The 519,404-nt window shown below is 49.5% G+C and overlaps 12 protein-coding genes, 3 long non-coding RNA genes and 1 pseudogene across 33 annotated transcripts; 8 read left to right on the forward strand and 8 right to left on the reverse strand.

The window, feature by feature from the left end:
* Nucleotides 1–2,305: 2,305 nt before the first annotated feature.
* Nucleotides 2,306–14,469, reverse strand: LOC309537013. The gene is made up of 2 exons (XR_014221749.1): nucleotides 14,295–14,469; nucleotides 2,306–2,447 (listed from the first exon to the last, which is right to left on the reverse strand). It is a non-coding gene; the product is annotated as an uncharacterized lncRNA (long non-coding RNA).
* Nucleotides 14,470–27,788: 13,319 nt separating this feature from the next.
* Nucleotides 27,789–29,378, forward strand: SYCN (syncollin). Its single transcript, XM_082231418.1, has one exon. The coding sequence runs from the start codon at nucleotides 28,083–28,085 to the stop codon at nucleotides 28,479–28,481; it is 399 nt and encodes a 132-aa protein (XP_082087544.1). The 5' UTR covers nucleotides 27,789–28,082; the 3' UTR covers nucleotides 28,482–29,378.
* Nucleotides 29,379–33,522: 4,144 nt separating this feature from the next.
* NCCRP1 (NCCRP1, F-box associated domain containing) lies at nucleotides 33,523–54,043 on the reverse strand. Its single transcript, XM_082231362.1, has 6 exons — nucleotides 53,796–54,043; nucleotides 47,045–47,116; nucleotides 44,586–44,667; nucleotides 43,583–43,678; nucleotides 36,224–36,368; nucleotides 33,523–34,227 (listed from the first exon to the last, which is right to left on the reverse strand). The coding sequence occupies exons 1-6, from the start codon at nucleotides 53,923–53,925 to the stop codon at nucleotides 34,087–34,089; spliced, it is 666 nt and encodes a 221-aa protein (XP_082087488.1). The 5' UTR covers nucleotides 53,926–54,043; the 3' UTR covers nucleotides 33,523–34,086.
* Nucleotides 54,044–69,202: 15,159 nt separating this feature from the next.
* LOC309536896 (sushi domain-containing protein 6-like) lies at nucleotides 69,203–92,980 on the reverse strand. Of its 2 annotated transcripts, none has more exons than XM_082231286.1 (5): nucleotides 92,862–92,980; nucleotides 86,815–86,961; nucleotides 75,221–75,436; nucleotides 72,689–72,827; nucleotides 69,203–69,811 (listed from the first exon to the last, which is right to left on the reverse strand). In XM_082231286.1, exons 2-5 carry the CDS (start codon nucleotides 86,915–86,917, stop codon nucleotides 69,472–69,474), a joined length of 798 nt encoding a protein of 265 aa, XP_082087412.1. In that variant the 5' UTR covers nucleotides 86,918–86,961; nucleotides 92,862–92,980; the 3' UTR covers nucleotides 69,203–69,471. The 2 variants fall into 2 exon arrangements, with proteins under 2 accessions (XP_082087412.1, XP_082087411.1); XM_082231285.1 differs by lacking the exon at nucleotides 92,862–92,980 and adding an exon at nucleotides 92,327–92,534.
* Nucleotides 92,981–99,496: 6,516 nt separating this feature from the next.
* On the reverse strand, nucleotides 99,497–188,355 carry PAK4 (p21 (RAC1) activated kinase 4). Of its 6 annotated transcripts, XM_082231047.1 has the most exons (10): nucleotides 183,511–183,703; nucleotides 181,729–181,798; nucleotides 125,330–125,553; nucleotides 115,569–116,276; nucleotides 113,320–113,817; nucleotides 111,577–111,710; nucleotides 109,570–109,696; nucleotides 106,650–106,775; nucleotides 106,081–106,215; nucleotides 99,497–103,716 (listed from the first exon to the last, which is right to left on the reverse strand). In XM_082231047.1, exons 3-10 carry the CDS (start codon nucleotides 125,531–125,533, stop codon nucleotides 103,561–103,563), a joined length of 2,088 nt encoding a protein of 695 aa, XP_082087173.1. In that variant the 5' UTR covers nucleotides 125,534–125,553; nucleotides 181,729–181,798; nucleotides 183,511–183,703; the 3' UTR covers nucleotides 99,497–103,560. The 6 variants fall into 6 exon arrangements, with proteins under 6 accessions (XP_082087173.1, XP_082087172.1, XP_082087175.1 ...); XM_082231046.1 differs by lacking the exons at nucleotides 181,729–181,798; nucleotides 183,511–183,703 and adding an exon at nucleotides 188,232–188,354; XM_082231049.1 differs by lacking the exons at nucleotides 181,729–181,798; nucleotides 183,511–183,703 and adding an exon at nucleotides 187,291–187,312.
* A 6,752-nt stretch (nucleotides 188,356–195,107) lies between these two features.
* Nucleotides 195,108–232,618, reverse strand: ACP7 (acid phosphatase 7, tartrate resistant (putative)). Of its 3 annotated transcripts, none has more exons than XM_082231239.1 (14): nucleotides 232,551–232,618; nucleotides 229,022–229,300; nucleotides 223,889–224,089; nucleotides 220,350–220,532; nucleotides 219,260–219,285; nucleotides 218,388–218,485; nucleotides 215,956–216,018; nucleotides 213,764–213,878; nucleotides 213,528–213,641; nucleotides 204,857–204,914; nucleotides 202,699–202,766; nucleotides 201,053–201,124; nucleotides 198,553–198,690; nucleotides 195,108–197,091 (listed from the first exon to the last, which is right to left on the reverse strand). In XM_082231239.1, exons 2-14 carry the CDS (start codon nucleotides 229,128–229,130, stop codon nucleotides 197,026–197,028), a joined length of 1,311 nt encoding a protein of 436 aa, XP_082087365.1. In that variant the 5' UTR covers nucleotides 229,131–229,300; nucleotides 232,551–232,618; the 3' UTR covers nucleotides 195,108–197,025. The 3 variants fall into 3 exon arrangements, with proteins under 3 accessions (XP_082087365.1, XP_082087364.1, XP_082087363.1); XM_082231238.1 differs by lacking the exon at nucleotides 232,551–232,618 and adding an exon at nucleotides 232,294–232,317; XM_082231237.1 differs by lacking the exon at nucleotides 232,551–232,618 and adding an exon at nucleotides 232,279–232,303.
* On the forward strand, nucleotides 230,840–268,780 carry FBXO27 (F-box protein 27; the record flags this gene model as incomplete). 3 transcript variants are annotated; one of them, XM_082231308.1, is made up of 6 exons in its annotated part: nucleotides 230,840–230,876; nucleotides 237,391–237,831; nucleotides 238,517–238,628; nucleotides 238,881–238,976; nucleotides 239,456–239,591; nucleotides 241,661–241,897. In XM_082231308.1, exons 2-6 carry the CDS (start codon nucleotides 237,507–237,509, stop codon nucleotides 241,895–241,897), a joined length of 906 nt encoding a protein of 301 aa, XP_082087434.1. In that variant the 5' UTR covers nucleotides 230,840–230,876; nucleotides 237,391–237,506. The 3 variants fall into 3 exon arrangements, with proteins under 3 accessions (XP_082087434.1, XP_082087435.1, XP_082087433.1); XM_082231309.1 differs by lacking the exons at nucleotides 230,840–230,876; nucleotides 237,391–237,831; nucleotides 238,517–238,628; ... (1 more) ...; nucleotides 239,456–239,591; nucleotides 241,661–241,897 and adding exons at nucleotides 236,897–237,236; nucleotides 262,906–263,346; nucleotides 264,908–265,019; ... (1 more) ...; nucleotides 265,848–265,983; nucleotides 268,385–268,780; XM_082231307.1 differs by lacking the exon at nucleotides 230,840–230,876 and adding an exon at nucleotides 236,910–237,236.
* LOC309537002 (F-box only protein 27-like) lies at nucleotides 250,749–255,313 on the forward strand. Its single transcript, XM_082231437.1, has 5 exons — nucleotides 250,749–251,257; nucleotides 252,614–252,725; nucleotides 252,991–253,083; nucleotides 253,564–253,699; nucleotides 254,939–255,313. Exons 1-5 carry the CDS (start codon nucleotides 250,933–250,935, stop codon nucleotides 255,173–255,175), a joined length of 903 nt encoding a protein of 300 aa, XP_082087563.1. The 5' UTR covers nucleotides 250,749–250,932; the 3' UTR covers nucleotides 255,176–255,313.
* On the forward strand, nucleotides 265,990–267,391 carry LOC309537042. The gene is made up of 2 exons (XR_014221784.1): nucleotides 265,990–266,121; nucleotides 267,274–267,391. It is a non-coding gene; the product is annotated as an uncharacterized lncRNA (long non-coding RNA).
* Nucleotides 268,781–293,189: 24,409 nt separating the features above from the next.
* On the reverse strand, nucleotides 293,190–294,575 carry LOC309536917 (mitochondrial ornithine transporter 1 pseudogene; annotated as a pseudogene). Its single transcript has one exon. The product of its transcript is annotated as a mitochondrial ornithine transporter 1 pseudogene (transcript).
* Nucleotides 294,576–295,942: 1,367 nt separating this feature from the next.
* On the forward strand, nucleotides 295,943–305,829 carry LOC309536794 (kelch-like protein 6). The gene is made up of 4 exons (XM_082231114.1): nucleotides 295,943–296,167; nucleotides 301,860–301,938; nucleotides 303,846–304,073; nucleotides 304,199–305,829. Exons 1-4 carry the CDS (start codon nucleotides 296,080–296,082, stop codon nucleotides 305,736–305,738), a joined length of 1,935 nt encoding a protein of 644 aa, XP_082087240.1. The 5' UTR covers nucleotides 295,943–296,079; the 3' UTR covers nucleotides 305,739–305,829.
* A 5,221-nt stretch (nucleotides 305,830–311,050) lies between these two features.
* EML2 (EMAP like 2) lies at nucleotides 311,051–363,413 on the forward strand. 5 transcript variants are annotated; one of them, XM_082231039.1, is made up of 22 exons: nucleotides 311,051–311,186; nucleotides 319,074–319,256; nucleotides 323,034–323,154; nucleotides 324,844–324,957; nucleotides 330,324–330,352; nucleotides 331,291–331,420; nucleotides 331,585–331,734; nucleotides 332,458–332,527; nucleotides 333,221–333,331; nucleotides 335,243–335,338; nucleotides 336,413–336,547; nucleotides 339,737–339,836; nucleotides 341,508–341,662; nucleotides 348,468–348,593; nucleotides 351,858–351,989; nucleotides 352,498–352,565; nucleotides 353,657–353,745; nucleotides 355,655–355,752; nucleotides 358,128–358,215; nucleotides 358,428–358,523; nucleotides 360,399–360,529; nucleotides 362,073–363,413. In XM_082231039.1, exons 1-22 carry the CDS (start codon nucleotides 311,174–311,176, stop codon nucleotides 362,196–362,198), a joined length of 2,361 nt encoding a protein of 786 aa, XP_082087165.1. In that variant the 5' UTR covers nucleotides 311,051–311,173; the 3' UTR covers nucleotides 362,199–363,413. The 5 variants fall into 5 exon arrangements, with proteins under 5 accessions (XP_082087165.1, XP_082087164.1, XP_082087167.1 ...); XM_082231038.1 differs by lacking the exon at nucleotides 311,051–311,186 and adding an exon at nucleotides 311,327–311,440; XM_082231040.1 differs by lacking the exon at nucleotides 311,051–311,186 and adding an exon at nucleotides 312,962–313,088.
* Nucleotides 363,414–374,045: 10,632 nt separating this feature from the next.
* LOC309537034 lies at nucleotides 374,046–434,175 on the reverse strand. Its single transcript, XR_014221776.1, has 3 exons — nucleotides 432,993–434,175; nucleotides 432,067–432,816; nucleotides 374,046–374,623 (listed from the first exon to the last, which is right to left on the reverse strand). It is a non-coding gene; the product is annotated as an uncharacterized lncRNA (long non-coding RNA).
* Nucleotides 394,647–442,980, forward strand: GPR4 (G protein-coupled receptor 4). Its single transcript, XM_082231275.1, has 2 exons — nucleotides 394,647–394,862; nucleotides 441,514–442,980. The coding sequence occupies exon 2, from the start codon at nucleotides 441,759–441,761 to the stop codon at nucleotides 442,854–442,856; it is 1,098 nt and encodes a 365-aa protein (XP_082087401.1). The 5' UTR covers nucleotides 394,647–394,862; nucleotides 441,514–441,758; the 3' UTR covers nucleotides 442,857–442,980.
* Nucleotides 442,981–453,061: 10,081 nt separating this feature from the next.
* Nucleotides 453,062–457,761, forward strand: OPA3 (outer mitochondrial membrane lipid metabolism regulator OPA3). The gene is made up of 2 exons (XM_082231405.1): nucleotides 453,062–453,263; nucleotides 457,209–457,761. Exons 1-2 carry the CDS (start codon nucleotides 453,122–453,124, stop codon nucleotides 457,535–457,537), a joined length of 471 nt encoding a protein of 156 aa, XP_082087531.1. The 5' UTR covers nucleotides 453,062–453,121; the 3' UTR covers nucleotides 457,538–457,761.
* Nucleotides 457,762–466,426: 8,665 nt separating this feature from the next.
* On the reverse strand, nucleotides 466,427–512,736 carry VASP (vasodilator stimulated phosphoprotein). 4 transcript variants are annotated; one of them, XM_082231209.1, is made up of 17 exons: nucleotides 501,578–501,654; nucleotides 500,865–500,915; nucleotides 499,499–499,552; nucleotides 499,100–499,174; nucleotides 479,432–479,603; nucleotides 478,196–478,364; nucleotides 477,320–477,396; nucleotides 475,969–476,029; nucleotides 474,351–474,643; nucleotides 474,115–474,212; nucleotides 473,466–473,520; nucleotides 472,803–472,836; nucleotides 471,495–471,540; nucleotides 471,190–471,255; nucleotides 469,662–469,749; nucleotides 469,242–469,299; nucleotides 466,427–467,838 (listed from the first exon to the last, which is right to left on the reverse strand). In XM_082231209.1, the coding sequence occupies exons 1-17, from the start codon at nucleotides 501,592–501,594 to the stop codon at nucleotides 467,801–467,803; spliced, it is 1,452 nt and encodes a 483-aa protein (XP_082087335.1). In that variant the 5' UTR covers nucleotides 501,595–501,654; the 3' UTR covers nucleotides 466,427–467,800. The 4 variants fall into 4 exon arrangements, with proteins under 4 accessions (XP_082087335.1, XP_082087333.1, XP_082087334.1 ...); XM_082231207.1 differs by lacking the exon at nucleotides 500,865–500,915 and having other exon boundaries at nucleotides 501,578–501,609; XM_082231208.1 differs by lacking the exon at nucleotides 471,190–471,255 and having other exon boundaries at nucleotides 501,578–501,609.
* Nucleotides 512,737–519,404: the final 6,668 nt, after the last annotated feature.

Genomic DNA, 519,404 nt, shown 5'->3' on the forward strand with positions numbered 1-519,404 from the left:
ACCTAGGGACCTTTTCAACTTAGCTTGGTTGACGATTCTATAGAGAAAACAAATTGCAGACCAGTGGCGTAGCGTGGGGGGTGCAGGGGGGGCCAGCCGCACTGGGCGCAACATCTGGGGGGGCGCTCCACGGGTTAGGGGGTGCAAAATCCACGGGTTAGGGGGCGCAAATTACTTGCCTTGCCCCAGGTGCTGACAACCCACGCTACGCCACTGTTGCAGATTGTGGCCAGTAATTTGGCAAAAGGCAGGGGGGTTTGGAAAGACTACCTCTCAGGGTTGTTGTGAGCATAAAATGGGGAGAACCACATTTCCTGAAACCCACTGAAATAAACTGCACAGGAAAAACTTCCAAGGTGGACTCCTGCCCACAGAAAAGTCAGGACAAATAATCCGTTTTCTTGAAGGTATACTCATTATAAAAGTAATAATAATTTATTTGTTCTTTGTTATCCCACGTCCTCCATGGCCAGTGGCGATTTGATGTTATTTTTATTAAAAGATATATTTTCTTACTATTTATTTTATATATAAAAATATATGTGTATACTGTACGTGACAACCAAAACTGTTGTCTTTCTTGTTGTTCTTTTGCAATGGCTCTAAATCCTAATAAAAAGATGGGAACTGAAACTCTTGCCTTTCTGCCACCTGCATGTAAAATAATAAAAAAAGACTGGAAATTACACGGGGCAAAAATGGGTCAAGATGCCATCTACTCCCTGACCCCCAGGAGGGTGGGGGGAACCAAGTCCTCTCTCTCTGGCCCCCTTCCCAGGCCACACACTCCTGGCTGGCCTGATCTCACACCCTGAGTATTTCTGCCAGGCTAGAATGACAAAATCATAGAGTTGGAAGGGACCCCAAAGGTCATCCAGCTGAACCCACTGCAAAGTCTGACACCCCCCTCCTTTTACAAGATCCTTTTATAAGCCTCTGCATGCAAGTGGCCTCCCTAACACTTCCCACCGGCCCTCCCTGCGAGAAGCCAAGTTACAGGGAACCAGGCAGAGGGCCTTCTCGGTGGTGGCGCCCGCCCTGTGGAACGCCCTCCCACCAGATGTCAAAGAGAACAACTACTACCAGACTTTTAGAAGACATCTGAAGGCAGCCGTTTAGGGAAGCTTTTAATGTTTGATGTATTACAGTATTTTAATATTTTTTGGGAAGCCACCCAGAGTGGCTGGGGAAGCCCAGCCAGATGGGCGGGGTATAAATATATTATTATTATTATTATTATTAGACCAGCACAAATATTTCGGCCAGGTGAGCACTTATCCCCAACCCTTATAGTTATAATTCGTGGGTTCCCATCCGATTTGCTTTTGTTTTGATCATAATCTGATTTAAGCTGTAGTTTAATTGATAGTTTGACTTTATGTTTTTAACGTATTATATATTTTGATGTTGGGACGCGGGTGGCGCTGTGGGTTAAACCACAGAGCTTAGGACTTGTCGATCAGAAGGTCGGCGGTTCGAATCCCCGCAATGGGGTGAGCTCCCGTTGCTCTGTCCCTGCTCCTGCCAACCTAGCAGTTTGAAAGCACATCAAAGTGCAAGTAGATAAATAGGTACCACTCCGGCAGGAAGGTAAATGGCGTTTCCGTGTGCTGCTCTGGTTCGCCAGAAGCGGCTTAGTCATGCTGGCCACATGACCCGGAAGCTGTACGCCGGCTCCCTTGGCCAGTAAAACAAGATGAGCACCGCAACCTCAGAGTCGGCCACGACTGGACCTAACAGTCAGGGGCCCCTTTACCTTTACCTTGGTTTTGGGACGCAGCTGGCGCTGTGGGTTAAACCACAGAGCCTAGGACTTGCCAATCAGAAGGTCGGCAGTTCGAATCCCCGCGACGGGGTGAGCTCCCGTTGCTCGTTCCCTGCTCCTGCCCACCTAGCAGTTCGAAAGCACATCAAAGTGCAAGTAGATAAATAGGTACCACTCCGTCGGGAAGGTAAACGGTGTTTCCATGCGCTGCTCTGGTTCGCCAGAAGCGGCTTAGTCATGCTGGCCACATGACCCGGAAGCTGTACGCCGGCTCCCTCGGCCAGTAAAGCGAGATGAGTGCTGCAATCCCAGAGTCGGCCACGACTGGACCTAATGGTCTGGGGTCCCTTTACCTTTTTATTTTATATTTTGATGTTAGCCGCCCTGGGCCCAGTCTTGGTCGGGGAGGGCGGGGTATAAATAAAATTTATATTATTATTATTATTATTATTATTATTATTATTATTATTATTATTACAAGAATTGCAACTAAACATGCCCTGACAGATGGCCACCCGACATCTGGGGGAGGGTTTGGGGGGGTGATCCAATAAGACTTTTATAACATTTCATACACCAACCATCCATGGGTTCCACAGCAGCCTAGAACTGGATAACCTGGCACTTTCTCTTCTTGTCTCCTCCTGACTCGAAGTGCTTGCACCTCTTAATGGCCAGCAACCTCTTTGACCTGCAATTGGGCTCCACACATTCCAGTCTCTTTTTCCCCCAAAAAAAGATATGTTTTAAGTTTTTAAAATATAACAATGAAAATGAAAAATAAAAAAATACAAAATACAACATAAAAACAGTTAAAAAACAAATAATTTTCCATAACATATCTTCCTTACGCTTATTTCCCCAGACCTCCTCCTACCTCCCTTCTTTGTATTCCACTTCAGTTTGTTAGTTCAGCAAATCCTTACCATTAAGCTTTTACCCATTTGTAAACCTTTTTTTTTTTGGTATCTCCTAAAGCATTACAGCTGGAAACCCCTTAGTGTCTATCCAACATCCTTTAAACATTCATTAATTTTACAATATTTCTGTAAATAGTCTTTAAATTTCTTCCAGGCTTCTTTCACCAACTCTTCTCCCTGGTCTCGGATTCTGCCAGTCATTTCTGCCAATTCCATGTAGTTGGTCACCTTCATCTGCCATTCTTCCAGAGTGGGTAAATCTTGTGTCTTCCAGTACTTTGCAATGAGTATTCTTCACACATTCCAGTCTCAGCACAATCTTCTTTGTGGTCTTTGCCTTTTTGTGAAAGATGGGCTTTGTTTGGCCACCGTAGCCACTAATACTACTACTACTACCACTACCACGAATAATAATAATAATAATAATAATAATAATAATAATAATAATAATAATAATTTATTATTTGTACCCCGCCCATCTGGCTGGGTTTCCCCAGCCACTCTGGGCGGCTTCCAACAAAGATGAAAAATGCACTAAAATGTCACATATTAAAAGCTTCCCTCAACAGGGCTGGCTTCAGATGTCTTCTGAATGTCAGGTAGTTGTTTATCGCTTTGACATCTGGTGGGAGGGCGTTCCACAGGGCGGGCGCCACCACCGAGAAGGCCCTCTGCCTGGTTCCCTGTAACCTCACTTCTCGCAGGGAGGGAACCGCCAGAAGCTCCTCGGAGCTGGATCTCAGTGTCCGGGCTGAACGATGGGGGTGGAGACGCTCCTTCAGGTATACAGGACCGAGGCCGTTTAGGGCTTTCAAGGTCAGCACCAACACTTTGAATTGTGCTCGGAAACGTACTGGGAGCCAATATAGGTCTCTCAGAACCGGTGTTATGTGGTCTTGGCGGCCGCTCCCAGTCACCAGTCTAGCTGCCGCATTCCGGATTAGTTGTAGTTTCCGGGTCACCTTCAAAGGTAGCCCCACGTAGAGCGCATGGCAGTAGTCCAAGCGGGAGATAACCAGAGCATGCACCACTCTGGCGAGACAGTCTGTGGGCAGGGAGGGTCTCATCCTGCGTAGAAGATGGAGCTTCTTGCGATCACATCACCGCTTTCCCTGAGCTTACAAAGATTCCTTGCCCTTCTTGTACTCACCCGACGTCTGTTGAAAAACCTCCAACCAAGGAGAGTGTTATGTACTGAATTGAATAGGACCCAAAATGCAGCAGTCTGAACTGGTCCTAGAACAATAGGATCCAGAATGCAGCAGTCTGATTGGTCCTAGAACAATAGGATCCAGAATGCAGCAGTCTGATTGATCCACAGGAGCCACCCAATCCAGCTCCAGGTGGAAGTGAACCCGCAACCTGATTGGCCTACGGGAGAATCCCGGAATTAGCCAATCACGTGGGCCCATTGTGTAAATAATGTCTATAAAGCAGACATTCTGGGGGAACTTCCATTCCTCCTCACCGCTATGAGCTGAATAAAGAGCATGAAATCCACTCTCGACTCCGAGTACCGTATATTTCAGAGGGTCTGTCACCTTCTGAGGGAGTCCATTCCGCTGCTGAGCAGCCCACAGTGCCAGAAGGTTCTTCCTAAGGTTTAGTCGCAATCTCCTTGCCATTCATTACAATCCATTGCTTTGGGTCCTACCCTGCAAACTTCTTTCGTCTTCCAGGGGACAAAACTGTCTTGGGAGACAATGGAGGAGCCTTTAGGGGTGAGGTCTGTCAGGAGGGCCAGGAGTCAGGACAGGCCGCCCAGGCAAACGACATCTACGTGCCAGCCTTCCATCAATCTTCTTCCCCAACGTGCTTCCGTGACCCTGATGTTGGGAAAGATGGAGGGCACAAGGAGAAGGGGACGGCAGAGGACGAGATGGTGGGACAGTGTTCTTGAAGCTACCAGCATGAGTTTGACCAAACTGTGGGAGGCCGGAGTGCCTGGCGTGCTCTGGTCCAGGGGGTCACGAAGAGGCGGACACGACTAAACGACTCAACAACAACAACCCCACCTATCCTCCAGTCTCAAGGTGGCAAGTATGGTAATCTCTCTCCCCATTGTGTCCTGACAACAGCCCTGCAAGGTATTTGAGGTTGAGAAGCTTCGACTGGCCCAAGGTCACCTGCTGACTGTCATGGCTGAGTGGCGATTCGAACCCTGGTCTCCCAAGGTCAACCACTGCGCCACACTGTCCCTCAAGATGGGCACCGCTCACCCACCCTGCTTGGGTGCATTTGCCGGCTGGGATGTGTCCTCGACCTTTGACCGTGACTCCTTTGAGGTTGGATTCAGGATACAGATGTGAGTGCAGAAACCAGCCTACGCTGCAGGGGAGAAGTTCTCGCCTGCTGCCCCGCCCACTTTTGCCCCTGGCCACGCCCACCCCTGACACCCGGCCCCTGGAAGTTCACTCAGAAGCAGATGTGGCCCTCCGGCTACAAACGGCTCCTTGCTTTTGCTGAGGAGTCTGGTGAGTTTCCTGCCTACCTGTCTGCTGTCTGAGCTCAAAATTTGCAGCTGATCTTCGGTTAGCGCCGGTTCCCTTCGCTCTGGTGGGGATGAAAAACAGGGCAGTGGCGTAGCGTGGGGGGTGCAGCGGGGCGGCAGCACCGGGCGCAACATCTGGGGGTTAGGGTTAGGGGGCGCAAATCCACGAGTTAGGGGCACAAATCCATGGGTTAGGGGGCGCAAATTACTTGCCTTGCCCCGGGTGCTGACAACCCACGCTACGCCACTGAAACGGGGACAGCAAAATTCGGCACTGCTCTGTCTGCGACCCGCTCTCCCCTCCCTTTTCGGCTTAACCTTTACATCGGTGTTTTGGCAGCAGATGGGGAAGACTTAATTTATTTAAATGGAAAAAGGAAACAAGTGGAGGTGTTTAATTGAATTACATGTTGGGGGGGGGGAATTACTAATCCCATCAATGCGTCGTTAGCTCCTGGGTGATTAATGCTGACATTAAGTTGAAATAATTCTCCGCAGCCTCCTCGATGTGCGGGCGGAATCAGTGGCAGGTGGGGAAACGGTTAATGATACTTCCCCAGCGGGTGAGGCGGAGGGAAATTTGGCTTCCCAGACAGGCAGAATCAGGGAGAAAGGGGTGCTGGTGTGCCCCAAAGGTCCAGGAACATCACCCCGAAGGTGGCAGAATGGGAAAGCTGGTCGCAGCAAATACATAGACTCCTAGAGTTGTTGTGTTGTTGTTGTTGTTTAGTCGTTTAGTCATGTCCGACTCTTCGTGACCCCCTGGACCCAGTGGCGTAGCGTGGGTTGTCAGCACCCGGGGCAAGGCAAGTAATTTGCGCCCCCTAACCCGTGGATTTGCGCCCCCTAACCCTAACCCCCAGATGTTGCACCCGGTGCGGCCGGCCCCCCCTGCACCCCCCACACTACGCCACTGCCTGGACCAGAGCACTCCAGGCACTCCTGTCTTCCACTGCCTCCCGCAGTTTGGTCAAACTCATGCTGGTAGCTTTGAGAACACTGTCCCACCATCTCGTCCTCTGTTGTCCCCTTCTCCTTGTGCCCTCCATCTTTCCCAACATCAGGGTCTTTTCCAGGGAGTCTTCTCTTCTCATGAGGTGGCCAAAGTCCTGGAGCCTCAGCTTCAGGATTTGTCCTTCCAGTGAGCACTCAGGGCTGATGTCCTTCAGAATGGAGAGGTTTGATCTTCTTGCAGTCCATGGGACTCTCAAGAGTCTCCTCCAGCACCAGAATTCAAAAGCATCCATTCTTCGGCGATCAGCCTTCTTTGTGGTCCATCTCTCACTTCCATACATCACTACTGGAGGTGGGGTAGAAATGGAATAAATAAACCAACAGACACCTGAAGGGTCTACGTGAATTCACTCAGGTATTGAACAGATCATCCCAGGAGGCCTCTTCCTCATCTGGGTCTCCTCACCCCCCCCCAATCCACACCTGTGGATGACTGTGTTTGTTTACAAAGCTATTGTACTACCAACCTTACTATATGCTTTTGAAACATGGACCACTTATAAACGCCATCTCCAACTCCTCAAAAGATTCCATCAACGGTGTCTCCGAAAAATTTTACACATCACTTGGGAAGACAAGCGAACTAATACCAGTGGACTGGAAGAAGCAAAGATCTCCAGTGTTGAAGCAATGATTCTTCAACATCAACTTCGTTGGACTGGTCATGTTGTGTGGATGCCTGATGATCGTCTTCCAAAGCAACTACAGTGGTACCTCTGGTTAAGAACTTAATTCGTTCTGGAGGTCCGTTCTTAACCTGAAACCGTTCTTAACCTGAGGTACCACTTTAGCTAATGGGGCCTCCTGCTGCCGCCGCACCACCAGACCACGATTTCTGTTCTCATCCTGGGGCAAAGTTCTTAACCCGAGGTACTATTTCTGGGTTAGTGGAGTCTGTAACCCAAAGTGTTTGTAACTCAAGGTACCACTGTACTCTAAGATAAAGGGACCCTGACCATTAGGTCCAGTCGTGACCGACTCTGGGGTTGCAGCGCTCATCTTGCTTTATTGGCAGGTCATGTGGCCAGCATGACTAAGCTGCTTTTGGCACCCAAATCGAGGTTGGTAGACACCAGGAAAAAATATCCACCAGGTCTGAAATCCTCTCCCCAGGAAGACCCCCTGTGGGGTCTTTTCAGTGTCTGCAGAGGAGTTTTCTGTTTGCTCCAAACCTCTCCGCCTTCTCAATCCTTACAGCTCAAGCTCTTTTAAATTACGAAAGGCTTCGCTGTTTGTGCTGCTGTTTTGGATTCATTTTTTAATAACGGATGCTATTTCTTGTTTTTATGCTTGCAAAGCCTTTAGACTAAAGAGCACACTCTGATGCATTTGTAATGAGAGAGAGAGAGAAGCAGTGGCCAAGCTATTTAGAGAACACTTTTTCACCTGCAATACATCTGTATTCACCCACAATTCACCTGCAGTATCTCTGTATTTCTTCCTGACGCCAATCATCCTTACTGCAGGGGAGAGGCAGACAGAATCAAAATCACACCAAGATAAAGTTCAGCATCCTCTATTATGGACAGGCCCCTTTCGAGATGCGAATACATCATTGTTGTTGTTGTTTAGTCGTTTAGTTGTGTCCGACTCTTCGTGACCCCATGGACCAGAGCACGCCAGGCACTCCTGTCTTCCACTGCCTCCCGCAGTTTGGTCAAACTCATGCTGGTAGCTTCAAGAACACTGTCCCACCATCTCGTCCTCCGTCGTCCCCTTCTCCTTGTGCCCTCCATCTTTCCCAACATCAGGGTCTTTTCCAGGGAGTCTTCTCTTCTCCTGAGGTGGCCAAAGTCTTGGAGCCTCAGCTTCAGGATCTGTCCTTCCAGTGAGCAGTCAGGGCTGATTTCCTTCAGAATGGAGAGGTTGGATCTTCTTGCAGTCCATGGGACTCTCAAGAGTCTCCTCCAGCACCAGAATTCAAAAGCATCCATTCTTCGGCGATCAGCCTTCTTTGTGGTCCAGCTCTCACTTCCATACATCACTACTGGGAAAACTATGGCTTTAACTATATGGACCTTTGTTGGCAAGGTGATGTCTCTGCTTTTTACATCATTAGAGTTGTCCATTAAGGATCCATTAAAATACACACATCCCTGAGGTTTGCCTTGATGTTCCTTCTGAATTTTTCCATCCCTGTAGCCTGTGGTGTGTGTGTGTGTGTGTGTGTGTGTGTGTGTGTGTGTGTGTGAGCTTCCTCTCCCCAGACCCCCACCCTCCCTGCACTAAAGCTAATTTGCGACTCAACCTTATCCGCAGAAGGCAGAAAACTACTTAGCAGTGGCTCTCAAAGAAACAACTGATGCTTGTCCGGAGACATAAAACTATTAGGTGAGGAAATGTGAAATTGGTGTATAAATTGCCTGCCTCCCCATTCTCGGGCGCGAGGCGAGCCGTGTAGCCAGTCACATGGAGTAGCCACTGGTCCAGGGAGGGAACACGGCACCTTTTTCACACCGTCCTCCAAATTGCGCCAATTTGCAAAGCGCATCGGCTGTTGCAACCCATTCACCGGGTCCCAGAATGGAGTCGGTGCCTGTTGCCTGATTGGAGGTAGGGCGAAGGTACAAGAGCGAAAACGGCCGGTGTAATTGGCGCTGCCAGGGCCGGGCACGCCACCATCTCCCGCCGCCAGCAGCTGCGGGAGGATAAAAGGGATGGAAATTAATTGAGGTTCGGGAGGGGGAAGGAAGAAAGAGGGCTGCGCATTAATGGTTCGCGTTACAAGCTACAACGGGGACCGTTCTGCTGTGTCCTCTGTTAAAAGCATCATTTCAGACGCTGCAGAAATGGAGATCTAATGGGCAGACGCGGGCGAATTTGCAGGTATTTTCACGCCAGAGGGAAACAGCCGCCGCTTGATGGAGAGAATGTAACCTTCAGGTTGCAATCCTGTACCTGGGAGTAGGCAACATTTAAAACAACCGGTCTTACTTCTGAGTAGGCACGTGCAGGATAAAATGAATTGGTTAAATTGAATTAGTTTCACAGCTGAGGAACACAGGAATCTTGCCTTAGTGCCAGGCAGATTATGTTGCACCACCGGTCCATTTTTGTTCAGTATTGCAGACACGGACTGGCAGCAGCTCTCCAGGATTTCAGGAAGGAGCCTCCGCCATCCAATAATAATAATAATAATAATAATGATGATGATGATGATGATGAAGAATTTTATTTATACCCCACCCTTCCTGGCCAGAGCCTGGCTCAGGGCAGCTAACACCAGTACAATTACAGTAAAAACATAATAGGAAAGAAAACCAATTTAAAATACAGGTTAAAATGCAATTTAAAATGCAGCCTCATTTTAAAAGTAGCCCATAGATCATAAGGGGATGGAAACATAAGGGTCAGACTGAGTCCAAACCAAAGGCCAGGTGGAACAGCTCTGTCTTGCAGGCCCTGCAGAAAGATGTCAAGTCCCGCAGGGCCCTGGTCTCTTGGGACAGAGCATTCCACCAAGTAGGGGCCAGTGCTGAAAAGACCCTGGCCCTAGTTGAGGCCAATCTAACCGCCTTGCAACCTGGGACCTCCAAAATGTTGTCATTTGTGGACCTTAAGGTCCTCCGTGGGGCATACCAGGAGAGGCAGTCCCATAGGTACGAGGGTCCTAGGCCGCATAGGGCTTTAAAGGTCAAAACCAGCACCTTAAACTTGACCCTATACTCTCCCGGGAGCCAATGCAGTTGGTAAAGCACTGGATGAATGTGGTCCCGTGGCAAGGACCCCGTAAGGAGCCTCACCGCGGCATTCTGCACCAGCTGGAGTTTCTGGGTCAGCTTCAAGGGCAGCCCCGCGTAGAGCAAATTACAGTAGTCAAGCCTGGAGGTGACTGTCACATGGATCACTGTGGCCAAGGCGAGAGAGGTAAGGGACCAACGGCTTAATACGGCGGAGATGGAAAAACGCCACCTTTGCTGTGGCTCCATGGAAAGGGAGGTTTCAAAGGTTACACCCAAGCTCTTGACAGAAGGCGCTGGCACTAATTGAGCCCCCGCAAGAGATGGGAAGTGGCCCCCCAACCCCATGTTGTCCCGACCCAGCCAGAGGACCTCTGTCTTGGAAGGATTTAACTTCAACTGGCTCCCACATAACCATCCAGCCACAGCTTCCAAGCATCTGGTCAGAGTGTCCGGAGTGAAGTCAGGATGGCCGTCCAACAACAGATAAAGCTGGGTGTCATCAGCATATTGATGACAACCCAGCCCAAAACTCCGGACAATCTGGGCACATAAAGATATTAAAAAGCACCAGGGAAAAGATTTCTACCTGGAGATGCCACCGAGAATTGAACCTGCGACCATGGAATTTCAATTTTGCTTTGCCAGTTGTGGACCGACTAATTGGTGAGGGCTAAGACCTGCCTGCGTCACCCTTGACCTTCCCGGTTGTCAAGGTCAGTGAGATCAGGACTGGGTGACTGGATCATGGAGGGAGGTCATGGATCGGAGTACTCCTTCTCCCCAGTGGACCCCCTTCCAGAGTGGACAAGCCCCACCTGCCCCTCACTTCTTTCTACAGCATGGGCAGAAACCACCTTCTTGACCGTTGGAACCACACTTGGTCTCAATCCAATTCACATGCAGGGGGTCCCTAACTCACGGAGGGTTTGAGACCCATCAGTTCCCCTCACCTGGGGCTCCCCTCACCTGGTTGAGCCAATCAGTTGAAGCCGTTCCAAGATTGTGGGTGCTGTCACAGCTTCTAGGAGCCACAGGTGAGAGCTGGGTTCAGGGTGGGGACCAAGGATGGACAAACGACCCCAGAAGAAGCATCATGTGGTCCCACTAGAGATGTCACCCCTGCTAGGGCTGCCATAGACCGGGACGTTCGCAGGGAAACTAAACTGCAGTGGTACCTCTGGTTGTGAACGGGATCTGTTCTGGAGGCCCATTCGCAACATGAAAAGTACACAACTCACAGCGGCGCATCAGTGCACGTGCGGGTTGCAATTCGCCGCTTCTGCGCATGTGCGTGATGTCATTTTGCATGTCTGCGGATGCGCGAGCAGAGAAACCCCTAAGTAACCCTTTCCAGTATTTCCGGGTCGCCGCAGGACGCAACCTGAAAAAACATAACTTTAAGCCAACTTAAATGAGGTATGACTGTGTTTGTTTACAAAGCTATTGTACTACCAACCTTACTGTATGCTTGTGAAACATGGACCACTTACAAAAGCCATCTCCAACTCCTCAAAAGATTCCATCAACGGTGTCTCCGAAAACTTTTACACATCACTTGGGAAGACAAGTGATGTGTAAAAGTGATGGTACCTCTGGTTAAGAACTTAATTCGTTCTGGAGGTCCGTTCTTAACCTGAAACCGTTCTTAACCTGAGGTACCACTTTAGCTAATGGGGCCTCCTGCTGCCGCCGCACCACCAGACCACGATTTCTGTTCTCATCCTGGGGCAAAGTTCTTAACCCGAGGTACTATTTCTGGGTTAGTGGAGTCTGTAACCCAAAGTGTTTGTAACTCAAGGTACCACTGTACTCTAAGATAAAGGTAAAGGGACCCTGACCATTAGGTCCAGAGTCGTGACCGACTCTGGGGTTGCAGCGCTCATCTTGCTTTATTGGCAGGTCATGTGACCAGCATGACTAAGCTGCTTCTGGCGAAACCAGAGCAGCTAAGAGGAAGGCACGCTTGGCAAATCCACACCGGGATCAACTCCCGCCTGGAAACCTATGTCCCCACTGTGGAAGGACGTGTGGATCCAGAATTGGCCTCCACAGTCACTTACGGACTCACTGTTAAGACTGTCAAAATAAAAAAAATTCCTTCCAGTAGCACCTTAAAGACCAACTAAGTTAGTTCTTGGTATGAGCTTTCGTGTGCATGCACACTTCTTCAGATACACTGAAACAGAAGTTGCCAGATCCTTCTATATAGTGAGAAGGTGGGGAGGGGTATTACTCAGAAGGGTGGTGGGAATGGGAGATTGGCAGGTAGCTGAGATGAGCCTGTTGACGACTCTTAACGACTGCAATAGGTCTTACAGGAAAAGGCAAGGGGTGAGAAGGTGAGAAATGGCTTAGTCATGTATAATGAGATAAGAATCCAATGTCTCTGTTCAGACCAGGTCTCTCCATGGTTTTGAGTTTGGTAATGAGTTTCAATTCAGCAGCTTCTCTTTCCAGTCTATTTCTGAAATTCCTTTGTAGTAAAACAGCTACTTTGAGATTTTGTATAGAATGTCCTGGGAGATTGAAGTGTTCTCCTACTAGTTTCTCTGTTTTGTGATTCTTGATGTCAGATTTATGTCCGTTTATTCTTTGGCGTAAGGTTTGGCCTGTTTGTCCAATATAGAGAGCTGAAGGACACTGTTGGCATTTGATGGCATACACAATGTTAGACGATGAGCAATTGAATAGTCCCGAGATGGTATGTGTGATGTTGTTGGGGCCAGTAATGGTGTTGTCCGGGTGTATGTGGCAGCAAAGTTGGCATCTGTTAAGACTGTGTGCATGGAAGACAATCTTAGTCGGCCACAACGGATCTCCAGAGAATAAGAAGAAGAAATCCAGGAAGAGATTTCAACTTTTGCAGAAACAATTATAAGCCTCCCGTGCGCAACACACATCACAAGTTGAAACTTGCACACAAAACTAACGGACTGCAGTTTTCTTCCACTAAGACCTTAAATCTATTTTTGGGAACAGGCGAAAATTCAGTCTCCGTAGAGACTGTCAAAAATTGCCATTGCCGACTATATTTCAAGTCGTCATGGCGGGGTATTGGGAAAAGTTTTCAATTAGCAATAATCGCGCCTCGGATTAACCTCATTGGCTACGATACTGCCACTGCGCAAAGCTACCGTTCCCTTCGGCCGGCGCTGGAGCCCTGCCGTCAGAGAGCTAGGCAGGTGAGGGCGAGCCGATTGCGGCCGCTCTCCGGAGCTGAAATAGAACCTGACGCCCCTCCACGGTGTCCCCCCGTTCCCGCCTTCGCTCCGGATCCCTCTTGAAAAGACCTCCGCCGCTTTTGCTCCGGTATGTAGCGCCGGCGGGCTGCCGCAAAGCACGCTGGGTGCCGTATGTATATGAGCAGTGTGCGTCATCGACTCCCCGCCCCCTCCCGGGGAAAGGAGGGAGAAATGAATGAAAGGCGCGACAGCGGGTAAGAGGACAGCCAATCATTAAAGGGCATGAGGAGGGGGCGGGGACTTAGGAGTATTCCTCCGCCCCATTGCGTCACAGATCTTGCTTTTTTTTTGCTGCTTAGGAAGGGATTAAAAAGGAAAGATGCAATAATGTGGATTTCTTGCAACCGTTGCAATACTTTGCAAACAAGAGCGGATGCAGCGCTCGGCAGCGGAACAGAGGAAGCTCCTTGCACCGAGTTGGACCCATTGGTCAATTTAATTTAGTATTCCCTGCACTGACTGGCAGCAGCTCTCCAGGTTCACAGGCATGGATCCAAGCCTACGCTGAGATGCTGCCAGGCTTTTTGCATGCAGCGGCAACACCAGAAAAAATAATAATAAGGGGGGCTTGGAAGTGGCAAGGGTTAAACCACAGAGCCTAGGGCTTGCCAATAAAAAGGTCGGCGGTTTGAATCCCCGCCACGGGGTGAGCTCCCATTGCTCAGTCGCTGCTCCTGCCAACCTAGCAGTTCGAAAGCCCATCAAAGTGCAAGTAGATAAATAGGTACCGCTCCGGCGGGAAGGTAAACGGCGTTTCCGTGCGCTGCTCTGGTTCGCCAGAAGCGGCTTCGTCCTGCTGGCCACATGACCCGGAAGCTGTACGCCGGCTCCCTCGGCCAGTAAAGCGAGATGAGCGCCGCAACCCCAGAGTCGGCCACAACTGGACCTAATGGTCAGGGGTCCCTTTACCTTTTTACTTTATATTTTGATGTTAGCTGCCCTGGGCCCGGTCTTGGCCTGGGAGGGCGGGGTATAAATAAATGTTGTTGTTGTTGTTGCAACTAAACACGGCCTGACAGATGGCCACCCAACGTCTGTTTTTTGGAGGTAGGGTGATCCAATGAGACTTTTATAACATTTCATACACCAACCAACCATGGGTTCCACAGCAGCCTAGAACTGGATAATTTGGCCCTTTCTCTTCTTGTCTCTTCCTGACTCGAATGGCCAACAAACAACCTCTTTGACCTGCAGTTGGGCTCCACACATTCCTGTCTCAGCATAATCTTCTTTGTGGTCTTTGCCTTTTTGCGGAAAATGGGCTTTGTTTGGCCACCATAGCCACTCTGCTTGCAATCATATCCCCGCTTTCCCTGAGCGTACAAAGATTCCTTGCCCTTCTTGTACACTATTGGTTGGTACATTTATGAACATTTATTTTATGTATATATATCTAAGACCTTAATTTTTTTTATTTCAGGCAGATGTTGGCCTTTGTTGGGACATGGGTGGCGCTGTGGGTTAAATCACAGAGCCTAGGACTTGCCGATCAGAAGGTCGGTGGTTCGAATCCCCGCGATGGGGTGAGCTCCCGTTGCTCGGTCCCTGCTCCTGCCAACCTAGCAGTTTGAAAGCATGTCAAAGTGCAAGTAGATAAATGGGTAGCGCTCTGGCGGGAAGGTAAACGGCGTTTCCGTGCGCTGCTCTGGTTCGCCAGAAGCGGCTTAGTCATGCTGGCCACATAACCTGGAAGCTGCACGCCGGCTCCCTTGGCCAATAAAGCGAGATGAGCACCGCAACCCCAGAGTCAACAATCCAACCCCTGTGTTGCAAAAGATGAGTCAGCAATATCAAAAGCAACACGATGGCCAGAAACAATAACAATGTGAAAAACTTTGTGGAATAATTCAAAACATCAAAAGTAACAAACTGAAGTCTCTGAAAGTCCTTAAGTGAATCACGGTGCAAGACTTTACCCGGCAGAGAGCAAGCTGTGAAGCTTTGTATAATCAGCAAATGTCCAGTTCTGATGTCCAACTCTAAACTCTGTTGAACAGTGTTTCCGGATAACCACTACTGTTTCATTGAATTCTCCATCAGCCAATTAATTCAACACTTGTAGGTAGAAAGATATGTAATTTCTTCATTAACTGAAAATAAAATATTTAAACGATGACCTGCACATGCATAACAACAACTTCAAATAGCATAGAAATTATATACTGTAATATAAAAAAGTTACATAGCCAATCTTTTTTTTGAATAGATATAATGAAAAATACTCAGTTAATCAAGAAATTACATATCTTTCGACTTACAAGTGTTGAACTAATTTGCTGATTACACAAAGCTTCACAGCTTACTCTCTGCTGGGTAAAGTCTGGCACCGTGATTCACTTAAGGACTTTCAGAGACTTCAGTTTGTTAGTTTTGACGTTTTGAATTATTCCATAAAGTTTTTCATATTGTTATTGTTTCTGGCCATCGCGTTGCTTTTGATATTGCAACCCCAGAGTTGTCCGCGACTGGACCTAACGGTCAGGGGTCCCTTTACCTGGAAGTGGCAAAGTATATTTCCAGTTGTGTCACTGTCCCCCAGAAAGAAAGAGAAATAACCGGATATTTGATGCTAAAAATGACATTCTAAACATCCCCCCCAAATAAATACATTGATTAATTTAGATAATAATATTTTTCATATAGCATACATTGACCAAATCCAAATTGCAGAAAGAGAACAGGGCTTTCAAACAAGGCAGAGTTACTCCACAAGCATTTACAGGACTTAATTTTTACACTTGTAAGAAGTGCACAGTGGTGTACAGTTGGCTGAGAGATGGTGACTGGCACCCAATGAGCTCCATGGCTGGCTGGGGATTCGAACCCAGGTCTCTCCCAGATCCTAGTCTTAAAACTCGTAACCATCACACCACACAAGGTTTCACCGACGTACAAATTACCTACCTCTACCTCTCTTTCAAAGCAGAACCAGTGAAGGCGGTGAAGGTCCTGTGTGAGTGTCTGGAGGCGGTTGGAGGATGGATGGCGGCTAATGGATTGAGGTTGAATCCTGACAAGACAGAAGGACTGTTTTGGGGGGACAGGAGGCAGGCGGGTGTGGGGGACTCCCTGGTCCTGAATGGGGCAACTGTGCCCCTGAAGGACCAGGTGCGCAGCTTGGGAGTCATTTTGGACTCCCAGATGTCCATGGAGGCACAGGTCAATTCTGTGTCCAGGGCAGCGGTCTACCAGCTCCGTCTGGTACGCAGGATGAGACCCTCCCTGCCCGCAGACTGTCTGGCCAGAGTGGTGCATGCCCTAGTTATCTCCCGCTTGGACTACTGCAATGCGTGGGGCTTCCTTAGAAGGTGACCCAGAAACTACAACTAATCCAGAATGCGGCAGCCAGACTGGTGACTGGGAGCGGCCGCTGAGACCATATAACACCGGTCTTGAAAGACCTACATTGGCTCCCAGGACGTTTCCGAGCACAATTCAAAGTGCTGGTGCTGACCTTGAAAGCCCTAAATGGCCTCTGTCCAGTATACCTGAAGGAGCGTCTCCACCCCCATCGTTCTGCCTGGACGTGGAGGTCCAGCTCTGAGGGCCTTCTGGCAGTTCCCTCACTGCGAGAAGCCAAGTTACAGGGAACCAGGCAGAGGGCCTTCTCGGTGGTGGCACCCGCCCTGTGGAACGCCCTCCCACCAGATGTCAAAGAGAACAACAACTACCAGACTTTTAGAAGACACCTGAAGGCAGCCCTGTTTAGGGAAGCTTTTATTGTTTGATGCATTACAGTATTTTAATATTTTGTTGGAAGCTGCCCAGAGTGGCTGGGGAAGCCCAGATGGGCGGGGTATAAATAAATTATTATTGTTGTTGTCTGTTGTTGTTGTTGTTGTTGTTATAAGACACACAACAGGCTCCCTGTAAGGAAAGAGTTATTTTTGAACCAGCGCAGGCAGAACCAGGAACGCAGACTCCCGGCAAGAGCCAGCTGAGACGTCTGGATACACCTAAAGTTTTGCATCAATTCAGGCTGATTAGATTGTCAATCACCAAGAGGCAATGGAAGAGGATGTAGATCCAGGGAGGAGAAGCTGAACACACTGATTCTCTTGCACGTCTGCAAAATGATTGACAACAGCTTCAAGGTCGAGGGCTTTTGATCATTCCTTTTCAATTGCCAATCCAACAGCAATGTTACTTAGTGATTCATCACCCATTCTGCTCCTCAAGTAGGTCTTAATTTGCCGCAGTCACGAAAACCACATCCAGCCTTCCAAAGAGGTATTATTGTGGCGGCTGTGATCACTTAATGAACAAACAGTCATAAGCTTGCACTGCAGAGAGCTCAGACTTCCGGACGACGCTCCTCCAAGGTAGACTATCGAGGGAGAGTTGGCGGCTGAATCACCCCAATGTGCACTCGGATCTCCTTGGACGAAGTCCAATGCCATCTAACCACCAGGCCACATTGCCCTTTCTTAATATGGGAACAAAAGCATTGCTCCATTTGCCAAAGATATTTTGAGAAGCTATTAACCAGTAAGAGCTGTTTGACAGTGGAATTTGCTGCCAAGGAGTGTGGTAGAGTCTCCTCCTTTGGAGGTCTTTAAGCAGAGGCTTGACAACCGTATGTCAGGAGTGCTCTGATGGTGTTTCCTGCTTGGCAGGGGGTTGGACTCGATGGCCCTTGTGGTCTCTTCCAACTCTAGGATTCTAGGATTCTATGATTCTAACCAGCCCGCCCAGAGAAATAGCTGCACTTAACATTTTGCACCAATATTTCGTGCATATGTTTCAGTTCGAGACACCCCGAGTGACCTCAACACTTTCAGTCAACATGTAATCAGAGTATTTTTAAAAAAGCTAATGTCTTTTGCTTATAGGTACAATTAGGCTATGTCTTCCTCCAGACCTGGGGGGGGGGGTTATGGGAGAAATTACCTTGTTTGGGAGGGGCTTGCCTCTCTGCCCACCACTACCACCATAGCACCCCATTCCATGTCTCTGAGCTCTTATTTTTTCCCTCACTGGGCAAACATGTCCCCCCCCCCAAAAAAAAATCTCAAACTGTAAATTGGGTGGGAGTTAAAGGCCAACATAAAGATAAAGATAAAGGGACCCCTGACCATTCGGTCCAGTCGTGCCCGACTCTGGGGTTGCGGCGCTCATCTCGCTTTATTGGCCGAGGGAGCCAGCGTACAGCTTCCGGGTCATGTGGCCAGCAGGACTAAGCCGCTTCTGGCGAACCAGAGCAGCGCACGGAAACGCCGTTTACCTTCCCGCCGGAGCGGTACCTATTTATCTATTTGCACTTTGATGTGCTTTCGAACTGCTAAGTTGGCAGGAGCAGGGACCGAGCAACGGGAGCTCACCCCGTCGTGGGGATTCGAACTGCTGACCTTCTGATCGGCAAGCCCTAGGCTGTGTGGTTTAACCCACAGCACCACCCGCGTCCCAACAAAGGCCAACATCAGCCTGAAATAAAAAAAATTAAAAAATAAGGTCATATATATATATATATATATATATGCTTTCGTAGATTTTCACGGGTACAGGAATGCAGGTTTTGGTGTCTTCGGGTGTCTTCCCGTGTAAGAGTCGGGGTGTCTGTGCGACGTTTCGACGAGGTCTCACTCGTCATCTTCAGGCTGGTGCTTTCGGCTTCTTGTTACTGGAACAGAGCAGAATCTGGTGTTTGAGTTCCTATAAATACTGTTGAGGGGTGTGGTGTATAGCCTCCAACGTTCTGGGCAGAGAGGAAGTTCCTAGATTAGTGTGCCTCTTCTTCTTTTGTTCCTTAATTACTTGAGGGATATCTTGAGTGATTTCATGAGTGATATTCTGAATACCACTGGGTGGGTCATTAAGTGTAGATTAGTTGCTAAAGCTTTTGTGTCTTGACCTCTTGAGCTTGTGAAGAGTTTTTCTGAGAAGATGGCTGTGCTGCATTTAGTTGTGCTCTGGCTTGGCTTCGTGTATAGGGACGAGCTGTGGTTTTGTGCGAAAGCATATATATATATATATATATATATATATATATATATATATATACGACCTTAATTTTTTTATTTCAGGCCGATGTTGGCCATATATACCGTATATATATATATATAATAAATGTTCATAAATGTACCAACCAAGCGCATACATAGCTGTGTGGACCACATGTCTGGTGCAGCACAGAAGGACCGCCTTGAAACCATTTTGACTCCCCAACTGACCAAACGTTTTCTTTGCAAGGAGGGAGGAGGTGGGGGAGCCTCCCCAATGTCTTTTCCTTCACAAATCCTGTCTTAAGGATGTGTATGAATAGGGTGAGCCTGTGACCTGGCTCAGGAACTAAGTATTTATCATTACAAAAGACTGCCCAGGCTCCCCAGGTTATCCAATCAAGTGAGCATTAACAGGTAACCTGCCAGACAGGAGATAAACAACGCACTCAGATTTCTGCTGTAGACCGCCTTTTCTGTGATGTAGGTATGATGTTTCTGGGAGTGGTCTTGGACTCCAAAGCGGGCAATTTATAATGTCTATATAAGGGTGGGCACACCTAGGTTCTGGGTTCCTCCTCCTTCCCTGCGTGTGGGGGGAGCAACAGATCAATAAAGATCAGGCTTACTAGATGCTTTGCTTCTCAATATTCTCCGGCTGGCCTCTGTTCTTTTCTCCGACCGATGGACAGCCTACGAAGGACTCTATAAGGGCTCTTGTGTCCCCCATAAGGGAATAAGGGCAGAGTTTCGTTTATTACACGCCTTAAGTATTGAGCTCAGGACTCAAAATTTACGCTTCTGCCCTACTGGGTTAATTTCTTGGCAGCCCCTTTGGCATGAGATTCAGAGCTACTGACACTCCCCCTTTTTATAACCAGGAGAGGGGAGCAATTTGCGAGCAGGAACAAAGACTTCATGTTGCAACCATTCTTCCTATAAACTGGCTTCAGCAGGGTAAGACTGCAATTTCGGCTGGTGCCTTCATTATACACCTGGAGGCACCAGGCGAAAAGTTCCTCTTTGACCAGGCCTTGGGCAGATCGGCATCCGATACCCTTTTAAATGTGTTTCTGGAAGGGGGGGTTATTGGTTTGTGCTTATTTGTTGTAATAATAATAGTAATAATAGTGATGATGATGATGATAATCATAGAATCATAGAATTGGAAGAGACCACAAGGGCCATCGAGTCCAACCCCCTGCCAAGCAGGAAACACCATCAGAGCACTCCTGACATATGGTTGTCAAGCCTCTGCTTAAAGACCTCCAAAGGAGGAGACTCCACCACACTCCTTGGCAGCAAATCCCACTGTCGAACAGCTCTTACTGTCAGGAAGTTCTTCCTAATGTTTAGGTGGAATCTTCTTTCTTGTAGTTTGGATCCATTGCTCCGTGTCCGCTTCTCTGGAGCAGCAGAAAACAACCTTTCTCCCTCCTCTATGTGACATCCTTTTATATATTTGAACATGGCTATCATATCACCCCTTAACCTCCTCTTCTCCAGGCTAAACATGCCCAGCTCCCTTAGCCGTTCCTCATAAGGCATCGTTTCCAGGCCTTTGACCAGAATACAGAGGCACTATTACTTCCCTTGATCTAGATGCTATACTCCTATTGATGCAGCCCAGAATTGCATTGGCTTTTTTAGCTGCCGCGTCACTCTGTTGGCTCATGTCAAGGTTGTGGTCAACCAAGACTCCTAATAATAATACTGTTACTGTTATAAGAATTCCAAGGTCTCAAATATAGAACAAATATTCATAAATGCACACATATCTAAATATATGACCCATGCTTCTGAAATACAAGAGAGCAATCCTAAAGCCATTTTGACACTCCCAATGACCTCAAATATTCCTCTTCAGTAAAGGGAGGCAAATGGGAAAAGCCTTCCCATTGTCTTTTTGCTTGCAAATCCTGTCTTAAGGGCATCTTTGTGTATGAATAGGGTGAGCCTGTGACCTGCATTCAGGAACTAAAAGTATTTACCATCGCAAAAGAATGGCCAGGCTGCCCAGGTAAAGCAATCAGTGACCATTATCAGGTATCCTGGCAAAGCAGGATTTCTGCTGTAGATTGCCTCCTTTTGTGATGTATGTATGATGTTTTTTTGGGGGGGGGTCTTGGGCTACAGGGTGGGCAATTTCAAGAGCCTATATAAGGGCTTGCGCACCATGGTTCCGGGTTCTCCTCCCGCCTGCATGTGATGAGTGGGGACCCTGTTGCAACAGTTTAATAAACATCAGGCTTACTAGCCGCTTTGCTTCTCAATATTCTCTGTTTGGCCTCTGTTATTTTCTCCTACCGATAGGTAACACACTTAAGGACTCCATAAAGGCTCCAGAATACCCCATAAGGGAAAGGGAGAAGTTTTTCTTATAACAGTACTCTTGTTTCTATTAAGTATTTTGTGTTTTTATCTCATCATGTCTATGTTGCCAACTGCCCTGAGCATAGCTGTCAACTTACAGATTTGAAAATAAGGGACCAGCAGCCTCGAAAATAAGGGATAAGCAGCCAAAATAAGGGATTTTCCAGGGGGCACAGGTATGTTCGACTTCTGAGCCCCTCCGAGCCAAAGGCAGAAAGCCCAGCCAGCAGCCAAACGAAGCCTCAAGCGGTGGTTCCCACAGCGCAGCAACCTGGCAAAGGGGATGCAGCAAGGAAAACCACCGTCACCTCTCCGCTGGGAAGCGCTGAGCAAAGGCGAGTCCCCAGGCAAGGCGGCTGATTTGATTGGCACAAGGCATGCAAGCTCCACCCCCCCAGTCGTTCTTAGACTCCTTATTGGGTGAGCAACGCAGCCAAGCAACACAGTTGGAGCCTCCCTCCTCCCTGGCCGGCAGGGAGGGAGGGAGAGGAGCTGCTTCCTTTGAAACCCGGGAAATTTAAGGGACATCATCAATAAAGGACAGCAGCGGGACACGGCGCTGGGATAAGGGAGTTTCCCGCCAAATAAGGGACAGTTGACAGCTATGGCCCTGAGTGCTGCAGATGACGGGCAATATACAAATTTAATAAATAATAAAAATTTGGGGAAGGGTGGTAGCTCAGGAGTAGAAGGACCCGGGCTCAATCTCTGGTTGCCTCTTCAGGTAGAACTGGAAATGTCCCCTGCCTGAAACCCCAGAAAGATGCTGCCAGTCCGTGCTTACAATACTGAACTAGAAGAACCAAGGAACCAATATAAGGCCACTTCTCCTGTTCCCATTTAAAATCAGTGTTGAAAGTCCGGAGGACTGGAATCCTTATTTTCAGGCTCACAGGTCAGCGGCAACCAGAGCATGTGACTCGCTCAGGGTGCTGGGTTCAAATCCCGAGCAAAACTTCTGCTGCAGAAAAGACTTCCTGCTCAAAACGCCAGAGAGCTGCTGCCGGTCAGTGTATTTTTCCCCCCATTTTTTTTTTTTTTTTTTGGTTTTCACAATATTATAAACAAACAATCAAACAAACAAACACACAAGACAAACAAACAAAACAAACATAAATCATAGCCTTATTAAAAATTACAGTTACTAACTTTGTTAAGTGACTTCCTCGCATCCCCTTGGTTGAATTTCATTGCATGTCCGTTTAACGGTTTTCCAAATCCCAATTTTTATGAAATTTAACTTAAACTTTAACATCCTTAAATCTTCACCTTATAGGATTAAACATTATTACTTCATCACTTAACATAAATAAAATCCTAAGCCCATTAAGTATCTGCAAGCTATCTCCAGTTAATTTAACTTAACAAATTTAACTAGATAATCATTAAATTTATCCCATTCTTCCTGATACTCCTCCTCCTTCTGGTCACGGACTCTTCCGGTCAGGTCGGCTAGCTCCGAAAAATCCATCATCTTTATCTGCCATTCTTCTGTTGTTGGCAATTCTTGGGTTTTCCACTTTTTAGCTAACAAAATACGAGCAGCAGTTGTGGCATACAAAAATAATTTAACATCTTCCTTGGGCAATTCCAAACCTGTTATTCCAAGAAGAAAGGCCTCTGGTTTCTTTATAAATGTATATTTCAACATTTTTTTCAATTCATTATAAATCTTTTCCCAGAATTCTTTCACCCTGGGACAGGTCCACCACATATGATAAAAGGTTCCTTCCTTTCCTTTACATTTCCAACATATATTGTCGCAATTATGATATATCTTTGCAAATTTTACAGGAGTCAAATACCATCTATACATCATTTTCATTATATTTTCCTTTAGCAAAGTCCATGCGGTGAACTTGACCCCTTTCTTCCACAATCTTTCCCAATCCCCAAACATTATTTTATGCCCTACATCTCTTGCCCAATCTATCATCACAGATTTAACTTGTTCATCTTGCCGGTCAGTGTAGGCGACATGGAGAAAAATGAAGGCAGGGTCTGACTCTGAAGCTGCCTTGACCTCTCCACCCCCACCTTGCTATCAAGACGAAAAGGCGGCTGGAATAAGAGCACCAGGACTTGGCAGCTACAGCTCATCCATCAGGATGACCTTGAGGGTGACACAGGTGGGTGGGTGCTGAGACGAGGGAGGCGGGGTTCCCCCACCCAGGGGAAGTCCACACCTGGGCCTTGGGAGAGGCAGCAGGTGGAGGGCGGAGGCAAACAAAAATAGAAATGTTCCAATGTGGAAAGATTAGATAGACAATAGTCTCTGCAGGTGTTCTTTCTGGGAAAGGTGGTGTTCCTGCTGTTTACCTGTTGGGGAGAGGGGGAGAAAGGAGGGGGGACAGAAATGTCTCCACATTGTGGCCAGGTTAGGACCCCCATTTGGGACAGGGTTAGAGCTGGGAGGGACCCCCTCCACCAGGGTCATCTAGTCCAAGCTCACCCATTAAGGTAAAGGGACCCCTGACCATTAGGTCCAGTCGTGGCCGACTCAGGGGTTGCGGAGCTCATCTCTCTTTATTGGCAGAGGGAGCCGGCGTACAGCTTCCAGGTCATGTGGCCAGCAGGACTAAGCCGCTTCTGGCGAACCAGAGCAGCGCACGGAAACGCCGTTTACCTTCCCGCCAGAGCGGTACCTATTTATCTACTTGCACTTTGACGTGCTTTCAAACTGCTAGGTTGGCAGGAGCAGGGACCGAGCAAAGGGAGCTCACCCCGTTGCGGGGATTCGAAACGCCGACCTTCTGATCGGCAAGTCCTAGGCTCTGTGGTTTAACCCACAGCGCCACCCGCGTCCCATAAGCCTCACGGTTTTACAACATCCTGCACTTCCGAAGTTTGGGGAGAAAACATTTGGATTGTATAAACGTGACTGTGCTGGAAATGTTGAACTTTTCGGAGGAAAATATCTCCCGCCTCTCCTGGTATGCCCCGCGGAGGACCTTAAGGTCCACAAATGACAACATGTTGGAGGTCCCAGGTCACAAGGTGGTTAGATTGATCTCAACTAGGGCCAGGGCCTTTTCAGTACTGGCCCCGACTTGGTGGAACGCTCTGTCACAAGAGACTAGGGCCCTGCGGGACTTGACATCTTTCCGCAGGGCCTGCAAGACGGAGCTGTTCCGCCTGACTTTTGGTTTGGACTCAGTCTGACCCTTCTGTTTCCCTCCCCTTATGGTTTTGAGCTATGAGCTACTTTTAAAACGAGGCTGCATTTTTAATTGCATTTTAACCTGTATTTTAAATTGGGTTTTTTCTTTTCCTATTATGTTTTTACTGTAATTTTACTGGTGTTAGCCGCCCTGAGCCCAACTCTGGCCGGGATGGGCAGGGTATAAGTAAAATTTATTATTATATTATTATTATTATTTTGAATTACATACCCCCTGGATGAAATTTGACGACCTAAATGCATTTTCCATGCCTTTATCATGGCCAAAAGACTTGGTATTGCTGCATTGGAAAAACGAACCTATGCCCCACTTTAGTCAATGAAGATTTGGCAAGACTCACAACTTATGAATGGATTGCGTACAGATGTGGACTTTGAATGGAGAAGCATAATGGTATTTGGAACCCATTTATGACGGGATGTAGTGGGTTATAAATAACCATATATGTATTTGGATAATAATAGAAAACACTTATATACCTAGGCCCCGTGAGGGTCTTTCTTGTGTGCCTCCGCCATGAGGGGTCCAGGAGGTGGCAACACGAGAACGGGGCCTTTTCTGCGGTGGCTCCATTTGTGGAATGCTCTCCCCAGAGCGGCTCGCCTGATACCTTTCTCTATAACCACCAGGCCTTTGGCCCCTTAACTATCTGTGACCCCAATCTTTAGGTCCAGTGTATCATTGCTGAATTAACCAATTCATCTTTCGTTTCTCATTCCAATAACATTATACGGTATATATTTTTGGGATCAGTTTTATAATTTTATTCATTCGTTCATTCATTCATTCATTCATTCATTCCCTGCTCATCTGGTTGGGTTTCCCCAGCCACTCTGGGTGGCTCCCAATAGAATATTGAAAACACAAGAAAACATCAAACATTAAAAACCTCCCTAAACAGGGCAGCCTTCAGTTTTACTTTACCATCTAGCGATTTACTTTCAAAATCAGACCGTTGTTCTCTCTCTCTCTCTCTCTCTGCATAACATCAATCTACAAATGGCTGACACTGAATCTGCTCCCCCAAGGAATAGTCCCATTGATCCTCTGTGACCAATTCCAGTCAGGCTGGCAGACCGAAGTCCTGAACCCCCTTTAGAAACTGGGTTTTGCCCCTCAAGCCTTTCTAAGTCTGGGCTTGGGCCAGGCAAAAGCTACGGTCAGGCAAAGAATCATAGACACCGAGAGACAACAGGACTGCGCAAGGTGCCCCGACTAAAAAATTGGAGAAATCAAGAGATATATAGCTACACCAGCAGCATATCTCTTCTTTTTCGTATCCAAAAATGCTAGAAGGTCGTTTACACTCATCAGGAGCTTGGCTCTGCCCTCGCCGGTCCTGGAAGGAGCCTTTTAAAAAGTCCCGTAGGCTCAGAGACTTTGCGCCTGTTCATTGGGGGATATAGGAAGCCCGGAGCACTTGCTCTTTATATGTCCCTTTTATGAAGAGGCAAGCAGTAAGACCATCCTGATCAAATTTGCAGATGGCACCAAACTGGGAGGGGTGGCTCAGTGGATTTTTAACTGGCTGACTGACCGAACCCAAAGGGTGCTCATCAATGGTTCCTCTTCATCCTGGAGAAGAGTGACTAGTGGGGTGCCACAGGGTTCTGTCTTGGGCCCGGTCTTATTCAACATCTTTATCAACGACTTGGATGATGGACTCAAGGGCATCCTGATCAAATTTGCAGATGACACCAAACTGGGAGGGGTGGCTAACACCCCAGAGGACAGGATCACACTTCAAAACGACCTTGACAGATTAAAGAACTGGGCCAAAACAAACAAGATGAATTTTAATAGGGAGAAATGTAAAGTATTGCACTTGGGCAAAAAAAATGAGAGGCACAAGTACAAGATGGGGGACACCTGGCTTGAGAGCAGTACATGTGAAAAGGATCTAGGAGTCTTGGTTGACCACAAACTTGACATGAGCCAACAGTGTGACGCGGCAGCTAAAAAAGCCAATGCAATTCTGGGCTGCATCAATAGGAGTATAGCATCTAGATCAAGGGAAGTAATAGTGCCACTGTATTCTGCTCTGGTCAGACCTCACCTGGAGTACTGTGTCCAGTTCTGGGCACCACAATTCAAGAAGGACACTGACAAACTGGAACGTGTCCAGAGGAGGGCAACCAAAATGGTCAAAGGCCTGGAAACGATGCCTTATGAGGAACGGCTAAGGGAGCTGGGCATGTTTAGCCTGGAGAAGAGGAGGTTAAGGGGTGATATGATAGCCATGTTCAAATATATAAAAGGATGTCACATAGAGGAGGGAGAAAGGTTGTTTTCTGCTGCTCCAGAGAAGCGGACACGGAGCAATGGATCCAAACTACAAGAAAGAAGATTCCACCTAAACATTAGGAAGAACTTCCTGACAGTAAGAGCTGTTCAACAGTGGAATTTGCTGCCAAGGAGTGTGGTGGAGTCTCCTCCTTTGGAGGTCTTTAAGCAGAGGCTTGACAACCATATGTCAGGAGTGCTCTGATGGTGTTTCCTGCTTGGCAGGGGGTTGGACTCGATGGCCCTTGTGGTCTCTTCCAACTCTAGGATTCTATGATTCTATGATTCTATTCTATGACCATGGATCCCCTGCTGGTGAGGCTCGCTGACCTCCCGGAACTCCATTCTTGGATCTCTTCTTGTTTACAGTGGTACCACAGGTTATATATGCTTCAGGTTATATACGCTTCAGATTACACACTCTGCGAACCCGGAAATAGTGCTTCAGGTTAAGAACTTTGCTTCAGGATAAGAACAGAAATTGGGCTCGGTCGGCACAGCGGGAGGCCCCATCAGTTAAAGTGGTGCTTCAGGTTAAGAACAGTTTCAGGTTAAGTATGGAGCTCCGGAACGAATTAAGTACTTAACGCGAGGTACCACTGTATTAAGTTTACAAGCACTTTCAGAAAAGCTGAATACAGTGTTATCTCTAGATACGAACGGGATCCGTTCCAGTGCCCCGTTCGCATCTAGAGGTAAACGTAACTAGCGATGGCACGTCTGCGCAAGCGCGCGTCGCTTTTCGCTGCTTCTGCGCATGCGTGTGATGTCATTTTGAGCGTCTGCACATGCGCAAGCGGCGAAACCCAGAAGTAACGCGCTCTGTTACTTCCAAATTGCCACGGAGCGCAACTTGAACGCACTCAACTCGAAGCGTATTCAACCCGAGGTATGACTGTATATCTCTGTACGTTCCCCAGTTCCTCTTAATATTTATCTTCTTCTGTGCACACAACGGTGTTTTTCTGCCCAGCTCCCAGAATGTCCACCCCAAAAAAACAGGCGGTTGTGGGTGGGCGCTTTGATTTGCCAGCCACCTGGGTTGGCAAAGGGCAGCCCAGCTTGCCACCTTCCCACCCATATCTCCCTCCTGCTATCTCTGTGCCCGCCTCGGCCCTGGGCGGCGCTCTATAAAAGCGATCCTCTTCGCCGCAGGCTGCAACCTTCCTTCTCCCTCAACCGCTGCAACGATGAAGACCTCGCCAACCTTCCTCCTCGTCCCGCTGTTCTTCGCCATGGCCTGGGCCCAATGCCCGGTGCCGGCCGATCTGAAGACTGCCAACGGCACCAAGATCTGCGCCCAGCTCTACACCAAGAACAGCCCCTACTACGACCAGTGCTGCGCTGGCAGCGTCCTGGTGGTTCCGCCAGATGAGGACCAGCCGTACATGCCATCTGCCTTCAACAACAAGGTGACCTCGCTGGTGGTGGGGCAGAGATGTGAGCTGACCGTCTGGTCCAGCAAGGGCAAAGGGGGCAAGACCCGCAAGTTCAAAGCCGGCGCCTTCCCGCGTCTCCAGGAAGTCCGGAAGGGCCTCTTCGGCGACTGGGCCAATGCCATCTCCGCCTACTATTGCAAGTGCAATTGAGGAGACCACGCCAGAGCCGTGCGAAATAGGACCCCGTGGCCACGAGCAGCTCTTGCCAGCCTGACCCCGCAGCACCCCAAGCGATGTTCCCACAGGTCTTGCACCGCAATGCGCCACTCTGTTGCCACTAAGGATTCTGGGATAGCTCCCTCCCAGAATCCCCTGCTCTTGCCATGGCAAACACTCTTGCCAACTGGAAGATCTTCTTCCCAGAATCCTCTGCGTTGCCCATGGCAAAATCTCCAGCCAACTGGGAGAAGTCTCTCCCAGAATCCTCTGCTCTCGTCACGTCTCCAAGGCAAATTCTCTGGTCAACTGGAAGATCTCTCTCCCAGAATCCTCTGCGCTACCCATGGGAAAATCTCCAGCCAACTGGGAGAAGTCTCTCCCAGAATCCTCCGCTCTCGTCACATCTCCAAGGCAAATTCTCTGGTCAACTGGAAGATCTCTCTCCCAGAATCCTCTGCGCTGCCCATGGGAAAATCTCCAGCCAACTGGGAGAAGTCTCTCCCAGAATCCTCCGCTCTCGTCATATCTCCAGGGCAAATTCTCTGGTCAGCTGGAAGATCTCTCTCCCAGAATCCTCTGCGCTGCCCATGGGAAAATCTCCAGCCAACTGGGAGAAGTCTCTCCCAGAATCCTCCGCTCTCGTCACGTCTCCAGGGCAAATTCTCTGGTCAACTGGAAGATCTCTCTCCCAGAATCCTCTGCGCTGCCCATGGGAAAATCTCCAGCCAACTGGGAGAAGTCTCTCCCAGAATCCTCCACTCTCGTCACGTCTCCAGGGAAATTCTCTGGTCAACTGGAAGATCTCCCTCCCAGAATCCTCTGCTCCGGCCATGGCAAAAGGTCTGTCCAACTGGGGGATCTCTGCACCCAAACAAAATGCAAACCCCTGGGGGGGAAAAATCATCGTCTGATAGCAAGCAATTCATCTACAGGGAGCAAGAAAGACGTCACATAAAAGGAGAAACCGGCAAATGAATTTATTTTTCACAACCGCAGCAGAGAAGGGGTTTCCTCCCTGAGCTTTGATGATCTCCAAGCTGGACACCTCGGTCGAAATATATGTAGCTTCTGGTGCTTTTAAGATCTTTCCTACATTCCCCACTTTGTTCTGGGTGTAGTGTTCTGGGTTTTTTTTGGCTTTTTAAGACAGGCGTCCCATCTTCAAAGCCATTGTGTCTCTATCTTTCTCTCTCTCCCCCCCCCCCACAACTGCTTCCCCAGAGACCTGCTTTGCTCCTTCTGCCTCGTCTAGGCCACTATTCCTCTGCGTCGCCACGATAAACATAATTAAAAGCGAAAGAACACGGCTTTCGGAACACGTTCCGTCTCTCTCTCTTTTTTGTAGCTCAAGGTCAGCAAATGATGGGTAGCTTCTACTCTTTTCTCGCCTCTTGTAAACATTTAATTGGAAAGAGCTTTCAGGGAGCCGGTAGCAGAATACAATAATCCCCACCAAATTGTTTTCAATTTAACTCCCTTCCTTCGAGGCAGCTCCAAACTGGGCACCTCCAAAGGAGGGTGGGGGGTGCGAGAGATGGAGTTTGATCCGGGGCTTGCCACTTTGCCAATTTCAATGCCAGAGAGATCAACGCTTGAAGTTTGGGCAGGGGGAGCGTGCCTCTGAGCACAAGCAGAGTGCCACAGAACCGTATAGCTGGAAGGAGTCAACAAATCTAAGCACTGCAATACAGGATCTAGGAGTCTTGGTTGACCACAAACTTGACATGAGCCAACAGTGTGACGCGGCAGCTAAAAAAGCCAATGCAATTCTGGGCTGCATCAATAGGAGTATAGCATCTAGATCAAGGGAAGTAATAGTGCCACTGTATTCTGCTCTGGTCAGACCTCACCTGGAGTACTGTGTCCAGTTCTGGGCACCACAATTCAAGAAGGACACTGACAAACTGGAACGTGTCCAGAGGAGGGCAACCAAAATGGTCCAAGGCCTGGAAATGATGCCTTATGAGGAACGGCTAAGGGAGCTGGGCATGTTTAGCCTGGAGAAGAGGAGGTTAAGGGGTGATATGATAGCCATGTTCAAATATATAAAAGGATGTCACATAGAGGAGGGGGAAAGGTTGTTTTCTGCTGCTCCAGAGAAGCGGACACGGAGCAATGGATCCAAACTACAAGAAAGAAGATTCCACCTAAACATTAGGAAGAACTTCCTGACAGTAAGAGCTGTTTGACAGTGGAATTTGCTGCCAAGGAGTGTGGTGGAGTCTCCTCCTTTGGAGGTCTTTAAGCAGAGGCTTGACAACCATATGTCAGGAGTGCTCTGATGGTGTTTCCTGCTTGGCAGGGGGTTGGACTCCATGGCCCTTGTGGTCTCTTCCAACTCTAGGATTCTATGACTCTAGGAATCGCAGGATTTCTGACCGATGAAATCCCCCTACTTAGATGGAATAGCTGAGACTCTGAATCTCAGGGCTGCGGGTTTGAGCGCCACATCGGGCAAAAGATTCCTGTATTGCAGGGGGGTTGGGCTAGATGACCCTCAGGGTCCCTTCAAACTCTATGATCCTATGAAAATGTCACAGAATCAGGCCAAAAAGCCGCCTTAGCCTTGATCCAGGGGTGGGGAGCAGAGACCACATCCTCCACTGGTCTTATTTCATGCCCTGAGCTTTTTGTCCCCGCCTGGAACCAAAGGATCATAGAATTCTAGCGAGGTGTGGGGGACCCCCAAAGGTCATCCAGACCAACCCCCTGCAATGCAGGAATCGCAGATAAAGGATCGCTGGCAGGTGGCCACCCAAGCTCTGCTTAAAAAGGTCCAAGGAAGGAGAACCCACCACGGTCCACTGTTGAACGGCCTTTACCTTCAGAAAGGTTGACCAAATTTTTCATCAGAATCTCCTTTCGTTGGTACTTGAAAGCGGTGGTTCTGGTCCTGCCCTCCGTAGCAGCAAAAAATAAATAAATGCAGGCATCGTCTTCCAGGGAGAGGAGAGTCCTTCAGGTATATTGGAAGATGGCTATGCAATCACCTCTTCCCTACTAAATGCATTTAGCACCGCAACCTCAACACCCAGTTTCCCATCTGTGCCATGGCAGTAAATGTAGATTTTCAATTTCTTTAACATCAGCAGTTACATCTAGACCAAAGGAGCGTTTCAGCCTCGTTCTTGAGTTTGTTTAAAACCAAAAACATCATATCTCATATTCCTTTGTAAGTTTTTAAAAACCTTTTCGTAAAGGCAATACTAGAGTTTTCACAGCCGAGTCCTCAACTCCTTATTCCTACTGCTTGGCTTTCTTTAAATAGGGCTATGTCTAAAACTTGCCGCTGAGGTTTTCAAACCTTTTTTGTAAACTCAGGGGAGCGTTCCAGCCCTGTTCTTGAGTTTGTTTAAAATCATTTAAGGTTTATGATTTCTCTGTTTCCTTCTGAGGAAACTGAATAGTCCAGTGAAACGAGGTTTGTAGCCGGCCTCCCGCCAAGGCTTTGTTCAATTCTAGGTTTTTCTAATTTTTTCCTTCAAACTTTTTGATTTTTGTTATTTAGTTTAATTCTATAAGATAATACCTCTTGTTTCAGGGATTTTCATGGTATTTCATTGGTTTTGTGTAATGGCACTATCCTGATTAAATATACGGAAATTTTCTATGTTTCTGACTTCAAGGAGATGCACAGCGGCACTCCAGACTCTGAATATATTGGAGCTGGCTGTGGTTCCGTCATATCTTCTCCAGGCTAAATATTCCCAACTCCCTTGACAGTGGAACAGTCTCCCTCGTGAGGTGGTGGACTCTTCTTCCTTGGAGCCATTTAAGCAGAGGTTGGATGGCCATCTGTCATGGATGCTTTAGCTGAGATTCCTGCAATGCAGAGGGTTAGACTAGATGTCCTTCGGGTGTCCCATTCCTACAATTCCCACAAGGGCCATCGAGTCCAACCCCCTGCCAAGCAGGAAACACCATCAGAGCACTCCTGACATATGGTTGTCAAGCCTCTGCTTAAAGACCTGCAAAGTAGGAGACTCCACCACACTCCTTGGCAGCAAATTCCACTGTCGAACAGCTCTTACTGTCAGGAAGTTCTTCCTAATGTTTAGGTGGAATCTTCTTTCTTGTAGTTTGGATCCATTGCTCCGTGTCCGCTTCTCTGGAGCAGCAGAAAACAACCTTTCTCCCTCCTCTATGTGACATCCTTTTATATATTTGAACATGGCTATCATATCACCCCTTAACCTCCTCTTCTCCAGGCTAAACATGCCCAGCTCCCTTAGCCATTCCTCATAAGGCATCGTTTCCAGGCCTTTGACCATTTTGGTTGCCCTCCTCTGAACACGTTCCAGTTTGCCAGTGTCCTTCTTGAACTGTGGTGCCCAGAACTGGACACAGTACTCCAGGTGAGGTCTGACCAGAGCAGAAAACAGTGGCACTATTACTTCCCTTGATCTAGATGCTATACTCCTATTGATGCAGCCCAGAATTGCATTGGCTTTTTTAGCTGCCGCGTCACACTGTTGGCTCATGTCAAGTTTGTGGTCAACCAAGACTCCTAGATCCTTTTCACATGTACTGCTCTCAAGCCAGGTGTCCCCCATCTTGTATTTGTGCCTCTCATTTTTTTTGCCCAAGTGCAATACTTTACATTTCTCCCTGTTAAAATTCATCTTGTTTGTTTTTGCCCAGTTCTCTAATCTGTCAAGGTCGTTTTGAAGTGTGATCCTGTCCTCTGGGGTGTTAGCCACCCCTCCCAGAGAAGAGAATTCTGTGATTCTCTTCTCGGTTTGCAGGCCCTCTCTCTTCTTCCCTCTCTGCTACGGAGCCAGCTCCAATATATTTGGAGTCTGGAGTGCTGCTGTGCTTCTTCTTGAAGACGGAAACATAGAAAATGTCCTTATATTGAATCAGGATAGTGGTCCATCTAGATCAGTATTGGAGACAATGACTGGCAGGTGCTCTGCAGGTAGGGTGTCTCCCAGCCCTGCCTGAAGATGCTGCCAGTCAAAGTTGGGACCTAAGCTATGGAGCACTGAACCCCATCTTCTCTCCCCAAACAACCACCCCTGCAAGGTATGCCAGTGTTACAATAATCTTTATTGTCACTGTCCCATACAGAACAACAAAACTGAAAATCTACATTTACTGCCATGGCACAGATGGGAAACTGGGCATTGAGGTTGCAGCGCTAAATTGCATTTAGTAGGGAAGAAGCCTCGCCGACTTGCTCCCGAGTAAGCCTGCGCAGGACTGCGTTATGAGGAGTGCAAAGGGTAGGCTTCAACCTGCTAGGAAGCCCCCAGTTTAGCTGGGGAGGTGTCAGGTCTACAGGGAGGGGTTGATCCGAGAAAGCGAGGAACCAGGGATTAGCCCCCAAACCTTTTCCCAGCAAGCCATATCCCTGACCTGGAATAAAATGGCGTCAGGAAGAACAACAGTGCCTCTGAACATGGGCGGAGTGTCTTCCTCTATATACTACAAAGATGCTGTTTGTAGTTGCACATCTGCTTTTAATCAAGATGCAAGAAAACGTCATTTGTGGTGGGTCTTCCTACAGGATCTGGGCGGCTCAGGGAACCCCCTGAACCCCCCCCCCCGATGCTCCACACAATGCCTGGCCACCCCACCGCTCCCCCAAACACCATCAGTCCCGCAGCTGGGCAGAGACGCTGCTGTCCGTCACTCTCGTCCGGAGGAATCCAGCCGGCGTCTCCACCTCTTTGGCCTTGTGGAGGAAGTGGACATGGCGCAGTCCTGCTCCGTAGCGCTGGAATACGTGGGAGACCTTGAAAGAGATCGGGGGGGCGGTCTCAGTTCACAAGGCTACAACCACAGGGGGGCTGGGCTGGAGACCCCAAAGTTCCTCCAGCGTAACCCACACATATGTACCCATTTCTCGGACAGGCAAACTGAGTCCTTAGGGGTTTTTTATGACAGCAGGCAGTGCGGCTCAGCCAACCCAGAACAGTCAGCGTTTGGGGCTTTTTAGTTTAGAGAAAAAAACGAGGAAGTGGCGACATGGTGGAACTTTATAAAATTGCACGTGTCGTGGGGGAAGTGGGTAGAAAAAAGCTTTCTTCCATTGCTTGTGCATGTCCACGAGAACTTGTGGACATCCAGGAGTTTGCAAAACAAGATTGAGGAACTCCCCTATGAAGAACGGTTACAGTGTTTGGCATTTTAAAGTTTTGAATCATAGAATTACAGAGCTGGAAAGGACCCAGAGGTCATCCAGTCCCAACCCCCTGCAATGTAGGAATATGCAGCTTTCCCATGGGGGGATCGAACCTGCAACCTTGGCCTTATCAGCACAGCGCTCTAGCCAACTGAGGAGACACGGTGCTTTATATTACGAAGGGCACAAAGGAAGCAGATAGAGAAAAGATTTCCCCTGTCTCGTAAAATGAAGTCCTTCTTTAAACAGCGCACGGTTAAACTGTGGAACTCCCTGCCACATGCCCCCCAACTGGGATGGCTTTAAAGGAGGATTAGAAAAATTCATGGGGGAGGACAAGGTTATCGATGGCTATGCTCTGCCCTCCACAGCAATGCTCCTGAACACCAGCTGCTGGAAACTGTGGGAGTGGAGTGTGTCTTGTGTTCGAATCCTGCTTGCAAGTTTCCCATAGGCATCTGGTTGGCCACCGTGAGAACAAGATGCTGGATGAAAGAGTTCAGCCCCCTGCCAGGCAGGACTCCCTGGTCCTGAATGGGGCAACTGTGCCCCTGAAGGACCAGGTGCGCAGCCTGGGAGTCATTTGGGACTCAAGGCTGTCCATGGAGGTGCAGGTCCATTCTGTGTCCAGGGCAGCTGTGTACCAGCTCCATCTGCTATGCAGGATGAGACCCTTCCTGCCCGCAGACTGTCTCACTAGAGTGGTGCATGCTCTGGTTATCTCCCGCTTGGACTACTGCAATGTGCTCTACGTGGGGCTACCTTTGAAGGTGACCTGGAAACTGCAACTAATCCAGAATGTGGCAGCTAGACTGGGGACTGGGAGCGGCCACCGAGACCACATAACACCTACATTGGCTCCCAGTACGTTTCCAAGCACAATTCAAAGTGTTGGGGCTGACCTTCAAAGCCCTAAACGGCCTCGGTCCAGTATATCTGAAGGAGCGTCTCCACCCCCATCGTTCAGCCCGGACACTGAGGTCCAGCTCCGAGGGCCTTCTGGCAACTCTCTCCCTGTGAGAAGCCAAGGGAACCAGGCAGAGGGCCTTCTCGGTGGTGGCACCCGCCCTGTGGAACGCCCTCCCACCAGATGTCAAAGAGAACAACAACTACCAGACATCTAAAGGCAGCCCTGTTTCGGGAAGCTTTTAATGTTTGATGTATTATAGTATTTTGATATTCTTTTGGAAGCCGCCCAGAGTGGCTGGGGAAGCCCAGCCAGATGGGCGGGGTATAAATAATAAATTATATCTGCTTATAATTATTATTATATGCAGATAGAGAAAAGATTTCCCCTCTTTCGTAACACTAGAAGTTATGGGCATCCAAGAAACTGAACGCTGGAGGATTCAGGAAAGGGAAAATGAAGTCCTTCTTTAAACAGTGTGTGGTTAAACTGTGGAACTCCCTGCCACATGGCCCCCAACTGGGATGGCTTTAAAGGAGGATTAGAAAAAATCATGGGGCAGGACCAGGTTATCGATGGCTATGCTCTGCCCTCCACAGTCAGAGGCAGCAATGCTCCTGAACACCAGCTGCTGTAAACTGTGGGAGTGGAGTGTGTCTTGTGTTCAAATTCTGCTTGCCCACCCAACCCGGCTCTTACGTGACGCCAGTTCTTGTTTTCCTGCCCGTCCTGCTCGCCCTCGTGCACCACGTGGTGAAATTCACCAATCACCGTGGCCCTGTCAGCTCCCAGGAGCCGGACGTGGAGTTCATAGACAGAGTCAGCCAATTTGCTGTTTTCGTACCTGCAGGAAGAAAGCAGTCCTGTTAGAGGTTATGGTTTTGTCCCCCCCAAGACTGGCTTTATCACTGCAGAACGGCTGCCCTCTGGTGGTACAAAATAAAGCATGTGTGAACACACTTTTGCACCTGATTTACTAGATATACCGTCTTTTTTGCTCTATAAGGCTCACTTTTTCCCTCCTAAAAAGTAAGGGGAAATGTGTGTGCATCTTATGGAGCGAATGCAGGCTGCGCAGCTATCCCAGAAGCCAGAACAGCAAGAGGGATTGCTGCTTTCACTGCGCAGTGATCCCTCCTGCTGTTCTTGCTTCTGAGATTCGGAATATTTTTTTCTTGTTTTCCTCCTCCAAAAACTAGGTGCGTCTTGTGGTCTGGTACGTCTTATAGAGCGAAAAATATGGTATTTAGTGACGGTGCAATTGCATCTTACATACATTTAACCTCTGCAATTTCAAACATATGTGGCTGAAAGCAAGCTGAATGAAATTGTGCGAGATGTGCCCCTCCCATTCATCACGCCCCCACCCCCAAAAAAACAACCCACATTGTAGTGATGTATGGAAGTGAGAGCTGGACCACAAAGAAGGCTGATCGCTGAAGAATTGATGCTTTTGAATTCTGGTGCTGGAGGAGACTCTTGAGAGTCCCATGGACTGCAAGAAGATCAAACCTCTCCATTCTGAAGGAAATCAGCCCTGAGTGCTCACTGGAAGGACAGATCCTGAAGCTGAGGCTCCAAGACTTTGGCCACCTCAGGAGAAGACTCCCCGGAAAAGACCCTGATGTTGGGAAAGATGGAGGGCACAAGGAGAAGGGGACGACAGAGGACAAGATGGTGGAACAGTGTTCTCAAAGCTACCAGCATGAGTTTGACCAAACTGCGAGAGGCAGTGGAAGACAGGAGTGCCTGGCGTGCTCTGGTCCAGGGGGTCACCAAGAGGCGGACACGACTAAATGACTAAACAACAACAATTTGAACCAGGGCTCTCCAAGGCTTAGCCTGGAATTTTGCTATCAGAATATATCAGAGATGTCCAACTCCCAATAGACTGCCATCTACTCACAATGTAAAAAAACTGGCAGTGATTTTAGGAAGCCAAAGTTGTGGAGATTTGGGGTTTTTTTCCTTTTCTGCTTTTCTGTAAGGAAATTGCTGATGGGCCGGAGATCAACCAGGATCTACTAGGAACATCTACCAGTAGATCGCCATCTACCAGTTGGACATGCCTGGAATATATTATAAGCAAGGGATGAATGCATCTGAGCATGTACAAAGTTTATTTCCCTCACTCCTGTGGAACTGCCAGCCTTGGGGATCTTGCCCCTAAAAATAGTCTTCTCATCAGTCAGGGAGAATCTTTGACAGAGAGCCAGGGGTAAGGGATCAGGTTGGAGACCAGGACAGGGGAGGTAAAAGATCACCATCATCATCATCAAAATATTAAAAATACAATAAAACATCAGACATTAAAAATTCCCTAAACTATGGGACTTAGGGGAAGGGTTCTGCCACAGACCATCTGCATGGCCCTTGTGCAAATCACTTATTTCACGAAGGAGAGCCCAAGTTATTTTGGAGTTGAAGGACAGGCTTCCAGTTCAAACAGCATAACTTTCTAGGTGGCATCAAGCCCCAGCACTTATTTTTAGAGACCCAGTGACGCTCTCAGTCTGCTTCTTGTCCAATGTGCCAAACAAGGCCAGGAAAGAACCAGGGTCGTAGAATCATAAAACTGTAGACTTGCAAGGGACCCTCAAGGTGTTAGAATTCCTGCTCCGTGATTGCAGTCATGGGATTGTTGTCTATCACATGATGGTGGATGTTTTTGTTATGTAGTGTAGTTCACCCTGGGCCAACAGGGGGATATTGTATATAGTTTTCACTCAGGTCTGTAGATAGTTTTCACTCAGGTCCGCGTCCGTTATTTTAGGCGGGAACTCTGAGCTGTTATGGTTACAATGTTGACAGCCGGCTGACTATAAATACAGGCCGGCTGAGCTGTTCGCAGTCAGTTTATTTCCAGCTTACCAGAATAAAAGAGCTACTTGAAGAAATCGCTGTGCCGGCTGCTATGTCAACTCACAACTTAATACTGGCGACGAGGATGGGATGGATGGACATCAGAGCACAGCCAGATGCGGCCAGCCTCTGAACTGAGCTGAATCACTGAGCGAAATCACTGAGCGAAATCACTGGGCAGAACCAATTCAGAGCTGACTGTTCTGGCTGGAGCACTGTGTTCCATCCATCGCCTTTCACGCAGGCATCGGAATCATGGCTTCACTTGTGCCTCTACCGCCGTTTGCGCCAGCATCTGAATCGTGGGACTCCTACCTCGCTCGGTTCGACTGCTACCTCCAAGCCAATGAGCTGACAGCAGTATCAAAGGATCGGAAGCGGGGCCTATTCCTCAGCCTCTGTGGGCCTGAGGTGTTTGAGACGGCCCGAGCATTGGTTGCGCCTGAAGCAGTCCAGGAAACACCATGGGACACGATCCAAGAGAAGCTCCGCAGCCACTACGCACCAAAGCCGTCCAAGATTGCTGCCCGCCATGCGTTCTACCACCGGAACCAGGCAGAGGGGGAGTCAATCAACAACTACACCACCACCCTGCGACAGGCTGCAATGCACTGTGAGTTCCGAGACTTAGACGATGCCCTGATGGATCGAATCGTCTGCGGGGTCCGGGACATCCATCTGCAACGGCGTCTCCTAGCCAAGCCAGACCTCACGCTACAGAAAGCCATTGAGGAGGCTGTGGCCTCAGAAGCTGCTGAACGCTACGCCCAGGAGATCCGCAAGTCCAGCACCCCGCGTCTTGCTAGGGAGCCAGTTCCGGTGCATCATGAAGAGGCCAGCAGTGATGAGGCATCCTCCAGTGAAGACGATGATGTGCACCAGACAAAGCGGGAGCGCAGGAAGTTCCAACAGAACTCCAAGGGCCAACCGGAATGTGCTGGCTGCGGAGGCAACCATTCCCGTGCCAAGTGTCGATTCAGAGACGCCATCTGTAGGAAGTGTTCCAGAAGGGGCCACATCGCTAAGGTCTGCCGATCGGCTCCGTCTGACACCCCCCCTTCATCGACTCACAAGTCCAAGTCTTCACGCCAGTCTGCCAAGGGAAGTTGTTTCGCTCTCACCAACTGCCGCTGCCCGTCTGGAACCACGATTGGCCAAACCGACTCGTCGACGCGACGCAAGCTGAACGTCACGGTGCTCATTGAAGGAGCTCCATGTGACATGGAGATCGACACCGGGTCTGCCCTGTCCATCGTGTCATGGAGCACCCTCAAAAGACTGGTACCCAGAGTGTCCAAAAGGCAACTCGACTCTCACCGCGTACACCTGAGAGACTACCAGGGAAACGACATTCCCATGGTAGGCGTTGGCCGGTTCCGGATCGCCTTCAAGGATTTTTCGGGCCTGCTCCGGTTGGTGGTGGTCGAAGGTCAGCGGCCAAGCCTCCTAGGGCTAGACTGGTTTGATGCCCTCGGCCTGGAAATCACCGGCATCAACTGCATCTCTAACACAGAGACTGAGGGTCTGGTCAAAGACTTTGCCGAGGTTTTTGACGGCACCTTGGGGCAATATACAGGTACGCCCATCTCCTTTAGCCTTGATCCACAAATCGCCCCCATCAAGCTAAAACCACGCCGGGTTCCCTTTGCTCTCAAGGCTAAGGTGGACGAACAACTGGACAAACTGATCGCCCAAGGAGTTTTGGAGCCGGTTGACCACGCAAAGTGGGAAACCCCCATCGTCACGCCTGTCAAGCCAGATGGGTCGGTGAGAATCTGCGCTGACTACAAGTGCACGATTAACAAGGCACTTCAGCAGCACGCTTATCCGGTTCCTGTTGTCCACCACCTGCTGCATTCCCTGGGTGAGGGTAAGATCTTCGCTAAGCTGGACCTTGCCCAAGCCTATCAACAACTGCCTGTCGATGATGCCACTGCTGAGGCCCAGACGATCGTCACCCACCGGGGGGCATTCCGTTGCCGCCGGTTGCAGTTCGGGGTGAGTGTGGCTCCTGGCATCTTCCAAAGCCTTATGGAGCGTCTCCTGCAAGGGCTTCCGGGCGTGGTACCATATTTTGATGACGTCTTGGTGTCTGCAGACTCACACCAGCAGCTATTCGAGCGCCTCCGTGCCGTGCTGACCAGGTTCCAGGAGGCCGGGCTCAAGGTAAAGAGGGAGAAGTGCCAGATCGCCGTTCCACAGGTGGAGTTCCTGGGCTATCTTATCGATGCCTCCGGCCTTCATCCAACCACATCCAAGATCCGCGCTATCCAGCAGGCCCCCACCCCAAAAAACAAAACGGAGTTGCAGGCATTCCTGGGGCTGCTGAACTTTTATAACATGTTCCTGCCCCACAAAGCCACAGTGGCTGAGCCTCTTCACCGACTCCTTAGCACTAAGACGCCTTGGTCCTGGGGTCATCGGGAGACGGCGGCCTTCAACGCGGTCAAGGCTCTCCTTTCTTCAGACAGTGTGCTGGTACAGTACAGTGAATCCAGGCCGCTGGTCCTTGCCTGCGACGCCTCACCTTTTTGGCATCGGTGCTGTCCTTAGTCACCGTTTTCCAGATGGAAGAGAAGCACCGCTCGCCTACTTTTCCAGGACACTATCTCCGACGGAACGGAATTACAGCCAGCTCGACAAGGAGGCATTGGCACTTGTGGCTGGAGTGAAGAGGTTCCATGAATACCTCTATGGCAGGACTTTTGACCTCATCACTGACCACAAGCCACTCCTGGGCCTCCTCGCCGGTGATCGACCAACTCCACCGGTCCTCTCACCACGCATGCTGCGATGGACTGTTTTCCTGGCTGCCTACCACTACCAGCTCATCCATCGCCCGGGGAAATCGATGGGCCATGCCGACGCCCTCAGCCGTTGCCCTCTTCCAGCATTTGTGGAAGACCCGGCTCCAGCTTCATCGCTCCTTCTGATTGAGGATCTTCCGACAGCGCCTGTATCGGCTGCCACTGTGGCCTCCGCGTCTGCCCAGGATCGCACCATCAGCCGGGTGCTCAACTGGGTGTGGAGGGGGTGGCCACAAGGGCCTTTTGCATCGGAGTTACAGCCCTTCGCAACCAGACAACATGAACTCTCAGCTCATCGCGGCTGTCTGCTGTGGGGAGACCGCGTCGTGATTCCCCAGGGACTCCGTCAGCGCGTCCTGGAGGCTTTGCACGTTGGCCACCCGGGAATTGTCAAAATGAAGGCGTTGGCTCGGTGTTACGTCTGGTGGCCTAATATGGACGATGCCATCACTGCCTGGGTGTCCGCCTGCCAAGCATGCCAAGAGTCGAGGCCTGCACCACCGGCAGCTAAGGGACACACCTGGGAGACGCCAAAGACACCCTGGTCGAGGGTGCACATCGATCTGGCTGGCCCCTTTCACGGCCGGACTTTTATGGTAGTGGTGGACGCCTATTCCAAATGGCTGGAGGTCGCCCTGATGCCCTCCACCACTACCGAAGCTGTCATCCGGGTGCTGCGAGGCCTGTTTGCAACGCATGGGTGTCCTGATGTCCTGGTATCTGACAACGGACCGCAGTTCACGTCAGGCACGTTTGAGCGGTATCTTTTGGGACTGGGCATCCGCCATGCCCTAACGGCACCTTTTCATCCATCCAGCAACGGGCAAGCAGAAAGAATGGTGCGCTCGACAAAAGAGGCACTGGCGCGCCTGGACCGGGGAGACTGGCATGAGCGGGTCACCGAATACTTGTTCATGCAACACATCACCCCTCATGCGGCCACAGGGAGGAGCCCTGCTGAACTGCTTATGGGCCGCCGCCTCAGGTCACCGCTCGACCGGCTACACCCAGACTTTGCCGTGGCTGAACCCCCAGGCTGTGCCAACGCACCACGGTCATTTGTCCCAGGAAACCAGGTCTTTGCCCGGAACTATGTGGGGGACATTCCTTGGGTGCCAGCCACAGTAGTGGGAGTCACTGGACCTCGCTCATACCAGGTGGCACTCGAAGACGGACGCTTGTGGCGACGGCACATAGACCAGCTTAGGCGCAGGGTTGGGGACGTGGACACTACCGAGGTGCCCCCAACTGCGCTTGCGGCTCCAGAAGAGACACGTACAGATGGCGAGGCCCCACCTACACCTCCCTCGCAAACTGCCAGCGTGGAGCCGAACCAAGCCGTTTCAGAACAGACTCAGACCACTCCACTTGCGGAGGCTCCACCCACAGCAGCGGATCCAGGGGAGTTGGTTCCAACGCCACCTAGGGTCGCACCACAGCCTCAGCGAGAACTGTGTGGCCCTCCGGACTTGGCTACCAGTCCCCGGCGGTCTGGCAGAGTTTCCAAGCGCCCAACTTATTTAAAGGACTATGTTGTTGGACAGGTATCACTGTTGGTCTAAGTAGGGGAAATGTAACCGATATGCTTTTGTGCCTAATTGAACCATTACGCGTAGTGTTGTATATAAGGAAACCATTACGATTGTAACTAACGCCTTATCTCGGTGGGGAGGGGTGTTATGTAGTGTAGTTCACCCTGGGCCAACAGGGGGATATTGTATATAGTTTTCACTCAGGTCTGTAGATAGTTTTCACTCAGGTCCGCGTCCGTTATTTTAGGCGGGAACTCTGAGCTGTTATGGTTACAATGTTGACAGCCGGCTGACTATAAATACAGGCCGGCTGAGCTGTTCGCAGTCAGTTTATTTCCAGCTTACCAGAATAAAAGAGCTACTTGAAGAAATCGCTGTGCCGGCTGCTATGTCAACTCACAACTTAATAGTTTTGACTCCACGGAGTGGGAAGTGACGGAGACAGGATGTTTGTGTTCCTGTGTTCCGTGAAGTGGGACTATTGTCCTTTTTGTCTTTGCTGTCTGATGCTAGAGAGAGAGGGAGCCATGTTGCAGTGCTCCGTGTGTGTTTATATGTAACTAAAGTAGATTAGCCAAAATGCTGAGTTGCTGAGGTCTGTTACGCAAGCTGTGCAAACTCTGCGGATCCCTATGTGTGCTGGTGTCTGTTGGCATCAGTCGCTGTGATGTTCGGGCAGAAGGAAGCTTTTGAAGCTCCCAAATGATCAACCAGGAGGGAGAGAACATGCCAGTCGGACATGTGTCTCTGCCAGGGTCCTACTCGAGTGTAGGCTGAGCTCCTGATATCCAGGGTCATCCAGTCCAACCCCCTGCAATGCAGGGGGAACTAACCGCCGGCTGGCCACACACGCTTACCAGTCCATGACGGTGATGTTCGGCTGGTACGAATCCAGTAGCTCCTCCCAAAATCCTTCAGCCACCAAGTCTATGTGTTGCTGCTTTACGCACCAGCTAGAAAGGGCGAAAGGGAGAGAAGGAAGCAGGTGAGCTGTTCCAATGAGACTCAAAGAGACAAGACCAGATCACAGGGACTCCAGTGCCGGATTTGTGTATAAGCTAAACAAGATATAGCTTAGGGCACCACTCTCTGGGGGGGGGGGGGCAAAAAAATGTAAAGCAAAAAAACCTGGATGCACATTTCCAAAATATAAGATAAGCAACAAAAAAAATAAAGCTTATATACAGCAACAGTGTTTTGTGTTGTGTAGGCTCCTGTGACGTAAGTCATGGGCCGCGCCTGCTAGCCTGCTCCCTAAAATATCACTGGTTTGCTCCTTTCTATATATCGGGTAGGGACGCGGGTGGCGCTGTGGGTTAAACCACAGAGCCTAGGGCTTGCTAAACAAAAGGTCGGTGGTTCGAATCCCTGCGATGGGGTGAGCTCCCATTGCTCGGTCCCTGCTCCTGCCAACCTAGCAGTTCAAAAGCACGTCAAGTGCAAGTAGATAAATAGGTACCGCTCCGGCGGGAAGGTAAACGGCGTTTCCGTGCGCTGCTCTGGTTCGCCAGAAGCGGCTAAGTCCTGCTGGCCACATGACCCGGAAGCTGTACGCCGGCTCCCTCAGCCAGTAAAGCGAGATGAGCGCCGCAACCCCAGAGTCGGCCACGACTGGACTTTACCTTTTATATATAGGGTGCCTACATTCTGCATGGACGGGTTGCACAGCAACATGTGCAAATGGCTTGAGATACCCACTAGGTCCATAAATTACCATATAGCATATATTCATCACAAAAAACAGCGGCCATTTGTTGTTGACAAAGGACAGCTGGACATAGAAAGGGCCCCATTACCTTCAGGAGCTGAGGGCCTCATCAAACCTAAATCCAGGGCCCTGCCAGTGAGTCCCCCACTCACCTATAGCGTGGCAAGATGGACTTTGGGGTGAGCTCTGCCTTGTCCAAGGGCTCGATGCTGACTTGCCAGCCTTTGAAAATACCTGTGGGGAGAGATGGAAAGGGGACCCCCAAGAGGAAAGGGAAATGGTTTTAGTAGATTGCCATTTTCCTGTGTCCCTGCATTCTGGAATCTCGAGCCAGGTGCTCCTGAGCATACACAGAACGCTTTCCCCCCTCTAGATGGAACATGCGGGTGTCCCCCCCCCAAAAAATAAACACAACAGCAGGTGTCCCTGAGCTTGTGCAGCTTCCGAATAAAAATATATGTATTTATTTCATAAAATTTATACACTGCTTGGTTGCAAAAGAAAAGAAAGCCTCAAAGTGGCTTACAAAACAATAAAAAGATCTATTTAAAACATTCAAAAGGTAAAACAGCAATAAAAACAAAACTCACATCAGCTTTCTAAATATATTGGAAGCCTTGTCTGAACAAGAATGCTTTTAACATGTACAGAAAAAAGTACAGTGAAGGCAAAAGTACAGTCAAGTGGCAGGGAGTTCCAAAGATCAAGTTATTACAAATGCGGAATTGTGATTTTGAGGCACCTGCAACAGGGGGGGAAAGGAACAAATTCCTATGCCCCACAAATAACCCAGAGATGCATTTTAAATAAAAGGACACATTCTACTCATGTAAAAACACGCTGATTCCCGGACCGTCCGTGGGCCGGATTGAGAAGGCGGTTGGGCCGGATCCGGCCCATGGGCCTTAGGTTGCCTACCCCTGTACTAACAGCAACACCTTGAACTTGGCCTGGTAGCAAATTGGCAACCAGGGAAGATCTCTGAGCACAGGCGCTATATGCTGACAAGGTCTCTCTGCTGTCAGCAATCGTGCTGCAGCATTCTGCGCCGACTGCATCTTCTGGGTCAAGCGCAAAGGAAGCCCCACTGAGGGAATGATACAGAATTCACAACCTGGTCCACTGTCTCAACTATTTTGCATCAATGCAAACACAAGCTATGTTATGTACTGAAGTTCTCACCCTGGACCAGCAGGGGGAGACTGTAGATAGTTTTCACTCAGGTCCACATATGCAAATAAGGGATTGAAAGTGACGTTCAGTGATTGGATAGTTACAGAAAGTGTTACAGTTGCGTTGGAGTGGAGCTCTATATAAGCAGGCTGGCTGAACCCTTCAGTTCAGTTCTGTCCTGGCCTGTGAATAAACAAGAGCTGTTTGAAGAATCGCTGTGTCGTCTGATATGTCCACCCACAACTTAACAAGCTACACCTTAGGTTCTTAAAAAAACAAGACCAACCCACTTCCTATCAAGGAAACTGCTTTTTACGCACGCTTCTGGGGCTAGGTTTCTCAAAAGGCCTGGTGTAAAAATTGGGGTCACTTTTGCACCAATCCCTTGCTCAAAGGACTCGCAATTCCGTGCAGGTCTGCTTGTCGGTCAGAGGAAAGAACTGCAGACTGTAACCGGGCAAAAGGAAAAGCAAAGTTGGGAAGCAAAGTTTCTCCCCTCAAGACAGCAAGAGGAAGAAGCAGCCTTGATCTGGGTTTACGGCATGGGTAGGCAAACTAAGGCCCGGGGGCCGGATCCAGCCCAATCGCCTTCTAAATCTGGCCCACGGACGGTCTGGGAATCAGCGTGTTTTTACATGAGTAGAATGTGTGCTTTTATTTAAAATGTATCTCTGGGTTATTTGTGGGGCATAGTAATTCGTTCATATCCCCCGCCCCCCAAATATATATATATAGTCTGGACCCCCACAAGGCCTGAGGGACAGTGGACCGGCCCCCTGATGAAAATGTTTGCTGACCCCTGGTTTACAGCATGTTTTAAAAGTTCCATTTCCCCCATCACAGAAACACCTCCTTGGAAACGCAACATTTATGTGCAACACAGAAACATCACAGATATCAGTCAGAAATCTGAACCTGTGACTTGACACCTGTCCCTCAAGTCATTCTGTAAGTCTTTGTCTCCCACCTTGGGCAACTCATTTCCATTTCCTTTTGATATTCTGATCCGTTTAGTCTGGCTTGAGTCATCTGATCGCTTGTTCAAACATTTCTCTATGGATGGCTCGATTTATGCTCTTCCTCCCTTTGTGAAACTATAATCCGCCCCCTTTGACGGATCCCTGACAGGTCCTGCTAAACTGTCGTCACGCTTAAAGGATTATGACCATCAGTGACCTGGGTCAGAGTACTGCTGTTCCAAAGCTTCCCAGAATATGATTTTGTGGTTTCTGGTTTGAGTTTTATTATCAATAAACTGATTTTTACGCTCGCTGTGTGTTTTTATTCCTAAGGAGTGAGTTTTCGGCTTCTATCGATAACTTCCACTCAGGAGGAAATTAACAAGTTGCACATGCCAGCCAGATCTGGGCTTGCAAGGAGAGGCCCACAGCCAGTTGCCACAACCCCAATCGCCTCCCGCTGTCACGCATTACGTCACCTTTGGGGTCCAGGGGATTCCAAGCTGCCCTGGGAAGCGTCAGGGGTGGCGCTGGCTCCGAAATATTCACACCTGTAAAATAAATGGGGGAAGAGGAAAATGCATTGAACCTTGATAATTAATAATAATAATAATAAATTTATTTTTATCCCGCCCTCCCCAGCCGAAGCTGGGCTCAGAGCGGCTAACAACAGTAAAATAATACAGCATTCTAAAATCAATTCATTATAAAATCAGTTCAAATCAAATTGATGGCAACCGTTGGGCTAGAGTTCTGTGAAGAATTACCAAAGGAGGGGGTCAGACTGTGCCTTGGCCAAAGGCCTGGTGGAACAGCTCCGTCTTGCAGGCCCTGCGGAAAGATGTCAAGTCCCGCAGGGCCCTAGTCTCTTGTGACAGATCGTTCCACCAGATCGGGGCCAGTACTGAAAAGGCCCTGGCTCTGGTCGAGGCCAGGCTAACCTCCCTGTGGCCCGGGACCTCCAAGAAGTTTTTGTTTGAAGACCGTAAGGTCCTCCGTGGGACATATCAGGAGAGGCGGCCCCATAGGTATGAGGGTCCTAGGCCGTATAGAGCTATAAAACCAGCACCTTAAACCTGATCCTGTACTCCACCGGGAGCCAGTGCAGATGGTATTGCACTGGGTGAAGGTGATCCCGCAGCGAGGACCCCATAAGGATTGCTTTTAGCACCAAGCCCAGCCAGTGGCATAGCATGGGGGTGGGGACCCCAGGGCAACTGAAAAAAAAAATATTACAGGTGCACCTCTGCAGCTGCCACCTTAACAGGAGATCTGCACCCATGTCTTGCGGCTGCTCTGCAGATCTGTCTGGCAGCAGCTGCAGCGCCGCATGGAGGTGCCAGTTACAGGGCAGAATACTTTCCTTGCCCTGGGAGCCAGCAATCCTCGCTACGCCACTGTCCTGCCCTGAACCTCTCTCACATACATAGGCGATTCCTGCATTGCAAGGGGATGAGCGGTTCCCTTCTAAGGGTGACAAGATGGGTGACACCTGGCTTGAGAGCAGTACATGTGAAAAGGATCTAGGAGTCTTGGTTGACCACAAACTTGACCTGAGCCAACAGTGTGACGCGGCAGCTAAAAAAGCCAATGCAATTCTGGGCTGCATCAATAGGAGTATAGCATCTAGATCAAGGGAAGTAATAGTGCCACTGTATTCTGCTCTGGTCAGACCTCACCTGGAGTACTGTGTCCAGTTCTGGGCACCACAATTCAAGAAGGACACTGACAAACTGGAACGTGTCCAGAGGAGGGCAACCAAAATGGTCAAAGGCCTGGAAACGATGTCTTATGAGGAACGGCTAAGGGAGCTGGGCATGTTTAGCCTGGAGAAGAGGAGGTTAAGGGGTGATATGATAGCCATGTTCAAATATATAAAAAGATGTCACATAGAGGAGGGAGAAAGGTTGTTTTCTGCTGCTCCAGAGAAGCGGACACGGAGCAATGGATCCAAACTACAAGAAAGAAGATTCTACCTAAACATTAGGAAGAACTTCCTGACAGTAAGAGCTGTTTGACAGTGGAATTTGCTGCCAAGGAGTGTGGTGGAGTCTCCTACTTTGGAGGTCTTTAAGCAGAGGCTTGACAACCATATGTCAGGAGTGCTCTGATGGTGTTTCCTGCTTGGCAGGGGGTTGGACTCGATGGCCCTTGTGGTCTCTTCCAACTCTAGGATTCTATGATTCTAACTAAACAGGTATCTTGTTTGCCCCGTAAAATCAGGGTGCTGGACTACATGGGCCCCTTTGGGCTTTATCCAGCAGACACTTACTGCCTTCTTAAGAAAGGGCCGTGTTAATTGGGAGTGACGAGGGCAGGCCTGGAAGCTACAAGGCCTCCTTGCAAGCGCGCAAGGATTATGACTGCCAATTAATTACGGGTAATTGCGGAGATCTTCCTGCACCCCCAGGCAAGCGGCACCAGCAAGGCCAAAGACAAGCTGTTTCAGAGCTCTGGGAGTTAATCTCCTGCACCAGCAAGTTTTAACATGTTTAGGCATCCGCCCTGCCTTGCAGCGGCCTGGAACGCTGAGTAGCCAGAACAGCAAAAACTCTCCTTGGCTCAACATCAGAAAAAAGCCGTTTGCTATTTTCTGGAAGGGAAACAGGCAAAGGACCTTTCATTAAAGGCTGACACTGTCGGATCTCGCAAGCAATCTCCTTGCTCTTCCCCACCACATTCATTTACATGCTTGCGGTCCGTTGGCTGGAAGGATTCTAGAGGCGGCCCCAGAGAGAATATCAACCCATTCATAAATACTGTGCAAATCTGCCAACCTTGATCACCAACCTTCCTGGCTGGGATGTAACAGAATGACTACGCACATTCCAACTTCTCAGAGGCAAACGGTCAAGAAGAGGCATTTAAGCAGCTGGGATAGAGGTTGCCAATGTGGCGATAACAAGCCTCTGAGCTCACCCACCTGCCCCACAGCCCCTTGGGCCAGCAGGTGGTGAGGGCAGTCCCCTGCTCCTCTCTTGAAAAGGACCTTTGGCTAAAGGAGAACGTTGGAAGAGTGAAAGTATTTCCCTCCTCTTTCAGATCTATGGGCTCCCTGGTCCTGAATGGGGCAACTGTGTCCCTGAAGGACCAGGTGTGCAGCTTGGGAGTCATTTTGGACTCATGGCTGTCCATGGAGACGCAGGTCAATTCTGTGTCCAGGGCAGCTGTTTATCAGCTCCATCTGGTACGCAGGATGAGACCCTACCTGCCTGCAGACTGTCTCGCCAGAGTGGTGCATGCTCTGGTTATCTCCCGCTTGGACTACTGCAATGCACTCTACATGGGGCTACCTTTGAAGGTGACCCGGAAACTACAACTAATCCAGAATGCGGCAGCTAGACTGGGGACTGGGAGCGGCCGCTGAGACCACATAACACCAGTCCTGAAAGACCTACATTGGCTCCCAGTATGTTTCCGAGTACAATTAAGTGTTGGGGCTGGCATTTAAAGCCCTAAACGGCCTCAGTCCTGTATACCTGAAGGAGCGTCTCCACCCCCATCATTCAGCCCGGACACTAGGTCCAGCTCCGAGGGCCTTCTGGTGGTTCCCTCCCTGCGAGAAGCCAAGTTACAGGGAACCAGGCAGAGGGCCTTCTCGGTGGTGGCACCCGCCCTGTGGAACGCCCTCCCACCAGATGTCAAAGAGAAAAACAACTACCAGACTTTTAGAAGACATCTGAAGGCAGCCCTCTTTAGGGAAGCTTTTAATATTAGATGAATTATTGCATTTTAATATTTTGCTGGAAACCGCCCAGAGTGGCTGGGGAAACCCAGCCAGATGGGCGGGGTGTATATATAATAAATTATTATTATTTCAGTCTCAGATTGATTCTGCCGGATCCGACTTTTGCCCTGAGCCCTTGGAAATGTAAACTGGGGTGTGTGTGTACCTTTCCTTCATATGTGTGCATTGGGGCGCGGTGGGGTGTGCTGACCCGGAGAAGGATGAAAAGAAGAGAGTAGAAGGAAGAGAATAGTCCAGAGTGTTCTGTGACATCACAGCAGTTGCTGCCAATGGTATCGGCTGAGCTACTTGCAGGTAAGCCTGTAAGGGACAGGCACCTGATTCCTAAACTCAGCTAAGACTCTTAGAACAAGCTGAAGTATTTGTGGCCTTGGTAATGTGGCTAGCAGTTGGTAATGTAACCTAGCAGTTCGAAAGCATGTCAAAGTGCAAGTAGATAAATAGGTACCACTCCGGCGGGAAGGTAAATGGTGTTTCCGTGTGCTGCTCTGGTTCACCAGAAGCGGCTTGGTCATGCTGGCCACATGACCCGGAAGCTCCCTCGGCCAATAAAGCGAGATGAGCGCCGCCACCCCAGAGTCGGTCACGACTGGACCTAACGGTCAGGGGTCCCTTTACCTTTAAGGTGGCTGAAGGTGGAGACTTCTCTGCCTGCAAGAGATGAACCTCTTCTATGTTCCAGCGGATGTTCTAACTCAAATATGGAAGTTATCGTAGACTCGCAACCCCACCAAAAGCTAAGTCCTCTCAGTTGCTCATCACTCAGCTCTTGCAATTTCTACCCAACCTTCGGTGCGACAAGCACAGCTAATTCCTGCAAACATCCCTCCTAAATCCTGCATTCCATATCCCCGTTATTTTTCCCTCGGCCTCCACATCCAGATACGTTTTGAATCGTCTAAAGATTTTCTCCTTGTGCCACTGTAAGTATATATACTGTATTTTTCGCTCCTTAAGACGCACCAGACCACAAGACGCACCTAGTTTTTGGAGGAGGAAAACAAGAAAAAAAATATTCTGAATCCCAGAAGCCAGAACAGGAAGAGGGATTGCTGTGCAGTGAAAGCAGCAATCCCTCTTGCTGTTCTGGCTTCTGGGATAGCTGTGCAGTCTGCATTCACTCCATTAAGACGCACACACATTTCCCCTTACTTTTTAGGAGGGGAAAAGTGAGTCTTATAGAGCAAAAAATATGGTATATATTTATAACGGCTCAAAGAGCAACTTACAAAATCAGTAAGAAGAGCCTGTTTGCCTCCAGGCTTACAAATGAGAGACATGGCACAAGAGGAAAAGGGGAGGGGAGGGAGGAGGAAAACAAGCTCAGATGCTACCTCCTAGTAGCAAAATGCAAAATTGAATCGATGCAAAACTGTACATGCCTGTCACCCGATAAGCCAGCTGCTCAATGCTGTAGCTCTGAGTGAGGAGCTGGCTGGCTGGCTGGCAAGTCAAGCTGTCTTCCTATCTCAGACTCCTGCAAGGGCAAGTCTAGCAAATAGCCATTGAACAGTGATCCCTGCTGGGAGAAAATCCACTTCAGTTAGAGGTATCTTTTAATGGGCAAACGTGTCCCTGCTTTCTAGTCTCTGATAAAGCACCGTCTGGCGGAGGAATGCCTTATTAGAATTCCTCTCGCGCCTTTCTTGCCAGCATTGTCATTCTTCAGAGTTCAGCTCTCTTCTCGGGGTCTCAGGAAGCTAAATCTACGAAGGGATGCATCTTAGCTCCAGAACACACTCCATGTAAACACAGAGGCGCGCCAGAAAGACACCACACAGAGCGCGGTCTGGCTCCATCTCCTCTGCAGAGCTCTTAAGGTGTTTGTTTGTTTTGGATTGCTAGTATCTCCAAGTCTGTCAGTTTAAGATTAAGAGGCAGCCCTGGGCTTGGCTCTTCAGGCACAGCAAGGGATGCTATTGCAAAGAAGTGGAACAGAGCAGCCTTCGCCCACCTGTCTTCTTCCAGGTGTTGCCAGACCACAACTCTCAATAGCACCCCAAACTGAGGCTGATGGGAGTTGTAGTTCGACAACATCAGGAGAAAGCCGGGTGGACGAAGGGTGGAATATAGCTTCAGTAACATGTAGAGCATGGGGACGTGGGTGGCGCTGTGGGTTAAACCACAGAGCCTAGGGCTTGCCGATCAGAAGGTCGGCGGTTCGAATCCCCACGACGGGGTGAGCTCCCGTTGCTCGGTCCCTGCTCCTGCCCACCTAGCAGTTTGAAAGCATGAAGTTCAAGTAGATAAATAGGTACCGCTCTGGTGGGAAGGTAAAGGGCGTTTCCGTGCGCTGCTCTGGTTCGCCAGAAGCGGCTTAGTCATGCTGGCCACATGACCCGGAAGCTGTACGCCGGCTCCCTCGGCCAATAAAGCGAGATGAGCACTGCAACCCCAGAGTCGGTCACGACTGGACCTAATGGTCAGGGGTTCCTTTACCTTTTTAACATGTAGAGCAGGGGTCAGCAAACTTATCACGCCTTGGGCTGGTGTCTCCAGCGCCGATCGTGTGGCAGGCCAGGGGGCGGGGGAGCACATGCACACACGCTATTTCCGGCGCACTTCCAAGTCGGAGGAGCACCGGAAATCGCTTGTGCGCATGTGCACGGGCCTCCTCTGACCTGGATGTGCACCACAAATAATGCTTGTGCATGTGCAAATAACTATTGCGCATGCGCACAAGCTATTTCTGGGGCGTTTTTAAAATCATTTTTACTGATTTTCTAATAAAGAACATCCAATTAAATATCCAATCATAATACTTCAATTTAAAAACCAAAATAAAAAAGATCAAATTATAGTCCAAATTGTATTCATTAATTTCTTGGGGCTCCCCATGGTCTGGATCTCTGGAGCATATCTCCACATCTTAGTCCTGCTTCCGCACAAGCTAAGTGGGCAGCCGCACAGCACAGCGCCGGTAAGAGCGGGCAGCGGGGGTCGCCGTGGGCCGAATAAAGGAGTCCCTCGGGCCTTTTCCGGCCCCCGGGCCTTAGTTTGGGGACCCCTGATGTAGAGGGCTGGGAGATAGAAATATCCTTGATATGTCATTGATTCCTAGAACCACAGGATTATAGAGTTGTACGGGATCCCCAAAGGTCATCCAGCCCAACCCCGTTGGAGGCAGCAATCGCCGCTAAGCAGTGCCAAAGGGTTCTTGCCAAAAACGCATTGCTGCGGGGCTGGGGGACCACTTCTTGCAATGTTGACCCTTAGAAAGGCCGTTGGGGTGGAGGCAGTGGCGTAGCGTGGGTTGTCAGCACCCGGGGCAAGGCAAGTAATTTGCGCCCCCTAACCCTAACCCCCAGATGTTGCGCCCGGTGCGGCCGGCCCCCCCTGCACCCCCCACGCTACGCCACTGGGTGGAGGTGGTCAACCCCCCCTCTTTTGCAAAGCAGGCACCCCTCTCCCCCATCGACCCCCCCCAGGTCCCTTCGAAGGGGCTGAAGGAGAAGCGGGCGCCAGGGGGAGCCGCGTGGTACCTTCGGGGTTGGGGTTCCGCAGCAGGTTTCTCTCGAAGGGCTTCAGCGCGGGGTCGGGGGCGACGGGGACCCCCGGAGGCGGCTGCTTCGGGGCTCGCTTCCTCTGTAGCTGCTGCTCCTCCGAAGCCATCGGGACAACGGCAGGAGCTGAAGGGCAAAAGCCAAGCGGGCGTCGTCGGAGGGGAAGTTTTGCAAAGTGCCGGCGGGCGGCTTGCGCAAGGCTGTCCTACCTTAGAAGCTGGAAGGAGGGGAGAGGCGGGCCGGCGGCCACAGAAACTCCCGGAGGGAGGGCGGAAAGCGATGCAAAACGGCCTTCTGCAGCCGAGGAGACCCGCCCAGCAACCTGGCTCACCTCCACCCGTCTATTTCTATCCTGTTTGTTATATATTTGACTTTTGTCTCCATGGAGCGCAAGGTGGCGCGCATGACGGGTCTCCTTCCCCTGTGAGGGAGGTCAGGCTGAGAGGCGGTGACTAGTAGTCCCCAAGGCTAGAGTCAGCGATCTTTATTATGGACCAGTGGGGGGGGGGATTTGAACTCAGGTCCAGGTCGGACACACTAAGCACCACACCACAGTGGCTCTCTCATTCCAAAATCAAATACTGGGGCGCCCTCCTCCCCAACTCTAGAAGCACACGGCATCATGCCCTGGAGACGAAGGGCTGACTAAACTGGCAGGGAGGTAAAAGCACTCTGCACATGCACAGCAGGCGACTCCAGCCGTGGCACAAGATGGTTTGGGGTTTAGAAAAAGACAAAGAAAATTGGCAGCGTCTTCCCGTCCTCCCTGGATTTCATCGTCCCAACAAACCCAGGAGGTGGGTTTCCCGTTCCCATTTTATAGAGAGGGAAAACTGAGACTTAGGAGGGAAATAGTCAATGTTCTTGAAGAGAGGCGTGGATACTGCTTCTGTGTGTGTGTGTGTGTGTGTGTGTGAGAATTATTTTGATGTTATACTACATAGAAGTGTTTCTTTGTCCTTGAATCTTCTTGCTGCAGTTGCCATTCTCTCCTTTGAGAACCACTGACTTAAAATACCCATTGCTGCAAACCAGTGTTGTCGTCTTTTTTGGCGATCCCTCGTAGCCAAGTAAGATTGTCTTCCGTAAACACGGTTTTAACATTGAGTCCGTAAGTGTCACTGGAGGCCAGTTCTGAATCCACACGTCCTTCCACAGTGGGGACGTTGGTTCCCGGGTGGGAGTTGATCCCCGTGTGGATTTGCCAAGCGTGCCTTCCTCTTGGCATGTTTCTCCCTTGCGTCCTGAGTTCGAGTGTCTTCAAAGCCCAGGACACCTTTGGTAAAGGCTGTTCTCCAACTGGAGCGCTCACAGGCCAGTGTTTCCCAGTTGTCGGTGTTTATACTACATTTTTTTAGATTTGCCTTGAGAGAGTCTTTAAATTTCTTTTGTTGACCAGCAGCATTACACTTTCCATTTTTAAGTTCAGAATAGAGTACTTGCTTTGGAAGACGATCATCAGGCACCCGCACAACATGACCAGTCCAACGAAGTTGATGTTGAAGAATCATTGCTTCAACACAGGTGATCTTTGCTTCTTCCGGTACACTGGCATTAGTTTGCAAACCAGTGTACAGTCGTACCTTAGGTTACAGACGCTTCAGGTTACAGACTCCACTAAACCAGAAATAGTACCTCGGGTTAAGAACTTTGCTTCAGGATGAGAACAGAAATCGTGCTCCAGCGGTGCAGCAGCAGTGGGAGGCCCCATTAGCTAAAGTGGTGCTTCAGGTTACGAACAATTTCATGTTAAGAATGGACCTCCAGAACGAATTAAGTACTTAACCCGAGGTACCACTGTACGCAACACTGAACTAGGTGGTCCAGCCGTCCGATGACTCTGTGTGAAGCAGACTTGATAGAATTTGCACCTGCCAAAATACCCCCACTCTGAAAGCCTAGATGTCCCGGACGGTTGGTCTGTAACAAGAACCACTTGCAAGATCTCTCTGCACCCTCCATGCCACCGTTGTTGTCTTTTGCATTCCAGGGTAAAGCGGCATGAAGGAGACCTGCCTACGAAACAGGTTCAGCAAGCCGTTAGCGGATCCCACCCAGCGCAAAAGGAAGTGGATCCATACAGGTGCATCTGTCTAGGGGCGCACCCAGAGAAGTGTTTACCTTCCCTGATCAATGGGAGAGCTTAGACTGTCAAGTCTCCCGCAGCGAGCAAACCCCACCTTGCATTGCTTTAGAACAATTCCTTCCAGTGGCACCTTAAAGACCAACTAAGTTAGTTCTTGGTATGAGCTTTCGTCTGCATGCACACTTCTTCAGATATTCTTTTTATTTTGACTATGGCAGACCAACACGGCTACCTATCTGTTGCTTTAGAATGACAGTCTTGTCTTGCAGAGCTCAGCAGTGAGCCAGCAGATATGTATCCTCATGTATGTCAAAGGCAGGGCTCAGTCCGGCAAGCGAGAGATCCGCAAAGGGGCACACGTCTCTGCCAGTGCTGGATTTACATATAAGCTAAACAAGCTATAGCTTAGGGCCCCACTCTCTCCCCCTCCCCAATTTATACTGAAAGAAAGAAATACCGTCTTTTACACTCACACTTAAAGGGATGCGGATGGCGCTGTGGGTTAAACCACAGAGCCTAGGGCTTGCCGTTCAGAAGCTCAGCAGTTCGAATCCCCCCGAAGGGGTGAGCTCCCGTTGCTCGCTCCCTGCTCCTGCCAACCTAGCAGTTCAAAAGCATGTCAAAGTGCAAGTAGATAAATAGGTACCACTCCAGCGGGAAGGTAAACGGCATTTCCGTGCGCTGCTCTGGTTTGCCAGAAGCGGCTTAGTCATGCTGGCCACATGACCCGGAAGCTGTATGCCAGCTCCCTCGGCCAGTAAAGCGAGATGAGCGCCGCAACCCCAGAGTCATCCACGACTGGACCTAATGGTCAGGGGTCCCTTTACCTTTACACTCACACTTAGTACAGGGTACAAAGGTCTGCTGTTCCAATGAACAGTGTGGACTACTATGGTGATACTGATATTACACTAAAAAATGCATTGTATTAACTACAATTGCATTGTACAGGTTATAATACTTACTTTCGTATTAATAAAACTATTTATCATTATTAGTAGTTTGCATCAAATATTTACACCTATTATTATTATTTCATGTTATAGCAAGTTTCTAGAGACTAGATTATGAACTGTGTTTCTAAGGGAACTTTTGTATTGCCAAATGCCAATGTGTTTGCATTATTAAGTTTGTTATGAATAAAAAATCATTTTAAATTAGAGCTTAATAATTATTTCACTATTAATATACTTCTTAATTGTATTTCACTATTGATATGCTTCTTCTTAATTATATTTCAGGTCAATAATTACTTTGATACAATACGTCTTTTGTGATATGCAAATGGTTTTAGATACCCAATAGGTCCATAAATTACCATATGACATATATTCAACACAAAAAAGAGCGACAATTTGTTGTTGACAAAGGACAGCTGGACATAGAAAGGACCCATCACCTTCAGTAGCTTAGGGCCTCATCAAACTTAAATCCGGTCCTGGTCTCCGCAGAATCATTGCGGGGGGCGATTCGAGAGCCCAAGAGCAGCTTACTACAGTCATACCTCAGGTCACAGATGCTTTGGGTTGCGCAATTTCTGGAACGGGTTACTTCTGGGTTTTGGCGCTTGCACATGCACAGAAGCGCTAAATCGCGACCTACGCGTGTCCAGACGTGGCACTACAGGTTGTGAACGCTGCGGGTTGTGAACATGCTTCCCGCACGGATCACGTTCGCAACCCGAGTGTCCACTGTACTGTTGTTGTTGTTTAGTCAGGTCCGACTCTTCGTGACCCCCTGGACCAGAGCACACCAGGCCCTCCTGTCTTCCACTGCCTCCCGCAGTGTGATCAAACTCATGCTGGTAGCTTCGAGAAGAGCCAGTGTGGTGTAGTGGTTAAGAGCGGTGGTTTCGTAATCTGGGGAACCGGGTTCGCGTCTCCGCTCCTCCACATGCAGCTGCTGGGTGACCTTGCGCCAGTCACACTTCTCTGAAGTCTCTCAGCCCCACTCACCTCACAGAGTGTTTGTTGTGGGAGAGGACGGGAAAGGAGAATGTTAGCCACTTTGAGACTCCTTCGGGTAGTGATAAAGCGGGATATCAAATCCAAACTTCTTCTTCTTCTTCTTCTTCGAGAACACTGTCCAGCCATCTCGTCCTCTGTCGTCCCCTTCTCCTTGTGCCCTCCATCTTTCCCAACATAAGGGTCTTTTCCAGGGAGTCTTCTCTTCTCATGAGGTGGCCAAAGTCTTGGAGTCTCAGCTTCAGGATCCGTCCTTCCAGTGAGCACTCAGGGCTGATTTCCTTCAGAATGGATAGGTTGGATCTTCTTGCAGTCCATGGGACTCTCAAGAGTCTCCTCCAGCACAAGAATTCAAAAGCCTCCATTCTTCGGCAATCAGCCTTCTTTATGGTCCAGCTCTCACTTCCATACATCACTACTGGGAAAGCCATAGCTTTAACTATACGGGCCTTTGATGGCAAGGTGATGTCTCTGCTTTTTAAGATGCTGTCTAGGTTTGTCATTGCTTTTCTCTCCACTGTACTGGGGTCATGCCATCTTCCCCCGATCAAGATCCTCAAGGAGACCTCGAGATGAGGAATGAACTCAAGGGAGCATCTAAAAGGAGAAACATTGCATTAACAGATGACTTCCACTGGCTACATCTGTGTCCCAGTCATACCAAAGAGGCGCAATTTCTAGACACCCTAAAATGACTGTGCACTAGAACAGTTGGTGCTGGAAGCAACGAGAGGGCAAGAGGCGACCCTAGACTTGATCCTGAGTTGTGCCCAGGACCTGGTGCGAGAGGCAAGCGTTGTTGTATCAGAGGATCGCCAAAGGACGTGCCATCAGGACGCAACATCAACAAAGCTAGAAGTCAGGTCATTCGTTATTCAGATCTAGAAATCCCCCACCTTACTTTCTAAAATGTTTTAAATGGTTCTAATTTTAGTTCCTTTGTTTTGCTTTCGTCAGGTTGGTGTTGGTTAAATGTTGAGTTGGCGTTGGCGGTAATTTTAATTTGGGTATAGCTGTAAACTGTTTATTATTGTTAATATTGCTATTGGTTTTTATTGATTTGTTGGTTGGTTTGTTGTTGCTCGTATTGTTCTTTAAATGTTTGATGCTTTGTTGTGTTTTTATATAGTAATACCTTGGGTTGAAGTTGCTTCAGGTTGACCATTTCCGGGTTGTGCTCTGTGGCGACCCAGAAGAAGAAGAAGAGGAGGAAGAAGAAGAGTTTGGATTTGATATCCCTCCTTTCACTCCCCTTAAGGAGTCTCAAAGCGGCTAACAATCTCCTTTCCCTTCCTCCCCCACAACAAACACTCTGTGAGGTGAGTGGGGCTGAGAGACTTCAAAGAAGTGTGACTGGCCCAAGGTCACCCAGCAGCTGCATGTGGAGGAGCGGAGACGCGAACCCGGTTACCCAGATTACGTGACTACCGCTCTTAACCACTACACCACACCACACAGAATGTATTACTTCCGGGTTTTGCTGCTCGCACAGAAGCTCAAAATGACATCATGCACAGAAGCGGTAAATCGCGACCCACAGATGCGGGTTGCATTTGCTTCAGGATGCGAATGGGGCTCCGGAACAGATCCCATTCGTATCCAGAGGTACCACTGTATGTTGTAAGCTGCCCAGAGTGGCTGGGGAAACCCAGCGAGATGGGTGGGATATAAATAAAAAAACATATTGTATTATTATTGAGCCCAATTGGCTCATGTAATTGTGGAGTTGTAAGGGGCCCTATGGGATCATCTAGTCTGACCCCCCTGCAATGCAGGAATTTCAGCTAAATCATCCCTCAAAGATGGCCATCCAACCTCTGCTTAGAAACCTCCAAGTAAGGAGAGTCCACAAGGGAATCTATTCCGCTGTCAAACAGCTCTTACCATTAGAAAGTTCTTCCTGATGAAAATAATTTTATATATACCCCTCCCATGTGGCTGAGTTAGGGTTAGGGTGTTGAGCCTCCCCCAAGAACCAGTATTGGGGCCTGTGCTTTGAAACTTGTTCATAGACGATTTGGAGTGGAGCAGCGTGAGGTGACCAGCTTTGCTGACGGCACTAAATTATCGGAACGGAGCGAGATTGCAAAGAGCTCCAAAAGGAGCTCTCCAAACTGAGCCAACGGGCAGCAAAATGGCAAAGGCAATTCAACGTAAGCGAGGGCAAAGTGATGCCCGTTGGAGCAAAAATATAATAATGTTAATTTGATATATACCCTTGTGGAGTCTGAACTGGAAGTGGGGGGCCAGGAACAATGGCATTATGACACCAGCAGTTTCATTTTTCACTTCCTTTCCTAATGATCCCTCACATGGAATTTGCCTTTTTCCCGGCTACTGCACACGGGGTCGACATCTAGATAACCGGCCATTCAGAAACAATTTGTAATCAGTACATTAGGGGGGACTTTCTACACCCCCAAAACTCATCCCGGTCCAGACTTTAACACTTTGCAGATTGATTTATTTTTCTAAAAAGTCCACACACTCAAGGCAGATGCAAAAAATAGTCCACAAGTGTAGAATGAACAAAGTTTTAATTGTTTTTTAAAAATAAATCCCTGAAAATGACAAACAGCATTCAAAAGTATATCGGAGAGCGTACACTCAGACAACATGGGGCGATTAACCCAGAGTTCTGGCAAATGTCAATACTGCTTTCGGGCTGGCCTCTTCAGCAAAGTCACAAGTCTGCTCTTGCAGAACCAAATTCAGCGGAGGGAGTCAATGTATGAACAGTTCCCCCGAGCCATTTGGGCCAAGACTTCCATCCGTTACTGGGGCAAGGGACCAGTCAGGGGCAGGTCCAAACTGGTCCCCTTGAGGCTCCCAGTGCAGCCTCCAAGCTGCGTGAGTTCTGAGCTCAGCAGGCAAGGAAGGCTTTGGAGAGAAGGAATTATGAGTTTCCCCCATATCCACACACTCACGTTTTGCTTTGGGAAATAAAATGAATTAAGAAAAAGGCTTTAAAAGAAAATTAAAACGTAAATTAAGAAAAAAAACAACAACCAAACAAACCAAGAATTCTCAGGACAGAATTCCTAGTTGCGTCCCGGCACGGAAAACCAACCAGCCCATTGAATCTGCAATATGGCTCCACTGCCACGGGGCCATTGGCCGGGGTATTAAGTCATCCCTCATTGGCGGATGCAACGCTCCGCCCACCACAGCCCTCCAATAGCAGCGTTTGATCAGGGAGGGGCGGGGCTTCCTTAGGGCACCCCCGTAATTCTCGCCCCCCCCTCCAAGATTGTACAGGGAGCCACTTGGAAAAGGGTGGAGGGGAAAAGAAGGGAGGTAATGTGGCTCCAAGGCGGATCAACAAAAGCGCTGCAAGCTTGGCTAAGGACAGTCCTTCTTTCCAACACCCGGGGGCAAGAGCGATGTGGGGAGCTGGGAGGGTGACTCTCTTCCTGGGGCAGGTCCCGATCCGGCAGAAGCTGCCACCAAGGAGTCCTCGTAGGAAGGGGGCTCCTCTCCGAGGCCGCAGAGATCTGGGGGGGCCCGGGCTTCCTGGGAAAGGACCAGAGGGGTTGGGCCCTGCGCCCCTGGAGGCGAGGGGCACCCCGTGTGACCGTAGACGGCCTCTTCGTACGAGGGGAGGGGCCCTCCGCTGCAGTCCAGTCCGGGCACGTCGAGCTCTTCCACTTGCTCCAACGGGTCGTCCAGGGGCTCATAGGAACTGGGGCGGGGGGGAGAGAGAAATGGCAGTGAGGGTCTTTGAAGCCAAAGTTCTGTACAAGCCCGAGCAAAGTGTGACCCCCGCAGCTTGCAAAAGGGAGGAAGGGTGTGTAAGAAGGACCAATCTATTCGTTTTTAAAAATATCTACAGTGGTGCCTCGCAAGACGAAATTAATTCGTTCCGCAAGTTTTTTCTTCTTGCGAGTTTTTCGTCTTGCGAAGCACGGTTTCCCATAGGAATGCATTGAAAATCAATTAATGCGTTCCTATGGAAACCGCTTGCCAGGCTGGCAGTGCGGAGAAGGGCTTTTCTCCCCACCGCAAGCCTTCAGGACAGGTACGGGAACAGAGGGGAAGGGGCGCAGCGCTTCTCCTCTGTTCCCGGGGCTTGCGGTGGGAGGAGGGTTTTTCCTCCCCACCGCCAACATTCAGAACAGCATTCTGAATGTTGGCGGTGGGAAGGAAAACCCTCCTCCCACCGCAAGTCTTCAGGACAGCCATCCAAAGGCTGGCACGGGGAGAAGGGCTTTCCGCCCCACCGCCAGCCTTCGGAGCATCCTTCCGAAGGCTGGCGGTGGGAGGAGGTCTTTCCGCCCCACCGCCAGCCTTCGGAGCAGCCTTCCAAAGCCTGGCGGTGGGGCGGAAAGACCTCCTCCCGCCGCCAGCCTTCGGAAGGATGCTCCGAAGGCTGGCGGCGAGGTCTCTCCGCCCCACCGCCAGCCTTCGGAGGAGGTCCGAGGTCAGTGGGGAAGACGCGCTGCGCTTCCCCGCTGTCCCGGAGATTTCCCTATGGGCTTTCGTTTTGCGAAGCAAGCCCATAGGGAAATTCGTTTTGCGAAGCGCCTCCAAAACGGAAAACCCTTTCGTCTAGCGGGTTTTCCGTCTTGCGAGGCGTTCGTCTTGCGGGGCACCACTGTATATACAGCTATCCATTTAAAAAAAAAAAACAGTCTTGAGTATAAGATTTTTAAGGTGTCAAATATAGAATAAATACAGTGGTACCTCAGGTTCATAGCTGTCAACTTACAGATTTGAAAAAAGGGACCAGCAGCCTTGAAAATAAGGGACCAGCAGCCTCCAAAATAAGGGACCTGCAGCCGCACCTCTTCCAGGCACTCCAGTCTTCCTGTCCTCCTGCAGTCTGGTCAAACTCATGCTGGTAGCTACGAGAACACTGTCTAACCAATTTTGTAACCAGAGGTTCAACTGAATAGAATCTGAATCACATGCACCACAAGGCCTGTGCAGCCTAAACTTAAGATGGCTCCTCGGCCTGGCTTTGCACTGCAAAGTTTGCAGCAGCACGTGCAACAAAATGGCGTCCTCATTCAAAAAACCCCTCAGCTTGCATTAACTAGCCACACACAAGGCATGCAAGCTCCACCCCCCAGTCGTTCTTAGACTTCTTATTGGGTGAGCAACACAGCCAAGCAACACAGCTGGAGCCTCCCTCCTCCCTGGCCGGCAGGGAGGGAGGGAGAGGAGCTGCTTCCTTTGAAATTTAAGGGACATCCATCAATAAGGGACAGCAGCGGGACATGGCGCTGGAATAAGGGACGACTGTCCCTTCAAATAAGGGACACTTGACAGCTATGCTCAGGTTAAGAACGTAATTTGTTCCAGAGGGCCGTTCTTAACCTGAAACTGTTCTTAACCTGAGGTACCACTTTAGCTAATGGGGCCTCCTGCTGCTGCTGCGCAATTTCTGTTCTCATCCTGAAGCAAAGGTAATATTTCTGGGTTAGTGGAGTTTGTAACCTGAAGTATATGTAACCTGAGGTACCACTGTATTCATAAATGCACACATATCTAAATATATGAGCCGTGTGTGTGAAATCACAGGGGTGAGTAATCCAGATTACGTGACTACCGCTCTTAACCACTACACCACACCACACAGAATGCATTACTTCCGGGTTTTGCTGCTCGCGCAGAAGCTCAAAATGACATCATGCACAGAAGCGGTGAATCGCGACCCACAGATGCGGGTTGCATTTGCTTCAGGATGTGAATGGGGCTCCGGAACAGATCCCATTCGTATCCAGAGGTACCACTGTATGTTGTAAGCTGCCCAGAGTGGCTGGGGAAACCCAGCGAGATGGGTGGGATATAAATAAAAAAACATACTGTATTATTATTGAGCCCAATTGGCTCATGTAATTGTGGAGTTGTAAGGGGCCCTATGGGATCATCTAGTCTGACCCCCCTGCAATGCAGGAATTTCAGCTAAATCATCCCTCAAAGATGGCCATCCAACCTCTGCTTAGAAACCTCCAAGTAAGGAGAGTCCACAAGCAGAATCTATTCCGCTGTCAAACAGCTCTCACCATTAGAAAGTTCTTCCTGATGAAAATAATTTTATATATACCCCTCCCATGTGGCTGAGTTAGGGTTTGTCAGGAAATCTTGCCTCTCAGGAGAAACTGGCCACTCTCCAGGCACCCGGCTTGATCTCCTGTTGACCTCCCTGTCTGCATTCCCGAGCAGGATCCAGGCTAGGTCATGATCGGTGATCCTCCTCAAGCGTGAGAAGAACACACCACTCTTACCTGCCCCCAGGCAGGGGAAAGAGACAGACAGAAATAATAATAATAATAATAATAATAAATTTTATTTATATCCCGCCCTCCCCAGCCGAAGCCGGGCTCAGGGCGGCTAACAACAATAAAACAATACAAAAGTACAACATAAACAACATTCTAAAATCCTTCATTATAAAAATTAATTAATTCAAGCCACTAGCAACCATTGGGCCAGAGCTCTGCGAAGATTGCCGAGGGAGGGAGTCAGGCTGTGCCCTGGCCAAAGGCCTGGTGGAACAGCTCTGTCTTGCAGGCCCTGCGGAAGGATGTCAAGTCCCGCAGGGCCCTAGTCTCTTGTGAGAGAGTGTTCCACCAGATCGGAGCCACAGCCGAAAAAGCCCTGGCTCTAGTTGAGGCCAGCCTAACTTCTCTGTGGCCTGGGACCTTCAAGATGTTTTTATTTGAAGACCGTAGGTTTCTCTGTGGGGCATACCAGGAGAGGCGGTCCCGTAGGTACGAGGGTCCTAGGCCATATAGGGCTTTAAAGGTTAAAACCAGCACCTTAAACCTGACCCTGTACTCCACTGGGAGCCAGTGCAGCTGGTATAGCACTGGGTGAATGTGATCTCGCAGCGAAGACCTCATAAGGAGTCTCGCTGCAGCATTCTGCACCCGCTGGAGTTTCTGGGTCAGTCTCAAGGGCAGCCCCACGTAGAGCGAGTTACAATAATCCAGTCTGGAGGTGACCGTCGCGTGGATCACAGTGGCTAGGTCAGGGCGAGAGAGGTAAGGAGCCAACTGCTTAGCTTGGCGGAGATGAAAAAATGCCGCCTTTGTTATAGCTGCAATCTGCGCCTCCATGGAAAGGGAGGTGTCGAAGATTACACCCAAACTCTTAACGGACGGTGCTGGCACTAATTGCGCCCCCGCAAGAGATGGGAGTTGCCCCCTCCCCAATCCCATATCGTCCCGTCCCAGCCAGAGGACCTCTGTCTTCGAAGGATTTAGCTTCAACCGGCTCCCACGTAACCATCCAGCCACAGCTTCCAAACATCTGGTCAGTGTGTCTGGGGCCGAGTCAGGATGGCCATCCATCAACAGATAGAGTTGGGTGTCATCGGCATACTGATGACAACCCAGCCCAAAACTCCGAACAAGCTGGGCGAGGGGGCGCATAAAGATGTTGAAAAGCATCGGGGAGAGTATCGCACCCTGAGGTACTCCACACACCAAGGAGTGGCGCGATGACAATTCCCCCCCAAGCGCCACCCTCTGTCCCCGACCGGAGAGAAACGAGCGCAGCCATTGAAGGACTGTGCCCTGGATCCCCACGTCGGCAAGGCGGTGGTCCAGAAGTTCGTGATCGACCATGTCGAAAGCTGCTGATAAATCTAGAAGAATCAGCAGCCCCGACCCGCCTCGATCCAGCTGTCTACGAAGGTCATCTGTTAGGGCGACCAGAGCCGTCTCAGTCCCATGACCAGCGCGGAAGCCGGACTGGAATGGATCCAGAGCCGATGTTTCATCCAGAAACCCACCAAGCTGTTCAGCAACCGCTCTCTCAATCACCTTACCCAGGAACGGAAGATTCGAAACTGGGCGGTAATTGGATAGATCTAAATGATCTAATGATGTTTTCTTTAAGAGCGGGCGCACCACTGCCTCCTTCAGTTCCCCTGGGAATGTCCCCGTGCCAAGGGACAAATTGATGATATCCCCCAGGAGGGCCCGCACCTCGTCTGGACACGCTCTAATCAGCCAAGACGGGCACGGGTCGAGAGGACAGGTGGTGGGCTTTCCAGCTCGAAGGAGTCTGTCCACATCAGCTGGAGATATCCGGTCAAAGTGGTCCAATACTGGACCCGAGGACAGTCGAGGGGCCTCCAGTTCCTTTATTGTATCCAAATTGGCAGGGAGGTCATGGCGGAGCGACAAGACCTTCTCCGCAAAAAAGCTCGCAAATGCCTCACAGCCGTGTGTCAATTTGTTATTTAAATTTGGCTGTCCCTCAAGGGACGTTAAAGACCTGATTATACTAAATAATTGCGCTGGGCGAGAGCTAGCGGATGCAATGGAGGCCGAGAAGTATGACTTCTTAGCAGCCTTCACTGCCATCTCGTAGGTTTTCATAAAAACCCTATAAGATGTTCTTGAGGCTCCGTCACGGGCACCCCGCCATACTCGCTCTAGCCGTTTGAGGTCCTGCTTCATTTTCCGAAGCTCCTCGGTAAACCAGGGAGCCCGGTTTCTGCGGGGTCGCAGAGGGCGCTTAGGTGCGATCTCATCGATGGCTGCCAGGAGCTGGGTATTCCAGCCCTCAACAAGCTCAGTCAATGAGTCGCCAGGGGGAGCAAGGTCCCGCAAGGCTTGGCGGAATCTCTCAGGGTCCATCAGCCTCCGCGGGCGAGCCCAAATCGGCTCACCACCTAAGCAGGGTGGGGGTGGAAAGTCAATCCTGGCTTTCAGAGCGTAGTGATCAGACCATGGCACCTTCGTCGAAAGAGACATGATCACATCTATACCGACGCCAAAGATCAAATCCAGCGTGTGGCCTGCTTGATGTTTGGGGCCCGAAACAAACTGGGAGAGCCCTAGTGGAAGACACCAGGTCCAGAGCCTGTGAGGAGGGAGTGGCATCAGCATGGATGTTAAAGTCCCCCAGTACCAATAGGTTAGGGAACTCCAAGGCCCAGCCGGCCACCGCCTCCAGCAGGCCTGACAGGGTGGCTGCTGGTGCGCTAGGTGGCCGGTACACCAGCCAGACAGCCAAGCTCACCTCGGAGCCCCACACTAGGCCAACACATTCAATGCCGGGGATCGATGGCGATGGTAGAGCCCTGAAAGAACAGTCTTCCCGGATTAATAATGCCACCCCTCCCCCCCGGCCCACAGTCCGCGACTGGTGGAGGACGGAGAAACCCGGGGGCGCCATCTCTCGTAAGGTAACAGTTACCCCTTCGCGCACCCAGGTCTCCGTCACACAAGCCAGGTTGACCCCCTGCGAGATGATGAAATCTCGCAGGGTGGCAGTTTTATTGCCTATAGACCTGGCATTGCACAGCACCAGTGACGGAGGTGAGTAATCCTTGCTCACCCTACCCTCGTCCCTCGGGATGGGGCACAGATTGGAAGGGGTACGAGCGTATCCATATCTCGATCCCCTTCGCCTGTAACATCTGCCCCCACCGCCATACCTCCCTCGCCCCTCCACGGTAGCAATCCCAGGCCTCATAGTGGCCTCCATTGATGGCAATTAATATTATTCTTTCACAGCCTAGAACAATAAAACCTTAAAACAATACAAACAAAAACAAAAACAACCCAGAAAACAATAAAACAATACAAACAAAAACTGCAAAAATTACAAATTCATCAAAATCCAACAAATTCCCCAGCCCACCCAAACATCCATCCCACCCCCATATATAGAATCGAAAGGGAAAGGGAAATATTAAAAAACAAAAACAAAACAAAACATGTTAAAAAGAGCTCTGCACTCCTCCGGGTCCTCCTGGGCAGTAGCAGCATCAATGGCAACAACCATCCTTGTTGGGCCAAATAGTAAGTGGCAGGAGCAGTCCTTGTGAGGCCTGTCAGGCCCTCCCTAGGCCAGGTGGTAAGTGGCAAGAAGGAGCAGGGCCCTCAGGCACTCACGCAGGAGAGTCTTCCTGGGCAGCAGAGCAGTCCTTGTGAGGCCCCAGGCCCCGCCCCAAGCCAGATGGTAAGTGGCCAGAGCAGGGCCCTCAGGCACTCACCACATGCCTTTATTTCTGTCTTTGCAGCGTTACAGAGAAACACGTCTGCTCTCTTCAAACTCCAACAGCAGAGAGTCAAACTCTACCTCCTGTACTTCCTGTACAGGTCAAATTACACTCTGAGCTAATTCCGGTGCATCGCACTGTGAATAGACTGTCCCTCTGTTCCCACGGTACAGTCCCAACATTCCCATCATGTTTTGCTTTCCAGCTAGCTGCAGCTCGCGGCCGCATTGCATCCATATCGTAACAGGGTTAGGGCGTTGAGCCTCCCCCAAGAACCAGTATTGTGGCCTGTCCTTTGAAACTTGTTCATAGACGATTTGGAGTGGAGCAGTGTGAGGTGACCAGCTTTGCTGACGGCACTAAATTATCGGAACGGAACGAGATTGCAAAGAGCTCCAAAAAGAGCTCTCCAAACTGAGCCAACGGGCAGCAAAATGGCAAAGGCAATTCAACGTAAGCGAGGGCAAAGTGATGCCTGTTGGAGCAAAACTATAATAATGTTAATTTGACATATACCCTTGTGGAGTCTGAACTGGAAGTGGGGGGCCGGGAACAATGGCATTATGACACCAGCAGTTTCATTTTTCACTTCCTTTCCTAATGATCCCTCACATGGAATTTGCCTTTTTCCCGGCTACTGCACACGGGGTCGACATCTAGATAACCGGCCGTTCAGAAACAATTTGTAATCAGTACATTAGGGGGACTTTCTACACCCCCAAAACTCATCCCGGTCCAGACTTTAACACTTTGCAGATTGATTTATTTTTCTAAAAAGTCCACACACTCAAGGCAGATGCAAAAAATAGTCCACAAGTGTAGAATGAACAAAGTTTTAATTGTTTTTTAAAAATAAATCCCTGAAAATGACAAACAGCATTCAAAAGTATATCGGAGAGCGTACACTCAGACAACATGGGGCGATTAACCCAGAGTTCTGGCAAATGTCAATACTGCTTTCGGGCTGGCCTCTTCAGCAAAGTCACAAGTCTGCTCTTGCAGAACCAAATTCAGCGGAGGGAGTCAATGTATGAACAGTTCCCCCGAGCCATTTGGGCCAAGACTTCCATCCGTTACTGGGGCAAGGGACCAGTCAGGGGCAGGTCCAAACTGGTCCCCTTGAGGCTCCCAGTGCAGCCTCCAAGCTGCGTGAGTTCTGAGCTCAGCAGGCAAGGAAGGCTTTGGAGAGAAGGAATTATGAGTTTCCCCCATATCCACACACTCACGTTTTGCTTTGGGAAATAAAATGAATTAAGAAAAAGGCTTTAAAAGAAAATTAAAACGTAAATTAAGAAAAAAAACAACAACCAAACAAACCAAGAATTCTCAGGACAGAATTCCTAGTTGCGTCCCGGCACAGAAAACCAACCAGCCCATTGAATCTGCAATATGGCTCCACTGCCACGGGGCCATTGGCCGGGGTATTAAGTCATCCCTCATTGGCGGATGCAACGCTCCGCCCACCACAGCCCTCCAATAGCAGCGTTTGATCAGGGAGGGGCGGGGCTTCCTTAGGGCACCCCCGTAATTCTCGCCCCCCCCTCCAAGATTGTACAGGGAGCCACTTGGAAAAGGGTGGAGGGGAAAAGAAGGGAGGTAATGTGGCTCCAAGGCGGATCAACAAAAGCGCTGCAAGCTTGGCTAAGGACAGTCCTTCTTTCCAACACCCGGGGGCAAGAGCGATGTGGGGAGCTGGGAGGGTGACTCTCTTCCTGGGGCAGGTCCCGATCCGGCAGAAGCTGCCACCAAGGAGTCCTCGTAGGAAGGGGGCTCCTCTCCGAGGCCGCAGAGATCTGGGGGGGCCCGGGCTTCCTGGGAAAGGACCAGAGGGGTTGGGCCCTGCGCCCCTGGAGGCGAGGGGCACCCCGTGTGACCGTAGACGGCCTCTTCGTACGAGGGGAGGGGCCCTCCGCTGCAGTCCAGTCCGGGCACGTCGAGCTCTTCCACTTGCTCCAACGGGTCGTCCAGGGGCTCATAGGAACTGGGGCGGGGGGGAGAGAGAAATGGCAGTGAGGGTCTTTGAAGCCAAAGTTCTGTACAAGCCCGAGCAAAGTGTGACCCCCGCAGCTTGCAAAAGGGAGGAAGGGTGTGTAAGAAGGACCAATCTATTCGTTTTTAAAAATATCTACAGTGGTGCCTCGCAAGACGAAATTAATTCGTTCCGCAAGTTTTTTCTTCTTGCGAGTTTTTCGTCTTGCGAAGCACGGTTTCCCATAGGAATGCATTGAAAATCAATTAATGCGTTCCTATGGAAACCGCTTGCCAGGCTGGCAGTGCGGAGAAGGGCTTTTCTCCCCACCGCAAGCCTTCAGGACAGGTACGGGAACAGAGGGGAAGGGGCGCAGCGCTTCTCCTCTGTTCCCGGGGCTTGCGGTGGGAGGAGGGTTTTTCCTCCCCACCGCCAACATTCAGAACAGCATTCTGAATGTTGGCGGTGGGAAGGAAAACCCTCCTCCCACCGCAAGTCTTCAGGACAGCCATCCAAAGGCTGGCACGGGGAGAAGGGCTTTCCGCCCCACCGCCAGCCTTCGGAGCATCCTTCCGAAGGCTGGCGGTGGGAGGAGGTCTTTCCGCCCCACCGCCAGCCTTCGGAGCAGCCTTCCAAAGCCTGGCGGTGGGGCGGAAAGACCTCCTCCCGCCGCCAGCCTTCGGAAGGATGCTCCGAAGGCTGGCGGCGAGGTCTCTCCGCCCCACCGCCAGCCTTCGGAGGAGGTCCGAGGTCAGTGGGGAAGACGCGCTGCGCTTCCCCGCTGTCCCGGAGATTTCCCTATGGGCTTTCGTTTTGCGAAGCAAGCCCATAGGGAAATTCGTTTTGCGAAGCGCCTCCAAAACGGAAAACCCTTTCGTCTAGCGGGTTTTCCGTCTTGCGAGGCGTTCGTCTTGCGGGGCACCACTGTATATACAGCTATCCATTTAAAAAAAAAAAACAGTCTTGAGTATAAGATTTTTAAGGTGTCAAATATAGAATAAATACAGTGGTACCTCAGGTTCATAGCTGTCAACTTACAGATTTGAAAAAAGGGACCAGCAGCCTTGAAAATAAGGGACCAGCAGCCTCCAAAATAAGGGACCTGCAGCCGCACCTCTTCCAGGCACTCCAGTCTTCCTGTCCTCCTGCAGTCTGGTCAAACTCATGCTGGTAGCTTCGAGAACACTGTCCAACCAACTTTGTAACCAGAGGTTCAACTGAATAGAATCTGAATCACATGCACCACAAGGCCTGTGCAGCCTCAACTTAAGATGGCTCCTCGGCCTGGCTTTGCACTGCAAAGTTTGCAGCAGCACGTGCAACAAAATGGCGTCCTCATTCAAAAAACCCCTCAGCTTGCATTAACTAGCCACACACAAGGCATGCAAGCTCCACCCCCCAGTCGTTCTTAGACTTCTTATTGGGTGAGCAACACAGCCAAGCAACACAGCTGGAGCCTCCCTCCTCCCTGGCCAGCAGGGAGGGAGGGAGAGGAGCTGCTTCCTTTGAAATTTAAGGGACATCCATCAATAAGGGACAGCAGCGGGACATGGCGCTGGAATAAGGGACGACTGTCCCTTCAAATAAGGGACACTTGACAGCTATGCTCAGGTTAAGAACGTAATTTGTTCCAGAGGGCCGTTCTTAACCTGAAACTGTTCTTAACCTGAGGTACCACTTTAGCTAATGGGGCCTCCTGCTGCTGCTGCGCAATTTCTGTTCTCATCCTGAAGCAAAGGTAATATTTCTGGGTTAGTGGAGTTTGTAACCTGAAGTATATGTAACCTGAGGTACCACTGTATTCATAAATGCACACATATCTAAATATATGAGCCGTGTGTGTGAAATCACAGGGGTGAGTAATCCTGAAGCCATTTTGACTCTCCCAATGACCTCAAATATTCCTTTCCAAGGAGGGAGGCAAATGGGATAAGTCTTCCCATTGTCTTTTTGCTTGCAAATCCTGCCTTAAGGGCATATTTGTGTATGAATAGGGTGAGCCTGTGACCAGCATTCAGGAACTAAACTGTTAACCATCACAAAAGAATGGCCAGGCTGCCCAGGTAAAGCAATCAGTGACCATTGTCAGGTATCCTGGCAGACAGGATTTCTGCTGTAGACCACCCCCTTCTGTGATGTATGTATGATGTTTTGGGCGGTGGTCTTGAGCTACAGGGTGGGCAATTTCAAGAGTCTATATAAGGGCTTGCACACCATTGTTCTGGGTTCTTCCTCCTGCGTGTGGTGGGGGAGCACCTGTTGCAACAGTTTAATAAAGATCAGGCTTACTAGCTGCTTTGCTTCTCAATATTCTCTGGTTGGCCTCTGTTATTTTCTCCTACCGATAGGGAACCCACCTAAGGACTCTGTACGGGCCTTGGATACCCCATAAGGGAAAGGGAACAGTTGTTGTTTTTTCTTATAACACGTAATACAGCAAACATAAATGTAAAGTGACCCCTGACCGTTAGGTCCAGTCGTGACCGACTCTGGGGTTGCGGCGCTCATCTCGCTTTATTGGCCGAGGGAGCCAGTGTACAGCTTCCAGGTCATGTGGCCAGCAGGACTAAGCCGCTTCTGGTGAACCAGAGCAGTGCATGGAAACGCTGTTTACCTTCCTGCCGGAGTGGTACCTATTTATCTACTTGCACTTGACGTGCTTTCGGACTGCTAGGTTGGCAGGAGCAGGGACTGAGCAACGGGAGCTCACCCCGTCACAGGGATTCGAACCGCCGACCTTCTGATCGGCAAGTCCTAGGCTCTGTGGTTTAACCCACTGCACCACCCGCATCCCTAATACATTAAACATACTGTATAATAAATACACTTCAACAGTGGAAGGTAGCAGACCACAAACAGGATCCACTCTTGGAGTTTGCCCAGGCTCACCTGAGGCAGTGGCAGAAGTGGAGTCTCGTCTTCAGGAGGACGCAAGCCACAACCGTCACCAGGATGGCGGAAAAGATCACGGCGGCAGCCAGCACCACGGGGACAGAGGCCACGGAGAGGAAGGTGTCGGGACGTGGAGCTGCAAGGGTTGGGTGGGGAGGCAGGAGAGATTTAATGGAAGGTGGGAAATTGTTGGTTAAGGACTGCGGGTATCAGTGCCCAAAACTAAACAGTGAGGCCTACACAGATGGAAGACCTACACAGATGGAAGAATAAGGCAAGCTGCTTCTTGGTCAGTCAAGGTTAGGGCAAGAGGTGTCAAAAATGTCTGTGGTGGCAGGAATGACCCGAACTGGCCCGTCCAGGCCAGCTGCCCATCCTAACAGGGGTGGTGTCTTTGAGAAGCCTGCAAGCATTCTGCCCCCTGAACACTGAGATCATTTTGCTGCTGGAATATCATCAAACTTAGACCATGAGTAGATAAACTAAGGCCCGGGGGTCGGATCTGGCCCAATCACCTTCTAAATCCCGCCCGCGGACGGTCCAGGAATCAGCATGTTTTTACATGAGTAGAATGTGTGCTTTTATTTACAGTGGTGCCTTGCAAGACAAAAAGAATCCGTTCTGTGATTCTCTTCGTCTAGCGGTTTTTTCGTCTTGCGAAGCAAGCCCATTGACGGATTAGCGGATTAGAAAAAGGGGGGGAGGGGAAAAACCAGCAGGAACTCGCAAGACATTTTCGTCTTGTGAAGCAAGCCCATAGGAGATTCGTTTTGTGAAGCACCTCCAAAACGGAAAACCCTTTCGTCTAGCGGGTTTTCCGTCTTGCGAGGCATTCGTCTTGCGGGGCACCACTGTAAAATGAATCTCTGGGTTATTTGTGGGGCATAGGAATTCGTTTTTTTTCTCTTCAAAATATAGTCCGCCCCCCCCAAGGTCTGAGGGACAGTGGACTGGCCCAAATAAACTGGACCCAAATAAATGCAAATCTGAATGAGTCTGAATTCATATCCCTGGGATTAAAATTTGAACACTCGCTTTTCAGTGGCTGTAGGAAAAGCGAATCTGGTGCCCTGCAAACGTTGCTGGACTGCAAGTCGCCTCATCATCCCTGAGCCCAACTGTTATGTACTGGGTTGAAGAGGATCCAGAATGCAGCAATCTGATTGGTCCGCAGGAGCCACCCAATCCAGCTCCAGGAAGTGAATCCACAACCTGATTGGCCTACAGGAGAATCCTGGAATAGGCAATCAGGTGCGGCCCAATGTGTAAATAATGTATACAGTGGTGCCCCACAAGACGGAAAACCCGCTAGACGAAAGAGTTTTCCGTTTCGGAGGTGCTTCGCAAAACGAATTTCCTATGGGCTTGCTTCACAAGACGAAAATGTCTTGCGAGTTCCTGCGGGGTTTTTTTCCTCCCCCCCTTTTCCCAAGCCGCTAAGCCCGCTAATAGCGCTAATCCTTCAATGGGCTTGCTTCGCAAGACGAAAAAACCACAAGACGAAGAGACTCGCGGAACGGATTCTTTTCGTCTTGCGAGGCACCACTGCATAAAGCAGATATTGTGGGGGAACTTCCATTCCTCCTCCTCACCTCTATGAGCTGAATAAAGAGCATGAAATCAACTCTCAACTCCGAGTCTATTTCACCAACAATTCTCTGCAAAGTCAGATTCTTCTTCTCCTTCGCATCTAATGGCAGCCGCCTGCAAAACGGCGGGTGACAGAGTGAACTGCTGTTGCGGTTCTGTCCACAAGGTGGCAACCAAACCGGTGGAGAGGCTTGAATTCTGAGCCCAGGGAATCCGAATTTTGCATCTTGCATGAATGGCACTCGGGACTGGCCCACGACACTCTGAATGTGGGACACAAGGAGAGGCCCCCTTGCAACATCGGAGGTTGTGGGGTGCAACGCTAGGTGTGCGCAAGACACCATGGATTGCATGCCACTTGAAATATTGCATGAGAACAGCCTGCTGGATCCATAGCTGTCAACTCACAGATTTGAAAATAAGGGACCAGCAGCCTCAAAAATAAGGGATCAGCAGCCAAAATAAGGGATTTTCCGAGGGGCACAGGTATGTTCAACTTCTGAGCCCCCCTGAGCCAAAGGCAGAAAGCCCAGCCAGCAGCCCAACGAAGCCTCAAGCGGTGGTTCCCACAGCGCAGCAACCCGGCAAAGGGGATGCAGCAAGGGAAACCACTGTCACCTCTCCGCTGGGAAGCGCTGAGCAAAGGCGAGTCCCCAGGCAACGCGGCCGATTTGATCAGCACAAGGAATGCAAGCTCCACCCCCCAGTCGTTCTTAGACTCCTTGTTGGGTGAGTAACGCAGCCAAGCGTTCTTTAAAAAAAGAACAAGATGCCACCATCTTCCTTTGCAGGAGAGTCAGTCGAAGCCTCAAGGGGCTGTTCATGCAGTTCATGCAGTTGGGTCATCTCTGATTTGCATTTTTATTCTGGGTATGGGGGAAAGAGAGAGAGAGAGAGAGAGAGAGAGAGAGAGAGAGAGAGAGAGGTCACAACACTTACTTCCTGGGGGCATGCAAGCGAGGTCTCTCAGCATATTCCACTGCCCTCCTCGGCAGAAGGCGAGGGCTGGCAGGCTGGTCGTGACGTATCCAGGTAGGCAGTAGAATTCCAGCACCGTTTCAGGTCCGAACAGGTCCGAGTCCAAAATAGGCTCCTGGCACAGGGGGGCCTGGCATCGGTAGGCACTGTGAGCAGGCGGTTCTGGTGGTCTACAACCTGGGGTCAGAGGGAAAAAGCAGAGGGGAGGGATGTAAAGGAGCGCAAAGGAAATGGGCAAACCCAAAATCCCCAAGTGTGTTTGGTGGCCCAGTTCCTGAGCCATCAGAAACAGAAACCTTGCAACAGGCTCTAAAAGGATATCAAAGTACATTTCCGAGCACAATTCAAAGTGTTGGTGCTGACCTTTAAAGCCCTAAACGGCCTCAAAGTCCCAGCAGACCTGAAGGAGCGTCTCTGCCCCCATCGTTCTGCCCGGACACTGAGGTCCAGCTCTGAGGGCCTTCTGGCCCTTCCCTCCCTGCGAGAAGCCAAGTTACAGGGAACCAGGCAGAGGGCCTTCTCGGTGGTGGCGCCCGCCCTGTGGAACGCCCTCCCACCAGATGTCAAAGAGAAAAATAACTACCAAACTTTTAGAAGACATCTGAAGGCAGCCCTCTTTAGGGAAGCTTTTAATGTTTAATAGACTATTGTATTTTAATATTCTGTTGAAAGCCAAGCAGAGTGGCTGGGTAAGCCCAGCCAGATGGGCGGGGTATAAATAATGAATTATTATTATTAAAAATAGCTTGCTTAAGGCATCTAAGAAGTCGAGAGAATCATCCAGACAAGCTGGGACAACTCAGTCGGTAGAGCATGAGGCTCTTAATCTCAGAGTTGTGGGTTCAAGTCCAACGCTGCGGGGGGGGGGGAGATTCCTGCTTTGAAGGGGGTTGGGCTAGATGACCTTTGGGGTCCCCTTCAATGCTATGATTCTATAACTTCTGTGACAATTTCAAAGTGCTGGTTATGACCTATAAAGCCCTCGTCCAGCTTTTCCCAAACTTTTGGGGGCCACTGCCCCCACCTTGGTTCCATAAACTCATCCCCATACAAATACATACAAATAAATTTATTATTATTATTATTATTATTAACCACTGTGGAATTGTAGAGTTGGAAGGGACACCGAGGGTCATCCAGTCCAACCCCCTGCAATGCAGAAATCTTTCATCCAACGTGGGGTTGAAAACCACAACTCTGAGATAAATGATCTCACGCTCTGCCAGCCGAGCCAAAATATATCAAACACTCATCATTGCAAAGATCACAATTGGCAGAGGGTTATATATGATCTTGGCAGCTCAAGAGATAGTAATTGCTACTCGGTGGAAAACAGCCCAAAATCTTGCACCAGATGCTTGGGTACCACTCATTCTGGAATGTAGCCACGCTGGAGAAAACTAGCCATCATTTGAGATTTCAACAGGGACTAGAACCTCCAGACGCTTTTTAAATGACTTGGCAGCCCCTCCTTACATCTACAACGAAATCATCATTTTCAAAACTTCCCTTGTCACACGCCTGGCAAATCTGGAAGTAGACTTGATAATCAGATAATGATGATATTATTTACATGGGGTTTTTGTGTGTGTTATTTTAAGCCATGCCATGTGCAGGTGCTCTACTCATTCTACGTGCCTCATTCTATAGTCTTGTTTCTCAACTTTCCATTTTCCTCTGCTCCTGTAATTGTTCCCTGTTTTATAAACATTTAACAATGTGTATTAAACAAGTCCAACCCCTGCAATGTTTCCAGTATTGTATTCAGAGCCAGGGTGGTGTAATGGTTATAGTGACGGACTGACTATGACCTGGGAGGACGCGGGTTAAACCACAGAGCCTAGGACTTGCCGATCAGAAGGTCGGCGGTTCGAATCCCCACGATGGGGTGAGCTCCTGTTGCTCGGTCCCTGCTCCTGCCAACCTAGCAGTTCGAAAGCACCTCAAAGTGCAAGTAGATAAATAGGTACCACTCCGGCGGGAAGGTAAACGGCATTTCCGTGCGCTGCTCTGGTTCACCAGAAGTGGCTTAGTCATGCTGGCCACATGACCCGGAAGCTGTACGCCGGCTTCCTTGGCCAATAAAGCGAGATGAGCACCGCAACCCAAGAGTCGGCCACAACTGGACGTAATGGTCAGGGGTCCCTTTACCTTTACCTTTACCTTTAACAATGAAATAAAAAAAAACCCTTTACCGGGAGGGGGGGAAGGGGAGAGAAAGACAATTGGCAGAGAGAGTGGGCAATGCCCAGCAGGTCTCAGAAGCTGGAGCACAGAGCGACAACATAAAGAATTACGTAGCACAACGATACGTCAAAGCTTGCTGCTCTTCCTCATTCCGCGTAACGGCTCGATGTGGCAACACGCAGACAGACACATTGCAAAACACGGGAATCCATGAATTCAGGGTAAAAAAAGGAGGCGCCGCCTTTGCCGAATCTCTTCCCGGTTTTGCACTTCAGCCTCAGCGCTGTTGCTCACAGAAGTCTACGATCCAACTCCTGTGACCAAAGCAGTCTGCAGATTCAGCTTGCAACACACCTGTTTTTCAAGAAACTTGCAACAACCCCATTCTGCGGTTTCTGGCAGCTGAAGTGCTGGCATGAGGCAAGGCCGTGTAGTCCTGGGAATGTAGATGACGAACGGCCTCAGTTGACGGCTTCTGACTGGCGACTTGGCTCTGGACTGACCACCTGAGGTTTTGTGCTCCAAGTCGTGCAACGAGGAAAGACAGTTTCCACCTGAGTCCCGTTCCCAAGAGGGGGCCAGGGGTCTCCCCAGGTAAGCCATCTGCAACAATGTTATCTAGTTATCTCCCGCTTGGACTACTGCAATGCGCTCTACGTGGGGCTACGTTTGGAGGTGACCTGGAAACTGCAACTAATCCAGAATGCGGCAGCTAGACTGGTGACTGGGAGTGGCCTCCGGGACCACATAACACCAGTCTTGAAAGACCTACATTGGCTCCCAGGACGTTTCCGAGCACAATTCAAAGCGTTGGTGCTGACCTTGAAAGCCCTAAATGGCCTAACCCCATTTTAAAAGCTAGATTGGTGATCATCACTGCCTCCTGTGGGTGAGAGTTCCATAGTTTTACAATGTGAAGAAGCACCGTATTTTTCGCTCCATAAGACGCATTTTTTATTCCTAAAAAGTAAGGGGAAATGTCTGTGTGTCTTATGGAGCAAATGTGTGGTCCCTGGAGCCGAATTGCCGAGGGGTGAAAAGCAGATTATGCTTTTTTCTTTTTTGAAAAGAGGGAAGTGGGTGTTGAAACAAAGCTGCTGATCATTTGCCGATCGGGGAGAGAGATAAGGGACGCTAGAGATAGAGGAGGCTTCCTGGGAGGGGAGAGGTAAAGACAGCAAACTTGCAAAGGGGGGAAACAGGAAGGCTAAAGCAATAAGGAGAGAAATTAGAATAAAAGGAGGAGCAAAAAACTGCTCCACCTAAGGAAAAGACACTAAGGCAAACAAGAGGGAAGGGAGTGTTGAAAGGAAACAGATGATCAGTGGGATCGGGAGGGAGATAAGGGAGCTAGCAATAAAGAAGGTTGCCTGGGAGAGGGGAGGTAAAAGCCCATGGATCCTCAGGATTTTTGCATTGGGTCACCCCAAATTCAGCATCAGATCACATAGCATGTCCATGGCTACAGCCTGCACCAAAAAAATCACGCATCCACTGTTGCGTGGGGCTGCAATGGTGCAAAAACGTGGTTACAAAGCACGGATCCGCATGGATCCTCAGGATTTTTGCATTGGGTCACCCCAAATTTACCATCAGATTACATGTCTGAGGCCACAGCATGAACCACAAAAATCATACATCCACTGTTTCGTTCAGAATATTTTTTTCTTCTTGTTTTCCTCCTCTAAAAACTAGGTGTGTCTTATGGAGTGAAAAATGTGGCACTTTATCTGCCCTGAATCTTCCAACATTCATTGGATGCCTAGGTCGCCTCTCCGTCTTCTCCAGGCTGAAACAGACCGGCTCCCTCAACCATTCCTCATCAGACTCGGTTACCTTGATCATCTCAGTTGCCCTCCTCTGCACACAGAATTGGAGAACTGTAGGGTCGGAAGGGACCCCGAGGGTCATCCAGTCTAACCCCAAGCAATGCAGGAACCTCAGCTAAAGCATACATGACAGTCGGCCATCCAACATTCAAGCCTGTCCCATCTTGGTGGGGCAACATCTTCCAGAGAGCAGCAGACCAGCTTAGGGGCATGGGATAGTCGCCGCAGCCAGCATGCCCAATGGCTAGCGACAATGAGCGTCGCTAACGTCTTTAAATCTTTACATTGTTCCTTAATGTACTCTTATGAACTTATACCATTCTTCTTTAAATTTACTATCATCTCGCTGTCTTATCTTCCCAGTCATTTTTGCCATTTCTGTGTAGTCCATCATTTTCACTCTTCCTTGGCTGACTTTTCCTCTTCCTTCCATCTCTGGCCAAAAAGCATTCTTGCATCTGTCGTTGCATGCATAGTCTTTTGGTATTTCTTCTCCTGTAATGTCTATTAAAAAGGCTTCTTGTTTGGTTTGTTTTTACAAAAGTTATCTTAAACATTTTTTTCCAGTTCATTATTGTCAGAGCTGCCACCCAGTCCCAGCTCACATAGGACTAAGTCCGCCAGCGTTCACTTTATAAGAGTCTTTATTAAGTTACAGGTTTCATTTCCGAACTGCAGCGTGCAGCTCTACACCTTCTGCCCTAGGTCGGCGAAGACCCGTCTGAGTCCCCGCCTCTTGCACACCAGCTTAATACCCTAGCCTTGCTCCACCTCCTTCGCCTCTCCCTACGTCTCTGGGTCCTTCTGCCCCCCTGGGCCTCCTCCCTTCTACTCTCCTCTGACGCTGACCCCCCTGATCCTTCTGCCTCCTTGCGGCGGGCTTTGGGACCTGGCTCACTCTCCGGGCTGCTTACTGCTCCAGCTTCCGCTGCATTTGAACTTGGCGCGCGCGCCCAACTCTCTACTTTCCTCTTAACCGTTGCCTCGCTCTCTGAGGAGGGCGTGACCACCCCTGACTCGTGCCCTCCCTCCTGCTGACAGCCTCCGGAACCCGATGCCTGGCTACCTTCCTCCCTGCTGCTCTCAGTCTTGAGCGTGGGTCCCGACTTCCAGCTGCTACTCTCTGAATCTCCTCTGTTCCCTTCCTCCTGGGGTGTCCCCCCGGATCCCCCCCTTGCTCTGCTCACTGGGGCTCCCTTTTGGGAGTCCTCTGACTCACTGCTTAGGCTTGGAGATCTCGGGTCGTCATCATCACTCATTTTCCCTTCGGATTCCTCCCCCTCGCTCTCTGCTTCCTCCCTTCTCTGCGTCTCTGCTCCTGAACCCCTGACATCCATCCCCCCCTCGAAGCCCCCCCTTCCCCCCTCCCCGCTTTCAGGTGTGGGTGCTGGGTGCTCCATCATCACGGGAGGGAATGCCGGATACAGTTCGCTCCCCGTGGTTGGCCGCCAACTGAAGACCTCCGAGTCTTCCTCCTCGCGGTCGCCGACGTTGACCTGTTCCGCTTCCATCTCTGTACCGCCGTGCTCGAACCCAAGGTCCTCCCCGAACACGTCCATGTCAGTCTCTGCGTCGGTCGCTCGACCTGGCATCTCCAGCCACTTCCGGCGCCATTGCTCCTCCGGTCGATCGTCCCACCAATACGAGGTGTCTGACGCCGAACCCGCCGGCGATCCTTCTGGGGAACGGGTGCTCAGTGCGGGTTCCCCGTCCGAGTCGAATCCATGGAACGTGCTGGAAGAAAGTGTGGGCGTGAACAGCCAGTCGTCGAAGAAGCTCGCTGGCATGGGTCTGTGTGGGAAAAGGGCATGAAACTCGTCCTTGAGCAGGGGTTCCTCCAAAGCGTAGTCTGGCACCCAGCTATTGGCGCTGGCCCGGGTGCCCTCTCTGGCTAGGAGGTATTCGACTCCCTCTTCCCCCCATCTGGAGTCCAAAATCTCCGTGACCTCGTTGATGGGGTCTTGCTGCGTCACCCCTCGCGTCTCCGTCCGCTCCCGGAACGGACTCGGTGCCGTCCCTGGCTCCTGGAATCTGTGAGGTGCCTTGTAGGGAGTGAGCACCGACCTGTGGAACACCGGATGCATTCTGGAACCCTCCGGCAGCACCAGTCGGAAGGCTACCGGGTTGATCTGTGCTTCGACTTGGTACGGACCAATTTGCTTGTGTCCCAACTTCTTCTTGGCTAGTGACCTGGTCGGCACTGCGTGGGCTGCCAACCAGACCCAGTCTCCCACTTGGATCTCTTCGCCAACCCGCCTGTGCTTGTCAGCTTGCACCTTGTAGGCGTGCTTAGCTAGCTCCAGCTGCTGTCTGAGTTGATCGTGTACCGCCTGCAACTCTGACGCGAACGCGTCCGCCGTCTGTGGTTCCCCGTCCCCCACTCTCTCCCGTCCCGGGAAGGTTCTGGGATTCCTCCCATTGTTGGCGAAGAACGGCGTCACCCCTGTGGACACGTGCTTCGTGTTGTTGTAAGCGAACTCGGCGAGCGGCAGGTAATCCACCCAGGTCGCAGGTTGTTGATTGGCATAGCATCTCAGGTACTGCTGCATGATGGCATTGACCCTCTCTGCTTGCCCGTTGGTCTGCGGGTGTCTTGCTTCTCGAGCTGGGTAGATCCGTAACAAAGTCCAGGGCCACCCTCTCCCACGGTTCAAACGGCGTTTGCAGCGGTTCCAGCAGTCCCGCCGGTGGTTTGTGCACCGGTTTGGCCCTCTGGCAGGTGTCGCACCTCGCAACGTAGTCCGCGACTTCCCCTCTCAGTCTGGGCCACCAAAAGTCCCTTGCGACTAATTCCACCGTTTTCTCCGTGCCAAAGTGCCCGGCCGTGGGTGCGTCGTGCAGCTGCTGCAGTACCCTGGCGCGAAGTTCGTCTCCCGGCACGTAGATGGCCCCTTTACGTAAGAGCAAGCCGTCTCGTATCTGGAACTCGTCGCCCTTCGCCGTGCCCTTGTGCACCTCTGCCATCTTCGCCTGCGCGAAGGAGTCGTCCTGCAACGCCCGCCGCACCGCATCCAGGTCTACTGTGGCTGAAGCGCACGCCCACGCTGTTGGCGCGAAGATGTGCATGGCTGCCGCTGGCGTCGCCTCTTCGAGGTATTGCGGTTTGCGGGACAGTGCATCCGCCATGACGTTGGTGTCGCCTGGGACGTACTCTATTCGGAAATTGAAGTCAGCAAAGAACTCCGCCCAACGTATCTGCCTCTGGTTCAGGAACTGAGCCGTGCGCCAGTGCTCCAGATTCTTGTGATCCGTGCAGACCTGCACCGTGTGCTTGGCGCCGATCAGGAAGTGCCTCCACGCCTTGAAAGCTGCATGAATGGCCAGCAACTCCCTGTCCCAGATGGTGTAGTTCTGCTCCGACTTGCTGAGCTTTCTGGAGTAGAACGCTCCCGGCCTCCAGACCCCCTGTGGGTCCCTTTGCAGCAGGACAGCTCCCACTGCTCTATCGGACGCGTCTGTCTCTACCCGCATCGGTCTGCTGGGGTCGATATGCAGCAGTTGCTCTTCCGACGCGAAGAGACGCTTGAGTGCTTGAAAGGACTGCTCCGCCTGCTCCGTCCAGATGAATTTCTTTTTCTTGGAGCTTAGCGTGTCCGTAATGGCCGCCGTCTGCATCGCGAACCCCTTGATAAACTTGCGATAGAAGTTGGCGAAGCCGACAAACCGCTGGACCTCCTTCCGGTTGCGCGGGCTCTTCCAATCCAACACCGCCCGAACCTTGGCGCTGTCCATGGCTAGCCCCTTGTCCGACAACTTGTAACCCAAGAAGTCCACCTCCGTCGTGTCGAACTGGCACTTCTCCAGTTTGGCGTACAGTCTATGCTGCTGCAGCCTCTTCAGCACCTCCCGAACATCTTGGTCATGGGCTTGCTGCGATTCGGAGAATATCAGGATGTCATCCAGAAAGCAGACGCACTTCTTGTAAAGGAGTCCCGCCAACACATGATGCATGAAAGCTTGGAAACAGTGAGAACCGTTTTGCAATCCAAACGGCATCACTCTGTATTCGTAGGTGCCCAGAGGCGTGAACATGGCTGTCTTCCACTCATCGCCCTCCCTCATGCGGATGAGATTGTACGCACCTCGCAGGTCCAACTTGGTGAACACGCGTCCCTTGCGCACCGTCGCTAGTAGGTCGTCAATCCTGGGCATGGGGAAATCAGAAGGCTTGGTCATCTTGTTTAAGAGGCGAAAATCCACCACCAGTCTTTTTTGGGGCGTGTCTTTCTTCTTCACGAAGAAAACAGGACTGCCCCCTACTGCCCTGGACTCCCGGATGAAACCGCGCTGCAAATTGTGATCTATGAACTGTTTGAGTTCCTGTAATTCGTCCTCAGACATGGAATACAGCTTCCCTTTCGGCAGCGTCGCCCCTGGTAGGAGTTCAATCTTGCAGTCATATTGCCTGTGCGGTGGTAGCTTGTCAGCCTCTTTCTCGCAGAAGACCTCCAGAAAGTCTGCGTATTTGTGGGGGACTGCTTGCAACGTTCCCAACTGCAGTTGTGATTCCTCCTCCTCTCCCTCCTGTCTGGGCAGGATGCAGTGTTCTGCGCAATAAGAGGAGCCGAAGATCAGCTGTCTCTGGTACCAAGCCAGTGTCGGACTGTGCCTGTCCAGCCAACTCATGCCCAACACAATGGGCGTGTCCGACAGTTGGGTGACATTAAAACTCATGACTTCCCTGTGGTTGCCAAGGCGCATCACCATCGGTGGCGTTTGCTTCACCACCTGCCCCCCTAGCAACTCTCTGCCATCCACTGTGACGACTTGCAGGGGCAGAGTGGCAGGCAGTAGCTGTATAGCGTGCTGCTCCACAAAATCCTGCGCTATAAAGTCTGCGTTGCTTCCAGAATCCACAGAAAGCGGCACTTCGATAGTGACGCCATCGGGTAGCTGGAGAGATGCTGTGAGCTGCACTACTGGTTTGGGTGGGAGGGGGTCCGTGGGTTGCAAGATCGCTGGGGACTGCTTCACTGATGCGTCTGGCTGGGCCCCAGTGCCTCTGTCTCCAGCCAGACATCGTCGTTTCCCTGCTGTGGTTCTCCTTGCTGCGTTGCTGCAGTCACCATTGCTGAGGCTGCAGTGTGCTTGTGGAACCTCCGGGGACACTCTTTCGCCAAATGGCCTGGATCCTCGCAGATGTAACACTTCCTGTTCCCTCTAGGAGGCTTCGCTTTCACTGCTGTCGGTGCTTGGGCTCTGGCTGCTGACTGAGCCCTTGCACCTCCAACCTCCATCGGTTCCCCTCCCCCTCCAGGCGGAGGTGTGGATTGCGCACGCGCTGCTTCTCTTGGAATGAAAGAGAAACTTCTCGCTGCTTCGCGCCCTCCACGTCCTTCATCTCTGCACCATGGACGTTCTTCCAGCCTCACCCCCACAGTCAGCGCCCTTTGGACCACCTCCTGCGTGCTTCGGGGCCTCTCCCCCCTTGCAATCTCATCCTTGACCGCAGAGCTTAGACCCTCCCAGAACAGGTCTCTGACAGGGGGCGAATCCCGGTCCCACTCTAAGGCACTCACCAGCGCAAAAAAGCGGGCGTGGTACTGCCGGACGCTTGCCCTCCCTTGTTTTAGTCCATGAATCTCCCGTCGGGCAAGATCCACATCAATAGTAGACCAAAAACACGCATCCATCGCTTTGATAAAGGCATCTGCATTCTGAAGCGCCGGATCTTTATCCCTCCACAAATTGCGTAGCCACGCTTTAGCATCCCCATGCAAATGGGATAGTATGAACCCCACTTTCTCTTCCTCATCTCTAAAGTCTTTTGCCAGCAGTTGCAGTGCGCACATTACGTCTGCTCGAAAATTGGGGTACTGTTGTAAATTCCCATCGAAGTGAGCCACAAGCCCTCCTGCTCTCCGTGCCAACCCAACCCCCTCCGGTCTGGGTCCTGGCTGCCCGTGTTTAACCCATGCTTCAAACCTGGCGTGGAGATCTCTGTAGGCGGCTGCCGCATCCTCTTCCCTCTTCTTGGATGCCAGTACCTCCGCGTTCAATTGGGTAACTGCCTGTTGCAGCGCTGCAACTGTCTCTGCTTCCGTCATCTCTGCTAACCGTCGTGAGCTTGCTCCCAAACACCGATCCCCTCCTCCAGCTGCCTCTCTCTCCGCTGCGAGATATCAGGTGTCCGAAGCTTTTGTGAGACGGGTCTTACTGTCAGAGCTGCCACCCAGTCCCAGCTCACATAGGACTAAGTCCGCCAGCGTTCACTTTATAAGAGTCTTTATTAAGTTACAGGTTTCATTTCCGAACTGCAGCGTGCAGCTCTACACCTTCTGCCCTAGGTCGGCGAAGACCCGTCTGAGTCCCCGCCTCTTGCACACCAGCTTAATACCCTAGCCTTGCTCCACCTCCTTCGCCTCTCCCTACGTCTCTGGGTCCTTCTGCCCCCCTGGGCCTCCTCCCTTCTACTCTCCTCTGACGCTGACCCCCCTGATCCTTCGGCCTCCTTGCGGCGGGCTTTGGGACCTGGCTCACTCTCCGGGCTGCTTACTGCTCCAGCTTCCGCTGCATTTGAACTTGGCGCGCGCGCCCAACTCTCTACTTTCCTCTTAACCGTTGCCTCGCTCTCTGAGGAGGGCGTGACCACCCCTGACTCGTGCCCTCCCTCCTGCTGACAGCCTCCGGAACCCGATGCCTGGCTACCTTCCTCCCTGCTGCTCTCAGTCTTGAGCGTGGGTCCCGACTTCCAGCTGCTACTCTCTGAATCTCCTCTGTTCCCTTCCTCCTGGGGTGTCCCCCCGGATCCCCCCCTTGCTCTGCTCACTGGGGCTCCCTTTTGGGAGTCCTCTGACTCACTGCTTAGGCTTGGAGATCTCGGGTCGTCATCATCACTCATTTTCCCTTCGGATTCCTCCCCCTCGCTCTCTGCTTCCTCCCTTCTCTGCGTCTCTGCTCCTGAACCCCTGACAATTATATATCATTTCCCCGAATGCTCCAGCCTTTTTGCATGTCCACCACTAATATTGTAGCTAAAAACACAACATACAGCAGAGAAAATTGCATGGAAAAAATATATATTTGCACATTTTTTATGGACAAAAAAGTAAAAGTTAAGGAAATTCGTAGCATAACCTATTTATGTATAACTGCCTACTAGAAATGCACAAAGCTTCACCTACCACAGCAACCCTTGAATCAATGTGCAATTAATTGCTACTGCTTTGTATTTTACCGTGTTTTCTGCTTCCTTAGTGGGTTACGCAAACCGCTATTCGGAATAATGCTTTTTTTATAGGCAGGTTTATGAGGATGAGTTTACGGAATGGGGATGGGGGATCTGAAAAAATCTGGAATCCCAGTGTTTCCCAAACCTTGGGTCTGTCTGTTTTGGGACTACAACTCCCATCATCCCTGACCACTGGGTAACTAGGGATGATGGGAGTTGTAGTCCAAAAACAGCTGGGGACCCAAGCTGGGGAAGCCTTGCTCAGTCTAGACAAAGATCCCATCACAGCCATTGATGCCAGGGGATTGAAAACACAGACTACGTAGGAACCGCCAAGGTTGCTCACCCAGCGAATGGTGGATGCCTACCTTTTCTCCGGAAGGAAAGCCGGGTGTCACCCAGCGTCACGAGAACCAGGCACACGAATAAGCTTCTCATGGTCTTCTCATGAGAGCAGGACATCTTGAGCATCAGCTCTGGCAAGCAGGGGAAAGGACAAAGGTCACCCAAGGACCCTGTGGCAGAGGAAGAGAAGGAACGGATCAATATTTGCACGCCCGAAAAACACCTGGACTCAGCATTCAAGGGCAGGGATACTCCACCCTGCGCCAGCTAAGGGACTGTCCGTCCAAAACAGGCAGAGGGCACCCAACTGAGAAAGGCCAATGAAAACAGCCAGTGGGGCATGAAGGGTTTTAAGAGTGTTGGACCTGAGAGAGCAGGGTTCAAATCCCCACTCCCTGGGTGACCTTGGGCCAGTCAGCTACCTCTCAGGGTTGTTGGGAGGGGGAAATGGGGAGGAGGAAAACTATGTATATCTTGAGATCCTTGGAAGATAATGGTGGTATATTGGGCATTGAATTACAAGAGGATCTGTCCTGGAGTGTCAACACAAGGGGGCTTGTGAAGAAGGCGCAGCAGAGACTGTACTTTTTGAGAATTCTAAGGAAAAACCATCTTCCGCAGAAACTGCTGCTTGCCTTCTATCACTGTGCCATTGAGAGCGTGCTCACTTATGGCTTATGTGTGTGGTACGGAAGCTGTACTACCCGGGACAGGTTGGGGTTGTGCAGGGTTGTTAAGGCAGCAGAGAGCATTGTTGGCTGCCCACTCTCCACCTTAGAGCAGATTTATGCCACAAGGTGCCATAGGAAGGCACTGGACATAGTAAAAGATCCATCGCATCCTGGTCACTGTCTCTTCGAGCTCCTGCCGTCGGGACGGAGATACAGGACGATGAAGACAAGAATGAGCCGTCTTAAGAACAGCTTCTTCTCCAGAGCGATCTCGGCCCTGAATGGGAAGCCCGGACTTTGAAAGTCATCTAATCTTCCTTGCTGTATTATACTGTATTGTTTTAATTAGTGTTTTTATAGTTGTTTTCATTTTGTGTGGAGTGCCCTACCTGGGTGGATGGAGCAGCCAAGTAATTTCGTTGTCCCCGAGAGGGGGCAATGACAATAAAGATATTATTATTATTATTATTATTATTATTATTATTAAAGGCAAGAAAGAAAGAAAGGAAGGAAGGAAGGAAGGAAGGAAGGAAGGAAGGAAGGAAGGAAGAGTTGGGCCCTGGGAGATGGGTTTCTGGACAGGAGTACCGCATTGATCCAATTAATCATTAGAGCCAGTGCCAGGTGTACGTCTAAGCTAAACAAGCTCTAGCCTGGGTCTCCACTCTCGGGGGGGGGGGGGCAAAAAATTAAAGGGGGAAAAACTGGGTGCACATTTCCAAAACATAAGGTAAAAAACAAATAAAATAAAACCTACATACAGCAAGAGTGTTTTGTGTTGTGTAGTCAAAATAAAAAAGTTCCTTCCAGTAGCACCTTAAAGACCAACTAAGTTAGTTCTTGGTATGAGCTTTCGTGTGCATGCACACTTCTTCAGATACCTTCGTGCATGCACACGAAAGCTCATACCAAGAACTAACTTAGTTGGTCTTTAAGGTGCTACTGGAAGGAACTTTTTTATTTTGACTATGGCAGACCAACACGGCTACCTATCTGTAATTGTGTTGTGTAGGCTCCTATTAGGTCCATAAATTACCATATAGCATATATTCAACACAGAAAACAGTGACAATTTGTTGACAAAGGACAGCTGGACATATAAAGGGCCCCGTCACCTTCAGGAGCTGAGGGCCGCATCAAACCTCAATCCGGCCCTGATTAGAGCAATAGATAACAAGTGCTGCTGAGTAAAACAAGAGCCTTGGCCCAGTGCAAACTTTTGAGCACCGGAATTATGTGCCGGCAATACTTTCTCCCCTTCAGTAGCCCAGGGGTGGAATTCTGCACCAGCTGGAGCCTCCAGACCAGGCCCAAGGACAGCCCTGAAAAGAGCACGTTGCAATAATCAAGGCTGCCGGTGCCCCATGGACAGACCATCCCTGGTCCAAGAACAGGTGCAGTTGATGTTCTAGCTGTTGCTTGTCAAAGGCACTCCTTGCCACGGAGGGTACATGAGCTTCCTAAATGGACTTGGCCCAGGATACCTGAAGGAGCGTCTTCACCCCCATCGTTCTGCCCGGACTCTGAGGTCCAGCGCCGAGGGCCTTCTGGCGGTTCCCTCGCTGCAAGAAGCCAAGCTCCAGGGAACCAGGCAGAGGGCCTTCTCGGTGGTGGCGCCCGCCCTGTGGAACGCCCCCCCTGTCAGATGTCAAGGAAATAAACAACTATCTGACTTTTAGAAGACATCTGAAGGCAGCCCTGTTTAGGGAAGTTTTTAATGTTTGATGTTTTATTGCATTTTTAATATTTTGTTGGAAGCCGCCCAGAGTGGCTGGAGAAACCTAGCCAGATGGGTGGGGTATAAATTATTATTATTACTACTACTACTACTACTACTAATTATGGTGCTGGAGGAGACTCTTGAGAGTCCCATGGACTGCAAGAAGATCAGACCTCTCCATTCTGAAGGAAATCAGCCCTGAGTGCTCCCTGGAAGGACAGATCCTGAAGCTGAGGCTCCAAGACTTTGGCCACCTCATGAGAAGAGAAGACTCCCTGGAAAAGACCCTGATGTTGGGAAAGATGGAGGGCGCAAGGAGAAGGGGACAACAGAGGACGAGATGGTGGGACAGTGTTCTCGAAGCTACCAGCATGAGTCTGACCAAACTGCGGGAGGCAGTGGAAGACAGGAGGGCCTGGCGTGCTCTGGTCCAGGGGGTCACGAAGAGTCGGACACAACTAAACGACTAAACAACAATCTATCTAAGCAACGCCTGGGAGCAGCTGTAAGGCTTCTTTTGCCAGAATCCCAACCAGTGTTAGGAAATCAGACACGACTAAACGACTAAAAAAAAACAACAACACTACTACTCCAGAGGCCAAGATGGATCCAGGGGCACTCACCCACCCCCAACTCTGAACCTTTCAGAGGGAGCTCAACCCCACCCTGAACAGGCAACCAGCCCATCTCCTCCAGTCCACCACAGCACCCTGAACACCAGTTTCTGGAAACCACAGGAGGAGAGAATCATAGAAGTGTAGGGTTGGAAGGGACCTCCAAAGGTCATCCAGTCCAACCCCCTGAAATGCAGGAATCTCAGATAAAGCATCCCTGGCAGGTGGCCACCCAACCTCTGCTTAAATGGCTCCAAGGAAGAAGAGTCCACCACCTCACGAGGGAGACTGTTCCACTTTCAAACAGCTCTTACAGTCAGAAAGTGAACCTGCGTTCGGATCCTGCTCTCAGGCAGCCCTTTGGGGCATCTGAGTGGCTGCTGTGAGAACAGGATACTGGCCTAGATGGGCCACTGGCCTGATCCACGCTCTTCTGCCTCCACAGAACAGTCCAGATGAGGCACACTTTCTCTATATTTTTTAAGATTTTTATTAAAGTTTCAAAGGTTATATAAAAACAAGACAAAACAATAGTACAAACAAACAAATAAAACAAAAACAAGTATAATTTTAATCCCTTATTTTCTTGTAACTTACTTCCCCGACTTCCTCATACCTCCCCTTTCTGTATTCCAATTTCCAATTATTAATTCAGCAAATCCTCTCCCTTATTGTCCAATTAAATTTTTAACCGTTCTTTTCTTTTTACTTAATCATTACAGCTAGAAACCCCATAATTTCTAACAGATGAGGCACACTTTCTCCTGACTCCTGCCATTTTCCAGTGAAGAAGTTCTTGAACTCATGAACTTGCCCTGACTCTTGGGCAAGTTTTAGCCACAGAGGAGTTCCCCGTTTCCTCCAGTTCTCAGAAGTCAGCCCCACTGACTAACCGCGTGGAATGGAAACTCAATCGTCAACAAGAAGGCAACAGGGAGCAGCAGCATCTTGGGCTCCGAAAAAGGGCCGCTTTTAAACCCATTTTCCAGCCGGCAATCAAGGTGCAAGACTCACTGCACCGCAAGAACCACAATGCACACACCCCCAAGCTAAGCCAATCAATGGCTCAAAGATGGAGGAGGAGAGAGATGGACTCTGACCAGGGAAGAGTCACGGATTCAAATCCCCCACTAAGCCGTGAAACTCCCTGGGTGACCTTTGCTCCCTCCCTGGGCTCCAAATCAAACCTTGGGGAGTAAATTCACTGCTTACTACCCAGATGCCAAGGGGGGGAATCTGAAGAAGCAGGAGGATATTTCCTATTACTACTACTAGTAGTAGTATTAGTATTAGTAATACTACTAATAGTACTAATAATAGTACAGTGGTACCTTGGGGTTACAGACGCTTCAGGTTACAGACGCCGCTAACCCAGAAAGATTACCTCAGGTTAAGAACTTTGCTTCAGGATGAGAACAGAAATCATGTGGCCCCATTAGCTAAAGTGGTGCTTCAGGTTAAGAACAGTTTCAGGTTAAGTACAGACCTCCGGAACGAATTAAGTACGTAACCAGAGGTAAAAAGGTAAAGGAACCCCTGACCATTAGGTCCAGTCGTAACCAAGTTTGGGGTTGCGGCACTCATCTTGTACTAGTACAGTGGTACCTCAGGTTAAGAACTTCTGGAGGTCTGTTCTTAACCTGAAACTGTTCTTAACCTGAAGCACCACTTTAGCTAATGGGGCCTCCTGCTGCCGCCGGAGCACGATATCTGTTCTCATCCTGAAGCAAAGTTCTTAACCTGAAGCACTATTTCTGGGTTAGCGGAGTCTGTAACCTGAAGCGGATGTAACGCGAGGTACACTGTACTAATACTACTAGTAGTATCCTATCTCCCTTCATCTGAGGATCCCAGGGCGCTTCACAACAGAGAAACACAAAATGAGCAAACAAAATACGTCATAAAACCAAACCACTATCTCCCTTCCCACAAACACATTTCCAAAGCCATCAGAAGTTTATCAACCAAATACCCGGTTGAAGAGAAATATTTTCTTCCGGCACCTAAACATATGCAGTGAAGACACTGGCATACACTTAATGTATATAAGGAGGTGTCAATTTACCTTCACAATGGAACAGATTTAGTAAGCTTCAGCAAGAGGAGCGCATTTGGGCAATGAGCACAAGGCCGAGAGGGGTCTTGCTGGGCAGTCCTGGCAAAGAACGGGGTATCTTGGCGATGAAAGGCGGCAGAATTTGGGGAGCCGACCCCCCAGGACCTCTGCGAAAGATGACTGGATGGATCTACGCTAACAATCGGAGATGATTTTAAGACACACAAAGTTAAAACAAGAAGAGAGAGAGGGGGAGATACGAGGAAACCCCTCCTTAAGCCCCGGGGCGCTTCAAAGATTGCGCGCTGCGCACCGACCGCGAGGCGCCCGCGGCTTCTGCGCGCCCCTTCCCCAGTCTCCAGTCTCCGCGTAAAGTGCGCATAAAGCGGCTCTACGGCCTCCCCTGAAGTTGGGAGGTATGGGGGGGGGGACAGGAGCTTGGGGGCAGGGGAAGGGAAAGGCAACAAGACGAACCCACTTCCAGCGCCGGCGCGCAGATCTCCTCGGAGAAGGTATCCAAAAGCCGCGTGGGAGAGGGAGGTGGATTTAAGTAGGGAGGGGAATCCTCCCTGTGTGGGAGGGGCCGTAGCCAAGCCCCGCCCCTTCTTTGTTTCTCGCGCAGGTAATCCGGATTAGCAGAATCGTCCATTTGGAAGGGAGCAATTTGAGGATCCTCTAGTCCCGTGGTTCGCAACGTGGGGCACAGGGGGGTAATTTGATTTTTAAGGGGGGCAATTCGAGAATGAGTTATTAACGGTTAATGTGCTTTTTAGGCTTCCTCCAGGTGAATAGGAGCTCATTTTTTGAATAATAAGAATTATATATGAGCCCAGCTTCGGCTGGGGAGGGTGGGATATAAATAAAAATTATTATTATTATATGTCAGGGGGGGGATCAGGATTTTAGAGGTGCTGGGGGGCATGGCAAAAAAAAAAGGTTGGGAACCATTTATGGAGTCCAATCCCTTCTCGATGCAGGAATATGCAGCTGTCCCATACGGGGATCGAACCTGCTATTTTGGCCTCGCCAGCACCACATTCGCCCCGCAAGAGCCAGCAACCGCCTCCGGCTCCTCTTGACCTTGGGCGCGTCGTTGGGCAACGAACAGACTCCGTAGCTGTCCCGGGTCATTTATTTCTTTGTTGCGCTGAAATTTCCCACCATTTCCCCCAAGCGGTCAAGTGGTCCTGCTGGCTAAGGATGATGGGAGTTGTAGTCCACCAACCCCTGGGGACCCGGGGGCTGAGAAAGGCTGCTCTGGCGAGGGAGGAGCGCGGCCCAGCCCGGGTGGTGCCGCCCAGATGTGTTGGACCACAACTCCCATCAGCGCAACTCCCAAGGTGGCGCACATCGTTCGAATCTCCCTGCATCTCAACAACCACCCTGCGGGGTAAGCTAGGGCTGAGAGGGGCAGAGTGACGGCCACCCCCCAGGATCGCACCCAGGGTGAGCTTTTTGCACCCTGGTCTCTCCCAGCTCCCATTCCGGCACTCCAACCTAGCCTTTCCCGGACTTTGGGTCGCCAAGTGTTGTTGGACTACAACTCCCATCACCCCTGGCCAAGCGGTCCTGCTAGCTAAGGATGATGGGAGTTGTAGTCCATCAACCCCTGGGGACCCGAGGCTGCTCTGGCGAGGGAGGAGCGCGCCCAGCCCACGTGGAGCCGCCCAGATGTGTTGGACTACAAGTCCCATCAGCCCCCAGCCCTTCTGCACCTAGTGCCTGCTCCTCTTTTAAATAAGAGCGCACAGGAGCGCGCCCGGGGATTGCGCAACTCTGGAGCACATGCTTCGCTGAGCTTCCGGCTGCTTTTCCTGGAATTTGCCTTGATCTCCCATTATTCTGTTTTTTGTTGGTGGCCGGGAGGGCAGATTCCACCACCCCACCCCACCCCCCACCCCCGTCGTCCTGAGTGGACCAAACGGCTGCTAAGCCAAAGGAGCTCCTGGGAAGCTGGAAGGATTCAAGACCAGCTCTCCCTGCCAACATGGGCATGTGAGGCCATGATAGCCATGTTCAAATACTGTATCTAAAAGGATGTCACATAGAGGAGGGAGAAAGGTTGTTTTCTGCTGCTCCAGAGAAGCGGACACGGAGCAATGGATCCAAACTACAAGAAGATTCCACCTAAACATTAGGAAGAACTTCCTGACAGTAAGAGCTGTTTGACAGTGGAATTTGCTGCCAAGGAGTGTGGTGGAGTCTCCTACTTTGGAGGTCTTTAAGCAGAGGCTTGACAACCATATGTCAGGAGTGCTCTGATGGTGTTTCCTGCTTGGCAGGGGGTTGGACTCGATGGCCCCTGGGGTCTCTTCCAACTCTAGGATTCTATGAGGCACTAGGGTGCAGTGGTTAGAACGTTGGACTAGGACCTCGAAGATCAAAAACCCCACTCAGTCGTGAAGCTCATCTGACTCCTTGGAGGTCTCTTAGCCTACCTTGCAGGGTCGTTGTAGGGTTTAACTGAGGGATGGGGTGAACCATGTACTTCTTGGAGAAATAAAATATATAAATATAAAAGCAAAAAAAAAAAAAAAAAAAGCTTTTCTGCTGAGCTGCTTGAGGAAGTTGGAGGGGCCAGTCGGATGGAGAGGTCAGTTGCCCACCCAGGTATTTCCACGTGGTCGCAATTGGACCTACGCCAGTCGCAAAACACACACGGAGCCTGGCTGATTTCTTAACACTGGTTGGGATTCTGGCGAAAGAAGCCTTACAGCCGCTCCCAGGTGTTGCTTAGGTAGATTGGGGTGGGAGAAAGCAGGAGATGCACAGAAGGAGCTTGATACCTGGAATTCCTGATCTTACCTGTTGGGCAAGCAGAGCATCACAGCCATTGCAGCAGGACTAGAACGCTTGGAGGTGGCTGGGTTCAGAGGAGAGAGAAACACTCCCCTTTTAAATGGCAGCAAAACCAGAAGAAAACCTCCCCACATATCTGGGCTCAAAGTTTTTTTTAGTCCTGAGGTATGGGGGCAACCCCAGGGACGCGGGGGGCGCTGTGGGTTACACCACAGAGCCTAGGACTCGCCGATCAGGTGGTCGGCGGTTCGAATCCCCGCGACGGGGTGAGCTCCTGTTGCTCGGTCCCTGCTCCTGCCAACCTGGCAGTTTGAAAGCACACCAAAAAGTGCAAGTAGATAAATAGGTACCACTCTGGCGGGAAGGTAAATGGCATTTCCGTGCACTGCCCTGGTTCACCAGAAGCGGCTTAGTCATGCTGGCCACAAGACCTGGAAGCTGTACACCGGCTCCCTCGGCCAATAAAGCGAGATGAACGCCGCAACCCCAGAGTCGGCCACGACTGGACCTAATGGTCAGGGGTCCCTTTACCTTATGGGGGCAACCCACCCACCAGACAGCCAGTTCCTTAGAAGGCAGTGGGTTCAAATTTCCGTAGACTCCTGCAACCGCCTTAGCAGCCTATGATGTTTATGTGTCTGAAAGTAGGTCGGTGTCTATGGATGTGGGTGGGCACAAAGGCCACGGAGGGAAATTTTTTTTTACAGCATGAGCAAACTCTTAGAGGAGTCTCTGCCACAAGCCCACGCTTTTTATCTTTATCTTGCTGGGTACCCAAAGCAGGCAGTGAACTGTGTAGTGCAGTTTGGTTGTTAAGAGGATTGGACTACTAGGACCTGGGAGACGAGAACTGTTCCTTGGAGGAAGGTGGGGTATAAATTCGATAAAAATGGCAGTGACTGGAGGTCAAGAGTGATGTTCTGAAACCTGTGCATATTTATGCTTTTTATAGGTCAGCGCACGGCGAGTTACTCAAACTGTTTTAAGTCTTATAGCCGACACTAAAGCAGCTGACTGGTTTGCTAGTAAGCTTTGTTCATTTAACCTAAAATATCTGCTTTTCTCCCCAAACGATGCATGCTCTAGTTATCTCCCGCTTGGACTACTGCAATGCGCTCTACGTGGGTCTACCTTTGAAGGTGACCCGGAAACTGCAATTAATTCAGAATGTGGCAGCTAGACTGGTGACTGGGAGTGGCCGCTGGGACCACATAACACCAGTCTTGAAAGACCTACATTGGCTCCCAGTACGTTTCCAAGCACGATTCAAAGTGTTGGTGCTGACCTTGAAAGCCCTAAGTGGCCTTGGTCCTGTATACCTAAAGGAGCGTCTCCACCCCCATCGTTCTGCCCGGACACTGAGATCCAGCTCCGAGGGCCTTCTGGCGGTTCCCTCATTGTGAGAAGTGAGGCTACAGGGAACCAGACAGAGGGCCTTCTTGGTGGTGGCGCCTGCCCTGTGGAACGCCCTCCCAGCAGATCTCAAAGAGATAAAACAACTACCTGACATTCAGAAGACATCTTAAGGCAGCCCTGTTCAGGGAAGTTTTTAATATTTAACGCTGTACTGTTTTTAACACTTGATTGGGAGCCGCCCAGAGTGGCTGGGGAAACTCAGCCAGATGGGCAGGGTATAAATAATAAATTATTATTATTATTATTATTATTATTATTATTATTATTTCCAGCGCAGCTCTCAGTATATAGCCTGCCTTTCTGAATGGACCCAGCAACCAGCATCCATTGTCATTATAGACAAGAACTTTGCAAGAATCATTGCAGGTGCCCTTCGAAGCAATGGACTATCTCTTTAAAAATAAAATAAAATAAAATTCACCACTGTGTATTTAGTATTAATAGTGCTTCTCTCCCATTCACCTGCCCAGATGCTTTAAACTAATTTAGAATCTTTTCACTGAGCTTTGGGGTTTCTTGATGCAACGGCTGCAGGCTATTAAAAGCGGCTTGAGGGAAGGAGGGGGAATTCCAAGCGTTGCCAGAAAAAGGGCTTTATAGTCGTTTGGTGCAACTTGTTTTGTTTCAAAACCCAACTGGGAAGTGTGTGTGTGTGTGTGTGTGTGTGCTCTGAAGGTGAGTGCACTGCTAGCTCATCCAACTCATTAATTTATACCCCAGAGAGGAGAGATCTCTTCTTAGCCATACTGAAAGCAACCGCTCCCAGCGGGGAAGTTACTGGTCCGCATTTACAGCACCTGGTGCCCGCAAAACTGATCTCATACGGAGGACAAAATGGTTGCCCTGAATCCATCGCTGGTGGCAAATGCCCACCAATACCAGGAACATTTTGTGGCTGCACAAGTAGGAGCGTCTCATGGTTGCATCAATTCGGGTGCAGAGGCCAGGGAAACACATTGGGATGCTAAACCATGGAAACAGCTTTTCACATCGAAAGTAACACATCATAGAGGCTGCCCTTGAGACTGACGCAGAAACTCCAGCGGGTGCAGAATGCCGCGACGAGACTCTCCTTATGGGGTCTTCGCTGCGAGATCACATTCACCCAGTGCTATACCAGCTGCACTGGCTCCCGGTGGAGTACAGGATCAGGTTTAAGGTGCTGGTTTTAACCTTTAAAGCCTTACACAGCCTAGGACCCTCGTACCTATGGGGCTGCCTCTCCTGGTATGTCCCACAGAGGAACTTATGGTCTGCAAATAAAAACATCTTGAAGGTCCCAGGCCACAGAGAAGTTAGACTGGCCTCAACTAGAGCCAGGGCTTTTTCGGCTGTGGCTCCAATCTGGTGGAACGCTCTGTCACAAGAGACTAGGGCCCTGCGGGACCTGACATCTTGCCGCAGGGCCTGCAAGACAGAACTGTTCCACCAGGCCTTTGGTCAGGGCGCAGCCTGACCCCCTCCTTTGGCAATCTGCACAGAATTTTGCTTAATGGTTGCCATCAATTTGATTTTCATTAATTTTTATAATGAAATGTTTTTAGAATGTTGGATTATTTGATTGTTGTTAGCCGCCCTGAGCCCGGCTTCGGCTGGGGAGGGTGGGATATAAATAAATTTTATTATTATTATTATTATTTCAGACCAGCTTACTGCCCCACGTGAAGGCAACGAGAGGGTTCAAAATACGGTGTCTTTTACAAGGATGTAAGAGCCTGCCAGATCAAGCCAGCATCCTGTTCTCAGAGTGGCCAGCCAGATTCCCAAAAGGGGAGCTCACAAGCAGGGCCAGAGAACGAGATCCCTCTCTCCTCCCAAGGCTTCCAGAAAATGGTATTCAGAGACATCCTGCTTCCCCCAGTGGAGGCAGAACACAGCCATCAAGGCTAGAAGCAGCCACTGATAGCAATATCCTCCACAAATTCATCTAATCCTCTTTCAAGCCTTCCAAGTTGGTGTCCACCACTGCCTCCTGTGGGAGGGAGTTCCGCAGCTTAACTGCGCTGTGTGGAAGAGGACTTTATCTGCCCTGCATCCTCCCAATATTCAGCTTCATTGGAGGCCCACGAGTTCCATTGTTAGGAGGAGGGAAAGGAAGCCAGTGTGGTGTAGTGGTTAAGAGCAGTAGATTCGTAGTCTGGTGAACCGGGTTCAATTCCCTGCTCCTCCACATGCAGCTGCTGGGTGACCTTGGGCCAGTCACACTTCTCTGAAGTCTCTCAGCCCCACTCACCTCACAGAGTGTTTGTTGTGGGGGAGGAAGGGAAAAGGAGATTGTTAGCCGCTTTGAGACTCCTTAGGGTAGGGATAAAGCAGGATATCAAATCCAAACTTTTCTTCTCTACCTACTTTCTTCATGCCATGCATCATTTTAGACAGTCATACCTCATGTTACGTCCGCTTCATGTTACGTTCTTCCGGGATACGTCCCGCGGCAACCCGGAAGTACCGGAAAGGGTTACATCTGGGTTTTGCCACTCGCGTATGCACAGACGCACAAAATGACGTCACGCGCATGCGCAGAAGCGGCAAATCGCAACCCACATGTGCGCAGATGCGCCGCTGCAGGTTGCACTCTTTTCATATTGCGAACAGGCCTCCGGAACAGATCCCATTCGCAACCAGAGGTACCACTGCACACTCCTATCAGATCAGCTCTTACCTTTCCCCTAAACTAAAAATAACCCAGATGCTCGTAGGGGGGATTTCTCCACCCACTCGATCATTCTGGTTGCCTGTACTGGATCTTCTTGGCAACTGGCCGTTTAATTTAATAAAACTATGGCCATTGTTGTCAAGCAGCTCAGTAACATCTCGCAGCAGATGGGTGCCGCACGACTCCAGAACCACCGTCCCTCTGGTCAGCTCCTTGTACTCGGGAACAGTCATTTAGGGTATCTAGAAATTTTACCACTTTATCATGGCTGGAAGATATATAGCCGGCCAGCCTGTAGCTGAAGTCATCAATTGCAACATTTCCTTTTTATAATGCTTCCTTCATTCTTCTTCATAAGGGTCTCCCCCCCCCGAGCATTTTGATCAGGAGGACGAAAGCACGTTTTCAGTACCAAGTCGCTCAGCTGGGATCCTTGCAGTGCAGGGGGCTGAATTAGCTGACCCTCCAGAAGGGGCTCCCTTCTGATTCTAAAATTCTGTCCTCTTGCATCTGTCAGGAAGAGGTGGGTTTCGTGATCCAAATCGCCGGACGGCTTCGCTCTTAATGCGCACCCCCGCCAACCCAGAAGACAGAACCTCCCAAGAAAGACCCGAGAGAGTTAAAAACAAAGGAAGGAGCACACCTCTGTAATTGTAAAACTAGAATTTTGACTATTTAAAACTTTTCACCCAAAATTCAAACACCACATTTGAAAAGGGGGGAGGAAGGGGGGGGACAACAACCAAACCAAAGAAACCCACAGCCAAATCTCATCACATGAAGAATCCAGGTTCTTTATACAATACAACTCATGGCGAGAACGTCTTACTAGAATTTGTCACAGCAGTCTGTCTGAAACAACAGATCCAAAGGGGATGGGGGGGGGAGGGAATCATCCCAACGCAAAATACTGTTGTGTGTTTTTTAAAAAAATGCAATATAAATAACTTCTCTTTTTAAAAAAGTAACAAAAACCCACAGAAATGAATCAGTAGTCATTCTCACGGGGAGGGGAGCAAGACCCCCATTACCAAACCTCCAGTCATATAAAAATCTTCAAGCTACAAGGAGGCAGGATATGGGGGGGGGGAATGAGGGAGTGGCTCTGAGGCCAGTTCTGTGGGACAGGGCGAGGCTTCTCTGCCAGGGCCTGTGGTTAAAATTCCAGTCCTGCATCTCAGGAAACTGGGGGAAAGATATAGTGTTATGTGGGATTTGGGAAGGCTGAGAGTTTATCGCCCTCCGCCTTGAAAGGATGAGATTTGAAGTCTTTCCCCCTGCAGGGAAAGTGTAGTGTTTGTGCATCTGTGTGTTAGTGCCATAAAAAAATAGTTTCCTTTCCCCCTGTGTGCATGGGGGAAACCAGTTCCTAGAGTGGAGGCAGCAGACGGCTGTGAGAAGAGGGGAAGTGAGCCCTCAGGAGCCAGAGATTCTAGGGCTGCCACCTCCTTCCATTTGTCAGCAAGCTACCAGGAGATGAACAGTCCGTGGGCTGGCTCAGATTTAAAGCTGCAGTATATAGAGTTACAAAAAGAATTGTTCCCGGAGGTGGGACAACCCAGCTTCTCAGAAAGGGGTTGGAGTGGTGATGCCAAGTCACAAGGGCTGGAGAGTTGGGTCCTGGCTGCAGGAAGCAGCTCGAGTGATTGCTAGGCCCTCGAAGACTAGCCTTTACTGAGGCTCAAAGCCAAGAAAGCCTTCGAGGAAAGCCCCTGGGCTTTATTGCAGAACAGAGCGTATCCACAAATGCAGCGCTGGGTGAAGCCTTTGCCTGCAGGCAAACGCCAGGTGCGCTAGGAAAGAAGGTCCAGGTGAGCTCGGTAGCAAGCAAGGGTTCCTCTAGAGATTGGAAGAGATGAAACACTGTCCAGTTTTGAGAAGAAAAGCACCAGAAGCAGGAAGCAAACAGGGGAAGAGGATGTTTTGCAGAGTATCTGCATTGCAGGCCAACAGCGTCGGCAGAGAGGGGCTCAATCCTGGACCCTTGCAGGAATTCTGCCCTGTGTGGACCAAGGCTGGCTCTTTCTCACCTGCAAATCCCTCCTAAAATATGCCAGTTTGCACCTGGCTAATGCCAATGGAGATGAGGAGCGGAACTCACAGGATCCTAAAAACCAATCACCTGGGTTTTCCGCCCCTTAGAGTGGTTGCAACTGACGGCAAATTTGCCAGGAGAGCGGCAAAAGCAGCAACAGGCAGATCCTGGTTTCGTGGAGGGGCACGTGAGAAATATTTGCCCTTTGAGCCCTAGGAGGGGCGTCAGAAAGCGGGGTGCTTCCTTCCCGCCCCCAAAAAGCATTTCCACGGCAAATGGGATGCATAACCTATACCCGTAAGAACCTAAAACCAGGACGCAAGAAAGCCTCCCAAACTCTTGCAGAAGAAAACCCCGCAAAACGCTTCCCCTGTAACCCTGCATGCAGAAAAGCCCATTCTGTATGTACAAGCATGCAAGGAGGGGGTGCCTTGTGTGGCAAGGAGGGGGGTGGAGACCTCTGGAGGCCAGCTCTGTTCCTCAAGGCAGCTGCGCCTACTTTACAAAGGGGAGGGACCTCTGCCTGCTCCCCTCCCCTCACACCAGGGGACTCCCGGTTTCTCCTGGGCCCCCGAGCAAGCCTCCTTTCCAGAAAGCGCTGCGAATGACCCTTCCCCACTCTCCTGCCACGGGGGGCTCAATCCCTCTCCAACCCAGAGGGAAGGACGGACCTGAGCTTCCGATCCAACCCGGGGCTAGCAAACCCGGAGGCCTTCATCTCTCAAGCCGCTGTCATTCCTGCCTTGCCCATGCCACAAGACGGCACACAGGGACCTGTCGGGAGCAAAGGGGGTGGTCTCTGGCTTTTGCTGCTGCTTCCCAACAACTGGCAAGGTGGACCCCCCCCCCCAAAAAAAGCCAACAATGCAAGAGCTTAGGGATGTGCCACTTTGTAAGCTCGTACTGGCCTCTATTTTAAAGACTAGGAACGTAGGAGCAGTGATCTCCCTATCTCCTCGCCCCCCCCCCAGCCTAGCAATAAGCTGGGGTGGGGTGCAATGACAGGAGAGGCCCTGTTGCTGGTATCCCACTGCTTGTTCAGCCGGAGGGGAGCAAAGCGACAGAGCATCACAACCACGGACGGGTTCAGTCTCACGGAGAAACGCCCAGGAAGCTCATTTGCCCTCTCCTGCTCCCTTTTCGTCCTGCCGAACACTGCTTCCTAGGCTATGCTCAAGGTTTGCAGGTTTCCAGGTCTGGTGAGCAACACCAAGAGGCGTGCGGCCGCCTGACCCCAGGAGCCCCACGTCACACTTGTGACATTGCGAGCGGCAGACAAAGTGTCCCTCCAAGCTGAGCGTCACCAGCCACAAAGGAGAAGTCCAGAGGAAGCCTCCCCGCTGCGAGACAGGACAAAAAATAAAACCAGAACAAGGCCTGTTCTTGGCACACCCTAGGCCAAGAGCAGAACAAAGCCCACAACGGGGGACTTCCAAAAATCCAGCCTGCCCTCCAGGCCGAAGAAACTTGCTAGTCGCAATTTTGCCTGGGGTGGGGAGTACAAAGCTCAAGAGCAAGCGGAGGGGCAACAGCTGCCACTATCGAAGGCAGGAAGCAAGCTCAGCGCGGCAACGTCAGGCGGGGAGAAAGAGCAAAGGGGAAAGAAAAGACGAGGAGGAGAGAGGGGCCAGGGCAGCTCCATCCTGGCCAAGCGGCGACAAGAGGTGCAGAGACCAGGGACGAAGAGGCAGGCTTGCGATTAAAAGCAGCCTTCCCGGGTCTGGATCCCCAGTGATGACTGCAGTTCCTGCCTGAGCACAGGAAACGTGGGTTGGGGAAGGAGCTCAGGAAGGGCACAACCCCTGTGAAGAGGGACCGTTTTAAAAACGAGAGAACCGGGCTGGGTAGGTGGAAGCGGCCGTCTCGATTTGGGAAGAGGGCCTGAAACTCTTTAACTGGCAGTTAAGAGCACGGAGGAAATTACGGAGGGAGGTTTTCTAAAAAAAAAAAAAAAGGGCTGCTTTGCAGAGCTGAGAGTCTCGTTTGCCTGAGATGGGAGCCCCTGAGATAACCCACCTCGCTTCCTTCCCTTCCTCTCCAATACCAAGAGACGCAGTGTTTCTCCCCAGTTTGAAAATCCGAGGCAGGTTTGGCTCTTGGGGGGCAGGGAGAGGGGAGAGACAACCTTGGCTCAACGGAAGTCCCCAGAAATCTGACCGGACTGTGGGGAGAGGGGCTTCCCTGCCCCCCCTCTCTGGGACACTCCTTGCCAATGGCCCCGCCACCTCTGTCCTTCGCTATCTGGGAGGAAAGACGTGTTACCAAGAAGAACGAGAGAGGGGTCTCGCAAACCACGGACTGGAGAGGGGTTGTGTTTCGAGCTCTCCCCTACCCACCCAAATCGCCGCTGCCCCAGACTTGTGTGATATGAACGGCTAAACAGCAATCGGGAATTGTTACAGTCTTTTGTTAAAAAAAACAACCCCCCCCCCTCCAGGGCGCTAAACCCTGCTCTGAGCTCAGTAGTACAGAAGTGTGGCGCAGAGAGGGCGTCCTCCTCGCCGGAGGTGGGACTTGTTCGTGGGACTTGTGTCTCCAGCATCAGTGGCGGACGTAGAGGAGTCCCTCAAGGGAGGGTTGGCCTGAGGGTGGAACGAGGAGGTGACACGTCTCCCTGACCACGCTGCCCAGAGGGAGGAAGAGAAGCCCCCTCTTTCAGCAGGGAGATGCCACGGGGTGCGCCCGTTGTCCCTGGAGGGGTTCCAGCTGCCGTTGGGGTGGGGTGGGGGGTTTGCCAGGGACGACGGAGGTGTCTTCTCTCTCTCTCTCTTTGGTAAGATGGTCCAGTTTCTGCCGCCTCTTTCATCTCATCCGGTTCTGCCTCATCAGGGGCACGATGCAGGAGGGGGGGCCGGCTTTCCCCAGGAAGGGGTGCTTCAAGAGTTCGTTGGCGGTGGCTCGCTGAGCTGGGTCCCTGACCAGCAGGCGGTCAAGGAAGCCCTTCAGGGAGGGAGAGACCTGCGGAGAAAGGAGGGGGAAAGGAGGGGCATGAGACGCATTTGGGGCAGAAGGGTAAGAAGGGCAGAAACAGGAAGGGGGAGCACCTGCAGTCGGAATTGCAGTGGTACCTCAGGTTACATACGCTTCAGGTTACACGCACTTCAGGAAATAGTGCTTCAGGTTAAGAACTTTGCTTCAGGTCGAGAACAGAAATTGTGCTCCGGCGGCACGGCAGCAGCAGGAGGCCCCATTAGCTGCTTCAGGTTAAGAACAGTTTCAGGTTAAGTACGGACCTCCGGAACGAATTCAGTACTTAACCTGAGGTACCGCTGTATATGCTTCAATGGAGGCATGCTTTTCCTCTAAGAATATGGCTTATTTTCTATGCACCTGTAAAGTTAAGCCTCTATACAAGCCTAATAATAATAATAATAATAATAATAATAATAATAATAATAATAATATATTATTATTTATACCCCACCCATCTGGTTGGGTTTCCCTAGCCACTCTGGGCGGCTTCCAACATAACACTAAAATACATTAACCTATTAAACATTAAAAGTTTCCCTAAACAGGGCTGCCTTCAGTCTGATAGTTGTTTATCTGTTTGACATCTGGTGGGAGGGCGTTCCACAGGGCGGGTGCCACCACCAAGAAGGCCCTCTGCCTGGTTCCCTGTAACTTGGCTTCTCACAGGGAGGGAGCCGCCAGAAGGCCCTCGGTGCTGGACCTCAGTGTCCGGGCAGAACGATGGAGGTGGAGACGCTCCTTCAGGTCCTTATTTAATCCCCGCAACAACCCTGTGAGTTAGGTTAGGCTGAATGAGGCAGTGACTGGCTGAAGGTCACCCAGTGAGCGTCATCCTCGCCGAGTGGCGATTCGAACGCTGGTCTCTCCCAGGTCCTAGCCCAGCTCTCTAACCACTCCCAGTGTGGTGTAGTGGTTAAGAGCGGTAGTCACGTAATCTGGGTAACCGGGTTCGCGTCTCCGCTCCTCCACGTGCAGCTGCTGGGTGACCTTGGGCCAGTCACACTTCTTGAAGTCTCTCAGCCCCACTCACCTCACAGAGTGTTTGTTGTGGGGGAGGAAGGGAAAGGAGATTGTTAGCCGCTTTGAGACTCCTGAAGGGGAGTGAAAGGCGGGATATCAAATCCAAACTCTTCTTCTTCTTCTTCTTCATCCCTTGTGGGGTGCAATTAGTGTCAGCACCTTCGTCAAGAGTTTGGGTGTAATCTTTGATGCCTCCCTTTCTATGGAGGCGCAGGTTACAGCTACAACAAAGATGACATTTTTTCATCTCCACCAAGCGAAGAAGTTGGTGCCTTATCTCTCTCGCCCTGACCTGGCCACTGTGATCCACGCGACAGTCACCTCCAGGCTTGATTATTGTAACTACGTGGGGCTGCCCTTGAAATTGACCCAGAAACTCCAGCGGGTACAGAATTCTGTGGCGAGACTCCTCATGGGGTCCTTGCCACAGGAGCGCACTCATCCAGTGCTATACCAGCTGCACTGGCTCCCGGTGGAGTACAGGATCAGGTTTAAGGTGCTGGTTTTAACCTTTAAAGCCCAAACAGCCTAGGACCCTCATACCTACGGGACCGCCTCTCCTGGTATGCCCCACGGAGGACCTTAAGGTCTGCAAATAATAACACCCTGAAGATCCCAGGCCCCAGGGAGATTAGACTGGCCTCGACCAGAGCCAGGGCCTTTTCAGCCGTGGCCCCGGCCTGGTGGAACGCTCTCTCACAAGAGATCAGAGCACTGCAGGATTTGACATTTTTGTGCAGGGCCTGCAAGACGAAGCTGTTCTGCCAGGTCTTTGGTCGGGGTTCAGTCCGATTCTTTTCTTTCTGTATAAGAACAAGCATTAAAGAGGCCTCCTAGTCTGCTCACAGGTCCTTTATAAGACCAGTGGTAACAGTTGGCCCTAGAGAATATTAACCACTCTCAATTTTACCCATGGACGGCCATCTGTCCAGATTTTAACTTCCTCTGAACTAATTTTAAGATATATTTTAAGTAATTGATTGCCTGTTTTTATGTTCTTATGTTCTTTGTATGCTGTGTTAGTTTTATGATGTTTGCCGCTGTGAGCCCAGCTCCGGCCGGGGAGGGCGGGGTATAATCATCACCATCATCACCACCACCACCACACTGGCTCTATAACCCCATCATCATCATCATCATCATCATCACCACCACACTGGCTCTCTAACCCAAATGGCTGAGCACTGCTTCTCATTGCATGACCTGACCCAGACCCTGTGATCCCCATCCTTAGAGGCCCAACATCAAATTTCGGCCCTGAATTTGATCCTTCTAAGGCGGGGAAGTCAAGCGAGGAAAAGTGAGAGGGAAGGAAAAGGAGTCCCTTACCTTGTGCACGTTTTTGAGTTTGGGGGGCAGGTTGTCCCGAATCATCTTCATGGCCTTCAAAGGGGGCTCGTTGAAATAAGGGGGCTCCCCATCCACCATTTCTATCACCATCACGCCGAGGGACCAGATGTCCACCTGAAACAGAAGGAGGGGGGAGGGGGGAGGGGGGAATTGAGAAAGGGGAACAAGAGCAAAAGGTGCCTCCGCCTCACCCTCCCCAGCCTGGACGGTTTTGTAACTGGTTTGCAAAATGGGGGCCCTACTGGACTAGCAAGTCTTTCCGTTCCATTTGGATTTTACAGCTTCCCTCTCCCTGAAAGCTCAGGATGGAGGACGGAGGCAAAAGATATATATATATATATCTGCTGATTAGAGAAAATGACAACTTCATCAAAACCACGTAAATGACCATTTGACTGCTTTGATCAGTGGAATGTGGCGGTGCATACCCTCTGGAACTCCCTGCCTCTTGATATCAAGCAAGCGCCTTCACTGCATTCTTTCGGCATCTGCTGAAAACATTTCTGTTTAGGCAAAGCCGGAGGTTTAGGAAGTTGAAGCCCTCTTACCTCCGGCCCGTAGGGCAACCGGGAGATGAGTTCCGGCGCCATCCAGTAAGGGGTGCCAACCAGGGACTTGCGCCGCGGAACCTCCTTGTTCACTTGCGCACAGAACCCGAAGTCGGAGAGTTTGACCTGGAAGGGAGAGCCAAGCGAAAGAAGCATGTCAGTGGCTGGAGCAGGCTCAGGGTGAGTTTGCTCACGAGGTCTGCTGCGGGAAGCATCTTTCCAGCCTTCGCAGTGCAGATCAGCAATATTCCTTTTTTTAAAAGAAGCGACGAGAGGCGGACAAACTCCCACAAATATATGGCTTTGCCTTATCGCGATGCATCACCCCTCTGGTCAGCCTAGCCCAGTTCTCTCTATTTTGACAAGCGGCAAGCGGCCGATCCTGGCTACCAGATGTCCTTTGAAGCTGGAGATGGCAACGAGTGAACCAAGGACTTTTATTCCGTGTGCCAAGTTTGCGTTCTGCCATTGAGCGATTCCCCTGGTTCCCCCACCCCATTAATGTGGGGCTCAATTCCATACTTAGTCTAAACCCCAGTTCAAGGGCCTAACATGCCCCACTCCTAAGCCAGTGGTTCCCAAACTTTTTGGGTCCACAGCCCATTATTATTGGTTATAATAATGATTATTTATTGTTTATACCCTGCCCAACTGGTTGGTTTTCCCCAGCCATAAACTCAACCCAGGTTCCTCCTCCCTTACCCTATAAAAAGCATTATTCAGAAGAGACGTTTGCACGACCCACTAAGGAAGATAGTAACACAGTAAAAATCGAAACAGTAATTGCGCATTTATTCAAAACCCAATTAAATCTATTTTGTTTGATTAATTCAACAAAATGGATGAGCTTGGTTGATCCTAGGATAGCAGCTTTTCAACGCCCCCATGCTGACCCCTTGCCTCTTAGCACCCCACCAGGGAATCCCACTTCCTCACCCCGGAGGGTACCACCTACTTTGGGAACCACTGATCTAGACCCAAGCATGCTGTCATCCTGAAACTGTTTTGGGGCACTTCATTGCTCAACCCTAGAAACACTCTGGTTCAGAGACGTGTGGAACCCGTGGGTTAAAGAGAATTGGATTTCTTCACAACAGTGCAGGAGCCCATGAAAATTTGCTGTGTGTACAGGTACAATAAAAGGTAAAGGTAAAGGGACCCCTGACCATTAGGTCCAGTAGTGGACAACTCTGGGGTTGTGGCGCTCATCTCGCTTTACTGGCTGAGAGAGCCGGCGTACAGCTTCCGGGTCATGTGGCCGGCATGACTAAGCCGCTTCTGGCGAACCAGAGCAGCGCACAGAAACGCCGTTTACCTTCCCACCAGAGTGGTACCTATTTATCTACTTGCACTTTGATGTGCTTTCGAACTGCTAGGTTGGCAGGAGCAGGGACCGAGCAATGGGAGCTCACCCCGTCGCAGGAATTCGAACCACCGACCTTCTGATCGGCAAGTCCTAGGCTCTGTGGTTTAACCCACAGCGCCACCCACGTCCCGCAAGTACAATACAATTTTTTAAAAAAAATATTGGCAGAAATTTCAAACCGTTATTGAACGTAATTGCTTTGGGACTTCCAGGAGAGAGAAGACAGAGGAAGCAACTGAGAATCCAGAGGGTGCTATAAAAAATTCTGCCTTCTCACAAGTCTGAATATGGTGAGAAGTGAGGTCACAGGGAACCAGGCAGAGAGCCTTCTCGGTGGTGGCACCCGCCCTGTGGAACACCCTTCCGTCAGATGTCAAGGAAATAAACAACTACCTGACTTTTAGAAGACATCTGAAGGCAGCCCTGTTTAGGGAAGTTTTTAATATTTAATACTGTATTGTTTTTAACACTTGATTGGGAGCTGCCCAGAGTGGCTGGGGAAACTCAACCGGATGGACGGGGTATAAATATATTATTATTATTAGGGTTTCAACTAAACATTAGGAAGAACTTTTTGACAGTGAGAGCTGGCTGACAGTGGAACGGACTCCCTCAGAAAGTGGTGGACTCTCTTTCGTTGGAGGTTGCGTATGATTTAATTGAGATTCCTGCAGTGCATTGAGGTTGGGCTAGATGGCCCCTGGGGTCCCCTCCAACTCTATGACTCTATGTTTTTAAGTTCTCCTCAGAAGTCTTGGGGCCGCCTGACACCACTGAAGAGTCACCTCCAGGTGGCACTGCAGGACCAGGCAATTTCAGCAAGAGGTGAACAGGGGCAGGGACATTATTTTACTCCAGGGGTCAGCAACCTTTTTGAGCTGTGGGCCGGTCCACCGTCCCTCAGACCTTGTGGGGGGGGGCCGGAGTATATTTTGAAAAAAATAATGAACAAATTCCTATGCCCCAGAAATAACCCAAAGATGCACTTTAAATAAAAGCACACATTCAACTCATTCAATGTAATGTAAAAACACGCTGATTCCTGGACCGTCCGCAGGCTGGATTGAGAAGGCGATTGGGCCGCATCCAGCCCCCGGGCCTTAGGTTGCCTACACCTGTTTTACTCTGTTTAGGGAAGCTTTCAATGTTTGATGTATTACAGTATTTTAATTTTTTTTGGAAGCCGCCCAGAGTGGCTGGGGAAGCCCAGGGAGATGGGCGGGGTATAAATAATAAATAGTTTTTGTTTTTTTTTATTCCTTTGTTTCTACCCCCACACCTATCAGCCAATCACCATTCCCACCACCCTTCTGAGTAATACCCCTCCCCACCCTCTCACTATACATCAGGGTCTGGCGACTTCTGTTTCAGTGTATCTGAAGAAGTGTGCATGCACACGAAAGCTCATATCAATAACAAACTTAGTCGGTCTCTAAGGTGCTACTGGAAGGATTTTTTTTATTTTGCCAGAAGGTTCTGCCTGATGTTTAGTTGGCATCTCCTCCTACGTTTTCTTTGAGCTTAAAATCAGCACCTGGGACCACGTGCACTCACCCGGCCGTCATGTGTGAGCAGAATGGAGTCACTCTTGATATCTCGGTGGATGACACCCTGGGCATGGAGGACGGAGAGCGCCTTGAGGACAGACAGACAGACGGCCGCAATCTGTTCCTCGTTCATCCTGGAAAGAGAGTAAGAACACAGCACCTGTTAAAAGAGCAGCCTGGCTGGTTCAGACCTCGGTGGGTCCACCTTGCCCACAGCTTCTAGAGGTCAACCGGATCCCCTTCTGGGAAGCCCACAATCAGGGCATCAAGGCGACAACCTTTCGCCCATCCTTGTTTCCCCACGCGGCAAAAATTCTGAGTCAGGCGCCTCCTGGACATAAGAGTGCGTCCCATTTAGCTAAGATGGCAAATAGTCAGTGACAGCCTTCTCCCTCCTGCTCCTTCACGGATTCATGAAGCTGCCTTTTAAAGTCACCTAAGCCAGGGATGTGGGTGGCGCTGTGGGTTAAACCACAGAGCCTAGGGCTTGCCGATCAGAAGGTCGGCAGTTCGAATCCCTGCAACAGGGTAGGCTCCCATTGCTCGGTCCCTGCTCCTGCCAGCCCTCATCACATTCCGTGGCAGAAAATTCCATGAATCTATTCTGTGCTGTGTGAGGGACTCTCTGTGGCCTTCCCAAACCGAAGTTCTGGCATTTGGAGAGAGTGAGAAAAAACCTCCCATTGCTTTCCTTTTAAAGAGGAGTTGGTGATGTGGAATGAAAACTTTGGTTCGTCTTCCTGTCTCTCCAAGACATCCCTTTCTTTGGGAAACCTGTAGGCAGGATTCGACCAACAAGAGCCCTCTCCCCTCCTGGGGTTCGGATACACTGCTGCCTCCGACTGTGGAGGCAGAACACAGCCATCCTGGCTAGCAGCCATCAAGAGCCATCTCCTCCATGAATCTGTCTTATTCTCTTTTAAAGTTGCACTTTCTCAAATATTCACTCATCTGGTTTCTACCTTTGTTTTCCTAAGGTTCATCTTTGGGCAAAATTTGGCCAACATCTGAATCTACATGCTGCTCTCGGCATAGCTGCTCTTTTCGATAATCTGCTTCAATTATACCTTTTGACATTTCATACCGAGATAATTTTTCCTTTAAAAACATAACCATTAGGGGGGAAAGTTATGTATTTCAACAGTCATTCTGTGCAGGCTGAAATTCTATACGCAGTTAACTAGGAGAAAGATGTGGGAGTGAGTTCCACAGTTTAACTAGGGGCTGGGTGAATGAGGACTTCCTTTTATGTGTCCTGAATCTTCCACTATTCAGCTCCATTGCGTGTCCACAAGTTCTGGAAATCCGGCAGGAGCCAGCCCTGACGTCTGAGAGAGAACCATCTTCTGAACCTCTGCTCTCAGCTGGAGTAGAAAAGGGACTTTCAGCTGCATCCCAGTTCCAACTCAGCCACACGGGACTGCTTTTCAAGCGAAGAGAGAGCAAGGTCAGGCCATTGAGGAGCACTTAAAAACAAACACTTCTTTCCCTGCCCATGCTGCAAAGCTTTGGAAATGCTTCTTTTCCCCAAAGGCCTTTACATCAACACATGCACACTCCTGGCTTCTTTTAGCTGGTCACAAAGGTCAGTATATGCCCAGCCAGCTGCTGTTGGGAGAACAAGGCTCTCTGTACAGCAGGGCTGGGCAATATCTGGTTTTCAAAACTGTGATATATAACCAGATAAACATCGCAATATACCGATATATCACAATGTCTGAAATAAGGATGGCGCTATGTAGAGACATTGGCTGGCTTCATGGTTTCCCCCGCATTGTGATTTTTGCATAGCGCACACAAACACACACATACCGTGATTTGCACAATACACTACCAGGTCAAAAATTATGAAACCAATATCATGATATGGACTTCAAACCGGTTTGGGACGATATATAGATATATCGCCCAGCCCTACTGTCCAGGTGGACTCAAGAAAACTCTGTAAGGAAAATGGGTAAAACAGCAGCAGAGTCCCGGAGAAGAAGGGGCTCAAGACTTCTGCTCCCCATACCTTGTGTGTGTGACAATGTCCGTCAAAGCGCCTCCTTCCAGGAACTCCATGACGACCCATAGCTCATCGCCCACCAGGTAGCTGTTGTACATCTCCACCACATTCTCATGCTGATAGTCTCTCATGATCACGACCTGAAAGGGGGGAAATGGACAGTGGCAGCTGGGAGGGAGGAAGAGCCGCTGGATAAGGACCCAAAAAGTGCCTGCTGGATGAGGCCATCTAACCCAGCATCCAGTTTTCGCAGTGGCCAACCAGGTGCCCCAAAGACAAACCCGCAAGTAGGATCCGAGCGCAAAAGCAACTCTCCCCTCCTACGCCTAAAGTAACAAGTCAAAACAACAGCAAACTAATAACAGATTTAGGGACGTGGGTGGCGCTGTGGGTTAAACCACAGGGCCTAGGGCTTGCCGATCAAAAGGTCGGCGGTTCGAATCCCCGCGATGGGGTGAGCTCCCGTTGCTCGGTCCCTGCTCCTGCCAACCTAGCAGTTCGAAAGCACATCAAAGTGCAAGTAGGTAAATAGGTACCGCTCCGGCAGGAAGGTAAACGGCGTTTCCGTGTGCTGCTCTGGTTCGCCAGAAGCAGCTTAGTCCTGCTGGCCACATGACCCGAAAGCTGTACGCCGGATCCCTCGGCCAATAAAGTGAGATGAGCGCCACAACCCCAGAGTCGGCCACGACTGGACCTAATGGTCAGGGGTCCCTTTATCTTTACCTTTAAGAACAGATTAACACTCACATCAACTTCCGAAATGTCTGGGCAGGCTTGTCAAAGCAAAAATGTTTTTAATAAGTGCCCAGAAAAGTACAGTGAAGGCGTCTGTCCGATCTCAAGAGGCAGGGAGTTCCAAAGTTTAAGTGCTGCCATGTCAAAATATGGAACGGGTGTTACATGGCACCAGTGCTTTTTTTTCTGGGGGGACGCAGGGGTATGCATACCCCTAAACATTTTGTGAATCTAAGTTTGGCTTCATTGAGGGGCAGTATTTCAATATGAGTAGGAAAATGAGAGTACCCCTAAACATTTTTTTTTAAGGAAAAAAAGCACTGCACGGCACCTGGAAGAGTGCCAGTTCTGCAGAGCAGTCGAAGGGGGTGAGGTGATCTCGCAGGTGAACTGGTCCCAAATTGTGAAGACTTGGGTGCCTGGCTGTTGCTGGACTACAACTCCCATCATCCCTGACTGCTGGTCCTGCTAGCTAGGGATGATGGGAGCTGCAGTGCAACAACAGCCGGAGACCCAAGTTTGAGAAAGGCTGTGTTAAGGGCTTTCGGTGGCGCTGTGGGTTAAACCACAGAGCCTAGGACTTGCCAATCAGAAGGTCGGCGGTTCGAATCCCTGCAACGGGGTGAGCTCCCATAGCTCCTGCCCACCTAGCAGTTCGAAAGCACCTCAAAGTGCAAGTAGATAAATAGGTACCACTCCAGCGGGAAGGTAAACGGCATTTCCGTGCGCTGCTCTGGCTCGCCAGAAGCGGCTTAGTCCTGCTGGCCACATGACCCGGAAGCTGTACGCCAGCTCCCTCGGCCAGTAAAGGGAGATGAGCGCCACAACCCCAGAGTCGGTCACGACTGGACCTAATGGTACCCTTTTTATACTAGCCGCCTCTGCTGCCAGGACACCCCACACTATACCCTTTGGGGAAGGGGAACACCATTCTCAACACACACAGGGGAAGAAGAACAGGAAGCGAGGCTACGGAGTGGGGACCTTTCTCCACCCCACCTCCCGGCCCCTCACCTCGTTGAAGAGCAGCTCCCGCCGCTGCTGTTTCCGCAGGTCCATCTTCTTGACGGCCACCAGCTTCCCGGAGCTCTTGATGGTGGCGATGCAGACGATGCCGGTGGACCCCTCCCCGATCTTGATGAAGTTGTCCAGGTAGGTCCTGGGGTCACCCGGGTCCACCACCATCTGCAGGGCGGCCCGGAACTGTTCGTGGGAGACCCGCTGGGGCTCTCGCTGCGGGGAGCGGGGCTGCTGTGGGGCTGGGGGAGGGGGGCCCGGGGGCTGCGGGGGCGGGTGCTGGGGAGGGGGCTGCTGAGAGTAGGGCGGCTGGTGGGCGGGCGGCGGGAGGTGCGTCAAGTGGGGGTCCGAGGCGTGCTGGGAGAGTCCTGGGTGGGGCGGCTCTGGGTTCCGGGATCTCGTTGGGCCCGATGGCGGGGGCCTGGAGGAGCTGCTGTTTCCACTTATGGGGCCGTTGGAGGCTGTTTCTTGGGGTTTCCCGGGCCTGTGCTCTGCCTAAAAGAAGCAGGGGTAGGTGGGGTGAAATGGTTACATCAGTAACTGGGAAGGACGGAAAAGATCAGAGAACCATACAACTGTAGACTTATAAGAGACCACGAGGGTCATCTAGTCCAACCCCCAGCAGTGTCTACTTTCAGGCAAGCGTGGAAGGGCTGATGATCCCCTCAGACTACTCACTACAAAGGGAAGGGGGCAGAGAAGGTCACACTCCAGCTGCCCGGTTGCCAAGGGACCCTCAACCCGAGCACTGAGTGCCAGAAACCAATACGGTGATGTTGGTGCCTTAGGACTTGAGATTCACCACCGCCAGTTCCGATAATATGTGAAGTATGGATCTCGCCAAAACAGGTCATGTGTTCTCAAACCCCCACCTGCCCCAGAATGAGCAGCGCCCTCCAACCTTGGGTCCCCAGATGTTGCCGGACTACAACTCCCATCATCCCTGACCATTAGCTAAACTGGGGGGGGTGTGATAGGTTTTGTAGTCCAACAATACCTGGGCACCCAACCGTTGAAGAGCACTGATGGAGAGAGATTTGTGGGTAGCTCTTGCGGACTAATATGGAGTAAGAGACTGCTGATCCGTTCAGCCCAGGGCCGTCTTCTCTGCCCAACAGCAGAATCGTAGAATTGTAGAGTTGGAAGGGACCCATAGAGTCATTTAGCCCAGCCCCCTGCAATTCAGTAACACCTCAAGAGACCCAGACACACAGAGGTGTCTCCCAGCCCTTTTAACCTATGCCATAAGAAAGTAAAAGCAGCCTGCTTGATCAGACTAGAGTTACACCTAGCCCTGCATTTTTCTCCCCCCAGTGTCGAAACAGATGCCCTCTAGAAAGCCCACAAACCAGGTTCTCTCTGTCCTCTGTAGCTCATCTCTCCTGTTGCCCGTGGCAGAGTTATGCCCAGAACACAAACACACACATACGCACACAGCAGGAAAGCGGCAGGGCCCCCTGCTAGATTAGGACAAAGGACAGGAACCGAGGCGGAGATGATAGTGGTTAGCTAGACGCAAAAGAAAGTTGAAGCTAAGGATGGCGGTGCCCTTGGAGGAAGAGGAAGAGGAGGAAGAAGAGTGGCAGAGGTGCAAGAAAAAAGGGTTCCAGACACCTGACAGTTCCACGGTAGATTCCCTCGCGATGGAGGCTTGCGGCACCCACAGCGCAGTATTGCTGCGGCGTTTCTACAGAGAGAGAGACAGAGTCACTGTGCAGGAGGCCGTGGGGCTGCGGAGGGTGGTTAGAGAAAGGCGCGCGGAGGGAAAAGAGCAGAGAGAGGAGCGTTTCCTTCAGAAGGTGGACAGCACCAGAGTAGCTCAGGTTAGTGGGAGCAAGGGCTGTGACAGCAGAGGAGAGGAAAGGCAGGACGGACACCCAGACGTTGCAGGAAGACAGCAGGTTGCAAAGCGAGGGAGCGCTGCTCCGAGGAGGAAGGAAGGCCCGAGAAAGAGGAGACACAGCAATATGGCAGGGAGCAGAGCAAAGAGCCAGCCTCTGGAGGTCTCTACAGGGTGGGGCTTCTGCAGAAGAGCTTGGCTTCGCGGCTCAGAAGGTGCCCACTGCCCATCACACCATCAGCCACTCAGGGATGCTGGCAGTAAGACGCAAATCCCTTTTAAAAGCAGGAGGCATCTTCACTTGCTGATGAGCTTGTGCTCCAGGGAAAAGGCACTTGCGGAGGGTCAGTCCTGGCTGGCCAGGGCTAGAGAGCCACAACCTACAAGGGGTATGGGGAAACGTTACCTGAGCACCCCGGACGGGATCTGTGTCCGCTCGCGGGTACGTGTTAAAAGGCCGCCCGGTCTGCTGTGCCGTTTTCATGACCCCCTCGGAGATGGGGATATTTGGGGTCCGGATATTGGGTCCCGAAAGAGGCCTCTTTTCCCGGGGGGACTGCGGGCTGGTCTCCCCGGTGTAGGTCGATTTAGGTCTTTTGTCAGGGCCGTCCGCACGCTCCCTTCTGACCACGCGCTCCGATGGCTCCTTCTCAGCGGCCGTCTCCCTCCTCCCGTCTCGCTCGTGTGGCCTGTGCCTGTGGTCCGAGAAGGGCTTGTGGTAGTCTGGAGGGTGCGGCCGGTGGTGAGGTTTGCCCGTGGGCTCCTGCCCCCGGGGGTGCTGTGCGGCTGTCCTGTCTTCCCGGCTCCTCTCCCGGTTCTGGTCCAGCTCGTTCCGGGAGCCATGGCGGTTCCGCTCCTTCAGCTCCTTGCCCCTGCTGCCCCCAGAGTCTTCCTCGACGACGGCAGCATGGTAGTGGTGGTGGTGGTGGTGGCGGGAGGGCCTGGCCAGGGCCTCGCTCAGGCCGTTCTCCTGGTAGAGCTGGTCGTGCCGAGGCGGGAAGGGGGGGCTGTCCCTGCGCAGGGAGTTGGAGCGCGACACGGACATGTTCTCAAACTCATCCAGCAGCCAGGCCAGGGAGCCGTCCTTGGCCGCCTTGTTCCCCCGCACGATGGTCTTTATGCGCGGGGCATGGGAAACGGAAGCGGCAGGGAGGGGAGGGAGAAAAAAGACAAACACAAACACAAAAGAAAATAAGGTGAGCAACACAAAAACAAAACAAAAAAAGAAATTAAGGGGCTTGGTGGATGCCTGGCAGCAGGTCAGTTTTGGCACACACGCAAACACAAAATGAAGCGTACAGAAGCATGCGGGCGTCGGGAGGGGGCGCTGTTGCTCACACACTGGAGAAGCAAGGCCTTTAAGGAAGCTGCTCTGAATTCCGAAGTAATTTCCCCATATACACCCATTCCATCCGTGCATTGAACCTTCCATGAAAACCACAAATGCAGGCGATAACAACGCTTGACTCAAAAAGAAATGGCTTGAAGGAAACGGTAAAGCCTCTAGATTTGTTATCCAAAGGCACAAACCACGATGCTATCTACGTAAAATGCATTGCCGTCATTTATGTTGCATCAGTCTGCAAAGCTCTGATTTCAGAGCCTTCCAATCACAGCATGGCCACCGTCTCTTCCTCTTGCCAGAAAAAAAAGGGGGGGTGAGATTTGCAAGACTCCACACTCATGTGGCCACTGGTGGCCCAGGAAAAGGCTTACTCCTCCCTCACATATCATGTGCACACCCTCTGGGGTCAATGCAAGAACCTTTCCCTCCCCTCCCCTCTGCACCTGCCAAGCACTTCAAACGCAAAGCAACTTTCACATCCCACCTTTTCTACTGGCTTCCGAAGCAGAGATGTGTTGCTTTGCTTCCCCCTCCTTTCCTCAAGGCCTGATCCTATACTTTTGCGCCGGCTCTTATCACACTCTGCACAACACACAGATCAGTTGCATGCTGCAAGCAAGCGAGAGGACACAACAGCCAGGCCAGGCCAGGCATGCAGATTATTATTTTTTCCCTTTCAAAACCAGACCCACACATCTGCTAGAACACTCTGAAGGACACCCTGCCAGACTGAAAACAGATTGCGGTGTCTGGAACAGAGACACCCAACCACACCACAATCCACCGCAAGAAACTCCTGCAAGAGCGCTGAAGTATTTGGGAGGCAAGGCCTGTGTGAGGCCTGCAGTATAGATATGTGGGTGTTAGCAGGAGAGCTTCCAGAGATCGCTCCTTTCACTCACAAGGGCCCTTTCTGCCATGCTGATTTATTTAGAGCATTTGTACCTGGCTCTTCAGGTACAAGAGTGGCTTACATCCCATCAAAACAGAACAGTCCCTGCCCCACAGATTACAATCTCAAAGAAAAGACACTCAAGGGGAAGGGAACAAGGAGGGAAGAAGAAAAATCAAAACTCAGGCACCCATTTCTAAACAGCTGTTTCTATACTGACCAGCAGGCACAGTTCAGGGGCAGGAAGTGCCTGATGGAGCTGGCCTTTCAGTAAAGCTGACCAATTGAGAGCCCTGCTTCTTATCTCTCCTGCTGACGCAGTCTGGTGGAATGGCTGCCCCAAATGACAGTTGCAGGAGAGGAGGCCTGATGGAGCTACTTTTACACCGGAGGACTTTAAGGAAAAATTTCCAGCAGCAACGTAACAACCATTGGTTCACACAGCATTTGAAATTTGCCAGGCGCATTTTGCACCTGGCTATCAGTCGCTTGCAACCATGTGAAGATACCGGGGCGCCAGGACGGTGCCTGACGTCTCCACCGTCTAGAGGTGCATGCCTGGGGGTCCTTGGGTCTTGCCTGTTTTTCACACGCTAACAACACACCCTTTAGAATTCTATCAGTGAGATTCTATCTGCCAAATCAGAACAAATTTCAGGATCAAAAAGTCACACTGAAAAATACAACTTTCAAGCCTCCTGGCCCCAAAATGGCAAACTAGGCATTCCGTGTTGGCGACTGTAACCCTGGTTTAAGGAGTCGTTTGGCACCCAGCTTATATATCTGAGTTTCTAACACTGGTTTCAGAGAGATGCAAATGGTGCAAGTCAACATTCAGTTATCTGTGACCTACTAGAACCAAGAACTTTCCTTCTATTTGCGGCCTGCATGCAACACTTTATTTCCAGAACAAGCAGCGCTAAGGCTCCAGGAGCCTGATAGGAAGTCTCACAATCTGCCTTCAGAACAGCTCCTAAGCTCAGAGAGGCTGGTTGGTGAAGGAGAGGAGGAGGCTAGACAGACGAGTGGGCACACACAACTTCTGTTATTCCGCCTCTGCCAAAACAGGACTCGTAAGCCAGACGCTTCGCATGGTGACACCTGACTGCTGCCATGAATGTTCCTCCGGCCCAAATCCAAAGCAAGCGAGATGCTGCCATCTTCACTCTACCCTGGGAGGACAATGTGCAGATTCCTCAGACCAGGAGCTTGAAAAACGCTCTCCGCCAACAGCCTCACATGTGGGCCAAAGCAGCAACACAAATAAGCACCCACACCCACAGAGAAAAGTACGGCTTTCGGGTAATTGGCTCGGTGACTGTACAGTTATACAGGGGATGATGGCGGCGAGAACGCATTTATAAATAAGTATTCCAGAAAGGCACTCTCGCTCCTTGCTCCCTTGGAGATGAAAACCTGACCTCAGCGCTTGCAGCCCTCCCAAGGATCCCTGATCTTTCTGCAAAGAGCGATTCTGTCCCAGTTTACACAGTCAGCAGGCTTTTTTCGTGGACTGTAACACTTCAGGCTATGGTGGTGGGGAGAGAGAGAGGTGAATGCTTCCCCCTGGAAATAATTGCCTCCACACAGGAAGTTAGGAATATGGACCCTGTATATTTGAAGGAGCGTCTCCACCCCCATCGTTCAGCCAGGACACTGAGGTCCAGCTCCGAGGGCCTTCTGGCGGTTCCCTCACTGCGAGAAGCAAAGTTACGGGGAACTAGGCAGAAGGCTTGGTTCAGTAGTGGCACCCACCTTGTGGAATGCCCTCCCATCAGAAACACTGTAAAATTAATGAATGTTAGAATGATGTTGGATAGAAAATAAGTGGTCTTTTGCTGTAATGCTATAAGGGAATATGAGAAAATGGTTATTAATAGGTAAAAAAAATATTAATGTTATAATATTTAAAAATTGAAGATTAAGATGAATGAAGAGGGGAGGGATTTGCTGAATTAACAATTGGAACTGGAATACAGAAAAGGAAGGCATGAGGAGGTCCGGGAAACAAGCAAATGAAAAATATGTGATAGAAAGATTGAACTGTTTTTTAACTATTTTTATTTTGTATTTTTCTTTTTCTTTTGTAATTTTTTGAAAATCTTAATAAATATCTTATAAAAAAGAAGAAGAAGGAATGCCCTCCCATCAGATGTCAAGGAAATAAACAACTATTTGACTTTTAGAAGACATCTGAAGGCAGCCCCGTGTAGGGACGTTTTTAATGGTTGGCGCTTTACTGTGCTTTTAATATTTTCTTGGGAGCCGCCCAGAGTGGCTGGGGCATATAAATAATAAAATTATGATTATTAGGAAGGCAGGGAGAAGAGCTTGCAGCCCAGCCTCCCCAACCTGCTACTCTTCTACAGTGGTACCTCGGGTTAAGAACTTAATTAGTTCTGGAAGTCCATTCTTAACCTGTAACTGTTCTTAACTTGAAGCACCACTTTAGCTAGTGGGGCCTCCTGCTGCCGCCACTGTGCGATTTCTGCTCTCATCCTGAAGCAAAGTTCTTAAGCCGAGGTACTATTTCTGGGTTAGCGGAGTCTGTAACCTGAAGCGTCTGTAACCCGAGGTACCACTGTACAGTGGTGCCCCGCAAGACGAATGCCTCGCAAGACGGAAAACTCGCTAGACGAAAGAGTTTTCCGTTTTGGAGGTGCTTCGCAAAACGAATTTCCTATGGGCTTGCTTCGCAAGACGAAAATGTCTTGCGAGTTCCTGCTGGGTTTTTTTCCTCCCCCCTTTTTCTAAGCCGCTAAGCCGCTTATCAGCTGATCCGATCAGCAGATAAGCCGCTAAAAGCGCTAATAGCGCTAATCCTTCAATGGGCTTGCTTCGCAAGACGAAAAAACCGCTAGACGAAGAGAATCACAGAACGGATTCTTTTCGTCTTGCGAGGCACCACTGTATATGTAACAATGTTGTCTATGTGCAAAACTCTGCACCATTTTAGTCCATAATCCTGCAGACTGTATAAAAAGGGGCTGCACAGCATCGCTGGAGGTGAGGACCTAAGACCCTAAGAGTGCCAAGGGGGGGCCACCTAGCCCAGAATCTTGTTCTCACAGTGGCCAACCAGATGCCCAAATGCAACGCCACTCTCCTCAGTTACAGTGCAGTTGCCAGAATTTAAGGCGCATGCTGCCTCTGATTCTGGGGGCAGGACGCAGAGCCAGCATAACTAGGAGCCATTCAGGGCCTTACACCCCCCCCCCAACAAAAGGGAAGTGGCTGACGGAGATGGGAAAGAGAGGAGGGCCACATCTATAGTGCGCCAGCGCACAAAATCCATGTGCGCGCCCTTCTCCCCCGCTGAAGCCCCTTCAGTTGACGTGGGCCGCCCTCAATGAATGTGTTTAGTATGCCAAGAGCGGCTGCCTTTTGCCCCCAGCCTACACAATGCATAGCTCCACACTGTGGAACCTCTTTCATTGGAGAGCTGTGCGAGCGCATAAAGATTTCCTTATCAGAGCGCGCTCAGGCTCATCTAGCCAGCTGGAAACGTCAAGAGGCAAAGATTCCCAAGAGGCAGGCTTGCCGGAGGGCGTGGGGTGGGGGGAAGAGAGGGAATGTGCTCATGGAAGAGAGAGATCTGAGCCGCAGGATCAACACAGAATCACAGAACTGCAGAGTCGAAAGGGAGCCCCAGGGGCCATCTAGTCCAAGCCCCTGCAATGTAGGGGTCTCAACTGAATCAGACACAACAGGAGGCCATCCAACTTCTGCTTGAAAACCTCCAAGGAAGGAGACTCCATCCTGAAGGTCCAGATTCCGGGCCAAGAACACTCCTAACCGCTATAACGTACCATTACACAAGCACACTTGGCTCAAACTGGCTCTAGTCCAACGTGGCGCCCAAAGGGGCAGAAACAGAAGGTTTCTTCCGTGTGGGCATGTGGCAGCAGGAGGAGATCTATGAGGCAACAGGGAGTAGGGGAAGGCTGAGTGAAAGGGGGTCCCGGGGAAAGTGCAGGCTACAGACTAAGCGATGCAAGCTTTGCTCCCCGCGAGAGAAGCAGATGGAGCATGTGGCTGGACTTGCTCTGGAGTTTCGTCTGACAAAACCACACTGACATTCACACAAGCCGTGCAGGAGCTGTGCCTGGTGTCAGAGAAATGCCCAAGCGCAGTGCGCTAACTGCTCCCACATGCACGGAAGCTGCTCTCTCTACAATGGCAGGTGTTTTGTTGGATAAAGGAAAAAGGGAGATTCTAGTATCTAAAGTCACATGGAAGAGGGGAGCAAGCCTGCTTTCTGCTGCTCCGGAGGGGACGGCCCAAAATAATGTGGTCAAACGACACATCAGGAAGAACACATCAGACGACACTAAGCATCAGGAAGAACTTCCTGGTGGTAAGAGCTATTTGACAGTGGAACGGACTCTCCTTCGCTGGAGGTTTTCAAAGAGAAGCTGGGTGGCCATCTGCCAGAGATCCTTTAGCTGCAATTCCTGCACTGCAGGGGGTTGGACTAGATGACCCTTGGGGGTCTCTCCCAGCTCTACAGTTCTGCGTTTCTCAGAGCTGAACCTTCCACAGCAGGTTCTGTGCCTAAGCACAAAGAGCAAGAGGGAGAGGGATGGGCTTCTTAGCTACAAATGCCGTTCCAAACGGCCTGAAGCAGCAATGCACAGCGTGTTGCCTTGAATGAGTTTCTGAAGTGTCCTCCTGGGTAAACAAGAGGCAATTTGCAGAGGCCTGCAGAAACGTTAAGATCCCACCCTGCAGCTGCCAGAACACGGAATGGGAGCCCGGCTCGTCGGAGGCGGCAACAGGGGCCCCTCCCCACTGCAGCTCCCAGAGCACCCCTGGGACAAGGCGCCTCGCCCTCCCCAGAAATGCAGCGCTGCGCCTCCAAGGGAAGCAAGCAATCCCTGCAAAACTGCCGTGGCGTTTATTGGGAAGGCAGGGAGGGGTTGTTTAGTTCCCTAAACAAGGCACGTCCCAAATTCTGGAGAGATGGGGCAGGATGACACCAGAAGCAGGGAAAGGTGTGGGTGAGTGGTAAAAGGGAAAGAACGGAAGAAGCTTGGAAGAACAGCCAAGAAAAGGAACAGCCAGCAAGATGGCTCTACTGGAATATTGCAGCTAGGGCATGGGGCAGGGGGAGATTTGAGCTGGCACTTCCTATATACAGTGGTACCTCGGGTTACATACACTTCGGGTTACATACACTTCAGGTTACAGACTCCGCTAACCCAGAAATAGTGCTTCAGGTTATGAACTTTGCTTCAGGATGAGAACAGAAATCGGGCTCCGGTGGCACGGCAGCAGCAGGAGGCCCCATTAGCTGAAGTGGTGCTTCAGGTTAAGAACAGTTTCAGGTTAAGAACGGACCTCCGGAACAAATTAAGTACTTAACCCGAGGTACCACTGTATATATCTGTTTTTTAACATATCATTTCAACAGTAATTAAACATACTTTTACATCTTATTCAATTTTTTTGACTTCCATCAGTCCTGTCTGAAAATTTTCCAATCTAATCTCTTAGTATGAATTTCTTATTTTCCCTATGACATTTCAATCTCATAATCAATATCTCTATCTTTGTAACACTTCGTATATTTCTGCTTCTTGTAGTCCTACTAGCGTAATTTGTTGATTACAGTTGCTCTTCAAATAATTCATATACTTCTTCCAATCTTCTGTAAATCTCTGGTAAATCGCTGGCACTTCCAACAAGGTGGGGCTCTGGCTAAGAGGCAAATTCTCCTGCCAACAGCGCCTCCCGGACCCAAGCAGACCAGTCTCATCAAGCCCCACACCAGGCCGCGGCAGGACTGGAACAACAGGTCTTTGGCTTTTATTCAGACCCAAGCCTTTCCCTCGCTTCTCTCCAGGAAGGCAACACGGGCTGAGTCACCCTCTGCTGAAATTACACGGAGCAGCAGCCTCTGCCGTGCCCTGAAAGTCACAAGCCACTTCCTCTGTGGTCAGGGATGCGACAGGACTTCCGCCCCTACCTTGTACTTGGGGACAAGCAGGTGGCGCCTGGACGTGCCAGCCAGCCGGCTTATTTAAAAGGACAACATCCACTTTGGGCTTACAAAAACAAATGCAAAAAAACTCACCACGCACACGCCATTTTAAAATGCAATATTGTTAGCAGAGTGACCAGGAGATAAACCGCATACAAAACACCTGGACACGCAAAAAGGCATTCCGATCGATTTTGGTATGAACGCTGAAGCCTCATGGCCAGGTTCAATGCCATGCAAGCATTCACACCTAACCGTTATAGAATTGTAGAGCTGGAAGGAACCCCAGGGGTCATCTAGTCCAACCCCCAATCACAGATGAAGAACCCCTGACAGGTGGCCCTCCAACCTCTGCTTAAAAACCTCCCGTGAAGGAGAGGCCACCACTTCCGCCTGCCCTCTACCTGGCAGTACAATGATTTAACTCTCCCCAATACACTTTGTTGTCCTTGAATCCTGCTAGCCCATAGAAAGCCAGGCACTGATATCCTAATGCCTAAATAGACGCCTTCTCCATCAGCTAACCCTGACAGGGTTGTCTGTCACTATCTGCTCCTGGCTTGAACTAAAAGCTGAAGCAGAGCACCCCTTGCTGCCTCCTCGGCTAAGTAAATAGACAAACACAGGCATTCTCCTTACCGCTAAGGATGTTCATACTGGTAAGCTGTCGAGGGTGGGCTGGCTATCAGGATGAGCCCCAAACCGGCACCCCATAGTACAGGAAGTGCGATCAATCTCTTCCAGGAAAACCAGCCAGCAAACCCCTTCCCCCATCGGACACGAACCTTTAAAAGCCTGTCGGTTTCCAGATCTGGGTGAATCACTGTTGACTTGAGGACACACACCACGTTGTTTTCAGGATCAAGTTCCTGGCTTGCTAACACGCAGCGCTGTACCAACCCCCCTGCACCCTCCAGCAGAAGGCATTTCGGCTCCTCCGCCTCAAGCTGAACCCCGTGATGCTTCTGAAAGAGCCAGGCGCTTCTGCCCCCAGAGGCCAGCTCAGAGCTGCCTCACACACTCTGCATTTGACCCCTTGCCTGCTGCGCTGGGACTCCACTCCCACGTCCAGATTCTGGCTCTGGCGTTCAGGCCTGGGTGTCCCGCAGCTCCGAAATATGTCAGGCTTGCGGTCCGCTCTCTCCCCCACCTGCCTCACCCTGGGAAAAAATTTAGCTGAGCTGCAAACTCATTACATACAGGACACATACATCGCCCCATTCCACGAATGGAAGGGGTCGTTCCAGGATCTATGCCTGAACCAAGCAGTCATTCAGAGACGACATCTCATTTTGCATGCTCGGCAAGGGGAGCCTCTTACGCTGCACCCCAGAGATGGGGGTCCAAAACTCCAGTCACTCCTATATCCAAGCACAGCACAAATGACAGACAGGATACCCGGTGGGTGAGGGTAGCAAACTTCTGACATGGACAGAACTCGAGTCCTACAGAATCCGCTCATCAGAAAGAAATTCAGGAAGCTGTTCTGATGTTACGTTTAGTCTTGTGAACGCACCCCCAAGCCTTCAAGGTTACACTGCAACCGGAATCCGTCCCCCGGCTCAACTCACATGTCCAGGAGTTTTGCCAGATGGCAGCAAACTGCAGCCTTGGGAGAGACGCTGAGTTCTCAAAAACCACTCCAACCTTATGGCTGGTGACAAAGTGGTGGGGTGAAATGACCCCAAGGTTACTTTGAGAGTCTCCTCTAGCGGTTTGAAGCGCTAAGTTCAGGATGTGTCCCCCCCCCCGCCCTCGCCCCCTTCTTACACAGCATCAAAAGGTCTACAGATAGCACCTGTACACATCAGAGCAGGCTGCAGCTGCAGCTACCAGCTGGCCATTTTATGGCTTACTCGCTAAGCCACCGCTCAGAAGCACATTCCCATTCCGAGAGCAATGTATGAAGTTCAGGTCCCACACGAGAGCAAAGCTAGTGCCATCTACCTTCTGAGAGCCAGACTGGACGGCCGTAATGCACACTGGATCCACCAACGGCTTCGGCCGCTTGGCCGACTCCTCGATGATGCCCTGCCATTGCCTCGGCAGCCCTATGAACTTCTGCTCCTGCTGGTCATAGCCGGTGTGGACCCGGTGCTCAAAGTTGGAGGGGGCGGAGATCTCAATGCGCTTCTTCTTCTTGCTGAACATGGTGATGTTGGCTAGCAGACCTGAAAGGAAACACAGAAGGCGGTTTAGAAAGAAAAAAAAAGCGAGAGGAAATCATAGGAAAAGAAGAAAACAGGCAAATAAGGGTTTGGCTTGAAATCAAAAATGGGCATCAGCTTTGCAGAAACGTCCTACGTATGGGTCAGGCGTTCACAGACATATAGCAAACTAAAAGGGAGCAGAACTCCCATCAGCCCCAGCCAGTACAGCGCCTGTAGCCCCAAACATCTGGAAGGTACCAGGCAGGGGAAAGGATGAGCCTCAAGAACCTTCAAGCAAATGAAGCTCTGGCTTGTTGCAGGAGCTGGAAAAACGTCCCAGTCATTCCCTTCCTTTGCTCAAGACTGATAGGTTGCTGGAAACCACAGGAGGGGAGGGGTGCTCTTGTGCCCAAATCCTGCTTGCTGGTTTCCGCACAGGCATTAATTAGGCCACTGCCGGAACAGGATGCTGGACAAATGGGCCATTGGCCTGACCCAGGACACTCTTGTGTGCTCTCTCTTCTTTTGCAGTCGCTGCACAATGAAGAAACCGATTAAGGCGCTTGACAAATATTAAGAGAAAAGCAAGACAAGCCATTGGCATCCAAGTTCTGCAATACCATCGGCTGTTATCAGTTTGGCCTGTTTGTCCATCTAGCTCTGTACTTTCTCTAGCTGGCGATGGCTCTCCAGGGCCTTGCGCTCAGAGAGAGGGAGAGGTTTTCCCCGTTACCTGCTACTCAGGTCTTTTTAACTGGAGGCTCTGCCAGGGACTGAGCCTCAAACCTATTGCCTACAAAACATGCGCTCTGCACTGATTTATAGTCCCTCCACACGAGAAAGAATAGAACCACAAGGTCAGTAAGATTCGGGGCAAGACACCTTGCAGGATCACTGCTTCCAATGCCAGCAGCGTAATCAGTGCAAACTTATTCCCAGTCACAACACTGGGAACCCTTGAATTCTGGCTACAAAGGACTACAGAGCTGGCTGGCTGTAAACCTTCCTCCAGCGATGAAACCAAAAGCCTTACAAATACATTTGGAGAATCTACTCTTCTGGAGGAAGCAGAGACAACCAAAAAAAGTACACACAACTACATGACAGCAAAGGAACAGCCCAGCACATGGCCTGACAGAAGTATTTTTATTTATCTCATTTATTTAAAGCATTTGGTTGCCTTTGTTGACACAAAACGGGATGGAAAAAAGCCTCCTCCAAGGGAAACCTTGGAGATCAATACAGCAGCACATCAAACATTCTCAGAGGGAACTCGAAGATACAAAAGCCACTTACGAGACGTACAAACAAAGTGTGTTTTGAAATGAGACTTTAGCCACGAGGATAAGGATCGGGTGGATACAAGTAAAGCTCTCTTTAATAGAATCAGAGCAGGCAATGTGTACAGGTAGTGCTTTAAAAAACCCACAGGACTCCTGATGACATTCCCATGCTTCTTAAAATACCTCTTGGCCACCAGATGCTAGGAATAGGGAGGGGATGTGGCTCAAGGAGTTTTAAATGTTTGATGTTTTACTATGTTTTTATATGTGCTGTAAGCCGCCCAGAGTGGTGTATAATAATAGTAATAATAATGAGGATAATAATGATAATAATAGTAATAATAATAATAATAATAATAGTTCTCCTGAGGAACTCTGAGAGCCGCCCCTTCCAGAGGCATCTGCCGGGCCACTGCCAGACTCCCCACAGCAAGCCAAATCTATTCTGAAAGTGGGGCAGGATCTTTCTTCTTTGCTCCACATGCCAGCCCAGTCCTTTCCCAGCTTCTGTCCTGCTTTTCCCTGCACGCCCCTGCCTCAGCGCATCCTTGGGGAGAGCCTCCTCCTACTCGGAGAAACAGTTTTGTTTTGACTCATCTGTCCCACAGGTGCCCGAGCCCTCGATGACCCCGGAAAGCATTCCTAAAACTGACTGCGGTCAGAAGCGCTCGGCACTTTGTAGGATCAGATCTATGTCAATCCCGGCTGGCGGCTTAATCGCAAACACAGACACATCCGGTTCTTATTGCACAATGACAGTGGCCCTCTCTTGAACCAGGGCAAGGGAGGAGTTCCAAACCACTTCCAAGAGACTCTGATCAGCGATGATGAAGAGATCATCGCGTCACAGCCTTTCCTGCACAATACGATCACACCTTATGCATGGATTGGGTTCCTAGGGTATACCCAAATCCTTGGGGTTGCCCTGCAGCTAGTGGGTGAGGGGCAGAGAGAAATCCCCACACTCCCAGAGACCATGCGCTGAGTGGGCCTTCTCAGCAAACAATGGAGAGAGCTTAAAAGAGCTGCTTGCACCAGGTAACACCAAGCAGACCTGACACAAGAGCTTTTGTGCTTGGATCTAACTTACGCCGTTTCAACCAGCCTGCCTTCAATCGCGCCCGGCTGAAATCACACAAATGCACGCAGAGTGCGACTGTACTGCGCTAGACCCAAAAGCAGAGGGCGACACCGCAGAGAGACCGGAGGAAATCGGATTTTCCTGGGCTGCAAGGAAGCTTTGGCACCAAGGGAGATCTAAGCAGGTCTTCCCGAGCTGCTGTAAATAAGGAAAGGCCTGGCTTGTTTACATCCGTAGGATGGAGCATCCTTGAAAGACAAAGGCAGGACAAGAGAACAGGCAAACATTTTGCTCAAGGCAGACTGAAGAGCACTCGGGATCAGTACAAAGAAGATGGCTGAAGCGGTCAAAATGGTTACGTATTCCTGGTATCTCACCTGCTGATCATCCACTGCCTTCCCTTCAACCAGGCAGCCTCAACTTCAACGAAGATTCAGACTTAATACAACTGACCAGAAGAAGCTGTGGGAGCTATTACCATATTTTTTGCTCTGTAAGACGCACCAGACCATAGGACGCACCTAGTTTTTGGAGGAGGAAAACAAGAAAAAAAATATTCTGAATCCCAGAAGCCAGAACAGCAAGAGGGATCTGGCTTCTGGGATAGCCTCTTGCTGTCCTGGCTTATGGGATAGCTGCGCGCAGCCTCTCCCGGGCAGTGGGATGAAGGCTCCCCCTGCCCGGTAGAGGCTGCGCGCAGCCAAGGCAGAAGGCTTCCCCAAGAGTCGCGCTCCCTTTAAAGAGCGCGCGGAGCGCGTGTGCGGCTCTGGGGGGCTTTTCCCCGAGGAGGGAGAAGGGCAGGCCTTCTCCCTCCTCGGGGAAAAGCCCCCAAGAGTCGCACACACGCTCCACACGGCTCTTTAAAAGGAGCGCTGAGCAGAGCCTCCCGCCTGCATTTACTCCATAACACACACACACATTTCCCCTTACTTTTTAGAAGGGGAAAAGTGCGTCTTACGGAGCGAAAAATACGGTAAGTGCCTTCCTATTCTGGGTCACACTTCTTTTGATACTAAATCAAGCCACCTTGTGGGTTGCCAGAACAAGGGAGAACAGGGGCAAAAGTGGGTGCAGCAACATGTGGGTTATTTTCTCCATCCAGGGAAGAAGAAGAGTTTGGATTTGATATCCCGCCTTTCACTCCCTTTAAGGAGTCTCAAAGCGGCTAACATTCTCCTTTCCCTTCCTCCCCCACAACAAACACACTGTGAGGTGAGTGGGGCTGAGAGACTTCAGAGAAGTGTGACTGGCCCAAGGTCACCCAGCAGCTGCATGTGGAGGAGTGAGGAATCGAACCCAGTTCACCAGATTACGAGTCCACCGCTCTTAGCCACTACACCACACTGGCTCTCTAAGTAAGTAAGAGGCATCACCAGAGTTCCGGTCTTAAGCGGCCAGGTTTCCGACAGGGCCCTGGATCATGCAGGATGCGGCGGCTAGGCTGGTGTTGAGAGCTTCTGGTTGAGAACATGTGACTCCACTGTTAAAACAGTGGCTGCCTACCAACTACCGAGCCTCAGGCACCACCTGAACCCTTCTATTTCAGCTCAATAGCCAAGATCATCTCCAGCAGTGCCACTGGTGAGGCTCGTTGACAGCAAGAAACCAAGCCTTTAGTATCACTGGCCCAGTCCTGTGCAACTCTCTGCCACTAGACCAGCGATTCTCAACCTGTGGGTCCTCAGATGTTGTCGGACTACAACTCCCATCATCCCTGAGCTCTGGCCTTGCTAGCTAGGGGTGATGGGAGTTGTAGTTCAACAACTTCTGGGGACCCACAGGTTGAGAAAGGCTGCACTAGACAGTCATCAGGAGCCTTCTGTGCCAACTTTTGAACGCCTGCTGAAAACTTTTCTATTCTGCCAGGGCTATGCAGCTGTTAAGAATGTATCCTTCCACAATGGTTATTTGATGTCTGATCTTAACCTTTTTATAGTTCTTATTGTATGGTTTTATGTTTTGTTGCTGTAAATCACTTTGACACAGCATATATATATTTTATGAATAAACAAACAAAATAAATAAGAACATAAGAAGAGGCTGCTGAGTAAAGGCCAGTGGCCTACTGAGTCTAGCATCCTGTTCTTACAGCAGCCAACTAGATGTCCCAGTTCTCTTTTAAATCCATCCAAGTCGGTAGCCATCACTGCCTCCTGGGGCAGTGAGTTCCATAGATTAACAATGTGCTTTGTGAAGAAGGGCTTCCTTTTATCTCTCCTGAATAATTGCACATGCTGGCCAGAGTAACCTTATAGAAAACTGGTGTCCTAACCCTCCAAGCTCCGGAGGGATTTGCAGTGGGAACCCTGTTCCTTGAACAATCTCTCTACCTTGGACTGACCCATTATTAAGATGCACTGTAAATGTGAAACATGGCTGGTTTCTCTCTCCATCTATTAAACATGCACTCTGATTCTTAACATCACTTTGATTTCTGGCTTATGAGGGCACTGAGGCAACCCCCTTATCAGATTTCTCAGGCACCGGGTGTGTGTGTGTGTGTTTGTGTGAAATTCTGCAGGGCAGAAAGTGTTAACTCCTGACCTTCCCAGATCACTTTTTACAACACCGCTCGACCAAAATAAAAGCATGGAGCAGAACGAAAACCAAAGCATGAATGATCTGCCCTGGTTGACATTTTCGCTATCAAGTACAAAGCGAATGCAGATTTTCGTATCACAAAGGAGGGTGGGGGAAGCAAGAGGAAGTTTGATCCTTTGGCAAAACTGAGCACAAAGGCATCTAAAGATTGCTGCGAAAGATTTCACTGAAGTTCTGCTAGTGCGCGAGTTGAGTGTGAAGGGGTACAAGGCAGAAAATGGATTCAAATCTCTAATCCACAAAACACGGATCTGGAGTTCATGCCCCTTGCACGTACAAAGATCCCTCCTCTCTCACCCCAACCGAGATTTTAAAGGCCAGAGGGCGTGACCTGCAGGCACCTCTCTGTCAAAGTCACCTCAAACCATGCACTGTGGCAAAAACAGATAAAACTGCAGCCAAAATTCCAGGAAGAAAACTGGTGCCGTCTTGAAACAGAAGCAGCACGACCAGGCAATTTTAAGAATGAAAAGTGTTTTTAATTTCCGAGGCCAAAAGGCAGGATATAAATGATTTTTTTAAACCATTGGGACCTTACAACAAAATATTGCAGTATGGAATGCCTCTCTTCAGGGCTCCAGCCACTCCAGTCTATCCCCCATTATTTATTTAGGGAGGAACGCACTGGCGTCCAATTCAAGATATATTGCATTCTTTTAATTTCTCCAGTGAAGTCTATGGGAAGCTCCCTGGGGACGCTGGGAAACAGCTTTTCAGTGTGAACCAGGAAGTAACCTATGGCTCTTTCTATCCATACGAAACATGCACCATCTATACCACTGCATTTTAGCCCCCAGCTGTCCACCATGCAGTTGTCCGGTCATTCCCTTATCAATCGCTCAACATCCTGTGCCACTTGAGTTATGAGGGTCGTTTTGAGTACCACTCCTATAAATTAATTTTTCTCTGTAGGCTTTTTGTACTTGTGTATACCTTGGGGTTAGGGACGCGGGTGGCGCTGTGGGTTGAACCACAGAGCCTAGGGCTTGCTGATCAGCGGTTTGAATCCCCGCGATGGGGTGAGCTCCCGTTGCTCGGTCCCTGCTCCTGCCAACCTAGCAGTTCAAAAGCACGTCAAAGTGCAAATGGATAAATAGGTACCGCTCCGACGGGAAGGTAAATGGCGTTTCCATGCACTGCTCTGGTTCGCCAGAAGCGGCTTAGTCACGCTGGCCAAATGACCCGGAAGCTGTACGCCGGCTCCCTCGGCCAGTAAAGCGAGATGAGCGCCGCAACCCCAGAGTCGTCCGCAACTGGACCTAACGGTCAGGGGTCCCTTTACCTTTACCTTTACACCTTGGGGGTACCCACAAGTCCGCAGGCACTTCTCTCACAATGTGGGCATTGTGGTTTTGGGTACATAAGCACAAGACTCCAGCCAGTATAACGCAGGATAAACACAACCTCTCCCCTCTTCCTTCCATTTTGTGTTGAGTGGCCTGAGACAGGAAAACCATCTTTCAAACTGAGAGACCGGGTTTGACACACTGAACAGGTCAAGGTGGGATCTTCTGCAGGGTCAGTGTGGAAATGCGGTTGAAACGAGCAGGGCAGGTTTGGCAGAGTGCCTGACCCCAAAGCTTGGGAGAATCAAGAGTGACCTGGCATTGCCACCTCTGTGACTCCGATGCCCAGGTTGCCAGTGGCAACACACTGGCATCTCGCCAGCGGGAACAGTTCTGAGCCAGCCACTTTGCGATTCACGTAGGAACCATCTGGCGGACCTGCTCTGGATCTGAACTGGTGACCTACAAAAAGTTTGCAGAAGCCTTTGATCCCCTTAGCGGATCCTTCAAGAGAAACCTCAGGCTTCCTTGGCGGGGCTGGAGATATGCCACGACCCCAGATGCACTGCTGGATCCAATTGGCTGCAGGGATGTCACCCCTTAAGCCAATTAAGGTACGTCGCAGCCGCCACGTAACATACCTGTGCCATACCTGCAAACCATGTTTCTCAGTCACAGCCTGGCAAATTAGAAATGAACTAATCACGGGTCCAGATGACGTCTACCTGAGAGCTCTTAAAAGAATTCACATGCAGAATTGCTGGTGTAAAACTGCCAATAGCATGATGGCGTTCTACAAATTTTTGGTGTAACCACACGGAGTAATGTGTTTTTGTTCTGGTTGCCAGACCTCAAAAGGGAAGTTGTGGAGCTGGAAAAGATTCAGAAAAGGGCAACCAAAATGATCAAGGGGGCAAAGCAACTCCCATCTGAGGAAAGGTCACAACATTTGGAGCGGGGACATAATATTAAAACCCAACAGGGTCATCCAATGAAGCTGAATACTGAAAGATTCAGGGCAGACAAAATACAGTGGTACCTCTGGATACAAATGGGATCCGTTCCGGAGCTCCGTTCGCATCCTGAAGTAAACGCAACCCACGTCTGCGCATCTGTGGGTCGCGATTCGCTGCTTCTGTGCATGCGCGTGATGACATTTCGGCTGGCTGCGCATGTGCAAGCGGCGCAACCCAGAGGTAACGTGTTCCATTACTTGCCGTGGAGCGCAACCCGAAAGCGCTCAACCTGAAGCAGCTTCAACCTGAGATATGACTGTAAAGCACTTCTTCACTTGGACAAGTTAAAAAGGGGATAAGACCAATTCATGGAGGACTCCTTCTCATGGTCCCTCTTTGCCTTTCAGTCATGAACAAGGGGAGGGCACCCAAAGGCTCTGATTTTAAGTCTGCAGCAAAACTTTCCTGCAAAGGAAGAAGCAGCTCATTTTCCTAAGGACAAACCATGTCTTGCCCTTGTGTCTGAAGTGAGCCTCTGGGTAGGTAGCCCTCTCTTTGACCCCATGTTACAAGTTAAATAGAGGGCATATGGCTAGCTGAACATCAGAAGAGGTTGCTGGATCAGGCCAATGGCCCATCTAGTCCAGCCTCCTGTTCTCACAGTGGCCAACCAGATGCCTGTGGGAAACTTGCAAGCAGGCTCTGAGCATAAGAGTAGTCCTCCTCCTCCTGTACCTTCTTGGAACCTGGGTAAAGGGAACAGGCCTGTGAATTACTGCATTGGAGAATTAAGCATAAAGTGGTACCTCCGGTTGTGGACGGGATCCGTTCCAGAGCCCTGGTCGGATCCCAAGGTTTGCGCAACCCAAGATGCCTGTCCTGTGCACAGTGCGATAGAGCGCTTCTGCGCATGTGTGCATGGCGAAACCCAGAAATATATTTCTGGGTTTGCCGCATGCGTATCCCAAAGGATAAGTAACAAGAGGGGCACGTAAGTCGAGGTACCACTGTAATAGGAAGCAGCAGGAACTGCAGCAAGACCAAAAGGTTACCACACTGGGCTGATTTACTATCTCCTGATTATACAGGGCTGGGGTGAAGAACAGATCTTCATCAAAGTTCAAGGCGGCCGGCAAACTTTCCAACCCAAAGAGATGGTTCTTCCAACTTCCCGCACAGCTGAAGAAACACCCCTTGGAATCAACAGCTTGCAATGCTTTATTAGCTGGCCAGCTAAGATATAATTCCATGTGCTTTTTGCCTCTTGCTCTGCAGAACCAACAACCTCACCTTGCTACCCGGAAGCAAGCACACCTGAATTGCCAATATCCTGTAATTGGCAGTCTTGAGGATATTGCTAATCAGAGCAAGAATATGAGCACTTAATCCATATTAACAAACAATAACAATTTCATTAGGAGGATGTTTGCTTGGGGCCTGCCCATAATCTGTCCAGGTTGCCAGATGGGCACCACCCATCCACAGGTCTGGAGGAGGCCCATGTCCCTGGCTAGTGCCCAAGCCTTTTGATGCGATCACCAAAGGTGTCAGCAGTCTTGTACAGGAACAAATGCTAGACATTTGGGGCTGGTCCCTAGAAACGTCCTGAACATTCCAGACTGGCAACTGCTGATCCCAGAGCCAAATCCAGATCCTGGAATAGCACCAGTTGTTTCCCACTCCCTGTTGCGAAGGGGTGGCGGTGGCAATAGGCCTAGAGGGCACCCTCCACTTTGCAGGATGGCGAGGGAGACCTGGCTCACTATATCTCTCCCCCACCTCAAGCGGATCTCCTGCAAAATTAGATGCGGATGGGGGCGAACAAACACTCTGCCGGAGAATGAAAATTCAGAAATCTTCACCAACAGAACAGCCAGGTTGTGCATCCCGAAGAAAAGGTGCAAATTAAGCCAATTAGCAAATTAAGTTAAACCGGCATAATTTCCTCGGCTTCTACTAGCCACTGGGGTGGGGAAGACCTATCCTAATCCTCAATTTCTTAACTGGAAAGTCTCACCTCTGGCTACTGAATCAGCCCCAGACATATTAGTGACCCCTGAAATTTGCTGCCCTCCAACAAATATCAATGTATGCGCTAGAACAGCCAGCAGGATGGCAACCATATATTCTCACAGAGAAATATGAAAGAACAGGGGAGCGGATGAGTCTTGTTGAAAGATGCCTTTTTGTGCGCTATAGCCATTTTGCTTCCTGGGTTGCTAAATTAAAGAATGCATATGGGATAAAAGCCTTCCAAGTGGAGTCAGTAACCACTTCCTCCTCCTATTTCTGTGCAGCCGCCGTCCAGTTTCCAATGACACATTACAGCAGGAACAGCCACTAAACAGCAGAAGGCTTGCAAAAGCTGCTTTGAAGACAGCACCAACTCGATCTCCGAGGGCTGAGCTTGCACTTCTTAGGTCCCTTGTGCGTCTTCTGTGGCATTCTGCTTTTTCCACACCCTGAAAACCACCAGAATCATAAAGCGCTTCCCTGACAAAGAGCTCCCAAGCCATGTCTCTCCAACGCTCCTTCCATCCAGCGCAGCCCAAGAGCTAAGACAGCCCACTGTGCAGCTAACTCTCAGCCAAAGCCAACTCCCAGCTTCACTCCTGCTCTCCCCTTTAACTTGTGGCGTGAAGAATTTGATGCCTTAAATTGTCCCAGAAAACAAGAAACAGTGCTCTCTCTGAACCGCAACAGAGGAGTAGTGTCTCTTCAACAAACAGCACAATCTTCACCAGGTCTACTAAGAACTAAGTCCTACTGAATTCAATGGGGCTTACTCTCAGGTAAGCGGAGTTAGGATTGCAACCTTAGGCTCTAAGAAGTGCCAAAGCTGCCCAACTGCGGCCCGACAGCAAGACCACAAAGAGGAATACTATACCAGCTTTCAGCCGAAGACGGATCTTCTCCAGGCAAAAAGAGGTGACAAACTCCAGACCACGCCGTTTGCAACTTCTAAGAGATACACCATCTGAGCCACCCGAGAAAGATGCAACCCTCCTTCCTTTCCCTGGTAATAATTATGGGAGCACAGCTCAAGAATTTCCAGACGGGTGGCCGCGTTTAGTCACAGCTAAGGAAGAAGAAACTACAAAGAGGATTGCAGAGAAGTTTCGCTACCGAGAGATGTGGACAAACCCAGCAAAAAAAAGGCTCTCAGTGTTACTGGTGCTGAACAAAGCAGTGAAGATGCAGCCAGACTTACAATCCCATTCCTCCTCGTGAGACTTCATCTTAGTTTGCTCGGCGCTCCTCCACAGGCTGCAGCGTCAAAATGGGAGTAACCAAGACTAAGCTCCAGTTTATGACTTTTTGGCCCATCCTCTGTTCAATTAAATGGCTGGTGACCCCTCCCTTCTCCTCAGTCCATTGGCTGGGTGGAAGTTTCCTTACATCTGCTGCTTGGAAGCACAAACCCTGGCAGGCTGTCTCAAGGGCCACTCCCAGAGACCACCAAAGAGCTCAGAAGCCTCTTGCACACACCTTAAAGAAGTGTTTTCCAGGCCCAGAATCAACACCAAGGGGTTACGTGATCCGTTTTGTACCTTGCAAAAATAATGCATCCCTACTAGCTGGCACTGTGGGTTAAACCACAGAGCCTACGAATTGCCGATCAGAAGGTCGGCGGTTCGAATCCCCACGACGGAGTGAGCTCCCCTTGCTCGGTCCCTGCTCGTGCCAACCTAGCAGTTCAAAAGCACGTCAAAGTGCAAGTAGATAAATAGGTACCGCTCCGGCGGGAAGGTAAACGGCATTTCCGTGCGCTGCTCTGGTTCACCAGAAGCAGCTTAGTCATGCTGGACACATGACCCGGAAGCTGTACGCCGGCTCCCTCAGCCAATAAAGCGAGATGAGCGACGCAACCCCAGAGTCAGCCACGACTGGACCTAACGGTCAGGGGTCCCTTTACCTTTTTACTAGCTTCCAGGCTCCGCTCAGCCCTGATGTGGCAAAAATGTGTTTGGGCTGAACACATGTCCCTTTCTGCACCCCACCCTCAATTCAACAGAACACGACCACCTTTGCCCTTGTTCTTAAAATTACTAGCACTGGCATAGCACAGTGCCCTTGGGGGCAGTGAAATTACGGGGGGGGGGGTGGGATTGCTAAAAAGCGGGGGGGGGGTACTGAAGTAGATTATCAGACTTTGAAAAGTTGGCATCACTGGATCAACTGTGTTGAATTAATTAAACTAAGCAGTTTTAATAGGATTTTTAACAAATGTGCAATTAATTGTCTGCGTTTTGAATTTTTTTGTGTCATTATCTTTCTTAGTGGGTCATGCATAATATTTTTTTTTATACAGTAGGGTAGTAAGGTGCCCTGGGGAGGAGTTTATGGAACCAAGGAGGCGGGGCCCTGAAATGGGAACTGCTGGCACATAGGGAAAAGAGTACAGCGAAGGCACCTGCCTGTTGTCAACATACCGCATCAGCTCCTACCTCCTTTTAAAAACAGCCTTCCCCAACGTGCTGCCCTCCAGATGCTTTGGACTGCAGCTCCCATCTTCATCAGCAGGCTGGGACCAATGGGAGTCGAGAGTGCAGAACATTAGGAGGACTCCGGGTTGGGGAAGACTTGCTGCAGAAGTTTCCTGCTGACAGTGACCATTGTCCTGCTGGCCAGAAGCATTCCCCCACCCCAGGGGTCTGCAACCTTTAAGACAAAAAGAGCCACTTGGACCCGTTTCCGAAAAAACAACAACAACTGGGAGCCGCAAAAACATTGCAACATTTAAAACAAATATAACACTACATATATTGTTTCTGGCCTTAATGCTATATATACAGGATCGTGCAGTCAGCTGTCAATCTCAAGAAAAAAGGACAAATTAATAGCTAATTAAAATATTTAATTTACAACCAGGTAACCAGGTTAATGGGACTTTTGCTCCTGAACCTCAGTGCTCAGTGTCTGAACATCAGGGCTGTAAGACGTCACCTTCATTTTCACACAGGCTTGCAAGCTGTCATCTGTGAGGCGTGATCGGTGCTTGTTTTTAATATAGTTCATGTTGGAGAAGACCTGCTCACATACATATGTGGAAGAGACCACAAGGGCCATCGAGTCCAACCCCCTGCCAAGCAGGAAACACCATCAGAGCACTCCTGACATATGGTTGTCAAGCCTCTGCTTAAAGACCTCCAAAGAAGGAGACTCCACCACACTCCTTGGCAGCAATTCACCAAACTTTCACCTGCTTAAGTTTAAAAAGGGGCTTCAAGCAACTAAAAAGGGGCTTCAGGCAACTAACTCCACGTGGAATTCCACGCGACCGCGACTGCATAATCAATGCCACAAAATGCCAAAGAAAATTAACCAGGGCCCCAGTGAACCATAAATCATAATCAGTGCCTGATGTAAATAATAATTAATAATGAGGGCCCAATGTCATCCTCGTCATTATAAAAATAATCCCTCTCTTCGTGCCGCCCAGCCTCCCAAGAAAAAACCCCCACTTCAAACGGTCACAAAGCACAAATTCCACGCGACCGCGACTTGCTATGCCCAATAATCAATGCCCCAAAATGCCATAGAAAATTAATCAGGGCCCCAGTGTACCATAAATCATAATCAGTGCCTGATGTAAATAATAATTAATAATGAGGCATTCGTCATTATAAAAATACCGTATTTTTCGCCCCATAGGACGCTCCGTCCCATAGGACGCACCTAGTTTTTTTGGGGGGGAAATAAAGGGAAAAAAATTTCCCTTTATTTCCCCCCCAAAAGCAGGTCGGGGAAACCGAACCAGGTCGAGGAACAGCGGGATGGCGGCGCTGCGCCTCCCTGCTGTCCCCCGAGCTTGTGGGGCTGGCCGATGCCTGCGGGGCGGCAGGCTGCTATCCGCAGCGTGGGGAGCCTTGCCGGGAAGTCCGGCAAGGCTTCCCACGCTGCGGATGTCTGCCTGGCGAGGGGGCGCTCTTCTTTACGGCGCCCTGCCCGCCGGGCAGCAGGCTGCTATCCGCAGCGTGGGGAGCCTTGCTGGGACCTCCGGCAAGGCTCCCCACGCTGCAGATGTCTGCCTGGCGAGGGGGGCGCTCTGCTTTGGGGCGCCCCGCCCACCAGGCGGCAGGCTGCTATCCGCAGCGTGGGGAGCCTTGCTGGGACCTCCGGCAAGGCTCCCCACGCTGCAGATGTCTGCCTGGCGGGCGGTGGGGTTGCAGAAGACAACTGCAGGTAACTTCACTTTCCCCCAGAGCTGGGCAACGGAGGGAATATTATTTATTGTGTCTGTCAGTCGCTTCAAGTAAACAGAAAGCCTCAAAGCACAGCAAAAGACCAAGTACACAAGCTGACCACAACAGCAAATCACCATTTCTAACGTTTTCTACCTGTCCTTCAAACTTAGCCAACACCTCTCTCAGCACCTTGCAATTAAAATAACCTGTTTACATGAATGAGACATGAGCACCCAGGATCAAAGAGAAATTAGCCAGTGTGGTGTAGCGGTTCGTGTGTTGAACTGGGACATGGTTGTAAAGGTAAAGGTAAAGGGACCCCTGACCATTAGGTCCAGTCGTGGCCAACTCTGGGGTTGCGGCGCTCATCTCGCTTTATTGGCCGAGGGAGCCGGCGTACAGCTTCCGGGTCATGTGGCCAGCATGACTAAGCTGCTTCTGGCGAGCCAGAGCAGCGCACGGAAACGCCGTTTACCTTCCCGCCGGAGGGGTACCTATTTATCTACTTGCACTTTGACGTGCTTTCGAACTGCTAGGTTGGCAGGAGCAGGGACCGCGCAACGGGAGCTCACCCTGTTGCGGGGATTCGAACCGCCAACCTTCTGATCGGCAAGTCCTAGGCTCTGTGGTTTAACCCACAGCGCCACCCGCATCCCTTGGGACATGGTTGACCAGGGTTCAAACCCCATCAGCCATGAAGCTCTCACCGGGTGATGCTGGACCATTCACACTGCCTCTCAGCCTAACCTACCTCAGAGGGTTGTTGTGGGGATTAAAGGAGGGCGAGAGCCATATGCGCCACTCTTGAGCTTCTGGGAGAAGGAAGTGGGATAGAAAGGGAATGAATAAATAACAAGTAGCCACAAACTAAAAATATTAGCTGTGTGCAACCCCCACAATGTTACTTGCCCAGGGGCTTCAGCGAGACCTACCTGGTGCTGCCCATGCCTGCAGAGCTCCTCTTGAACCCGCTCACACACACACCCAATATCTGGTCATGTGACCACCATTTGGGCCCAATGAAACGTGCTCTACTGGCCCCCTGTTGACCCGGACAAATGGCAAAGGGAAAACACCGCTTGGGGGCCCCTTTGTACTGTGGGAAAAGCCAGGAAGGAACCACACCACTACCCCTGAAGGAGTGTATTAGCAATTTCACACCATTTGCATGGCGTTCCCCACATGTGCTGTCTAAACAAAGGCAGAATTGTATCTGGAAGTGAAAGGAAGCCTTCGGCCACTCCTGCCACAAGATCAACATATGAAGCATGAGGGGGAGAGACAAAGACAAGTCTATTATCTGTTTGCGTGCCCAGCCCACCTCTCTTATAACCCTTCCACCGCCACATGCTCCCCGATGTTTCTGCGCATCATTCTGGAGGGGTGACCTAATGTAACAAAGCAATCCAGGATCGGAAAGGGGTGTCCTCCCTTTTCCCGTCCCTCCGGCCCATCCCAGTCGATTGGCAGAGGATCCATGAAGGAATCTGGCCTGCTGGAGCTCCACAGAAGAGCTCTGGGTACGTTTGCCCTCAAGTCCCACCGCTGGCTGACCCCAGCAGATCACAAGACGTGCTTTGAAACATGCTTGTGTGGGTCTAACTAGCACTCAAGCCACACCCATGCTTCAGAAACATAGCATTTATTTGCTGCCTTTGTGGAAAGTGGCCTGGTTCCCGCTTCCCTGGCTTTTCCGCCTGCCTGTGCACTAGGAGCAGGGATGGATCTTGCTGGACTGCAATTCCCATAATCCCTGACCACTGGCCACGCTGGCCGGGGCCAATGGAAATCAGAGTTCAGCAACTTGTGAACAGCTGTGATTCCTGCACTGCAGGGGGTTGGACTAGATGGCCCTTGGGGGACCCTTCCAACCCTACAAATCTATCATTCTAGAGCTGATCTTGTTTACGGCACTATTGCAAAGGAGCTCTGTTTTCCGCTTCAGTCCACCTTGAGCAGGCATAGGCAAACTCAGCCCTCCAGATGTTTTGGGACTACAACTCCCATCATCCCTGTTAGCTAGGGATGATGGGAGTTGTAGTCCCAAAAAATCTGGAGGGCCGAGTTTGCCTATGCTTGAGCATATTCTTCCCTTTGAAGTTGAGGCACCCAGTGTCATGGCGATGTCAGGTGACTGGCAGGTGGACAGACCCACCCACCCATCAAAAGTGGGTTGGGGTTAGGGGAAATCAGGATCCACCCTGTAGCCCAGGTTTCCCTATGTGATTTAAGATTAAAGTTCAGATCCCTCCACTCTCCACTTTCGGAGGAGCCCAGCCCTCATAGGAATTCCACAAAAAGGAGCAGGAGAGAATCGTATCAGAAATGCCCGGAGGCTGATGAAAATGTAGGTTGCCAGAGCCTGTGGGAAGAGGACAGTAACACACCCAGGCAATGGCCAGTGTGAAGGAAAATTCCTCCTGACTCCAGGTGCTGATGGGTCAGAAAATGCAATAAACTACATTATAAAATGGATTTTTTTTAAAAAAAAAAAAGCTTAACTAAAAGAAATGCAATAATATTTTCGGTCTCCAGGTGATGCTGGAAATATCCCAATCACATTCAGTGTGCTTTGCAATCCTGATGAGATTTACCCCTGCATTGACTCTGATGTTCCGTTCATTAAAAAGCGAGAAATTCTCCAAGTTTTCCACCAAAAGAAGGAGACACACAGTTTCTACTGCAGAAAAAGTAGGCTGGAATTTAAACCATTAATGGGGGTGATGGGAGACGGAGGAAAAGTCGATTCTGAAAACTGGGGTGTAGTACCGTATTTTTCGCCCCATAAGACACACTTTTCCCCCTCCAAAAATGAAGGGGAAATGTGCCTGCGTCCTACGGGGCGAATGCAGGCTTTCGCTGAAGCCTGGAGAGCGAGGGGGGTCGGTGCGCACCGACCCCTCTCGCTCTCCAGGCTTCAGGAAGCTCTGCGCAACCCTCGGGAGACCGGCTCCGAGGGTTGCGCAGCGCAGCTCTGCCCGGCCACCGGGAGCCGGGGGAGAAGCTCCGCCCCGCTCCCGGTGGCCGTGCAGAGCTGCCTGCGGTCCTGGGACCAGCGCAGCTCTGCCCGGCCACTGGGAGCCAGGGGAGAAGCTCCGCCCCGCTCCCGGTGGCCCTGCAGAGCTGCCTGCGGTCCTGGGACCAGCGCAGTTCTGCGCCGCCATCCTGAGCGGGGCGCTAAGTCCCGCCCCGCTCGGGATGGCGGCACAGAGCTGCCTGCCGTCGCGGGACTGCAGGCAGGTCTACGCCGCCATCCCGAGCGGGGCGCCAAGTCCCGCCCGCTCGGGATGGCGGCACAGAGCTGCCTGCCCTCCCGGGACTGGTGCACTTCTCCCCATCGCCAGCCCCACAAGCTCGGGGGACAGCGGGGAGGCAGAGCGTGCCTTCCCACTGTTTCCCGACCTGGTTCTTCCAGCCCCGCACCTGGGGGGGGGAATAAAATTATTTTTCTTTATTTCCCCCCCAAAAAACTAGGTGCGTCTTATGGGCCGGAGCGTCTTATGGGGCGCAAAATACGGTATATCCCATGCTCAGACCGACAAGATTGCCATGGGTAGAGCGTGGGCTAGAATACCATTTTCATTTTTGTCTATAGTCAAGCCATATATAAATTTTATGAAATAAAGTGGTACCTCGGGTTAAGTACTTCATTCGTTCTGGAGGTCCGTTCTTAACCTGAAGCACCACTTTAGCTAATGGGGCCTCCTGCTGCTGCCGTGCCGCCGGAGCACGATTTCTGTTCTCATCCTGAAGCAAAGTTCTTAACCCGAGGCACTATTTCTGGGTTAGCAGAGTCTGTAACCTGAAGCGTATGTAACCTGAAGCGTATGTAACCCGAGGTACCACTGTAAATAAATGCTCAGTGAGGTCCTTCCTATTTTTGATTCAAATGAAGAAGCAAGTCTGGTCAGAAAAAGCCAGCTAGAAGAAAAGGTATTGAAAAGGTAGCTGTTGTTCTTGCATTTATTTCCCACCTTTTTCTCCTTAGAGCTCAAGTACTTCTGCCATTACAGTGGTACCTCGGTTTACGAATTAAATCCAGTCCGGAAGTCCATACTTAAACCAAAACCGTTCTTAAACCAAGGCGCGCTTTCCCTAATGAGGCGTCCGCCCGCCGGTGCCCTTCCACCGTGCGGATTCCGTTCTTAGACCGAGGTAAAGTTCGCAAACCGGGACACCGCTTCCAGTTTTGCAGAGTTCACAAACCGAATCGTTCGTAAACAGGACTGTTCTTAAACCGAGCTACCACTGTACTTCGTACCTGGTGAATATGGGTTAGCCGATAGCGATCCTCCCAGAAGATAAGGTAAAAATAATTAATTTAGAATATTTTTACTCCGCCTCACTCATCTTACTTGTTGCATTTTATTATTCTATGACTTAAAGAGATATTTTTGACATACTGTAAAACAATTTTCTTGCTGTGCAATGAAAACATATTGTTGTTGTTGGCATCCGTCTGTCTTGAGAGACAACGGAGTGCGCTTCTGGGGGTGAAGTCAGACTGCTGCGTTAGCAGAACTGAAATGACTTCCCCAGGGTGCAAGCCTTGGCAGTGTGTCTGGGGGTCCTGGTCTGCCCAGATGACAAGACCCCCCCCCCAGCCTCGCTCATGGGGTCGAAAGGAAAGCAGAGCAGTGCGTTTGGCACCAGTTTGGCTGCAGGAGTTGCCGGAAGGAGGAGTACAAGGCGCCATTCCAACTGTCTTTTGAGGAAATCCAGCAAAATGTTAACATTACACAGCAGGGACAAAAAGACTTCATTAAATGGTCAAACAAAAATCTCCCCTTTCCAGGTTTTGCACCCTCTTGAAAACGGCCAGCCTCACTGGGGAGGTCAATCTGCAGCCTCAGATCAATTACAGTGGTACCTCGGGTTAAGAACTTAATTCGTTCTGGAGGTCCGTTCTTAACCTGAAACTGTTCTTAACCTGAAGCACCACTTTAGCTAATGGGGCCTCCTGCTGCTGCTGTGCTGCCAGAGCACGATTTCTGTTCTCATCCTGAAGCAAAGTTCTTAAGCCGAGGTACTATTTCTGGGTTAGCGGAGTCTGTAACCTGAAGTGTCTGTAACTTGAAGCGTCTGTAACCTGAGGTACCACTGCACAACAACCCCCGTTGCATTCAAAGCCATAAGTATCAGAAGCCATTCAACGCCCCCTTGCTACAGAGGAAGCCATGCAAACTGTACCAAAATGAAGAACTTTAACTCCCAGAATAACTTCAGCAGCAATCTTCATGGCTGAGCAGTTTTTAATGGGATGCACAAAGCCGTCCCAATACATTTAAGCAACTAAAGACCGATTGCCACCCAGTTTCCAGAGATTGGGGGGAGGGGGAGGTTAAGTTCAGAGCTAACGCTTTTTTCACTTTTGCCACCTCTGCAAAGGGACCTACATGTTTGCTGAAGGAGAGGAGAAGGTTAAATTACTCTCCAAGGGCATACCCTCACTAGCCACATCCACCAACCTTAACCTAGGTCAAATTCCCTTTATCTCCCTGCCTTGTTTAATTAGTCAGCCATAAACCAACACTTTTCAGGGCCCTGGATAAGCAGAGGAGCAGAGCAAAAACGCCTACGTCCACTAGCACACACCAGCACACACCCAGCAGTTAAGATCTTGCCACTGGCTGAAAATATAACCACCACCTTAAAAAAAAAAAAGACAGACAGAGAGAGAGAGAGGGAAACTGGAAGAGACTGACAAAACTAGTTTCTTCGGGATCAGATATAAACTGGTTCTGTGGTGCAGCTTTTTAAAAAGAAGTTGGAACACTGTGTATTTGTACGGCTGAGTTACAACAACAGCGTCAACACACAGGCATTGTGCGAAAAGGAGTCTAAGACCATCTGCGGAGATAAACCCCTACTGGGCATGCAACCATGTTGTTTTAGAAACATTTGCTGGCCCCTGAAATTAACATGTTCTCAACACCTATGGGAACTGCTTTAGAGCAAGGAGAAACACGGGCCCACCTGGGTCAGTGCTGCCTTGTCTACAAGAAGCAGAAGTGGCTTTCCAGGGATCAGGGGGGATCTTTCACAGTTCTGTGGAGACTGATTATGGGACCTTCCACACACAAAGCATATAGCAGGGGTCAGCAAACTTTTTCAGCAGGGGGCCGTTCGACTGTCCCTCAGACCTTGTGAGGGGCCAGACTATTTTTTTTTTGGGGGGGGGGGACAAAAAGTGAACAAATTCCTGTGCCCCACAAATAACCCAGAGATGCATTTTAAATAAAAGCACACATTCTACTCATGTAAAAACACGCTGATTCCCGGACCGTCCGTGGGCCAGATTTAGAAGGCGATTGGGCCGGATCCGGCCCCCGGGCCTTAGTTTGCCTACCCATGGCATATAGTCTACACCTAGAGATGCGAAAATCCTCTTCTGGAATGAGTGAAATGCTATTATTATTATTAGTAGCAATAGTAGCAGTAGTAGCAGTATACTGTCCTATACCAGCATTTCTCAGGGTGGTTCACAAGATAAAATCACAATATAAAAACACAAAATACAAAATCAAGATAAAAACAAAAAAGGCACTGGATGTCAATCAGCCAAAGGCCTGGTTAAAGAGGAACATTTTTGCCTGGTAAACAAGGTTTTACTCATTGAAAAAAAAAGTGTTGCCCAAAGACTTTATGCAAGAATCTACAGCATCAGCATGCAAATTCCTGTGTCTACTACGTAAACATAAATGAAATTCAAGATGCATTTCTACATCCAGAGATGCTGCCATCTTCACAAGGAAAAAAATGCCACAATTGTTATATTAATAAATAGCCACAAGAAATGAATACAGTGCTTGCTTTTTAACCATTTACACTTTGAATTGATTCAGGCACGAGCATCTGAAAAGAACTGTAAAGGTAAAGGGACCACTGACTGTTAGGTCCAGTCGCGGACGACTCTGGGGTTGTGGCGCTCATCTCGCTTTATTGGCCAAGGGAGCCGGCGTACAGCTTCCGGGTCATGTGGCCAGCAGGACTAAGCCGCTTCTGGCGAACCAGAGCAGCGCACGGAAACGTCGTTTACCTTCCTGCCAGAGCGGTACCTATTTATCTACTTGCACTTTGATGTGCCTTCAAACTGCTAGGTTGGCAGGAGCTCGGACCGAGCAACGGGAGCTCATCCCGTCGCGGGGATTCGAACCGCCAACCTTCTGATCGGCAAGCCCTAGGCTCTGTGGTTTAACCCACAGCGCCACCCGCGTCTCGTTTGAAAAGAACTGTAGTAGATCTCAATTCACTTTTGACCCCTCTCCATCTGAAATGCCATGCCTGGTCTTGCACTGAATGTAGCATTGACACCCTAAGTTCAACTGATGACATATGATGCTTACAACCCATGAAACTTGAGTTCTTTGAATGGTTTAGAGGTGGCACTGGAGGACAGAAGGGCTCAGTGCCTTTAACAGATATGTGGCAGGCAGAAATTAAGCAGGGCAAGCCTTTTCTAGTGTAGGGAAAGTGTTGCTGGCAGACATTCTGTCGAGTTGTGTGACTCCAGATTTATTTTGGGGCATTCCACCCCACCTGCAAATGAGGGTAACAAAATGGCACACGACATAGAGTCTTCTTTAGCGAGTACAGCAGAGGGCCCAATCCACATACAGTGCATGGGCACCACAAAAATCCTGTTGGCAGCCCAGTGAATGGGGAAGCTTCAGTTACCGTATTTTTGCACCATAACACTCACTTTTTCCCTCCTAGAAAGTAAGGGGAAATGTCTGTGCATGTTATGGAGCGAATGCCTACAGATGACGGGGGGATCTGCACTGGGTCACCCCAAATTCACCATCAGATCACATAGCATGTCCATGGCTACATCTTGCACCAAAAAAATCATGCACCCACTGTTTCATGGGGCCGCAATGGTGCAAAAACATGGTTACAAAGCATGGATCCACATGGATCCTCAGGATTTTTGCATTGGGCTACCCCAAACTCACCGTCAGATCACATGTCTGTGGCCACAGCATGAACCACAAAAATCATACATCCACTGTTTCGTTTAGAATATTTTTTTCTTGTTTTCCTCCTCTAAAAACTATGTGCGTGTTATGGTCGGGTGTGTGTTATAGAGCGAAAAATACGGTACTGGGTTGCTGTTGGTCAGGTTTCCACAGTAAAGCCTAAGGCAACAATGGGTTTTCCAAAAAAATCTGAAATAGAAAAATTGATGGAAAGATTTCTTGGGCAAATCTGCCTAGTGTAATTCTCCAATGCCCTATAGCAATGGTTCCCAGTTGGTGGTCTGTGAACCCCAGAGGGTCTGCGCAACCCACACAGGGAGGTCCATGGCACCATTCACATAACAAATACCACAACAGAGGTATCAACTTTTTCAAAAGTAGGGGGTCCATGGCTTGGCTTTTCAAAAACAGTCTGCAGTGCTTAGCTAACTGGGAACCACTGCCCGATAGTTATCTAATTCAGCATGCTTATTCTCCTTGTAATTCTTTTTTTAAAAAAAGAGGCTACAAATTTAAAAACTGTTAAGCTTGCCATTTGGCATTCCATCATTGCTAATTATTTTATGAAATGGAAATTCTCCCACAGAAACCTTCCTGCCCCACATCCCTGGATGCAGGCACCAGACAACCCTCAGAGAGGATCTTGCACCCGGCTTCCGCTTGCAGCCTGAGGAGTTCACTAGCTGTTCCACTCCCAGCACAAGACTCTTCTTCCACAGTGAAGCAACTTTGTGCAGTTGTAATGCGATGCCACCCCAAAGTGGCAGCAGCGTACAAAATTCTCAGGGCAGTTCAACGCAGCGGACAAAATGGTACAAGGCAGAAGTTGCTCAGCTCTAGCTTCTGAGCACATTGCTGCTACCCAATCCCCACACCTATCTCCAGCTGAAGCACAGCAAATACAAGAACACTAGTCACTGCAGCCCATGCACAGGTAACCTTGAGGCTGGATTACGGCAATGTGCTCCATGTGGGGCTGCCCTAGGGTCTGGTTTGGAAACTCCAGCTGGTGTTCTCTGAGGCAAAACTGCTGATGGGGACACCAGGTCGAGAACATGTGGTCATTAAAGCATCTGCACTGTCTGTCCATCTACTACAAGGCCAGGTTGAAGGTTCTTGTATTAATACAACAGCAGCAAGAATACTCATCGCGAAGTATTGGAAGACACAAGATCTACCCACGCTGGAAGAATGGCAGATGAAAGTGATGGACTATATGACATTGGCTGAGATGACAGGCAGAATCCGTGACCAACGAAAGGAGACGGTGGAAGAAGAATGGAGAAAATTTAAAAGCTACCTTAAGGACTATTATAAACTCAATGAATGTTAAAGTGTTGTGGTTTTCAGAGACAAAGGGATACAGTGATATAAGGCCAGAATATAGAGAAGACTAAGATGACAGAGGTTGGAAGTAACAATTGGGAGTTGCTAAAAATTATGGACATTGGGATGCAGAAAGGGGGGGGGAGGGGAAGTCCAAGAAAAGAGGTTTATGAAAATATGGTATGAAACTATACGTGTATGTTTGTCTTTTTAAGTGTTTGTTTGTTATTTAAAAACTTTGTAAAACCAATAAAAATTTTATAAAAAAAAAAGAAGGTTCTTGTATTAATCTGCAAAGCTATTAACAACTTAGGTCCTGGGTATTTCAGGGAGTGCCCGAACCCTTATATCCCAGCTCAATCACAAAGGTCATCTGCAGGAGCCACCAGCCATCTCCCCAGCCACTCTGGGGCAGCTTACAGCACATACAAAAATGTAAAACATCAGACATTAAAAATACAGGGCTGCCTTCAGATGTCTTCTAAAAGTCAGATAGTTGTTTACTGCCTTGACATCTGGTGGGAGGGCATTCCACAGGGCAGGCACCACCACCGAGAAGGCCCTCTGCCTGGTTCCCTGCAACCTCACTTCTCACAGGGAGGGAATTGCCAGAAGGCCTTCAGAGCTGGAGCTCAGTGTCCAGGTTGAAGATGAGGGTGGAGATGCCAACCTTCATGTATACTGGGCTTTTGAGGCCGTTTAGGGCATTAAAGGTCAGCACCAACACTTTGAATTGTGCTCGGAAATGTACTGGGTACGTAACAACGAACAGGTGCCAAACGCAAATACAGTATTAGGTAAGCTTGGATGTTTCAACATGTTTAGATTTGTTTAGTAAACACAAGTAAAACAAACATGCTAAATTAGATCACACATGGGCATCAGGAAAAAATTCCAATAAAAATTTCCCAGAAGACCCACAGCTACCAAGCATCAGCAGGCAGCAGCCTACCGGAAAGGGCCTGCTTGCAACACTACCCTGCCATTAGCACCCTGCTCAGCCAGTCGCCTGCTTTTGGGCTCAATAGTGGAATTTTCATTCTTAGCAGAGGCCTATTCAAGAGCAGCAGCATTTATGCACCACACTGCTGCAGGCAAAGCATGGGGGGAAGGGAGAAAGCAAGAGAACGCTCAGCCCTTGGTAGGCAGGGAACGAAAGCTGCAAATTGCATATAAATAGCTGCATGCAACAATTCTCATCTTGAGGTCTGCAAAGCCAGGACTGTGCCATGAGCCTTGGGAATGCCTCTCCTAGTGTGGAACCCAACAACCTGGAGCCAGGGATCCCCACTTCCTTAGGAACTCTCTCTGCCAAAGCTGAAGGGTGGGTTCTTGCTACTACAAACGTGTGTACCTCCAAAGCCCTCTGTGGTCCCCAATTTCTCTCTCCCCCACCCCTCTTCTTGCTACATCCTCTCACCTAAGACATTCAGGAGTCCAGCCTCACCACTCCAGGTCACCTGAAGGTCTACTTTTCCTTTGGCTGCCCCTGATGCCACAAGCTCCCTCACAGAATACCTCCCCATTGCTTCCCCGATTCCTCCTCAAGACCCACCTTTTGCACGAAGCTCTTGGCAGAACCCCTCCATCTCCACACCCCACAGTAACTAGACTTATCTACATAGAACTGAAATAAACGTACACGCTCCCTTCTGGCCCCAACTCCATTTCCCTCCCCTTTCTCCGTTTAATTTTAAACTCCTTGGAGCAACCACACACTTGAGTTTTGCGATGCTGATAAACTGAGTCTGGTATTGAGCAAACTGGGCCAGGGGATAGGTTTATACCCAAAGACACTTTGAAGTTTGCATTATTATTCTAGGGGCCTTTAATCCCCACAGCCCTTTCCTAGCCCCACAGGCTTAGAGGTACAGTTCACCAACTCTTATCGCGAAGCCTCACCCATTTATGGCCACTGCCACCCCGCCTCCCCAGGCTTACAGGCCGCCGTCAACTGGGCGGCGCAGACATCCAACTCAAGATTATTTGACCGTGAAGGTAGGCTACATTCTGACTGTCAACTGCCGCTCCTGCCCTGCCCTCAACCTCTAGGCAACCATTTCAGAAATGGGTGGGCAACTCTGTTGTTAAACATGCAATAAGCCATTTCAGAGAGAGAGAGAGATAGAGAGAGAGCGAGAGAGAGAGAGAGAGAGGGAGGAGTAAACCTGCAACACTAGATTTCCATTCTAAAAAGTTTTCTCCCGAAGCTTTTTTGCAAAAGAGAAAACTCTGCACAAAATTGAAATTAAATGCACAAAGAGCGAGACCACCCTGAGAATAGAGCCTCTCCCTTTTAGCCGCTGTGTGTGAATTGAGCAGCTTCCACCAGAAGCCAATGCCCTGCTTGAACACACTGTTTTTTTGGGGGGTGAGGGGAGAGCCTGGCGTCCCCCTCGCTCGCCCAGCACGGACAGGGATCCCACCCTTCCTGAAAGCGCCCCGTGGGGGAGGGGGAGCAACTGGCCAGCAAGTTCACTTACCTCCACCATCGCTGTACTTCCTGAAAAGTCAGCCGCAGGGTGCTGGAGAGGAATAAATCACACGGCAGAGGAGAGGGTGGGCGGACAGGGTGGGGGGGGGAGAGAACGATTCTCCTCCGGAAGAGGAGATTGGGTTTTTCTTCTCTGCCCAGGAGAGGAGAGTCAGTTGGTTTCCCTGACTAGGAGACACTTGATCCGGGCAGGGACGCGCACACTCCTCCTTTGCTCGCTGGGCTGCTACACACAAGTTTCCTGACGTTGCAAGGCCAGAAGCTCCACCCCTCCCTTCCCAGCACTCTGAACTGGGTGAAAGGAGGGGAATGGCAGCAGCACTGCCCTCAGTGGAGGAGGGAGGCAGCGACACCCAAAGAGGAAGAGGAGGAAGATGTGAAAAGGCAAAGGAAACTTTGGGGCTGGCCTGGTGCCGTTTTGGGCCTCTGGATGCATTCAAAGGGAAGGGGCCAAGATTATTTGTGGGGAAGGGTCCCCCTTGACAGCAGAATCATTTGTAAAATGAGCTCCGAAAGCCTATTGGTTTTAAGGGCGTGGGGTGGCGACCCAGGAAGGGAAATATGAAGAGAAAACACTCTGTACATGATCAGAGGTAAACATAATAATAATAATAATAATAATAATAATACAGTGGTACCTCAGGTTATATATGCTTCAGGTTACAGACGCTTCAGGTTACAGACTCTGCTAACCCAGAAATAGTACCTTGAGTTAAGAACTTTGCTTCAGGATGAGAACAGAAATCGTGTGACGGCGGCAGCGGGAGGCCCCATTAGCTAAAGTGGTACCTCAGGTTAAGAACAGTTTCAGGTTAAGAACGGACCTCTGGAACAAATTAAGTACTTAACCCGAGGCACCATTGTAATAATAATTTATTATTTGTACCCCGCCCATCTGGCTGGGCCTCCCCAGCCACTCTGGGTGGCCACCAACAAAGCATTAAAATACAGTGGTCTGTTAAACATTAAAAGCTTCCCTGAACAGGGCTGCCTTCAGATGTCTTCTAAAAGTCTGGTAGTTGTTCTTCTCTTTGACATCTGGTGGGAGGGCGTTCCACAGGGCGGGTGCCACTACCGAGAAGGCCCTCTGCCTGGTTCCCTGTAACTTGGCTTCTCGCAGTGAGGGAACCACCAGAAGGCCCTCGGTGCTGGACCTCAGTGTCTGGGCAGAACAATGGGGGTGGAGACGCTGCTTCAGGTATACTACAAGTACAAACTTTAAGATTTAGGGTGTAAAGTCGCTTTCAGTTCAGAGACTAATGAGTAAAAATGATGTGCCCAGAGCCCAACCCCAACATTTGGGTCTAGCGCGATAGAATGCCAGTGAGGTTTAGCTCAGATTAGGCTCTGTCACAGAGTGGGAAAGGTGGGTGCCCTCACATCCTGGGCTTTGAATACATCTGTGGGAGAGAATGGAATGTGCAGATGTGCAAACAGGAAATGCAGATGTGCAAATGGCAGAGCCGTTCCCAAATGACACACTCGGGCTCAGTCTTTCTCCCCATCTCACCCCTTACTTGAAATGTCAAAATGCCGTTCAGTGGACTGAGCACACATTTCGCACTCAATGCCTGTTACCAAAGAAGGTGGGAAAGACACAGCTATCTAGAAAATCACCTGGCCTCATCGATAATCCCTAGATTACAGGGGCAGAACACCCAGGACCCTGCCAACTATACAGTCACTTGATCTTTGTACACCTTTCTATGAACGTGGAGTTTCAATCAAGAAGCATTTCCTTTTTCCTCCTGCTGTTATCTCCAGGGGCGAGTTGGCACCTTTTCCCAGGACACAAAAGCGCCTGCCTGTTTCTACTCTTTGCTCCCCACCATCTTAAAACATAATCTCCCTCCTCCTTTACTTACATTAATTCAAATGGACACAGATCTACAGCAACCTCCCACATTTTGGGAAGCTGGTAACCCTACTCTGCTCTGGGACACAGATCCAACAGAACGGGAACTTTGGACCCTTCCAGCCTCTCACAGTTTCACTTGGCTGGGTTACCAATACTAGGACTGAAAGTTATCAGAGGCAAGGAAAGGAGTGGCCTGAAGTCTGTTTGAAGAAACCAAAGCCAAGGAAAAATATGCCAGTCAGTGTACACACACACACAGAGAGAGAGAGAGAGAGAATCATAGAATCCTAGAGTTGGAAGAGACCACAAGGGCCATCGAGTCCAACCCCCTGCCAAGCAGGAAACACCATCAGAGCACTCCTGACATATGGTTGTCAAGCCTCTGCTTAAAGACCTCCAAAGGAGGAGACTCCACCACACTCCCAGGCAGCAAATTCCACTGTCAAACAGCTCTTACTGTCAGGAAGTTCTTCCTAATGTTTAGGTGGAATCTTCTTTCTTGTAGTTTGGATCCATTGCTCCGTGTCCGCTTCTCCAGAGCAGCAGAAAACAACCTTTCTCCCTCCTCTATGTGACATCCTTTTATATATTTGAACATGGCTATCATATCACCCCTTAACCTCCTCTTTTCCAGGCTAAACATGCCCAGCTCCCTTAGCCGTTCCTCATAAGGCATCGTTTCCAGGCCTTTGACCATTTTGGTTGCCCTCCTCTGGACACGTTCCAGTTTGTCAGTGTCCTTCTTGAACTGTGGTACCCAGAACTGGATACAGTACTCCAGGTGAGAGAGAGAGAGAGAGAGAATAGGAAATCCTACCTTTCAAGTTACAAGTTTCCAATTTTAAGCATGTAACTGTTTTCACAGATACAATATTAAAGAACCCACCTCAACTTTTTGGCTTTTGGCCACTTAGGAAGCGATTAACACAAGCCACAGAAAATCAGAATGGGTTCTATCTGTAGCAAGGAGATGGGAATTATCACTGAGAGATATGAAACCTGAGATTCAGAAGCCAGGTAGAGTGAGTAAGACGAAGAGCAGACTCCATTTGAGGATCTCTCCCTCATTACAGTCGATCAGGTATATGAAGACGAGCAGCAAAGTCAGTCCTCAGGGAATGTGCAGGTGACCTTGGAACGGACAGCTCACGGAAGAACCCCGACCAAACCCAAGAGGAGGCGTGTAGTGGTGATAGGGGATTCCCTACTGAGGGGAACAGAAGCAGTGATCTGTGGGCCTGACAAGATGTCTCGGGAAGTGTGCTGTCTCCCCGGGGCTAAGATCCAAGATGTAACTGAACGACTGCAAGGAATCATAAAACCCACTGACGAATACCCCTTCCTCTTGGTTCATGTGGGAACCAATGACATTGCAAGCAATAGCCTCCAGAAGATCAAAAGAGACTACGAGGCTCTCGGCAGGAAATTGAAGCAACTAAATGCACAAATTGTCATCTCGTCTGTCCTCCCAGTTGAACGACGTGGCCCAGGGAGAGAGGGGAAAATAGTGGAAGTGAACAGCTGGCTTCGCAAATGGTGTAAACAGGAACGGTTTGGATTCTTAGATCACGGACTGCAGTTTCTTGAAGATGGACTTCTGGCAAGCGATGGGCTGCACCTCACAACGGTTGGGAGAAATGTTTTTGCCAAAAATCTCAGAAACCTCATCAGGAGGGCTTTAAACTGACTAATGTGGGGGAGGGAGACAATGCTCCTGAAGGTAGGAGTCTATCAATTAATGAAGATGATCATCCAAATGTCATAGACCAAATGGAGCAAACAGCACGCGGACCTAGTGGTGGGAGGAAAAAATCCTTAAATAAGAGACACGGGGGAATGATTAATGGACTTCAATGTCTGTACACTAATGCGCAAAGCATGGGAAATAAACAAGATGAGCTTGAGCTCTTGGTACAGCAAACTAAATATGACATAATAGGCATCACTGAAACCTGGTGGGATAAGTCCCACGATTGGAATGTAATAATGGGGGGATACAATCTATTTCAAAGAAACAGACCAGACAAGAAAGGAGGAGGAGTGGCGTTATATGTCAGGGATGTGTATACCTGTGAAGAGATCCAAGATTTAGAACCTCAAAGCCAAAGTGAGAGCATTTGGGTCAAAATTAAGGGAGAGAAGAATAACAGAGACCTCATTGTGGGAGTTTACTATAGATCCCCAAGCCAAACGGAGGACATAGATGATGCCTTCCTGGAACAGATGGCCAAGCATGCAAAAGGAAGGGAGATAGTAGTAATGGGGGACTTCAATTACCCGGATATTTGTTGGACGTCAAACTCAGCCAAGAGCATAAGGTCAAACAGATTCCTCACTGGCCTTGCAGACAACTTCATTGTCCAGAAAGTGGGAGAAGCAACAAGAGGAACAGCCATTTTAGATCTGGTCCTAACCAATGTTGATGACCTGGTTAGTGGGGTAGATGTGGAAGGATCATTAGGCGCGAGTGATCATGCTCTTCTGAAGTTTACTATACAGCGGAAAGGAGCAGCCAAGCATACTAGGACTCAATTTCTTGACTTTAAGAAAGCCGACTTCATAAAACTTAGGGAAGTGCTGGGTGAGATCCCATGGACAGCAATACTTAAAGGAAAGGGAGTTCATGATGGCTGGGAGTTTGTTAAGAGGGAGATAGTAAAAGCACAACGACAGGCAATACCAATGAGACGGAAACATGGAAGGTGCCTAAAGAAGCCAGGGTGGCTATCTAAAGAACTTTTAACTGAATTAAGATTAAAAAAGGATGTGTACAAAAAATGGAAAAGGGGGGAAACCACCAAAGAGGAATTCAAACAAATAGCCAGCACGTGTAGACACAAAGTCAGAAAAGCTAAAGCACAGAATGAACTCAGGCTTGCTAGAGAGGTTAAAAGCAACAAAAAAGGCTTTTATGGGTATGTTCGTAGCAAAAGGAAGAACAAAGAAACTGTGGGGTCACTCAGAGGAGAAGATGGTGAAATGCAAACAGGGGACACAGAAAGGGCTGAACTACTCAATGCCTTCTTTGCCTCAATCTTCTCCGATAAAGAAAACAATGCCCGACCTGAAGAATTTGGAGCAAATGATTCAGCAAAGGAAACACAGCCCAGAATAACTAAGGAGATAGTACAAGAATATTTGGTTGGTTTAGATGTATTCAAGTCTCCAGGGCCAGATGAACTGCATCCAAGAGTATTAAAAGAACTGGCAGATGTGATCTCAGAACCACTGGCAGTCATCTTTGAGAATTCCTGGAGAACAGGTGAAGTCCCGGCAGACTGGAGGAGGGCAAATGTTGTCCCTATTTTCAAAAAGGGGGAAAGAGAGGACCCAAATAATTACCGCCCAGTCAGTCTGACATCAATACCAGGGAAGATTCTGGAGCAGATCATTAAGCAAACAGTCTGTGAGCACCTAGAAAGGAATGCTGTGATCACCAATAGTCAGCATGGATTTCTGAAAAATAAGTCATGTCAGACTAACCTGATCTCGTTTTTTGACAGAATTACAAGCCTGGTAGATGAAGGGAACGCAGTGGATGTAGCCTACCTTGATTTCAGCAAGGCATTTGACAAGGTGCCCCATGATATTCTTGTAAAGAAGCTGGTAAAATGCGGTCTTGACTATGCTACCACTCAGTGGATTTGTAACTGGCTGACTGACCGAACCCAAAGGGTGCTCATCAATGGTTCCTCTTCATCCTGGAGAAGAGTGACTAGTGGGGTGCCACAGGGTTCTGTCTTGGGCCCGGTCTTATTCAACATCTTTATCAACGACTTGGATGATGGACTCAAGGGCATCCTGATCAAATTTGCAGATGACACCAAACTGGGAGGGGTGGCTAACACCCCAGAGGACAGGATCACACTTCAAAACGACCTTGACAGATTAGAGAACTGGGCAAAAACAAACAAGATGAATTTTAACAGGGAGAAATGTAAAGTATTGCACTTGGGCAAAAAAAATGAGAGGCACAAATACAAGATGGGTGACACCTGGCTTGAGAGCAGTACATGTGAAAAGGATCTAGGAGTCTTGGTTGACCACAAACTTGACATGAGCCAACAGTGTGACGCGGCAGCTAAAAAAGCCAATGCAATTCTGGGCTGCATCAATAGGAGTATAGCATCTAGATCAAGGGAAGTAATAGTGCCACTGTATTCTGCTCTGGTCAGACCACACCTGGAGTACTGTGTCCAGTTCTGGGCACCACAATTCAAGAGGGACACTGACAAACTGGAACGTGTCCAGAGGAGGGCAACCAAAATGGTCAAAGGCCTGGAAACGATGCCTTATGAGGAACGGCTAAGGGAGCTGGGCATGTTTAGCCTGCAGAAGAGGAGGTTAAGGGGTGATATGATAGCCATGTTCAAATATATAAAAGGATGTCACATAGAGGAGGGAGAAAGGTTGTTTTCTGCTGCTCCAGAGAAGCGGACACGGAGCAATGGATCCAAACTACAAGAAAGAAGATTCCACCTAAACATTAGGAAGAACTTCCTGACAGTAAGAGCTGTTCGACAGTGGAATTTGCTGCCAAGGAGTGTGGTGGAGTCTCCTTCTTTAGAGGTCTTTAAGCAGAGGCTTGACAACCATATGTCAGGAGTGCTCTGATGGTGTTTCCTGCTTGGCAGGGGGTTGGACTCGATGGCCCTTGTGGTCTCTTCCAACTCTATGATTCTATGATTCTATGAGTAAGTGAGCTTTTATTTTATTTTAAAATATGGAACCCCTGGGCTATGCACAATGTCCAGGGCAATGGGTTTTAAGTACAGTGGTACCTCAGGTTAATTACTTAATTCGTTCTGGATGTCTGTTCTTAACCTGAACCACCACTTTAGCTAATGGGGCCTCCCGCTGCCACCGCGCCGCCAGAGCACGATTTCTGTTCTCATCCTGAAGCAAAGTTCTTAACCCGAGGTAATATTTCTGGGTTAGCGGAGTCTGTAACCTGAAGCGTATGTAACCTGAAGCACCTGTAACCCGAGGTACCGCTGTATGCAGAAACATTCATCTTTAGCAAAGGAATCATTCTTTTTAGCACTACTTCGCCAGTGCCTTTAAAGAGTTTGAGATATATCCTGCGGAGGACATTAACATGGTCTCTAGGCTCAAAGGAACACGAAACGTGTACTGCGATCTGTTCACCATCCGGCTAATGGTTCTTCCCTGGGGGTGTCCTCTCTTATATACCTTACATACCCCTACTGGGGAGAGAGGCCAAGTTTTTGGCCTGTTGGGGACCCAGCATCAGAACTTTCTGCACATGTTGGAAATGCACAGGCACTTTTTAACCACCCAGAACAAATGAGGTTTTATGGTACAAACAACTTATCCAGATTTCCTAAGAGGCACAAATTCCCCTAAGCCCCAGCCTGTGCCTTGAGATGTATCAGGGTTTCAAAGGATTTCCCTGCTCGGATTCCTCCACCCCACCACCCCCGGTAATGACTCGAGGCTCCTATGATTTCCTTGTTATTGTTTCTCCTGGCAGCTCTTCCATCTGCCGCCAGATTCTGGTTGTGTTCAAGCCTGTTGAAATGCCACGGTCTTGCAGAAGAGAAAGGGGTTAACAGAAAGAGGGAGGGGCGTCAGAAGGAACTTGAGGGAGAAAAGAACACAGAGGTTTCCGCCCGCAGCCAATGAGGCGACAGCGTTTGAAACAAGGACGGCCAATCAGGTGCCGCATCTGGTTGTTCAACATCAAAAGGGAGAGGGGGGCGGGTTCAGGGGAAAAGACAACATAGTGGTAAATCCTGAGGTGCCCATCTAGGAACATCCTTGCACCACAGAGGAGTGCAATTCAAAAGAAGAAAGCACTCAGGTTTTCCCTATCACCCAGGAAAGAATGCCATTTATTCCTTGCAGAACCAAGGCCTCATCCCCTCCATGTGCAATTCAGGAGGCGAGTCCACAAGCTGCTTAGATAGCAACATAAGCTCAAAACACTGGTTTAGATCGCCAGATGGCAATAATAATAATAATAATAATAATAATAATAATAATAATAATAATTTATTTGTACTCCGCCCATCTGGCTGGGTTTCCCCAGCCACTCTGGGCGGCTTCCAACAAAGACCAAACATACACCAAAATGTCACACATTAAAAACTTCCCTTATACTCCTATACTCCCCTTACTCCACACAAAGTGGCAGAAACTGTTTAGGGCTTTGAAGGTTAACAACATCACCTTGATTTGTTCACAGAATGCACAATGTTGATTTCATCATCAATAGCTCTCAGGGTGCTTCACAAGATAAGTGCAATTTTTTAAAATTTCTCAGCAATCATTACAACCACCCCATAAAGGGAGTCCACATCCCCTGCAGTGTGTGTCTGACCAGTATTCCAGCTCTGACCTGAATCAAGAGGTTGGGTACAACAGGTCTCTGTCTGGAAAGAGCAAGTCTGAGCCGAGGAATAGCCAAGCGATTCCAGTTTTGCGCCATCGCACAGCAGAGGAAATGCACAACCTCAAAAGCATCTGCAAGGACGAGGCATTCAGGTAAGTGGCCAATTAACAGCTGTTGGATTCCAGGCATGGGCAAGGAGTTCCCCCAGCTAATTTTTAATTACCCCATAGAAAGTATACAGGCAAGGGAGACTTAAGGGACACACCCACCATCTTCATAACCGGATCTTCCTTGTCAAAGCTAAACACTACATCACACTGGCTCAAACCTATCCGGTCACTGGTATCCAAGCAACCAGCCTAATTTGGCTCAGTGGCTTCCGTCCCGTTCTTCAGGACATTGCTCTGAGTGGAGCAATTTACCTGTGGAGACTGACAAAGACCCTTTTCTTAGCCACTAACCCTGCTTCATTTCCACTGAATGGGCAGCCACAAGAGCTGGCTTACGAAGCAGGCTGAAATGGCCAACTCTGAACAGGTACGTTAACCTTTTGCACTCTAAAAACACAGGTGCTTTGTCAGCTGAAACTTTAGGGGGGTTGGGTCGGCATTCTGATCTTCCAACTCAGGCCTCCAAATTGCAAGCAACACGATGACTCAACTTCTAGTCATCAACACTGCGAGGGGCTGAAACCAGCAGGTTTCCTGGTCCTTCTCCTGACAGCTCACCTGGTCCTTCTCAACTTCTAGTCATCAACACTGCGAGGGGCTGAAACCAGCAGGTTTCCTGGTCCTTCTCCTGACAGCTCAGGCAGCTCACCGGCCAACTCACCAGGGCTGAGTCAACTAGCTTCTGCATAGCACAGAGGTTTTCAACCTTTTTGAGTCCACGGCTCCCTTAACCAACTACCGTATTTTTCGCTCTATAAGACGCACCAGACCACAAGACGCACCTAGTTTTTGGAGGAGGAAAACAAGAAAAAAAATATTCTGAATCTCAGAAGCCAGAACAGCAAAAGGGATCGCTGCGCAGTGAAAGCAGCAATCCCTCTTGCTGTTCTGGCTTCTGGGATAGCTGCGCAGCCTGCATTCGCTCCATAAGACGCACACACATTTCCACTTACTTTTTGGGAGGGGAAAAGTGAGTCTTACAGAGCAAAAAATACGGTACATTCTTTCTGCGGCACCCCAGGAGCCCAGTTACGTCACCCCTTGCCTGCAGAGCTGGCAGTCTCTCACCCTTTTTCCAAAGCCCTCCCTTGTGGAGTGTTCCCTCAGCCTCCATTCCTCTCCCCTTGGGAGTCTCTGAGCTTGCGCCCCCCCCCCCGCCTCAAAGAGAGGTGTCTCCCAGAGGCACCATTCGCTTGCGGAGCTTATAGCCAGCGCTGCTGCAATAAACAGCTGTGCAAGCCTTAGGGAGGCAGAGACGTGAGGGAGCCGATGGAAAGGGGGACAGATGCCAGTGCTGCCCGCAGCACCCCTGACCATCATTCAAGGCACCCCAGGGTGCCACGGCACACTGGTTGAAAACCACTGGCACAGCACTTCCTGATCCCTCCCTGAATCCTCTGATCCAAACTCTCCTGCAAACTCACTCAGCTCTACTCCTTCTCCAAAAGGACCAACAAAAAAATGCCATTTGCACGACACACAATTCCAAATGAGGCGAAATCCAAATTTAACCTAATGTTAGGAGTTTGGGGGAACAGGCTGCATGCCAGACCACCTCTAATCCCTGGATCCCTCAAGTGCTGAAAGCCAATCAAGCCTTCTAATTCTGAAAATAGCCAGGATGGCTTCCCGGTGAGGTGATGGGGGGGTTAAGGGGCTCAATGTGAGACGGCAAATGGGCAGGGCCCCCTCCCTTAACCGACAAAGCCAGAGTCTGGAGTAGAGAGTTTTGAAGTGATATGACCTAGAAGCAGCAAGCTAGACAGAGAGTCAGAGCAACGTTTAAGAGCAAGCTTTGATTTCTGCTTGAATCCAAGGCTGCAAGATGGGAGAAGCAAGGCTCCCCACACTGGGTGTGTTAATGCTCTGAACCCCTCCATCGCAGGTCCAGGTAAAGACACCACAGTCCCTGCTGTACCTCATTTCCAAAAGGAAACATGAACCCTGGGTAAGTGCCTGGGACCCCTGCTCTTGTGCACTGCTTGGAGACTGGGATGGCGCACGATAATGAGCTTCGTGTTCTTGCCACGAATCAAGAAGCAACCGATTTGACCCCAAGGATTGCTCCAGCTCTCTTCCAAGTTGTGCAGTAACTAATTCCCTACTGCACAAGAATCACAGAAAAAGGCACAGGGGCCCTTAGTGATGGCAGAAAGGGCAAGGAGGAAGGATTTCGCTTTGGGCTCATTTGAGCTCACTGCACAGGCATTTGGAAGCTTACACAGTACCAAGGAAGGTCATTCCGGAAGGCCTCTTGTGTTTTAAAAGGGCTTCCACCCTTAGGTCTCTTTATACATTGGGCTTAATTAGAATGTTCTCACTGAAGACGGTTCTAATTAAACCCAAAACAATTAGGAGCTGTTAGCACCAGTCAGAGAAGCAAGTAGCCGAAAGATGCGTCATGCCACACAAGTGTGTTCCTCCAGTCAAATGAGGGGCATGGATCACGAACCGCCGGCATTAGCCATTCCTGAGTCACAGAGAAAGGACGTCAAAACCAAAGCACTTTTTGCCAACAAGAAACTGGACTTTGCCTTTGAAGCAGGTTCTGTTCAAGGACAAGCCAAGGTCAGCTTCCAAGTTGTTGTTTTTTTAGAAAAAAAAACAAAACACATTGACAATTCACCTCCTACAAGGTCATGCCAACCTGGACAAAACTCCCAACGGCAACGTAAGATTTTTCTAAGCGATAAAGCAATCACAAATGAAATCAAAGTCCCTTTTCATTTCCGTATAATCAATCTTAGTCTCTCGATGGCTTCCAAGAGGAATTTGCTGTAATGATGATTTTAATGCAGTCTGGCAGCAGACCATACCGCTAAGCACTAATTGCGCTGGGTGCGCGCGCGAAATCTATCCTTTCACTGGACAACACGGAGGTTGTGGGTTCTTTCTTTCCCCCTCCCGACCTCCCGAGAAAGATTCTGTTCTCAGAGTGATACCAAGTCCCTGAGGGTCTCCACCAGCAGAAATGAGATTGAAACCAAGTCCTACCTTCCTCATGGGATGGGCGTGAAATGGCGACCTTTGCATTTTTAGCGACTACTGCCTGCAATTGTGCTCATGTAGTGGGTATAGAAGCCCCTTTAACTGGTACAGGGCTGCTGCTCAGAAGCCATTTCTGCATCTCTTTGAGGTTGTATTAACTATCTCATGAGCCTGTTTCCTTTTGCCTTATTTGTACGCTATTGCGTCTTCGGCCTAGCGATAGTGATGTTTGCTCATTTTTAATGCTATTACGAGCCACTTTGAGCTCAACCTGGTATTTTGGAAAAGCTAAATACAAATGTTAAACCTAAACGAAACAGGAACAGTTAAAAACGAACAGCAGAAACTATTCAACCCTGTCGAGTTGGGTCATGCAGCGAAAGCATTTCAGGACACAGAAAGATCACTGGCAGGGATGGAGGGAAGAATGTTCAGAAAACAGACTTTTCCCCCTGCAGGTTGTTTGCAGGCCTCCTAAGCTTAATTTAGTCTCTCCAGCTGTTCCCCTACCAGCTTTGCTGTGCAAGAGCTCTCCATTTAGCTGGCCTCCTCTCGCTGCTTGAGCAGATAAACTGAAAGACCTGCCTGAAAGCAATTCAGGCAGACGCGGCAGCAGCCTGCCCAGGTGGGTCTTCACGGAGCCTGCTCGAACCCAAACCAGTGTTCGAAATTAGCCAGGCGCCGGGCGCATTTTGCACCTGGTTATCAGTCACTTGCGACCGAGTGAAGGTGCCTGGATGCCTGGATGGCGCCTGATATCTCCACCATCTGGAGGTGCCTGACTGGAGATCCTTGGATCTTGACTGTTTTCACACACTAATACCACAGCATTATATACCATAGAATCATAGAATCATAGAATCCTAGAGTTGGAAGAGACCACAAGGGCCATCTAGTCCAACCCCCTGCCAAGCAGGAAACACAATCAGAGCACTCCTGACATCTGGTTGTCAAGCCTCTGCTTAAAGACCTCCAAAGGAGGAGACTCCACCACACTCCCAGGCAGCAAATTCCACTGTCAAACAGCTCTTACTGTCAGGAAGTTCTTCCTAATGTTGAGGTGGAATCTTCTTTCTTGTAGTTTGGATCCATTGCTCCGTGTCCGCTTCTCTGGAGCAGCAGAAAACAACCTTTCTCCCTCCTCTAGGTGACATCCTTTTATATATTTGAACATGGCTATCATATCACCCCTTAACCTCCTCTTCTCCAGGCTAAACATGCCCAGCTCCCTTAGCCGTTCCTCATAAGGCATCGTTTCCAGGCCTTTGACCATTTTGGTTGCCCTCCTCTGGACACGTTCCAGTTTGTCAGTGTCCTTCTTGAACTGTGGTGCCCAGAACTGGACACAGTACTCCAGGTGAGGTCTGACCAGTATATACCGGTATCTGTTATATTTTATCTGCACAATCAGAATCAATTTCAGGAACCAAAAATTCATTCTCTGTGCAGCCTGAGCAGGAGCAGTGAACAACGCTATAGTTAATTGTTATCGCTTGCCTTGCCTTACCCCACCCCACTAGCCTGCTCACAGTTGTGAAGAATATTCTTGCGTTATGAATGGTCCATGTCACCATTAAGAAAAAGAAGTCAGAATAAGCCAATACAGTGATACCTTGGTTTACGAACTTAATCCGTTCCGGAAGTCCGTTCTTAAACCAAAACCGTTCTTAAACCGAGCCGCGCTTTCCCTGAGGCCTCCCACCGCCAGTGCTCTTCCACCGTTCAGATTCCGTTCTTAGATCGAGGTAAAGTTCTCAAACCAAGACACTATTTCTGGTTTTGCCGAGTTTGTAAACCAAATCGTTCTTAAACCGGACTGTTCTTAAACCGAGGTACCACTGTCCCTGGATCAAGGGACTTTTCTTCTTTAAGTTCTCAAAGGCCTTAACCTAGCTCAAGGTTGTCATCTGAACTAGACAGATGTTTTACTGATAATTAATCAGTGTCATCCATCATTTGAAAAATAAGACTTGAGAGCCCTCTTGCCCCAAAATGGCAACTAGACATTCCATTTTGGCAACTGTATCCTTGGTTTGACTAAACTGCAGGAGGCAGTGGAAGACAGAAGTGCCTGGCGTGCTCTGGTCCATGGGGTCACGAAGAGTCGGACACGACTAAACGACTAAACAACAACAAACCTTGGTTTACAGAGCCATTTAGGTCCAACTTATATATCTGAGTTTCTAACACTGAACCAAACTGGAAAACATCGTGGTGAAAAAGAACTATACCCAAACTACAGTAAATGTGTCTTTCATAAACATGGCAAACAGGCATCCGGCGCCGGATCAGGTAAGACTGGGGAAAGCAGCGCATTTCTAATAAAAATGAAAGAGATTTGAAATTAACCATTTAAAAATGGAAATGGAAAAGCGCCAGCCATCTGCAAGCCTGCTCCTTTGAAAAATCTCAGGATTTCCTATGAAATAAATCGACACAGACTTTAAAAACAAAGAAAGAAACCTTGCATAATGAATTCACACATAAAAGCCAAGATGTGTGAGAGAGAGGAAGCAGTGATTAGCTGCAGCCCAGATCTCAGGGCACATGAGGAGCTTTGCGGTGATGCTTCAAAACACACCCCTGGTTCGAGATGATCGGGGGGGGGGGGAGGAAGACGATAAGGGTGAAGGGGAAGCACCATATATGTGGCCTTCACACAGGTTCTCTGCAACACAGCTTGTTTCGAGTCAACCATAGATGGTGAACCCAGAAATGAACTACGGCAGGATCAAAGTACAGAATTATTATTATTATTATTATGCACACGGTTGGCGGGTGGGACGCGGGTGGCGCTGTGGGTTAAACCACAGAGCCTATCTTACCCATCTTACTTTAAGATGGATCTGAACCAGAGAATAACAGAACAAGAGATAGAGGCTGCCATTCAGAACATGCAACTGGGCAAATCTCCAGGACCAGATGGACTGACTTCCAGATATTACAAATCGTTGAAGGAATGGTTGATTCAACCACTAAAGGAAGTTTGCAATGAGATCCTTGAGGGAAAGAAGGCACCTGAATCGTGGAAAGAAGCATATATTTCACTCATACCAAAGACAGAGACTGAAAAGACTCAACTGAAGAACTACCGCCCAATATCGCTACTTAATGTGGATTATAAAATTTTTGCAGATATTTTGGCAAAAAGATTTAAAAGAGTGTTGATGGAAAGGATTCATAAGAACCAAGCAGGCTTTCTCCCTAAAAGACACCTGGCAGACAATGTAAGGAATGTAATAGACATTTTGGAAAAGCTAGAGGTGAATATAAACACTAAAGCAGTATTGATTTTTGTGGATGCGGAGAAAGCCTTTGACAATATTTCTTGGAGCTTTATGATAAAGAACCTTCATGGGATGGGGGTAGGCCAAGGTTTTGAGAATGGTATGGCTGCAATATATTCTGAACAAAAGGCTAAATTGATCGTAAACAACGTAGTAACTGAGGAACTTAAGATAGAAAAAGGAACACGACAAGGGTGCCCAATTTCCCCATTACTTTTTATCTCAGTCCTGGAGGTGTTGCTGAATATGATAAGGAATGACCAGCAGGTTAAAGGAGTGCAGGTCGGAGCTAAACATTACAAGTTAAGAGCGTTTGCAGATGACTTAGTATTGACTTTACAAGAGCCAATCACTAGTACGAAAAAGGTTTTAGAAATAATACAACAGTTTGGCCAGGTAGCTGGATTTAAGTTGAATAAACAAAAAACCAAAGTTTTAGGAAAAAACTTAACAGACATAGAAAAGGAGAAATTCCAAGAAGAAACAGGGCTGACAGTGGTTAAGAAGGTGAAATACCTAGGGGTTTATTTGACATCTAAAAATGTGAATTTGTATAAGGACAATTATGAAAAATGTTGGTCAGAAATCAAAAAAGATCTAGAAATATGGTCAAATTTGAAATTGTCAATGTTAGGCCGAATTGCGGTGATTAAAATGAATGTATTGCCTAGAATGCTATTTTTGTTTCAGACCTCGCAGATTCTTGACAAGATGGAATGTTTCAAGAGGTGGCAGAAAGATATTTCGAAATTTGTCTGGCAGGGCAAAAAGCCCAGAATTAAATTTAAAATATTGACAGATGCAAAAGAAAGATGGGGTTTTGCCCTGCCGGACTTAAAATTGTACTATGAGGCAGCAGCTTTCTGCTGGCTGAAAGAATGGATGCTCCTCGAGAATACGGACATTTTGGATCTGGAGGGTTTTAACAATGCTTTTGGTTGGCATGCATATCTATGGTATGACAAAGTTAATAGTATCTTTAAAAATCATATTGTTAGAAAAGCACTATATAATGTTTGGATAAGATATAAAGATTTGTTGGAAAACAAAACCCCTAGATGGGTGTCACCAGTGGAGGCTAAAGCAGTGAAGAAACTCAATATGGAGGTCGGATGGCCGAAGTATTGGGAAATTTTGGAACAGGATGGAGATAAGCTTAAACTACAAAGCCAGGAGAAATTGAAACATAAAGTACAAAATTGGTTTCAATATCGTCAAATAATGGAGTTTTTTAAACAGGATAGGAAAATTGGCTTCCAGGTGGAAAAATCAAAACTAGAAACTGAGTTACTAGAACCCAATACTAAGAATTTATCTAGAATGTATAACTTGTTGCTGAAATGGAGTACACAGGACGAAACAGTCAAATCGGCTATGATTAAGTGGGCACAGGATGTTGGGCACAATATCATGGCAGCTGACTTGGAATGTTTATGGAACACTGGTATTAAATTCACGGCATGTAATGCCTTAAAGGAAAATATTATGAAAATGGTTTACAGATGGTACATGACTCCAGTCAAGCTGGCAAAAATTTATCATTTGCCCGATAATAAATGTTGGAAATGTAGAGAGACTGAAGGCACCTTCTACCACCTCTGGTGGACGTGCCCGAAGATTAAGGCTTTCTGGGAAATGATCTATAATGAAATGAAAAAGGTACTTAAATGTACTTTTCCTAAAAAGCCAGAGGCCTTTCTCTTGGGCATTGTCGGCCAATTGGTGTTAAAAAGGGATAGAGCTTTTTTTATGTATGCTACAACAGCAGCAAGAATACTCATCGCGAAGTATTGGAAGACACAAGATCTACCCACTCTGGAAGAATGGCAGATGAAAGTGATGGACTATATGACATTGGCTGAGATGACAGGCAGAATCCGTGACCAACGAAAGGAGACGGTGGAAGAAGATTGGAGAAAATTTAAAAGCTATCTTAAGGACTATTATAAACTTAATGAATGTTAAAGTGTTGTGGTTTTTAGAAATAAAGGGATACAGTGATATAAGGTCAGAATATAGAGAGGAATAAGATGACAGAGGGTGGAAGTAACAATTGGGAGTTGCTAAAAATTATGGACATTGGGATGCAGAAAGGGGGGGGAAGGGGAAGTCCAAGAAAAGAGGCTTATGAAAATATGTTATGAAACTATACGTGTATGTTTGTCTTTTTAAGTGTTTGTTCGTTATTTAAAAACTTTGTAAAACCAATAAAAATTTATTAAAAAAAAAAATAAACCACAGAGCCTAGGGCTTGCCGATCAGAAGGTCGGCGGTTCGAATCCCCGCAACGGAGTGAGCTCCTGTTGCTCGGTCCCTGCTCCTGCCAACCTAGCAGTTCAAAAGCACGTCAAAGTGCAAGTAGATAAATAGGTACCGCTCTGGCGGGAAGGTAAACGGCATTTCCGTGCGCTGCTCTGGTTCGCCAGAAGCGGCTTAGTCATGCTGGCCACATGACCCGGAAGCTGTACACCGGCTCCCTCGGCCAATAAAGCGAGATGAGCGCCACAACCCCAGAGTTGGCCACAACTGGACCTAATGGTCAGGGGTCCCTTTCCCTTTACCTATTATGCACACAAGAGCTTCGTGTGAACCATTGTCTCTACCCCAAAACTCAAGACATATATCACCTTTTCTGAAAACCTGCCACCCATTTGACAGGGCTTGGCGGACTGCATCCAAGGCCCGAAGGAGGAATTACGACTCCACCTCTGAAGGCATCCGAGGGATGCAGCCAGCGCTGCTCCACAACTTTCCAAATACTTTGTCACTCCCTTAAGACCCCTTGACAGAAGTCCTCTCACTGATCTTTTCACAGAATGGTATCATTACGCTTCTCCAGCTTCTCCCAGGCGTCCACCACACATCGCACATCTGTTTTTAATCAGCCAAACAGAAATATTTGTGATGGGAAAGCCGGCACATCGTGCAGGGGGGAAGTCAGAGATAAAGGCTTCCCTGTGACATTAACGAGCAGAGGCTGAAGCTTCACAGGCCTGGGCTTCCTCACATTCCTCAAGCGACTTCCTACCCAATTCTACAAAGCTATACTTGACACCAAAGGATTCCAAAGTGCTCATTAATAAAGAACATCACAACCCGTCAGAGCCACCCCCGGCAGGAAAGTAAAAATTAAAAGGGTTTAAAGGCATTATCTTGGCTCCCCTCACCCACACAACTGTTTGCATATGGCAGGAAGAGCGAAACCGTGGCTCTCCACATATTGTTGGACCACCATTCTCATTATCCGGAGCCACTGGTTGTGGTGGATGGGGGCTACTGGGAGTCCAACACCACCTGGAGAGCCACCCCTGGTATTTGTCATTCTGTGTTATGGTGGGGGCGGGTGGAAGAGGGGGTCAAAAGCAAGTCCTGAACAGAGCTGCAATTTCTGCAGCCGTGGGCCTTACGAACTTGGGCAACTAGCCTGCCTACGCTTGAGGTGGGATAGCTGGAGATGCCCGTGAATCCACAATGCCTTGCTGGTCCACTTGCCCTTAGGTTTGTTTAAGTCATATCTGCAAGATGTAAAAAAGGGAGACCTCGTTACCAGTGATGTTAAATTCTCGAGAATAAACTTTTGGAGAATATTCTCAAGAATATTCTCGATTAATGAGAATATTAGAGAATTTTCATTTAAAATAGGAGGTTATTCATTTTAAATGTAATTTTAATGAACTGAAAATGGTATAATTAGTTAATATACATGTTTATTCATGGGTAAACTTGTCCAGATGGCAACCAAAAACTGTACAGATACTTCTATTCAATGGGGCAATGCAGTGAATTTACATTTTTTGATTTTTTTGCACCAAACTTGAAATTGAAAATTCAACATGAATGTCTCATGTTAATCACTAAGCCTGCCACTAACCCGTATACTTACCATCAACTTTGAATTCTAATTATGTTGCCAACTGCCAATGGTCAATGACACAATGCCCAGTAATGTAACTGGATCAAAAAAAAAATCATTTTTCATTACTTACACTGGCAATATCACAGCTTGACTTATTATTTACTAGATTTTTTTAATGTGGGTTGTAAAACTGGTTCTTACATTAGAATTTACAGTTTGTAGAGAATATTCTCTGGAGAATTTTCTAGCAGAGAATATTCTCACCTCGCCTCAATACTCATTCCCATCCTGCTTACAAGACCTTTCCTACCACTTCTCTAGACCAGTAGTCTTCAACCTTTTCAAACCCAGGGATCCACCTTTGAATGGTGCTGGTGCTCCTGTTGCGACCCACCTGACCCAGTAGGGGGTCCAAACACACCAGCTGAAGATTCTTAAACTATGGAACTCGCTTGCACAGGAGACAGTGATGGGTGCCAACCTAGATAGCTCTAAAAGAAGAAGAGGAGGAGTTTGGATTTGATATCCCGCTTTATCACTACCCGAAGGAGTCTCAAAGCGGCTAACAATCTCCTTTCCCGTCCTCTCCCACAACAAACACTCTGTGAGGTGAGTGGGGCTGAGAGACTTCAAAGAAGTGTGACTAGCCCAAGGTCACCCAGCAGCTGCAGGTGGAGGAGCAGGGAATCGAACCCAGTTCACCAGATTATGAGTCCACTGCTCTTAACCACTACACCACACTGGCTCTCTTTGAGACTGAGACAAATGATGAGGAGGGCTATTGATATCTATTTGCCCTGATGACTATGCTCTGCTTCCACAGTTCGAGCTTCCAAACAGCAGTTGCTGGAAACCACAGGAAGGGAAAGGGCATTTGGGCTTACCATGAGCATTTTGTCAGCCATTGTGAGAACAGGATAATGGACTAGATGGGCCATTGGTGTGATCCAGCCAGCTCTTCTGATGTAAGATCAGAGCTCTAGAAGAAATCATTGCTTCCCACAGGCCAGAACATGTCTGATATATCCTCAAATATAGTTCGAACTGAAATAGTGATTTGCACCCGGCTCCCTGTGAGCTTCAAGGTTCAGCAGGCTCTGCCCATTCAAGCCCACTGGCCTCAGAAGCATTCCCAGTGGGCCTCCTCTTTTACCAGCGGAAACTCATTCCCCTGTAACCAGATAAGAGTGTGCAAAGTGACCTATGAAATCCCTCACATCTGCTGCCAGGAGAGTGACTCTCTATTAGTTATATCTGAGAACTATCAGCCGCTGCCAGAGTCTGGCTGCCAGCTTCACTCAAGAGGCACTGAAATATTCTGCTCCCGAGCTTTTGCCATGAGGACACCAGAGAGAGACCTCGGAAAAGCCAAGCTCAGAATGGGTCTGTGCCAAACTGGACTTCTGGACATTGTTGGTCCAGCTGAATGCACTCACTTCCCTCCCTCTCAAAGAGTCAGGCACCTTCTGCTTTCATCCCTCTCTCTAGGGCAGGGGTCAGCAAACATTTTCAGCAGGGGGCCGGTCCACTGTCCCTCAGACCTTGTGGGGAGCCAATATATATATATATTGGGGGGGGGGGATAAATGGACTGACAAACCCGGGACCTGGGGGAAGGGACGTTGGATGAAGATTTTCTTTCTCTTTTTTATTTTTTGTTATTAGGATTATCCTACATAATTGATGAATACTAGATGGATGTATGAAATGAAATTGCTTGGCTCTGGTATAAAAGTTCAAGGGATTAGGAAAGAATATAAAGGTTAAGAGAAGTTATTAAAAATAAGATTTAGGTTAAGGTTTTTTATAGGACAATGAGGAGAATAGAGTAAGGTAATGTAATGAAAGATTAGAATAGGGTGAAAACTTGATGGTAAGGATTTGCTGAACTAACAAATTGAACTGGAATACAAAAAAGGGAGGTATGAGGAGGTCTGGGAAAATAAGTGTATGGAAGATACGTTATGAAAATTAATGTGTTTTTAACTGTTTTTATTTTGTATGTTTTTGTTTTTTTCATTTTTCTTGTTATAATTTGAAAAACTCTAATAAAATATCTTTTAAAATATATATATATATATATATATATATATATATTTTGGGGGGGTGAACGAATTCCTATGCCCCACAAATAACCCAGAGATGCATTTTAAATAAAAGGACGCATTCTACTCATGTAAAAACACGCTGATTCCCGGACCGTCCGTGGGCCGGATTTAGAAGGCGATTGGGCCGGATCCGGGCCTTAGTTTGCCTCCCCATGCTCTAGGGATTAGCATGTCCAGAAGGCAAATGGGTAGATGCAGGCATTAAACAAGGAGGGAGGGCAACAAGAGGTCTATCACCTCTCAGCACACACACAAGCCTCTGCATGGACTGCAGCTCTGAGAGATGCTGGAGGCTCTGGCCAGTTGCAGTCAGCGCCTGAGCAGCGTTCAAAGGAAAGAGGGGCATAGGAGGGAGGCAGGGGGGACCAGCAGGCATGCCAGGAATGCAGAGAGATCTGACACAGGCCTCTCCAGCTATCCCACCTCAAGAGCAGGCCGGCCGCTGCACTCTGGGGCCCAGCTCTTCAGCAGTCACATGGCCTTCAGGACCAGTCTACGGCATTTTATAATGATTAATTAATGAATTAATAATAAATTTATACCCCACCCGTCTGGCTGGGTTTCCCCAGCCACTCTGGGAGGCTTCCCACAAAATATTAAAATACAGTGGTACCTCAGGTTACATACGCTTCAGGTTACATGCGCTTCAGGTTACAGACTCCGCTAACCCAGAAATAGTACCTCTGGTTAAGAACTTTGCTTCAGGATGAGAACAGAAATCGTGCTCCAGCGGCCCGGCAGCAGCAGGAGGCCCAATTAGCTAAAGTTGTGCTTCAGGTTAAGAACAGTTTCAGGTTAAGAACGGATCTCCGGAACGAATTAAGTACTTAACCCGAGGTACCACTCTACCGAGAAGGCCCTCTGCCTGGTTCCCTGTAACTTGGCTTCGTGCAGCAAGGGAACTGCCAGAAGGCGGTTCTTTAGGCGGCTTGAGTGGAACAGAGCGCATCATTTAAAACACAGAATGCGATCCAGCTGTTTTGAGGCAGCATGGAAATGAAAACCCAACACTGTGCCCTTCGTCAAGTCCCTCTCCCTTACTCGGCCACCCAAAATTTACCACTGGAGGTGGCCATCTCACCTTGCCTTGTGGCAGGGATGCCTCTGGTGGAGACACCAGCTTCAAAGCCTTCCCCGGGGGGGGGGGGGCACAGGAACTGGGAGGCAAGGCTGAGCCACGGAAATGCTGTGCCAGCCCTCCACACACAAACAGCAGTGGTGCTGTCAGGTTAGACAAGCCAGGCAGGAAGTTGCATTGTACACAGTCAGGCCGCTGGTCCAGTTAAATCTGCATTGTCTACACACCGCCTGGCATCAGCAGTCCAGGGTTTCAGACAGGAGCCTGACCCAGCCCTCCTGGAAAATGTTGAGGGTGGAAGCCAGGATCTTCTGCCAGTGAGCAATGGCCCAGGGAGGAATATTTGAAGACAAGGAAAATATGCAAGGAAAACACACTCCTCCCCCCTTACAGGGGTTTACTGTTTTGCTTTGAATGGCCAAAGAGGTGGTCAGAAGCCGCCTTGTGGAGGCAAAGACAGTCTGAGTGGTGTCTGAATAGCAGACCTCCCTGTAGGAGGCCCATATAGGCCACCCTGTACACTCCCCAGAGGAAAGGGAAGACGTGGATGTTTAAGGAATCACAGTCCTCAGCAGATTCCTCCCACCACCTCCAGAAATCCCAGTTGCGATGGGCCTTTTAAAAGGGGGGGGGATATCCTTTCCCCGTTTTGCACAACGCCCTCAGGTGCAGAACCATAAATGTCACAGGGCTTGCGGCGGCAGCAGCGCTTCCGCAAGCGATTACTATTTGGTGGTAATTAAGCTGCTAGTTGATTGAGCAAGACCCTTAATTAGCTCTTTACATCGTTACCAAAATTACAGCATATTTTCCCTGCTAAAAACACACACGTGGGATGGGAGGGAAGGACAGTTTGGTGGAACTCACAGCAATTGCTACTAATCTTCATTAGCGGGAAGCATACCCATTACTTAAAAAATATCTAAGTGAGTCTAAGGGGAAGGTTCCGCTGCTAAACAACTCCTCCCTTTCCTCGCCTGTTGCTCATCTCAACCACGATGGCGCTGGGACAACCTCTCCACTAGAGAATGGCACCTCCCCACTACAGAAAATCTAGGAAGTCTCAGCTCTCCCCATTTCCCTCTGTAAAGCAGGTGTCAATATATAATTAAAAGATGCAGCCTAATACTTGAGCATCTTCTCTCTCCCCCATCCCACAAAGCTCTGCAAGTCTCAGCCAACTCCTGTAGAATGACTTAGAGGCAGATCTGTAGGGAAATGGATGAATCTAATTGATTTACCAAGCTTCTCTCTCTCTCTCTCCTCTCTCTCTCTCTCTCTGTGTGTGTGTGTTTTGTGCTAGTTTAACTAAGATTCGTTTTATTAATCACAACCTTTCTTTGCTGTGACACATCATTCCATCTTGCTTGCTTCAGAGCCAGGAACTACGATACCAGCTATTTATAATGAGAATAATTTAAAACTAATTCCTACCCATTAAAGTAATTCCTGACAATTGCCTTGTCATTTTCACTCTAAATACTCCGAGTTCCCTCCTGCAAGGCTGGCGATGTTCAGAAAGAGTCTGCCAGAGTTTGCTCAGTCAAACATGTCCCCAACATTCAAAACCCTCATTCCTTTTCAAAGCACAATGTAAACAAAGGAAGGGAGACACAGAAAGGAGGCAACAACTGAACCATCTCAAGCACAGGAAAATTCCTAGGAATTCTGTGCACTCCAGCAGTGGATTAGCATGAAGCTGAGAGCGAGGAAGTTTCTGGAATTTCCAGAGACTTCCTAGTTATCTGGATTAAGAGCAAGAGGGGCAAACAAGCAGCACAATTAGGACCACACACAATTCACAAGTTGATATTGTGTATATGTCCCAACCGTCTCCTCTGATGAGCTCAAGGTGGGGTACACAACTCATTTAATCCCCACCCTGTGAGGTGGGTTAGGCTGAGAAGCAGTGACTGGCCTAAGGTCACACCCAATGAGTGTCGTGGCCTAATGGGGGGTGGATTTGAACCACGGTCTCCCAGATCCTAGTCCAACACTCTAACCACTGCACCACACCGGCCCTCTGGTTCGCTTGCATATGCAGCTCAATTCTGTATGAGGCACTTGCCCTGGGCCTAACCATGAAGCCACACACCTGGAAGAGGTACCTTGCTTCGGCGATTGGGCCTCTGCTCTTCTCTTTCTCCACCGGATTCAAAAATTCCATTTAACAGGCGGACAGATTACACACCTCTCCCTAGTCAAAATAAAAAAATTCCTTCCAGTAGCACCTTAAAGACCAACTAAGTTAGTTCTTGGTATGAGCTTTCGTGTGCATGCACACTTCTTCAGATACACCTCTCCCTGTTGGACTCCCATCAGCAAGATGAGACAATTGTTGCATTCCAACCCGTGCCTGTATGCAGATAGCACCACATAGGAGAATAAAGTTTCCCAAACACTTGTCTTTGGTTCTCTGGGGCAAAGCCAAGGAGAAAAGGTCAAGGATGTAGCAATGCTGGCAAGTTCACCATGGGCACACAGACCTCTGTGGCAGGAATGTGAAAGGGGGGAGGGGAGGCAACTGACATGGTAAAATAAACTAGGAACATGAAGATATATGCAGCAGACTAATCACATGAGAGGGATGCAGGTGGCGCTGTGGGTTAAACCACTGCACCACTTGGGTTTGCCGATCGAAAGGTCAGCTGTTCGAATCCCCGTGACAGGGTGAGCTCCCGTTGCTCGGTCCCTGCTCCTGTCAACCTAGCAGTTCGAAAGCACACAGTGCAAGTAGATAAATAGGTACCGCTCTGGCGGGAAGGTAAATGGCATTTCCGTGCGCTGCTCTGGTTTCACCAGAAGCGGCTTAGTCGTGCTGGCCACATGACCCGGAAAAACTGTCTGCGGAAGCAGACAAACGGCGGCTCCCTCAGCCTGTAAAGCGAGATGAGCGCCGCAATCCCAGAGTCGTTCACGACTGGACTTAACTGTCAGGGGTCCCTTTACCTTTACAGTGGTACCTCGGGTTAAGTACTTAATTTGTTCCGGAGGTCTGTTCTTAACCTGAAACTGTTCTTAACCTGAAGCACCACTTTAGCTAATGGGGCCTCCTGCTGCTGCTGCCGGAGCACAATTTCTGTTCTCATCCTGAAGCAAAGTTCTTAACCTAAAGCACTATTTCTGGGTTAGCGGAGTCTGTAACCTGAAGCGTATGTAACCTGAAGCGTATGTAACCCAAGGTACCACCGTACCTTTAATCACATGTGAGGGAGGTTTGAGCTTCCTTTTCATCTGCAGTTCCTGGGCTTAAGTGTGCATCTCTCAGATGCAACTGGCTTGAAGGGAAGGAGTCCCCCCCTCTGGAGCATTTTATTTCCAAGGGCAGCTTGTACAAGAGATGGTGCTTCAACCACTGGTGAAGTGGAGGAGGGGAAATGCAGAGAAGTGCAGCTCCTTCTGGGCTTTTATCTAGAGCAGGAGCAATGAGCTCACCTGCACAAGCACTACAGTTACTGGGAAGCAAATAAAGTGGCAATGAAACTTTCCAGTTTAATTGCACGACAGACAGACAAATTAGCATAGAAGCAGCCTGAGAATGAAGGCAACAATCTCAAAGAGGTCGGATCCATTCCTTTTATCTGATGCAGCTCCTAACTTCACACCAGCATTTCAAACAGTAATAATTATTCGGAAGATGGTCTGCAATTCCAGTTAAAAGCTGGAGACTGAAATTCAGCTGGCTGAGTAGAATCATAGAATCATAGAGTTGGAAGAGACCACAAGGGCCATCGAGTCCAACCCCCTGCCAAGCAGGAAACACCATCAGAGCACTCCTGACATATGGTTGTCAAGCTCGGCTTAAAGACCTCCAAAGAAGGAGACTCCACCACACTCCTTGGCAGCAAATTCCACTGTCAAACAGCTCTTACTGTCAGGAAGTTCTTCCTAATGTTGAGGTGGAATCTTCTTTCTTGTAGTTTGGATCCATTGCTCCGTGTCCGCTTCTCCGGAGCAGCAGAAAACAACCTTTCTCCCTCCTCTAGGTGACATCCTTTTATATATTTGAACATGGCTATCATATCACCCCTTAACCTCCTCTTCTCCAGGCTAAACATGCCCAGCTCCCTTAGCCGTTCCTCATAAGGCATCGTTTCCAGGCCTTTGACCATTTTGGTTGCCCTCCTCTGGACACGTTCCAGTTTGTCAGTGTCCTTCTTGAATTGTGGTGCCCAGAACTGGACAAGTATCTTTTGTTAAAGCTCAAGGTGTTTTACAAGTTGACCCGATTCAGCCAGGAGTCAACACCTCTGAGATCAGTGGCGCTCCCTCCCAGGGAATCACGCTCAGGAATGCAGCTGTGCTGAGTCTAATAAACTGGGCCTTCTGCTCAGCGCTCCTGCTCTGTGGGTGTCAGCAAAATAATAGATCAACACAGCTGTCTGTCTTTTTGGAATCTTCTTAAGGGAACGGAGGCTGCACTGCGCTTTACCAATTACCAGAACACCACAGCTATTTCAAGGAGCTAACTCAAAGGGTTAAAGAACAACAAGGTGAGGAGTATGAGAAGGGTGGGATTATGGAAGTCTAAGGCCCTGAGAGCTGGGGGTTCCTGCCCCCCTAATATCCTCTCTGCAGCAGCCCTAGTTCTGAAATCTCCCATTAAAGTCACATAAAGGGAGCAGGTGCTAGCAAAAAGCAGAGGTTTTCTTCCTTGGAGGAAAGCAAAGCAGCACAAATATTTTTTTCCCCCAATGCGGGTGCACAAATGCTGCTGCTGAGCTGAGTTTGGGACTTACGCAGCAGCCTGCCTCAATGGGCCCATACAAGAGAATTAGCTATCTGGGATTAGCCAAATCAGCAAAGCGCTCAGAAATTGCCTCTCTTTTCTTTCCTGAATGAGTGTGTTCCCATTAAGCCTGGAGAGAAAAGGGGGGGGGAGGGATGGAGGAAGAAGAGCACAGTTAAAGCTTCCATCTTAACAATTATGGAAACCTTGGAGAAAAGCAAGGCCCAAATCCTGAGCAAGCTGGGAGAACTGCCGGGAGATATCGGCTGCACAAGGACGATGCGTAGCGGTTGTTTTTCAAAAGCAGACTGCCTGACTCCACTGTGCACATTCCTCCGTGCCAGAGAAAATCTGCTTTTATTAAGAGACGCAGGTGCAGTTGAACTCGAGGGCAAGAGGCAAGGTTGGGTAGCCAGGAAATTTCTTGCACAACAGCAACAAAAAAAGTCATTCACGGTAGAAATGGGCAAGCCATTAACATTCCAGTGCTGCCCACACCATTGCAGGGCGGGTGGAGGAGAGAGAGAGAGTCAGCAATGAGACCTTGGATTTGGGGGATCCATTCACAAAACCGCCTGATCCCCAATTGGCTTCAAGACCTACAGCATCTAGAAGACGAGGCTAGGGGTATGTAATCTATACAGTTCATTTAGTTAACTTAATAATATTTTTCTACTGCTTACCATTAGAAGAGAATTCTCAAAATGCATCCCAGCAGATCACAGAGCTGAAACCTGGCTGCCATGCTACTAGAGCCCGGCACTGACTCAGTGCCATAATGGATGCTCAGAACAGACCTTCGAAATTCCCTGGAAGAGGACCCCCGACAAACCAGGCTAGAGAAGATCAGAGACGCGCTAACAGGCAAAACTGGAGGCAGCGGACAAGTTCACCGAGCAGGGGGGCAGAGCCCCACCGCCACCCTGAACTTGCCCGTTCTCCCAGCCCCTGAAAGATAAATTACTCAAGAGTGTCAAAGGATAACTTGGCTCCCACCTGTAACACAGATCCGTTAGTTATGTGGAGGTGGGGCTTGGTCTGGCGATCAGAGCTTGCACAGGCACGTCCAGCCTCAAACTGCCTCAGACCTGTCTTGAGGTTTTACAAGCCATGTATGGACACTATCTGATTTTCAGAGGGAAGCTTCACTGGCTGCTTTTTTGCTCCTGGATATAATCTAATACAGTGGTACCCCGCAAGACGAATGCCTTGCAAGACGGAAAAGCCGCAAGACGAAAGGGTTTTCTGTTTTGGAGGCGCTTCGCAAGACGAATTTCCCTATGGGCTTGCTTCGCAAGATGAAAGCCCATAGGGAAATCTCCGGGGACCTGTTTTAAATTGCTGGCGGTCGGGAGCAAAGACTTTCGCCCACAGCCGGCCTTCAGAAGCGTTCGCTCCCGCCCGCCAGCATTTTAAAATCTCCCCGGGACAGCAGAGACTTCGCTCCCGCCCGCCAGCATTTTAAAATCGCCCCGGGACAGCAGGGGCTTTTAAAATACTGGTGGTCGGCAGCAAAGCCCTCCTGTCCCCGGAGCTTGCGGTGCGGGAGGTGGGAAGAAGGGCTTTTCTTCCCACCACCAGCCTTCAGAACAGCCTTCTGAAGGCTGGGGGTGGGAAGAAAAGCCCTTGTTTCCCCCCCCCCCCCAGCCTTCAGAAGAGGTCGGGGCACAGACTGTCCCCGGACCTGGTCTGAAGGCGGTTTCCCTAGGAACGCATTAATTGATTTTCAATGCATTCCTATGGGAAACCGTGCTTCGCAAGACGAAAAACTCGCAAGAAGAAAAAACTTGCGGAACGAATTAATTTCGTCTTGCGAGGCACCACTGTATGCAGGTTTTGAGCTTTGAAGTCCTAAATGGCCGGGGTCTTGAGTACCTTAGGAAGCACCTGCTCCCATACATCCCGCCCCGTTCTCTCAGATTGACAAGAGAGACATTTGGGGAGGCTGGAAGACACAGGGGCTCAACATATACAGTCGTGGTGCCGCTCCATCTGCAGACCCTGCTTTCCCAGGAAATCTTTCCTTGTTGTCCGCTCAACAGCTGGCAAAAACATTTCTTCTTTTTCAAGAATTCCTTCTGGCTGACTGTGCCCTGTTCTTAACTGCTGCTGCTTCATATATCTGTCTTTGGCTTTTAGGATTATGTTGGTGTTTTGTGAATTTTTTATTACTGCTTTATTTCATTGCCCTGTTGCATGTCACTCCAAGTGCCGTTCTGGCAGAAAATGCGGCTTTAAATTGTTGGAAGTACAGGCATACCAACAGACAGTCTAATGGATTCTCAGAGTACTTCCATTTTTAATCAAGTTGGAGTTCGCTGCCTTAAAATTGCAGCCAGGCTACTCCTGCAGTGTTAAGACAACAGGCTCCCCATCTGTCTTGTGTCTACTTCCCCTGGCCAATTATCACATTTCCACATGTCAGGCTATTTGCATCTGTAAGTCATCAAAGTAATGCCATTCAAGTTCAACATCACTCTAAATATATATATATATGGGAGCTAAAATTATTCCTAGACACCAGAAGTGGCTTTTTAAGGCGATAGAATTAAACTTAGGCACCTTGCAGCACAAGCCTTAAAAAATAATAATTAAAGCTTCCAGGTATCAGATTTTGAGATGCCTGGCTCTGTCCACACCACCACATTATCAATATGCATCCATGAAATTGTGAATAGCACAAAGGGCCAAGGCAGGAGGCTTCCACCCTGTTCAGTCTATGAACGCCTCAAACTGTACGCTGAACAGATGGGAGACTCCCCCCCCCCTTGAACATAGATGTTCAAAGAGACAGTCTTCCATATGTTCTTCAGGCACTCAAAATTAGAGCATAAGGCTCTGCAAAATAACGAGTCTTCCGACTCTGATGTAAAAATATCTCTTCTTCCTCCCCTCCTCCCCCCCTCTTCCTTTCCACTCAAAACCATGAAATTTTTCATTTGAAAGAAGACAAAAATCAAGTAGCAAGGTTTCAACAGGAAGACTTTTAAAAAAGCAGACCTTTTTTTACATACAGGCTGCACTTGGTTACACCTACATTGGCTCCCAGTACATTTCATGGCACAATTAAAAGTGTTGGTGCTGACCTATAAAGCCCTAAACGGCCTCAAAGGCCCAGTATACCTGAAGGAGCATCTCCACCCCCATCATTCTGCCCGGACACTGAGGTCCAGCTCCGAGGGCCTTCTGGTGGTTCCCTCACTGCGAGAAGCGAAGTTACAGGGAACCAGGCAGAGGGCCTTCTCGGTGGTGGCACCCGCCCTGTGCAACGCCCTCCCACCAGACGTCAAAGAGAACAACAACTACAAGACTTTTAGAAGACATCTGAAGGATCATAGGGCGGTTTACAGTACAAAACCACAAAAATACATAGTAACAAACCAAACAATATCCCCCTTGATAATCACAGGTGCCAGGTAGGTGATGCCCGGGGGTCAAATTTTAGATCGTAAGCATCTCAGGGCAGGGACCTTTCTTCTTGGGCTCCCTACAACAATAAGCTATACATATAACAGTTGAAAATATTAAGTACAATTTCACACAGAGAATTCATTAAGAGGGAAGCAAGTGCTTCTGATTTAGACGGCTTTTAAAAAATTAGATAAATTCATGGAGCAGAGGTCTCATCTACACCTAGTCGAGCATCACGTTACCCACAGTGGCCAGCCTGATCCCTGTGATAAGTAGGGCCTGAGAGCAACCTCAGCTCTTCCCACTTGGGATTCCCATCACATGGAATTCAGGATAATTCTACTCCTGGTGGTGGAGGCAGAACACAGCCACTGCGGCTCACACCCGCCAATAGCCTTATCCTCCAGAAATTGGGCTAAACCCCTTTTAAAGCCATCCAACTTTCTGGCTGTCATTACACCTTGTGGCAGAAGATTCCATATTTTTAACATTCAGCTTCCGCATCAGATGGTCCTGGGCTCTGGTACTATGAGACAGATGAAAACTTCCTTTTCCCGCAGACCATGCATTATTTTACCATGTCCTTTATCAATTTCCTCCCCACAAACTAAAAGACCCCCAACATTGGCACCTTATTTCCTAGGGGAGGGGCTCCACCCCCTGTGACAACAAAGGAGAGCCTCCTCATGCAGAGGCAATATACCGCAGAATACAGTGGAGCCCCGCAAGACGAATGCCTCGCAAGACGGAAAACTCGCTAGACGAAAGAGTTTTCCATTTTGGAGGTGCTTCGCAAAACGAATCTCCTATGGGCTTGCTTTGCAAGACGAAAATGTCTTGCGAGTTCCTGCGGGTTTTTTTTCCTTCCCCCCCTTTTTCTAAGCCACTAAGCCGCTTATCAGCTGATCCGATAAGCTGATAAGCCGCTAAAAGCCGCTAATAGCGCTAATCCGCTAATCCGTCAATGGGCTTGCTTCACAAGACGAAAAAACCGCTAGACGAAGAGAATCACAGAACGGATTCTTTTTGTCTTGCGAGGCACTACTGTATACCACATGCTTGTACGTTTCTAGCTGGCCACTGCTAGGAGTTGGAAAGGTGGACTAGACCGAACCATATTCTGATCAAGAATGGGCAAGGGATTTGGTTCTGAAGTTACTCACTCGTAAGAAGAAGCAGTGATGCTCAAGCAGAATTTTTCATTCAAATCTTCGTGGCCAATGCAAGCAGCATCTTTTAAAGAGAGGACATTGGGAGATTTGGGGAAATGCAGCAGTACAGCAGGGAGTCTGAATGACCAGAACTTTGGGGTAATACTAGACAGGACCACCTTGTGCATAGCAGGCCCCTCTCCTCCCACTGCCTACAAGCAGTCCGCTTCCTGAACTCAACAACGATGCTTCCGGAGTCTGATTTCCACAAGTCTTTTTATCCCCAGCCAGAGTTGTAAGAGGCAAAGAACAATATATTTATTCATCCAGCAGGTTTGTTCCGTTACCAGAAGTTGAGCATTTTCTTTAAAATGTTGCTGGGATTAGTTAATGTTTTCGCTGGCAAGAGAAAGCTGCTTCTTGGCTAGCTTTCAGGCCTTGTTTGGTGCTTCGCATTGAGAGCATTCTTTCGCCTTGCCAGAGTCAATCACATCTCTTCCCCCTCCAACCTTGCAGCTGGGGGTTTCCAGCAAACGGCAATTTGTAGATACCCAGTTAGAATCACAGCTCACCCCCAGGGCTCTTTTGCCCCAGGGTTCATTAGACCCCGAGAATTCCAGTTCTCATCTTGTTTAAAGCAGCAAGTTTCTAGCCCTCACCAGTTGTAGAGAGGCAACTCCAACGGCAAACATTTCAAAGCCAAACAATTCTCCCTCCCCTCATAAAAAATTTGCAATTGTGCCACATGCCTGAGGGACCAGTGCCAGGTTTACAAATGGTTTCATCTTCTGTTTCCCTGGGTTCTCCTTTGGTTGCTTCCTTACTGAGAGATCCTCTCCTCCTTTGAAGTGGTTCCAAGCTAGTTATTATACACAACAGTGTCAGCTTGCCAGAAGGGGCCAAGAGCTACAGCTCTGCTTTTTCCATCAGAGGGTTTGTCAATTTTGTGAAACATTTTGAGAGTGCTTTTGTATTTCTTCCATGATCAGTTATTCTCATGGGGCACAACCCCCTGCCACAAACCTCTCTTTCGGTTGGCATGTCCAAGGGGTAAAAGAGGTTAAAATGAGCTGGAAGACAATCAACTCCTGGCAAGACGAGACTCGCTTTTACTACAGACCTAGACAAACACAATTTTGAGTCATCCATCTCATACATATCATGGGACAATCAGTATCAGCATCAGTTCTACTGGTGGATAGAAATCAGTTTCGTAGAGAAAGCCAGTGACCTTGTGAAAGAGCTACAATACAGTGGTGCCCCGCAAGACGAATGCCTCGCAAGACGGAAAACTCGCTAGACGAAAGAGTTTTCCGTTTTGGAGGTGCTTCGCAAAACGAATTTCCTATGGGCTTGCTTCGCAAGACGACAATGTCTTGCGAGTTCCTGCTGGTTTTTTTTTTCTTTCCCCCCCTTTTTCTAAGCCGCTAAGCCGCTTATCAGCTGATCCGATCAGCAGATAAGCCGCTAAAAGCCGCTAATAGTGCTAATCCTTCAATGGGCTTGCTTCGCAAGACAAAAAAACCGCTAGACGAAGAGAATCACAGAACGGATTCTTTTCGTCTTGCGAGGCACCACTGTACACAGCACTCAGTCAAGCTACACAACTGGGACATCCTGGGAAGCCTTACTGGTGCAGGCAGGCAGTTGTTCCCCCAAATAACTGGAGATAGCATCTGATCCAAGCCTGCAGAAATGCATCTGATAAGGAGCTACCTGAACACACAGGCCACCTCTTTATTCTGACCAAGGGTTTATTGGGAGCAGATTTCTTCCATCCCTTGCTCAGCTCACCAGGTCCAAGAGATCCCGTGATAGATGGTAGCAGTTAGTGTAGTAGCTAGCACCGAGCTTGGATCAGGAAAACCCCAAATTAGACTCCTCTTAAGCTGCCAGACAGAGAGGGTGGTCCTGGGCAGGTGACACTCTCCTGGCTAATCTACGTCACACGGCTGTTGCGAGGTTAAAACACCCCTTCTGAGCTCTTCTGAAAAACAAGGATACAAATATTGATTGTCCACTGCTGACAAGTTACATTTCAGACACTTGGCCCATGGGGGAGATAAGGATTTGGCCCTTGGGCTGGATCCTATTTCCCCAAGTCTGTTTCTCATGTTACATTTCTGTAACCATAAGAGCTAGAATTAAAACAATATACAGTGGTACCTCGGGATGCGAACGGGGCTCCAGAACGGATCCTGAATGGAACGTAAGACGTGACGGCACGTCTGCGCATGTCGCGTTTTGCCGCTTCTGCGCTCCGTTACTTCCGGGTTGCCGCGGAGCGCAACCCGAAAGCGCTCAACCTGAAGCACATTCAACCCGAGTTATGACTGTACTGCTGTATGGAGTATCCCTATTGAGGGCCCTAGCCAGCTATGCCCTGCTCCAGGATACTCCATTCCCTCGCCTGTAAGCAGTGAGCCAGCATCTCATGGCATTGAATACGCTCAGATCTTACTGGCTGTTTTGCCTCCTCTCCCTGCCCTTCATGTATTCCAAAGCCTTCTGGTACCTCCTTCTTTTGCATGGATGGTGCCATTTTGGACACACAAGGACCAGCACTCAGAGATCTGAGTTTACTATTATTGCATTATGTTACAGTAATGGATTCTCCAGGTGCCTGTGAACCACATACAAACAATTGAAGAAATGAATGTGGCTTGTGGGCTGCTGTAGGAAGTGCAAATCCTAAACAACCAAAAGGGGAATCTCTCCACTTCAAAGAAAAACAAAAAAAGCTTTTGCAGATGATACAGGAACACCCCCATCCCAAGCCAAAAGATTAGATAAGGACCTCCTGGATTCACTGCACTCCCAGCCTGGAAATTTTACAAGGGCTGCCCTGCAACTGTGGAACATCCCCAGGGCTGCACATTTGGCAAAGAGAAGCCTGCTTGCTGGTGCCTGTAACTAAAACAACACAACAACACACTCACTCTGAGTGTTGCTGCAGAGCTTTGATCGTCACACCAGATGTATTAATTGCCCTTCCTAAGTGAATTACAAGCCAGCGCTCTGTCCATTTGGACGAGATGTATCAATCAGAAGAAGCAACTCTGCCAAGAGAAAAGCCTCCGGAAGCACGTCCACCAATCAATATGCTTTTAGAGAAAGGTGATACTTTTCAAGCACATCCACCAAAGGGGACTGGTCGGGACCCTCCTGCATAAACAGAAACGTCTCTGGGTGGGCAGAGGCCAAGGCTTGCTTCACTTTTAAATTTTCACTTGCATTTCACTTCCCAGCAATTAGAGGCATTTCCACTCTAGCTAATTGAAGGAGATTTAGAAATCGCCTGTTGGAGACATCTGCTCAGTGGACGATAGGAAAAAGGGGTCAGTTCATGCAAGCTCCATCCCAAGAGATTACAGCCACTCTGGCAGAAATGCCCCCCTGGATTCCACCCCATCCAATGAAACGAGCAAAGAAGTGTTATGGGGAAGGTTCCGTTTCATCTCACAATAAGCTGTGTTGCAATGCCACAGCCCTAACTGCTGCTTTTTCAAGTGGCATTCCTTTGCCCCCCCCCCCCCGACCAACCTTCAGGCTATGATGGGCTCTCCAAACACCACTCTGGCTAGTTCATGGGTAGGCAAGCTAAGGCCCAGGTGCAGGATCCGGCCCAATCAGCTTCTAAATCCGGCCTGTGGACGGTCCGAGAATCAGCATGTTTCTACATGAGTAGAATGTGCACTTTTATGTAAAACGCATCTCTGGGTTATTTGTGGGGCATAGGAATTCGTTGTTGTTTTTCTTCAAAATATAGTCTGGCCCCGCACAAAGTCTGAGGGACAGTGGACCGGCCCCCTGCTGAAAAAGTTGCTGACCCCTGGGCTGGTTGATACATTCACTCAATTTGAATACGCAGCTGATAATAACCACAGGCAGCTTTTGGGACAGTAGTTATTTGTCTCCGTTGACAAGGGTTTCTGTTGCAGGACAGCCTTTGAAACGGCAGAAGGCCAATCCTGCTAAGTAGCAGAAGGGTGTTTTACCATTTTCAGTGGCGGAAAGCTGTTGGCACATTATTTCAGGCTCAATAAATACAGACTGATCATTTCCGTGAGTGCAAAACATATGCTGTTTATGGAATAAAGAATGAGGGAGAATCTGGAATGTGCCAAACTCTTATAAGCCACATACCACGCTTCCTTGCACCTGCCCCCTTGACCCTTCATGCCCACACTACTTCATAAACAGCCACCTTTACCTGCTCCCATTATTTCTTCGGATGCATAACCTGTTCTGTCACAAAGGTCTAATGGCAAGAAGCTAGAGAAAGACAGTGTAGTCTAGTTGTCAAGAGTGCCGGTCTGGGACCTGGGAGGCCAGGGTTCCAATATCCCATTCAACCACGAAGCTCACTTGGTGATCTTGGAGGCCAGTCGCTGCCGCTCACAGGGTTGTTGTGGGGGTTGAAGGGGGAGAACTATGTACACCACTTAGAGCCCCTTGGAGAAAATTCACCCCAAGCCAACCCATAATAAGAGAGTTTCATAACTGAGGGGGGTGCGGGTGGGGAGACAGAAGACAGTCATTGTGACTTGTCCACCCTTAGGCCACCCCAAGCAGCCCCCACTTCATTTCCCCACTAGCAGCTATTGCAGCCATCCCTACAATTTTCTGTGTTTGGGTTGGGGGGGCACTGTTTTGTCTGTCATTACGTTGTGTATTACCACCGTGTGACCCCCTCAGATGAAGGATGGTATTGAAAATAAAAAAATAGAGACCCCTTTCCCTATAGGGAACAGCTCACGTGTTAAGGTCCTCATTCGAGATTGCCAGAGGTTGGGTTGGCATGGGGCAAGGACTTCTTAGCTGCAGCTCTGCGCCTAGACAACACCTCTCCACACTCGCAGGAGTGTGTGTGTGTGTGTGTGGGGCCCCTTCACTGCAGGCCTGTCATCAAGACAATGTCTCCTTCTATTTTTTTAGGGTAGCCCCTGGGGCCTTGCCTCCTGGTTCTCCCAGGTGGTGGTGCCCGCACCCCCAATACCATACTGATGACGAAATGGCTTCGCTGCAGTTCCTTCTTTCTCATTGCATTTTATCATTTTATGAACATGGGCTTAGCATTCAGCTTCAGCTGGAAAAGGCAGCTAACGAATGCCCCAAACGAGTCAGTAGAATCCTCCCGTCATCCCCATCCCCCCCCAGGATCCCCCATTGCACCCCCTTTCTCCAAGGACAACCCCCCCAATTTCCAACCCAGCAATCTTCACCCAACACACACATTCTGCTGCTTCTCACAACCCCCCTACCACAAATCCCACCCCAGCCCCTTTGTACCCCTCAAACCCCGCTGCCCTTCCACGCCCCAGAAAGAACCAGTGCTGGTTTAGTGGTTAGAGCGTCAGACCTGGGAGAAACCAGGGTTCAAATCCTGCTCCCCAGCCATGAAGCTCACCAAGGGGGGGTGACCTGGGAGGGGGGCGATCAGTTCACCCTCCTCCCATCCTACCTCGGAGGATTATTGCGAGGACAAAATAGGGGGGGTGCAACTTGAACTCCCTGGACCAGAGGGTGGGATGTGAAAGGCTACCACTACAGTATTATGACTGCATTTCTTACCTGTCCTTTACTTACACCAGGTGCAGGGCTCAGCTAAGACCTGGGAGAGACCAGGGTTCAAATCCTGCCCCCCAGCCATGAAGCTCACGGGGGGGGGGGTGACCTGGGGGGGGCCACAGCTTACCCTCCTCCCATTCTACCTCGGAGGATTATTGTGAGGATAAAATGGGGGGGCAACTTGAGCTCCTTGGAGCAGAGGGTGCGATGCAAATGGCTGCTACTATTATGACTGCATTTCTTACCTGTCCTTTACCATACCTGCCCTTTACCTGGTGCATGGCTCAGCTAAGACCTGGGAGAGACCAGGGTTCAAATCCCCACCCAGCCATGAAGCTCACGGGGGGGGGGCAGTGTTTTTGACCTTGGGGGGGCACCGCTTACCTGTCCTTTACCTACACAGGGTGCATGGCGTAGCTAAAACCTGGGGGTGTGGGGGGGAGAGACCAGGGTTCAAATCCTGCCCTGGGAGAGACCAGGGTTCAAATCCTGCCCCCCAGCCATGAATCTCACCAAGGGGGGGTGACCTGGGAGGGGGGCGATCAGCTTACCCTCCTCCCATCCTACCTCGGAGGGTTATTGCGAGGACAAAATGTGGGGGGGGGGCAACTTGAGCTCCTTGGGTGGGGATTTGAACCCTGGTCTCTCCCAGGTCTTAGGACTTCAGCCCGCCGAGTGGCGACCTTGGCGCCCCCTCCCTCCCTCCCTCACTGGCCTACCTCGCAGGGAGGGCCGTGGCGAGGTTAAAAACGGGGAGGAGGATTTGAACCCCGTCCCGGTGGGGGGGGAGAAGAGGGGGGGCCAAGGCGGGATATGAACAGCGAACATATCGATAAATGAACCTCGCCAGCCCCTCCGCCCGCCAACAACAACCCCGCAAGGTGGGCCACCCCCGAGAACACTCTCCCCCCCTCCCAATTCCGCGCCCCGTCCCCGCCGCCTGCCTTCTCGCTCGCTCGCTCGCTCTCGGGTCCGCGCCGCGGCCTCCCTTCGTCCCTTCCTCCTCCTCCCGGTTCCTCTCAGGGCTCCCCTCGCCGCGCCGCCGCCGCCATCTTGGGAGCCGGCCCAGCCGAAACCAGGCAACATCCGGGCACAAGCCCGCTCTCCCGCCGTCGCCACGGCAACAGCCGCCACGCCCCCTCCCCGCCGCACGGCCGGGGAGGCTTCCGATTGGCGGCGCTCCTCGCGGGGGCGTGGCAAGAAGCGAGGGGAGGAGCCCGCGCGCCTATTGGCTGCCTCAAGGATTGATTGACGGGGAGAGGAGACAGGAGAGGGGAGGGGGGAAATCACCCTAACTGTATATACATTGATATTATCATTGTTGTTGTTGCTGTTGTTGTTGTTAGTATTATTATTGTTGTTGTTGTTGTTGTTATTCACATTGATAATACTGATTTAAAAACCGGTAATATGGAATAATTGTGACTATATTAATATGACCCTTGTAATTAATCCAGTCATTAATCTATGTAATGATTAGTGTAAAATAATTATACTTGTGAATACATTAATGTAATTAAGCTAATAACGCATATCGACAGTATTAACAATGATAACTGCAAGCATAAAATACTTATAACGAAATATATTAGTGCAAGAGCAACTAAATATATTAGTGCAACTAAATATATTAGTGTAATTATGCTAAACATGCATATTGATAGTTTTAATTTTGATAATCGTAAGTATAAAATAATTATAACTGTAAATACATTACCATGAACTACTAATAGTAATGGCATTGATTTTATCAATACCGTCGTATAAAAGTTATTATCAGTGAAAATACATTAACATGATTAATCTGATTTTCAGGATTAATGGTATTAATTTTAATCATAATCATGACCGTTTTGTTTTGCTTTTCTAAATTCCTAGTTTAGGGCAGGCAGCCTTTCCTCTGGGGTGCTGCTTTGCTCCCTGTATTTATCATCACAGCAACCACCTTGCGGGCAGCCTCAGGAGAGAGGTTACCCGCAGCAAGCGTCCTGGCTGCATGGAGCGTCTCCACCCCCATCGTCCCCAACCCCATCATTCTACCCAGACACTGAGGTCCAGCTCCGAGGGCGTTCTGGCGGTTCCCTCCCTGTGAGAGGCCAAGTTACAGGGAACCAGGAAGAGGGCCTTCTCGGTGGTGGCGCCCGCCCTGTGGAACACCCTCCCACCAGATGTCAAAGCGATAAACAACTACCTGACATTCAGAAGACATCTGAAGGCAGCCCTGTTCAGGGAAGGTTTTAATATGTGACATTTTAGTGTGTTTTTCATCTTTGTTGGAAGCCGCCCAGAGTGGCTGGGGAAACCCAGCCAGATGGGCGGGGTACAAATAATAAATTATTTGTTGTTTATTATTATTATTATTATTATTATTATTATTATTATTAGGATTCGAACCCTTGTCTCTCCAGGGTTCTAGGCCAGGGCCTAGCCCAAACCTTTCCGCAAATAAGTCCTGTTTTGCAATTAAACGAACCCAGAGCTGTTTTTTGGGTGGGAGGATGAAATGAGCGTGGCATGTTAATTTGTAAGATAAACGTGGAAATTTAAAGTCCTGTTCAGTCCTCCTAAGTTTGGGACTCCGTTGCAGAGCAAGGCTGCCCCCTCGTGGGCAGTGCAGCAAAAGCCAAATAGAGGAATGTAGGCAGCTGTTCCATCTAGTTCAGTATTGTCTACACTGACTGGCAGCGTCTCTCCAAACTTTCAGGGCATAGCTGTCAACTTACAGATTTGAAAATAAGGGACCAGCAGCCTCGAAAATAAGGGATCAGCAGCCAAAATAAGGGATTTTGGCTTGGCTTATACAGAAATCCGCCACTCACAGAGCCATGCTGCTTTGGCTGCCACTGACTGTGTTTTGCAGGGGGTTGGACTAGATGATCCTAAGGGTCTACAACTCCCAAGAAAGAAGAATGGCAGACAAAACTGATGAACGACGTCGAGATGGCAAAGCTTACAGGCAGAATTAGAAACCAGGAAGAGGACCTCTTTCATCAAGAATGGGGAAAGCTTATAGAATCATAGAATCATAGAGTTGGAAGAGACCACAAGGGCCATGGAGTCCAACCCCCTGCCAAGCAGGAAACACCATCAGAGCACTCCTGACATATGGTTGTCAAGCCTCTGCTTAAAGACCTCCAAAGAAGGAGACTCCAACACACTCCTTGGCAGCAAATTCCACTGTCAAACAGCTCTTACTGTCAGGAAGTTCTTCCTAATGTTTAGGTGGAATCTTCTTTCTTGTAGTTTGGATCCATTGCTCCGTGTCCGCTTCTCTGGAGCAGCAGAAAACAACCTTTCTCCCTCCTCTATGTGACATCCTTTTATATATTTGAACATGGCTATCATATCACCCCTTAACCTCCTCTTCTCCAGGCTAAACATGCCCAGCTCCCTTAGCCGTTCCTCATAAGGCATCGTTTCCAGGCCTTTGACCATTTTGGTTGCCCTCCTCTGGACACGTTCCAGTTTGTCAGTGTCCTTCTTGAACTGTGGTGCCCAGAACTGTACACAGGACTCCAGGTGAGGTCTGACCAGAGCAGAATACAGTGGCACTATTACTTCCCTTGATCTATAATTTAGTTGAAAAGCTATTGTCAAGAGTTACATACATTGACAGAAAACTTGTAGTAAAAAAAAATGGATGGGCAAATGATTTATAAAAATAGAGTTATGAAAGGGGTGCAGAGGGGGAAATCACTACATTAAGATGCTGCACTGGTTGGAGGGGGTGCTAAGCAGCACTTTGGGGCTGCCGTCGTCTTGGAGCAAGGAGTTCCATCGGCTCTTCCCCGCCCGAGAGAGAGGGAGGGAGACTCTCACCCACGCCGCCCGCCAGCCCGGCATGAGGCAGTTGCGGCACCGTGGCAGCCCTGAAGCACCGCCCTTCTGCGTCCCTCCCCATCCCCTCCTCTTCCTCCTCCCTCAGACTGCCTCCTCAGCCGCCTCCGGCTTCCTCTGGGAGTGCGGTGGAAGTCTCACAAGAGAGGGGCTGCCTGCCTGCCCGCCACCACCCATCTTTCACAACGCGCCCGAGGGGGGAAAGGGAGAGACGGAGACGTGGCAGCTTGTGTGCGCGCGCTCTCTCGCGGCGGAGGACCCCAAGCCGCTGCTTCCCTCCCAAGCCGGGCGAGCATGAAACCTGGGAAATTTAAGGGACATCATCCATAAGGGACAGCAGCGGGAAACAGCACTGGGATAAGGGAGTTTCCTGCCAAATAAGGGACAGTTGACAGCTATGTTGAATTTCAGGGTTGGGGGCATTCCCTAGGCAAATTGAGACCAGGATACCTAAAACATTGCCTTATCCTGTACGTACCCAGCACACCCCGGCATCGCGCTGGAGAGGGTGTCCTGCAGATCCCATCTGCTCAGGTGCCTTCCGCATGAGGTCGGGTTCAGGGCCTTTAGTGTGGTGGCACCTTTGGAACTCCCTCCCACTGCATGTCAGACACACACCTTCTCTGTTGTCTTTTTAGAACCTGTGAAAGACATTCCTCTTCCAGCCTTCTAAAATCATCACCTCAGCTGGTATCTTGTTTTGAAACTGAATTGGTCATTGCGTTTGTGCTATTGTTGTAAGATGGTTTTATATCTATAATTGGCTTTTTAATTGTTTTTATACGCACCATTGTTTTTATATATGTAACTGCTTTATAAAATGTGTATGCCATCAAATGCCAACAGTGTCCTTCAGCTCTCTATATTGGACAAACAGGCCAAACCTTACGCCAAAGAATAAACGGACATAAATCTGACATCAAGAATCACAAAACAGAGAAACCAGTAGGAGAACACTTCAATCTCCCAGGACATTCTATACAAGATCTCAAAGTAGCTGTTTTACTACAAAGGAATTTCAGAAATAGACTGGAAAGAGAAGCTGCTGAATTGCAACTCATTACCAAACTTAAAACCATGGAGAGACCTGGTCTTAACAAAGACATTGGATTCTTATCTCATTATACATGACTAAGCCATTTTTCACCTTCTCACCCCTTGCCTTTTCCTGTAAGACCTGTTACAGTCGTTAAGAGTCGTCAACAGGCTCATCTCAGCTATCTGCCAATCTCCCATTCCCACCACCCTTCTGAGTAATACCCCTCCCCACCTTCTCACTATATAGAAGGATCTGGCAACTTCTGTTTCAGTGTATCTGAAGAAGTGTGCATGCACACGAAAGCTCATACCAAGAACTAACTTAGTTGGTCTTTAAGGTGCTACTGGAAGGAATTTTTTTTATTTTGCTTTATAAAGGTTATTAGGTGGTAAATCGCTTCGGAATGCCCCATAGCAAGCAGTTCATAAATGAATTAAATGATCATCCCTAGTCTTGATCCTGGAACCTTCTGCATCCATAGTACGTAGATGTTCTACCGCTTACCTGTGGCCCTCAGGGCATTGTTCTGCCTCATCAATACCCTCTCGGGTGCTGAGATGGGCTGAGGGGGCCCTCTCAGTGGTTCCTCCACCCCCAGAAACTTAGGGTGTGGCCCATGGGGAGAGGGCTTTCTCCGTGGTGGCCCCTAAGCTGTGGCCCTCCCTCCCCACAAAGTGCCCATTGGGCCCTTCATTATACGGCTTCCAGCAAAGGCTGAAGACAAACCTCTTTGCCCTAGTTTTTGACACTTGAGGCGTATGCTTTCAGCACCCGCCTTACTTCTGCATGGTGTCTAAAACTGTTTTTAATCTTGGTATTTTAAGGTTGCAACCTGCCCAGGGACCTTAAGAGTGAAGGGAGGGCAATTGTCAATAGCAGCAGCAGCAACGAAAGCCAGGGGCCTGGCCGTGCAGCCAGCTGCATTTAAAATCTGAGCCACGTCTCTCCCTATTCCTCGGCCTGAATCCCAGCAGCTGGTACTGTATCTAAATATTAAGAAAAACTAGAGATTTAAGGCTGCTGGTGCCACTTGGAGGAAGCGTCAAACAGATGGTGTCACCTACCCGGCTAAAAATACTCCAGCCCCGAGACCAGGGGAAAGAGACGGCAGAAGAAGATTGGAAGAAATTTAAAATTTATCTTAAGAAATATTGTAAAATTAATGAATGCTAAAATGTTGAGGTTTTAGGAAAAAAGGGGATTACAGCTGTAAAAGACTAAGTAAAAGAAAAGAACAAGGGAAAATTTGATAAAATTAAGGGGGAGGATTTGCTGAAAAAAAATTGGAAATTAGGATGCAGAAAGGGGAGGTACGGAGAAGTCGGTGAAGGAAGGTTTAAGAAAAAAGGATTTGAAATTATGCATGTTTGTTTATGTGTTTGTTTGTTTGAATTGTGTATTGTCTGTGTTTATAAAAATTGTGAAAAACCAATAATTTTTAAAATAATAATAATAATACTCCAGCCCCCCCAAGGGACCAGGCCATTGCTCCCCACCCCGTCCTCTTCGTCTCCCCTTCTCATGCCCCACTGGCTGCAGTAAATCCAGGGGGAGGCCATTTGAAGGCAGGAAGCCCCCCCCCAAAAAAAAAATATTTGCTTTTTACCAACACTGCAAATCTAGAATGCCTTCAAGACTGTATTGTGTGTGTGTCTTAGGGCTGATCCACACTTCCAGCAAAAAATCCGCTCATGATCAGAGCAAACAGCAGCTGGGCTTGTTCCGATTTAGAGCTAAGCTGCAGGCTACGGAAGGAGCAGCAAGGGGGAAACCGCTGAGACCCACGCTTTCTAAATCCAGATTTTCACTGCTACAACTTTGTGAAGGTCCTGTGTGAGTGCCTGGAGGCAGTTGGAGGATGGATAGCAGCTAACGGATTGAGGTTGAATCCTGACAAGACAAAAGTAGTCTTTTGGGGGGATGAGGTGGGCAGGTGTGGAGGACTCCCTGGTCCTGAATGGGGCAACTGTGCCCCTGAAGGAGCAGGTGCGCAGCCTGGGAGTCATTTTGGACTCACAGCTGTCCATGGAGGTGCAAGTCAATTCAGTGGCCAGGGCAGCTGTTTATCAGCTCCATCTGGTACGCAGGATGAGACCCTCCCTGCCCGCAGACTGTCTCACCAGAGTGGTGCATGCTCTGGTTACCTCTTGCTTGGACTACTGCCATGCGCTCTACGTGGGGCTCCCTCTGAAGGTGACCCGGAAACTGCAACTAATCCAGAATGTGGCAGCTAGACTGGGGACTGGGAGCGGCCGCCGAGACCACATAACACCGGTCTTGAAAGACCTACACTGGCTCCCAGTACATTTCTGAGCACAATTCAAAGTGTTGGTGCTGACCTTGAAAGCCCTAAACAGCCTTGGTCCAGTATACCTGAAGGAGCGTCTCCACCCCCATCGTTCTGCCCAGACACTGAGGTCCAGCTCCAAGGGCCTTCTGGCAGTTCCGTCCCTGTGAGAAGCCAAGTTACAGGGAACCAGGCAGAGGGCCTTCTTGGTGGTGGCACCCGTCCTGTGGAACGCCCTCCCACCAGATGTCAAAGAGAACAACAACTACCAGACTTTTAGAAGACATCTGAAGGCAGCCCTGTTTAGGGAAGCTTTTAATGACTGATGTTTTAATGTATTTTTAATCTTCTGTTGGAAGCCGCCCAGAGTGGCTGGGGAAACCCAACCAGATGGGCGGGGTACAAATAATAAATTATGACGATGATGTCAAAACTGTGGTAAAATGCACTGATACAGGCTAGTTTGTGCCTTCTTTGAACATCCTGTGTGCCATCTTTTTAGAGGTGACCGATGTGTCTTCTTAGGTTTCAGTATATCTTGGCTTGAGCAGGTAGTTATAGAATCAAAGAACTGTAGAGTTGGAAGGGACCCCAAGGGTCCATACAAGCAACTGTTTCTGGTTGCTGAATTTAAAAAAGAACTGTCGTATTCTGGGCTTCCCTTTTTTCAAACTTTTATTCAAGTAATTTCTTTCTCGTGGGGGGAAAACGAGATTGTCTCTGTCCTGTGATACAGGAAAACACAATTCACACCAGATTATTGCGCAGATGACAGCAATTCCCATGGCTCTGAAGTCTTTCAAAAAGCTTGCGGCTGCACGTCATTCCCAACCGGCCTTTTAATAATATTAATTTCACCTGCAAATCTGTGTTGTGACAAGACTTCCTTTCACTTTCCGCTCGGTCATGTTCTGAGTAGAGATGCGAATCAAACACCTGCCTCAGGTCTTGTGCTTCCAGAGAGGAAGAGCGGTTGGCTGAGGAGCAAGCGAAGGAAAAGACTGCACCAAAGAAGGGAGAAAAAATCCCAGGTTGTGGTTGCTGAAGAGGAGAATGAAGAGAGGGCAGGAAAGACATCAAGGCAGGATCCTGCCCACAGTAGGGCGGATTGCATTTTTCAACTTCCAAAAACGAGGAGTGCTAAAAAGTTGTAACGAGGCTTTGTTAGGATTATGATGTTCCTGTTTCACCTAAACAGATGTGTGGAGCTGTTGTATGTCACATGTCTGTTTACATTCCAGCGCAGCTTGCTGGGAACAGACATGTTTTTCTTTTGTCCTGATGCTGAATAAACGCCTGTAAATATGCTTACATATGCCTCTGTCAGCCACTTCCATTGTGAAGAGTTATTGACTCTGCTGATTAGAGCGTACTCAATCTCTAAAGGTTTCCGAGGCTTGAGTCGCTGATTGATACTGTTCTGAGAACCGGAGTTCGCCCGGCTGCCGGCCGGTGGCTGGAGCCAGCTGGGGACCTGCGAAATGCCCCCGTCTCCCCGAACAGGCTTGGGAACTCCAAATGTATTTTGGTTTAATTAATACTATTTAGTGTTGCTTGGACTCCTGCCAACCTAGCAGTTCAAAAGCACGTCAAAGTGCAAGTAGATAAATAGGGACCGCTCCGGAGGGAAGGTTAACAGTGTTTCCGTGCGCTGCTCTGGTTCGCCAGAAGCGGTTTAGTCATGCTGGCCACATGACCCGGAAGCTGTACGCTGGCTCCCTCGGCCAATAAAGCGAGATGAGCGCCGCAACCCCAGAGTCGGTCACGACTGGACCTAATGGTCAGGGGCCCCTTTACCCTTTTTAGTGTTGCTTGGTAAGCAGATTGTGTGCAGAATTGCATAGCAATCATTAAAAATGATTTCCAAGTACTTGCAGTTACGTTATATATTAATTTTCTATTATTATTATTATGGTTATTTTCAGAAGGTAAAATTTAAATTCTTTGCTTTTCCTAAAGCAGTTTATGTGCTTCTTCATCCAACGTAGATTAAACAGGCTGAACGTTGTCCAGTCACAAAAATCATAGCAGATTTGAATTCCTCACACCCCACAGCATAATTTTAAGACCCTGCACTGGAGAGATTTGCAAAAATAAAGCTTCGCCCCTTATAATGGCCTGCCCTGCCACCCACGGCTGCCTTGGTGACCTTCCTGAGCTCAAATCCAAAAGAGAAAATGCTACTTTTCATAACAGGAGAACCTAATGGGGTGAGCCGACGAAAATGAGGGCTATCGATGACGATGGTGTCTGCGCTCTGCCTTCGCAGCTGGAGGCAGCAACTTTTCTGAATACTAGTTGCTGGGAGCCACAGGAAGGGAGACAGTGCTCTTGCGATTGGAGGGAATCTTGGAGGGAAACTTGACCGCTGCAGGAAGAGGGTGCTGGAATAGATGGCCCGTTGGCCTGATCCCCTTGCCGTGATCGTCTGGTGTTCTTACTGCTTCTGGGACTCATAGGGGAGATGGCTCTGGTGGCTTCCTCTTCTTCCTGCGTTGAAAGCTGGTTGTCACAAGGCCAAGGCCCCAGACGCCATCTAGGCCAGGAAGGGAACACGGAGGGCACCAAGGGCTTGCTAGTGCCAGGCTTCAGGGCCGTGCAGTTCTTTGATCAGCCAAATCCCGTCCACGACTTTCCCACTCTGAAAAGCAAAAAGGGAGAGAGTGAGAGTGTGTGGTCTTTGGGGTTAGGGTCCCTCCAGGAAAAGCTTCAGGTTACACACTCCGCTTCAGGTTACGCACTCCGCTAACCCAGAAATAGTGCTTCAGGTTAAGAACTTTGCTTCAGGATGAGAACAGAAATTGTGCTCCAGCGGCAGCAGGAGGCCCCATTAGCTAAACTGTTCAGGTTAAGAACAGTTTCAGGTTAAGAACAGACCTCCGGAACGAATTAAGTACTTATCCCAAGGTACCACTGTACAACTTGGCTGCAGTTTGCACACCTGGTTCAAATACAGTGGTGCCTCGCAAGACGAACCCGTTCTGTGATTCTCTTCATCTAGCAGTTTTTTCGTCTTGCGAAGCAAGCCCATTGACGGATTAGCGCTTTTAGCGGCTTTTAGCGGCTTATCTGCTGATCGGATCAGCTGATAAGCGGCTTAGCGGCTTAGAAAAAGGGGGGAGGGGAAAAAACCAGCAGGAACTCGCAAGACATTGTCGTCTTGCGAAGCAAGCCCATAGGAAATTCGTTTTGCAAAGCACCTCCAAAACGGAAAACTCTTTCGTCTAGCGAGTTTTCCGTCTTGCGAGGCATTCGTCCTGCGGGGCACCACTGTATAGGGCTTTGCAGAAACATTATTATTATTATTATTGCTTGCTGCTACCTTTATGTACCACCTTTTCTTGCACATGGTTCTCTTCCTCTCCATTTCAGCCTAGGTTCGGTTAAGAGACAGTGACTGGCTCAGGGTCACCTAATGATTTGATCCCTGGCCTCCCAGGTCATAAAGGTAAAGGGACCCCTGACCATTAGGTCCAGTCGTGACCAACTCTGGGGTTGCGGCGCTCATCTCGCTTTATTGGCCAAGGGAGCCGGCGTACAGCTTCCGGGTCATGTGGCCAGCATGACTAAGCCACTTCTGGCGAACCAGAGCAGCGCACGGAAACGCCGTTTACCTTCCCACCGGAGTGGTACCTATTTATCTGCTTGCACTTTGACGTGCTTTCGAACCGCTAGGTTGGCAGGAGCAGGGACCGAACAACGGGAGCTCACCCTGTCATTGCGGGGATTCAAACCACCGACCTTCTGATCGGCAAGCCCTAGGCTCTGTGGTTTAACACACAGCTCAACCCACGTCCTCCCAGATCATAGCCAATCCATCACTATAACCATTAGGCCACCCTGGCTCTCAATATGATACTGGAAACAACGCAGGGGTCGGACACATCTGGGGGTTCCAATTAGTAAATGTTAAACATTTCTTGAACCATTTTTTGTGTCTGGAGCAGGGGAATGGGATCGGGGCCCCAAGGCTGCTTCTCATCGGGGATCCAGTGGGCATGAATGGTTCCTGAGGCCATGGCAGGCCTCGGAGCGCAGCTGAACTGCACTGGAAACCCCTGCATTCAGCGTTGCTCTTCTGCAGGACTTAAGCGCTGCCTACCTGGTCGTCCGACACTTGTTCCAGCCAAACGTGAGTCCTGTTCATGATCTGCATGTGGGTGTAGCCATAATCCTCAATCCGCACGGCACTCCATTCTCGTGGGTCGGGGACAAAGGGGTCATGTTGCTCTCTGCAGCCCTGGTGGGGTGAGGAAGGAAGAGGCTCAAAGGCCGGGCAGCTTGGAGGAGTTTTCTACAGCGCTAATACAAAATGCGGCAGCTAGACTGGTGACTGGGAGCGGCTGCTGAGGCCACATAACACCGGTCTTGAAAGACCTACATTGGCTCCCAGTACGTTGATTCCAAGTTGATTCCAAGCCAAAGGCCCTGTGGAAAGAAATCAGATCCTGCAGGGCCCTGGTCTCAGGAGACAGAGCGTTCCACCAGGCCGGAGCCAGTGTTGAAAAGGCCCTGGCTCTGGTTGAGGCTAATCTGACTTCCTTAGGGCCCGGGACCTCTAGGGTGTTGCTGTTTATGGACCTCAAGGAATTAAGGATAAATTACTTCTTCATGCAATGCAGTGTTAAACCACGGAACTCCTTGCCACAGGAGGCAGCGATGGCCACCAACTGGGATGGCTTTAAAAGAGGATGAGACAAATTCAGAGGGCTATCGGTGGCTATTAGTCACAATGGCTATACTCTTGTCTCCACAGCCTGGGGCAGCAATGTTTCTGAATACCAGTGGCTGGGAACCACAGGAGGGGAGAGTGCTTTCGTACTTATGTTGTGCTCCCTGATTTCCCATTGATGCATCTCGTTGGTCCTGGGATGATGCACAAGATGGACCAATGGCCTGATCATATTAGCAGACTCATATTATGTTTTGCCCTAGGCGTCAGGGACTGGGCAGAGGAGGAGTGGCGGAGAACCGCTTCTCCATCCTGACCCTTCCAGGGAGGAGGAAGAGGAAGACGGTATCGATTTACAACAGGGGTTTGCGGGAGGTCGCAGCTCAGAGGCAGATTAGGGGGGAAGCTGGGGAATTGTGGGAGAGCCAGAGCAACACCTGGCTGGCACTTTATCACCGGAAAGGATGCCAGAACCTCCATCTCCCAGAACCTGGCGAGCCTTAAAAGTAGGAGAACAGAGAGATCAAAGACAGGGAGCACATAGCAGCACCTATAGAGGAGACGAAGAGAATGACAAATGGGGAAGAGATGGGGCAGAGTGGAGATTCACTTGGGACAAAGCCCGGAAACTACAACTAATCCAGAACGCGGCAGATAGACTGGTGACTGGGAGCAGCCGCAGAGACCACATAACACCGGTCTTGAAAGACCTACATTGGCTCCCAGTACGTTTCCGAGCACAATTCAAAGTGTTGGTGCTGACCTTGAAAGCCCTAAACGGCCTCGGTCCAGTATACCTGAAGGAGCGTCTCCACCCCCATTGTTCTGCCCAGACACTGAGGTCCAGCTCTGAGGGCCTTCTGGTGGTTCCCTCCCCACGAGAAGTGAGGTTACAGGGAACCAGGCACAGGGCCTTCTCGGTGGTGGCGCCTTCCCTGTGGAACACCCTCCCACCAGATGTCAACTACCAGGCTTTTAGAAGACATCTGTTGTTCTGTTAGAACAACAACTACCAGGCTTTTAGAAGACATCTGAAGGCAGCCCTGTTTCGGGAAGCTTTTAATGTTTGATGTATTATAGTATTTTAATATTCTTTTGGAAGCCACCCAGAGTGGCCGGGGAAGCCCAGCCACATGGGCGGGGTATAAATAATAAATTATTATTATTATCCAAGAGGCTGGGTTCTACAGCCTCTCTGTAAAGACTGAAAAAGGAAGGACCATAAGAAACTCTTCCTTGTCTTATACTTCCCTGGGCAGCCAGCCGGGAGCCGATGACAGCACCCTAACACTAGGCTAGATGGGCAAAACAGCCTGATATGTGAGGAACTCTATATTCAGAGGGACGGTGTAATTAGCTCATAAGCCACCACTTAAAACTACCATATTTTTCGCTCTATAGGACGCACTTTTTCCCCTCCAAAAACGAAGGGGAAATGTGTGTGCGTCCTATGGAGCGAATGCAGGCTCCTTGGCTTCAGCGATATCAACGCGAAGCCTCCAAAGCACAGAGGGAGCGCTTCCTCCGCGCTCCAGAGGCTACGCGTTGCTTTCGCTGAAGCCTGGAGAGAGAGAGAGGGGTTGGTGAGCACTGACCCCCTCGCTCTCCAGGCTTCAGGGATAGCCGCCTGAAGCCTTCGGAGCGCAGTGAGACCTCGCACTGCGCTCCAAAGGCTTCGGGTTCCTTTTGCTGAAGCCAGGAGAGCAAGCCAGGAACTCGCGCTGCACTCCAAAGGCTTCACAACCTTGCCGCCACTCCCGGAACTGTTCTGGGGGCTGGGGTCGGGGGAAGCTTGGGCTTTTTTAAAAAAAGATTTTTTTCCTTGATTCTCCCCCCCCTCCTAAAAACTAGGTGCGCCTTATGGTCCGGTGCGCCTTATGGAGTGAAAAATACGGTAAGTCTGCCCATCTACCCAAAACCTCACACTTACAGCTGATCCAGTGATAATATGAACAGGGGCACAAGGGTTGGTGTAAGGGGCCTCGGTGCTGCCATTGCAAACCTGAAGGAGAAAGAGAGATGAGGAGGATTATTCATTTACTTTATTATTATTATTATTGTTTATATACCGCCCTATACCCGGAGGTCTCACGGTGGTTCACAGAAAAGATCACAAGATACATAATCAGAATAAAAACAACAACCCAATAAAACGCACACACACACCCCGGAAAAGAGACACATTTTAAAAGGGTACAGGACAGGGGTCAGCAAACTTTTCCAGCAGGGGGCCGGTCCACTGTCCCTCAGACCTTGCAGGGGGTTGGACTATATGGGGGCGAATGAACGAATTCCTATGCCCCACAAATAACCCAGAGAGGCATTTTAAATAAAAGGACACATTCTACTCATGTAAAAACATGCTAATTCCCGGACCGTCCGTGGGCCGGATTGAGAAGCCGATTGGGCCGGATCCGGCCCCTGGGCCTTAGTTCGCCTACCCATGGTATAGGATCAGATCAAGCAAAGGCCTGGTTAAAAAGGAACGTTTTTGCCGGGTGCCTAAAGGTGTGTGATTAAGGCACCAGGCAAACTTCCCTGGGGATAGCATTCCAGTACAGTGGTGCCCCGCAAGACGAATGCCTTGCAAGACGAAAAACGCGAAAGACGAAAGAGTTTTCCGTTTTTTGAGTCGTTCCGCAAGACGAATTTCCCTATGGGCTTGCTTCGCAAGACGAAACGTCTTGCGAGTTTGTTTCCTTTTTCTTAAAGCCGCTAAGCCATTAATAGCCGCTAAGCCGCTAATAGTCGTGCTTCGCAAGACGAAAAAACCGCAAGACGAAGAGACTCACGGAACGGATTAATTTCGTCTTGCGAGGCACCACTGTACTTTAAATTTACTGTTTTTCCTATATATCCCACCTTTTTCTCCAAGAAGCTCAAGGCGGTGGGCCTGGTCCTTTCCCCTTCCTCATTTAATCTCCAGAATGACCCTGCAAGGTGGGTTAGGCTGAGAGGCCATGACTGGGCCAAAGTAACTCTGGTCTCCCAGGTCCTGCAGCCCGTATTCCCACACTGTCTCCCATCCAAGCACTAACCAGGCCTGACCCTGCTTAGCTTCCCAGATCAGATTGGGCTCGTTCAAGTAAGAAGAGCATGACTCTTTAGCAGTGGTGAAATTCCTGCTGGCAAGTCTGTGGAATGCCAGCAGCCCCTTCAAGGCCAGTTGCCTGAGGATGGGCAGTTCCACGGAGCAGGGGACCCTTTTGCAAAAGGAGATCATGTGGCTCGGGATTGGCTGGCAAAACTCTGAGACGGGCACCCCCAAACTCCAGGTGCTTTGGGACTACAATTCCCATCATCCACGTTAGCTAGGGATGATGGGAGTTGTAGTCCCAAAACACCTGGAGGGCCAAGTTTGGGGGTGCTTGATCTGGGATGATGCTCGCTGCTCCCAGCCACTGAAGCAGGCATGGCAGAGAGCCAGATTTGACAGATTCCAACCCAACAAGGTCTCCGAATCTCCCACCGCGGAGATTCTGCTGTGGGATAAGGACTCTCCCCCTTATCCCAGGTCTCGGGTGCCCTTCTCTGCTTCTGAACAGGACGCTGCCCCTTTGCCAAGCCTGGAATCACCTTGTAGTCGTAGACCGGCCACAGCCTCTCGTAGGAGTGTTCGTGGGCCCACAGCTCCAGGTCAACCCCTGGAGGGAGGAAAAGAGGACACTTTGCCAAGGCAGAGAACAGCAGCTGGTGCCAGACAGACAGAGAAGCCCATGCGCCAACCTCTGCTCCCCCAAAGTCGCCGGCTCCATTGTATTTATGTATTTACTATTAAATTCTTCAACATGCAACATCATATAGATTAATAATGAGGTAGAGGGTATGTTTTATCATATGTGGTGGACTTGTAAACGGGGAAAAGAATATTGGGAAATGATATACAATGAATTGGGGGAAAATGTTTGAAAGTAAGGTAAAGGTAAAGGGACTGTAATGGTTGGGAGTTACTCGTGCGTAATCCTGCTCCGTTTGAGCATCGGATTGCCTGGTTAAACCCTCCGGACTCCACAGCCCATCTCAGCGTGGCTGCCCTTAGTCACTCGTAGAATCTGTCTGTGGGCGTTTCTTAAAGCGCTGCCAACATAAGAGTTATTTGACGCCCAATCGTTTCCGCCTCTCACTACGCGGGAGTCTCCTGCGCAGGGTGGGCGTGGGCAGCGGGGTGCTTGGGCTCTCCTCACTAACTTCCAACGAAGAGTCCTGGAGCCCCTGCACCTCCCTGTCCCGTTGCTCTCTTGGATCCCTGGTGTTACACTCATTCTCTTCCCCCTCTTCCCGGCTAAGTCTCCCTCTAGTGCTAGGACCTTCCCCTGCAGAATCCGAGACCCTCTCCTTCTCCCGTGCCTCTGATGGCAGTTCCCTGACAGGGACCCTTGACCGTTAGGTCCAGTCGTGACCGACTCTGGGGTTGCGGTGCTCATCTCGCTTTACTGGCCGAGGGAGCCGGCGTACAGCTTCCGGGTACTAAGCCACTTCTGGTGAACCAGAGCAGTGCATGGAAACGCCATTTACCTTCCCGCCGGAGTGGTACCTATTTATCTACTTGCACTTCGAGGTGCTTTTGAACTGCTAGGTTGGCAGGAGCAGGGACCGAGCAATAGGAGCTCACCCCGTTGCGGGGATTCAAACTGCCAACCTTCTGACTGGCAAGTTCTAGGCTCTGTGGTTTAACCCACAGCGCCACCTGCGTCCCGCGTTTGAAAGTACCTTTCCAAAAAAGCCAGAGTCCTTTTTGTTGGGGATAATTTAGTCAGAAATTCCCAGGTGTCAAAAAAGTTTATGTATGCAAATCATACATAATCATTACGTATGCTACTACCGGAGCTCGTGTTTTGCAAGCCCCAAAAAGAAAATGAGCGAGGTCCCAAACAAGGAAGAATGGCAACTTAAATTGGTGGAATAGGCACACCTCGGAGATTTAACATATAGAAGAATATACATTTAAAGAAGACTGGAAAATGTTTCCTGATTATTTGGGTGAAAGTTGTGTACATTTAAAAACACTGGCAGCATTAAGATAAGCAGTATAAATATGTTTTGATGGTGTACCAATGGAATGGCTTAGTTCACGTAAAATATGCAGGGATGTAGAGTATGCAAAATGAACCATGGAAAGAAAAGAAGAGAAGCCATTGATTTAAGGTTGTCTGAATGATTATCTTGAAATGTAAATTAGAAAAACTTAATAAAAACTATAAAATAATAATAATCATGAACTATACCACCCTAGACCAGGAGCTGGTCCTTAGGCAATACATGCAAAATAACGTTAATTCTAATCTGTGTAGAAGGCGATAAACAGTTTAAATTATAAAAACACTTTTTATAATGTGAGGGGAGCCCTCTATTTTTGTACATAATAAAGCCGCATCATTCAGTTGCAAAAGAGTATGCTTCGGGGCTTGTGCCAATTTTATTTTACCGTTTAATCGTCTCAATTTTATTTTATTGTTTGGTTGTGCCCTTTGCCCTTCTTTGTTGCACCAGTTTGTCAGAGAAGTTCCCCTCCACGTTCTTCCAGGATCACACTATCATGAGCCTGGCTGTTTGGAGAAGAGAACTTTAAGCTATAAAAGTTAATATTGTCTCCCGTGAGAAGACAGAGGTCTGTGTCACTGTTGGAGTTCTTCGGGGCTGATTTATGCTAGCTTTGGTTTAATGCATAATAATCTCCACAGATCTGATAGCCAGAATGGAGGTGCGGGCAGAGAAGGCGGAGGAAAATACCTACCGTATTTGTAGAACAGGTCCTCCAAGCCAAACTGCTGTGGGTCAAGGCCTCGGCGGATCTGGGAAGTTGAGGTGGGGGGAAAGGAGAGAGGGAAAGAGAGAGAGAGAGAGAGAACAGATTAATCCATGCCAGCCCACTACCCCCATCGTTCTGCCCGGACACTGAGATCCAGCGCCGAGGGCCTTCTGGCGGTTCCCTCGCTGTGAGAAGTAAGGTTACAGGGAACCAGACACAGGGCCTTCTTGGTGGTGGCGCCCACCCTGTGGAACACCCTCCCTTCAGATGTCAAGTAAATAAGTAGCTATCCTATCTTTAAAAGACATCTGAAGACAGCCCTGTTCAGGAAAGTTTTTAATATTTAGCGCTGTGTTGTTTTTAATACTTGATTGGGAGCCGCCCAGGGTGGCTGGGGAAACTCAGCCAGATGGGCGGGGTATAAATAATAAATTATTATTATTATTATTATTATTATTATTATTATTATTATTATTATTACTACTACTACTACTACTACTACTTACTCAAGACTCCCCTGTGAAAGAAGGTTGCAATGTTTGGGACTTTTTAGTTTAGAGAAAAGGCGAGTCAGAGGCGAAACAACAGAAATTTAAAAAATTATGCATGTCCTGGAGAAAGCGGATAGAGAAAGCTTTGCCCCCCTCTCTCATAACACTAACGAAGCTGGATGTTGGGAGATTCAGGGCAGATGAAAGAAAGCCCTTCTTCACGCAGCGCGTAGTTAAAACTGCTGTTATAAAAATTTTAAGGTCTCAAATATAGAATAAATATTCATAAATGAACACCTATCTAAATATATGAACCACATGTCTCAACTAGCACAGGAGAGCAATCCTGAAGCCATTTTGACTCTCCCAATGACATCAGATATTCCTCTGCAAGAAGGGAGGCAAATGGGGAAAGTCTTCCCATTGTCTTTTTGCTTGCAAATCCTGTCTTAAGGGAGTATTTGTGTATGAACAGGGTGAGCCTGTGACCTGGATTCAGGAACTAAAGTATTTACCCTCACAAAAGAATGGCCAGGGTGCCCATGTAATGCAATCAGTGACCATTATCAGGTAGACTGCCTTCTTCTGTGATGTACAGTGGTACCTTGGGTTAAGTATTTAATTCGTTCTGGAGGTCCGTTCTTAACCTGAAACTGTTCTTAACCTGAAGCACCACTTTAGCTTAATGTGGCCTCCCGCTGCTGCCGCGCCGCCGGAACACGATTTCTGTTCTCAACCTGAAGCAAAGTTCTTAACCTGAAGCACTATTTCTGGGTTAGCGGAGTCTGTAACCTGAAGTGTATGTAACCTGAAGCGTATGTAACCTGAGGTACCACTGTATGTATGTTTTTTGCAGGGGGGGGGGAGTGAGTGGGGACCCTGTTGCAACAGTTCCTTGAATAAAGACCAGGCTTATTAGCCGCTTTGCTACTCAACATACTCTGGCTGGCCTCTGTTATTTTCTCCTACCGATAGGTAACCCACTTAAGGACTCTATACAGGCCCTGGAATACCCCATAAGGGAGCAGTTTTTCCCCCTATAACACTGTGGAACTCCCTGCCACAGGAGGCAGCAATGGCCACCAACCTAGGCAGCTTTAAAAGAGGGATAAGACCAGTGGCGTAGCGTGGGGTCTCAGCACCCGGGGCAAGGCAAGTAATTTGCGCCCCCTAACCTGTGGATTTTAGCACTCGAGTCTCTTCCGCGCCCCCCCCCAGATGTTGCGCCAGGTGCGGCAGGCCCCCCCTGCACCCCCCACGCTACGCCACTGCTCCCACCACAAGTCTTCAGGACAGCCACCCGAAGGCTGGCGCGGGGAGAAGGTCTCTCCGCCCCACCGCCAGGCTTTGGAGCAGCCTTCCGAAGGCTGGCGCGGGGAGAAGGGCTTTCCGCCCCACCACCAGCCTTCGGAGGAGCCTTCCGAAGGCTGGCGCGGGGAGAAGGGCTTTCCGTGCCACCGCCAGCCTTCGGAGCAGCCTTCCGAAGGCTGGCGCGGGGAGAAGGGCTTTCCGCCCCACTGCCAGCCTTCGGAGGAGGTCCGAGGACAGTGGGGAAGACGCGCTGCGCTTCCCCGCTGTCCCGGAGATTTCCCTATGGGCTTTCGTCTTGCGAAGGGAGAGGTTCCCGCTTCCTCGAGGGGGGCCGGCCAAACGCCCCCCCCCAAAATGTTGCGCCCGGTGCGGCCGGCACCCCTGGCACCCCCCACGCTACGCCACTGCATAAGACAAATTCATGGAGGAGAACGCTTTCAGTGGCTCCTACCACAATGGCTATGGTCCGTCCTCCACAATCTGAGACAGCAACGCATCTGAACGCCTGTTTCTGGCAACCCCAGGAGGGGAGAGTCACTCTCGTGTTCACGTTCTCCTCGCTGGTTTCCCACAGGCATTCCCCTATGGGAACTAGATGGGCTACTGGCCTGATCCACTAGGCTCTTAGGAATCCAGGTTCTTAGGGATTATTGTATAATAATTGCTTGATTATTGTAACTTGCTCTACGTGGGGCTGCCCTTGAAGCTGGCCCAGAAACTCCAGCGGGTGCAGAATGCTGCGGTGAGGCTCCTTACGGGGTCCTTGCCGCGAGACCACATTCACCCAGTGCTTTACCAGCTGCACTGGCTCCCAGTGGAGTACAGGGTCAGGTTTAAGGTGCTAGTTTTGACCTTTAAAGCTCTATGCAGCCTAGGACTCTCGTACCTACAGGACCGCCTCTCCTGGTCTGCCCCGCAGAGGACCTTAAGGTCCACAAATAACATTTTGGAGGTCCCAGATCGCAAGGTGGTTAGATTGGTCTCAACTAGGGCCAGGGCCTTTTCAGTACTGGCCCCGACTTGGTGGAACGCTCTGTCACAAGAGACCAGGGCCCAGCGGGACTTGACATCTTTCTGCAGGGCCTGCAAGACAGAGTTGTTCCGCCTGGCCTTTGGTTTGGACTCAGTCTGACCCTTATGTTTCCCTCCCCTTATGGTCTTGATTTATCAGCTACTTTTAAAATGAGGCTGGATTTTAAATTGCATTTTAACCTGTATTTTAAATTGGGTTTTTTTTCTTTTTCTTTCCCCTCTATTATGTTTTTACTGGGATTTTATTGGTGTTAGCCGTCCTGAGCCCAGCTCTGGCTGGGGAGGGCGGGGTATAAATAAAAATTATTATTATTATTATTATTATTATTATTATTATTATTATTATTACTACTACTACTACTACTACTACTTACTCAAGACTCCCCTGTGAAAGAAGGTTGCAATGTTTGGGACTTTTTAGTTTAGAGAAAAGGCGAGTCAGAGGCGAAACAACAGAAATTTAAAAAATTATGCATGTCCTGGAGAAAGCGGATAGAGAAAGCTTTGCCCCCCTCTCTCATAACACTAACGAAGCTGGATGTTGGGAGATTCAGGGCAGATGAAAGAAAGCCCTTCTTCACGCAGCGCGTAGTTAAAACTGCTGTTATAAAAATTTTAAGGTCTCAAATATAGAATAAATATTCATAAATGAACACCTATCTAAATATATGAACCACATGTCTCAACTAGCACAGGAGAGCAATCCTGAAGCCATTTTGACTCTCCCAATGACATCAGATATTCCTCTGCAAGAAGGGAGGCAAATGGGGAAAGTCTTCCCATTGTCTTTTTGCTTGCAAATCCTGTCTTAAGGGAGTATTTGTGTATGAACAGGGTGAGCCTGTGACCTGGATTCAGGAACTAAAGTATTTACCCTCACAAAAGAATGGCCAGGGTGCCCATGTAATGCAATCAGTGACCATTATCAGGTAGACTGCCTTCTTCTGTGATGTACAGTGGTACCTTGGGTTAAGTATTTAATTCGTTCTGGAGGTCCGTTCTTAACCTGAAACTGTTCTTAACCTGAAGCACCACTTTAGCTTAATGTGGCCTCCCGCTGCTGCCGCGCCGCCGGAACACGATTTCTGTTCTCAACCTGAAGCAAAGTTCTTAACCTGAAGCACTATTTCTGGGTTAGCGGAGTCTGTAACCTGAAGTGTATGTAACCTGAAGCGTATGTAACCTGAGGTACCACTGTATGTATGTTTTTTGCAGGGGGGGGGGAGTGAGTGGGGACCCTGTTGCAACAGTTCCTTGAATAAAGACCAGGCTTATTAGCCGCTTTGCTACTCAACATACTCTGGCTGGCCTCTGTTATTTTCTCCTACCGATAGGTAACCCACTTAAGGACTCTATACAGGCCCTGGAATACCCCATAAGGGAGCAGTTTTTCCCCCTATAACACTGTGGAACTCCCTGCCACAGGAGGCAGCAATGGCCACCAACCTAGGCAGCTTTAAAAGAGGGATAAGACCAGTGGCGTAGCGTGGGGTCTCAGCACCCGGGGCAAGGCAAGTAATTTGCGCCCCCTAACCTGTGGATTTTAGCACTCGAGTCTCTTCCGCGCCCCCCCCCAGATGTTGCGCCAGGTGCGGCAGGCCCCCCCTGCACCCCCCACGCTACGCCACTGCTCCCACCACAAGTCTTCAGGACAGCCACCCGAAGGCTGGCGCGGGGAGAAGGTCTCTCCGCCCCACCGCCAGGCTTTGGAGCAGCCTTCCGAAGGCTGGCGCGGGGAGAAGGGCTTTCCGCCCCACCACCAGCCTTCGGAGGAGCCTTCCGAAGGCTGGCGCGGGGAGAAGGGCTTTCCGTGCCACCGCCAGCCTTCGGAGCAGCCTTCCGAAGGCTGGCGCGGGGAGAAGGGCTTTCCGCCCCACTGCCAGCCTTCGGAGGAGGTCCGAGGACAGTGGGGAAGACGCGCTGCGCTTCCCCGCTGTCCCGGAGATTTCCCTATGGGCTTTCGTCTTGCGAAGGGAGAGGTTCCCGCTTCCTCGAGGGGGGCCGGCCAAACGCCCCCCCCCAAAATGTTGCGCCCGGTGCGGCCGGCACCCCTGGCACCCCCCACGCTACGCCACTGCATAAGACAAATTCATGGAGGAGAACGCTTTCAGTGGCTCCTACCACAATGGCTATGGTCCGTCCTCCACAATCTGAGACAGCAACGCATCTGAACGCCTGTTTCTGGCAACCCCAGGAGGGGAGAGTCACTCTCGTGTTCACGTTCTCCTCGCTGGTTTCCCACAGGCATTCCCCTATGGGAACTAGATGGGCTACTGGCCTGATCCACTAGGCTCTTAGGAATCCAGGTTCTTAGGGATTATTGTATAATAATTGCTTGATTATTGTAACTTGCTCTACGTGGGGCTGCCCTTGAAGCTGGCCCAGAAACTCCAGCGGGTGCAGAATGCTGCGGTGAGGCTCCTTACGGGGTCCTTGCCGCGAGACCACATTCACCCAGTGCTTTACCAGCTGCACTGGCTCCCAGTGGAGTACAGGGTCAGGTTTAAGGTGCTAGTTTTGACCTTTAAAGCTCTATGCAGCCTAGGACTCTCGTACCTACAGGACCGCCTCTCCTGGTCTGCCCCGCAGAGGACCTTAAGGTCCACAAATAACATTTTGGAGGTCCCAGATCGCAAGGTGGTTAGATTGGTCTCAACTAGGGCCAGGGCCTTTTCAGTACTGGCCCCGACTTGGTGGAACGCTCTGTCACAAGAGACCAGGGCCCAGCGGGACTTGACATCTTTCTGCAGGGCCTGCAAGACAGAGTTGTTCCGCCTGGCCTTTGGTTTGGACTCAGTCTGACCCTTATGTTTCCCTCCCCTTATGGTCTTGATTTATCAGCTACTTTTAAAATGAGGCTGGATTTTAAATTGCATTTTAACCTGTATTTTAAATTGGGTTTTTTTTCTTTTTCTTTCCCCTCTATTATGTTTTTACTGGGATTTTATTGGTGTTAGCCGTCCTGAGCCCAGCTCTGGCTGGGGAGGGCGGGGTATAAATAAAAATTATTATTATTATTATTATTATTATTATTATTATTATTATTACTACTACTACTACTACTACTACTAGTAGAATACATCCCCACCTCAGTTCTGCAGAAGACAGGATGTGGTACTGAGCGGAGAACCCATCTTCCAAAAAATCTGAGCTCTCATTTTAATAAGCCAAAAAACAAATTTCTAGCCCTCACGGTGGCAAAGATATGCTTGGCAGTGTGGGAACTAATGCCTAGTAAAATTTTAGGAGCGGAAGGGGCTTCCTTCATAGAATCATAGAATAGAATCATAGAATCCTAGAGTTGGAAGAGACCACAAGGGCCATCGAGTCCAACCCCCTGCCAAGCGGGAAACACCATCAGAGCACTCCTGACATATGGTTGTCAAGCCTCTGCTTAAAGACCTCCAAAGGAGGAGACTCCACCACACTCCTTGGCAGCAAATTCCACTGTCAAACAGCTCTTACTGTCAGGAAGTTCTTCCTAATGTTTAGGTGGAATCTTCTTTCTTGTAGTTTGGATCCATTGCTCCATGTCCGCTTCTCTAGAGCAGCAGAAAACAACCTTTCTCCCTCCTCTATGTGACATCCTTCTATATATTTTAACATGGCTATCATATCACCCCTTAACCTCCTCTTCTCCAAGCTAAACATGCCCAGCTCCCTTAGCCGTTCCTCATAAGGCATTGTTTCCAGGCCTTTGACCATTTTGGTTGCCCTCCTCTGGACACGTTCCAGTTTGTCAGTGTCCTTCTTGAACTGTGGTGCCCAGAACTGGACACAGTACTCCAGGTGAGGTCTGACCAGAGCAGAATACAGTGGCACTATTACTTCCCTTGATCTAGATGCTATACTCCTATTGATGCAGCCCAGAATTGCATTGGCTTTTTTAGCTGCCGCGTCACACTGTTGGCTCCTGTCAAGTTTGTGGTCAACCAAGACTCCTAGATCCTTTTCACATGTACTGCTCTCAAGCCAGGTCTTCCTTCCACAGCCTCCTGCCTTTTCCTAGTATCTGGGTCAAATGGAATTAGTTGTGCCAAGCATGAAAAGCCCTTTTTCTACACTGTATGCTCTGTGAATCGGTACAGCCTATGGGACATGGCATAAACCCCCCTGTTTAAGGAGGATATTGACAAGCTGGAAGGTTTGCAGAGGAGGGTGACCGGGATGATCAAGGGTCTGGAAACCAAACCAGGAACGGTTGAAGGAGCTGGGTATGTTTAGCCTGGAGAAGAGGAGGCCAACTCCTCGAAAGATTCCATCAACGGTGTCTCCGAAAATATTTACACATCACTTGGGAAGACAGGCAAACTAATATCAGTGTACTGGAAGAAACCAAGATCACCAGTTTTGAAGCAATGATTCTTCAACATCAACTTGGTTGGACTGGTCGTGTTGTGCAGATGCCTGATTATCTTCTTCCAAAGCAGCTACTCTATTCCAGACTTAAAAACGGGAAGCGTAATGTTGGTGGTCAACAAAAGAGGTTTAAAGACTTTCCCAAGGCAAATGTAGCATAAATACAGACAACTGGGAAACACTGGCTTGCGAATGCTCCAATTGGAGAACAGCCTTTAGAAGAAGGACACTGACAAACTGGAACATGTCCAGAGGAGGGCAACCAAAATGGTCAAAGGCCTGGAAACGATGCCTTATGAGGAACGGCTAAGGGAGCTGGGCATGTTTAGCCTGGAGAAGAGGAGGTTAAGGGGTGATATGATAGCCATGTTCAAATATATAAAAGGATGTCACCTAGAGGAGGGAGAAAGGTTGTTTTCTGCTGCTCCAGAGAAGCGGACACGGAGCAATGGATCCAAACTACAAGAAAGAAGATTCCACCTAAACATTAGGAAGAACTTCCTGACAGTAAGAGCTGTTTGACAGTGGAATTTGCTGCCAAGGAGTGTGGTGGAGTCTCCTACTTTGGAGGTCTTTAAGCAGAGGCTTGACAACCATATGTCAGGAGTGCTCTGATGGTGTTTCCTGCTTGGCAGGGGGTTGGACTCGATGGCCCTTGTGGTCTCTTCCAACTCTATGATTCTATGATTCTATGATTCTAAGAGTTTGGATTTGATATCCCGCTTTATCACTACCCGAAGGAGTCTCAAAGCGGCTAACATTCTCCTTTCCCTTCTTCCCCACAACAAACACTCTGTGAGGTGAATGAGGCTGAGAAGACTTCAGAGAAGTGTGACTGGCCCAAGGTCACTCAGCGGCTGCATGTGGTTCACCAGATTATGAGTCCACCACTCTTAACCACTACACCACCTTTACCAAAGGTGTCATGGGCTTTGAAGACACTCGAACTCAAGATGCAAGGGAGAAACGTGCTAAGAGGAAAGCATGCTTGGAAAATCCACACTGTGATCAACTCCTGCCCGGAAACCAATGTCCCCACTGTGGAAGGACGTGTGGATCCAGAATTGGCCTCCACAGCCACTTATGGACTCATTGTTAAGACCGTGTTTATGGAAGACAATCGTACTCAGCTATAAGGGATCACCAAAGAAGAAGATCTGAAGGGCTGTCACAAGGAAGAGGGAGTCAGCTTGTATTCTGCTGCTCCAGAGGGTAGGACTCGAACCAACGGGTTCAAATGACAAGCAAGAAGATTCGCATTAAACTTTAGGAAGAAGTTCCTGGCGGTAAGAGCTGTTTGACAGTGGAAAGGAGTCCCTCAGAAGGTGGAAAGGACTCTCCTTGGTTGGACAGTGTTAGCAGAAGTTGCGTAGCCATCTGCCAGGGATTCTTGCATTGCCTGGGGTTGGACTAGATGACCCCTGGTGTCCATTCTACATCTATGGTTCCTTCCTCTCACTTACAATGCTCTCGTACAGCGTACAGTCATCCTGGTCATTGTTGGAGCAGTACATGGGCCTGTGCCCCATGGTGATGATCCAGGGGCGTTCCTTTCGCCGTTCAGGCTGGTTCGCCTCCTGCCGGAGAGGTAAAGGTAGCCGTCAGCAGTGAGTGGGAGACGCCAACCCTCCCAGAGGCAAGCTGCCACTTTCCCCCTTCCCACCTCACCCCTCCAAAAAAACCGAGGTCTGCTCCTCACCTGCAGGTCCTTCTCCAGCCACTGAAATTGCTCTGCCACGAGCTGCTGTCCATATTTCAAGAAGAAGTAGACCTCGGTGGAGAAGGAAATGATGTGGGCAGGTCCAATGTCCCAGCTGCGGGGAAAGATGAGCAGTCAGGGGCCCCCAGGGGAAGAGCAACAAGCCTCACTCTGTAAGGAGTGACTGGGAGCGGCCGCCGAGACCCCACAACACCGGTCCTGAAAGACCTACATTGGCTCCCAGGACGTTTCCGAGCACAATTCAAAGTGCTGGTGCTCACCTTTAAAGCACTAAACGACCTCAAAGGCCCAGTAGACCTGAAGGAGCGTCTCCACCCCCATTGTTCAGCCTGGACACTAGGTCCAGCTCCGAGGGCCTTCTGGTGGTTCCCTCACTGCGAGAAGGCAAGTTACAGGGAACGAGGCACAGGGCCTTCTCAGTGGTGGCGCCCGCCCTGTGGAACGCCCTCTCCTCAGATGTCAAGGAAATAAACAACTACAGTGGAACCTTGGGTTGCAGACGTAATCCGTGACGGAGGCACGTCCGCAACCCGCAGTGTTTGTAACCTGCAGCGCTGCGTGACATGATTTGACGCGTCTTCTGCGCAAACAGTGAACCTGAAAACACGTAACCCGAAGCGTCTGCAACCCGAGGTACCACTGTATCCGACGTTCAGAAGACACCTGAAGGCAGCCCTGCTTAGGGAAGTTTTTAATGTTTGATGTATTATAGTATTTTAATATTCTGTTGGGAGCTGCCCAGAGTGGCTGGGGAAGCCCAGCCAGATGGGCGGGGTATAAATAAATTATTATTATTATTATTATTATTATTATTATTATTATTATTATTATGAGTGTCACACTTCAAGATGGCAAGGCCCAGCCCTAGAATCATAGCTGTCAACTTACAGATTTGAAAATAAGGGACCAGCAGCCTCGAAAATAAGGGATCAGCAACCAAAATAAGGGATCAACAATTACTTTGATAAAATACATATTTTGTCGCGTGCAAATGGCTTTAGATACCTATTAGGTCCATAAATTACCATATAGCATATATTCAACACATCCTTTGTTGTTGACAAAGGACAGCTGGACATAGAAAGAGCCCCATTACTTTCAGTAGCTTATTTAAGGGACATCATCAATAAGGGACAGCAGCGGGACATGGCGCTGGGATAAGGGACTGTCCCGCCAAATAAGGGACGCATGACAGCTATGCCTACAATGCACCAGGCTGGCCTGCGCACAGCCCCCCCTCCTCTACGCTCCTGTGCACACAGCTTGGCTTATGTTAAAACCAGCCAATTGCTCTGGGGAGACGCTCCAAATTATTCCAGCTGATTTAACCAGCATCGAGTCATTGACCCGAAGCAATGGATCCAAGTTACAAGAAGGGAGATTCCATCTGAACATCAGGAAGAACTTTCTGTGAGCAAGAGCAGTTTGAAAGGGGAACGGACTCCCTTGGAAGCTGCTATACTCTCCTTCCATGGAGGTTTTAAAGCAGAGGTTGGATGACCCTCTGTCATCGATGCTTGAGGTGAGATCCCTGCATTGCAGGGGGCTGGACTGGATGACCCCAGGGGTCCCTTCCTACGATTCTAGGATTGAGAAGCTGTGAGGTTCTCAAACTTTTTTTGGGTCCCTGCCTCTGCAGTTCCATAAACTCATTCCCAGTACCCTCTACTCTATGAAAAGCACTGTTCAGAATAGCACTTTGCAAGACCCACTAAGGAAGATAGTGACACAATAAAATTCAAGCCAGGAACAATTAATTGCCCGTTTAATCAAAATCCAATTAAAACTGTTTAGTTTAATTAATTCACCCAACGGGTGAACTTGGTCCCGTGATACCAGCTTTTCAGAGTCTGAGAGTCGTTTACACCTTCAGCAAACCCCCCCCCCCCTTAGGGACCCCCGGGGAATACCACCTCTTCTGCAGAGGGCACTGCCACTCACTTTGTGAACCCCTGAGCTCTCCTGGGCATAGCCAGTGATGCCCTCAAGGTAACGGTGGTGGCTTCAGCAATAGTCCCTTTTTTCCAGGAAGCTTGCTTTTTACGCAAATCAGCATAAAGGCACACATTATCCAGATGGCTCTAGTGACAGGCCACCTCTTCAGCATTTTGCAAGACTGCCACCAACGAGCAGGAAATCCGGCCGCTTGGCCTGGGCTAGCCAACACCCACCTGTACCAGAGGCTCTCCGTGTCACCGGGCATGTTGAAGCGGAAGCGGTAGTTGGAGAAGTTGCTGAAAGAGGAAGCGAGGGAGAAAGTCACGGGGGGGGGGGAGAGGGACGTCGCAGCCCCTGCCCTTCATTATGAAGTTTATATGTAATAGTAATAAATTTATTTATATCCCGCCCATCTGTCAGCATGTAACTCCTGTGCTCAGGGATCTGTGCCGGTTGCCGATTTGATACCGGGCCAAGTTCAGGATGTTGCTATTTGTACATAAATGTAGGAGTGCAAATATCCAGAGTATGGGGTCAGGTGGGATTACTATGAGGAATTATAAAATATGCATCAAGCCACTGTGTCCACGATGAATGCATTGTGTTGACTGGGTTATAATTTCTGACCAAATCCCACAACCCTCTGCGTCTCTGGCCATTTCCTCTACTGCCCACTTCTCTTGCTTGACAAGTCGCGTACACAGCCCAGTTGCTTTGCCAGGCATGCATCCTGGGCCATAAAGATAGTGGGCAAGCTTCTTTGATGTAGCTTTTCTGATATGTTAATCTCAGGATGTAGATCTTAGGGCCTGGAAAGTTTCGCAGGAAGGTGATAAAAATGCCTATCTCCTTGCCATCCTTTCCTGTTTACTCCTGAGTTTCTCTAGTGCTCTTTTATTTACTCTCAGATTATGTATGCATGCTCAGAGTAGTCTTTGTAGTTAAAAGAATTTATTTATCAGAAGAATCTGATTGGTTCTTGCAAACAAAGTTCTTTTGTGAATAAAACGACCTGGGCCGAGGGGTGAAGAGACGCAGAGATTATTATACGCACCCATCCCAGAGTCTTGCTGGTCCAACCTCTGTGTGTATTCTTATTAATCAGAGTTCAATCCTTCCTTTACTTTGGGAACGCCTCACATAAAGCCCTGAACAACTTGGCACCATTTTACCTGTGAGGTCGCTTTGATCGGTGGAATTGGCACCATTACTGGTGCCACATAATAGTGGCATTTGTTTGTCTTGGAAGACAGTGGAGGAGTGCATCTTTGGGGGAGAGGTCAAGCTGTTGGGACAGTTGCAGCTGAGACCAATATGGGAGAGACATGTTTTGTTGCAGCCGGGGCAGATGAAGGCATCTGGTTGTTGTGCTGCTGCTGCAGATGCAGCAGGGCGTTTCTTCTCTCTGCCTTCCTCCCAGCAGCCATTCCTCTTCTGGTCACTGCTGTTGGAGGCACAACCTGACCATCCGTCTCCAGGCACTGCGGTCATCTGCACGGGATTCCCACACGGTGGGACTGGCGTTGCCAGCCTTTGTGTCATGTTGGCAGACATGCTCGTACCTACAGGACTGCCTCTCCCGGTCTGCCCCACGGAGGACCTTAAGGTCCATAAATAGCAACACCCTAGTGGTCCCGGGCCCTAAGGAAGTCAGATTAGCCTCAGCCAGAGCCAGGGCCTTTTCAACACTGGCTCCATCCTGGTGGAACGCTCTGTCTCATGAGACCAGGGCCCTGCAGGATCTGATTTCTTTCCACAGAGCCTGTAAGATAGAGTTGTTCCACCTGGCTTTTGGCTTGGAATCAACTTGATCCCCTCCCCCTCTTTCCTTTCTCCTTCTGTGATGGAACTCCTATTTGGGGACTTCCCTGGCTTTTTTCTGGCCCACGTAGGACCAGTCTGGATAGTTGGCCTTGCTGAAGATTTGACGTTTTCATCCCCAAAAAGGTTTCTACTGAAATGAGGCTGCATTTTAATGTCGTACTTTAATCTAGTTTTTAAGCTGTATTTTAATCAGTTGTTTTTATACCTGGTGTTAGCCGCCCTGAGCCCGGTCTTGGCTGGGGAGGGCGGGGTATAAATAAAAAATTTTATTATTATTATTATTATTATCTTTGTAGCTCAAAGTTGGTCTGATGCCGGAAGCCAACTCCCCAAAGAGCGCATCCTTGGGGCTCCTGCCATCTTCGGTTCTGTGGACATGGCCAAGCCAGCGCAGACGTCACAGAGGCAGGAGTGCAGACATGCTTGGTGGGAATGTGGACTTGGGGGAGCACATCTTTGTTTGAGACTCTGTCCTGCCATGTGATGCTCAAAATCTTCCTGATCCACCTGTTCCACACCTGTAAGAACTCAGTCTTTGAAACGCCCTGCGTACGGACATCCAGAATGTGCCTTCAATGTACAGTGGTACCTTGGGTTAGACACACTTCAGGTTACATACGCTTCAGGTTACAGACTCCGCTAACCCAGAAATAGTGCTTCAGGTTAAGAACTTTGCTTCAGGATGTGCTGGCAGTGGGAGGCCCCATTAGCTAAAGTGGTTAAGAACAGTTTTAGGTTAAGAACGGACCTCCAGAACGAATTAAGTACTTAACTCGAGGTACCACTGTACTCTTTTAAGCGCCTGCTAAAACCAGTTTATTCTCAGCCAGTTGCTACTCACTATTTTTCTTCGTGATTCCCAGGGCAAGTCATGTACGGCACCAATGCAGCCACAGGCTCAATCTTCCTCATGAAGGCATCTCCAACGTAGGCATTGTTCTGCAAGACAGGGAAAAGCAAGCTTGGGGTGAGGGGAAAGGGTCTGGCTCCCCAAAGCCCAGACAGAGCTACCCACCAAGGATTCTACACCAATGCTCCACACCCCTGTATTTCCCCACAAAGTTTCCAGCGTGTCACAACAGTCCAGTCTAGACAGAATTGAGGTCTGATGTCGACACGCCAACGTAAGCCTCGCCATGCAAAACAGGGAAGCCAAACGCAAGCTGAAAGAACTTGTGCAAATCTGCTTCACGTGGAGTCGCCTTGGCAGAGGATTTTGACTTCTCATAAGCTCAGAGGAGCACACAGACTTTGGCATCAGCCAGGATGGTGTGGTTACTCCACAGGCACCGGCATGAGGGCAGCCATTCCAGCAGTGAGAAGCAGGAATCGCTCTATCAGCTCTGTGGGGGCAGGCCAGCTCCGCCATTACACAACAACTGCTTAAGATTCGATGGCTGGGTTTTGTTTTTTCCTCTTCCCTCCCCATCTCTTTCCCCTCGCATGTCATATTATTATTACTACTTTCTTTATTATTGTAAGCCTGTGGATAGGGACTGTCTTGCTTTGGTGCTATGTGAGCCACGCTGGGAGCCTTTTTTGACCAGGATTCAACTGCTCTAAGTAAACAACACAAATAATATTTTTTAAACCACCCATTTCCAATCCCAAAGGTAGCAAGTCCTCTTTAGCTGTGATTCTTGCATTGCAAGGGGGGGGTGAACTAGATGGCCCTTTGGATCCCTCCCAATTCTACAGTTAAGTAGTTCTTACCGTGTCCAAGTCGTAGGCAAAATCCCCTGTGGAAGGAAACCAGATCGGAATCAAACAGGGTAAGGGCAATTTGCAGGGGACAAAAGGGGACTTTTTATTTTTAAGAAGTACAAATGCTGGTCTTCTCCTCCAAATCAGGAAGGGGGTCATAGAGAGATAATAATATAATAATAATAATAATTTATTATTTATACCCCGCCCATCTGGCTGGGTTTCCCCAGCAACTCTGGGCAGCTTCCAAAAGAATATTAAAATACTGTGATACATCAAACATTAAAAGCTTCCCTAAACAGGGCTGCCTTCAGATGTCTTCTAAAAGTCTGGTAGTTGTTGTTCTCTTTGACATCTGGTGGGAGGGCATTCCACAGGGCGGGTGCCACCACCGAGAAGGCCCTCTGCCTGGTTCCCTGTAACTTGGCTTCCTGCAGTGAGGGAACCGCCAGAAGGCCCTCGGAGCTGGACCTCAGTGTCCGGGTAGAACGATGGAGGTGGAGACGCTCCTTCAGGTATACTGGGTCTTTGAGGCCGTTTAGGGCTTTAAAGGTCAGCACCAACACTTTGAATTGTGCTCGGAAACGTACTGGGAGCCAATGTAGGTCTTTAAAGACCGGTGTTATATGGTCTCGGCGGCTGCTCCCAGTCACCAGTCTAGCTGCCGCATTCTGGATTAGTTGTAGTTTCCGGATCACCTTCAAAGGGAGCCCCACGTAGAGCGCATTGCAGTAGTCCAAGCGGGAGATAACCAGAGCATGCACCACTCTGGCGAGACAGTCCGCAGGCAGATAGGGTCTCATCCTGCGTACCAGATGGAGCTGGTAGACAGCTGCCCTGGACACGGATTTAACCTGTGCCTCCATGGACAGCTGTGAGTCCAAAATGACTCCCAGGCTGCGCACCTGGTCCTTCAGGGGCACAGTTGCCCCATTCAGGACCAGGGAGTCCTTCACACCCGCCTGTCCCCTGTCCCCCCAAACCAGTGCTTCTGTCTTGTCAATCTCAATCTCAATCTGTTTGCCGCCATCAGCTGGCTTCGCACCCCCCTCCCCCCAAGATAAATCCTCAGACGGGACTAGTCCCTCTCTGATCGTACCTACGTGCAGCACCACATCAAACAAGCCCATCTCGGCCTCCTGCTGCAGCCGAGGCAAGGACTGGGGGTTCTCCAGCCCCATGTCCCCAAAGACGGCGAAGCGGGGGCTCCAGTCGGTGCCGTTCAGCAAGGCCCAGAAACCGTAGGACCTGCTCCAGCCCTGCTCACTTCCACAGCGGTAGGCTGCAAAGGAGAACAGGAGAGATCAGCTCCCAGGATAATTTCCCAGGTGGGATATACAGGCTGCGCTTGAAATCTCATTCATTTCCTGCCACCCCCAAACGAAATGTGCCCATTGGTGATGTGGGAGACAGCAGGACTCCCTTCCCACCCCGCCTGCAAGCAACCCGAGTTGACCTTGGACACCCTTTGCCAACCTGGTGCCCTGGGTTGATGGGAGTCGTACTTCAGAACATCTGGGTTGACAAAGGCTGGCCCAATGATGGACTTTTGGGAGCTAGCTGACCTGACCGGAAGAGACCGTGACCAGGAGGAGGAGGAGCACCAGGAGGAACGGAAGAAATTAAAAGACTATTTAGCTAAATACGTTAAGATAACTTACATAGAAATATTTGTAACAGATTGGCCTAGGATTTAATTACAGTGGTGCCTCGCAAGACGAAATTAATCCGTTCCGCGAGTCTCTTCGTCTTGCGGTTTTTTCGTCTTGCAAAGCATGGCTATTAGCGGCTTAGCGGCTATTAACGGCTTAGCGGCTATTAACGGCTTAGCGGCTTTAAGAAAAAGGAAACAAACTCGCAAGAACTCGCAAGACATTTCGTCTTGCGAAGCAAGCCCATAGGGAAATTCGTCTTGCGGAACGACTCAAAAAAACGGAAAACTCTTTCGTCTTGCGCGTTTTTCGTCTTGCGAGGCATTCATCTTGCGAGGTACCACTGTATGTCAAATGCATAATATTATGGACAGAAGTCAAAATGAAAAGAAAGAAAGATGTTAATTGAACAAGTAAATCTTATATGAAAATAGTGTTGGAAAACTGCTACAATGAGCTATATGGAAACTCAGCTAGGGGGATTTGAGGAAGTCACCCAACAATGATAACAAAAGTGGGATTGTAACGGGATAAATGTTTGTTTGTCTGCTTGTTTTTTGATATTGTAATGTTTTTCTTGTTTGTTGTTATGTTTGTTATAATTTTGGAAAATCAATTAAAAAAAATTGGGGGGAAAACAACAAAGGCTGGCACAGGATATCTCCGTACACAGATGGCTCTCACCTTCTAAACAGTTTCCAAATACTTTTCTTTTTTTATAAGATATTTATTAAAGGTTTTTTGGATATAAGAAAAAAAATGAAAAATAAACATACAGAATAATAAACAATTAAAAACACACATTAATTTTCAATAACATAACTTCCATACCCTTATTTCCTCCGACCTCCTCATACTTCCCTTCTTTGTATTCCAGTTCAACCTGTTAGTTCAGCAAATCCTTACCATTAAACCTTTACCCATTTATAATCCTTTTTTCATGTCTCCTAAAGCATTACAGCTGGAAACCACTAATCCAACATCTTTCTAACATTCATTCATTTTACAATATTTCTTTAAATAGTCTTTAAATTTCTTCCAGTCTTCTTTCACTGACTCTTCTCCCTGGTCTTGGATTCTGCCAGTCATGTCAGCCAGAGTTTCCAAATACTTTTCAAGGCCTCCGCCCCCTCGGTTCCACAAACTCACCCCTACCCTGTTGTTGTTGGCATTCATCTGTCTGGAGAGACAATAGAGTGCACTTCTTGGGGTGAAGTCAAACTGCTGCACTACCAGCACCGAAGTGACCTCCCCAAGACGCAAGCCTGGGCAAAGTGTCTGGAGGCCCTGGGCTGCCCAGACAACAAGACCCCGCTCTCAGCCTCACTGATGTGGTCCAAAGGAAAGCAGAACAAGAGATCCGGCAATAACGTGACTGCAGGAATTGCTGGAAGGAGGCGTACAAGGCACCGTCCAACCGTCTTAGGGACTCCAATCCAGATTCATGTAAGGTTTGCTCCTTAAGGTAAAGGTACCCCTGACCATTAGGTCCAGTCGTGGCCGACTCTGGGGTTGCGGCGCTCATCTCGCTTTACTGGGCAAGGGAGCCGGCGTACAGCTTCCAGGTCATGTGGCCAGCATGACTAAGCCGCTTCTGGCGAACCAGAGCAGCACACGGAAACGCCGTTTACCTTCCCACCGGAGCAGTACCTATTTATCTACTTGCACTTTGATGTGCTTTTGAACTGCTAGGTTGGCAGGAGCAGGGACCGAGCAATGGGAGCTCATTCCGTCGCGGGGATTCGAACCGCCGACCTTCTGATCGGCAAGTCCTAGGCTCTGTGGTTTAACCCACAGCGCTACCTAGTTTGCTCCTTAGCAGGGCTTTTTTCCAGCCAGAACTCACTAGAACTCAGTTCCGGCACATTTCAGGTGGATGCCATTGCTGTTCTAAGAGAACAGGGGAGGCATTTGTGGTGAGTTCCAGTCCTGTTTCTTTCTTGAAAAACAGCACTGCTCTTTAGCCTTTTCTTCTCCCGAAGATGTTCCGCAAGGCAGCAGAGACTTGGGGTCCTTCTCCTAGCCTTTAAATAGAGGACTGCCCTTTCCAAAGCAAGTCACACGGCCACCCTAAGCTGGAGAAGGTCCATGTCCACTTCTGCCTTATTCACAACCCCCCTGTGAGGCAGGTGAGGCATAAAGTCGCCCCTGGAGCTTTGTCACAAAAGCAGAGATTTGAACTCAGATCTCCTTTTCCTACTGCTCCACTGCACTGACCATCTCTCGCAATAACACCGAGAGCCTAATTTATTTGCTCTCAGATTATGTATGCATGCTCAGAGTAGTCTTTGTAGTTAAAATAATTTCTTTTGATCTAACTTTGTCCCCACGTGGGGTTTGTTGAAATGCTCAGAAGAATCTGATTGGTTCTTACGAACACTCTGTAAAAGCTCTTTTGTGAATAAAACGACCTGGGCCGAGGGGTGGGGAGATGCAGAGATTATTATACGCACCCTTCCCAGAGTCTTGCGGGTTCAAGCCTCTGTGTGTATTCTTATTAATCAGAGTTCAATCCTTCCTTTACTTTGGGAACGCCTCACATAAAGCCCTGAACAACTTGGCACCATTTTACCTGTGAGATCGCTTTGAACGGTGGAATTGGCACCATTACTGGTGCCGCATAATAGTGGCATTTGTCTGTCTTGGAAGACAGTGGAGGACACCACCGAGGCCTAATCCCAGTGGCGTAGCGTGGGGAGTGCAGGGGGGCCGGCCGCACCGGGCGCAACATCTGGGGGCTAGGGTTAGGGGGCGCAAATCCACGAGTTAGGGGGCGCAAATCCACGGGTTAGGGGGCGCAAATTACTTGCCTTGCCCCGGGTCCTGACAACCCACGCTATGCCACTGCGTAATCCCTGCCTCCGCCGTGGCTCTTTCTGGGATCAGACTTGTCTGAGAGATGGCTAGGGTCAAGGCTTGGCAGGTCTCTCTCTCTCTCTCTCTGGCAGCACTCGCCAAACAGCTCCAAAACACTGGCATGCCTTACCATAGCGTTGTCCTGGCACGAGACCCTGGAGGGTGACCCTGTGGATGAACATGGTGTGCTTCAGCTTCCCGCCATCCACGAACCGCGTGGCGCCTCCTCTGGCCGAGCGAGTGAAGGCCTCTCCTGGATCGGGGCCAAACTCCACGATGGATTCTGCCGGACCAAAGGTGGTCCAGGTGACCATCATGGTGGTGGGGTCTCCTGCGGGGAAGAGACAGGGCAGCTATGTCAAGAAGATCAGAAGTAGATGCCTTTTCCAAAGAAGGAAACAGGATCTGAGCACAAAACCCGCTCCCACTCCTGGTGCTTCCAGCAACAGGATCACCACTGCCAGTGAAGGCACAGCCTGCCTATCATGACCAACAGCCATCGGAAACCATCTTCTCCATGATAAGCTACAGCACAGGAAGTTACAAAGGTTCCTGATGTAGACCCTTGTTAAGATATTGATTGTTCCTGTTTCACCTAAACAGATATGTGGAGCTGTTGTATGTCACATGACTGTTTACATTCCAGCACAGCTTGCTGGGAACTTCCGTTTGTGTATACAGTGGTGCCCCGCAAGACGAAATTAATTCGTTCCGCAAGTTTTGTCGTCTAGCGAATTTTTCGTCTTGCGAATCACGAAATCCCATAGGAATGCATTGAAAATCAATTAATGTGTTCCTATGGTCAAAAAAAGTCCAAACAAAGCCAAATTTGGTACAACAACAGTTTATTAACTGATCAAGGGAAGTAATAGTGCCACTGTATTCTGCTCTGGTCAGACCACACCTGGAGTACTGTGTCCAGTTCTGGGCACCACAATTCAAGAAGGACACGGACAAACTGGAACGTGTCCAGAGGAGGGCAACCAAAATGGTCAAAGGCCTGGAAACGATGCATTATGAGGAACGGCTAAGGGAGCTGGGCATGTTTAGCCTGGAGAAGAGGAGGTTAAGGGGTGATATGATAGCCATGTTCAAATATATAAAAGGATGTCACATAGAGGAGGGAGAAAGGTTGTTTTCTGCTGCTCCAGAGAAGCGGACACGGAGCAATGGATCCAAACTACAAGAAAGAAGATTCCACCTAAACATTAGGAAGAACTTCCTGACAGTAAGAGCTGTTCGACAGTGGAATTTGCTGCCAAGGAGTGTGGTGGAGTCTCCTCCCTTGGAGGTCTTTAAGCAGAGGCTTGACAACCATATGTCAGGAGTGCTCTGATGGTGTTTCCTGCTTGGCAGGGGGTTGGACTCGATGGCCCTTGTGGTCTCTTTCAACTCTATGATTCTATGATTCTATGATTCTATTAACTGCTCTTTAAAGTCACACATACTGTAAAGAGCAGTTCAAAAATTGAAGGGAAAATAAATTAACTTTATAAACAAAACATGTCTTTGTTTTTAGACAAAGGAAACAAAGTCGCGAGACGTTTTCGTCTTGCGAAGCAAGCCCATAGGGAAATTCGTCTTGCGAGGCAAATCGAAAACGGAAAAACCTTTCGTCTAGCGAGTTTTTTGTCTTGCGAGGCATTCGTCTTGCGAGGTACCACTGCAGCTTTTGCCTTATGCTGCTTCTTGCTCTTAGACATGAAGGAGAGCAGACATGTTTTCTTTGTCCTGATCTATGCTGAATAAACTGCTTGTAAATATGCTTTACATATGCTTCTCTCCGCCCTTCCGTCGCAAAGAGTTAATTACTCTGCTGATTATAGCGTGCTCCAGCTTCGGAAGAGTTCTGAAACTGCAGGTCGCTGATTTATGCTGTGCCAAGGACAGGGAGTTTGCCCGGTTGCCAGGCAGTGGGCTGGAGCCAGCTGGGGGCAAGCCTAATGCCCCCGTTCCCTTGGACGCATCCCATCAACCCCATCCACTCCAGCCCTGAATTACCTTATGTGTAAATATCCTTGAGATGGTGGTTGAGAAAGTGATTAATAAATCAATAGTTGCTATTATTATTATTATCATCTGAAGAAGTGTGCATGCACACCAAAGCTCATACCAATAACAAACTTTGTTGGTCTCTAAGGTGCAACTAGAAGGATTTTTTTTATTTTGTTTCTACTACGGCAGACCAACACGGCCATCTACCTGTAACTATTATTATTATTATTATTACTATAGTGGTACCTTGGATTAAGAATTTAATTTGTTCCGGAGGTCCGTTCTTAACCTGAAACTGTTCTTAACCAGAGGTACCACTTTAGCTAATGGGGCCTCCCACTGCTGCCATGCCACCACAGTGCAATTTCTGTTCTCATCCTGAAGCAAAGTTCTTAATCCGAGGTACTATTTCTGGGTTAGCGGAGTCTGTAACCAGAAGCACCTGTAACCTGAAGCATCTGTAACCCGAGGTACAACTGTATTATTATTATTATTATTATTATTATTATTATTATTATTATTATGCCTTTATCCAAAGATCCCAGGGCAGTGTACAACACTAAGAACATAATTTATGGAGCTTGATAACAAAAACGCAACACACAGCATAATAATAAAATAACCATAATAATTGTTAAGCCGCTGAGAGTCAGGAATGGCTGCTGGCACTGCAAACCACTGTCAGATCTGACTCACAGATGCAGATGTAGGAAGCCGCTGCCTTCATTATATACCTTTAACCGCCAGGTAAAGAAGTTCCTCTTCAACCAGGCCTTGGGCTGATTGACATCCTATAACCTGTTAAATGTTAATTGTGGGAGGGAGGTTATTGGTTTGTTTTCTTCTTGTTCTTGTTTTTATTATGCATTTTGTGTTTTTATCTTGTATTTTTAAGCTGTCAACTGCCCTGAGATCTATGGATGAAAGGCCATGTGAAGAAGATGATGATGAAGAAGAAGACCTAGCTTATTTTATTTACAGGTAAAGATATGGATGTCTCGTACACCCCAGGTAGTGGGGTTGCTGACCTTGAGCCAGACATCCTGGAGAGTGAAGTCAAATGGGCCTTAGAAAGCACTGCAAATAACAAGGCCAGTGGAAGTGATGGTATTCCAGCTGAACTATTTACAATTTTAAAAGATGATGCTGTTAAGGTGCTACACTCAATATGCCAGCAAGTTTGGAAAACTCAGCAGTGGCCAGAGGATTGGAGAAGATCAGTCTACATCCCAATCCCAAAGAAGGGCAGTGCCAAAGAATGCTCCAACTACCGCACAGTTGCACTCATTTCACACGCTAGCAAGGTTATGCTTAAAATTCTACAAGGAAGGCTCAAGCAGTATGTGGACCGAGAACTCCCAGAAGTGCAAGCTGGATTTAGAAGAGGCAGAGGAACCAGAGACCAAATTGCAAACATGCGCTGGATTATGGAGAAAGCTAGAGAGTTCCAGAAAGACATCTACTTCTGCTTCATTGACTATACAAAAGCCTTTGACTGTGTCGACCACAGCAAACTATGGCAAGTTCTTAAAGAAATGGGAGTGCCTGATCACCTCATCTGTCTGCTGAGAAATATCTATGTGGGACAAGAAGCTACAGTTAGAACAGGATATGGAACAACTGATTGGTTCAAAATTGGGAAAGGAGTACGACAAGGCTGTCTAATGTCTCCCTGGTTATTTAACTTATATGCAGAATTCATCATGTGAAAGGCTGGGCTGGATGAATCCCTAGCCGGAATTAAGATTGCTGGAAGAAATATCAACAACCTCAGATATGCAGATGACACAACCTTGATGGCAGAAAGTGAGGAGGAATTAAAGAACCTTTTATTGAGGGTGAAAGAGGAGAGGGCAAAATATGGTCTGAAGCTCAACATCAAAAAAACAAAGATCATGGCCACTGGTCCCATCACCTCCTGGCAAATAGAAGGGGAAGAAATGGAGGCAGTGAGAGATTTTACTTTCTTGGGCTCCATGATCACTGCAGATGGTAACAGCAGCCACGAAATTAAGAGACGCCTGCTTCTTGGGAGGAAAGCAATGACAAACCTAGATAGCATCTTAAAAAGCAGAGACATCACCTTGCCAGCAAAGGTCCGTATAGTTAAAGCTATGGTTTTCCCAGTAGTGATGTATGGAAGTGAGAGCTGGACCAGAAAGAAGGCTGATCGCCGAAGAATTGGTGCTTTTGAATTATGGTGCTGGAGGAGACTCTTGAGAGTCCCATGGACTGCAAGAAGATCAAACCTCTCCATTCTGAAGGAAATCAGCCCTGAGTGCTCACTGGAAGGACAGATCCTGAAGCTGAGGCTCCAAGACTTTGGCCACCTCATGAGAAGAGAAGACTCCCTGGAAAAGACCCTGATGTTGGGAAAGATGGAGGGCACAAGGAGAAGGGGACGACAGAGGACGAGATGGTTGGATAGTGTTCTGGAAGCTACTAGCATGAGTTTGACCAAACTGCGGGAGGCAGTGGAAGACAGGAGTGCCTGGCGTGCTCTGGTCCAGGGGGTCACGAAGAGTCGGACACGACTAAACGACTAAACAACAACAACAAAGCCGTGTTGGTCTACCGTAGTCAAAACAAAACAAAAAATTCCTTCCAGTAGCACCTTAGAGACCAACTACGTTTGTTCTTGGTATGACTGTTAACGACTGCAATTGGTCTTACAGGAAAAGCAAGGGGTGAGATCGCTAAAAATAGCTTTATCATGTATAATGAGATAATAATCCAATGTCCCTATTCACACCAGGTCTCTCCATGGTTTTAAGTTTGGTAATAAGTTGCAATTCAGCAACTTCTCTTTCCGGTCTATTTCTGAAATTCTTTTGTAATAAGACAGCTACTTGGAGATCTTGTATAGAATGTCCTGGGAGATTGCAGTCGTCAACAGTCAACAAGTTTACCACAACTATCAGCCAATCACCCATTCCCACCACCCTTCTGAGTAATACCCCTCCCCACCCTCTCACTATATATCAGGGTCTGGTGACTTCACTTTCAGTGTTATATGAAGAAGTGTGCAGGCACACGAAAGCTCATACCAATAACAAACTTAGTCGGTCTCTAAGGTGCTACTGGAAGGAATTTTGTTTGTTTGTTTTAGCTTATTTTATGTTTGCAAGTTCTTTTAAATTGTTTATAATATTGTTTTCAATGCTGAGACCTGTTCTGGGACATTGGGTAATAAATATATTAATCCTCCAATATCATCAAATAGGTAGAGACTGAAGACACGCAAAAACCCCTTAGACGTAAAACTCACCTGGATAGGACAGGTGCACCTGCTCAGGCTGGGTGTAGCTGAACCCTTCGCACTGCAGGAGAGGCAGCCACAGGCACAGGAAGCCAAACAGCCTCCCCAGTCGACTCATGCCGCACACCCCCACCAAGATCTCCTCTCCGCTGAAATCCTTCAGATGTGAACTCAGACCAGCTGCAAACCCTGGCAGGGTCGCTGCAAGCCGGTCTGCTAAGTCACAGGGCTATTATAATGTCCTCCGTTGCAAACTGCTGATGAGGCTTTGCACTCAGGAACCCGAGGCTGTGGAAGCAAGAAGTTCAGGGAGATTCCAGGGTTATTGCAGGGCAACCAAGGCCAATGAACAACAAGAGCCAGACGAGCCGCAAAGACAAACGCAGGTGCCCAGGAGTGGGTGCTGATCTTTAGAAGAAAGGGACACTTTATGGTAGCTCTACTGGTTGTGGAAGGGACACGGGTAGCGCTGTGGATTAAACCACAGAGCCTAGGACTTGCTGATCAGAAGGTCGGCGGTTCGAATCTCCGCGATGGGGTGAGCTCCCGTTGCTCGGTCCCTGCTCCTGCCAACCTAGCAGTTCAAAAGCATGTCAAAGTGCAAGTAGATAAATAGGTACCGCTCCGGCGGGAAGGTAAATGGTGTTTCTGTGCGCTGCTCTGGTTCGCCAGAAGCGGCTTAGTCATGCTGGCCACATGACCCAGAAGCTGTACGCTGGCTCCCTCGGCCAGTAAAGCGAGATGAGTGCCGCAACCCCAGAGTCGGCCACGACTGGACCTAATGGTCAGGGGTCCCTTTACCTTTACTGTATGTGGAATCTCATGACGCAATGAGTCAGTGTGCTGGCTGTTCACCAGAAGGCTGCTGGTTCGAGCTCACCCAGGGACAGCTGCGGGCAGGATCCCTGCACTGCAGGGGGTTGGACTGGATGACCCTTGGGGGTCCCTTGCAACTCAAAGATTCTATGAAATCTGCCTGCCCAACCCAAACAGAAAACCATTTGAAGGCTCTCTGCCGTGGAATTAATTCTCCCATGGCATCTCAGCAACAGGTATAATGTGAACCGCTGCTCCTGAGGCAGGAACGCAACCGAAATGCCCAGCTTGAGAGGACGGTGCCCATTATGTCTCTGTATGTATCAGGGATCCGAGACGATTGGTCAGTGCACACCGAAACACTGACTCATAAAGATAGCACAGGGCGGGGTTTTCGGTTATTAAGGGAGAGTCCAAATTTAAATCAGGGGGAAGTCCAACCCTTGGGAAAAGCCAATCTAGGCTGAGGGTGCCATTAAAGTGAATGCAGCGCCTAGAAAATGTTTACCAGCCAGATAATGACTGGGAGGAGACCAGGTGACCCATTTCCTGTAAGTCAGATCATCACAGAATGCCTTCCTGGTTTCTCCTTGTTATCTCTCCAGTCGTGGGGGTTTTTAATTATTATTTAAGCTCTTTGGGGCAGGGACCTCTGCTAAGAGTCACGTGTTCTCTGAAAGGCTATATTAATGTTGGTCCCTGGTTCCAGTTTGTGAGCATTTTATTTGTTTTATATAGAGAGAATTAAACGATAAAATTGTCAATAAAAACAGTTTAAAACAACTAGTAACTAGACCTTTTCAAAAGAAATTAAAACCCACGAGAAACTAAAACCAGATTAAAACACATGCCCACATTTTACATATCTAGCCTGAACAAAAATGTTTTTAGCAAGTGGTAAATACACAAGGAGTTCCAAGTTCTGAGTTGCCATCACAATGAAAGATGGATTTCTCACAAATGTGGAGCAGGTCTGATGTGTCTAAACCCCAAATTAATTAATTAATCTTATCCCCTTATTGGACGCAGATTTGAAGGAACAGACTGAGTAAGGAATCCAAGTTTACTTATCCCTGCACCCCAAGATAGGAAACACACAAACAATTAGGAGACTGCAGTGGCGTAGCGTGGGGGGTGCAGGGGGGGCCGGCCGCACCGGGCGCAACATCTGGGGGTTAGGGTTAGGGGGCGCAAATCCACGGGTTAGGGGGCGCAAATTACTTGCCTTGCCCCGGGTGCTGACAACCCACGCTATGCCACTGGGAGACGGCCACTTTCCAGGGACAGCTTTCTCTCTGGTCAAAAGCTCAAAAGGCAGGGTGCAATACACCAACTCAGGAATAAGGAACTCAGGATTTACACCCTCAAAAAGAGGATATGAACCACCCCAGATAATATCCCCAGACCCCAATAAGATGTCCTGGCATTGTTCTGGCCCCAGTTACACTTTGGGGCTCAAGACACTCTCAAGTGTGCTGCCTTCGTCCCACCACAAGGAAGAAACTGGGGTGTGTGCACCCCAAAATAGACTTGTGCCATTGTGTATCTTAAAGGTAAAGGGACCCCTGACCATTAGGTCCAGTCATGGCTGACTCTGGGGTTGTGGTGCTCATCTCGCTTTATTCGCCGAGGGAGCCGGCGTACAGCTTCCGGGTCATGTGGCCAGCAGGACTAAGCCACTTCTGGTGAACCAGAGCAGCGCACGGAAACGCCGTTTACCTTCCCGCCAGAGCGGTACCTATTTATCTACTTGCACTTTGACGTGCTTTCGAACTGCTAGGTTGGCAGGAGCAGGGACCGAGCAACAGGAGCTCACCCTGTCGCGGGGATTCGAACCGCTGACCTTCTGATCAGCAAGTCCTAGGCTCTGTGGTTTAACCCACAGCGCCACCCGCGTCCCCTTTGTGTATCTTACATTAGCACAATTGGGGAACTAAGCTCGCCAGCCGAACAAACACACACGCTATGAGATGCCGTAGCATCTTTGGGCAAAACGCTGGGTATACCAAATCAGACCACTGGACCTCAGGCGTGTTTAAAGCGGCCTTCCCCAACCTGGTGCCCCCTGGACGTTTTAGCGCACAACTCCCACCCGCCCCAGACTGAGGAAGGCTGCTCTACACTGACTGGCAGCAGCACTCCAGCATCTCAGATAGAAGGCTTTTAGAAGACATCTGAAGGCAGCCCTGTTTAGGGAAGCTTTTAATGTTTAATAGGTTATTGTAATTTGATATTCTGTTGGAAGCCGCCCAGAGTGGCTGGGGAAACCCAGCCAGATGGCAGGGTATAAATAAATTATTATTATTATTATTATTATTATTATTATTATTAGGCGACCCCATACGAAAGCCCCGAAGCCCCCAGTATCCCGGGGTTAGCATGCTAAATCTGGGAGCGTACGGAGCAGAAGACATGGGATCTCCCCCGACCCCCCCCCTTCCCCAGGCAGCCTTGAGCCCCGGCACCTCTCCTTTCTGGGAATCAAGCCGCAAATCCGGACGGGGTGGCAGTGGCGTAGCGTGGGGGGTGCAGGGGGGGCCGGCCGTACCGGGCGCAACATCTGGGGGTTAGGGTTAGGGGGCGCAAATCCACGGGTTAGGGGGCGCAAATCCACGGGTTAGGGGGCGCAAATTACTTGCCTTTCCCCGGGTGCTGACAACTCACGCTACGCCACTGCGGGGCGGCGTTCCTGAGCGTGTGCAGAGCGCCTGCCAGCACTGACCTGTGCCCGACGCCCCTGCGCGCTGGAGGAAGAGCAAAGGCGAGCAGCAGGTCCCTCCGATCGCAAGGATCTCCTCCTGCTCTCTGGACTCTGGGGAAAGATCCTCCCACCGCGAAGGGAGCGCGTCGCTCTGCGCCTCCCTCCGCGCACGGGATTTCCTGGTTCTTTTCGCAGCCTTTGGCGCTCTCCATTGAGGGGGAGCCGGGAGCCAGAGGAGTTGGAAGGGATCTCCTACGGTCATCTAACCCCCCCTGCGATGCAGAAGGAGGAGCACGGCTGGCCCGGCCCGCGAGTGGCTGCGATTGGGCAGCACCGGACCCCGTCTCCCTCCCCGCCCCCAGAAGGGAAGGTGACAGCAGCTGCGGCCGCTGCGTCTCGCTTTGCATCTTTTGGCGCAGGGGCAGAGGAAAGGGTTTCTTCTTTGCGCAGCGCCCGGGAAATCCCGGACACGTCCTCTTTTGGGGCGGCTAGTGCTGGATTTACGTGCAAGCTAAGCAAGCTCTAGCTTAGGTCTCCACTCCCTTGGGCCCCCCCCAAAAAAATTTGAAGAAAAAAACCTGGATGTACATTTCCAAAATATAAGATATAAAAATAAAAACTACATACAGCAACAATGTTTTGTGTTGTGTGTGGGCCTATTACGTCCACAAATTGTGTTGTTGTTGTTGTTTAGTCGTTTATTCGTGCCCGCCTCTTCGTGACCCCCTGGACCAGAGCACGCCAGGCCCTCCTGTCTTCCACTGCCTCCCGTAGTTTGGTCAAACTCATGCTGGTCGCTTCAAGAACACTGTCCCACCATCTTGTCCTCTGTCATCCCCTTCTCCTTGTGCCCACCATCTTTCCCAACATCAGGGTCTTTTCCAGGGAGTCTTCTCTTCTCATGAGGTGGCCAAAGTCTTGGAGCCTCAGCTTCACGGTCTGTCCTTCCAGTGAGCACTCAGGGCTGATTTCCTTCAGAATGGAGAGGTTTGATCTTCTTGCAGTCCATGGGAGTCTCAAGAGTCTCCTCCAGCACCAGAATTCAAAAGCATCAATTCTTCGGCAATCAGCCTTCTTGATGGTCCAGCTCTCACTTCCATACATCCCTACTTGGGAAAACCATAGCTTTAACTATACGGACCTTTGTTGGCAAGGTGATGTCTCTGCTTTTTAAGATGCTGTCTAGGTTTGTCACTGCTTTTCTCCCATGAAACAGGCGTCTTTTAATTTCGTGAATGCTGTCACCATCTGCAGTGATCATGGAGCCCAAGAAAGTAAAATCTCTCACTGCCTCCATTTCTTCCCCTTCTATTTGCCAGGAGGTGATGGGACCAGTGGCCATGATCTTCGTTTTTTTTATATTGAGCTTCAGACCATAATTTGCGCTCTCCTCTTTCACCCTCAATAAAAGGTTCTTTAATTCCTCCTCACTTTCTGCCATCAAGGTTGTGTCATCTGCATATCTGAGGTTGTTGATATTTCTTCTGGCAATCTTAATTCCAGCTAGGGATTCATCCAGCCCAGCTTTTCGCATGATGAATTCTGCATATAAGTTAAATAAGCAGGGAGAGAATATACAGCCTTGCCATACTCCTTTCCCAATTTTGAACCAATCAGTTGTTCCATATCCAGTTCTAACTGTAGCTTCTTGTCCCACATAGAGATTTCTCAGGGGACAAGGCAGTAGAACCAAGCAATAGCGGAACAGAGAGGAAATGCCCAAAACTTACCTTATATCTCCCCTTTCTTAAAAAAAGATATTGGGGAGAGGGCGCAGAGAGTCTTCTGATCCCTGCTAAAATCCTCCTTAGCAGAACTGTGGAAGGCGCGCAGGAGCCCTTTCGCCCTCTTTCCGCAGACCCATCAGATTGTAGAGTGGGAAGAAAGGGCTCCATGGGTCATCTAGTCCAACCCCCTGCAAAACAGGAGTTCCTTCGTCCGGTCAAGGTGGTGGGGGTTGGATTGGAGCCCCCATGCCTCCCGGCCAAAGACCATCAGGGGACAGGGCCGTCTTCCTTCCTAGTCTTGTTACGACCCACTCTGTCCCTGCGCCTCTTCCATCCTCCGGCCTCCCGGCTTTGGTTCAGCTCCGGGATGGCTTCTTCTCTGCCTGGGCTGGACTTTTTCTCCTTCGCTCCAAAGTAGAAGGGAAAACGTACCAATCTCTATTATTGTATTTTAGTGTTTTGTTGGAAGCTGCCCAGAGTGGTTGGGGAAACCCAGCCAGATGGGCGGGGTATAAATAAAAAATAATTATTATTATTACTATTATTATTATAGTTCTGGGTCATCCAGTGCATCTGCTGGGTCCAGGAACAGGCACATTTAGCATTTCTCCCCAGGGCTAGGAATAGATGTGTGGAACTCCCTGCCACAAGATGTGGCCAGGTGAAGGTCACTGGCTTAGGTATACACACACACACACACACACACACACACATATATATACACACACACAAGTATTTGTATCCCACCCTCCTATTGTAAAAGCTATGTTCATCGTTGGGGGGATGTTATTATAACATTAAAAATAACTAAGAAGGGATACATTCAATTACAGTATTCTTTGCTTCACAGAATGCGTTGACAGTTGCTTTTGGGGGCTGAATTAATCAAATGGGAAAATAATACATTTATGGATGGTTCACACAGCAGGGGCCAGCCACCCAGCTAGGAAAGTCTCTTTCTGATAGGATTGCTCTGATCACACTAACAGGTGGGTTGAGCTAAACTCCCCACCCTTCTTTTTAAAGGACGTGTTATAATCTGTTCTCGAACCCAGACATGTCTGGGTACAATTACCGCTTTTCAGCTTACAAGGAAAATAACATTCAAAGCGATAGCATCTCTTCATTTTCTTTTTATAGAGCCCAGAGGTGTAAATAGAAGCAGGAGAGAAAGTGATTCAGCCGTCAAGATGGAAAACGCCCACGATATTCTGGAGAAGTACCTGACAGTCTCCTCCACATTTGGGCTCAATTGAACCATAAAATCATAGAATTGCAGAGTTGGAAAGTAACCCAGGGGTCATGTAGTCCAAAGCTCTGCAATGCAGGAATCTCAGCTAAAGCATCCATGACTGCAACTATCTCCAGGGCCTGTGAAAGTATATTTGTTCTTTTAATTGCCCTCGTTTCTGTACCTTCATATATTTGGGGAAGCTGCCCCTGTTGAATATCTGCCTGCATTGTGCTTTACGCACCCCTCCCCAAATTCGCTGCCCTATGAGGTGAGGGGGCAGTGCCTCAGATGCTCTCTCCCTTCAGGCACTTAGTTTTCAAAAACGAAGAGGCGACTTGCATAGGGGGGGAAATAGAATGGCAGAGTTGAAAGGGACACCGACGCTCATCTAGTCTGACCCCCTGCAGTGCAGGAAGCACAGCCAAGGCATAGGAATTCATTCATCCCCCCCCCAAAAAAAAAAATATAGTCCGGCCCCCCAGAAGGTCTGAGGGACAGCTGCCTGCTGAAAACGTTTGCTGACCACTAATAAAGACTATGCTTTTCCCGTTTTAGGGTCCCAGTTTACATAGACACAAACTGCCACCTGGGTTCTCCCTCAGTTACCAGGTCTTTCAGACAACATATGTATGGTGTATATATCCTGGAAGTCACCCTGTAAGGGAGACTGAATTGGGCCCTATTGCTGCGCAACTCAATACGCTTAACAGACCTCTTTCCTTTTTTGAAATAAAAAAGGGGGTCATGGACACGACTAAGCGACTAAACAACAACACTGCCTTGTTTTAATGCACGCCTTGGTTTGGAGCGAATGGTTATTTGAATGGTGCGGGCGGCTTCCAAAGTTTGCATTCTCGAGGCTCGGATATAAGATCACCAGGTTAATGTGCCAGCTTAATGGGATAAATGGACTGGCAAACCCGGGACCTGGGGGAAGGGACGTTGGATGAAGACTTTTATTTTTTGTTATTAGGACTATTTTATATAATTGATGAATATTAGAAGGATGCATGAAATGAAATTGCTTGGCTCTGGTATAAAAGTTTAAGGGATTAGGAAAGAATATAACGGTTAAGAGGAGTTATCAAAAATAAGATTTAGGTTAAGGTTTTTTATAAGACAATGAGGAGAATAGAGTAAGGTAATGTAATGAAAGATTAGAATAGGGTAAAAACTTGATGGTAAGGATTTGCTGAACTAACGAATTGAACTGGAATACAAAAAAGGGAGGGATGAGGAGGTCTGGGGAAATAAGTGTATGAAGATATGTTATGAGAATTAATGTGTTTTTTAATTGTTTTTATTTTCTAGGTTTTTTTCTTTTTTCATTTGTTTTGTTATAATTTTGAAACTTTAATAAAATACCTTTAAAAACAACAACAAAGTTTGCATTCTCCCCGCCGCCGCTCTTTCCCCACGAGGAAGCTCCACCGGTTGAATTCCTGCCTGCCGCTTGGCATTCCAAGGCCCGTGATCGGAAACGACGGGCGCGGCGAATGCCAATCAACCTCCCTTTCGCCAATCCCCGCCAGCTCTGCTCTTGCGCTTGAAGCACCGCCCCTTTCTCTTCCCCGGCAGCTGATTGGCTTATCCTGTCTACACGGGAACCAGGTCCGGCCGGCTTCGCTTCCTTTCCCGGCTCTTCCTTCCAGGCGCGGTTTGTTTTTGCGGAAGGAGCGGTCCCTGGGCGCGCAAAGGGAGAAGGCTGCCTGCTCCTCTGGGTGCAAAGAGCCTGCGATGGAAAAGGTAGAGAAACCTGGTTTCTGCAAGAAAAGAAACAAGCAGGCATCACTTTGCTTCTGGGCGGGTGGGAGAACCAAGCTTGATTTTGTTGTCTGTACTCCAGTTCACTCTTAATTATCGCAGCAAGAAAGCAGCCTCAGGTTTTTTTCCTTTCCAGGGTAACACCACTCCCGGGAGGATGGAGGAGAAGAACAGGCCTCCATCCCAGGGTATTTTAGTTTAAAACGTCTTCAACTTTTATTTCTGAAACTTGACGGCAGTGAGAGACCAGACATGGGGCTTGTTAAAAGCAAGAGCGCTTCCACCGACAGAATGGAAATCCAGTGCCTGGTGGATTTGAACCCGTTGCCCGAGGAACTGCTGGAGCTGATCCTGAGCTGGGTTCCTGCGCGGACACTGGTGACCCGCTGCCGCCTGGTGTGCTGCAGGTGGAGGGACCTAATTGACAGGCCCACCGTCTGGAAACTTCAGTGGGAGAGGGACCCGCGCATGCACGACGCCATGGAAGCTTCCCAACGATGCCCCCGAATGGACTGCTGCCGAGTGGGGGTCCTGCGGCCCTTTGGGAGGAACCTGATCAAGAATCCCTGTGGGACAGGTGAGGGAGCTGATGGGTCAGGCAGGTGGGTCCCAGGGAAGTCTAAAGCCCTTCCAATGCTTGCGCTCTAATCAGAGACACTGTTGGGATTGTGGGGTGAGGAGACGTACTCTGCGCATTCCCAGAGGCAGTTCTCAACGCTAAAAACAGCTGTTAAGCCATGATGTCACGGTCCTGTCCTCCCAAACAGAAGCATTATGGCTCTGAGTCCTGGTAGTGCATTGCACTCATGGATACTGGATTAGATGAGCTTTGGGCTTGATCCAGCGGCCAGGCTCTTAATAATAATAATAATAATCCAGTCTGCATTCCTATGACACCCATTCCTACATTCCTATGCCAACTTGGGGCTCATTCACATTTACTTTTTACTCCAAGCTTTCTAGGCACATTTCTGCGTTTCCCCGCTTTGTTTCCAAGCCGTTCTGTTTGTTGGTTTTGCGCTACTACCTTTCCCAGGAAGATCCGCTCTTTAATGCTGAATTGGAACAAACGGCGATTCAGGTCTTCCACGGATTGCCGAGAGTGTTTCTTTGTGGGGAGAGCAGCAGGGGGAGGAAACAAAAACAGGCAGCATCCAGGAAAGAATGGACCTAGAAAGTACGGAGGAAATTAGTGTGGATGAGCCCTCGCACTTTGCATCCGAAAACGACATCTCCACTGATACCCGTTATTGTGCCCACAGAACAGTTTCAACACTGGGAGATCCAGCATGGAGGGAATGGGTGGAGAGTGGAAGAAAACAGACAGCATGTGGAAGGCGCAGAGGCCCAGACTTGCTTTGCCTCATCATACGTGTGAGTCAATGCGGGAGACGTCACAATCCCGTTGATTTTGGCAGCTCCATTTCCCTGTGGCCTGGGACATCCTTTTTAACTGCAGCTGGCGGCACAGCCAGTTTCTCCTCTCTGAGTTCCCTATTTCCTTACAGGTCACAAACTCTTAGCTGCTTTGTGTTTCTGTAATGGTGCCATCTTTCTGGAAGATGGAAGGAGCCCTAAGCGCTGTAAACATAGCATTAATGTCTTTATTGTCCCCCACCCGCCCAGGTGGTGTGTAAAATCACAGCTGATTGATTTGCTGAAAGAAGGTTTTCCGGAGGAGCTCATGGATACCTGTCAACCTGATGTTATTATCTGTGACTGGTGAGCTCTACTCTTCTTTTGATCTCCCGAGAATTAGCCTACTACATAATAATAATAATAATAATAATAATAATAATAATAATAATAATAATAATTTATTACTTATACCCCACCCATCTGGCTGGGCTTCCCCAGCCACTCTGGGCGGCTTCCAACCAAATATTAAAATACAGTAATACATCAAACATTAAAAGCTTCCCTAAACAGGGCTGCCTTCAAATGTCTTCTAAAAGTTTGGTAGTTGTTGTTCTCTTTGACATCTGGTGGGAGGGAGTTCCACAGGGCGGGTGCCACCACCGAGAAGGCCCTCTGCCTGGTCCCCTGTAACCTGGCTTCTTGCAGTGAGGGAACCGCCAGAAGGCCCTCGGCGCTGGACCTCAGTGTCCGGGTAGAATGATGGGGTGGAGACGCTCCTTCAGGTATGCTCCATTCCTTTCGCTGCCTTGGCTGTACCCCATCCTCTCCGCCATCCTTTTCAGGTGGGGTGCCCGGGAAGACTGCGGCTGCAGATACAAAATCCGTGTGGCGCTCCTGGCAGCGGATCGGTCAGTAATTGCTGAATTCAAGGCTAATCCGGAACCCATTCCGCAGTGGAACAACGCCCAGTATCAAAAGGTGTTATTTGATATCCAAGGCCTGTTTTCCTTCCTTTTGGGATGAAAGATCGTAGGTGCCAAATGGCTGCATGGGAATATTACTGATCCAAATGCCGATGCAAAGCCAAAACCTGGGGGGTGGAGGCAGAGTTAATAGTGCACTAAAGTGGCATAGCAGCAAAAGTCTAAATACAAGTGGCAGGTAAGATTACTTTGGAGCTAGTTATAATAAAGTCAGAGCATTCAGTTAAAACTGGGTGATCCAACGATTGCTCCTTTAGACAGACTTATTCTGAATTCCGGCTCCATTCATTGCCAGGTTTACCACTCTCCCCAAAGTGTGGCTGCTTTATAGGGCACAGGGAACAAACCCATGATCTTGGTGTTATTACAGTGGTGCCTCGCAAGACGAAAAGAATCCGTTCTGTGATTCTCTTCATCTAGCGGTTTTTTCGTCTTGCGAAGCAAGCCCATTGAAGGATTAGCGGATTAGCACTATTAGCGGCTTTTAGAGGCTTATCTGCTGATCGGATCAGCTGATAAGCGGCTTAGCGGCTTAGAAAAAGGGGGGGGAGGGAAAAAAAACCAGCAGGAACTCGCAGGACACTGTCGTCTTGCGAAGCAAGCCCATAGGAAATTCATTTTGCGAAGCACCTCCAAAACGGAAAACTCTTTCGTCTAGCGAGTTTTCTGTCTTGCGAGGCATTCGTCTTGCGGGGCACCACTGTATCTTGTTATTCTAAATGGGAGCATTGAAGGGGACAGAACGGGCAAATTCACATCCCTTTCAGGAACGGGAGCCTCCACCATTGATTGCTTTGCAGCCTCGCATAGCCTGTTAAACGCTATAACCATCTGCAAGGCGATAAAACGCCTTCAAGAGTGTCCACGTACCCTTAGTTTTAACACTAAACCTTAGCACTCAGCTCGCTCGTACAGAGTGTACATGGATGCTGAACAGAAGTAAAATGGACAAGTAAATTACTACAGTGGTACCTCAGGTTAAGTACTTAATTCGTTCCGGAGGTCTGGTTCTTAACCTGAAGCACAACTTTAGCTAATGGGACCTCCTGCTAGCGCCGCGCCGCCGGAGCACGATTTCTGTTCTCATCCTGAAGCAAAGTTCTTAACCTGAAGCACTATTTCTGGGTTAGCAGAGTCTGTAATCTGAAGCGTATGTAACCTGAAGCGTATGTAACCCGAGGTACCACTGTACATCAAAACATAAGGGCGATCATGTACTCTAAAGGTAGCCTTCTGTATCGCGAAGCACTCTTATCTGCAAAGACACCAACAATAGTTTTTACTATTTAATCCTGCTCTTGCAAAACTGTTTGAAATCCAAACTACCGTATTTTTCGTTCTATAGGACGCACATTTTCCCCTCGAAAAATTAAGGGGAAATGTGTGTGCGTCCTATAGAGCGAATGCAGGCTGCGCCGCTAAGCCCAAAGCCAGAACAGGAAGACGGAGCACTGCGGAGCGCTCCGTCTCGCTGCTCTAGCTTGGGGACGGTGCCTTCACCCCACTGTCCTGCAGAAGCTAGCAAGGCTGTTCCCAAGCCAGAACAGCGAGACGGAGAGCTCTGTCTCGGTGCTCTAGCTTGGGGGCAGCTGCGCACAAACCTCTGCAGGGCAGCGGGGCACTGCCCTCCAAAGGCTTCAGGGATATTTGAGGCTGGTGGTGGGGGAAAGCAGCGCTTCGCCCTACCGCCAGCCCCACAAGCTCTGGTGAATGTACCTTGAACGCACCTTGTTTTAGAGGTGGAGAAGAAGAAGAAATTTTTTTCCCCTGTTCTCCCCCTCCTATGGTCCGGTGCGTCCAATGGAGCGAAAAATACGGTACCTGTTAAACCGTCCCGGCACTGATGTGACCTTGCATGTATTGCCATGAAAAAAATCTCTTTAACAGAGGAAGACCGGCTGTACGGAGAGCAACATCGGCCAACCTTGCCTCGGGAGGGAGCGCTGCAAGGCTTTAAGTAAAGCAAAAAAGATGCAGAACGCAAGAAACCCGTGGCAAGCTTTCTAAGGTGTTCTGCTTTCCAAGGGTGCTTCTCCTTCACTTTCTGCTCTTCTGCCTCTCTAGGTGTCCCACGTGTTCAGGAGTTACGGCCCCGGCGTTCGCTACATCCAGCTCTGGCACAAAGGGGTGGACACACAATTCTGGGAAGGGCATTACGGGGCTCGCATCACAAACTCTACAGTGCTGGTAAAACTCTCGCCGGAGCCCCTGCGGTCTCCCACCAGGGTGTTTTTCTCGCTGCCGCCAAAACATATTCCACCCAGATCACGTTCTTCCAGGTGGAGAAAAATCCTGAAGTGATGAGAGGACGTCATTGATGGCTTGCAAGGAGGAGTTTTGAGACATAGGAACCTAAACATTTTATATATAGAGAGAGAATTATATATAGAATTATATATATATTTAGGAACCTAAACATTTTATATATATATATAGAATTAAAGAAACCCCTTGGGTCCCCTTTACTGTGAAATCAAATAATCCTTGTTTAACTAATGTTCTGGGGTTTTTTTGCACTCTGAAAATAATTTAAGTTCACAAGAGACCTTGAGAAAAGGCTGTTTTTTAAAATGTTTTATATTCTATTTTTTTGTTTCCTATTCTTTTTTTAATTTACTATAATAATCTCTCTCACTCACTCACTCAATAAATAAATATTAAAAAGATTTGGCTGGTTCTTTGAAACACTGTGAATATTCCGCTTGCTGCAACCGCTCTCTCTCTTAAGACAACCATGCTAGTCTTAAAATATTAAAATGTTTGTTCTTTGGGCACCCAGCCAAGCAGATCACTAATGGAAGAAAAATGGAAATTGCCCGTTGACCACAAACTTCTGTAGGAAGAGATGGCTGGAGGACACTGCGCATGGGATATCTTCTCCCCCACCAGACCAGATGGGCCTTTCAAAGTCTTCTGCCCCCACTTCTGGGGCAGGATCCATCCAAGATCTAACTAGGGACCATGCCTGAGACAAAAAAGGCCACGGTGACCGTACCCAATAACAAAAAAAAATTACAGTAAACCACAACAGACAACCAGGACAATTAAAATCCATGAATCCACACTCTGTAAGACTTGAGTGAATGCAAAGGGGAGGAAAGAAGTTGGCGAATGCCCTCGGCTAGGGGTTGCCATATTTCGAAGAGCAGAAAATTAGGACACCTTTGCCGACTTCTAGTTTTAACTGGGGATCCTTATGACGAGACTGCTCATGAAAGAAAGGACATGCCTTGGAAACACAGGACCATATGGCAACCATACAGCCTCCAGCCCACAGAAATTCCTTGTCAGGAGTGCATGCAGGAGCCAGGTCCTGTGGCCAGTAGGACTTTGCAGGACAGGGACCTTCCTAAGTTTGTTTTGGAGAGGCAAGACGAGGCCGCACAGGTGAGGCCGATTGATAACTTGCTGCACCTGGTGGCAAGAGCCGGGAAGGAATGTAAGGTCAGCATTTCCCTTTGGCTCTTTGCCACAGTAACACGTTCCCTGCCTTGCTGTGTTTGGCTCCTTCCTTCCTGATCCTCGGACCCTTGACTTCGTGACTCCTTCCTTCCTGATCCTCGGACCCTTGACTTCGTGACTCCTTCCTTCCTGATCCTCGGACCCTTGACTTTGTGACCCTTCCTTCCTGATCCTCGGACCCCTGACTTCGTGACTCCTTCCTTCCTGATCCTCAGACCCCTGACTGTGTGACTCCTTCCTTCCTGATCCTCGGACCCTTGACTTCGTGACTCCTTCCTTCCTGATCCTCGGACCCTTGACTTTGTGACCCTTCCTTCCTGATCCTCGGACCCCTGACTTCGTGACTCCTTCCTTCCTGATCCTCGGACCCCTGACTTTGTGACTCCTTGCTTCCTGATCCTCGGACCCCTGACTTCGTGACTCCTTCCTTCCTGATCCTCGGACCCCTGACTTCGTGACTCCTTCCTTCCTGATCCTCAGACCCCTGACTGTGTGACTCCTTCCTTCCTGATCCTCGGACCCTTGACTTCGTGACTCCTTCCTTCCTGATCCTCGGACCCTTGACTTTGTGACCCTTCCTTCCTGATCCTCGGACCCCTGACTTCGTGACTCCTTCCTTCCTGATCCTCGGACCCCTGACTTTGTGACTCCTTGCTTCCTGATCCTCGGACCCCTGACTTCGTGACTCCTTCCTTCCTGATCCTCGGACCCCTGACTTTGTGACCCTTCCTTCCTGATCCTCGGACCCCTGACTTTGTGACCCTTCCTTCCTGATCCTCGGACCCTTGACTTCGTGACTCCTTCCTTCCTGATCCTCGGACCCCTGACTTCGTGACTCCTTCCTTCCTGATCCTCGGACCCCTGACTTCGTGACTCCTTCCTTCCTGATCCTCGGACCCTTGACTTTGTGACCCTTCCTTCCTGATCCTCGGACCCCTGACTTCGTGACTCCTTCCTTCCTGATCCTCGGACCCCTGACTTCGTGACTCCTTTCTTCCTGATCCTCGGACCCCTGACTTTGTGACTCCTTCCTTCCTGATCCTCGGACCCTTGACTTCGTGACTCCTTCCTTCCTGATCCTCGGACCCCTGACTTTGTGACTCCTTCCTTCCTGATCCTCGGACCCCTGACTTTGTGACTCCTTCCTTCCTGATCCTCGGACCCTTGACTTTGTGACTCCTTCCTTCCTGATCCTCGGACCCCTGAGTTCGTGACTCCTTGCTTCCTGACCCTCAGACTCTTGGCTTCCTGGCTTCTGGACCCCCGTTCCTGCTCCCACCCCGCCATCTTGCCCCCGGTCCCGACGTCGTCAGCCAAGGCTTTGACTGCCCGTAAACCAGACCGTGACATTCCTCCTAATTTCCACTTTTGCCAGAGTGGACCAGAGGACGTTCACTGAACAGGATGTGGCAGAGAGAAATATCCCCTAAGGATGGGGTGGGATTCCTCAGTTTCAAAAAAAATATTATGAACAACCCTAGGGGGCGAAATGGAGGAAGGAGATGGTTTAAATACATTGGATATAATATTCAGTTAGAATCCTGGAAGAGGTTGTGGAAGGAAGGTATTAATTTTGCTGCATGCAGTGCACTTAAAGAAAATGTTATGAAAATGATGCACAGATACTACCTAACACCAGCTAAACTTGCTAAAATGTGCAAGACAAGAACCAATGAGTGCTGGAAATGTAAAGAAAGGGAAGGTATCTTCTACCACATGTGGTGGACTTGCAAAGAGGTAAAGGCTTTCTGGGAAATGGTATATAATGAGTTCAAGAAAATGTTTTAAAAATACTTTCATTAAAATACCAGAAGCCGTTTTACTGGGTATAGTGGGTGAAGAGACACCAAGGGAAGATAAAAGACTGTTTATGTATGCAACACTTCCCTTTCCCAGGCGCAATATTTTTCCCACCCGAGGGCAAAGCCTCATAAGGCTACATTTCTTGGTGTGTTGGCCAGGAGAAACAGATTCCCTGAGGATAAGGGATGTGGGTCCAAGGCGTCCCTGTGGTGAACAGCTCGGATCGGCGTCAGCAGTTCCAGTGCACATCCTGCCAAGTTCGTGGGAGGAATTGCCACCCGTTCCTGAGTGGACACACTGCAAGGACCGGAGAAAAAGCAACGGCCGAAGGAAGGTACCTTGAGGAAAAAGGCAGGCTCCACAGGGTATAGGTGGGAGCAAAAAGAGAGTTTGATCAGCTCCGCCAGCAGGGTAGAAGAAGTGCCACTGGTTTTGGTGTCGTCCAGTAAAGCAGCAAAAAGGGTGCTGTTGGGCCCCGGTCGAAGTCAAAGCACTGCCAGTTGTGGTTGGTTGTTGGTTTTGCCCAGAAAAGCAGGGGGAAAAGCTGCTCTTGGGCCCCGGTCAAAGTCGTGAAGCGCTGCCGGTTGGTTTTGGTAAAAAGGGGATTGAGGGAGGTGCATGGGCTTTTCTGAATGTTTTGAGTGTGTGAGACGTTGGAAGCAACGTCTGGTCTGTGACTGAGTGAGAGAAATGACGTTAGGAGGACGGGGTGTCCCAGTGTCCCAGGGTCCCAGGGTCATGGAGTAAAAGCAGTAAACAACTCCCATGACCCCCCCCCCTGCGATGTTTCCTGAAGAAGAAGAAAAAATTGGAAAGATGCCAGAAAGGGAGAAGATTGAGGATTTTTAAAAAAAAACCTGATGAAAAATAGACACCAACACTTATGTGAAGTTCCTGACCGTCCCCCATGGCTTAGGAAAAGTAGAACTGTGATTACCCGTGCCGTGCCAAACTGTGCCCAGTATGGCAGCAAGTACAAGTTACGGGGGAAAAACAGCAGTCTTGCCAGACCCAGAAGAGGAAGGAGGAATAATTAGCCCCCCTCCTGGCCGCGGACGGTCCGGGAATCAGCGTGTGTTTACATGAGTAGAATGTGTCTTTTTATTTAAAATGCATCTCTGGGTTATTTGTGGGGCATGGGAATTCATTCATCCCCCCCCAAAAAAAAATATAGTCCGGCCCCCCAGAAGGTCTGAGGGACAGCTGCCTGCTGAAAACGTTTGCTGACCACTAATAAAGACTATGCTTTTCCCGTTTTAGGGTCCCAGTTTACACAGACACAAACTGCCACCTGGGTTATCCCTCAGTTACCAGGTCTTTCAGACAACATATGTATGGTGTATATATCCTGGAAGTCACCCTGTAAAGGAGACTGAACTGGGCCCTATTGCTGCGCAACTCAATACGCTTAACAGACCTTTTTCCTTTTTTGAAATAAAAAGGGGTCATGGACACGACTAAGCGACTAAACAACAACACTGCCTTGTTTTAATGCACGCCTTGGTTTGGAGCGAATGGTTATTTTAATGGTGCGGGCGGCTTCCAAAGTTTGCATTCTCGAGGCTCGGATATAAGATCACCAGGTTAATGTGCCAGCTTAATGGGATAAATGGACTGACAAACCCGGGACCTGGGGGAAGGGACGTTGGATGAAGACTTTTATTTTTTGTTATTAGGACTATTTTTGAAATATACTCAGAGTTGCAAAGTGATTTCATGCTCTTTATTCAGCTCATAGTGGTGAGGAGGAATGAATGAAAGTCCCCTCAAAGTATCTGCTTTATATACATTATTTACACAATGGGCTGCACATGATTGGCTAATTCCGGAATTCTACTGTAAGCCAATCAGGTTGTGGATTCACTTATATCTGGAGCATGATTGGGTGGTTCCTGCCAACCAATCATACTGCTGCATTGTTCTAGGACCAATCAGACTGCTGCATTCTGAATCCTATTGTTCTAGGACTAATCAGACTGCTGCAGTTTGGATCCTAGTCAACTCAGTACATAACACCCCTCCCCTCTAAGTTCCAGTCCTGCCCGGGAGGTCGCATTCATAGTCCTCGAGGTACGCCGGCGGCCTACGTGTGCGTTGCGGCCTGGGGTGTTCCCTGGTCTGGGGTTCAGGTTCTGGCTCGTGTTCCATGGATGCTGGCTGTGATGGGCCTGTTTGGTCTGGCGCAACCGTCTCGCTCAGTCGTGGTTCTGGTTCCGGTGTCCTTTCGGCCTCACGGGCCCTCTCTGTATTTACTCATTCTGCCTCTCCTGCTGGCCCCTCCTGGTCTATGGGCCTCACTGCCCCTCTGTTCCCTTGGGACTCCTCTGACCTGTCCTCCTCCTGGTTTTCTCCTGGGAATCGTCGCTGTATCTGGTCGCAGTGGCGGCACCAGCATTGCCCCCCATCCGTTAGCACCTCGTACGACACGGGGCCAGTGACCCTGGTGACTGTGGCGGGGGTACCCATGCTGGGCCTGCCCCAAAATTCTTTGCGTACACTGGGTCCTGGGCCTCGAAGGTCCGGGGGTTCCTGCCTTCCCCCACCACTACCTCATCCTGAGCTCTATCGGGGTGAAGGTGGTCCAATCTGATTGCAAGGCGCCGACCCATTAGTAGTTCAGCGGGGCTCCGGCCAGTCGTTGAGCTGGGGGTGCTGTGCTAGGAGGAATGTGGCAAGGCGGTACTCCCAATCCCCTTGCGTCATGCGGCGAAGGGTGTCCTTGGTGGTCCGCACCATGCGTTCTGCTTGGCCATTGGTGGCAGGGTGGAATGGCGCCGAACGGATGTGGCGGATGGCGTTCTGCGCTGTGAAGGTTTGGAATTCTCCTGACGTAAATGCAGTGCCGTTGTCTGAGACGAGAGTGTCAGGGAGCCCGTGGGTTGCAAACAGCCTGCCTAGTACCCGGATGGCTGCGGACGTGGAAGTGGGTGGTACCAGTGCGACTTCCAGCCATTTGGTGTAGGAGTCCACCACTATGAAGAATCTTTTCCCCTGAAAGGGGCCAGCGAAGTCCACATGCAGGCGTGGCCATGGTGCTCGGGCGGACTCCCAGGTCTGGACTGGGGCCCTTGGGGGATCTGGGCGGGATTCTTGGCAGGCCTGGCAGTGTTTGACCCAGGCCTCTATCTCTCCATCGATCCCCGGCCACCACACATAACTCCTGGCAAGGGCCTTCATTCTTACTACCCCTGGGTGTGTCTCGTGTAGGGCTGTGAGGACCCTTTTGCGGAGGGGCTGGGGAACAACGACCCTGCTTCCCCATAACAGGCACCCCTTGTGGGCCAACAGTTCATGTTTGCGGGTTGTGTAGCCAGCGAATTCTGGCCCAGGGCTGCTGCTGGACCATCCCCTCCACACCCAGTCCAGGACCCGGGAGATGACCCTATCTTTCTTGGAATGGTGTGCAACTTCTTGTGCCTGAATGGGGCGGTCGGGAAGCAGCTCCAGGCTCATAACCTCTTGTGCAGGTGCTGGGTCGGGGCCTGTTTCCAGTAGTGGTAGCCTGCTGAGGGCGTCAGCATGGCCCATCGCCTTCCCCGGGCGGTGAATCAGTGCATACTGGTAGCTGGCAAGGAAAATTGACCACCTGAGGACGCGAGGAGACAGCACTTGGGGGGTCTGCTTTTCGGGGGCAAACAAGCCAAGCAACGGCTTGTGGTCAGTCACCATGGTGAAGGGCTGCCCATACAAGAAATCATGGGATTTTTTTACTCCCTTCACGATTGCCAGACCCTCCTTGTCTATTTGCGAGTAGTTCCACTCGGTTGCATTGAGTGTCTGGGAAAAGTACGCCACCGGTACCTCTCTTCATCCGGGAGTTGGTGCCCCAGGACAGCGCCAATGCCATAGGGTGAGGCGTCACATGCTAGCACCACCGGCAGCCTCTCGTCGAAGTGTGCCAATACCGAGTTTGAGACAAGCAAGTCCTTGACTGCCTGGAATGCGGCCTCCTGGCGCTGGCCCCACACCCAAGGGGCCCGCTTGTCCAGGAGTCTGTGTAGGGGCTCCGCTACCGCCGCCTTATGGGGAAGGAAGGAATGGTAAAAGTTCAATAGTCCCAAGAAGCCCTGAAGTTCAGTCTTGCTCTTGGGCACTGGGGCATCACAAATGGCCCTTACCTTGTCCCCAGTCGGGTGGACCCCTTCTGCGTCCACCATAAATCCCAGAAAGTCCACCTGAGGCACTCCTAGTAGACATTTTTCCCGCTTCACCTTGAGACCTGCCGTCTGGAAACGGTGCAGAACGGTGCGGAGGCGGTCCTCAAACTCCTCTGGTGTGGGCCCGGCAATCAACACATCATCGAAGAAGGGGGTGACGCCAGGAATCCCTTTAAGGAGAGAGTCCATTAGATTCTGGAATATGCCTGGTGCCACGCTGACCCCGAATTGCAGCCGCTTTACCCTGAACGCTCCTCTGTGCGTCACAATCGTCTGTGCCTCTGCTGTGGCCTCATCTACTGGCAGCTGTTGATATGCTTGGGCCAAGTCCAGCTTGCCAAAAATTTTCGACCCAGCCAGGGTGGCAAGGACATGGCTGACCACTGGCACTGGGTATGCGTGGGCCGTGAGGGCCCTGTTTATGGTACATTTGTAGTCTGCGCAGATACGGACCGAACCATTAGGCTTGATGGGAGTGACGATTGGGGTTTCCCAGGGGGCATTAGGCACTGGCTCCAGCACTCCTTGCTCCACGAGCCGGTCCAATTCCTCGTCTATACGGGGTTTCAAGGCGAACGGGACCCGGCGGGCCTTGAGCCTGACCAGTCGTACTGCGGGGTCAAGCTGTAGCGCAATGGGGGGGCCCGTATACTGTCCCAATTTCCCGTCGAAAACCCCTGGAAATTCCTTGCATATGGCGTCCACGTCCACTTGTAAGCTAGTGTGGTTCACCCGGTGACAGATAGCCCCAGTGGTCCAAACCATGCCAATCCCAGTAAGCTAATGTAGGGGCCCTTGACCACAAGCAAGTCCAGTTGCCGCGTCCGCCCTCGGTATTGCACCCTGAAGGTCCCCACCCCCATTGTGGGGAGCTTACGTTTCTGGAAGTCCCGGAGGGTGCATGGGGCTGGCCTGAGTTTGGGACCCCCAGTAGGACACAGTTTCCTTAAGGTCCTTGCCGAGATTATGGATAGAGTTGAACCCGTGTCAAGCTCCATGCGGCATGGGGCCCCCTCTATCTGTACCTCTACATAAATTTTCTCTACGTTGGGGTGGGGCAACTGGTATACCTGGCAGTCCGTGAGCTCCGTCGAGTTGCCTTGGTGCGTTGGGCCCCGGGACCTGGGGCTCTTGGGTTGGTCATCTGATGCCTGGCGTCGGGTGGGCCGAGCCCGACACACCCGGGCGATGTGTCCCGATTTTCTGCACTGCCTGCACTCTGCGTTGCGGAAACGGCAGGTCCTCCTCTCGTGACTCTCCCCGCAGCTTGCGCAGTTTCCTCCTTCTCGTCGAGGCAGCTGTGGTCTGTGCGCTGCTTGAGTGCGCTGCTGTACTCGGTGCACCTCCTCCCTGTCGGATCCTGAGTCGTCGGTGAGGTCTTCGTGGTGGACCCTCGGTTGGGATGGCAGGCTCGGCCGTGCCTCTTGCGTCGACCTCTCGGCAGCTTCCGTTGCCAGGGCCTCCTCCAGAGCGACCTGGAACGTTAGGTCCTTCTTAGCGTAGTGGCGTCGTTGCAGCTTCTCATCCTTCAGGCCACCAATTGGTTCCTGCCAACCAATCATACTGCTGCATTGTTCTAGGACCAATCAGACTGCTGCATTCTGAATCCTATTGTTCTAGGACTAATCAGACTGCTGCAATTTGGATCCTATTGTTCTAGGACCAATCAGACTGCTTCAGTTTGGATCCTATTCAACTCAGTACATAACAAGAACCAAGCTTGAATTTGTTTTCTGTACTCTAGTTCACTCTTAATTATCGCAGCAAGAAAGCAGCCTCAGGTTTTTTTCCTTTCCGGGGTAACACCACTCCCGGGAGGATGGAGGAGAAGAGCAGGCCTCCATCCCAGGGTATTTTAGTTTAAAACGTCTTCAACTTTTATTTCCGAAACTTGACCGCAGTGAGAGACCAGACATGGGGCTTGTAAAAAGCAAGAGCGCTTCCACCGACGGAATGGAAATCCAGTGCCTGGTGGATTTGAACCCGTTGCCCGAGGAACTGCTGGAGCTGATCCTGAGCTGGGTTCCTGCGCGGACACTGGTGACCCGCTGCCGCCTGGTGTGCTGCAGGTGGAGGGACCTAATTGACAGGCCCACCGTCTGGAAACTTCAGTGGGAGAGGGACCCGGGCATGCACGAGGCCATTGAAGCTGCCCAACGATGCCCCCGAATGGACTGCCACCGAGTGGGGGTCCTGCGGCCCTTTGGGAGGAACCTGATCAAGAATCCCTGTGGGACAGGTGAGGGAGCTGATGGGTCAGGCAGGTGGGTCCCAGGGAAGCCTAAAGCCCAGAACTTGTCCCTTCCAATGCTTGCGCTCTAATCAGAGACACTGTTGGGATTGTGAGGTGAGGAGACGTACTCTGCGCATTCCCAGAGGCAGTTCTCAACGCTAAAAACAGCTGTTAAGCCATGATGTCACGGTCCTGTCCTCCCAAACAGAAGCATTATGGCTCTGAGTCCTGGTAGTGCATTGCACTCATGGATGCTGGATTAGATGAGCTTTGGGCCTGATCCAGCGGCCAGGCTCTTAATAATAATAATAATAATAATAATAATAATAATAATAATATTTAAAAAAATTATTTATATCCCGCCCTCCCCAGCCGAAGCTGGGCTCAGTGCGGCTAACAACAATCAAATAATCCAACATTCTAAAAACATTTCATTATAAAAATTAATTAAAATCAAATTGATGGCAACCGTTAAGCAAAATTCTGTGCAGGTTGCCAGAGGAAGGAGTCAGGCTGTGCCCTGGCCAAAGGCCTGGTGGAACAGCTCTGTCTTGCAGGCCCTGCAGAAAGATGTCAGGTCCCGCAGGGCCCTAGTCTCTTGTGACAGAGCATTCCACCAGATTGGAGCCACAGCCGAGAAAGCCCTGTCTCTAGTTGAGGCCAGCCTAACCTCTCTGTGGCCTGGGACCTTCAGAATGTTTTTATTTGCAGACCGTAGGTTCCTCTGTGGGACATACCAGGAGAGGCGGTCCCGTAGGTACGAGGGTCCTAGGCCGTATAGCGCTTTAAAGGTTAAAACCAGCATCTTAAATCTGATCCTGTACTCCACCGGGAGCCAGTGCAGCTGGTATAGCACCGGATGGATATGATCTCGCAGCAAGGACCCCGTAAGGAGTCTCGCTGCGGCATTCTGCACCCGCTGGAGTTTCTGGGTCAGTCTCAAGGGCAGCCCCACGTAGAGCGAGTTACAATAATCCAGTCTGCATTCCTATGACACCCATTCCTACATTCCTATGCCAACTTGGGGCTCATTCACATTTACTTTTTACTCCAAGCTTTCTAGGCACAATTCTGCATTTCCCCGCTTTGTTTCCAAGCCGTTCTGTTTGTTGGTTTTGTGCTACTACCTTTCCCAGGAAGATCCGCTCTTTAATGCTGAATCGGAACAAACGGCGATTCAGGTCTTCCACGGGTTGCCGAGAGTGTTTCTTTGTGGGGAGAGCAGCAGGGGGAGGAAACAAAAACAGGCAGCATCCAGGAAAGAATGGACCTAGAAAGTACGGAGGAAATTAGTGTGGATGAGCCCTCGCACTTTGCATCCGAAAACGACATCTCCACTGATACCTGTTATTGTGCCCACAGAACAGTTTCAACACTGGGTGATGCAGAATGGAGGGAAATGGTGGAGAGTGGAAGAGAACAGACAGCATGTGGAAGGCGCAGAGGCCCAGACTTGCTTTGCCTCATCATACGAGTGAGTCAATGTGGGAGACGTCACAATCCCATTGATTTTGGCAGCTCCATTTCCCTGTGGCCCGGGACATCCTTTTTAACTGCAGCTGGCGGCACAGCCAGTTTCTCCTCTCTGAGTTGCCACTTTTCCTTCCCTATTTCCTTACAGGTCACAAACTCTTAGCTGCTTTGTGTTTCTGTAATGATGCCGTCTTTCTGGAAGATGGAAGGAGCCCAAAGCGCTGTAAACACAGCATTAATGTCTTTATTGTCCCCCACCCGCCCAGGTGTGTAAAATCACAGGTGATTGATTTGCTGAGAGAAGGTTTTCCGGAGGAGCTCATGGATACCTGTCAACCTGATGTTATTATCTGTGACTGGTGAGCTCTACTCTTCTTTTGATCTCCCGAGAATTAGCCTACTACATAATAATAATAATAATAATAATAATAATAATAATAATAATAATAATTTATTACTTATACCCCACCCATCTGGCTGGGCTTCCCCAGCCACTCTGGGCGGCTTCCAACCAAATATTAAAATACAGTAATACATCAAACATTAAAAGCTTCCCTAAACAGGGCTGCCTTCAAATGTCTTCTAAAAGTTTGGTAGTTGTTGTTCTCTTTGACATCTGGTGGGAGGGCATTCCACAGGGCGGGTGCCACTACCGAGAAGGCCCTCTGCCTGGTCCCCTGTAACCTGGCTTCTCGCAGGGAGGGAACCGCCAGAAGGCCCCCGGCGCTGGACCTCAGTGTCCGGGTAGAATGATGGGGTGGAGACGCTCCTTCAGGTATGCTCCATTCCTTTCGCTGCCTTGGCTGTACCTACCCCATCCTCTCTGCCATCCTTTTCAGGTGGGGTGCCCGGGAAGACTGCGGCTGCATATACAAAATCCGTGTGGAGCTCCTGGCAGCGGATTGGTCAGTAATTGCTGAATTCAAGGCTAATCCGGAACCCATTCCGCAGTGGAACAACGCCCAGTATCAAAAGGTGTTATTTGATATCCAAGGCCTGTTTTCCTTCCTTTTGGGATGAAAGATCGTAGGTGCCAAATGGCTGCATGGGAATATTACTGATCCAAATGCAGGTGCAAAGCCAAAACCTGGGGGGTGGAGGCAGAGTTAATAGTGCACTAAAGTGGCATAACAGCAAAAGTCTAAATACAAGTGGCAGGTAAGATTACTTTGGAGCTAGTTATAATAAAGTCAGAGCATTCAGTTAAAACTGGGTGATCCAACGATTGCTCCTTAAAACAGACTTATTCTGAATTCCGGCTCCATTCATTGCCAGGTTTACCACTCTCCCCGAAGTGTGGCTGCTTTATAGGGCACAGGGAACAAACCCATGATCTTGGTGTTATTATCTTGTTATTTTAAATGGGAGCATTGAAGGGGACAGAACGGGCAAATTCACATCCCTTTCAGGAATGGGAGCCTCCACCATTGATTGCTTTGCAGCCTCGCATAGCCTGTTAAACGCTATAACCATCTGCAAGGCGATAAAACGCCTCCAAGAGTGTCCACGTACCCTTAGTTTTAACACTAAACCTTAGCACTCAGATTGCTCGTACAGAGTGTAAATGGATGCTGAACAGAAGTAAAATAGACAAGTAAATTACTACAGTGGTACCTCAGGTTAAGTACTTAATTCGTTCCGGAGGTCTGTTCTTAACCTGAAGCACAACTTTAGCTAATGGGGCCTCCTGCTAGCGCCGCGCCGCCGGAGCACGATTTCTATTCTCATCCTGAAGCAAAGTTCTTAACCTGAAGCACTATTTCTGGGTTAGCAGAGTCTGTAATCTGAAGCGTATGTAACCTGAAGCGTATGTAACCCGAGGTACCACTGTACATCAAAACATAAGGGCGATCATGTACTCTAAAGGTAGCCTTCTGTATCGCGAAGCACTCTTATCTGCAAAGACACCAACAATAGTTTTTACTATTTAATCCTGCTCTTGCAAAACTGTTTGAAATCCAAACTACCTGTTAAACCGTCCAGGCACTGGTGTGACCTTGCATGTATTGCCATGAAAAAAATCTCTTTAACAGAGGAAGACCGGCTGTACGGAGAGCAACATCGGCCAACCTTGCCTCGGGAGGGAGCGCTGCAAGGCTTTAATTAAAGCAAAAAAGATGCAGAACGCAAGAAACCCGTGGCAAGCTTTCTAAGGTGTTCTGCTTTCCAAGGGTGCTTCTCCTTGACTTTTTGCTCTTCTCTCTGCCTCTGTAGGTGTCCCACGTGTTCAGGAGTTACGGCCCCGGCGTTCGCTACATCCGGCTCTGGCACAAAGGGGTGGACACACATTTCTGGGAAGGGCATTACGGGGCTCGCATCACAAACTCTACAGTGCTGGTAAAACTCTCGCCGGAGCCCCTGCGGTCTCCCACCAGGGTGTTTTTCTCGCTGCCGCCAAAACATATTCCACCGAGATCACGTTCTTCCAGGTGGAGAAAAATCCTGAAGTGATGAGAGGACGTCATTGATGGCTTGCAAGGAGGAGTTTTGAGACATAGGAACCTAAACATTTTAAATATATATAGAGAGAATTAAAGAAACCCCTTGGGTCCCCTTTACTGTGAAATCAAATAATCCTTGTTTAACTAATGTTCTGGGGTTTTTTTTGCACTTTGAAAATAACTTAAGTTCACAAGAGACCTTGAGAAAAGGCTGTTTTTTAAAATGTTTTATATTCTATTTTTTTGGTTTCTATTCTTTTTTCAATTTACTATAATAATCTCTCTCTCTCTCTCTCTCTCTCTCTCTCTCAATAAATAAATATTAAAAAGATTTGGCTGGTTCTTTGAAACACTGTGAATATTCCGCTTGCTGCAACCGCTCTCTCTCTTAAGACAACCATGCTAGTCTTAAAATATTAAAATGTTTGTTCTTTGGGCACCCAGCCAAGCAGATCACTAATGGAAGAAAAATGGAAATTGCCCGTTGACCACAAACTTCTGTAGGAAGAGATGGCTGGAGGACACTGCGCATGGGATATCTTCTCCCCCACCAGACCAGATGGGCCTTTCAAAGTCTTCTGCCCCCACTTCTGGGGCAGGATCCATCCAAGATCTAACTAGGGACCATGCCTGAGACAAAAAAGGCCACGGTGACCGTACCCAATAACAAAAAAAAATTACAGTAAACCACAACAGACAACCAGGACAATTAAAATCCATGAATCCACACTCTGTGAGACTTAGAATCATAGAATCCTAGAGTTGGAAGAGACCACAAGGGCCATCGAGTCCAACCCCCTGCCAAGCAGGAAACACCATCAGAGCACTCCTGACATATGGTTGTCAAGCCTCTGCTTAAAGACCTCCAAAGGAGGAGACTTCACCACACACCTTGGCAGCAAATGAGTGAATGCAAAGGGGAGGAAAGAAGTTGGCGAATGTCCTCGGCTAGGGGTTGCCATATTTCGAAGAGCAGAAAATTAGGACACATTTGCCGACTTCTAGTTTTAACTGTGGATCCCTATGACGAGACTGCTCATGAAAGAAAGGACATGCCTTGGAAACACAGGACCATATGGCAACCATACAGCCTCCAGCCCACAGAAATTCCTTGTCAGGAGTGCATGCAGGAGCCAGGTCCTGTGGCCAGTAGGACTTTGCAGGACAGGGACCTTCCTAAGTTTGTTTTGGAGAGGCAAGACGAGGCCGCACAGGTGAGGCCGATTGATAACTTGCACCTGGTGGCAAGAGCTGGGAAGGAATGGAAGTTCAGCATTTCCCTTTGGCTCTTTGCCACTGTAACACATTCCCTGCCTTGCTGTGTTTGGCTTCTTCCTTCCTGATCCTCGGACCCTTGACTTCATGACTCCTTCCTTCCTGATCCTCGGACCCTTGACTTCGTGACTCCTTCCTTCCTGATCCTCGGACCCTTGACTTCGTGACTCCTTCCTTCCTGATCCTCGGACCCTTGACTTTGTGACTCCTTCCTTCCTGATCCTCGGACCCCTGACTTCGTTACTCCTTCCTTCCTGATCCTCGGACCCTTGACTTCGTGACTCCTTCCTTCATGATCCTCGGACCCCTGACTTCGTGACTCCTTCCTTCCTGACCCTCGGACCCTTGACTTTGTGACTCCTTCCTTCATGATCCTCGGACCCCTGACTTTGTGACTCCTTCCTTCCTGACCCTCGGACCCTTGACTTTGTGACTCCTTCCTTTCTGATCCTCGGACCCCTGACTTCGTGACTCCTTCCTTCCTGACCCTCGGACTCTTGGCTTCCTGGCTTCTGGACCCCCGTTCCTGCTCCCACCTCCCATCTTGCCCCCGGTCCCGACGTCCTCAGCCAAGACTTTGCCTGTAAACTGGACCGTGACATTCCTCCTAATTTCCACTTTTGCCAGAGTGGACCAGAGGACGTTCATTGAACAGGATGGGGCAGAGAGAAATATCCCCTAAGGATGGGGTGGGATTCCTCAGTTTAAAAAAAAAATTATCAACAACCCTAGGGGGCATTGATAATATCCACTGGATATAATATTCAGTTAGAATCCTGGAAGAGGTTGTGGAAGGAAGGTATTAATTTTGCTGCATGCAGTGCACTTAAAGAAAATGTTATGAAAATGATGCACAGATACTACCTAACACCCGCTAAACTTGCTAAAATGTGCAAGACAAGAACCAATGAGTGCTGGAAATGTAAAGAAAGGGAAGGTATCTTCTACCACATGTGGTGGGCTTGCAAAGAGGTAAAGGCTTTCTGGGAAATGGTATATAATGAGTTCAAGAAAATGTTTTAAAAATACTTTCGTTAAAAAACCAGAAGCCTTTTTACTGGGTATAGTGGGTGAAGCGATACCAAGGGAAGATAAAAGACTGTTTATGTATGCAGCAATGGCAAGAACTCTTTTAGCTCAAAAATGGAAACAAGAAGAAGTACCAACAAAAGAAGAGTGGCAGATGAAGGTGTTGGACTTTGCAGAACTGGCGAAGCTGACGGGCGACATCTGAAACCAGCATGACCAAGTATTCCAAAAGGACTGGAGTAAATTTATACGATATCTGACAGATTATCGTAAGCAATAAACATCACTAGCAGGGTTGTCCGATGACTTGAAATGAGAAGTTTTCTTGACTTTGTAATGAGAAGTTTTCTTGACTTTGTAATGAGAAGTTTTCTACCTTTCTGTATTTATTTAAATTTTGAGCTATTTTGTAATGAGTGCAATTGGAAAACGTACAAAATGCCATGATATAAAGGTTAATTTTGAAAGCCCTGAGGCGGGAGGGAAGGAAGTCGATAAGCTCTAAAGCTGTGTTTTAATATTTTGTTGGAAGCCGCCCAGAGTGGCTGGGGAAGCCCAGGCAGATGGGCAGGGTTTAAATAATAAATTATTATTAAATTATTATTATTATTAAGAGCCAGGGAAGTAAAGTGGATAATAATGTGAATGTATATTATTAAATGGAAAACAAATAAATAAAAATATATATACACACACACATACACACCGTATTTTTCCATGTATAAGACCAGGGTTTGTTTTTTTTTAACCAAAAAATTAGGTTTAAAATTGGAGCTCATCTTATACACGGGTAGTGCTGAGGGGTGTTTTCTTAATTTGGAGTCCCCCAAAATGGGATCATCATACATGGGGGGCATCTTATACACTGAAAAATATGGAGGGTGTATGTATATGTGTATATATATGTGTGTGTGTGTATGTGTATATATATGTGTATGTGTGTATGTGTGTGTGTATATGTGTATATATATATTTATGTGTGTATGCGTGTGTGTGTATGTATATGTGTATATATATATATATCTATCTATATGTATGTGTGTGCGTGCGTGCGTGTCTATATATATATATATATTTGCTTTCGTAGATTTTCACGGGTACAGGAATGCAGGTTTTGGTGTCTTCGGGTGTCTTCCCGTGTAAGAGTCGGGGTGTCTGTGCGACGTTTCGACGAGGTCTCACTCGTCATCTTCAGGCTGGTGCTTTCGGCTTCTTGTTCCAGTAACACACTATCTACCAGAAAAAAACACACACCAACCGCTACTTACATGCACAATCACACCACCACCCTGCACAAATAAACTCCGTAGCCAAGACTCTCATCTCCAGAACCAAACGCCTGGCTGACAAAGACCACTTGACAACTGAGTTACAGAATCTCTCAAATGTGTTAATCGCCAATGGATACCAGAAAAACAGGGTTACGAAGCTAATCCAAAAAGAAACACCCCCCAAAAACCAAGACACAGAAGAAAACAATGGCATGGCCCTCCTTCCTTATATCAAGGGCACTACAGACAAAATCAGCAAAATCCTCCATAAACACAATATCAAAACAGCCTTCTGCACCAACCAAAAAATAGCCAATATCCTCAGAAACCCAAAAGACAAAATCCAGCTGGAAAACCAAGGGGTCTATGAAATACCCTGCAAAGTCTGCCCAGCCACGTACATTGGACAAACAAACAGACGAATAAATGCACGTATCGCAGAACACAAGAATGCCGTCAAAAAAGAAGAAAAAACTTCCTCTCTTTTCCAACACATGAAAGAAACAGGACACGAAATTAATTTTGCAGATTCCAAATTGCTCTTTAACATGGAACATCACCACAAGAGAATAATCATGGAAGCCATCGAGATAGAGAAACACCCTCACAACATGAACAAGCGTGACGACACGTCCCGCCTGCCAGACATCTGGAAATTAGCCCTCCCCACAAAAACCGACACCAGAACCAGAGGCACACAGAACGCCGTCACCAATCAACCACACCAGACCCAAACCCAGACCCTCTCCACAGACATATTACAGACTCCATCCAGCAACCAAACTATAGTGGCACCTCCGGATGCTGCACCCCCCTGCAATCCCTACACAGATCTGGCTGGCACAAGGCACAAAACCACAGCTCGCCCCTATACACGAAGCCAAGCCAGAGCACAACTAAATGCAGCACAGCCATCTTCTCAGAAAAACTCTTCACAAGCTCAAGAGGTCAAGACACAAAAGCTTTAGCAACTAATCTACACTTAATGACCCACCCAGTGGTATTCAGAATATCACTCATGAAATCACCCAAGATATCCCTCAAGTAATTAAGGAACAAAAGAAGAAAAGGCACACTAATCTAGGAACTTCCTCTCTGCCCAGAACGTTGGAGGCTATACACCACACCCCTCAACAGTATTTATAGGAACTCAAACACCAGACTCTGCTCTGTTCCAGTAACAAGAAGCCGAAAGCACCAGCCTGAAGATGACGAGTGAGACCTTGTCGAAACGTCGCACAGACACCCCGACTCTTACACGGGAAGACACCCGAAGACACCAAAACCTGCATATATATATATATATATATATATGTGAATGAATGAAATGGAGGAGGGAGAACCTTCTCATGAACAAATTCCTGAGGGAAAGAGTGTTTATACATGTTATTTGGCTGCGATCTTCTCGAAATTGTTGCCTTGGAAAGGTTCCCCTCCAGGCCTTGAGGAGAGAGACGGAGGCAGCTCCATGAAGGGAACCATTTTGAGCTTGGCTCCAGCCGGGGAGAAAAAGGCGTCTCCGCTGGAGGGTCTCTGCCCCGTTGGCCTCAAACCCCTGCCTGTTCTGAGGAGAAATGTCTAACCCCTCCACAGAAACAACCCTGGAACAAATAATAAAACGATTATCATTAGGAGAAGTCGCATTGTATTCTCCACCCGATTACCTCACCCCCTTCAGCTCCTTATTAGGTCTCTGAGGAAGGGAGGAACGGACACAGAAAATCCCCACGTTTTTCATAGAATCCTAGAAGAGTTGGAAGAGACCACAAGGGCCATCGAGTCCAACCCCCTGCCAAGCAGGAAACACCATCAGAGCACTCCTGACATATGGTTGTCAAGCCTCTGCTTAAAGACCTCCAAAGGAGGAGACTCCACCACACTCCTTGGCAGCAAATTCCACTGTCGAACAGCTCTTACTGTCAGGAAGTTCTTCCTAATGTTTAGGTGGAATCTTCTTTCTTGTAGTTTGGATCCATTGCTCCGTGTCCGCTTCTCCGGAGCAGCAGAAAACAACCTTTCTCCCTCCTCTATGTGACATCCTTTTATATATTGGAACATGGCTATCATATCACCCCTTAACCTCCTCTTCTCCAGGCTAAACATGCCCAGCTCCCTTAGCCGTTCCTCATAAGGCATCGTTTCCAGGCCTTTGACCATTTTGGTTGCCCTCCTCTGGACACGTTCCACTTTGTCAGTGTCCTTCTTGAATTGTGGTGCCCAGAACTGGACACAGTACTCCAGGTGAGGTCTGACCAGAGCAGAATACAGTGGCACTATTACTTCCCTTGATCTAGATGCTATACTCCTATTGATGAGGCCCAGAATTGCATTGGCTTTTTTAGCTGCCGCGTCACACTGTTGGCTCATGTCAAGGTTGTCATCATGTCAAGATGATCTTGGGGTCTGGGTATGGAGAGAAGCGGTCCTTGAGGAATTGCGGTTGTGAGTCCTTCAAGGCTTTAGAAGTCAAAAACAGCATTTTGAATTGGGCCGGGAAACTAACTGGCTTGATTAAGACCATGGGTAGGCAAACTAAGGCCCGGGGGCCGGATCCAGCCCAATCGCCTTTTAAATCTGGCCTGTGGACAGTCCGGGAATCAGCGTGTGTTTACATGAGTAGAATGTGTCTTTTTATTTAAAATGCATCTCTGGGTTATTTGTGGGGCATAGGAATTCATTCATCCCCCCCAAAAAAAAATATAGTCCGGCCCCCCAGAAGGTCTGAGGGACAGCTGCCTGCTGAAAACGTTTGCTGACCACTAATAAAGACTATGCTTTTCCCGTTTTAGGGTCCCAGTTTACATAGACACAAACTGCCACCTGGGTTCTCCCTCAGTTACCAGGTCTTTCAGACAACATATGTATGGTGTATATATCCTGGAAGTCACCCTGTAAAGGAGACTGAACTGGGCCCTATTGCTGCGCAACTCAGTACGCTTAACAGACCTCTTTCCTTTTTTGAAATAAAAAAGGGGGTCATGGACACGACTAAGCGACTAAACAACAACACTGCCTTGTTTTAATGCACGCCTTGGTTTGGAGCGAATGGTTATTTGAATGGTGCGGGCGGCTTCCAAAGTTTGCATTCTCGAGGCTCGGATATAAGATCACCAGGTTAATGTGCCAGCTTAATGGGATAAATGGACTGGCAAACCCGGGACCTGGGGGAAGGGACGTTGGATGAAGACTTTTATTTTTTGTTATTAGGACTATTTTTGAAATATACTCAGAGTCGCAAAGTGATTTCATGCTCTTTATTCAGCTCATAGTGGTGAGGAGGAATGAATGAAAGTCCCCTCAAAGTATCTGCTTTATATACATTATTTACACAATGGGCTGCACATGATTGGTTAATTCTGGAATTCTACTGTAAGCCAATCAGACTGCTGCATTCTGAATCCTATTGTTCTAGGACCAATCAGACTGCTGCAGTTTGGATCCTAGTCAACTCAGTACATAACACCCCTCCCCTCTAAGTTCCAGTCCTGCCCGGGAGGTCGCATTCATAGTCCTCGAGGTACGCCGGCGGCCTACGTGTGCGTTGCGGCCTGTGGTGTTCCCTGGTCCGGGGTTCAGGTTCTGGCTCGTGTTCCATGGATGCTGGCTGTGATGGGCCTGTTTGGTCTGGAGCAACCGGCTCGCTCAGTCGTGGTTCTGGTTCCGGTGTCCTTTCGGCCTCGCGGGTCCTCTCTGTATTTACTGGTTCTGCCTCTCCTGCTGGCCCCTCCTGCTCTATGGGCCTCACTGCCCCTCTGTTCCCTTGGGACTCCTCTGACCTTTCCTCCTCCTGGTTTTCTCCTGGGAATCGTCGCCGTATCTGGTCACAGTGGTGGCACAAGCATTGCCCCCCATCCGTTAGCACCTCGAACGACACGGGGCCAGTGACACTGGTGACTGTGGCGGGTACCCATGCTGGGCCTGCCCCAAAATTCTTTGTGTACACTGGGTCCTGGGCCTCGAAGGTCCGGGGGTTCCTGCCTTCCCCCACCACTACCTCATCCTGAGCTCTATCGGGGTGAAGGTGGTCCAATCTGATTGCAAGCCGCCGACCCATTAGTAGTTCAGCGGGGCTCCGGCCAGACGTTGAGCTGGGGGTGCTGTGCTGTGCTAGGAGGAATGAAATTATCGCAGCAAGAAAGCAGCCTCAGGTTTTTTTCCTTTCCAGGGTAACACCACTCCCGGGAGGATGGAGGAGAAGAACAGGCCTCCATCCCAGGGTATTTTAATTTAAAACGTCTTCAACTTTTATTTCCGAAACTTGACCGCAGTGAGAGACCAGACATGGGGCTTGTAAAAAGCAAGAGCGCTTCCACCGACGGAATGGAAATCCAGTGCCTGGTGGATTTGAACCCGTTGCCCGAGGAACTGCTGGAGCTGATCCTGAGCTGGGTTCCTGCGCGGACACTGGTGACCCGCTGCCGCCTGGTGTGCTGCAGGTGGAGGGACCTAATTGACAGGCCCACCGTCTGGAAACTTCAGTGGGAGAGGGACCCGCGCATGCACGACGCCATGGAAGCTTCCCAACGATGCCCCCGAATGGACTGCCACCGAGTGGGGGTCCTGCGGCCCTTTGGGAGGAACCTGATCAAGAATCCCTGTGGGACAGGTGAGGGAGCTGATGGGTCAGGCAGGTGGGTCCCAGGGAAGTCTAAAGCCCTTCCAATGCTTGCGCTCTAATCAGAGACACTGTTGGGATTGTGGGGTGAGGAGACGTACTCTGCGCATTCCCAGAGGCAGTTCTCAACGCTAAAAACAACTGTTAAGCCATGATGTCACGGTCCTGTCCTCCCAAACAGAAGCATTATAGCTCTGAGTCCTGGTAGTGCATTGCACTCATGGATGCTGGATTAGATGAGCTTTGGGCCTGATCCAGCGGCCAGGCTCTTAATAATAATAATAATAATAATAATAATAATAATAATAATAATATTTAAAAAAATTATTTATATCCCGCCCTCCCCAGCCGAAGCTGGGCTCAGTGCGGCTAACAACAATCAAATAATCCAACATTCTAAAAACATTTCATTATAAAAATTAATTAAAATCAAATTGATGGCAACCGTTAAGCAAAATTCTGTGCAGATTGGCAGAGGAAGGAGTCAGGCTGCGCCCTGACCAAAGGCCTGGTGGAACAGCTCTGTCTTGCAGGCCCTGCGGCAAGATGTCAAGTCCCGCAGGGCCCTGGTCTCTTGTGACAGAGCTTTCCACCAGATCGGAGCCACAGCTGAAAAAGCCCTGGCTCTAGTTGAGGCCAGCCTAACCTCTCTGTGGCCTGGGACCTTCAGAATGTTTTTATTTGCAGACCGTAGGTTCCTCCGTGGGACATACCAGGAGAGGCGGTCCCGTAGGTACGAGGGTCCTAGGCCGTATAGCGCTTTAAAGGTTAAAACCAGCATCTTAAACCTGATCCTGTACTCCACCGGGAGCCAGTGCAGCTGGTATAGCACCGGGTGAATGTGAGCTCGCAGCGAGGACCCCGTAAGGAGTCTCGCCACGGCATTCTGCACCCGCTGGAGTTTCTGGGTCAGTCTCAAGGGCAGCCCCACGTAGAGCGAGTTACAATAATCCAGTCTGCATTCTTATGACACCCATTCCTACATTCCTATGCCAACTTGGGGCTCATTCACATTTACTTTTTACTCCAAGCTTTCTAGGCACAATTCTGTGTTTCCCCGCTTTGTTTCCAAGCCGTTCTGTTTGTTGGTTTTGTGCTACTACCTTTCCCAGGAAGTTCCAGTTACAGATAGGTAGCCGTGTTGGTCTGCCATAGTCAAAATAAAAAAAATTCCTTCCAGTAGCACCTTAAAGACCAACTAAGTTAGTTCTTGGTATGAGCTTTCGTGTGCTGAAGAAGTGTGCATGCACACGAAAGCTCATACCAAGAACTAACTTAGTTGGTCTTTAAGGTGCTACTGGAAGGATTTTTTTTTATTTTTCCCAGGAAGATCCGCTCTTTAATGCTGAATTGGAACAAACGGCGATTCAGGTCTTCCACGGATTGCCGAGAGTGTTTCTTTGTGAGGAGAGCAGCAGGGGGAGGAAACAAAAACAGGCAGCATCCAGGAAAGAATGGACCTAGAAAGTACGGAGGAAATTAGTGTGGATGAGCCCTCGCACTTTGCATCCGAAAACGACATCTCCACTGATACCCGTTATTGTGCCCACAGAACAGTTTCAACACTGGGTGATGCAGAATGGAGGGAAATGGTGGAGAGTGGAAGAGAACAGACAGCATGTGGAAGGCGCAGAGGCCCAGACTTGCTTTGCCACAACAGACATGTGAGTCAATGTGGGAGACGTCACAATCCCATTGATTTTGGCAGCTCCATTTCCCTGTGGCCTGGGACATCCTTTTTAACTGCAGCTGGTGGCACAGCCAGTTTCTCCTCTCTGAGTTGCCACTTTTCCTTCCCTATTTCCTTACAGGTCACAAACTCTTAGCTGCTTTGTGTTTCTGTAATGATGCCGTCTTTCTGGAAGATGGAAGGAGCCCAAAGTGCTGTAAACACAGCATTAATGTCTTTATTGTCCCCCACCCGCCCAGGTGTGTAAAATCACAGGTGATTGATTTGCTGAGAGAAGGTTTTCCGGAGGAGCTCATGGATACCTGTCAACCTGATGTTATTATCTGTGACTGGTGAGCTCTACTCTTCTTTTGATCTCCCGAGAATTAGCCTACTACATAATAATAATAATAATAATAATAATAATAATAATAATAATTTATTACTTATACCCCACCCATCTGGCTGGGCTTCCCCAGCCACTCTGGGCGGCTTCCAACCAAATATTAAAATACAGTAATACATCAAACATTAAAAGCTTCCCTAAACAGGGCTGCCTTCAAATGTCTTCTAAAAGTTTGGTAGTTGTTGTTCTCTTTGACATCTGGTGGGAGGGCATTCCACAGGGCGGGTGCCACTACCGAGAAGGCCCTCTGCCTGGTCCCCTGTAACCTGGCTTCTTGCAGTGAGGGAACCGCCAGAAGGCCCTCGGCGCTGGACCTCAGTGTCCGGGTAGAATGATGGGGTGGAGACGCTCCTTCAGGTATGCTCCATTCCTTTCGCTGCCTTGGCTGTACCCCATCCTCTCTGCCATCCTTTTCAGGTGGGGTGCCCGGGAAGACTGCGGCTGCATATACAAAATCCGTGTGGAGCTCCTGGCAGCGGATTGGTCAGTAATTGCCAAATTCAACACTAATCCGGAACCCATTCCGCAGTGGAACAACGCCCAGTATCAAAAGGTGTTATTTGATATCCAAGGCCTGTTTTCCTTCCTTTTGGGATGAAAGATCGTAGGTGCCAAATGGCTGCATGGGAATATTACTGATCCAAATGCAGGTGCAAAGCCAAAACCTGGGGGGTGTAGGCAGAGCAGTGGCGTAGCGTGGGGGGTGTCAGGGGTGCCGGCCGCACCGGGCGCAACATTTTGGGGGGCGCGTTTGGCCGGCCCCCCTCGAGGAAGCGGGAACCTCTCCAAGGCGCAGCGCGCCGTCCGTGGAGGAAAAGAGCCGCGCAGCAGCAGCAGCAGCAGCAGCAAAGCCGGGAGGAGGAGGAGGTGGAGCGAGCCTGCTAATTGCTTGCTGGGAATTACCGTAACTTTCGCTCCAAAACACACACTTTTTTGCTCCTAGAAAGGAAGGGAAAATGCCTGTGCGTGTTACAGAGCGAATGCACTCATGCTTGCTTTACAGCCAGGAGGAGGGGGTGGAGCTGAGGAGGAGGGAGGGAAGGAGAGCCATGGCAGCAAAGCGGGCAGCAGCCGCTTACACGGGAGGAGGGACAGACGGGAGCCATAGCGAGCCGGAAAAAGCGCCGCGTAGCCAGCAGCAGCTGCTGCAGCCTCAGCTAGCAAAGGTCCGTGCGCTCTCTAAACGGAGCAATGAGGCTGCAGAGGGACGGCAGGGCACAGGAGGGCTCTGAGCCACTAGCGCAGTGAAAATCAGTAAAAAAGTTTTTTAAAAGGCTGCTGGGGACAGGAGGGCACGGGATGAGGGAGAGGGGGAAATTACAATTCTCCCAGCGTCTCAGCTGATCCGCTGAGCAGGACTTGGGTTGCAGGGGATTCACCATTAGCTGTGTAAAGCAGCAAAGAGGGAGAGAAGGAGCAAAGCGGGAGAGGAAAGGAGCTGCTTACACTTCTGTAAGTGGCTGCTGTCCGGTTGGCTCCTTTAAAGCAACAGTGCTCTTTCCCTCCCCCCTCCCCGCTCAGCTCTCCGAAAAGCTCCTTCTCCACCCACCCCATGCGAGCTCCTTTTCCCCTTATTAGCCACATCCTTCTCCACCCACCCCACGCGTGTTCCTTGTCCCCTTAGACCCCTCTCCTGCATTATTAGCCACATCCTTCTCCACCCACCCCACGCGTGTTCCTTGTCCCCTTAGCAGTGGCGTAGCGTGGGGGTGCAGGGGGGGCCGGGCGCAACATCCGGGGGTTAGGGTTAGGGGGCGCAAATCCACGGGTTAGGGGGCGCAAATTACTTGCCTTGCCCCGGGTGCTGACAACCCACGCTACGCCACTGAGGCAGAGTTAATAGTGCACTAAAGTGGCATAGCATCCAAAACAGCAAAAGTCTAAATACAAGTGTCGGGTAATATTACTTTGGAGCTAGTTATAATAAAGTCAGAGCATTCAGTTAAAACTGGGTGATCCAACGATTGCTCCTTAAAACAGACTTATTATGAATTCCGGCTACATTCATTGCCAGGTTTACCACTCTCCCCGAAGTGTGGCTGCTTTATAGGGCACAGGGAACAAACCCATGATCTTGGTGTTATTATCTTGTTATTTTAAATGGGAGCATTGAAGGGGACAGAACGGGCAAATTCACATCCCTTTCAGGAACGGGAGCCTCCACCATTGATTGCTTTGCAGCCTCGCAAAGCCTGTTAAATGCTATAACCATCTGCAAGGCGATAAAACGCCTCCAAGAGTGTCCACCTACCCTTAGTTTTAACACTAAACCTTAGCACTCAGATCGCTCGTACAGAGTGTACATGGATGCTGAACAGAAGTAAAATGGACAAGTAAATTACTACAGTGGTACCTCAGGTTAAGTACTTAATTCGTTCCGGAGGTCTGGTTCTTAACCTGAAGCACCACTTTAGCTAATGGGGCCTCCCGCTAGCGCCGCGCCGCCGGAGCACGATTTCTGTTCTCATCCTGAAGCAAAGTTCTTAACCTGAAGCACTATTTCTGGGTTAGCAGAGTTTGTAATCTGAAGCGTATGTAACCTGAAGCGTATGTAACCCGAGGTGCCACTGTACATCAAAACATAAGGGCGATCATGTACTCTAAAGGTAGCCTTCTGTATCGCGAAGCACTCTTATCTGCAAAGACACCAACAATAGTTTTTACTATTTAATCCTGCTCTTGCAAAACTGTTTGAAATCCAAACTACCTGTTAAACCGTCCAGGCACTGGTGTGACCTTGTATGTATCACCATGAAAAAAATCTCTTTAACAGAGGAAGACCGGCTGTACGGAGAGCAACATCGGCCAACCTTGCCTCGGGAGGGAGCGCTGCAAGGCTTTAATTAAAGCAAAGAAGATGCAGAACGCAAGAAACCCGTGGCAAGCTTTCTAAGGTGTTCTGCTTTCCAAGGGTGCTTCTCCTTCACTTTCTGCTCTTCTCTCTGCCTCTGTAGGTGTCCCACGTGTTCAGGAGTTACGGCCCCGGCGTTCGCTACATCCAGCTCCGGCACGAAGTGGTGGACACACGATTCTGGGAAGGGCATTACGGGGCTCGCATCACAAACTCTACGGTGCTGGTAAAACTCTCGCCGGAGCCCCTGCGGTCTCCCACCAGGGTGTTTTTCTCGCTGCCGCCAAAACATATTCCATATGATCCCAGATCACGTTCTTCCAGGTGGAGAAAAATCCTGAAGTGATGAGAGGACGTCGTTGATGGCTTGCAAGGAGGAGTTTTGAGACATAGGAACCTAAACATTTTAAATATAGAGAGAGAGAATTAAAGAAACCCCTTGGGTCCCCTTTACTGTGAAATCAAATAATCCTTGTTTAACTAATGTTCTGGGGTTTTTTTGCACTCTGAAAATTGTTGGGATATTTCCGTTCCACCTTAAAAGGGAGCAGGCTTGTGGGTCACAGAGTCTGCGCATGTCCTGTTAACAGGATGTTTATGTTCTGGTATTCCTTTCGATTTCAGTTGGCCAGAGACGCTGACTGAGAATGGACGTGTTTTCTTTTGTTCTGTTCATGTTCTAAATAAAGTCTGTAAATATGCTCTTCTGCTCTTCTGCGGTGCAAGCTTTTGACTGTGCTTTCTGCTGAAAGAGGGTGCACCAGCCTAGGAATGTGGCTAGGAATTTCCAAAGGCTTTGTGCCCCTAACTGTTGGATCTGCGTGACTACGGGAGGCCGATGGACGTCCAGAACTCCGGCTTGGGAGCTCAGATGGACGTTATCTCCCTGGCAGTTTCCCAACAACAAGGTTTCGGGCCCAGATTCACGGCACCTACAGGAGAGTAAAGCTGCAACAGACTGCGTTTGAGAGGTATGAAGGGGGAAAAAGGGAAAGAAAGGGACGCTTTTCTGTTTTACCTCGGCAAGGAGCTTTTGATCTCCGGCAAGGCTTAATTGGCCTGGGAGCTGTGCCAAAAAGGCTTCGTGATTAATAGCTGCCAAGATAAGGAGTCTTTGAAGGCATAGGGCTCACGGCTCAAGTAAAAAGCTGAGATGGATCTCTTACAGACCTCAGAAACTGCTCCGTGTCCACTAAAGCTGAATGGCCACAACTATCAGACCTGGGCAAGGTACTGTGAGGGCCAGATGAGAAGGCTTGGAGTATGGAATACCGTTTCTGAGAACCCCCCAGCCCCTGTGACAGATGAGTGGAAAGCACAAGATTCGAGAGCCATGGGAATAATTATGCTCTCAGTAGCTCCTGAAGAGTTAATCACCTTGGCTGGCAAGGCAACTGCCCGTGAGATGTGGGACGGGCTAAGAGCCTGTCATCTCCGACAAGAGGCTGGGTCTGTGTTGCTTTATTTCAGAAAGCTGCACAGGAAACGTTTGGAGCCAGGGGAAGATCTTAGAGCCCACGTTTTACAGTTGCAGCATCTCAGACAGGAATTGGCTCAGAGAGGTTTCAATATGCCTGAGTCACTGTTTGCTATTCTCATCCTGGACTCCCTGGATGAAAGCTATCATGCCGTGTCAAGTCAGCTGGCGACCCTCCCTGCGCAAGACCTCACTGCTACAAAGGTCTTGGCGACTTTGCAAAATGAATACGATAGAAGGAATGCAGCTGAGTCGGCTTGTGCGCTTCAGGGGGAGCAAAGTGGGACAGCATTCCAGCCTCCAGGGGCAGCCAAAGCGTTGGCAGCTGTGAAGTGCTGGAACTGTGGGAACCAAGGTCATACTCAGAGGTTTTGTCCAAAGACTGGAAATAAACAGAAGAAAAAGCCTGCAGGTGGCCCGAAGCAGAAGGGGGGTGGAAAGCACGCGCCAGGGAAAAACAAAGCGATGTTTGCTGGCACTGCTTCACCAAAGGCTAAAGGCACGTCTGCTGACCAGGAGCAGCAGGGGGGCAAGCTGCAAAAGCCCACACCGCTTGTGGAAAACAAGGGTTTGCTTGCTGTAAAGACTGCTCCAACAGCCAAAGGCAGCTTTGTTGTTGATTCAGGCTGTACCCGCCACATCTCGAAGGATCGGCATCTCTTTATCTCCTTCAAGCCTCAGGAAGGTGAGATCCACCTGGCTGATGGAAGGACGTTGCAAATTGCAGGAGAAGGGACTGTGAAACTTGCAAGTCTGCACACTACCATCAGTAATGTACTTTATGTTCCAGGAGCGGCGAGCAACTTGCTGAGCGTCCCACAGCTTACTGGGCGTGGTTTTCAGATTTCCTTCAAGAGGAGCGTCTGTGTCATCAGTAAAGGCAAAGAGGACTATTTGCATGCAAAGTTTATGGATGGTTTGTTCCATATAACTTATGACGACACTGTTGTTGTGTCTAATGCTGATTCTTGTTGTGTTGCACAAACTAACAAAGTTCTTCATGCAGGTTGCATTCATGATGCGCATCGAAGGTTTTGTCACCTCTCTTGGAAGGCACTGGCCAAGATGCCAGAGGTGGTTGAGGGTTTGAACATCAAACCCTGTAAATTTCACATGAAATGTGTATCTTGTGCAGAGAACAAGGTGAAGGTTGCTCCAAAAGGCAAGGAGTCTAGCAGGCAGGCTTCCAAACCCTACCAGCTAGTGCACGCAGACCTGGTTGGGCCACCAGCGCCCTCTTTAGGAGGAGCAAGGTACTTCATGATTCTGATTGATTCCTTTTCCAGGTACATTCATGTGTTTTTGCTCGAACAGAAATCGCAAGCGTTTCCGAAGTTTAAGGCATTCTGTGCTTGGTTGAAGAATGTGCACGGTAAACGTATTTCTTGTTTGTTTACTGATCGGGGCGGGGAGTTTACTTCTCAGCAGTTTGAAGCTTTCCTGACTGAGAAGGGAATCCAGCATGACATGTCAATGCCCAGATCGCCATGGATGAATGGTCTTGCGGAGAGAGCAAATCAGACATTGCTGCAAGGGATAAAAACCTTGTTGCATGATGCCAATCTCCCTGATAAGTTTTGGGGGGAGGCTCTGGGGAATTTGGTTTACTCCTATAATCGCAGATTGTCATCACCCATTGGTTGTACCCCCTATGAGAAGATGTTTGGCAAGAAACCCAACACCAAACACATGAAAATCTTTGGTTCGGACATGTGGGTACGCACACAACAAACCAACAAGCTTGGGAAGCGTGGGGCACATGGTTCGTTCATGGGGTACGAAAAAGGTGCATACAGGGTATGGATGACTGACTCTAAATCCATAAAGTTCACAAGGAGTGTTGAGTACAATCCTAAGTGGGGGAAAATGTGGGAATTTTCCAGAGTTACCCAGAGGAGGATGAAGGTGATGTCAAGCAAGCAGCTAAAGATGAGAAAGCTGCTGCTGAAGATGATGAGGATGATGATGAGGATGATGATGAGGATGATGATGATGATGATCAGAGTTCGGATTCCAGTTCAGTGGGCGGCGCTGCTGCTGATGTCAGTGAAAGTGATGACACAGCAGACTACCAGAGCGCAAAGGCCTCAGTCAGACCATCTGATGCGTCTGACAATGAACTGGAAGAACCACTGTTCACCATTGGTCATTTTTCTCCTAAGAAAGAGGAGATGAGTCCAGAAGACTTGCGTCTAGTACGTAGGTCTGAAAGGGCGACCAAGGGCAGACCTCCAAAGAGGTATGCTGATGAGTTTGCTAAGACAGCAACTGCTGTTCTTAGTAGCTCAGAGAAGGTGTGGGAACCTTCAAGCTTCAAAGAGGTTCAGGAGTTAACCTCTAAAAATGCTGAGCCTTGGCTTAATGCCATGAAGGCTGAAGTTGATTCCTTGAACAGGAACCAAACTTGGGAACTGGTACCGGTAGTCCCAGGAATGAGACTGGTTGGCAGCAAATGGGTCTTCAAGGCCAAGACAGACCAGAATGGCAAGGTAGTCAGACACAAAGCCAGATTGGTTGCCAGAGGTTTTTCATAGGTACCAGGACAGGATTACCACGAGACCTACTCTCCCACAGTCAAATATGAGAGCATTCGGCTGATGCTCAAGGTCGCTGCGGAGGAGAAACTGCATGTTTCCCACCATGACATTAATACAGCTTTTTTGTACGGGATTTTGGGGGAGGAGCTGTTCATGCTTCCACCTGATGGGATGCAGATACAGAAGGGAATGGTCTGTAAACTGCGGAAATCCTTATATGGTCTCAAGCAGAGTGCCAGGTGTTGGAACACAAAACTCACTGAGACATTGCTTTCTCTAGGTTTTCACCAGGGCAAAGCTGATCCATGTGTGTTTGTCAAGGAGGAGGGGCAAAACAAACTGTATTGTTTATGTTTTGTTGATGATCTTCTGATGTTTTGGAAGAATCAGGCTTTTTACCAAAGCACCCTAGCTCAGCTGAAGGAGCACTTTGACATGAAGGATCTTGGTGAGGTATCCAACTATCTTTCTCTGCAGGTGGAGAAGGACCAAGCAGGTAATTTTCTGGTACACCAAACACAGAAAATTGCTGATGTATTAACCAGGTTGAATTTGGTTGATGCAAACCCAGCAGACACACCGATGGTGACAGGTTACCAGGTAGACAGTACTGCTGAAGCGTTTTCTGACACAACGCTGTACAGATGCATTCTAGGCAAGATGAACTTCATTGCCAGATGTTCAAGACCTGGCATAGCTGTAAGCTGTAATCTGCTTAGCAGACATGCCAACAATCCTACGGTTCAGGACTGGAAAGCTCTGAAGCGCATAGCCCGCTATTTGAAAGGGACTATGCACTACAGGCTGAGGTTCACCAGTCAGAAGACTGGAGGTCTTGAAATCTTTGCAGATGCAAGTTTTGGAAGTGACACCACGGATGGTACAAGCACTTCTGGAGTATGCTACATGTACAACCACTGCCTGTTTACTATAGATCCCCAAGCCAAACGGAGGACATAGATGATGCCTTCCTGGAACAGATGGCCAAGCATGCAAAAGGAAGGGAGATAGTAGTAATGGGGGACTTCAATTACCCGGATATTTGTTGGACGTCAAACTCAGCCAAGAGCATAAGGTCAAACAGATTCCTCACTGGCCTTGCAGACAACTTCATTGTCCAGAAAGTGGGAGAAGCAACAAGAGGAACAGCCATTTTAGATCTGGTCCTAACCAATGTTGATGACCTGGTTAGTGGGGTAGAAGTGGAAGGATCATTAGGCGCGAGTGATCATGCTCTTCTGAAGTTTACTATACAGCGGAAAGGAGCAGCCAAGCATACTAGGACTCAATTTCTTGACTTTAAGAAAGCCGACTTCATAAAACTTAGGGAAGTGCTGGGTGAGATCCCATGGACAACAATACTAAAAGGAAAGGGAGTTCATGATGGCTGGGAGTTTGTTAAGAGGGAGATACTAAAAGCACAACGTCAGGCAATACCAATGAGACGGAAACATGGAAGGTGCCTAAAGAAGCCAGGGTGGCTATCTAAAGAACTTTTAACTGAATTAAGATTAAAAAAGGATGTGTACAAAAAATGGAAAAGGGGGGAAACCACCAAAGAGGAATTCAAACAAATAGCCAGCACATGTAGACACAAAGTCAGAAAAGCTAAAGCACAGAATGAACTCAGGCTTGCTAGAGAGGTTAAAAGCAACAAAAAAGGCTTTTATGGGTATGTTCGTAGCAAAAGGAAGAACAAAGAAACTGTGGGGTCACTCAGAGGAGAAGATGGTGAAATGCAAACAGGGGACACAGAAAGGGCTGAACTACTCAATGCCTTCTTTGCCTCAGTCTTCTCCGATAAAGAAAACAATGCCCGACCTGAAGAATTTGGAGCAAATGATTCAGCAAAGGAAACACAGCCAATGAAACATTGGCTCTGGATCCATTCCAGTCTGGCTTCCGCGCTGGTCATGGGACCGAGACGGCTCTGGTCGCCCTAACAGATGACCTTCGTAGACAGCTGGATCGAGGCGGGTCAGGGCTGCTGATTCTTCTAGATCTATCAGCAGCTTTCGACATGGTCGATCACGAACTTTTGGACCACCGCCTTACCGACGTGGGGATCCAGGGCACAGTCCTTCAATGGCTGCGCTCGTTTCTCTCTGGTCGGGGACAGAGGGTGGCGCTTGGGGGGGAATTGTCATCGCGCCACTCCTTGGTGTGTGGAGTACCTCAGGGCGCGATACTCTCCCCGATGCTTTTCAACATCTTTATGCGCCCCCTCGCCCAGCTTGTTCGGAGTTTTGGGCTGGGTTGTCATCAGTATGCCGATGACACCCAACTCTATCTGTTGATGGATGGCCATCCTGACTCGGCCCCAGACACACTGACCAGATGTTTGGAAGCTGTGGCTGGATGGTTACGTGGGAGCCGGTTGAAGCTAAATCCTTCGAAGACAGAGGTCCTGTGGCTGGGACGGGGCGATATGGGATTGGGGGGGCAACTCCCATCTCTTGCGGGGGCGCAATTAGTGCCAGCACCGTCCGTTAAGAGTTTGGGTGTAATCTTCGACACCTCCCTTTCCATGGAGGCGCAGATTGCAGCTATAACAAAGGCGGCATTTTTCCATCTCCGCCAAGCTAAGCAGTTGGCTCCTTACCTCTCTCGCCCTGACCTAGCCACTGTGATCCACGCGACGGTCACCTCCAGACTGGATTATTGTAACTCGCTCTACGTGGGGCTGCCCTTGAGACTGACCCAGAAACTCCAGCGGGTGCAGAATGCTGCAGCGAGACTCCTTACGAGGTCTTCGCTGCGAGATCACATTCACCCGGTGCTATACCAGCTGCACCGGCTCCCGGTGGAGTACAGGATCAGGTTTAAGGTGCTGGTTTTAACCTTTAAAGCCCTATATGGCCTAGGACCCTCGTACCTACGGGACCGCCTCTCCTGGTATGCCCCACAGAGAAACCTACGGTCTTCAAATAAAAACATCTTGAAGGTCCCAGGCCACAGAGAAGTTAGGCTGGCCTCAACTAGAGCCAGGGCTTTTTCGGCTGTGGCTCCGATCTGGTGGAACACTCTGTCACAAGAGACCAGGGCCCTGCGGGACTTGACATCCTTCCGCAGGGCCTGCAAGACAGAGCTGTTCCACCAGGCCTTTGGCCAGGGCACAGCCTGACTCCCTCCCTCGGCAATCTTCGCAGAGCTCTGGCCCAATGGTTGCTAGTGGCTTGAATTAATTAATTTTTATAATGAATGATTTTAGAATGTTGTTTATGTTGTACCTTTGTACTGTTTTATTGTTGTTAGCCGCCCTGAGCCCGGCTTCGGCTGGGGAGGGCGGGATATAAATAAAATTTATTATTATTATTATTATTATTAATAACTAAGGAGATAGTACAAGAATATTTGGCTAGTTTAGATGTATTCAAGTCTCCAGGGCCAGATGAACTGCATCCAAGAGTATTAAAAGAACTGGCAGATGTGATCTCAGAACCACTGGCAGTCATCTTTGAGAATTCCTGGAGAACAGGCGAAGTCCCGGCAGACTGGAGGAGGGCAAATGTTGTCCCTATTTTCAAAAAGGGGGAAAGAGAGGACCCAAATAATTACCGCCCAGTCAGTCTGACATCAATAGCAGGGAAGATTCTGGAGCAGATCATTAAGCAAACAGTCTGTGAGCACCTAGAAAGGAATGCTGTGATCACCAATAGTCAGCATGGATTTCTGAAAAATAAGTCATGTCAGACTAACCTGATCTCGTTTTTTGACAGAATTACAAGCCTGGTAGATGAAGGGAACGCAGTGGATGTAGCCTACCTTGATTTCAGCAAGGCATTTGACAAGGTGCCCCATGATATTCTTGTAAAGAAGCTGGTAAAATGCGGTCTTGACTATGCTATGCTACCACTCAGTGGATTTGTAACTGGCTGACTGACCGAACCCAAAGGGTGCTCATCAATGGTTCCTCTTCATCCTGGAGAAGAGTGACTAGTGGGGTGCCACAGGGTTCTGTCTTGGGCCCGGTCTTATTCAACATCTTTATCAACGACTTGGATGATGGACTCAAGGGCATCCTGATCAAATTTGCAGATGACACCAAACTGGGAGGGGTGGCTAACACCCCAGAGGACAGGATCACACTTCAAAACGACCTTGACAGATTAGAGAACTGGGCAAAAATAAACAAGATGAATTTTAACAGGGAGAAATGTAAAGTATTGCACTTGGGCAAAAAAAATGAGAGGCACAAATACAAGATGGGTGACACCTGGCTTGAGAGCAGTACATGTGAAAAGGATCTAGGAGTCTTGGTTGACCACAAACTTGACATGAGCCAACAGTGTGACGCGGCAGCTAAAAAAGCCAATGCAATTCTGGGCTGCATCAATAGGAGTATAGCATCTAGATCAAGGGAAGTAATAGTGCCACTGTATTCTGCTCTGGTCAGACCACACCTGGAGTACTGTGTCCAGTTCTGGGCACCACAATTCAAGAAGGACACTGACAAACTGGAACGTGTCCAGAGGAGGGCAACCAAAATGGTCAAAGGCCTGGAAACGATGCCTTATGAGGAACGGCTAAGGGAGCTGGGCATGTTTAGCCTGGAGAAGAGGAGGTTAAGGGGTGATATGATAGCCATGTTCAAATATATAAAAGGATGTCACATAGAGGAGGGAGAAAGGTTGTTTTCTGCTGCTCCGGAGAAGCGGACACGGAGCAATGGATCCAAACTACAAGAAAGAAGATTCCACCTAAACATTAGGAAGAACTTCCTGACAGTAAGAGCTGCCAAGGAGTGTGGTGGAGTCTCCTACTTTGGAGGTCTTTAAGCAGAGGCTTGACAACCATATGTCAGGAGTGCTCTGATGGTGTTTCCTGCTTGGCAGGGGGTTGGACTCGATGGCCCTTGTGGTCTCTTCCAACTCTAGGATTCTATGATTCTATGATTCTATGATTCTATGTTTGACTGGTTGTGCAAGAAGCAGACAACAGTAAGCCTAAGTTCCTGTGAAGCAGAACTCAATGCTCTGTCATTTTCACTCATGGATTGTGAATGGTTGGTGCAACTGTTTAAGGACATCAGGGTGTCTGTGAAATGTCCTATACAAGTGTATCAAGACAATAGATCGTGTTTGGCTTTGCTGAACTCCGAGAGTTGCAAGCAAAGAACCAAGTACTTGCAGATTAAGCTACATCGTGCAAGAGAGTGTATTCAGAAAGGACTGATTCGGGTGTCCTACATGGCAGGAAATGAAATTCCTGCTGATCTGTTGTCTAAGGTTGTTAACAGAGAACAACTTAAGGTTTATGTACAAAGGTTGCAATTGGGTTGAACCACAGGTACTACAGGTTACACGGAAAGGGGGAGGATGTTGGGATATTTCCGTTCCACCTTAAAAGGGAGCAGGCTTGTGGGTCACAGAGTCTGCGCATGTCCTGTTAACAGGATGTTTATGTTCTGATATTCCTTTCGATTTCAGTTGGCCAGAGACGCTGACTGAGAATGGACGTGTTTTCTTTTGTTCTGTTCATGTTCTAAATAAAGTCTGTAAATATGCTCTTCTGCTCTTCTGCGGTGCAAGCTTTTGACTGTGCTTTCTGCTGAAAGAGGGTGCACCAGCCTAGGAATGTGGCTAGGAATTTCCAAAGGCTTTGTGCCCCTAACTGTTGGATCTGCGTGACTACGGGAGGCCGATGGACGTCCAGAACTCCGGCTTGGGGGCTCAGATGGACGTTATCTCCCTGGCAGTTTCCCAACTTAAGTTCACAAGAGACCTTGAGAAAAGGCTGTTTTTTAAAATGTTTTATATTCTATTTTTTTGGTTTCTATTCTTTTTTCAATTTACTATAATAATATCTCTCTCTCTCTCTCTCTCTCTCTCTCTTTCTCTCTCAATAAATATTAAAAAGATTTGGCTGGTTCTTTGAAACACTGTGAATATTCTGCTTGCTGCAACCGCTCTCTCTCTTAAGACAACCATGCTAGTCTTAAAATATTAAAATGTTTGTTCTTTGGGCACCCAGCCAAGCAGATCACTAATGGAAGAAAAATGGAAATTGCCCGTTGACCGCAAACCTCTGTAGGAAGAGATGGCTGGAGGACACTGCGCGTGGGATATCTTCTCCCCCACCAGACCAGTTGGGCCTTTCAAAGTCTTCTGCCCCCACTTCTGGGGCAGGATCCATCCAAGATCTAACTAGGGACCATGCCTGAGACAAAAAAGGCCACGGTGACCGTACCCAATAATAATAAAAAAATTACAGTAAACCACAACAGACAACCAGGACAATTAAAATCCACGAATCCACACTCTGTAAGACTTGAGTGAATGCAAAGGGGAGGAAAGAAGTTGGCGAATGTCCTCGGCTAGGGGTTGCCATATTTCGAAGAGCAGAAAATTAGGACACATTTGCCGACTTCTAGTTTTAACTGTGGATCCCTATGACGAGACTGCTCATGAAAGAAAGGACATGCCTTGGAAACACAGGACAATATGGCAACCATACAGCCTCCAGCCCACAGAAATTCCTTGTCAGGAGTGCATGCAGGAGCCAGGTCCTGTGGCCAGTAGGACTTTGCAGGACAGGGACCTTCCTAAGTTTGTTTTGGAGAGGCAAGGTGCGGCCGCACAGGTGAGGCCGATTGATAACTTGCTGCACCTGGTGGCAAGAGCCGGGAAGGAATGTAAGGTCAGCATTTCCCTTTGGCTCTTTGCCACTGTAACACGTTCCCTGCCTTGCTGTGTTTGGCTCCTTCCTTCCTGATCCTCGGACCCTTGACTTCGTGACTCCTTCCATCCTGATCCTCGGACCCCTGACTTCGTGACTCCTTCCTTCCTGATCCTCGGACCCTTGACTTCGTGACTCCTTCCTTCCTGATCCTCGGACCCTTGACTTTGTGACCCTTCCTTCCTGATCCTCGGACCCCTGACTTCGTGACTCCTTCCTTCCTGATCCTCGGACCCTTGACTTCGTGACTCCTTCCTTCCTGATCCTCGTGTTGGTTTCTGCTCTCTTCACTGTGCAGCGAAGTGCTTGTCACAAGACAATGTTTACATTCCACAGTCAGAGTACTGTTGGGTTTTCCCACGGGAATGGGAAGCTGGATGTGACGTACACTGGTTTCCTGTTTTTCACTGTTCTCTCAGTGTTCTTCGTTCCGAGGAGAAGGACGGTTGCTTCTCTGCTCCCGCAGAGGCAAGATTCATGTTTGTAATTTCTCAATACTGAACTGAAAATAAAGCAACCTTAAGCATGTGGCACGTACTGCTCATCATTCCGTTGTGCACAGGACTCTGCAATTACAACATTTTTGGTTATGGGCCCAGAAAGACGTAAATCAAACTGAAGGATGGAGACTCCAGAAGTCGAGCCGGAATGCCGGCAGAGGTACAGAGAAACGGATCGCGCTATCTGCTCTGCGCGTCAAGTTTGATTGATGAAGGTATGTGCTCAGCAGCTGTACTGTGACACAGCTTGATTAACGTAGCAGAGATGGCTAACGCAAAGCTGGCTGATGCTTTTGGGATTCCTAAGCTCAATAAGAAATATTATGCGGACTGGGTACTTTATGCAGAGGCTGTTCTGCGGAAAGAGGGTCTGTTTAATGTTATTACAGACAACCCCCCAGCTCCAATTACAGCTCAATGGGCAGCTAAGGATTCCAAAGCAAGGGGAACGCTTAGGTTGATAGTATCCCCAGAAGAGCTCTGTCTGTTGCGTGGAAAGACCACAGCCAGAGAAATTTGGGACACTTTAAGAGAAGCTCACTTGAGGACAGAAGCTGGTTCCTCAATGTACTACTATGCCAAGCTGCATGGTATGGCTCTTGCTGAAGGTGGAGATGTGCGTAAACATCTGATGGAGATGCAGAATCTGAGACATGAGCTGCAACAGAGAGGACTCAACTTTCCAGAGGCTGTGTATTCCTTCATGATACTACATTCTTTGGGTCCAAGTTGGGAGTCCGTTGCCACTCAGATTGCTGTTCACCCAACTGCTCAGCTCACAGTAGCTTATGTTACTGCCGTGATCCAGAATGAAGCAGATCGCCGGGGTGCTAGCTGCATGGGTAAGGGGGAGTCTTCACAGACGTCATCCCTGAGTGCAGTGGAACCACCAGAGGGCGCCAAAGCTTTGAAGGCAGTGAAATGCTACTCGTGTGAACGTCTAGGCCATATGAAGAGGGAATGCAAATATCCCAGGGCCAAGACAGAGCAGCGCAGCAGAAGCTCATCGCGTGGAAAAGGCCAAAGCAAAGGCAAAGGTCCGGTGTCCAGGACAACGCAGCACAAGGCAATGGTCTCACGCTTCACTCCAAACGTCGCAAAGGTCCAGAAGACGTCTAGATCTTTCTTCGTTGTTGATTCAGCAGCTACCCACCACATGTGCAACGATAAGAGACTGTTCGTGTCTTTTACACCGCAAGAAGGTGCGATTCACCAGGCGGATGACCACACGATCCCAAGTCAAGGCTACGGAACTGTTGTTCTTCACAGTTTGGACTTAGAGATACAGGATGTACTGTACGTTCCGGATGCCACACACAATCTTCTAAGTGTGATGCAGCTGAATGAACGGAACATTGACGTTTCCTTCAAGAACAAGAAATGCACCATCACAAAGAAAGACGATTATGTATTGCATGCTGAAAATGTTGATCGTTTGTTTGTTTTGTATTATGATGATGTTGTGCAGAATGAGACTTGTTGCATTGCAGGTTCTAACAAAAGTTTGCATGCAGGATGTATTCATGATTTTCACAGGAAATTTGGTCATTTGCATTTTGAGGCAGTATCTAAAATGCCTGACTTGGTTGAAGGTATGACTATTAAACCCTGCAGGTACCACATGAAGTGCAAGGCATGCGCAGCAAACAAGGTGAAAATGGCTGTGAAAGGTAAGGTGTCTAGTAGGCAAGCTACAGAACCATACCAGATTGTTCATGCTGATTTAGTTGGTCCACTATCGCCCTCTTTGGGTGGAAATAGGTTCTTCATGGTTCTCATTGATGCATTTTCCAGGTATATTTATGTGTACAATCTCAAGCAGAAATCAGAGGCGTTTCCAAGGTTCAAGGAATTCTGTGCTTGGTTGGAAAATGTACATGGTAAGAAGATAAAAACTCTTTTCACAGATCGCGGGGGAGAATTCACTTCTCAGCAGTTTGAAGCTTTTCTGACTGAGAAAGGAATTCAACACGATTTGTCCAGTCCTCGCTCGCCATGGCAGAATGGACTTTGCGAAAGGGCAAATCAAACATTGCTTCAAGGGTTAAAAACCTTGCTGCATGATGCCAATCTTCCAGAGAGTTATTGGGCCGAATCTCTCTCGTGTTTTGTTTACAGTTACAATCGCAGGTTATCTTCAGCGATTGGTTGTACCCCCTATGAGAAGATGTTTGGCAAGAAGCCGTACATCAAACACATGAAAATTTTTGGTTCTGACATGTGGATTCACTCACCACAAGTTAGGCAAACGTGGATTGCATGGTATCTTTCTAGGTTATCAGAAAGGTTCTTACAGAATAATGATGACTGACTCTAAGACAATTAAACTCACAAGAAGTGTTGAGTACAATGCCAAGTGGGGGGAGAACGTGGGAATTTTTCAATGTTATCCTGATGACAGTGATGAGACTGAGGATAAGCAACAACAACCCACACCCACTGATGAAGGTTCTGATTCTGAGTCTGAAACTGAATCGGATAATTCAGAGGATTTCAACAGTGCGAAAGCCTCTATGCGACCCTCTGAAAGCTCTGATCAGGAATTGGAAGAACCATTGTTCACAATAGGTCACTTTTCTCCTAAGAAGGAAGAGGAGAGTGTTGAAGACCAAAGGCTGATTCGCAGGTCACAAAGAGCCACAAAAGGCAGACCTCCAAAGAGATTTGCTGATGAATTTGCTAAGACAGCAGTAGCAGCTGTTGAAAGCTCCAAGAAGGTATTTGAACCTTCAAGTTTCCAAGAAATCCAGGATTTGGATTCTAAGGAAGCTGAGCCATGGTTAAATGCTGTAAAGGCTGAGCTTGATTCCTTAGAAAGGAACAAAACATGGGAGCTAGTTCCAGTAGTTCCAGGAATGAAGCTGCTTGGAAGCAAATGGGTCTTCAAAGCGAAGACTGATCAAAATGGCAAGATAGTCAGACACAAAGCCAGATTGGTAGCCAGAGGTTTTGCACAGGTACCAGGTGAAGACTATCACGAGACCTACTCACCCACTGTGAGATATGAGAGCATTAGGCTTATGCTCAAGCTAGCTGCAGAGGAGAATCTACACATTAGTCACCACGATGTGAATACAGCATTTTTGTACGGATCTCTAGGTGAATCACTTTATATGCTTCCACCTGATGGCGTACAGGTAAAACAGGGATTTGTTTGTGCTCTAAAGAAGTCCCTTTATGGTCTCAAACAAAGTGCACGGTGTTGGCACACAAAACTCACTGAAGCATTGTTTTCTCTAGGTTTTCAGCAAGGGAAAGCTGATCCATGTGTATTTGTCAAAGAGGAGGGGCAAAAGAAACTGTACTGTTTGTTTTATGTTGATGATATTTTATTCTTTTGGAAAGATGTTACAATGTACAATAATGCCCTAGCTCAACTGAAAGAGCACTTTGACATGAAAGATCTTGGTGAGGTAAACAACTACCTATCTCTGGAAATAGAGAAAGATCAAAGTGGTAACATTCTAGTACACCAGTCACGGAAAATTGCTGATGTGTTAAGCAAACTGAACCTGATGGATGCTAACCCTGTAGACACACCGATGACAACAGGTTATCAGGTAGAAGACACTGAAGAAGCATTTTCTGACACTACACTGTACAGAAGTGTGCTAGGTAAGCTAAACTTCATTGCCAGATGTTCAAGACCTGACATTGCTGTTAGCTGTAATTTGCTAAGCAGACAAGTTAACAATCCTACTGTTAAGGATTGGAAAGCTCTGAAACGCATAGCACGCTATTTAAAAGGCACTATGCATTACAGACTGAGATTTAACAATCAGAAGTCTGGTGGTCTTGAAATCTTTGCAGATGCAAGTTTTGGAAGTGACACTACAGACAGGAAAAGTACGTCTGGAGTTTGCTACATGTACAATCAGGGTCTATTTGATTGGTCATGCAAGAAGCAAACAACAATTAGCTTAAGTGAATGGTTGTTACAATTGTGCAAAGACATGAGAATTCCTGTCAAATGTCCAATCCAGGTTTACCAGGACAACAAAGCATGTTTGGCTTTGCTGAATTCGGAAGGTTGTAAGCAAAGCACGAAGCACTTGCAATTGAAGGTGCAACATGCTAGGGAACATATTCAGAAGGGACTCGTAACGGTGTCCTATATGCCAGGTAATGAAATTCCTGCTGATGTATTGTCCAAGATTGTATCAAGGGATCAACACTGTACCTATGTACAGAAGTTGGGTTTGTACTGATATTGTACGAACACGCTGCCCAGTGATGTTCACAGAAAGGGGGAGGATGTTGGTTTCTGCTCTCTTCACTGTGCAGCGAAGTGCTTGTCACAAGACAATGTTTACATTCCACAGTCAGAGTACTACTGGATGGAAAATAAGACCCTCTCCACAGACATATTACAGACTCCATCCAGTAGCCAAACTATAGTGGCACCTCCGGATGCTGCACCCCCCTGCAATCCCTACACAGATCTGGCTGGCACAAGGCACAAAACCACAGCTCGCCCCTATACACGAAGCCAAGCCAGAGCACAACTAAATGCAGCACAGCCATCTTCTCAGAAAAACTCTTCACAAGCTCAAGAGGTCAAGACACGAAAGCTTTAGCAACTAATCTACACTTAATGACCCACCCAGTGGTATTCAGAATATCACTCATGAAATCACTCAAGATATCCCTCAAGTAATTAAAGAACAAAAGAAGAAAAGGCACACTAATCTAGGAACTTCCTCTCTGCCCAGAACGTTGGAGGCTATACACCACACCCCTCAACAGTATTTATAGGAACTCAAACACCAGACTCTGCTCTGTTCCAGTAACAAGAAGCCGAAAGCACCAGCCTGAAGATGACGAGTGAGACCTCGTCGAAACGTCGCACAGACACCCTGACTCTTACACGGGAAGACACCCGAAGACACCAAAACCTGCATATATATATATATATATATATATATGTGTGTGTGTGTGTGTGTGTGTGTGTGTGATATATATATATATATATATCAGGAGCAGAGACGCAGAGAAGGGAGGAAGCAGAGAGCGAGGGGGAGGAATCCGAAGGGAAAATGAGTGATGATGACGACCCGAGATCTCCAAGCCTAAGCAGTGAGTCAGAGGACTCCCAAAAGGGAGCCCCAGTGAGCAGAGCAAGGGGGGGATCCGGGGGGACACCCCAGGAGGAAGGGAACAGAGGAGATTCAGAGAGTAGCAGCTGGAAGTCGGGACCCACGCTCATAACTGAGAGCGGCAGCAGCTGGAAGTCGGGACCCACGCTCAAGACTGAGAGCAGCAGGGAGGAAGGTAGCCAGGCATCGGGTTCCGGAGGCTGTCAGCAGGAGGGAGGGCACGAGTCAGGGGTGGTCACGCCCTCCTCAGAGAGCGAGGCAACGGTTAAGAGGAAAGTAGAGAGTTGGGCGCGCGCGCCAAGTTCAAATGCAACGGAAGCTGGAGCAGTAAGCAGCCCGGAGAGTGAGCCAGGTCCCAAAGCCCGCCGCAAGGAGGCAGAAGGATCAGGGGGGTCAGCGTCAGAGGAGAGTAGAAGGGAGGAGGCCCAGGGGGGCAGAAGGACCCAGAGACGTAGGGAGAGGCGAAGGAGGTGGAGCAAGGCTAGGGTATTAAGCTGGTGTGCAAGAGGCGGGGACTCAGACGGGTCTTCGCCGACCTAGGGCAGAAGGTGTAGAGCTGCACGCTGCAGTTCGGAAATGAAACCTGTAACTTAATAAAGACTCTTATAAAGTGAACGCTGGCGGACTTGGTCCTATGTGAGCTGGGACTGGGTGGCAGCTCTGACACATATATATATATGTATGTATATGTATATATATGAATGAATGAAATGGAGGAGGGAGAACCTTCTTGTGAACAAATTCCTGAGGGAAAGAGTGTTTATACATGTTATTTGGCGGCGATCTTCTCGAAATTGTTGCCTTGGAAAGGTTCCCCTCCAGGCCTTGAGGAGAGAGACGGAGGCAGCTCCGTAAAGGGAACCATTTTGAGCTTGGCTCCAGCCGGGGAGAAAAAGGCGTCTCCGCTGGAGGGTCTCTGCCCCGTTGGCCTCAAACCCCTGCCTGTTCTGAGGAGAAATGTCTAACCTCTCCACAGAAACAACCCTGGAACAAATAATAAAACGATTATCATTAGGAGAAGTAGCATTGTATTCTCACCCGCTTCAGCTCCTTATTAGGTCTCTGAGGAAGGGAGGAACGGACACAGAAAATCCCAGCGTTTTTGAGGGAATCGCTTTGCAACGCCCTCCAAACAGAGGGATGTTCAGAAAAGAAAAATGCACGACCTGATGAACCCAGTGCAGAGAGTAGGCTACGCCCGTCCGCAAAAACGAGGCCCAAATTAAAGTTATTTTGTGAAAAATTAACACTCTGCCGTGGTTTCGTGACCCAAATGCACAGGCCTGAACCCTTTTGCTGGAACGTGAGGCGGGAGGAGATCAAACATGGCAGATGGCCATCCAACTCCTGCTTAGAAACCTGCAGAGAAGGAGAGGCCACAACCTCCCAGGTCGTCCTCATCGACGTAGAAACTATTGAAAATGTACTCTGGAGATAATGGGTTTAAGGCTAAATTGGTTCATGCCCTCAGAGACATGTTCAGATACCTGGAGGTTCCAGTGAAAGGGACTTCAGAAATACAGACCAGGAATGTAAAGATCAGGCAGCAAAGTTTCTTAAGGAAAAAGTTTTTTTTATTTGATTTTGTCAGACAAAAAGCAAATAGGGTGCATTCAGGAAAATGAAGAATGCCCACCCCCCCTTTGGGGCATCCTACCGATATACCTTTCTGCAAAGCATAGTTCAGCCCCTTGGCATCCCTTTAGCCAATGGTTGACAATTTCCTATGGTCATTGATGCATATTCATTAAAACTCAACCAATGAATAAATTGGTGTGTCCTTTTGGTTCCAAGTTGCCTATTCCACTAGGTGGCGCTACTCTTTACTAATTCCAGGAAGTGCCCCTGAACCCCCCACTTCCAAGAAATGTACTTGTGGTTTAGCAACTTCACACCTAAGAGTTCTATCTGGACCCTGGCGGTCAGCAAACATCCTGCTACTTGCCTTTGTCAGGGGTCGTTTCTCAGAAATGGCTTAACCTCAACTGGCAAACTTCCTGCAGGGGCAAGCTAGCTGCACCCACAAGCTTGCATGCTTGCTGCCTCTGCAAAAGGTGGCAAAGTGACAAACATGAGAAAGAGAAATAGTCTTTAGCTTTCTAAAATGACTTTATGCTTTTAGCTTCTAGTTTGCTCTCTAAAATGGTGTCAGAGGTTCTTAAATGGCTTTAGAGGTCCTTAGCCTGGCTCTCCATTGGTCATCCTGACCTTCACCCCTTCATTCCCCCCTTTCCATCACGAAAATGCTGACCGGTCACGGTTCTCCATTTTCGCTTGATGGACCTATAGGTACAATATCATAGAGAGCCAGGAAATGTACACTCCTGTGGATACACGGGCCTCCCTCTATGACCCTGTCAAGTCTTCAAATATGGTGCTGGGGAACCACGTAGGTGGTGTTCAGAATCTTGACCTCGCACGCATACCCAGCACTCAGACCTGTTCAGGCTCTTGGCCACAGCCGTGGTCATGTTCAGGAAGGTGTTCTCCTTCCACCCGGTGGCCATTTGAGAGGTGAGAACCATCAGGAGGCAGGGTATGATCCACATCCTGATTCAAGGGATGTTCGGTGCCCCAGAACAAAGAACTGTACCACCAACACAGAAATACCACAAAAAGGGTAATACCACAGGCCAAAGGGATGGGGGCCCACGAAGGCCAGGTCATGTGGGCCTCTAACTCCTGGCCCTACTGAGGCGTGAACAGCGTCTACACACAAAACGTTCCCACTCTACACAGGGAAAAGTGGCCGTCTGGGACTGATACACTGTTAGGCCTCGGGAGCTATAGGGATGGCAATAGACTCTGTAAAGTTCAAAGGCTGGTCCTACTGGGTGGAGGTCACCTACGTGGTCTCTGACCAGGGCCTATGGAGGCTGAAGCCTGGGGTGGCAACCCTTATGTAGCCACAAGAATACCCTACCACATTCAAGGGTATTATGTGTGGAGTTACCAGGCCAGGTATTCTTCCGGGATTATGGGAGGCTCGAGCCACCATGACAACCACAGGTGGGGCTGCAGGATTTACTGACACTTGTTCAGCAATTTCAATGCGCACCTGGTTCAGGCTCCCTCCCCTGCAATATTTGCATTAAGATAGGCTCCGTCCCATGCAACACCTGGATTAAGATTAGGACCTGGTCTACCAGATGGGGTTGGTACAGTGCTCTACCTCCCGATTGAAAGTTGGTTACCCCCCCCCCAACAACAGCAAGAGCGGTCCAGAACTCGATAGATTTCGACCATCTCTGCAACTTCCCGTAGGAGCAGTACCCATGTGCGCTGGACAGTGGTGTGGAAGAGGAGCCACAGTGGGATAGTGGGATGTTTCAATATGGCAACCTCATCAAACCCCTGTTCCCAATAGCCAATGAGCACGCCGTTTCTTACCACTGGCAAGACGAACCAGTCGTAGCAGAGGTCCGCAGGCCAATAGGGTCAGTATGGCTCGGTGGGGTCAGGGCAATAGGACATAGAGCAAAAAGGGCAGTAGGACATAGAGCAAATCAATACAGAACATAATAGAGAAAAGGGGAAAGTCCTTGTGAAAGTCCTTGTGATGATCAGTCGCAGGATCTCGTTGCCCGTGGCCTAACGCGTTCCCGGTAGCATCAGACACAAGGTGATGATAAGACACATGTGATGCACCCAGGGAATCACGTCGGCTATTCTCACCGCAGTTGGGATGGAGAGGAGGACGGTATACGGGCCTCGCCACTTGGGGATGAGGGGGTTGTGCTTCCACGCTGTCACCCGGCTGGAACTGGTGGACCGGCTCAGCGAGACTGCACGGTGTAGGCTCGAGGTAGTACCTGGAAAGGGAAGCAAACACACACGGGGACAGGAATTGCACTTGTTCCTGAGTGATGTGATCTCCCACCCGCCCCAAACTGGCGGGGATGTCTCGGACGAAAGGGCGTGGCCTGCCATACAAAAGTTCAAAGGGTGATAGTCTCAGTCTCTTGGTTGGAGCGCTCCGAATCCGAAACAAGGTAATGGGCAGGACATCTATCCAGTGTAGTCCCGTCTCCTGGGTCAGCTTGGCCAAGTGGGTCTTCAAGGTGCGATTCATAAGTTCAGGTTTTCCCAAACTCTGGGGTCTGTAGGCTGCGTGTAGCCTTCAGTTTATCTGCAGCGCCTTGCACACTTCTTGCACAACTTTATCAATGAAGGCAGGGCCATTGTCACTGCCAATACTTCTGGGGAGGCCACTGTCCAACCCGTCAGGGTGCAGACAAACACAAGCAGGTATTTGATGCCCCTAACTGGAGGTAGTTCAGTGAAGTCCACAATCAGGCTTTCCATAGGGGTAAAGCCCACGTGTTGTACACCCGGTGGGGGAAGGTGGCCTTGTCTGGGGGTGTTCTTGGCGCACAGGACACACCTCTGGGATATAGCAGCAACTAGTTGAGAAAGGTTAGTGATATAGAAAAGTCTCCCAAGGTGTGCTCTGGCAGCTGGACCCCCTAGATGAGTGGACTCGTGGTAATTCTTCACAGTCACGGTAGCCAGATGTTGGGGCACAAAAACACGGTTGTCTGGTAGATGGAACCATCCCTCCTGGAGTGTTGCTCCTTCCTGGCGTGCCCACTGTTGTTCCTCCGGTGTGTAGCGTGGTTCCACATCGTCTGGAGTGAGTTGTGGGATGAGGGCTGCGTTGAGTGCTGGTGGAGGTTTCAAAGCTGCTTCACGAGCTGCGTTATCTGCGTTCCGGTTGCCCCTAGTGACCATATCCCGGCCTCTCCCATGGCCTTTGCAGTGCATCACGGCAATCTCTTCGGGACCCCATACTACTTCCAGTAACATCTCAACTTCTGGACGTTAGCCTTGCATCTAGTTGCCAATTGCAGGGCAATGCCTTTTGCTGTTGGACTTCGCCTCAAAACACAAACAACTCTTGGAGACTTTGGCTTTCTTAGACCTCTTGGAACGGCTTGCCTGGCTTGCACCCCCACTTCTGGGTGCTCTGCTGCCTGAGGAACAACTTGTAACTGCCTTCCTCTTCCCTTCTCTCAGCCTCTCTCCAGCCCACAGTCCATCACACAGATTTATTGAAGCGTAGAAACAACTTCCCAAAACAGCCTCAGCCCCCTCTGGCCTTGGTACTTTTTCTGGGCATCCTCTAGCCCCCTCTGGGCTTTCTGGGCGTCCCACAGCCCCTTCTGGGCTTCCAGCCCCCTCTGGTCTGGCTGCCACTGTGGCCTGACATGCTGTCTTCAGTGGCTGCCACGCTACCCAGGGCTTCCTCCTTTGGAGTATTGGCAACAGCCAAGAATCAATGCTGGCCCTTAAAATGGCTAGGACCCTTTGGTCTCTCTAGAGCATCAGGCACGTCTGCTTCACAAGCTTCCACTGCGCCTGCAGACTTCTCAATGGGTTGGGCAAAGCCTGTTTCAGCCTGTATATTCCTTATATTCCATAAGGGTGAGAACCGAATGGGGCACATTCACATGCATCTCCTGGCCAAACATGAACTTGTCTGCTTCTTCCACTAGTGTGGCGGTGGCAGTGACAGCCCGCAGACAGGGTGGCCAGCCTTTTGCTGTGGAATCTAATTGCTTGATAGTCTCAAAGGCTTCTTGTTGGGCCGGTCCCCACTCAAAGGGGTCTCTTTCCCTTCCTCTGGTAATCTCATTTAGAGACTTTAACCTTGTCTTTTAGGGATATCACAATCTCTGCCTTTTCTTGCAGTGACCTTTTGACAATTTCTAGATGGTCAGTATGTTCAGCAAGTTGTCTGGATAAATTAGCTAAATCTTCATCCCTTTTTTTTTTTTGCATTTTGTAAAGTGAGCTGGTTGTGTGAATCTTTCACTGATTTCAGCTCATTCACAAAACTTTGTTCTTTGTTTTTCTTTTAATTTTAGTAACTTGTTCAATTTCTCCTTTACAGAGATATGTTCATCGACCTGGGATTTAAGATGGTCTGTTTCCTCCTTACATTCTATTTCTGTTTCTTGCAATTTTTTAGCTGATTTACGTATTTGTTCTTTAAGCAATTTAATTTGTGACTCACACTCCATGAGTTTGTTGTTTTAAGTAACATCACAAGTATTGATTGTAGAATGAAGATCTTTAACTGTTTGGCTAGTCTCTTTGTTTTGCCTAACAAATTCTTCATTCTCTTTTGTTTTACTAGCGTTTTCAATTTTTCCCTCAGCCAGTTCTGATTTTATTGCATTTAACTGCTCAGAAAGTTCTGAAAGCTTTCTGCCTCCACTGTTCACACCTTTGGTTTGTACATCTTTCAGCAACTGGACTTCCCTTTCAGCCTTAGACAACACTATTTCCCTGTCTTGCATTTCATCCTCTTTGCACTTGATCTGACATTTCAGAATATTAATCTGCTCAGAATACACATTTGTATTTGAAATAATAGCAGAAATTTATTTGTCTTTCTCAGCTAAAACCTCTCTGAGGTTGTCAAATTCTTTTCCATGCCTCTGGAGGTCTTGAATTAGTTGAGACCTCTCTTCTAAATGACTTGTGTTTAATCTATTAAGTCCTTCATTTGTCTGTTCAAGATCCTGTTACATTAATTCTATAGCAGCATCCTGTTTCATGGTCTTTTCTCGAAAGTGGGTATTTATTTATTTTTTCCTCTGTTAATGCAGTAATAACTGCTTACTGTTCTGTACACTCTTCTCCATAAACACTGCACTTCTTCTGGACATCTTCCCTCTCCAAAACCTGACATGAGGGAGTGACTTTGCAATGTTCAGTCCTGCATTTCTTCAACCAGGGGGGGGGGTTGTCATCTACCACCTTCAGCCAGTTGTCTATATAGGGGATCTAGTCAGGATGTCCCCCCTGGTCTATGGCATAGTCTCCGCTGAATCCTTTCTTGAAGTTGTTTAACATGCATTGAAGGGGGATTACTGGACCTTTCAAGCCTTTCGAGCCTCCCCCCTCCCATTTTCAGTATGGCCCTGTACAGCGTCCCCACACCAAACACACATTCATTTCGCAACGACCCCAGGGGAATGCCCCGGGGTAACACACATACATGCACAAAATGCCTCTCTCGCCAGACGTTGTACCATACACTAACCACCCTGTGCCCCCCCCTTTCTCTCCTTCCTAATACCAAAGCGTGGGTGGTTGTCAGGAGTCAACCCTTCTCCTTAATGCCACTATCCACGCTGGAGATTTGATCAGGATCTCCCTTCTCCTTAATTAAAAGGAGGATTTCCTATCCCCTCAGGGCTTGTTGCCATGTACTCACCCCAGCCGGCTGTTCTCTGCCCTGTCCTCCCAACCTCGGCTCTTCAAATCCGTTGTCCTCTGTCCCAGGATACAGCAAGAGGGTCAAGTTGCCTTCTGCCCCCCTCCGAAGAAAAGATTCGGTGTGCACCTGGAAGCCAGGAAGTCCGTTGGCCCTCCGCCGTCTCTGCCCAGAGGGCAAGGGAGCTGCCTCCTGGTCTCTGAGGACACTTAAAGTCCTTCTGATCCGAGTCACGGCACCAGAAATGAAAGGGACTTCAGAAATACAGACCAGGAATGTAAAGATCAGGCAGCAAAGTTTCTTAAAGAAAAAGTTTTTTTTATTTTATTTTGTCAGACAAAAAGCAAATAGGGTGCATTCAGGAAAATGAAGAATGCCCACCCCCCCTTTGGGGCATCCTACCGATATACCTTTCTGCAAAGCATAGTTCAGCCCCTTGGCATCCCTTTAGCCAATGGTTGACAATTTCCTATGGTCATTGATGCATATTCATTAAAACTCAACCAATGAATAAATTGGTGTGTCCTTTTGGTTCCAAGTTGCCTATTCCACTAGGTGGCGCTACTGGCTTATAATCTACTTAACCTCTTTACTAATTCCAGGAAGTGCCCCTGAACCCCCCACTTCCAAGAAATGTACTTGTGGTTTAGCAACTTCACACCTAAGAGTTCTATCTGGACCCTGGCGGTCAGCAAACATCCTGCTACTTGCCTTTGTCAGGGGTCGTTTCTCAGAAATGGCTTAACCTCAATTGGCAAACTTCCTGCAGGGGCAAGCTAGCTGCACCCACAAGCTTGCATGCTTGCTGCCTCTGCAAAAGGTGGCAAAGTGACAAACATGAGAAAGAGAAATAGTCTTTAGCTTTCTAAAATGACTTTATGCTTTTAGCTTCTAGTTTGCTCTCTAAAATGGTGTCAGAGGTTCTTAAATGGCTTTAGAGGTCCTTAGCCTGGCTCTCCATTGGTCATCCTGACCTTCACCCCTTCACCAGAAGTGTTAAATATAGATTATATTCGTTATCCTTTTATTACAGCAAATACTGTTCACCTTAGGAAGGTGATGCACTTCAGAGGGGTTGAGATCATTGTGCAATATTGCTTTAATGGGGGAGAGAGAATCCTTCAAAAGAAGGGTGGATTGTCGTATTTTCCCATTATTGGAACAGGAATTGCACACCGATAGCCAAAGGTACTTTAATAAAAGCCGGGGAAGAGTTGGAAGGATTTTTAATTAATGGCATTTCATTCAGGCAAGTGGCTTAGGGAACAGGAGCTTTTTAAATTGACCCTGGGGGAAATGCAAATCCTTCTGTTCAAGTATTATATTCTTCTTCTTTGATTTGTGTTGTTTTAGGGGGAAAAACAACCCAACATGTTTATTTAAAACATCAGATACTTTAAAACTTGATTTTTTTCTTTGTTCTTGCGGCAGCTCTCATGACCTGTAAAGGTTTCCAATGATTGTAAGTCGACAATAAAAAATATTAGATCTCAAACTGGTTCATCATCACTTTCCGACTATACTCATAGGCAAGGAACAAGGCACCGTTGGCTGGGAAAGCTCGGAGCATCGTAGGTTTCAGTCCTGAGTACAAGGCAAAGATACCTTCTTCCCGGAGAACGCTTGCAAAGGTCACCATGAAGCCTGCCTGTTTCCCAGCGACGGAAAGGACCTGAATTCTAGTTTTGATGCAGTCAATGGGATAGACAGCGATCCAGAGACACACGCCGCCAAAACCGCCGCTGACCATCAGCGCCACAGGGCCTAATTCCTCTTTTGGCCTTCCAAATGCAAAAAACGTCCGGCTCAGCTCATAGCCTCCAAAGAACAAAAAATAGCCTGGGATTTCACGCAGCAAAGTGCTGGAGAATCCGCGGTAGAGTCCAAGGGGACCGTCCTTTTTCAGGACACCTTTCACTACCGACCAAACTGTACCGCGCCCGCGCACGACCTCCCCGGATAACTGCATTTCGTGCATGGCCTGCAGGCGACACTTCACGAGTTCGGTGGGGCAGAGGACCAAGGTAGCAAAGGCCGAAGCAAAGGAGCCGGCGGCGGCGTTTTGAAGGTCGCTCAGCGTTGCTTTGCTGTCCAGCCCAACGATGCTCCTGACAACGCTTTGGCAGAAGCCGTAGCACATGAAGAGCACGGCGTTTTCGGCAATGTTGGCAACCAGAGCCGGGGTGGTGCCCTCGTAGAAGCCTCTAAACCCCACTTGCTTGTAAATCTTCACGAAACAGTCCACAAACCCTCGGTACATGGCAGGGAACGTCTGCATTTTTACCTTGGCGGTATCAAATGGCTGGCCGGTAATCACACGGGCAGTGCCTCCTGCGGCCCCCGCCGTGAGGTCAATGGCAGCTTGGATGACCGGGTTGGTTTTCATGTTTCCCACTGGTTTTGTGGCGGCTCTAAATCACCAGGTTTGCTGCAGCCCACAAAGAGATGTGATGGATACCTCTCTCCAGCTCCAACTCGCCAGTGACTTGCCCGCATCGCCTGCCCTGGACCCCCTTCTTCTTATTTGTTATTATTATTATCTTCCTGTACCACAGTTACTATATTTCAGGCCTTCCTTTAGAGTACTTACAGCGGCTCACATAATAAACTATAAGCAATTGCAGTGAGTCGTCCCCCCCCCCCCAACAAATGCCCCATTGTGATGTTTGAGGCAGCTTTACTTGGTCAGAACAACTCCTGGCTGGTGGGGGAAAGTGGTGTCCACAGGCATATAAAGTACAAAGCCTTAGAGAGATGCAGGCAGCCCCCAGCTTACATTTTGTTTTGTTGTTTAGTCTTGTCCGACTCTTCTTGAACCCCTGGACCAGAGCACGCCAGGTACTCACTCCTGTCTTCCACTGCCTCCCACAGTTTGGTCAGACTCATGCTGGTAGCTTCGAGAACACTGTCCCACCATCTCGTTCTCTGGCGTCCTCTTCTCCTTGTGCCCTCCATCTTTCCCAACATCAGGGACTTTTCCAGGGAGTCTTCTCTTCTCATGAGGTGGCCAAAGTCTTGGAGCCTCAGCTTCAGGATCTGTCCTTCCAGTGAGCATTCAGGGCTGATTTCCCTAAGAATGGAGAGGTTTGATCTTCTTGCAGTCCATGGGACTCTCAAGAGTCTCCTCCAGCACCAGAATTCAAAAGCATCCATTCTTCAGTGATCAGCCTTCTTTATGGTCCAGCTCTCACTTCCATACATCACTACCGGGAAAACCAGAGCTTTAACTATACGGACTATACTATAGCTTACATTTACACATGTGTAAAAGTTGAGCCACTTTCTCAGAGGAAAAGCATGCCTGCATTATCAGAGCTGGATGCAAGAAGGTCACGGCAAGGTGGTATCTGGTTTTCGAGATCTGTATCTGTAATATATCGCGATATATTACAAGCTAAACATTGCGATATATGGATATGTCACAATGTCTAAAGTCAGGATGGAGCTATGTAGAGGCATTGGCTGTCTTCACATTTCCCCCCTCATTGTGGTTTTTGCATAGCACACATGATTCGCGATATATTGCCAGGTCAAAAATTATGAAATCGCTATGGCGATATGGGCTTCAAACCATTGTTCGGTGATATATCAATATACTGCCCAGCCCTAGACAGGATGCCTGTTCGCTCTCTAGCTAGCTCAAGGCTGAGTTTTCCTGCACAAACATTTAATAAATAAAATGATGATTCTTGGCCCATTCTTAAAATAAGCAGGTTCTCTTAGTGACCTCCGTTCGTCACAGTTTTCACGTCTCTTCTTATGTAAGCTGTCTTATCGAAGCACATACTGTACTACAGTTACCCCTGCACAATCTGCAAGATGAAAAGAAAGCCAGCTTTCCGCACAAGAAAATGCACTAAGCGATCGGGTTGCGATCCGGAGCATGGCCAAAACGGAACGGGTGGCGAGGGTGGCGGAAACCGAGTTTTCGTCTGGCGAGGAGGGTGCCGCATGGATCTGCTGCGAGGCAGGGAGCTATCTGCAGCGCTTCTTCCCACATTCAGGGAGCGGAACAAGGGCCCGTAGGGTTCCCAAAGGCGCCATCTTCACCCCTGGCAGCAAGTTGAGCCAGGGCAAGCCACTAAATTCCTAGGGCACCCTGAGGAGGCCCAAGGTGCCACGGCGACCATTGTGGTGGTGATGGCAGCCCCAGGGACACTGGTGCCTGAGCTGTAGGCTGATTTTAAGAGAGGCTTTGAGGGGGCAAGTGGGAGGCAGGTCGGAGCCCCACCTGGGCCGGTTCCCAGAGAGAGTGGCAGCCCCCTGGGACTCGGCGGCAGGAGGCATGGATCCAGCAGACATGGCAGAAGTCGGCAGAAAGGAGGAGGAGCACGAGCCAGAGACCTCTTCGCTGAAAGCTTGTTTCAGCCAGGGTGAGCCCGAGGCTGACCTCAAACTCGGACCATAGAATAGAATCATAGAATCCTAGAGTTGGAAGAGACCACAAGGGCCATCGAGTCCAACCCCCTGCCAAGCAGGAAACACCATCAGAGCACTCCTGACATATGGTTGTCAAGCCTCTGCTTAAAGACCTCCAAAGGAGGAGACTCCACCACACTCCTTGGCAGAAAATTCCACTGTCGAACAGCTCTTACTGTCAGGAAGTTCTTCCTAATGTTTAGGTGGAATCTTCTTTCTTGTAGTTTGGATCCATTGCTCCGTGTCCGCTTCTCAGGAGCAGCAGAAAACAACCTTTCTCCCTCCTCTATCTGACATCCTTTTATATATTTGAACATGGCTATCATATCACCCCTTAACCTCCTCTTCTCCAGGCTAAACATGCCCAGCTCCCTTAGCCGTTCCTCAGAAGGCATCGTTTCCAGGCCTTTGACCATTTTGGTTGCCACATTGGGCAAAATATTCCTGCATTGCAGGGGGTCAGACTAGATGACCCTGCTGGTCCCTTCCAGCTCTATGGGTCTATAGTAGCTGGGAGCCTCATTGTCCTTGAGGCCAAAGCCTCTCCGGGGGGTAGTAGGGGGTGTGGAAAGTCCGCCAGTCCTGGAATAAATACTGGGAGCCCAGCCTTCTGATCTCCCTTGGCCACCTGAGCAAAGCCTTTTTTTCCTGGTCTTGAAACCCCGGCAGCAGCAAATTATTGCAGCATTTTCTGCAGGACAGGATAAGAGCAACGTATTATTCTGGCCGCTGCTATCATTAACAGTTTTTATATAGGCTGCCTGATAATATACTGCCACGTGCCACCCCAAACTCTGATCAGTGCAAGATTCCAGGGGTTCCAGGCGCTTACCATAGAATCATAGAATAGAATAGAATCATAGAGTTGGAATAGACCACAAGGGCCATCGAGTCCAACCCCCTGCCAAGCAGGAAACACCATCAGAGCATTCCTGACATATGGTTGTCAAGCCTCTGCTTAAAGACCTCCAAAGTAGGAGACTCCACCACACTCCTTGGTAGCAAATTCCACTGTCGAACAGCTCTTACTGTCAGGAAGTTCTTCCTAATGTTGAGGTGGAATCTTCTTTCTTGTAGTTTGGATCCATTGCTCCGTGTCCGCTTCTCTGGAGCAGCAGAAAACAAACCGAGGGTTTGTGTTTCCTTTTGGAAATGAGACACAGCAGAGACTGTGGTGTCATCCGGATATAGGGTTTATTTACACACATACACAACCTGAGCCTGTGATAGAGGGCCTCACAGCATCAACCCCCCCAAAGGGTCTTGTTTCTCCCATAGCCACAGCCTTGGAGTCAAACAGAAGTCAGCCATGGCGCACTCTTGCTCTCTGCCTTTTCCAGCCTGCAAGCTTTCCCCCTCTAGGTCACATCAGAGCAAATTCTGCCCTCAATCTCCTGCTTTGCCCTACTAAGAGAGGAGGGGCTACCCATTTGGCCTCTGGCACAGAGCCCCTATCCTTGGTTCTCTTAATGGCTCATCAGGAAGCTAGCCGGACTTATGTTTTAACACTTCCTGGGTCCAGGTGTTCAAAGGTCTGGCTAATAATAATAATAATAATAATAATAATAATAATAATAATAATAAATTTATTATTTGTACCCCGCCCATCTGGATGGGCTTCCCCAGCCACTCTTCTAACAAAGATTTAAAATACATTAAAATGTCACACATTAAAAAATTCCCTGAACAGGGCTGCCTTCAGATGTCTTCTAAATGTCAGGCAGTTGTTTATCTCTTTCACATCTGGTGGGAGGGAGTTCCACAGGGCGGGTGCCACCACCGAAAAGGCCCTCTGCCTGGTTCCCGGTAACTTTGCTTCTCGCACTGAGGGAACCGCCAGAAGGCCCTTGGCACTGGACCTCAGTGTCCGGGCAGAACGATGGGGGTGGAGACGCTCCTTTGGGTATACTGGGCCTTTGAGGCCGTTTAGGGCTTTAAAGGTCAACACCAACACTTTGAATTGTGCTCGGAAACGTACTGGGAGCCAATGCAGATCTCTCAGGACCGGTGTTATGTGGTTTCGGCAGCTGCCCCCAGTCACCAGTCTAGTTGCCGCACTCTGGATTAGTTGTAGTTTCCGGGTCACCTTCAAAGGTAGCCCCACGTAGAGCACATACATTCAATGTGTGGCTAACAAAAGATAAAAGATAAAAGAGTAAAACACAAATGGCTGGAGGGTTTTTTGGTGTTTGTGGGGGGGTTCTTTTTGGTGATCTGACCCACGTTATCCTGAGTGACTTCTCTCCCCTCCCAATGATTTAGCAGAGAGGACCATAGAGCACAATCCAATTGCACCAAACTTTCATTCACCTTGAGCGGCAAGGGTCCTACTTGCTAAAATCTGGGAAAAAAGAAACTGAAAGAAACAAAAAAGGAATGGCAAGATAAGTTAGAGTAAGTTGAACTGGCTAGATTAACAGGCAATTAGAGATCACACTAGACAAGAGTTTCAAAAAGCATGGGGAAGATGCAGAGAATACTTCACAAAACAGTGCCCTAAAATACATACCTAGAACTTGTTTCGATTAATGTCTGCAGGAGACTTTGTGGATATTTAAGTTATAATTAGAAGAATATTAATAATTACTCATAAAGGAAACAGTTTATAAGAAGTAAATAAGGAGACGAGATACAGGATAAAGGAAGAATTTTAGAATCCTAGAATCCTAGAATCCTAGAGTTGGAAGAGACCACAAGGGCCATCGAGTCCAACCCCCTGCCAAGCAGGAAACACCATCAGAGCACTCCTGACATATGGTTGTCAAGCCTCTGCTTAAAGACCTCCAAAGTAGGAGACTCCACCACACTCCTTGGCAGCAAATTCCACTGTCAAACAGCTCTTACTGTCAGGAAGTTCTTCCTAATGTTTAGGTGGAATCTTCTTTCTTATAGTTTGGATCCATTGCTCCGTGTCCGCTTCTCTGGAGCAGCAGAAAACAACCTTTCTCCCTCCTCTATGTGACATCCTTTTATATATTTGAACATGGCTATCATATCACCCCTTAACCTCCTCTTCTCCAGGCTAAACATGCCCAGCTCCCCTAGCCGTTCCTCATAAGGCATCGTTTCCAGGCCTTTGACCATTTTGGTTGCCACATTGGGCAAAATATTCCTGCATTGCAGGGGATCAGACTAGATGACCCTCGTGGTCCCTTCCAGCTCTATGGGTCTATAGTAGCTGGGAGCCTCATTGTCCTTGAGGCCAAAGCCTCTCCGGGGGGTAGTAGGGGGTGTGGAAAGTCCGCCAGTCCTGGAATAAATACTGGGAGCCCAGCCTTCTGATCTCCCTTGGCCACCTGAGCAAAGCCTTTTTTTCCTGGTCTTGAAACCCCGGCAGCAGCAAATTATTGCAGCATTTTCTGCAGGACAGGATAAGAGCAACGTATTATTCTGGCCGCTGCTATCATTAACAGTTTTTATATAAAAAAATTCCTTCCAGTAGCACCTTAAAGACCAACTAAGTTAGTTCTTGGTATGAGCTTTTGTGTGCATGCACACTTCTTCAGATACACTGAAACAGAAGTTGCCAGATCCTTCTACATAGTGAGAAGGTGGGGAGGGGTATTACTCAGAAGGGTGGTGGGAATGGGAGATTGGCAGGTAGCTGAGATGAGCCTGTTGACGACTCTTAATGACTGCAATAGGTCTTACAGGAAAAGGCAAGGGGTGAGAAGGTGAGAAATGGCTTAGTCATGTATAATGGGATAAGAATCCAATGTCTTTGTTCAGACCAGGTCTCTCCATGGTTTTAAGTTTGGTAATGAGTTGCAATTCAGCAGCTTCTCTTTCCAGTCTATTTCTGAAATTCCTTTGTAGTAAAACAGCTACTTTGAGATCTTGTATAGAATGTCCTGGGAGATTGAAGTGTTCTCCTACTGGTTTCTCTGTTTCTCTGTTTTGTGATTCTTTATATAGGCTGCCTGATAATATACTGCCACATGCCGCCTCAAACTCTGATCAGTGCAAGATTCCAGGGGTTCCAGGCGCTTACCCAGGGTTTGTGTTTCCTTTTGGAAATGAGACACAGCAGAGACTGTGGTGTCATCCGGATATAGGGTTTATTTACACACATACACAACCTGAGCCTGTGATAGAGGGCCTCACAGCATCAACCCCCCCAAAGGGTCTTGTTTCTCCCATAGCCACAGCCTTGGAGTCAAACAGAAGTCAGCCTCTCTGCCTTTTCCAGCCTGCAAGCTTTTCCCCTCTAGGTCACATTACAGCAAATTCTGCCCTCAATCTCCTGCTTTGTCCTACTAAGAGAGGAGGGGCTACCCATTTGGCCTCTGGCACAGAGCCCCTATCCTTGGTTCTCTTAATGGCTCATCAGGAAGCTAGCCGGGCTTATGTTTTAACCTTTCTCCCTCCTCTATGTGACATCCTTTTATATATTTGAACATGGCTATCATATCACCCCTTAACCTCCTCTTCTCCAGGCTAAACATGCCCAGCTCCCTTAGCCGTTCCTCATAAGGCATCGTTTCCAGGCCTTTGACCATTTTGGTTGCCCTCCTCTGGACACGTTCCAGTTTGTCAGTGTCCTTCTTGAATTGTGGTGCCCAGAACTGGACACAGTACTCCAGGTGAGGTCTGACCAGAGCAGAATACAGTGGCACTATTACTTCCCTTGATCTAGATGCTATACTCCTATTGATGCAGCCCAGAATTGCATTGGCTTTTTTAGCTGCCGCGTCACACTGTTGGCTCATGTCAAGTTTATGGTCAACCAAGACTCCTAGATCCTTTTCACATGTACTGCTCTCAAGCCAGGTGTCCCCCATCTTGTATTTGTGCCTCTCATTTTTTTTGCCCAAGTGCAATACTTTACATTTCTCCCTATTAAAATTCATCTTGTTTGTTTTGGCCCAGTTCTCTAATCTGTCAAGGTCGTTTTGAAGTGTGATCCTGTCCTCTGGGGTGTTAGCCACCCCTCCCAGTTTGGTGTCATCTGCAAATTTGATCAGGATGCCCTTGAGTCCATCATCCAAGTCGTTGATAAAGATGTTGAATAAGACCGGGCCCAAGACAGAACCCTGTGGCACCCCACTAGTCACTCTTCTCCAGGATGAAGAGGAACCATTGATGAGCACCCTTTGGGTTCGGTCAGTCAGCCAGTTACAAATCCACTGAGTGGTAGCATAGTCAAGACCGCATTTTACCAGCTTCTTTAAAATAATATCATGGGGCACCTTGTCAAATGCCTTGCTGAAATCAAGGTAGGCTACATCCACTGCGTTCCCTTCATCTACCAGGCTTGTAATTCTGTCAAAAAACGAGATCAGGTTAGTCTGACATGACTTATTTTTCAGAAATCCATGCTGACTGTTGGTGATCACAGCATTCCTTTCTAGGGTTGGTTTATTTGGTTGTTCGTATTGTTGTATGTTATGCTTTATGTTATGTTCACGTTTAATGAGGGTGGGTTTCTGTATGGGGGTGGGGTGGGGGTGTTATGTTGTAAATAAAATTCCATTAAAAATTAAATAAAAAAAATAAACTTTCATTCTCCTTGGCTTTTGAGCAATTGTTCTGGATTGTATATTATGGCCCATACATTAACCTCCCCTCCCTAGGGAGCTGCTCTTACCCCTCAGGTGACCAGCTATAATGACCTAGAAGGCTTTCATTTCGCTTCCTCTCCCTCAGGTTTGAAGCAGCTGCATAAGACCCAGGAACTCTGCAATGCCACCTTGGTAGCTGGAGGGAAGCGGTTTCCGTGCAACAGGTGGGTCCCATGTCGGACAGGAGGGCCAGAAATGCCCTTATAGCAAATGGAGCCAAGCAGCCAGCTCCTTCTTAGAGTTCATCCACATTTCTGCTTCTCCTGCGATTCCAAGGCACAGATCCAATACAGTTTCCTTTTGTCCTTCCACATTCCTGCTGTTTGCTACTGAATCTGTAGAAAAACCAATTGACATTTATTCCAATTCAGCAATAAACTGTGTGTTTTCCCAGAGAAAGTGGTGGTGGTGGGGGAAATAAAAACCTCTTACATCCATGCCAAGAAATCCCAGGAATTTGGAAGTTTGGAAGCCTCCCTAATATCCCACTGGGTGGGAATGTGTAGGCAGTGCAGTCGGATATGGGAATTTATTTATTCATTTCAAGTCTTATTCGCAGGGTGGCATGCGAAAGTCTGACTAAATACAATTTGAAAACCAACGGGAAACAGTAACAAAACAGAGGAAGACAAAATAAAAGCCTGAAAACCCCGCCAACAGAATAAAACACAATTTCCCCCAAAAAACATAGAGAGTTATTCATGTATGCAACTGCAGCGGCTTGAATACTCATGGCCAAGGGATGGAAAGATCAGGAGTTTCCAAAAATAATAGATTGGCAAATCAAATTACAGTAATTTGTGGAGATGGCTCAATTGACCAGCAAACTCAAAGCAAAAATTTGTGGGAAAATGGGATGGTTATAGAAGATACGTTCAAAAATACAATAATAGTTTTGACTCCATGCTAGCACTCGAGTGACAAAGGAAGTAAAAGGAGGCGGATATCAATTAAGGATTTATTATGTTTTCTGAATGTATTGGAAAATTTATATAGAAAGGTTTATTGTTTTGTGTACATTCAGTTCTAAGATAAAACATATGCGAAGGGACTTGACAGGAAGTCAAAATTGAAGAAGAGAGTTTGTAAGATAAAAGGGGGGAAATGTTTATTTTCATTATTATCACTATTATTATTTTTTTCTTCTTTCTCTCTCTCTCTCTCTCTCTCTCTCTCTCTCTGTGTGTGTGTGTGTGTGTGTGTGTTGGGTATGGAATGTTTGGGAGGAAATAAGACAGCAAATAACAAATAACAAACAAAATACTGATGTATGTAATTTTTATTTCTCAATTATATTTTGTGGTGGTATGGTTGTAATGTTTTTTGTAACATAAAATCATTCAATCAAAATTATTTTTAAAAAACAAAAACAGAATAAAACACAATTTCCCAAACCATCTGCAGTCTAAAACTCATGGACAAATAGGAAGCTCTTAAGCAGGCGCTGAGCAGCTCTTAATGTCAGCACTTGGCCTGGCTCTTTAGAAGCGGCAGTTCAGAGTCAGAGCATAAAAACCCGGCTGGATTAGGGCAATGGCCTACCTAGTCCGGCTTCCTGTTCTCACAGCGGCCAAGCAGAGGCCTGTGGGAAACCTGCAAGCAGGATTTGAACACAAGAGCAACTCCTCTCCCCTCCCGTGGTCTGAGCTAGTACTCAGAAGCACCACCACAGAAAAGACCCTCTCCTTTGCATAAGCACAGTGTGGTGTAGTGGTTAAGAGCGATAGACTCGTATTCTGGTGAACCGGGTTCGATTCCCCGCTCCTCCACATGCAGCTGCTGGGTGACCTTGGGCCAGTCACACTTCTCTGAAGTCTCTCAGCCCCAGAGGGTTTGTTGTGGGGGAGGAAGGGAAAGGAGAATGTTAGCCGCTTTGAGACTCCTTAAAGGGAGTGAAAGGCGGGATATCAAATTCAAACTCTTTTTCTTCTTCTTCACAACATACCTCCAAGAGAAGAGATATGATTTATCCCATTTTTCAGGTGGGGCAACTGAGGGTAAAAGGATGGTTAGTACTTGATGGTACCCAGCCACTCCACAGCCAATCTGACTGTCTCCATTTCCCCCACAGGGCCCTGTTAGCCTCCGCCAGCCCTTACTTCCAGGCTGTGTTTACGAGCGACTTTAAGGAATCCAGAGACGGGGAGGTTTTGCTGAAAGACATGGATCCTTCCCTCCTCCAGAATCTGCTAGCCTACCTCTACTCGGGGGAACTGGCCCTCACTGCAGAGAACGCTGAAGATCTGTTCACAGCAGCCAGCCGGCTCCAGGTCACACCAGCCCTTGAACACATCAGCAGGTAGCGCAAGAGGTCTGGCTCCTCTTACATTTCTCCCCAACACCTGTTTCGAAAGCCAAAGGAATAAGCGGCTTCCACCCACAGGATTCCCAGTGACGTTCTTTCTCTCCATTGCTCCCTGGCAGATATCTATCAGAGAGGATCTCCAAGGAGAATTGCTTCCACTTGTACATGCTGGCCTACGATCACAACAACCCCACCTTGCTGCGAAGCACCATGCGCTACCTCGGCCTCAACTTCGAAACCCTCTTGGAACACAAGGATTTCCCGAATCTCGACCTCGGCGCTTTGATCTGCCTCATCTCCTCGGGCCACTTAGTCATCACCTCCGAAATGTACGTCTTCTGGGCTGTGCAGCGGTGGGTGGCGGCCACACCCGCGGAGCGCCTTCCGGTACTCAAGACGCTCCTGCAACATGTCCGCTTCCCTCTCCTGACGCCCAGGGAAATTGCACAAGTCCAGGAAGACGTAGCGACGCTCAACCAGCAAGTGGAATTGCAGTGGGGGGACCTAGATGGGGCAGGGAGGCTGCAGGCGAGTGGGGGTCTCCGGCAGGGCATGTACCAGGAACGGATCATCTGCATCAAAGTCCCTCGCTTGAGGGACATCCTCTCCGTCAACGAAGATATGGATTGCTACATGGAGTGCTTGGATCCAGCTACGGGGTCCAGGACCAAACTGCCACCTTTAGAGCTCGTGGCGCTCCCTGGATGCTCAGCCCTGGACCACAAGCTCTACATCTCAGGAGGGAAACACCCTGATGGCTCCTACTCCCAGGCACTGCATGAGTACAACTCTGTAGCCAACCACTGGCTCCAGCTGCCCTCCATGTCGACGCCCCGGTCCGTCCACATCCTTTTGACTTGCAAGCACAAGCTCTTTGCCCTGAGTGGCTGGAATGACACAGGCCCCCTCGCCTCTGCGGAGAGTTTTGACGTGGTTAAGCAGACGTGGTCACCCATCGCCAGCCTGCCCGTCATCCTGCGCTTCTCCGCCTCGGCCTCGTACAAGAACAAGCTCTACCTCATCGGAGGAGATGCAGATTCCGACGAAGTGGTTTACCAGGGCATCCTTCTCTATGACATCCTCTTGGATACCTGGGTACAGGTGCCTCTGGAATTCTGTCTCCACGGTGCAGCTGCTGTCACCATGGAGACCGGGATCTGCGTCCTAGGGGGCTTCTTTGCCAAAAAAAACACCCAGACGTACCCAAACAGGAGATTCAGCCAGCTTCTTCCATGTACCTCGAAGTGCTTTTTCATGCGCGAGGATGGCGTCATAAGCAACGAGGTCACCATCCCTCCGCTGCCACTGCCTCTTGCCTTTGCAGGCGCCGCTTACTTCCAGGGGAAAATTTATGTGATGGGCGGCGTCTGCACCTCCAGGACTCACGATGCCATTTACCACTGGGAGCCTGGAGAAAGTTCCTGGACGCAGTACCCAGAGAGCCTGACGGGCCAAGGAACGGTGGTGCGGAGGGTGCTGAAGTGCGTGACCCTGAAGGTGCTGAAGCCAAACTTGAAGGCGCTTGTCCAAGATGACTCTGCAAGCCGGGTGGCTATTGGGCTTGCAGACACCAAAGTCCCCTTCAAAGAGAGGAGGGAGGATAAGGCCCCCAGTTGTCCTCCAGATCCCTTGACATCTTCGGGAGCTGACACACCGTAAGAGCTGAAGAAATTCCCCAAAAGGGAAGAGATATTTTCATCTGGACTCCTCCAGTATTTAGCCCATTAAAAACCTAGGACATCTCTCTTTCTTTCTCTCTCAATCAGCTTCTTTCTCACTTTCCTGTATCCAGTGGCGTAGCGTGGGGGGTGCAGGGGGGGCCGGCCGCACCGGGCGCAACATCTGGGGGTTAGGGTTAGGGGACGCAAATCCATGGGTTAGGGGGCACAAATCCACGGGTTAGGGGGCGCAAATTACTTGCCTTGCCCCGGGTGCTGACAACCCACGCTACGCCACTGCCTGTATCAAGGCGGGCACTAAACATTCTGGGCCTTTTGCACAGGTCAGGGCCCAACCTTCAGTAACCCCCCCCCCCAAGATATGGGAGAAGGAGTTTCCTGTGGAGCAAAAAGCACTGGAAACTTAGTGTCTCTGTAATAATCTTTTTGTTAACAAATGTACAGGTTGAGCAGGTATCGTGAGGACATGGAAGCAAACATGCAGGCTACCGGTTTCAGCTGGAAAGCAATCTCAGCCCTTGCGGATTAAAAAAATCCTAACAGCACAGTATATGTCAATAAAGCATGGTGGCTGGGATGAGGTCACCTGCCAGCAGACACTGCGAGCAATATGTCTACAGGACAGGTGATAACTGTCTGGGGCAGTCTGGCTCCTCACCCAGCTTCAGTCTTTTGACTTAAGGCATTTGACAGAAGAATGAAGATTATAGTTTGCTGACTGAAGAAAGCATTGACTAATCCTCTGTTGCGCCAGCCAAGAGCAGAGTTTTTAAGATGGAGGGAAATTGTCTTTAATCATTCATGGCTGTTAATTATTCATCCCCTCGGCCTCTGACACATGCGCAGAGAGAAGCATGGCACAATCGTCCCTGGGCTCCCTCCTTGCATATCTGCCCTAACAGCAATCCATACTAACATACTGAAGTGTTAAGAGATCCTCACACTGGTTGAAAAACCCCACCCTTAACGAAATAAGATCCAACATTCACAATGCCCTGCCTTGACCCGTGCTGGCCTTCACATCAAGAAACGGAGGGCAGCCTTCCCCCAGGGCCCTCCAGATGTTTTGGCCAAACTCCCATCAGCCCCAGCCAGCGCTGAGTGAAGAGGCACCTGGCTGGCCAAGCTGGACCTGGAAGTAGGGTTGCCATATTTCAAAAAGTGGAGATCATGACACAAAAGTTGCTGAAATTTTGCGAAATCTCAAAGAAAGAAAAAAAGAGAGGTTTTGAGCGATTTTTAATGAAATTTGCCAGAATCTACACTACCAACATGGGCTGCCATACATCCAGATTTTCCTGGACATTTCAGCGATTTCCGCCTGGACCCTGTTTACGAGGGCTGAATACAGTCTATATCTGGGAAATTCAGGACATATGGCAACCCTACCTGGAAGTGGCCATTTAACATTTGCATTCGTTACAATTATATTCCTTGAAATGTATATTCCAAGTTAAAGATTCCAAAAAACATTATATTGTATAAAGGCTTAAGAGCAGGCTTTGAATCTTGATTAAAAGCATGCTCTGCTGTGTTTAAGGTCTAGTCCAGATTCCAGCTAGATAACTGCAAACATTTTCGCTTCCTCCATTGGCAGGTCAGTGGAACATGCCCAAATGGAATGGAGAAAGAAAAGGGAGGGTCTAAAACCAAGAACCTGATAAGTTGAGTGGGTGGAAACCACATTTGTGCAATCTGCAGCCCCTCCAATCTTGTGTCAACTAGCTTTATCAGAAAGACCACCTTACCTACAGACCCACTTGGGTGCTGAGATTGGCAGAGGGGTCCCTCTCCATAGTTTCTCCTTCAGAGGCTTGGGGGGTGGCCTATGAGGCCTTCTCTGTGGTGGCCTCTAAGCTGTAGACCTCCCTCCCCAAAGAGGTGTGCCTGGCACCTTCATTAGACAGCTTCTGGAGCAGAGGTGGTTTTAGGGCAGTGCGACCAATTCAGAAACTTGAGAGCTCAAAGTCTGCCACCGTCAGGATATAGCTGAAGTCACATCTCTGACACGTGAGGCACATGTTTTAAGGACCCACTTATTTTATGGTTTCAAGTTGTTTCAATTTTTTTAATATTATGTTTTAATGCTGGAACCTGCCCTGGGGCATTTGGGTAAAGGGCAGGTACTAAAAAAATAAACAATAGCTTGCTAATGTCTCTGCTTTTTAAAAAAAGACATCACCTTGCCAACAAAGGTATGTATAGTTAAAGCTATGGTTTTCCAAGTGGTGATGTATGGAAGTGAGAGCTGGACCATCAAGAAGGCTGATCGGCGAAGAATGGATGCTTTTGAATTCTGGTGCTGGAGGAGACTCTTGAGAGTCCCATGGACTGCAAGAAGATCAAACCTCTCCATTCTGAAGGATATCAGCCCTGAGTGCTCACTGGAAGGACAGATCGTGAAGCTGAGGCTGCAATACTTTGGCCACCTCATGAGAAGAGAAGACTCCCTGGAAAAGACCCTGATGTTGAGACAGATGGAGGGCCCAAGGAGAAGGGGACGAGAGAGGATGAGATGGTGGGACAGTGTTCTTGAAGCTGCCAGCATGAGTTTGACCAAACTGCGGGAGGCAGTGGAAGACAGGAGGGCCTGGCGTGCTCTGGTCCAGGGGGTCACGAAGAGTCGGACATGACTAAATGACTAAACAACAGCTTGCTGATGCCTTAGTTGGCCTTGATTACTCATGCTCCATGTTGCATCTTCCCTCTTTTTTCTCTCTCTCCAACCCCCACTTTTATCTCCATGCCTTGGAGTCAACTCATGCAGAGCTCACATGCTCCTCTTTAACAGGGATGGAATTAAGAAGACCTGGAGGTTAGGAGAAGAGAGGACAAGGTAATATTTGGTGGAAGTGGGAGAGCAGGGCATGAGGGAGGAAAGGAAGGAAACACTTTGCATTTTGTGTAAAAGGTCTATTGTTAGAAGGAAAATAATAATAATAACTTAATAATAATTTATTATTTATACCCCGCCTATCTGGCTGGGCTTCCCCAGCCACTCTGGGCGGCTTCCAACAAAGTATTAAAATACAGTGGTCTGTTAAACATTAAGAGCTTTCCTAAACAGGGCTGCCTCCAGATGTCTTCTAAAAGAGGTGTGCATGAGAAAGAGTGAGAGAAGGCAAAGAGAGATTTATCTTTTATGGGTAAAGTGGACAGAAGGAGCCAATTTGTTTAAACTGGGTGGGCTGGAGTTATATTCCCTTCCTGTGCCACTAGATGTCACAAAAGACCCATGAATATAAAGTGGGAAGGCTTGAATGAAGTACAGTACTTCCGTAGCAAGGCATAATTAACTTATGGAATTCATTGCCACTGAAAGGTTGGGTTAACAATTTACTGAAGTGGCTTTCAAGGGATTAGATTGATTCATGGAGAAGGGGAGCTCCAACCCATGGCCGTCCATCGTCAGCAATAGCTAGTTAGAAATAGAGTCCTCCTCTTGGTTAGAAGCAACAAAGAATACGCAATAACAGCAGCAAGAATATTACTGGCCCAAAAATGGAAACAAGAGGAATTACCGACACTCGAAGAATGGAGATTGAAACTGATGGACTATGCAGAACTGGATAAATTAACCGGGAGGATTAGATATCTACGAGACCAAAAGTTCATCGAAGACTGTGGAAAATTTGTAGAGTATCTGAAAAGTATATGTGATGAGCAAACAACGCTGGTGGGGTTTCAAGAAGCTCTGTGAATTGGAGGAGTATTGTAAAAAAGATAATATGTTTGGGAGGGCAATATTAAATTAAGGAAATGCGTAATTAAAAATTAAATACGGATGATTGGCAGAGAAGCTGAAGGAAGTCCAAAAGAGAAAATCTGTGACAAACTCTGATATGGAATTATATGTATATTTGTTTTGAAAATCAATAAAAATTATTTTTAAAAAAGAAGCAACAAAGAATCTCATGGCAACTGGAAAACTAACAGATTTACTGGGGCATAAGGATGCGGGTGGCGCTGTGGGTTAAACCACAGAGCCTAGGACTTGCCGATCAGAAGGTCGGTGGTTCGAATCCCTGTGACGGAATGAGCTCCCATTGCTCATTGCCAGCCTAGCAGTCCGAAAGCACGTCAAAGTGCAAGTAGATAAATAGGTACCACTCCGGCGGGAAGGTAAATGGCGTTGCCGTGCACTGCTCTGGTTTGCCAGAAGTGGCTTAGTCATGCTGGCCACATGACCCAGAAGCTGCATGCCGGCTCCCTCGGCCAATAAAGCGAGATGAGCGCCACAACCCCAGAGTCGGTCACAACTGGACCTCATGGTCAGGGGTCCCTTTACCTTTACTAAGCTTTGGTGGGCTAGAGCTGTTTAAAGGGTACAACGGATCTTGCAAAAAACAAGCAGCAGCAACCAAGCAGTGTAGGAGAGAGTCACAAGTATGTCCTCCAGCCATGTTTGGAGACAGCCTACCTGTGCCAATTTTATTGATAGGCCTCGTATTTCCTCCAAGATGCTCAAGGTAGCCTACAGAAGTTTATTGCCTTTTATCTACACAAGCAGCTTGTGAGGCACATTAAGTCTGTCTTGCTGGCTCCCTTGTCCCTGCCAATTCACTATTGCAAGCAGATGCAGCAGCAAGCCACTGATACCAAGAGATGCAGCCGTATCCTGCAGCAGTGAGTGCCAAAGACCAATTACGGTATATTAAAGATCAGGGGGGGGGGGACTTTCTGACAGTAAGAGCTGTTCCGACGTTGGGATGTGGGCTCTCCTTCCTTGGAGGTTTTAAAGCAGAGGTTATCATGGATGCTTTAGCTGACATTCCTTCATTGCAAGGGGTTGGACTAGATGACCCTTGGTGGCCCCTTCCAACTCTGAAATTCTATGACTCTATGATATTGGGGGGAGGGTATTCCTATGATTTAGTTTTGAATTGCCTGCATTCAGAAAACAGGAAAGACTATAAGGTAGCAGTGGATGAGACTAAGGTGGGAACGTTTACAGATCTTGAGTTGCAGCGAACGTCAGTCCTACTCAGAGTAGACCCATTGAAATTAATGGGGGCGGACTAATCTAGGCTCATTAGTTGCAACGGGTCTACTCAGAGCACAACTTGGTTGGATACGACCCTTCCCCCCCTGATCTTTCGGATATTATTTAAAAACCAAGCATCCCTAGAAAAAACCAACTACATCCCCGCCTACGAAAAAGCAAAAAACGGGTGAAGATCTGAAGAAGGTAGAAAGAGGGAGAGAGAGAGATTTAGCAAGGACGAGCTGTGTGGGTGGGGCTGGGGGGGTTGTGGGTGGGGCTCCATGTTGAGCCGAAGGTAGGGTCGAGTGTGTGTGCGTGCGCGCGGGTGTGTAATGTGTGTGTAATTTGATTTGCTTAAAGTGGGGACTTGGAGAGAGTGCAGCCCAGCGAGGGGCCCCTTAGCGGAGCCACTGGGGTGCTTAGCCAAGAGGATGCAGGAAAGAGGTGGGTTGCTATGGTAACGGGAGGCAGGCATGCAGGGGACCAGGCGGGAGGGAGAGGCGGGTGGAGAGGCAGAAGGAGCCAAGGTGTGAGCGAAGGAGGGCAGGCAGGAGGGAGGGAGGTGGGGGGACGGGGTGGGTGGGGAGTCGGTCCTTGTGGGTGGGGGGCGGTAGGGGCGCAGGGGGCGGGCATGGCCGAGAGGATGCCCAGCTGTGGGATCCTGTACGACACCTCCTTGCTGCTGCAGTTCTGCAATGGTGAGTCCCTGCAGCGTCCGCGCGCGCCCCGCTGGACCACCGCCGGGGCTTTTTCGGAGGCGCCCCAGCGCCGCTCCATCCATCCATCCATCGCCTAGCTAGGGTGGGGGGAAATGCCCGCCGCTTTGCAAGATGCTGTAGACCTGGCTTCATCGCTTGCATGCGCGCGCGCCGAGAGCAAGGGAGGTGCCCTCTGGGATGCTCTGCAAGAAGTCCAAGGGATGGGCGCAGGGCGGGGCGGGTGCCTTTCCATGCCCAGGGAGGGTCGCGCAGGGCTGGCGCGGCGCCAAGGGGGCATTGGGGCAGGGGAGGGTGGGGAGCGCAAGGGGGGGCGCTCGGCTGACCTGCTGCCCTCTTTTCTGAGCAAGCCCCCCGCGCCCTGCCGCGATGCCACACCCCGCGCCCAAATGGGTCATCGCGCAGCTTAGCCGGCCGCCCTCCGCCCGCGCTCGCCCGCCCGATGCAAACTGGGAAATTCGCAAGCAAGCCCATCATCCACCTCCATCCGTGGGCGGCTGGGTCAGGTGGGCGCTTTAACTACTCAGGAATAATTTTCACTCTGGAATAACTGCCACCTCCCGTTCTGCAGCCGAAACCACTAATTTCGGAATTCAACCACTCGCGTCGCCTATAATAAGCGCGCGCGGAAAGATTGGGCGGGGGCGCGGGGTGGGGTCAGCCTGCCTTCTGCCACAAATTGACCACTCCGATGGTGAATAAAGAGGGAACTGCGAAGGACAAACTAATCCACGCCAAGGGTTCCCGGAGGGAACTCTGCACATGCTCCAGATACTCTTTGTGCGAGTAAAACTACGCTCGTTCCAGGGCTGAGCCCCAGCATGCAACAGGTTACATGCTCGGGGTTCGGATTTCCAGCTTGCACTCTTCATATGTTCAGAGGCAGTGTTTTATGAGAATACATGACAAGAGCTGAGCCCTGGCATTCCGAACAGGTTCTGGGTCTCATTCTCAGGGCTGCGTTTTACTTTATTTAATTTTTTTGTATCTCCACGGTTCTCAAGAGCGATGCCCACGTCCACGGCTATTCCAATTTATTCCCACAACCACCTTGCTGGGTAAGTCGGGCTAAGAAATTGTGAGCGCGCCAAGGTCAGAGCTGAGCAGGTATTGGAAGCCATCCTTCCAATCTGCCAGCCATACCCGTTTCTCTCTTTTTGGCGCAGCCTTATTTTGCACATCTTCCCCATGGCAGGAACACTCCTCCCACCCACAAAAATTCTCTTGCGCCCCTCTGCTTCTGAATCCAAGGGGCTGGGGCTCCGTCTGTTTCCACCTCACTTCTGACTGACCAGCGCCCTCCTGCCCTGTCCAAGGTCGCTGGACAGCTTCAGCCGTGTCCTGGGGAACAGACTCCCCGTCCGTCCACCTCTCTCGCCTGGTACTCTGCCTGGATGCAGCGCCCGCCCGTCGCTCGCGATTGGACGGCGCCTGGGAGATGCTGCAAAGAGGGAGGAGAGAGAAGCGAGCCAAGAAATACGATTGCAGAGGAGGAGAACCCGAGAGGAGGCAAGCACCCGGGTAGGGCAGGGAGCGAGCCCCTGGCACTGCGGCAGAGGTCGTGAAAAGGGCAGGCAGGGGCAGCGTGGCGGCGAGGGCACCGGGCCCAGGGCAAACCCCAGCATGACAGGTGGGTGTCTACTGGCCCTGCGCCCCTCGCTTCGCCTTTGCCCCACTTTGCCTGCGCCCAGCCCAGTTCTGCATGCAGCCGCAGCCCCTCCGGAGAGGGAGCTGTGGGAATTCGAAGAACGCGGGGAGGGGAGAAGCAACACACGCGGGTTGTGCATGTGTGAGTGCGCGCAACGCACACGCCAAATGTCGAGGCGCCTGAACCGTGTCTTCGTCGTGTAAGGTCGGAGGAAGGATGGCAATGCTGTTCGGGAAAGGCTGGGGTGGGGGGAGCTGTTCCAGTGCCATTTCTAAGAGGTGCCAGAAGGAATAGCTTGGCAAGGAAGGTGGGGAAAGGGAACTGACGTGCCTGCGCAAAGCGCTCTCTCAAAACATACCATCCACCACCAACCTCCGAGCCTGGAAGAAAAGCGGGGGAAATCAGCCGACTTCACTGAAAACTCAGTTTCCCCCCCAGAGGCAGGCACCACCATCACACCCTGATTACTGACCACAGGAGAGCAAAGCTTAATTCCCCAGCCCTGGGACTTCTTTTTAGCTGCTATCAAAGGCGTGGGATTTAAATAAAGGGGAATGCATGCCTCTGAGAATGTACAGAGTGCCTGCCCAGGTTTATCATGCACACCAAACAATGAAGGACTCACAAGGCTTTTATGTCAGAGTATCAGGCTTCTGGCTATCCAAGCACCCCTGTTTTGAGAAGTTAGCAGGAGGGGAAATGCACTGTTTATTTGCGCAGGGGAAGTTCTGCGACCAGCAGGCCCCAGATCCTAATCCTTGCCCTGGTCAGCTTCAGAAAGGAAGCTCTCCTGGCAGAATACCTGTGTGGCTCCTGAGACAGACAGCACAGGGCACCTGATGGTCAGGAAGGGGGCAAGAGAAAACCAGGGCGGAAAAACAAAACCGTAAACAGGACCCTCTGTCTTGAACAGCCCTTGAAACATTTGTTAGCTCCAGAGAGGCCAGATCAATGTATTCACAGCCATTTAAGAGAACCATTAGCTAGCCCATAATACACCTTAGCCTTCGAAGGCACAGCATCCTTGGAGGCTGCTATGCATATTTCAGAGGGGCTTACTTCGAAGTAAGTGTGGATAGGATTCAGAGATAGCATTGGTCAACTGATTGAAGACTGGTAAAAATAAGTATTCTCCCCTTCCCACTCTTCCAGTAGATAAGTGAACTGGGGATTTTAATACACATTATTGACCATGATTACAGAATTTTGGGGTGGTAGTTATTCCAGATTAATTATTACAAGAGTCTTGGCTATGGCACCAGGGTGGCAAAAGCGTGATTTCAAACCGTGGTGTTATCCCTCGTGTTTTCAATGCATGCTTGAAACCTGCCTATTTCAACAATGGAGCATAGCGGTGGTATTTATTCCACGTTAACTGGCACCAGTTGCTTTTGGTGTGTGGTTTACGCCCTTGCCCCAAGAAAATCCTAATCCCTTTCCAAATATGCGAACGATATAATCTGATGCCCATCTACCTGGAGGACAGGTGTGACAGAGAGAAACCAATTTACTAAAAGCAGCTGGAAGTATCACTAATTTGCCACTAGTGGGCAGTGTCTGCAAGAAACTGGACCTTACTGATCGCTGCTTTGATCCACAAAATTCATGAGCTCCTCAAACATCTATTTCAATGCTTTTATCTCAGTCCTCCATATGTAGAAGCAGGCAGGGCTTCAGCCCAGGGGTTATATCATATATAAAATTATAATTAAATGCATTTGGCTTTTTCATTATCTGTGGCTTCTTTTAGTGGGTGGGATGTTTTAATCCTCCTTTAAAAAAAATATGAACGCTGCTTAGATTTTTCTGTGCTTCGTTTTACATAGGTTTTAAGAGCATCTTATTTACTTGTTTATTATTGTAAGTCGCTTTTGGGCTGCATCTGCAAGAAAAACAACTAAGAAATGTAACAAATAATAATCAGTACACTATGCACTGCCTGCAACCTTCCTGGATGTCATGATTTTGTTCTTTTCACAATGTCTGTGACACTGCCATCACCCAAATTTATTCATTTATTTCATAAAATTTATGCATCCCTTGAAAAAAATTATGCACTTCTTGAATGCCGAATTCATGTGGATAGAGGCTCAGATTTGACTAGGACAGGATCACTGTTTCAACAGTTTATTTGTACAGTATATATTTTGGTAATGTTTTATATATATATATATATATATATATATATATATATATATAATTTTTTTCCTCAATAATTTATTTAATTTATTATCTACTTATTTAACAAATATACAGATTCATTACAAATGTAACATAGCTACATATAAAATCTCATTGCAATATAAAATTATGTTTTCCATATTGGTAATTTAATAATAACACCATAAGCTCATGACTGATAATCACATTCGCATAAAATTAGGCTAGTCATTGAGAAGTAATTCTAATATGATATTATTATTATTATAATTTATTAAATCTGTTCTCTTGCCCAGGGCAACCCAAAGTGATTTCCAACCAAACAAGTAAGCAGACAATAAACCCCGCATAGATACATTCAAACCAGAGATATACTTAAAAAAAAATCCCACCTGTTCCTAAAAGGCAATAGATGGTTTAATTAGCAAAAGGCCTGGGAGAAGAGGAATATGTTTGCCTGGTGCCTAAATATATGTAGTGAAGACGCCAGGCGAGCCTTCCTGGGGAAAGCATTTGACAAATGAGGAGCCACATCAGAGAAGGCCCCGTTCTTATGTGGCCCCCCCTCTGGACCTCTTGAGGAGGCGGCACAGAAATAAGGGCCTCATATGGTGACCACAGGGTCTGGGTTGGTTCATATGGGCAGAGACGTCCTTGAAATATTGTGGTCCTGAGCCATTTAAGGTTTTATAGGTCAGAAACAGTACAGCGCTACCAGTTCTCAAACTTAATCCATTCTAGAAGTCCGTTCCAAAACCAAAGTGTGCTTTCCTATAGAAAGTAATGCAAAATGATCGGTTCCAGACTTTTAAAAGCAACCCCTAAAACAGCAATTTAACATGAATTTTACTATCTAACAAGACCATTGATCCATAAAATGAAAGCAATAAACAATGTACTGCAGTCACACAATCAATCAATCAATCAGTAGCTGAACTGGGTCCCACACAGTCACAAAAAAGCCGCAAAAATAAAAACGCAAAATAAATAGCAAAAACAGACAGACCTCATCGTAACACTCAAATCGGAAGTGTAACACCCAAAACAGAGCATGTTTGGCTTCCGAAAAAGGTTCACAAACCGGAACACTTACTTCCGGGTTTGCAGTGTTTGGGTTCCAAGTTGTTTGCGTACCAAGGCATTTGAGAACCAAGGGACCACTGTATGTTGATTTGGGACAGGACAGTGGCATAGCGTGGGGGGTGCAGGGGGGGCCGGCCGCACTGGCCGCAACATCTGGGGGTTAGGGTTAGGGGGCGCAAATCCACGGGTTAGGGGGCACAAATTACTTGCCTTGTCCCGGGTGCTGACAACCCACGCTACGCCACTGGGACAGGAAACTAACTGGCAGCCAGGATCAGAGTAATATGCTCAAAACATCTTGCTCTGAACTCTGCACCAACCAGTTTCCAAACCGTCTTCAGAGGCAGAAAGAGGAATGAAAAACATACCACAATTGTGTGTTCCTCTTTCGCTTCACTTTATATTCTCTAAAGAGCTCCCATTCTTGTCCTAAACTATTAGTTTGATACTCCCCTCATTTCACTGACACAGCACAACTTATTCTGTTCAATGGTCTCATAAACTATTTCCTAAATTGATGAGTTTCCTTTTGCTTCTGATAATTCACATATATAATGCATGCTGCTGTGGTCATATTATCCAGTAATTTCTATTTTGGGGGATTGAATCTTTGAGATATATTTGTAAATGTGCATTTTTTTAAAAAATCAAGGGATATTTCAAACAGATTGATATTGATATCAGCTGCGTAGCGATATTAAAAGGCCATAAAACTGTTGGCTCCATCATCTCATCCTCAAGACCTGTTGTAATTTACTTGTCAAACAGCATCTCCTCTTACAGACTCTTGACAGGCTCCGCCTTTCATACAGAAGAACATGCAAGTAGATGAGCCTACTTAAAACCAGCTCATATGCTCACAAATTCCGCCTTTCACTAATTTTGGCATGTTTTATATAAAACATTCCTCTCCAATTGGCACAGGTTAATGTGCCTATAATGGAACACGGGTGGCGCTGTGGGTTAAACCACAGAGCCTAGGACTTGCCGATCAGAAGGTCGGTGGTTCAAATTCCTGCGATGGGGTGAGCTCCCGTTGCTCAGTCCCTGCTCCTGCCCACCTAGCAGTTTGAAAGCACGTCAAAGTGCAGGTAGATAAATAGGTACCGCTCCAGCGGGAAGGTAAACGCCGTTTCCCTGCGCTGCTCTGGTTCGCCAGAGGTAGCTTGGTCATGCTGGTCACATGACCTGGAAGCTGTACGCCGGCTCCCTCAGCCAATAAAGCAAGATGACCGCCGCAACCCCAGAGTCAGTCACGACTGGACCTGAATGGTCAGGGGTCCCTTTACCTTTACTAATGTGCCTAGGTGGATGCACGCAAAAATAATTAGCAAAGCTCTACCTTAACATTGCATCCCGCCCCCCCTTGACACTGCCTGTGCATTTTTCAAGTGCCCCTCTCCAGCCATGAGGTCTAGAAACCTGTTTACAGTGGTCCCTTGGTTCTCAAACGCTTTGGTACTCAAACAACTTGGAACCCAAATACTGCAAACCCGGAAGTAAGGGTTCTGGTTTGCGAACCTTTTTCAGAAGCAAAATGTGCTCCACTTGAATGTTAGGCTTCTGATTTGAGTGTTACAATGAGGTCTGTCTGTTTTTGCGGCTCTTTTTCTTTTGTGACTGTGAGGAACCCAGTTCAGCTACTGATTGATTGATTGATTGATTGATTGTGTGACTGCAGTACATTGCTTACTGCTTTCATTTTACGGATCAATGGTCTCCTTAGATAGTAAAATTCATGTTAACTTGCTGCTTTAGGGGTTGTTTTTAAAAGTCTGGAACGGATTAATCCATTTTGCATTACCTCCTATGGGAAAGCATGCCTTGGTTTTGGAACGCTTTGGTTTTGGAACAGACTTTGGGAACGGACTAAGTTTGAGAACCAAGGTACCGCTGTATATTAAAAGCAACACACCCAAGGCAAAGTATTCGGTATTGGAGGGCGAGTGTGGTGCGGTGTTGTAGAATGCTGCGCTTGGATGTCAGAAATCTGAAATAAAATCTCTTGCCATGATTGAAACACGCCCAACAACTGTGAGCGAAAAGCTTGGGTTTCCTAGCCAAACCCACCTTATTGTTTTGTTTTTACAAATGTCATGTAGTGCCTGTTGTCTTAGGAAATCATAGAATCACAGAATCCTAGAGTTGGAAGAGACCTCAAGGGCCATCGAGTCCAACCCCCTGCCAAGCAGGAAACACCATCAGAGCACTCCTGACATATGGTTGTCAAGCCTCTGCTGAAAGACCTCCAAAGTAGGAGACTCCACCACACTCCTTGGCAGCAAATTCCACTGTCAAACAGCTCTTACTGTCAGGAAGTTCTTCCTAATGTTTAGGTGGAATCTTCTTTCTTGTAGTTTGGATCCATTGCTCCGTGTCCGCTTCTCTGGAGCAGCAGAAAACAACCTTTCTCCCTCCTCTAGGTGACATCCTTTTATATATTTGAACATGGCTATCATATCAGCCCTTAACCTCCTCTTCTCCAGGCTAAACATGCCCAGCTCCCTTAGCCGTTCCTCATAAGGCATCGTTTCCAGGCCTTTGACCATTTTGGTTGCCCTCCTCTGGACACGTTCCAGTTTGTCAGTGTCCTTCTTGAACTGTGGTGCCCAGAACTGGACACAGTACTCCAGGTGAGGTCTGACCAGAGCAGAATACAGTGGCACTACAATACAATACAATGGCTCGCCTCATCTTCCTGACTTGACCCCTTCTGTTCCCCAGATGATAACTTGTCAGCCATCAGCGGGATGGAGGTGGACGACCGCATCTCCTACCTGGAACAGCGGTTGCAGCTGCAGGAAGATGAGATCCAGGTGCTGAAGGCTGCTCTGGCTGATGTCCTGCGGCGTCTCAGCACCTGCGAGGAGAATGGGCTCAGCCTGCAGAAAAAGGGACCCAGCAAAGGTATCAGGGTGTTGGTGGGGAGGTGCTGGGTACAGGTGTCTGTCCGTCCGTCCGTCCGTCCTGCAACTCCCTTGTCTGCTATGGCCAGCTATGCCCTTTAGCCAGAGTTGTCTGGGTCCTTGACATCATCATCATCATCATCACAATAATAATAATAATTTATTATTTATACCCCGCCCATCTGGCTGGGTTTCCCCAGCCACTCTGGGCGGCTTCCAACCGAATATTAAAAACAATACAACATCAGACATTAAAAACTTCGCTAAACAGGGCCGCCTTCAATTGTCTTTTAAAAGTAAAATAGTTGTTTATTGCCTTGTCATCTGATGGGAGGGCGTTCTACAGGGTGGGCGCCACCACCGAGAAGGCCCTCTGCCTGGTTCCCTGTAACCTCATTTCTCGCAGCGAGGGAACCGCCAGAAGGCCCTCGGCGCTGGACCTCAGTGTCCGGGCAGAACGATGGGGTTGGAGACGCTCCTTCAGGTATACAGGACTGAGGCCGTTTAGGGCTTGAAAGGTCAGCACCAGCACTTTGAATTGTGCTCGGAAACGTACTGGGAGCCAATGCAGATCTCTCAGGACCGGTGTTATGTGGTCTCAGGGGCTGCTCCCAGTCACCAGTCTAGCTGCCGCATTCTGGATTAGTTGTAGTTTCCAGTAGCCCCACGTAGAGCGCATTGCAGTAGTCCAAGCGGGAGATAACTAGAGCATGCACCACTTTGGCGAGACAGTCTGCGGGCAGGGAAGGTCTCATCCTGCGTACCAGATGGAGCTGGTAGACAGCCGCCCTGGACACAGAATTGACCTGCGCCTCCATGGACAGCTGTGAGTCCAAAATGACTCCCAGGCTGCGCACCTGGTCCTTCAGGGGCACAGTTGCCCCATTCAGGACCAGGGAGTCCTCCACACCAGCCCGCCCCCTGTCCCCCAAAAACAGTACTTCTGTCTTGTCAGGATTCAACCTCAACCTGTTAGCTGCCATCCATCCTCCAACCGCCTCCAGACACTCACACAGGACCTTCACCACCTTCACTGGTTCTGATTTAAAAGAGAGGTAGAGCACTTAACCAAACTGGGACATAATATTAATTCTTTTTTTTTTTTTAAACCCTCTTCTTGTTGCTTATTAAAACTGAACGTGCTGTTTTTCAGCCCAAAAGCCTAGAAATCAGCAAGCAACAGTGCAGTAGTACCTTGGTTGTCAAACTTAATGCGTTCTGGAAGTCTGTTCAACTCCCGAAACTGTTTGAAAACCAAGGCACGGCTTCCAACTGGCTGCAGGCGCTTCCTGCACTCAAGCAAAAGCCGCGCCGGACGTTCGTTCCGAAAAACGTTCGGAAAAACGTTAATTCCGGGTTTGCGGCATTTGGGAGCTGATTTGTTCAGGAGCCAATGCGTTTGACAACCAAGGTACCACTGTACTGCAATAGAATACGTAATTCGTTTTAGGGGGAGGAGCAGTAAACCAAATACTGCCCCCTCCAATAAACTAAATAAAAAGTAATTTAATTTGCTGTTTATGGTTTATTTTTATTTTTGTGAATACATGAGTGACTGAAGGCTGCTAACATGGGAGATAAATCTATCGAATATGGCGAATGAAGAATCCCATTGTGAAGGCCTGTCAAAACAAAACTGTCTCCCACTGACAGGAAAGGAGCTGGGTGGGTCCCCTGGGGAAGCGAGTTCGAGAGTCTGGCTGCCACGACTACAAAGGCCTTCCCCCCCCCCCACCTTCCTTCAGACAACAGCAGCGTCTGGTGCTACGCTCTGGTTCACCTAAATTTAGGTGGTGTCAGGTTCGCTATTGTACGCATCCATTATTTCTCGTGGGCAGTATATATTTTGGAATCTCTGTCCATAGCAAGTTGGATATTTACTACAAGCAAGGTTCCCCCCCCCCTTCATTTCTGTGAGCAAGCTTTGGTTATTGGCTGCAAAAAGAAAGTTAATTTCTTGATACGGACACTTTTGTGTCTGACAATAAGTGGGTGCAATGACCGTTAAGAATTAACGCTCTGTATAATCCAACACAAGGGACGAGGGTGGCGCTGTGGGTTAAACCACAGAGCCTAGGACTTGCCGATCAGAAGGTCGGTGGTTTGAATCCCCGTGACGGGGCGAGCTCCCGTTGCTCGGTCCCTGCTCCTGCCAACCTAGCAGATCGAAAGCACATTGCAGGGGCTTGGACTAGATGATGATAATAATAATAATAATAATAATAATAATAATAATAATAATAATAATTTTCTATCCCACCCTCCCCAGCCAAAGACGGGCTCAGAGCGGCTAACAACAATAAACATAACACAGCATTCTAAAATCAATTCATTCTAAAATCAATCCAAATCAAATTAATGGCAACCATTGGGCTAGAGTTCTGTGAGGATTACCAAAGGAGAGGGTCAGATTGTGCCTTGGCCAAAGGCCTGGTGGAACAGCTCTATCTTGCAGGCCCTGCGGAAAGATGTCAAGTCCCGCAGGACCCTAGTCTCTTGTGACAGAGCGTTCCACCAGATCGGGGCCACTGCCGAAAAGGCCCTGGCTCTGGTCGAGGCCAGTCTAATTTCCCTGGGGCCTGGGATCCTCAGGGTGTTATTATTTGCAGACCTTAAGGTCCTCCGTGGGGCATACCAGGAGAGGCGGTCCCGTAGGTATGAGGATCCTAGGCTGTATAGGGCTTCAAAGGTTAGAACCAGCACCTTGAACCAGACCCTGTACTCCACCGGGAGCCAGTGCAGTTGGTAAAGCACTGGATGAATATGATCCCACAGCAAGGACCCCGTAAGGAGTCTCGCCGTGGCATTCTGCACCCGCTGGAGTTTCTGGGTCATGACTCTCTGGGCACCCTACACTCTGTGATTGTGTAAGCTACAATTAGAATCATAGAGTTGGAAGAGACCCCAAGGGCCATCGAGTCCAACCCCCTGCCAAGCAGGAAACACCATCAGAGCACTCCTGACATATGAATGTCAAGCCTCTGCTTAAAGATCTCCAAAGTAGGAGACTCCACCACACTCCTTGGCAGCAAATTCCACTGTCAAACAGCTCTTACTGTCAGGAGGTTCTTCCTAATGTTTAAGTGGAATCTTCTTTCTTGTAGTTTGGATCCATTGCTCCGTGTCCGCTTCTCCGGAGCAGCAGAAAACAACCTTTCTCCCTCCTCTATGTGACATCCTTTTATATATTTGAACATGGCTATCATATCACCCCTTAACCTCCTCTTCTTCAGGCTAAACATGCCCAGCTCCCTTAGCCGTCCCTCATAAGGCATCGTTTCCAGGCCTTGGACCATTTTGGTTGCCCTCCTCTGGACACGTTCCAGTTTGTCAGTGTCCTTCTTGAACTGTGGTGCCCAGAACTGGACACAGTACTCCAGGTGAGGTCTGACCAGAGCAGAATACAGTGGCACTATTACTTCCCTTGATCTAGATACTATACTCCTATTGATGCAGCCCAGAATTGCATTGGCTTTTTTAGCTGCCGCGTCACACTGTTGGCTCATGTCAAGTTTGTGGTCAACCAAGACTCCTAGATCCTTTTCACATGTACTGCTCTCAAGCCAGGTGTCCCCCATCTTGTATTTGTGCCTCTCATTTTTTTTTGCCCAAGTGCAATACTTTACATTTCTTCCTGTTAAAATTCATCTTGTTTGTTTTGGCCCAGTTCTCTAATCTGTCAAGGTCGTTTTGAAGTGTGATCCTGTCCTCTGGGGTGTTATTCTGTGATTCTGCGATTGTGGCCCCGTCTGGAATTAACACATTGTCTCCCTTGCAGTTTACCAGCTGCTGAGGGGTCTGCCTTCCAGGCCTGGCTTGAGCAATGGGATCATCCCCCAGAGGAGGGGCTACTCGACCTCCCCTTCGTCCCCCAAGAGAGAGCTGCTTCCTGGGAAAAGGTGAGGGGTCCCAAGAGCGCCTTGAACAATGGCCTCATATTCCTCTCTCCTCCTCCTCCTGCTGCTGCTAAATCTCCTTATCACAATTATTTAACTGGGGGAGGCTGCAGGATTACTCTGAAACATTTTGTATTGGCTGGCTGTGTTTAAAATGTATTTTTTTTTAGCATGGTTCATGACTAGAAGCCAACCTTGAGGGCCAGTTTGATCCAAAAAATGTAGGTGATGAACAGAAGAGAGGTGGAAAGGATATGTACACAAATCCAAATTTCAAATTCTGAAGTGATTGGTGGTTCTTCTAAAGCTCAGTTTTTAGGAGCACTTTAAATAGTTCTACAAATATTTACCTGCAGTAAGGGAAAACCCCTCATTTTTTCCAATTTGAAGAGATATTCAACAACCAGGGGAGATTAGAAGAGGCTTGAATGAGGCACTGCAAAGCCCCAGAACGCGGATAAATTTTTCCACTGGGCAGGTTGGCTTCTTGTCAAAACTGGCTGTAACTTTCCTCGTTTCCCTTTCTCTCTCTGCAGAGAGGGAAGGCTTAGATGCTTTTGTTTTCATTTGGCACGAATGAGAATTTAGTTTCCTCTCCCCCTTTTTTGAAAGGCCTGATTGGGATGGGCAGGGGTTGCTTTCAGAATATCCGCTGAGCTGAAAGATGATTAAGGTTGAATGGAGACTGGCAGGTGTATATAGAACAGCGCAAGAACAAAAATTAAAATGCTATCTTTAAGAATCTGCTTGAATGACTACCCTGTGGGGGGGGGCGCCATGTATTGAATCAGACCCAAGATCCATCGCCTTCTTGTTCCCGGTAGCTGTTAGTCAGCTGCTTAAAGGCAGGCTTCCAGTTTCTCTGAATACAGAGAGTCCAAAGATGGGTCCAATATGCCTTTGCGGGCAAATTCACTGCCAGTGAGCCACTGCCGTTCTGCATCCATCTTGTCTTTGAATAGGGGTTACAAGGACACAGCAGCCCAGGTCTTGCAAGGGGAGTCTCTTTGGCGCAAGGCCTCAACTCTTTCGAAAAGCCATCTTGCAGAGAAGCTGAAATATACTCAGAGAGTGGATTTCATGCTCTTTATTCAGCTCATAGCGGTGAGGAGGAATGGAAGTTCCCCCAGAACGTCTGCTTTGTATACATTATTTACACAATGGGCTCCATGTGATTGGCTAATTCCGGGATTCTCCTGTAGGCCAATCAGGTTGTGGATTCACTTCCACCTGGAGCTGGATTGGGTGGCTCCTGCGGACCAATCAGACTGCTGCATTCTGGATCCTATTGTTCTAGGACCAATCAGACTACTGCATTCTGGATCCTATTGTTCTAGGACCAATCAAACTGCTGCACTCTGAATCCTATTGATCTAGGACCAATCAGACTGCTGCATTCTGGATCCTATTGTTCTAGGACCAATCAGACTGCTGCATTCTGGATCCTATTGTTCTAGGACCAATCAGACTGCTGCATTTTGGATCCTATTCAACTCAGTACATAACAGAGGCAGTCTTGCAAAGTGCTTAGCTTTCCACGCAGCCGGCACTCGCTCCTCGCTCGCTTCTGCTAGGCCCGCATCACGCTGCTTTCCTTCCCTGCATCCCTCTTTCTCTTCGGCCGGCTCATCCTCCCACCTGCCTGCTCCTTGCCCTTGTCTGGCTATATTGCTGAGGCTCTGTCTCCCACAGCGGGCGAAGTTGGGCTTCTCCAGAGCGCCCAGTCTCACTCAAACGAGAGGGCATCAAGGACCAGAGGAGCCGCACCACTTCCTCCAGCAGCTCCTGCAGCGGGAAACGCGACGGGTACGTGTGAAAGCCAGACCCGCAAATCCATCCATGGAGGCTGCATGATCTTTATGACAATTTACACTGACATAACATAATGCTATGGGACATGTGTAGCGCTGTGGGTTAAACCACAGAGCCTAGGACTTGCCGATCAGAAGGTCGGCGGTTCGAATCCCTGCGACAGGGTGAGCTCTTGTTGCTCGGTCCCTGCTCCTGCCAACCTAGCAGTTCGAAAGCACGTCAAAGTGCAAGTAGATAAATAGGTACCACTCCAGCGGGAAGGTAAACAGTGTTTCCGTGCGCTGCTCTGGTTTGCCAGAAGCGGTTTAGTCATGCTGGCCACATGACCCAGAAGCTGTATGCCGGCTCCCTCGGCCAGTAAAGCGAGATGAGCATCGCAACCCCAGACTTGGCCACGACTGGACCTAATGGTCAGGGGTCCCTTTACCTTTAACATAATGCTATTCTAGGCAGGAAAATAAGCTCCTCTCTCGCAGCTCTGCTTCAGCAAAGCTCATTTGACTTGCGCAAGCCCAAGCCGCGGAGTTTATTTGCTAGGGACGCGCCTTCGCTTCTAGCAGCTCAGGTTCTGCAAGACCCGTTGAATCGGCTTCGCGGAGCAGCTGAGGTCTTGCAAAGTGCGCCTTGCTTCGCCTACCTAAACCACCCTCGGGAGCGTAAACCGGAAGCAAAACGCGCCAGCAGAAAGGCGGAGAGTTACGAGATCGGATTTCAAAGCCCGAGCAGGGAGGAAGCGATGCCTCCCTCCCCAAAACCGGATATCTCCTTCTTGAGCCGCGCAGCAACTTTTCTCCGTCCCTGCCATACCGGGTGGGGAGTTTCCTCCCCTCCCTGTCACTCTTAAAGCCACAAGTGCCCTACCAGCGCGTCTACACGCGCACAGCAGGATTCACACGTGCACGGCCATCACGCATCTTAAGCCATCCCTCGGAGCGGAACGGCTCTAGTTGAGCCGGGGCGAAACGGCGGCTGCTTCTCGCTTGCGCTCCGTGGGAAAAACGTCCGGTTTTTTCCCAGGCGTCTGAAACAGCGCGGCCCTTCTCGCCGCCGCCTCCTCCAGCGCCGGTCACCAGCACGTAGAGGGTTAAGGAAAGGCCCCGGCCCGGGGGAGGGAAAGTGAAAGCCAGGAAGGAGGGGAAAGTTGGAAAGTTTCCCGCCGGGGCCCCATTGCTCCGCCGCATCCCCCGGGACGCGCCTTGCAGTGAGTTGCCTTGCAGTTCCAGCTCCCGGCGGGCGGGGCAAAAAGCAGCCCGGGCAGGAATCCTCCCCATCGCTGCTCGGAAGAAGCCTCCCTCTCCGCCCCGGAATATCAAATATAAAGAGCAGGAGCCCCTTTTCCCCAGCCTAAGAGCAAAGCCAGGGGCATCCACCATGAAGAAGGCGGCAGGGAGCCTCAGCCCCAGGTAAGGCGGCGTTTGCGCTGATGGAGGGGCCGCTTTGGGCCTTATTTCTTCTCCAGCCCCTATTTTCAACGCCAGGTGGATCATGCAGAAGAAGAGTGCCTCTGAGCACGTGCAGAGTGCATTAAGCGCTGACTCTTTAGGCCTTTTTCGTTTTAAACGGGCATGGGGGGAGCAATGCGTTTGGCTGATCTGCTTTGCCATCTTCTTTCCGGGTGGGGCACCTCGAATAAGGTTGCTAAGTTTGGATATGAGTTTCTCTATGTTGAAGTGGGGGGGGGGGCAGGGAAGGGAGTTACCCAGAGTGCAGATGTTCCTTAAAACAGGTGACTTGGTTTGCTGGCGTTGCCCAGGCTTTACATGCAAGGAAACATGAAACAGCAGAACTTTGGAGTTGGAAGGGACCCTCAAGGGTCATCCAGCCCAACCCCCTGCAATGTAGGAATCAAAGGATGGGGAGCACGCAGGATGGCAGGTGACCAGCTGTTTTCAAAAGTACTATATGAAGAATACCTTTTGGGTTTTCTTCACCCCTTCAGCCCCCGCCATTGCAAAATGGTTTGGCCCAGTCCTGGAGGGTGCAGCCTGCAAGCAGCAGAGCAAGGGTAGGCAAAGTAAGGCCCGTGGGTCGGATCCGGCCCAATTGCTTTCTAAATCTGGCCCACGGACAGTCCGGGAATCAGTGTGTTTTTACATGAGTAGAATGTCTGCTTTTATTTAAAATGCATCTCTGGGTTATTTGTGGGGCATAGGAATTCGTTCATTTCCCCCCAAAAAGATATCGTCCGGCCCCCCACAAGGTCTGAGGGACAGTGGACCGCCCCCCTGCTGAAAAAGTTTGCTGACCCCTGAAGCAGAGGTTGGGATGCTCCAAGCCAATTGGATGTTGTTGTTGTTTAGTCGTTTAGTCGTGTCCGCCTCTTCATGACCCCCTGGACCAGAGCACGCCAGGCACTCCTGTCTTCCACTGCCTCCCGCAGTTTGGTCAAACTCATGCTGGTAGCTTCGAGAACACTGTCCCAGCCAGTGTGGTGTAGTGGTTAAGAGCGGTGGACTCGTAATCTGGGGAACCGGGTTCGCGTCCCCGCTCCTCCACATGCAGCTGCTGGGTGACCTTGGGCCAGTCACACTTCTCTGAAGTCTCTCAGCCCCACTCACCTCACGGAGTGTTTGTTGTGGGGGAGGAAGGGAAAGGAGAATGTTAGCCGCTTTGAGACTCCTTAAAGGGAGTGAAAGGCGGGATATCAAATCCAAACTCTTCTTCTTCTTCTTCTTCTTCACCATCTCGTCCTCTGTCGTCCCCTTCTCCTTGTGCCCTCCATCTTTCCCAACATCAGGGTCTTTTCCAGGGAGTCTTCTCTTCTCCTGAGGTGGCCAAAGTCTTGGAGCCTCAGCTTCACGATCTGTCCTTCCAGTGAGCACTCAGGGCTGATTTCCTTCAGAATGGAGAGGTTTGATCTTCTTGCAGTCCATGGGACTCTCAAGAGTCTCCTCCAGCACCAGAATTCAAAAGCATCCATTCTTCGGCGATCAGCCTTCTTTATGGCCCAGCTCTCACTTCCACACATCACTACTGGGAAAACCAGAGCTTGAACTATACGGGCCTTTGATGGCAAGGTGATGCCTCTGCTTTTTAGGAAGATACGGGGCTATTATTTCACCTGCAGTCCCATTTTACTGCCTCGAACTTGCCTATGGCCACCTGTTCGGTTTCCCCCAAGGGGAGGGGGGGCTCAATCTGAGGCCTCTCCTGCCCCCAATCCTCCTTGCTCCACAGCCTCAGGAAAATAGAGCCCAATGGAGGCGCCCTGGGCTGTCCTATAGCCTGTTCCTTGGTGCAGACAAGGGGGTCTTGCAGTGGTGCCCTGGAGGGAGGGAGTGGGAGAGGAGGCCATTGCCTTGGCTGATGCAAGATCCTAGCAGGATCCCCCCAGAGAGAGAGAGAGAGAACAAACAGGGAGGAGGCGTGGCAGCAGAATCCCCTGGGCAGGGCATGGAAAAGGGTGGGGAACGCCCTGCCAACTGTTACTCTAGATGGAGGGAGATAAAAGAGCCTCGGAAGACTGGCAGGGAGGTCGCCCCGCCCTTCTCCAAAAGAGAGAGAGGAAGGGAGTTAGTTAACTCCTTGGTCGCTGAGCGGTGGGGGAGAGGCTGGTGGTTTAAATGTTTCTCGGAACAAAATCAAGCGTAAAGTGCGTTCTGGGGTCCCCAGGGCAGCCTCTTCGGCAGAGATGCTGAGAACGAACCTGGCACTCATTGGTTGGAAAACTAGAAGGCGGGAGCAAGTTAACTTGATGCTAATCAACTGGCTAGAGGGATGCAGGTGGCGCTGTGGGTTAAACCACAGAGCCTAGGACTTGCTGATCTGCGGTTCGAATCCCCATGACAGGGTGAGCTCCCGTTGCTCGGTCCCTGCTCCTGCCAACCTAGCAGTTAAAAAGCACGTCAAAGTACAAGTAGATAAATAGGTACTGCTCCGGTGGGAAGGTAAACGGCGTTTCTGTGCGCTGCTCTGGTTTCTCCAGAAGCAGCTTAGTCATGCTGGCCACATGACCTGGAAGCTGTACACCGCCTCCCTTGGCAATAAAGCGAAATGAGCACCGCAACCCCAGAGTCGGTCATGACTGGACCTAATGGTCAGGGGTCCCTTTACCTTTAATCAACTGGCTAGTATTTAGTTTGCAGAGGTTTTACTGGTGGGCATTATGAGCACCAAAAAAAAAAAAAAGGCTTGGAAAGAAAGAGAGGTGGATCGTAGAGTTGGAAGGGACCCCTGGGGTAATAATAATAATAATAATAATAATAATAATAAGAAGAAGAAGAAGAAGAAGAAGAAGAAGTAGTAGTAGTAGTAATTTATTTGTACCCCGCCCATCTGGCTGGTTTTCCCCAGCCACTCTGGGCGACTTCCAACAAATATCACACTAAAATGTCACACATTAAAAACTTCCCTTCAGATGTCTTCTGAATGTCAGGTAGTTGTTTTTCTCTTTGACATCTGGTGGGAGGGCGTTCCACAGGGCGGGCGCCACCACCAAGAAGGCCCTCTGCCTGGTTCCCTGTAACTTGGCTTCTCGCAGGGAGGGAGCTGCCAGAAGGCCTCAGAGCTGGACCTCAGTGTCCAGGCAGAACGATGGGGGTGGAGACGCTCCTTCAGGTATACTGGACCGAGGCCGTTTAGGGCTTTAAAGGTCCAGTCCAACCCCCTGCAATGCAGGAATATGCAGCTGCCCCGTTTGGGAATCAAACCTGCAACCTTTCCGTTATCAGCACCCTGCTCAACCCCAGAGTCGGCCACGACTGTACCTAATGGTCAGGGGTCCCTTTACCTTTTTTAATGTCCAGAGCTATTAAGAGTCTTCAGAGAATACGGCTCAGCCTATAAAACTTTGCCACCTGCAGTTTTGGAGTCTGGGCACTTTCTTGGCGGGTAATGCGCTTTTGCAAACTCCCCCACTCCCTATGCGTTCACAAGCCCGCGAACAGCATGACTGCAGAGGCCTGCTCTTCTTCTCTGATGCATTGGCAATGCTTGGCGTGGCTTGTCCTGCTGAAGCAAACATCTCTATCGGGCTTCAACTGGCTTCCCCTCTGGTCATGCCTCTCCTGCTATAGACTGATCTGCTTTGACGTCACGGAATGAGCAGCAACATTCTGCCTGCCGGGATGCGAGGATTTGTTTGACGCGGGTGCAGCCGCCGCCGCGAGGGGAGTACAAGCTCGGCAGAGGGGAGGTGGAAGAGCGAACCACACGCAGAATCCAAGGATAGCGGCGGGTGTATTTTGGCAGAAAGAGATGCGAGGGTCAGCTGAAAGCTGTTTGCTGCCAACGGGAGGCTGAAGATGAGAGAGGGAGAATAACTCTGTAGTCGGATTGTTGGAGCAGAGATTCGCCTTCCTTTCCTCCCCCACCGCAGTCTTCCCCTTTCATCCTAACTGTCTCCTCTCTTTCCTTCGCAGCAAACCTAAAGAATCCACCTTCAGCGCTGGTGAGTAGATGCTGCCACACTTTGCAGTTTGTGGTGGGGGGAAACACCCAGGAATCCAGGCCGAGGCTGGGAGCTGGGCATGGCTTTAGAGGCCTGGAGGTCACGCAGAGTAGCCAAATGGCATGCACCTGCATGCTCCAGGTTGTACAAAAGTCTTGAGAGATGGGGTGTGTGTGCCCTTTTAACACAGCAAGAGTTCTTAGAATAGCGGGGAGAGTAGACCGGTCAAAGAGGGAAACTCTTCTGATAAGCTTCCCTTCTGTAAATTGTCCCTTCGTGGTCGCCAGGAGGGAGGGTCTTGCTCGCCCCAAGTGATTACCGTATTTTTCGCTCCATAGGGCGCACCGGTCCATAGGGCGCACCGTTTTTAGGGGGGGGAAATAAAGAATCCCCCCCAAGCCTGAGCTTCCCCTGACCCCAACCCCCAGAACAGGCTGCTATCCGCAAGCCTTCGGAGCCCGAAGGCTTGCAAATAGCTGCCTGAAGCCCGGGGAGCGCAGTGCTGCACTCCCCGGGCTTCAGGCTGCTATCCGTAAGCCTTTGGAGCCCGGCGGGAACACCCGCTGCGCTCAGAAGGCTTGCGGATAGCTGCCTGAAGCCTGGAGAGGGAGAGGGGTCGGTGCGCACCGACCCCTCTCCCTCTCCAGGCTTCAGCGAAAGCCTGCATTCGCTCCATAGGACGCACACACATTTCCCCTTCATTTTGGGAGGGGGAGAATTGCGTCCTGTAGAGCGAAAAATACGGTAGCTTTCTACAAGTTTTGCTTCTGGGCGGGTGAGGTGAGAGACGGAGGAGAGCGTCTGGTTTTAGGGGACATCAAGGCGCTCTCTTGTGTAGAGGGAGACCCGATCCCTCTGGGCAGCTGGAGGTCTTGCAAGCGCGGTTACGGGTGCTGGGTGACCGTGACGCTTTCTCTCTCCCGGCGATCCGTACGCAGAGGATGGTTACGTGAAGATGTTCCTGCGGGGGCGGCCCATCCCCATGTTTGTCCCCGATGCCGTCGTCGCCACCTACAGCCTCGATGCCAAGCTGGACCTGCCCCATAAGAAGCTGAAGCTGGACTGGGTGTATCCTATTCAAAATAGTCTCCCTAGGGGGCGGGAGAGGAGTGGGGGTGCTTGAAGCGAGTTCTGGATCCCGGATCTTCCCTCCCTTGGCTCCCAGAGCTGGTGGCCAGGACCGCAAAGCCCATTCTCTATTCTTGTCCTTGACCCGCCGGCATCCGCTCCAGCTATGGGTATCGGGGCCGCGACTGCCGCGCCAACCTTTTCCTGCTGCCCACGGGGGAGATTGTGTATTTCGTGGCTGCCGTGGCTGTCCTCTACAACGTGGAAGAACAGCGCCAACGCCACTACCTGGGCCACAATGATGACATCAAGTGGTGAGCAGGGCAGGGGGTGAGGCAGTTCCTGCGCTGTTTCTTTCCTCTCCAGCTGGAACGGCAGAGGGGGGGGCAAGATGCACTGGCTCCTGGTGGAGTACAGGGTGAGGTTCAAGGTGCTGGTTTTGACCTTTAAAGCCCTCCATGGCCTAGGACCCTCGTACCTACGGGACCGCCTCTCCCGGTCTGCCCCACGGAGAGCCTCAAGGTCCATAAATAGCAACACCCTAGAGGTCCCAGGCCCTAAGGAAGTTAGATTGGCTTCAACCAGAGCCAGGGCCTTTTCAGCACTGGCCCCAACTTGGTGGAACGCTCTGTCTCATGAGACCAGAGCCCTGCAGGATCTGATTTCTTTCCCCCGAGCCTGTAAGACAGAGTTGTTCCACCTGGCGTTTGGCTTGGAGCCAATTTGATCCCCTCCCCCTCTTTCTTTTTTCCGTTCTCATCCTGTGATGAGGCTGCATTTTAATGTTTCAGAGTTGTATTTTAATCTTGTTTTTAAGTTGTATTCATTCAACTTGTTTTTATTATTGCTTGTTAGCCGCCCTGAGCCCGGCCTTGGCTGGGGAAGGCGGGGTATAAATAAAAAATATTATTATTATTATTGCCAGTTTGCAGGTGGTGCCACCTGTAAAAATAGGAGGAGTCATTGCAAGGAGTGGATGGGTGGCTGCTCTCTCTGCGCACGAGGGTATAACTTTTGTCCTTTCCTGTCTCTCTCAGCCTGGCTGTGCATCCTGACATGGTCACCATAGCAACGGGGCAGGTGGCCGGGACTTCGAAAGATGGCAAGGTGAGGGGCAGCTGGCTATAGGCGCCAGAGATTGGGAGGTGGCGGGAAGAGAGAGGAGGAAAGGAGAAACGGGAACAGATTGCATACATTTAAATCCCCCCCCCTTTCAAAATAATGGGGCAGCTGAACATTTGTGTACAGTGGTACCTCAGGTTAAGTACTTAATTTGTTCTGGAGGTCCGTACTTAACCTGAAACTGTTCTTAACCTGAGGCACCTCTTTAGCTAATGGGGCCTCCTGCTGCTGCCGCACCACTGGAGCACGATTTCTGTTCTCATCCTGAAGCAAAGTTCTTAACCCGAGGTAATATTTCTGGGTCAGCAGAGTCTGTAACCTAAAGCGTATGTAACCCGAGGTACCACTGTACTTAGGAGCTGCCCTTTATATCTCTTTACTTTAGCATCCCTTCCCCGTTCCAGCCAAGGCATGGAGATCCTGGTCTGCTGCTGCTACTGCTGTTTCTCCCCAGTATCTTGCAGCCAGAAGTGTCTGCAACGCCTGAATGTGGTTGCACCAATCTTCTGTTGCAGCTAATAGGCGACTGCAGCCCTGCCTCCCTCTGTTCTGCTTTTAAAAACAAACCTTGTGGCCAGTGCCTTTTCCAGAACCCCCAAGTTCCACAAGTTGTTTCTGTGTTGTGTGGAGAGTTGCTTCCTTTTGTGCATCCTGAACCGGTATTCTTCCTTCCGGCAGCCTCTGCCTCCCCACGTTCGGGTCTGGGACTCTGTGAGTCTAAATACACTCCACGTCCTGAGCCCTGGGCCCTTCGACCGAGCTGTGAGCTGCGTGGGATTCTCAAAGTCTGTGAGTGATGCTTCCCTTCTCTTCCTTCCTTCCGCCAAAAAGGGGGTACCCAGAGCCGACTGTTCACCCCACAAGCTTGGGTTAGGTAGATAATGATGATGATGGTAATGATAATAGATAAGGGGATGAGTTTAGAAAGAAAAACGCCACAGTACATCTGCAGTAGCGCAACAGGACGCCTTCCTCTGCCCCAGCTGCAACAAAACATGTCTCTCCCGTATCGGTCTCTACAGCCACAGCAGGCACTGCAACTCTCCAGTGGTTTGACTCCATCCCTGAAACCGCAATCCTCTATTGTCTCCTGAGACAGACAAGAGGCCGACAATGTATTAAATTTGTATTCTGCCCTTCCTCCAGAGATCACAGGGCAGTTCACAACATAACAAGATACAAAACAAGAACACAAAATACATAGGAAAAAGAAAAACAAACCAATAACATCCCCTCCCACAGACACATTTGCCTGGCGCCTAAAGATACATAAAGGGACGTGGGTGGCGCTGTGGGTTAAACCACAGAGCCTAGGACTTGCCGATCAGAAGGCTTGCGGTTTGAATCCCCGTGACGGGGTGAGCTCCCGTTGCTCGGTCCCTGCTCCTGCCAACCTAGCAGTTCGAAAGCACGTCCAAGTGCAAGTAGATAAATAGGTACCGCTCCAGCGGGAAGGTAAACACCGTTTCCGTGCGCTGCTCTGGTTCACCAGAAGCGGCTTAGTCATGCTGGCCACATGATCCAGAAGCTGTACGCCGGCTCCCTCGGCCAGTAAAGCGAGATGAGCGCCGCAACCCCAGAGTCGGCCACGACTGGACCTAATAGTCAGGGGTCCCTTTACCTTTAAAGATATGTAACAAAGGCTTCCCTGGGGAGAGCAGGGAGCCACAGCAGAAAAGGCCCCTGGTGTTGTCTCGCCCCACAGAAAGCAATTGGAACCTACTCAGTCCATTGGTGCATCAGGCTCAGAATTACCTACACTGACTGGCAGCAGATAGCCAGGATTCCAGGCAGGAACTTCTCCCAGCAAGGATTGAATCTGTTTGCAGATGCTCTAGCCCTGAGCTGCGGCCGGCCCGTTGACTGCTAGTGAGGTTGTGATCTGGGGTGTGTGTGTGTGGAAGGAAGAGGAGTTTGCAAATTCAAGGAGCCCCAGCCTCCACCCACCTGCCTTCATATTCTGCCAAGGCACACCCTCCCCCTGCCCAGACCCAAATTCTATAGCCAGGGGGATGTCAGTTCTGCTATCAAGACCGCCTAAACCTTACTTTTGCAGAGCATATTCATGCTTTTTCAGAGAGCACTGGTTGGTCTGTTTTTTAAAGAGGGAGCTGGCATGAGATTTCTAATTAGGTATTGTTGCTAGAAATGGCATGTCATGGTGAATCCAGGGCATTGGACGGCAGTTGTGAGGGGTGCTGCCTCTATCCCACTACACTGGCTCACACAACGTTTCCGAGCACAATTCAAAGTGTTGGTGCTGACCTTTAAAGCCCTAAACGGCCTCGGTCCAGTATACCTGAAGGAGCGTCTCCACCTCCATCGTTCTACCCGGACACTGAGGTCCAGCACCAAGAGCCTTCTGGCGGTTCCCTCCCTGCGAGAAGCAAAGCTACAGGGAACCAGGCAGAGGGCCTTCTCGGTGGTGGCACCCGCCCTGTGGAATGCCCTCCCATCAGATGTGAAGGAAATAAACAACTACCTGACATTTAGAAGACATCTGAAGGCAGCCCTGTTGAGGGAACCTATTAATGTTTAATAGGTTATTGTATTTTAGTGTTTTGTTGGAAGCTGCCCAGAGTGGCTGGGGGGACCCAGCCAGATGGGCGGGGTATAAATAATAAATTATTATTATTATTATTATTATTATTATTATTATTATTATTATTATTATTACCCATGTCTCTTTTCTCTCACCAGAACGGCGGAGGACTCTTATGTGCTGTTGATGACTCCAATGACCATGTACTCTCCGTGTGGGACTGGCAAAAGGAGCAGAAGCTGGCAGACGTGAAGGTAACTTTGCGTTCCGCCCTGTTCCTTAGCCAAAATCCAGCCTTCCCTAACCTGTGGTTGGCATTCCAAAACATTCTGGACTCTTCTTCTCTGGCGATCCCTTGTAGCCGAGTAAGATTGTCTTCCATAAACACAGCCTTAACAATGAGTCCGTAAGTGACTGTGGAGGCCAATTCTGGATCCACACGTCCTTCCACAGTGGGGACATTGGTTTCCTGGTGAGAGTTGATCATGGTGTGGATTTGCCAAGCGTGCCTTCCTCTTAGCACGTTTCTCCCTTGCGTCCTGAGTTCGAGTGTCTTCAAAGCCCATGACACCTTTGGTCAAGGCTGTTCTCCAACTGGAGCGCTCGCAGGCCAGTGTTTCCCAATTGTTGTTTATACTACATTTTTTTAGATTTGCCTTGAAGAGACTCTTTAAGCCTCTTTTGTTGACCACCAGCATTACGCTTTTCATTTTTAAGTTCGGAATAGAGTAGTTGCTTTGGAAGACGATCATCAGGCATCTGCACAACACGACCAGTCCAACAAAGTTGATGCTGAAGAAATGTTGCTTTGACACTGGTGATCTTTGCTTCTTCCAGTACACTGGCATCAGTTCGCCTGTCTTCCCAAGTGATGTGTAAAAATTTTCATAGACTCCGTTGATGGAATCTTTCGAGGAGTTGGAAATGGTGTTTATACATTCTGGACTGGAATTGTGAAGGACACCATAGAATCATAGAATCACAGAGTTGGAAGAGACCACAAGGGCCATCGAGTCCAACCCCCTGCCAAGCAGGAAACACCATCAGAGCACTCCTGACATATGGTTGTCAAGCCTCTGCTTAAAGACCTCCAAAGCAGGAGACTCCACCACACTCCTTGGCAGAAAATTCCACTGTCCAACAGCTCTTACTGTCAGGAAGTTCTTCCTAATGTTTAGGTGGAATCTTCTTTCTTGTAGTTTGGATCCATTGCTCCGTGTCCACTTCAGGTTGCGCCCACACTGCTGCAGCCTCTCACGCCCCCTGCCTCTGGCTCCTGCATCCTGTTGCATCACTGTATTGACCCCTTTCTCCTTCCTGCTCCACAGTGCTCCAATGAGTCTGTGCTGGCCGCAACTTTCCACCCTACGGAGCCGACGCTTCTCATTACCTGCGGGAAATCTCACATCCACTTCTGGACGCTGGAGGGAGGCAGCCTCAGCAAGAGGCAGGGCATTTTCGAGGTGAGAGCAGGATCGGAAGGGAGAGGGAGAAGCTGCAGAGGATTGTGGGTAGGCCAGGATTGGGGTGGTTGGTGGGCTCCCCCCCCCATCTAGCTCCTGGTCGCATCAACAGGCTTCCACACAAAGGCTTCCTTGTGGATTCTGCCCAGAAATCTTGCCCGGATCCCTCTTCAGTTCGGTGGGTTACAAACTGTATCTGCATGGCCATGTAGGGGGGCAAGGGGGCTGTTCCCCTTGTTTTCTTGGTCAGCCTCCTTTCTCCAGACGGGGTAAAACCAGGGAGAAGCCTTGTACGACTCCGTGAAACAAAACCTGTTAAAATACAGGTTTTACAGAGCACTCTAAAGATTTGAAAAATGCACGTCACAGGTATTTCTTCAGTAATACAGTGGTTCCTTGGTTCTCAAACTTAATCTGTCCCGGAAGTCCATTCCAAAACCAAAGCATTCCAAAACCAAGGTGTGTTTCCGCATAGAAAGTAATGCAAAAAGGACTAATCCGTTCTGGACTTTTAAAAACAACCCCTAAAACAACAATTTAACATGGATTTTACTATCTAACGAGACCATTGATCCATAAAATGAACAATAGTCAATGTACTGTACTATAAAATGAATAAGACAGTATTGTAGATGATAAAAATTAAAATTATTTTCCCACCTTACCTGCACTGATGACAGTCACTGTTTGGACGGGGGGCTTTTATCCATTTCTGCAGTCACACAATCAATCAATAGCTGAACTGGGTTCCACACAGTCACAAAAACCAATTACCGTATTTTTCGCCCCATAAGACGCACTTTTTCCCCTCCAAAAATGAAGGGGAAATCGGGGTGCGTCTTATGGGGCGAATGCCTGCAAGCCTCGCGCGCCCGGCAGGAGGTCCCACCGGGTGCGCGAGGCTTGGGGCGGCAGCGGACTGCTTGCGCGCACGCAGAAGCTTGGGGCGCGCTGAGCTCAGCACGCCCCAAGCTTCTGGTGTAGCGCAGGGGTCCGCTAGCCCTGGGAGAGCCCCGCGGCTTTCCCAGGGCTAGCGGACTGCTTGCCGGCACCCAGAAGCTTGGGGCGCGCTGACCTCAGCTCGCCCCAAGCTTCTGGATTAGCGCAGGGGTCCGCTAGCCCTGGGAGAGGCGCCCGGCTCTCCCACGCTAGCGGAGACCTTGCCGGCACGCAGAAGCTTGGGGCGCGCTGAGCTCCACACGCCCCAAGCTCCTGGTGTAGCGCAGCGCACCTGGGGGGGAAATAATTTTTTTCCCTTTATTTCCCCCCCAAAAAACTAGGTGCGTCTTATGGGCCGGTGCGTCTTATGGGGCGAAAAATACGGTAACCGAAAAAGCCTCAAAAACAAAAACGCAAAATAAATAGCAAAAACAAACGTGCCAAACTTAATCCATTGCGGAAGTCTGTTTGACTTCCAAAATGTTCGAAAACCAAGCCGCAGCTTCTGATTGGTGCAGGCGCCGTGGAAACAATAGCTGACAGCCGCATCGGATGTTCGGCTTCCGAAAAGCGTTTGAAAACCGGAACACTTACTTCCAGGTTTTCGGCATTTGAGAACTAAGGTACCACTGTATTGCTTCAGTGATAACTTACTGCGAGGCCAAGAGGGGGTCTTGTCTGGGCAGCCCAGCACCTCCATATGCGCTGCTCAGGCTTGCGCCCCCAAGGCAATTTGGGCGCTGCTAACGCTGTGGTTTGACTTCACCCCTGGAGGTGCACTCCATTGCCTCTCGAGACAAACGTATGCCAACCAACCAACTTATGACCCAATTGGACCCAGCCACCATTGCTGATTTGCTTTGTTCTCTTTATTGCATGTCTACCCAGCCTGTTCCTCCCAAGGAGCGGTGACATTCATGGTTCCATTCCTCCTCATTTAGTCCCCACAACAACCTTGCAAGGCAGGTTAGGCTGAGAGGCAGTGGCCGTCCCCCAAAGTCCCCCAGTGAGCTTCAGGGCCAAGCAAGGATTTGAACCCTCGTCCCTCCTAGGTCCCAGTCCATAGCAAGTCACTAGCTCTCGAACTGCAGACAAGATGGGGATTTCTGCTTCATTTGCTCTTTGGGACTGGGGGGGCGGGGGCCCTTTCCCAACCCCACCCAGCCAAACCAGTTGAACCAACTACTGTGTGTGTGCGCACACACACAAATACGGTCCTGGAGAACCAGTTCAGATCTGTTTGCTAAAGGGGTTGACTCTCAACATTTTCTTTCGCAGTGAGCTTTCATGCCCAGGTTTCAATAATAATAATAAATTTTATTTATACCCCGCCCTCCCTGGCCAAGACCGGGCTCAGGGCAGCTAACACCCGATATAAAAACAAATTGATTGAAATGCAACTTAAAAACAAGATTAAAATACAACATTAAAACATTAAAATACAGCCTCGTTTCAATGGAAACGCAAATCAAAAACTTTTTGGGGGATGGAAGCATCAAGTCTTCACCAAGGCTAACTTTCCAGACTGGTCCTACGTGGGCCGGAAAAAAGCCAGGGAAGTCCCCAAATGGGAATTCCATCACAGGAGGAGAAAGGAAAGGGGGAGGGGGTCAAATTGACTCCAAGCCAAAGGCCAGGCGGAACAACTCTGTCTTGCAGGCCCTGCGGAAAGATGTCAAGTCCTGGTCTCATGAGACAGAGCGTTCCACCAGGCTGGGGCCAGTGTTGAAAAGGCCCTGGCTCTGGTTGAGGCTAATCTGACTTCCTTAGGGCCCGGGACCTCTAGGGTGTTGCTATTTATGGACCTTAAGGTCCTCCGTGGGGCAGACCAGGAGAGGCAGTCCCGTAGGTACGAGGGTCCTAGGCCGTGAAGGACTTTAAAGGTTAAAACCAGCACCTTAAACCTGACCCTGTGCTCCACCGGGAGCCAGTGCAGCTGGAAAATCACTGGGTGAATATGCTCCCATGGCAGGGACCCCGTGAGGAGCCTCACTGCAGCATTCTGCACCCGCTGGAGTTTCTGGGACAGCTTCAAGGGCAGCCCCACTTAGAGCGAATTACAGTAGTCAAGCCTGGAGGTGACCGTTGCATGGATCACTGTGGCCAGATTGGGACGGGAAAGGTGCTGTTGTCTTGCTGGCCAGCTCTCCTTTGAAGTGGGGTGAAGTGGGAGCTTCAGGATGGATTTGGGGTGGGTTTCCTGCCCCTTCTCCTCCCTGTTTTTGAGGCTCACCTGTTTTCCTTCCGCAGAAACACGAGAAGCCCAAATATGTCCTGTGTGTGGCTTTCACAGAGAACGGGGACACTGTGACCGGAGATTCCGGGGGGAACCTCTACATTTGGGGGAAAGGTCAGTTTGGGAATGGGGCGAGGAGAGATGGGATTGGGTTGAGGTGCTCCTAAATAGCAGCTCTGTCTGGTTGGGCTGAATCAGTCTAGCTACACAGCTAAATTTGTGAGTTGCTGCAGGGACAAATAATTATTTTACCCTTGCTGAATCCCTCAGTCGCCTTTTCTCACACGCGGTTCATTCCCTATCTCGTACCGACCAGTCACATAACCATGTTAGCATTTTATTAAGCGCCTGTAATATTCCGCTGGTAGGACGCGGGTGGCGCTGTGGGTTAAACCACAGAGCCTAGGACTTGCCAATCAGAAGGTCGGTGCTTCGAATCCCTGCAACGGGGTGAGCTCCCGTTGCTCGGTCCCTGCTCCTGCCAACCTAGCGGTTCGAAAGCACGTCAAAGTGCAAGTAGATAAATAGGTACCGCTCCGGCGGGAAGGTAAACGGCGTTTCCGTGCGCTGCTCTGGTTCGCCAGAAGCAGCTTAGTCCTGCTGGCCACATGACCTGGAAGCTGTATGCCGGCTCCCTTGGCCAGTAAAGCGAGATGAGCACCGCAACCCCAGAATCGGCCACGACCAGTGGCGTAGCGTGGCTTGTCAGCACCCGGGGCAAGGCAAGTAATTTGCGCCCCCTAACCCGTGGATTTGCGCCCCCTAACCCTAACCCCCAGATGTTGCGCCCGGTGCGGCCGGCCCCCTTGCACCCCCCCACGCTACACCACTGCTTCCTGGCAGTTTTATTCTCTTGGCAAACCGCTTTTGTAGCTGTCAAGCGGTTTATAAATGTTAGGTTTTTTTTTTTTAAAGGGCATTTTCAGAAAAAGCTGCTGGTGGCTCTCAGCTGTTCCCTCTCAGCTGCTCGCTCCTAGTTTGTGGGAGGGTGGATTTAAGGCGTGACGCGGGGGGGGGGTTGCGTGCGAAGAAGGGCAACCTCTCCCCACTCCGCCGCTTTGCTCCACCCTGGCAGGCAGGCTGGCAGGCTGGCTACACGCAACGCGCTCGGCGAGGGCCTCCGGATCGTCCCCCGGGCTGGGCAAGGGCTCGTTCTCACGCAGCGGCTGTTGCGCAGCCTCGCCGCCGCCGCCCTTGCTCCTTCGCGTGCGGGGAAAGGCCGCCGGCAGCCCTGGGAGCGCCTCCCTCCGCGCCTTCACACGCAGCTGTGCCAGCCCAGCAGGTGGCTCCCATCCTCCCCGAGCCCCGGCCGGGCTAGCGGGGGTTGTGAGCCACCTGCAGGGAGCCGGGGGTCCTAGCAGGCTCCCTCGGAAGGTGGAGCGGGGCCCTCCTTCGCTGGAGGTTGGATGGCCAGCTGCGAGGAATTCTTAGCAGGCTCGCTCCACCTCCTCCTCCTCCCGGCTTTGCTGCTGCTGCTGCGCGACTCTTTTCCTCCACGGACGGCGCGCTGTGCCTTGGAGAGGTTCCCGCTTCCTTGAGGGGGGCCGGCCAAACGCGCCCCCCAAAATGTTGCGCCCGGTGCGGCTGGCACCCCTGGCACCCCCCACGCTACGCCACTGGCCACGACTGGACCTAATGGTCCAGTCCCTTTAACTTTACCTAACATTCCTCTTGCATGATGTTAGCGAAGCTGGTTTCTACTGCAGAATAGAAATTCTTTCCAGGTTCTGTCCTGGGCAGGGGGGAAGGTTGTCCCGTCTAACAGCGTTGTTCTTCGCCTGGCAGGGGGGAACAGGATTTGCCATGCAGTGCCAGGAGCCCACGAAGGGGGCATCTTCGGCTTGTGTGTGCTGCGGAACGGGACTATCGTCACGGGAGGCGGCCGGGACCGCAGAGTCGTGCTCTGGGGACGGGATTACCAGAAGCTGCAGGAGAACGAGGTATTGCGGCCGGCCGGGTGGAGTCCTGGCTCCTTAGGGTAGCAGCAGTTCATGTCTTGCTTGGACCCAGACATGGCCGAAGGTGCTGTGGAACGAGGGATCATAGAATCACAGAACTGTAGAGTTGGAAGGGGCCACAAAAGCCATCTGTTCCAACCCACTGCCACGCAGGAACAACACGTAACCAAACAAACCCCTCTGTTGCAAAGAGAACATCAGCAATGTCTAGGCAACACGAAGACCATGTACATACGCAATGTTGTTGTTTAGTTGTGTCCGCCTCTTCGTGACCCCCTGGACCAGAGCACGCCAGGCACTCCTGTCTTCCACTGCCTCCCACAGTTTGGTCAAACTCATGCTGGTAGCTTCAAGAGCACTGTCCCACCATCTCGTCCTCTGTCGTCCCTTTCTCCTTGTGCCCTCCATCTTTCCCAACATCTGCGTCTTTTCCATGGTGTCTTCTCTTCTCATGAGGTGGCCAAAGTCTTGGAGTCTCAGCTTCAGAATCTGTCCTTCCAGGGAGCACTCAGGGCTGATTTCCTTCAGAATGGAGAGGTTGGATCTTCTTGCAGTCCATGGGACTCTCAAGAGTCTCCTCCAGCACCATAATATCCCTTCAAACCATAACAAGTACAAAATGAAATCTTCAGTCTCAAAGTCTCTGAAAATCTTTAAATGAAGCTAGGTAGCAGACTTTGTACGATGAAAGACAAGCTGTGAAGCTTTGTGTATTCAGCAAATATGATGTCCAACACTGAACAGAGATTCCAGATATTGACTATAGTTACGTAGAATTCTTCGTCAGCGTGGTGGGAGGATATAGAATCGCTTCATGAACCCACCTTATTTCAAATGAATGTATGTAAATGAAAATATCAAATGCTGTGGAACAGTGCTCATGCAATAATGTAGTGGCAACATTCAATATTTGATGAAGAATTCTACGAAACTGTTGACAAAGCTTCATAGAATCATAGAATCATAGAATCATAGAATCATAGAGTTGGAAGAGACCACAAGGGCCATCGAGTCCAACCCCCTGCCAAGCAGGAAACACCATCAGAGCACTCCTGACATATGGTTGTCAAGCCTCTGCTTAAAGACCTCCAAAGTAGGAGACTCCACCACACTCCTGGGCAGCAAATTCCACTGTCAAACAGCTCTCACTGTCAGGAAGTTCTTCCTAATGTTTAGGTGGAATCTTCTTTCTTGTAGTTTGGATCCATTGCTCCGTGTCTGCTTCTCTGGAGCAGCAGAAAACAACCTTTCTCCCTCCTCCATGTGACATCCTTTTATATATTTGAACATGGCTATCATATCACCCCTTAACCTCCTCTTCTCCAGGCTAAACATGCCCAGCTCCCTTAGCCGTTCCTCATAAGGCATCGTTTCCAGGCCTTTGACCATTTTGGTTGCCCTCCTCTGGACACGTTCCAGTTTGTCAGTGTCCTTCTTGAATTGTGGTGCCCAGAACTGGACACAGTACTCCAGGTGTGGTCTGACCAGAGCAGAATACAGTGGCACTATTACTTCCCTTGATCTAGATGCTATACTCCTATTGATGCAGCCCAGAATTGCATTGGCTTTTTTAGCTGCCGCGTCACACTGTTGGCTCATGTCAAGTTTGTGGTCAACCAAGACTCCTAGATCCTTTTCACATGTACTGCTCTCAAGCCAGGTGTCACCCATCTTGTATTTGTGCCTCTCATTTTTTTTGCCCAAGTGCAATACTTTACATTTCTCCCTGTTAAAATTCATCTTGTTTATTTTTGCCCAGTTCTCTAATCTGTCAAGGTCGTTTTGAAGTGTGATCCTGTCCTCTGGGGTGTTAGCCACCCCTCCCAGTTTGGTGTCATCTGCAAATTTGATCAGGATGCCCTTGAGTCCATCATCCAAGTCATTGATAAAGATGTTGAATAAGACCGGGCCCAAGACAGAACCCTGTGGCACCCCACTAGTCACTCTTCTCCAGGATGAAGAGGAACCATTGATGAGCACCCTTTGGGTTCGGTCAGCCAGTTACAAATCCACTGAGTGGTAGCATAGTCAAGACCGCATTTTACCAGCTTCTTTACAAGAATATCATGGGGCACCTTGTCAAATGCCTTGCTGAAATCAAGGTAGGCTACATCCACTGCGTTCCCTTCATCTACCAGGCTTGTAATTCTGTCAAAAAACGAGATTAGGTTAGTCTGACATGACTTATTTTTCAGAAATCCATGCTGACTATTGGTGATCACAGCATTCCTTTCTAGGTGCTCACAGACTGTTTGCTTAATGATCTGCTCCAGAATCTTCCCTGCTATTGATGTCAGACTGACTGGGCGGTAATTATTTGGGTCCTCTCTTTTCCCCTTTTTGAAAATAGGGACAACATTTGCCCTCCTCCAGTCTGCCGGGACTTCGCCTGTTCTCCAGGAATTCTCAAAGATGACTGCCAGTGGTTCTGAGATCACATCTGCCAGTTCTTTTAATACTCTTGGATGCAGTTCATCTGGCCCTGGAGACTTGAATACATCTAAACTAGCCAAATATTCTTGTACTATCTCCTTAGTTATTCTGGGCTGTGTTTCCTTTGCTGAATCATTTGCTCCAAATTCTTCAGGTCGGGCATTGTTTTCTTTATCGGAGAAGACTGAGGCAAAGAAGGCATTGAGGAGTTCAGCCCTTTCTGTGTCCCCTGTTTGCATTTCACCATCTTCTCCTCTGAGTGACCCCACTGTTTCTTTGTTCTTCCTTTTGCTACGAACATACCCATAAAAGCCTTTTTTGTTGCTTTTAACCTCTCTAGCAAGCCTGAGTTCATTCTGTGCTTTAGCCTTTCTGACTTTGTGTCTACACGTGCTGGCTATTTGTTTGAATTCCTCTTTGGTGGTTTCCCCCCTTTTCCATTTTTTGTACACATCCTTTTTTAATCTTAATTCAGTTAAAAGTTCTTTAGATAGCCACCCTGGCTTCTTTAGGCACCTTCCATGTTTCCGTCTCATTGGTATTGCCTGACGTTGTGCTTTTAGTATCTCCCTCTTAACAAACTCCCAGCCATCATGAACTCCCTTTCCTTTTAGTATTGTTGTCCATGGGATCTCACCCAGCACTTCCCTAAGTTTTATGAAGTCGGCTTTCTTAAAGTCAAGAAATTGAGTCCTAGTATGCTTGGCTGCTCCTTTCCGCTGTATAGTAAACTTCAGAAGAGCATGATCACTCGCGCCTAATGATCCTTCCACTTCTACCCCACTAACCAGGTCATCAACATTGGTTAGGACCAGATCTAAAATGGCTGTTCCTCTTGTTGCTTCTCCCACTTTCTGGACAATGAAGTTGTCTGCAAGGCCAGTGAGGAATCTGTTTGACCTTATGCTCTTGGCTGAGTTTGACGTCCAACAAATATCCGGGTAATTGAAGTCCCCCATTACTACTATCTCCCTTCCTTTTGCATGCTTGGCCATCTGTTCCAGGAAGGCATCATCTATGTCCTCCGTTTGGCTTGGGGATCTATAGTAAACTCCCGCAATGAGGTCTCTGTTATTCTTCTCTCCCTTAATTTTGACCCAAATGCTCTCACTTTGGCTTTGAGGATCTAAATCTTGGATCTCTTCACAGGTATACACATCCCTGACATATAACGCCACTCCTCCTCCTTTCTTGTCTGGTCTGTTTCTCTGAAATAGATTGTATCCCCCCATTATTACATTCCAATCGTTGGACTTATCCCACCAGGTTTCAGTGATGCCTATTATGTCATATTTAGTTTGCTGTACCAAGAGCTCAAGCTCATCTTGTTTATTTCCCATGCTTTGCGCATTAGTGTACAGACATTGAAGTCCATTAATCATTCCCCCGTGTCTCTTATTTAAGGATTTTTTCCTCCCACCACTAGGTCCGCGTGCTGTTTGCTCCATTTGGTCTATGACATTTGGATGATCATCTTCATTAATTGATAGACTCCTACCTTCAGGAGCACTGTCTCCCTCCCCCACATTACTCAGTTTAAAGCCCTCCTGATGAGGTTTCTGAGATTTTTGGCAAAAACATTTCTCCTAACCGTTGTGAGGTGCAGCCCATCACTTGCCAGAAGTCCATCTTCAAGAAACTGCAGTCCGTGATCTAAGAATCCAAACCGTTCCTGTTTACACCATTTGCGAAGCCAGCTGTTCACTTCCACTATTTTCCCCTCTCTCCCTGGGCCACGTCGTTCAACTGGGAGGACAGATGAGATGACAATTTGTGCATTTAGTTGCTTCAATTTCCTGCCGAGAGCCTCGTAGTCTCTTTTGATCTTCTGGAGGCTATTGCTTGCAGTGTCATTGGTTCCCACATGAACCAAGAGGAAGGGGTATTTGTCAGTGGGTTTTATGATTCCTTGCAGTCGTTCAGTTACATCTTGGATCTTAGCCCCGGGGAGACAGCACACTTCCCGAGACATCTTGTCAGGCCCACAGATCACTGCTTCTGTTCCCCTCAGTAGGGAATCCCCTATCACCACTACACGCCTCCTCTTGGGTTTGGTCGGGGTTCTTCCGTGAGCTGTCCGTTCCAAGGTCGCCTGCACATTCCCTGAGGACTGACTTTGCTGCTCGTCTTCATATACCTGATCGACTGTAATGAGGGAGAGATCCTCAAATGGAGTCTGCTCTTCGTCTTCCATGCTAGGGGAGAGGACCTCAAAGCGATTGTGTATTTCTAAGCAATCAGAGTGAACCCTGGGCCTCCTACTTCTTTGAGTCACGTTTCTCCATATATCTGGCTCCTGTGTTGGTGAACTAGACTCCTTCTCAGGGGAGTCCCCTGTCTCCTCCTTGGTGGAGACGGTGTGCTCTGTTGCTTCCAAGAAGAGCTCCAGCTCTCTAATTCTTTGGAGCGTAGCTACACGTTCCTCCAGTTGCTGGACTTTGTCTTTTAAGAGGGCAATCAACATGCAATTGCTGCAGGTAAAGCTGCCTGCAACCTTTGGCAGCTTGTCTTTCATCATACAAAGTCTGGTACCTCGGTTCATTTAGAGATTTCCAGAGACTTTGAGACTGAAGATTTCGTTTTGTACTTGTTATGGTTTGAAGGAATTCTAGAAGAAGAAGAAGAAGAAGAAGAAGAAGAAGAAGAAGAAGAATTTATTTATTATTTATACCCCGCCCATCTGGCTGGGCTTCCCCAGCCACTCTGGGCGGCTTCCAACCAAATATTAAAATACAGTAATACTGTATAATATAATACAATATAAATATAATACAATATAAAGATTGTCTATTGCGTATGTACATGGCCATCGTGTTGCCTAGGCATTGCCGATGCAGAAACAACACGCCAGGCCTGTGAGGTGGAACTTCTAGCTTCTTGGCGCAACTCCATCAGGGGGAACAGAGGCACAAGAACTTGCTGGTTCATGTTACAGAGGTCTTCTAGTTCAGCACCTGACCTTCTGGCAGCAAACAGCCAGCTGCAAATTTATTACTTATACCACACCCATCTCCCCAGCCACTCTGGGTGGCTCCCAACAGGATATTTTGTTGTTTAGTCGTCTTAGTTGTCTTCGACTCTCCGTGACCCCATGAACCAGAGCATGCCTTGGAAACACGCTCTTCTCAAAGCTTCTCCATGGAGTTTTCTTGGCAAAATACTGGAGTGGCTTGCCGGTTCCTGCTCCAGGTGGATCACATTTAGTCTAAACTCTCGGCTATGACTTGTCCGTCGTGGGTGGCCCTGCAGGGCATAGCTCATCGCTTCTCTGAGTTATTCAAGCCCCTTCGCCACGACAAGGCAGTGATCGAGGACAAGATATTAGAAACACAATAAAAGATCAAACATTAAAAACTTCCCTGTACAGGGCTGCCTTCAGATGTCTTCTAAAAGTCAGAGAGTTGTTTATTTCCTTGATATCTGGTGGGAGGGCGTTCCACAGGGCGGGGGCCACCACCAAGAAGGTCCTCTGCCTGGTTTGAGAGGTTTACAAATGGCACAGGATGGCATCTTCTGTTGTTAACACACACACACCCCCAGCACTTGCTAGTTGGCAGTGAACTGTCTCTGAACTGTCTCTGACCACTGTCACAGTGGTCAGATCTGCCTACAGGTGAAATCTTTTTTAAAAAAAAAAGTATAATGCATTCATTCAATAAGCTCATTTGCTCATGTTTAACCTCAGTGGTGCTTTTTTCGGGTACCTATTTGTAAATATTTTTTGTTTACTTAGTTAGATAAAGAAGTCTTACAAACAAAAAATACTTGCAAAAATGTATAAATTATTAAATAATATACAAATAGACCAAGAAATCAAAAGTAAGAACATGTTAAGGTGGGGACAAGATTTAGGTTATGAAATTGAATACAAAGATCGAGTTAAATTTTGGACAAAAAATTATAAATTTTACAGCTTATCAATTGAAAGAAAATTTCATGAAGATGCACCATAGATGGTATATGTCGCCAGACAGGTTGGCAAAAATGAAAAAAATCGGGTGATAATAAGTGTTGGAGGTGTAATAGAATGATTGGAACCTTATACCATATGTGGTGACCATGTCCAGAAATTAATAAATATTGGAATGTGATACATGAGGAAATTAAAAAGCTGATAAAAACATATCATAATAAAAAGCAAATCACCACTTGCAAACTGTTGTTTAGTCATCTTAGTTGTCTTCGACTCTCCGTGACCCCATGAACCAGAGCATGCCTTGGAAACCACTTGCAAACTGTTGTTTAGTCGTCTTAGTTGTCTTCGACTCTCCGTGACCCCATGAACGTCTCTGCTAGCCCTGTCTGCGCATCTTCTGCTCTCCCTGAGGGGGTCTCTGTTTTCCTCTCCCTGCAGGTGCCTGAGGGATTTGGGCCAGTGCGCACCATTGCAGAGGGGAAGGGGGACTCGCTCTTTGTGGGCACCACCCGCAACTCAGTGCTCCACGGATCATTGGCGACTGGCTTCTCCCTCCTAGTGCAGGTAATATAATATAATAATAATATTTATAACCTGCTGGCTGAGTCTTCCCAGCCACTCTGGGCGGCTCCCAATCGAATGTTAAAAACAATACAGCATTAAAGATTAAAAACTTCCCTAAACAGGGCTGCCTTCAGATGTCTTCTAAAAGTCTGGTAGTTGTTGATCTCTTTGACATCTGGATGGGAGGGCGTTCCACAGGGCAGGGGCCACCACCGAGAAGGCCCTCTGCCTGGTTCCCTGTAACTTGGCTTCTCACAGTGAGAGAACCGCCAGAAGGCCCTCGGCGCTGGACCTCAGTGTCCAGGCAGAACAATGGGGGTGGAGACGCTCCTTCAGGTATACAGGTAAGGAGGAGGGCAGCTACTGCACAGGTTTATGCCTGGATTCAAAGAGGTATGGCAAATGGGATCACAGACGTACCACTGGGGTGACTGATAAGGGCTCCAAAAAAGCTTTGCTGGATCAGGCCAATGGCACTTCTGAACCAGCGTCCTGTTCTCACAGTGGCCAAGCAGGTGGCCCAAGGGGAAACCCGCAAGCCGGACCCGAGTGCGAGAGCAGGTCTCCTCTGCTGTGCTATCCAGCAACTGGCGTTGCTCCCTCCAATTGTGGAGGCAGAGTGGAGCCTTCATCACAGCTAGTAGCCATCAATAGCTCCTCCATGAATTTATCTAAAGGTAAAGGGACCCCTGATCATTAGGTCCAGTTGTGGCCGACTCTGGGGTTGCTGTACAGCTTCCGGGTCATGTGGCCAGCATGACTAAATCGCTTCTGGTGAACCAGAGCAGCGCATGGAAACGCTGTTTACCTTCCCACCAGAGTGGTACCTATTTATCTACTTGCACTTTGACGTGCTTTCGAACTGCTAGGTTGGCAGAAGCAGGGACCGAGCAACGGGAGCTCACCCCATCGCGGGGATTCGAACCGCCGACCTTCTGATCGGCAAGTCCTAGGCTCTGTGGTTTAACCCACAGCGCCACCTGCGTCCCAGAATGAATTTATCTAATCTTCATTTAAAGCCATCTAAGGTGGTGGCCATCGCTGCCTCCTGTGGCAGGGAGTTCCATAGGAAAACATTTCCCAAGAAACAGATAAAAGTTCCTTTAAGTTTTAAAGAGGGTTCCAGAATTTTCTTTAGTGGCACTCGTGGCTTGATGGGTGTCAGCTGGAGGGGCGGATAAAGGGAGGAAGTTGCAGTCTGCAATTTCAGCACTAGGAAAACACACATACGCACGCTGAGTTATACTGTGCTGGAGAGATATATTTAATTTTTTAATTCAATTTAATTTTTTATTTATACCCCGCCCATCTGACTGGGTCTCCCCAGCCACTCTGGGCGGCTTCCAACAGAATATCAAAAACAATACAGCGCCAGACATTAAAGACTTCCCTAAATAGGGCCGCCTTCAGGTGTCTTTTAAAAGTAAAATAGTTGTTTATTGCCTTGACATCTGATGGGAGGGCGTTCCACAGGGCGGGTGCCACCACCGAGAAGGCCCTCTGCCTGGTTCCCTATAACTTGGCTTGTCGCAGTGAGGGAACCGCCAGAAGGCCCTCGGAGCTGGACCTCAGCGTCCGGGCAGAATGATGGGGGTGGAGACGCTCCTTCAGGTATACAGGACCAAGGCCATTTAGGGCTTTAAAGGTCAGCACCAACACTTTGAATTGTGCTCAGAAACGTACTGGGAGCCAATGTAGGTCTTTCAGGACCGGTGTTATGGGGTCTCTGCGGCCGCTCCCAGTCCCCAGTCTAGCTGCCGCATTCTGGATTAATTGCAGTTTCTGGGTCACCTTCAAAAGTAGCCCCACATAGAGCGTATTGCAGTAGTCCAAGCGGGAGATACCCAGAGCATGCACCACTCTGGCCAGACAGTCTGCGGACAGGGAGGGTCTCATCCTGCGTACCAGACGGAGCTGGTAGACAGCTGCCCTGGACACAGAATTAACCTGCGCCTCCATGGACAGCTGTGAGTCCAAAATATAGAAGGCATGTAAATGGTTTGTATATATTTGTAATAAATGGTTGTGCAACCAGTCAAGTAATAACGAAGCTCTTGACTGAGGAATTTGACTAGGACTCCTGTTCTTGTCGTCTGCCTCCGGGGAAATACTCCGCTATAAACAGTGAGAAGTGGTTTTGCCGAGGTGCCACCATGCAAGCAGAAAGCGCAGCCAAAGTGTGTGGGCGGTAACCCCTAATACCATAAGCTAACCATGTGTTGTGTGGGAAAGGGCTTTCTTTTCCCTGCCCTGAATCCCCCAACAGCCTCATCAAGCACCAACTAATTCTACAGCAGGGGTGGCCAACTCTCAAAAGACTGTGATCTACTTTTAGAATTATAAATCTACCCCCATTTTGGGGGGTTCAGCTCAAAGTTGCTGACCCTTTTTTTAGGAAGGAGAAGAGCCCTGTTTTTGGGGGGTTAAAAATAAGCTTTTGGGGGGAGTTTCCGTTTTTTGGGGGGTTAAAGCCAAGGGACGGGTGCTGCTGCGGGTGGTGCTGTGGTCTAAATCACAGAGCCTGGGACTTGCCAATCAGAAGGTCGGTGGTTCGAATCCCCGCGATGGGATGAGCTCCCCTTGCTTGGTCCCTGCTCCTGCCAACCTAGCAGTTCGAAAGCACATCAAAGTGCAAGTAGATAAATAGGTACTGCTCCGGCGGAAAGGTAAACGGCGTTTCCGTGCGCTGCTCTGGTTTCGCCAGAAGCCGCTTTGTCATGCTGGCCACATGACCCGGAAGCTGGATGCCGGCTCTCTCAGCCAGTAAAGCGAGATGAGTGCCGCAACCCCATAGTAGGCCACGACTGGACCTAATGGTCAGGTGTCCCTTTACATTTAAGGGGAAAGGGGGAAAGTCGCTCGCAAAAAGATTGCTATGGATCAAAACAGCAGCACAGAGAAATCTCCATCTTCCCTTCCAGAGGTCATACAACAATGGAGGGCAGGAGTCAGTTTTAGCGACGCTAAGCAAAGGGAGCCAGAGATCAACCGTGATCTATCAAAACCTCGCAGGGATCTACCAGTAGATCGTGACCGACCTGTTGGACATCCCTGTTCCAGAGTGATAAGAGAGGGAGAAAAGTTTCTCTCCACTTTCGCCATGCCGTGAATAATTGTACGAACTTGTCGCCTCTTACTCCAAACTATTTTAAAAAGTCCCAAATGCTGCAGTCTTCCTTCAACGGGCGACCCTTGATAGTTTTGATAGTTGATAGTTTTGCTTGCAGTGGGAGACTTGGGTGACTCTCTCTCCCTTTCCCCCAGGGACACACGGAAGAACTCTGGGGCCTGGCCACCCACCCGGCTTTGGACCAGTTCCTGACCTGCGGGCAAGACAAGCAGGTTCACCTGTGGAGCGTGGCCACCCACCAGCCCCTGTGGAGCAAGGGGATCGAGGTGGGTTCTTGTGCTGGGTAGGGGGGCAGAGGGGAGGACTGGGTTGGGGAACGTGGGCGGGCATTCGATGGGGGGTTCTATGTGAGGGGCAGGTGGGGAACCCTTCTAGGAGAACTCTGACCCCAAACCTCCGCTGCCTTGTGGGATATCTTCAGGGGAAGAAAGAGTTCACAAGTAAACCCTACGCAAATCTGGAGGGGCATCCCTAAGACGGTTGGATGGGGCCTTGTACGCCTCCTTCCAGCAGTTCCTGCAGCCAAGCTGCTGCCAAATGTCTTGCTCTGCTTTCCTTTGGTGAGGCTGAGAATGGGGGGGGGGGTCTTGTCCTCTGGGCAGGCCAGGACCTCCAGACACACTGCCCAGGCTTCTGCCCCGGGGAGATCACTTGGGTGATGCCAATGCAGTTCCATGCCATCCCTCCCTCCCCAATTCCCTGGTGACATAAAATGGTTCCCATGCTTAGTGCTACACATCCCATAATTGCACTTCCTTTCTCTGTCTCCTGCAGGACGCAGCTCGCTCGGCTGGATTCCATCCCAGCGGCTCTGTTCTAGTGGTGGGCACCGTAACTGGCAGGTAATTATTATTATTTACAGTGGTACCTCGGGTTACAGATGCTTCAGGTTACAGACTCCGCTAACCCAGAAATAGTACCTTGGGTTAAGAACTTTGCTTCAGGATGAGCGGCGCGGCAGCAGCAGGAGGCCCAATTAGCTAAAGTAGTACCTCAGGTTAAGAACAGTTTCAGCTTAAGAACGGACCTCCAGAATGAATTAAGTTCTTAACCCGAGGTACCACTGTATTGGACGCGGGTAGCGCTGTGGTCTAAACCACTGAGCCTCTTGGGCTTGCCGATCAGAAGGTTGGCAGTTCGAATCCCCGCAGCGGGGTGAGCTCCCGTTGCTTGGTCCCTGCTCCTGCCAACCTAGCAGTTCGAAAGCACGTCAAAGTGCAAGTAGATGTGAAAAGTGAAGTTACAGGGAACCAGGCAGAGGGCCTTTTTGGTGGTGGCACCCGCCCTGTGGAACGCCCTCCCACCAGATGTCAAAGAAATAAACAACTATCTGATATCTGAAGGCAGCCCTGTTTAGGGAAGTTTTTAATATTTAATGCTGTATTGTTTTTGACATTCGATTGGGAGCCGCCCAGAGTGGCTGGGGAAACTCAGCCAGATGGGCGGGGTATAAATAAATTATTATTATTATTATTATTTAGTTAGTTAGTTAGTTAGTTATTGGTAGCCAATTAATCTCCTCAGGGTTTCGGACAAGGGCCCTGCCTGGAGATGGTAATGATGATTTGAATTTGCATACCATTCTTCACCCAAGGTTCGCAGGGCGGTTTGCAATATTAAAAGCACAAAACAGGAACACAAAATTCGTAATAAAACGAAGCATGTTTAGAAGGCCGTAGAATGTTAACCAGCCGAAAGCCCTAAAGAGAAACTTGAAGATACGTCATGAACGTGCCAAGCGAGAGATTAAACCTGGGTCCTTCTGCTTCCGTTCTGAACTCTGGCCCTTCCCCAAAATCAGTCCAACAGATCTGATTATTTTTTCCCCTCTGGGGAGTCTCTTCTTCCCCTCCTGTCCTGCCACCACACAGCCAAAGAAACTGTCGCGTGGTCTCCTGGAAAACTTTCCCATCCCTTCTCTGCTTTAATTCAGGTGGCTGGTTCTGGACACGGAGACCCGAGATCTGGTGACCATTCACACGGATGGAGGGGAGCCCATTTCTGTGGTCAGCTTCTCCCCAGGTAGGAAATGGGGGGGGGGGAGAGAGGGGTACAGAGGGAGGAGCCAAGAGGTGGGTTTGGAAGGAAGGTTGCGGCAGAATCCTACCGTGATCCGTTGGTTTGTCTTTGCGTTTAGCTTCTGTTGTTGTTGTTGTTGAATTGTGATGTCCACAAGTACAGTGGTGCCCCGCAAGACGAATGCCTCGCAAGACGGAAAACCCGCTAGACGAAAGGGTTTTCCGTTTTGGAGATGCTTCGCAAAACAAATTTCCTATGGGCTTGCTTCGCAAGATGAAAATGTATTGCGAGTTCCTGCGGATTTTTTCCCCTCCCCCCCTTTTTCCCAAGCCGCTAAGCCGCTTATCAGCTGATCCCAAGCCGCTAAGCCGCTTAACAGCTGATCCGCTAAGCCGCTTATCAGCTGATCCGCTAAGCCACTTAACAGCTGATCCGCTAAACCGCTTATCAGCTGATCCGCTAAGCCGCTAATAGCGCTAATCCGCTAAGCCGCTAATGGGCTTGCTTCGCAAGACGAAAAAACCGCAAGACGAAGAGACTCGTGGAACGGATTCTTTTCGTCTTGCGAGGCACCACTGTAGCTTTTTTCCGCCTGGGAAAGGCAAGCAGAGCATTTGCTGTTAAGATAGGAGGGCTTGTCCTCTAGGTTCGTTCCTTCGTTCTTAACGGCAGGAGCGTAAAGAGCTTTGGGTCAGACCAAAGATTCGGCTAGTTGGCCGGGGGGAGAGGGCGTCCTGTCTCCCAGTGACCAGCCAAATGCCTATGGGAGGCCACAAGCAAAACAAGAATGCAATTGCTCTCTCTCCCTCCTGCGATTCCCAGCAAATTATTATTATTATTATTATTATTATTATTATTATTATTATTATTATTATTATTATTCCACCCTATACCCGGGTGTCTCAGGGTGGTTCACAGAATAAAATCAAGATATAAAACCACAAAATACCTAATAGAAATAAAAACAACGCAATAGCCTGCCCCCAAAAAAAACACATTTTAAAAGGGCGTAAGATGTCAATCAGATCAACCAAAGGCCTGGTTAAAAAGGAATGTTTTTGCCTGGCGCCTAAAGGTGTATAATGAAGGCGCCTGGCGAACTTCCATGGGGAGAGCATTCTACAGATGGGGAGCCACTGCAGATAAGGCCCTGTTCTTGTGTTGCCACCCTCTGCACCTCTTGAGGAGGAGACACACAAAGAAGGGCTTCATAAGATGACCTCGGTCTGGGTATGTCCATAAGGAAAGAGGTGGTCCTTGAGGTATTGCGGTCCTGAGCCGTTTAAGGCTTTATAGCCTTTGAATGGGGCCCGGAAGCTAATTGGTAGCCAGTGCGGTCAGACCAGGATCAGTGTAATATGCTCAAACCATCTTGAGTAACCTGGCCACTGAATTCTGCACCAGCTGAAGTTTCCAAACCGTCTTCAGTGGCAGCCCTACGTAGAATACAATGGGATTTGGAGGGACACTGAATCCCAGAGATATGTTGTTGCACTGTTCAATTTGTTTTTAACAACGCTTATGCAATTTTCTAATTATTATTTTTTTTTGCTGGGTTGGGAATATCCTCTGGGACCTTTTCAGTGGAAAGCGATGCTTGAATATTACAAAAATAATAATAATCCTAAGCCTATTGGAACTGACTCCTTCGGAAGGTGGTGGACTCTCCTTCCTTGGAGGTTTTTAAATAGAGCTTGGATGGGCATCTGTCATGGATGCTTCGGCTGAGATTCCTGCGTTGCAAGGGGGCTGGGCTGGATGACCTCAGGGGTCCCCCTTCTAACTCTACTGCTCTCTGATACTAAGTGTGCACTGGAGACTAAAAATTCTGAGCTGCATTAAGACCCCCATATTGCCTTCCAGTGTCTTCCCACCCCTCCAGTCCCCTGATTCTTGCTTTTGTGCTTTGCAGATGGCAAATACCTGGCCCTGGGCTCCCACGACAACTTTGTCTACATCTACCTGGTTTCTGAGGGTGGCAGGAAGTATGGGCGCGTCGGCAAGTGTTCGGTGAGTAGAGGCACAACCAAAGACATTCTGCCGAGAAAGATTCCCTCCCTCCCTCCCTCCCTTCCTTCCTCCCTCCCTCCCTCCCTCCCTCCCTTCCTCCTTTCCTCCCTTCCTCCCTTGACTTCCTTTCACCCAAAGGTTACAAGATCCAAAACTCCATGTTTAAAAACAACTTACAATCACAATATAAGGCAGGTGCTAAAGATACACAGTGGACACTCGGGTTGCGATCGTGATCCGTGTGGGAGGCATGTTTGCAACCCGCAGCGTCCGCAAACCGCAGTGCCGCGTCTGCACACGCGCGGGTTGCGATTTGGTGTTTCTGCGCATAGCGCGATTAAGTGCATCTGCGCATGCACAAAGGTAACCCAGAAGTAACCCGTTCCAGTACATCCGGGTTTCAGCGCGTCTGTACAGTGGTACCTCGGGTTAAGTACTTAATTCGTTCTGGAGGTCCGTTCTTAACCTGAAACTGTTCTTAACCTGAAGCACCACTTTAGCTAATGGGGCCTCCTGCTGCTGCCGCGCCGCCGGAGAACGATTTCTGTTCTCCTCCTGAAGCAAAGTTCTTAACCTGAAGCACTATTTCTGGGTTAGTGGAGTCTGTAACCTGAAGCGTATGTAACCTGAAGCGCATGTAACCTGAGGTATGACTATACAACTCAAGTGCTGAAAACAGGCTAAAGAGTTGCGTCTCCAGGGGGTGGAATATTTACACCCCACTTTCCTCTAGCCCAGACTTTCCAAAGCAGCTGGCAAAAACTTACGCATCGCAAAAGAAACACCCAAATCTAGTTTCAGAAGCAGAAACGTCCCTGTGGCAACATGGCTGAACTCTTTGGTCCCCACTTGGGCAGTTGAGTCTGATGCTCAGCTATGAAGTATTTACAGCCTTTCCGGGCCTCTTCTGTTTCAGGCACCTCCTGTTGCATCCTTGTAAGGCGGTCTTCAGCAACCTGGTGACCTCCATTATGTTTTGGACCGCAACTCTCATCAGCCTCAGCGACGGTGCTGGCTTGGGGGCTGATGGGAATTGTAGTTCAAAACATATCGAGGGTACCAGTTTGACGAAGGCTGCCATATTAAGGTAGCGAAACACTGTAATATTGCAAGTGGGCAGCAGAGGGAGCTGCTCTGTCAGATTTAGGGGTCCAGCCAGCCGTACAGTATATCTTTTTTTTAAAAAAAAACAATTAACCTTTTACAAAATGGATAATGGTTTGTGGTGCTTCACTCCTCTGGGCAGGTATGGCGGTCCGCAACAGCCTGATTTCCTGGGCTTTGCTGAACAACATGAGCCTCTGGCCATGCGCAGAGTGCCCACCTCATTGGGCGCAGCGAGGAGATTAGCAGGGCACACGGTGGCCGTGAGCATCAGGGTCCTTTGCCTTGAACGGAAAAAAACTGCTCTGGGCTCAGTTGGCTAGAGCGTGGGGCTGATAGTGCCAACATGGCAGGTTTGATCCCTTTATGGGACAACTGCATAATCTTGCATTGCAGGGGGGTTGGACTAGATGATCCTTGGAGGTCCCTTCCAAGTCAACGATTCTGTGGTTTCTAAGGGGTTGTAGAGCATCAAACAATAATAATAATAATAACAATAATTTTTTATTTATACCCCGCCCTTCCCGGTTCAGAAACCAGGCTCAGGGCGGCTAACAACAAATTTAAAACACTTAATTATAAAAGCAGCATAAAATACAGTATAAAAACATGAATAACAATAAAATTCAAAAATCAGTTAGATAATCCCCAGGGCTAGCTGGCTGAATTGGTCCTACTTGGGCCAGTGAGGAGGCCAGGGGAGAATTAGCTGTGGGGTCTCAGAGCAGGTGATCTTCATAAAAGGGGAGGGGGAGGGAAGAGGAGGGAAATAAAAGATCAGGCTGAATTCAAATTAAAGGCCAGGCGGAACAGCTCTGTCTTACAGGCCCAACGGAAGGAGGTTAAATCCTGCAGGTCTCATGGGACAGAGCATTCCACCAGGTCGGAGCCATCACTGAAAAGGCCCTGGCCCTGCCAGTCTGACTTCCTTAGGGCCTTAGGACCTCTAAACTGTGATTATTCATGGACCTTAAAGTCCTCTGCGGGGCAGACCAGGAGAGGCGGTCCCGTAAATATGAGGGCCCTAAGCCACAAAAGGCTTTAAAGGTCAAGACGGGCATCTTGAACCTGACCCTATACTCCACCTGGAGCCAGTGTGACTGGTAAAGCACTGGGCGAATATGCTTTCTTGGCAGGGACCCCGTGAAGAGCCTCGGGGTTATGTGTGTAACAGGAAGTGTTCCCCTTGCAGGTGTGTGTGTGTGTGTGTGTGTGTCTGTCAATCAATCAATCAATCAATCAATCAATCTAAAATCTCCCCTTTCCTTTAGGGCCACTCCAGTTTCATCACCCATCTGGACTGGGCCTTTGACAGCAGCTGTTTGGTCACCAATTCTGGCGATTACGAAATCCTGTACTGTGAGTATAGAGTTTGGGTTTTTGTTCTTAGCGCCACCTTTGCGCTGGGAGTGGGACTAGGAGGAGTCCTCCTTCTCAGACCATCTTCTCCTTCAGAGTCTGTTTCCACAATCTGCGATCTCTGCAGAAGGAGCAGCCCGGGTTCTGGTGGCATTACGTGCTTCACATTTTCTTGTCTGTGTCTCCTTCCTCCTCCTGCTCCCTCCCTACAGGGGACCCCTCCACCTGCCGCCAGATCACCAGCGCTGAGGCCGTCCGCAACATGGACTGGGCCACGGCCACCTGCGTCCTGGGCTTTGGGGTCTTTGGTGAGTGTCTCCTGGCTGGGCGGGTGGTGTGAGCAAGAAATATAATAATAATAATAATTTATTTTTTATACCCTGCCCATCTGGCTGGGCTTCCCCAGCCACTCTGGGCGGCTTCCAACAAAATATTAAAATGCAGTAATGCATCAAACATTAAAAGCTTCCCTAAAAAGGGCTGCCTTCAGGAAGGCTCTGCGGGGCTCCCCAAACCAAGGCACACACTTTAACCTTTAACCCCCTCAGACAGGATGATGCCCTTGGCTCCGCCCAGAAGCACAAATGGAAGAAATAACAACAACAATAATTATTTATACCCCACCCGTCTGGCTGGCCGGGGGTGGTGGTCAGAGCTCCCCCACGTCCTCTTCTTAATAAATGATCTCTTTTATTTTCAAACAGTGAAAATGTCGGCAAGCAACCCCCTGGTTACTGCTAAACCAGGCAGAATAGGATATGGCAAATGTCCCTTACAGATCGCCTGCACAACTCCTGCCAGTCCTTTCGGCCATGCGGGTGGTTGGCCCAGCGAGCAACAGGGGGTTTTCGTTTGGGCATTGCAGATTACGATGCACAAAACGGGAAAATGGGATGGGTTGGCGGGATGTTACGACTTCTTTCTCCTGTATAATAATAATAATTTTATTTATATCCCACCCTCCCCAGCCAAACCCGGGCTCAGAGCGGCTAACAGCAATAAAAGTAATACAGCATTCTAAAATCAATTCATTCTAAAATCAATTCAAAATCAAATTAATGGCAACCATTGGGCTAGAGTTCTGTGAGGATTACCAAAGGAGGGGGTCAGACTGTGCCTTGGCCAAAGGCCTGGTGGAACAGCTCCATCTTGCAGGCCCTGCGGAAAGATGTCAAGTCCCGCAGGGCCCTGGTCTCTTGGGACAGAGCGTTTGACCAGATCGGAGCCACAGCCGAAAAGGCCCTGGCTCTGGTTGAGGCCAGCCTAACCTCCCTGTGGCCCGGGACCTCCAAGATGTTTTTATTTGAAGACCGTAAGGTCCTCCGTGGAACATACCAGGAGAGGCGGTCCCGTAGGTACGAGGGTCCTAGGCCGTATAGGGCTTTAAAGGGAAGCTTTTTAATGTTTGGTGTTTCGCTTTGTTTCTATATATGTTGGAAGCCGCCCAGAGTGGCTGGCGCAACCATTTGGCGTACAAATAAGAAAATTATTACATTCGTACCTTGGTTGTCGAACGCCTTGTGACTCAGACGTTTTGGCTCCCAAACGCCGCAAACCCGGAAGTGGGTGTTCCGGTTTGCGAACGTTCTTTGGAACCCGAATGTCCGACGGGTCTTCCGTGGCTTCTGGTCGGTTGCAGGAGCTTCCTGCAGCTCATCAGAAGCCATGATTTGGTTTCTGAACGTTTTGGAAGTCAAACGGACTTCCAGAACGGATTCGGTTCTACTTCCAAGGTTGTTGCTGTTTAGTCATTTAGTCGTGTCCGCCTCTTCATGACCCCCTGAACCAGAGCACGCCAGGCACTCCTGTCTTCCACTGCCTCATGCTGGTACCTTCGAGAACACTGTCCCCCCATCTCATCCTCTGTCGTCCCCTTCTCCTTGTGCCCTCCATCTTTCCCAACACCAGGGTCTTTTCCAGGGAGTTTGTCCATGGAATTTCCTTGGCAGGGATTCTTGAGTGGCTTGCCGGTTCCTGCTCCAGGTGGATCACGTTTGGTCAAAACTCTCCACTATGACCAGTCCATCTTGGGTGGTCCTGCACGCATAGCTCACAGCTTCTCTGAGTTATTCAAGCCCCTTCGCCACGGCAAGGCAGTGATCCGTGAAGGGGACTTCCAAGGCACGACTGTATTATTATTATTACTGTTATTTCCGCCGCTGACTTTTTCTCTGCCCTGTTAGGGATCTGGCCGGAGGGTGCGGACGGCACCGACATCAACGCCGTCTGCCGCTCCCACGACGGGAAGCTCCTGGCGTCTGCCGACGACTTCGGCAAAGTGCACTTGTTTTCCTACCCTTGCTGCCAGCCGCGGGTGAGCCTCCCGCCCCACCTCCCCAGGGTCTCTTACCCTCTCGTCTTGCCCCGATCCTTTCCTTCTGCTCTCATTCTGAGTACCCAATCCCAGAAGCCAGAACAGCAAGAGGGATCGCTGCGCAGTGAAAGCAGCAATCCCTCTTGCCGTTCTGGCTTCTGGGATAGCTGCGCAGCCTGCATTCACTCCATAAGACGCACACACATTTCCCCTTACTTTTTAGGAGGGGAAAAGTGAGTCTTATAGAGCAAAAAATACGGTAACCTGAAAGTGGGCAAGACTTCCGCACCAACCTCTCTTGGCTCGTCTCTTTCCCAGTTGCTCGCGGCATCCGCCACTCAACCCCATCTCCCCCTGGTTTCCGCAGTGCCTGCATGTTTGGGTTGCCCCCCCCCCATCCTTAGCCCAGTGGTTCTCAAAAAGATTTCTCTGGGCCACACCTTCAGAATAAAAAATTGCTCGCAGCACACCGATTTTTTAAATATAAGAAATACGTTGGAGGACAAAAAGAAACAACTCGTTGAATTATAACATAGAGCACGGCTGCTTTATAATGTTATCACGGGACACACAGCAAATAGAGAAGCGTGCAGCTACCTAAGAACGTGAATCATTCCCCAAATACAATTCTAAACAAGCCTATATGTACCTTAAGTATGTATGCAAACTCAAGGAGACATATGAGCTCACTTTTGCTTGGGTGATCTCATTTATAGGATGAGATTGTCCTCAGTGTCACTCGATGCTCTTGCTCTCGTTTTGAAAAGACATCTATCCATATTCTGCAGAAGAAAAAGAAACTATACTGTATTACACTGAAATGTTTAAATGTTTAATAATAATAATAATCATTATTATTATAATTTATTATTTATACCCCGCCCATCTGGCTGAGTTTCCCCAGCCACTCTGGGCGGCTTCCAATCAAGTGTTAAAAACAATACAGCATTAAATATTAAAAACTTCCCTAAATAGGGCTGCCTTCAGATGTCTTTTAAAAAGAAGATAGCTGCTTATTTCCTTCACATCTGAAGGGAGGGCGTTCCACAGGGCGGGCGCCACCACCGAGAAGGCCCTCTGCCTGGTTCCCTGTAACCTCACTTCTCGCAATGGGGGAACCGCCAGAAGGCCCTCGGAGCTGGACCTAGTGTCCGGGCTGAACGATGGGGGTGGAGACGCTCCTTCAGGGATACTGGGCCTTTGAGGCCATTTAGGGCTTTCAAGGTCAGCACCAACACTTTGAATTGTGCACGGAAACGTACTGGGAGCCAATGCAGATCTCTCAGGACCGGTGTTATGTGGTCCTGGCAGCCACTCCCAGTCACCAGTCTAGGATTAGTTGCAGTATTTGATTGTCTTGGAATCTCCCCCCCCCCAGCCCCACTTGCCATCCTCGGAGTTACAAGCTTGGTGGATCAGGGGAACACAGTGGACATAGTGTATCTTGATTTCGGGAAGGCTTTTGACAAGCGGGGCGGCCGGCCTTTGTGTGTGGGGTTTCTCCTGCCCTCTCCTGAGACGCCTTTCCTCTCTCTTGCTCCAGGCCCCCAGCCACACGTACAACGGCCACAGCAGCCACGTCACCAACATTGCCTTCCTCCACGACGACAGCCTGCTGCTCTCCACCGGTGGGACCGACACCAGCATCCTCCAGTGGCGACTCGTTTAGGGGAAGGGCAGGGCGGGGGGCAAGCGGGGCTTTTCCCCTCCCAGGGGGAGGGAACGGGGCAACGAGTAGGGTTGGGGGTGGGGTTGGATCCTATTAAACACTTTTTGAGGTTGGGAGTGACAGCAATGTGTCGTGGGGGGGGGAATTGTGGAAAGAGGAAGATTTAAAGAGAGGATACGGCGGAGCTATATTTTACAGACATCTCTATATGAATAATGATAATATATATCCAGATCTATCTCTATATATCTATATTTAAAGGCTGAAGGTTGCACAGGCTGAGAATGTGACGGTGTTGGCGGGGGGGGCGGCTTATTCCCAAATTGTGAGGCAGGCCGTGCTCCCCTCCTTAAAGAAATCACGGAGGGAGAAGCTGCCGCCCGCAGATTTCGCTCTCCTCCCCAGACTATGGATGTCAAGCAGTTTGAGACCTGCTTTGACCTGCAAGGCTTTTAATTCCTGCTCCCTCAATCTCCCCCATTCCCTATCCCACCCAGAGCTTTGCAAAGAGGCATTGAGTGAGGGAGCCAATAGTCCTTTTTTTGCTTTTCCGGACATCCTTCTCCTCCTCCATGAATTTGCTCATCTTCCTTTGAAGCCACCTGTTATCCCTCCATCACATTCCCCGCATCAGTGCTTTGGAGAAGGGCTTTCTCTCGCCTGCCCTGGGTTTTCATGCAAAATGGGCCTTGCCCCCCACTTTATGCATGCAGCCATGAATTAAGACGGCTGCCCTTTCGCGCCACGACTTGGCCAGGCTTCCTTAACTGGCTGGGGGATGGTGGGAAATTGTATATTCCTTAACTGACGGAGGGCGTCAGGTTGGAGATGGGTGAATAGCAATATTGGGAGCAGAGGAATCCCTTGTCGCTGTCTGAATCAGAGGAAAAGGAGAGGCGTCCTGGGGAGCTAAATCGGAGGGCATGGAGACAACATAGTCTCCTTTTTTAAAACTCCCAACAGAGTCACATTTTCAGCCCAGGTTGGCGGTATTTTGCACTGGACATATTGATGGTTTGGGGATGGGGGGGGGTGGCACGCGTTTTTGGCAATTTCAGGGCCCGACGAGGAGCAGGAAGGTGGAAGGGGAGGGGCAAAGCATGTCTGTCTGTCTGTCTGTCTTCTGTATTTTCCAAAGAAAATGTGGCAGAGCTTAGAAAGCTGTTTAATAAGAATACGACAATAAAAAGAGACCTAACAACGCGCACACAAACACACACACACACGCCTTCCTGTGTGTAAATGTCATTGTCAGGGGCAACTCCTGAACCTTAAACAGACCTCACAGGGTGAGCCTAAACAAGCAGCGTTTTCCGAGGTCAGGTATGCGGTCGAATGCGCTCGCGGCGAATTTGTTTGCCCAATGAATGTCATGCTGCCTGGAGCAAAAGGAGCCTGGGGTAGCTCAGCTGGTGACAGCATGGCGTAGGTGGGATCGCCATATGGGACAGCTGCATATTCCTGCCTTGCAGGGGGGTGGGTTGGGATGGATGACCTCGGGGTGCCCCTTCCATGATTCCATCACCCTCTGCTTGGGGCTTTTTAACGTGCGGCCTCTTTGCTCGGAGGAACAGAAGCGGTCCCAGAGCGAAGCCCCTTGAGCATAGCCTGGGGTTGGGGCCAGAGGATTTTGGAAAGCCCTTCTATAGAAATGCCAAAAATCCACCCTCCCCTGTGTCGCTGGCCGATGAGTCCCAGGGTGCAGTGTGAGAGAGAGAGCCAGTGTGGTGTAGTGGTTAAGAGCGGTAGACTCGTAATCTGGTGAACCGGGTTCGATTCCCCGCTCCTCCACATGCAGCTGCTGGGTGACCTTGGGCCAGTCACACTTCTCTGAAGTCTCTCAGCCCCACTCACCTCACAGAGTGGTTGTTGTGGGGGAGGAAGGGAAAGGAGATTGTTAGCCGCTTTGAGACTCCTGAAGGGGAGTGAAAGGCGGGATATCAAATAATAATAATAATAATTTATTATTTATACCCCGCCCATCTGGCTGGGCTTCCCCAGCCACTCTGGGCGGCTTCCAAAAGAATATTAAAATACTATAATACATCAAACATTAAAAGCTTCCCTAAACAGGGCCGCCTTCAGTTGTCTTCTAAAAGTCTGGGAGTTGTTGTTCTCTTTGACATCTGGTGGGAGGGTGTTCCACAGGGCGGGCGCCACCACCGAGAAGGCCCTCTGCCTGGTTCCCTGTAACTTGGCTTCTCACAGTGAGGGAACCGCCAGAAGGCCCTCAGAGCTGGACCTCAGTGTCTGGGCTGAACGATGTGGATGGAGACGCTCCTTCAGATATACTGGACCAAGGCCGTTTAGGGCTTTAAAGGTCAGCACCAACACTTTGAATTGTGCTCGGAAACGTACTGGGAGCCAATGTAGGTCTTTCCAAACTCCAAACTCCTCCTCCTCCTCCTCCTCCTCCTCCTCCTCCTCCTCTTCTTCTTCTTCTTCTTCTTCTTCAGTGAAGCCTCGCCAGCTCCTTATCATCATCATCTGCATCTGCTGCTGCTACTGGATTAGTTTCCCTCATCTCTGCTTCTCTCTCAAAAAAAAGAGGATTTAAGAAAGCAGGCAGGGAAGGGAGAGCGGGGAAGGGGGGGGCAAGCTCATCTAGGATTACGTAATTCGGCGATCAGGCGACACGGGACTTTTTGTTTGTTTGTGGGATTGTAAAGATGAGACCAGAAACTAGCTGGAATTCCAGCTGAAGAAATCACACCTGGAGTTGCAATGTGACTACCGGTCTCTTTTTAATAGCAGAAGAGCACTCGCTGGATCAGGCCCAATGGCCAATCTAGTCCAGCATCCTGTTCTCACAGTGGCTGACCAGATGCTCATTATGGGATACCAGTAAGCGGGATCCGAGCATAATAATAATAATATACAGTGGTACCTCTGGATACGAACGGGATCCGTTCTGGAGCCCCGTTCGCATCCTGAAGTAAACGTAAATGCGACTGTGCGTGGGTCACGTTTCGCCACTTCCGCACATGACGTCATTTTGAGCGTCTGCACATGCGCGAGCGGCGAAACCTGTAAGTAACATGCTCTGTTACTTCCGGGCCGCCGCGGAGTGCAACCCGAAAATACTTAACTTGAAGCTACTTCAACCCGAGGTATGACTGTACAGTTCCAGAGGCCTGTTTGCAAGATGAAAAGAGCGCAACCCGCAGCAGTGCGTCTGCACACGTGCGGGTTGCAATTCGTGGGTTCTGCGCATGATGTCATTTTGCGCTTCTGCACATGCGCGAGCGGCGAAACCCGGAAGTAACCCTTTCCGGTACTTTTGGGTCGCCGCGGGACGTAACCTAAAAGAATGTAACTTGAAGCGGACGTAACATGAGGTATGACTGTATTATTTATACCCCGCCCTTCTGGCTGGGTTTCCCCAGCCACTCTGGGCAGCTTCCAACAAAATATAAAAATACAATGCAGTGGTACCTCAGGTTAAGAACTTAATTCGTTCCGGAAGTCCGTTCTTGAAACTGTTCTTAACCTGAAACACCACTTTAGCTAATGGGGCCTCCAGCTGCCGCCCTGTGATTTCTGTTCTCATCCTGAAGCAAAGTTCTTAACCCGAGGTACTATTTCTGGGTTAGCGGAGTCTGTAACCTGAAGTGTTTGTAACCTGAGGTACCACTGGAGTCCGTTAAACAAGATGCAACACTCTTACTTCCTGTGGCTTCCAGCATCTTGCATTCGGAAGCGTGGTTGGCTACGAGGCAGAGCACAGCCACTGGGACCAGTGGCTATCGATAGCCCTCTCCTCCGTGCCCAAATCTGGGCAAGGGCACCTGTGGCTGCTCAGTATTTCTGGACTCCCAGCTCCCACCCTCTCCCAACTACTGCATAGGCTGCCTGGGGCTGGGGTACCTGGAGGTCCAACGATATTTGGAGAGCCATGGACTCTTGCGCCAAATCAAGCCGACCAGGATTTTTCCTTAAAAGGTCTCCTGCAGCAGGGGTTCCACCGCCTTCCCCCCGAAAAAAATCTGCCACATTTCTAGTAACAAAGGCTCTTCCAAACGTTCTCTCTAGAAATCAGTTTGTTTCCCTCAAATGCAATACGCTGGAGGTTGTCCCCAGATGATTTTAGCCGTTGACACCCGAGTACAGTGGTACCTTGGGTTACATACGCTTCAGATTACACACTCTGCGAACCCAGAAATAGTGCTTCAGGTTAAGAACTTTGCTTCAGGATGAGAACAGAAATTGTGCTCCAGCGGTGCGGCAGCAGCAGGAGGCCCCATTAGCTAAAGTGGTGCTTCAGGTTAAGAACAGTTTAAGGTTAAGAACGGACCTCCGGAACGAATTAAGTACTTAACCCGAGGTACCACTGTATTTGCTACATGATGGTATATTCGCCAGACAACACATCATAATATTTAGGATTTTATCATACAGTATTCTGTTAATGTACAATTCTTGGAGCCGACGGTTTACGAGATTTCGGGACTGCCGGTTTCAAAATATTCAGAGGGATCTCCCCGCCTCCGGCAAATGCTAAGCGCTTGAATTTTGGTGTTAAATGTGATGTTCGAGATCTAAGCTGGTTTGAAGCCTCACGTGCAGAATTAAAAGCGTCGTCCTTATTCTCCCTTTCAGCACAGAGAGCTGATCCCGATGTTCTATAAAACAGCCGTCCAAAGTCTAGAAGAGAAACTGGCACAGACCAGAAAGAGAAGCAAAGCTATTTTGCAGATTTATTTTAATAGAGGAAAAAATTAATTAAAGCTCTGGTGGGGAACAGGAGCTGACTAAGTGGCAGGAAATTAAAGGATATTTGCCACCACCGTGCTGAACAGGAAACATTATTAAAGGAGCAGTAGCTGCCCAGAGGAAGCTACTAATTCAGCGTAGGAAAGGGCGTCTGCTGAAGGGGAGCTATTCTGAGAGGGACATTTCTGGGTGACATGGGGTCATCCCAAGGAAGAGGTGGAGCTGCCGTTTTAATTCCTCTCTCGGCGATCACTCGTGGCCGAGTAAGATTGAACGCAGTCTTAGTGCTGTGTCCGTAAGGTGACTGTGGTGGCCAGTTCTGGATCCACACGTCCTTCCACAGTGGGGACATTGGTTTCTGGGTGGGAGTTAATCACAATGAAGATGTGCCAAACATGCCTTCCTCTTAATTCATTTCTCTTTTCCTGACTACCAAAGTCCATGACACCTTTGGTAAAGGCTATTCTCTAACTGGAGCTCTCACAGGCCAGCGTTGCCCAGGTGGTACCTCAGGTTAAGAACTTAATTCATTCTGGAGGTCCGTTCTTAACCTGAAACTGTTCTTAACCTGAGATATCACTTTAGGTAATGGTGCCTCCCGCTGCCGCCACACCGCTACTGCGCGATTTCTGTTCTCATCCTGAAGCAAAGTTCTTAACCCGAGGTACTATTTCTGGGTTAGCAGAGTCTGTACCCTCAAGCGTCTATAACCTGAAGCGTCTGTAACCCAAGGTACCACTGTACATTTTTTCCTAGATTTGCATTGAGAGCATCTTTAAACCTCTTCTGTTGTCCACCGGCATTGCGCTTTCCATTCTTAAGCTGGGAATAGAGTAGTTCCTTTTGGAATAAAATAATAATAATTAATAATAATAATAATAATAATAATAATATATTTATACCCTGCCCATCTGGCTGGGCTTTCCCAGCCACTTTGGGCAGCTTCCAACAAAATATTAACATACCACAATGCATCAAACATTAAAAGCTTCCCTAAACAGGGCTGCCTTCAGATGTCTTCTAAAAGTCTGGTAGTTGTTCTCTTTGACATCTGGTGGGAGGGTGTTCCACAGGGAGGGCGCCACCACCGAGAAGGCCCTCTGCCTGGTTCCCTGTAACTTGAAGACTTCCACTTGGGTATGGAAAAGCAAACCTTTGACAGCACTTAAGGGCCCTTGCGTAGAAACAATCTTAGCCAGACACCTTGCCCATCGTGCACCCTTTAAACAGTATAAACACTGACAACTGGGAAACACTGGCCTGCAAGCGCTCCAGTTGGAGAACAGCCTTTACTAAAGTGTCATGGGCTTTGAAGACACTCAAACTCAGGATGGAAGGGAGAAACATGCTAAGAGGAAGGCACACTTGGCAAATCAACTCCTGCCCGGAAACCAATGTCCCCACTGTGGAAGGATGTGTGGATCCAGAATTGGCCTCCACAGTCACTTACGGACTCACTGCTAAAACTGTGTTTATGGAAAACAATCTTACTCGGCTACGAGGGATCACCAAAGAAGAAGAGGAGGAGGAGGAAAATTCTCAGTCCCACTTCATCTCCTGCTCCCACCCAGTGAGATGGAATCCAACATAAAAGCTTTGCTGACAAATGTCAGGCAATTTACGCTGCTGCTGTTTTCTGGGTCTGCTCAGCTGTGTACATTGTGCGGGTTTATTAAAAGGACAAAATCATTCTTTTATCTGTTGCCCTAGGTAAAAAAGATTTGCTCTCATTGGCAGGAGTGCTAACTATGTTCACCAGCAATTGGAGCTGGGGGGGGGGGATAGGTGCATAAAAGTCTAGAGGGATAGGGAAGGGAGGGTCAATAAACCCCAACTGACCTTCTATGATTAATTTCCAGTAGCAGCAGCTTCTGGGAAGGGAGGAAGGTGGAGAATTTGCTGCCAATTAATGGCTGTTTCCATGGAACTCCTTGCATGGTTATGGCCAACATGAAAAGTGACATGGGCTGATAGGTTTCCTCAAGCATGTTACCCTCTGGATTTGCCAAGATTGGCATAAACTAATAGCAATAATGGGGACGCAGGTGGTGCTGTGGGTTAAACCACAGAGCCTAGGACTTGCCGATCAGAAGGTCGGCGGTTCGAATCCCCGCAACAGTCCCTGCTCCTGCCAACCTAGCAGTTCAAAAGCACGTCAAAGTGCAAGTAGATAAATAGGTACCGCTCCGGCGGGAAGCTAAATGGCGTTTCCGTGCGCTGCTCTGGTTCGCCAGAAGCGGCTTAGTCACGCTGGCCACATGACTGTACGCCGGCTCCCTCAGCCAATAAAGCATGATGAGCGCCGCAACCCCAGAGTCGGCCACGACTGGACCTAATAGTCAGGGGTCCCTTTACCTTTTTAATAGCAATAATAATAAAGGCAAAGGCAAAGACCATTCCCAATCTCTGGAGAGCTTTATGATACAAATAGGGAACTTTTTTCAGTCTGGGGGACAACTTGCCCATCCTGGGCAGGGCCAGAGGTGAAAGTGAGCAGAATAATGAACTTAAATGTTCCCTCCATACTGTAGGCTGCTTTCTGCAGCCCTCAGTAACCTCTGTGCAAAGAAGGAAGAGGCAATAACCACGGTTGCATTCCAGCTGGGGGAAATCCGATGGTGTGGTTGGGGAAGGGGGTTGAATTCCAGGGGCCAGATTGAGAGGTTTGGGGCCACATTCAGCCACCTCACCCCCCCCCCCGCTGTTTTGTGAGGATGGAGTGCTGGGCAGGAGGAGCGAGAAGACGCCTCTGGGTTTGTGGTAGGAAAGGAGGGACATGATTTTTTATTTTACAGTGGAGACGACACACAACTGGCAGGAACTGCAAATATTTTGAAGGATGGGATTTAGAGTTCAAAAAGCCTTGAAGTAGCCGAGCGTTCCCTTGTAAGCCACCCAGCTTAGCGTCAGCGAAGAAAAATGTAAGACGTTGGAAGATCTAGGAGGGAAGACATCACGAAATGTTTCAGGGGATGGCGCATTGCTAAGCGCATGACGCCAGCTGCCTCTGGCTTCTCCATCCCTTAACATCTTGGGCATGAGGTATGGGGGCTCCTTCCCTCGATGATCATAATACCGGTTCCGCCATGTGTAAGAAATCAATTTTTCAGTGTGGCGGCAGCTGTCCTCTGGAACTCCCTGCCTCTTGACACCAAGCAGGTGCCTTCACTGTACTCCCTTTGGAGCCTGCTGAAAACACTTTTGTTTAGACAGGCCTACCTAGTTACCAAGAATGCGGATGTGTGTTTTAAACTGTCTTTAGTTTATTGCTGGTTTTATCTTCCGAATGTTTTAAAGAGTTGTTTTTACTTGAGCTTTTATGGCACCGTTCTCTTTGTAAACCGCTTTGAGACTTCTTCTTTTTCAATCAAGCCATGCATTCATTTTATGAACTGAAATACAGTGAAGGGGAAAGTATATGATCCCCTGCTAAATTTGCCCGTTTGCCCTCTGACAAAGAAATGACCAGTTCATAATTGTAATGGTAGGTTTATTGCAGCTGCGAGAGACAGAACAATAACAGGAAAACCCCCAGAAACCCAGAAGACAAAAGTCAGAGATTGTTGTGCATTAAAATGAGTGAAATAAGTATTTGATCTACCTGGAATCTTCACTGTATGTAACGAGCTGAGATTAGAAGCACCTGCTGTAAGGGAGAGGTCTTACCTGTAATCCCAGCTCATTACAGTACCTGTACAAAAGACACCTGTTGACAGAAGCAATCAATCCAGCAGATTCCAAATTAGCCACCATGACCAAGACTAAAGATCTGTCCAAGGATGTCAGGGACAAGATTGTAGACCTGCACAAGGCTGGACTGGGCTACAAGACTATTGCTAAGCAGCTTGGTGAGAAGGTGACAACAGTTGGTGTAATAATTCGCAAATGGAAGAAACACAAAATAACCGTCAACCTCCCTCAGTCTGGGGCTCCATGCAAGATCTCATCTCGTGAAGTTGATCAGGAGAACGGTGATGAAGCAGCCCAGAATTACACGGGGGGAACTTGTCAATGATCTCAGGGCAGCTGGGACCATAGTCACCATGAAAACAGTTGGTAACACACTACGCCGTGAAGGACTGAGATCTTGCAGAGTCTGCAAGGTCCCCTTGCTCAAGACGGCAAATGTACAGGCCTGTCTGCAGTTTGCCAATGCACATCTGAATGACCCAGAGGAGAACAGGGTGAAAGTGTTGTGGTCAGATGAGACCAAAATCGAGCTCTTTGGCATCAGCTCAACTCGACGTGTTTGGAGGAGCAGGAATACTGCCTCCGACCCCAAGAACACCATCCCCATCGTCAAACATGGCAGGGGACATATTATGCTTTGGGGTGTTTTTCTGCTAAGTGTTGGCTTTTTGCAGTATGGTAGCGCTGCAGAGAGCTTGCTGGGGAGACCATGCATTAAAAAGGGACTCAAAAATAACTTAAAGAAGGTTTTAATAAGAAAAACAAAAACTCCACTTACACTAAATACATCAACAAACCAGACCCAACCACCACCCCATCCCCCAGGGTAATGGGAGAGCTAGGTGCTGCTCCTTATATACTCTACCCAATTGCTGACATAGTTTAATCAGTACAACTCAGCAGCACCTGCTATGTTTCACAGCTGTAAAGCTGGGTCTCATTAGTTTGCTCTGGCCCTTGCTCCGGCCCCTTAAAGACACACACATCGGGTGGAACAATGATGAACCTTTACATGTAAAGAAACCATTCAACATTTCCCCTGCGGTTCATCATTGTGGAACAAAAACATAAAGCATACTTTGTACATGTTTTTCATGTGTAACCTTTGGAAGTGCTTTTGTAAAAATGTCTGCAATTTGATTGTCACCTGGAACATATTTAAATACAACCATTTCATCAGCAATTAGTTTCTTTACAAATTCTAAACGTAATCTTAAGACTCTAGTGCGCTGCGTATTGGTCTCTGAACACAGGATAGCAAGTCCACTCTGGGAATCAAGGTAAACTTTTACTGGTAGTGTTACTTGCATCTGTAGGTCTGCAAATACTTGCAGATACCATTCTACATCACGAGTGGCCTGAACGCATGCACATAATTCACTCTCTGTTGTGGAGAGACAAATAATGGTTTGTGTCTGGGACTTCCATTCAAATGGACAACCGTTATAACAAAACACCATACCAGACACACCCCTGCAATTATTTTGTTCCACTGCATGAGATGCATCGCAGAAAATTTCAAAACCTTTGTCAATACTTGATGTAAACTGCAACCTATAATGTTTGGTATGTTTAAGGTACATTGCCATTCTCTTAAGAGCAGAGAAACATTGTGTAGTGGGCTTTTCCACAAATTTTGCCAGAAAGTGAAAAGCATAAGTTATATCTGGTCTTGAGATTCTTTGAATGAAATTTAGCTTGCCTATAGCAGAACAATACAAAGTTTTGTTAGGAAATGGCTTATCTTCACCTGTAAAGGTGAAACCACACAGCATAGGTGTTTCCTTCCCATTTGCATTTTCTAAACGTAGCATTTCAACTAGATCATCAATTTTTGCAGTTTGATGAACCAGAAAAGATCCATTTTGCCTTTCTCAATTTGCATGGATAAGTAATTTTTAGCTATGCCTAATTCCACCACATCAAATTTCTTCTGTAACTGTGTGTTTGCTCTGGCCCTTGCTCCGGCCCCTTAAAGACACACACATCGGGTGGAACAATGATGAACCTTTACATGTAAAGAAACCATTCAACAGGACACCTTCACCGCATCGAAGGGATGATGGACGGGACCATGCATCGTCAAATCTTGGGTGAGCACCTCCTTCCCTCAGCCAGGGCATCGAAAATGGGTTGAGGATGGGTATTCCAGCATGACAATGACCCAAAACACACAAAGGCCAAGGCAACAAAGGAGTGGCATCAAAAATCTGTGGAGGGAGCTGAAGGTTTGTGTAGCTACACATCAGCCTCAAAATCTTACTGACTTGGAGAGGATCTGCAAAGAGGAGTGGGACAAAATACCTCCTGAGATGTGTGCAAACCTGGTGGCCACCTACAAGAAACTTCTGACCTCTGTAATTGCCAACAAGGGTTTTGCCACCAAGTACCGTACTAAGTCATGTTTTGCAAAGGGGTCAAATACTTATTTCACTCATTATAATGCACATCAATCTCTGACTTTTGTCTTCTGGGTTTCTTGGGGTTTTCCTGTTGTTATTCTGTTGTTATTCTGTCTCTCACAGATACAATAAACTTACCATTACAATTATGGACTGGTCATTCCTTCGTCAGAGGGCAAACGGGCAAATTTAGCAGGGGATCAAATACTCCCCCCCCTCCCTGTAGTTAGAAGGGCATTCTCGGGGGCTGCCCCACAGCAGCCTCACTGCCCTGCTCCAGGAAAGACCTGACAACCTCTGGACCCGAGTCCTGTATGGAAGCTTTGCAAGACCTGCACACCTGCATGGGAAGCTGTCTGCCAGCGTGATTCCTGACGCTCTTTTTTAAAAAAACAAATTGGTTTTGTTTGTCCATGTTTGATTGTATCTAAGTCTGTTGAGCGTTGTATAATATCTCATCACCATGCAGCCTTTTGAACCAGCCAAAGTCATGTGAAATTAATTTCTCTGGGCAAACACTGCAGGTGTTCCGGCTCCCAGGTTGATACTGTTCTGCCAGGCCTCTTGTCATGTTTGCAAATGACCCCTCACAGCTGGCATTGACTGGGTGCTCCTCTAGGCCCAGTTGGCCGAGGCAGCAGGAACACTCTTCTCCTCACCTGCCCTCTTGCCATGAATCCTTGCTTTGGCGTGCAGACGCCTGGCACTGCAGTTTGCCCACCTCTCTGCCTGCAACCTCCCAGCTCAGCACCGTTACGTAACCACGGCCTGGCACTGGGGTTGGCGCACGGGAACATCCAGGGGTCTTTGTGCCACCCTGCGGGGCCCTGGAAGGCAGGTCAAGGTGTCTGCCAGAACCATTGGCAATTCTGCTGTTAACACGCAAGTGCTGTCATGGACGGGCAGGGTACAGGAGTGGGGGGAGTCACCACTTGGGGACCCCCCAAGGGAAGAAAGCTCAGAGCCAGGGGATTAGTGGCTGAACGTGGTCAGGTGGAGAAGGAGGAGCAGACTGGGGGGAGCTGGGAGCTGAAGGGGCAACAGGGTTTGGTGAGCGGGAAGAGGCTGTGTCAGAGAGCAGTCCAGACCCAGAGGCAGGAGAGGAGGCTGGAGAGCAGAAGGTCCAAGAGGCAGAGTGAAGGCAGACTGGGGAAGAAGCCAGGCAGTCTCCCCCTCCGGCTCCCCTTTCCCCTTGTTGTTGTTGAGTCGTTTAGTCGTGTCTGACTCTTCGTGACCCCCTGGACCAGAGCATGCCAGGCCCTCCTGTCTTCCACTGCCTCCCGCAGTTGGGTCAAACTCATGCTGGTAGCTTCAAGAACACTGTCCCACCATCTCGTTCTCCGTCGTCCCCTTCTCCTTGTGCCCTCCATCTTTCCCAACATCAGGGTCTTTTCCAGGGCGTCTTCTCTTCTCCTGAGGTGGCCAAAGTCTTGGAGCCTCAGCTTCAGGATCTGTCCTTCCAGTGAGCACTCAGGGCTGATTTCCTTCAGAATGGAGAGGTTTGATCTTCTTGCAGTCCATGAGACTCTCAAGAGTCTCCTCCAGCACCAGAATTCAAAAGCATCCATTCTTTGGCAATCAGCCTTCTTGATGGTCCAGCTCTCACTTCCATACTTTCCCCTAGACTCCCAGTAACTGGAGGTATGAAGAGGGCGGAGTAGAGACAGGCCTGTCGACATAGTCTCAGATTGCTAGGGAGGGACCCATTGGAGGAGGAGACTTAGGGAGCTATGGGAAGGTGAGGACTTTCAGCCCCCCACAACTGCTTCATTGGGGCAGGATCTATGGGGAAGAGTTGCTGTGCTCACTAGGCCTGGCCCCGTGTTGTTTCTTGGGATAAAGAGTTAACTGTGCTGACGCTGTGTGAGTTATCGCTGAAACCAACCAACCAATCAAAAGCTCTGCTGAACTACAGAGGGAGCTGCCTGCTGTGTCTCTGGATGAGTTGCTGCTCTGCGCCCCGGCAACCGGGAGGCAGCCCCAGATCAACGGCCCCAGCGTAGAAACCCAAGAGGTGGGGTCCTCGAAAGGAGATGGAGCCTTCAGTCCTTCATAGATTTATCTGAGAAGGCATGTGTTGGTTCTAGGATCCAGGCATGGGAGAGTTTTGTGGCCTTTTGTGCTTCCGCCTCCGAATCTCTCTCTGCTCCTCCGTGGCTTTCCCTGCTAACACCCCCTCTTTCGAGGCACTGAATCTGGATTCCCCAGCCACCCACCCTCGCCGTAATTGGCGGTAGGACCAGGGCAGAGAAAGATGCATCTTAAAAGGCAGGAAAAGCAACAACTTAGAAGATTCATCGTTTACGGCTACTGGCTGACTTGGCTTTTAAAGAGCATTGCAGGCCGTTTTATTGGGGCCAAAGCTCAGCCGCGACGACAGCGCGCTTTGCAGACAGCCAGCCTCTGACATCTCCATTTAACAGGGCCTCTAGTGATAGTCGTGGGAACGGCTTATCTCTGATCCAGGCCTTGGAGAGCTGCGCTGAGAGTAGACACTGCTTGGCCAAGGGTCTGGCTCTGTGTAAGGCAGATCCATCTGTTCTTTACAGCTGGGTAGGCTGGCAGGACTTAGCCCTAGCAGCTAAAAACGGACCCTCCACATTCAGAGGCAGTGGATCTTAGAGCAGGACCAGATACTAGGAGCCAAAAGAGGAGACTGAGAGGAGATAGGGCTGTGAGGGCTATGTCACAGAAGATGGGGCAAGCTTGTTTCCTGCTGCTCCCGAGGGCAGGACTCGAACCCGTGGCTTCAAGTCACAAGAAAGGAGATTCCGACTAAGCATATGTGTCAGGGGCTCAGGAACAGAGGCACAGGGGAGAGAGGAAATGGAGAGCGAAGGGGAAGAATCTGAGGGCAGCGTAGGGGAGTATGACAGTGGCCCGAGAGATTCCATGAGCTTCTCCAGCGAATCAGAAGATTCCCAGAAGGAGGCGCCGATGGTCAGGGCGAGGGGGGTCCCAGGGGGGACACACCAGAAACAAGGGGCCAGCGGGGACTCCCAAAGCAGCAGCGGGAGATCAGGACCAGCTTCCCCACCAGAGCGTAGTGGGGGGGAAGAGTCCCAGGTGTCAGGGCCAGCGTCTCCTCCAGCAGGGAGAGAAGATGTGTCAGGGCTGACCACGCCTCTATCGGAGAGTGAGGGAAGGTCAGGTCCAGCCAGCCTCCCCGAAGGGGGAAGCAGTGACAGGAGCAGTGTAACGGTCAGGAGGAAGGTTGCCGGCTGGGCGCGCGCCAAGTTCGAATGCACAGGCGTGTGGGACAGCAGAAAACCCGGATTGGGAACCAGATCCTAAAGCCCGCCGGAGGCAGGGGGAAGATTCAGGGGACTCAGCGTCAGAAGAGTCTAGGAAGGGCGAGACCCCAGCTGACAGGCGGAGCCAGAGGAGGAAAGAGCAGAGGAAGAGGTGGAGCAAGGCTAGAGTCTTAAACTGGTGTCTGGGGGGAGGAGATTCAGACGGAGCTTCAGCGGTCTAGAGTTTCAGACGTAGACCTGCACGCTGCGGCTGTGAAAGCGAAACTGAACTTCAATAAAGACTTTTGTATATAACAACGAACTGGCGTTGGTCCTCTGTGAGCTGGGACCTCGGGCAGCTCTGACAGCATGGAAAAACTTTCCGACAGCAAGAGCTGTTTGACAGGGGAACCTCGGAGGTGGTGAACTCTCCTTCCTTGGAGGTTCTTAAGCAGAGCTTGGATGGGCATCTGTCATGGATGCTTCAGCTGAGATTCCTGCATTGAAAGGGGGTTGGACTGGATGACCTTTGGGGGTCCCTTCCAACTCTACGATTCTAGAAGAGGACTCTTGTGCTCAAATCCTGCTTGCAGGTTTCCCATATGGGCAGCTGGTTGGCCTGTGCAAGAACAGGATGGTGGGCTAGGTGGTCCATTTAATAAAATAATAATAATAAATTTTATTTATACCCCGCCCTCCCCGGCCAGAACTGGGCTCAGGGCGGCTAACACCAGAAAAATTACAGTAAAAACATAATAGGGGGGAAAAAACCAATTTAAAATACAGGTTAAAATGCAATTTAAAATGCGGCTTCATTTTAAAAGTCAAAACCATAAGGGGAGGGAAACATAAGGGTCAGAATGAGTCCAAACCAAAGGCCTGGTGGAGCAGCTCTGTCTTGCAGGCCCTGCGGAAAGATGTCAAGTCCTGCAGGGCCCTGGTCTCTTGTGAGAGAGAGTTCCACCACGTTGGGGCCAGTACTGAAAAGGCCCTGGCCCTAGTTGAGACCAGTCTAACCACCTTGCGACTTGGGACCTCCAAAGTGTTGTCATTTGTAGACCTTAAGGTCCTCCGCGGGGCATACCAGGAGAGGCGGTCCCATGGGTACCAGAAGAAGTCCCATTGGCAGAGAACTACCCACAGGCTGCAATGAGCCAGGTGGCTGAGTGGAAAGCGTGGAGGCACCCCCTGAATTTTTCCTGCCTTGGGGGCCTCAGGACATCTGAGCATCCCGGCGGCCTCTCAGAAGCTGCCCATCTACTCCAGGCCCTGCCAACCTGGCATTTTCCAGTTGTCCTGGACCATGGGTAGGCAAACTAAGGCATGGGGGCCGGATCCGGCCCAATCGCCTTCTAAATCCGGCCTGTGGACGGTCTGGGAATCAGCGTGTTTTTACCTGAGTAGAATGTGTCCTTTTATTTAAAATGCATCTCTGGGTTATTTGTGGGGCATAGGAATTCGTTCATGTATTTTTTTCAAAATATAGTCTGGCCCACTACATGGTCTGAGGGGCAGTGGACCGGCCCCCTGCTGAAAAGGTTTGCTGACCCCTGACTTGGACTACAACTCCCAGCAGTCCCCAGGCGGCTCAGCCATTTATAGGAGTTGTGGTCCAAAACATTGGCAGGGCACTTTGTTGGCAAAGGATGAGACCCCTCTTTCCTTCGCCTCCCTCACCCCACCTCCAGTCCCCAGTTGTCTTCTGCTACAACGGAAATCAGCCCTGAGTGCTCACTGGAAGGACAGATCCTGAAGCTGAGGCTCCAAGACTTTGGCCACCTCAGGAGAAGAGAAGACTCCCTGGAAAAGACCCTGATGTTGGGAAAGATGGAGGGCACAAGGAGAAGGGGACGACAGAGGACGAGATGGTGGGACAGTGTTCTCGAAGCTACCAGCATGAGTTTGACCCAACTGCGTGAGGCAGTGGAAGACAGGAGTGCCTGGTGTGCTCTGGTCCAGGGGGTCACAAAGAGGCGGACACGACTAAACGACTAAACAACAACAACGGTGCCAATTTTGATCTGAGGAAGCTTTCAGCTCCCCGCTCTCTTATTGAGCGCATCGTCCTTAAGTCACGCTGGCCCCGTTCCATGTGGCTGTGTTGATATCATGTTGCTTCCTTCTAAAAGAGGCCACAAGGAGAAAGCGAAGCATCAGAAGCCCTTAGCTCCCGATCTGGCTCCCTTTCTCTCTCCCACACAAATGCACTGCCCATCATCTGACTGAGGAGTCTCCAGCCCCAGCTAAGGAGAGCAGCAATGGCTCGGGGGCCTGAGGAAAGCTGCGCACTCTGCACATGTTCAGAAGCCTCATTATTTTCTATTTTTTCAGGCCTGGTTTTTCCTTTTTTTCCCTTGCTTGCTTGTTTATGATGCTGTCGCCGCTCCCCCTTTCTTCAGGGCCACTTCAAGGCGGTGTCTGTGGCTGAAATATACCGTATTTTTTGCTCCATAAGGCACACCGGACCATAAGGTGTACCTAATTTTTAGGGGGGGAAATCAAGGGGGGGAAATCTTATTTTCCCCCTCCCCCAGCCCCAAAGAGCAAAGAAGCCAAGACAGTGAGTGGGATCCATCCCGCTCGCTGTCTTGGCTTCATTTTTAGCTGCGGGGCTGGGGTGGGGGAAGCCCGAGTGCCCCCCGACCCCAGAACAGGTCTGGGAGTGGCATCAAGGTTGCGAAGGCTTTGGAGCACAGTGGGAACTCGCATTGCGCTCCAAAGGCTTCAGGCGGCTATCCCTGAAGCCTGGAGAGCGAGAGGGGTCAGTGCGCACCGACGCGTCTTGCTCTAAAAGGCTTCTGCGCTTTGGAGGTTTCGTGTTGATATCGCTGAAGCCAAGGATCCTGCATTTGCTCCATAGGATACACACACATTTCCCCTTAAATTTTGGAGGGGGGAAAATGCGTCCTATAGAGCGGAAAATACGGTACTCGGAGTTGAGAGTGGATTTCATGCTCTTTATTCAGCTCATAGTGGCGAGGAGGAATGGGAGTTCCCCCAGAATGTCTGCTTTATATACATTATTTACACAATGGGCTCCACGTGATTGGCTAATTCCGGGATTCTCCTGTAGGCCAATCAGGTTGTGGATTCACTTCCACCTGGAGCTGGATTGGGTGGCTCCTGTGGACCAATCAGACTGCTGCATTCTGAATCCTATTCAACTCAGTACATAACACCGGGGCTTCCCGGCAAGCCGGGGTTCTGTCCGGACCCACGGGCCAGATCCAGATCTACTTTGCTTCGGCAAAGTTGCTGCAACCCCTGCTTCCAGGTCACAGCTGTGGTGTGCTTCAGTTCGTAAGAACTGCCAGCAGAGCAGGAGGCTCTGAATCTCAGGGTCACGAGTTCGAATGCTGCGTTGGACAAAAGAATCGTGCATTGTTGCGGGGGTTGGACTAGATGACCTTGGGGGAGCCTCCCAACTCTAAGATTCGATGACTTTATGATGACCTAAAAACCTCAGAAGAGCCCTCTGGATGAGGCCAAGGGCCCACCTTGCCCAGCCCTCTCTTCCATGAATCTGTCCGATCCTCTTTTAAAGCTACCTCGAGCATCACTGGGGGAGGGAGTTCCACAGATTAACGGTTCAACCACCCCATAAGGATTTGGCATAGGAAGATCTCTGGGGCAGAGACTTTGCGAGGCCCTGTTCACATTAAATCCTGCACTGGGGTCTGGTGTTCCTCCTGGAGATCAGCCCTTGTTCTTGTTAAAAGCAGGCTTCCCCTGGGTCCACCTTTCGCTCTGGTCCCCTCTTCGCAGTCTGGGTGAGTGGAGGGTAAAAGCTGCTCTCCCAGGCTGCGGAGAGAGCCTGTCCTGTCCTGATTTGGGGCCTGCCATCCCTTCCCAAGCTGATCTACATCACAGGGTTGTTGTGAAGGTAAAAGGTGTGGTGGGGGGGGGACCCTATAGACCACCTTGAACTATTTGTAGGAAATTTGTAGGTATCGGTGTAATAAAACTGCAATATTTTAAACAACGGAAGTGAGATGAGGGTTGGGCTGGGCGATCCTTTGTGGTCTCTTCCAACGCTGCAATCCTATGATGATGATGATGATAATAATAATAATAATAATAATAATAATAATAATAATAATATATTCATACCCCGCTCATCTGGCTGGAAGGGATGTGGGTGGCGCTGTGGATTAAACCACAGAGCCTAGGACTTGCCGATCAGAAGGTTGGCGATTCGAATCCCCTTGACGGGGTGAGCTCTCGTTGCTCAGTCCCTGCTCCTGCCAAACTAGCGGTTCGAAAGCACGTCAAAGTGCAAGTAGAGAAATAGGTACTGCTCCGTCGGGAAGGGAAACGGTGTTTCTGTGCGCTGCTCTGGTTCTCCAGAAGCGGCTTAGTCATGCTGGCCACATGACCTGGAAGCTGTATGCTGGCTCCCTCGACCAATAAAGTGAGATGAGTGCCGCAACCCCAGAGTCGGCCACGACTGGACCTGATGGTCAGGGGTCCCTTTACCTTTACCTTTACATCTGGCTGGGCTTTCCCAGCCACTCTGGGCAGCTTCCAATAAAATATTAAAATACAATAGTCTATTAAACATTAAAAACTTCCCTGAACAGGGCTGCCTTCAGATGTCTTCTGAATGTCAGGTAGTTGTTTATCTCTTCGACATCTGGTGGGAGGGCATTCCACAGGGCGGGCGCCACCACCAAGAAGGCCCTCTGCCTGGTTCCCTGTAACCTCACATCTTGCAGTGAGGGAACCACCAGAAGGCCCTCGGAGCTGGACCTCAGTGTCCGGGCAGAACGATGGGGGTGGAGACGCTCCTTCAGGTATACAGTGGTACCTCGGGTTAAGAACTTAATTCGTTCTGGAGGTCCGTTCTTAACCTGAAACTGCTCTTAACCTGAAGCACCACTTTAGCTAATGGGGCCTCCTGCTGCTGCTGTGCCGCCGGAGCACGGTTTCTGTTCTCATCCTGAAGCACAGTTCTTAACCCGAGGTACTATTTCTGGGTTAGCGGAGTCTGTAACCTGAAGCGTCTGTAACCCGAGGTACCACTGTACTGGATTCTAAGATATGTGGCCCTGCTTGTTTTCTCCCTATTTGACTTTTTTCCTTTTCCTTTTGCCACTGACTCACAAAGTGCTTAAGAGGGCATGGGGGAGTTGAATCATAATAACATCTTTAAATAACCCACAAGAACAACAGCGCTCGTGTGCTATTAAAATATTAGCGTCCAGCAGGCACAGCACCCAAACAGGATTAGGGCCCCAGCTTTGAATTGGCTTTGGTGGCTTCTGCCAGACCCTGCGGCTCCTGGCAGCTGCCTCTGCCGTCACAGGGTACCTGCCCTGGGCTCAACACTCACACCCACTAGACTTCCCCACTAGAAGGTAAGAATAGCATTGCAGGATCTGAGCCCAAAAGCCACTCCCCCCTTCTCCGGTTTCCAACAACTGGTCTGCAGGGATCTGGATAGACTGCTCCTGATGCTGGAGGTTCCATAAGAGCGTTAAGAAGAGCTTGGCTGATTCAGCGGCCGGATAGGAAAGGAGGAAGGAACTGGGTCTTGGAAACGACCTTGTCTTGGGAAGGAGGCGAGAGGGGCAGCTGGCGAGCAGAGGTGGGGCTGCCCCCTTCGAGGAGGAGCAGATTGGAGGATGCAGAACTCAGTTGCAAAAGGAAGCCAGGCCTCATCCTGTGCAGTGCAATGACTTGGCAGAACAAGGCTGTATCTGCAGGGCAAACATCATCGGAAGCGAAAAGGAAGGCTCTTTGCACCACTGATCGTTCTGGGCTGCCCCCGCCGTTTGATCCCACAGCCCACTGCGCACTTAGCGGCTGCGGGTTCAAGCAAATGGCTTTTGCATGTGCGAAACAAGCCACTGGGGCAGGTTTGCGAAACCCTCCAGTCGCCTCTTGCCTCTTATGGTCAACTCAGCCCTTTCTTTCTTTCCTTTTCTCTCTTTCTCTTTCTTTCTTTCCTTTTCTCTTTCTTTCTTTCCTTTTCTCTTTCTCTTTCTTTCTTTCCTTTTCTCTCTTTCTCTTTCTTTCTTTCCTTCTCTCTCTCTCTCTCCCTCTCTCTCCCTCTCTCTTTCTTTTCTTTTCTTTTCTCTCTCTCTCTTTCTTTCTTTCCTTTTCTCTCTCTCTCTCTTTCCTTTTCTCTTTCTTTCTTTCTTTCTTTCCTTTTCTCTTTCTTTCTTTCCTTCTCTCTCCCTCTCTTTCTTTCTTTCTTTCTTTCTTTCCCCTTTCTTTTCTTTTCTCTTTCCTTCTCTCTCTCTCTCTCTCTCTCTCTCTCTCTCTCTCTCTCTTTCTGGTGTTAGGGGAGGGGTAGTACTTATGGTGGGGGCCACGTCATGCTCCTTCTGGGGCAACTTGCACACCTTTTGGTCCCCCACCCTGAACTCCGTTCTCACCTGTGGCTCCTGGAAGCTGCTGGCAGGCAACTGTGCTGCCAAATACAGCAGTTCTTTCCAAGGATATCAGGACAAAAGGAATGAGGAGGTGGAAGGGGAACCAAAACAGTTTTTATTAACAAATAAACAGCAGGCATGCAAAGCATAAAATAAAACATACCCAACAGGGGCTACCCAGTCTCCCCTTCCGCTGCCCAGAGCCCCAGGTAGAGCAGCAGGAGAAAGACCCCCAACCATCAGTCTCCCAGCATCAGGTCCTTTGACCTGGGTAGAAGCTCTTCCACCTATGGCTTTTATAGCCTGCCTTGATGTAGAATCATAGAATCCTAGAGTTGGAAGAGACCCCAAGGGCCATCGAGTCCAACCCCCTGCCAAGCAGGAAACACCATCAGAGCACTCCTGACATATGGTTGTCAAGCCTCTGCTTAAAGACCTCCAAAGGAGGAGACTCCACCACACTCCTTGGCAGCAAATTCCACTGTCAAACAGCTCTTACTGTCAGGAAGTTCTTCCTAATGTTTAGGTGGAATCTTCTTTCTTGTAGTTTGGATCCATTGCTCCGTGTCCGCTTCTCTGGAGCAGCAGAAAACAACCTTTCTCCCTCCTCTATGTGACATCCTTTTATGTAATCCAGTGCACTCATGATTAGCCCAGGACCCTGAGATGGAATTAATACAGAGCGGCTGAGAGTCTCCCACTACCTGCAGCCGGGCATCCAGCCAGTACTTTCAATAATAATAATAATAATAATAATAATAATAATAATAATTTATTATTTATACCCTGCCCATCTGGCTGAGTTTCCCCAGCCACTCTGGGTGGCTCCCAACTGAATATTAAAAACACAATGCAGCATTGAACATTAAAAACTTCCCTAAACAGGGCTGCCTTCAGATGTCTTTTAAAAGTCTGGTTGTTGTTGTTCTCTTTGACATCTGGTAGGAGGGCGTTCCACAGGGCGGGTTCCACTACCGAGAAGGCCCTCTGCCTGGTTCCCTGTAACTTGGCTTTTCGCAGCGAGGGAACCACCAGAAGGCCCTTGGCACTGGATCTCAGTGTCTGGGCTGAATGATGGGGGTGGAGATGCTCCTTCAGGTATACAGGATACAGAAGAACCCAGGAAACTCCCGACTGGTGTGTGAAACACAGGAATCCAGCAGACTTCAAACTGGAGATGTTAAAGGGAAAGGGATATGCCACCTAACTCCTCGAAATACAATTGTCTTCCGCATTTCCACTACAGCAACTGCAGCCACAATCCCGGGAAACGGCTTCGGCTGGCCAGCTAAACCAAGTGAGGGGAGCCGATGGGTGTCAAATCCTCAGTGAGTTAGGGGCTTCCCCTGCATGCGAAGACAGGCTCTGGCGGATGGAGCGGACGAGACCAAGAGGGGGTCCAACTCCAATGGTCAAGAAGGGGGTTTCTGTAAGTGATGTAGAGGGAGGTGAGGGGCAAATGGGGCTTGTCCACCTGGGAAGGGAGCCCATCAAGGAGAAGGAAAGCTCTGATCCTAAACTTCTGCTGCTTTGTAGGACATCTTCAGGAGAAGAAAAGGCTCTGGAGCAAAGCTACACAAATCCCTATGACGGTTGAATGATGCCTTGTACGCCTCCTTCCGGCAACTGGTGCCAAACATCTTGCTCTGCTTTCTTTTGGACAACATTATTATAAGAATTTTAAGCTCTTAGACATGTAATAAATGTTCATAAATGTACCAAGCAAACACATACATAAATATATAAACCACATGTCTGAAGCAGCACAGGAAAACAACCCTGAAAACCATTTTGACTCCCAAACTGACCAAATGTTTTCTCTGCAAGGTCAAAGGAAAATGGAAAAGCCTCCCCATTGTCTTTTCCTTCACAAATCCCGTCTTAAGGGTATGTCTGTGTATGAATAGGGTGAGCCCGTGATCTGGCTCAGGAACTAAGTATTTATCATTACAAAAGACGGGCCAGGCTCCCCAGGGTATCCAATCAAGTAAGCATTAACAGGTCACCTGCCAGACAGGAGGTAAACAACGCACTCAGGTTTCTGGTAAACAATGCACTCAGGTTTCTGTTGTAGACCACCCCTTTCTGTGATGTAGGTATGATGTTTCTGGGGGTGGTCTTGGACTCCAGGGCGGGCAATTTAAAATGTCTATATAAGGGCGGGCACACCTTTGTTCTGGGTCCTCCTCCTTTCCTGCGTGTGAAGGGGGCACCCTGTTGCAACATAAAGATCAGGCTTACGAGCTGCTTTGCTTCTCAATATTCTCTGGTTGGCCTCTGTTATTTTTCTCCGACCGATGGAGAACCTGGAAAGGACTCTAGAAGGGCTCTTGTGTTCCCCATAAGGGAATAAGGGCAGATTTTCATTTATTGCAACATCACTGTGGCCAAGAGGAGGGTCTTGTTGATCTTGTTGATCTCCACACACACTGCCCAGGCTTGCACCCAGGAGAGGAGGCCCCACGACGACCCTGCGAGGTAGTTACAGATAGGTAGCCGTGTTGGTCTGCCATAGTCAAAATAAAAAAATCCTTCCAGTAGCACCTTAAAGACCAACTAAGTTAGTTCTTGGTATGAGCTTTCGTGTGCATGCACACTTCTTCAGATACACTGAAACCCCCTGCCTTTTCCTGTAAGACCTATTACAGTCGTTAAGAGTTGTCAACAGGCTCATCTCAGCTATCTGCCAATCTCCCATTCCCACCACCCTTCTGAGTAATACCCCTCCCCACCTTCTCACTATATAGAAGGATCTGGCAACTTCTGTTTCAGTGTATCTGAAGAAGTGTGCATGCACACAAAAGCTCATACCAAGAACTCACTTAGTTGGTCTTTAAGGTGCTACTGGAAGGAATTTTTTATTTTCCTGTGAGGTAGGTTAGGCTGAGACTGGCAGTGACCGGATCCCAAGGCCAGCCAGTGAGCTTCATGGCCTGGGGGCAATTTGAACCCTGGTCTTAGTCTGAGGCTCTAACCCCTGCATTGCACTGGCTCTCAGCGGCTCACACTGGCTCTCATGTGTGGAGCGACCAAGCAGTGTGCCAGCCCTCAATAAGTCTTTATTTATTGACAGAAGCACAACTAAACTGTCTGTCGTCTCCAAAAAGAGCCTGGAAGGCATTTGGCAAAGAGAAACAAATGCACTTAGAAAGAGCGTTCAAGTCACAATAAGCCAGAAAAACAAAAACCATTGCTGGGTAAAATTAAAACACAGACCAGGTGGTGCAAAAATTCCTTAACCGCCCACCTAAAGGACAACTGTGTCCAGTTCTGGACACCACAGTTCAAGAAGGACACTGACAAACTGGAACGTGTCCAGAGGAGGGCAACCAAAATGGTCAAAGGCCTGGAAACGATGCCTTATGAGGAACGGCTAAGGGAGCTGGGCATGTTTAGCCTGAAGAAGAGGAGGTTAAGGGGTGATATGATAGCCATGTTCAAATATATAAAAGGATGTCACCTAGAGGAGGGAGAAAGGTTGTTTTCTGCTGCTCCAGAGAAGCGGACACGGAGCAATGGATCCAAACTACAAGAAAGAAGATTCCACCTAAACATTAGGAAGAACTTCCTGACAGTCAGAGCTGTTTGACAGTGGAATTTGCTGCCAAGGAGTGTGGTGGAGTCTCCTCCTTTGGAGGTCTTTAAGCAGAGGCTTGACAACCATATGTCAGGAGTGCTCTGATGGTGTTTCCTGCTTGGCAGGGGGTTGGACTCGATGGCCCTTGTGGTCTCTTCCAACTCTAGGATTCTATGATTCTATGAACAGAGGTGTAAGGGGGAAGTTCTGCAGTCCGGGTGCTGACACCAAAAAGGCCTCATCCTGCATCCCTGTCACCCTCCCTGCAAAACCGCCCGCCCTCAACCATCCTGGTTCTGAGCCACAGAGGCCTTAATAGGTAAAAGGAATAAGCACTTTGAGTCGAGCCCAGAAACAAATTGGGAGCCAGCGCAGTTTAAACAAGGCCGGTGTGATGTGGTCAAAAAAGCGGGGGCCGGGGGTGTGAACTGGGGTGGCCGAGAAGCGTTCAGATAATAGGAAAGGTCTCCCAGAGGTGCTGGTCATGCAACTCATCAATTTATGCACTTTGCAGGCAGCGAGAGATTGTGATGGTCACCAACTCTGAAAGGGGACGAGGCAACGATGAGGAGCAGGAAATGTCCACCAGCGGCTAAGTGGAGCACCCATGTTCCGAGACAGTCTACCTTTGGATACCGCTTTGGCAGGGAGTGGCAAACAAGAAGGAGGCTGTTGCCTTGGTCCTTGTGGAGCTCTTGTAACATTCCTGCACTGAGCCTATATTATTATTAATAATAATAATTGTTGTTGTTTAGTCGTGTCCGACTCTTCGTGACCCCCTGGACCAGAGCACACCAGGCACTCCTGTCCTCCACTGCCTCCCGCAGTTGGGTCAAACTCATGCTGGTAGCTTCGAGAACACTGTCCAACCATCTCGTCCTCTGTCGTCCCCTTCTCCTTGTGCCCTCCATCTTTCCCAACATCAGGGTCTTTTCCAGGGAGTCTTCTCTTCTCATGAGGTGGCCAAAGTCTTGGAGCCTCAGCTTCAGGATCTGTCCTTCCAGTGAGCACTCAGAGCTGATTTCCTTCAGAACAGATGCATTTGATCTTCTTGCAGTCCATGGGACTCTCAAGAGTCTCCTTCAGCACCAGAATTCAAAAGCATCCATTCTTCGGCGATCAGCCTTCTTGATGGTCCAGCTCTCACTTCCATACATCATACTGGGAAAACCATAGCTTTAACTATACAGACCTTTGTTGGCAAGGTGATGTCTCTGCTTTTTAAGATGCTGTCTAGGCTTGTCATTGCATAATAATTAATTAATTAAGCTCCTTCGGGGGGTAGAGGAAGGTAGAAATGCAATGAAAGAATAAACGCAATATGTTTCCCTGCGCTGCTCTGGTTCGCCAGAAGTGGCTCAGTCATGCTGGCCACATGACTCGGAAAAAATGCCTGCGGACAAATGCCGGGTTCCTTCGGCATATAGAGTGAGATGAGCGCTGCAACCCCAGAGTCGTACACGACTGGACCTAACGGTCAGGGGTACTTTTACCTTTTTCCTATGCATGTATGCACATTCCACTCTGACACAGAGCTATTGGGAATGTTTTGGAGCAGCGAGATGCGAAATGATCCAATCCTGCAGCCACCAGCTCTGGCCAAGATAATAATGTTTGGGAGAAGAAGGCAGGGGGAAAACCTCAGTGTCGGTCTGGCATGCAGTCATCCCAGTTGCTGGAAGGCTTTCGCCTCTTCCTCCTCCCCCAAAGCCACGAATTAGCAGATTAAAGCAATTATTTGAGCATTTTTTTACTGCTCTGAGAGTGTCTCTTTTCAGAGCCAGCAGGGAAGTCACGTGGAATTTAAAACAGCAGAAGACGCTCACAGCAGACAACTTCGCCATCCCTCTGACAGCGCACTCCATTGTATTTCGAGGCAGGAGGATGTCAGCAGGAATTGCCAGCACTTCAGACTACAACTCCTGTCGGCTGGGGGGCTGATGGGAATCGTAGTCCCGGGCACCCGGAGGACAACAGATGAGCAAGAAACTGAATTAAAAGTATGGTGGCTTAAGGCCAGTAATCTCAGCAGCAGCCTCATGCAATTACCTGAGATTTCAAGATTAGCGAAAACAAGGATTATGCAAGGTGTGGTTGCAGAGGGAGAGGGGGAGAGATGGACGGGGAGATTTTTAGCATGATCTATACTTTGCCTGGGACGCGGGTGGCGCTGTGGGTTAAACCACAGAGCCCAGGACTTGCCGATCGGAAGGTCGGCGGTTCGAATCCCCGTGACAGGGTGAGCTCTCCTTGCTCGGTCCCTGCTCCTGCCAGCCTAGCAGTTCGAAAGCACCTCAAAGTGCAAGTTTCCGTGCACTGCTCTGGTTCGCTAGAAGCGGCTTAGTCTTGCTGGCCATATGACCTGGAAGCTGTACACCGGCTCCCTCGGCCAATAAAGCGAGATGAGCACCACAACCCCAGAGTTGGCCACGACTGGTCAGGGGTCCTTTTACCTTTAGCTTATACCTTGCCTGGTTTTAGCGAACAGAGCACTTGTTGTAACACAGGCCGGGTCCGAGTCCCTGTTCTTGCTTTCATCCGTTACACGAATAAGCAGAGAATTATAAAATTATGCAAGGCTCTCATTTGAACTCGTGTACAACCCATGAGGCTGAAAGTTGGGAGATTCGAGACAGATAAAAGCAAGTTTTGAATTCAGGACGCAAGGGAGAAACGTGCTAAGAAGAAGGCACGCTTGGCAAATCCACACCGGGATCAACTCCCACCCGGGAACCAATGTCCCCACTGTGGAAGGATGTGTGGGTCCAGAATTGGCCTCCACAGTCACTTACGGACTCATTGTTAAGACCGTGTTTATGGAAGACAATCTTACTCGGCTACGAGGGATCGCCAAAGAAGAAGAAAGATCATAGAATTGTAGAGTTGGAAGGGACCCTGAGGGTCATCCAGTCCAATGCAGGAATCTCAACTCGTGCTTCCATGTCAGACAGCCCATCGGATCTCTGCTTAGAAACCTCCAAGGTCAAACAGCTCTTACTGTCAGAAAGTTATTTCCTCTTGTTTAGCTGGAGTAATAATAATAATAATAATAATAATAATAATAATAATAATAATAATTTATTTATACCCCGCCCTCCCCAGCCAAGACCGGGCTCAGGGCGGCTAACACCAGATATAAAAACAATTGACTGAAATACAACTTTTAAAAAAAAGATTAAAATACAACATTAAAACATTAAAATGCAGCCTCATTTCAGTGAAAACTCAAATCAAAAACTTTTTTGGGGATGAAAATGTCAAGTTTTCACTAAGGCTAATTATCCAGACTGGATATCCTTTCTCCTTTCTTGCAACTTGAAGCCATGGGTTCGAGTTCTACCCTCCAGAGCAGGAGAAAACAAGCTTGCTCCCCCTTCCATGTGAATATAACAAAACAGTGCCCTGAAATACAAAGCTGGACTTGTTTCGATTAATGTCTGCGGGAGACTTTGTGGATAGAAATATCTTTGTGGATAGAAATATCTTAATAATTATTCACAAAGGAAACAGCTTATAAGAAGTAAATAAGGAGGCCAGATACAGGATAAAGGAAGTCTTTTATTTGGTTGTTTATATTCTTGTATGTTATGCTCACTGTATGTTATGTTCATGTTTAATGAGAGTGGATTTGTGTATTGGGGTGGGGTGGGGGGGTTTGTGTTATGTTGTAAATAAAATTCCCAATAAAAAATTACTGAAGAAAAGAAAACCTTAAATTATAAAATTCTGGTTTGGATGCTTGATTTGAAGGTCACGTATGGAAGGGGAATCCTAGCATTGTGGAGCTGGAAGGGGACCCCCAGCGGCCATCTAGTCCAGCCCGCTGCAGTGCAGGAATCACAGGGAGTAAAGTAAGTGAAAGATGGACTGCAGTCAGCATGTAACCATCTCTCTTGAGAATCCTTCCCTGGGCTCTGGAAAGGAGGATTGAGGTTGCGTTGTCAGCTCTGAGGACGGGAGAGGGTGGGGTGCTTCCAAGAAAAAGACCTTTTAATTGTTTCCTGCAAAGAACAATCCTTTATTGTTGCAGGAGTGCTGTTGAAAGATTTCCACAGGATTGGGGAAAGAGGCACCGCTGGCTGCGACCATCCGCGATGGAGGGAGGGGCAGCCTTTTCCTGGAGGAAAGTGGGGAGCGCTGGCCTCTGGGTCAGGCCACCGGCCCATCTCCATCATGGAGGATGGATGGCAGCTAACAGATTGAGATTGAATCCTGACAAGACAGAAGCACTGTTTTGAGGGGGCAGGGGACAGGCGGGTGTGGGGGACTCCCTGGTCCTGAATGGGGCAACTGTGCCCCTGAAGGACCAGGTGCGCAGCCTGGGAGTCATTTTGGACTCACAGCTGTCCATGGAGGCGCAGGTCAGTTCTGTGTCCAGGGCAGCTGCCTACCAGCTCCATCTGGTACGCAGGATGAGACCCTCCCTGCCCGCACACTGTTTTGCCAGAGTGGTGCATGCTCTGGTTGTCTCCCGCTTGGACTACTGCAATGCGCTCTACGTGGGGATACCTTTGAAGGTGACCCGGAAACTACAACTAATCCAGGATGCGGCAGTTAGACTGGTGACTGGGAGCGGCCGCCGAGACCACATCACACCAGTCTTGAAAGATCTACATTGGCTCCCAGTACGTTTCCGAGCACAATTCAAAGTGTTGGTGCTGACTTTGAAAGCCCTAAACGGCCTCGCCGCAGTATACCTGAAGGAGCGTCTCCACCCCCATCGTTCTGCCCGGACACTGAGGTCTAGCTCCAAGGGCCTTCTGGCGGTTCCCTCACTGCGAGAAGCCAAGTTACAGGGAACCAGGCAGAGGGCCTTCTCGGTGGTGGCGCCCGCCCTGTGGAACGCCCTCCCACCAGGTGTCAAAGAGAACAACAGCTACCAGACTTTTAGAAGACATCTGAAGGCAGCCCTCTTTAGGGAGGCTTTTAATGTTTAACAGACCACTGTATTTTAATACTTTGTTGGAAGCCGCCCAGAGTGGCTGGGGAAGCCCAGCCAGATGGGTGGGGTATAAGTAATATATTATTATTATTATTATTATTATTATTATTATTATTATTATTATTATTATTATTATTTCGTCCAGCTTTCCATTCTCAATGGCGGCCAAATGCCCCTCAGAACCTAGGAATATGGGTAGACTGCCTCTGGAGCTGGAGTTTCAGCAAGAATACAATAAAACCCTGGCTGCTGGGTCTGTCCAAGGGATTACCTAGTTCAGGATCCTGTCCTCACAGGGGCCATGTTGGGAAACTGCCAGGGAGATAGTGTCCATCATGAGCCCCCAAGCCGGAGTTCTGGACGATCCATCGGCCTCCCGTAGACAGGCAGATCCAGCAGTTAGCGGCACGAAGCCTTTGGAAATTCCTAGCCACATTCCAGGCTTGTGCACAACGTTTATCAGCAGAAACACAGTCAAGCTTGCACCGCAGAAGAGCATAATTTACAGACTTTATTTAGTGTTGGACAGAACAAAAGAAAACACGTCCATTCTGTGTCAGCATCTCTGGCCAACTGGAATCGAAAGGAAAATCAGAACATAAACATCCTGTGAACAGGACATGCGCAGACTCTGTGACTCACAAGCCTGCTCCCTTTTAAGGTGGAACGGAAATATCCCAACAGGCCACCCAGAGGAAAACTCACTAGCAGGATCCGGGCACTAGAGCCCTCTCTCCTACTGCGGTTTCCAGGAATTCAAAAGCATCGCTGTCTCCCAACTGCAGAGTCACCAGCAGCCACTGTTAGGCTTACGCTCCCATGAATTTGTCCAGTCCTCTTTTAAAGCCATCCGAGCTGTTGGAAAATCGCTTTAAAATTTACAGATTGTTCTCTGCTGTAAGAAAATTATACGAAGATGATGTACAGATGGTATATGACACCAGTGCAGTTAGGGAAAATGTACAAAACTAGCTCAAACTTATGTTGGAAGTGTAAGAAAAAGGAGGGGATATTCTGCCACATGTGGTGGGACTGTAATGCAATTAAGAAATTTTGGGAAATGATATACGATGAATTGAAGAAAATGTTCCATCTAACATTTGTTAAAAAACCTGAAGCATTTCTGTTAGGGATTGTAGGAAAAGACCTGCCAAAGAAGTTGGAAAATACCTTTACGTATGCGACAACAGCGGCAAGAGTCTTAATAGCACAAGGATGGAAGACTGAGGAAATCCCGACTAAAGAATTATGGCAAGAGAAACTGATGGACTATGCAGAACTAGCAAAATTGACACATAGGACAAGGATAACTGTGACTTTAAAGAGGAATGGGAACTTTTTACAAAGTATCTAAAGATGCAACAAAGTGAATTGGACTCCTTGGCAGGTTTTGAATAAACACTCACAAACTTTTTATTGATAATAACCAAATAGATAAATTAAGGATTTATACAATTTTGTAACATGCAGAGAACAGCATTTATAGAGATGCCAGATATTGGAACTGAGGGAAGACGGGGGGGGGGCAGGGGGTTTGTTTTATGGGAGGGAGAAAATGGGGGGGATTAAGGATGATATGTTTTAAGATAATATGTTTTGTTTAATTTCCTAATAAAAAAATTATTAAAAAAATAAAAAGCCATCTGAACTGTTGGCCATCACTGCCTCCTGTGGCAGGGAGTTCCGCAGTTTAACAATGCATTTGTGTGAATAAGTAGTCCCTTTTCTCCACCCCGAATCTTCCAGAGTTCAGCTTCGTTGGAGAAGGTGCTCATCTGCACCGTTGCAGCTTTGCGTAGTAGGTTAATTATCACCGTGGGTTGGCTGGCAAAGCACGAGCTCGTCGGGTTAATCTCGAACTCGGGGCCGAGGGTCCTGAGCCCAGGTATCCTGTTGCCAAGCTGGTCTTGAGGAAGTGAACCCTGCTCAGGGGCGGGTGGCGATTCATTCACCCCATGGACTAATTCAGGAGGGGGCAGTCCTGAGAGGCTTCGCTCTTAAGGGCTGCCAAGTGGACCTGTGTTCCAGCCAGTCAGGCCTGACCTCCACAGTCCTGGAACTGTAGAATTAGAAGGGACCCTGCGGTCATCTAGCTCAACCCTCTGCAATGCAGGGATCACCTACCCAACACGGGGTTCAAACTCACGATCTTGAGATTTAGAGTCTCATGCTCTACAGACTGAGAGGCCGTTTAATTTTTATATGCTGATATTATTCTTTTACACTATTCTAATGACGGTTGAATGTTACTTTATTTGATGTAGATTGCTTATTTCAAAGCTGTTTTATTATCATTAGATTGTTATAAGGTGTACATTCTTGGTTTCTTCAGCTTGTAAACCACCTTGAATATTGTAAAATAGAAAGGTGGTACAGTGGTACCTCCGGTTAAGTACTTAATTCGTTCCGGAGGTCCGTTCTTAACCTGAAACCGTTCTTAACCTGAAGCACCACTTTAGCTAATGGGGCCTCCCGCTGCTGCTGCGCAGCCGCACGATTTCTGTTCTCATCCTGAAGCAAAGTTCTTAACCTGAAACACTATTTCTGGCTTAGTGGAGTGTGTAACCTGAAGCGTATGTAACCCGAGGTACCACTGTATACAAATTAAAAGTGATGATGATGATGATGATGATGATGAACGTCCAGCCCCAGCAACGAGTCTCTACACTTCAGGCTGATGGCCAGGGCTCTGGCTCTCAAACGGTTAAAACCCGCCCCCCCCCCGAGAGGGATCCTCCCCACTCTCATCTTTGGGGGTTCAGCTCCAGCAGCTCACCCCCAGACACGTCAACCCAGGGAAACTCTTCAGAGCTCAAAGTACCAAAGCTCACTCATGCGGCTAGTCCGCAACATCTGCTGTCATCGAAGCATGCAGGGGTTTTTTTTTGGGGGGGCACTCCTATTAACCAGGGAAGGTATATAGGAATTGGTTGTGGGGGGGGGACAGTGGCGTAGCGTGGGGGGTGCAGGGGGGGGCCGGCTGCACCGGGCGCAACATCTGGGGGTTAGGGTTAGGGGGCGCAAATCCACGGGTTGGGGGGGGCAAATTACTTGCCTTGCCCCGGGTGCTGACAACCCACGCTACGCCACTGGGGGGGGGGGAGACTTCTCAAACCCCCCAATCCATTTTTTTGCCTTTTCTCAAACGGGCTGCCTGTGCGTGGGGGAGATCTCTGTCGAGGGGGGTGCCCCCACCCCAGAGGGATAAGCGGCTCCTTAGACGGCGGTTGGAACAGCCTTCCGATAGAGCCCGAGGCTTTTAATCCCAAGGTCGTGGGTTCGAGTTCTGCTTGGAGCAAAAGATTTGTGCGTCGCAGTCTGGGGTTGGGCTGGATGACCCTTGCGGTCCCTTTCCAGTTCCGCCGTTCTTCTAGGGCTCTCCGCGGAGGCTCCGGCGACGAGAGGGTTACGGCTGCTCCCCCCCACCCCCACCCCCGTTCCCCGCCCCGGGAGAGAGGGAAGGAGGGCGGGCGGCTGGCTCCGGGGAAAGGAGCCGCCGGGCAGCCGCTGCTCAGTCGGGGCCAGCCGGGCGAGCGCAGCTGAGCCGGCGCGCCCTGCCCGTCTTTGCGCCCCCGAGCCAAGCGCACCTGCCCGGAGGGGGACCCCGATGGGAGCCCGGCACGATGCCCCGACGGCGGCGGCATGAGCAGGCGGCAGCGGCGGACAGAAGCCCCCTCGGGAGCCCCGGAGAGACCACCCGCAACCTCTCCATCGACCGGCCGGGACGGAGGTGAGCAGCAGCGCATCGGGGCGCATTGCGCGTTTGGGAAAGGAGAGCCGTGGAGACGTGGGTGGGGGGACTCCCGTTCTCTTGGGCTGGGGCTCCTCTTCCTGCGCCACGGCGCGAGAAAACACGTCCCCTGAACACGTGCAGAGTGTTTTCCCTTCTCTTTCTGGGCAGCCGCCGCGGCCCTCGCTTTTGCGCATGGGGATGGTTAAGTTCTCCTCTTAGAGATTGAATTATACGATTGCAATTAATTGCACCTATTAGTCACTTTTTAATAGACGGAAATATCTCAGGGGGTTGGAGCGGTCCCTTGACAATTCCGAGCGGCTTGCAACAGTAATAGACACATACATTAAAATGGGTTAAATTAAATTAACTAAATTTACCGGTTGCTTTTTTTTTTTTTTTTACAAAAACAACTGAGTGCAGCTTAGGATAAAACGCACATGTACATTAGGGTGGGCTATCCCCACTTATCCCCAGAACAACCTGCCAGGTAGATGAGGTTGTGGACAGAACCTCACCCCCCCCCCAAAAAAAATAAACCCCAGTAAGCATCATAGCTGAGTACACATTCGCACTCGGGTCTTTGCCCTCGAGGTAGCAAATAATAATAATGGGCTCTCATGCCCAAATCTGTCACACCACGCCTGACATTCGGCAGACTCAGGAAAGCAGGCTGGCTTTTAAAAATTCTTTTGCCTTGGCAAACTTTACTCCTTTAGAGTCTGTGCCAGCTTGAGCCAGACAAATGGATAGTCCAGTCCATAGTTAATTTATAAAAGGAAAGGTTCTGGGGTTCTAAGCCCTGCTTAGAAATTAAGCCCTTCGCCCCGGATGATCTAGTCCACACACTTAACTGTTCAATAAATTTTACAAACCGCCTGATAATCAGCCAATCTCTCAGCTGTGTACATAAAACAGTGAAATAACCACGCAGATAGAAATCAGCCGAATTCAAAAACAAGTTATGCATGACTAAATTACACGTCCGGACAGACTGGCTTGCTGAAATATATATATTTAGCAGGCGTCTAAAAGTATATAAAAGCACCTGACGAATGTTCCTAGCGAAAATGCATCACGTGCAGGGCTGTTTGCTTAGTGAGGAATGTACTCTGCACGTCCCCAGGGGCCTTCGAATGCTCCAGATCTGACTCCTGGGGCTGAAAAAAGATTCTGGAATTAAGGCCAGGCTCAAATGAAGCTCCATATTGGTCCAACTAGGAAAGTATCACAGAACTGTAGAGTTGTAGAAAGGGACCCTAGGGTCATCTAGTCCAACCCCCTAAAATGCAGGAACCTCAGTCAATCGTAGATACCCAAAAGGAACAGTGGAGTTGCAACCTTTAAGTAGGACCAACGGAAGTGGAGACCAAGCTTTCAAACGCCCCAGAACTCCTCTTCAGGTTGGGTGTTAAGAAGAAGGGGCAAACAGGCAGGAGAATTGCAGAGCCCAAAGGGACCCCCAAAGCTTATCTAGCTCAGCCCGCTTCAGTGCGGGAATCGCAGCGGTGATTCTCTTTGCGCCCTGATTAGGGGCCTCAAAGATTGCACTGGGCCTCCCCCCTCCCACATGAATGTCAGCCCCTCTTCTGATCGCTGGTGACCCAGAAGTAATTTTAAGTAAAGGTAAAGGGACCCCTGACCATTAGGTCCAGTCGTGGCCGACTCTGGAGTTGCAGTGCTCATCTTGCTTTACTGGCCGAGGGAGCCGGCGTACAGCTTCCGGGTCATGTAGCCAGCATGACTTAGCCGCTTCTGGCGAACCAGAGCAGCGCACGGAAACGCCGTTTACCTTCCCGCCGAAGCAGTACCTATTTATCTATTTGCACTTTGACGTGCTTTCGAACTGCTAGGTTGGCAGGAGCAGGGACCGAGCAACGGGAGCTCACCCCGTTGCGGGGATTTGAACCGCCGACCTTCTGATCGGCAAGCCCTAGGCTCTGTGGTTTAACCCACAGCGCCACCCACAGCCCTTTTAGACATGGCCTAATGTCTCCAGGATGGCAGAGGGAACTGCTGCCTGTCTCTCCCAGTTCCCTGGACCTTCTGTCCCCTTAGCCACTGAGGTCAGTTATGGACCCCCAAAAGGAGACTTCTAAAACCTTGAGAGCCACTGGCAGCCTTTACAGTCAAGACTGTGCTATGTTCTGGTTACGGACTGGCATTTCCCCACGTGGGTGGTATTCTGCAACATCTATAGCTCCATTTCTGCAGCACGGGACTCTGAATCTCAGTGCCCTGGGCGAAATATTCCTCCATTCCAGGGGGCTGGATTAGATGACCCTCGTGCTCCTGCCCACGAGGCTATGCCATTGACGTAATAATCGTGTGTCAGGATTTATACGAGACCATCCACACGTCATGCCATTTCCTTAGTTGTTTTGGGACTTTTCCTGTGTGGATCTGGACAGCCAAGCCTCACAAGGAACGGTTGAGAAGCAATATGTTAGATTAAATGTAAAGTATTGGTTGTGTTTAGAAAGGATTTATGAATGATTTAGAAAACTTATTGATTAGAATATTTGTGTGAGATTGCATGGGGAAAATACGGAATAACAGATGCAATCTTGCTTAAAATGTATACAGGAAGTGCAGTGTAAGCAACGGAAGTCAATCAGTGACATTTTATTATTATTTTCATATTGAAATATTTGTAGAATAAATTTGGAAGAAATTCTTCCAACTTTTTTCTTCTTCTTTTTCTCTTTATTTTTTTCTCCTTTTCTCTTTTGTTCTTTTTTATATATGTGTGCTTATCTGAAATATATATGAATGTATGTATTTGCAATATTTTGTAATAATTATATTAAATAAATAAATAAATAAAGGAAAAGGAAAAAAAAGATTTTAAAAAAGAGAAGTAATATGCTAGCCACCTTTAAATCTTTGAAGGGGTGTCCCATGGATGTTGGAGCAAGCTTGTTTTTCTGCTGCCCCAGAAGGTGGGACCCACGGATTCAAATTGCAAGAAGGGAGATTCCAGCCAAATACCAGGAATGCTATTCCAACCAAATATTAAGAAGAACTCTCTGAGAGCTAAGAGCTGTTTTAACCGTGGAACAGACAACCTAGGAATGTGGCAGACTCTCCTCGTTGTAGGGTCTTAATTAAGCCTTTGGAGATTCTTTTGCATTGCAGGGGGCAGGACTAGAATATGACCCATCGCTACAATTCCAAGATTGCCATCGGGAGAGGCAATCTTGTACTACAGCGCAACAAAAGCAGGACACCCCCCCACACACCCCAGGAATAATAAAATCATCACCACCACCACCACCATCATCTGTGGCGTCAAAGGAAGTCAGGATTTCCGCTGGAAGTTCTGGAAACAGAGTGGGATGACTACCCCACAGCTTTTGCAGGCAGAAAAGCTACTGAAAGCAGAATCACGTCTAACCGCCCTGACAGTGTCACGAGTGCAATTCATTGTGAATGCACAATTTAAAAAAAAAGGATGTCTGGAGGGGCCCTTAGCAGTGTCCTAACTGGGAAAGATGGAGGGCACAAGGAGAAGGGGACGACAGAGGACGAGATGGTGGGACAGTGTTCTCGAAGCTACCAGCATGAGTTTGACCAAACTGCGGGAGGCAGTGGAAGACAGGAGGGCCTGGCGTGCTCTGGTCCAGGGGGTCACGAAGCGTCGGACACGACTAAGCGACTTAACAACAACTGGATCTGTCCAGGGACGTGGGTGGCGCTGTGGGTTAAACCACAGAGCCTAGGACTTGCCGATCAGAAGGTCGGCAGTTCAAATCCCCATGATGGGATGAGCCCCCGTTGCTCGGTCCCTGCTCCTGCCAACCTAGCAGTTCGAAAGCACCTCAAAGTGCAAGTAGATAAATAGGTACCACTCCAGCGGGAAGGTAAACGGTGTTTTTGTGCGCTGCTCTGGTTTGCCAGAAGCGGCTTAGTCATGCTGGCCACATGACCCGGAAGCTGTACGCTGGCTCCCTCGGCCAATAAAGTGAGATGAGCGTCGCAATCCCAGAATCGGTCACGACTGGACCTAATGGTCAGGGGTCCCTTTACCTTTATCTGGATCTGGGCAGCCTTTGGGGCTGCTGGACAAGTGTCCCACTGACATCGATACATTTCAGTAGGGATTATGTGGGAGGACTTGGTGGCGGATTGTGCCCCGTGTGGGACACTGAGCTGTGCCCCCTTTGACAGAGCTGGTCCCTGATCTGGAGGCTTTCCCCCTCCCTCCCTGAAAACCTCCCCCCCCCTTGGCAAGGAACCCTTAAGGAGCAGGCTGTGGGTGTTTGGGGACAAAGAGTTCAGGTGTATCACAAAGGATTTCCCGAGATGATAGCTTTTAACAGTGCCAACATCTTCTTCAAACACCGTCACACCGTCTCCCCCAGGTTGGTGGAGGCTGTTAAGGGAGGACACAGCAGGCAATGCGGGAAAGACGCATGCAAAACCGGGCTGGAAGGATGGACAAATCACTGTGTGTGACCGCTTCCTTCATCCCTCGGCCAGTGAGCACAGAAAGCTTCTTCTGCATCCAGCCTGCACTGGTTGGCAGCAGCGTTCTACCTGATGGGAGATGCTCAGAACATTTGCAGAGCACCAGGTTCATAGGATTGTAGAGTTGGAAGGGACCCCTGGGGTCATCTAGTCCAACCCGCTGCAGTGCAGGGATCTCAGCTAAAGCATCCATGGCAGATGGCCACCCAACCTCTGCTTAAAAACTCCCAATGAAGGAGAATCGACCACTTCCCGAGGGAGACTGTTCCACTGTCAAACTGCCCTTGCTGTCAGAAAGTTTTTCCTAATGTTTAGTCCAACTCTGCCCTGAAGTCAACGCAGCCTTGAAAGTGGAGCCTCCTCACAGCAATTTCTCTCTCTCTCTTTTAGTATTTCTAGCACACAAAGAATGAAGATTCCTCCTCTCTCCCCAGCTACGCAGGGGCCCTCCCCGGATCCTATTTATGTTTTCATTTTTGCCGCCCGTCGGCACCAGCTAACAAAATTGCAACGATAAAAAACGAGTTTAAGGCGGTAATTGCATCAGTGCAAATGCAATTTCTGCAGCCTACGGAACACATGGAGGCGGCAGCCGGGGCATAAATGAGCAACCTGGTTAAAACTGCCTCTCCCCCTTCCCTAAACGCTTCTGCTTGCTTTTGGAAAATGTGGCGCTGGGGGGGTCTTAATCTGCCTGGCTTAATGGCTCTGGGGGAGAGAGAGAGAGGGATGAAGGGAGAACGAGACTTAAAAGATAGTTCTTCATGACCAGCCTAACTTCAAAGGGGGATAAAGGAAACAGGTCTCCCCTTAGGGTAGCCCGGCCCTAGGCCTCCACTGTTTATCTGAATCATAGATACCTTATAGTCTTTCCTGTTTTCTGAATGCAGGCAATTCAAAACTAAACCAGAGGAATACCTTCCCCTAATATCATAGAGCCACAAAATTTTAGAGTGGGAAGGGACACCCGAGGGTCATCCAGTCTGACCCCCGGAAATGCAGGAGCCTCAACTGAAGCATCCCTGACCAATGGTCATTCAACCTGTTTGAAAACCTCCAAGGTCCACCACCTTCAGAGGGAGTCCATTCCACTGTCAAACAGCTCTTCCTGGCCAAAAAGGTATTTCTAATGTTTCGTTGGAATCTCCTTCCTTGCAACTTGAAGCCACGGGTTCGAGTCCTACCCTCCAGAGCAGGAGAAAACAAGCTGGCTCCCTCTTCCATGAGACAGACCTTGAGATATTTGATGATGGCTGTCCTGTCAGCTCTCAGTCTTCCCTTCTGCAGGCTATACATACCCAACTCCTTCAACCGTTCTTCATAAGGCTCCTCTGCACACCTTCCAGATTGTCAGTATCCATCTTAAACTGTGGCACCCAGAACGGGACACAGTGCTCCAGGGGTGGCCTGACCAAAGCAGAATGTTGTTGTTGTTGTTTAGTCGTGTCCGCCTCTTCGTGACCCCCTGGACCAGAGCACGCCAGGCACTCCTGTCTTCCACTGCCTCCTGCAGTTTGGTCAAACTCATGCTGGTAGCTTCAAGAACACTGTCCCACCATCTCGTCCTCTGTCGTCCCCTTCTCCTTGTGCCCTCCATCTTTCCCAACATCAGGGTCCTTTCCAGGGAGTCTTCTCTTCTCAGGAGGTGGCCAAAGTCTTGGAGCCTCAGCTTCAGGATCTGTCCTTCCAGTGAGCACTCAGGGCTGATTTCCTTAAGAATCTTTGATCTTCTTGCAGTCCATGGGACTCTCCAGAGTCTCCTCCAGCACCAGCATTCAAAAGCATCCATTCTTCGGCGATCAGCCTTCTTGATGGTCCAGCTCTCACTTCCATACATCACTACAAATGTAGAATAGAGTGGGACTATTATTGGGCAGGTGGGGCTCGTCCGCCTGGGAAGGTAGCCCTTCCAGGAGAAGGAAAACTCTCGATCCTAAACCTTCTTTAGGAGAAGAAAAGACTTGGGAGCAAAGCCTACACAAATCTCTAAGGCGGTTGGATGACGCCTTGTATGCCTCCGTCCAGCAACTCCTGCTGCCAAATGTCTTCCTCTGCTTTCCGTTGGACCACATCCGTGAGGGGGTCTTGTCAACTTGGCAGCCCAGGAGCTCCAGACACAGTCGCTGCGGAGGTCACTTTGGTGATGCTAACACAGCAAAAACAATGCAGTTATGAGTTACCGGTCTCTGCAGCTACAGCAAGCGCTGTGATTCTCCAGCAGTTTGATTTGGCCCGCAGAAGCACACTCCATTGTCTCTGCAGACCGATGGATGCCCACAAAGTTACCAATCCTCCATTCATTCATTTACTGTGTTTTACACTGCCAGTGCATTTTAAAGATATTTATGCTGGTGACCATCACTGCCTCTCCTGGGAGCAAATCCCAGAGCTTCTGCTGTACAGTGGTGCCCCGCAAGACGAATGCCTCGCAAGACGGAAAACTCGCTAGACGAAAGAGTTTTCCGTTTTGGAGGTGCTTTGCAAAACGAATCTCCTATGTCTTGCGAGTTCCTGCGGGTTTTCCCCCCCTTCCCCCCTTTTTCTAAGCTGCTAAGCCGCTTATCAGCTGATCCAATAAGCCGCTAAAAGGCGCTAATAGCGCTAATCCGTCAATGGGCTTGCTTCGCAAGACGAAAAAACCGCTAGACGAAGAGAATCACAGAACGGATTCACAGAACGGATTCTTTTTGTCTTGCGAGGCACCACTGTACTGGATAAGGCCCCACTGGGTTCTAGTATTATGGGAGGGATAATGTTTCTCTACAACATGCATAATTTAGCACACCTCTGTGAGGTCTCTCTCTCTGCCCCCCACCCCATTTATCTAGCCTTTTGGCTAGATAAAATATTAAAAAAGCAACCCCAAATGTTGTAACCTTTCCTCTTCGGGGAAATGCTCCACCCCTTGATCATTCCGATTGTGTTTCTTCTGCAAACAGAGATTCCTGCAGCTGATAAAATGCACTTTTGATCAAAGTCACGCACCGGATCCTTCAAGGTGGGGGTGACCCTCCCCAGAACGAATTGCCTGCCCCGCTGTTAACACCTCCATCCTGTCTGGGTTGGACTTCCTGGGTGCCTCCATGGGTGCAGGGGTCCCTTCATGCCTTAACCTCTCGGGGGCTCCAGGGCTGGTGCCTCTGCCAGGCCACGTAGTTGAGGATTCCCAGCGGCGACTCAACTTCTCGGAAATATCAAGTTTCTAGGCCTTATGATCAGAGGTCGGTTTCTAGAAAGGGACATGCCATGATACCCCTCCGGGCACCAGCAACTGAAGGAGGACACTCACAAACATGAAAAAAGGGCAACACCGTTTAGTTGCGATCCCTGCATTGCAGGGGGTTGGAATGGATGACCCTCAGGGGTCCCTTCAAAAATCTGTAGTTCTATGATCATAGACAGTGAGAGGCCAGGAGAGACCCAAGTCCTGGGAGAGGGAAACAGCCAGACATGATGGATTCCTGTTTTGCCAGCTGGAGAAGCTGAGACAGATAGGAGAGGCAGTCTGGCAGCCAAGTCCATCTTCATGCCATGCTCAGTTGACCTAGGGAACTCTCTTCCACTGGAGGCACTGATGGCCACCAATGTGGATGGTTTTAAAAGAGGATTGGAGAGATTCATGGAGGAAGAGATCTGATCTCCCAGTATCCAAAGGGCTGCCACATACAGGTGATGGAGAAGATTTGGAGCCAATTGATCCATATTACACACAAAAAAGGGGGAGGGATTTAGATTAAACACTGGGATGAACTTCCTGGCAGTATGGGCTGTTCTACAGTGGCAGAGGCTGGAAGGTTTTTCAACCCACAGCCCACTGTGATAAGAATTTTAAAGTCTTAAAGGTAAAGGTAAAGGTACCCCTGCCCAAACGCGCCAGTCTTGACAGACTCTGGGGTTTGTGCGCCCATCTCACATCTATTGGCCGGGGGCCAGCGCTGTCCGGGGACACTTCCGGGTCACGTGGCCAGCGTGACAACGCTGCTCTGGCGAGCCAGAGCCACACACGGAACGCCGTTTACCTTCCCGCTGGTAAGCGGTACCTATTTATCTACTTGCCCCCGGGGGTGCTTTCGAACTGCTAGGTGGGCAGGCGCTGATATATATTAAATGTTCATAAATATACCAACCAAGCACGTACATAGATCAGCACAGGAAGACCGACCTGAAACCATTTTTTTGGCTCCCAAAGTGTAGCAGGAACCCCCACCCCCTTTATTAAGCATAGTTAAAACAGCCATAGATTTTATTTAAAGGGAATACAAAAGTGAACAATTTTTTCCTGAACTTGCAGAGGAATAGTAAGTCTAATTTAGATTTTTTAATAACTACACATAGCAAAGTGAGATGCAGGGTACCTTAGGAAAGATTGTTCCCCCCTCTTTGCAGTTTCCTTTAAAGGAAGCTTACTCGGGAGTAAATTTACCTGGCACAGAAGTAAGAAGGGGAAAAAACCTGAAAGATACAGAATGAAAGGGGGGGGGCATTTTCTAAGAAAAGAGGCCAGGAAGTCTTATAGAGACTGATATCAGGACTGGACTCAGATAGACAATTTCCAGTAACAAACTGACCAAATGTTTTCTCTGCAAGGTCAAAGGAAAATGGAAAAGCCTCCCCATTGTCTTTTCCTTCACAAATCCTGCCTTAAGGGTATGTCTGTGTATGAATAGGGTGAGCCAGACTACCAGGAAAGGCAATCAGATAAGCTATTATCAGATAACTTGGCAGACAGGAAAAAACAACAACACTCAAATTTCTGTTGTAGACCACCTTTTCTGTGATGTAGGTATGATGTTTCTGGGGAGTGGTCTTGGGGTACACCCCTTCTGTGATGTATGTATGATGTATGTATGTATGAGTTTGCAGGGCATCAGTTGAAGAAGGAGCAAAAAGGGTTTTCTTGTGTGTGTGTGTGTGTTTCTTTGTGGCTCATTAGCTGTTTTCCCTGTGTAAAGGTCAGAGGGGGCAGGGTTTCTGTTGAGGCAGGGGATTAGCTGTGGGAGGAGCTTATCAGAGTTTGCAGGGCAGCGACGCGCGCCTAGCGGCGCGCGCAGTTAGATCCATCTTTTAGATTTAGGGGAGCTAGTCTCAAACGTTTGTTGGGGGAGATCTAGGTGTTTTTTTGTGTGTTGATTGCTCTCTTAAAAGACAAAGTCCAGCAACTGGAGGAACGTGTAGCTACGCTCCAAAGAATTAGAGAGCTGGAGCTCTTCTTGGAAGCAACAGAGCACACCGTCTCCACCAAGGAGGAGACAGGGGACTCCCCTGAGAAGGAGTCTAGTTCACCAACACAGGAGCCAGATATATGGAGAAACGTGACTCAAAGAAGTAGGAGGCCCAGGGTTCACTCTGATTGCTTAGAAATACACAATCGCTTTGAGGTCCTCTCCCCTAGCATGGAAGACGAAGAGCAGACTCCATTTGAGGATCTCTCCCTCATTACAGTCGATCAGGTATATGAAGACGAGCAGCAAAGTCAGTCCTCAGGGAATGTGCAGGCGACCTTGGAACGGACAGCTCACGGAAGAACCCTGACCAAACCCAAGAGGAGGCGTGTAGTGGTGATAGGGGATTCCCTACTGAGGGGAACAGAAGCAGTGATCTGTGGGCCTGACAAGATGTCTCGGGAAGTGTGCTGTCTCCCCGGGGCTAAGATCCAAGATGTAACTGAACGACTGCAAGGAATCATAAAACCCACTGACAAATACCCCTTCCTCTTGGTTCATGTGGGAACCAATGACACTGCAAGCAATAGCCTCCAGAAGATCAAAAGAGACTACGAGGCTCTCGGCAGGAAATTGAAGCAACTAAATGCACAAATTGTCATCTCATCTGTCCTCCCAGTTGAACGACGTGGCCCAGGGAGAGAGGGGAAAATAGTGGAAGTGAACAGCTGGCTTCGCAAATGGTGTAAACAGGAACGGTTTGGATTCTTAGATCACGGACTGCAGTTTCTTGAAGATGGACTTCTGGCAAGTGATGGGCTGCACCTCACAACGGTTGGGAGAAATGTTTTTGCCAAAAATCTCAGAAACCTCATCAGGAGGGCTTTAAACTGAGTAATGTGGGGGAGGGAGACAGTGCTCCTGAAGGTAGGAGTCTATCAATTAATGAAGATGATCATCCAAATGTCATAGACCAAATGGAGCAAACAGCACGCGGACCTAGTGGTGGGAGGAAAAAATCCTTAAATAAGAGACACGGGGGAATGATTAATGGACTTCAATGTCTGTACACTAATGCGCAAAGCATGGGAAATAAACAAGATGAGCTTGAGCTCTTGGTACAGCAAACTAAATATGACATAATAGGCATCACTGAAACCTGGTGGGATAAGTCCAACGATTGGAATGTAATAATGGGGGGATACAATCTATTTCAGAGAAACAGACCAGACAAGAAAGGAGGAGGAGTGGCGTTATATGTCAGGGATGTGTATACCTGTGAAGAGATCCAAGATTTAGATCCTCAAAGCCAAAGTGAGAGCATTTGGGTCAAAATTAAGGGAGAGAAGAATAACAGAGACCTCATTGTGGGAGTTTACTATAGATCCCCAAGCCAAACGGAGGACATAGATGATGCCTTCCTGGAACAGATGGCCAAGCATGCAAAAGGAAGGGAGATAGTAGTAATGGGGGACTTCAATTACCCGGATATTTGTTGGACATCAAACTCAGCCAAGAACATAAGGTCAAACAGATTCCTCACTGGCCTTGCAGACAACTTCATTGTCCAGAAAGTGGGAGAAGCAACAAGAGGAACAGCCATTTTAGATCTGGTCCTAACCAATGTTGATGACCTGGTTAGTGGGGTAGATGTGGAAGGATCATTAGGCGCGAGTGATCATGCTCTTCTGAAGTTTACTATACAGCGGAAAGGAGCAGCCAAGCATACTAGGACTCAATTTCTTGACTTTAAGAAAGCCGACTTCATAAAACTTAGGGAAGTGCTGGGTGAGATCCCATGGACAACAATACTAAAAGGAAAGGGAGTTCATGATGGCTGGGAGTTTGTTAAGAGGGAGATACTAAAAGCACAACATCAGGCAATACCAATGAGACGGAAACATGGAAGGTGCCTAAAGAAGCCAGGGTGGCTATCTAAAGAACTTTTAACTGAATTAAGATTAAAAAAGGATGTGTACAAAAAATGGAAAAGGGGGGAAACCACCAAAGAGGAATTCAAACAAATAGCCAGCACGTGTAGACACAAAGTCAGAAAAGCTAAAGCACAGAATGAACTCAGGCTTGCTAGAGAGGTTAAAAGCAACAAAAAAGGCTTTTATGGGTATGTTCGTAGCAAAAGGAAGAACAAAGAAACAATGGGATCACTCAGAGGAGAAGATGGTGAAATGCAAACAGGGGACACAGAAAGGGCTGAACTACTCAATGCCTTCTTTGCCTCAGTCTTCTCCGATAAAGAAAACAATGCCCGACCTGAAGAATTTGGAGCAAATGATTCAGCAAAGGAAACACAGCCCAGAGTAACTAAGGAGATAGTACAAGAATATTTGGCTAGTTTAGATGTATTCAAGTCTCCAGGGCCAGATGAACTGCATCCAAGAGTATTAAAAGAACTGGCAGATGTGATCTCAGAACCACTGGCAGTCATCTTTGAGAATTCCTGGAGAACAGGCGAAGTCCCGGCAGACTGGAGGAGGGTAAATGTTGTCCCTATTTTCAAAAAGGGGAAAAGAGAGGACCCAAATAATTACCGCCCAGTCAGTCTGACATCAATAGCAGGGAAGATTCTGGAGCAGATCATTAAGCAAACAGTCTGTGAGCACCTAGAAAGGAATGCTGTGATCACCAATAGTCAGCATGGATTTCTGAAAAATAAGTCATGTCAGACTAACCTGATCTCGTTTTTTGACAGAATTACAAGCCTGGTAGATGAAGGGAACGCAGTGGATGTAGCCTACCTTGATTTCAGCAAGGCATTTGACAAGGTGCCCCATGATATTCTTGTAAAGAAGCTGGTAAAATGCGGTCTTGACTATGCTACCACTCAGTGGATTTGTAACTGGCTGACTGACCGAACCCAAAGGGTGCTCATCAATGGTTCCTCTTCATCCTGGAGAAGAGTGACTAGTGGGGTGCCACAGGGTTCTGTCTTGGGCCCGGTCTTATTCAACATCTTTATCAACGACTTGGATGATGGACTCAAGGGCATCCTGATCAAATTTGCAGACGACACCAAACTGGGAGGGGTGGCTAACACCCCAGAGGACAGGATCACACTTCAAAACGACCTTGACAGATTAGAGAACTGGGCAAAAATAAACAAGATGAATTTTAACAGGGAGAAATGTAAAGTATTGCACTTGGGCCAAAAAAATGAGAGGCACAAATACAAGATGGGTGACACCTGGCTTGAGAGCAGTACATGTGAAAAGGATCTAGGAGTCTTGGTTGACCACAAACTTGACATGAGCCAACAGTGTGACGCGGCAGCTAAAAAAGCCAATGCAATTCTGGGCTGCATCAATAGGAGTATAGCATCTAGATCAAGGGAAGTAATAGTGCCACTGTATTCTGCTCTGGTCAGACCACACCTGGAGTACTGTGTCCAGTTCTGGGCACCACAGTTCAAGAAGGACACTGACAAACTGGAACGTGTCCAGAGGAGGGCAACCAAAATGGTCAAAGGCCTGGAAACGATGCCTTATGAGGAACGGCTAAGGGAGCTGGGCATGTTTAGCCTGGAGAAGAGGAGGTTAAGGGGTGATATGATAGCCATGTTCAAATATATAAAAGGATGTCACATAGAGGAGGGAGAAAGGTTGTTTTCTGCTGCTCCGGAGAAGCGGACACGGAGCAATGGATCCAAACTACAAGAAAGAAGATTCCACCTAAACATTAGGAAGAACTTCCTGACAGTCAGAGCTGTTTGACAGTGGAATTTGCTGCCAAGGAGTGTGGTGGAGTCTCCTCCTTTGGAGGTCTTTAAGCAGAGGCTTGACAACCATATGTCAGGAGTGCTCTGATGGTGTTTCCTGCTTGGCAGGGGGTTGGACTCGATGGCCCTTGTGGTCTCTTCCAACTCTAGGATTCTATGATTCTATGATTCTATGTATGGAGGGGTGGTCTTGAGCTCCAGGGCAGGAAATTTAAAATGTCTATATAAGGGCAGGAACACCTTTGTTCTGGGTCCTCTTCCTCTCCTGCGTGTGAGGGGAGCACCCTGTTGCAACAGATCAATGAAGATCAGGCTTACTAGCTGCTTTGCTTCTCAATATCCTCTGCTTGGCCTCTGTTATTTTCTCCTACCAATAGGAAACCTACGTATGGACTCTATATGGGCTCTTGGATACCCCATAAGGGGAAAAGGGCAGATTTTGTTTACAACACCACCTGCCAGGGATGCTGGAGCAGGGGGTTGGACTGGAGGACCTTTGAGGGTCCCCCCTCCAACTGATGATTCTATAAGCCTAGCTGGAAAGCCACTGCCTCTTACTTGGGACCCCGGAAGATGATTCAGGTCTTTCTCTCTCTCTCGTTATTTCACATGTTTCGAGTCTGACTCCTGGTACCGTAAAGACCACCAAACCCCAAAATTATACAGTGGTGCCCCGCAAGACGAATGCCTCGCAAGACGGAAAACTCACTAGACGAAAGAGTTTTCCGTTTTGGAGGTGCTTCGCAAAACGAATTTCCTATGGGCTTGCTTCGCAAGACGACAATGTCTTGCGAGTTCATGCTGGTTTTTTCCCCTTCCTCCCCTTTTTCTAAGCCGCTAAGCCGCTTATCAGCTGATCCGATCAGCAGATAAGCCACTAAAAGCCGCTAATAGCGCTAATCCGCTAATCCTTCAATGGGCTTGCTTCGCAAGACGAAAAAACCGCTAGACGAAGAGAATCACAGAACGGATTCTTTTCGTCTTGCGAGGCACCACTGTAATTACTTATTAAAACATATTCTGTTGCTCAGATTAAGGCAAGGCATGAGTTGCATGCAGGCTTTGGCATTTGGGGACGGGAGGCACGGATTGTGGCACACATCTCCAGCTCAAGACCTTGGAAGGGGCAAGTAACTTGTCGCCACTGAGCAGCGGCAACCAGAATCACAACAACAACAACAACAACAACAACAATTTATTATTTATACCCCGCCCATCTGGCTGGGTTTCCCCAGACACTCTGGGCAGCTTCCAACAAAGTATTAAAATGCAGTGGTCTGTTAAACATCAAAAGCTTCCCTAAACAGGGCTACCTTCAGATGTCTTCTAAAAATCTGGTAGTTGTTTTTCTTTTTGACATCCGGTGGGAGGGCGTTCCACAGGGCGGGCGCCACTACCGAGAAGGCCCTCTGCCTGGTTCCCTGTAACCTCACTTCTTGCAATGAGGGAACAGCCAGAAGGCCCTCGGTGCTGGATCTCAGTGTCCAGGCAGAACGATGGGGGTGGAGATGCTCCTTCAGGTATACTGGGCCTTTGAGGCCGTTTAGGGCTTTCAAAGTCAGCACCAACACTTTGAATTGTGCTTGGAAATGTACCTGTCAGGGGTTCAGAAGCAGAGACGCAGAGAAGGGTGGAAACAGAGAGCGAGGGGGAGGAAGCCGAAGGGAGAATGAGTGATGATGACGACCCGAGATCTCCAAGCCTAAGCAGTGAGTCAGAGGACTCCCAAAAGGGAGCCCCAGTGAGCAGAGCAAGGGGGGGATCCGGGGGGACACCCCAGGAGGAAGGGAACAGAGGAGATTCAGAGAGCAGCAGCTGGAAGTCGGGACCCACGCTCAAGACTGAGAGCAGCAGGGAGGAAGGCAGCCAGGCATCGGGTTCCGGAGGCCGTCAGCAGGAGGGAGGGCACGAGTCAGGGGTGGTCACGCCCTCCTCAGAGAGCGAGGCAACGGTCAAGAGGAAAGTAGAGAGTTGGGCGCGCGCGCCAAGTTCAAATGCAGCGGAAGCTGGAGCAGTAAGCAGCCCGGAGAGTGAGCCAGGTCCCAAAGCCCGCCGAAAGGAAGCGGAAGGATCAGGGGGGTCAGCGTCAGAGGAGAGTAGAAGGGAGGAGTCCCAGGGGGGCAGAAGGACCCAGAGACGTAGGGAGAGGCGAAGGAGGTGGAGCAAGGCTAGGGTATTAAGCTGGTGTGCAAGAGGCGGGGACTCAGATGGGTCTTCGCCGACCTAGGGCAGAAGGTGTAGAGCTGCACGCTGCAGTTCGGAAATGAAACCTGTAACTCAATAAAGACTCTTTTAAAGTGGACGCTGTGTGGCGTGGTCCTATGTGAGCTGGGACCTGGTAGCAGCTCTGACAGTAAGACCCATCTCCTCAAAGCTTCAGAAACCTGAAACCTCGCAGCGGGAGCAGAAGCCGCTAGGGGAGGAAGAGGGGTGTCTGTAAGCAAGCTCACAAAGGTTAGCAAGATGACGGAAGAACAGAGGATCTCCGCGCTGCAAGAGGCAGTGACCCAGTTGTCCTCAGAGGTATTGGCTTCCAAGAAACGGGAGGAGGAGACTACAGCCGCCTACAGAGACCTACACGCCAGGTTTGAAATGCTTGTTAAGCAAGGGCAACCGGGACCCAGACCGGAGGGCGTGGGATTGGCACGGAGAGCAGGAGGGCTTGTGGCTCACTTCGATGGGACTTTGCAACAGTACCCTAATTTTAGAGCAGACGTAATGTGCGCACTGCAACTGCTGGCAAAAGACTTTAGAGATGAGGAAGAGAAGGTGGGGTTCATATTGTCCCATTTGCATGGGGATGCCAAAGCCTGGCTGCGCAATTTGTGGAGGGATAAAGATCCGGCGCTTCAGAATGCAGATGCCTTTATCAAAGCGATGGATGCGTGTTTTTTGTCTACTATTGATGTGGATCTTGCCAGACGGGAGATTCATGGACTAAAACAAGGGAGGGCGAGCGTCCGGCAGTATCACGCCCGATTTTTTGCGCTGGTCAGTGCTTTAGAATGGGATCGGGATTCGCCCCCTGTCAGAGACCTCTTCTGGGAGGGTCTAAGTTCTGCGGTTAAGGATGAAATTGCAAGGGGGGAGAGGCCCCGAAGCACGCAGGAGGTGGTCCAAAGGGCGCTGACTGTGGGGGTGAGGCTGGAGGAACGTCCATGGTGCAGAGATGAAGGACGTGGAGGGCGCGAAGCAGCGAGAAGTTTCTCTTTCGTTCCGAGGGAAGCAGCGCGTGCGCAATCCACACCTCCGCCAGGAGGGGGAGGGGAACCGATGGAGGTTGGAGGTGCAAGGGCTCAGTCAGCAGCCAGAGCCCTAGCACCGGCAGCAGTGAAAGCGAAGCCTCCTAGAGGGAACAGGAAGTGTTACATCTGCGAGGATCCAGGCCATTTGGCGAAGGAGTGTCCCCGGAGGCTCCACAAGCACACTGCAGCCTCAGCAATGGTGACTGCAGCAACGCAGCAAGGAGAACCACAGCAGGGAAACGACGATGTCTGGCTGGAGACGGAGGCACTGGGGCCCAGCCAGACGCATCTGTGAAGCAGCCCCCAGCGATATTGCAACCCACGGATCCCCTCCCACCCAAACCAGTGGTGCAGCTCACAGCGTCTCTCCAGCTACCCAACGGCGTCACTATCGAAGTGCCGCTTTCTGTGGATTCTGGAAGCAACGCAGACTTTATAGCGCAGAGCTTTGTGGAGCAGCACGCTATACAGCTATTGCCTGCCACTCTGCCCCTGCAAGTCGTCACAGTGGATGGCAGAGAGTTGCTAGGGGGGCAGGTGGTGAAGCAGACGCCACCAATGGTGATGCGCCTTGGCAACCACAGGGAAGTCATCAGTTTTAATGTCACCCAACTGTCGGACACGCCCATTGTGTTGGGCATGAGTTGGCTGGACAGGCACAGTCCGACACTGGCTTGGTACCAGAGACAACTGATCTTCGGCTCCTCTTATTGCGCAGAACACTGCATCCTGCCCCGACGGGAGGGAGAGGAGGAGGAATCACAACTGCAGTTGGGAACGTTGCAAGCGGTCCCCCACAAATACGCGAACTTTTTGGAGGTCTTCTGCGAGAAGGAGGCGGACAAGCTACCCCCTCACCGGCCATATGACTGCAAGATTGACCTCCTACCGGGGGCGACGCTGCCGAAGGGGCGGCTATACTCCATGTCTGAAGATGAAATGCAGGAACTCAAACAGTTCATCAAGCATAACCTGGAGCGTGGCTTCATCAGAGAGTCCAAGGCAGTGGGGGGCAGTCCCGTTTTCTTCGTGAAAAAGAAAGACACGCCCCAAAAAAGACTCGTTGTGGACTACCGCCTTTTGAACCAGATGACCAAACCGTCTGATTACCCCATGCCCAGGATTGACGACCTCCTCGCGACGGTGCGCAAGGGACGCGTGTTCACCAAGTTGGACCTACGAGGGGCGTACAATCTCATCCGCATGCGGGAGGGCGATGAGTGGAAGACGGCCATGTTCACACCGCTGGGCACCTACGAGTACAGGGTTATGCCCTTTGGATTACAAAATGGCTCTCACTGTTTTCAAGCTTTTATGCATCACGTGTTGGAGGGACTCCTCTACAAGACATGCGTCTGCTTCCTGGATGACATCCTGATTTTCTCGGACTCGCAGCAAGCTCACGACCGAGACGTGAGGGAGGTGCTCAGCAGGTTGCAACAACATAGACTGTACGCCAAGCTGGAGAAGTGCCAGTTCGACACGAAGGAGGTGGATTTCCTGGGATACAAGTTGTCGGACAAGGGGATAGCCATGGACAGCACCAAGGTTCGTGCGGTATTGGATTGGAAGAGCCCGCGCAACCGGAAGGAGGTCCAGCGGTTTGTCGGCTTCGCCAACTTCTATCGCAAGTTTATCAAGGGGTTCGCGATGCAGACGGCAGCAATTACGGACACGCTCAGCTCCAAAAAAAAGAAATTCATCTGGACGGAGCAGGCGGAGCAGTCCTTTCAAGCGCTCAAGCGTCTCTTCGCATCGGAGAAGCAACTGCTGCATATCGACCCCAGTAAACCGTTGAGGGTAGAGACAGACGCGTCAGACAGAGCCGTGGGAGCTGTTCTGCTGCAGCGAGACCCGCAGGGGGTGTGGCGGCCGGGAGCGTTCTACTCCAGAAAGCTCAGCAAGTCGGAGCAGAACTACACCATCTGGGACAGGGAGTTGCTAGCCATTCATGCAGCTTTCAAGGCGTGGAGGCACTTCCTAATCGGCGCCAAGCACACGGTGCAGGTCTGCACGGACCACAAGAATCTGGAGCACTGGCGCACGGCTCAGTTCCTGAACCAGAGGCAGATACGTTGGGCGGAGTTCTTTGCTGACTTCAATTTCCGAATAGAGTACGTCCCAGGCGACACCAACATCATGGCGGATGCACTGTCCCGAAAACCGCAATACCTAGAAGAGGTGACGCCAGCGGCGGCCATGCACATCTTCGCACCGACGGCGTGGGCGTGTGCCTCAGCTACAGTAGACCTGGATGCGGTGCGACGTGCATTGCGGGACGACTCATTCGCACAAGACAAGATGGCGGAACTGCTCAGAGGCACGGCTACCACGGACGAGTTCCAGGTGCGGGACGGCTTGCTCCTACGCAAAGGGGCTGTCTATGTACCAGGAGACGACCTTCGCGCCAAGGTACTGCAACAGTTGCACGACGCACCCACGGCCGGTCACTTTGGCACAGAGAAAACGATGGAATTAGTCGCGAGAGACTTCTGGTGGCCCAGGCTGAGAGGGGAGGTCGCGGACTACGTCGCGAGGTGCGACACCTGCCAGAGGGCCAAGCCGGTACACAGACCACCGGCGGGACTGTTAGAACCGCTGCAAACGCCGTTTGAACCGTGGGAGAGGGTGGCCCTGGACTTTGTGACGGATTTACCCAGCTCGAGAGGCAAGACAGCTGTGCTAGTGGTGGTGGACTTGTTCACCAAGATGGCACATTTCATTCCGTGTGCGAAGGTGGCCACGGCGGAACAAACCGCCAAACTGTTCATAGATCACGTGTTCAAAGTGCATGGCCTGCCACGGTCTATCCTGTCCGACCGCGGACGCCAGTTCATCTCGTCTTTCTGGCAGAAGCTGATGGGTTTTCTAAATGTCAAGGTCAATCTGGCATCAGCAAGACACCCGCAGACCAACGGGCAAGCAGAGAGGGTCAATGCCATCATGCAGCAGTACCTGAGATGCTATGCCAATCAACAGCCTGCGACGTGGGTGGATTACCTGCCGCTAGCCGAGTTCGCTTACAACAACACGAAGCACGTGTCCACAGGAGTGACGCCGTTCTTTGCCAACAATGGGAGGCATCCCAGAACCTTCCCGGGACTGGAGAGAGTGGGGGAAGGAGAACCACAGACGGCGGACGCGTTCGCGTCAGAGCTGCAGGCGGTCCACGATCAACTCAGACGGCAGCTGGAGCTAGCTAAGCACGCCTACAAGGTGCAAGCTGACAAGCACAGGCGGGTTGGCGAAGTGATCCAAGTGGGAGACTGGGTCTGGTTGGCAGCCCACGCAGTGCCGACCAGGTCACTTGCCAAGAAGAAGTTGGGGCACAAGCAAATCGGTCCGTACCAAGTCGAAGCGCAGATCAACCCGGTAGCCTTCCGACTGGCGCTGCCGGAGGGTTCCAGAATGCATCCGGTGTTCCACAGGTCGGTGCTCACTCCCTACAAGGCACCTCACAGGTTCCAGGAGCCAGGGACGGCGCCAAGTCCGCTCCGGGAACGGACGGAGACGCGGGGGGTGAAGCACCAGGACCACATCAACGAGGTCACGGAGATTTTGGACTCCAGATGGGGGGAGGAGGGAGTCGAATACCTCTTAGCCAGAGAGGGCACCCGGGCCAGCGCCAATAGCTGGGTACCAGACTACGCTTTGGAGGAACCCCTGCTCAAGGACGAGTTTCATGCCCTCTTCCCACACAAACCCATGCCAGCGAGCTTCTTCGACGACTGGTTGTTCACACCCACACTTTCTTCCAGCACGTTCCATGGATTCGACTCAGAAGGGGAACCCGCACGGAGCACCCGTTCCCCAGAAGGTTCACCGGCAGGTTCGGCATCAGGCAACTCGTATTGGTGGGACGATCGACCAGAGGAGCAATGGCGCAGGAAGTGGCTGGAGATGCCAGGTCGAGCGACCGACGCAGAGACTGACATGGACGTGTTCGGGGAGGACCTCGGGTTCGAGCACGGCGGTACAGAGATGGAAGAGCAACAAGTCAACGTCGACGACCGCGAGGGGGAAGACTCGGAGGTTTTCAGTTGGCGGCCACCCACGGGGAGCGACCTGTATCCAGCATTCCCTCCCATGATGATGGAGCACCCAGCACCCACACCTGACAGCGGGGAGGGGGGAAGGGGGGGCTTCGAGGGGGGGATGGATGTCAGGGGTTCAGAAGCAGAGACGCAGAGAAGGGTGGAAACAGAGAGCGAGGGGGAGGAAGCCGAAGGGAGAATGAGTGATGATGACGACCCGAGATCTCCAAGCCTAAGCAGTGAGTCAGAGGACTCCCAAAAGGGAGCCCCAGTGAGCAGAGCAAGGGGGGGATCCGGGGGGACACCCCAGGAGGAAGGGAACAGAGGAGATTCAGAGAGCAGCAGCTGGAAGTCGGGACCCACGCTCAAGACTGAGAGCAGCAGGGAGGAAGGCAGCCAGGCATCGGGTTCCGGAGGCCGTCAGCAGGAGGGAGGGCACGAGTCAGGGGTGGTCACGCCCTCCTCAGAGAGCGAGGCAACGGTCAAGAGGAAAGTAGAGAGTTGGGCGCGCGCGCCAAGTTCAAATGCAGCGGAAGCTGGAGCAGTAAGCAGCCCGGAGAGTGAGCCAGGTCCCAAAGCCCGCCGAAAGGAAGCGGAAGGATCAGGGGGGTCAGCGTCAGAGGAGAGTAGAAGGGAGGAGTCCCAGGGGGGCAGAAGGACCCAGAGACGTAGGGAGAGGCGAAGGAGGTGGAGCAAGGCTAGGGTATTAAGCTGGTGTGCAAGAGGCGGGGACTCAGATGGGTCTTCGCCGACCTAGGGCAGAAGGTGTAGAGCTGCACGCTGCAGTTCGGAAATGAAACCTGTAACTCAATAAAGACTCTTTTAAAGTGGACGCTGTGTGGCGTGGTCCTATGTGAGCTGGGACCTGGTAGCAGCTCTGACAGTACCGTATTTTTCGCTTTATAACACGCACCCGACCATAACACGCACGTAATTTTTAGAGGAGGAAAATCCGTAGGCATGCCACCCGTAGGCATTCCCTCCATAACACGCACAGACATTTCCCCTTACTTTCTAGGAGGAAAAAAGTGAGTGTTATGGTGCAAAAAATACGGTAATCTGAAACAGTGGGTGGCCTTGGGTGGAGGTGTGGTTGGGCCAGGCATAGGAATATGCCTCCCCACTCCGGTTAAATGGATCTCAGAAAGCTGGTGGTGAAGTTTTCTTTGTCCCTGGAGAATTTGCTGCCAGTCAGAGCGGCACAGAGTCCCAGGAGAGAGAGGCAAACCTTCTGATCTGACACAAGGCAGCTTTTGTATTTCTCCCGAGCGAAAGGATGGCTGAGATGGCGTCTCCATCTGTTGAGGCTGAAATATCCACACGAATCAGCAGCTGTTGCAGTAGCAGGAGATGAGGGCAAGCGCTGCCGGTTGATCTGAATCTCTTTGGGTTTGTGGTCTAGAGAAGGGAACCAGGTTTGAGATTGTGACACCGGTGGTGGTTTAGCGGAGGAGGAAGCGAATCAGCCTGCCTGACTTTGCCAACCTGGGGCCCAAAACAACTGCAGGTTGGCAGAGGATGCAGACCTGGGCAGTGCCTCTGAGCATGTTAAGAGTGCGGGGCTTCCTACAAGCTCCCTAACAAGGTCAGCACCAACCCTTTGAATTGTGCTCAGAAACGTACTGGGAGCCAGCGTAGGTCTTTCAAGACTGGTGTTATGTGGTCTCTGCGGCCGCTCCCAGTCACCAGTCTAGCTGCCGCATTCTGAATTAATTGCAGTTTCCAGGTCACCTTCAAAGGTAGCCCCACGTAGAGCGCATTGCAGTAGACTAAGCGGGAGAGAACTAGATGATCGAGAGTCGAGAGACCAAGCCTTGTGAGGAACAGTCGAAGGAGCTGGGGACATTTAGCCTGGAGAGCAGAAGACCGAGAGGAGACATGATAGCCATCTTCAAATATGTGAAAGGCTGTCACAGAAGATGAAGCAAGCTTGTTTTCTGCTGCTCCAGAGTGCAAGAGACCAAACCAATAGCTTCAAGTTACAAGAAAGAAGATTCTAACTAAATATCAGGAATAACTTTCTGTGGTTAAGAGCTGTTGGAGGTTGTGGACTCTCCTTGCTTGGAGGTTTCTAAGCAGAGGTTTGATGGACATCTGTCATGGATAATTTAGCTGAGATTCCTGCATTGCAGGGGGTTGGGCTGGATGACACCCAGGGTATCAAACTGACAATTACCGTATTTTTCACTCTATAAGATGCACCAGACCACAAGACGCACCTAGTTTTTGGAGGAGGAAAACAAGAAAAAAAATATTCTGAATATCAGAAGCCAGAACAGCAAGAGGGATCGCTGTGCATTGAAAGCAGCAATCCCTCTTGCTGTTCTGACTTCTCCCATAGCTGCGCAGCCTGCATTCGCTCCATAAGACGCACACACATTTCCCCTTACTTTTTAGGAGGGAGAAAGTGAGTCTTATGGAGCAAAAAATACAGTATATGATTCTTTGACTCTTGCTGCAACAGACTGGCACGGCTACTGCTCTTGAACTTTTCTTCTTGTCTCCTCTTGTCCCGCAAATCCCAGCTGGGTTTGCTTTTTGTCCCAGTTCGGCGTCTTGGTGCTCTGCACATGCTCAGCAGCACTCTGCCCTTTGCATTTCCTTGAGGCAGGCAGGCACCGAGAAACAGCCCGGCCGTGCCAGATTCCTGCTTGCTCTCCGTGGGAGAAAAGGAGGCCCTGGCAACCTGGACACTCCTCAAGCCCAGGCTTGCACCAAACCCTAGACGTGGTTATTTACTCAGACCTCGAGATTAGCTGGGCGGGCGCTTGGCAGACGCACCCAAACCAAACATGGCCAGGTGATGAAAATCCCTGACTTAGGGGCTGGGAGAGAGGCTGTGGAGTGTGGCTCTTGAGGAGAAGCACCCTGCCTGCCTGGGGAAGGCGGCCGGGGTTAATCAATACCACTTAAACCCATTTGCCTATTTCCAAAACCTGGCTGCCTCTTCCCTTTTGAGGCACTGGAAGAAAGCGTGTGTCAGTCAAAGGACTGCTGTCTATACTGTCACAAGCCTGCCTTTGTCTGCCCGTCAAAGGTTTGTCCTCACTAACGCAAAACTTCCTGTTACAGATAGGTAGCCGTGTTGGTCTGCCATAGTCAAAATAAAAAAATCCCTTCCAGTAGCACCTTAAAGACCAACTAAGTTAGTTCTTGGTATGAGCTTTCGTGTGCATGCACACTTCTTCAGATACACTGAAACAGAAGTTGCCAGGTCCTTCTATATAGTGAGAAGGTGGGGAGGGGTATTACTCAGAAGGGTGGTGGGAATGGGAGACATTGGATTCTTATCCCATTATACATGACTAAGCCATTTCTCACCTTCTCATCCCTTGCCTTTTCCTGTAAGACCTATTACAGTCGTTAAGAGTCGTCAACAGGCTCATCTCAGCTATCTGCCAATCTCCCATTCCCACCACCCTTCTGAGTAATACCCCTCCCCACCTTCTCACTATATAGAAGGGTCTGGCAACTTCTGTTTCAGTGTATCTGAAGAAGTGTGCATGCACATGAAAGCTCATACCAAGAACTAACTTAGTTGGTCTTTAAGGTGCTACTGGAAGGAATTTTTTTATCAAAACTTCCTGGTTCCTAACTGGTTGTTGCAAGGCTGATTTAAGAGAAGTCATGTCCTTCCGATTGCTGCACCTCGTTTTGAAAGTGAGCCGGGGGGGGGGGTCTTTTAAGAGTCGTTTGCTAGGCAGAAACCCAACAGAGCCTGGTTCATTCTGTACCTTTTGAACTTCTGCCTGCTGAGCAGCTTCTATAGGAACAGGAACAGGAATTTATTATTTGCAGCCCGCCTATCTGGCTGGGTTTTCCCAGCCACTCTGGGCGGCTTCCATAGAAACCAAAAATACACTAAAATATCACACATTAAAAACTTCCCTGAACAGGGCTGCCTTCAGATGTCTTCTAAATGTCAGGTAGTTGTTGTACTCTTTGACATCTGGTGGAAGGGCGTTCCACGGGGGAGGGGGCGCCACCACCGAGAAGGCCCTCTGCCTGGTTCCCTGTAGCTTTGCTTCTCGCAATGAGGGAACCACCAGAAGGCCCTCGGCGCTGGATCTCAGCGTCCGGGCAGAACGATGGGGGCGGAGATGCTCCTATAGGAACAGGGACCCTGCAAGGATTTCAAAAACTTGTCTGCATTTAGCGGATGGGTGAATCGTAGGGTTGGAAGGGACCCTGACATCATCTAGATCACGGGTGTCAAACACAAGGCCCGCGGGCCGAATCCGGCCCGCCAGACCTCGTCATGTGGCCCGTGTAGCCACCGCCAGCCTTCACCTTTTATTCTCGCTTTTTTTTTTTTGACACAAGAAAGCCGCCTCTTCAGCGCATGCACGGCAGCCTAAAAGCCAGAGAACGTCTGCCCTCTAGCAGCGCCGACCGTTCTACACAGGAAACCTCCACTTTACATGCATTCATGTAAAGTCCTACAGATACAACCGGCCCTTTGAGGGTGACCAAACTGCTGATGCAGCCCCCGATAAATTTGAGTTTGACACCCCTGATCTAGATGCTGCAACAAAGGAATATGCAGCTGTCGCAGATTGAACCTGAAACCTTGGCATCGCCAGCACCAAGCTCTAACCAACTGAGCTATCCAGCGACGATAGTGCTTCTGTTTTCTGAACAAGCAAGGGCTTCATAGAATCATAGAGTTTTTGAGTTGGAAGGGACCCCCAGGGTCCAACCCTGTAATGTAGGAATCCAAGCTAAATAGCATTTTTTTGGGGGGGGTGATCTTCTAAATTCTGGAGTCCTGACAGTGTCAAGTCACTGCTCTACCAGAACAGGGACACTTCCAACTACCTCAGAAGATGGTGGAATCTCCTACCATGGAGGTTTTTAAACAAGAGTTTGGATGGCTATCTGCCAGGGATTACCGTATTTTTCGCTCCATAAGACGTACTTTTTTCTTCCTAAAACATAAGGGGAAATGTCTGTGCATCTTATGGAGTGAATGTGTGGCCCCTGGAGTTGAATTGCCCGGGGCAAAAAGCAGATCATGCTTTTTTTTTTTTTTTTTTTGAAAGAGGGAAGTGGGTGTTGAAACAAAGCTGCTGATCGTTTGCCGATCGGGGAGAAAGATAAGGGACGCTAGAGATAAAGGAGGCTGCCTGGGAGGGGGGAGGTAAAGACAGCAAAGGGGGGAAACAGGAAGACTAAAGCAATAAGGAGAGAAATTAGAAGAAAAGGAGGAGCAAAAAACTGCCCCAGCTAAGGAAAAGACACTAAGGCAAACAAGAGGAAAGGGAGTGTTGAAAGGAAACAGCTGATCGGTGGGATCGGGAGAGAGATAAGGGGGGAGGTAAAAGCCCACGGATCCTCAGGATTTTTACATTGGGTCGCCCCAAATTCACCATCAGATCACATAGCATGTCCATGGCTACAGCCTGCACACAAAAAATCACGCACCCACTGTTACGTGGGATCACAATGGCGCAAAAAGTGGTTACGAAGAACGGATCCACATGGATCCTCAGGATTTTTGCATTGGGTCACCCCAAATTTACCATCAGATCACATGTCTGTGGCCACAGCATGAACCACAAAAATCATACATCCACTGTTTCATTCAGAATATGTTTTTTCTTGTTTTCCTCCTTTAAAAACTAGGTGCGTCTTATGGTCAGGTGTGTCTTATGGAGCGACAAATACGGTATTTAGTTGGGGTTGGAATAGATGGCCTCTGAGGATCCCTTTCAGTTCTAAGCTTCTATGACTTCCTTTCGCTTGCCACGGTGGGGAGGGCAAAAGCCGCTTTGGGCAAGAATTCCCACCGACTCCAGAGCCTGGAGGAAAGTTTTGGGTTCCTGTAAACCAAGTGCGCGCACATGACAGCTGGTTTGTGGCCGCGTCAGAGGCAGATAGTGCGTTTCTGGGATATAAATAGGCCAGTGGCGGGATAATCAAATTGGGGCTCTGAGCACAGGCTGTTACTGGGAGTCGTGGGGGGGGGAGTAGCAGAGCATTGACGGAACAGGGGTGAGGGTAAGAGAGAACCCAGGAAGAAGGCAGGCCATCCTTCTTTGTGACACGCAAGCCATGGCAGCCTGTGTGTCACCTCCTGCCTCTCTCAGAGCATGCAATTTCCAGAGGGGTAGCTGTATCCGTCTGTCGAAGCAAAAAACAGCAGAGAGTCTTGCGGCGCCTTGAAGACTCACCAGAACATCAGGAGTCCCTCTTTTAAAGCCATCCAAGTTGGGGGCCGTCCCTGCCTCATGTGGGAGGGAGTTCCACAGTTCGTTTAATGAGCTGCGTGAAAGATACCTGCATGGCAGGGGGTTGGACTAGATGACCACTGGGGGTCCCCCTCCAATGACAGCTGGCCATCGGTCAGGGGTTCTTTAGCCCTGGTTAACTCTGTGTTATTCTGGGTGGTGTGTGAATGAATGAATTTTATTATTACGGTCACAGACCAGTTCCGGGTAACTTACAATATCAGGAAAATCATAATTGAATTGCAGTTGGGTACAACAGAGACGATTCAGATATAGCGGCAGTTAAAATATATATATATATATATATATATATATATATATATATATATATATATATATATAAAATCTTGTTCACTAAAATATAACCTAAAATTATTATTTAAAACCTTAATCATTTTGGTAGTACAGCTTGTTCCCTAAATTTTATGGCAGTATAAACATACCGTATTTTTTGCTCTATAAGACTCACTTTCCCTCCTAAAAAGTAAGGGGAAATGTGTGTGCGTCTTATGGAGCGAATGCAGGCTGCGCAGCTATCCCAGAAGCCAGAACAGCAAGAGGGATTGCTGCTTTCACTGCACAGCGATCCCTCTTGCTGTTCTGGCTTCTGAGATTCAGAATATGTTTTTTCTTGTTTTCCTCCTCCAAAAACTAGGTGCGTCTTGTGGTCTGGTGCGTCTTATAGAGCAAAAAATACGGTAACCGGGTGGTGTGTTCATGGTGGTAACCCCGAACTGTGGTGGCCGAAGCTTCCTGTTTTCTGGCGTTTGTTCTATAGCATTTAAACATTTCCCAGATTCTGGAAGTGGGGAGAGAGAACCGATGCGCTGGGGCCATGGATTTAAAACCACTGGTGGGGCATGTTCCGTTTTTCGGCACTGAGATGGTGCAGCGATCTTCTTTTCCGCCATTTATGGAGCTGGGGTTTTGGGGAGATGGTCTGGGAGCTGCTTTCAGGTTCCTCCGAGCTTCAGTCCCCAAGTGCAGTGGTTGGGGGAATTCCACTCCTGCTAGTATTGGATCAGTGTATTAACATGTAGGGATCCGGCAGAGCAAATCCACATCCACGGTCTTTGAGGGAGGACGGGGTGTTTGGGAAAGGGTGGCACTGTTCTGGCCGCGAGCTGAAGCCCTCTCAACGTGCCCATACTTCGCTTAATGCGCTCCGTGAAAGATACCTGCACTGCAAGGGGGTTGGACTAGATGACCCATGGGGTCCCTTCCAACTCGACGGTTCCACAGTTCTAAGAAGGAGCCCTGGATCTTCCAACAGTCTGTTTCGTTGGGAGTTCTATTTTACAAAAGTCTATCAGAATTCCCTTCGCAGTGTTCACTCTGCTTAATCAGGTGTGTGTGTGTGTGTGTGTGTATCATAGAATTTTAGAATTACAAGGGACCCCAAGGGGCATTTATATGTCTGTACACAGAACCACCCCGTTTGTCCCTCCTTTCACACCCACACAGATATAGAGGTGGCAACCAAGGAGGACTTTTCATGCATGCGATGAAAACAATGCCATCTGCCATCATTAATCTCTCTCTACGTGGGTGGCGCTGTGGGTTAAACCACAGAGCCTAGGGCTTGCCGATCAGAAGGTTGGTGGTTCGAATCCCTGCGACCGGGTGAGCTCCCATTGCTCAGTCGCTGCTCCTGCCAACCTAACAGTTCAAAAGCACGTCAAAGTGCAAGTAAATAGGTACCACTCCGGCGGGAAGGTAAACAGTGTTTCCATGCGCTGCTCTGGTTCGCCAGAAGCGGCTTAGTCATGCTGGCCACATGACCCGGAAGCTGTACGGCGGCTCCCTTGGCCAGTAAAGTGAGATGAGCGCCGCAACCCCAGAGTCGGCCACGACTGGACCTAATGGTCAGGGGTCCCTTTACCTTTACTAAGGTGCCACAGGTTCTTTGCGGATCATGCCTGGGTGTGGCGGCACAGAGGGCCGGGGGCTGAGCGACCTCCATTTCTAGCCCTGGAGAGGCAGTTTTTTTAGTCTCTAAACCACCAGGTTAGGACCTGGTTGGGAAGGGGCTGCAAGACCTATTGCATGGGTAGGCAAACTAAGGTTCGGGGGCCGGATGCGGCCCAATCGCCTTCTAAATCCGGCCCGCGGACAGTCCGGGAATCAGCATGTTTTTACATGAGTAGAATGTCCTTTTATTTAAAATGCATCTCTGGGTTCTTTGTGGGGCACAGGAATTCGTTCATTTCCCCCCCCCCCAAAATCTAGTCTGTCCCCCCCCCAAGATCTGAGGGACAGTGGGCCGACCCCCTGCTGAAAAAGTTTGCTGACCCCTGGCCTATCTTTTCAGCCCCATCTCCCCCAATCTGGCACCGTCCAGTTCCCATGAGCCAAGCTACAACTCCTGCAGCCTAGCGGGTGCCAAACGTCTTGCCCTGCCGAGAGGGGGGGTGGGTCTTGTCATCCGGGCAGCCCAGGACCTCCAATCACTCCGCAGGCTTGCGCAACTCAATGGTCTGACTTCACCCCCGGAGGTGCACTCCATAGTCTCTCGAGACAGGCGGATACCAACAGCATCAAAAAATTTCAAGGTGACTACCTTGTTACCAATGACAAACCTAGACAGCATCTTAAAAAGCAGAGACATTACCTTGCCAACAAAGGTCCGTATAGTTCAAGCTATGGTTTTCCCAGTAGTGATGTATGGAAGTGAGAGCTGGACCATAAAGAAGGCTGATCGCCGAAGAATGGATGCTTTTGAATTCTGGTGCTGGAGGAGACTCTTGAGAGTCCCATGGACTGCAAGAAGATCAAGCGTATCCATTCTGAAGGAAATCAGCCCTGAGTGCTCACTGGAAGGACAGATCCTGAAGCTGAGGCTCCAAGACTTTGGCCACCTCATGAGAAGAGAAGACTCCCTGGAAAAGACCCTGATGTTGGGAAAGATGGAGGGCACAAGGAGAAGGGGACGACAGAGGACGAGATGGTTGGACAGTGTTCCCGAAGCTACCAGCATGAGTTTGACCAAACTGCGGGAGGCAGTGGAAGACAGAAGTGCCTGGCGTGCTCTGGTTCAGGGGGTCACAAAGAGGCAGACATGACTAAACGACTAAACAACACCACCTTGTTACAGGGGTGAAAATGTATGCAAAGTTCTGAAGTGTATGGATCGGATTCTATTTTTTTCTTAATTCCCCCCCCCCGCCCTTTCCTGACAAAGGAGCAGTCTTGTTACACCCCTTCATGGATATGGTACAGGTTTGGGGTTGTGACTTATTAGCTAGTAGGGGCTGTGTTTCTTGTGGCGTTTTTTTCTTCAAGTGAGCCAAGAGTCACTGAGTGCGGGATCTTTATGCCAGGGCTGAACATTTTTGTGACCAGGCAGCTAGCAACTTTCTTTCTTTCCTTCCTTCCAGGGAGGCAGGGAGCATACTGCAGCTGACTCATCAGTTTGGAAGCAGGTGGGCAGCGAGGTCCAGACTGGCTTAATTATATTTGGGCCGGTAATGGGGAGAGAAGCCAATGTCCTTGGGGAGAGGGAGGGGCACAGCTCCCGTTCCCTCGTTTCATGTCCTCCCCCTAGCCCCACAGAGCTTTCTGCAACATCCCTCCAGCCTTCTTCATGTTTCTTCTTCTTCTTCTTCTTTGGATCCCTCGTAGTTGAATATGATTGTCTTCCATAACATGGTTTTAACAATGAGTCCGTAAGTGACACTGGAGGCCAGTTCTGAATCCACACATCCTTCCACAGTGGGGACATTGGTTTCCAGGCGGGAGTTGATCACGGTGTGGATTTGCCCAGCATGCCTTCCTCTTAGCATTTTTCTCCCTTGTGTCCTGAGTTCGAGTGTGTTCAAAGCCCAGGACACCTTTGGTAAAGGCTGTTCTCCAACTGGAGCACTCACAGGCCAATGTTTCCCAGTTGTCAGTGTTTATACAGTGGTACATACGCTTCAGGTTACAGACTCCGCTAACCCAGAAACAATACCTTGGGTTAAGAACTTTGCTTCAGAATGAGAACAAGTCCTAGGCTCTGTGGTTTAACACAGCGCCACCCGTGTCACTTTAATAATAATAATAATAATAATAATAATAATAATAATAATAATAATAATTTATTATTTATACCCCGCCACTCTGGGCGGCTCCCAATCAGTGTTAAAAACAGTACAGCATTACATATTAAAAACTTACTATCACAGAAATAAGGAGGGCCCTGAGAATATGCACCTCAGGTGCCAAAAGCCGGAATAAAGAGCGTTTCGGGTGGAATCATTACATTATTTTCAAAGCAGCAGCAGTAAGTGGATGATCGTAATTGGGTTTTCACTGCAAAGCACTTTGGGCTCAGATCACCGTGCAGAGGCGGCGGGTAAGTGAACAAAATCAAACCCAGCACGTAACTTGTGAATTCTGGTACAAAACTGAACACTCTGAGAAACTCAAGAAGAGTTTGTTTAAAAAACAACAAACCAACCCCAAAACCCAACCAGGTTTGTGGCACTCAGTTAGGGCTGGGAAGAAGGCAGCACAGCAATGGATGTCCCAACTTTTCCCTGGGTATCTTTGGACCACGTTGACTCGTCCTGCCCGGTTACTCAGTAATGATGTTCTTCTTCCTTTCACTTGGGCTGCTGCACATGAGCGCATGGAATGAGCGCATGCCCCTCCTGGCACCACCAGGCCAATTATTAACACCGTCCGCGCACGCCGGCTGGCGTGATATGCACTCCTTGCTTTCTGCTTCATTTTGCTTTCCTGACTCTCCCACATCTCGGGCATAAGGAGCATTGGTTTGGGGGTCGAGGAGGAGTCAGGCTCACAAGGACCGAGGAGGAGCCCCGTTCCTGGATCCGTCCCAAGGGGGCTCAGAAAGCCCAGCGGCCTGCTCTCACAGTGGCCTCAAGGAGGACCTCTCACCCCCCTGCGGTTTCCAGGGGCTTTGGGAAGGTTGTTAAAGATGCAAAGCGCAGGTTTATAAATCCGACGGCCATGCAAAGTGCATGATTTCCATAGATACCGAGGCATGCATAGAGAAGCAGCCCAGACGGCTCCAGGGGCCTGCTCTCTCTCGTACCCTGCTCCTCCGTTCTGGGTTTGCGGAGCCTGGTTGGCTGCCCCCCCCGAGCCCCCCCGCATGCCGTTCACCTCATCAGAAATAGGTTACGGAGTCAAGGCTTGCTTTGTACAGACCATGCCTGAACTTTGGTGTCTCCCGAGGGAAGTTTTAGGAAGATAAGGAAGCTGCCTCATACAGAATCAGACCACTATTGTTGTTGTTAAAGGTAAAGGGACCCCAGACCATTAGGTCCAGTCGTGACCGACTCTGGGGTTGCGGCGCTCATCTCGCTTTATCGGTCAAGGGAGCCAGCGTACAGCTTCCGGGTCATGTGGCCAGCAGGACTAAGCCGCTTCTGGCGAACCAGAGCAGCGCACAGAAACGCCGTTTACCTTCCCGCCGGAGCGGTACCTATTTATCTGCTTGCACTTTGACGTGCTTTTGAACTGCTAGGTTGGCAGGAGCTGGGACCGAACAACGGGAGCTCATCCCGTCGCGGGGATTCGAACCTTCTGATCGGCAAGTCCTAGGCTCTGTGGTTTAACCCACAGCACCACCCGCATCCCTGTTGTTGTTGTTCTTGTTACTATTATTTATTGATTTATTGATTTATTTTCTAGGCTGCCCTATACCCAAAGGTCTCAGGGCAGTTCACATCAAATATCAAATATATAAAATCAAAACAAAACCAACAACCCAATTAAAAAACCCCCCAAAGAGCTAGCATTTTAAAAAAGGGTATAGCAGGGGTAGGCACTCTAAGGCCCGTGGGCTGGATGCAGCCCAATCGCCTTCTAAATCCGGCCTGTGGACGGTCCAGGAATCAACATGGTTTTACATGTGTAGAATGTGTCCTTTTATTTAAAATGCATCTCTGGGTTATTTGTGGGGCATGGGAATTCGTTTATATATATTTTTCAAAATATAGTCCGGCCCACCACATGGTCTGAGGGTCGGTAGACCGGCCCTCTTTTTATTCTTATTATTAGGACTGTTTTATAAAATTGATGAATGTTAGCAAAATGTTGAAATGAAATTATTTGGCTCTTCTTAAAATGTTATAAGAATTAGGCAAGAAGATTAGGGCTTAGGAGAAGTTGACAAAAATCAAGATCAAGTTTTAATCAAAAATCAAGATTTAAGTTTTAAACCTTAAGGTTTTCTATAAGATAATATGATATCAGATTAAGGTAATGTTATGACATAATATTATGAATTATGGAAAGGATTTGCTGTTATTGTTATAAAACAGGATACAGGAAAAAGGAGGAGGAGGAGGTCAAGGAAAGAAGGTATTGAAAGTAGAGAATATGAAAATGATGGTTTCATTTTTACTTTTTATTTTGATCTTTTTGTATAAAACCTTTTTAAAAAATCCTTTTTTCAATAAATATTATTTTAAAAAAACAAAATATAGTCCGGCCCACCACATGGTCTGAGGGTCGGTAGACTGGCCCACGGCTGAAAAAGCTTGCTGACCCCTGGGGTACAGGATGTAGATCAAGACAGACAAAGCCCTGGATTTTGTAGGGCAGGTTGAACCCGGATGAGGCAGCGAAGGCCCCGTGTCTGGTAAACGAGCTATCAGGAGGAAATGCAAATGCAGACCCCGAAGGTTTCCATGGGGCGTGTGTAGCTGGGAAGGGGAGGGGGTGAAGTTCGAAGGCTGACGCAAGAGCTCAGCCACCATCTCCTTCTTTGAAATGCTCCCCTCTAGTGAGTCAACTGAAAGACCAGTCCATGGGTAGGCAAACTAAGGCCTGGGGGCCGGATCCGGCCCAATCGCCTTCTAAATCTGGCCCACGGACAGTCCAGGAATCAGCATGTTTTTACAGGAGTAGAATGTGTCCTTTGATTTCAAATGCACCTCTGGGTTCTTTGTGGGGCATGGGAATTTGTTCTTAGCCAGTAGTGGTTAAGAGCGGTGGACTCGTAATCTGGTGAACCGGGTTCGCTTCCCCGCTCCTCCACCTGCAGCTGCTGGGTGACTTTGGGCCAGTCACACTTCTCTGAAGTCTCTCAGCCTCACTCACCTCTCAGAGTGTTTGTTGTGGGGGAGGAAGGGAAAGGAGAATGTTAGCCGCTTTGAGACTCCTTTGTTGTTGTTTAGTCATTTAGTCATGTCCGCCTCTTCATGACCCCCTGGACCAGAGCACGCCAGGCACTCCTGTCTTCCACTGCCTCCTGCAGTTTGGCCAAAATCATGCTGGTAGCTTCGAGAACACTGTCCCACCATCTCGTCCTCTGTCGTCCCTTTCTCCTTGTGCCCTCCATCTTTCCCAACATCAGGGTCTTTTCCAGGGAGTCTTCTCTTCTCCTGAGGTGGCCAAAGTCTTGGAGCCTCAGCTTCAGGATCTGTCCTTCCAGTGAGCACTCAGGGCTGATTTCCTTCAGAATGGAGAGGTTGGATCTTCTTGCAGTCCATGGGACTCTCAAGAGTCTCATCCAGCACCAGAATTCAAAAGCATCCATTCTTCGGCGATCAGCCTTCTTGATGGTCTAGCTCTCACTCCTTAGAGTAGTGATAAAGCGGGATATCAAATCCAAACTCTACTTTTCCTTCTTTATCGTCATCATCTTCTAAATATAGTCCAGCCTCCCACGAGGGACAGTGGACTGGCCCCCTGCTGAAAAAGTTTGCTGACCCCTGGTCCAGTCGTTCTTCCGAGACTTGCTTTTAAGCCCCTGTTACTAAACAAAACTTTTAAATTGGAGAGGTTGTTACATTTATAAAGGCTGTTTTAAGGCTAACAGAGGAGAATAGGACCCCCGTCTCCAGCACCTTCGCATAACCGAAAGTTAAATTTGTCAATGAGAGTTTGCCAGATACGGCTTCGGACGTTGCTTCAAAGCTGGAAGAAAGCTCCAACCCTGGATTTTTAAATATTTTATGCACCACACTTTAAGGAGGATATTGTCGAGCCACCGATAGCCCTGTCCTCCTCCGTGGATTTGCCCAGCCCTCTTTGAAAGCCAAGCAAGTTGGTGGCAGCCGCCTGTGGGAGGGAGTTCCGCAGGTTAACTCTGCACCGTCAAACACTAAAAAGAGAGGCCTGCTGCCCTTATGCCCTGCTTGTAGTAGGAAAAACCTAAAATAGAACAAAGCCTTAACGGGATGCCGGCTACAAACCTCCTTTCACTGAACTATTCAGTTTCCTCAGAAGGAAATAGAAAAATCATAAACTTTAAATGACCAAAATTCAAACAAGGGTAGAACCCCAAAAATTCTGATGTATTATAATCCTAGCTCAACCTAGGTAAAGCAAAGCGCAGTAATAAAGGATTGAAGACTCAAACGTACGGTTTCTAATACTGAATTTACAAAAAAGGTTTGAAAACCTAAATAGCAAGTTTTAAAGAAAGCCAGACTTGAAGAAGGGAAAGCGCAATAATAGGGGGTTGAAGACTCAACTGGGAAAATTCTAGTGCTGCTTTTACAAAAAGGTTTAAAAACCCAAATGGCACAAAGTCAAAGAAAGGAATACAAGATAAAGCTGTTTTAGGTTTTTGAACAAACTCAAGAAGAACAGGGCTGAAACTCTCCCGTGGTCTAGATGTTACTGCTGATGTTAAAGACGGATCGGGGCCTGATCCAGCTTGGCTCTTAGGGTGTTCTGAAACTCGCTGACCTTGATCCTACGCTGCCTGCCCCAAGTCTGGCGAACCGCTTCACCCTGTGTGTTTTACTCCTACATTTATTCTTGCAATCACGTCTCGTTATTCGGAGTTGTGATGCGTGCTCCCCATCTCACACCTCCGCATGTTTCAGAAAAACGAGGGCAACCGGTGCTCCAAACAGCCGCCACCAACCTGAGCCCTCCTCCAGCTGTCTTGGGCTACAATTCCCAGCAGCCCGACAGCACGGCTGGCCTTAAATAACGGCAGAGCCTCAAAAACGGTGTTCTGTCCTCCTGAACTCCTGCCACAGGGCGTGCCAGACTTTAATTTCTGCAAATCTCTTTGCAGGGTCTCAAAGATAGGCTTTGGGGTGCGAGGAAACAAAATCTGCTGTTATTTCTGTGACTGGACAACATTTAGCTTGGCAAGTCTGCGACTGATGAAGAAGCATATGGACTGCATTCGGGAAACCAAAGAATTTTAATTTTAGCTTCTGAAAAATGCCAGTTATGCTAAATGATGATGATGATGATATAACTGCAGCTGTTTGGCAATCACGACTTATATGCAATTCTACACACATTTTACCTACCAAGCAAAACTAAATTATATCAGTTTAGCCAAAATATATTTTGAATTCCCTAACCACGTTACAACTTTTTACCACCCTTCGTTTTGGGTATGTGAAAATTGAACAATTCAACACGCCCCATTGGTTCCACTCTTAGGGTGAACTTAGGATGCAGACGTCCGCGTGACCGCCTGCTTTTGTGTTTTTCCAAAGAGGGACGCGGTGGCTGCTTCAATAGCCTTTTGTTGCAACCTGAGATCTATGTTACGCCCAGCACTGTGTGGCCTCATTAAATCTCCGTTCCATCATAAAAAGTGCAGGCAAAAGAGATTTTTTTGCAATGCACATGAGCTACACCTCCTCTCTCCTCTCTCCGTGTTTATTTTTCCTTAACACCCAGCCTGAAGAAGAGTTCTGGTGGGCTGAAGAAAGTTCTCCACCGTGGCCATTTCAGTCGCTCCTGATACTACCCTACTGCCGTAATTCTAGGAATCAAATGTTCACGATCAGTCCCCTACTTTTCCAATAGTTGCCGGTGTGGCCGCGATACAGCCATAATCTTCTCTTCATCACGTCAACAGGGGGCAGAGAACCGGAGAGAGCCAGCTTGCTACATCACCTCTTGCCAACCTGATGGGAGTTGTAGTCCGAAACAGCCAGAGGGCGCCCGGTTGGCCTTTGTTGTTGTTTAGTCATTTAGTTGTGTCCGCCTCTTTCGTGACCCCCTGGACCAGAGCATGCCAGGCCCTCCTGTCTTCCACTGCCTCCTGCAGTTTGGTCAAACTCATGCTGGTAGCTTCAAGAACACTGTCCCACCATCTCATTCTCTGTCGTCCCCTTCTCCTTGTGCCCTCCATCTTTCCCAACATCAGGGTCTTTTCCAGGGAGTCTTCTCTTCTCATGAGGGGGCCAAAGTCTTGGAGCCTCAGCTTCAGGATCTGTCCTTCCAGTGAGCACTCAGGGCTGATTTCCTTAAGAATGGAGAGGTTGGATCTTCTTGCAGTCCATGGGACTCTCAAGAGTCTCCTCCAGCACCAGAATTCAAAAGCATCAATTCTTCGGCGATCAGCCTTCTTTATAGTACAGCTCTCACTTCCATACATCACGACTGGGAAAACCATAGCTTGAACTATAGGGACCTTTGTCGGCAAGGTGATGTCTCTACTTCTTAAGATGCTGTCTAGCTTTGTCATTGCTTTTCTCCCAAGAAACAGGCGTCTTTTAATTTCGTGACTGCTGTCACCATCTGCAGTGATCATGGAGCCCAAGAATGTAAAATCTCTCACTGCCTCCATTTCTTCCCCTTCTATTTGCCAGGAGGTGATGGGCCCAGTGGCCACGATCTTCGTTTTTTTTATATTGAGCTTCAGACCATAATTTGCGCTCTCCTCTTTCACCCTCATTAAAAGGTTCTTTAATTCCTCCTCACTTTCTGCCATCAAGGTTGTGTCAGCTGCATATCTGAGGTTGTTGATATTTCTTCCAGCAATCTTAATTCCGATTGGTCTAGGCTGGCTTAGAACTGCTCTTCCTTTCTCTCCCCAAGCCAAGAACTTATTTCTCCCATAAATTAATGCTCTCCCGGCAGCCTGTCTTGCAGGTTGCCAAGGGGAAGACCAAGATGAATGAATGAGTTTCTGAACTGTTTATGCTTTCCGTTTAGACACAGCCCATGAATGGTGCTGAAACTCTGGTAAACCGCAGCAAGGAAAGGCACAGCCTCCTCTATCGAGAGCGCCCGAGATTTGCACATTTGCTTCAGTTGTTGTTTTTTTATACCTTTCCACGTTCCGCATTTCTTTTCCGGATTTTCCAGGCCCAATCTTCTGCCACGGTGTCCTCGAAGCAGGTTAGTTAATTGGACCGTGCTGAAGTGAACCGGCATATCCAGTGGCGTAGCGTGGGTTGTCAGCACCCGGGGCAAGGCAAGTAATTTGCGCCCCTAACCCGTGGATTTGCGCCCCCTAACCCATGGATTTGCGCCCCCTAACCCTAACCCCCAGGTGTTGCGCCCGGTACGGCCGGCCCCCCCTGCACCCCCCACGCTACGCCACTGGGCATATCTGAGACAGCTGCGGGGTTCTTGCAAGCCGGCTTGGCTGAGAGGGAGGCGGTCTGGAAGGCTAAAGGGTTTCCCCCCACCCTCCTCATATATTCTGCACTGAACCTGGGGTTTTAATTTGAGGAAGGTGGCATGTGGCCGTATCCTGTTTGGGACTGGAGGGAGCCCTGCCATTCCAGCACCAGCCTGTGTCTCCTTTGTTCCCTGCCCTTTAGAGCTTGGCAGGAGAGTGCCTGGGAATTGTGTTAGGGAGGAAGGGGGTCTCCATGACCTTCAGCTGCAGGGAGAGGGATTAAGACCTCAGAAAGGTCAGAATTAATTTTTCAGGAGCCCTTCTTATTAATTAATTGGAGAACTAACACTTCTGCGGAGCTAAGCTGGGGATAAATGCCTTGGGGCGGGGGCCACGTCCCGGTCTGTTCCCCCACCCCAATTTTCCCAGAAACCAGCATCCAGCCCTGTAAACACAGCATCTCGGGTCTTCTGCGCTCTGCACGTGTCCCAAGCACTTGCAGGGAAAAGGCAGGGCGAGCCCTTGAAAACAGCCCAGAATTTTACTGAATACATTAAAGAAGTACAGTGGTACCTCAGGTTACATACCCTTCAGGTTACAGACTCCGCTAACCCAGAAATAGTGCTTCAGGTTAAGAACTTTGCTTCAGGATGAGAACAGAAATTGGGCTCCGGCAGCAGCAGGAGGCCCCATTAGCTAAAATGGTGCTTCAGGTTAAGAACAGTTTCAGGTTAAGAACGAACCTCCAGAACAAATTAAGTACTTAACCCGAGGTACCACTGCACATTTGTCTCTTCCACAAGTTTGGCATAAGTGACATCTAATTGGCTGAATTTTTTTTCTTGACGTAATATAGAAGCTTTTATTATGGGTACTCTTTGGGGTCAGGTGCTGTGCCAAACCTCCTGCTCTCTCGCTTTTTACAACGGCTCTCTTTCCACTTTTACCTGCCTGTTATCTCATCGCAAATATCCGGATAACCTGCTTTATCATTTCTTCCGGCGAATGTAACATCGCATGCCAGCCTTTGGCTTGGATCGGTCTAGTTGTTTTATACGTTTGTGTATTTTGTTGCTTAGGTCATAGGGATAAAATTCAACAGAAATACAGTGGTACCTCGGGTTAAGTACTTAATTCGTTCCAGAGGTCCGTACTTAAGGCAGCCCTGTTCAGGGAAGTTTTTAACGTGTGATATTTTACTGTATTTTTGGTTTTTATGGAAGCCGCCCAGAGTGGCTGGGGAGGCCCAGCCAGATGGGCGGGGTATAAATAATAAATTATTATTATTATTATTATATTAACCTGAAACTGTTCTTAACCTGAAGCACCACTTTAGCTAATAGGGCCTCCCGCTGCTGCACAATTTCTGTTCTCATCCTGAAGCAAAGTTCTTAACCTGAAGCACTATTTCTGGGTTAGCAGAGTCTGTAACCTGAAGCGCATGTAACCTGAAGCGCATGTAACCCGAGGTACCACTGTACTTTCAGGAAAGGGAAAAGGAAACAGCCCAGAAGTTTCCACCGGTTCAGAATATATCTGTGGGGCTTCAGATGACGCACACAAAAATGGTTGCCATTTTACCAGTTGAGAACCTGGCTGCCCGACTCAATCCCAAACAGCGTTGCTCTTTGAAGACCTAAAGCACCTTGCAAGCAGTTCCTTGAGAACTGCCTCTCACGAACCTGCCCAGTTCTGTTTTTGAGGGCCTCCTTGAGGGGGACGTTTTCCTTTTTTAAAAAAAAAAGATTTTTATTGAAGTTTCACAAATTATATAATAACAAACAAGACAATAATACAAACAAACAAAGAAACAAAAACAAGTATAATTTCAATCCCTTATTTTCTTGTAACTTACTTCCGCGACTTCCTCATACCTCCCCTTTCTGTATTCCAATTTCCAATTATTAATTCAGCAAATCCTCTCCCTTGTTATCCATTTAAATTTTTAGACTTTCTTTTCTTTTTACTTAATCATTACAGCTAGAAACCACGTAATTTCTAAACCCACGTCATTCTAACATTCAATAATTTTACAATGTTTCCTAAGATAGTCCTTAAATTTCTTCCAGTCTTTGAGGGGGACGTTTTCCAGGTGTGGTGCTTGATGTCGAAAACAGCAGCCCCAAAGCGGAGCATGCCTGGCCTCATGTTTAGACATAAAAAACCGAAAGTAAACAAAGAAGAAGAAAAATGACTTCCATTTCTCCATCTCTCCACTTCAAAAACTTGTGCAAAATTCCTACTCCGTAGTAACAGTCAGCTCTTCTGCTTTGCAACCTTTCCCCCCCCCCCCCCCAGTCTTCAGACCCAGATATCACAAGTTGATTTTCCTTTTTGCGCAGAAAGCCCATAAGGGGTTTCCAATCGTTGATAAACATCAACAGTGATTTTTCTCTAGTTTAGCATGTCAGTTGTGCGGTCCTAGCCAAATCCATTCATTTCAATAGCTGTTCTTCCATAATAGGTAATAAGAAGTCCTTCCATCTTTGTGCGTATAACAGTCTCGCTGTTGTGATCGTATATTGCAATAATCTTCCATAACTTTCCCCCCGGACGTCTGGTTGGCAACTGTGAGAAGAGAATGCTGGAATAGATTGGAAATATCAGTTTGATCCAGCGGCTTGTCTTATCTTAATAAGGATTTGATTACCCCTACTTAGTCTTTAAGGGACACGGGTGGCGCTGTGGGTTAAACCACAGAGCCTAGGACTTTCCGATCAGAAGGTCGGCGGTTCGAATCCCCGCGGCGGGGTGAGCTCCCGTTGCTCGGTCCCTGCTCCTGCCAACCTAACAGTTCAAAAGCACGTCAAAGTGCAAGTAGATAAATAGGTACTGCTCCGGTGGGAAAGTAAACAGTGTTTTCGTGTGCTGCTCTGTTTCGCCAGAAGCGGCTTAGTCCTGCTGGCCACATGACCCGGAAGCTGTACGCCGGCTCCCTCGGCCAGTAAAGCGAGACGAGCGCCGCAACCCCATAGTAGGCCACGACTGGACCTAATGGTCAGGGGTCCCTTTACCTTTACCTTACTTAGTCTTTGCTCTCACATTTTAGATGTTTGTGCATTTTTTTGCAGGAGGCAAAAGATGCGCCCCAGCTGGGTAGCTTCCGACACCCTCACAAACACACCCTAAATGGTGCCTGTGGCCCATCTACAGTGGTGCCTCGCAAGACGAAATTAATCTGTTCCGCAAGTCTCTTCGTCTTGCGGTTTTTTCGTCTTGTGAAGCACGGCTATTAGCGGCTTAGTGGCTATTAGCGGCTTAGCGGCTATTAGCGCCTTAGCGGCTATTAACGGCTTAGTGGCTATTAACTGCTTAGCGGCTTTAAGAAAAAGGAAACAAACTCGCAAGAACTCGCAAGACGTTTCGTTTTGCAAAGCAAGCCCATAGGGAAATTCGTCTTGCGAAGCGACTGAAAAAACAGAAAACCCTTTCGTCTAGCGAGTTTTTCGCCTCGCGAGGCATTCGTCTTGCGGGGCACCACTGTACCTTTGTGAAATTGCTGTGACATACTTGGGTTTTAGGAGACGCGGGTGGCGCTGTGGGTAAAACCTCAGTGTCTAGGACTTGCTGATCACATGGTCGGCGGTTCGAATCCCCGCGGCGGGGTGCGCTCCCGTCGTTCGGTCCCAGCGCCTGCCAACCTAGCAGTTTGAAAGCACCCCCGGGTGCAAGTAGATAAATAGGGACCGCTTACCAGCGGGAAGGTAAACGGCGTTCCGTGTGCTGTGCTGGCTCGCCAGATGCAGCTTGTCACGCTGGCCACGTGACCCGGAAGTGTCTGCGGACAGCGCTGGCCCCCGGCCTATAGAGTGAGATGAGCGCACAACCCTAGAGTCTGGCAAGACTGGCCCGTACGGGCAGGGGTACCTTTACCTTTACCTTACTTAGGTTTTGGACACCCCCCTCTGTTTAGAGTCCGAAGTTTTAGGCTGCATCTTTAGGATGCGTTTCCTGCTCTCATCTCTCTGAGTCAGACAGCATGTCTCTGCATCCACTTTCGAGATTTCTATTGATGAGACAGAGGTGTGGTGCTGCAGGCACAGTCTCTCTCTGCAGATGGTCTCTCCTTCCCAGAACCGCTGAGCCAAGGGGCGAGGTTTGGGGAGGGTTTGGCTGCTTGCCTGGGCGAAACAGTCGAGCGCTGCTTTGATTCCTGGCAGCGGATGAAGCTTTTGGCCACCGATCTGGGTGGGGAAGGCAGATGCGCCCTCAGAAGAGAAGAGAATCGCAGACCTGTTGAGTTGGAAGGGAACCCCAAGGGTCATCTAGTCCAACCCCCTGGAACGATGCCGGAATCGCAGCTAAAGAGGTGGTTCTGTTGAAGAATCTCAAATAATTATAATCATCGCCATAATAAATTTTATTTATACCCCGCCCTCCCCAGCCAGAGCCAGGCTCAGGGTGGATAACACCAATAAAATCACAGTACAAACATAATGGGGAAAAGAAGAAGAAGAAAAAACCAATTTAAAATGCAGCCTCATTTTAAAAGTAGCCGATAAATCAAGACCCTAAGGGGAGGGAAACATAAGGGTCAGACTGAGTCCAAACCAAAGGCCAGGCGGAACAGCTCTGTCTTGCAGGCCCTACGGAAAGATGTCAAGTCCCGCAGGGCCCTGGTCTCTTGTGACGGAGCGTTCCACCAAGTCGGGGCCAGTACTGAAAAGGCCCTGGCCCTGGTTGAGACCAATCTAACCACTTTGCGACCTGGGACCTTCAGAATGTTTTTATTTGCAGACCGTAGGTTCCTCTGTGGGACATACCAGGAGAGGCGGTCCCGTAGGTACGAGGGTCCTAGGCCGTATAGTGCTTTAAAGGTTAAAACCAGCATCTTAAATCTGATCCTGTACTCCACCGGGAGCCAGTGCAGCTGGTATAGCACCGGATGGATATGATCTCGCAGCAAGGACCCCGTAAGGAGTCTCGCTGCGGCATTCTGCACCCGCTGGAGTTTCTAGGTCGGCTTCAAGGGCAGCCCCGCGTAGAGCGAGTTACAATAATCAAGCCTGGAGGTGACCGTCGCGTGGATCACTGTGGCCAGATCAGGGTGAGACATGGAGGAGAGCCCACTGTCTTCGAAGGCAGCCTGTTCCACAGTTGAACAGCTCTTAATGTCGGAAAGTACTATCTGTGAGTTAGCCATTTCCAGCAAAAACAAGGAAAAGAGACTTGGGATTCCTTAAAAGAATCACAGAATTGCAGAGTTGGGAAGGCTCCCAAGGGCCATCTAGTCCAACCCCCTTCGATGCAGGAATATGCAGCCATCCCATACGGGGATCGAACCTGCAACCTCGGCATCATCAGCGCCAGGCTCTAGCCAACCATCCTGGGAGGAGCCTTCTGTGGCTTAGGGAAATTTATGCCATAGCAAACGTGTTACAGCCTCGAAGACGTCACAAAACTCTCGTGTGTTCCTTTATTCTCCTGGTATGCCCCGCGGAGGACCTTAAGGTCCACAAATGACAACATTTTGGAGGTCGCAAGGTGGTTAGGTTGGTCTCAACTAGGGCCAGGGCCTTTTCAGTACTGGCCCCGACTTGGTGGAATGCTCTGTCACAAGAGACCAGGGCCCAGCGGACTTGACATCTTTCCGCAGGGCCTGCAAGACAGAGCTATTCCGCCTGGCCTTTGGTTTGGGCTCGGTCTGACCCTTATGTTTCCCTCCCCTTATGGTTCCCTCATTGCAAGAAGTGAGGGTACAGGGAAGCAGGCAGAGGGCCTTCTCGGTGGTGGCACCCGCCCTGTGGAATGCCCTCCCTTCAGATGTGAAGGAAATAAGTAGCTATCCTATCTTTAAAAGACATCTGAAGGCAGCCCTGTTCAGGGAAGTTTTTAATATTTAACGCTGTATTGTTTTTAATACTTGATTGGGAGCCGCCCAGAGTGGCTGGGGAAACTCAGCCAGATTGGCGGGGTATAAATAATAATAATTATTATTATTATTAGGCCAAGTGGGGATTTGAAGCCTGGTCCCCAAGTCTTGGCCCGACACTCTAACCACTGCACCACACTGCCTCTGTGTTAATACCGCCGGGGGGGGGGGGGTAAACACAGCAACAGCCCTGTCAAACCCCACCTGCCGCCAGCCACTAACTAAGGGCCTAACTCCTGCCCTCCCGGCGACAACTCTGTTCCGCTTTTTCTGCCACGTTCCACTCCATGAATTGTCCCGCTAAACCAGACCAAAATATACAGAAAAGATGCAAAGTGGTAAACAAAACGCTAGGTCCCCCAAAAACGCTGAGGTCTGCAGCCTGTATAAATCATTCCTGTCTGCATAGTCTGTTCTGGTTTTGCCCCCTTGCAGTGGGGGAAGGAAGACCAGAAGTTCCCTTTCAGCAGATTAGGCTACTCTAGCCCAGTCTTGTCTCTGGCAAAGCAGGTGCCCGTCTCTGAGCCCTGATCCGTCTCCCTAAGGACCTCCAGAAAGCACAGGAGCCCCGTCCCCTTCCCCTGAGAGACTTCTCAATTTCTGCGTTTCTAGGGTTTCACCAGGCAGCACCTCTCTGAACCAAATCTTTACAAGCCTGAGGGCTAGAAACTTGCTGCCTTCGTTTATGCATTGCATATATATCCCAGCTTTTTCCTTTCAAGGGGCTCAAGGTGGGGCCCACAGATCTCCTTGTTTTACCCTCAACAACAGCCCTGTGCGGTAGGTCAGGCTGAGAGCGGCAGTGATGGACCCCCCCCCTCCAAGGCCACCACCTAGTGGAAGTCATGGCCGAGGGGGGATTTGAACCCTGGTCTCTCCCAGGGCCTGGCCCAATACTCTCACCACACTGGTTCTTTGATCAAAGGATGCAGAGATTCTTGGGCGGCTGAATTTCGCACCCAGTACCAAATCCCATGCGTTGGGTTTTTCCCCTGAGAACAGTTGTGTTCCCCCAAGCTGTCATTCATTTTAAAATGCACCCTTTAAAAATGGGTTGGGGAGGGAAAGTTATTGGGTTGCTTTTGTTTTTAATTATGTATTTTGTGTTACTATTTTGTTATTTTATGTTATAACTGCCCAGAGATCTGTGGTTATAGGGTGGTAGGGACGGGGATGGCGCTGTGGTCTAAACCACTGAGCCTCTTGGGCTTGCCGATCAGAAGGTCGGCAGTTCGAATCCCCACGACGGGGTGAGCTCCCATTGCTCGGTCCCTGCTCCTGCCAACCTAGCAGTTCGAAAGCACAAAGCCCAAGTAGATAAATAGGTACCACTCCAGCGGGAAGGTAAACAGCGTTTCCGTGTGCTCTGGTTTTCGTCACGGTGTCCTGCTGTGCCAGAAGCGGTTTAGTCCTGCTGGCCACATGACCCGGAAAGCTGTCTGTGGACAAATGCCGACTCCCTCGGCCTGAAAGCAAGATGAGCGCCGCAACCCCATAGTCGCCTTTGACTGGACTTAACCGTCCAGGGATCCTTTACCTTTTTTACCTATAGGGCGGTGTAGAAATTTTAATAATAGTAATAATAATAATAATAATAATTTCATTTTGTTATCTCATGGGAGAACTTAACTGTGGAAAGAGTGAGGTCTGGACTTGTCACCCTATGGCAGCAAATGTCCCAGGTATCTCTGCCGCCAAGTGATGCCAAAGGAAATTTAAGAAGATGCCATTCCTATGGTCCCATCCATGGAGCTCACCCACACTTTCACACGATCTGTATTTTGACTGTACTTTGCAACGATTAATTCTCCCGGGTCTGATAGCTTCTCTCCTTGTTCTGCCGCTGTGCCCTGTTAAAAGGCAGTGTCCCATGAACCAGATCTTATCAGGGGCACAGAAAATCCAGAGAGGTTCCTAAACCGCACTAAATGCACACCTCAATCCGGATCTTAATATTCATGGACAAACCCAGGTGCGAGAGAGTTGAGCAGAGAAGAAAAGCACAGCTTCTCCGTCAACCGGGCATCGTTGTACGACGCCGATCGAATGTGCTCACAGGTCTCTGAGGACACATGGCAGCTTATGGCATGATGCCTTTGCTTGCAAAGTGAAATGACTTAAGCGTCAAATGTGATTAAATAGACATTTGGTGCTTATGGGGAGGGTGGCTGAATATCGATTGCTGCTTCTTGTATAAATTAGTGAAAACAATGAAATGTTTGGATTCCAACCAAACCAACCGCGCCTGGAATTGCTCCTGATCTGTCCAACTCCAGCGACCGAGAGGGAGAGAGAGACTTCCCTACGAGAAGCCAAGTTGCAGGGAACCAGGCAGAGGGCCTTCTCGGTAGTGGCACCCTCCCTGTGGAACGCCCTCCCACCAGATGTCAAAGAGAAGAACAACTACCAGACTTTTAGAAGACCTCTGAAGGCAGACCTGTTTAGGGAAGCTTTTAATGTTTAATAGGTTATTGTATTTTAGTGTTCTGTTGGAAGCCGCCCAGAGTGGCTGGGGAAACCCAGCCAGATGGGCGAGGTATAAATAATATATTATTATTATTATTATTATTATTATTATTATTATTATTATTATTATTATTGCCGTCCTCTTTCCCCAGGTCCACAAGGCCAGGAAGCACCTCTGAGAAGCGTCCCTTGCACCAACCCAGCTGATTAGGTGCCACCACGGCAGAAGGCAACACCCAGCTCCATCCCATGGGGGCCTCGTCGCGCACCGATTCCAGGGACCTCCTCGCGATGGCCAGCCCGGCCCTGCGGACGCCCTGCTCCTGGCCCCGCAGACCCCTGTCCTGAGCCGGGGACCCAGCGCCGCCCGGGCTCTCTGCAGCCCGCTTCCTTGAGGATGTGCAACGCGACGCTGGTGAGTTGCCACGTGGACTCCAAGATCGACCACCTCTTCCCTCCGGCGCTGTACATCGCCGTCATCACCGTGGGCCTGCCCACCAACTGCCTGGCCCTGTGGGCCGCCTACCTGCAGGTGCGCCAGAAGAACGAGCTGGGAGTCTACCTGATGAACCTCTCCGTGGCCGACCTGCTCTACATCGCCACGCTGCCTCTGTGGATCGACTACTTCCTGCACCACGACAACTGGATCCACGGGCAGCAGTCCTGCAAGGTCTTCGGCTTCATCTTCTACACCAACATCTACATCAGCATCGCCTTCCTGTGCTGCATCTCGGTCGACCGCTACCTGGCCGTGGCGCACCCTCTGCGCTTCGCCCGCTTCCGCCGGGTCAAGACGGCCGTGGCCGTCAGCGCCACGGTGTGGGCCATCGAGATCGGGGCCAACTCGGCGCCGCTGTTCCACAACGAGCTCTTCCACGACCGCTACAACCACACCTTCTGCTTCGAGAAGTACCCCATGGAGGAGTGGGTGGCGTGGATGAACCTCTACCGGGTCTTCATCGGGTTCCTCTTCCCGTGGACGCTGATGCTGTTCTCCTACCGGGGGATCCTGCGCGCCGTTCGGGGGAACGTCTCCACCGAGAGGCAGGAGAAAGCCAAGATCAAGCGCCTCTCGCTCAGCCTCATCGTCATCCTGCTCTTCTGCTTCGCCCCGTACCACCTGCTCCTCCTCTCGCGCAGCGCCGTGCACCTGAGCAAGCCCTGCGACTGCGGCTTCGAGGAGACGGTCTTCGTGGCCTACCACACGGCGCTGGCTTTCACCAGCCTCAACTGCGTGGCCGACCCCATCCTGTACTGCTTCGCCAACGAAGGGGCCCGGGGCGACGTGGCCAAGGCCCTCTCCACTTTGCTGCGCTTCCTGGCCAGCTCCAAGCCCCGAGAGATGGCCAACGCCTCCCTCACCCTCGACACCCCTCTCTCCTCCAAGAAGAGCAGCTTCTGCCGGCAGCCACTGGCGCTCCCCATGCCCCCCTCGCAGGGGGGGCCCGCGGGGGACGAGGAGCTCCAGATGAAGATACTGACTTTCGAACGCTGAACGCTTGGAGCTGCGTCCAGACGACGCAGAGGCCCCGCTGGCAACTCGCCGGGGCAGGTGGCCGACGGATATACTATCGGACCTAACAATAAAATGATAATATTATTATTATAATAACTTAAAACGTGCCAGCACATTTCTGCCCTAAGTTCCACGCTGCGAGATGCATTGCTGGGGGTTGGCCTAGACCAGGGATCCCCAACCTGCAGCCCTCCATATGTTTTGGCCTGCAACTCCCATGATCCCTAGCTAGCAGGACCAGTAACCATCATCATCATCATCATCATATATTTATACCCCGCCCATCTGGCTGAGTTTCCCCAGCCACTCTGGGCGGCTTCCAATCAAGTGTTAAAAACAATACAGCATTAAATATTAAAAACTTCCCTGAACAGGGCTGCCTTAAGATGTCTTTTAAAGATAGGATAGCCGCTTATTTCCTTCACATCTGATAGGAGGGCGTTGCACAGGGCGGGCGCCACCACCGAGAAGGCCCTCCGTCTGGTTCCCTGTAACCTCACTTCTCAATGAAGGAACCGCCAGAAGGCCCTCGGCGCTGGATCTCAGTGTCCAGGCTGAACTATGGGGGTGGAGACGCTCCTTCAGGTATACTGGGCTGAGACCGTTTAGGGCTTTCAAGGTCAGCACCAACATTTTGAATTGTGCTTGGAAACGTACCGGGAGCCAATGCAGATCTCTCAGGACCGGTGTGATATGGTCCCAGCAGCCACTTCCAGTCCCCAGTCTAGCTGCCACATTCAGTTGCAGTTTCCAGGTCACCTTCAAAGGTAGCCTCGCATAGAGCGCATTGCAGTAGTCAGAGATGATGGGAGTGGTCAGGGATGATGGGAATTGTAGTCTCAAAACATCTTGGGGGACCAAAGGTTGGGGGTGCCTGGGCTAGACCACTGTTTCCCAAACTTGGGTCTCCGGCTGTTTTCGGACTACAGTTCCCATCATCCCTGGTCCTTCTAGTTAGGGATGATGGGAGTTGTAGTCGGAAAACAGCGGGAGAGCCAGGTTGGAAAACATTGGGCTAGGTGACCCGTGGGATCCCTTCCAACTCTACGGTCTTATGATTCTATTAACAATTCCTAGTACCTGTGCAGTGCTTTGCTGGAGAATTCAGAGCACCTCCCTGCTTGGTGGCTCAACACAACACAACAACCCTGTAAGAAAAGTGAGCATTGAAGGCGCAGGTGGGTGACGGCGGGTGTGCTGTGGCTGAGAAGCAGCAGCTTGCCTAAGGTAAAATTTGAAAGGAGGTTTTAGGACAGAGGGGAGAGCTGCTCCTGTGTTCAAATCATGCTTCAGCGTTTCCCATTGGGGCATCTCGCTGGCCCCCGTGAGAGCGCATTTCGGCACATTCCTTCCCTATCCCTTTTGGCTCGGCGTTCCATATTATAAGACGGCTTAAGGACCGGGAGACACCCCGGCCGTTCTTTAGAGAGCGTGCAAGTATATTTGCAGGGCTTACAAAGAAGAAATGCCCACGGGTATTTTGGGGGCTTGCATAAAACCTCAAGAGTTCTTGGAACGTGCGAGCCGTAACTGGTTGCTGGGCTGCCGCAATGCCCCTGGAATGGCAGGCTGGAAGCCACCATGAAATCCTGTCCTGTTTGTTCTTTGCAAAGGCACTTTAGTCAGGGGTGGGCAGAGACAAAGATGGAAATGGAGGGGAGTAGTTAAACCAAACAGTAGGAGAAACGGCCCACGGGATCCTTTTGCGGCACCAGAGACCCAAGCAAAACACACGTCACTTCGTTCTTCCCCCTCCCAGTTTCCCATCTGTACAGGAAGAGGCCAAAGGCCTGGCGTTTACGGAGCTTAATGAGCAGAGGAATCTCCTTGGGGACCATGAGAAATCTGCCATGCAATCAGCCAAAGCCCACCCGCTCTGTGATTCAGCACAAGGATTCAGAAGTGCTCCGGTTAGAACTGGGTGCATCTCAGAGCTAGCTGAGCAATGGGTTGATTCTGAAATAAACGAGAGGGGCTGAGAGGGGCTTGGCTCGACTGCTCTGCCCCCTCAGGTGCCTGGGAGCTGGCTGTGGCTCCCACATGGGGAGAAGAGACCCCCAACATGTCCTCAGGCGCTCTTGTTATGCCCCAAAGGGAGGCTGATGGCCCAGATCCAAGGTTGCATGAGAAAGCTGATACTCTATCTGGGTTCCTATAGTACTTTGAAATCAGGCCCTTTTAAGGAAGAGTGAGAACGTGGCCTATTCTCACGGGTGAGGTGCGGCTGTCAAACAACGTCGGAGATTATAAATATGGACTAGGGGGAGAGCAACTCCTCTGGGGAGCCACAGTTATGGCATTAAGAAGATTTAATTCTTTTTGTACTGGTAGCTGCAAGTCTACTGTTGTTTAGTTGTGTCCGCCTCTTCGTGACCCCCTGGACCAGAGCACGCCAGGCACTCCTGTCTTCCACTGCCTCCCGCAGTTTGGTCAAACTCATGCTGGTAGCTTCGAGAACGCTGTCCCACCATCTCGTCCTCTGTCGTCCCCTTCTCCTTGGGCCCTCCATCTTTCCCAACTTCAGGGTCTTTTCCAGGGAGTCTTCTCTTCTCATGAGGTGGCCAAAGTCTTGGAGCCTCAGCTTCAGGATCTGTCCTTCCAGTGAGCACTCAGGGCTGATTTCCTTCAGAATGGAGAGGTTGGATCTTCTTGCAGTCCATGGGACTCTCAAGAGTCTCCCCCAACACCAGAATTCAAAAGCATCCATTCTTCGGCGATCAGCCTTCTTTAAGGTCCAGCTCTCACTTCCATACATCACTACTGGGGAAACCATAGCCGCAAGTCTAGTTATAGCGTATCACTGGAAATCCCAGGCGGAGATACCTCTTGAGATGTGGGTGAATAATATTTGGGATATAGCTGGTTCAGAATGACAAAACCTGGTCTCCCTTCTTTCTGTACATAAAGGAAAAGTTAAGCTCTCCCACTAGTCTCACAATCCCCAGGATGACATAAACTTAATGCTATGTTCTTTTCTCTGTTGAGGCTGTGTTGTACAGTGGTACCTTGGTTTACAAATTTAATCCGTTCCGGAAGTCCGTTCTTAAACCAAGGCGGGCTTTCCCATGGCAGCAGGGGACTCAACTTACAAATGGAACACACTTGAGAGGAAGCGGAACATGTTCTGCTTCCAAGGCAAAGTTCACAAACCAAAACACCTACTTCCAGGTTTGCAGCATTCTTAAATCCAAGTTGTTCATAAATTAAGCTGTTCTTAAACCAAGGTAAAGGTAAAGCTAAAGGGACTCCTGACTGTTAGGTCCAGTCGCAGATGACTCTGGGGTTGCGGCGCTCATCTTGCTCTATAGGCCGAGGGAGCCGGCGTATAGCTTCTGGGTCATGTGGCCAGCATGACTAAGCCGCTTCTCGCAAACCAAAGCAGCACACGGAAACACCGTTTAACTTCCCGCCGGAGCGGTACCTATTTATCTACTTGCACTTTGACGTGCTTTCGAACTGCTAGGTTGGCAGGAGCAGGGACCGGGCAACGGGAGCTCACCCCGTCGCGGGGTTTCGAACCGCCGACCTTCTGATCGGCGAGCCCTAGGCTCTGTGGTTTAGACCACAGCGCCACCCATGTCCCAAAACCAAGGTGCCACTGTATAATAATTTAAGTTCTAGAGTTATGGGAGCAGGAGAGAAACTTTTATCTATCCATGCAGCCAATCATTAATTTTATAAGCTTCTGTCCTGTCGCCTCTTCATTGCCTTTCCTCTAAAGAGTTTCTCCTCAATGAAAAGTTCTGTGTAAGAAGCGCCTTCCCACACCCCCCTGCCAAGGGAAATTCCCTGCACATAAGAATAATTTTTACTTTGCTCATAGCAGCTCAGGAATCCCCGCCTGCCAGCCAGGCTTAGCCCCAGAAGTAGCCACATTCCCACACAGGGCCAGCGATCCTGCAATAAACAGCTTCTTTCGACCGCCACCCTCTGCTCCTGGCTGCCTCTTGGCTTGGGATAAAATCAAACATGCTGCGCTGAAAGCTTTCAGAAATTCCCACACCTCCTGGGATTAACCTCTACCTCCGGCGATGGGTCTTGGAGCCTAAGACTGCCCCACTGGTGACTCACTTCCAGGAATGCAAGGAGCAGGATGAAAAGAGAGGGACATCTGTGACGTCCCAAGATGGGAGCAGCCTAATCTCAGGGTTTAACAAGAGGCGAGGGCTGCTGAGTCAGTGGCCTTTCTGGGAATAAACAGGAAGAGGCCAAAGGTGAAAGCAAGTGGAAATATCCACGGACCTCCCGACAATTCCAGCAGGCTGAGACCAAACAGTCGGACAGGCAGCCTCGGTCGGCTCCCCTTCGTTGGAGGTTTTTCAACAGAGGCTGGGTTTCTTTCTGCCAGGGATTCTTTAGTGCCAATTGCTGCATTGCATGGGGTTGGTCTAGATGACCCTTGGGGTCCCTTCCTGCTCTGGAATCCCTGTTCTGGGATTCTATAACTGATCAAAGTATGCCCACGTGGGCAAGGAGTGAGGGATGGGGCTGGCCCATTGCCACATGCCAGCCCATGTGGTGGTGTGGTTAGAGTGATGGCCTAGGACCTGGGAGAAATAATAATAATAATAATAATAATAATAATAATAATAATAATAATAATAATAATTTTTATTTGTACCCCGCCCATCTGGCTGGGTCTCTCCAGCCACTCTAGGCGGCTTTCAACTAAGATTAAAAATACATTAAAATGTCACACATTAAAAACTTCCCTGAACAGGGCTGCCTTCAGATGTCTTCTAAATGTCAGGTAGTTGTTTATCTCTTTGACATCTGGTGGGAGGGCGTTCCGCAGGGCGGGCGCCACCACTGAGAAGGCCCTCTGCTTGGTTCCCTGTAGCTTTGCTTCTTGCAGTGAGGGAACTGCCGGAAGGCCCTCGGAGCTGGACCTCAGCATCCGGGCAGAATGATGGGGGTGGAGACGCTCCTTCAGGTATACTGGACCGAGGCCGTTTACGGCTTTAAAGGTCAACACCAACTCTTTGAACGGTGCTCGGAAACGTACTGGGAGCCAGTGTAGGTCTTTCAAGACAGGTGTTATATGGTCTTGGCGGCCCCTCCCAGTCACTAGTCTAGCTGCCGCATTCTGGATTAATTGCAGTTTCCGGGTCACCTTCAAAGGGAGCCCCACGTAGAGCCAAGCGGGAGAAACTGGGGTTCATATCCCCACTTTGCCACGAAGCTCCCTGGTCGTGTGTCACTGTGTCTCAGCCTAACCACCCTCGCAGGGTAATGGGAGGGGGAGAACCACGCACTCCCACTTCATCTCCTGGGGAAAGGCAGATTGTAAATGTAATGATGATGATGATTATCAACTTCTTCTTCTGAGAGATTTGCAGCCCCAGCAAGAACAGTTCCTCAAGTCTTTTTGGGACTTTTTGAGAGTGGATTCCAGAGTGGGATGCTTTCACTGCTCCTGTTTATTTAGTTTCCTCTCGCTCGGCCCAAATCTCTTGATCCCTTTCCCGCTCAAGCTGCTGGGACGCATGCCGGATCTCTGGGGCCATGAAAGGACATGGTTCCCATGTGTGCAGGCAGGGAAAGGAAACGACAGGCCTTCTGGTTTCCCATTGGGGCTCGGGTTCCAAACTCTCCTTTCCATTCCTTCCCCGCTATTGCTTAATCAATACAGTGCGCCAAGACTACCCCTGGGCACAACCTGAAGGAAATTCGGTTGTGCCCAGAGACCCTGGCTGGCCTGATATGGTACTGACCTCTTGGGGGCAGCTCCCTGGCCCTGCCCCTTGGTTCCATGCCTCAGTTTCTCTCTCCGAAAACCCCGTCCTGCTGTAACGAGAAGGATGAGCCAAGAAGGCAGCAGCTGAGGCAGGCCAAACAACAGGAAAGTCCTTTAATTCTTGTGTTCAAACGGTCCGGGTGACCCTGCGGGAAGGAACGAGCTTGGGGTCAGTCTCCTGGCCAGGCAAAACATAGCAAACCCCCTCAGAGCAACTGAGGAGCCAAAGAGGATCTAACTTATTCAGGGGAGGATTATGTAAGTTTCATTCCTCTTCGTAAATATCTTAGCGTGTTTAGAGTCACAATGACCTAAGAAGAGCCTGGCTGCTGAATCAGGCCAGTGGCTAATAATAATAATAATAATAATAATAATAATAATAATAATAAATTTTATTTATACCCCACCCTCCCCAGCCAGAGCTGGGCTCAGGGCGGCTAACACCAATAAAATTTCAGTAAAAACATAATAAGAAAAAAAAGAGAAAAAATTATCCTGTTCTCACAGTAGCCAGCCAGATGCCTCAATGGAAAACCTACAAGTGGGAAGCTCAAGTCCCCTAATTTATATGTATTAAACTGTCTTGTCTCCCTTCATTAGCACTTCACTGATTTTGTAAACACATTAGTTAGGTAAAGGTACCCCCTGACCGTTAGGTCCAGTCGTGGACAACTCTGGGGTTGCGGCGCTCATCTCGCTTTACTGGCCGAGGGAGCCGGCGTACAGCTTCCGGGTCATGTGGCCAGCAGGACTAAGCCATTTCTGGCGAACCAGAGCAGCGCACGGAAACGCCGTTTAACTTCCCGCTGGAGTGGTACCTATTTATCTACTTGCTCTTTGATGTGCTTTCGAACTGCTAGGTTGGCAGGAGCAGGGACTGAGCAACGGGAGCTCACTCCGTCGCGGGGATTCAAACCGCCGACCTTCTGATTGGCAAGCCCTAGGCTCTGTGGTTTAGACCACAGCGCCACCCGCGTCCTTATTCAGCCCAAAACTCAGAGATACAGGGTTAAGGTTATCGCATATATCACAGGCACACTGCATTGACAGAAGTCACATGCACACAAAAAGGGTCTATTTACAGTATGAAATTAATGAAATTAACTACAAAAATGTACTAAACTTAAAAATTGCGAAAGCAAAGGCCGAAGTAAAAAACTTAGCATAATCAGATGACCTGGGATGGCTCAGTTGGTAGAGCACGAGACTATGAACCTCAGGGTTGCGGATTTGAGCATCGCATTGGGCAAAATAAACCTGCATGACCCTAAACTAGATGACTTTCATGGCCCCTTCGAACTCAACAAATTCTTTGAGTCTATGAAAATACGACAAAGACGTATTCAGACATTCCTTAAACTTTCCCTCAGCTACCAAGGGATCAAATATACCATCACAGGGATCAAACGCCAGACTATTTAGAAACACAGTTGCAGGGACTTTTGATTCGGAACACAGATATCGCTAGAGACATCCCAAGCCCGGCCAAAGTCTTTGCTCTCTGCTGGACCTGCAACGCTACAGGACCCAAGAAGGGCACCTGAGGTTATCAGGAGGCTTCTGGTGCTTGGACTTGGGACCCTCACATTTAACTGAGTAAACCAGCTCCCAGAAACCCTCGGCTGGGTCAGTCTGGCTGCAGCCCTCCCATAATAAGGTCGAGAGACCTCAAAGAGGGAGAAATGGAGGTGTCTGGTCAGGAAGGCCGGCGGCTGCTCAGTTCTCCCAGAGAGGAAGGTTCTTCTCCTTGCCTTCTCAGGTTCCATCGTTTTGCACCGTTCGACCCGGCAATTCTACACAACGCTGAATGAAACTGGGGAGTGGGGCCAGGGTGACTTTTTTTTTTACGATACGATAATCTTTATTGTCATTGTCCCATACAGAACAACGAAATTGTAAAAAAACCACATCAGACATTCAAAACCAACAAGCCTGCTATCCCATCCTGGTTAACCCCCTAGAAACTCCCCCATAATTAAATACAATATACTCTCCCAGAGAGTACCTTACACTGCGCTTATAACCAAAATCACATTTGGATAAAAACTGCTTCTCAGGCAGCTAGTCCTAGTCTTTATAACCCTGTACCTTCTTCCAGAAAAGTCCGTATAGTTCAAGCTATGGTTTTCCCAGTAGTGATGTATGGAAGTGAGAGCTGGACCATAAAGAAGGCTGATCACCGAAGAATGGATGCTTTTGAATTCTGGTGCTGGAGGAAACTCTTGAGAGTCCCATGGACTGCAAGAAGATCAAACCTCTCCATTCTGAAGGAAATCAGCCCTGAGTGCTCACTGGAAGGACAGAACCTGAAGCTGAGGCTCCAAGACTTTGGCCACCTCCTGAGAAGAGAAGACTCCCTGAAAAGACCCTGATATTGGGAAAGATGGAGGGCACAAGGAGAAGGGGACGACGGAGGACGAGATGGTGGGACAGTGTTCTCAAAGCTACCAGCATGAGTTTGAAGAAACTGCGGGAGGCAGTGGAAGACAGGAGTGCCTGGCGTGCTCTGGTCCAGGGGGTCACGAAGAGTCAGACACGACTAAGCAACTAAACAACAACAACCTTCCTCCAGAAGGCAGAAGCTGAAAGAGATCATTTCCGGAGTGTGCACTATCCTGCGCTTTCTTATGGCACCGGGAAGAGTAGATTTGATCCAAGGTGGGAAGAGTACACCCAATTCTTCACTCCGCAATCTTTACAACCCTGGACTTGCGGGGGCTGCAGGCCTTTGCCCCTTAGCCTTTGAGGTGAACAGGGGAAGCTCTTCCCTAGAAATCAACTTCATGCCAGCAGCAACAGCAGCTTCACCTGTTGAATTGCTGACATAATAATAATAATAATAATAATAATAATAATAATAATATTTATACCCCGCCCATCTGGCTGGTTTCCCCTCATAGGGAGGAGGAGGAACATCAGGTACACAGCCGTCAACCGTCCCTTATTTGGCGGGAAACTCCCTTATCCCAGCGCCGTTTCCCACTGCTGTCCCTTATATTTCCCGGGTTTCAAAGGAAGCAGCTCCTCTCCCTCCCTCCCTGCCGGCCAGGGAGGAGGGAGGCTCCAACTGTGTTGCTTGGCTGCGTTGCTCACCCAATAAGGAGTCTGAGAACGACTGGGGGGTGGAGCTTGCATGCCTTGTGCCAATCAAATCGGCCGCGTTACCTGGGGACTCGCCTTTGCTCAGCACTTCCCAGCGGAGAGGGGACGGTGGTTTTCCTTGCTGCATCCCCTTTGCCGGGTTGCTGCGCTGTGGGAACCACCGCTTGAGGCTTCGCTTGGCTGCTGGCTGGGCTTTCTGCCTTTGGCTCGGAGGGGCTCAGAAGTCGAACATACCTGTGCCCCCTGGAAAATCCCTTATTTCGGCTGCTGATCCCTTATTTTCGAGGCTGCTGGTCCCTTATTTTCAAATCTGCAAGTTGACAGGGAGGGGGTTTCCCATGCGCCCCTGGGTCTCTGCACCGCCTGCCTGGGGGCGAGAAAGGGGAGGAGCCTCCTGGCACGTGGCCTACGCGCGGCAGCGGGAGAGTTTTCCCGCCAAAAACCGGAGGGGGAGAGAGCGGAGCAAGCCATGATTGGCTGAGACGGATGACGGCCAGCAATGCAGGGCGGAAGTGCACCACAGATATAGTAAAAAGGGAAGAGTGACACAGGAGCACTGACGGGAGAGAGAAACTGAAAAACTCGACCGGCTATGAGCAGCCGCCCAACCCCTTCGATAAGGAGATTCCGGGTTTCTTCTTTGGCTTCCAAAGGCGCCCGCAGTGGCTCCTGCCCCGGGGGGGGGGGGAAACACATAGACTAGCTTCTAACATGAACCCGGAAGTTCCCTCTACGGAGAGTTAAAGGGTGATTCTACATTTTTTAACTCTGTGGCCTCAGTCTCTGGGAGGCATCAAGGGCCTATATTACATGCGCAGGCGCAGTCGGCGTTGTTCCAGCGCGCCTCTCTATCCCTCGCTATCTCTATGGCAATGGGAGCGGCTTCCTTCCTTCCGGTCTGTGCCGGAAGTGTACGTCAGGGCTGCGTTTCGGAGCGCTGCTTTAAAAGGCTGGGAAACAATTGTCTTGCTTTTTATAAACCAGAAATATATAAATATATATAAAAAAATTTCAAACAAACCACAGGAAGTAAAAACAGGAAGCACACATGTAATTAACATATTCAAAATAATATATCCCACTTCGCCTCATTAGCATATTTGTGACAGGAAAAAAGCAAATATATTCCAGCTCGCCTTATTAGCATATTCATGAGAGGAAAAACCAATATTATTCAGCGTTGCCTCATTAGCGTGCGCCCACGTGTTCCCTCACCCGGTGTGTCAAGCGGGGGAGAATATACAACAACAAGTCCTATTTGCATACGGGATACGCAGGCGTGCGTCTGCGAGCTGACGTCGCGGACGCACGCCGGGGAGGTTGGGCGTGACGTGCGCGCTGACGTCACCGCGGCCCGGCGTCTGCGTGCGCCGCGCTCGGCGCGGGGGCCGCTGGGAGCGCGAGGATGGTGGCCGGCGCCTTCCCGATTGCCAAGCTGCTCTACCTGGGCGTCCGGCAGCTCTCCAAGCCCCTGGCCGCGCGCATCAAGGACGGGGCCCGCGCCAGCCCCTTCTTCCGCCAGTACATCTGCGGGCCCCCCGCGCAACGTGAGTCAGGCGGCGGCAGCGCCCCCCGCGATAGGGGGAGTCTCTCGTCAGGGTAGAAAGGGGAGCCAATGGGAGCGAGGGTGGGCGGCTACGCGAGGGGAGTAGGCCAATAGGGAGGTGAGGGGGGCGGGCCTCCGAGGAGCCGCGGGCCAACCGGGAGGGCGGAGAGGCTGCGGCGGTGACATTGAGAGGTCCCCTTCCCGGGCAGCACGTGGGAAAGCAGAGGGGGCGGAGGCCCCTGACCCAGTGGCCGGGAATTATAGTAATTAATTAATTTTATTAATTTTTATTAATTTAATTAATTAATTTTATTGATTAATTTTATTTGATAAAATTTGTACAGCGCTGGATTGTTTGGAACAACCACCAAAGCGGTTTACAAAGAGAACAAAGCAGTGAAAACCAATCAGTGAAAAGTTAAAAACCAAGTTACAAATCCAAACTTAAATTCATCAATAGACTGGAAACAGACACACACCCAACTTTCTAAGCCTCCTGCCCATAGCTGTCAGCTTTCAGATTTGAATATAAGGGATCAGCAGCCTCGAAAATAAGGGATCAGCAGCCTCACCTGTCCCGGGGACAGTCTACGGGATATCCAACAATCCGGGATAGCAGCGGGAAAAGGCGCTGGAATAAGGGAATTTCCCTCAAAAAAAGGGAAGGTTGACAGCTATGACCTCGGGTTACAGACAACACCTCCGGACAGGTTTGGCTGAGCAAAGATGATCTTCAGCCGCCTGGTGTCCAGTGGCAGGGAGTTTCCAAGTGTGAGTGTCTGGAGCCTCAGCCAACCCCAGGCAGAACTGATAAGCCAAAGCTGCATTCTGGAGGGACAGAAGCCATTTTGAGGGGGACAGAGAGTGGAAGCTTGTCCTCTTCTTGGTGGGTTTTTTGCCCACTTAGGGGCGTCCTTAGATCTGTCACCATCGTCGGAGGCACAGGGGTCCTCAGTGGCTCTCAAGAGCGCTTCCTTCCACCTTTGGCTGTTCCTTGGCAGGGACGGCTTGGCCACGTTGGTGCAGGCCTTGGCAACGTCTTGGCTGGACTACTGCAATGTATTCTCCATGGGGCTACCCTTGAAGGCGGTGAAGGTCCTGTGTGAGTGCCTGGAGGCGATTGGAGGATGGATGGTTGCTAACAGATTGAGGTTGAATCCTGACAAGACAGAAGTACTGTTTTGGGGGGACAGGGGGCGGGCTGGTGTGGGGGACTCCCTGGTCCTGAATGGGGTAACTGTGCCCCTGAAGGACCAGGTGCGCAGCCTGGGAGTCATTTTGGACTCACAGCTGTCCATGGAGGCGCAGTTCTGTATCCAGGGCAGCTGTCTACCAGCTCCATCTGGTACGCAGGATGAGACCTTCCCTGCCCGCAGACTCTCTTGCCCGAGTGGTGCATGCTCTGGTTATCTCCCGCTTGGACTACTGCAATGGGCTCTACGTGGGACTCCCTTTGAAGGTGACCGGAAACTGCAATTAATCCAGAATGCGGCAGCTAGACTGGTGACTGGGAGCGGCCGCCGAGACCACATAACACCGGTCCTGAAAGACCTACATTGTCTCCCAGTATGTTTCCGAGCACAATTCAAAGTGTTGGTGCTGACCTTTAAAGCCCTAAACGGCCTCAGCCCAGTATACCTGAAGGAGCATCTCCACCTCCATCGTTCTGCCCGGACGCTGAGCTCCAGCTCTGCTGAAAAAATTTGCTGACCCCTGGCTTCTTATGATTCATGGGCATCTGTTCCATTAAATGATGTTTCTCGGGATGTTGTCCTGCCCACGCTTCCTCCCCCAGAGGACAGAAATAGGATCATAGAATTGTAGACTTGGAAGGGACCCTAAGTGTCATTTGGCCCAAGCCACAGCAATGCAGGAATCATCAAACTCACATTTAATCACTTTGTCCGCAGGAAAATCCTCAATAACTGTTCTCTGTAAATAGTAAAATTCCATTCTTAACTGCCCTGCTCAGACATTTACCTTGAAACTAGTGCGACTGGTTCTCTCTCTCAGAGACTCTCTCAGATGGATTCTAACTTAATATGCACAAGATGGCAGGTTTGGAAGCAACCGCACAAGCATTGTTATAGTCTTGAATCTTGAATTTATTTCTCTGAAATAAAAAAGTCTCAAACACTGCAACATTTCCTCACAGGGGAGTCCTGAGATATCTGCATTGGCTCCCAGTACATTTCTGAGTACAATTCAAAGTGTTGGTGCTGACCTATAAAGCCCTAAACGGCCTCAAAGGCCCAGTATCCCTGAAGGAGCATCTCCACCCCCATCGTTCAGCCCAGACACTGAGGTCCAGCTCCAAGGGCCTTCTGGCGGTTCCCTCGCTGCAAGAAATGAGGTTACAGGGAACCAGGCAGAGGGCCTTCTCGGTGGTGGCGCCCACCCTGTGGAACACCCTCCCTTCAGATGTGAAGGAAATAAGCAGCTATCCTATCTTTAAAAGACATCTGAAGGCAGCCCTGATCAGGGAAGTTTAAATGTTTAATGCTGTATTGTTTTTAACACTTGGTTGGGAGCCGCTCAGAGTGGCCGGGGAAACTCAGCCAGATGGACGGAGCATAAATAATTTATTATTATTATTATTATTATTATTATTATTATTATTAGTCTCTTCATATCCTTGATTGTTTCGACTGCCCTTTTCTGAACCTTTCCGAACTCCACAATGTCCGCCATGGTGAAAATTGGGGTGTTATTTTTATTCATAACATTTGCATACTGCCCTTCCATCAACAGATCTCAGGGCAATTCACAACATCAAAATTACAATTAAAACCCCCCACAAAATATACCCTCCAGGCCTCTCTTGGAAGAAACACACACAAAAAGGCCTCAGAGGATGACGTCAGGGTCCAGGTAGAAAATATGGGAGAAGCACACTTTGAAAATGTTGTCTAGAAGGATAAAAGAAAATTATTATAAATTAATTTGGAGATGGTATTTAACGCCAGTAAGATTAAATCAAATAAACAAGGAATATTCGGTGCTATGTTGGAGGGGATGCCAGGAAACAGGGACCTATGTTCACATGTCGTGGGGGTGTAAATATGTACAATTTTTTGGGCAAAGGGTGTTTAAGGAAATAACAGAAATCACTGTGTTAAAGCTGACCAAAGAATTACTGTCAATGTACGATGGGTTGGAAGGTTCACAGGCTACGAAGGACTTGCTCACTAATTTATTGAAAACTGCACAAATTATTATAGCTAGGAAGTGGAAGGAACAAGGTGAATATAAAATGGAAGAACGGTACAGAGAGGTGTGGGATTTAGCTGATAATGATAAATTAACATGTGCCATTCAGGTAAGACGGGGAATATGCAGGAGAAATGATTTTGAGGAGATATAGAGGGTGTTTGTAGAATTTATACTGTTAAAACGGAAAGGGGTTAAACCATTGCAAGAGGTGTTGCAATTTTGGGAGGTTGGATAGTGACAATGGAATGGTGTCAGGAAGTGGGGTGCACATTTTTATTCATATTTATTTACAGATTTTACGCAGGTGGCGCTGTGGGTTAAACCACAAAGCCTAGGGCTTGCCGATCGGAAGGTCAGTGTTTCGAATCCCCGCGACGGGGTGAGCTCCCATTGCTCAGTCCCCACTCCTGCCCACCTAGCAGTTTGAAAGCATGTCAAGGTGCAAGTAGATAAATAGGTACCACTCCGGCGGGAAGGTAAACGGCGTTTCCGTGCGCTGCTCTGGTTCGCCAGAAGCGGCTTAGTCATGCTGGCCACATGACCCGGAAGCTGTACGCCGGCTCCCTTGGCCTATAAAGCGAGATGAGTGCGCAACCCCAGAGTTGTCAACGACTGGACCTAACGGTCAGGGGTCCCTTTACCTTTTACTTTGTCAAAGAAAAAATAAGTGATACCTGGAAGGCTGCAGGCCTTGCACCCTGGACATTCCTCACTCTTCCTTTTCCTCTTGCAGTGTACCACTGGGTGGAGATGCGAGCCAAGATGCGCATCATGGGCTTCCGTGGCGCCGCCATCAAGCCGCTGAACGAGGAGGCGGCCGCCGAACTGGGGGCGGAACTGCTGGGCGAAGCCATCGTCTTTGGGGTTGGGGGGCTGTGCATTTTCCTGGAGTACTCCCGCCAAACCACCAACAGCAAGAAGAAGGAGGACGAGTTGAGCAGCACCCTCGAGAGCCTGCAGGAGCAGGTGGCCGAGCTGAACTTGACCGTGGAGACGCTGGACGCCCGGCTGCGGGAGCTCAACCGGGTCCTCGTGGAGGTCTCGGCCTCCCCCAAGAAATAACGGGCATGGCGGGCAGAGAGAGAGAGAGGCGGCTTCCTAAAACTGCGCCCGACTGCCGGCTGCGCCGCGAGGTTCCCCCTTGCTGGACGGCGAAGGGCGCCGCGGGGATCCTGGCCTACGCAGGATTCGGGGTGCGAAAGCCCCGTGTCCCAACCTGCCCTGTGGTGCTGAGTTCCTTGGCCTTTTCCAAGCGTGTAAATACTGAATCCATTAAAAACGAAAACAGATTGCAGAGAAAAAAAGCTCTCAGCCTCTCTGATCGTGGGGAGAAGCTGCAAGGGCAGTGGGTGGGTGTGGGGACTCCTGCGTGGCAGGGGGTTGGAATAGATGACGGCTGGGGGGCCCCTCCAACGACAGTTGGCCGTCGGTCAGGGGTTCTTTAGCCCTGGTTAATTCTGTGTTATACCGGGTGGTGTGTGAATGAATGGATTTTATTATTACGGTCAGAGACCAGTTCCTGGTTACTTACAATATCAGGAAAATCATAAAACACAACAGGGATACAGTGGTACCTCGAGTTACATACGCTTCAGGTTACAGACTCCGCTAAGCCAGAAATAATTACCTCGGGCTAAGAACTTTGCTTCAGGATGAGAATAGAAATCGTGCTCCGGCGGCGCAGCAGCAGCAGGAGGCCCCATTAGCTAAAGTGGTGTTTCAGGTTAAGAACAGAATTAAGTACTTAACCTGAGGTACCACTGTACATTGAATTGCAATTGGGTACAACAGAGACAATTCAGATATAGCGGCAGTTAAAAAAAAAATATATTAAATCTTGATCACCAAAATATAACCTAAAATTATCGTTTAAAACTTTAATCATTTTGGTACCAGTTACAGATAGGTAGCTGTGTTGGTCTGCCATAGTCAAAATAAAAAAATTCCTTCCAGTAGCACCTTAAAGAAGTGTGCATGCACACGAAAGCTCATACCAAGAACTAACTTAGTTGGTCTTTAAGGTGCTACTGGAAGGAATTTTTTTATTTTAATCATTTTGGTAGTACAGCTTGTTTCCTAAATTTTATGGCAGTATAAACACAACTGGGTGGTGTGTTCATGGTGGTAACCCCGAACTGTGGTGGCCGAAGCTTCCTGTTTTCTGGCATTTGTTCTGTATCATTTAAATATTTCCCAGATTCTGGAAGTGGGGAGAGAGAACCGATGCCCTGGGGCCATGGATTTAAAAGCACTGCCGGGGCATGTTCTGCTTTTCGGGACTGAGATGGTGCAGCGATCTTCTTTTCCACCATTTATGGAGCTGGGGTTTTGGGGAGGTGGTCTGGGAGCTGCTTTCAGGTTCCTCCGAGCTTCAGTCCCCAAGTGCAGTGGTTGGGGGAATTCCACTCCTGCTAGTATTGGATCACTGCATTAACATGTAGGAATCGGGCAGAGCAAATCCACCCACTGTCTTTGAGGGAGGACGGGGTGTTTGGGGAGAGGGTGGAACAGTTTTGGCCCCCAACCGAAGCCCTCTCAATGTGCCCCCAAATAGCTTTCCCCCAGCCTGGCATTCTCTGCTGCCTTTTGGGCTATGACGCCCAGGAACCTCAGCCGGACTCTCTCAAGAAGGGGTAAAAACTTTCAGCACCCCATCCCAAAGGAGCCCAGCACAGTGATCAAAGTACTGTGGATGCTCGGGTTGCGAACATGATCCGTGTGGGATGCACGTTCGCAACCCGCATCTGCGCATGTGTGGGTTGCAATTTGGGACTTCTGCACATGCGCAAAGCATGATTTAGCGCTTCTGCGCATCTGCCAAAACCCGGAAGTACGGTGGTACCTTGGGTTACAGACGCTTCAGGTTATAGACTCCGCTAACCCAGAAATAGTGCTTCTGGTTAAGAACTTTGCTTCAGGATGAGAACAGAAATCGTGCTCCAGCAGCGCAACAGCAGCGGGAGGCCCCATTAGCTACAGTGGTGCTTCAGGTTAAGAACAGACCTCCAGAATGAATTACTTAGCCCGAGGTACCACTGTAACCCGTTCCGGTACTTCCGGGTTTTGGCAGTCCGCAACCCGAAAAGACACAACCTGAAGCGGCTGTAACCCAAGGTATGACTGTACTGATATGTGGTACGTCATGGGAAAGCCTCCGTATTTGATGATAACCAGCAGCAAAACCAAAACACTGCTGTCCCTTTAAGACAAAAACACTTTGTGCATCATCGAAATGCCTTCTGCGCCGAGCCACTTAAATAATTAATTTCCTTAAAAGCACTTTCATCGACTGCCTTTGCTTAGATGGGAGGCATAAGCGAACCCACAGAGTAACAGGGCAGAGGATTACCGACAATGAAATGCGGGGGGGGGGGGTGCGGGGGGAGAGGAGAACCGAAACCAATTCGAGGTGACCTTGTCCTTCCTTGCTTGGCCTTCCCAAAACTGCCCCTTGAATTCCTATTTTTAGATGAGGCTCGTCTGTTCCAATAAAGAAAGCCCTTATTCACGCAGATCCTGCAGGAGGCAGCAAAGGACGCCAACCTGGATGGCTTTAAAAGAGAATTGGGAAAATTAATGGGCTATCGATGGCTATTAGCCATTTGCTTCTGAATGCCAGTTCCTGGAAACCGTAAGACAGGAGAATCGCTCTTGTGCTAATATCCCACTTGCTGGCTTATCATTGTTGCATCTTCTTGTTGACTCATAGAATCCTAGAGTTGGAAGAGACCACAAGGGCCATCGAGTCCAACCCCCTGCCAAGCAGGAAACACCATCAGAGCACTCCTGACATATGGTTGTCAAGCCTCTGCTTAAAGACCTCCAAAGCAGGAGACTCCACCACACTCCTTGGCAGCAAATTCCACTGTCGAACAGCTCTTACTGTCAGGAGGTTCTTCCTAATGTTTAGGTGGAATCTTCTTTCTTGTAGTTTGGATCCATTGCTCCGTGTCCACTTCTCTGGAGCAGCAGAAAACAACCTCCCTCCTCTATGTGACATCCTTTTATATATTTGAACATGGCTATCATATCACCCCTTAACCTCCTCTTCTCCAGGCTAAACATGCCCAGCTCCCTTAGCCGTTCCTCATAAGGCATCGTTTCCAGGCCTTTGACCATTTTGGTTGCCCTCCTCTGGACACGTTCCAGTTGGTTGGTCGGTGTCCTTCTTGAACTGTGGTGCCCAGAACTGGACACAGTACTCCAGGTGAGGTCTGACCAGAGCAGAATACAGTGGCACTATTACTTCCCTTGATCTAGATGCTATACTCCTGTTGATGCAGCCCAGAATTGCATTGGCTGGACTATATGGGCCATTGGCCTGATTCAGGGAGCTCTCATTTTATTATGGCCACTGAGAACAGGATGCTAGACTAGACAGGGGCCTACTCTCGGCCCAGCAAGCTTTTCTTATCTCCTTAAACTCTTGGCTGGGTCAGCTGCGTTCCAAAGGAAGGATCCCAGGATCCACGGTTTCCCAAACTAGGGTCTCCAGCTCCTTTTGGACTACAACTCCCATCACCCCTAGCTAGCAGGACCAGTGGTCAGGGATGATGGGGATTGTACAGTGAGGGGAAAAAACGTATTTGATCCCCTGCTAAATTTGCCCGTTTGCCATCTGACGAAGAAATGACCAGTCCATTAATTTTAATGGTACGTTTATTGTAGCTGTGAGAGACAGAATAACAACAGGAAACCCCCCAGAAACCCAGAAGACAAAAATCAGAGATTGATGTGCATTATTGTTGTTCGTTGTTTAGTCATTTAGTCATGTCTGCCTCTTCGTGACCCCCCGGGACCAGAGCACGCCAGGCACTCCAGTCTTCCACTGCCTCCCGCAGTTTGGTCAGACTCATGTTTCTAGCTTCGAGAACACTGTCCAACCATCTCGTCCTCCGTCGTCCCCTTCTCCTTGTGCCCTCCATCTTTCCCAACTTCAGGATCTTTTCCAGGGAGTCTTCTCTTCTCATGCGGTGGCCAAAGTCTTGGAGCCTCAGCTTCAGGATCTGTCCTTCCAGTGAGCAGTCAGGGCTGATTTCCTTAAGGATGGAGAGGTTTGATCTTCTTTCCGTCCATGGGACTCTCAAGAGTCTCCTCCAGCACTAGAATTCAAAAGCATCAATTCTTCGGCGATCAGCCTTCTTTATGGCCCAGTTCTCACTTCCATACATCACTTCCATACATCACATTCCATACATTATATAATGATGTACATTATAATGCGTGAAATAAGTATTTGATCCCCTATCAACCAGCCAGATGTCAGGCTACCTGGTATCTTCACCAACGAGCTGAGATTAGAAGCACCTGCTGTAAGCCAGCGTGGTGTAGTGGTTAAGAGTGGTGGAGTCGTAATCTGGTGAACTGGGTTTGATTCCCTGCTCCTCCACCTGCAGCTGCTGGGTGACCTTGGGCCAGTCACGCTTCTCTGAAGTCTCTCAGCCCCACTCACCTCACCTAGTTGTTGGGGGGGGGGAGGAGAATGTTAGCCGCTTTGAGACTCCTTCAGGTAATGATAAATCAGGATATCAAATCCAAACTCTTCTTCTTCATCAGCTTCTTCTTCTTCTTCGGGAGAGGTTTTACCTGTAATCCCAGAGGGCAAACGGGCAAATTTAGCAGGGGATCAAATACTTATTTCCCCTGACTGTAGTCCAAAAGCAGCTGGAGACACCCAAGGCACTGGTCTTGCAACAGGCAGCCTGATCCGCGGGCCACGACAGCACTACCGCCGTGCAAATACACGGCGAGAGATTAAGAAGCTGGTCCCCAAAATTCATGTTTGGACCGCAAAGTGGGGTGCACCGTGGCAGAAAGTAAGACCGCCTTAAATAGCACTGGAAATGCGAACGGCCAGCAGGTGGCAATGTCGTCTTTTGAGAAGCCCTGCTTCAACCACTGGCCCTTTTCAGTCAAATCTCTCCCTTCTCCCACCCTTAAAAATGAGAGGTGGGTCAGCCGAAGAGTACCTGCTTCGCATGCAAAACGTTCCAGATTCCATCCCTAATGGCACCTGCAGGTGTGGCTGGGAGAACACCACCCTGGCAACCCCCAGAGAGATGCTGCCAGCCAGTGTAGGCTGGTGCAAATTAAATTTGAGGTTAATAGCCAAAGCTCATGAGGCCTGAATGCTTAGGACTGCTGCTACCTAAAGCTTAAATCCTTAATGAATTCAGTAAGGCCATTTGAACACACAGTAGATCTTGGTTCTTCAGAATCCGTCTATAGCATTGCACCTCTCCTGCCAGAAGTTCCTTGTTTACTCACCTGGCACCTGCTTCTACTCCTCAGCCCTGCTCGGCTATGTCGTTCATTCTTTCTTTGGCGATCCCTCATAGCCAAGTAAGATTGTCTTCCATAAACACGGTTTATGAGTCCGTAAGTGACGGTGGAGGCCAATTCTGGACCCACACATCCTTCCACAGTGGGGACATTGGTTTCCGGGTGGGAGTTGATCCCGGTGTGGATTTGCCCAGCGTGCCTTCCTCTTAGCACATTTCTCCCTTGCGTCCTGAGTTCAAGTGTCTTCAAAGCCCAGGACACCTTTGGTCAAGGCTGTTCTCCAACTGGAGCGCTCGCAGGCCAGTGTTTCCCAATTGTCAGTGTTTATACTACATTTTTAAAAAATTGCCTTGAGACTGTATTTAAACCTCTTTTAATCATAAATCGGAAGGTGTACCCAAAGGTCATCCAGTCCAACCCCTGCAATGCCAGGAATTAATACAATTCTGCCAGACAGGTTATTTCTTAAAATGACCAACTTGGGTATACATCAGAAGATCTGTCTGTGGGTAAGGAATTTCCTGACTGATAGGCCGCAGACAGTGAGAATGGGACCTTACTATTCTTCTACTCTAGTATTAAGCACAGGAGCCCCTCAGGGATGCGTGCTAAGTCCCTTTCTCTATTCTCTGTACACATTTGATTGCACCCCACTGTATAAGTCCAACACAATCATCAAATTTGCGGATGATACAACAGTGGTGGGGCTCATCAGTGGAAACGATGAGACTGCTTATAGGAAAGAAGTACAGGGGTTAATTCAATGGTGTAAAGAAAATAATCTTATGCTTAACACCAAAAAAACCAAAGAACTCATAATTGACTTTAGGAGAAAGAAAAGTGTATTGTTACCATTGCACATAAATGGCGAGGAAGTGGAGAGGGTTGGTAGTTTTAAATACCTGGGCATTTATATCTCGGAGGACCTCTCATGGACTGCAAATATTAATATGGTTGTGAGGAAGGTGCAGGGGAGGTTGTATTTCCTGAGAATGCTCAGGGGACTGAATCTATCCCAGCACCTACTCCTGTCCTATTATCATAGTACCGTCGAGAGTGTCTTAACCTATAGTATATTATCGTGGTATGGGAGCAGCTCTGAAACGGATAAAAAAGCTTTACAGCGAACAATTAAAATTGCCCAGAACGTTATTGGGCTCCGACTACCAACCCTGGATGAGATCTTCACGTCTCGCATCTTAAAGAAGTCACATAGCATTCTGAGAGATCCCACCCACCCTGCTCACAACTTCTTTGAACTATTGCCTTCGGGCAGAAGATATAGGACAATGAAAACCACACGCCTTCTGAATAGTTTCTATCCAAGAGCTCTGATTGCACTAAATAATGATCTCAGGGCCAGTTGCAAGGTTTAGTAAGTAGGGAGAGGAAGGAATGAGATAGGTTTTAGGTTATGTTATGCCTTTAATAGGTCATGCTATATTCTGGACTATGTATGTTTTTATAGATTTATAGATTATGTCCAAATAGGATGAGAGCTCGGAGATACGTGCAAATGTATATGTGCATCCGGTCTTTGGGTGGGTGTTTGATTTTCGTTGCTGTGCATACTGTGTATATACGGACAATGACAATAAATTATCTATCTATCTATCTATCTATCTATCTAAAGCATCCCTGGCAGATGGCCACCCAACCTCCGCTTAGAAACCTCCAAGGTAGGACAGTCCACCACCTTCCAATGGAGTCCGATAGCTCTTCCCAACGTTTAGCCGGAATTTCCTTTCTTGTAACCCGAGTCCATTGGTCCGGGTCCCCTTCTCCAGAGCAGGAGAAAACAAGCCTGCTCCATCTTCATGGCAGAGCCCTTGAAATATTCGAAGGGCCTCAGCCTCCTCTTTTCCATGCTGAACATACCCAATTCCTTCAACCGTTCCTCACGAGGCTAGCTTTCCAAACCCTTGACCATTTTCCTCTCCTGGCTAAACATCCCCAACTCCCTCAACTCTTCCTCTGAAGTTCCAAGACGCAGTCTCCCTCCTCTGCCCACCTTCCAGCCTGTCAACATCCTTAAATTGTGATGATGATGATGATGATAATAATATTTATACCCCGCCCATCTGACTGGGTCTCCCCAGCCACTCTGGGCGGCTTCCAACCGAATATTAAAAACAATACAGCGTCAGACATTAAAAACTTCCCTAAACAGGGCCACCTTCAGTTGTCTTTTAAAAGTAAAATAGTTATTTATTGCCTTGACATCTGGTGGGAGGGCGTTCCACAGGGCAGGCACCACTACCAAGAAGGCCCTCTGCCTGGTTCCCTGTAACCTCACTTCTCGCAGTGAGGGAACTGCCAGAAGGCCCTCGGAGCTGGACCTCAGTGTCCGGGCTGAATGATGGGGGTGGAGACACTCCTTCAGGTATACTGGGCCAAGGCCGTTTAGGGCTTTCAAGGTCAGCACCAACACTTTGAATTGTGGTCGGAAACGTACCGGGAGCCAATGTAAGTCTTTCAGGACCCGTGTTATGTGGTTTTGGTGGCTGCTCCCAGTCCCCAGTCTAGCTGCCGCATTCTGGATTAGTTGTAGTTTCCGGGTCACCTTCAAAGGTAGCCCCACCTAGAGCGCATTGCAGTAGTCCCAGCGGGAGATAACTAGAGCCCAGAACTGGACACAGGACTCCAGGTGTGGCCTGATCAAGGCAGAAGAGAGTGGGACTATGACTTCCCTTGATCGGGACACTAGACTTCTGTTGATGCAGCCTGGAATAATATCATTGCGGGTTTTTTGATGCTTCGTCACTCCTAACACCTGTGCCTAGGATTTGAAATGCCAATTCATAGCTTCAGACTTCAAAGTATTCAAAGGAGAAGACAAAGTTCTCAACCTGCGGCTCCCCAAATGTTGTTGGACTACAACTCCCATCATCCCTGAGCTCTGGCCTTGCTAGCTAGGGGGGATGGGAGTTGTAGTTCGACAACATCTGGGGACCCACAGGTTGAGAAAGGCTGCCGTAATCCTTATCAAGTACCGTATTCTTCGCTCGGTAAGACGCCCCAGACCATAAGACGCCCCTAGTTTTTGGAGGAGGAAAACAAGAAAAAAATATTCTGAATCCCAGCAGCCAGAACAGCGAGAGGGATCGCCGTGCAGCGATCCCTCTTGCTGTTCTGGCTTCTGGGATAGCCGTGCAGCCTGCATTCGCTCCACAAGACGCACACACATTTCCCCTTACTTTTTAGGAGGGAAAAAGTGTGTCTTATAGAGCGAAAAAATACGGCACCTCCCATTTCTGATCCATTTGCAAACAAACACCAGGAAGGGGGGTTTCCCACTATCCCACATACAGTTCTCGGAGCCCAGTGAGAGCGCCACCAGTAAGAGAGGAAAAAAACCACTCAGAGGCCCTTTTTTTTTTTTTGCAATTTTACAAAAAAGGAAAAGATTTATTCCTAGAGAAGTTTGGTGCATGTGCCCAAGACCCTAGTGCCGATTTGCAGGTGAACATGTGCGGTGAGGCCAGAGGGTGGGCAGAAATACCCGGCAGTTCAGTAATAATAATAATAATAATAATTAAAAAAATCAAAATATAATATTCCATCCAGCTAGACAAAAAAATAACAAAAGTCAAAAAATTACAGCTCAGTAGAAAAGCCAAGAACCCTGCCTTGCTTCCCCCTCGGCGCTTCCCGATAGGAGGCAGAGGGGAGCGAAATCCTCTTTTTTTATTATTATTAAAAATAAAAACAAATCATTACCCAGAGAGGTGAGAGCAGAGAGATGGGTGAGTGGGTGGGGTTGAGTAAAATATATTTTTTTTTCAGAATGAGCCCAGCAAGAGAGAGCGTGTGAAATGAGAAAAGGTACTAGGAAGTGGGGTGGTAATTATTATTATTTGGGGAGGGGGTCGTGGAAGCTGTCCTTTTCAGCAAAGTGGTCCATCTTCCAGGGATGGGCATGCATGACTAGCGAGGGGGGGGCGTGCATTTTATTTTAAAAAATAAAAAGGTTGTGGTTGGCAACTAGGTGGCCGGAATTTGGCCCGGGTCAAATTACCAGCAGCGGGAACGCTGTGGTTTGTTACCCTTCCGCTGGGAAAAATATATAACTGCGCCCCCAAACTACAGAGAGAGTTCAGGCCACCTTTGTTTTGTTCCTTGGTCCCCTTATCGCAAACCCAACCCCTGGCATCGTGTCTGGAAGAAGGAAGGGTCCGAGAGACCTGCTACCTTAGCTAAAAAGGGAAATGTTGCTGATTTAGGAGAGGAAGGAAGTTCAGGAAAGGCAGGGCAAAGGTTTGGCCTTTGGGGCAACCCAGTTGCTGACCACTACCTTCAAAGGAAAGGAAACTTCTCCAGTTTGGTTAAGCTGATGCGATTCCCTGAAGCCCGGGAAAAACAGGGGTTTCTCGTGCCACTGCCTGCCCCCCCCCCCAATGTCTGAGGGTGCCTGGCTGGGCTGCCTGCACCCCCCCTTCCCATGCCATGGTTTTTTGGGGGTTGGAAGAAAGAAAGGAAAAACAGAAACAGGCGTCTTGGTCCAAGCGTGAAAAAGGATGATTTGCGGGTGATGGAGAGTCTAGCCCTCTCTGGGAATGGCACAGTGTTAAGTGGTGGCGGGAGGGGGGGAGGAGCCAGTTCCGCCAGGGAAACGCACCCCCCCTTGCACACCTCCCGCGGGAACAAGCCCCTCGTTGTGGCGGGGGGCGGGGAGGAAGCAGAGGACGAAGGAGGGGTGCTGCTATTGCTCTGGGTAAGGCACAGGTGGGGGTCCTGCCCTTCCTGGGGTGGGGGGCTGCCACAGATTCTCCTTTCCCCCCCCTCCCCGGAAATTGCACAGCGGGGGCCTGGGAGCCGATGGGAAAAGGTGTGTGTGTGTGTGTGTGTGTGTGTGTTGCGTGGAGCTCATCTGGTGCGTTTGTGGGGGGGGTGTGGGGAGAAAAGGGGTGATCAAGTTCGTTCTTTTTATCTTCTTCCGCTTTTATTCTTTCCTGCACGTTTCGGAGGATTGAACTGCTGGCTCCAGGAGGCACCGGCAAGTTGGGGGGTTTTCTTTCTTGTGTGTGTGTGTGTGGGTTTGCACTAAGGAGACCCCCGCTTCCGTAGCTCTGTCACAAATGCTGCGGCAAGAGAGAGAGAAAACGAAAATATGAAGCCGGGCCCTTTCAACGATCCAAAATTTTCCAGCGCTGTCTAGAAAAGCCAGACTTTTCCAACCCCTGGGGGGTCTTTGCATAGCTGCTTCAAACTACAATTCCCATCAGCCCCTGCCGGCACAGTCGATGCGGCACTCTGGCTCATGGGAGTTGTAGTCCAACACAGCTGGACAGCCCCAGGGTGGGGAAGACAGCTGTAGGTTATACAGTGGTACCTCTGGATGCAAACGGAATCCATTCCAGAGCCCCATTCGCATCCAGAGCAGAACGCAACCCGCATCTGCGCGTATGCGGGTCGCGATTTGCCGTTTCCGTGCATGCGCGTGACGTCATTTTGAGCATCTGCACATGCGCAAGTGGTGAAACCCGGAAGTAACGTGTTCCGTTACTTCCTGGTCACTGCAGAGTGCAACCCAAAAACGCTCAACCCGAAGCTACTTCAAACTGAGGTATGACTGCATACCGTATTTTTCGTGCCATAAGACGCACCTAGTTTTTAGAGGACGAAAACAAGAAAAAAGATATTCTGAATGAAACAGTGGATGTATGATTTTTGTGATTCATGCTGTGGCCACAGACATGTGATTTGGCGGTGAGTTTGGGGTAGCCCAATGCTAAAATCCTGAGGATCCATGTGGATCCGTCCTTTGTAACCATGTTTTTGCACCATTGTGGCCCCATCAACAGTGGGTGTGTGATTTTTTTGGTGCAGGCTGTAGCCATGGACATGCTATGTGATCTAATGGTGAATTTGGGGTGACCCAATGCAAAAATCCTGAGGATCCATGGGCTTTTACCTCCCCCCCTCCCAGGCAGCCTCCTTTATCTAGTCCCTTATTTCCCTCCCGATCACTTACAGATCAGCTGCTTCCTTTCAACACCCCCTTCCCTCTTGTTTGCCTTAGTGTCTTTTCCTGAACTGGAGCAGTTTTTTTGCTCCTCCTTTTCTTCTAATTTCTCTCCTCATTGCTTTAGTCTTCCTGTCTCCTCTCCTTACAAGTTCGCTGTCTTTACCTCCCCCCTCCCAGGCAGCCTCCTTTATTGCTAGTGTCCCTTATCTCCCTCCGGATCGCTTGCCGATCAGCAGCTTTGTTTCAACACCCACTTCCCTCTTCCAAAAAAAGAAAAAGCATGATTTGCTTTTCGCCCCTGGGCAATTCGGCTCCAGGGACACAGTATAAATTTTAGAAAATAAATTATATATACACCGTATTTTTCGCTCCATAAGACGCACAAACATTTCCCCTTACTTTTTAGGAAGAAAAAGGTGCGTCTTATGGAGCGAAAAATACAGTATATGTAGAATTTATTTTGTAAAATTTATACACCACTTATTTTTTAAAAAACCCAAAGCCTTCATAACTTACCCTGTATGATCTCCTCTTTCATTTTCTGTAATTCCCGCCGGACCTCCTGCAAGAGTTCCTAGAGTGGGGGTTGGAAAGACATGCATTTAGGGCCCAGAGAGAAGAGGGAGAAGACAGATACCCCCCTCCAACAAGTCTGGCACCAGGGAAAGAACAGAACAGAACCCCCCAACCAGCCTAAAAAGGAGTATCTTTGAAATAATCATTAGCTGATCTGTAGAAAATGTTATGGGGGCGAGAGAGAGAGAGAGACATTGCACATACTTTTGTAAACCAAGAAAATCTTTAATAAAATAATAATAATAATAATAATAGTTAGCTGAAATTCCTGCATTGCAGGGGGTTGGACTAGATGACCCTATGGTGTCCCCTTCTCTGGTTCTAGGTGACGTTAGCTTGGACCCCAAAAGGCAGGTTTACCTGTTTCACCCGTTCCAGCTCCGACTCGTCTCCTCCGCCGCCGCCACCAGCAGGTTCCGAACCGGTGATCGCTCCGGCGGATTTCATCCTGGGGTTGGCAAGAAAGTAAAGGAAGGATTTCAGGGGGGCAGGCTAAGCTTTGCAGCATCAGACCCGCCAAACAGGCAGCTGCCATCGAGTTTTCCACGAAATGCAAACAGCTGCTTCGGAAGGGGGGGTTTTCCCTGCAGGAAAACCACCTCCCTCCCCGGGGCTGTTAACAAAAAACCAGGTGCGTTCGTTGTAAAAATCAACACCGATCTCATTTGGCCCCGAAGGAGCACCAATAACGAAGCCAATAACTGATAATCATATTGTGATTATTTTATTGCTTGTCTATCCCACTTTTATTTCCAAGGTGGCGCTCCAGGTTCTCCCCCCCCCTCATTTAATTCTCCCCCACAAACAGCAACAGAGAGATGCAGCGACAGTGAGCTTTGTGGCCGAGTGGGGGATTCGAACCCAGGTCTCTCCTAGGTGCCAGTCCGATGATCTAACCACTGTACCACACTGCTCGGGAACAGGGCTGGGCGGGAGGCAGCCTACATAGCCCTCATACAGGAAGTATTTGCCTATGGGGGGGGAACACTGGGGGGCAGGTTTGATTGCTTCTCTTCCTGCCTTGCATCTTTTGCTTCCACAGAAAATTTTCTCTTTTTCGCTGGCAACAGAAACGCCCCCCGTGCTTTTATTAGATGCTGCAGGGTCCCTGAATCAGCTCAGAAAGCTGTGCTTGGGTGCCAAACTCCCATCAGCCCAGCCACGGAGAAGGATGGGAGTTGTAGTTCAGCAGCGCCTGGTGGGGGCACAGTTACCTCTCCACCCAGCCCGGTCTTAAAAGAAGCCCAGCACCGGGAGTTAAGTGGGCACCCTCTGCTCACGGAAGGCTCCAGGTACGTTGGAAGTCGGCCGTGATTCCTCCTTCGCGGCGGGTTGGGCTTGATGAGCCCTGGAGTGCCCTTCTATGGTTCTACGGGGGTACTTAGCAGATATAAGTCTATCCTCCACCAGGGCCAGGGCCTTCTCAGTGATGGCTCCGACCTGGTGGAATGCTCTGTCCCCTGAGACCAGGGCCCTGCAGGATTTAACCTCCTTCCGTCGGGCCTGTAAGACAGAACTATTCCGCCTGGCCTTTAATTTGAATTCAGCCTGATCTTTTATTTCCCTTCTCTTCCCTCCCCCTCCCCTTTTATGAAGATGAGAACCCACAGCTAATTCTCCCCTGTCCTCCTCGCTGGCCCAAGTAGGACCAATTCAGCCAGCTAGCCCTGGGGATTACCTAATTGATTTTTGAATTTTATTGTTATTTATGTTTTTATACTGTATTTTACGCTGCTTTTACAATTCAGTGTTTTAAATTTGTTGTTAGCCGCCCTGAGCCCGGTTTTTGAACCGGGTAGGGGGGTTATAAATAAATTTATTATTATTATTATATTATTATTATTATTATTATTATTATTATTATTATTCAGCCCTCCCTGCCTGATACCTAGACTGGCCGAACTGTGGACGGGCAGCAGCTGAGGGCGTGGTACTTCTCTGGGTCACAGTTGTCCTGAGCGTCGGGGGGGGGGCAGAGAAGAGAAAGACTGAGACACAGCTTGGGTGGGGGGGCAAGCAAGATAGCCACCCCCCCCACTGCCTGCCCCCCACTTTGTGGGTCAAGGAGGGAGAGAAACACAACACACAAACACACCAATTCCACTGGCTTGGTGGAAACTTGGTGCCAGGAAAAAAAGGGCGGGGTGATTTCAGAGAAGCTCAAAAAGACCATGATGGACAGGTGTCACTTACCTGGGTAGCGTCGTGCTGGTCTTCTCCCAAGGCCTGCGGAAGGGATCTAGGACAAAGCAAGGAGGGAGAGGCTGGGTAGGGGGCTGTGGGTGGCAGAGGGGCAGACCCCCCTGGACACTCTTGACTTCCTGCTGAAGCCCCCATTTAGCGTTCCCCAGGCGCCTGGGAACTCTAGAGCGAACGGCCCTCGCGTATCTCTAAATAGACCGGCTGCTGGATCAGGCCATCGAGTCCAGTGCCCTGTTTTCACAGCGGCCAGCGGCCCTCCGAGAACGCAGGAGTCCAGATAGACTGCTCCTGGACCTGGAAGCTCCATAAGAAAAGCCCAGCTTCTGGATTCATAATGATCATTTTACTATTTATACCCTACACATCTGGCTGGGATTCCCAGCTTCCAGCACCTATAAAAGGTAAAGGGACCCCTGACCATTAGGTTCAGATGAATCAAACTAAATAGTTTTATTTGGGTTCTGAATAAATGTGCCGTTTGTTCACTGCTTTGAGTTTTATTTTATTATTCTCTTCCATCGTGGGCCGTGCGAACCACTATTCTGAATAATGCTTTTTATAGAATGCTGGGGGTGAGTTTATGGAACCAAGGGGGCGGGGCGTGACCCCCAGAATTTTGGAAACGGCTGATGTAGTAGGACATCCTTGGAGGATTTCGGAGAAAAGTCCTGTCTGGTGTTCTGCGCAATCTGGAGATAGGGATCCCTCTGGCATTGAGGTTTCCCTGGGATGGGAAGGAAGGGCATTGTGGGTGGTTGTTGGCTAAGTTTTCCCCGGGGTAAGGTAAAGGTAAAGGGACCCCTGACCGTTAGGTCCAGTCATGGCCGACTCTGGGGTTGTGGCGCTCATCTCGCTTTATTGCCAAGGGAGGCGGTGTACAGCTTCCGGGTCATGTGGCCAGCAGGATTAAGCCGCTTCTGGCGAACCAGAGCAGCGCACAGAAACGCCGTTTACCTTCCTGCTGGAGTGGTACCTATTTATCTACTTGCACTTTGATGTGCTTTCGAACTTCTAGGCTGGCAGGAGCTGGGACCGAGCAATGGAAGCTCACCCCGTCGCGGGGATTCAAACCGCCGACCTTCTGATCGGCAAGCCCTAAGCTCTGTGGTTTAACCCACACGTAATAAATCTATTCCAGTGTCCTCTTCTCCCCAGGGACAGCCTAATACCTCAAAGGGAAAGCCGCAAGCAGGATTTGAACCCAGTAGCCATGGCAAGCCATGAGGCGGGTCTTCCACTGGCCTGAGGGCCTTGTGCCCACTCTAGTCTATCGCCCGCCTTCTGGGTCCCTTTGCCTACCTGTGGTCTTGGCACCAGCGTCCGTGTCGTTTTGCTGCGGGGGAAGAAACAGAGATGGCAAATGAGACATGAGAAGCCACCAGCCTTAGTCCCACACCCAGGGGGACCCTCCTGCTTTGCAAAGCAAAAACCAGAGAGGGACGCCAATCGCTGCCTCTCAGCCCAACACGCCTCCCAGGGCTGTCGTTGTTGTTGTTGTAGTGAACTGGCAAGGGATAGGGCAATGTTTGCCACCTTGCAGGAAAAGGTGCCATATAAACTGGCCCTGCTACACAGGAGCCAATAATGCCCCTTTTCTGCATTTGCAAGAACTCGGTTGTTTGCCCTTTGGAACTCCCTGGCTCATGAGATGGAGCAGGCGCCTTCGCTGTACCCCTTTTTCAGCTCCAGCTGTGAACATCCTTGTTCAGACAAACCTGTGCAGACACTTAGAAAGGTATTTTTTAATCTGTTCCATATTTGGTGGGTTTTTTTCTTGATTTTATTTGTCTTTCATATATCAATTCGAGGTGTGTTTTTATTTTCAATCCAGCATTGGGAAAACTGCGTTGAAATAATAAAGGAATGAATTTTGCAAGGGGGGAATGAATGAAACCCAGATTTCTAAACTTCTGGTTCTCAAACTGGACCCTATGGGGCGGGGAAGGGCGGCCGGGTACTTACGGGACCTTCATCTTTCTTTGGAATGGGTTTCTCACCCTGATCCGCAACTTTCCTCCTGGGGAGACAGGGTTGGGGGGGGGGGAGAGAGAAACGGGTTGTTCCAAGATTGCCTCACTGCCTATATGCCCTCTCATCGATCTATGGAAGCGGCCCTGTCACAGAACACCCCTTCTGCATTCGTAATAAATCCAGCTTTTAGTGTGGCGGCTAGACTGTGGAACTCCCTGCCCCTTGACACCAGGCAGACGCCTTCTCTCTGCACTTTCCAGCCAAACGCATTCCTGCTTACGAAATTACTACACTTGTGGGCCACCCTGTTCCAAGCAGGGCGCAAGACGGAGAAAAATCAGGAGTTTGGCTAGCTTCTCCTATGACTATTGGGAGAAAAACAGGCCTTGCCTGAGCCCAGAAAGGGGCTTTGTCTCACCTGGGTCCTCAGCCCTACCTGGAACTGCTGCCAGGGTCTGACCCTGGGCCCTTTTGCATGATGCACCACAGAGCCAGGATCTTTTCCTTGACAAACTGAGAGCTAAGATCCTAGTCCTCAAGAGTCTTGGATTTAAATAGGAAGACTGGTACTCTGCGCCACTGAGCCAGGCCCCCTCACTGCCACCCACCCGCCCGCCCCGCGAGGTTCCTCCGCACTCACCGCCGCGCCAACATGGCGCTCATTTCCTCCATGAGCCCCCCACCTCCCCCTCCACTCGGCGGGGGCGCCGCGCCAGCCGCGGCCTTTGGCGCCTCCTCCTGCGGAAGAAGAACAGGGTTAAGGGTTAAGGCAAAGGCGTCGAGAGGGTGCCCAACTGCAACTCCCGTCTACAGCCTCGGGGGGAACCGGGCGCCTGAACTACAATTCCCGCCACCCGCGGAGTTGTCTGCACTCACCTTGCCCACTTTTTTGAGCTTTGCCCCTGCGAGGGCAGCAGCCAAGCCGGAGGGCGGGCCGCCCCCTCCCGCCGGGCCCTGGGGAGGCGGGAGGGGCGGCGCAGGGGGCGGCCCCCCTCCTGGAGGTGGAGGGCCAGGGGGGCCAGGCGGAGGGCCGGGCGGCGGCGGAGGTCCCGGAGGTGGGGGTGGCCCCGCCGGTGCTCCTGGCGGTGGGCCCGGGGGCGGGCATGGCGGGGCGGGCGGGGGTCCTGGTGGGGGCGGGGGTCCTCCTCCCGAAGGGGTCCCTGCAGGCACTGCAACAAGAGAAGTTTCGGTTGTGGCTCCAGCACGGCAGGGGGTTGAGCTGGATGACCCCACGGGGTCCCTTTCGAATGCTACACAGTTCTGCAGAATGTGGGGTTGCATCCATAGAGGGGCAAAGTGAGGCACCTCATCACAGCCACCCCACAAGCCTAGAACACCTGTGTGCCCAGCCCAAGATATTTTCTTAGGTCACATCCGCACGTCACATTTAAAGCACTATGATACCTCTTTAAACAGCCGTGGTTTCCTCCAAAGGATACTGGGAGTTGTAGTATGTTAAGGGTGCTAGTTCCCCTCCCACAGCCATGATTCCCAGAGCTCCCTTCCCCCTCCTAGAACTACAATTCCCAGAGCTCCCTCTTCCCCTCCTAGAGCTACAACTCCCAGAACTCCCTTCTCCCCTCCCAGAACTACAACTCCCAGAACTCCCTTCTCCCCTCCCAGAACTACAACTCCCAGAACTCCCTCTTCCCCTCCTAGAACTACAACTCCCAGAATTACTCCTTCCCCCTCCCAGAGCTACAACTCCCAGAACTCCCTCTTCAACTCCTAGAACTACAACTCCCAGAACTCCCTCTTCCCCTCCTAGAACTACAACTCCCAGAATTACTCCTTCCCCCTCCCAGAGCTACAACTCCCAAAACGCCCTCTTCCCCTCCCAGAACTACAACTCCCAGAACTCCCTCTTCCACTCCCAGAACTACAATTCCCAAATTTCCCTCTTCCCCACACAGAGCGACAATTCCCAGAGATCCCTGGGAAGGGGGGGGGTGTCTGTTAAAACCACTCTGACAATTGTACCTCGGGGGGGGGGGATATAGTGCTCTCCTGACAACCCCCAGCACCCACCACAAACTACAGTTCCCAGGATGCTTGGAGGGCTGTACTGCTTTAGGCATAGGTGACGATGTGAGCTTGAGCGTTTAGCAGAACGCAGAACACCCTCCGTCCCATTCTCTCCCCCCCCCCAATCCTCAGCCTGGGCGCGTTAATCCACACTAAACCAATTGTTTATTCTTCAGGCGCTCAGAGGCCGGCCGGCCACCTCCCAACCCACAGACTTCCCTTTTGGGAGTGAGGTCACCCCACTTATGTTGGGGGGCGGAAAGGCTTTGTTGAGGGCACCCCCCTGCAAAAACCCCCATAACCCTCAAAGCACATTTCCAAGTCTCTCCCCGGAGCCATTACCACCCAAGGTCCTGAAACGGAAAAGGGGTTTTGCACCCCACACTCGCCTAGGAGAGGGAGGGAGGGTGGGGGTCACCCACTGGGTGCTGGCTGCTCATCACCCCCCCACCCCACCCCAGGGACCCACCTGAGATTGTCACCCGCCTCTCTCGCTCGGCTTGCTCCTGTTGCTCCCTCTCCAGCTGCTGCTGCCTGGAGTTTGGGGGGGGGGAGAAAAGAGAAAATCAGCCCCCCCCCTGCAGTCTGAGGGCCCAGGAGCGGCGGCTGGGCAGGATGAGGCCCATCTGGGCACGGTCCCCCACCCTCTCCTGTTTTCAGCCCCCTCCCCAATTGCTGCCACTCACTTCTGCGGAGGCTCGGGCAAAATCCCGGACACTGCAAAGCCACACATGGCCAGGAGCTGGGGCGGGTGGGGGGCGGCCCTCCAGGAAGGGGGTGCTCTGTGCACGCTGGGAACAGGCGGCCGGAATGGAGGCGGCGAGCGGGGCGGCCGGGTGACCCGATGACCCCTCAAGCCGATTAGCAGCTAAGCTGGGAACGCCCTCTGCTGCGCATGGAGGCAGGAAGGAGGGCTGGGGGAATTAGCAGCAATTGTCCGCTGACCTGCGTACCGGATCGGACCCCCAGTATTGCCTGCACGGGCCAGCAGCTGCTCTCCAGGGTTGCAGAGGCAGGGGTCTCTCCCAGGGGTCTCTCCCAGGAGAGGCCACTGTTGGGGACTGAGGCTGCTGCATGCCCTTTCCATTCTGGCTGAGAATGAATCAGAGCTAAATAGGGAGGCATGATTTGCACTGGGGGCCGAGGGAAGGAAAAGCTGGCGAGAGGGAGGCCCACTGGATTTGGGGAGAGGGGCTCGGTTACAGTGTCCACCTCAGCCAACGGACTCAATCGGGTGGCCCTCAGGGGTGAGCTGCTTCACAGCCTCAGTTTGCTCCGTCTGTAAAATGGGCACGGCAGCAACCTCAGATTCGCGGGGATTTGTCGGAAAGCCAAGGACTCCTTGAAAACATGCAGCAGTTTAACAAAATGCAAAAGGAGATGTGAACGATGAAGTAATTATTATTATTATTATTATTATTATTATTATTATTATTATTATTATTACCCTGCCCATCTGGCTGGGCTTCCACAGCCACACTGGGCGGCTTCCAACAAAATATTAAAATACAATATCCTATTAAACATAAAAAGTGACCTTGCCTGCTCCCCCCAAAATCCTCCCCCTCCCTCACCTCTTTGCAGGGGGTTGGACTAGATGACCCTTTCCCCTCCAGCGCTACCATTCTATGATCTCAAAGGAATTGAGGCTTGTGCCTCTTTTGAGAGCACAAGCACCGAGGACGCGGCCTGGGCCGGACTCTGCCAACCCATCAGTCCCTGTGAACCTAGCTTGGTACTAAACTGGAGTCGGCTGGGGCCCGGCAAGGCATTGCTCAGGGCAGTAAAACAACGCAGTGGCAGGGAGTTCCGCAGAGCACGAAGTACCTTTTCTGCTGCTCCGCCATTTCTTCCGCTGTGGGGCCGTTCTGGATGGGCCGTGGAGCTGTCGAGTTCCCTGCGGGGTGTGAAAAAAATCAGGATTTAGAGCCAGTTTGGCAGACCAGACCAGGGCGGGTCTCGCCCTTCTCGCTTGCAAGTTTAAGGCTGAGTATGCCTGCAAGGCAATGACAAACCTAGACAGCATCTTAAAAAGCAGAGACATCACCTTGCCAACAAAGGTCCGTATAGTTCAAGCTCTGGTTTTCCCAGTAGTGATGTATGGAAGTGAGAGCTGGACCATAAAGAAGGCTGATCGCCGAAGAATGGATGCTTTTGAATTATGGTGCTGGAGGAGACTCTTGAGAGTCCCATGGACTGCAAGAAGATCAAACCGATCCATTCTGAAGGAAATCAGCCCTGAGTGCTCACTGGAAGGACAGATCCTGAAGCTGAGGCTCCAAGACTTTGGCCACATCCTGCTTTGGCAGGACAGATCCTGAAGCTGAGGCTCCAAGACTTTGGCCACATCCTGCTTGGCAGGGGGTTGGACTCGATGGCCCTTGTGGTCTCTTCCAACTCTATGATTCTATGATTCTATGAGAAGAGAAGACTCCCTGGAAAAGACCCTGATGTTGGGAAAGATGGAGGGCACAAGGAGAAGGGGACGACAGAGGACGAGATGGTGGGACAGTGTCTTCAAAACTACCAGCATGAGTTTGAGCAAACTGCGGGAGGCAGTGGAAGACAGGAGTGCCTGGCATGCTCTGGTCCAGGGGGTCACGAAGAGGCGGACACGACTAAACAACAACAATCCCCGGCAAGATGGAAAACCTTTCCAGGGCCCCCAGCAAGATGCCCCTCCATCTCCCCCTCACCTGAATCCAGAGCCTCCAGGGCAGCCATCATCCCACCAGCAAACTGGCTAGCGTCCTCTTTGGTGCCAAAGTTGAGCCCCCAGACTTGGCGGGCATCTCGCCACTGGTGAAAGTTGGGCGTAGCCTGGTTGTATTTTAGCCCTTTCACGATGGGGCTGTTGATGACCACCTTTGGGAGAGGGAAGGGGGGGCGTTAAAAAAAAAGCTGAGCCAAGAGGGAGTTTGCCAACTTGGTGCCCTGCAACTGCCTCATAAAGACTACAACATCCATCAGCCTCAGGCAGGGTGCACAAGAATTTTGGAGTGCGGTTCCCATCAGCGCCAGCCAGCAAAGCGATTTGTTGATGAGACCGATGGGCATCGTGGTCCAAAATAGCGGAAACCTCCCTGGTTGGCAAAGGCTGGACTGAGCAGGTCGGCGTAATGGGTGCAAAGGAGCTGCCAGTGTGGCCCTATTGGAACTCCCTGCCTGTTGACAGCAGCCTCAGTTTGCTCCGTCTGTAAAATGGGCATGGCAGCAAACTCAGATTCGTGGGGAGTTGTCGGAAGGCCAAGGACTCCTTGAAAACATGCAGTGGTTTAGCAAAGCGCAAAACGGGCTGCGAACGATGAAGTGACCTAGCCAGCTCCCTCCCCCCCAAATCCTTCCCCTCCCTCTCCTCTTTGCAGGGGGTTGGAAGTTGATATTTTAGTGTGGCACTACTGGAACTCCCTGCCTGTTGACAGCAGGCAGGCGACTTCACAGCACCCTTTTCGGTGCACGCTAAAAACATTTATTTGTACCTGGAGAGGTTGGGAACATGGACACGTGCGTCCATCTGGTTTTTAGTTTACTGCTGAATTTAATTTTCTTCTAATCTATTAGCCTGTAATTTTACAGTTTTGTAAACAGCTTTGAGGCAGGTATAAATTCTACGAAATTACGTAAATAAATAGGGGAGAGCCCCGAACACAGAACCATGCACTCCAGGAGAGGGAAAAATAAAGAGAAAGAGCCCTTTTGGGTACCAGAGCCAGGGGGGTTGCTATGGCGACACTGGAGATGCTCTAGCACAGGCTTCCTCAACCTCAGCCCTTCAGGTGTTTTTGGCCTACAACTCCCATGATCCCTAGCTAGCAGGGCCAGTGGTCAGGGATGATGGGAATTGTAGTCTCAAAGCATCTGGAGGGTCTGCTCTAACATCACAGGAGGGGCAGACCTCCTCTTCCCTCCCTCATCTTTGCTGTGGTCCTTACCTGTTGGTCCGGCTGCATCTTTCTCCCCACGACCCTGAAGGTGTTGTTGACGGGGCTGTGGTAGATCTGGATGCGGCTGAAGGCCTGGGGTCCGCTCCCCGCGGGCACCCATTTCTTGTTGGCATCATCATACAGCATCACAGTGGCTCGGGTGGTGCAGACGACAGACTCACTGGGTTCAGGGAGGTGGGGGAAACAGGAAGGAGAGAGTGAGGCTAAGCCAGGGCACAAAGACCCCCACCAGGAAAAGCGATGGGGCAACACAGACACACACACTTTGAGGGTACCAGTGTAAGAGGCATCGTCAAAAGAACTGGGCTTCTATATGATCTTGGCATCTAGGATAGGTAATTGCAGCTCTTTTTGAAAAAAAATAATTTTTACTGAATGATTTTATGCAACAAAAAACATTACAACCATACTACCACAAAATACAATTGAGAAATAAAAATTTCATGCATCAATATTTTGTTTGTTTTTTGTTATTTACTGCCTTATTTCCTCCCAAACATTCCATACAACACACACACACAAAATTAATAATGATAAAAATGAAAATAAATATTTCCCCCTTTTTTATCTTACAAAACCTTTTCTTCAGTTTTGACTTCCTGTCAAGTCCCATCGCATATGTTTTATCTTACAATTGAATGTACACAAAACAATAAACCTTTCGATATAAAATTTCCAATGCATTCAGAAAACATAATAAACCCTTAAGTGTTATCCACCTCCTTTTACTTCCTTTGTCACTCGAATGCTAATTGCAGCTCAATGGAAAAACAGCCCAGAATTTTACACTGGGCGCTGGGTAGCGCTCAGTCCGGAATTGAGATACAATGGAGAAAATTACACATAGTTTGAGATTTCATCAGGGATGAACTACATTCTTTGGTTACATATATAGCAGAATCGTCATTTTTCAAAACTCTCATCGCAGGCCTGGAACTTCACTTGATAATTCCCTTATTTAGTTCACAAACTACCAAATAACGTCAATTTTCTTTACAGTGGCACCTTGGTTCTCAAGCGCCTTGGTACTCAAACAACTTGGAACCCGAACACTGCAAACCTGGAAGTAAGTGTTCCAGTTTGCGAACTTTTTTCGGAAGCAGAACATGCTCTGTTTTGAGTGTTATGCTTCTGATCTGAGCGTTACACTTCTGTTTTGAGTGCTACGCTGACATCTGTTTTTGCTATATATTTTTCATTATTGCAGCTTTCATTTTTGTTTTTGTGACTGTGTGGAACCCAGTTCAGCTGCTGACTGACTGTGTAACTGAAGTACATTGTTTATTGCTTTCATTTTATGGATCGATGGTCTCGTTAGAAAGTAAAATTCATGTTAAGTTGCTGTTTGGGGGGTTGTTTTTAAAAGTCTGGAACGGATTAATCCATTTTGCATTGCTTTCTATGGGAATGTGCACCTTGGTTTTGGAACGTTTTGGTTTTGGAGCGAACTTCTGGAACGGATAAAGTTTGAGAATCAAGTACCACTGTACTTAGATTTTCATTATTTTGACCCCTGCATACACATTCCACACGCTTAGTTTCCAGTTTTGTTCTTCATCTTTTTATTTTTACGCATCGTAAAATGAAATAAAAAATATTTACAAACACACACACACAATATCCCAGCCCCGAACTTCTTTCAATACAGTCAAATTTAGAATAGTAGCTGGTAAAAAGCAGGTAGAAAACACCCCATTCCCATCTGAAGAAAACACTACCCAAGGAAGAGTACGGAGCTGTTCCGATGGCATTAAGCAAATTGCATTTCTCCATTATGCAAATATGAACAGAACCCTATTCTTCTCTGTGCTCAGTTTTAAAAGAGAGAAGTTGACAGTCTGAGGACTGCAATGTTATACTGCAATGCTTATTTATTTAAAAGCTTTCTGTATTGCTTTTATGACAAAACTGCCCCCCAAATGCATAAATAAATGAGTTCTTAAGGCCCATTTCACAGACACCAGAGATGAGGGCTGCCTGATATCACTCGGAAATGGGTTCTGTAACTGGAGAGCAGGGGACTCAGAAAAGGGCACGTTCCTTAAGAAATTGCTCTCAATTTGTGGACTCCAACTTTTTGACCCGACAGCCATCAGGGTTGCCACCTTTTTATTTAAAAAACTAGCCTTGCTCCTCTGCATCCTAACATGCCAAAAAAGGGGGGGCAAGTGATGCTCTCCCCTGTCTATTGAAGAAGCATACCTTTGCTGGAAAATTTAAACTTCCCCCTAAAAAAAAACCACTCGCAATTGATGTGCATGGCTGCAGTTAAAGGCAGAGGAGCAGGAGCAAGAAAAAAAGTTGGCAACCCCAGCTGAGATGCTGCAAAATTTTTTTCCACGGAATTCAGAAGCATGCCTTGTGAGGCCTGTCACAAACACAGCGAGACCTGACACATGGCCTCCATCGGTGTGGATGGAAAGTTCTGGAAAGCATCAAGTCACAGAAGCCCCAAACAAGAGGCAGGAGAAATGTACTGTTGGCAGGGGAAAGAGTTTCCGCAGCCCCTTCTGCCTGGATTCCCCAGAGGTCCGGCCTTATATGGGTCCTCAGGGGCCAGTGGCGGGGAGGGGGGGGCAAAGGCACGTGCTTGCCACTGGAGCCTCTGGGCTTCTTCCTCTTGTCTCCAGCCTCCTCTGCTCCCCCCAGCTCTCCTGCTTTAACAGCACCGAGGGCCGGGCAGAAATCCAACAGGTACAGCTCACTTTGCCACGGACAGCTGCCCCTGTTGAACGGCTGCCTGCTCAAGGCAAGATGCAACAGGACAGGCGCGGCCAGATGGCTGAGAGTCAGCTAAATATGTATATATACCCAACGGGGAAATGGGAACCAATAATAATAATAATTTTTATTATTATTTATACCCCGCCAATCTGGCTGAGTTTCCCCAGCCACTCTGGGCGGCTCCCAATCAAGTATTAAAAACAATACAGCGTTAAATATTAAAAACTTCCCTGAACAGGGCTGCCTTCAGATGTCTTTTAAAGATAGGATAGCTACTTATTTCCTTCACATCTGAAGGGAGGGCGTTCCACAGGGCGGGCGCCACCACCCAGAAGGCCCTCTGCCTGCTTCCCTGTAACCTCACTTCTCGCAATGAGGGAACCGCCAGAAGGCCCTCGGTGCTGGAACTCAGTGTCCTTCAGGTATACAGGACCGAGGCCGTTTAGGGCTTTAAAGGTCAGCACCAACACTTTGAATTGTGCTCAGAAACATACTGGGAGCCAACGCAGATCTCTCAGGACAGCTGTTATGTGGTCTCGGCGGCTGCTCCCAGGCACCAGTCTAGCTGCCGCATTCTGGATTAATTGCAGTTTCCGGGTCACCTTCAAAGGGAGCCCCACACAGAGCGCATTGCAGTAGTCCAAGCGGGAGATAACCAGAGCATGCACCACTCTGGCGAGACAGTCTTCCGGCAGGGAGGGTCTCATCCTGCGTTCCAGATGGAGCTGGCAGACAGCTGCCCTGGACACAGAATTAACCCGCGCCTCCATGGACAGCTGTGAGTCCAGAATGACTCCCAGGCTGCACACCTGGTCCTTCAGGGGCACAGTTACCCCATTCAGGACCAGGGAATCCCCCACACCTGCCCGCCCCCCTGTCCCCCCAAAACAGTACTTCTGTCTTGTCAGGATTCAACCTCAATCTGTTAGCCACCATCCATCCCCCAACCGGCTCCAGGCACTTACAAACGCCTGACCAAGGATAAGATCTGGAGACTTGTAAAATAGGTTTGGGGACTTTGAGAAAGGCGGCCTACGGTTTAAACCACCTATTCTGCAATTAAGTTCTTTGGCTGGGCCAATCACATTCTCTTTCATCCTAAACCACCTCACAGGGCTGTTGTTGCGAGGGATAAAGTGGGGAAGGAGCGAGGCCAAACCACCCTGAACATCTTAGAGGGTAAACTGGTGATAAATAAATACGCTGGGAGGGATGAGGGAAGCCGTACTCCTCTGCCACAGCTGGCTGCCAGGGATTATGGGAGTTGTAGTCCAATGCTACCTGGAAAAGCCACAAAAATCCCTCAATCCTGGTTTAACCCAGCTTCCGGCCTTCAGCTTAGTGAAAATCAGGTACCTTTGGGGAAATCAACAACACCACACCCATTTTGGCTAGTAGCCACCGATAGCAATGAATTTTTCTCATCCTCTTTTATTTTTCGCCCTATAGGACGCACTTTTCCCCCTCCAAAAATGAAGGGGAAATGTGTGTGTGTCCAATGGGGCGAATGCAGGCTTTCGCTGAAGCCTGGAGAGCGAGAGGGGTCGGTGCGCACCGACCCCTCTCGCTCTCCGGGCTTCGCGCAGCTCTCTGCAAGCCTTGCAAGCCCGGCAGGAGTTCCCGCGGGCTCACAAGGCTTGCGGGCAGCAGCCTGCAGCCCACAAGCTCGGGGGACAGCGGGGAGGCGCAGCGCTGCCATCCCGCTGTTCCCCGATCTGGTTTGGAGGCTGGCGCTGGGGAGACGCGCGCTTCTCCCCAGCGCCAGCCCCACAAGCTTGGGGGACAGCGGGGAGGCGGAGCGCTGCCATCCCACTGTTCCCCGACCTGGTTTGGATTCCACGACCTGGTTTTGGGGGGTAAATAAAGGAATTTTTCCCCCTTTATTCCCCCCCAAAAAACTGGGTGTGTCCTATGGGCCGGAGCGCCCTATGGGACGAAAAATACGGTAAGTTGGTGGCCATCCCTGCCTCATGAGGGAGGGAGTTCCACAGGCTAACTCTGCGCTGTGTGAAGAAGTCCTTCCTTTTATCAGTACCGAATCTTCCAACATTTGGCTCCCTCCTCAGACACCCGTTAGTTCCAGGGCGGTGAGAGAGGGAGACAAAATTTTCCTGACGCTGCTTTCTCCATGCCATGAATAATTTTATAAACTATCATGTTGCCACTTACACAACTTTCTCCTAAACTCAGAGGTCCCAAACACTGCAACCTTTTATTCATAGGAGAGTCCCTCCCCTTGATCATCTCAGATGCGGTTTTCTGTACCTTTTCCAAACTCTTTTCTGTCTTTTCTGAGTTAAGGCAACCAGAACAACACACAGTGTCCCAAACGCAACCAGATCACAGATTTGCACGACGGCATTCTATGAGTTTTATTTTGAACCTATTTCTGATTTATCCAATTATCTGTTTATCTCCCGCTTGGACTACTGCAATGCGCTCTACATGGGGCTACCTTTGAAGGTGACCCGGAAACTACAAATAATCCAGAACGCGGCAGCTAGACTGGTGACTGGGAACGGCCACCGAGACCACATAACACCAGTCTTGAAAGACCTCCATTGGCTCCCAGTACATTTCTGAGCACAATTCAAAGTGTTGGTGCTGACCTTTCAAGCCCTAAAAGGCCTCAAAGGCTCAGTATACCTGAAGGAGCATCTCCACCCCCATCGTTCTGCCCAGACACTGAGGTCCAGCTCCGAGGGCCTTCTGGCGGTTCCCTCACTGCGAGAAGCCAGGTTACAGGGAACCAGGCAGAGGGCCTTCTTGGTGGTGGCACCCGCCCTGTGGAACGCCCTCCCACCAGATGTCAAAGAGATAAACAACTACCAGACTTTTAGAAGACATCTGAAGGCAGACCTGTTTAGGGAAGCTTTTAATGTTTGAGGCATTACTGTATTTTAATATTTGGTTGGAAGCCGCCCAGAGTGGCTGGGGAAGCCCAGCCAGATGGGCGGGGTATAAATAAATTATTAATTATAATTTTTTATTATCATCATCATCATCATTCCTAGCATGGAATTTGCCTTTTTTTCACAGCTAACACATACTTGACGTCTTTGTCTACTTACGACCCCAAGGTCTCATTCTTGGTCAGTCCCTGCCAGTTCAGACCCTGTGAGCATAGGTGTGAGTTTTTTTGCCTGACATGCCTCATTTTACCCTGGTTTACAACGAATTGCAATTGCCGCCTTACCACCCATTAACTTAGTTTGGAGAGGTCCTTTCAGAACTCATAACAATCTCTTTTTGTTCTAACGACCCCGAACCATTTTAGTACAGTGGTGCCTCGCAAGACGAAAAGAATCCGTTCTGTGATTCTCTTCGTTTAGCGGTTTTTTCATCTTGCGAAGCAAGCCCATTGACGGATTAGCGCTATTAGCGGCTTTTAGGATCAGCTGATAAGCGGCTTAGTAAAAGGGGGGGAAGGGGGAAAAAACCGCAGGAACTCGCAAGACATTTTCGTCTTGCGAAGCAAGCCCATAGGAGATTCATTTTGCGAAGCACCTCCAAAACGCAAAAATCTTTCGTCTAGCGATTTTTCCGTCTTGCGAGGCATTCGTCTTGCGGGGCACCACTGTATGATTAGCAAACTTGGCCAGCTCACTCCTAACTCTAGATGGTTTATGAATGGGTTAAAAAGAACAGGACCCAATTCTGACCTTTGGGGGGGGGTGCGGAGAGAAAAGGTTTCCCCTTTCTACTTCTCCCCCGTTGGAGAAGAAGAAGAAGAAGAAGAAGAGTTTGGATTTGATATCCCGCTTTATCACTACCCTAAGGAATCTCAAAGCGGCTAACATTCTCCTTTCCCTTCCTCCCCCACAACAAACACTCTGTGAGGTGAGTGGGGCTGAGAGACTTCACAGAAGTGTGACTGGCCCAAGGTCACCCAGCAGCTGCAGGTGGAGGAGCGGGGAAGCGAACCCAGTTCCCCAGATTACGAGTCAATCACTCTTAACCACTACACCACTACACCACTACACCACGCTGTCCGTTTATCGCTTCCTGCTACTTAACCGGTTCCTGATGCACAACAGAACTCAGGAATCGTCGGCGAGGCATTTTGTCAAGAACCTATTTGAGAGTTCAAGGACCCTAAAGTCACTTCTGCCTACATGCTTGTGTTTTTAAAATAAATAAATACATTATTACGGTCGGAGAGCAGCTTATAAAACACACTTGGGGGTACAATCCCAGAAGGATAACAAACAAGATGATGGATTTTTCGGAGCTAGCTGACCTGACTGGAAGTCTGTGACCAGAAGGAGGAGGAGTACCAGGAAGAATGGTCGAAATTTAAAGACTATTTAGTTAAATATGTCAAGTTGAATTAAATGGAAAAGCTTGCAAATACCAGATAGGCTTAGGATTGAAATATGTAATGTGATGAATTAATGTTTAATGCTAAATTGGAAAGAAAGAAAGATGTTACATGCTTAAGTTAATTTTATAAAAATACTGGTTTTGGAAAACCGTTAAAGTGATACACACTGAAATTCAACCAGGGGGATACGAGGAAGTCACTTAACAATGTTAAAAAGTTTAGTCTTAATAAGGTTAGGATTTATGTTTGTTTGTTTATGTGTTTAAAAATTTTGTGGAAAATCAATTTAAAAATTGGAAAAAACAGAAGGAAAACAAACATTTAAAACAATGTACAATAATAAATTTAAAATTTATAAATGTGATAAGCGTATAGACGCTTAAAACTTTAAGATAAGCTACTGCAGACAGATGATCCAGGGTCCCCCATGGAACAGAGTTTGGGGATTTTTTAAACGAACTAGTTTGAGTCGAGGGATGGTGTGCGCCTACAGATCTGTACACAGAATCTGGCGACCGTCCGGGTCGTCTTATGATCTTTGCCTAGCAGGAAAAGGTCTAATTTTTGGCTTTTCCGGGAGGTCAGCGAGCCTCACCAGCAGGGGATCAATGGTCTCACTCCGTGCCTCTTCATAAAAGGGACATCTAAGGAACAGGTGCTCTGGGCTTCCTATATCCCCCAATGAGCATATGGGACTTTTTTTAAAGGCTTATTCCAGAATATGCTCATTTAAACTCAAAGAACTCTGACAGCTTTGGGAGACAGGACTTGTCCTTGCAGAAGGCATGCTGCCTTTGCTTCAAGCAAGGCTTGTTCTTCTATAGCCTTGATTTTGTTGTTGTTGTTTAGTCGTGTCCGCCTCTTCGTGACCCCCTGGACCAGAGCACGCCAGGCCCTCCTGTCTTCCACTGCCTCCCGCAGTTTGGTCAAACTCATGCTGGTAGCTTCGAGAACAATGTCCCACCATCTCGTCCTCTGTCGTCCCCTTCTCCTTGTGCCCTCCATCTTTCCCAACATCAGGGTCTTTTCCAGGGAGTCTTCTCTTCTCATGAGGTGGCCAAAGTCTTGGAGCTTCAGCTTCAGGATCTGTCCTTCCAGTGAGCGCTCAGGGCTGATTTCCTGAAGAATGGAGAGGTTTGATCTTCTTGCAGTCCATGGGACTCTCCAGAGTCTCCTCCAGCACCAGAATTCAAAAGCATCCATTCTTCGGCGATCAGCCTTCTTTATGGTCCAGCTCTCACTTCCATACATCACTACTGGGAAAGCCAGAGCTTTAACTATACGGACCTTTGCCAGCAAGGTGATGTCTCTGCTTTTTAAGATGCTGTCTAGGTTTGTCACTGCTTTTCTCCCAAGAAGCAGGCGTCTTTCAATTTCGTGACTGCTGTCCCCATTGCAGTGATCATGGAGCCCAAGAAAGTAAAATCTCTCACTGCCTCCATAGACTTGATTGCTTTATCCTTAATGACACTTCCCACCAGTTGAACTTCACGCAGCGGAATGGGTGCAGAAATATATTCTGGGGAAAACCCACATGCGGCTCAGGGGAATGGAGTCACCCTGCCCCCCCCACCTGCTGTCGCAAGCCTCAACAGCTCCTGACCCCTGTGTGGCAACCGCACAGCTATCGCTTAACCCGGGGGGTTCTGCAAGAGGAAGCTGAGAAAAGGCTTGTCGAAACCACCATGTGCAGAAATTCTGGCCAAGCAGACGCTCCAAACTGGGCTGCTGAACTCTCCTGATCTTGCAGAGACTCCAGGGGCCGGGGGGGGGAGGGGAATAGCGTGTGCAGACATGAAGCCTCAATGGATAGAGAACTGGATCCGTATGACCTGAAACATTCCCATGTGCACACACACTCCATCTCTGCACAGGTTACGACGCCTGGCTATGGAGAAGTCTCTCTCTCTTTCTCTCTGCCTCAGTTCCCCACTCTGTAAAATGGCCACTGCTCAGAGGAAATGCAGCGGCTCACAAAATATACTTTGCAGAGTTAAAGTGTTGCAGAAAGGGTTAGCTGTCCTAAGGCACCGCTAAATCAACATTAAAAGATTTATCAGCTCCATCTGGTACGCAGGTTGAGACCCTCTCTGCCAGCGGACTGTCTGGCCAGAGTGGTGCATGCTCTGGTTATCTCCCGCTTGGACTACTGCAATGCGCTCTACGTGGGGGCTACCTTTGAAGGTGACTCGGAAACTACAACTAATTCAGAATGCGGCAGCTAGACTGGTGACTGGGAGCGGCCGCCAAGACCACGTAACACCAGTCTTGAAAGACCTACAGTGGCTCCCAGTACATTTCCAAGCACAATTCAAAGTGTTGGTGCTGACCTTGAAAGCCCTAAACGGCCTCGGCCCGGGATACCTGAAGGAGCATCTCCACTCCCATCATTCTACCTGGACACTGAGGTCCAGCTCCGAGGGCCTTCTGGAGGTTCCCTCGCTGCGAGAAGCCAAGTTACAGGGAACCAGGCAGAGGGCCTTCTCGGTGGTGGCACCCGCCCTGTGGAACGCCCTCCCATCAGATGTCAAAGAGAAGAACAACTACCAGACTATTAGAAGACATCTGAAGGCAGCCCTGTTTAGGGAATCTTTTAATGTTTAATAGGCCATTGTATTTTAGTGTTTTGTAGGAAGCCACCCAGAGTGGCTGGGGAAACCCAGCCAGATGGGAGGGGAAAATTAATAAATTATTATTATTATTATTATTAAATGTATGAGGGCAAGCGGGAGGGCAGGCCACATGGGGACGTGTTTAACATACAACTGCAGGGTTCTGCACCGCAGATGCAAAATATGAGCTTATCTGCAACCAGGAAGCCCAAATTCCAAGGCTGGGCTGAATTATGCAAATCAAAAAAGAAGAAAGGTGTTTGCAATTTAATCCGCTTAAGTAGTACAGGGCTGCCAGTCCACCATGGGGTGGGGGGGGGGAGGAAAGAAAGAAAGGGGTTGTGCTTGGAAAATGGAGGGGCATCTTTGTGGAATGTTTCCATGCAGAATGCTGAGGACTAGAACCTTGGGCAGGCAGGTGGGAAAGAGAAGTAACTCTATAGGAAGCCGGTGGCAAGGTCCGCACGGGACTCGAGGCCCCTGGGCAAGCAGATCACCATGCGCCCCAGCCGATTTCCACGGCCATCTCTTCTCTGCAACCAATCATACCCCCCCCCCATGCACACAAAGCTGTCAGGTGAGTTCTTCTCCTCCAGCTTCCTCTCTTAGCACAAGGGTGCTCAGAGAATTGTGGCAACTGGCAGAACAGGAAAAGCAGCCAGGCTGGCAAGGACTCTGTGTGTGTGTGTGTGTGTGTGTGTGTGTGTGTGTGCGTGCATGTGCACGCACGTGTCTTTTACTGTCTGGGGTCTTCATGCACAAGGAAGGGGGGTATAGAAGGAGCTGATAGAATGGGGGAGAGAGGTTGACCAAGATCTGGGACATAGAAACAACCTGAAAACCACACTGTTTGTGCGCGCGCACACATGCACATGCCAAAAAGAGTCTGAGTGTCGGATCCGGCCAATAATGGCCTGGTCTCCTCTTCTCACAACCAAGCAGATGTACGTGGAAATTCACAAGCATAGCCAACGTCCATCGATAGCCCTCTCATCTAGCAAAAGAGGGGAGATTTTTGCCCGTTAGGTCTGGGCACTCCCAAGCAGCCTGGTCAAGCCCCCCGCTCTTACCTACTCAGATTTAAGGTGCTGGTTTTGACCTTTAAAGCCCTTCACGGTCTAGGACCCTCATTCGTTCGGGACCGCCTCTCCCGATATGCCCCACAAGAGGACCTTAAGGTCCATAAATAGCAACACCCTAGAGGTCCCGGGCCCTAAGGAAGTCAGGTTAGCTTCAACCAGAGCCAGAGCCTTTTCAACACTGGCCCCGGCCTGGTGGAACACTCTGTCGCATGAGACCAGGGCCCTGCAGGATCTGATTTCTTTCCGCAAGGCCTGTAAGACAGAGTTGTTCCACCTGGCCTTTGGCTTGGAATCAACTTGATCCCCTCCCCCTCTTTCCTTTCTCCTCCTGTGTAGAGGCTGCATCCTAATGTGTTAATGTTGTATTTATTCTTCTTTTTTAAGTTGTATTTCAATCAACTTGTTTTTATTATTGGTTGTTAGCTGCCCTGAGCCCGGTCTTGGCTGGGAGGGCGGGGTATAAATAAAATTTATTGTTATTATTGTATGGTTTTCCCAGTAGTGATGTATGGAAGTGAGAGATGGACCATAAAGAAGGCTGATGGCCGGAGAATGGATGCTTTTGAATTCTGGTGCTGGAGGAGACTCTTGAGAGTCCCATGGACTGCAAGAAGATCAAACCTCTCCATTCTGAAGGAAATCAGCCCTGAGTGCTCCCTGGAAGGACAGATCCTGAAGCTGAGGCTCCAAGACTTTGGCCACCTCAGGAGAAGAGAAGACTCCCTGGAAAAGACCCTGATGTTGGGAAAGATGGAGGGCACAAGGAGAAGGGGATGACAGAGGACGAGATGGTGGGACAGTGTTCTCGAAGCTACCAGCATGAGTTTGAGCAAACTGCGTGAGGCAGTGGAAGACAGGAGTACCTGGCATGCTCTGGTCCAGGGGGTCACGAAGAGGCAGACACCACTAAACAACATCAAAAACCACACACACACACAAGAGGAAACCTCTATGCCCAAGGTTGATATGCACATCAATCTCTAAGATTTTTGTCTTCTGGGTTTCTGGGGGTTTTCCTGTTATTATTCTGTCTCTCACAGCTACAATAAACCTACCATTAAAATTAATGGACTGGTCATTTCTTCGTCAGACGGCAAACGGGCAAATTTAGCAGGAGATCAAATACGTTTCCCCCCTCACTGTTCCATCCTCATCATCCCTGACCACTGGTCCTGCTAGCTAGGGGTGATGGGAGTTGTAGTCCAATAGGAGCTGGAGACCCAAGTTTTGGAAGCCCTGGATCCTGGGATCCTTCCTTTGGAACGCAGCAACAACAACAACAACAACAACAACAATAATAATAATAATAATAATAATAATAATAATAATAATAATAATTATTATTATTATTATTACTATGGCCTTTCAGGTTCCTGCCCTCTGCACTGCCAAACACAGAAGGCCTTGCACACACAAACGCCGGGTTCCCCCCGCAGCGCAGCCTCCCTCCGGGCACCAAAGGGTGAAGCGGAAACGGCAGCCGCTCCCTTAATCCAAACAGGCAGCGCCAGGCCTGGGCCACGATTCCTGCCTCTGGGCTGCAGGCGAGTTGTGGCACAGCCCCGACTCTGCGGGAGCAGGAATGGGGAGCGGGCGAGAGGCAGGGAGAAAACAGGCAGCCTGCAACTGGCGAAGACCAGAACAAATCGGCTCAAGGAAACTGAAGGAGGTCCTTTCTTGGAAGGCGAACTCAGAGGAGACTTTGCAACAAGTACTTTAGACCTAAGCAGGGCTGGGGAGGCGGCGCTGCAATGCCAACATGGCAAGGGAGACAGGCAGGAGTGCAGCTTAGGAAAGAGAGTGTGTGCATAAAATAATAATAATAATAATAATAATAATAATAATAATAATAATAATAATAATAAATTTTATTTATACCCCGCCCTCCCCAGCCAAGACCGGGCTCGGGGCGGCTAACGCCAGGTATAAAAACAATTGATTAAAATACAACTTAAAAACAAGATTAAAATGCAGCCTCCTTTCAGTAGAAACTCAAATCAAAAACTTTTTGGGGGGATGAAAACGTCAAGTTTTCACCAAGGCCAACTATCCAGACTGGTCCTAGGTGGGCCAGAAAAAAAGCCAGGGAAGTCCCCAAACAGGAGTTCCATCACAGAAGGAGAAAGGGAAAAGGAAAGAGAGGGAGGGGATCAAGTTGATTCCAAGCCAAAGGCCAGGCGGAACAACTCTGTCTTACAGGCCTTGCAGACAGAAATCAGATCCTGCAGGGCCCTGGTCTCATGAGACAGAGCGTTCCATCAGGCTGGAGCCATCACTGAAAAGGCCCTGGCTCTGGTTGAGGGTAATCTGATTTCCTTAGGGCCCGGGACCTCTAGGGTGTTGCTATTTATGGACCTTAAGGTCCTCCGTGGGGCAGACCGGGAGAGGCGATCCCGTACGTGCAAGGGTCTTAGGCAGGTTTCCTTTAATCTTTGCAGATAAAGGATGCGCTCAGCTGGGCGGAGTGAGGGCAACACCTGCCTACACCGAGAGGCAGTGTGGTGCAATGGTTAGAGTGTTAGGCTAGGACCTGGGAGCCCAGGGTTCGAATCCTCCACTCGGCCATGAAGCTCACCGGCTGACGTTGAGGGGCAGCCACTGCCTCTCAGCGTAACCTACCTCTCAGGGCTGTTGTGGGGATTAAATGAGGACTAGGAGTTTGATGCAGGTGGTGCTGTTGTGTAAACCACAGAGCCTAGGACTTGCTGATCAGAAGGTTGGCGGTTCGAATCCCCGTGACAGGGTGAGCTCCCGTTGCTCTGTCCCTGCTCCTGCCAACCTAGCAGTTCGAAAGCACGTCCAAGTGCAAGTAGATAAATAGGTACCACTCGGGCGGGAAGGTAAACGGCGTTTCCGTGCAATGCTCTGGTTTGCCAGAAGCAGCTTAGTCCTGCTGGCCACATGACCCGGAAAAACTGTCTGTGGACAAACACCGGCTCTCTCGGCCAATAAAGCGAGATGAGCACCACAACCCCAGAGTCGTTTGCGACTGAACTTAACAATCGGGGGGGTACCTTTAGCTTTTTAATGAGTTTTTTTAGGGCCCTCTCGGTGGTGGCGCCCGCCCTGTGGAACGCCCTCCCACCAGATGTCAAAGAGAAAAACAACTACCAGACTTTTAGAAGACATCTGAAGGCAGCCCTGTTCAGGGAAGCTTTGAATGTTTAAGAGGTTATTGTATTTTAGTGTTTTGTTGGAAGCCGCCCAGAGTGGCTGGGGAAACACAGCCAGATGGGCGGGGTATACATAAATTATTATTATTATTATTATTATTATTATTATTATTATTATTATTAGCACAGAATCACAGAGTTGGAAGGGAACCTGACTCTCTGCAGTGGAGGACACATGCAGCCGTCCTATACGGGGATCAAACCTGCAACCTTGTTAGGAGACACCCGAGTTCAAATCCTCCCTGGGAGACCTTGGGGCCAGCCACTGCCTCTCAGCCTAAGCCCTACCTCGCTGAGTTGTTGTGAAGATGAAACAGGGAGTAGGGAGAGCGCTTTGCACCCCCTGGAGCTCCTGGGAGAAAAAGGGGGGATAAATCAGCAATAAATGAATCACAGGCAGGCAACGTCCTTCTGGTTTCAAGCCGAGAGCAACGGGGGGTGGGGGTGGAGAGGGGCCCGATCCACCTCATCCTCCTCCCTCCCAGGTTCTGTTGAGCAACAACTTCAGCCCATCATGCGCCTCCACCTCACGTCCGGCTCTCGCAAGCCACAGGTCCCTTCACAATCTCGCCACGGCCGCAGTGACGCAAGGTACACTTCCGAGACTACCTCGCTTTTAAGAGAGAAGGCAAAGATCCAAACCGCCCAGAGGAGGGTTGCGCAAGGCCGGAGAAGCCCCGAGGTGTGGCTCTGCAGCTGCTGCCAGCCAGAGCCGGCATCCGCAAGGGAGAAACTGGGTCCCTGCAATGCCACCCGCGGGCAGGTGGATGGGTGCGTCGTTCGAGATGGGCATATATCTAGGTGCAGAGGAAGCTGGAGGAAACTTGGTCAGCCTAGGTCAGTGCTGCATGCACTGGCCGGCAGGGGCTTCCCAAGGTTCAGACAGCGGGCATTACCAGGGGATACCAGGGGTTTCCTGCCTGCCAGTGCTCAACCTCCGTCTAAGTAAGGTGCCAGTCCTCATGGAGTTTAGCACAGCGCTGTTTTAAACAGGAAGCTACCGACTCAGACCTAGCTCAGGACTGCCTACACTGGCTGGCAGCTCCAGGAGGCGCATTCAGGGATTGAACCCGGGACCTTCTGCACGGCAAGCAAGGCCTCTGCCAGCCCTTTCCGTAGAGAAGAGGAAGGTGGCGATGCCCGCCAAAAATTCCAGGCGGGTCTGAAGTTGAGGCAGTGCGGTGTAGTGGTTAGAATGCGTCAGACTAGGACCTCGGAGAGACCGGGGTCCGAATCCTCACTCAGGCATGCTGCTTGCGGGTTCAGTCACTGCCTCCCTCAGAGGGTTGGTGCAGGGATTAAATGAGGGGGAGAAGAGAGTTGGAAGAGACCACAAGGGCCATCGAGTCCAACCCCCTGCCAAGCAGGAAACACCATCAGAGCACTCCTGACATATGGTTGTCAAGCCTCTGCTTAAAGACCTCCAAAGTAGGAGACTCCACTACACTCCTTGGCAGCAAATTCCACTGTCAAACAGCTCTTACTGTCAGGAAGTTCTTCCTAATGTTTAGGTGGAATCTTCTTTCTTGTCGTTTGGATCCATTGCTCCGTGTCCGCTTCTCTGGAGCAGCAGAAAACAACCTTTCTTCCTCCTCTATGTGACATCCTTTTATATATTTGAACATGGCTATCATATCACCGCTTAACCTCCTCTTCTCCAGGCTAAACATGCCCAGCTCCCTTAGCCGTTCCTCATAAGGCATCGTTTCCAGGCCTTTGACCATTTTGGTTGCCCTCCTCTGGACACGTTCCAGTTTGTCAGTGTCCTTCTTGAATTGTGGTGCCCAGAACTGGACACAGTACTCCAGGTGAGGTCTGACCAGAGAAGAATACAGTGGCACTATTTCTTCCCTTGATCTAGATGCTATACTCCTATTGATGCAGCCCAGAATTGCATTGGCTTTTTTAGCTGCCGCGTCACACTGTTGGCTCAGGTCAAGTTTGTGGTCAACCAAGACTCCTAGATCCTTTTCACATGTACTGCTCTCAAGCCAGGTACTCCACCCTGAATCAGGTACTCCACCCTGAGCTCCTTTTAGAAAAGGGTGCGATATAAATGCGAAAAATATAAATAAAACCCAATTCACAGACACACACACACACACACATTTTTGCAACGGCCAATGTTTCTCAGAAACGGCTTGGGGAACCTTGGCTCAGCAATACCCAGAATCCTTTGAGACGCATCTAATTGGATGTTGCTTTGAAACCGCTGCAACATTTTCTCTCTATCCCGTCCTCTCTCTCTCCCCAGCCGTCGCATTTTTTCCTTTGCAAAACGTTTGTTTGCATTCTGGGGTCAGGCTGCAGGCCCCAGAGCAAAGGTCTCTCTCTCTCTTTCTCTCTCTCTCCAGCTCACAAATGGAGGAACATTTTCCTGCGAGAGGAAGGTTTTGTGAAACGTGGAACTTGCTTGGCCAAGTATCCCAAGACACAAAAATTACAGCATAAATAAACCACCTTCCCTTTCATAACCTCGTGGGGGGGGGGGGCGAGAGAAAGAGGAAGACCTGCAAACACGACTCCAGAGTCTTGCTACTTGCAAGCCGGCTCAAGTAGTTCCCTTGCTTCCTTCTGCCTCAGTTTCCCCTCTACGTAAAGAGACACCTTAGCTTCTTCTTACAGACCCCTCCAGGGCAAAGAGGGGTGGGTGCAGGGTCTTATCAAGATAAGCCCAGCGCTTCAAAAGGTAATTGTGATGCCTAGTGTGAGGGGAGGCTGCAAGCAAGCCTTCTGCACTCCAATACAGTGGTGCCTCGCAAGACGAAATTAATTCGTTCCGCAAGTTTTTTCTTCTTGCGAGTTTTTCGTCTTGCAAAGCACGGTTTCCAATAGGAATGCATTGAAAATCAATCAATGCGTTCCTATGGAGACCGTCCGGGGACAGAGGGGAAGCGCCGCTCTGTCCCCTCTTTTGAAGCAAGGGGCGGAGGGGAGAAGATCGCTTCTCCCCCTTGCCGCCCCTTGGTTCAAAAGGGGTCCGGGGAGAGAGGGGAAGGCGCTGCACTTTCCCCTCTGTCCCCGGAGCTTGCGGGGCAGGCAACGGGGAGAAGCGATCTTCTCCCCGCCGCCCCTTGCTTCAAAAGAGGTCCGGGGACAGCGGGGAAGATGCACTGCGCTTCCCCGCTATTCCCGGAGCTTGCGGGGCAAGCTTCGTTTTGCGAAGCAAGCCCATAGGGAAATTCATCTTGCGAAGCAACTCAAAAACGAAAAAACCTTTCGTTTTGCGAGTTTTTCGTCTCGCGAGGCGTTCGTCTTGCAGGGCACCACTGTACAGCTGCCCAGCAGGGTCTGGGCGTAAAGGACGCTGCCTGACACCAAGTTCAGTTCAGGGTTGTCTCCTCTGACCAACAGCTCTCCAGGGTTACAGGTGAAGGACACTCCCAACCCTGTATCTTGGAGATCGTGCCAGCAAGTGTCCTACCCAGAGAAATGGCCCGGGAACTGCAAATGCCAGGCCAGCGGGGGCCAAGTGAGAGCGCTGCAACCTGGGCACAAACCCCCATGCCAAGGCCACCTCCCCAAGCAGCTATAACCTCTGGTGGCTCCTGTCCCAGGGTGAAAAGCTTCTGGGAAAAGATTTATAATGAATTGAAAAAAATGTTGAAATATGCATTTATAAAGAAACCAGAGGCCTTTCTTCTTGGAATAACAGGTTTGGAAATTGCCCAAGAAAGATGTTAAATTATTTTTGTATGCCACAACTGCTGCTCGTATTTTGTTAGCTAAAAAGTGGAAAACCCAAGAATTACCAACAATAGAAGAATGGCAGATGATGATGATGGATTTTTCGGAGCTAGCCGACCTAACCGGAAGAGTCCGTGACCAGAAGGAGGAGGAGTATCAGGAAGAACGGGATAAATTTAATGATTATTTAGTTAAATTTGCTAAGTTAAACTAACTGGAAATAGCTTGCAGATACTTAATGGGCTTAGGACTTTATTTATGTTAAGTGATGAATTAATATGTTTAATTCTATAAGGTGAAGATTTAAGGATGTTAATGTTTAAGTTAAATTTCATAAAAATTGGGATTTGGAAAACCGTTAAACGGACATGCAATGAAATTCAACCAAGGGGAAGCGAGGAAGTCACTTAAAGTTACTAACTGTAATTTTCAATAAGGCTATGATCTCTGTTTGTTTTGTGTGTTTGTTTTTTTAAAATATTGTGAAAATCAATAAAAAAAATTTTGGGGGGAAATATACGGTAACCTCTGGGGGCTGAACTCAAACCCGGCTGTCCAAACCAAAACATGCCAGAGGTAGAGGCAGCGAGGCTTTTGAATCCCAGTTCCTGGAAACCTCAAGGGCTGCTTGCAGGTTTTCCCTGGCCCCTAGGAGAACAGGATGCTGGTATCCCTGTCCTGATCCAGCAGCCCAGCTCTTCTGATGGAGCCTCCAGCTCCAGGGGCAGTCTATCTGCGTTCCTAGGTTCGACGGGGTATTTCGCCTCTGTAAGAAAAGGAGGTTGGATTAGACTGCTCCTTTTAGGTTCAGAGGGCAAACAGGACACCCGGTTTTCCTATTTTGGGAAAACAGAGCGAGGTAAGTGGAAGGGGGGGCAGTGCGGGAAACAGGCTGCTCCCCCCCCCTTTACTCTGGCAGAGACTGAAAGAATAAGAATTGGCACCTGGAACGGCCAACCGGAAAAGAGGCGGAAGGAGGGAGGGCGGGAGAGCAAAAAGCAGCCTTTGCCCATATAAGGTAGACTTGAAGGACAGGCCGGATAATGTGGGAATGCAAGGCGGTTGGAGGCGGGGAGGGGCACAGAGACATCCTGCACCGTTTCCCGCCCCCCCCATCAGCAACCCTGCCTAAGCTAGGACAAGCACCCCCAGCCCAGCTCAAAACATCTTGACATCATCCATCGCCTCAATTCTCTCCCCAAAGCAACCAACTTCCCCATAGGTATTCACAAAGGAGGTTGTTTTTTTTGCTAGAGAGGGACTTTTCCTTGCCTCCCCCCATCCCAACACAGACACACTCCCCAAATTCCAGACTTATGAGCTGGAAGCACTGCAAACTGATGGGGGGGTGATGGGGGGCTGACATAAATTTGGCAAGGGGGGGGTCCAGATCAGAGCAACAGACAAGCAGGTACAGTTCGACTCAGGATTGCTTTCCATGTTACTTTCTCCAACTTGGTTAAAAAAAAGAAAAAGTGGTGGGTTTTTTCGGGAGGGGGGTGGGAATTGGCAGAGCTGCACAGCCTTTGTTTTCTGCAGAGCGACAAGAGCGGCTCGGGGTTTGGGGGGGGCTGGAAAAAGACATTTATAATGGGCGTGTGTGTGTGCATTTTGGACGGCGTTCAAAGTCGTTTGGAATTAGCCTTGTAAACATCCCCCCCCTCCCTGAACGCTGATCATGCACAAGAAACTGTCAGCCCACCCCCAGTTGGAGAGGGCGGCCCTAGATGGGGGAAGAAGTGACCCCCCAAAAAAAACAATGATATTCCCTCCATTGTGCACTCCTGTCATTGATATATATGGGATTTTCCTCTTTCGGAAATCTTAATGTGTTGCACACAAGACTTTGCCCCTTGTGTGCCACCCCAGGAATTTTTTTTCCTGCTGCCCCCCCCAAAAAAAATTAGCAGAGGGTGGCAAAGGGGAGCAGGGAGCTCTCAACCCTTCCAATGGGGGGAGGGAGATTCCCTTATCCTGAAATTCAAAGCCCTTTCCTACAGCTCAGAAGAGCATCTGTAGTGTCGCACCCCCCCCAAAAAAAATTTCAGTCGCACCTTGGTTTCTCTGCCTGTTTCACTTCGACTTTCTTAGCGGGTTCCGGGGCGGGAGGTTTCTTCCCCAGCGTGATCCTGCCAAAGGGAAGCATATTCCTGGTCTCGGGGGGGGGGGGCTAGAAGCCTAGGGAGACCCCCCAGGAGAGGGGGGGTTTGAGGGTGGTCCTCAGCCCCTTCCCAACAAGGCTTTTTGGGACGATGCATAAGGCGGCCGCAGAAGGACGATGTTTCCAGGCCTGCAATTGCAGGTCCAGGAGAAAAATTAAATAGCTTTGCCCCCCACCCCACCCCAAAAATGCATCTTGCAAAGGGCAGAAGTGTGGGGCAAACCAGCCCCACTCTGCGCCCTGCCGTTGCAAACTCCCTGCCCCCCACCCTGACCCAAATACTCATCCGCACTTGAGTTGCGTCGAATGGTGTTGGTCTTTGGCCTTGGGGGGGTCGGGAGCCTTGCTGGAAATGGAGAAAGTCAAAGGTCACAGAATCGTGGGAGGGAACCTCAGAGGTCATCCATCCCAACCCCTGGTGGAAAACCTCCATTGGTGGGGAAATCGCCACCACCCGAAGCCAAGGTCTCCCAACGGAAGCCAGAAAGTACCCCAAATTCCAGGGATCAGTCTGGAAAGGAGTGTGGGGGGGTGTTTAAAACCATTCCTAAGAGTCAGAAACCAGAGGCCTTTCTACTTGGAATAATAGGAATGGAATTGCCCAAAAAAAGACTATTTTGTATGCCGCCACAGCGGCAAGACTGCCGTTCGCTAAAAATTGGAATTCCCAGGAAATTCCAGTGGTGGAAGAATGGCAGGTGGAAATGTTGGACTTTTTGGAGCTAGCCGACCTGACTGGAAGAATCCGCGACCAGAAAGAAGACGGGAAGCAATTTAAGGACTATTTAGCTAAATATTGCAATATAAATAATTAGAAGTCACTTGAAAAGGACCAAACAGGCCAAAGATTAAAATAAGATTCAATTGTAAGTAAGTTGGATTTCGAATATTAAGGAAAGAGAAGAAGATGGTTAATTGTTGGAAATAATTTTAGTGGAAGAATGATATTGGAGAGAAGAAGAAGAAGAAGAGTTTGGATTTGATATCCCGCCTTTCACTCCCCTTCAGGAGTCTCAAAGCGGCTAACATTCTCCTTTCCCTTCCTCCCCCACAACAAACACTCTGTGCGGTGAGTGGGGCTGAGAGACTTCAGAAAAGTGTGACTGGCCCAAGGTCACCCAGCAGCTGCATGTGGAGGAGCGGGGAATCGAACCCGGTTCCCCAGATTACGAGACCACCGCTCTTAACCACTACGGAGATACAATGAAATTCAGAAGAGAAGGAATCGAGGAAGTCAATTAACAATTGACTTTTTCAAGTGATAGGTGTTTAAATTTTTCTTGCTTTTCTTTTTTTTTAGTATTGTAATGTGTTTTCTCTTGTGCGCTTTCTTTTTTTCTATGTTATATTTATTATAATTGTGAAAAACTTAATAAAAAATTTGGGGGGAAAAATAAAATAAAACTATTCCTAAGAGTCAAATGGGGGGGGGGGGCAATTTTCAGGTTCCAGCCAGGGGCAGATCCAAAACTTCCAATATTTTTTTTTTGGGGGGGGGCGGGGAGATTGCTTCCATTCCCTAGGAAACACAAGGTTCTTGGGTACCACTTCTCAAAGGCCCCTGCAGGTTTTGTGAGATAAGGGTGGGCACCCCAGGATAAGGAAGCTTTTTTTGGGGGGGGCTACATGTACCCCACACAGGCCCAATCCATCCACACCTGAGCGTTGTGCCATGCTTCTCCACTTTGGGCGGATCCGGAGCCAGAGATCTGCCAGAGAGCAAAAAAACACACCACTCAGGTCGCCTATGGCGAACGGAGGGGGAAGCAAGGCGACCCCCCCCCCCGCAAAGTGCTGGGAGCAGCCAAAAGCCAGGCCTTGGGGCTAAGGGGATAGGATGAGTCTAGATCTTGCCTGTGCTCGCCCCTGAAGAGCATCAGTAAGGAGGTGAACTGGGGGGGTGTTCCAGAGGCTTGTCCCCCCCCCAAAAAAACTCTCCTAATCCCCTGAGCAGCCTTGTATTTGAGACGGCTGAGTCACTTCCTGAAAGGCGCGCAGCTTTTCCGGCCTTTTCCAGCTCAGGACAATTTGGGAAAGGGGGGGCCAGCAAGACTTAGGACTCTTTGGTGGGAGGGCAAGGAACACCCCCCCCAAAAAAAACACCAGAACGGACAGAATATCAGGGCTGACCTTGGATGAGAAGGTGGAGGAGAGGGAAAAGGGACAGCTGGTCATGGGGGTGGGCGCAATATAGGGGGGGGGGAGAGAAGGGGCTGCAGTCCATGTCGCAGTTTCATGTTTAGCGGGGGGGGGGGGCAGGGAGAGCATGGCGGCACTTCCAAAGGGCAGAATCCGACCCTTGCTTGCTCCCCTACACCCAGGAGGCCAGCAGAGCAGAGGGCCCAATCCGGGGGCGGCGGCGTGAAACAACCTTCCAAAGCGGCCCATGATGTCCGACGTGGTGCCCCCGCCGCGCCCGGCCCGGGTGCAGGTCTCTGTCTCTCCCACCAGCCCGGAAGACGTGCCAATCGGAACTCAGGGCCGCGTCACAATGCAGCTGGCGCCCGGAACCTGCGACCCCCCAAGAGGATTCCGGCGCTGGGGGGCCCAGAGACTTGGGGTGAGGCCAGGCGGTTGAGACAGCTCAGGATTAGGCCATTGGGCCTATCTAGCCAAGCCTCACAGTGGCCAAATACCCCAAAGAACCTAGGAATATAGATAGACTGCCACTGGAGCTGGAGGTTCCACAAGAACGTAAGAAGATTCCCACGGGAAACATGCAATCCGGGCATGGATAGTAGCCATTGAATATGCCCAGTCCGAGGTTGGTGGCCACCACCCACCCCAGCCTCCCGTGGCAGTGAGTTCCACAGGTTAACTCTTTGCGACGGCGGCAGAAGTCCTTTCTTTGTCCTGTGGCGGGGCAACACCCTGGCCCTTAGCTTGCAGAACAAGGCGTCCTGGGGCTCGCTGTTCTGGCCGGCTCATCCCTAGTGTTTGGGGCTGGCAGCACTTAGTCATCGGAGGAATGAGGAAAATGGGGCTTAGCAACCCAGCACATGAAGCTGCTTCCAGAGCAAAATGAAGTCATGCTTTTAAATGCCGAATCTTAACCTCCCAGGTCCCCTATGAACGGCGCAGCTGCATCAGGAAAGAACGCCCCAGGATCCTGCTTCCGACAGAGGACAGCCAAGGTGCTTCTGGAACAGGGGCCTGCAACCTTTAAGACAAAAAGAGCCACTTGGACCCGTTTCCAAAGAAAAAACAACAACTGGGAGCCGCAAAACCATTGCGACATTTAAAACAAATATATCTCCGGAGCCACGATCTGACAGCGGGCGGGAAGGTGACGTCGGGACGGTGCATGACTAACGCACGCACCGCCCCCATGCGACGTCACAGCCAGTACAGCGCCCGCCACAGTGAGGAGTGTCGGGGCGCACAATGCGCCTCCTCCCCTCGCTAGTATCCGCTCCGGAGCCGCAGCAAAGATGTAAAAGAGCCACATGCGGCTCCGGAGCCGCGGGTTGCAGACCCCTGTTCTGGAAGCTCCCAAGCAGAGCACACACACACAAACACACTCCTGCTACTTCTGTCCTCCATCCCCAGTACATCAAATTTAGAGGTAGACACTCTCTGAACATGGAGGCTCCATTATCAGTCAATTCAGGGTCTTTGTTCCTGGCTGATGGACCAAACCACTGCCATGAATTTCTCTAATCTCTCTCTCTCTCTCTCTCTCTCTCTCTCTCTCTCTCTCTCCCTCTCTCACCAGAAGCATTTTTACTTGGCATTGTAGGAGAGGATATTAACAGACAGGACTAGAAATTGTTTTTATACGCAACAACAGCAGCAAGAATACGATTGGCACAAAAATGGAAGCAAGAAGAATTGCCAAAGAAGAATGGCAAATGAAATTAACAGACTCTGCAGAATTAGATAAATTAAGAGGAAGGATTCGAAACTTGCGGGATCAGAGATTCTTAGAGGACTGGAGTAAATATTTGAACTATTGTAAGAGCAATTGTGACGAACAGATTACGCTTGTAGGACGGCAAGAACTTCTGCAAGGAGGACTTTGCGAAATATTGCAAGGAAGACTTTGAAAAGAATTATTAGTTAAGGGCAATTAAAAGTAATAGAGAAATTAAGAAATGCAGAACAAGTGGTAAAGAACGGAAAATCTTCAGAGGTTGTTGATGGAAGTCTAAAATATTGTATAAGATAAGAAGTTATGTTAAATGATTGTTGGAATTTATATGTTAAAAAATTATTTCACCAAAAGTTCATTTCGGAAGCTGCCTCTTCCCTTTCCACCCCAAACAATGGAGAAGCTTTCTCCTGGAGGTGAAATGGAACGTTTTCTAGGAGGAATTCAAAGTATTACCAATGCACTCATTTCAGTGGTTAAGGCTAAGCAGCCTTTAAAAAGAGGAAGGTGGCAGAAGGGATCCCAAAGGGCATCTAGTCCAACCCCCGGTAATGCACGGTCCCCCATCCAATTTGAAACCCAAGCGGACCCTGCTTAGCTTCGCAAACGTGCTAGCCGTTTTCTTGCTGCGCCACCAGGAGGAGGAGCAGTTGAGGAGTCGTCAGCTGCGATTCCTGCCTTGCAGCGGGTTGGGCTGGATGACCTTCGGGGGGACCCTCCCAATTCTACGATTGCGTGAATTTGCCTTTTGAAAGGCTTGGCTTTAGTTGGCATCTCACTGGGTATATGTGTGAACCCACCTGGTGCTCTCAACCCCCCCCCCAAAAAAAAGTTCTGTGCCAGCCAGGGATGATGGGAGTTGTAGTCCAACAAGATCGGAGGGCACCAGATTGCCTTCCACAACTCCCTGGGAGCCCAAGGGTTAACTTCCTCTTCCCAGTCAGTCCATGTACACAGTGGAAAAGGGAAATGGGTGGTCAGGCTGCTTCCTGCTCTTTAGGTAATCAGCCAGGACTAATTAAATCGCCTGCAACATCTCAGACCCACAGTCAGTACTAATAAGCAACTCAGTCAAGTAACTGCAAAGCTCAGGGGTCTCTCTAGATTCTTGCCTGGGTCGCCCATTTTACAGATTGGGAAAGTTAAGGCAGAAAGGGGGAAAGGCTGGATCTCAAACGAGACATGGCAGGCACACACACACGTGAGCACATAGACAGGTTTTTTTGTTCCTTGTTAAAGTGAAAAAATGAAAATGCGGTTGGCACTGTGATCTAACCACAGAGCCTAGGGCTTGCCGATCAGAAGGTCGGCGGTTCGAATCCCCGCGACGGGGTGAGCTCCCGTTGCTCGGTCCCTGCTCCTGCCCACCTAGCAGTTTGAAAGCACGTCAAAGTGCAAGTAGATTAATAGGTACCACTCCGGCGGGAAGGTAAAGGGCGTTTCCGTGCGCTGCTCTGGTTCGCCAGAAACGGCTTAGTCCTGCTGGCCACATGACCCGGAAGCTGTACGCCGGCTCCCTCGGCCTATAGAGCAAGATGAGTGCTGCAACCCCAGAGTCGTTCGCGACAGGACTTAGCGGTCAGGGGTCCTTTACCTTTTTTGTGAAAAATGCTGCTGCCTTTTGGGTCAGAAACCTTGCAAGGCCAAATGCCAGCCTGGTGTAGTGGTTAGAGCATCCAACTAGGACCTGGGAGAGACCAAGGTTCAAATCCCATCCCCTACACATCCATGACACTCACTGGGCGCAACTTTGGAAACCAGTCATAACATCATAGAATTGGAAGAGACTCTGAGGGCTACTGGACTACTGCAACACGCTCTATGTGGGGCTACCTTTGAAGGTGACCCAGAAACTACAACTAATCCAGAATGCGGCAGCTAGACTGGGGACTCGGAGCGGCCACCGAGACCACATAACACCGGTCCTGAGAGATCTGCGTTGGCTCCCAGTGTGTTTCCGAGCACAATTCAAAGTGTTGGTGCTGACCTTGAAAGCCCTAAACGGCCTCAAGGGCCCAGTAGACCTGAAGGAGCGTCTCCACCCCCATCGTTCAGCCCAGACACTGAGGTCCAGCGCTGAGGGCCTTCTGGCGGTTCCCTCCCTGCGAGAAGCCAAGTTACAGGGAGCCAGGCAGAGGTCCTTCTCGGTGGTGGCACCCGCCCTGTGCAACGCCCTCCCACCAGACGTCAAAGAGAAAAACAACTATTTTACTTTTAAAAGACAACTGAAGGCAGCCCTGTTTAGGGAAGCTGTTAATGTTTGGTGCATTACTGTATTTTAATATTGTGTTGGAAGCCGCCCAGAGTGGCTGGGGAGACCAGGGGGTATAAATAATAAAATTTTTTATTATTATTATTATTAAGTACTACCCAACTTCCTATCGGCCTGGTCTACTTCACAGGGTTGCTGTGGGGGATTAAATGAGGCAGGGTTTAGGAAAAGCATCTGTCCAAGTCCTTCACATTAGACTTCAACAATTCAGTCCTTGCAATGCAAAACTTTGAGCTTAGTAACCGGCTGAGCAGGGGGGTTGGACTAGATGACCTTGGGGGGACCCCAGCTCTACAGTTCCATGTTTCTAAACATCTTCGTTCCCCAAAGTGGCTGAGGGAGGGTTTTCGGGGGGGGGGCATGCAACATAACGCCCCCTTCACTCCCGGACAGCTGGAAGCCTCTCAGCTGTTGAAAGATACCAGAAAGAGACCCCAAGTAGCAGACATTTGGGTGGGTGTGGGGAGAGAAAATAAAATCACCAGTTGCTGCAGCTGCTGAAACTTCTCAGGCCTCCCCCCACAGCTCTAACCACTCGGCGCTGCATGAAGACGCAAATAAAACCCTGGCCGGCTGCTGAAATCGGCTTCTCCTACCCACAGCTTTCAGTGCTGACGTGGTCCCTGGACGTGGAAGCGAGGAAAGCTGTGGGTTTTCAAGGGGTCGGGAAGGTGGGGGTTGTTTCTGCACAGCTGCAAGTGCAGCAACGCCGCCCGCCCCCCCCCCCCCACTGCCATGACCCAGACCCACCAGAAAACTCAAGGGGTGGCTGAGAGCTCTGGGAGTCAGGATTCCTGCAAGGCTCTTTTGCACCTTGCGAAATGCAAAATAAAGGCTTTGCAAATGAGAGGGACAAAAGGGCCTTTTGTGGTTTTGTTAGAAGAGGGGAGAAGGTGGATTTGATGAGGTCCTGGAACTGCAGAGCCGAAAGGAACTCGAGGATCCTCTAGTCCACAGTCCACCCCCAAAATGCAAGGTCATCTGTGCCAGGAAACTCTAATTGCTGACGTGCTGCGAACAACCTCGATAATCTCGTCTGCTGAGAAAGGAATAAAAACCTCCCTCCCCTGTGCTAACCGCAAGGATGGAGGTCGAGAGCCACTGATGGGAGCTGGGTTCGAATCCCCACTCAGCTGAGTGTGTGACTTTGGTTCAGTCACAGACTCTCAGCCCAGCCTACTCCGCAGGGTCGTTGTGAGGACTAAGTGAGGAGGACACCACCTTAAAGGAAAGAGGCAGGGGAGGGTGGAATATATAAATGTAATCGTCAAAAGATTTCTCAGTATATACCCGAGAGTCAACGAACGCAGATCTGAAACCATTCCACATCACGCAACTTCTCTGTGAAATCAAGTTCCTGCCCAGAAGTTTGCAAGACTGACAGTTCAACCCCAGCAGCCTCAGGTCAGCTACTCTAACACACACCTCCCCGTTGGGCTGTTTCGGACTACAATTCCCATCAGTCCTAGCATACCAGCCGGGGATGATGGGAGTTGTAGTCCAGAACATCTGGAGATGGCACTAAGTAGGGGAATTTTGTGTTTTAAAAAGTATTATTGAAAGACAGAGTTATTTAGCCTAAAGATGCCAGGCATGGGATGGCAGAGAATGATGTTTCAGAGCAATCAGTATTAATGAATGTGGCTGAGTCAGGTCCATCGATTTCGAAAGGTCTATTCTGAGTAAAGCTTAGAGCTAGAAGGGATCTCCAAGGGCCATCTAGTCCAACCCGGTGCAATCATGCATAGAATAGAATCATAGAATCCTAGAGTTGGAAGAGACCACAAGGGCCATGGAGTCCAACCCCCTTCCAAGCAGGAAACACCATCAGAGCACTCCTGACATATGGTTGTCAAGCCTCTGCTTAAAGACCTCCAAAGTAGGAGACTCCACCACACTCCTTGGCAGCAAATTCCACTGTCAAACAGCTCTTACTGTCAGGAAGTTCTTCCTAATGTTTAGGTGGAATCTTCTTTCTTGTCGTTTGGATCCATTGCTCCGTGTCCGCTTCTCTGGAGCAGCAGAAAACAACCTTTCTCCCTCCTCTATGTGACATCCTTTTATATATTTGAACATGGCTATCATATCACCCCTTAACCTCCTCTTCTCCAGGCTAAACATGCCCAGCTCCCTTAGCCGTTCCTCATAAGGCATCGTTTCCAGGCCTTTGACCATTTTGGTTGCCCTCCTCTGGACACGTTCCAGTTTGTCAGTGTCCTTCTTGAACTGTGGTGCCCAGAACTGGACACAGTACTCCAGGTGAGGTCTGACCAGAGCAGAATACAGTGGCACTATTACTTCCCTTGATCTAGATGCTATACTCCTATTGATGCAGCCCAGAATTGCATTGGCTTTTTTAGCTGCCGCGTCACACTGTTGGCTCATGTCAAGTTTGTGGTCAACCAAGACTCCTAGATCTTTTTCACATGTACTGCTCTCAAGCCAGGTGTCACCCATCTTGTATTTGTGCCTCTCAGGAATTGCAGCTATAAAGAATCGAAGGGAAGTCCCATCTCAATAACCTTTCAGAGCTGTTTGAGCGTGTCGCCAAGAGCAGAGACAGAAACAAGCCAGCGGTAGACGTGGTAAGCTTGGACTTCCCCCAAAAAAGAGCTTTTGACAAAGTCCTACACACCAAAGGCTCTTGAGGGAACTTAATCATGGAATAAGGAGACAATTCTCTCGTGACTCAAAGTCATCTCACCCTGCGAGGAGTCAACCAAGGAAATGAATGGGCGGCCGTTTCAGAACATGCAGCGCACGACTGACCTCAAATGCTGCCAGACGCAGATTTAAAAAGGGATTGGACCCATGTTTGCAGCCCACTCTTAGCCAGAGCAGCAAAGTGGAGCCTCCATCAGCAGCAGCAGCCTACCTGGAAACACCGGCTGCCAGGATGTTCAGCTTTCCCTTGTGGGCTGCTAGAGATAACTGGATGACCGCCACTGGAAACATGTCCGGAGGCCAGACTAGGTCATTCACTCTTGAGATAACCAGAACCACAGGTCAGGGGTCACAGTCCCCATTTTTTTAAGAAAAGGCAGCATATAAGAGGATCTGGCCAATACTTTAGGGGTTCCTCCGGCGCTACTGATGAGGGAATCTGCACCCCACTGTCGACATAATACGGCGTTTTATGGCTTAAATGAGGGCAACAGGTCTCTGGCCTCAGGGCGCTTACAGTCTTAAAATTAATTTAGCCCCCTCTGTGTACTTTGAGACACCCAGAGCTCCCCATTTAAATGAGGACTCAGTGTAACCTCCCCAAATGAATGGACCTAGCTTAGCCACGTCCATCCATTTCAATGGGTATACCCCGGGGGAAGGGACGCAGGTGGCGCTGTGGGTTAAACCACAGAGCCTAGAGCTTCCCGATCAGAAGGTCGGCGGTTCGAATCCCCGCGACGGGGTGAGCTCCCGTTGCCCGGTCCCTGCTCCTGCCAACCTAGCAGTTCAAAAGCACCTCAAAGTGCAAGTAGATAAATAGTTACCGCTCCGGCGGGAAGGTAAATGGCGTTTCCATGTGCTGCTCTGGTTCGCCAGAAGCGGCTTAGTCCTGCTGGCCACATGACCCGGAAGCTGTACGCCGGCTCCCTCGGCCAAAAAAGCGAGATGAGTGCTGCAACCCCAGAGTCTGCCGCAACTGGACCTAATGGTCAGGGGTCCCTTTACCTTTACCTTACCCTGGGGAAAACTTAGCCAACAACTCCCTTCCTTCCCATCCCAGGGAAACCTCAATGCCAGAGGGATCCCTATCTCCAGATCGCGCAAAACACCAGACAGGACTTTTCTCCGAAATCCTCCAAGGATGTCCTACTACATCAGCCGTTTCCAAAATTCTGGGGGTCACGCACCGCCCCCTTGGTTCCATAAACTCACCCCCAGCATTCTATAAAAAGCATTATTCAGAAAAGCGGTTCGCACGGCCCACGATGGAAGAGAATAATAAAATAAAACTCAAAGCAGTGAACGAACGGCACATTTATTCAGAACCCAAATAAAACTATTGAGTTTGATTCATCTGAACAAAGTTCTTGGGCTTGCTCCAGGGACACCAGCTTTTCAAAGTCTGGTGGTCTTTTGCACCTCCAGCGACACCCCCCAACAAGGAATCCTGCCCACCCCCACTTTGGGACACCCCCCCCCAAGTACTACACGCTCCCTTTCTCTGCATTTCCTCCTCCTGAGACCAAGAACTCTGTGAGCCCTTCAAGGCTGACTAATTCGGTGGCGATGCTGCTGATGGCAGCCCAGGCAGTGATAAATCTTGTCAGCCTTTAAGGCGTCACTGCACTCCGTGTCTCTTGCAGCGAAGATGACAAACTGACCTCTTCCGGGTTGCTTAACCTGCAAAACACACCCTGCCTCCCCCACAACCCCACCTCAACTTTTCCTTCTCGTATTGTAAGGCTGCAGACAGGGACTGCCCTTTAAAAAAAATTTAAAAATAAAAATTGCAGTACAGCAACTAGAGTTTGGCTTGTAGATAAAGCATATCATAGGGCCCTGTGCTTGATCTGAATCTACTTCCCCTACAGTTCACTTCCTTTTGCTTTTAGGGGATCGGGGCCACAGAAACAGCTTTCCGCTGGATTAAGGAGGCGAGGGGAGAACGGTATTTACACCCCAGCTTTTTCTCCGAGGAGCTCAAGATATGGTCGGCCAACCTCCTCATTTCACCCCCACAACAACCCTGCGAGGTACATCAGGCTAGGAGGCAGTGAATGGACCCCCCCCCCAAGGTGACACTCAGTGGCCGAATGGGGGTTCGAACCCTGGTCTGACACGCCAACGCCAGTGTTTCCCCAAACTGGAGTCTCCAGCTGTTTTGGGACTACAATTCCCATCATCCCTGACCACTAGCTAGCTAGGGATGATGGGAGTTGTAGTCTACTGCTCTAACCACTGCACCACATTGACTCTTCCCTTGGTTTGGAACGGCTGGTACCTTCCAACTCTGCAGTTCTATAATCTGGTGACTTGGGGATGGGAGCCGGGGAGGAATCTCTGAAAACTGCCGACTCAGGATGAACTCCTGCAGGCCTACTGACCGCCAGCGTCAGCCTAATTTCTGAAGGAGGGGGGGCTGCCTCTCTCTCTCCCCTCTTGACCTCAGAACCCTCCCCGTTAGGCTCATAAATTATCACACTACGTCAACGAAGCAGGGGAAAACACTCTGCACGTGCTCAAAAGCACTACCTCGCAAGTCCCAGGATGCAGAAAATGAGGTGGGAGGCCTTAAGACTTACCTGAGATTTAAGACTTAAGATTTGGGGGCAGCTTGAGCCCGGACAACTTTCAGATAAACTGCCTTGAAATAGGTTTACAATTCCAAACCTGTATTCACTGAGAGAGACGTGGAGGGAGGTGGGGGTCTTTGGTGCCCCCCTCAACTTGAGGAAAGGAGCGAAGGGGGCACAACGGGGGCAGGATCAGGGCCAGGATCGCAAGGGGAAGAGAGATCGAGCTTTGGGGTGCCCTTCACTCCCTTGCAATAGCTGAGAAGGGGGCGCAGTGGTACATAAAGCCAGTCCGGTCATCTTCAGACAAGAATCTGTTCAAGAGGACTGACCACTTATCAGACGTCCAGCATTGGCCAGAACCTCTGGGACCAGCACCCCAAATTCGGGAAGGGTCTTGGGCTCCAGGATCACCCTCCCTGTCCCATCAGAGGGGCGGAGCCACCCCCCTCTCAGGAATGCCCTCCTGGGAGAAAACAACTTCCTGTGTCCTTAAAGGGGGGGGGTGTTATTTGTTCCTTAGGTGTGGGGCTGCAAGGAACTAAGTAGTGACACAGATCACAGAAACCAACATTTGAGGTTCCTCTCCACTCCCAACAGATCAGAGGTGTCGCTCCCCCCCTTCGACTTGACCCCTTGCGGCCCCCACCCCAAACCCTGACCTTCAGTCCTCTATTGCAGAACTAGGAAATGCCCCCCTCCGCCCCCAAAAAACTTAAAACTCACAGCCCAACGCGAAAGGCATGCACAACCCCCTGGGAAAGAAATTGCATCCCTCACAACCCCCCCCCCCGCCCCACTTATGGAGGACACGAGGCAGCTGTGGGGCCAATCTATCCTTATCTCTTCCTGCTCCCCCCTTGCCCGGGGCGTGGCTCGTTTCCCTCCCCCCGGAGAAACTCCCCAACAAACTCCGCTGCCGTCCTGGAAGTCTCCCCCCTTATCTCAAGCGAGGGGGGGGGCGAGCGATGAAGTCACACGGAAGGGCGTGGCTTCAGACATCAACTTGGGGTGCCCCCGTTCAACCCCATGGGCTGCGTGTGTCCACAGTCATTCCGACAACAGGATTTTTTTGGGGGGGTTGATTGTATCATCTCTTGCCTCTTCCAAAGTGGGGGGGCGGGGGGAGTGCAAATCTCTCCTCCTATATAGGGGAACATTTCCCCACTTCCGGAAAACACGCTCAATTGGGCTTCAAACAGAGGGCAGAAACGACCCCCCCCCCATTTTAAAAAGAAGCTTCTAACAGTTTCTGTGTTTTGGAGGGGGGGTGGTAATCTTTGCCACGTGCACCTCTCTCCCAAGCGGTTACAAAAGGAACCAGGAAAACCGCGTAATGTGGGAGGGGGGCTGCCCCAAAACAGCAACCCCCAATGTTCCGGGTCCCCAAAACAGCAACCCCCAATTTTCTAGGTTCCCCAAAACAGCAACCGCCAATGTTCCAGGTCCCCCAAAACAGCAACCCCCAATTTTCTAGGTCCCCCAAAACAGCAACCCGCAATGTTCCGGGTCCCCAAAACAGCAACCCCAATTTTCTAGGTCCCCCAAAACAGCAACCCCCAATTTTCTAGGTCCCCCAAAACAGCAGCCCCCAATTTTCTAGGTTCTCCAAAACAGCAACCCCCAATATTCTAGGTTCCCCCCCCCAAAGAAAAAAAAAATCTGCGCTGGTTGCAGCCTCGACGGGAGGGCGGGGACCCGGGTGCCGCCGCGCTCCTTTCTTCAGAGCAGCCTCGGCGCGCCGCCTCCCGTTTCCCCGCTTGCTCCTTCCTCGGGGCGGAGGCCCACGGGGAACCCAGACGGCGCCACCCCCCACCCCCCCCCGAAATCCCGGCCCCCGCAGCCCAGACAACAAAGGCTCCCTTCTCCCTCCCTCCCTCCGCCGCCGCCGCCGCGCCCGGGCAGCAGGTAGCACTGACCGACCTCATGTCTGCGGGCTCCGTGCGCGGCGCCGCCGCTCCTCCGACTGCCGCTTCCGCTGGGCTGCCGCTCGCCCAGACCTGCCTGGGTGGGGACGGGGGTGGGGCCGCGAGGAGGCCGGGCCCGAGACCCGGAGAGGAGGCTGCCGCCGCCGGAGCTCCAGGCTCAGACAGCAGCACCGGGAGCCGCCGGCGCCGCAGCAGCAGCGTCCGCTCCGGTCCCCATCCGCCGCCCGCTTGCCTTCCTCCGGCCCGCGGCTACCTCGGCCCGGCCCGCCGCCCCCGCCGGGGGGGCATGGTCCCGATCCTGCCGCGCCAGAGAAGGAGGGGAGTCGGAGAAGGAGAGAGAGAGGGGCGCGGGCACACGCGCGCGCGCTCCCGCACCAGCCTCGCCTCCCTCCCTCCCTCCCGCGCGCGCCCTCTTTGATGTGGTTACAATGTTGCCTCCCCCGCCCCTCACTTCCTCTTTTTCTTCCCTCTCACTTTTTTCCCCCCTTTGCTACATTTCATTCCGAAATTCCACTCCGCCTCCTCCCCCGTTTCCACAATGCACCGCTCCGGCCCCGTCTTAAAAGGGGCGCGGCGGAGGGGGCGCCTTAAAAGGGCGATCGGAAGGTGCGGGGGGGGGGAGACGGGAGCGCGCCCCCGATGGGGACTTTAAAAAAAATAATATTTTTTATATAATATTTTTTTTTCCAATTTTTTTTATTGGTTTTCACAACGTTATAAACAAACAAACACATAAGACAAACAAACATAAATCAGAGCCTTATTGAAAATTACACTTGTTAACATTGTTAAGTGACTTCCTCGCTTCCCCTTGGTTGAATTTCACTGCATATCCTTTTAACGGTTTTCCAAATCACAGTTCTTATAAAATTTAACTTAAACACTAACATCCTTAGATCTTCAGATTATGAAATTAAACATATTAATTCGACGCTTAACATAAATAAAGTCCTGAGCCAATTAAGTATCTGCAAGCTGTTTTCAGTTAATTTAACTTCACGTATTTAACTAAGTAATCATTAAATTTAATTCACTCTTCCTGGGAAAAGATTTATAATGAATTGAAAAAAATGTTGAAATATACATTTATAAAGAAACCAGAGGCCTTTCTCCATGGAATAACAGGATTGGAATTGCCCAAGAAAGATGTTAAATGATACTCCTCCACCTTCTGGTCGCGGACTCTTCTGGTTAGGTTGGCTAGCTCCGAAAAATCCATCATCTTTATCTGCCATTCTTCTATCGTTGGTAATTCCTGGGTTTTCCACTTTTTAGCTAATAAAATACGTGCAGCAGTTGTGGCATACAAAAATAATTTAACATGGATGGGGAGGAGGTTTGGGGTGGGGCGTGGCGTGGCGCTTTTCCGCTTGGACAGATGTTTCATTTTTTACTGCTCGTCTTTTAATAGGGTTGCCATATTTTGCAAAAGCGAAAAAGAGGACGCATTTGGCAACTTCAGCTTTTAACTATGGATCATCATCATTTTTAATTTGTATACCGTCTTCGTATCTTACAGTACTCAAGGAGGTTTAAAAGCTGAAGAAACAAAATGTGTACATAGTACAACAATCTAATGTGATACAAAAAATGTGATAATAAAGCATAACTTTAAAATAGGCAACCTACATTAAAAAAGTAACATTCAGCAATCATTAGAATAGTATAAAATAATAATGTCAACATATAAAAGTTAAACAGAAATCCACCCAACAGTTACAATAAATAATATCTAAACTATAATCAATAAAACAATGAGAAGCCACAGTACATAAAACAATACGATACACATTGAGAAGCAGAGACTAGAGGGTAGACTCTGCGCGTGGAAAAGAGGACGCGTCCTGGGAAAAGAGGACATATGGCAACCCTATTTATATCTATATTTGGTGCTGATGATGCCAGGGTTGCGGGTTCGATCCATTTGCAGAGGGTTCGATTCATTGCAGAGAGCTAGATTAGATGAGCCTTGGGGTCTTTTCCAACTCTTCTATTCTGTGATGATCTGGAGGGACACAGGTTTCCCGTTACCGATGGAGAAGACCTGTGAACCTGACGATCTGGGGACATAGCCCTGTACAGCTGGAAGGGGCCCCCCAAAGGCCATCCAGTCCCACCCCCTTCAATATTGCAGGAATCGCAGCTAAAAGAATCCCCATCCGATGGCATTCGCAGCTGGAGAAGCCTTGGCCATCCAAACCTGGGTTTAAAAACTTCCCACGCATACATTGTATTGTTCTAATACATACAACTGCCTTGTCGGGTAGGACAGTATAATTTGTCTCCCATGTTGAAGATAGGGGAGGCTGAGATGTGTGTCTGTGTGTATAATAAAGTTGTATACCAATTTAATAGACCTCTAACCTGTTTGCAAAGTATAATAACCAATTACAAGGCAGTCAATCAACCAGTTTATTACAGTCATAGAATCAGTAGCGACAAGACATTAAATTTAACAGAGCCTTGCTTCAGGCACCTTTATTATCAAGAGGGTAGGTCAGTTACACCCATACATATAGCCGCTATGACTACACATTAAGCTTTTATGTTATGCTTTTAAACTAGGGAATAATAATAATAATAACAATAATAATTTATTATTTATACCCCGCCCATCTGGCTGGGCTTCCCCAGCCACTCTGGGCGGCTTCCAACAAAATATTAAAATACAGTAATGCATCAAACATTAAGAGCTTCCCTAAAGAGGGCTGCCTTCAGATGTCTTCTAAAAATCTGGTAGTTGTTCTCTTTGACATCTGGTGGGAGGGCATTCCACAGGGCGGGTGCCACTACCGAGAAGGCCCTCTGCCTGGTTCCCTGTAACTTGGCTTGTCGCAGTGAGGGAACCGCCAGAAGGCCCTCAGCGCTGGACCTCAGTGTCCAGGCAGAATGATGGGGGTGGAGACGCTCCTTCAGGTATACTGGGCCTTTGAGGCCATTTAGGGCTTTCAAGGTCAGCACCAACACTTTGAATTGTGCTCAGAAATGTACTGGGAGCCAGTGTAGGTCTTTCAAGACTGGTGTTATGTTGTCTCGGCGGCCGCTCCCAGTCACCCGTCTAGCGGGAGATAACCAGAGCATGCACCACTCTGGCGAGACAGTCTGTGGGCAGGGAGGGTCTCATCCTGCGTACAGGTGTATTATTGTTGTTGTTTAATAGATTTGTCTACTGCCCTTCATCCAAAGAACACAGGGCAGTTCACAACATGCAGGATCTGGGGCCCACGTGTGAATGCATCAGCATTGTCCAACCGGGTGCCCCTGAGATGTTTTGAACCCCAACTCCCACAAGCCTCAGCCAGCCCCAGGCAGAACTGATAAGCCAAAGCTACATTCTGGAGGGACAGCAGCCATTTTGAGGGGGACAGAGTGGCAGCTTGCGCTCTTCTTGGTGGGCTTTTTGCCCACTTAGGGGCGTCCTTAGATCTGTCACCATCGTTGGAGGCACAGGGGTCCTCAGTGGCTCTCAAGAGCGCTTCCTTCCACCTTTGGCTGTTCCTTGGCAGGGATGGCTTGGCCATTGTATTGCAGACCTTCGCAACGTCTTGGCTGGACTACTGCAATGTATTCTACGTGGGGCTACCCTTGAAGGCGGTGAAGGTCCTGTGTAAGTGCCTGGAGGTGATTGAAGGATGGATGGTTGCTAACAGATTGAGGTTGAATCCTGACAAAACAGAAGTACTGTTTTTGGGGGACAGGGGGCGGGCGGGTGTGGAGGACTCCCTGGTCCTGAATGGGGCAACTGTGTCCCTGAAGCACCAGGTGTGCAGCCTGGGAGTCATTTTGGACTCACAGCTGTCCATGGAGGCGCAGGTCAGTTCTGTGTCCAGGGCAGTGGTCTACCAGCTCCATCTGCTACGCAGGATGAGACTCTATCTGCCCGCAGACTGTCTCGCCAGAGTGGTGCATGTTCTGGTTATCTCCCGCTTGGACTACTGCAACATGCTTTACATGGGGCTACTGGAAACTACAACTAATCCAGAATGCGGCAGCTAGACTGGTGACTGGGAGCGGCTGCTGAGACCACAAAACACCGGTCCTGAAAGACCTACGGTACATTGGCTCCCAGTACGTTTCCGAGCACAATTCAAAGTGTTGGTGCTGACCTTTAAAGCCCTAAACGGCCTCAGTCCTGTATACCTGAAGGAGCGTCTCCACCTCCATCGTTCTGCCCAGACACAGAGGTCCAGCGCCGAGGGCCTTCTGGTGGTCCCCTCACTGCAAGAAGCCAAGTTACAGGGAACCAGGCAGAGGGCCTTCTCGGTAGTGGCACCCGCCCTGTGGAACGCCCTCCCATCAGATGTCTAGGAAATAAACAACTACCTGACATTTAGAAGACATCTGAAGGCTGTTTAGGGAAGTTTTTTAATGACTGATGTTTTAATGTATTTTAAATCTCCTGTTGGAAGCTGCCCAGAGTGGCTGGGGAAACCCAACCAGATGGGCGGGACATAAGTAATAAATTGTTGTGGTTGTTTTTGTTAATATTATTAATTAAGTTGGTTCAGAAACTGCAGCTCATGAAGAGTGAAGCAACAAAGCTTTTGACCAGAACTCTGCATCCATTATGCAGTTACTGAAAGCTCCTTGCTGGTTGCTAGGAAATCTCCTAGCTTTGTTCAAGGTATCATTGCTGAGGTATGAAAGCCTAAAGGGCTTAATAGGAACCAGGTAACCTCAAGGTCCACAAATGACAACATTTTGGAGGTCCCAGGTCGCAAGGAGGTTAGATTGGTCTCAACTAGGGCCAGGGCCTTTTCAGTACTGGCCCCGACTTGGTGGAACGCTCTGTCACAAGAGACCGGGGCCCTGCGGGACTTGACATCTTTCCGCAGGGCCTGCCCATCTCCTTGCTATAGATAGAACCTTCAGGTTGGGCAAAAAAAATGAGAGGCCCAAATACAAGATGGGTGACACCTGGCTTGAGAGCAGTACATGTGAAAAGGATCTAGGAGTCTTGGTTGACCACAAACTTGACATGAGCCAACAGTGTGACGCGGCAGCTAAAAAAGCCAATGCAATTCTGGGCTGCATCAATAGGAGTATAGCATCTAGAGCAAGGGAAGTAATAGTGCCACTGTATTCTGCTCTGGTCAGACCTCACCTGGAGTACTGTGTCCAGTTCTGAGCACCACAGTTCAAGAAGGACACTGACAAACTGGAACGTGTCCAGAGGAGGGCAACCAAAATGGTCAAAGGCCTGGAAACGATGCCTTATGAGGAACGGCTAAGGGAGCTGGGCATGTTTAGCCTGGAGAAGAGGAGGTTAAGGGGTGATATGATAGCCATGTTCAAATATATAAAAGGATGTCACATAGAGGAGGGAGAAAGGTTGTTTTCTGCTGCTCCAGAGAAGCGGACACGGAGCAATGGATCCAAACTACAAGAAAGAAGATTCCACCGAAAGATTAGGAAGAACTTCCTGACAGTAAGAGCTGTTTGACAGTGGAATTTGCTGCCAAGGAGTGTGGTGGAGTCTCCTACTTTGGAGGTCTTTAAGCAGAGGCTTGACAACCATATGTCAGGAGTGCTCTGATGGTGTTTCCTGCTTGGCAGGGGGTTGGACTCGATGGCCCTTGTGGTCTCTTCCAACTCTAGGATTCTATGATTCTAAGACAGAGCTGTTCCACCTGGCCTTTGGTTTGGACTCAGTCTGACCCTTATGTTCCCCTCCCCTTATGGTTTTGATCTATGGGCTACTTTTAAAATGAGGCTGCATTTTAACCTGTATTTTAAATTGTCCCCCCCCCCCAATTATGCTTTTACTGCAATTTTACTGGTGTTAGCTGCCCTGAGCCAGGCTCTGGCTGGGGAGGGCGGGGTATAAATAAACTTTATTACTATCATCATCATCACCATCATTAGGGACCACCTTGTCCCCCTGTATACCAGTTCTCCCATAGCCCTTTAGTTCCTATGCAAACTGAGGCCTAGAATCGTCAAATTGGAATGGGTCCAAGGGGTCATCTAGTCCAACCCCCCGCCACGCAGGAATCGCAGTGAAAGAATCTCTGACCGATGGCCATCCGACCTCTGCTTAAAAAGCTCCATTGAAGCAGAGAGCTTGTCAAAGGAAAGAACTCCCGAGGCTTCAAACATCCCAGAGGAGGAGATTTCTGATCCGCTCTCTGCTCGCGGGAATGTGGGGAACTGGCTGTGGTTACTCTGTGTATGCCCAGAGGCACCCCCTCTCCAGCTGGTCCCCTGTGACCTTATGACTGAATAGGGCACAGATGAAGCGCTGTGCAGACAGACTCCGGCTGGCCTCCCTCCCCTGTTTGTCTTGTGGGAGGGAAGACTTTGTCGGCCAAGGGAGTTGGCGTTTGGAGAGGGTTGGCTACAATTATATTGGCTCTGCCCCTCTGTGTGTGCCAGCTGCAAAACTAACCACTTTCCCCACTCTGTATCTATGGGCGTGTGAAATTTGGAGCCTGAATTTGCCTGGAATTCCATAATCCCCCTTGTTTTTTGCATGGTTGTAATATGGTCTGAAGCTCAACATCAAAAAAACGAAGATCGTGGCCACTGGTCCCATCACCTCCTGGCAAATAGAAGGGGAAGAAACGGAGGCAGTGAGAGATTTTACTTTCTTGGGCTCCATGATCACTGCAGATGGTGACAGCAGTCACAAAATTAAAAGACGCCTGCTTCTTGAAAGAAAAGCAATGAGAAACCTAGACAGCATCTTAAAAAGCAGACACATCACCTTGCCAACAAAGGTCCCTATAGTTCAAGCTCTGGTTTTCCCAGTCGTGATGTATGGAAGCGAGAGCTGGACCATAAAGAAGGCTGATCGCCGAAGAATGGATGCTTTTGAATTATGGTGCTGGAGGAGACTCTTGAGAGTCCCATGGACTGCAAGAAGACCAAACCTCTCCATTCTGAAG

The sequence above is a fragment of the Podarcis vaucheri genome, assembly GCF_965113315.1.
Source record: "Podarcis vaucheri genome assembly, chromosome: 7".
In the NCBI taxonomy this organism is placed as follows: domain Eukaryota; kingdom Metazoa; phylum Chordata; class Lepidosauria; order Squamata; family Lacertidae; genus Podarcis; species Podarcis vaucheri.

Bases quoted from the DNA above. Each gene is read 5' to 3' on its own strand.
- SYCN (XM_082231418.1), top strand. From the start codon at position 28,083: ATGAAGACCTCGCCAACCTTCCTCCTCGTCCCGCTGTTCTTCGCCATG.
- NCCRP1 (XM_082231362.1), bottom strand. From the start codon at position 53,925: ATGGCTTCGGAGGAGCAGCAGCTACAGAGGAAGCGAGCCCCGAAGCAG. The intron at 36,369-43,582 runs GTAAGCGTGTGT...TTCTTCCTGCAG, and splicing joins AACATCACCGTCATGGACTG to GTACGAAAACAGCAAATTGG. The intron at 34,228-36,223 runs GTAAGAGCCGGG...ATCTCTTTCAAG, and splicing joins AAAACAAGAACTGGCGTCAC to GTCTCCCACGTATTCCAGCG.
- LOC309536896 (XM_082231285.1), bottom strand. From the start codon at position 92,501: ATGGACGATTCTGCTAATCCGGATTACCTGCGCGAGAAACAAAGAAGG. The intron at 86,962-92,326 runs GTTCGTCTTGTT...CCTCTGCCACAG, and splicing joins CGCGCCGGCGCTGGAAGTGG to GGTCCTTGGGTGACCTTTGT. The intron at 75,437-86,814 runs GTAGGCATCCAC...CTCTGACCCCAG, and splicing joins GCTTTCCTTCCGGAGAAAAG to GTTGTAGACCACCAGAACCG.
- PAK4 (XM_082231046.1), bottom strand. From the start codon at position 125,533: ATGTTCAGCAAGAAGAAGAAGCGCATTGAGATCTCCGCCCCCTCCAAC. The intron at 111,711-113,319 runs GTGAGGGGCCGG...CCCCCCTTTCAG, and splicing joins GGGAGCTGCTCTTCAACGAG to GTCGTGATCATGAGAGACTA. The intron at 103,717-106,080 runs GTAAGGGACTCC...CTTTCTCCGCAG, and splicing joins AACTCAAAAACGTGCACAAG to GTCTCTCCCTCCCTGAAGGG.
- ACP7 (XM_082231239.1), bottom strand. From the start codon at position 229,130: ATGAGTCGACTGGGGAGGCTGTTTGGCTTCCTGTGCCTGTGGCTGCCT. The intron at 224,090-229,021 runs GTGAGTTTTACG...TCTTCCCCGCAG, and splicing joins GGTGCACCTGTCCTATCCAG to GAGACCCCACCACCATGATG. The intron at 198,691-201,052 runs GTAAGTGTGAGG...TCACCCCACCAG, and splicing joins ATATTATCACTGGATCAGCT to GGCTGCAGAGAGCAACATGA.
- LOC309537002 (XM_082231437.1), top strand. From the start codon at position 250,933: ATGGGGCTTGTAAAAAGCAAGAGCGCTTCCACCGACGGAATGGAAATC. The intron at 251,258-252,613 runs GTGAGGGAGCTG...TTGTGCCCACAG, and splicing joins CAAGAATCCCTGTGGGACAG to AACAGTTTCAACACTGGGTG. The intron at 253,084-253,563 runs GTGAGCTCTACT...CATCCTTTTCAG, and splicing joins GATGTTATTATCTGTGACTG to GTGGGGTGCCCGGGAAGACT.
- LOC309536794 (XM_082231114.1), top strand. From the start codon at position 296,080: ATGGATCCAGCAGACATGGCAGAAGTCGGCAGAAAGGAGGAGGAGCAC. The intron at 296,168-301,859 runs GTGAGCCCGAGG...CCTCTCCCTCAG, and splicing joins GAAAGCTTGTTTCAGCCAGG to GTTTGAAGCAGCTGCATAAG. The intron at 301,939-303,845 runs GTGGGTCCCATG...TTTCCCCCACAG, and splicing joins AAGCGGTTTCCGTGCAACAG to GGCCCTGTTAGCCTCCGCCA.
- EML2 (XM_082231038.1), top strand. From the start codon at position 311,374: ATGGCCGAGAGGATGCCCAGCTGTGGGATCCTGTACGACACCTCCTTG. The intron at 335,339-336,412 runs GTAACTTTGCGT...CCTGCTCCACAG, and splicing joins AGAAGCTGGCAGACGTGAAG to TGCTCCAATGAGTCTGTGCT. The intron at 352,566-353,656 runs GTAATTATTATT...GCTTTAATTCAG, and splicing joins GTGGGCACCGTAACTGGCAG to GTGGCTGGTTCTGGACACGG.
- GPR4 (XM_082231275.1), top strand. From the start codon at position 441,759: ATGTGCAACGCGACGCTGGTGAGTTGCCACGTGGACTCCAAGATCGAC.
- OPA3 (XM_082231405.1), top strand. From the start codon at position 453,122: ATGGTGGCCGGCGCCTTCCCGATTGCCAAGCTGCTCTACCTGGGCGTC. The intron at 453,264-457,208 runs GTGAGTCAGGCG...TTCCTCTTGCAG, and splicing joins CTGCGGGCCCCCCGCGCAAC to TGTACCACTGGGTGGAGATG.
- VASP (XM_082231209.1), bottom strand. The intron at 477,397-478,195 runs GTGAGGGGGAGA...CACACCCCGCAG, and splicing joins CCTGGAGGCTCTGGATTCAG to GGAACTCGACAGCTCCACGG. The intron at 476,030-477,319 runs GTGCTCTGCGGA...AACTCCAGGCAG, and splicing joins AGCAGCAGAAAAGGTACTTC to CAGCAGCTGGAGAGGGAGCA.